This window comes from Zalophus californianus, chromosome 13 (assembly GCF_009762305.2).
Source record: "Zalophus californianus isolate mZalCal1 chromosome 13, mZalCal1.pri.v2, whole genome shotgun sequence".
Lineage (NCBI taxonomy): Eukaryota > Metazoa > Chordata > Mammalia > Carnivora > Otariidae > Zalophus > Zalophus californianus.
Window position 1 is genome coordinate 36275609 of NC_045607.1, and position 555081 is coordinate 36830689.

Here is a 555081-nt window from a genome sequence, read left to right on the forward strand (position 1 = left end):
TCCTTTGCTCATCTGCCCTGACCCCCCACAAGGGTGCATAAGGGCTCAGTGCTGCAGGTTTTTCCAAAGGTGCACAAGCTCGGGTTGTCCCTCATCCTCACCCCCAGCCCAGGCCTATCCCCAAGCCTGTGCCTCCTGGACTCAGCTTGCTGGATCCAGCTCAGATGTCTGGACACAGGATGCCATGAGTCCAGCAGGGGGCAGGATGGGATGGGGAAGGGGCTGATTGGCCAAAGGTGTGATCAGGAGGGAACAAGGCTGGACAAGGCCAGGGAAAGGCTGTGAAGAGGGAATCTAGGGGGGTTTATAGAAGAGAAACAGTGTGGTCCCAGATCCTCTGCATCCTCCAAAGCACTGCCACATTCTCAGGAAGGGCTTTGGAGTGAGAACCTCCCTGTGTGTGAGATCCTCAGCAGTTCTGCAGGACTACAGCAGGAAGGGAGCTCGGTCTACCCTGAAAGCCTCCAAACTGATAGGGAAATGAGCTCCACCAAATCAAAGCCCCCTTTCGGGGAGCCCAGACCTGCTGGGAACCCCAGGATGATGAAGAGCAGAGGCTCCACACTAGGATCCCCCAGTATGATGGGGAGGATGGAGCTCTACTTTGGGAGATCCTCTGGGTTCAACTGGGCACAAAAGAGCTCTGACAACACGTGGATAAGCCTGTGGACATAGCAGCCAAGAGAAGAGCAAGGGCAAATCAGGGTAGATGATCAGGAGGACATGCATTTTGAGTGCAGCACTGCCAAAGTGTGTGTGGGATGCATGAAGGGGGAGCACAGGCAGGACGAAGGGACAGGTCTAAGTAGTGATCCAGTGACACCTCCAGGCTCTACGTCCATGTTCTGGACCTCAGTTTCCCATCCCCTGTCCCTCTGGAAACCACCCCATCAGGGATGCAATCTGCTTCACTGAACCCATCTGTCTGACACTTGTTCACATCTTCCTCTTTTGTAACTAGAAGTCACAGGGCAAAGCATTAAGCTGTGCAGTCACAGAAGGAACACAGAGCCTAAGAGCGTGAAGGGACAGAGGGGACAGTGTCAAGAGAAGCTTTGAGTTGGTGGATGAAGGAGGAGACGGGTGGGAGCAGAGGTGCTCAGGGCAATGGCAGAGGCCATCACCTATGCAGACCTGCGGTTCGTGAAGGCTCCCCTGAAGAAGAGCATCTCCAGCCGGTTAGGACAGGGTAAGGGTGAAAGAGGCATCTCTTTGATTTTGCATCCCCAAGCTCCCTCATGACCCCACCCCCACCTCCACCTTTTCTCTCCTCTCCAGACCCAGAGACTGATGAGGATGAGGAACTCACCTACGAGAATGTACAAGTGCCCTCAGTCTCAGGTGGGCCCTTGAGCTCGGCTTCTTCTGGAGTAGGGGACAAAGCAGGTACGGAGAGTCCAGAGGATGTATGTTTGACAGGGTGGGGTGTGTGGGGGGTGTGTGGTGTGTGTGTGTGTCTTGAGCTGGGACTCCACGGTATTCTTGAGCGGGTGGGGGCGGCGGGGGAGACATAATATCCCTGGGAAAGGAGGAGCGTGCTTAGGAAAGAGAAGAATGAGCCCTGGATAAATGGGAACCAAGGAAGAATAAAGCTCCCCGGGGCAAGGTGGAGGTCCAGTGGGGAGAAAAGGGCTCCTAGGAGAGATCGGGGCAGCCCCTGTGGGGAGATGAATTCGAATGGGAAATAGGGAGTCACGGGACAGAGAAAAGAGGGTAGGGGAGAGGGATGAGAGCACTTCTCGGGAGAAGGTTTGGGGCAGGCAGATGGGGGGTGCTGAGTAAAACCTAAGGGGAGACCCAGGAGGGAGAGGAAGGGGTCCCGGGGGAGAGGATGTAGTAAGACCCAGGAGAGACACAAGAGTCCTGGGGGAGATGCGGGACTCCGGAGAGTGCTAAGGGTGTCCCAGAGCATCTCAGGATGTCGCAGAAGGCTTCTCGGGCCAGACTGGAGAGGGAGAGGGGGAGGAGGAGGGGGAGAGGGTAGAAAGAAGGGGAATTTCCCGGGGCTTCCATTCTTCAAACTGGACTCGCTGCGGGTCCTCAGGGCTCCAGTCGGAGCGGCCAACTGCGTCCTGGAGCTCCGTGACGTCACCAGCTGCCGGGAGGCTCCTCGCGGGTGAGTACCCAGCCCTCCCCGCCTGCGCGCGCCCTCCGCGGCCCCGCCGGCGCTCTGGCACGCGGGGCGGGGCGGGGCCTCGGGCGGGGCGGCCTTTCCCACTTCGCCGACCCCGCTACGCCCCGCGGGGTTGTCACCAAGTACGGTGCTGGCGCGGTCCCAGCGGGGCTGATGCTGGGCCCGGCGATGTGCGGGCCCGGGACCTAGAGTGAGCCCGGGGAGCAGCCTTCCGGACTGCCTCTTTGACCCCTATACCCATATGTATCATTCCCACAGGTTGACCCAGATCTTCCCTCCACCCCCTTTACAGTGGTCCCCATTCACATACCCCTGTCCTCTGTCTCCGTCTGAGATTTAGTTCCCATCCTACCAGATAGCGCCCCTCAATCCTTACCAGTAACGATCCCAGCCCTTATTCTGGAACATCTTCCTTCCGCTGCCTGCGGAAATTCACTACCCCACAAAACCCACCATGCCGGCACCACATCCTCTGAGGGTGCTCTTTCCCATGAATATCCCCCACCCCCACCCAGCCCCTCAGTCTCTAAACTTTCCTGGGGCTCTCTGCCCTTCATCCCACTGTCTCCCGAAGGTCGCGCAGCCTGTACGCAGTACCTCCTTCTTGGCCTGCTCCTCACCTGCCTGCTGTTAGGGGTGGCCGCCATCTGCCTGGGAGTGCGCTGTGAGTATGGATGTCCCCCATTTCCCACTTGCCCCAAGCAATTTTCTCCCCTACTCTCTCCCCAACAGCTGCCCTTCCTCCAGGCAGGGCCCAGAGTCACTACCACCATATCCTTAGCTTTTCATCTAGTTTCTAGCCAGGTCTGTTTTAGAGTGTGGTGTCTTCCTAAATTGTCCTTACCTAATCCAGTACCTCCTTAAGCTTGAGGTAGTCAGATATTATATTTCAGCCTGTTTTGCAAAAATTTGCAAGAAGCAGAAAAAGGACTGACGCTGAAGTCTCAGGGCACCAGGGCATGGCTCAAGATGTCCTCCAAATCTCTCATTTTGGCCGAACAGATCTGCAGGTGTCTCAGCAGCTCCAGCAGACGAACAGTGTTCTGGAAACCACTAACAGCAGCCTGAGACAGCAGCTCCACCTAAAGATAACCCAGCTGGGGAAGAAGGAAGAGGATCTGCAGGGGTCCAGGAGGGAACTAGCCCAGAGTCAGGAAGCACTACAGGAGGAACAGAAGGTTTGCCAGGCTACCCAAGAGCAGTTACAGGCCTGCTGGTCTGAGAAGGAGAAGACAGAGGAGGCCTTGCAAAGTAAGGAGGTGCAGAGGATGACCTTGGAGCAGAGGCTGAGCAGCATGCAGGCCACATTGAAGCCCTTATTCACATGCCCCTTAGCAGGTATCCGCTCTGGGAGAGGAGAGATGGGAGGGTCTGCTGTGAGGGATGGATTGAAGTGAGGAGACACTCGTGGCAGGGGTCTATCTGTCAGGGGGTCATTGAGTTGTTGAGAAAAGGGATAGCAAGTGAGAGTGGTGGCCAATAGAGAGGAGGATCAAGCTGCTTTCTGGATTTAGGGCGACTCACAGAACTCTCAGGCAGATCCTGTAGGAGGAAGGAGGTTGGCTGCTGGAAATGCAGATCACACTGTCCAAAGCACCAAACTCAGGTGCCCTTGATAGCAGTGTCAAAGATCTGGGAACCCCCTGAGTTGGGATGTGGAATTGGTTGCACATTTTTCTAAAGAGAGGGTCTATAGCTTTAATTATTTCTCACTACATCTGAGATTCCCCAAGGGTTAAGAATTACTGATTGATGAGGTGCGGTGTGGCGGTGGGGCAAGGTAGCTGAAGCTCTCTGGTGTGGGTGGCGCTCACAATGAGGTGGGTAGGGGTGAGGAGCTGGGGTGGAGAGTTCATCTATTTTGAAGGCAGGAGCCCAGGCAGTATGTGGGGATGAGGGAGGGGGCCACAGAAAAGGGGAGAGGCTGTGCAAGAAGCAGGCTGAGGTTCGAGGCAGGGAGCCAGGCCCAAGGCAACTGGAATGTTCATGCACTGGTTACCTATGGTCCAGGTTTGGCTCTGTCTAGCTCAAGGGGCATCGGGAGATTCCCCCAAGGCTTAAGAGGGCGAACTGATGTGCAGACACCCCCAGCCCTCGTGTCTTTAGCCTTCTCATTCCCTGTGACCCTCAGTCCCCGCCACCCCCAGGCCATTCCCTCAGCTGCACCCCAGACCTCAGCTCTTCTGCTGGAAGGCTGGTTTCAGACGTCCACTCTGACTACAGCTGCCTGCTCCAGGCTTTCCCCACACTTCTTCTTCAACCTCATTGATGACTCCAACCCGCTGTCTCCCGTTTCCTCCCTTTGCCTCGGCTGTCACTTCTCTGTCTGCCCATCTTGGCTTCTGGGGCCCATCACTTTAGCCACTGGCTCCTTTGTTCTGTTGTCCTTCTGGTGCACCAGAGTGGCAATATCTCAACTCTGGATGAACTCCCCCCTTGCTCCTGCCGCACCCAGGTGTGCTGTATTGTGCTATCATTCTGCTTGGTGCCACCAAAACTCTAGTCTCAACCTCAGCCCGTTCCTCAGGCCGCCTGGCAGCTGTGCAGTGGTCGGCTTGCTCTCCGCTTGAGCTCCTTATCCTACCACCTCTCTCACTTTTAGCAGGTGCCCTACTCCGTCAGAAGAATTCCCTCCATTTTCCACCACTGAGTCCGTTCACATTTCTGCCCACCCCCATCTTTTGCAAGGATCACTGCAACGGCTTGCTGCATCATTTCTCCTAAACATCCTCTCCCCCTCCCCCCATCCACTTGTCACGTGGCAGCCAGGGTAATCCTTTAAAAACAAAAATCTGATCATGTCATTCCAGTTAATTAATTACATCAAAAGTTATGGCATACATACTATATGTCCAAACATTGTGCCCAAGCACTTGGGATATAGCCAGTGAACAAAACTTCTCTATGTAAAACCCTACATTGACTTACTTTTCCTTGTAATATGAAAATAAAAAAAATCCTTAGCCTGGTTTCCAAGGTCCCTGCCTACCTTTCAGCATGCCACTTACCCTCTCACCCTCTTCCATCTCGCCGCACCGACTTCGTATTCTTTTTAGTTGCCATAGGACAGAAACTCAAGAAGGTAGCTGGGTGAGGGCAAGAGACAATGTAGACAGAAGAGAGGGAGCTGGGGAAGGAAGGAAGGAAGGATCTTTGAGTGCCGCAGGTAGGACTCCTGGAACAGAGCAATGAGAGAGGGGGGTTGCGATCAGGAGCACAAATTGGGGTATGGGTTGTGAAAGAAAGAGGGATGTTTCTTGCTTAGAGATAGTCAGGAACAGAGGAACAGAGCAGCGGCAGGTTTTGGGGTGGAAGGGAAGGAAACGGAGAGAGTTCGTATCAAGAGTCTGACAATTTCAGCAGAACAGCAACCAAGGTTATTACTTGTAGAGGTGTGGAGAGAGGGAAGGAGGTGGCTAGCAGCTTGGAGGGTGTGAGCAAGTTTTGAATACGCAGCAAGGAATGCTTTAGGGAGCGATTGAGATGATTAAGAGGCCTATTGAACACTTATGGGGGGCCCAGGTGAGGTCAGCCAAAGTGTGGGGGGGAGACTGCAATCATTCAGAAATTGGGAATAGTATCACCACCCTATTAAAATAAACCTCCTAGACTGTTAAGGAGTGAGGTTGTGAATATTAAAGACTTTTACTAAATATGAATAGGAATGGCATTCCCAGGGGATGCCAAAGACAGATGGCAAAGATGAAGGGCTAGATGTCAGTGAAGGTGCTGGGACTAGACCAAGGTGGGCACTGTTAGCAACCAGACTGAGGAACTGTCACTTTCATCCTAAATGAGGAGATCTCCCTCCTGGGTCTGGGCTGTGCTGTCACATTCTTTCTGGTTTATAGATACCTGCTGTCCCGTGGGATGGACACTGAACGAGAGGAGCTGCTTTTACATCTCATATACGGAGAGAAGTTGGCAGGAGAGCCAAGACCACTGTAAATCTCTGTCCTCTGACCTGGCCGCATTCAGTGATGGTTATTCTTTTTCAGTAAGCATACCTTGTTCACAGACTGTAGCGGGTACTCTTAGGTAAAGGGATAGATGTCACCGAGTCAGAAACAGCAGTGCACACAGGGCATGCGTTCCTTTGCCATGCAGCTTCTCAGCGCAGTGCTCCAGGCGGCCCCTACCAACTGGCCGGAGTTGGCACGAGAGTCGAAGCTCATGAACCATCTTTACTTGAAATTGTTTCTCATCTCAGCTTTCTGGTCCCCTTTCCAGGGCTGCTTAACAGCTTCTTTGACTCTCTTGGCCTCTCAGGCAGAGAGGTCCCATATCTGGTGGGCTGGATTGCTGGGACTGGCTCATTATGACCAGAGCCACCCATGGAATGACTCCCCTTCAAAGGCTGGCAGAAATTCTTACCCAGCTGGGAGGTGAACTGAAGGGCGAGCCTGCACCTACAAGGTGGCGCTCGAAGGCCGCAGGGACAGGTCACCGATGAGCTGATGTCTTGCGCCAGACAGTCCTCTTGTCAAAGCTCAGAGACCTCCCTATTGTGCTCATCTTCTTCCATCGGCCCACGTCCCCTCCTCCCTACACTGGCCCCCCCTGCACCGGAATATTTCTCATCATTCTCCACATACCTCTTGTCTCTCTGAATCTCCCCTCAGCTTAGAAACCTCAACAGTGCAAGGAAGATGTTGACACAAATTAGTCCGCCTGGTTCATTTTGGACTGTTCACAACTCTAGGAGGTTGCCGCAGGCTGACGGTAAACAGGCCTTTTGGTAAGTCTGTTGGGACTTCTGGACATATTCAACTCCATAATTCCTTCATAAAGACATAGTGATGAGATTCCCCTCCTACTCCCAAAGTTTTGGGAGGTCCTGCTCTCAAAACTCACAAGTCAATATTGTAATTGCCTACTTGTCCATTCCCTTTACTTAAAACTCTTTAGGACAGTCTTCTTTTCTGGCCCCTTCCCAGTACCTGGCAGTCCCAGGCCCTTTTTTTTTTTTTTAAGTTACTAAGTTGGGACCTATCTCGTCTTTCTCTCAGAGGGAGAAGCTGAGGCTTTAGCTAGGACTTCACAGCTCACGAACCCTGGCATTCTAACTTCCCATCTCTTGACAAGGCTACCCAAACTGAGGTAGCACTTCCTCAGTCAGGGACTCTTGGGGCACTAGAGTTGCCTCAGGGAGATGAGGGAGCAGTGGGATAACTCTGAAGGTCAACTCCAGGGACCCTGAAACAGGGGAGTCATCTCCTATGTTCCCTATGGAGTTTCCATCTTTAATACCTTGGGTGATTTCCCCCTCCCCTGGTCCTAAAGCCTGAGTTGGAGTAGACATCTGTCCCTGAACCATACCCAAACATGGCCTTAGGCAGGCTGGGCAAGTTAGAACTTCATTGTGTTTAATGCAGGGCAAGGGGAGAGAAGGGAGGGGGGGAGAGGAGGGGCAGGGCTTAACCAAGTTCTACCTCACCAATCTTTAGGTATTATGGTGAAAGCTCAAGATGTTACAACGTACAAAGCAAGTGGCCAAGAATGCAGCTGGAGGACTGTAGTTCTCCTCGTCCCTGCATCTGTGAGATGGCAGCTTTCAAGCATCCAGATAGGGACCACTTTTTGCCCTGAGTTGGGTAAGCATGACAAATCGACTGAGGCATGGGAGTTGGGGAGCAGGGAGGGAGAGGAACTCAAGAGCAAGGGCTCAGAAGCCAGGGGTAAAACTTATTCCTGAGTGACGGTCACCTCTACAGCCTTCAAGGTCTTGGTCTGCTTATGTAACGGGGGTCCGGGGGTTGGGCAGGAAAGGTCTGGACCTGAAGGGAGGCTGGTGATGTGGCTGTCCAGGGAGGTGGGATGAGCTGGATGAATGCTCTTATTAACAGTCAACTGCAGAGCTCACCGGTGCTTTACTCTTATAGGTACTCATGCCAACAAGAGCCTGTACTCCTCACCCCTAACTGCAGTCTGCAGGCCCTAAGATCATCTCCCTCCAGTGCCCTGTCACTCCGCCTGGGCAGTGCCCAGCCAAGGGCTGATCCATGCCCAACACTTCTAGCCAGCCTGCTGCCTGCTTGAAATCCTGCCCCAGAAACTGGACTGTTCCTGGGAAACGGGTGAAGAAGTCGTTAGATTTTGGCCTCCCCAAGAACTTCCTATGGTGGAATTGCAGGGGGGTGGAGGAGGGCGCATGGGCTGAGTGGATAGGGGCAGCCCGGAGCCAGCCAGGCAGTTTTATTGAAATATTTTTAAATAATTGCACGTGTTAGTCTCATGTGTCAGCAATGCTTTGTCTGGTTCAGTGATCGCCCACAGAAGAGCAAACCCAGGGGCTGGATAGGAAATGTTCCGTCCCTTGAATCCATGCTGAGGCTCCCCTACATGGGGAGCAGAGCCGGTCAGCCCATCTGGGGCTGGCACTGTCCAACATGTGTGCTCAGTCCTCACAGGGCTTCCTGAAGGCCAAAGTTAGAGGCCAGAGACCACAGGCCCCACTGCTAAGAGCGCGCCCCGGGCAGCTGCAGGCCGGGTGTGGGAGGCTTGGCGTGGTGCCCTCGGTGGCAGAGGAGACTGCCCGCCTCACAGTTCAGGTTGCGGTAGCGGGCAACAGCTGGTGTGGGGCGGGGGCACATGGACAGGAAGCCAAAGCTGAAAGGGCCAAGACAGCAGCCAGGGCAGGGCAGCCCCTCATCAGACTCCCGGGGAGCTGAAGGGGGCGGTGAGGGTTCTGTCCGCTCCAGGGCTGCTGCCCGGGGCAGGCTATGCTGGGCCCGGTTCCACGGCTCCCCAGCCCAGCCCTGTGGGGAGTTCACCACCACAGCCGGGGGGTTGTTGTTAAGGACAGGTCCTGATCTAGGGGACCAGGGCTGGGAGGCTGAGGAACAAGTGCTGATGAAGTTGTCTGTGGCCACGGCCAGGGGCAGCTGGGGAGCTGGTCCTGGGGGTTCTGGCTCAGGGCTACTGCCCTCACACTCCATTCTTTCTTCAGCCGAGGGACCCACGCAGGGAGGGCCAGGACCTGGCAGTGCTGTCTCCATACGTCGGGGGAGCTCAGGGGATGATGGGAGCGAGCGGCAGCGACGGGCAGGGGTCCCGGGGTGGATCAGGATCTCTGGAGTGGTCACCAAGGGCAGCTGCGTGGAGGGCAGTGGTGATGGTGCAACAAGGGGCAGGGGGCCGACTGGCTTGCTGGGTGTGTCCAACAGCTTGATCTTGCCTCCCCGGAGGTCTTCCCGGAGTGAGAAGGGGTTGACGCGAGTCAGATTGTCCCCCCAGTTGGGGGGTGATTCTGGTGACGGGGGCAGGAAGAGGTCTGACCGGCTTCGGGAAAGCCGGGGGTCTGGCCTAGGAAGTGTGGCAGAGGGAACCCCTCTTGAAACAGACCCTGTAGACAGAGAAGTCTGTGGTTACTGTTCTCAGCATTGATCATGGCTCCTTGAGGCCTCATTATTCACCAGGAGGCTGGTGGGACCGGAGCTTACAAAAAGGAGGCCCATTGGGTACTTTGGACAGGGGGAGATGTGACCTCTAGCCCTCCTTTACCTCTTCTTCCTTCTTCCCCTCCCTTGGCTCTAGAATTTGGAAATATCTTATTTGAGATGTCCTTTCATACCCCCACCCCCCAACTAATAAATACACTTAGTCTTAATCCACTGAGTTCTAAGGAAGAGGCAGAAGGAATTCAGGTGGGTCAAGGTCATGCGCACTTACTCTGACTGTGTGTCAGGGGAGCTCTGGTGAGGGGGGCTGGCTCAGGCAGCTGCTCCAGGATCCATTCCAGGTGCTGGGTGATTTCGGTGAAGGGAGCACGAGTGCTTGGTTCCATCTGATGAGTAGAGACAGGGACAGCTTCACTCAGTGCTCCAAAAGAGGGTCCCTAGGTTTTCCTCCCACCACCTGGAACAGGAAAGCCTTGCCAGCTGATGGATGGGGGTGGTGGGCAGGGAGAGAGAGGCTCTTACACTGCAGCAGTGGATGGCTAGGAGCAGGAAGGGCAGTGGGCAGTCATCCCCTACCAGGGTCCGGAAAGCAGGCACATCCAGGCCAAAGTCCTGCGGGGACAGAGAGGAGGGGCCTTCAGGTCAGCCTTCCTTGGGTTCGCCTTCTGATCCCCAATCAGGACCTCAACCTCCAGGGAACCCTCCTCGGTTATAAGCTGCCCAGTCTGGAGCTCCCCCTTATCAAACCTGGAGACATCATTCACCTCAGTTCGGGGCAGGTAATCTGGGTCCGCAGGTACTCGTGCAATGAGCTCACAGAGGACAATCCCAAAGGCAAAGACGTCGGCCTGAGGGGAGGAGAGAATGTCAGCGGGAGTAACTGACGGTTTTCATGTCAGAATTTTGTCAGAATATGTCAGAATTTGGGGGAAGTCTTGATAGTTTTATGCATTGGAGGGGTGCCTATGAGCGGGCAAGGAGGAATTTGGGGGTCTCCTAAATATTCTGTATGGCTGTTAAAGGACTTGGGATGGGGCCTTCTAAAAGTATCTCAAGGGTCTCTGGAAGGCCTTGGAATCTGAAGGATTGATGTCTTACCTTCTCATCATACAGCTCACCCCGCAACACCTCTGGAGCCATCCAGTATGGGGAACCTACCACAGCCAATGGCTCCTTTCTTGCCCCTTCCCTGCAGGGGTAGGGGCAGAGTGATCAGAGACACCCCACTCAGATAACCCCCCTAAACAAAAGGGGATGAGTTCAGCCCCCTCCCCACTCCAAAGGAGATGTCTCTGGGGGCTTCACTTAGATAGGGACCTTCTAGAAAGTTTGGGGGGGCCGAGGGGCATTCACCTCACCTATACACAGGAATCTTTTCAGCCAGCCCGAAGTCACCCACAACAGCCGTGAAGCCTCGGTCTTCCCGTCGGATCAGACAGTTCTGACATACATATAAGCCATCACCTTCTGTTCTCTGATCTCCCAATATATACCCCAAAGCCCTGTCACTCCACAGTAACCCCAACCCTCTCTGATCTCCCAGTTCTCCAGTGCACCCCAATCTTTCAACATCATCTATCACTCCAAACATAGCGTGGTACTCAGCCCCTCAGAGCTCCCCCTTACCCCAGTCCCCATTCTCCAGGGCCTTGCTACTCCAACATCCTAACAGGTCTACTACCCATATTCTAACATCTATGGGCCGGTTACAATGTAATAGCCTCAAATCCCCTTTCATGCCTCCACCCACCTGGCCAGCCTACCTTGGATGTTAAGTCTCGGTGGAATACACCTTTGGCATGTAGGTACCGCAGGCCGCGGGCAATGTCCAGAGCCAGGTGGAGCCTGACAGGCCAGGATAGGGGTTCTGGGGAGCTGAGCAGCTGTTCCAGGGTCCCCCCATTCATATACTGAGGCATAGGGGGAGAAGGGGAATGAATGTTAAGGTTTCCGCCTGTATTCTAGGTCTCCCACTTATAAGCCAGGGGACACTCAGGAGGAGGGATCACAAAGGTCAGAAGGGTGAGTCTGTGCTCTAGGGTCCCCCACTCATATTCTAGGGCTGTCCTGTCCAAGACATGTGCAACTATTTAAATTATTAAGTTTAAATAAAATTAAACATTTAGTTCCTCAGTCACACTGGTCATATTTCTACTGCTCCCTAGCCACATGTAGCTATAGAAGATTTTCATCACTACAGAAAGTTCTATTGGACAGCATTGTTATAGCGCATATAGAGAATGTGACCAGCTGAGGCATTTTATTTGTGATTAGCCCAAAGGAAGTTCAGGGAAGCCTCTCATGGGAGGAGGTCCTGCTGCCTCTCAGTAGTCCTCTGTAGATGCACTGGGCGCGGACATTCTCTCTCCCCTTGGTGGTGTTGGGGGTCCCCTCCTTCCTGGCCCATCCTCACCTCTGTAAGAGCGTGCAGCTGCCCCTGGTGCACACAGACCCCCATGAACCTGGAAGAGGATGGAGAAGATAGGAGGGTAGGCTGTAAGAGTCCAGGCCCTCTACAGTTTCCACTTTTCCCGCGGGATCTTTCCTCTTCTCCCAGCAAGCTTCTCAGCAAGCGGCTGGGGCCGCTCACCTTAGGATGTTGGGGTGTCGGAGCCGGTTCATCAGCTGCACCTCGCGTAGCGTGTTTCCCCGGTTACTGGGGAGTCTGTTCATTTTCAGCACCATGACTTGCCCTGACTGTCGGTGCCTAACCTGGGGGCGGCATAGGCTGGCGAGTCCAGGGCAGATCCGCCAGGTCGCGCGGGTCGTCCGGGTCTGGGTCCCCTAGTTCCAGCCTCCCGTCTAAGGCTCGGTCCCGCCCCTCTGCTGATCCTTACCTTGTAGACCTCAGAGAAGAAGCCGGCCCCGATCTTCTCGGCGCAGTGGAAATCGTCCACGCGCGCCAGGCTTGACACGGCGCTGCGGAGAGCCCGGTAGGAGGAGGGGCGGCCGCGGCCTCCACCCGTGCCCCCCGGTCCCGGGGGCCCCTCCCCCGGCGCCTCTCCGGGCCCTGGCCCAGGGCCCCGCAGTGGGGGCCGTTCCCCGGCCATGGCCGGGCCCCCAGCCCGGGCCTGCCTCACATGGCAGGGTCCCCGGGGCCCGGGCAGGCCGCGCTTGCCATGGGCGTGCGCCCAGCCCGATCCGGGACGCTGGGGCTCCCGCTCCTGCCCTGGAGAATGGAAGATCCGCGGAAGATCTTGGGCCCGCCCCCGCCGCGCCGGCTTGCAGGGCCCGGGTAGACGCCGCTCCGCTTCGCTCTGCGCAGGGCCTGGGCCTGGGCCTGGGCCGGGCGGTGGCGGTGTCTCTCCTGGGCGCCGCCGGGCAGGCGGGCGGGCGGGTTCCCCGCAGGCGGAGGCGGGCGGGCGGGCGGGCGGCAGCGGCTCCGCTTCGCCGCTGGGGTTCAGGCTCCGCGGCCTGCCGGGGGCGGGGCTGAGCCGGGCCTCCGCTTAACTCCTTCCAGTCCGGCCCACGGGCAGCGGCCACGCCCCCTCAGGTACACAACCCCCAACCGGTGGCCGCGACACCCTAAGCGAGTGGGTCTGGTACGTCGAGGCCGAATTAGTTCTGGCCCGAGCTGAATAACTGAAGGGAATTATGGACTGATTGTGCGTACGCGCAGCTCAAATGTCTTTTAGCTGCCCTGGGAGTCCTTTCCCTCCTCCCACCCTCAGGCCACTGTCTGAGGACAGCCGGGCTCAGGAAGCCTCCGGATTCCTGGGCTCCGTGGGCCAGCAGGGCAGAAGAGTAGACCCTTCAGGTTCAGCCACAATCGGAGGTAGCCCAGCAACCTGCCTACCTTCCCGGCCTCCGCTCTGGCCCAGCCTGCCCATTTCCCAGGTCTCGACCCCTACACCTCTGGATTCCCTGACACTTTCTCCCTTCTCCGGCGGTTGTGGTGCCTCAGGCCTGTATAGTGAGCCGGTGGCCAGTCCGTCCCTGGTGTGGCCTACACCTTCTTACTCCATCCCGCCTCCCTCGAATAAAGTACAAAGAAAGAGAGTATCCGCCCAGTGACCACCCAGCCCGAACCTTCCTCTTACTCTTTCCTCCAAACGGCCCTATCTCTCTGCAGAGAAGCCTCCACCTGTCCGGAAGCCCCTCCTCCTGTGGGATCCCACCCCTTGGCAAAGCCCCGCCCCTCCAGGAGGCCTCCCCTTCGGAGACCCCTCTCTTCCTCAGTGAGATCCCCCCGTTCACAGGGACCGTTCCTCAGTACAATACTGCCTCCGTCAGCGTGTACCAGAACCCCGAGGTGCGACACCCCTCCCACACAATGAGACCCCACCTCTCAGAGTGACTCCACCGGTCATTGTGACCCCTCCTCTCAACGTGACTCCTCCCCTCAGTGTGGCCCAGCCCTTATCAGTGTGACCCCTCTCAGGACGTTCCGCCCTCCACCTCGTAGGAATCCGGTCTGCCCCCTCAGGCTGGAGGAGGAGCTGCAGCTGGCCTCTTTTAAGTCGGCGCGGGGCCCTGACTGCGCACGCACTGTGCACCCGCCGTACCCAACGCTTCCGGTTCTCCGCTGGCTCCTCCCCCCGGCGTCGGCGAAATAGCCAATTATCGCCAGGGATGAGTGACGTCGCTCGATCCGGCGGACGCCTCCGGGGCAAGCGATTGTGGGCGGCACTGAGCAGCTTGCCACCTAGCGGCGGAATGGAGGGCGGCGGGAGTGGAGGCTGCAGGTCTCCGAAGGGAAACGGGCTGCGACGCAGCTTGAGGGAGGAAGGCTGAATTCTTTTCAAAAATTCTCAAGTACTGCATTTCTGTTTTTGTGGTAAGATGGAAAGGAAATTTATACAAGCACAGTCTGCATCCATGTGGGTGCTCGCCTTCTGACAGAGCCCTGGCCCGTGTTTATGAGAGATGGAGCCGAGTTCTGTTTAATTGTCCAAGGCTAATGAATAGAGAAAAAGCAGTCTTAGATTACAAACCGTGCCTTAGAGTGGAGAGAAGGCCAGAGGCTGTGCCCGTGCACCGTACAAGAGAAGGTTTCGCACAGCTCTGGAGAGAGAGTGGGAGAGGTTCACCATCGTCCGAGCCAGTGGAGACGGGCCAGTCTTGAGAACAACATATGCCTGGGCCTTGTTTGGTCTCAGCAAAACAAACTCATTCATGACCTTAATGTTAGCATCCACAACTATTTAATTTGTAAGTTTGATTTCTATAGTTGTATGAGATCTATAAACACTAGGAATTTATGCTTCATTTTGTTAAAATAATATAACAGATAATTCACATATATCTGACCGTTTATCTAAATTTGAGAGTTACTATTGTTGGTGGTAATAATTCCAAGCAGAGGGGCCAGGATCCTGTTTTCGAAAGATCACTGTGGTTGTCCTATGGAGGCAAGGAGACTTGCCAGTGCTTCTGTCAGGAAAGGCGAAGAGACTGAGCTAGGACAGGGATAAGAGGAAGGAGAGGAGGAAACATTCAACTAATACGGGAAAGCTTGCTGATTGATTTAGTATCCAGAGTCAGTCAGTTCAGTGGAAAGAAGGAGCATCAGCCGGGATTTTTTTTTTTTTAAGATCTTAATTATTTAGGGGCGCCTGGGTGGCTCGGTTAAGCGACTGCCTTCGGCTCAGGTCATGATCCTGGAGTCACGGGATCGAGTCCCACATCGGGCTCCCTGCTCAGCAGGGAGTCTGCTTCTCCCTCTGACCCTCTTCCCTCTCGTGCTCTCTATCTCTCATTCTCTCTCTCTCAAATAAATAAAATCTTTAAAAAAAAATAAGATCTTAATTATTTATTTGAGAGAGAGAGAGAGCACAGTTGCGGGCGGGCAGAAGGAGAGGGAGAAGCAGACTCCCGTTGAGTAGGGTGCCTGATGCGGGGGCTTCATCCCAGGACCGTGGAATTATGACCTGAGCGGAGGGGAGGACAGACACTTAAACGACTGAGCCAACCAGGCGCCCCGGGGCCAGATCATTCTTTATTGTGAGGTGGCTGTCTGTGCATTGTAGAATGTTTAGCAGCATCTCTGGATGCCAGTAGCAGCTCCCCTAGTTGTGACATCAAAAATGTCTCTAGACATTGCCAGTTGTCCCCTGGGGGAATGTAGGAATTAGAAAATAATATTCTAGGCTCAGTCCTCGAGGCGTCGGTGCTCCGTGGTGTTGGAATCTTGTTGCTTGTCGGCCTGTGCGCGCGTGCGCGGACATGGCCTCAAACGACTATACCCAACAAGCAACCCAAAGCTATGGGGCCTACCCCACCCAGCCTGGGCAAGGCTATTCCCAGCAGAGCAGTCAGCCCTATGGACAGCAGAGTTACAGTGGTTATGGCCAGTCAGCAGACACTTCAGGCTATGGCCAGAGCAGCTATGGTTCTTCTTACGGACAGACCCAGAACACAGGCTATGGCACTCAGTCAGGTCCCCAGGGATATGGCTCAACCGGTGGCTATGGCAGTAGCCAGAGTTCTCAGTCATCTTATGGGCAACAGTCCTCTTATCCTGGCTATGGCCAGCAGCCAGCTCCTAGCAGCACTTCGGGAAGTTACGGTAGTGGTTCTCAGAGCAGCGGCTACGGGCAGCCCCAGAGTGGGGGCTATGGCCAGCAGTCTACCTATAGTGGACAGCAGCCAGGCTATGGACAGCAGCAAAGCTCCTATAATCCCCCTCAAGGCTATGGACAGCAGAACCAGTACAACAGTAGCAGTGGAGGTAACTATGGCCAAGATCAGTCCTCCATGAGTGGTGGTGGCGGCGGTTATGGCAATCAGGACCAGAGTGGTGGAGGCGGTGGCTACGGGGGAGGCCAGCAGGACCGTGGGGGCCGCGGCCGGGGCGGTGGCAGTGGTTACAACCGCAGCAGCGGTGGCTATGAACCCAGAGGTCGTGGAGGTGGCCGTGGAGGCAGAGGCGGCATGGGCGGAAGTGACCGTGGTGGCTTCAATAAATTTGGTGGCCCTCGGGACCAGGGATCACGTCATGACTCTGAACAGGATAATTCAGACAACAACACCATCTTCGTGCAAGGCTTGGGCGAAAATGTTACAATTGAGTCTGTGGCTGATTACTTCAAGCAGATTGGTATCATTAAGACAAATAAGAAAACAGGACAGCCCATGATTAATCTGTACACAGACAGGGAAACGGGCAAGCTGAAGGGAGAGGCAACAGTGTCGTTTGATGACCCACCTTCTGCTAAAGCAGCTATTGACTGGTTTGATGGTAAAGAATTCTCTGGGAATCCCATCAAGGTCTCATTTGCTACTCGGCGAGCAGACTTCAATCGGGGTGGTGGCAATGGTCGTGGAGGCCGAGGGCGAGGAGGACCCATGGGCCGTGGAGGCCATGGAGGTGGTGGCAGTGGTGGCGGTGGCCGGGGAGGATTCCCTAGCGGAGGAGGTGGTGGTGGCAGCCAGCAGCGAGCTGGTGACTGGAAGTGTCCTAATCCTATATGTGAGAACATGAATTTCTCTTGGAGGAATGAATGCAACCAATGTAAGGCCCCTAAACCAGATGGCCCAGGAGGGGGACCGGGAGGCTCTCATATGGGGGGTAACTATGGAGATGATCGTCGTGGTGGCAGAGGAGGCTATGATCGGGGTGGCTACCGAGGCCGAGGCGGGGACCGTGGGGGCTTCCGAGGGGGCCGGGGTGGTGGGGACAGAGGTGGCTTTGGCCCTGGCAAGATGGACTCCAGGGGTGAGCACAGACAGGATCGCAGGGAGAGGCCGTATTAGCTTGGCTCCTGAGATTCTGCAATAGCTTTTCTTCTTGTACCCAGTGTTACCCTCATTATTTTGTAACCTTTCAACTCCTGATCACCCACGGGTTTTTTGTGTCGGACTATGTAATTGTAACCATACCTCTGGTTCCCATTAAAAACCATCGTTTTAGTTAAAAAAAAAAAAAAGAAAAAAAAGAAAATAATATTCTATTCTTCCTTCCTTCCTCTACAAAGAGAAACTTTTCCATACCTGTTTGTTACCCAGAGATATATTTCATGTAGGAAAGGCAAGAAAAATGCTTGTTTCCCTTTTATTTTCCCAGCTTTTAGTGAGTTAGTTCCCTTGCATCCTTGAAAAATGAGATATTTTTTAATGTCAGGGTTTATTTATTTATTTTTTTTATTTAGAGAAAGCATGTGAGCAGATGGGCAGAGGGAGAGAGAGAGAGAGAGAGAGAGAAACTTAAGCAGGTTCCATGCTCAGTGCGGAGCCTCATGCAAGGCTCAATCTCACAACTCAGATCATGACCTGAGCCGAAATCAAGAGTTGGATGCTTAACTAACTGAGCCACCCAGGTGCCCCGGTTTTGTTTTGTTTTGTTTTGTTTTAATAGTACCATTATGAACTCATAATTTAACACAAGTATGATGTGTCTCAATTGTTGGCTGTTTTTTTTATCATTTTTAAATTGTCCTATTTTGGCCAGTGGGAATGAGTCCTTTTGACACAACCCTTAAGGTTTCTTGCTATTTGATATGGTAAAATGTTCCAGGCTCATTTGTGTACTCCTAGACTAGAGCTGGTATCAGCTATTTTTTCCAGTGAGTCATAGTTCCATTTAGTTAGAAATGGCATTTAGAGACCACAATCTGGCTACTAGGGATATAAGATTATTTGGCCTAGGAAGAGCAGTTTCGTGAATATAGTCGATTATTCTTCTCAAAACAGTCCCCTCTACCATCTCTTTATTAGGAAAAATTTCAAATAGGCAGAAAAGTTGAAGGAATGCACAGTGAATACCTGTGTACCTTCATCTAGGTTCAACAATTGTTAACATTTTGCTGTTTGTTCTCTTTGGGTCTCTCTAATGTGGTATATGATATATGATCTGACAGAATATAATACATTTTTATTGTACCATTTGAAAATAACTTGTAGACATCATGGCACTTCATTAGCATTGTCTCTTAAGGTCATTTTCTGTGTAACCAAAATACCATTATCACATTTTGATTACTTTCTTCATTTAATTTCTTGATTCTCCTCATATTTTATTGGCTCTTTCTTCTAGTGTCTTCTGCTGATCTTCTAGATCTTCCTGATCTCTAAGCAGTGACATACCCAGGGCTCCATCATTGGACCTCTGCTCTTCTTTCTACACACTTATGTGGCATTAACTCCAAGGCTTTAAATACTATTCACATGCTAATAACTCCCATTTTCTCTCCCACTTTTCCTCTGAACTCCTGTATTCAGTTGCTTACTCATCAGCTCCAGTTGGATATCTTTTTTTTTTTTAAGATTTTATTTATTTATTTGAGACACAGAGAGAGAGAGAGAGTGTGTGTGTGTGTGTGTGTGCACAAGCTGGGGGAGGGGCAGAGGGAGAGGGATAAGCCGACTTTCCACTGAGTGGGGAGCCTGACTCGTGGCCCAAACCCCAGACCCTGAGATCATGACTGGAGCCAAAGTCAGATGCTCAACCAACTGAGCCACCCAAGCGCCCCACATCTTTTTTTTGGGGGGTTAAGATTGATTGATTTATTTTAGAAAGTGTTCATGCACTTGTGCTTGGGCGGGGAGGGGCAGAGGGAGAGAATCTCCAGCCACTCCTCGCTGAGCATGGGAACGGGACATGGGACTCAGTCCTATTACCCATGGGATCATGACCTGAGCCGGAACCAAGAGATGGACACTTAACCGACTGAGCCACTCATGTGCCCCTTCCAGTTGGATATCTAATTGGCTTTTCAAAATCACTGGGTACAAAACAGAACTCTTGAATCTTGTACCTCTTTCCCAGCTTTTCTCTAAGGCTTTGCCATCTCAATAAATCTAATCCATCCCAATAAATCTAATCCATTAGGTGCTTCAGGCAAGACAATTCAGAGTTATCCTGGACTTTTCTCTTTTTCTCTACCCCATATTCAGCATATCAACAAATTGTGTCTGCTAAATGTTTGAAATCTATCCATATCTTGATCACTTCTGACATTTCCACTGCCTCTGACCCCATCTAAGCTGCCTCCTTTGTGGTCTCTCTGCTTATGCCTGTCTCCCTATAGCCTCTTCTCTGCCGAGCAGCCGGAATACTCCTGTTTAAAGTATAAGTCGGGGTGCCTGGGGGGCTCAGTCGTTAAGCGTCTGCCTTCGGCTCAGGTCCTGATCTCAGCGTCCTGGGATCGAGTCCCACATCGGGCTCCCTGCTCTGCGGGAAGCCTGCTTCTCCCTCTCCCACTCCCCCTGCTTGTGTTCCTGCTCTTGCTATCGCTTTCTTGCTGTCAAATAAATAAATAAATCTTTAAAAAAAAAATAAAGTGTAAGTCAGTTCATTTTCTCTCTCTGCTCAAAACCTTCTATTATCTCATTCAGAATCTTTTTTTTTAAGATTTTATTTATTTATTTGAGAGAGAGAATGAGAGAGAGAGAGAGAGAGAGCATGAGATGGGGTTGGGTCAGAGGGAGAAGCAGACTCCCTGCTGAGCAGGGAGCCCGATGCGGGACTCGATCCTCGGACTCCAGGATCATGACCTGAGCAGAAGGCAGTTGCCTAACCAACTGAGCCACCCAGGCGCCCCAAAATCAGAATCTTTACTATTGGGACCCTTGGGTGGCTCATTCGGTTAAGCGTCTGCCTTCAGCTCAGGTCATGATCCCAGGGTCCGGGGATCGAGCCCCACATCAGGCTCCTTGCTCAGCGGGGAACCTGTTTCTCCCTCTGCCTGCCACTCCCCCTGTTCACTCTCTCTCTTTCTCCCTCCCTCTCTCTCTCTGACAAATAAATAAATAAATATAAAAAAAAACCCAAAATCTTTACTATAGTTCTATTTTTCTCCTAATATTTATATTCTGTTCTTTTGCTTGAGACCATCAGTATAATGTTGAGTGAAGTAATGGCAGTAGACACTTGTCTCTTGTTCCTGATCTTTAAAAGAATGTTTTTGATTTTTCACTTTTAAATTTCATGTTTACTGTGGATTTTTTTGTAGCTACATATACCAGTTAGCTCTTATCACAAAAGTGGCATGTAGCTAATCACATCAAAACCCAGTGGCATAGGGGCACCTGGGTGGCTCAGTCAGTTAAGCGTCCAAATCTTAATTTCGGCTCAGGTCATGATCTCAGGGTCCTGAGATTGAGCCCCATGATGGGGCTCCCTCTCAGCAGGGAGTCTGCTCGTCTCCCTCTCCCTCTGCTCTTCCCCCTGCTCACACTCTCTCTCTCTCTCAAATAAGTAAATAAATCTTTTTTGAGAGAGAGAGAGTACGTGAGCAGGGGGGAAAGGTAGAGGGAGAGAGAGAGAGAGAGAATCTCAAGCAGGCTCCATGCTCAGTGCAGAGCCCAAAGAGGGGTTCAATCTCAGGACCCTGAGATCATGACCCGAGCCAAAATCAAGAGTTGGACCTCAACCAACTGAGCCACCCAGATGCCCCATTAAATAAATCTTAAAAAAAAAAAAAAACCCAGTGGCATAAAACAACAATTACTAATTCTTCTAAATCCATGGGCTGACTGGGGTCAGCATTCTAAACTAGGATTGGCTAGAGTGTTTTGCTGGGTGCCATCTGTCTCTCTTCCTGGGACCAGCTGGATAGCCTGGGCATGTTCTTCTCGTGGTGATGGGAGGAAGGTAAGAGGACAAGTATGGTTTTGCAACCGCTTTCCTGTCTCTGGGTCATAACATGTCTGGCAACATTCCAGTGGCCAAAGCAAGTCATATGGCCAAGCCCGATGTATACTCTGTCTAGAGTGGGGATGGTAGGAAAGGAGAAAATATTTCTAAACAATGATATAGTATATTAATTAATCTTCTAGAATTAAACTAACTTTGCATTTGTAGTATAAACCTAACCTGATCTTGATGTTTTTTCTTTTTCTTCCCCTCTTCCCCCTCCTCCTTCCTCTCCTCCTCCTTCTACATTATTAGATTTGGGTTGCTTTTTTTGGAATTTTATTTAATTTTTTATCAGTTTTATATTGAAACATAATTGAAATACCATATAATTCACCCATTTAAAGTGTAAAATTCAGTGGTTTTTGTTGTATTCACTGAGTTTGCAACTATCATCGCAATCAATTCTAGAGTATTTTCATCATCCTAAGAAGAAGAATCCTCATGTCCGTTGGCAGTCACTCCCTATATCCCCCTCTGACTCCTTCACCGATAGTCCTAGGCAACCATTAGTTAACTTTTTCATTGTATAGTTTTGCCTCTTCTGGACATTTCATGTATTGAATCGTGCAATATACGGGCTCTTGTATCTTGCTTTCACTCAGCATAGTGTTTTCAAGGTTTATCCATGTGATAGCATGTAACAGTACTTCATTCTTTTTTATTGCTGAATAATATTCCATTGTTTGAATGTACCGTGTTTATCTGTCCATCAGCTGATTGTTGTTTGGGTTTTTTCCACTTTTTGGCTGTTATGAATGATGCTCCTATGAGCATTTATGTACGGGTTTTTGTGTGGACATACGTTTTCATTGCCTCAGGTCCCTTTTGATGTGTTTTGTTCCTCTGTTCTCCCTTTACTACATTTGTTTGGTTTAAACTAATATTTTTTAGCATATAATTCTAGTTTTCCTATTTTTTTTTTAACATTTTAGTTACTTTCTTAGTGGTTGCTCTAGGGATTACAATCTAGTCAGATTGTTGAAAGGCAAACACACAGTTATCTAAACCTTACGTAGTTGATTTGCTTTGGGTAATCCTCTGGAGAACACTTAGATGTTCTGAAGTCCCCAGCATGACATCTAACTGGTAGTGCGGGCTAGTAAAGCAATTCATATTTGAATTTATTTTTCATGTAATAAGCCATTTTACACTACTCTTATTCTCATTGTTTTTCAGTGGCTTCTTTTGTAGCTAAGCAGGTAAAGATTTTCTTCTTTCCCAACATTTATGGTTCTTATTACTTATTTTTGTTTCATATACTGTCTAGACTATCTAGAGTAATGTTGAATAATAAGGGTAATGGTGATCAGTCTTGTCTTGGTTCTGACTTTTATAAGATTGCCTAAAGTGAGGGACTATCAACTCCACACTCTGGCATCCATCTTATGCCCATGGCCAACATAGTTAATCCTTAGTACTTTTTTCTGCTAAGCCATGACCCTTTTTCAGAAACCTCACAGTAACACCCCCTAAATGACTAGTTAATCGGATTTGGTACAGTGAATCAGATCTGCTGGCCCTGGCTATTCTCTTTGAAGTAGTTTGATATTGGCTGTTCATTTCAAATATTCTTTTTCATGTTTCTGTTCCTGGTTTACTAAAAAGCCTTTTAAAAATCACAAATGGATATTTAATTTTCTTTCTTTCTTTCTTTTTTTAAAGATTTTATTTATTTGACAGAGAGAGACACAGCGAGAGAGGGACCACAAGTGGGGGGAGCGGGAGAGGGAGAAGCAGGCTTCCCGCGGAGCAGGGAGCCCGATGCAGGGGGCTCCTGGGATCATGACCTGAGCCGAAGGTAGATGCTTAATGACTGAGCCCTGATATTTAATTTTCTAAAAGATTTCCCCAGGGTCTGTTAGAGTGATGAAATGGCTATTTCCTTTGGTTTATTCATGTTAACTACACTGATGGATTTTCTAGTTCAATCATTGCTGTAGTCCTAGAAACTTACTAATCTTAGTGTATATTATTCCTTTACAATATTGTTGGATTTTGTTTAGTTCATATTATGTGCCAGATAGCTGTGCTGAATGCTAGAGATACACTTGTGAACAAGATAGATAAAGTATCTGCCCGTATTGGGCTCTCAGTTCAAGGGTAATAAAGAGAGAACATTTGCCAGTGCTCCCTTATGCTGAGCCTTTGGCAGAAATCACTCAAGGTACGCTGTCTTGCAGAGCCTTGAGAAGTCCCAGAAACAGGGCCGTGGTCATTTAGTGGTATCTTCCATTGGACTGGAGGAGAGCAGACAAGCATCCTGCTATTTGCTGTCCCTGGTCTGATGTTTTATTTGTAATTTTTCATCTGCATAACTTGTGTGAGGCTGTTAGGTTTTGAATTAAGTTAATACTAATTTGGTGAATTAAGTGTGATGTGGGTCTTTTGGTAGGGGGCATCTTTTTGACCATTTTTCAGGTTCTTCTGTGGCTATTATTTTATTCAGATGTTCTGTATCATTTTGGGTTGATTTTGATTTATATTTTCCTGGACAATATTAATTGCACTGAAACTTTTTGGTTTAGTTACATGGAGTTTCACTTAGTATTCTTTTATAATAAAAAAAAATTCCTGTTTGCCTGTGTTTTTAGCCACTTCCTCATGCCACTCCGGGGGACGGGGGGGTCTTTTTTCTTTTGGCTAGCTGTGCCAGTAGTTTGCTGACTATGTTGTCTTTTTTTTTTTTTAAACAGCTCTTAGAAACATCATTTCTATTGTTTTTCTGGTTTCTGGTTTATTGGTGTCTATTGTTAGCTTCATAAATTTTTCCTCTTTTCCTTAGCTTATGATGTTCCTCTTTTTCTAGCTTCTTGAGTTGACTGCTTATTTATTAGCTAGTTAACTTAGTTGGTTTTAGACTCGTTTACCTGGCTAGGCTGTCTGCAGCCTGTTCTGCTGACATCCTCACAGCCTGCCCTGCAGCGCACAACGTCCTGCCCTCCCTCGGCACAACTGGTTGGTCAGGGCAGCCTACCCATCTGCTGTGAGGCCAGGCTTTAGAGAGACAGAGGTGGTATAGGTATCAGTGTTCATCTATATCTGCTTCTCCTTTCTTCCTGGGCACATGGAATCGTATACTTCCAAGCTGCAGAATGTTAACGATTGCTAAATCTCGGTAAAGGTTATATTTTTATTGTGATTTTTCTGTAGGTTGATTTTTTTTCCAAATTAAAAAGTTAAAAAAATATATATATACCAGGGACCCAATTCCCAAAATAACCTGGATGGGGCTGGACATGAATATTTTTTAAAAAACCACTCTGTGTAATTCTGAAGCACATCCCTGCTTAAGAAATCATTGTTACAGAGATGGTGGGGGAAGAGGAGCTCATTTTGCGATGAGCCACACGCACACTGAAGCTATGAGGGAATAGAAATCCATCTGGGAAACGGAGGGACAGAGAGTTTGCAGATTGAGAGAGAGAATGAGGGGAGGAGAGAGAGAGAGAGAAGTGAGCAGATTCACAGAGAGAAGCACGTGGCCCCAGGGAGAAAAGAGTGAAAAAAAACAGCTTTCACTTTTATCAGCTTTCAAGTTTCTCAATTCCAGGTTCTACGAGGCCAGGCTATATAGTTCGTGCCTTGGGTCCCCATGAAATCGGATTCATCTTTTTTTTTTTTTCTCAGTTTTTTATTGTTATGTTAATCACCATACATTACATCATTAGTTTTTGATGTAGTGTTCCATGATTCATTGTTTGTGCATAACACCCAGTGCTCCATGCAGAACGTGCCCTCTTTAATACCCATCACTAGGCTAACCCATCCCCCCACCCCCCCTCCCCTCTAGAACCCTCAGTTTGTTTTTCAGAGTCCATCGTCTCTCATGGTTCGTCTCCCCCTCCGACTTATTCCCCTTCATTCTTCCCCTCCTATCTTCTTCTTCTTTTTTTTCTTAACATATATTGCATTATTTGTTTCAGAAGTACAGCTCTGTGATTCATCAGTCTTGTACAATTCGCAGCGCTCACCATAGCACATACCCTCCCCAATGTCTATCACCCAGCCACCCCATCCCTCCCACCCCCCACCACTCCAGAAATCGGATTCATCTTTAAGATAATCTCTCCTTCCTCTTACTCTTCACCCTGTTCCTGTACTTGGGCCAGGAAAAGTGGACGGTTGTTTTTTGTCACAAACCCTGCTCCCACTGGAACGCTTGTTGTGATATTATTGACATTTTATTAGGTGCCAGCAACCACTCTGCTTTATATTACCATTTAAGTTTACAGTATTATGCTTACAGTATTACTATTCTCATTTTATAGATGAGGGGACAAGAGATCCAGAGAGGTTTACCAGTTTACCCAAGGTTGTACAGCTAGTGAGAGATCTAGAATTGAGCCTATGTCCTTAGTCATGATGTCAGTATGCACTTGAGGCTAAAAATTGCCTCTGAAGGGGCACCTGGGTGGCTCAGTTGGTTAAGCGTCCGACTCTTGATTTCGGCTCAGGTCATGATCTCAGGGTCTGGGGATCAAGCCCTGCACTGGACTCCTCGCTCAGCAGGGAGTTTGCTTAAGATTCTCTCCCTTTCTCTTCCCCCCTCCCCCCACTTGCTCACTCTCGCTCTCAAATGAATAAATAAATCTTTTTAAAAAATCTGCCTCTGAATTCAGCTTTGATTGAATTCTCATTTGTTATTTGTCTCTGAATGATGGTGTGTAATCATACTTTTTTCTTTGCCCCAATAATTATTTAAGAAGACATTTTTTTAAAGATTTATTTATTTGAGAGAGCGAGAATGAGAGAGAGAGTACATGAGAGGGGGGAGGGTCAGAGGGAGAAGCAGGCTCCTCGCCGAGCAGGGAGCCCGATGCGGGACTCGATCCCGGGACTCCAGGATCATGACATGAGCCGAAGGCAGTCGCTTAACCAACTGAGCCACCCAGGCGCCCCTAAGAAGACATTTTTATGAGCTGGGAGGAGAGGGAGAAGTAGGCTCCCCTCAAGCAGGGAGCCCAATGTGGGGCTTGATCCCAAGATCCTAGGATCATGACCTGAGCTGAAGGCAGATGCTTAACTGAGTGAGCCACCCAGGTGCTCCAAGAAGGCATTTAAAACATGTCTTAGGGGCGCCTGGCTGGCTCAGTTGGTGGAGCATGTGACTCTTGATCTCATGGTGGTGAGTTCAAGCCCCACAGTGGGTGTGGAGCCCACTTAAAATAAATTTTAAAAAATGTCTTAGTGTTTAAACTAATTTTTATTTTTCATTTACAGGTTTATTGTGTTTGTGTGAGAAAATGTGCCTTGATTATTTTGTGCTTATTGGGATTTTTGAGTTTTTTCTTTGTGGCTTATTATAAGGTATTTTTTTGTTTGTTTGTTTTTTAAATGTAGGCTCCATGCCCAGTGTGGAGCCCAGTGTGGGGCTTGAACTCACCACCCGGATAACAAGACCTGAGCTGAAATCAAAAGTCAGATGCTTAACTGACTGAGCCACCCAGGAGCCCCGTAAGGTAATTTGTTTTTGTTTAATCTCCATTGTGGCATTTATTGTGTTTTGACTTTCTCTGTACCTCTGTCTCTTCTTTATAGATGTAAAATCACTGAGGTCAGGAGTTACATCTAATTCATCTATTCATCTCTGTATTGACCAGAAGGTAACTGCCTGGCAGAGATGTTTGATGATAGTTAGTGGACTGAATAAATTAATGTTGGTCCTTGTGGATTTGAAGAATATTGTACATGAAAAAAGGCCAGAAGGAGACGGTGACATTTCCTTTGCTTTGATCCATCCTCTGTGCTCAGAGCAGTGATATCCAGATAGTGGCCTATTTTCAGGAAAACTTATAGTTGAATAAGATTCAATTGGAACTGTATCCTAGGAGGAAAATGCACATTTTAAAGATCATGGAAACTGTATGGAACTTTTACAAATATGGTTGCATTTAGAAATGATTCTGAAAGCATGTCAAAGTTTCTTTTATTTTTATTTTTTGAAAATGTGTGGGTTTTTTTACAGCCCATTAAATATTTGCACTGGTGAATAGATAAGGGAGTTAGAACTGGAAAGGGTCTTTTCTTTTTTTTAAGATTTTATTTTTAAGTAATCTCCACACTTAACATGGGGTTCAAACTCATAACCCTCAGATCAAGAATTGCATGTTCCACCGACTGAGCCAACCAGGTGCCCCAGAACTAGAAAGAATCTTAATAACCATCCAGTGCATCGCTTTCATTTTACAGATGTGGCTCAAAGACTTGAAGTGATTTGCCCAAGCCTGAACTATTAGTCCCATGCTCTAGTCAGGACTAGACTCTATGACCCGTTTTTTTTTTTTCCAATGGCCAACAGACACATGAAAAAGTGCTCAACATCCCTTGGCATCAGGGAAATCCAAATCAAAACCTCAATGAGATACCACCTCACACCAGTCAGAATGGCTAAAGTTAACAAGTCAGGAAACGACAGACGTTGGCAAGGATTCAGAGAAAGGGGAACCCTCCTACGCTGTTGGTAGGAACACAAGCTGGTGTGACCACTCTGGAAAACAGTATGGAGGTTCCTCAAAAAGTTGAAAATAGAGCTACACTATGACCCAGCAATTGTGCTACTAGGTATTTACCCCAAAGATACAAATGTAGGGATTCAAAGGGGCACCTGCACCCCAATGTTTATAGCAGCAATGTCCACTATATGACCTGTTTTTAAAAGTCTCCTGTGTAGCTGATATGAGGAATTCTTTTTTTTTTAAGATTTTATTTATTTATTTGACAGAGAGAGACAGTGAGAGCAGGAACACAAGCAGGGGGAGTGGGAGAGGGAGAAGCAGGCTTCCCACCGAGCAAGGAGCCCGATGTGGGGCTCAATCCCAGGACCCTGGGATCATGACCTGAGCCGAAGGCAGATGCTCAACAACTGAGCCACCCAGGCACCCTGATATGAGGAATTCTTAATCTCAGGAAACAAACTGAGGGCTGCTGGAGTGGTGGGGGGTAGGAGAGATGGGGTGCCTGTGTGATAGACATTGGGAAGGGTATGTGCTGTGGTGAGTGCTGTGAATTGTGTAAGACTTGAATCACAGACCTGTACCTCTGAAACAAATAATATATGTTAAAAAAAAAAAAGATAGCAGGAGGGGAAGAATGAAGGGGGGAAATTGGAGGGGGAGACGAACCATGAGAGACGATGGACTCTGAAAAACAAACTGAGGGTTCTAGAGGGGAGGGGGGTGGGAGGATGGGTTAGCCTGGTGATGGGTATTAAAGACGGCACGCTCTGCATGGAGCACTGGGTGTTATACACAAACAATGAATCATGGAACATTACATCAAAAACCAATGATGTAATGTATGGTGATTAACATAACATAATAAAAATTTAAAAAAAATTCAAAAAAATCAAGGAAATTTTACCAAAGAATATATTTTAGAATTAAAAAATTTAAAAAAAGTTAAAAAATAAAAAAAAAATAAAAGTCTCCTGTGTAGGAACGCCTGGGTGGCTCAGTTGGTTAAGTGTCTGCCTTCAGCTCAGGTCATGATCCCAGGGTCCTGAGATCGAGTACTGCATCGGGCTCCTTGCTTGGCAGAGAGCCTGCTTCTCCCTCTACCTGCTCTGCCTGCCTCTACCCCTGCTTGTGCTCTCCCTCTCTGACAAAAAAATAAATCTTAAAAAAAAAAGTCTTCTGTGTATAGCTAATAAATCATCCTTATTCAGATGCTGGTATTCCTTTTTAATATTTTGACTTCTTGAGTTACTTAAAACGGAAGAGTATATTAAAATCTACCAGTCAATACTACTGTTTCTGGTCATTTCTACTTGGATTCCTCCCATCCCCACCCTACCTCTTGGATGTCAAATGCCCAGATTTGGATTATCATAATCCTTGGTTTACGATATAGTCTCATCATTGGTCCTGTGTTAATTATTAATGTATAATAATAAGCATTTATGAAGTCGCTATCCCAAACAAAACCTGAGACCTTGGCAATCACGTACATCTAACTGTATGGTCTCTCCTCCCAGTTTGTCTCACTCCCTGTGAGGTAAGCATCTGAAACTCAGGCTCATCATTACCTTGCTTCCATTTTGACATAGTTTTATTGCAGCTCTCCTGTGTATTTCTTTTTGCCTATTTCACCCCCCTGCCGGCAGCCACCACTTTGTTCTCTATATTTATGAGTCTGTTTGTTTTTTAATTCGTTTTGTTTTATTTTTTAGATTCTACATATAAGGGAAATTATGTGGCATTTGTCATTCTTGGTCTGACTTACTTTACTTAGCATAATACCTCTAGGTCCATCTAGGTTTTTGTAAATGACAAGATTTCATTCTTCATTTATGGCTGTGTAATATTCCATTGTGTATGTATATATACCACATCTTCTTTATCCATTCATCTATCGATGGACACTTAGGTTGCTTCCATATCTTGACTATTGTAAATAGCTGCAATGAACATAGATAGGGATGCAAATATCTTTTGAATTAATATTTTCATTTTCTTCAGGTAAATACCCAGAAGTGGAATTATTCAATCATTGTATCTATTTATTTTAATTAAAAAAGGTTTTGTGTTGTATGTAATCGTTTGGAGTTTATTCTTTTCACATCTTGTTTCACTTGTGGTGGTGTCTTGATCTGAGGAATTTTTTTCAAGGGCCCCATGATTTTCTTTTTCTTCATCTTCATTGAGGGGATTTATGCTTGCCCAGTATTGTCTTACAATCAAATGACTGATCTGGGATCCATCTGAAACTTTTTTTTGGTAAATATTCTAATTGATTTTTAAAAATTGAGGTATAGTTGACATATAACATTAATTTCAGGTATACAACATAATGATTTGATATTTGTACTTATATGAAATTTTACAGCAATTTCTGGTCAGGATCAAAGGTGGAACTACAGGAAGTTATAGACTGCTGTTTTGGAGACTAACAGGCTGTGTGGAACGGGCAGGGCACTGACGTGGCTTTCTCCTAACTGGACCCTCATTTTGTGAGTAGGTGTAATCCCAGTGAAACCTTCTGTCCACCAGCACTGGCTGTGCAGCTCCCACCAGGAGCAAGCTGGGGCTTGGTTGCCATGATGACCGTCCCCTGGAATCGGGGGCACAGAGGCAGTGAGCAGTCCTTTGGTCCCCTTAGCTAGTTCTTTCACTTCCTTCCCAGGTTAGAACACCTTTCTGATCTTCAGGGACTTAGAAATATTGTTTACACAGATGGAAACAGTAGTAACAGGCTATTCACCAAGAGGAGTGGACTGTTTCTTCACAAACACAAATCTAAGACTCACTGTAACCTCTTTCCTAATTTGTGGTAATTCACACACTGATTCCAACTGCCATGGTTGGTCCTGCAGAATTTGTACGAGCCTCTCCCTTCAAATCTGCACCCCACCTTCACATGCTGACCTTTCAGTTTCTCAGCTTCACCACTTTCACCTGAACCTCCAACCTCTTACTGTCCTCAGCTCTTTTCCTTTCTCCCATTCCCACCAAATTCCAACCAAACACTAGGAATTGCTATTTAGTTAGCACTTAACATCAGCTAGACACTGGGGCCAGTGGCTCTTTATGTATCATCTTGTGCTACTGTTTTGTCCTACTCAATGAAGTAACATTAGTGTCTTCATTTTATGGCTAAGAGAGTGAGGCTCAATGAGATGAATTTGGCCAACGTCCGTATCTCCAGGGAAGCTAGGATTTGAACTAGTTTTTGTTGTTGTTGTTTGTTTTTATTTTTATGTTACGATGCCTTGGGCTCCAAGTAAAAGAAAACTTAAATTGGCTTTAACAATAATGAAATTATTTCATATAAAAAGGTTGGTTAGCTCAGTAGCTCATCAAGGACCCAGGCCTTTCTACTCTCCTATCCATCCTTGCTGTATTCAGGCTCTGTCCCTAAGTTAGCCTAGCTTCCCACAAGGTTTCATGATGCCTACCAGAGTTCTGTCATCACGTCCATAGAACTCCTAAAGGCAGGAAAGGACATCGTTCCTTCTTGTCCATCTCTCTCTCTCTCATTTGTCATGCATTTTTAAAAAAAAGATTTATTTATTTGAGGTGGGTGAGGGGCAGGAGAGGGAGAGAGAATCTTAAGCAGGTTCCACTTCTAGCCAGATGCAGGACTCGATCTCACGACCCTGAGATCATGACCTGAACCGAAATCAAGAGTCAGACGCTTAACCGAGTGAGCCACGCAGGCATCCCTGTCATGCATCTTTTTTCTTTTGTCATGTATCTTTTTATTTTTAATTTTTTAAGATTTTATTTACTTATTTGACAGAGAGAGAGAGAGACAGTGAGAGAGGGGACACAAGCAGGGGGAGTGGGAGAGGGAGAAGCAGGCTCCCCGCAGAGCAGGGAGCCCGATGCGGGGCTCGATCCCAGGACCCTGGGATCATGATCTGAGCCAAAGGCAGACCCTTAACTGACTGAGGCACCCAGGTGCCCCTGTCATGCATCTTTTTAAAGAGCATTTTAAGTTGCTTACTTTTCTTAGGGCCCTCTCTTATCCTGGCCAACTTCCCTTTTCTTGTCCAGAACGCCATAAGCCCGTGCCTCACTAATCACTGACAAGGGGAAATAGGATCACTACGATGGGCTTAGACTAATCAAGACTCATTCCCAGGGCTGGCTCCAAGCTTCCCTGAAGCTCTTGGCTGCTCCACAGAACAAAATTAAGGTTCTGTTAGGAAGAAGGGAGATGGGGGCAGGGGAATGGGTAGTCAGCGTGCAACCAATAGTGTTTGTTACAGAATCCAAAAGTCTAGGTTGTTAACCTTGCCACACTGCTGCTTTTCTGGGTTCTCCCCTCAGTTCCCATCCCCATCTAGCATATTTCCTTAACAGTGAGCCAAGTCTACAACCCCAGCTCTAAATGCCACATACCAAGGCTGTCCTTGGCACAACAGTGAGAAACGTGAAATGTATTCCTTGGGGCCCAGCGCTCCTGTGCAATCCACAAGTTAGGGATGTGTGCTTGGTCAGCCTGGGCATGTCACACTTGGGTGGGGAGAAGAGCAGAGGTTCTGCCTCCTGGAAAGGTGAACTGGCCTGACCCTGACTGACCCAGCCCCAGAGCTGAGTTCCAGTCATGCTGCCCCCCTCTGAGAGCTCTTCTTTCGGGTCCATACTTCTCTGCTCTTAGAATCTGAATTTTTTATTTTTCCCCCTTCCTTACTCCCTCCCTTCCTTCCTCTTTTTTCTTTCTCTCTCTCCTCTTTCTTTTCTTTTTTCTTACTTTATTCCCTTTCTTTCTTTTATAAATAAGCTGTGCAGCCAGTGTGAGGCTTGAACTCACAACCCTTAGATCAAGAGTTGCATGCTCTACCAATTGAGCCAGCCAGGCACCCTATGAATTATTTTCTTAACAAATTCTAATTTGTCCCTAGTCTTAAAACCCAACATTACCATATTTCCTTTCCTTGAACTCCCAGAGTAGAAAAACCCATATCCACTGAATTTACTAACTAGTGACAGGTCTCCTATGTGTGTTAGAAGCTTAGAGAAAATATTAGACAATAGGGAAGAAAATTAAGTTTTAGTAGCTGAGTGCCAGGTGCTGGGGTAAATTCTTTCCCACACTGACTTTATCTTAACAGCACCCTGGTAGGTTAGGTTATTTTAACTTTCACATTTGGGTTTAGGGAATTCACGTTCAGCAGAAGTTAAGTCGCCTGCTCAGACAAGGTTAAGGCCACAAGCTAGTAGGAGCCCATGATAGTGTGACCTCAGGCCCATGATCTTTCCCCTCCACCCCCTTTCTGACTTCATGGTCTTTGCTGGTACAAAACACATTTGTATATATTAATTCGAGCCTCACAACAGTAGCAGGGTGAGTCCTGGTATCTACATTTTGTAAAAGGTTCAGAGATACTAAATGACTTGCCCAAAGTCATATGGAGCTTAGCTTTTGCGACTACAGAATATGCCTAGCAGAGCACAGCATTATTTGTTGAATGATAATCCAGATGATGGTGGATATCCAATAAATAATTCTTGTCAAAGTAAAATGATTGAAAAGAAAATGTCACTGCTTATAGTCTCTAGGTTCCTTTTTCTCCCTGTCACCCCCCCCCCCCCCGGGACCCCTTGGAGACCCTCTCTTCCCAGGCATTCCATCACTTTCAGTCAACACTCACAAAGACTAGCACCCACATGTCTTCAGGCAGGGGGTTTAAGAAGGAAGGGTGGTCCTCTTAAGATAGAGCTGAATGGACCTCACAGTTTTTGTTCTTTCACCTCCCACCTTAGGGCTTCCTTCGCTCCCTGAACGGGAGGAACGGGAGGCCACACTCACACTTTTCCCTACCCCCACGTGGTGGACTGCATTTGTTCTGGAGTAGACCAACCAGTGAGCTCCTGGCCTTGGCCCTGTCAATTACCTCCCTAGTGCCTCCTCCCCTCTCTCCTCCCTTGGCCCCGCCTCCTGCCTCTGGTCCCACCCCACCAACCCTGGACACAGTACACAGCCTAAAGCTTCGGCTCCAAGGGAAACAAAAGGAACTGCCTGGATTCCCATGGCTATGGCCAGCACCTTCATACCAGGGCTGAACCCTCAGAACCCTCATTATATCCCAGGGTAAGACTTCAACCCAGGGCACATCCCTGCTTGCTTCTGGGAATAGGGCTATAAGGACAGGGGAGTTGTGCCACGTAGGACGTAGGGGCCAATAGACAAACTGGTATGGTAGGCCCAAGGCTGAGATATTCATGGTGTTGGATGGAAAAGGAAGAGCAAGCGGATAGTGGTAGCTGGGCCTGCCACGAAGCTTTGTGTTGTCTTCTCCATGGTAACAGGGTAACAGCAGAGGGGAAGGGTTGAAAACCCAGAGAGAACTGAGAAATGCCTGCTCCAAATATATACGCAGCCGAATCCAGAAAAAAAACCAGGGCTTTCAGAGGTCTCTGTTTCTATCTCTGCGGGTGGTGGAGCAGGGGGAGTCTAGAGGTGAGCGGGTGAGTCCTGTGCTTACAGGTACACCGGACACTGCCCACTACTTCGCTTCAGCACGGGTCAGACCTATGGGCAGATGACCGGTCAGCTGCTTCGAGGGTTTCCTGGCCTAGCCTGGCCCCCCACCCATCGCACACTTCTGCCTCCCATCCGGCCTCCAGCATCTCCTGAGGTTCCCAGGGGAAGCCTGCCTGTCAGGCGGGGGCATGAAAGGCTTAGCTCCAGCATGATTCCTGGGTACACAGGTATGTACGGACAGTCTGAACAGGTGTCCCCAACCCAGAACGTGTGCCCCAAACACTAAGTGAAATCTTTCTTGCCCCCTCCCACCCAGGTTTTGTACCCCAGGCACAGTTCATCTTTGCCAAGAACTGCAGCCGGGTCTGGGCTGAGGCTCTGAGTGATTTCACTCAGTGGTCTGAGGGACAAGGGGGTCAACAGCTGCCAAAGGAGGCCAAGGGTAAAAAAGATGTGGAGAAAGACCAAGAGCCAAAGCTGGAGCCAGAGCTGGGGCAAGAGGCAGAACAAGTGAGACCAAGAAGGCTGGAGGGGGTCCGGGGGGGTTGGGAGTTGGGGAGCCTGACCTCTGTGTGGGCGGGCCTAGGCAGGGCGGCCATGAGTAGCATGGCTACGGGGTGCAGGGGATGTGGGCTTGACCGCCAGCTCCACCCCCCAGGGAGCTTCTGTTGGAGCACAGGGGCTGAATTGGATAACCTTACTTTTTCTCTGCCACCTTCTCCTCACAAGGCTTCCCCCTATTCCATGGATGACAGAGATCCTCGCAAGTTCTTCATGCCAGGTGAGAGGAAGTGGCTAATGACCAAAGGCATGGGAAGGCTCCCAGGAGGTCCTGACTCAGTATCCCCCCCCCCCCCCCAGGCTTCACTGGTTACGTGCCCCGTGCCCGCTTCCTCTTTGGCTCCAGCTTTCCTGTGCTCACCAACCGGGCACTGCAGGAATTTGGACAGATGTACTCAGGGAGCAGACCCCAGAAGGATCCCAAACATCTCCCTCCACTTTCTAGGACCTACCCTCAGAACCTGGGCCTATTACCTAATTATGGGGGCTATGTGCCAGGTGAGGATAGCCCCAGAGGGGACTGGAATATTTGTGTGTGTGTGTGGAATGGGTGGAAGTGGTTGGGGGGGGGGTTGGAACTGATATGGGGGGGCCCTTGGATCATATGGTTCGGCTTTCTCACTGGGCAGAAAAGGATATGGAGGTAGCTCACAGTGGGAAGCTGGGACCAGATTTTGGAGGGCTTAGGCACTGGCTGAGAAATAAATGGCTCTTCTTGCCACTGGCTACAAGTGACAGACTCTGTTGTCCATACAGGGTATAAGTTCCAGTTCGGGCACACATATGGGCATCTCACCCATGATGCACTGGGCCTCACCACCCTCCAGAAGCAGCTCCTGGTGTAGGTACCTGGACTTCAAGTTCTCTCTTCTCTGTCTTCCTATCTCAGCCATCCCTTTGGAAGGAAGAGAGGTGGGCCCGAGGGGGGTGGGGGGAGGCACAAAGAGAAATGGTTTGGAGGCCGAGCACCTTTTTTATTAATAGGTGTAATAAATAAATAAATAAATACATAAACAGAAGCCTGGGCTCCTCCTCCCTCTTCTGACCACCAGGCACTGGCCACAGCCTATTTACATTTGGGGGCTTAGGGAGCTGGCCCCAATACTGTCACCTCTCCTCCTCACCACCTGGCCTAGGGAACCCTGCAAATGGGCCTCCATAGGGACGTGCTTATCTGTACCTATGGGAGGGCTGGCCCACGTGGGCCGGGGAAATCCTGGCAGCCCAGTGCTGCATCCCTTCCCTCCTTTCCTGGGTGGAGGTCTGGATGAGGTCACTGGGACAGTTAATGGGAAGTAATTAATACTGAGCACAGGGATGTACAGCCCCCAGCTCTCAGTCTATTCTCTGTGGCCAGGCCAGAGGGCTTGGGAAGGGCTCTCAGGCTCTGAGTCAGGGGTTATGAGGGTCCCTGAGGCCACCAGCATGCACAGGGCCTCAGTTTTGGCTGCTTCCGGGGGTTGGACTTGGAGATGGGGTCAAGGTCACATAGGCCAGAGGCACCAGGCCAGTGTCGGGGCCACGGCTGCAGCGCAACCAGTCTCCTCCAGCTGGCCCCAGCACCCGTAGGATATCTCCCTTGCGGAAGCTCAGCTGTCCGGGGCCTGTGGCCAGATGATGGCACAGTGCCTTCACCTCGCTGGGGAAACAACAAATGGAGGTCAGAGAAACCCCACCCAAAGCCAAACCCAGCCCCCCAGTGCTATCTTCCAGGGCTTACCATGGAGGCTTGGAGGGCAAGACTGGAGAGTGTGGCTCCTGCAGGCTCTCCTTGGGCTCTGGCTCTCGGCGGGCACCCACTGTCTGTGCCACCAGTTGGAACATGGACTTGTCCAGGCTCAGCCAGTCGGACGGTAGCCTAGGGGAGAGCAGCCGGGGCTCCGGCTCTGTCTGTGCTCTGGTTTAGATAGGCTCGCCAAATCCCTCCGTCTACACCATGGGCTGCCTCTCACCTGTTTGTGGGCCGGGTCTCCCGCTGAGCCTTTCGGGAGCCAAAGAGGTGTCCCCACTTGATGCCCCCAGGTGAAGGCTCTGAGGCTCCTTCCTCATTTTCTGCTGGGGGGGCAGTGGACCCCTCCCTCTCCCGGCTGCGCCTCAGCTCGGCCAGTACAGAATCAGGGGGGCTCCCCATCCAGAAGGGCCAGCCCCTGTCCCGGCCAAGGGTCTCCTCAGGGGCAGGACAGGCCTCTGCCCCTTCGACTACTCCCTCTCGGGGGGGTGGTCCCCCGCCTCCTGCCCCTCTCTTCTTCTCACTGCTGCTATTGCTGCCACCACGGGGGAACCTAGAGCCCTCAGCTGAGCCATCGATGTAGACCTGGGAGCTCTGCATGAGCTGGTACCACCAGCCAGCCTGCCCGCCTCGGGCCCACCTGCCACGCCCTGAGCCCCCAGCTGCCTCTGCCACCTCTTCTGTCTCCTCTTCCTCCTCATCTTCTCCACCTTCGGGCGCGCCCACACCCTTCACCCGTTCCCCCTGGACCGCCCTGTCCATGTCTCCAGGCCCTTCCTGGCCCCTGGCCCGGGCCAGCTGCAGCGTCGAGTGGGCAGACAGCAGCAGGTCCTGTGACACCCGCAGCAGCTCCTTGTGCTGCCGCTGCTGCTGCCCACTTTGCAGGAGCCGGTGCTGGAACAGCAAATCGAGGCTGAAGGGCAGCAGGGCCAGGGGCTGCAGCAGCAGCAGCAGCTCCTCAAAGAGGCCGGGGCACACGGTATGCGCTGCACTCAGGAAGCCCCACGGCTGGTAGTGGGTCTGGATGATATCTGGGGGAGCAAGAGAGAGGGCCTGAGCCCCACAGAGAAGCAGAGCCCGGCCTGGGGGTGGGGGGGCCTCCGAGAAGTGGCCCTGGCAGAGCCGCTGCGTACTGCCGCACAGGCAGGGCACTGTGCCCTTGGGTGCATGCCAGTGCCAAAGAGGCCGCCTGACGCTTGTGCAGGTCGTGACCTCCGCAGCCGTAAGTGGCAGCCCCAAGTTCACAGGAGAGCTGTGGGGGTTCCTGGTCACCCTCACTTCCAGATTGCCCGAGTATCCTGCTGGCTCCAAGGCTCTAACACAAGTAGAAGCTGGGGACAGACTGGGCTGGAAGCCCAGGCTCTGAAGACGGAAGCTTGGGCGGTCCCCCTCCCCACCTCTACCATCTGTAAAGAGCCATGCCTCCCTCTTCTGAGCCTCTGAGGTCTGGCCTATATTGAGTTTGCAAGAGAGAGAGTAGCGTTCCGGGCATTACCTTCGTGGTTATAGAGGTGATTAAACCAGAACTCCAGGGACCGGATGCTGTAGGGAAACAGAGAGAGTTGAATCTTGTGTGTAGACAGCCAGATGATAAGGTATAAAGGAGACAGACAGGGGGTCAGACAGAGGCAGAAGTATGGGTGAACATCTCCCTTCTATGGCAGGGATGCTACCTGGTTCGTTTCACGTAAAATAGTTCCGGAGTCAGTGAGGGATGATGGGAGGGGGTTAACATGTGATTCACAAGCCAATGACTTCCCTCTAGAATGGAGTTGGCTTGCCTAGGCCCCCAGAAGTCATGGCAGCTACTGAGTGAACATACAGGGTACACATCCCAAAGGGGATGGCCCGGGCCCATACTTGAGAAAGAAGGATACTATGATGTGGATCTCAAGGGGGGCCTTATGGTCACAGGCAGGATTTGGAAGTAGGGCTGCAATTGAGGGGATCAAGGTGTACAATATCCAGAGAACCAGATTAATTTCCAAATAAGCCAGATTATGGATTTATAAAAGCCAAAGACCATGTTGGTGATCAGTGCCAGAGGGTTGTGGGTGTGGTGGGAAACCAGAGACCTACTGAGAAAGCTGTAACTAGATGGGGAGAAGGTGAGTCTGGGCCCTGGCCACAGAGCCTGCAGACCCCCCTCGGCCTGTCTCAGTCTAGGGAGCCGGTTCCACAGAAGTGGCAGAGCCCGGGGGAGAGGGCTGTGATTTGCCACTCCTGTGGCCCCACACACTCACTTGAGCAGGCCGAGAATGAAGGCGTTGAAACGCATGGTGTGACTGGTGAGCTCCGGGAATTGGCTGACCTTGTTGTAGAGGCCGTGCAGGACCTTGGTGGACGGGCCTGAGAGGAAGCCAGAGTTAGCAGTCACATGCCCAGTCTCCTGAATCCGGATCTCCGCCTGGGGTCCTCATCTTGCTGCCCAGCACTTACCTAGCTGTGTAGAAGCCTCAACCACACTCCACGGCATGTTCTTACGTTGCCCAATGATGACATCTAGCACGAAGGCCTTGAGCCCATCCTCCAGCACAGCCTGGACTGCGGGGCACAAGTACTTCAGAACCAGGTGGCCCACATTGGGGCTCACAGAACTATTCCCGAGCTTTGCCTGTGGATGCAGTAGAGAAGAACAGGGAATCACTGGAAGCCCGACCTTGGTCTTCTCTGACTCTCTTAGGCCTTAGCATGCCTCTCTTGTGATCCCCATCCTCAAGTACCCAGTTCTGGGTTCTAGGTGCAAGAGAGCAGGAGAAGGTGGCAGCATAGAATGGGTGACGGTCAGCAGGGTAGAGTTCAGCTGGCCCCAGTTTTTTGCCTACCTTCACCCCAGGATCCCGGCTTGTGCCAAAATGGGCCACAATGAGGTCCACGGCAGTGTTAACCGCCTTCACCAGCCCTGCAAGTAAGAATTCCATGTGATGGGTTCCTTAGCAAGTCCCTGGGCAACTCAGCTGAGACTGAGCCCTCAGTGGAGAGAGGGAGGGACGTCCACTTTCTCTCTCTCTGTCCCTGCACATGGGTCTCAGTCTTACCGAGGACCAGGCCCTGACCCCTTTCTGTTTTCGCCCAGTTCTCAAGCCCTGTACTGTTGTCACCACCAGTGGACCCATCTCAGCGATTTTACCTTCAAGACCCTCTTACTCCAGTCCTGGATCGAGCTAACGACCCATCTTCTCCGCTCTGAGAAACCAGGCTACTGGCTGCTGGACAAAGTCCAGGGCCACTCACAACAGTGACCGACAAGGGCACCTCTTTGACATGTGCCTTCAGGTGCCCTCTGCTATGCTCTCACGTTGCCAAATCTTTACCTCTCTTCTCAAGCCCTTGGTTCGACCTCACCCAGAGAACAGAGGCCACTGGTCATCAATTCAACTTCCCTGTCTATCCAAAAGACATAACTACATCCTGTCTACCCTCCTTCCCGCCCCCCTCACTCTCTTTCCATCTTGCTCAAGGTTCTTCCCTTTTCCCAGCTTTGAACCCCCCACTCTGCCTCTACAGGGAACTTCAGCTTCATCTTTCTCCCTCTCCACAGCTCCTTCCCTTCAGCCCACAATGATGCTCAACTCTTTCCCCAACATCTCCCTGAAACAGCTTTCTCTTGGTCCAGTGGTCCCTTATTTGCTCAACATCTTAGTAGATGTTACCATCATGCTTACCCAAGCTGTTAGGTCCTGTTGTACTTGGACTCCCCCCATTAGAACACATGGCCATTTATTTATGGCATGGCAGTCTCCCTCACTCTACTTAGCTCCCTGAGGTAAGAGACCGAAGCCTGATTCTCAAGCCTCTGATAAATGACCCTTGTGCATTCAAGCACACTTGTCCTACACGATGCACAGGCTGCTACCTCGTGCCCCAATTCCTGTGCTGATTCCTTCCTAGCACGTGGAGTTCTAGGATAGGGAAACGTTCTGGAGGGCTAGACAGTAGGGCAACAGGCACAATAGGTACCAACAACAGAATTCCTGGCCTGAGCTGGGGGTAACATTCACCTTTTTTCTGAAGCAGGTCAATGGAAATGGCCTCTGAGTTGCCATCTGGGGACAGACAAAACTCAGCTGGAGGCTTCTCAGTCAAGGAAAAGGGGTCTTGGAAGTCAGGGCAGGTCAGTGGTAATGGCTTCACTATTTGACCTGGAAAGAAGAGAAAAATCAATCTCAAGCAACTCTCCTTCCAAGCGCGGCAGTCAGTTCTGTGCCTCATACCCTCTGGGACTCGTTCCCGTGGGACTGCCCCTTCTCCAGCCCTGCCCAGCTGCGGTAGAGCCTGCCCTGGGTCTACTGGGCACCTGGCCCACACACCATTCAGCCGGCAGTTCAGATGGCCAGCAGCACTGAAGGAGCCAGGGAACTCAAAGATGGGGTTCCTTCGGGCCAGCCGAGCTTCCTGTGGCCTTCGGTCTAGGCTCCCTGACAATCCAGGGGGCCCTAGTGGGTTCTTCCTCCTGTATTCCCGCCACTTGAGTGCTTGAGGGGATAGGTGGTTGGCTGAAAGCAGAACAGATGAGCAGAAGAGACGGGCAAGAGTTAGCAGGAGACAGCATTTCACATCCACCCAGTGCGGTCATATAAAATATGAGGGCTGGGAGTGCTTGGGTATTATCCACAGGTGCTGGGGAAGGAGATGTAAACATTTTAACCCCTTACCCCAGGGTGGGGTATAAGAAAGCATCCAAAGGTGGGGGGGGGGGTTCGGGTAGAAATGCTTGCGGTGGAGGATAAAGCTCATACCGTTATTGGGCCTGGAGGCCATGCTGCCCTCACCACCTCCCCGGGCTAGACTTTCTGCTCGACTGAGGCTAGATCTCCAGGAGCCCAGAGGAGGCAAGCTTCCTGTTCCATGGAGACGGTACTCAGCCAAGGTCAGTATCTTCTGATCCTCCTTCTGTGGCTGCTGGAAGGTGGCAGGCCGGGCAACAGGAGGACAGGAGTGGCTCCATGGGGGTGGGCTTTCTGTGGCTGTGGCCTGCTCTGGAGGAGGGGAGCACGAGGTGGAAGCAGAAGAGTCGGTGCTGGGCCCAAAGGGGCCAGCACTGCGGATCGGGGAGTAGCTACCCAGGGGTGACGGCCGTGAGGTTTCTGGCTCAGGCCCAGCTTTCCTGGCCCCTCTGTTGGTGGGTGCCTGTGACTCCCCTGAGGGAGCTAAGGCTGGGACTGGAGCAGTAGGGGCAGCCAGGGGGGCAGGCTGCTGTGCACGGCTGCAGCCAGACAGGCTGTAGAGCTGGGAAAGGCTGTGGAGGGCGCGGGCCTTGGCCAACTGCTTCGGGAAGTGGTGCTGGAACACGAAGGGCTGGATGGGCAGCGTGGTTGGCCTCTGCTCCTTGCTGTAGCGAAGGACTGGTCGGCTCTCCGCACCGCCGCCTGTGGCGACAGTGATGGAGGAGGAATCAGACAGACCCTGGGGCCCCCAGGAGAGGAAGCAAAGAAGCAGCCGGATGATGCTCACTGGGGAGAGGGGAAGAGATGGGCAGGACCTGGCTTGTAGGAACTGAATGGGGTAAGGGCAATCCAAATTCGGGAATATGACAGTGTGCCTCCCATCTTTTGTAAAACTTTTTCTATTGTTTTTATGATGCTGAACTCTCTTGTACTCTTGACTATTCACCCCATCTTCATTTTCTTGACTTCAAGGGTGGGTGTATCTTAAGGCTCCATTCTTAGATCTCCCTTTACACTTTCTTCCCTGCATTGTTCAAGTTCAGGCATTCATACAGATGACTCCCGAACCCACAGTTTTAGCCCCCACCTTCCCCTTAATCCCTGGATCATTCTGCTTTCACTTAAAATTTGCTATTTTGGGACACCTGGGTGGCTCAGTCGTTAGGCGTTTGCCTTCGGCTCAGGTCATGATCCCAGGGTCCTGGGATCGAGCCCTGCATCGGGCTCCCTGCTCAGCGGGAAGCTTGCTTCTCCCTCTCCCGCTCCCCCTGCTTGTGTTCCCTCTCTTGCTGTGTCTCTCTCTGTCAAAGAAATAAATAAAATCTTTAAAAAATTTTTGCTATTTTAAGGGTGTCTGGGTGGCTCAGTCAGTTAAGCATCCGACTCTTGATTTCAGCTCGGGTCACGATCTCAGGCTCTGTGTTGGGCGTGGAGCCTACTTAAGATTCTCTCTCTCCCTCTGGGGTGCCTGGGTGGCTCAGTCGGTTAAGCCTCTGACTCTTGGTTTTGGCACAAATGATCTCATGGGTAGTGAGATCAAGCCCCATGTTGGGCTCTGCACTCAGCAAGGAGTCTGCTGGAGATTCTCTCTCCTTCTCCCTCTGCCCCTCCCCCCACTCGCTCACTCTCTCTAAAATAAATAAAATCTTAAAAAGAAAAAGATTCTCCCTCTCTGTCTGCCCCTCCCCCTAAACATTTGCTTTTTGTTTATTTTATTATTTTTTTAAGATTTTATTTATTTGTTCGGCCCTGAGCCGAAGGCAGACGCTCAACCGACTGAGTCATCCAGGCGCTCCCAAAATTTGCTATTTTAAAGCAATTCATCTATCACCTTTCCCCTGATGACTTCCATTTCTGACGATGGCAGAACCACCATTTCCTTTGTTTCTAAGGCCTAAAGAGTTGGAGTAAAGGTCACAGATATTCAGGGTAAGATGTTATTTACTTCAAGCTTTTGCTCATCATTGCCTGTCTCCACTAAAGCTGACTCATTTCATTCTTAAGCAAATCTAACCATAATATTTCTTCATTTGCAGCAGGAATCAGCCTCCTGTCACCCCTGTCAACCCCATTCCCACTCTTTCACGATCCTTGCATTGGAGCCTCAGGGTCCACATTTGCTCCCTCTACACAGAGTTGTGATCCCCAAGGAGAGGACCATCTCCTGTTCTTTCAGCCAATCTTCAGGTCAGTGTCTCTCAAGACACAGGGCTCAGAACTAACAAAACTCCAGGACACTGCACAGCCAGATTGTCTGTGAGTTGTGCTTCTTAAAAAAACCACTGTGCACACTGTAAACATCTGCATGACACAAGGTGGCGCTAGAAGCTTCTACGAAGCCAGAAACCCTGGGTGTGGCTCACTGAGCACAACTCTGGCTCAACAAATTTTTGAGACAGGAATTAATACCCTTACCTGACAGCTCAGGGTATTGGAAATTTAGAGACATTAAGTCATTTGCCCAAGGTCACACAACTAGGAAGTGGCAGAGCTAGAATTCGGCTAAGCCAGAGTCTGACTTAGGGGCTAATGTTCTCTTTATCACATTGCACTACATAGGAAATGGTATCCCTCATCTTTCCCCATTTATTTACTTCATTGAGTCTTAAGGGGATAGTGATCACAACCCCATCAGGGAGGGGTTTCAGAATCACTCCCAGGGGACATGTTCAAAATATACCCTCCTGTCATCCCCAATCTGTGCTTAGAGAGCAACCTTTGTCATTCTCCCTTGCTTACTATGCTCCAGCCACACTTCCTTCTGTCCTTAAACATGCCAAGTTCATTAACATCTCAGGATCTTTTTTACCTGCTGTTCTGCCTGGAATCAACTCATCATTCAGGCATCAGCTCAAACATCACCTCCTCAGTGGTGACCACCCCAGTCCCTCTGACAAGTCATACTCTGTCTCATCATCCTGTTTTATTTTCTTTTTAGCATTTTATCACTATTAGAAATTATCTTGTTTTTTGTCTATTACTCCTCATAAGGGCTCCAAAAAAGCAGTGTTTTTGAATTGTTCATTGATGTATCCCCAGTGCCTAGAATAGAGCCCAGTATATAGTAGGTACTGAATAAATATTTGTTAAATGAATGAATCCCCACTGTCACCCTTGGCTCAGGCTAGTCTCGCTGCATCCAGATCTTCTTACATAAATCAGATTGCTTCCTAAAATACCAGTTTTATCCCCTGTGACCCTACTGCCCACAGAATAAAGTCTAAGCTTCTCAAATAGGTATCCACACCTGCCACCAATTAGACTGCTCTCCCCTCAAACTCCCACACCTGCCATTCTCATTGACCCCACTCTTTCCATCCCATTCCCATCTTTAAGTACACAGCCTTTCCTGCTAGGAACGCCGCCTGCCTTTCCATTTATTTAAATATAAAATTCCAAGGCTGAACTGACTCTGGCTTTCAGATTAGGCCTTCCCAACCATAGCTTTATTATACCCGCTATATAAAGTATGTTTGAATTAGACTGTTTATTTCTAGTCTTTAAAAAATCCTCCCTAAGTCCCCAGGATAGGGTTTGAGTCAGGTTTGAGGCAGAGGAATGAGATCAGAGAAGAAGGAGGGGCCTGACCTGGGGAGTGGGTCTCAGTTTTGTCCCCAGGGAATACAAAGACTAAGGTTTCTCACTTTTCTATGTGACAGCCCTTGAGAAAATCAGAGACCACATTCACCCAAGTCTGCTGTTCTGTAGGTGACACAGCCCCAGTCCCTCAGTTTCTTCTTAAAATGGAACCCAGAACTTGCAGGTGAGCACTAACTGATTCAGAGGAGTAGAGGACCATCAGCTTCCCCCTTCTGGAGTCTATCAGTGAAGACAGTCATTTTAACTATTTGGAAGCCCTTCCAAACTGCTGACTCATTCTGAGAGTGCGATCAATTAAATACCCCAGATCAACCCAAGTACAGCTTACCTATCAAACTTCACACTGGTCCCTGCTGTTTTGTTTTATTCTTTCCAGATTTGGTAAGATCTTTTTGAACAGTTGACTCTGCTGCTCTCAAAGAGATCTCAGCTTCTTTTGTCATTCATGAATTCATTGAATTGTCATTCATTAATTAAAAAAAAAACGTATAGAATTGGGAGAAGAGCCCTGTGGGAGATCACTGGAGACTTATGGAACAGAATAGCATCTCTATACGGAAAGTCTTATCCAATAAAAAAACACACAACACTTTTAATGCCTCTCCCATCACCGACCAGGATTGTTCTTGCCCTCAGAATGCCAGCCACAGCATCCCCTGTGCCTAGAAATACCCACCAGACAGTGAAGTCTAAGAAGGGAGTGGGTTCCAAAGGACTCTGGCCAATCTCTGCTGTTTCTGACCCTCCTCCTCCCTGGAGACCTCCCCTTTCATCCTCCACCCCAAGGGCAGCTCCTCTGTGTCCTTTTAGGAGTGTGAAGTCTTCTGAAGCTATGATCTTCCCAACAGCAGAGATTACACCATTTATGGTTTTTTAACCCACTTCTTTTGAGAAGCCATTGGACCAACCTGAGCCTACAGCATAGCATATTCCCCTTTATCTCCCTTTCCCCTGCTTTCTCTCTCCTTCCAAACCCTCTGAGATCTGGCTTCCCCCCCCGCCCCCCCCCCACTACTCCCAAATGTTGTTTTCGGGATTCTTCAGCCTTAATGTTAGTGATTTCTCTTCAAAACTTTGTTGAACCTAACTCTTTTTTTGAAACTTTCTCCTCCTGTAGTGCCTGTGCCTTCACTCTCCCCTGGTTTTCCTATTTTCCTAATTCTTCTCAGAACCTTTGAGTGTTGCTCTGCTCACCCTTAAATCATTGCATCCTCAGGGCCCTCTGTCCTTGTTCCCTTTACAACTCCACACACTCTCCCTAGGTGCTCTCATCCACTCAAAGCTTCAACTACCTCTGTTATTCTGATGACTCTGATCTTGGCGGTCTCCTGACCCCCAGGGCATCCTTTCCAATCCACCTTTCCCCCAAACAACCAGTGATCTTTCTAAAATGCAAAAAAAAAACAAACCCATGCCACTAAGCTGTTAAAAAACAAAATGCCACTTCCCTGATTAAAATCCTTCAGTAGTTCCATCCATACCCCACCATGGCTATACCAAATTATTTGCAGTTTCTGGAAAGCATCAAATTATTCTGCACCTTGTTGGTTTTATACAGACTACTGTATGAACCTAGAATGTTCTTCTCACAAGTCTCCACAAAGCCTATTCCTCATCCTCTTTCTAGACTGGTTTTAAATATAAATTCTGTTAGCACTCCTTCTCTGACATTTTAGTCTTTCTAGAGAGCCCTCTCATAGACCAGTACTGGACACCGTCATCTCTGGTTTTTGTTTTTAAGTAGGCTCCAATGCAGGGCTTGAACTCATGATCCTGAGATTGAGACCCGAGCTGAGATCAAGGGTCGGCAGCTTAACCAACTGAGCCACCCAGGCACTCTCCCCCCTCCCCCAACTCTGTTTTTAATTATGTTTCCTTTTCTGTTTTCATCCTTAGTCAGAATTCCTTGAGGCTAGAGACTGTCTCTCACATCTCTCCATCACCAACATTTAACATAGAGCATTTATAAAACAATTATTTAAATGTAATAAAATAAACAGGGAAAGAGCGGGGGCCCAGGAGGCTTAAGTGTCTGCTTTCAGGCTCTTTGAAAAGCCGCAACAATCACTGATCAAAGAATGAACTTCACTGACTCAGTGTGGTTTGCCTAAGGGACATATCCCTTAAGCACTGCAAATTCCTAAATGTCCCAAACTAAACTTGGGCTTTATCCCTTTTCCAGGAAATACACTTTACAGCAGTGTCTGTGGTCCCTATCCACGTACCATCATCTTTCCAGGCAACCAGGCTTATAATCACAATCGTCTGCGTACTTCCTTTCCCAATATATCAGTCTCTGAGTCCTGATAATTTCAGTGTATTTTTTATCTTTCCCATTACAACTGTTGGACATGACCTGGACTGGAAAGATGATGGATCTAGGCTGAGGAACCTTTAGTGGTTATGGACGGGGTGGTTGCCAGGGCCCTATCACTGAGGAGGCCGTGCATATATTCTGGTGTTCTCCAGCCTGTAGGTTCCTTACCGTCAGCTCTAGCTCTTGCATCCTTCTGGGTATGGCTGTTGGCTGGGCTCCCTGGGAGAGCAGGCCCTGGATCCATCAGCTGGGCCAGGGGGCCTTGCCCAGCAGCTCTGAGGCTAGCAGGTGGCATCTCACTGGCCTGGGGGCCCTGACAGACCTGGGTGGACCAGGGCTCTGGGCCAACTAGGCCCATGCCCGGCCCTGAGGGCACGGGCGGCAGGCTATGACTACAGTGAGTACCCTCGCCCAGCGGGCCCGCCCTATCTTGCTGGGCTTCCTGGATGGGTGAGAACTCCTGGGAGGAGTCCCCAACGCTCACTCGAAGCGGCGGGGAGCCAGAGCCTGCAGCTTTCTTCCGGCCCTTGGCGAGCTCAGCAAAGGAGGTGACCCGCCGAGGTGGGGAGCCAGACCCAGCGAGGGCTGCAGGACCCTCACTCAGGCGCACTGGGCAACTCAGCATGCGCTCCAGTGAGCCCAGGCGGACAGGAGGGCTGCGCGCCAGGCTGCGATCACAGCTTCGAGAGCGCTGACGTCCAGTGCTGAGGTTGGGGGGTGAGCTGTTGGTATACACTTGCCCCTCGATCACGGTGGGGCCCACAGGTGCCGCTGCTTCCACCGAGGAACCCACCACTCCTTGTTCCTCTGGCTGGACTTCTGGCCTCTGGAATAGGTAATACTCAGAGGGCTGGCTGGGGCCAGGGTCTGCGCCGGGGCCTGGCGCAGGGCTTATCTTGGTGTGTTCCTCAGAGCAGCTGGTGATGGAAGAGCCAGCTGGGCTTGGGGATGACTGGGAGGACAGGTCACAGGTGACAAGTTTATAGTAATTCTGTGTGGCCACAACAAGACGGGCCTGGCTCTGGAAGCAGGCCGTGAGGTCAGCCACACCTGGGCAGGGCTCACAGTGTGGGCGGTAGGAGTTGCAGTTGGCATCGAGCTCGGGAGATGAGGCATGAGGACAGCCGTAGCTCCCTTCCCTTCCTCCGCTGTCGGGGTGGTGGGACTCACAAGACATCTTGGACTCGGCTGGGGAGGGCTGCAGGTCCAGATAGAAAGCGCCAGGGTCTGAGTGGCTGCAGAAGGAAGAGTTGCTGCACGACTGAGGGGCGGCGTTGAGATTGGCGCGGGAGTTGCCATGCATCTTGTTGTAGAGGGTGCTGAAGGTGACCAGCACGCCCTCCGAGCTGTTGCAGGAGGAGTCACTCGCATAGCCCATGGACTGGTCAGCCGCCTCGGACTGACTGGAGGCGCTACTGCAGCGGCGGTGCTGAGGCCCCGAGCCCGAGCATCCTGGATTCCTCGGGGACTCATCTGAACTGAGCTTCCAGTCCTGATCAAAGGAAAAGCCCGACGTATCGCTGGCTCCACCCCCACTGCCACTCCCACCAGGTCCCCCACACTCGTCCAGCTCCATGGTCTCTGCTTCCAGGTCCGGCCGGCAGCAGTGGCTAGTGCTGCAGTGCTGGGAATCCAAGGTGGCCCTTGGCTCCTGTTCCTGCCCCTCCACTACTCCAGCTCGACTACGTGTTGCCCCCCACGGCCTGCCTGCCCTAGGGCCAGGTGGTGGCAGCTGGAAAGAGGACAGATGGAAGGTGGGCTGACTGGCCCCGTGCAGGTGGAAGGACTGCTGGGTGGCACCATCACCAATGCTGTCATCACAGAGGTCACCAAGTCCTGGCTCAGCCACACCCTCCTGCAGCAGGAAAGGATTGTGTCGTTTAGGGGCCCCAGGGCCTCTTCCATCCCGAACCCTACTCTTCGTGCTGTCTGCAGGCCGTGTGGACCCCCCTGGGGCAGAGTGCAGACTGTTGTACAGCAGCGAGTCAGCTTGTCCTAGGTCTTGATCAGGCTGGGTGATGCCCAGGTCAGGGGGGCAGAAAGGATTGGATCTTGTGCTGCTACTACCTCCACTTGCCCCTGCACAGCACTGCCTGTCTGGGACTTGACAGTGCACCAGGGGGATGTGGTGGACGATGAGGGTCTCTCCAGTCAGCTTTGGGGGACTATCCATTCTGGAAATTTCGAACAAGGGCATCAACAGCACCAGACACTGCCCCCGGAGCCCAGTGGGGCAGAACACATTTCATCAGGAGAGCTTGGCACCTGGAGAGAGAGGGAAAGAAAGGGAACCTAATGTCACCTCCCTGGAAGTCAGGGACATGCCCTTCCCCATAGCATTTTCAGATGGAGAAGAGCCCAAGAGGAGAAACGACTCAGAGGCAGGATGGAGCCTGATCACACAGCCCGACAAGGCCGGGCTTCCCTGCCCTACTTTTTGCACTGCACGGGTCCAGCTCTTGAGTGCCCCCTTCATTGGCCGTGCGTCCACTTGTGACAAAAGGCAAACTCATTTTCATGCCACCTACAAAGGTCTGGGGGATCTCAAGGACAACACTTTCTCCTTTTCCTTCAAGGACAAGTTCTTAGCAGTAAATGATGACTAGTCCCAAGTACAAAAAAAGTATGAATAGTACCTAACTTAGAAAAATCATCTAGGATGACTGAAAGGGTGCTCGGCACTGAGGAGGACAGAGAGATGCCTTAGACCCAGCTACAGCTTGCAAGCTCTCAGATTAGGGGAAAATCATGCAGATGAACTATATCATGTACTCATAGCAATATGCTATTAATTTTGGAAGAAAACTATTTTTAAATTATTCTGTATTGTTTGCCCCCATGTCACCTCATTTTCTCCTCTGAGCCCCAGAATGCTCATCCCTCTCTGCTGGCTATGGGCTAATGATCCTCACTCTCCCTACTACTGTCCTGGAGCTGCTTCTTTTTTTTTTTCTTTTTTCAAGATTTTATTTTTAAGTAATCTCTGCACCCAACATGGGGCTGGAACTCAAAACCCCGAGATCAAGAGTCACATGCTCCACCAACTGAGCCAGCCAGGCGCCCCTGTCCTGGAGCTTCTTGAATACAGAGACCGAGTTGGTCATTAGAGTGACTTGACCACAAGTATGGGTGATGCCAACCTCTACCTTCTCACTGAGGGAGTGGGTGTCTATTTCTATCTCTTGTATCACTCAGGCACACAGAAGTCCTAGCAAACATGATAGGCATAATACATTCTTGTCCAGCTCAGGATACAGATCTTCTGAAGTGCCCAAATTCTGTCCATTTTCAGTTCAGAACTTTCACTATGGGGGTCCCCTAGAAAGTCCTCTCTTCCCAGTTTTTCCTCCAATAGGCTAAGGTAAAGCTCTCTCCTATTTAAGGTCTCCTGGCCCCAAGCACACAGAACCCGTTCTGAGCTTCTCTGGTCTGCTGACTGGACTGCGACAGAACGGCTTCCTCAAATTCTAGTCTCCTGTGCTACCAAATTCAAGTCCTAATAGTCCTTGCTTGCTCAGACTCCTCCTATCTAATTTCTGCTAATTCATTCATTTCTCTTCCTTCCCTTTTTATTCCCGTCATTTTCCTTCCACCCACTGTGAATCTAAATTCTTCAATGCCTAAGTTTTCCGCCATTTAGTTGAATGCTTAATACCACCAATTTTTAAAAATTTAACTCAGATTACAGGATCACAGCTCTTCATGTGGAGTACAGAAAGGACCTAGGCAAGTCACACATGCTCAAGGACATGAACAGGCAATACATAAATGAAAAAATTCAAGTGGCTGATAAATAAGTGTGTGAGGAATTCAGTTTTAAAAATTCTTTTATAAATTAAATTACATCAAAATTAAAAAGCAAGTGTTTATCCTCTCCCTTCCCTTTTCTTTCTGAGAGGAAGACTTCCTTGTTGGACTCCAACCCTTTGGGAATTGACTGGGGATAGATAATGAGTCGATATAGAGAAAGGTAGAAACCAGAGAGGCTAAACCGAGCTGCAAGGTTTGAGTTCTAGAAGAAAACATGGGAATAAACATTTGTTATCTTGGATTGGGTGATGGTTTCTTAGATATGACACCAAAAGCACAAGTGACAAGTGAGAAAATAGAGAAGGTGGACATCATAAAAATTAAAAACCTTCGTGCCTCAAAGGATACCATCAAGAAAAGACAACCCACAAAATGGGAAAAAATATTTGCAAAGAGATTACTGATCAAAATATATGAACTCTTAGAACTTGGGGCACCTGGGTGGCTCGGTTGTTAAGCGGCTGCCTTCGGCTCAGGTCATGATCCCAGGGTCCTGGGATCGAGCCCCACATCGGGCTCCCTGCTCGGAGGGAAGCCTGCTTCTCCCTCTCCCACTCCCCCTGCTTGTGTTCCCTCTCTTGCTGTGTGTCTCTCTCTGTCAAATAAATAAATAAAATCTTAAAAAAAAAAAGAACTCTTAACAACTCAACAATAAAAAGACATATAACTCAATTAAAAACTGGGCAAAGAACTTGAATAGACATTTCTCCAGAGAAAACTTACAAATGGCCAATAAACACATGAAAAGATGCTCAACATCATTAGTCATTATAGAAATGAAAACCACATTGAGATACCACTTCATCCCCACCATGATGCCTAAGATAAAAGACAGACAGTAACAAATGTTGGTGAGGATGTGGAGATATTGGAATTCTCAACCTTGCCGGAGGCATGGTAAAATGGTGGAGCCATTTTGGAAAACCAGTCTGACAGTTCCTTAAAATGTTAAACATACAGTTACCATATCACCCAGCAATTCTACTCCTAGGTATATACCCAAGAGAAATGGAAACACATGTTCACACAAAAGTTTGTATATTAATATTCATAGCAGCATTCAAAGTAGCCAAAAAAAGTTGGAGCAAGCCACTGTCCATTAACAGATGAATGGATAAACATAATGTGATAGATGGGCACCTGGCTAGCTCAGTTGCTAGAGCATGTGATTCTTGATCTCAGGGTCTAAAGTTCAAGCCCCACACTGGGTGCAGAGCTTACTTTATTTTTTAAATTTGGTTTCTCTTTTTTCTTTTCTTTTTTTAAGATTCTATTTTTAAGTAATCTCTTCACCCAAAGTGGGGCTTGAACCAACAACCCTGAGATCCAGAGTTGTGCGCTCCACCAACTAAGCCAGCCAGGTGCGCCAGTGTAGATAGATAGGTGATAGATAGATAAATAGTTAGATAGACAGCTAAAGCTGCAACAAAAAAACTGATGTTAAGAAAATAATTTGATATATACATGCAACAGAATATTATTTAGCAATAAAAGGAATCAAGTAGTGATCCATGCTACAATATGAATCAACCTCAAAAAGGTAAGTGAAAGAAGCCAGTCATAAAAGGCTTCTTTGTATGATGTTGTATGATTCCATTTATATGAAATGTCCAGAATAGGCAAATCCACAGAAACAGAAAATAGATTAGTGGTTGCCAGGGACTGGGGGACTGGGGAATGGGGAGTGACTTCTAATGGGTAATGGAGGTTCTTTCTGGGGTGATGAAAATGTTCTGAAATCAGACAGTGGTGATAATTATGAAAGTCTGAGTAAAACCAAAACTACAGATTTTTGTGGTATGTGAATTATATCTTAACAAAGCTGTTATTTAAAGCCTTTTTTAAAATAGAAAAAAAAGATTAAGATTTATGAGAAGAGGAAAGGAGAGGTGAGGAAGGGAATGGGTATTGAGTGGTGGAGGGGATTGGGCATTTTCAGAGATAAGCTGAGAAGGAAAAAAGAGAGAAAGCTGCCTTAAAGTATGGGATACTGTTGAGAGAAATAAAGAGGATTTTTAGGAAGTTTAGCTATGGAGTACATGAGATAATTTTCCCTTCACTCCGCCCCATCTCTTCTCTTCCTTCACCAAGAAAACTTGGGTTCAAATAAAAATGCCACAAGGGTAACAGAAAGTTGGAAACAACCTCAAATTCCAGTAATAACAATCAATAAAAAAGTACAGAGCAGAGTATCATTAAAATAATGTGTTAATATGATTGCTGACTTGGGAAAATGTTCACAAAATATTAAGTAAAACTGCAGATTACAAACAGCATATAGAGTATGACACCATTTTTGTAAATAAATATATGTCTTTATGTGTCTTAGTCTGTTCAGGTTGCTATGACCAAACATCTCAGACTACGTGTCTTGTAAACAGCAGAAATTTATTTCTCATAGTTCCAGAGGCTGGGAAGTCCAAGATCAAGGTGCCAGAATGGCTGCGTTCTGCCCTCTTCCTTGTTCAGAGCTGGCACCTTCTGGCTGTGTCCTCACATTGTGTAAGGGACAAGGGATCTCTCTGGAGCCTGTTTTGTAAGAGCACTAACGCCATTCATGAGGGCTTTGTCCTCATTAGCTAACCGCCTCCCAAGGCCCTACCTCTTACTACCACTGCTTTTGGGGGTTAGGATTCAACATATGAGTTTTGGGGGACACAAATATTCAGACCATAGCAATATGCATGAAAGAAAATTTGAAGGCATATACAACAAAATATTAATAGTGCTTATCTCTGTTGAGTGATTTTGGATTATTTTTAATTTTACTCTTTCTGTTTCATCTGTATTTTTAAATTTTTACTTAAAATTCAATTCATTAACATATAGTGTATTATTAGTTTCAGAGGTAGAGTTCAGTGATTCATCAGTTGCATATAACACCCAGGGCTCATTACATCACGTGCCCTCCTTAATGCCCATCATCCAACCACCCTATCCCTCTACCCACCTCCCCTCCAGCAACCCTAGTCATCTATATTTTCTAATTTGTATATAATATCTATTATGTACATAATTTAAACAGTTTTGTTTTCTCTCTCTCTCTTTCTTTTAGAGATGGGGGGCAGAGGGACAGGGAAAGAGAGAGAGAGAATCTTAAACAGGTTCCACACCCAGCATGGAGGCTGACACAGGGCTTGATCTCACAACCCTGAGATCATGACCTGAGCTGAAGTCAAGAGTCAGACGCTTAACCGACCAAGACACCCAGGTGCCCCATTTTGTTTTCTTTAAACAACACAGATACTGTGGGTTCAGGGCTTGGAGAGGGCGGCTTCCCCTTACATATAGTACTAGGTTTCCGCAAAGTCCAGGCTATCATCTGAGCCCTGGACTAAAAGGAGCATAGAAAACTGTCTTGTACACATAGCAGTAATTTTAGGAGTACCTATGGGCTACATCCATCACTGGATCTTCTGTGAATACCACCCCCCCCCCTTAAAGCACCATTTTCAAGCAGCATTCACAAATAAAATATACACACATAAGAACTTATGATTCGATCCACAAAACTATTACGGAGTCACACATGCTTTGAAATGGAAAAGCATAATGACACAGAATCTAGAAGGCTGATCCTCTAAATCAGGGATAAAGAATAAATGGATACAGAAGATGATGAAGAAACTTTGGCTGGAGGGTACAGACAGTTATATTATAATGTTGTTTATGTATCTGTCCCTCAGACTAGAGTTCATTCCCTGAGGTCAGAAACTGGGATATAGTCAACTCTGTGTCCCTAGAACCTATATATAGTACTTGGAACATGGTAAGTACCCCGTTATTTGTGGACTTCTACTTTACCCATTTAAAGACTTGACTTGTTTGTCTTTTTATTATTGAGTTGTAGGAGTTTTTAAATTTCCTTTGTCAGACATGTCTTGAGAATATTTTCTTTCAGCCTGTGGCTTGCGCATTTGTTTTCTTAATGGTGCTTTTCAATTAATGGAAGTTTTTAATTATATAAAATCGCATTTATCTGTTTTTTTTTCTTTTATGGTTAAAACTTTGTGTCCTATCTAAAATATCTTTGCTTATCCCAAGATCATAAAGAAAATTTTCCTTTTTTTCCTGAAAGCTGTATAATTTTAGCTTTTACATTTAGGTTGTGTTGAATCCTATTTTAACTGTAAAGCACTATCCCTGGTGGATTCATTTTATATTTTTGTATCTTAGAGAAGGTCTTATTCCTCCCTGATCTCCACACAACCAAGGGAAATGCCCGCCAATAGTTCCTTCACAGACAACTCTAGCTCAGCTAACTAAGGTGAAGTTCTGCAGACATCCTATGAGATTTTGTACTCATGCCTCTGCTCCGCCCCCCGACAAAACTTGCACATTTTTGGGCCCCTGGGTGGCTCAGTTGGTTAAGCGACTGCCTTCGGCTCAGGTCATGATCCTGGAGTCCCGGGATCGAGTCCCGCATCGGGCTCCCTGCTCAGCAGGGAGTCTGCTTCTCCCTCTGACCCTCCCCCCTCTCATGCGCTCTCTGTCTCTCATTCTCTCTCTCAAATAAATAAAATCTTTTTTTTTAAAGATTTTATTTATTTATTTGAGAGAGAGCGAGTGAGAGATAGGGAGCACGAGAGGGAAGAGGGTCAGCGGGAGAAGCAGACTCCCTGCTGAGCAGGGAGCCCGATGCGGCACTCGATCTCGGGACTCCAGGATCATGACCTGAGCCGAAGGCAGTCGCTTAACCAACTGAGCCACCCAGGCGCCCTCAAATAAATAAAATCTTAAAAAAAAAAAAAAAAAAACTTGCACATTTTTTGCAAAGCATTTTTTCTAAATATATGTCATCTCACTGATCCTCACAACAACTCACCAAAGTAGGCAGCGCCACTTTCATTTTAAAAAACAAGGAAATCAACGAGAAAAACAAAAGGACTTGTCCAAGATCACTCAGTGAATAAATGACAGATTAAGACAGGACTCAGGAATCTTAACTTTTGATCAGTTAAGAATGTAATGAGAGTATACTGTACATGTGACTATATTTCAAACACCACAGAGCACATACCTCTTAGACTTCTTTCTTGGGAGTGACTTGTTCTACAATGGTACAAGTTTAATACTGTGGCCCATGAGCTCTAATAAAATAGGAGAGAAAACAATGGGGTCGAAGAGCTCATTCCAGACTCTGGAATGAGTACCCTGATTAAATGGAGAGACATGGGAGATGAAGATGGGGAAGGAATAGAGAATCCAGAATAGGAAGAAAGTGGAAGAAAGCTCTCAGAAGATGGGTCCTCTAGCTATGATTACTAGGTAGATAAGTGGTGGGTTCAGCCAGCATCAAGTTAGGAAGTCTAGCTCTCTAGAACCAGGGTGAGCTTTCCATGAGAGCCCTTTTCCTGGCCCCCATCCGAAATGGGTGTCTCCTGGCCTATCATAACAATACTATTTATTAGTGATCATTCACTGAGCTTTTACATGCCAGGTGATTTACATTTATTATCTCTACTTCCACTATAACTTTTTAAAGATTTATTTATTTATTTTAGAGCGAGAGAGTGGGGGGGGGGCAGAGGGAGAGAGAGAATCTCAAGCAGACTCCCCGCTGAGCATAGAACCCAATGTGGGGCTCAATGACCCTGAAATCACAACCTGAGCAGAAATCAAGAGTCAGATGCTTAGCCAACTGAGCCACCCAGGTACCCCACCACTATAATCTGTAAAAGTAGGCATAATCATTTCCATTTTACACATGAGAAAACAAGCATAGCAAGAGTAAGTAGTTTGCCCACAATTACACAGCTGAGATAGGACACAAACTCAGGTCTGCCCAATTCTGCCCAGTTCTTAATTTTTTCCACTACAACTGCCTCCCAAAGAAAATGAACCGGGCCACACCCTCTTCCTAAAGTCCCGGCATTTACCCTGCTACAGGGCAACTGCTTCCTACCTTTCCTGTATAGGCCCCCACTCTAGCCTTCACTTACATAATTTGTATTTACCCACTTCTCTATTCTCTGAACCTATCGTCCCTTTCATATTACCACCCCAGTAATATGAGTGTTATTAAACACTCTTCAATCCACCTCCTGTCGCAGCTCCGGGCCCTCATCTCCCTGCCCCATTCATAGTCCCCAAGGCCCCTTTCCCTGTTCTGTAGTCCACATTCCTGGATGCTTCCTGGGAACTAACAACCTCCCACAACTTCCCAGTGTATTCCCCAATCACATATTTGCACAATGTGGAACCACTGACTCCTATTAGCATGTTTTTGAATCATCCACCAAGGTGGTCAATGGAAATGGGAATTTAAGGAACTCTATCTGCTCAGCAATAGGGTAACTCTGGGCAGGAAAATGTTCTACACTCCAGAAGAAAGGTTTCCCCTGTTTTCGGTCATCAGCATCTCTCTGCCAGTCATGGAATGCCTTCCCTCTTTTTTTGGCCTTCTGAAGGAGGACTGAGAAGATGGTGGTACTCAGCTGCTAATCTCTAACAACCTGACCTTGACCTGAGGTCCCACGAGGAGCATCAGTAGGACGGATAACCTTTTTCCTGTCTGGAACCTCTCTGGGGCAGGACTGAAGGGAGGAGAGGAAGACGGTGCATTTGGGACCTGCTTATGCTCAGGTCCCTTCCTGTTAGGAATCTAGGTCTGTATCAGGAGACTGATTATAACAAGTCAGGTGCCCTCAGCATTACAATGACCACCTCCCCACACTCCCCCAATAGACTTTGGAGCCTCTTGATCAACATTCTTTCTTATTCCATCCTTACTGAGAGCCTAGTGGCTCCCATGGCACCAGAAGATATGGTATGTGTGTCTATGGGTATGTATGTTTGTGTATGGAGGAAAAAGAATGGGTTGGATGCTTCCCAGCCCCTCCTCTTGAAAGCTGCTTGAATCCCTGCATTTTCTCCATCATAAACTTGTAATAGCTTTAGGAGTGTCTCCTCCCATTAAGCCTTTGTTCCTAGATCTGACCCCCTCCACCCTGGCCCACACTATAGCAGCCTCATTAGAAACGCCCAGAAAGGAAGGAGGGGATCTTCTGCTTCTTGACAAGACAGCATTAGCCCAAGCCTCTGCACCACAGCCCAAATATATGCAAGGACGAGCCTGGCTAATGTTTGCTCTCATGCTTGCACTCTCTCTCTCTTTCGGAAAGACAAAGCCAACCCTCAGAAGCCGGGGCCCAAATGTGCTGCTCGGTTATCCTAGCGGCTCTGCCCTGCCCCTCCCCCAGCTCCGCTGAGCCATACCTCTGTTAGGAGCCTTGAGCTGTACCCGGAGGCTTCTGTTCCTTTTGCACTCCAACCAAGCTCTACCTTGACAGTTCCAGCCGAGGCACTGTTCCACGGGACCACACAGGGGGAACGGAACCGATTTCCTAAGATCTGATTTCTGCTAATACAATGGCATCGTTGCTATTGCAGGGAGGCTGCGCAATCGCAGCGCCCGTATGCTCGCCGCCGCCCGCCGCCGGTGCCGGTGCTGGGGCTGCGGTGACGTTGCTGCTACGGGAAGGGGGAAGGGAGAGGAGCAGGCATGCCCACAGTATAGCCGCTCAGCCTCCCTCCCTGCCAGGCCCTGGGGGCCCCTTAGCCTGGGGAAGGGGGAGGGGAGAGAAAGGAGTCAGTGCTGGAGACTGAGAACTCTCAAGGCGGCGAAGAAAACCGGGGAGAGAGCTGGGCCTAGCTCCTCCCGGGTCCTCAGGAGTCTCAGGGAAAAAGTCTGGGCAGAGGCTGAGAGCTTCCTTCCTTCCCTTTAGGCCCCTCCTTTTAGGTCTTAGCCAGAAACCTCTCCCTCCTCTCTTCAACCCACTCTGAATGACTCCTTGTTTTCCAGCTTTTTCCTTTCACTAAGATTCCAGACTAGCCTCAGGGTGGAGCAGCCAGCCTGGGAGGGGGTTCCTGAAACCTCGAAGGGAGGCTGCAAGGACCAGTCATCATTCTACCAGCAGGCCGAGTCCTTGTGGATCCCAGCGGGACTCAGCACTAGGCTTTGAGGCTGTGCCTCTTCCGAGAAAAGGGAGACTGGGCCTATAGGCAGGCTTCGGTGGTAGTGAGCCTTAGGACCAGGCTGCCTACAGGCCCCTTCCGAATACAGGGTCTGATTCATTCCCTGGATTGCAGGGGGCCTGTTAGTGTGGCCGGAATAGAACCTTCTCCTTTCCCCTACATTAGCTTTTGGACAAGTGCTAAGTGGGGTCCAGCTGGGCCTGTGACGAGGCAGAATCCATTTGGCCAGGCTGAGGGGCCAGGAAGCTCCTTTTCCTAGGGAAAGGGAGCGGTCTCCCCTCAGCCAGAGAAAAATCTCAGTTTTACCCGTAGCCCTGCAGAGTCCTTCACCTCCTCCAAGCTCCCCCTTCCTCAGGCTCTGGGCCAGTTCTGTGGGGATCAGCGAACAGTGGAGAAGCCACAGCCAGAGCCAGCTGGAGAGCCAGCAGCAACACTGTCTGCTTCATGCCACTGCTCCCCGCGGCCGCCCTGGAACGCAGAGACAGTCGCAAGCTGGGCTTGGCCCCCCAAGTACTAGCCCGGTCTAGGTCTCCTCCCAGTGTTGACCAGTATCTGTATTCCACAGCCAAGCCCTTGGATTTCAGGTCCCTAGAAAAAAGGAGGGGTCCACTGGCCAGGACCACAGCAGCCACCACTCAGGATCCAGAAGAGATGTAGTTTCTTTCCCTTATTTCTTCTTCTATTCCCTATAAGACCCATGAGGCCATCGATGATACACTGGGATGTACAGAGCTGCAGAGAGAACAAAAGCGGGTAAAGACCCCAAAACCTACCTCCAGCCTTGATCTGTTTGAGGGTCCATGGCACCTTGAGCATGTAAAGCAGGAAATAGCGAGGAAGAAAAGGAGGGAGTCTGCTTCCTAAAACGGACCGTTAGTGATCCTCACAAGGAGGTTGAAAGCAGCAGACATGGTGTCACTGTACAAGCATACCTCCTTTTATTGAACTTCATTTTACTATGTTTTCGACACTACATTTTTTTTTTAAACAAATTGAAGGTTTGTGGCAACACTGTGCAGAGCAAGTCTCTGAGTGCCATTTTTCAAACAGCATTTACTCATTTTGTGTCTCTGTGTCATATTTTAGTAATTCTCACAATATTTCAAACTTTTTCATTACTATTATATTTGTTATGGTGACTTGTGATCAGTGATCCTTGATGTAACTATTGTTAATTGTTTTGGGGCGCCATGAATCATACCCATATAAGATAGCAAACTTCATAAATGCTGTATGTGTTCTGACTGCTCTACTCACTGGCTGCTCACCTCTCTCCTTCCCTGTGAGCCCCCCTCTTCCTTGAGACACAACAATATTGAAATTAGGCCAATTAATAACCCTAAAATGGCCTCACAGTGTTCAAATGAAAGGAAGAGTTGAACATCTCTCACTTTAAATTAAAAGCTAGAAATGATTAAGCTAGTGAGAAAGGTGTTTTGAAAGCTGAGATAGGCCAAAAGCTAGGCCTCTGTGTCAAATGCTTATCTAAGTTGTAAATGCAAAAGAAAGTTCTGGAAGGAAATTAAAAGTGCTACTCTGCTAAACACATGAATCATAAGAAAGCACAACGGCCTTACTGCTGATATGGATAGTTTCAGTGGTGGAGAGAAGATCAAACCAGCCACAACATTCCCTTAAGCCAAAGCCTCATCCAGAGCAAGGACCTAACTCTCTTCAATTCTACGAGGGCTGAGAGAGGTGAGGAAGCTACAGAAGAAAGTTGGAAGCTAGCAGGGGTTGCTTCATGACGTTTAAGGAACGAAGCCATCTCCATAACATAAAACTGCAAGGTGAAGCAGCAGGTGCTGATGTAGAAGCTGCAGCAAGTTCTCCAGAAGATCCAGCTAAGATCATTCATGAAGGTGGCTCCACTAAACAACGGATTTTCAATGAAGACGAAACAGCCTTCTATTGGAAGAAGATGCCTTCTAGGACCTTCAGAGCTAGAGAGAAGTCAATGCCTGGCTTCAAACTTCAAAGGACAGGTTGACTCTCTTGCTCGGGGCTAATGCAGCTGGTGACTAAGTTGGAAGTGTTCATACACTATTCTGAAAATCCTAGGCCCTTAAGAATTCTGCTAAATCTACTCTGCCTGGGCTCTGTAAATGGAACAAAGCCTGGATGACAGCACATCTGTTTACAACATGGCTTGCTGAACATTTAAGCAATCTTGAGACCTCCTGCTCAGAAAAAAAGATTCCTTTTGAGAAATATTACCGCTCACTGACAAGGCACATGGTCACCCAAGAGCTCTGATGGAGATGTACAATGACATAAATGCTGTTTTCAAGCCTGCTAACAAAACATCCACCCTGCAGCCCATGGATTGAGGAGTCATTTCAATTTTCAAGTCTTATTGTTTAAGAAATACATTTCGTCAGGCTACAGCTGCCACGGATGGTGATTCCTTTGACGGATCTGGGCAAAGTTAATTGAAAATCTTCTGGAAAGGATTCACCATTCCTGATGCCATTAAGAACATTCGTAATTTATGGGAAGAGGTCAAATATCAACATTAACAGGAGATTGGAAGAAGCTGATTCCAACCCTAATGGATGACTTTGAGGGGTTCAAGACTTCAGTGAAGGAATTAAGTGCAGATGTGATGGAAACAGCAAGGGAACTAGAATTAGAAGTGGAGCCTAAAGATGCGTCTGAACTGGATAATCTCTGGATAAAATTTTAATGGATGAGCAAAGAAAGTGGTTTCTTGAGATGGAATCTGCTCCTGGTGAAGATGCCATGGAGACTGCTGAAATGACAACAAAGAATTTAGAAATTACATACACTTAGTTAATAAAGCAGCTGCAAAATTTGAGAGAATTGACTCCAATTTCAAAAGAAGTTCTACTGTGGGTAAAATGCTATCAGACAGCATCAAATGCTACCGAGAAATTGATTGTGAAAGGAAGAGTCAATCGATGCGGTAAATTTCACTGTTGTCTTATTATTTATTTATTTAATTTATTCTTAAAAAGATTTTATTTATTTGAGAGAGAGAGTGAGAAACAGCATGAGAGGGGAGAGGGTCAGAGGGAGAAGCAGGCTCCCCGCTGAGCTGGGAGCCCAAAGTGAGACTCGATCCCAAGACTCCGGGATCACGACCCGAGCCGAAGGCAGTCACCCAACCAACTGAGCCACCCAGGTGCCCCTATTTTTAATTTTTTTTAAAGATTTTATTTATTTGAGAGAAAGCGAGAGCACATGCATGAGTACAAGTGGGGGAGGGGGCAAAGGAACAAGCAGATTTCCTGCCTGCCAACTGGGGAGCCCAATGTGGGGCTCCATCCCAGGACCCTGAGATCACGACCTGAGCTGAAGTCAGATGCTTAACCAACCGAGCCACCCAGATGCCCCTTTTGTTATCTTATTTTAAGAACTTGCCCCAGCCACCCCAACCTTCAGCACCCACCACCCTGATCAGTCAGCAGCCATCACCATCGAGGGCAAGACACTCTACCAGCAAAAAGATTACAACTCATTGAAAGCTCAGATGATGGCTAGCATTTTTAGCAATAAAGTATTTTTTAATTAAGGTATGTACATTTTTTGAAGGTATGTACATTTTTAAAGACATAATGCTATTGCACACTTAACAGACTATAGTATAGTATAAACATAACTTTTATATGTACTGGGAAACAAAAATATTCATTTGACTTGCTTTTTTGCAATATTCATTTTATTGCGGTGATCTGGAACAGAATCTGCAATATCTCTGAGGTGTAGTTGTACTTCCCTACCCCCTAATAGAGACCTCAAAGTAGGTTGGATAAGCAGCTTTAGGTTAGGATAAAGTCATTCTCCATGACCAAATGCTTGGAGTTCTAGCTCCTTACTGTAAGATTTCTAGGCCCAGGGTCTTGTTCCTGAAATTTCTGTGAGGCTAAGCCATGCATCACACTGGAGAGCCACCAGTTAGGAAATGTTTCTAGTTGCCTGTAGAAGGTGGCAGCTTTTAAATTTTTAGTGCTCAGCTTCCTTCACCACATCATCACCTACTTTCTACCCACTACTGCTGAAGATCTTTAGTGCTTTTGATGAAAGGTCAAATTATTTTCTGACTAGCAACAAAATACAAATATTGTCATATTATAAACCTCAACTGGCTCCTAATTAGTATTCTCACCTGCAATTTACCTTCCACTACTGCCAGATTCATCTCCTTAAAGTACCATCTTTCTTCAATATGTCACTTCTCTTGCCCCTTTTAATGGTTTCCCATTACCCAGAGAATCAAATTCAAACTCATTTTGGCTTTCAAGGTCTTCCATCTTGGCTATCTATCTACTCTCTCTCTACACAACCCTCCTTCCCACACCCTATCATGTAGTCCTTCAAACCTGTTTCAAATCTCATTTCCACTCTGCTGCCCTTGTTCATATTCTCCTACCTGTTACACTTGGCTCTACTCAGAATTATCCAAAATCTACAAGGCTCAGATCAACTCCTCCATCAAGTCTTCAATGATCACCCCTGAGCCAGAAAAGATCTCTCTGTCTTCTGAACCTGTGGCTGCAGGTTGTTGGTTTTACAGACAAGAAAAGAATCCCACAAAAACCAGTAGATCGATATGGGATTGCTAATTTCTTACATTGACAAATAGCATCATTAAAAAAAATAATAAAACTTTACATCAACTATAATCATTGCATAAGAGAAAGCATATCATCATTATTTTTCTCATTTCATTGTATACTGATGCAAACTTCATCAAAAAGTAGCATCAATCCATAATTTTGACTAAGTAAATCATTTGCCCTTTGATATGTTTTTTTTTTAAAGATTTTTTATTCATTTGAGACACAGAGATACAGAGAGAGAGAGAGAGCATGAGCAGGGAGAGAGGCAGAGGGAGAAGGAGAAGCAGGCTCCCCGCCGAGCCAGGAGCCCGATGTGGGGCTCGATCCCAGGACCCCGGGATCACGACCTGAGCCGAAGGCAGACGCCCAACCATCTGAGCCACCCAGGTGCCCCTGCCCTTTGATATGTTTAATGTTCTTTTTTCATATCTACCTTAATGTCTCTTTTAACTGCCAAGTCCAAGTTAAATTCGTCTTTGCCCAATACCCAGTGTGTAAGACAGAGTCATTTTTATTTTGTGTTTCCCACAAAACCTAGCACAGTGGTTGGCAGATACAGGGTGGTTAGCCAAAGTCCTGCTGAACAAGAGTAGTATAAAAAGAAATGTGCCTTGAGTGTAAATGAGAGTGAGTGGTAGACAGATCTGACTCAAAAGGCTTAGAAGAGAAGACCCCTGCTGTTCACGTGGTGGGGGGGGAAGGTCTATTGAAAGCTTAAAAAAAAAAAAGGAATAACTTCATAACCTTGAGTTAGGCAATATATTCTTAGGCACAATACCAAAAGTACAAGTGACAAAAGAAAACATAAAGTGGACTTTGTAAGAATTTAAAGCTTTAAAAAAAATATTTTATTTATTTATTTGACAGAGGGAGAGAGACACAAGAGAGGGAACACAAGCAGGGGCAGAGGGAGAGGGAGAAGCAGGCTTCCCGCTGAGCAGGGAGCCTGACATGGGGCTCGATCCCAGGACGCTGGGATCATGACCTGAGCGGAAGGCAGACGCTTAATGACTGAGCCACCCAGGCGTCCCAGAATTTAAAGTCTTGTGCTTCAAAGGACACAATCAAGATAGTGAAAAGACAACCCACAGGATAAGAGAAAATACTTGCAAATCATATTTCTGATAAGGGTTTTCTATCCAGAATATATAAAGAACTCTTACAACTCAATAATAAAAAGACTTATAACTCAATTAAAAAATGGGCAAAGGATTTGAATAGATATTTTTCCAAAGAAGACATACAAATGGTCAATAAACACATTAAAAGAATCCCAACATCATTTGTTACTAGGGAAGTGCAAGCCACAGCTAAAATGAGACACCACTCCACTCTTCTAGAATGGCTAAAACCTAAAAGACAGACAATAACAAGTGTTGACGATGTACAGAAATCAGAACCCTCATACATCACTGAGAGGGTTGTAAAATGGTGTAATCACTTTGGAACAGTCTGGAAGTCCCTTAAAAAGTTAAATATACAGTTACCATATGACCCAGAAATTCTACTCCTAGGTATATACCCAAAAGAAATGAAAACATATGTTCACACAGAAGCTTGTATATGAACGTTCACAGCATTATTCATGACAGCCAAAAGGTGGGAACAACCCAAGTGTCTTTCAATAGATGGATGGATAAATAAAATGTGGTATGTTCATAAAATGGAATATTATTCAACAAAAAAAGGAATGAAGTACTAAAACACATTACAACATAGATGAACCTTGAAAACATGCCAAGTGAAAGAAGCCAAATACAAAAGGTCACATATGGTTTGACTTCATTTATATGAAATGTCCAAAATGTCCAGATTAGGCAAATCTATGGAGACAAAAAGTAGGTTAGTGGTTGCCAGGGACCTGGGAAAGGGGAAAATAGAGAGTGATTGTTAACAGGTATGGGATTTCTTTGTGGGATGATGCAAATGTTCTAAAATTAGATTGTGGTGATGGCTGCTCAACTCTGTGAATATGCTAAAAACAACTAAATTGTATACTTTAACTGATGAAACATGGTACATCCATTCTCTCTCAATAAAACTACTAAAGAGCAGCAGCGGCAGCCCAGTGAAAATTGTTGCTCAGCTCCACAGAGACAGAAGTCTTCGAAGGCTGTGTAACTGGGTGAGGATGGTGGCATTTCAGGTGTGCAGAAAGCAGAGGCATTTCTGGTATCGCTGGCATGTCAACCCAAGGACCTCAGACAATTCCCTCTTTCTTTTCTTTTCTTTTTTTTCCAAACACAAAAGTTCTTAGAAGAATAGACTGTGTTAACTTTACTTTCTCCTTAACCATTTCTTAACCACCAGAAGTCACTTGGACTGTCTGAATTTGTTTAATTTTGAACTTAAATTACTTAAATTCTCTGATATTTAGCCATTTTCTCCTATTGAAACCCTCTTCTCCCTTTGGTTTCTATAACACCAACCTCCCAGTACCTCTTCTTACAACATTGTTTCTTCATTGTTTAATAAAAAACATATCAATAATAATACAGTAATAGTAGGGGACTTTAACACCCCACTCACTGCAATGGACAGATCATCTAAGCAGAAGATCAACAAGGAAACAAGGGCTTTGAATGACACACTAGACCAGATGGACTTCACAGATATATTCAGAGTATTCCATCCTAAAGCAACAGAATACACATTCTTCTCGAGTGCACATGGAACATTCTCCAGAATAGATCACATACTGGGTCACAAATCAGGTCTCAACCGGTACCATAAGACAGATCATTCCCTGCACATTTTCAGACCACAATGCTTTGAAACTGGAACTCAATCAATTCAGAAAGATCTCAAATACATCGAGGTTAAAGAGCATCCTACTAAAGAGCGAATTGGTCAACCAGGTAATTAAAGAAGAATTTTATTTTATTTTAATTTTTTAAAAAGATTTTTAATTTAGTTTTGACAGAGAGAGAGAGTGTACAAGCAGGGGAAGCAGCAGGCAGAGGGAGAGGGAGAAGCAGGCTCCCCACTCAGCAGGGAGCCCAATGTGGGGCTTGATCCGAGGACTCTGGGATCATGACCTGAGCCGAAGGCAGATGCTTAACCATCTGAGCCACCCAGGCGCCCCAAGGAAGAATTTTAAAAATTCATGGAAACAAGTGAAAATGAAAACACAACTGTTCAGGGCGCCTGGGTGGCTCAGTTGGTTAAGCGACTGCCTTCGGCTCAGGTCATGATCCTGGAGTCCTGGGATCGAGTCCCGCATCGGGCTCCCTGCTCAGCAGGGAGTCTGCTTCTCCCTCTGACCCTCTTCCCTCTCGTGCTCTCTCTCTCTCTCATTCTCTCTCTCTCAAATAAATAAATAAAATCTTTAAAAAAAAAAAAAAAGAAAACACAACTGTTCAAAACCTTTGGGATGCAGCAAAGGCAGTCCTAAGAGGGAAGTATACAGCAATACAAGCCTTTCTCAAGAAACAAGAAAGGTCTCAAGTACACAACCTACCCTTACACCTAAAGGAGCCGGAGAAAGAACAGCAAATAAAGCCTAAATCCAGCAGGAGAAAAGAATTAATAAAGATTAGAGCCGAAATCAATGAGCTAGAAACCAAAAGAACAGTAGAACAGATCAACACAACTAGGAGCTGGTTCTTTGAAAGAAGAAATAAGATTGATAAGCCCTTGGCCAGACTTATCAAAAAGAAAAGAAAAAGGACCCAAATAAATAAAATCATGAATGAAAGAGGAGAGATCACAACCAACACTGAAGAAATACAAACAATTATAAGAACATATTACAAGCAACTATATGCCAACAAATTAGGCAATCTGGAAGAAATGGATGCATTCCTAGAGACATATAAACTACCAAAACGGAAACAGGAGGAAGTAGAAAAGCTGAACAGAACCATAACCAGCGAAGAAATTGAATCAGTAATCAAAAATCTCCCAAAAAACAAGAGTCCAGGGCCAGATGGCTTCACAGGGGAATTCTACCAAATATTTGAAGAAGAATTAATACCTATTCTTCTGAAATTGTTCCAGAAAATAGAAATGGAAAGAAAACTTCCAAACTCATTCTATGAGGCCAGCATTATCTTGATCCCCAAACCAGACAAAGACCCCACTAAAAAAGGAGAATTACAGATAAATATTCCTGATAAACACGGATGCAAAAATTCTTACCAAGATACTAGCTAATAGGACCCAACAGTACATTAAAAGGATTATTCACCATGACCAAGCGGGATTTATTCCTGGGCTGCAGGAATGGTTCAACATTTGCAAATCAATCAGTGTGATATACACATTAATAAAAGAAAGGACAAGAACCATATGATCCTCTCAATAGATGAAGAAAAGGCATTTGACAAAATACGTCATCCTTTCTTGATAAAAACTCTCCATTCTGCAGGAATAGAGGGAACATACCTCATTTTCATAAAAGCCATATATGAAAGACCCACACCAAATATCATCCTCAATGGGGAAAAACAGAGCTTTCCCCCCAAGATCAGGAACACGACAGGGATGTCCACTCTCCCCACTGTATTTCAACAAGTACTAGAAATCGTAGCCTCAGCAATCAGACAACCAAAAGAAATAAAAGGCATCCAAATCAGCAAAGAAGAGGTCAAATTTTCACGCTTTGCAGATGACATGATACTCTATGTAGAAAACCCAAAAGACGCCACCAAAAATTTGCTAGAACTGATAACAGGAATTTGGCAAAGTCACAGGATATAAAATCAATGCACAGAAGTCAGTTGCATTTCTATATGCTAACGAGACAGAAGAAAGAGAAATCAAGGAATCGACCCCATTTACAATTGCACCCAAACCATAAGATACCTAGGAATAAACCTAACCAAAGAGGTAAAGGATTTGTATTCTGAAAACTATAGAACACTTAGGAAAGAAATTGAGGAAGACACAAAGAAATGGGAAAACTCATGAATAGGAAGAACAAATATTGTTAAAATGTCTATGCTATCCAAAGCAATCTATACATTTAGTGCAATCCCTATCAAAGTACCATCAGCATTTTTCACAGAGCTGGTACAAACAATCCTAAAATTTATTTGGAACCCGAAAAGACCCCGAATAGCCAAAGGAATGTTGAAAAAAGAAAACCAAAGCTGGAGGCGTCACAATTCCAGAAATCAAGGTCTATTACAAAGCTGTAATTGCCAAGAGAGTATGGTACTGGCACAAAAACAGGCACATAGATCAAAGGAACAGAATAAGGAACCCAGAAATGGACCCTCAACTGTATGGTCAACTAATCTTTGACAAAGCAGGAAAGAATATCCAATGGAAAAAAGTCTCTTCAACAAGTGGTGCTGGGAAAATGGGACAGCCACATGCAGAAGAATGAAACTGGACCATTTCCTTACACCATAAACAAAAACAGACTCAAAATGAATGGAAAGACCTAATTGTGAGACAGGAATCCATCAAAATCTTAGAGGGGAACACAGGCAGCAACCTCTGTGACCTCGACTGCAGCAACTTCTTGCTAGACATGTCTCCAAAGGCAAGGGAAGTAAGGGCAAAAATGAACTACTAGGATTTCATCAAGTTAAGCTTTTGCACAGCAAAGGTTAACAGTCGGCAAAACCAAAAGACAACTGACAGAATAGGAGAAGATACTGGCAAATGACATATGAGATGAAGGGCTAGTATTCAAAATCTATAAAGAACTTATCAAACTCAACACCCAAAGAATAAATAATCCAATCAAGAAATGGGCAGAAGACATGAACAGACATTTTTCCAAAGAAGACATACAAATGGCCAATAGACACACGAAAAAATGCTCAACATCAGTTGGCATCAGGGAAATCCAAATCAAAACCACAATGAGGTATCACCTCACACCAGTCAGAATGGCTAAAATTAACAAGTCAGGAAACGACAGATGTTGGCAAGGATGCAGTGAAAGGGGAACCCTCTTAACACTACTGGTGGGAATGCAAGCTGGTGCAGCCACTCTGGAAAACAGTATGGAGGTTCCTCAAAAAGTTGAAAATAGGGGCGCCTGGGTGGCTCAGTCGTTAAGCGTCTGTCTTCGGCTCAGGTCATGATCCCAGGGTCCTGGGATCGAGCCCCGCATCAGGCTCTCTGCTCGGCAGGAAGCCTGTTTCTCCCTGTCCCACTTCCTCTGCTTGTGTTCCCTCTCTTGCTGTGTCTCTTCTCTGTCAAATAAATAAAATCCTAAAAAAAAAAAAAGTTGAAAATAGAACTACCCTACAACCCAGCAGTTGCACTACTGGGTATTTACCCCAAAGATACAAATGTAGTGATCCAAAGGGGCAACTGCATTCCACTGTTTATAGCAGCAATGGCCACAATAGCCAAAATATGGAAAGAGCCCAGATGTCCATCGACAGATGAATGGATAAAGAAGATGTGGTGTGTATATATATATATATATATACACACACACACAATGGAATACATCTCAGCCATCAAAAAAAAATGAAATCTTGCCATTTGCAACGATCTGGATGGAACTAGAGGGTATTATGCTAAGCGAAATAAGTATATCAGAGAAAGACAATTATCATATGATCTCATTCATATGTGTAATTTAAGAAACAAAACAGAATCATAGGGGAAGAGAGGAAAAAGTAAAACAAGACAAAATCAGAGAGGGAGACAAACCATAAGAGACTCTTAATCATAGGAAACAAACTGAGGGTTACTGGAAGGGAGGGGGTGGGGGGATGGGGTAATTGGGTGATGGACATTAAGGAGGACACATGATGTAATGAACACTGGGGATTATGTAAGACTGATGAATCACTGACTTTTCTACCTCTGAAACCAGTAATACACTATATGTTAATGTTAATTAATTGAATTTAAATTTAAAAAAAGGGGGGGGCCTGGGTGGCTTAGTCGTTAAGCATCTGCCTTCGGCTCAGGTCATGATCCCAGGGTCCTGGGATCAAGCCCCGCATCGGGATCCCTGCTCGGCAGGAAGCCTGCTTCTCCCTCTCCCACTCCCCCTGCTTGTGTTCCCTCTCTCGCTGTGCCTCTCTCTATCAAATAAATAAATAAAATCTTTTTAAAAAATTAATTAAAAAACAATACCTGTCACACATTTAAATGTAGATTTATAGTCAACTATACTCCAATTTTAAGATTTTAAAAATAACAATAAAAAAATGTAGATTTACAGCAAGGCTCAGAGGTGAAGTCTTTCCAACTTGAGAAGTGTTTGGCCCTTCCCATTATGCTAATTTCCAAATCTTACATTCTTCCAAAACTTCCAGAATCAAATCTCTAATAGCCTACTATACACTTCTTACCATTACCCCAAATTCAACATATCTAAAGTCAAACTGATTTTTCTGTTTTAAATCAGCTTTCTTTAGACTATCAGTAACACAAGCTTGAAAATGCCAAGAGTCATCCGGACTTTCTCTTTACGTTCAGACAATCACCAAGTCATGCTGAGTCTTTTTTCCAGTGTTTTAGGCATGAATCTAGTAATTTATTGCACTTTTACTATATTCCAACTAGTATGCTAAGCACTTACATCATCTCATTTAATCTATATAACCACTTTCTAAACTAAGTATTATTATCTCTATTTTATGGATGAGAAATGAGGTTCAGGGATGTTAAATCATCAGTAAATATCTGATCTGAGATGCAGATACAGATCTGTCTGATTCCAAAGTCAGTGTTCTTAACCACTCATTATAAAGTTCCCAACCCTACTCCTATCGTTCTAATTCAGAGCTGCACTAATCTCTCCTCTGAATTATTATATAGTCTTTCTACTAGTTTTATGGCTTTCATTCTGGCTCTTTCCTCCCACCTATCCTATATGATGACACAAGATGAATCTCCTCAAAGCACTGCCTTCAAAGTGTCACCTTATTGGGGCGCCTGGGTGGCTCAGATGGTTAAGCATCTGCCTTTGGCTCAGGTCATGATCCCAGGGTCCTGGGATCGAGCCCCACGTTGGGCTCCTGGCTCAGTGAGAAGCCTGCTTCTCCCTCTGCCTCTCTCACTGCTCGTGCTTTCTCTCTCTCTATCTCTGTGTCTCAAATGAATAAATAAAATCTTTAAAAAAAAATGTCACCTTATTGTTAAAAAGTCTTCAATGGCTCCCTACTGCCTACAGGATAATCCAAATTCCTTGATGTGACATTCAAAGTTCCTTCCTGCTTATCCAACCATGTTCCATCACGTGCCAAATTTATTCAGAATTATGAGTTTTGGCTCACTCCCCTGGGAAGATATCTGGAATGCTCTCTTCCTATTTCCCTTGCTTTTTTTTAAGGACCTAGCTCAAATTCTAACATGTCTGGAAGCTTTTCTTAAACATGGAAATTTTCTTCTGAACTTCTTCAATACCAATTGTCTGCACAACTCATTTGGTACCAAACACTGGCCAGTTTATTTTGTTATTTATCTCTTGATGACAGCACACTTTTGCAGTGTGGGGCTGTGTCTTATATGTTGATAAATAATTGTTAGCACAAAGCCTTGGAACTTAGTAGGGCACCACTGATGTTAATTTGATGAAGCTACTGGATCACCAGCCCAGCAGGCTATCTGGACCCAAGCTCTTTGGGAGCTTAGCCTAGCCTGAGAACAGCACATCTGATGAGGAGGAGGAGAGGAAGGAAGGAAGGAAGATGAAAACCAAAAGGCTGAGCCTTAGTAAAAAAAAAAATCCTCAATGCCAAGATCTTAAACTCTTAACCCCTCATTTCTCTCCATTTTCATACTGAGGATGGAAAGATGACTAAGCAGCTGTGTCTTTAGTCAGCACTTTCCTACCGTTTATTCCCAGGCATGATCCTAGAACATACATTGCAAAGTGACAGCCTGACAGTCACATCTTGTGTGTCAACAGGTTTTATGTGGCTTGCACAGTAAAAATGCCACCATAAACATTTTGGAGATTTTATATATATATATATATATATATATATATATTATATATATATATATAAAATAATCATCTGGATTTCCAGTTTATCTTGCTTGAAGGATCAGAATTGACCATACCAGGCTCTCGTTTCTAGATGGTAACAACTGGCTGGAGTTGAGAAGTGGCTGCCTTCATGAGATAGGCATGTGCCCTGCAGGTTGACACGTTCCCACCACTCCTTATGGTCTTTTGCAGCTTCACTGGTTCACTTTACTCATTCCTATTATTTTCCAGGATCCTATAAAGCATTTGAGTTTTCAACCCTTGCCCAGAATAAGTTATGCTTTTTCTCAGTATCCTCAACCCCCGATTTACCTTACATTTCTACAATGATGTTCACTGCAGTATTACTTGCAACAGCAAGAAATTAAAAATATCCTAAATATCCAATAGATTAGGATATTTATGAGGGCTGGTATAGAAAAAGGTTTAAAAGCTAATAAAAAAAAAGTAGGCTATCAAAATGTACAGACAGACTGCTTCTTCCTGAATATGGTGAACAAGATATTAAGGAAGTCCTTTCTACTGCAAAAAAACTAGATCCTGTAGAACATATATCTTTTAAAGCATCTCAGGGCTCAAGGTAAATAGGATAATCTCCATCCCAAAAAGGGGGAAACATCATGAGCTGTGAAGTAAGCAAGGAGGGCCAGGGTTCCTTGTGGGCCAATTCCCAAAACATTCTAATTGTGGTCAGAATGACAAGGCTTGGATGACTAAAAGGTGGGAGGTTAAACCTGAGATTCCCACGTTAAGCTGACACCCTTGAAGTAAGTTCAAGTGATCCAGGGCTGGTGGTTCCCCCCCAACACTTTTGGGGAGAAGCAGATACAAATTTTCACTGGAGGAAACTACGCCAGCTTAAGTAGATAGGATTCTCAAAATTAAAGAACAAACAAAAAGTAATTTATATCAAAGATCACAAATACAAGTGATGCAAGACACCATGAATGAATAACAGAGAAAACAACAAATAACAGATTTAAACTGCAAGCACTTCAGGTATTAAAAATGTCAGATACAAAATACAAGCTATGTGTGTATGTGTGAAATGTTTTAAATAAAGGATAAAATCTCAAAGATAATCAAATTAGCAAGAGATTATTAGATAGATCTAGGGGTGGTAAAAATAAAATGTAAATGAATATAACCACTGGCTACTAAGCATTCCTATTCCTGGACCAGGCTGTTTTATGGGAGGTCACAAGGTGAAAAAAAGAATGTGAAGGCTAAAGGGAGATACATTATAGCCCCAGTGAGAGATGTGAACAGTGGCCTACTCAAAACAGTGTGTGAAAGTGCTCTATAGACTGTAAGTGTTTTACAGAAATGTAAAGCATTGCTATTGCTCTTTAAAAATGCTAGTATCTGGGGGGCCTGGGTGGCTCAGTTAAGCGTCTGCCTTCGGCTCAGTTCATGATCTCAGGGTCCTGGAATGGAGCCCCATGTCTGGCTCCCTGCTCAGCAAAGAGCCTGCTTCTCCCTGTCACTCCCCCCGCCCCCGGCCCCCTGCCCCTGCTCCTTCTCTCTCTCTCTCAATAAATAAAATCCTAAAAAGAATTTTTTTTAAATGTTAACATCCAGGATGCCTGGGTGGCTCAGTCAGTTGGGCGATTGCCTGCGGCTCAGGTCATCATCCTGGGGTAGAGTCCCGCATCAGGCTCCTTGCTCAGCAGGGAGCCTGCTTCTCCCTCTCCTTCTGCCTGCCGCTCCCCCAGCTTGTGCTTGCTCTCTCTGACAAATAAATAAATAAAATCCTTAAAAAAAAAAATGCTAACATCCATTGATGATTTTTGTCTGAATCAGCTATTATTCTTTCTACATTTATTAGTTAGCATTCTAATACAAGAAAAATTTCTTTTCTTTCCTCCTTCTTTCCTTTTTCCCTTCCTCCCTCCTTTCCTTCAGTATCAGTATGGAATCTTGGGCTTATTTTTTTAATTGAATGGGCCATAACCTATTGCTGATATGGATTTTGATGCTCAGATTGTCTCATATCTGGCATTATTTGGCTTTTTTTCATTGAGAACTTTTTGCTGAGTATAAACTTTTTAAAATTAACTTTTTATTTTGGAATAATTTTCAATTTTAGAAAATTAACTATTTTATTTTTATTTTTTTAAGTAGGCTCCAGGCCTGGCATGGAGCCCAATGCAGGGCTTCAACTCACAACCCTGAGATCAAGACCTGAGCCAAAATCAAGAGTTGTACACTTAACTGACTGAGCCACCCAGGTGCCCCCAAAATTAACTATTTATTTTGAAATAATTTTTTTTAAAGTAAAAAATTTTATTTATTTATTTGACAGAGAGAGACAGAGCGAGAGAGGGGACACAAGCAGGGGGAGTGGGAGAGGGAGAAGCAGGCTCCCTGCCAAGCAGGGAGCCCCATGTGGGGCTCGATCCCAGGACCCCGGGACCACGACCTGAGCCGAAGGCAGACGCTTAACGACTGAGCCACCCAGGCACCCCTAATTTTTGAACTATCAAAGATTGTTCAGGGCGTCTGGGTGGCTCAGTCGGTTAAGCGACCGCCTTCGGCTCAGGTCATGATCCTGGAGTCCCGGGATCGAGTCCCACATCGGGCTTCCTGCTCGGCAGGGAGTCTGCTTCTCCCTCTGACCCTCCTCCCTCTCGTGCTCTCTATCTCTCATTCTCTCTCTCTCAAATAAATAAATAAAATCTTTAAAAAAAAAAAAAGATTGTTCAGAGAGTTCCTGTATGTCCTTCAACCAGTTCCCTGTTACCATTTTACATAATCCGCATATATTAAAACAAAGAAATTAACATTGAACACATTACTATTAACTAAACTTGCAAACTATTTGGATTTTGCCAGTCTTCCCACTAAATGTAGCTTTTCTATTATTTGGTTTTTTAAAAAGACTAAATGTATATATAACTTTCATTAAAACATATGTTAATTAAAAATAAAATAAAGCCAAAAAAGAACAAAAACAAAACAAAACCCAAAAGATATTCAGATGTATACTGGAGGCTGCAGATAAACAGCTTGGATGTTGTTTTAAGTGTACCTCAGTGAAGAAAAAGATCTGCATTTTCCACAGTCAAGACACTGAATAGTTCTGGAAACTATCTAGGCAGGTAATTTTTAGTGAAAGCAAGCAGTATTTAAAAATAGATAAGACTATGTGATCTTAGTATACCTCTGCCCCCAGTCTTTCCCAATAATTACTCTGTCTACCTCAGGACACTCTTCTTTGGAAATCAACAGGAAGTACTTTTGCTTGTGACCTAGTCAGATATTCTCTACACCATCAACAACCCTATGTTAGGTAATACCTTTGTCCATGTTTTCACTGCAAACTGCACGACTGATTCCAGTAGGAAAGGTCAGAAGTGGTCAAGTCATAACAAATCAAATAAACTAATGACATACTATACAGTAGTCCCCCTTTATCTGCAAGGGGATATGTTCTAAGACCCCTAGTGAATGCCTGAAACCACGGATAGCACCGAACCCTATATATACCATGCTTTTTTCCTATCATACATACCTATGGTAGTCTAATTTATAAATTAGGCATAGCAAGAGATTGACAATAACTGATAATAAAATTTTAATAATATACTATAATAAATGTTATATGAATATGGTCTCTCTCGATATGTCTTATTGTACCGCACTTACCCTTCTTGTATTGATGTAAGATGGTAAAATGCCTCTGTGATAAGATGGAATGAGATGAAAGACATAGGCAGTGTGATGGGAGCACTAGGCTTTGATAATTGTCAGGAGGAGAATCATCTGCCTGGAGGAGGATCATCTGTTTCCAGAAGGACCATGGTTGAACGTGCATGGGTTAACTGAAACTGTGGAAAGTAAAACTATGGATGACTACTGTATACTTCTCCCTGATCTAGAAGCATTCTGAGGCCATTAATTAATATCACCTCAGGAGTTAGTCAGTCAAGCAAGCAAGCAATCAAACCACAAGCATCCTTCTGTGTATAAAGCACTGTGCTGGATGTTCACTGGTTAAGAGCCCCACTTGAGGGGCTCATAATTTCGTTAAAATCATTGCCAACATACCTCTGCAGAGGGCTAAGGCAGCAAGAAAGACATTTCAGGATGTCGGACAAGGGTTAGAGCAGTGGTTTCAAGCTTTTTGGCCCTCATACATAAAACAGAGCTACTTTGGTTAAAGCAGGGAGGCCTAAAGCCCTACACACTCCATATCTCTCTCTCCACTGTGGGGGTCCCCAAAGGCCCTTCCAGGACACCATAGGGCTTAGAGGGAGAAATTCTGAAAACCTCTAGGCAAAGGCAAGGGCAAAGGCAAGACTGACCTACCTGCTCTGTTGGGTCTGGAAAATGGAATGTGAAACAAATGATTAACTGATAGAAATCATCTTTTCTTTCTTCATGGCTCCAAATCAAATAGGCCTGGAAAATAATGTGGGGTAGCTGCATTCGTAGCCGACTTACTTCTGAGTACAGAAATGAACTTCTAGGGGCGCCTGGGTGGCTTAGGCGTTAAGCGTTTGCCTTCGGCTCAGGTCATGATCCTGGGGTCCTGGGATCAAGCCCCGCATCCACATTGCGCTCCCTGCTCTGCGGGAAGCCTGCTTCTCCCTCTCCCACTCCCCCTGCTTGTGTTCACTCTCTTGCTGTGTCTCTGTCTGTCAAATAAATAAAATCTTTAATAAAAAAAAAAAGAAATGAACTTCTACATTAATTCAGGAAAATCAGTTTTGTATAACTACCCTCTATGCCTGCCAAGGTTCTATGTTTTTATAGGCCATGAGATTTGATGGAGACTCTGAATCTCCTGCAAGATAAGTACTTCTCTTTGAAATATGTGAGAGATGCTGAAAGAATTCAGAGATTTAAGAATTGGTGGTGGTAGTAATTCCTGTGGGTGCTGCACTGAGTTACAAGGAAAGAATAAACAGGCTGTTGGAGGCCTGAGAGCACCAGGCTATGGCATCGGCAGTCTGATTCCACAAATGAAATAGCCGCCAATGCCCAGAGCTCACCTGTCTTTCCTCCTGGTTACATGTAGCTGCTCCTAGCTGAGGAGGCCACTGTTCTGAACTGGTATTATGTTATTCTGGACTCCAAATGAGGCCAGCCAGCATGCTGGGAGTGTGCTGGAAGAGGCCTGCAGGGTTGTCCCAGACACACCCAGCTGCTTCCTTATCAGGACTCCCTAATATAGAATCCTCTTTCGAAGCACAGGGCTTGTTTTGCTTTCAGCTTCTCAAATTATGTTACAGAAATGTTCAGCTCCAAGTCCACTCCCTAAAGTCGAACACAAACACTATAGAAAAGGCCTGGCTCTGAAGTAGAATGCGCTCTTTCCTAGGACCACCTAGATCTATGGGTAGATCTTCTTTTCCCCAAGTCTATCTCTTCCCTTATGGACTGGCAATATGCAGGCACCTTTAATGTAAAAATCAAAATCACTGGTAGAACATCCAGAATCCAGGGCGTTTGTAGGCCCCAAACCTTTTACCTCTCAGGTTCAGCTGTGTCTGAAGCTCCCAAGGCCCCAGTTCAATGAATGGAGACTGCAGCACTGGAAATTACAGACAGGAAAAGAATAAACTAGAAGCCAGTGACCCTCACTGAGCTGTAAAGGGTTGCTTTCCTTTATTCCATCAAAATCTGGTAATAATAAACCTAGCTTTGTCCCAGGGTCTCTCTTTGCTCAAAAGAGGTTACACCTAGAAAAAAAAATTCTTCTCTTCTACTCATCTAGGCAGCAAGTGTATACATTTCTTCAGTAGGTCAGCTATTTGATTCCTTCCTTAGCTCAACTCATAGCACCTGTTTAGAGGCAGAAGGCTGAATCACATGACCTCTTAAGGTCCCTTCTTTCAGATCTAATTACGAACTAAACCAAATTAAAACTTCAGGCCCAAGGAAAGTTCCTTTACAGGGTGCTAATTAATGTCCTTCTGCTCACTCTCTTGCCTTTCAACACAAATCATAGACACACACACACCTATACCTCCAGGTGCCTGGTTTTTCACTGCTACAGTTAGAAGTCTCTAGAGATTGAGAATTTGCTATAAATCCTATCTATCCCTTTTGAGGAGGTAGGTTAAGGAGAGAGAAGACTATAGAGAATTAGGAAAGATTTAGTTCCTACCTTGACAGACCGAGTTCTTCAACAGAGGGAATGAGAATGAAGATGGAGATTAAGCCTTACAATGCTGGGTGTAGGTGAGCCATAAGCTCATGGTGGAGCAAACCACCAAAACCAGGCACAGCGTGCCAGAGATGGATAGTCAAAGGCCCAGCTCGGGGTGCTCTGCTAGGAGGACAGCTCTCAAGTGTGTATTTGCAGGAGCAAGTTAGCTGGGACAAAAAAGCCCTAATGTGGTCAACCCCTTGTTTTTTCTTTGGCCATTCCTTTTGGCTCCTAGGCTCCAGGAAGCAAGGCCAGAGTGTTCTCTGCTTCCCTTCCCCCAAGGCAGTGGACTGAGGCACGCAGGCTGGTAAGCTGCTGTTCTATCAGTCTTTCAAAAGCTGTAAATAAAAGGCCACAAGTGCACGGTGGACTATGAGAAGAATCTAGATTGAATTCCACAAGCCAGTTGTGGAGACAGGGTGGAGGAGGTAAGAGAAAGAAGAAAAAAAGTCTAGCACCCTTCAAGGAAATACTATAGTCCAAGAACACTGCTCCCTCAGCATGACCGCTAGCAGCCATCAAAGCCTTGCTCCCTTAGAGAACTAGGTTCCAGTCTGGTCTTTTTCTTAGCTGAGGGGTCCTAGTCCCTGAGAATTCTCTGTCAGAGTCAAAGCCTTTTCCCAGAGGTGACTTATCTTCTGAGAGACTTTAGAAAATAGTCTCTGAGTCCAGCTCACCATACTTGGTGAGATCCCTGGCACTGCCTCACTAGCAGGTGGCAGCGAAGACCACTTCTGTGTATCAGATACTATATTTGCTTTAGTTATAAGACTAAAAGGAGAGTAATTGATGTATACTTAGATTTTAAAAGCAGGTGGCTAGGGTCTGGCCTGAGTCCTGAGTATTCAGGAACCTAGGTTCTCTAATGATTCGGAGCATGGATTTTGGTGTTGACAGGTCTGGATTCAAGTGTGACACACTAGTTGCTAGCTATGGACTTTAGGAAGTTACTCAACTTCACCAAACTTCAGCTTCCTCATTTGTAAAACTGTCATGTCTTCCTTCAAAGCCTTGAGGTAGAATTAAATATATTTTTTAAAGATTTTATTTATTTATTTGACACGGAGAGAGCGACAGCAAGATACTGCATGTAAAGTGCCTCACACAAGATAAGCGCTCAGTCACGGTCACTATTATTATTATATTTTTGGCAGATGATCATTGGAATCCTTTCCTCTCTTCTTTCCCAATTTCCCAGAAAACCTAAAGGCTCCAGGTCCAGGGAACTGGTAAGTAAAACCTCTTAAAAAGATCCAAAAGAAATGGAAAGAGTCATGTTTCTTTTTCCCCTCTCCTGTACTAGGACCGAATCAGTCAGCCTGTGCCGATTATACTCTGGACTGGCAGGCTGGCCCTGGGAGCCTGAGACTCTCCTAAACCAACGATACTAATCCATCTCTAGTATTACCTGTTGTGGGGCATGCTCCCAGACTGATGGTGCTTCTCCAGGGGCCCCAGTTCAGATCCCAGTAGATGTAGGAAAGAAACAGGCTGATCCCAAGCTGGCAGGATAGGTCTGTCCAGGCTGTTGTCTGCCCATCACAGCTGCCTGTGAGGCCTATGGGTTAATAATAGCAACTCTGATGCCAATGGATTAAGACAGCACTGTAGGAGGTGTTTATTTTTACACTCTGGCGTCAGTATCAAGTTCTACTGGTTACTGCCCAAATCTAGGACAGCTTCCTGATGTAAGATTGGCCTCAGGCTTCTCTAGGATGCTAAGCTGGATTCTGAGGGAAGTGAGCCTTGTTGAAAACAGTTCAGAATTCAGAGACAGGGAAGGGAAAAGGAAACAAACAGAGCTGTCACATGTCCAGCTGTCTGGTCCTAAATCTCTGGGACCAGGAGGACTTCAATTGAGAACTGTTCTTTATAGCATTCTCCGGAGCCAAGTAGGCCCCATACAAGAGACCTAATACATTGTTTTGGAAGGATGTACACATATACACACGATACAAACTAGCTGCACTGAAACGATCTGAATAAAATCAAGAAAAGACTGGGACTCAACTAACCAGAAGCTCAGCCTTGTCAGTCACAAGTCCCAGATTAGTGCTAACATTATAAGAAAAAGATATCTGAAACAAAGAATGGTTAGGCTGGTCCTTAATTGAGTTGCTTAGAGTTTTTAGCAGGTAGATCAAATCCCTTGAAAATTTATTTGGCCAGAGTTCTTCCTAGATGGCACAACAGGATAGAAACACCAAGAAACCAGCCCTCATCTTTCTGGCCTGGAGCCAGGGCCCAGAACATCTTTCCATCTTTGGCCCTCAAGGCCTACAGATTGGAGTCCCAGGGACCTTGCACTTTGACTACAGTCTCTGGAACTCTGCCTCTCCCACTTGTCTCCCTGAAAGGCAGCTCCTAACACAGATTTCATCTTGCCCTATTAGGCAGACAGGGATGTGAGAAGGTTGACAGCTGGACAGCTGATGTAAATAACCTACTAAGGGGCCATGTGCACAGCAGACTGCTGTGGAATGATAAAAATGTACCACACATCAGGTAGGAATGCTGAAGTGCAAAGAAAGCAGCCAAGCAGCTAAGTGCACAGTAACAGTGACGCCATCATCTTCTTGCCTGTGGCTGACTCATAATCTCATCAGTGACACAACATATCATTATCTTCAGGAGCCAAGGTGCTGGCAAGAAGGTAAGCAAGATGAGTGAGCCACTCATTCAATACATTTTTTTCCTGTCATTCAAGGCTTATCTACCTGGTAATCAGAACAACAATGCAGCCTCAGAAACAACCAGATTTGATCACTAGAGATATGGGGTTTGATGTCAATCCATCTAGAAGCTACCCATGCCTAGGATAGTGGCAGGATGCCCAAGGGACAGGAACACTGCTTTCATTCTTGGCTCTTTCTGACTTGCTGGGTCATCTGGGGGCAGGGCACCTGTCTTCTCAAAGGTAAAGGAGCTAACTGTATCCATCTTCTGGTGTTGTAGCAAGGAAAAATATTCAAAAAATTAAAATAATAAGTGGCAACAAATGTAAATGCTGTAAATTTTTGGACCAAAGTATTTTTTTTTAAGATTTTATTTATTTATTTGACAGAGAGAGAGAGTGAGAGAGCACAAGCAGGGGGAGCAGCAGAGGGAGAGGGAGAAGCAGGCTCCCCGCCGAGCAAGGAGCCTAACGTGGGGTTTGATCCTAGGACCCTGGGATCATGACCTGAGCCGAAGGCAGACACCTAATGGACTGAGCCACCCAGTTGCCCCAAGGACCAAAGTATTTTAGAAATATAATTGTCATTCATGCATATAGGGGAGCCCTGGCCTTTCAGGTTTTCCTTCTTCTAGGTCATGGTGGCCATGTTGGGAAGTGCAGTTCCTTTCCTCAGGCCTTCTGGTTTGGGAAACAGTTGAAATAGGAATCTGCTTACCTAGACATAAGGTATTAATTTCCACTAATGTGTAATAGAGAAAGTAAAAACATGCAAGCAGAAAGAGACACCTCCACTCACCCACTTGCTCCATCTACAAATCTAATTCTCCCCAAGGCCTAAGCCCAGGCCACTGATCTAAGGCTTGTATCCTATTGATATAGCATTTAGCAGCAGGACTTACCAACTGGACTTAGCCTAAAGGCCTGAGAAAGCAACATTAATGAAAGGATGTATTCCACTGCTCAGTTAGAACAATGGCAACACTGTGTTCTACACCCAACACAAGTCTTCACTCTTTCTAGCCCAGCAATCCCTCACTATGGGGTTAGTTTGCCAGGTCTCCAGAGCTCATGGAAAGGAGAAAGAGAAATCTATTCTTCATTGATGCTGACACCTCTTTTTCTGCAAGTGTCTACACTGGGGATTCAAAACAGATGTTCTGATATCCTGCAGCCTCTGGTGAGACCCACCCTCTTTGTAGCAAACTCTATCTGTAAATACGTAAAGGGCCAAATAGGAAATACTTAGGCTTCATGGGCCACGTGTGTGTGTGTGTGTTTTACAACTCTTTAAAAATGTAAAAACCATTTTCAGTTTGTAGGCCATTATAAAATCACCCTGGCGTGGGCCATAATTTGCTGACTCTAGACCTTAAAGGCCCCTCTATTCAAGGTCTGGAACTCAGAATTCTGACTCTGCTGGGCCTGCCTGGAGACCCTCTTTCCTCTTCCTGCGAGGCTGATGCGCATATTTTGGAGGCAACTCCCCTCTAAGGAGCCACTGAGGAATGTGAAGGAAGAATTCTAAGGTTATTTGTATTGGAGCTAACAGACAGGCTAATTCCCCTCATATAAAAAACATCTGTGGAATTTAGCATAGTGCATTATCATTCTGGAGTGCAGACTGAGCCATAAACAGTCTTATCTTTCTATTTCTGCTTAATAATACTATACCATGCCTCTGCAAGGCTTTTTGTTTGTTTGTTTGGGTCCCCGCACCCCCCCCCCCCCCCCCCCCCGCCGGCTCCCAGGTTCCAAACCCACACTTGAATTGGCTCAGGTCCCAAGTCCTTCTCCTCCCCATCTCTTCCACTTCTATATGTGGCATGGTTGTGGATAGCAAGGAAACTATCAACAGTCCGAAAGGTTTGGACATGGTAAATATGGATGAGAGGTGTGGGGTGGGGGGAATGATGAGCTTATTTTGGGCAAAGACTTAGGGCTGACTGTGAATCTAGGCTCTATCACAGTTACAGGTTTTATAAAACTGGATCAAGGGTGCTCGGGTGGCTCAGTCGGTTAAGCATCAGCCTTCAGCTCCAGGTCGAGATCCCAGGGTCCTGGGATCAAGTCCCACATCGGGCTCCCTGCTCAGTGGGGGGCCTGCTTCTCTCTGTGTCTCTCATGAATAAATAAATAAAATCTTAAAAAAAAAGGAAGAAAACTGGATCAAACTGCTATAGAAGCAACCTAAGAACAGTGTGCACTGGGTCAGGAATATTAGAGTTATACCTCCCCACATAACACGGATTAGGAAGAAGTCAATGACTTACAGCTAAAGGCTAACACTTATCTCTAATCTTCACAATGAGCTTGCAAAGTAGCTATGATTTTTTTTTCCTAAAGATTTTATTTACTTATTTGAGAGACAGAGTGAGCAAGAGAGAGCATGAGCAGGGAGGAGAGGGAGAAGCAGCCTCCCTGTTAGCAGCGAGCCTGACATGGGGCTCGATCCCAGGACCCAGAGATCATGACCTGAGCCAAAGGCAGATGCTTAACTGACCGAGCCACCCAAGCACCCCAACAAAGTGGCTATTATTATCCATATTCTGCAGTTGAAGAAACCGAGACTCTTGCAGAGATAACTTTATCCAAGATCACAGAGCTAGAAAGTAGGGGAGTTGGGCTTGGAATTCTTATCAGACTCACTCCAAAGCCCTTGCTTTTTCTATTGTAATACACTACTAATATACTTGGTGGAGAAGAACAATAAGCAAATGTCTTCATTTGGGTCCTGTTTAGATTTTGTTCTAAAGAGCAGCAATCTGCTGGTCTGTTCTTTTCTTTTTCTTAAAATATTTATTTATTTAAGTTATCTTAAAATCTTATACCCAGTGTGGGACTTAAACTTACAACCCTGAGACCAAGAGTCTCATGCTCCTCTGAATAAGGCAGCCAGGGATCCTGGCCGGTTCTTTTCTATAGTATAGTCTTTACTATATGTGGGGCTTAAACTTACAACCCTGAGACCAAGAGTCTCATGCTCCTCCGAATGAGGCAGCCAGGGATCCTGGCCAGTTCTTTTCCTATAGTCTGAATATTAATGAATGACAAGGTGCTTAAAATCACAAGCATGACAATTTTGTGTGATAGTGATTCAGATCCAATCAACAGAGCTATATTCACATTTAAGCTGGGGCCTTATCTGAGCTAACACTTGTTTATTCTTTAACAAGAATAAACAGTATTTTACCGTGTTAATTCTTTGCCTAGTTGCCAAATAAATCTCTTTTCAATAGTGGTATATGTATATCTTTGTGTAATAATCAATGTTACTTTGTAATCAATTTGGCTGAATTGAATTGTACTTCCCACCTTCCTAGGCCCCACATTGTTAATTGCCAATCAAACATCTATTCTCTCTTTCTCTCTCAAATTAACAGAAGCCTGATATTCAGCTGGGTATAATGTTTTCCAACTAAAATTCTACTTCTCTTGGAGGCAGGAGTGACCGTTTGACTAAGTTATGGTACAAGTGTTGTGAGAATTCTGGGTCATCTCTTTCTGATGAACAGGGTGCCTCCTTCTTCCTCCCTTTCTGCATCCTGATGCTAGGTAATGGTTAGAACTACAGCAGCCATCTTGAACCACAAAGATGGCCCAGGTGTATCAGAGCAAAAAACCACAAGGGGCCTGAATCTCTCATTTAGACTATGTAGCTGCCACACGAGCCCAGGACTGTCTACCTCTGCATTTTTGTTGTTGCTGTTGAAAAATAAACTCTGGTATCATTTAAGTCCTTAGGTTTGGGTTTCTGTTGCTCCTGTCTATTTCCACTTTATACATCCTACCACATCCTAATAACCACCAAGTCTTAATTCAATCCACCCAAGACCAAGCCATACCTATCACTTATTTGAACTCCTACATCAACCTCTAACCTGATCTCCCTTTCTAGCACCATCCTTTGAGAAAGAAGACTATATCACCCTTTTGCTTAAAACCCTTCAAAGATTTTCCATAAAATCCAAATTCCGTGCTCTGCCCTTTATAACTTACCTCTCTGGTCTCATCTTTTGCCATTCCTACCCTGCCTTGTAGTAATACCTTCACCTCTTTGCTGATTGGAACATGGCCCCTCCATTTGTCTGGCCAACTCTTAATCACCCTCCAGGTTTTCAGCTGAAATTTCACAAGTTTAACAGCTCTTCCTAGACCACATTACATGCCCTGATTATGTGCTCCTGAAGCACCTTGAACTTTTCTGTACTGTGTTTTATAATTGTTTATTTAGTTTGTAACACTAGACAGGCAAGCTCCATGGGACAGAAACCTTGTCTATCATTATTTATTATTATATCCCCAGACACTAGGACAGAATCTGGCATACATAAATCTTTTTTGAATGAATGAATGAAATTTCAAGAGGGTATCAGAATTTGAAATAAGTATTCTCTTTAGTCTACTTCTAGGAAATAAATTTAAAAGAAATAACATGAGGGGCGCCGGGGTGGCTCAGTCGTTAAGCGTCTGCCTTTGCCTCAGGTCATGGCCCCAAGGTCCTGGGATCGAGCCCACTTCGGGCTCCCTGCTCGGCGGGAAGCCCGCTTCTCCCTCTCCCACTCCCCCTGCTTGTGTTCCCTCTCTCGCTGTGTCTCTCTCTGTCAAATAAATAAATAAAATCTTAAAAAAAAAAAAGAAAAGAACATGAGGGGTATGGGAGGGATGGGGTGGCTGGGTGATGGACATTGGGGAGGTTATGTGCTATGGTGAGCACTGTGAATTGTGTAGGACTGATGAATCACAGACCCGAACCCCCAAAACAAATAATACATTATATGTTTTTTTTTAATTTTTTAAAGATTTTATTTATTTATTCATGAGAGACAGAGAGAGAGAGAGGCAGAGGCAGAGGGAGAAGCAGGTTCCCCGCCGAGCAGGGAGCCCGATGCGGGACTCGATCCCAGGACCCTGGGATCATGACCTGAGCCGAAGGCAGACGCTTAACCGACTGAGCTACCCAGGCATCCCAATACATTATATGTTAATTAAAAAATATAAATAAAAAAATAAAATATGCCCTCACTGGAAAAAAAAGAAATAACATGATAAAAGTACATGAAGATATATACATAAGGATGTTTGATGAAGCACCATTTATAGAAGTGAAAATTTAAAAAAAAATCCTAAATGCTCTTTCATTAGTGTATCGATTAAATTATGAGGTAGCCCATAATGAAACAGTCTACAAAACATTAAAAAAATTTTTTAGAATAGTTGTTGAGATGAAACTATGTGCATAATATAGTTTTTTTTCAGGATTTAAATTTTTTTTAACTTAAATGCAATTTAATTAACATACAGTGTATTATTAGTTTCAGAGGTAGAGTTCAGTGATTCATCAGTCTTACATAATACTCAGTGCTCATTACATCACGTGCCCTCCTTAATGCCCATCACCCAGTTACCTTATCACCCCACCCACTTTTCCTCCTGCAACCCTGTTTGTATCCTATAGTTAAGAGTCTCTTATGGTTTGTCTCCCTCTCTGATTTCGTCTTATTTTATTTTTCCTTCCCTTCCCCTATGTTCCATGATAATAGTTTTTCATTAATTATATCATGATATAGTTTTTTAATAAAGTAATTTATAAGGTACCATTCATGGTGTGATCCCATTTTTATTTTAAAAACCCGTACACACATTTGGTTCTTTATCTGTATTTTGAGTTTTCTAGCAGTAAGTAGGTTGATGATTCTTTTAGGCCAATTAGGATCCTTATGGGCTGGAAGCTCTGGGCCTTCTGGACCATTATCATCATAGGAGACATGAGGGACCACCCATTTACAGCCCAAAAGAGGACAGACACCTCTATCAACAGTGTTTATGAAATGCCTAACACCTATTTCAGGGAAGAAGCAAAAACTGCAGGCATGTTCTAGGGCAAATTATAATTCACTGAGAAAGCTATTCGTTATTTTGAAAGATTTAAGTTATATTCAAAGTTCTAAAATACCTTACATTAGCTTGAGAAAATTATGGAAATAAAAACAACTAATTAAGGTGAGAATATTCTTAAAACTTGTGCCTGCCCCTTTCATGAATAATTTGGTAAAATAACTAGTCACATCTGAAGAGGGGAAGTTTTCTTGTATTTTTCTTTATCTTGAATTACCTAGGACATTGGTTCACAGGTAGACATAAACTTGATGGTTACCTTTATAAGAGTTAAGAACACGGAGTTACATGAAGTACAAAGAACTATAAAGTAAAGAAGTGTATTATAAATAGTATATACATTTCCTCTTTCCTCCTTGGTTGCATGTTAAGGATAGAGACTGTCTTGCTCATCTCAGTAGTCACTTAACCTAGTATAGAGCCTGGCATGTGGCTTAAAATGTTCACTGAATTGAACTGAGGAACTGAATCTTCACCAAACTGGAAAACTTTTTTTTTCTAGAGCAGAATTTGGTTCATTACAGTGGTAGACATATTTACACACTAGTTCTAGTTCTTGTTGGGGTATGGGGTGCTGAGAGGATCAAGAGAGTAGTGGTTGGCTTCTGGAATGTGCAGGGCAAGTATGCCTAGGTATAATTCCTCTCCGGGAGTTCCCCTCACACCCAGCTCTGCACTCCCTCTACTGCTAGTGGGAGCTGAGGCGAGAGAACCAGAACAGAATGTTCCAGCCAGAATGACAGACCACACCCCCTCCTCTTTCTTCATCTCTCCCCACTTAACCTCACCAGTCTTCAACTCTGTTCTATGAGCTGCCTCCAGTGAGGCTGCTGAGCATCTAGGAAAGAATGCAGGATGTGTCTCAGAGTCCAGCACTAGCTGAGGAACAGTTTGTTTTTTCCTAAAAATGGGCAGTCTATAAAGTTATGTAAGACCCAGCTCTCTTTGCTGGGAGCTTTTCCAACTCCAGCTGGAGAGATTCCTCAAGCTATTTAGAGTTTCAGGAAAAGGGTTTGGAATTTCCTGATTGGCCAACCTATACTGGAGACATCTCCGGGCAAAGATGGGGAGGTTCCAGCCAGGAAAGCAGTAACTGAACTCCCACTGCCCCTCAGTTGTGGACCCACTGAGTTCTCCTGGAAACAGCCTGATCCATTTATAGTTAAAATCTCAGAACAAGGACAAGCCCCAGAGCCCAAATAGAATCAAGTCTTTGGGGCTCACTCAAAAGAGGCTGGGTCTGGGAAATCTAATAGCCTGACCTAGAAGCATACCAACAGGGCTTTGCAAGGGCTTCCTTCCCTACTTTCAGCAGATGTATGGAGGAATTTGCTATTGGCTTGAAGAACCTCAGATGCCAAAGTCTTGCACAAGGACTTGGATGAATCAGTTAATAAACATTGACTGAATACCTATGAAGTGCCAGATACTGTATTATGCGAACAGAACAGACCTGGTACCTTCCTTCATGGAGCTTATAGTTCACCTAGGGAGACTAAACAAATAATTGAATAACTATGACCATATAAACTATGAAGTAGGCCTTTGGAATATGCCACATTCAAAGGAAAGATAGCTAATCCATAAAAGCCAGTTCTGTCCAGGGAGGCCAATTAACATATTTGTAAATCAGGGATCAGTTTACATTGAATTGGGAACTGAAATGATCTGTATTTGAACTGGAAATTCTTGTCCTTGGAGGATCACTAGAATCTATCAACCTGCTCCCAGTTGAGCTCTACTTCTATTGACATTCATTTTGCTGGAGTTCGGTGCCCTATTTACTTCACACACTTTTATTTAAGCATAGGAACTCCCTTCAGCTAACAAACTACTGCCCATTACAGTGAAAAAATAGAACCCTGATTTCCAGCTATAGGCCATTCACTTTTATTTCTTTCTGGTCAACAGAGAGAGTTATTAAAAGGCCAGTATGTAATTCTGTTCTTAATTCTATAGCGTGGGGCAAGTTATTTGATCATCCTCAGCCTGAGTTTCTTCACCTGTAAAATGGGGATAATAATACCTCTCTTACAAGGTGGTGGTGGGAGTTAGAAAGAAGATACAGAAAACATCTAGTACAATGACTGGTATTTAGTGAGGGCTTGGTAAATGGCAACTATAATAAATGTTAATCAGGAATCTCTTTTTTTTTTAATAGATTTTATTTATTTATTTATTTGACAGAGAGAGACACAGCAAGAGAGGGAACACAAGCAGGGGGAGTGGGAGAGGGAGAAGCAGGCTTCACACCGAGCAGGGAGCCCAATGTGGGACTTGATCCCAGGACCCTGAGATTGGGACCCGAGCCCAAGGCAGACACCTAACGACTGAGCCAGCCAGGCGCCCCGCTAGTTTCTTGGTTTTAAACATTCACTTTTTACTTCCTCGTATAAAAGATAAAAACTAAGCAATTTCACACCCACCTTCCTCACAATTTCTAGGTAAATTAATATCAAGTGTTTACTGTGACTTGGTAGTATGTGGACCCTCACTATTACCATATAGTTAATAATACTTGCATCTCTTGGTTTAGTTTGCTATACAATTGCCCCTAATTCTTCCCAAATTGTTTTGCAGAACAGTAAAAATCCCTCAATAGAATTTTCCAAATGGTCAAATACAGTTCGTTTGTTTTTTTCCTGGAAGATCCTCTTGGAACTTTCTGTTCTCCTGATGCATTCCGAACGGACTCCTTTCTGCATTTACGACACACTATCATGCTAGGCTTCCCTTTACCATCATCCTAGGAATTTCCTTTGCCTCTCTCTTATGTTAGTTGCCCTCGATTCTAGATCTCTTTTTTCTTTCTTTTGTTTTCTCTCTCATTTTGCTGGAGCATATACTTTAGTAGCGTCCTAAAAAATGATACACAGAAGGAACATTTTTGAAATGAATGTCTGAAAATATATAGTTTAAACTTTCACACACAAAAAAAACCTTTCACAGATGATAATTTGGTTGTGCATAAAATCCTAGGCTAAAAATCAATTCTTCTGGGGCACCTGGATGGCTCGGTCAGTTAAGTGTCTGACTCTTGATCTCAGCTCAGGTCTTGATCTCGGGGTCATGAGTTCAAGCTCCATGTTGGGCTCCACACTGGGCGTGGAGCCTACTTAAAAAAAAAAAAAGAAAGAAAGAAAAGAAATCAATTCTCAGAAATTTGAAAGAATTGCTCCATTGCTTGCTAATTAGATTCCATTATTGTTCTGCCCAATGCCGTTCCGATTCCTGATATTTGTATATAACTTTTTTTTTCTTTTTTAAAGAAGTTTTGGAATTTCTCCATTATCTCCAGTGTTCCAAATTTTGATGATGAGGTACCCTTGGGTATGTTATTTCTATTTATTGTACTGGGCACACAGTGGGCCCTTTTAATTTGGAGACTCAATGTTCTTCAGTTCTGGGAAATGTCTTCCTTCCTTCCTTCCTCCCTCCCTCCCTCCCGCTCTCTCTCCTTCCTTTCTTCCTTCCCTTTCCTCCTTTTCCCCCTAATTTCCTCCCCACTGATGTTGAAGATTTAGAAAGGAGAGGGATTAAATGATAAGCAACATCCTGAGAAGCAGTAGTAGCTCCAGAATTTCTATATAGGTTGAACCTGGGATCAGCAAACAGATCAGAAGGGGTGGGTAGGAGTGGAGTGGCGTTAGGGAATTGTCTTGAAGTTCCATTTATATAGCAATCACATTGTTTTTACTCAGGATACAGATTTATTTGGGGTAGCTTAAAAAGTGTATCATTTAGGTATGATACTCTGTGCTGAATGGACATAAAAAATAATCTCAAAACAGCTTAAACAATAAAGGAAATTTATTAGTCATACCTATCAAGAAGACCAGAGGTAGAGTTATTGTGGGGATAGTTAATTCAGAGCCTCAGCATGTCATTCAGATATTTTATTAGGTGACAGGATGGCTATCACCATCTCAACCATTACATCCAGCTATGTTAACATTCAGAGGCCAGTGGGGAGGAAGGTGGATAAACTCTCCTAAATAAACTCTGTTTGGTTTCAGTGGGAAAACAGCTGTTGGGCAGCTGACCAATTGCAAATATTTCAGGGTACTATAATGGCTGAAAAAATAACATAGGAGGATATGCAATCCAGTGAACCAGGGAGGAATTAGCCTTTGTTGAGAGCTGGGATATTTCCCCATTCCAACTAGTGAAGAGAGGATCACAGTAGACATATTTGCAGATTGGTAGTAGAAAGTGAGAGGGTTCGTGTTCTAAGTCTTCTTCTTTCTTTCTGAAGTGCATGAGTCAAAGTCATCAACAGAGTGCATGGAGGGAAAAAAGGAGGGTCAGGAGCTGCAGAAGGTAGTGAAAGTATAAAATATTCGTTATAAAGACTGGAGGAACAACTTTGTTAGAAAAATAAAGTAAGATTGCTGGCCAACATAATTTTGGTGATGATGAATTTAAGGTGATACTAAATCTGCTGGGCTGTACAGTTTTCTCCAGCACTGGGTAGCTGTTTCATTACAGACAGAGGGAAGGTGAGGGGTTATGTTCTTTCAGGGTTAGGGTTTTACTAGATGAATATATTTTTAAAAGAATGATTATAATATGAATGAAGTTAAAGGGCTACCACTGAGGGTACTTCAACAAGTGAATGGAATACACTAAGCCATAAACCGTAATGCCTCAATAGCAACATGGAAAAATGCTTAGGAAATAATGTTATTTAAAAGAAAGTAGAATACAAAATAATTTTAATGCTATAATTACATTCCTACAAACTTTATATATGCATGTAAACAGAAAGGATAGGCAGATGGGATTACAGGTGATTTATATTTATTTTATTATTATTGTTTTATTTTTAAATTGTTTTTATATATTTATCTTATTTTTATAAATTCCTACTTATGTTTCACCTCATGCCAATTTGATTTATAGATCTTCTTTTTGTAAGGTCTTTATCTAGTCTACCAGTATTAACTGACCATTCTATCTTCTTTAAAACTTGTTTTATAGGGCCTCAGTCATTGGGTGTCTGCCTTCAGCTCAGGTCATGATGCCAGAGTCCTGGGATTGCATCCCCAACGGGGTCCCTGCTCCGCGGGAAGCCTGGTTCTCCCTCTCCCACTACCCGCTTGTGTTCCCTCTCTCTTTGTATCTCTCTGTCAAATAAGTAAATAAAATCTTTAAAAAAAATAAATACAATAAAACTTGTTTTATAGGGCTAAAACCAAACTCATCCCGGAGCCAGGCTAGAATTTCTGTAGATGTTAATAAATTCATGGATCTTTGGTGAAAGCAAAAAATCCTTAGGAATTAGGCTTTAAGTCAGTTCAGTTACCATAATTCATTCATTACACATATATTTATTGAGCTTATACTATGTCAGACATTATGTTAGGCACATGAATATAAAACAGAAATCAGCCTAGGGAACAGGGAAGACCTTTGGCTCAAGCCTGACATTCGGACCTCAACCTTAGCCTTTTATTCTTATATACAAATGAATTTTTATATGTAAATTAGATATGTAAAATAGCTTTACTGACATATAATTAACATACCATAAAACTCACCTTTTAAAAATGTACAATTCACTGGTTTTTAGTGTATTCATAGGGTTGTGCAACCATTACCACAATCTAATTTTGGAATATTTTCATCACCTTTAAAAGAAAGCTTATACCCATTGATCTTACATCCTACAATCTTACTGAACTCATTTATTAGTTATAATAGTTTTTTTGTGGATTCTTTAGGACTTCTATATACAAGATCATGACATTTGCCAACAGGAATAGTTCTACTTTTTCCTTTGTAATCTGGATACCTTTTATTTCTTTTTCTTGACTAATTGCTCTGGCTAAAACTTCCAGTACAATGTTGAAGTGGCAAGAACAGATACCTTCTCCTGTTCCTGATCTCATAAGGAAAGCTTTTAGTTGTCTTTTTCCATTAAGTACAATGTCAGCTGTGGGGTTTTTTGTAGATGTCCTTTATCAGCTTGAGGAAGTTCTTTTCTATTCCTAGTTTGTTGAGTGTTGTTTTTTTTTTAAAGATTTTATTTATTTATTTGAGAGAGAGAGAGTGAGAGAGAGCATGAGAGGGGAGAGGGTCAAAGGGAGAAGCAGACTCCCCACTAAGCGGGGAGCCCAATGTGGGACTCGATCCCGGGACTCCAGGATCATGACCTGAGCTGAAGGCAGTCGCTTAACCAACTGAGCCACCCAGGTGCCCTGTTGAGTCTTTTTATCACGGACTTGTCAAATGGTTTGTCTGCATCTACTGAAATGATCATGTGATTCTTATCCTGCACAGTTTGTTTATGTAAACATTTAAAATATGCCAACATTATTATAATCCTCCTTTGGATTTCAGTCATTATTTTAAAAAAAATTTTAAGTAGGCTCCATGCCCAGTAGGGAGCCCAACATGGGGCTTGAAATCATGACCCTGAGATCAAGATCTGAGCTGAGACCAAGAGTCGGACATTTAATTGAGCCACCCAGGTGCCCCAATCATTTTTAATATATAAAGAACTTCAAAACCTAGGGGTGCCTGGCTGGCTCACTTGGTAGAGCATGCGACTCTTGATCTCAGGGTTGTGGTTTGAGCCCCATGTTGGGTGTATGGACTACTTGAAAAAATTTTAAAAAAAATCAAAAACTGGATGAGAACAGGATGTCTTAAGATTTCTGAGAGATCCTGAATTCATACTTCTTTTTTTATAAAGATTTTATTTATTCATTCATGAGAGACAGAGGGGGAGAGAGAGAGAGAGGAGCAGAGGGAGAAGCAGGCTCCCAAGGAGCAGGGAGCCCAATGCGGGACTCGATCCCAGGACCCTGGGATCATGACCTGAGCCGAAGGCAGACGCTTAACCATCTGAGCCACCCAGGCGCCCTGAGAGATCCTGGATTCAAAGACTATTCCTGCACTCACAAAGTTTACAGTTAGGTGTTAACTGTTATAATGAAGCCCCAGACAAGGCCAATGGAAGCACAGTGGAAATTGTACCTAAGTTTGTAAGGGGTGGTTAGGAAAGGTTTCAGAAAGGATGTCATATGAGTAGATTCTTAAAGGAGGAACAGAAATATTTGTATGGGTTAGGGGAAGGACTTCAGTCCGAACAAATAGAGAGTTCCTCTTATTATTCAGCCCTGAGAAAGAAGGAAATTTTGCCTTTTGTGACAACATGGATGGACCTTGAGGGCACTACGCTTAGTGAAATAAGTCAGACAGAGAAAGACAAATACCATATGATTTCATTTACATGCAAAATCTAAACAAAACAAAAAAAAACAAGCTCTTAGATACAGAGAACAGATTGGTGGTTGTCAGAGGGAGGGTAGGACTGGGGGGTGGGAGAAATGAGTGAATGGAGTCAAAAGGTACAAATTTCCAGTTATAAAAGAAGTAAGTCACGGGGATGTAATGTATAGCATGGCGAGTATAGTTAATACTATATTGCATATTCAAAAGTTGCTAAGACAATAAATCTTTTTTTTTTTTAAAGATTTTATTTATTTATTTGAGAGAGAGAATGAAAGATAGAGAGCACGAGAGGGAAGAGGGTCAGAGGGAGAAGCAGACTCCCTGCTGAGCAGGGAGCCCGATGTGGGACTCGATCCCGGGACTCCAGGATCATGACCTGAGCCGAAGGCAGTCGCTTAACCAACTGAGCCACCCAGGCACCCTAAGACAATAAATCTTAAAAGTTCTCATCACAAGAAAAAAATTTTGTAACTATGTATGGTGATGGTTGTTACCTAGACTTATTGTGGTGGTCATTTGCAATTTATACAAATATTGAATCATTATGTTGTATACCTGAAACTAATATAAATGTTGTATGTCAATTATATCTCAATTAAAAAAATGTGGCTTTCAAGAACTGTTCAGTGGTATACTTCATTTTATACTTGTCTTTATTTTTTAGATTCTCCACAGTGAGCATATTCCCATCTATAATAAGAAAAAAAAATATTTTTCAGAAAATATTTTTAAACAAAAATAGACAGGATTTTGCTTTAAGTTTCAAAGGGAAAATGTCATAGTACCTTTCATCTTTCTCCATAAAAAGACATTTAAGTTTAAATATTTTCTACATTAAAGTGTGGGCAGCTAATAGCATCTCCTTAGAACGATTCTCCACAAACCCTTCATCTTGAATGAGTGAGAGATTTATAATCCTAATCTCTAAAGGAAGAAAATCCAATGTGGAAATGTTATGCCCCAAATAACAGTCTTAGACAGTGGCACTATTTCCTTCAATTCTTGGGTCCTGTATATGGGGCTCTCCCCCTGCACTTCCTATCCTCTAACAAAAGTTTTTACATTGCTCAACTCTGAGAACCACTGATTAAAAGGCTGAGATTAGAGTGTGGATCTAGTAGTAGTTCTACTCAAAGTGTGGTTGATGGACCAGTAGAATCAGCTTCATCTGGGAATTTATTAGAAAGGTAAATACTGGGACACCTGGGTGGCTCAGTCTGCCTTCTCCTTGCTCAGCGGTGAGCCTGCTTCTCCCTTTCCCACTCTCCCTGCTTGTGCTCTCTCTTTCTGACAAATAAATAAATAAAGTCTTAAAAAAAAAAGAGAGAGAAAGAAAGAAAAGAAAGAAAAAAAAAGAAAAGAAAAAAGAAAAAAAAGAAAGAAAGGTAAATACTTGTGCTCCAAGCTAGACATACTGAATCAGAATTTCAGGGGTGATCTAGGAGATTTTTATGCACCCTCAAGTTTGAAAAGCACATATCTAGAAAAAATTGGGCAAAGAGGCTAAGGGTACTCAAAAGGAAGGGGGTGCAGAGCTCCCCAATGTTCAATGTATATTTTTAAAGCATATACATTATTATAAAATAGTCTAAAGACAAAAGTTTTTATATACTATAAACAAGAAAGTATGGCTAGAAAAATTTTTCTTGGCTCTGGGCTAAAAAGGTCAACAAATTAGCAAAGGTTTAGATGAAAGGGTAAAAGGTATCTATAATTCATTCCTAGTTCCATGAAGTTTGTTAAACTAAGGCTATCAGTTTTATTTTTTTTAAGATTTTACTTATTGGGGCGCCTGGGTGGCTCAGTCGTTAAGCGTCTGCCTTCGGCTCAGGTCATGATCCCAGGGTCCTGGGATCGAGCCCCGCATCGGGCTCCCTGCTCTGCAGGAAGCCTGCTTCTCCCTCTCACACTCCCTCTGCTTGTGTTCCCTCTCTCGCTGTGTCTCTCTCTGTCAAATAAATAAATAAAATCTTAAAAAAAAATTTTACTTATTTATTTGCCAGAGAGAGGGAGAGCAAGAGTGAGAGAGAGCACACACAAGCAGGGGGAGCGGCAAGCAGAGGAAAAAGCAGACTCCCTGCTGAGCAAGGAGCCCTATGTGGGACAAGATCCCCCAGAACCGAAGGCAGAACTTAACCGACTGAGCCACCCAGGTGTCCCAAGGCTTTCAGTTTTACACAGGAATTTGGGAATGATAGGTATGCAGAACACATTTTGGTTATGTTTCTTTCAAACCGTGATTGGCTACTGGTGGGTGGTCAATTGAAGATGATGGGATCTCAAATTCAACCATTTATTTGAACCTCTTTCTACTTTGGAATCATGACTCAGCAGGAGAAACATCTTTATCAGTGACTTTCAAACTGCTTTATAGAGCTCCCTCAAGGGACTGTAAGAAAGGGAGATGAAGGGGATGGAGAGGAAAGGAGGGAGAGATGACCAGGTTAGACTCTATTTCCCCAACTCCTTGCCTTCAACCAAAACAGCTCAGATTTTATCTTTCTGTGTCCACTTTCTTGTGCAATATACTTGAACAAAGAACTCCCCTCTAAAAAAGTTTGAGATTCTCTACTACAGATCTTCCCAACACAAAGCCACAGCTGTCTTTTGTTCTCATGAGATCAATGATCCTTGTTAACTATCTATTACTACCACTTGGTTGTTAGAAAGGACTCACAAATGCATAATGAGGCAGGTGGTTCTGCTTCCCGGCCTCCCTTCTCCAAACGCTAGCATTACGGTTGAATAAACTAATGATGTTGTAGATTGCTGTGTTGATGTCAAGCAAAGCACATTACATAAATCAGCCTATAAACTGAAATAAACACTACATTATCTAAGAAGTTAACTATAGCTTTAGGTATAAAGAAAAGATAATAATATTTTTTTATTTATTTTTAAAGCCTTTTATTTATTTATTTGACAGAGAGAGACAGCGAGAGAGGGAACACAAGCAGGGGGAGTGGGAGAGGGAGAAGCAGGCTTCCCGCGGAGCAGGGAGCCCGATGTGGGGCTCGATCCCAGGACCCTGGGATCATGACCTGAGCCCAAGGCAGATGCTTAACAACTGAGTCACCCAGGTGCCCTGAGAATAACATTTTAAAGACGTGGACTAGTTCTTGTACAACCAAGTAAGAGACATGATTCAAAATAGTCACCTTGAATGACTTAATTCATTACAGTAGTGCTCCTATTCAAAATATTTTTAAACTCCTGGGATGCCTGGGTGGCTCAATTGATTAAGCATCCAACCTCTGATCTCAGCTTGGGTCTTGATCTCAGGGTCCTGAGTTCGAGCCCTGAGTTGGGCTCCATGCTGGGTGTGGAGCCTACATCAAAAAAAAAAAAAAAAATTCTAGAACTCCTATAAAAATTTTTAAAAAGTATGTATGTTTAAAAAAAAGTTGGGGGTGCCTGGCTGGCTCAGTTAGTAGAGTGTGTGACTCTTGATCTCAGGGTCTTGAGTTCATGCCCCAAGTTGGGTGTAGAGCCCCCTTAAAATAAAAATTAAAAAAATATATATATATATCAAAATATTTCTAGAACTCCTCTTTTGGAACTGCAAAAACCCACCTAGTCAACTCACAAAATTGTGAAACATAATCAATCATTGTTTTAAGGCACAAAGTTTTGGGGTGATTTGTTATACAGTAATATATAAGCGAGACAGAAAAGTATAAATCATTATGCTTTGGGGAATGTTGAAAGGAAATGATTAGCCTTACAGAAAAACTCTAGCTAGGCAGAACCCTGAGAGAATAGGTTGGTCTGGATAAAAAAAGCTCAGCTGTATCTTTTTTTTTTTTTAAGATTATTTGAGAGAGAGAGCGAGCTCACAAGCAGTGGGGAGAGGCAGAAGCAGGCTTCCCACAGAGCAGGGAGCCTGAAGTGGGGCTGGATCCCAGGACCCCGAGATCATGACCTGAGCCAAAGGCGGACGCTTAACTGACTGAGCCATCCAGGCGTCCCTAAAACTTGGTTGTATCCTTAAATAAATAGAATATAACACTTTAAAAAACAAGGAAATAATATTTTGTAAGAGAACTCCATGATGAATGGGATCAGCAGTAGGTCCCCAACTTTCTCCTCTTGAGTTTTTGCTTTTTTTCCTTAGGGTCACCTGAACCCTATCTATTTTGACTTCAGGAATACTCTGCTTTCCTTTTTTCTTTACCTGAGCATGGATAAAAAATAACTTTCCATTTCTCCCTGAGAACACTAAATATAAGGCTACATTTTCTTTTTAAAAAGAGTTATACAAGAAAAGAAAGTACAAAAGTATAAAAACAGATAAACAAGTTAAATATAGATTTTAGGATACTAAGATAAGCAAGTTAAGTATAGAATTTGGATCCTAAGATAACTAAAGTCTAGTCAGAAGTTCGCTGGCCCTGTTTTTCTCTCTACCCAGTTATCAATCCACTGTCTTTGACTATAGGACCTCACACAAACCAAAAACACAGCAGATATTTCAAAGCTCAACGTCTTACTTCCGGGAGGAGATAAAAGACTATCTTATTAAATCAGGAGTTCTAGAGAACAGAGGATTTCTTCTTGAAGTATCAAAATTAATTTTTTTAGGTATTTTGGGGCACCTGGGTGGCTCAGATGGTTAAGCGTCTGCCTCAGCTCAGGTCATGATCCCAGGGTCCGGGGATCGAGCCCCACATCAGGCTCTGCAGGAAGCCTGCTTCTCCCTCTCCCGCTCCACCTGCTTGTGTTCTCTCTCTGGCTGTCTCTCTCTGTCAAATAAATAAAATCTTTTTTTTTTTTAAGATTTTATTTATTTATTTGAGAGAGAGAGAATGAGAGATAGAGAGCACGAGAGGGAAGAGGGTCAGAGGGAGGAGCAGACTCCCCGCCGAGCAGGGAGCCCGATGTGGGACTCGATCCCGGGACTCCGGGATCATGACCTGAGCCGAAGACAGTAGCTTAACCAACTGAGCCACCCAGGCGCCCCAAATAAATAAAATCTTAAAAAAAAATTTTTTTTTAGGGTGGGCACCTGGCTGGCTCAGTTGGAAGAGCATGCAACTCTTGATCTTGAGGTTGTGAGTTCAAGCCCTGTGTTGGGTATAAAGATTACTTAAAAAACAAAAAAAATTTTTTTGGGTATTTTTGTAAAACTCCTTTAAAAGTGTACTTTTACTGGGGCATCTGGGTGGGTCAGTTGGTTAAGTGCCTGACAATTTGGCTCAGGTCATAATCTCAGGGTCATGGGATGGAGCCCCTTGTCAGGCTCCACGCTCTGCGTAGTCTGCTTCTCCCTCTCCCTGTGCTCCTCCCCCAGGTTGCGTGCTCTCTCTCTCTCAAATAAATAAATAAAATCTAAAAAAAAAAAGAATTACATTTTTACTTATACACTTTGCTTTACATACAGTATATAGGTTATAATTTTTTTCTTTTTATAAAAACTTTCTTAATGATTTACTGTGAACACTAATTAATATACTAGACTAAAATACAGTTTTGTTCTCAGTGTCTATTAAGGACTTGCATACCAAATTATCAAACTTTTTTCTAGTCAATAGGCAAGAAAAAGAAATAGAAGGCATCTGAGTCTCTGTTTGCAGATGACCTGATCTTACAAGTAAAAAACCCTAAAGATTCCCCACAAAACTGTTAGAACTAATAAATTAATCTGGCAGAGTTGCAGGACACAAAATCAACACAAAAATCTGCTGTGTTTCTGTACAGCAGCAAAGAAAAATATGAAAAGGAAATTAAGAAAACAATCCCATTTATAATAACAACAAAAAGAGTAAAATACTTAGGAATAAGCTTAACCAAAGAGTTTTGTAAAAGACTTGGACACTAAAAACTATAAAACATTGCAGAAAGAAATGAAAGAAAACACAAATAAATGGAAAGATATCCTGTGTTCATGGACTGTAAGACTTAATATAGCTAAGATGTCAAAACCTGCAATATGCGACAACATAAATAGACATTATGCTAAGTGAAATAAGCTAAGCATAGAAAGAAAAACATTACCTGATGTCACTTATATGAGGTATCTACAATAGCCAAATTAATGAATTGAAGAGTGAAATGGTGGTTGCCAGGGGCTGGAGGAGAGGGAAATGGGGAGTTGCTGTTCAATGGGCATAAAGTTTCAGTCAAGCAAGATGAATAAGCTCTAGAGATCTGCTATACAACAATGTACCTATAGTCAACAATATATTGTTAAGTGTTCTTTCCACATTAATAAAAAAAAATGTCAATACTACCCAAAGCAATCTGCAGATTCAATGCAATCATTTTCAAAATCCTAACAATGTTTTCACAGAAATAGAAAAATCCATCCTAAAATTCATTTGTACTCTCAAGGGATCCTGAATAGCAAAACAATCTTGAAACAGAAGAATAAAGTTGGAAAGCTCCCATTTCCTAATATCGAAACTTACTACAAAGCTACAGTAATCAAAAGAGTATGGTATTGGCATAAATACAGACATACAGACCAATGGAACAGAATAGAGAGCCCAGAAATAAACTCTGGCATATCTGGTCAAATGATTTTTGACAAGAATGCCAAGACTATTCAATGGGGAAAAGGACAGTCTTTTCAATAAATGGTGTTGGGAAAATTGATATCCACATGCAAAAGAACGAGGTTGGGCCTTTGTCTTATACTGTATACAAAAATTAACTCAAAATGGATCAAAGACTTAACCATAGGCATAAAACTATGAAAAACTTAGAAAAAACATAGGGGGAAAACTTCATGATGCTGAATTTGGCAATGATTTCTTATATATTGCACCAAAACCACAGGCAACAAAAGAAAAAATGGATAAACTGGATTTCACCAAAATTTAAAACTTTGTGCATCAAAGGACAATCAACAGAGTGAAAAGACAACCCACAGAATGGGAGAATATATTTGTATATCATATATCTGATAAGGGACTTCTATCCAGAATATATAAAGAACTCATATAACTCAATAATAAAAAGACATGTAACCCAATTAAAAAATGGGCAAAGATGGGGCACCTGGGTGGCTCAGATGGTTAAGCGTCTGCCTTCAGCTCAGGTCATGATCTCTAGGTCTTGGGATCAAGCCCCATGTCGGGCTCCCAGCTCAGCAGGGAGTCTGCTTCTTCCTCTCCTTCTGCCCCTCCCCCTGCTTGTGCTCTCTCTCTCTCTCTCTGTGTCTCTGTATCTCTCTCAAATGAATAACTAAAATCTTAAAAAAAAATTTTTTTTTTAAGAATCAGTTTAAAAAAAAAGGGGCAAAGGATTTCAACAGATATTTCTCTAAAGAAATAAAAATAGCCAATAAGCCCATGAAAAGATGCTCAGCATCACTAGCCATTAAAGAAATGCAAATCAAAACCAACAATGAGATACTTCACATCCATTCATTTGACTGTTATAAAAACAAAACAAAAACAGAAAATACCAAGTGTTGGCAAAGATGTGGAAGAACTGGAACACTATATTGCTGGTGGGAAGGTAAAATGGTACGGCCTGTGGAAAACAATCGCTGGTTCCTCAAAAAAGTAAACATAAAATTACCATATAATCCAGAAATTCCATTTCTGGGTATATACCCAAAAGAATTACAAGCAGGAACTCAAATAGGTATTTGTACACTCATGTTCATAGCAGAATTATTCACAATAGCCAAAAGGTGGAAGCAACCCTAGTGTCCATTAACAAATGAATGAATAAACAAACAGAATGTGGTATATATATCAATGACCACTATTCAGCCTTAAAAAGGAAGGAAATTCAGATACGAGCTGCAAAATGCATGAACCCTGAGGACATTATGTTAAATGAAATAAACCAGTCACAGACAAATATAATATGATTTAACTTAGTCAAATTCATAGAGTAATCATAGAGTAATCTAGAGTAGTCAAATTCATAGAGAAAGAAAGCAGAATGGTAGTTGCCAGGGGCTCTGGGGAAGAGGGAACAAGAGTTATTGTTTAATGGGTATGTAGTTTCAGTTTGAGAAGGTGAAAAAGTTTTGTAGATGGATGGTGGTGATGGATGGATAACAATGTGAATATACTTAATGCCACTGAATTGTACACTTCAGAATGGTTAAAATTCCTCCAAAGAAAACATCCAGATGGCCAACAGACACACGAAAAGATGCTCAACATCACTCATCATCAGGGAAATGCAAACCAAAACCACAATGAGATATCACCTCACACCTGTCAGAATGGCTAAAATCAAAACACAAGAAACAACCAGTGTTGGTGAGGATGTGAAGAAGAAGGAACCCTCTTGCACTGTTGGTGGGAATGTAAACTGGTGTAGCCACTATGGAAAACAATATGGAGTTTCCTCAAAAAATTAAAAGTAGAACTACCCTATGATCCAGTAATTGTACTACTGGGTATTTACTCCAAAAAATACAAAAACACTAATGTGATGGAATACATGCATTCCTATGTTTACTGCAGGATTATTTACAGTAGCCAAACTATGGAAGCAGCCCAAGTGTCCATCGATAAATGAATGGACAAAGAAGACGTGGTATATATATAATACAGAATATATATATTACAGGATATTATTCAGTCATAAAAAAGGATGAAATCTTGTCATTTGCAACAACATGGATAGAGCTAGAGAGTACAATGCTAAGCAAAATAAGTCAGTCAGAGAAAGGCAAATACCATACGATTTCAATCACATGTGGAAGTTAAGAAAAGAAACAAATGGGGGCACCTGGGTGGCTCAGTCCTTAAGTGTCTGCCTTCGGCTCAGGTCATGATCCCAGGGTCCTGGGATCGAGCCCCACATCGGGCTCCAGCCCCACATCGGGCTCCCTGCTCGGCGGGAAGCCTGCTTCTCCCTCTCCCGCTCCCCCTGCTTGTGTTCCCTCTCTCGCTGTCTCTCTGTCAGATAAATAAATAAAATCTTTAAAAAAAAAAATAAAAGAAAAAAAAGAAAAGAAACAAATGAACAAAGGGAAAAAAGAGAGACAAACCAAGAAACAGACTTTTTTTGGGGGGGAGGAGCAGAGGGAGAGGAAGAGAGAGAATTTTTTTTCTAAAGATTTTATTTATTCATTTGAGAGAGAGATAGAGAGAGAGAGAGCAGGGGGGGAGGCAGAAACAGGCTCCCTGCTGAGCCAGGAGCCTGATTATGGGGCTCAATCCCAGGACCCTGGGATCATGCCCCGAGCCAAAGGCAGACACTTACCCATCTGAGCCACCCAGGTGTCCTAAGAGAGAGAATCTTAAGCAGACTCCATGCCCAGCACGGGGCCTGACATGGGGCTGGATCTCATAACCCTGAGATCATGACCTGAGCCCAAATCATGAGCTGGACGCTTAACTGAGTGAGCGACCCAGGAGCCCCCAGACTCTTAACTATAGAGAACAAATTGATGGTTACCAGAGGGGAGGTGGGTGAGATGATGGGATGGGAATTCAAAAGTATACTTATAATAATGTAAAAAATGATTAAAAAAGAATGGTTAAAATGGTAGATTTTATGTTATATATATGTTACCACAATTAAAAAAAAGTTAATATGGTACAGGAGGTTCTGCTACGAGTTACACTTTTTTTGTTAGAATCTACCCCTGCCCCCCCAATCCCACTCTCATCCCCGCTCTTGGCCATCTCTCTCAGAGCCATATTGATATCTGGCCACTCAAAATAATATGCTCATTTTGCATTTCAGACTCATTTGACAGGTATTATAATATATGCCAATGTCTGAGTGGGTGTTTTCTGGGTAACGCAAACACTGATCAATCAGACTATCTCCACAGAGCTTGCCCTTACTCTAATGTGTCATGAGCCACTCCAGTCAAGTGACTTTTAATAGGGTGCTCAGTCATTGTGTATGAGTAACAGAAGAGAAGGGTGAGTTATGGTCCTAAGTTTGCAGAGAGAAAATTAGAACGCATAAGCCTTCCCACGAACTAGGGTTGCCAGATTTGGCAAACAAAAATACAGGACACCTTGCTGTTTATCTGAAATTCAAATTTAACTTGGCACCTTGTATTTTATCTGGCAACACTCTGAAGTACTGGAAGTTGAAGAGAAAATAAATAAAATAATCCAGAGTGTTCTGGGCTCACTGAGGTCTTACTTGTTAGGGAGTCTAGACCGGGAAAAGTAAAAAAGCTCCTTAATAATTGGTTCCACTTCCCCCACCAAAAAAAAAAAAAAAAAAAAGTATTGGTCTCCACGCAATGCCCATGTGGACTCCATCTCAGGAGCCCCTCCCTGATTTGGGATTCTATGGTCCAAGACCTACTTTATAAAGACAGATCAGAGGGTGGGGAAAAAAGTGAAGAAGGATAAATCAAAGCTAGAAATGGGTGAGAACATACTCAGCTTCCTGTTAGGCAGGCCTGGCCTCAAAAAGGGACTTTCAACACTTAAAAAAATCAGAGGAAATCAGATTTTGACCTGGCTCAAAGTGGAAGAGAAACAAAGGTGGTAAGTATCCTATGGCACTTATAGCAGGAGGGGCACAGGTAACAGAATACAGGGATAGTGGTGGGCTCTCTCTTCCTTCCCCAAAGCCACATCACTGCCTCCTAAAAACTCCAATCATTATTTGTACTTACTAATACTCTGAGCCCCAGTTACAATAATGGCACTACTGGTCAGGCAACTACTTGTCAGCTTATCAACTCCTACAGCTTCCCAACCACTGTTTCATCACTGCAATATCACCTACTTCCCCACAGAACCTGGGGTTCTGAGGTCTCTGAATCCTGTCTCACCTTCAGGAATCTGAGGTCTCTGAACCCTGTCTCACCTTCAGGAATCTGAATCTGTTCAGGTTACCCTCCTAAGAATCAACAAAAACAGGTTTCAGGCTGTTCTTTGAGAATGCCGTCTTTAAAAGGCTCACATTCTCATTTATTACTGACACTGTTCACATAGTGGTAATCCCTGTGTGACTCTGGTCTACTGAGATATAAATGGCCCAATACGGCCTGATCATATCACAGCAATATTTATGAATCTTTGCTATCTATCACACTAGGCCTGCCTGGGATGCCTACCACTCCAGTCTCTGAGGGGTGTGGGTGGGGGTATCCAGGAGCTAAAGGGTAAAATCCATGAGGACTTTGATTCATCAACCTGTCCTGAAACACCAGCTGACTGGCTACACTGAGTCAGCTTTAAAGGCTGTGGCTGACCTCCAGAATTCTTCCCCAGAGGGAGTAGTCTCTAGGGCAAGAGGAGCAGGTCACTTGGGCAAAGCTCTTTCAAGATTATCTGGGCAGCCCCTAAGGCACTTACCAATAAGAATTTCTGCAGCACCCCGCCCTGACTTTTTTTGTAAACAGAACATTAGCGGAAAACAGCTGATACATAGAAGGTCCTACCTGAATGAAATTAGATGCATGAATTGAAAGACTGAATATATTCAGTTTTAGCTCGCCATATGAGCATCACAAGTAACCCCCCAGATACTCTTCCTTTCTTCCCCCCTTCATGTAACTAGAGACAGCTTTCCCACCAAAGCACTGCCTCACACCTTCTACACTGGGCTCATTCACTCATTTATCCACCCATCAAATATTTACTGGGTGCAAACATGTGTCAGGTACTGTGCTCTGGCGCTGGGATACAAATGAATAGTGTATGGTCTTTGCCTCCAGGACAGTCCCCTGTGTCTGCTGGGCCAGCCTGGCAGTCCCAAGCCAGCCCTGGGCACTGGATCACCATGCCCTTCGCAGCAGGTAAAGGTAGCGGCGGGGGACTGGCAAAATGTCAGACAAAACGTTTTCCTAAGGTAACAGTGAGAGAAAGATCCTATCCTGGCTCTGGCAGATACCAACTTGGGAACCAGGGGCCAAAAGGGCGGAGGGCACCGAGGACCTGGTTGGGACTGGCTGTGCGGAGGCCCCCGCCACAGTCCCGGGGCTGGGTGCTCGGCGGCTGCGCTCCCCCAGGGCGGGCACAGGAGATGTGGGTACAACGATGACAGCTGGGCGCGAGTCAGTTGAGGGGTGTCACCAAAAGGACAGTTTGAGGAGACGGTTGCGGTGGATCTGAGGTGACGCCCAAAGGGATGTTTGGTCCTCGGTGCTTGAGGGTTCAGCGGATGGTAGAGCTGAAGGGTCAGGAGGAGGACAAGATGAGGTCGGTCCAGAGGGCGGGAGCGGACGGGGAGGGTGGGGATGAAGGGCCACGGACAGGGCTGAGGGGATGGGCGGGGGCACGGAGGGCCTTCTCCTAAGGGATCATTTGGAACGTGAGAGCAATGGGTCTTCCGGACCCCGCCAACCCCGAAGAGTCGTCCCTACCTCGTTTCTCGCCTCAGTGTGATCCTACGGTGCCAGCGGCGAGGGTGCCGGCGGCGGCGTCTCGCGCCCTCCTGGGGTCGCGTTGCAGCTGGGACAGGTCGGCGCCCCCCTCCCTCTCCGGCCGGTTGGTAATGTCCGGTCCCCCCTGCAGCCGCGGCGCCGATGGTCCAATCTGGGTTGCCCTCTTTGCCGCCCCTCCGGACGGCGCGTTGGTTCGGTCCTCTGGGCCGGCGGTGCTTGCCCAGCTCCCCCGCTTCTCGCTGCGATGGGTGCAGCGAGTCACGCGCAGTGCTTTCCCGCGAGGGGAGCGGCGAAGCTTCGGCCGCGGCCCCGCCTTCTGCGGCCCCTGCCCCGCCCCTTCGCCGTGGTGCGCCGCAAGCGCGGCTCGGGTCCTGGGAGCCTAGGGGACCGTGGGCGCGGGCCTAATGGGTTCGAAGATAGGTGTATTAGCGCACCCACCTTCTCCCAAAGCAGCAGTTCTCAACCCTGATACCCCAGCAGAAACTCTTAGGGAAAACAAACTCAAAATAGAGCAACAAAACCAAGGCTTGACTTAAGCAGAGACGGACTGAATCAGGATCTCTGCGATGGGAGTGCATGAGAGGGAGGAGGGTGAGAAGGAGAAGCAGACTCTCCACTGAGCAGGGAGTCCGATGCGGGACTCGATCCCGGGACCTCCAGGATCATGACCTGAGCCGAAGGCAGTCGCTTAACCAACTGAGCCACCCAGGCGCCCCGGCTTTGATATTTTTAAAAAGTACGCCACGCATACCCAGGGTTAAGAAGCCCTGGTAAAACCTGGAACTGACAAAGATTCTCTCTTTTGACCAAAACTTCAGTCAGGCTCTTCTGGGTTCTCTGCTGGACTTGGCCTGACCTTGAGCTTCCTTGTAGAATCCAGTTTGAGCAAGCAAGAATCCTAAGTCCGTTTAGTGAGAATCCCCCACCGTCGGTATCTGACCACCCTCCATTTCTTACCAGCCTGGCCTGCCTTTAGCAAGAATTCTGCTGAGACCCTCTTCGCAATTGCTATCTGTGGTCTGAATGTTTGTGTCTCTCAGAAATACACACATTGAAATACTCCCAAAGCACTGGGTGGGTGGGGATTTGGAGAAGTGATTGCCTCTTGAGGCTGGAGCCCACATGAATATTGAATTAGTGCTCTTACAGAAGAGAGCTCTCAGAGGTCCCTGTCAAATCCTACACGTTGAGGTTATAAGGGGAAGTCTGCTGCCCAGAAGGGAGCCCTCACCCAACCATGTTGGTGAAGCGGGAGAGCTAAATTCTTATCTCACGGAGTCTGAAGAATGAATCTCGTGGACAACGGAGAGTAAAGCAATAGAAGTTTATTAAGTGAAGATACAGAACACGCTGGCAAGAGGGAGAGGGGTCCTGACAGGGTTGCCAATGAGGGCCTTTAGGGTTGGTCTTTTCTAGAAAGCTAACCAGGGAACTTAAATCCTTTTAACATATCTACTGATATCACCATTGAGCAAGGACTAGTGATAACACTCAATGGCTTACTTCCTTTTTAGGATCTGGTTATTCTTTGTTGGTCACAGGTGATTATCATAAAAAAGACACCCACCCCGCATGCCTAGGGCAGGGTGGTTTGGTCGGGTTTGTTCCCTTAGCTCTGGTTTTCCCACACCTGGACATTTTTGGGATTTCTGTGAGCCTGATCACAGAGCCCGCTACCTATCTCTTCCTACCTAGCCCCGCCTGTCCCTTACTCACTGGCACTCTGATCTTGGATTTCCAGAACTGTGAGAAATAAATTTCTGTTGTTTATGAGCTGGTATTTCATTATGGCTGCCTGTGAAGACTCAAGATTTCAATTTTAAATCCACTGACCCCTACTGTGCTCCTTGGCTATAAATCCCTGATGAGGGAGCAGAAGGCTAGCTGGAGACAAAGCACAAGCTGACACCCTGCAACCTCCCCCCACCACCCCACTCCTGGGTGGGACATGTGTGACATTCTTCCAGGCATCTCCCAACTAAATGTTAATACCTTGCTAGGGGGGAAAATAACCTTAACTTGACAATGGCAAGACCCCTGGTATCTTGTAGCATATGAAAGTTCTTTTGAAATCTCCCTTTTCCTTACTTGCCCCAACTTCTTAGTTTATAATCAGCCACTCCTCAAGACCCCAGGGCAGCAGCTCTTTCTGCCCACGGGTCCTATCTTGTGCTTTAATAAACCACCATTTTGCACCAAAGACATCTCAAGAATTCTTTCTTGTTCGTCCGCTCCGCACCTCACCCCACCAAACCTCACTTATATTCCAAAACCCCATCAATCCCCACTGTCCTTGTTGGTATTTGAGTTGAGCTCAATCTCTCCCCCACTGCAAGACCCCATTGCAATGGGTCCCATACCTATTGTGATGCCCCTTAAGGTCTGTTACCATCTTTAACAAGTGTCATGAAAAATTTTTTCTCTAAGAGAACTCATGCTCTTCTTCTGGTGGCAGGTAGGATGTATGTGGGGCACTGGGAATTCTGCTGTCTCCTTCCACCCAAAGTGGGAGGAGGGCAGGCTGTCATTCAGCAAATAGTCATTAGAAGTTCACTGGTTTCCATGCTCCATGAAAGAGTTAGAGACTGAGACCCTACCACTCACAGAGTTGTTAGGTCAAAGTCAAGGAAGCAGATAAATGTCATACTGTATAATGCATCCTCAGGCTTCACAGAAGTGGTGTGAGCTGAGTTTTGAAGAATGAGTGGGAGATAAAGTGTTTGGGGGAATCAGCACGTGCAAAAGAACAGAGAGGCAAAATAACTAATATGATTGAAGTGTGGGGTACCATGGAGAGAGCACAGCAGAGATGGTCAGGCATGTGATGAAGAGCCTCCTATGATATACTAAAGAGTTGGGGCTCATCTTGTAAGCCGTGGAGAGACACTGAAGGGCTTATGCAGTGGAAGGGCTGACAAATCACATTTGAATTTTAGAAATAAAATTCTGGGGGGTGAAGTGGAGAGGGCTAGGACTACCAGTAGGGAGACTAATGAAAAGCTGTATGCTTGTACAGTTAAGTGGTCCGGGGTAGGGACTTAACGCAAACTAGACCAGTTAGAATCCCTTCCCTAAGAATTTGGAACTGGGGAAGAACTACACCCTTACTCATGGCTGGACTTAAAATGGAAACTTGAGAGCCGTGATCATCTTTTACTTGCCAAATGGCTTAAGTAGCAAAGAAAACCAGTTTGCTGAGAAGGATCAATCTGTTGCAAAGAGAGGAGCCAAGTCTAGACACAAAGAGACTACTCCCCAGGTTCTTGGGTGACCTTCCAGCAGTGGGTTCCTCTTCTGAGGTTTAGCCTGATTCCTGCCTTGGGTTCACATCTTTCTATCCTTTACAGTCTCATTTTTGTCTTTGGCAAGCATAGGTTATTATTTCCTGTTATTTGTGTTAAGGAATAATTTTTAAAAAGGTAAAATCATGAATCTTATACAAACATAAAATAAACACATATTAAAACTCACTAATTAAGTGAGGGAGCCAGTAAGATACTGGTAAGAAACTGGTTCAGATGAGGATTTGACCTTCATAAAATGTATATTTGCTAGCAGACGAAATTAATTTGCATCATCAGGAACAGGAATCATTTGCATTGTCATGGGCAGAAACATTTTGCATTATTACCAGTACTCAAACAGACCTGCACTTTAGAAATCTCACTCTAGGATGGGAAAGAGCCCAGTTAGGAGACTGTGGTAATTATGATGAGCAGTGAGAAGCTCTAAATTAGAGCAGAGACTGAGGGGTTAGAAAAGAGGAGATAGATTTAGGATATAGAATTGATAGGACTTAAAATGGAGGCCCCGCTTCCTGAAACTATGTGAACTTTTAGCTACTGTCCTCATCACTGACTTAGTTTCTCAGAGTTCTAATTTTAATTTCTGGAGAGACAGAAGCTATAGTGAGTTATATATCCACCGTTGGCCAATTGTGTGTAGGGGTAGTAGAGTCAACTGGCACCAAACATGACCACCTAAATTCACCCTTTCGTCAGGAGCTGTGTGGGAAGAGTCAGTAACCTATGAATTTAGTACCTTGATTATCAGAGAAGAAGCCACTGAGTAAATCCATAGGATCATTTGATAAACCAGTGTTTGCATCTTTGGTAGCCAAGCCATGAAGTCCTTTGATTCCACCTTCAAAATATATCCTCTATTCATCCACTTATTTCTCCACTGCTTCTATCTTAGTCCAAGACACCACCATGCCATGCCCAGACAACTCTAATTTCCTCCTAGTCTTCCTGATGTCACTTTTGCACCCCTATTGTCCATAGAGTGGCCTGAGCAATCTTTCAAACTGGCTTTAAAGCCCTCCACTGTTTTCCATCATATCTATCTAAATGCCCTTCTCTTTGCTCACCATATTTTTTCATACACACAAAGCTTGCTCCTATCTTAGGGACTTTTAACTAGCTATTTACTCTGCCTACAAGGCCTTTCCATCAGGTTTTTGCAAGGCGAGATCCTTCTAGTCATTTAGGTCTCATTTCACATGCTACTTTCCTCACAGAAAGGGCTTTTCTGACTACTAACTATAAAGTAGCTCCCCCTTCCTCTTCACAGTCCCTCACTGTTAAAGTATCTTCATGGCACTTATTATCTGTATGATCTTGTTTGTTATTGTCTCTCCTACTAGAATGTAAGATCCATGATAGTAGAAACCTTTTTGATTTTTGGCTTTCACTGTATTTCCACATCTACAACAGTGCCCAGATCATGGTAGATGCTCAATAAGTATTTGTTGGGGCAGCTGGGTGGCTCGGTCGGTTGAGCGTCTGCCTTCAGCTCAGGTCATGATCCTGGAGTGCCGGGATCGAGCCCTGCGTCGGCCTCCCTGCTCGGCGGGGAGCCTGCTTCTCCCTCTCCCACTCCCCCTTCTCCCTCTCCCACTCCCCCTGCTGTGTTCCCTCTCTGTCAAATAAATAAATAAAATCTTTAAAAAAAAATTTGTTGTATGGATGGATGAATGTGATGGAGCGAGAGAGAGAGGGAGAGAGAGAGAGAGAAACTGGAACCTTGAAAGAATGGGATTTGTGGGATAGGGGTGACCATAAAACCGTTTTATTTTGTCTTCCACTCTTTAAATCCACTCCATGGGACTTTATACTTCATGAATTTTCTGGTCATTTTTAGGTAGCAACCAGTACTTACCAATTTGTTTTACTTTAATAATTAAAATGTCCAGATGATGAAATATTTTTTTAAACTTCAAACTTTAAAATTATGGTTTTTCTGATCTCTGAGCTTGGCCCTACTATAGGTGCCCATGTTTAGTGGGAAAAGGGGGTGAGGCTTAGTAGATGTCTATCTTTTCTCCCTTCCCCCACTTGCTAACCTTCTTTCTTTAGAGTCTGAGCAGGGTGGAAGGGGAAGAGATGAGGAAGGTTTTTTCCTTGACTAATACTACCACAGACTAGTTTTAGTGCTTGGCAGGTATCTAAATCTGACTTTCTCAAGGAGCCCTTTTGTAGGTTCTTCAGAGATTCCTTCTCTATTGGTGGAAATATTTCTCCTATGCCTAGTTACTTTTTTTTTTTTTTAAAGATTTTATTTATTTGACAGAGGGAACACAAGCAGAGGGAGAGAGAGGGAGAAGCAGGTTCCTTGCTGAGGAAGGAGCCCGATGTGGGACTTGATCCCAGGACCCTGGGATCATGACCCAGGCCAAAGGCAGCCACTTAACCAACTGAGCCACCCAGGTGTCCCTATGCCTAGTTACTTTAATGTTGGTGAATTCAGCTCTAGTTGGTCACATACAACTCCTTTAGAAATCTCTAAGAATTAGGGGTGCCTGGGTGGCTCAATCGGTTGAGCATCAGAGTCTTGATTTCCTCTCGGGTCATGACCTCAGGATCATGGGATCATTGGGCTCCACGCTCCGGGGGGTTAGTTTGCTTCTCTCCCTCTCCCTCTGCCCATCTCCCTGCTTGCACGAGTCTCTCTCTAAAATAAATACATGAATCTTTAAAAAAAATCTCTAAGAATTAAAAAAACCCAACTTTATTGAAGTATAATTTATATACAATAAAATTCACAGATACTAACTGTATAGTTTGATGAGTTTTGACAAATATATACACCCATGTAAACACTTCCAAAATCAAGGTATAGAAAATTTACCTCATGCCTCTTCACAGGCAGTCAATCCCACCTTCAGGCAACCTTTTATCTAATCAGAAATCTCTAAGCATTTGACAGAAGATCTATTGCTTCCTTCTGCTGTGATCTCCTCAACTTTTCAGATGGTCTCTCTGACAGGATAGAGAAACCCTAACTAGGTGTGTTACACGGTCCATATGTGGTCTATGGGGAGTTCCCATGCATCCCGCTTTGTCCTGAAAAACAATGGGAGTGTAGGCCAATCTCACCACAGCCACCTCTTCTAGTTCTGCCATAAAACGGATAGCTAATTGTTCTCCTGCTTTTTAGATTTTCCAGGTATGAGTTAGGTATGCATTCTCTGTATCCTCCAAACACATTTATCATATCAGTCTCTCCAAATAATTTCCTTAAAACCCTCTCAACTTGAACTGAACAGCAGGTGGGACTCAAAGCCCACTAGCAATTCTCTCCAAAGATCCCTTATCAATGTCTGAATTTCTGGCCCTTTTCTCAAGGTGGGTGAGGTGCTTTAAAGTTGCATACTTGATTTGACACTCCCTTTTTTCAAGTCTTGTGTGGTCATCTCACCCCTCAGTTTGGAATGTGGCTTGTGCTGTCTTGGATCCTCAGCAGAGACAGAGACTTGTATCTCCCAAGATGTACATAAACCACCAGGAGAGGATACTGATTGTTCAGGAGCTTTGGGGGATACTATAGGTCCAAATTATTTTCTTACAAATGCCTTATAAGGGAGACCATGAGTGGCCATGTTTCATAAAAACAGACCTCTAAAGTATAACTGAGCACTAGATACCAAAGGATAAGATTCGTTTTGAAAGGACAGGGGTAAGAGGCAAGTTTAGGACAAATGAAAACTAGTAGATAATATTAATTTACTCATTCACTGAAAAACATTAACAATCTAAGTGCTAGTACTTAATACAATAATGAAACAAAATTCTTGTCCTCAAGGAGATCACCATGGCCTAGTAGAGAAGACAGAGAAGTAAATCACAACGAAAATAGGCATGTGAGTGATAATACATTCAAATCTTGGGAACTGAAAATAAGAGAAACGTACAAGGTGGTCTCATATAAGGAAGGTCTGGTGCAAGGAAGAGGCACCCAACTCAGAATAGGAGGTTGGGTGTCAGTGAAGCCTCCCAGAGGAATTGACCAAAGCTGAGAGTGAAGAGCAGTTAGACATTCACTAGACAAAGGAGGGAAGTTTATTCTAAGAGGACAGAATACAAAGAGCCAAAGCACAGAGGCTTCTGAAGATAATGGAATCTTTGAGGAATTACAAATAGGTTGATATGGCAGAAATGAGAACATATGCATCAGAAAAGTGGTGATAGGGCGCCTGGGTGGCTCAGTTGGTTGGGCGACTGCCTTTGGCTCAGGTCATGATCCAGGAGTCTCTGGATCGAGTCCCGCATCGGGCTCCCTGCTTGGCGGAGAGTCTGCTTCTCCCTCTGACCCTCCCCCCTCTGATGTGCTCTCTCTCTCTCTCATTCTGTCTCAAATAAATAAATAAATAAAAATCTTAAAAAAAAAAAAAAAAAGAAAAGTGGTGATAAAGCTGGAGAGGTAGGTAGCACCCAGGTAGGAAAGCGAGGATGCGTCATTAAAGGATTTTAAGCTGGCAAATGACATGATCTGATTTGTATTTGGAAAGGTCACTCTCTGTGGTATGGATAAAGGATTGGAAAGAAGCAGAGTCAGAGGCAGGGAGACCAAAGAGGAAGATGTTGCCATAATCTAGACAAGAAATGATGAAAGCAGTGGGACTGGGGATGAACAGTAAGGGACAGATTTGAAGACATTTCTAAGATAGCGTATATGTAACTTGGTAAAGAATGGACTGGATAAGAAGAAGGAAAGGGAGGAGTCCAGAAAGACGTCCAGGTTTCTGGTTTGAGCTAGTGGGTGGTGATGCTGTTCAGGAAAGAAGAAAACCAGGCAGAGAAGCAGATATGCTTTCCTGTGTTCATTCATTCAACAGACATTTACTAAAGTCCTATTATATGCTGTGAATAGACAAGTATATCAATGGAATCAAGTATATTTCAATGCCCTGTGATTAAGTGTCACTGAGAGAGTTATGCACTGGGAAGCAAGTAAATAAATAGGACAGGTATATAAATCACACTGAGGAATTAGGGGAAGATCTTGGAAGAGACTGCCTAATCTGATCTTTCAAAAAAAATTGAGGGGAAATTCACATAACATACAATTCACCATTTTAAAGTATACAATTCAGTGGCATTTAGTACATTCATAATGTTTTTCAACCATCACCTCTATCTAGTTCCAACTATTCTGAGTTTTGAAGGGTGCCTAGGAGTTCGCTAGATGAAGAAAGGGGTGAGGGAAAACATTTTAGGATATGAGAATAACATGTTTGATGACATGAAGACCAGAAGTGGTGTGGCTGGAGTGAATACAGATAGGGGAGTAGTGGAAGGCAAGGCTAGAGAGGGTCCAATAATAAAATGTCCAAATTTTAGGTTTATATAGAAGGCATGGGAAGCCACTAAAGAGTGCAAAGCTGGGGTTTGACATGATCAATTTTGCTATTTATAAAGATTACTCTGGAAGTAGTATTGGTGATGCTATAGATAGGGGAAAACGAGGAACGTGAGTTGGGGGAGATTTTATGCAGTAATTCAGATGAGAAATGATCAAAGTCTGAACAAGAGTAGTAATAATGGAGGGAACCAAAAACAAGAAATAATAAAGAGGCAGAGTTTACATTACTTGATGACCTACTAGACATCAGACTAGAGGAAGAGTATAGGATGATTTCCATCACTGCCTTGGGTGACTGGGATGATGGTGACAGCATCCTGGGTGAAGTTTTGGGGGAAAATGATTAATACAGGTTGGTGGATTGAGTGTGAATTTCCTAGGATTCAACTAAATGAAGGATTTCAGAATCAGTTTAATAAATGGATCTGGTTCTAAGAAAGATCTAAGAGAGTTTAGAATCTTCTTTCTGTTGGTGGATGAAGTCACTCAGGAAAAGCATACTAAGATAAGTAGAGAACCTAGTACTAATCTTTGGGAACCAATATTTAAGGTGTGTAAAGGGGATAAAGCTATATGGTTAAAGGATGTGGTCATACGGAGGCCAAGATAGAGTTTAGCAACAAAGGGCAGAAAAGTGCAGTGGAGCTGAAGAAGAAGAGAAAGAGGGTGGGGAAGGCAGTGGGGATCTGTGGGCCAATGATATTGCTTGGACGTTGTTGTCACTGGGATCCAACAGATCATACACATCTCTCCACTCCAAAATAAGCAATTTATTACTCCATATACCTCTCAGAAACAATTTCCCAAGTACAAACAATTTCTTCTCAAAGTAATTTTATGGAATGAAGACAAATGTTCATCAATTGTGGCTTATACCCTCTCAAGAAAAGATTTTTAAACATCCCCAGCAGTCTCCCTCTCCCAGTTCTGAAGCCTGAAAAGGTGTCAGTTCTTGGGTAAAAGGGGTCAACGAGAGGGGAAGAAGGCAAAATCTTGAGCTGTCTTATCAAGGCAGGAACCAGCTCCTCTTTTTTTTTGTTCCAGGAACTCTCCTTCAGCTTTTTATGACCAACTTTTCATAGCTGCCTCCTTCTTTTGAGACATAGGGCCAGCAAAAGACTTACCCTGAAGCCCCCAGATAAACCTGAGAAGGGTGTCTGGATGGGATATGTTTGTGTGGGGCCCTGGCAAGGTTTATGGTTGCTCTGGGTGTGGGAAACAGGGACCAAAGTAAGATTCTTAGGTCATATATTTTTTTTCTCTTTCCCACATTGCCCCTCTTCACTCACCACTTCCATATTTGCTTGTTTGGATTAAAACTTGGAAGGGTTGATGGAAGGGAAGCCTGATGTCACTTTTTCTTGAAATGCTGCAATTCTGACAGATATCTGGAGGCTCTTTCTTTACCTTTCCTTGCCTTCCTGGGCACAACCTTCTAGGAAACGAAGAGGCTGAGTCCCTGGAGTGAGCGCAGAAGGGCAGGTTTCTGTTAGTTTCCCGGGGGCTCTAAATCCATCCTTATTCAGTTGTGTAATAAAGGGAGGAAGAGCAATGACTGATTCCTTTGGGATTTCCCTAAGGGCCTCTACTTTTTAAAAGGAAAGCTGTTTTTCTTGAATACCCTGTCCTTCATTGTTTTGCCTGAAGTGATGAGGGCCCCAAAGCCCTGTTTGTGGGAGAATGCATAGGCAGAACGTCGAGAGCTTGCGTATTTCAGTTTGGTCCGGGTAGGGGGTGGCAGTGGAGGTCTCTTGCAAAGATGAATTCTGTCCATAATCTATAGTCAGAGCATGGAGGACAGGGTTTTTATCCACAGAGGCAAAGGCAAAGAGGGCCATAAATTATATCTGGGTAGATTCCTTGTTGCACTCACCTTGTCCACGTTGACAGGCCAGAATAGTGGCTTGAGAAATTGGTACCCAATCACAGGCAAAATACAGAGGACCACGCTGAGGATAATAATCAGCCACATTTGTGGCAGGTTCAGAGTGTTCCTGGCCACACCTGTAAACAATGAGGTGGGAAAGGGCGGCTGAACCAGAGCCTAGAGGAAGGGGACTGTCATCCAGAACTTAGATACCTCTCCATTCCAAAGAAGGAAATTATTGTTTTGGAGACCATTAAGTTTCCTAATAATATAAATGCAGGGGCACCTGGGTGGCTCAGGTGGTTGACTGTCTGCCTTCGGCTCAGGTCCTGATCCCAGGGTCCTGGGATCGAGCCCCACATTGGGCTCCTGGCTCAGCGGGGAGCCTGCTTCTCCCTCTCCCTCGTCTCGCCCCCTGCTCATGCTCTCTCTCTCTCTGTATCTCTGTGTCTCAAATGAATAAATAAAATCTTAAAAAAAAAATAAGTGCAGAATTACAGTGAGGTCCTTTGTACCACTAAAGTCACGGGGAATTCACATGCCTCTAAAGGCTGGGCTGGGCAGGAGAGTGGGGGTAGGTTATAGGAATCCTGGAACATTGGCCTGGACACAAAAATGGGATACAGGGTTTTGGAGGGGAAAAATGAGTGCCTTGATGAGAGGTGAGAGGCAGCTACACCTATTACCTGTCCTCTCTGTATTTTGTTCCCATCAAAGTAGAATGAAAGGTAGGGAAATTAATACGGGAGACAATAAGGCAGTATGCCACAGTAGAAAGGATACTGGACTGGGAACCAGGAGAGCTAGATTTGAGTAATTTAATTTTTAAAAACCTTCAGTCTCTAAAATGGTGCTAATAATTCTTGCCCTTTCTACCTCATAGGATGCTTGTAAAGATTAAGTTAGATAAGAAATTTGAAAATATCTTAGAAAATCTAATGGGTAAAATATTTCCCTAGCTAGATTTTGAGTCCTTTTAGGGCAGAGACCATGTCTTATTCCTATCTATATTCACAGAGCCTAGTACATAGTAATAACTGCTCAGTGAACATTTATTAAACAAATGTACTTGGTTCACACTTCCCAACCCTATCCCCCACCTCCTTGCCACACACTGGGTGGGCATAGCCTTACCTAGGAATTGGAAGACGTTGGGGAACATTAGGCACAAGCCATCACTGTACAGGAAGATTAAGATGCAAAAGTAGAAACCCAGGCTGCCCCAGGTGAAGATGTGGCTTATCACCGTCCAGTAGGTTGTATCCAGGGCAATCTGAAAAGCACTCTCTTATGTGCAATACTCTACAGCCTGGGACATATCAGCCACCTCCCTTCTCCAGTCCGCAGTGGAGAATGATCCCTTCCTGCTTTCCCTCCCACCTTCTTTCCCTTTCTTCCAGACAGGCTCCCCAACCAATCCTCCCTCACCAACCCCTCCCTCCACTCCCCCAGCCACACCTGCATTGTGACCACGGACAGCAAGGCGGTCTGAACTATCAGGGAGAAGGACTGGTAGTCGGAGATCTCTTTCCCATCACTGCGCACTGAGTTGTGCATGGACCTCATAGGGATAAAGAACAGCACGAAGGAACTATAGATCCCACGCACTAAACACTTCACAAATTCCTTCTTGTTGAAATAGAGGTTGTGCTGGCCTGGATCATACAGCTCTGGGAAGCGAAGACTCCACGTTTCATTCACATCCTGGAAGTACCAGAGGGTAAGGAGGAAGGCTCAGGGTCTCTCCATAGAAGGTCCCATCTCCATCAGAGTAGAAGTTTCCCTCCTCACTTCATCTGCTGACAGGCTGCCTAGGAGCTTCCTCATGGATTACTTGAGAAGTGGAACCAGAGAACAGAGCAGTGACCACAGACCCTTCCTGAAGTCCTATACTCAAGGCAAGGGATCTAGGTAGTGGAAGAAAGCTAGGAGAAGGTCAAGGTGGTGGTAAGGACCTAGAAGCAGATAGGATAGGGGAGATGGGGGGTAATTAGGGTTGGTTGGAGGTAGCTGGAAGGGAGGATGGGAGCTTGGGATGGGGTGCAGTTGGTACATGAGTCCCCAGTTTTAAGTGTTCCTTTAGTTGAATATTTTTTTTGTGTCAAAAGCCAATAAAAGGAGAGGGGAAGCCAATGGGGACCAGCTAGTCACATGGAGGTTTCCATGTTCTGTGATGCTCTTCCCATTCCCATAGCTACCGGTGAACTCAGGTGACAGGATTTCTCTATGTGAATGCCACTGGATCATCTTCATCTCCTAAATCTGAAACTTGGGATAACAAAGCTTGGGGCTTGTTTTTGAGAGGCTGTGGATCCCTAGAATTAGCCAATTGAAGCTTCATAGGACACAATTCATCTCTCTTGTTGCTCTGTGGCTAGCAGCTACCTTGGGGAGAATTTTACTTCCTACCCTGATGGAGACCAGGAACCATGATCCCATGATGTCCTCTTTCAGCTATTTTATTCCTCTTTGGAGGCTTCTTTTCTATTTATTGTGCCCAAGACTAGAGGTTGGGATAGAAGAGGAGGGAGAGGTATGGTACTAGGATCCCCAATGCCCAGGAAATTTCTGACAGGGACAGATGATATCCCATAGGCTGACTCCCTATGACTCAAAATATTATACCCACATTCCCATGCCTTGGCATTCAGGACTCTCAACGAGGCCACCCTGCATTGGCTTATCATCTCTATATGGATCTCTCCTTTCTTGAAGCCCCTTGCTTTACCTAGTCTTTCTCCAATAACTCTTATTTCCTTTCGCTACCTTTCATGCACACTCAATTTACTATAAAGCACAATTTCTATGTTTCTCTCTACAAAAACAAAATTGACACAGGAAAACTTGGATTTCTAAAACTGATGATTATTCTCTGTAAAGGAAAATTCTTTACTTTATCCATGATACCTCTCCAGGTGATGAGCTCCCTTCCTTGTTCTAGACATTATTCCATTTACAGCTGACTTAGTAGAACTCAGCTCTTGTCCTCCCCACTCTTGGGAATACTCCTCAAGGGCCCAGGGGCTTTAGCCCTGACTAAGAGGCTTGCTGCTGGTCTTACCTGATCAAACAGACTCAAGCCCAGGACAGGGAGGGAGGTGTAGACCAGGTTGTAGAAAGTGATAAACCAGGTATCATAAACAGTCTAGGAGAGTACCAAGGAGATTTCTTAGATTCCTCTCTTTTCTAAAGCCCCAGCTCTACCTCCCAGGTTCAATAGAGGTCCTTCTGGCCCCCACCTACCCATCACTACACTAACCTAGGGCAGGATTTGGATTTCAGAAATCTGACAGAGAAGGCTGACCCCCATCTCTATTTGGTCCTACTCTAGTTAGAACCCTGGGTCCCAGGCTGGGGCAAGGCCACATCAAGCTTGTTTGTGACCAACCCTACAAGGTTGATTTGGACCAACCCTACCATGACCTGCACTGCCCATCCTTGCACAGAAAAGATCCAGAGTGCCTGCTAGGGAATGCTAGCTGTACCCCTGCACTCTCAGGCATGTAAGCCTCTGGGTTCTTTTATCTGATTTATGGCATTCAGTAGCTTCTATAACATGGACACTTTCTAACATTGGTAAGTAGAATAGACTCAATGACCCTTTCCTAGCTAGATGCTCCATCCTGGGGTCCAAAGAGGGCTCCTTTACCAGCCACAAGGGGTCAGCAAAACACACACATATGCATACACCTCTCACAAACTAAAATGGCTTTGTTACACACTGTGGGTATACAAGTCTACTACTTTCCGCTGAACAGTCTGTTTCCCCCAGAGCCCAAGGCCACAAAAGTAGTAGGTATTTCCCAACATAATCATTCCTGAGGTGGTCTTTCTTGGGAATCTGAGAACCCTGAAAAACTTCTCATAGGAAAAGGGATTCCTCGTAGAACATCAAAATCCAGGTGCCACTTTTCCCCACTACTGTCGGGGAGATTTCATACTCAAATGTGGAATTAATTCATTAGAGCAACAACAGTGTATGTTTGGGGCAGGGAGAAGGGGTGTCGGGGTGGGGAAGTAGAAGTAAGGGAAGCTGTGTCTGAAGTATGGCTACAGGTGAACACCATAGCTAGCCTGTCTGGCAAGACTCAGAGGCCCCTTGAGGCTTAGCCTGTTCCATAAAAATTGTTTTGGATGCTAAAAATACCTCCCAGATCCAAGCATTTTCCCATATTATTTATGTTTGGAAACTAGGTCTCCATGTCAGGTAAAAGGTGAAATATCTTATGGGAGAGTTTTGGAGGTAGGAGTCAAGTCCAAGTCAGAGCCAAGCCAGAAAAGTTAGGGTTTGGAAATCTAAGGTTAAATGTAAGGTTAGGAGATGGGATCAGCATGGGTGAGGACCTTTATGCTTAACTGACTGAGCAACCCAGGTGCCCCCATGTGAGGAGCTTTATGGATGGATGGCAATATGTCATACATTGGTCTCTAGAAAAGAAAAAGGGTCTGAGATGGCTGAAGTGGGGGTGAGTAAAGAAGACCCAGCTGACCAGAGTGGGGAATACCACCTGATCTCCTACCTGTGCAGAGAACCCACTGAAGAAGGCATACCAGAAGTGCACCAGGGTGAAGGCAAAGTTTTTGTAAAAGAAGTAGCTGAGGAACTTGCAAATGCGATTATAGGACCAGCGGCCATGGACCAAGAGTAGACGCTGAAGATAGTGGAACTGGGAGAAGGCGTAGTCACTGTTGAGCATGGCCTGCATTCCCTCCTGGCCGCTGATGCCAACCCCAATGTGGGCAGCTGCAAAGAAATCCCAGAAGCTTCTCAACCATAGAGCTTGTCTGTTGGGCTCCCAGCCTGGGAAGTGTAAAAGAAAGGCTGAGATCATGTTGTATAAATTATTTTACATTGGAAAACACCACCCAGCTCAAAATGGCACACACTAAGTGGAGCCTTTTCTCTGTAGTGGATTGCCCTTTTCCTTAGTGGATTGTCAGAAAACAGCTCCTTCATCTGCACTTTGTTTTGGATGCTGCCACTCAGGAATGCCTGTCATGGCTAGTACTAGAAAGCTCTCCTGGATGGTCTTTGTACCTACTATAGCCATCTAGGCTCTTTCCTGCTCTCTAGATGCTGAGGTAAAGATTTCTTGTTATCTTTTGAAGCCACTTACATCAATTAAAGATGCAGGATGGATGTCAATCTAAATTAATATTTAATTACCAAAGTTTATCTAAAGAGCTAAAATCCAACTGTTAGGAGGAAATAAGTGATGTACATACTTTGTTAGTGAGAAGCAAGTTCTTCAAGAGGCCTAAAATGACTTTTTCTGGATAAAACAGGGATTATACTTGATGGAAAATAAGACCGAAGTTCTTAAATGTTTTAATTAGTCTGTTGTAGTATAAGGTAAATTCATTGATCTTCTGGTATATACCTATTGCAATGCTTAATGGAATAGTTGAAACCTTTAAGGCCCTAAAAACCAGAGAAGTTCTAGAAAGTGAGGAAAAGAGCAAGAACACTTTCTAGTATTAAAGCCGAGGGTAGAATGTCTGCTAGTGTTTCCTATATTTCATAGAACCACAAGTTGCTTTCCTGGATGGGAAGAGAGGTTGGACTACAGGACCTCTAGATGTTGTCCATATTTCATAGAACCACAAGTTGCTGAAAGCTAACAATACTCAGCTGAAATTAAAACTAGTTTCAGCCATTTGCTTCTGTTGGTCCAAAGCATTAGTAAGTTGGCTATTCTCCTCCAGCCAGGGGAGTCAGGGCAAGTTCTCATGAACACTGCCTCAGGGGAGAAGAGATCCTTACATTGTGCCTCATAGCTAATTCCCTGGTTGAGCAGTCCTGTCTTCTGCCTAACATTGCTCAGGCATACAGCCTTCAAAAAAGGAACAGACTATGACTCTTGCCCAGTGGTTGTTTATGTAGGCTTTGATACCATCTTGGAAAGATGGTATGGTAGTTGCATGGCCTGTTCTGTGAATATATGCATATGTTCTTATTCCTGTAAGAATAAGGCATATTTGTGTCTGTGTGTGTTAAGTGCATGAAGTTGAATATGTGTGTGTGTCTGCATAGGGACTGATGTATACAGGTGTAAATAAGGGGGAATGCAGGTATAGAGGAGCATGAATTAGGTTGTAAGTAGTACATTATATTGTACATTATAAATGTATAATACATATGATATGCAGGAGTGTGAACCAACAACACAGTGCCACCCAGGTTGGTTTTTGCCCATGGAGGAAGGAAAGGGCAAGCCTTTGGTTGGAGGTTACTGTCCCCCAACCCTCACATGCCTTTGATCATGCTGACGTCATTGGCCCCATCCCCGATGGCCAGTGTCACCACCTTCTTGTACCTCTTCACCAGCTCTACCACTTGGGCCTTCTGAAGGGGTGTCATTCGGCAGCAGATTACCCCCTTGCACATGCACGCTGTTCGCAGCAGTTCCAACTCCAGGTTCCCTTCTAGAGCATAGGCCTGCAGTACCAGGACACACCCACATTTCAGGTTGCCCCAAAAGGCTCTCAGGACAGGATCTTCCTAGGCCCTTCCCCATATCCATACTCTCCTGTACTACATAGGTCAGGCAGAGTGGCTCCCAGGTGCTCCACTCCTGAGGGAGGCTAAGTCCCCAAGTCAGTTCTAGGCATCCTCATATCTGATCCAGCCTCCAATGGGAAACTGGTCAGCCTCTCTCACTGGGTCAAATAAGTTAACTGGGCTATAAGGCCAAGTGACTTTTTAGAGGACCTGGTTCTGTTTGCTTTCCCTCTTCCCCTAACTGATAGGCCACATCGTAGTGAAGAATTTGGATAAGGAAGGAACATGCTCTTGGCTTCTCTTTCCTCATTATTCCTGCCTAGAGAAAGGTAGGGAGAAGTGTCTGTCAGGAAAGGGCACCAGAAGAGAGGGGAAAAAGGTGACTCATGAAATAGACAAGGGGTCTTAAAATTTCCCTGAAGCGGGCTGGACCTAGGAAAAAAATTCCTTGGGAGAAAAGAATAGAGTTGTAGCTCTGTGTTGCCCACCAGACTGTAGCCATTGATGATCAAGCCATAGTTGCCATTGGGCACCTCCTCAGGTACTCTGAAGGGCATATGGGGCTTCGTGGTGAGGTAAGTGTTTACTGGGTCTGATTCCAGTAGAGACTCAGGTTTCATCTTGACCCTTGCTGACCTGAAAGCCAAGAGTAGTAGTTAATGTCTGACTGAAAGCCCCAGAACTTAGGAAAGTAAAAGTGTCCCAGAATGAAAGCGGGCAAGGTAGATACAGAGCCTCTACAAAGCCCCAGCCAGGATCTCAAACTCGGCTGCCTCCTGAGAACTGCCATTGTCTCAGGTCCCTGACCGTCCACACACCACACTTCTCCAACTCCTTGAGCCGTAAAGCATCTTCCCAAAATTATCTCAAATATTTTAGGTTTTTTGTTTTCCCCTTCTCCGTTTCTTCTTTGTTCCTTCCAACAGTGTGGGGGTCATACTAAATGAAGAGCTGTGGCAGTTCTCCCATCTGTACCTGAGCTCTTGCCGAACAGTCTCATCATTCTTGCCTTCCACGATGAACATCCCATCCATTTCATCATCAAATATGTTGCAGGCATAGGCAATGTTTACAGCAGTCTCTGCAGGGAAGGGGGAACACTGGCGACATTTTGGCTGGGACAGGGTCTTTACAAAAGTGTATACATACATAGGCACTAATGGTGGGCAGCAGAGCCCATTTGTCCACATTTGCCATGGATGCAGTCAAAGTATGTTTTCCATGAGTCAGTGGAGACCATATTCAAACACACAGGAATGGTCAGCCTAGTACAGACTTGTGAGTTACTTATCAATAACTAGGATCATTCTGGCTTAGTTTTTCTTTTTCTTTCATTTTTTAACAAGGAACACTTCATGAATTTGCCTGTCATCCTTGTGCAGGGGCCATGCTAACCTTCTCTGTATCATTCTAATTTTAGTATATGTGCCACTGAAGCCAGCACCATTCTGCCTTAGCCTTCCAACAGGGCCTTCCCCTATTTCCTACAACAATTCCACTCTGTATCCACTTCTCCAAACAGTCAGGATGTATTTCCCTGTGCCTGCTTTTATGCCAGATTTTATGGGGGACTGGGATATGTTTCGGTTATGGTCTTTTCTTTACATCAAGAACTCTGGAATTTGGACTAAATTCATACTAAGGAAAAAAAATTACAAAAATTAAATCCTGATCCCTCACTGCAAGTGGTATCAAAATTCAGAGGAGAGATTGCATAGAAAGTCATAGAAACTTTCTTGGGAAAAGACTCTGAAGGATGAGTAAGACTCGTTTAGGGGAAGGAAAAAAGATTTCAAATGGGTACACAACCCAAACAGAGACCCTAGAGTAGGAACTGGATTGTTTGGGACACTAAAGATAATGGTCACATCAGGATGCTCTATGTAGGTAGTTACAGATTATCAAGACCTCAGAGAGTGGAGTCTGACTTTACTACATAAAGTTTCTGAAGGTTTCTGAGCAGAGGAATAACATATAAAAGTAATATATTTTAGTAAGATTAAGCTGATGGTTGTAAGTAGGCTACACTGAAATCAATAAGGACAAGAGACAGCAATCAGAAGTTTTTGCACAAGTACAATCAACAGGGGACAAAGGTTGAACTAGGGTGGTGGCGCAGTCAAGGGCATCTTCAGAAGACTTGGTGGGACATGGTGAGATAATGAGTCTTTGGGACAATAGAGAGGGTACAGTCAAAGGTACTTCCAAAGTTTTTAGCTTGTGGGTTCCTGGATGACAGGGGTCATGTCTGATTGAATCATCTCTGTGTCCCCACTGCCTAATACAGAATCCAGCATAAAGTATACTCTTAGAAAACTGTGTACAAGACTAGGAGTGAAGGTGTCCTGTAAGGACGTGACCTGGATTATAAGGTATTTGTTAAATAAATGGCTAAGAAAAAAAGAAGACACAAAATAAAAGAAATGGCTAAGGTGGACAGAAAAGAGGACTGGTCAAGTGAGGAGCTTCCCCTTACCTTGCTTATCTCCAGTTAAGACCCACATCTTAATTTTGGCTTTGTTCAGGGTGGTGATTGTCTCAGGTACACCGTCCTGCAGCTTGTCTTCTATGGCTGTGGCCCCTAACAGCTTTGAACAGAGAGAGCAGTGAGTGAGGAAAAGGCGGAATGTCACAGCATTTAGTGCTACCCAACAACTCAGCGGGCACCTCATCATCCTTTAGCAAGCTGGCTCTGTCCTGACATGAGGATCCAAATGGTATAAAATTCAGCACCCTCTGCCTCTCAACAGATGCAAGTTGTCAACCACATAAATCAAATTTAGACACAGAATGTTAGGGATCAAAGAGGGAAAAGACTTGCCCAAGTCATACATGAAGCCCTGTGCCACTTCTAAACCATCTGTTTCTCAACATACTTTCACTGCTCTTTTGCTTCACAGCACACTTCCTGGCTTTCCAGTGTTGACCATAGGGATGGGCACCAGGACTCAGTCTGAGGAACTGACAGATGGACAAACAATTGGCTGATTTCTGCTAGGCCTCCAGAAGGACAGATTAGAAATACTAACCACAGAACTGATGATGGAAGGAAATGTGTGACCTTTGGAATTTCTGTTTTCCCATTTGGTATCAGCAATTTCTCTTTTAATAGCAGAGCCAGCCTGTATCAGTCTGGTCAAAAACTTTGGGGTCATTCTTAACTTCTCTTTCTCTCATATCCTATAATCTAATATATTAGCAAATTCTGTTGGCTCTACCTTTAAAAAATGTACAGAATTTGATGACTCCTCACCACTTCCACTACTTCTATCTGGTCCAAGCCATCATCATCTCTCACTTGTACTATTACAACTATCTTCTAATTTGTCTCCCTGGGTCTGTCCTTGCTCCCCTCTAGTATAATCTCAACACAGCAGCCAGAGTGACTGTTCTAAAAGCCATCACATCAGGGTGCCTGGGTGGCTCAGTCAGTTGGGTGTCTGACTCTTGATTTTGGCTCAGGTCATGATCTCAGGGTCCTGGGATCAAGCCCCATGTCTGGCTCTGCACTCAGAGCAGAGTCTCCTTGTCCCTCTCCCTCTGCTCCTCCCCCTGCTCACACACTCTCTCTCTCTCAGATAAATAAATAATAAACGAACAAGTAAGTCTTTTTAAAAAAAGCTATCACATCACTTCTTTGGTTGAATTCTTCAATGGCTTTCCATATCTCATTGTAAGTACTTATACTGGCCTATGAGGGCACTCTACTACTTCTCTGTCTCATGTCCTTTTATTCACTCCTCCTCACTTATACTGTATCAGCCACACTAGCTGACTTGCTGTTCAACTAACAAGTTAGGCCTATTCCTGTTTCAGGGCTTCCACTCATGCCATTCTCTCTGTCTGGAAAGCTAATTCCCCAGAGATCTGTTTGGCTTGCCACCTTCTTCAGGTTTCTGCTCAGACTAAGTGAAGACTAAGTACCCTGTATAAAATAGTAACTATACTCTGCCCTCTCCAAAACATTCATGCATATGCTGATAACTCCTTAGCTTTCTCCCTGGGTTTATTTTCTCCCATAGCACTTTCATTATCTAACATACTATATATGTTACTTTTTTGTCTGTTTTGTCTGCTGCTACATGCTCAGGGCTTAAAACATGCCTGGCACCCAGAAGGCACTTAATAAATATGTTGAATGAATGAGTGAATATTTCCATCAATTAGTTCTGGATAATCTAATCTGTGTATTATTAAGATCCTCATTTTTCCCAGATTACTTAGCTTCTGTGAGCAGCTTTGGGATAAAATTTATAACTAGTACATTCCCCCCCCGCCCCATGATTTATGGATTTCAAAGATCCGGGACATCCTGAATCAGCTTGGATTCCAGTATCTTGTATCCGGAGAGCCTGAACCTATTGATTTGCTGGAAGCCACTTTCAGAGACCTTGCTCTGCTCAGTCTGCTGACTGCCACCCCCAATCCTGCCCGCAATCTGTTCCTGGCTTCCTCACACTAACCATCAAGTCTTTTTCGATCTCTTCATAGACATCTGACATTTTATCTTCCCGATTTTCCAAAGACAGGCATGCTTCACTGTGCTTCTTGCTCCAGGCCTGGTAGAATGCATTATCCAATTCTCGGTAGGCCACCATGAGGGTGCGGAGGCCTTCAACAGCAAAATCCTGCAAGACGTGTGTGCACTGAGTAGGCCTGGGCTGGGTGAGGGCTGAGTTTAGGAAAAAGCAGACTGACCCCACCAACCCATTTGCCTGCAAAATAGGATTTAGTGATTAGTACCATGGGGCTAGTACCTAGCTTAACCACAAAACAACCATTGAGCTTTCTCAGCAAAATGTCCTAAAGGTGGCGCCAGCATAGCTGGGGGCAAAGTTTGAAAGTACTTCTGAAATATAGAAAGTTCTAGCTTTTACCTGTAGTTAGATAATTTGTTGTGTGACCCTGGGAAAAATCAAGGCTTCTAGATTTCTTTGTTGTAAAACTGGGATAATAATTCACTGCTTACAGAGAGGATAATGATGTCTGTAATATGAGAATGGAATACTAAAGTAAAAAGGAGTTGTTATAAAACATACTCAAAGGACTTACTATCTTTTACAACCATACATTCATTTTTTAAAAAAAGATTTTATTTATTTATTTGATAGAGAGATAGCAAGAGCAGGAACACAAGCAGGGGGAGCAGGAGAGGGAGAAGCAGGCTCCCCCGCTGAACAGGGAGCCTGACCAGGACCCTAGGATCATGACCAGAGCCGAAGGCAGACACTTAACTGACTGAGCCACCCAGGCGCCCCATATATTCATTTTATTTTCCTCTTTCCCTGCCTTCCTTCAAGCATCCAACAGGCCCCTCAAAAGCACACACACTTGTATATTTGTCTACAGCTGATTGGCTCAGTTGATTAGCCACAGCCAACTGTGTTAATGAGGCACTGTGGAAATGCTCTCTGGATGAGTTAGCATTTTTTGCTCTGTGACCACCAGTATATCCCAACTAACCACAGTTAACTATCTTGTAAAGTATACTCTTGATCATAAGGAGATCTGAGTGAGAGTGTGTGTAGTTTAGGGCAGAACTCATATCCAACTGAAGATGAGTTAGAAGATTTTATGTCCTGAGAATTGCACATGAATAAAAATTCTACATGATCACTGTTATAGTGAGCTTCAAAATAATTCACTTTGGCATTATAAGAGCAAAGAGAAAAAGAATTTTATCATCCTGATATTCTGCTCTTAGTTCCCTGTGAAACTCCTCGGTGTTTGACATTAGTTGTCAGGTGAAATGAACATAAAACAATATATGTACGGAATGCCATCTCTTAAACCTCTGTACTATTAGCAGATGAAGCTATGAAAAGAAGCCTGAGAGAAGATCTCAGAGACTTCTTAGAAGGAAGAGATATGACAGAAACTGATCTTGCATAGGATATTAAACAAGGTTTAACACAGACAGATTCTTAATTCATTCAACAAATAATTTAGCAGTCTGTGGTTGAAGTTATTTCTTACTTACCCCTTACTTGTGTTTTTTTCTTTTCTATGTGGTGAGCAAATCCTGACTGCTGCTTGTTTTTATATGACCTGTTTGCTGATTCCTGTCTTAGAGGGCCTGGAGCTGTGCTTTTGTAAGAGTTTTTGAATCTTGACTCCTGAGTATAAGCCTCACTCTTACAAGTTTATCATCTGTGGTTAATAGATTGTAGTGTAGTCAGGCTTTATTATGGGTGTCTGTTAAGGTGGGTAGCAGGACACAGGTCAAAAGATCTGAAACAATTTTATGACCCCCTTTGGAGCCAGCCTGTGGAAATGCTCTCTGAGAAGATACCCTAATTCATGTGTTCTGGAACGTTAAAAGGTAAGTTTTTCAGGGGTGCCTGGGTGGCTCAGTCGTTAAGGGTCTGTCTTTGGCTCAGGTCATGGTCCCAGGGTCCTGGGATCGAACCCCACTTCAGGCTCCCTGCTAGCGGGAAGCCTGCTTCTCCCTCTCCCACTCCCCCTGCTTGTGTTCCCTCTCTTGCTATGACTCTATATGTCAAATAAATAAATAAAATCTTAAAAAAAAAAGATAAGTTTTTCAGACTAGCCCATAAAAAATACTGTGGCTTCTGGGAAACACTATAGGACATAAGAACACTATAGGACATAAGAACTGTGTGGGATACTTCACGGACTTTTTTTGAAAACCTGAAATATAATGTATAGATCATAAAATTCATACTTTTACAGTATACAAATCAGTGGTTAAAAAAATTATACCCTTAAAGTTGTGCATCCATCACTACTATCTAATTCCAGAACATTTTCATCACTCCCTAAGGAAACCCTGTACCCATTAGCAGTCATTCCCATTCTCTTTTCCCCTAGCCCTTGGCAACCACTAACCTACATGTTTCTACCGATTTGCTTATTCTGGGTATTTCATATAAATGAAATTATACAATATGTAGCCTTTTGTGACTGGCTTCTTTCACTTAATGTAATGTTTTCAAGGCTCATCTGCATGTATCAGTATGTCATTCCTTTTTGGGACTGAATAATATTTGTTGTTTAGATATACCACATTTTACCTATTCATCTATGCCATTCTTGATGGGCATTTGGGTTGTTGCTACTTTTTCACTATTATTGACAATGCTGCTATGAACATTTGTGTACAAGTTTTTGTGAGGATGTATATTTTCATTTCTCTTGGGAATATACCTAGGAGTGGAATTGCTAGGTGATATGATAGCTCTATGCTTAACTTCTTCAGGAACTGCCAGACCGTTTTCTAAAATGACTGCATCAGGGGGTTCCTGGGTGGCTCAATCCCTTAGACTGACTGCATCATTTTACATTTCTATCAGCAATGTATGAAGGTTACAATGGACACAAAGACATATATGTGGATTCATAATCCATGTACAAAGAACCACCCACAGCTTCCCTCCCCTGCAACCTATACACTTACATCTAAATGTTCCATGGTCACATCTCTGAGGGACCTACAGGATGGATGGAGCCGCTGACAGAGGATGGTGTCTGCACCCTTGCAGAATAACATTACTCGATCTTCAGGTGTCCTCACTAAGGATACACAAATTGGGCAGAGTAACCATATAGGCCCATTGTTACAAGAACTTGTCTGGGCCACTGAGGGATGGCATGAGGCTGTTCCCGCGACATTTGTTTCCGATTCTTTTGGGGGCAAAGCACTCATTGAGTGGTCACAGAGGACAAATGATGCAGTTAGTAAAGGCTGGTGGGAGTGGGAAGAGACCTTATGCAACCAGTTCTTCCATGAGTTCAATCTCATCTTGGAAGACTCTGATGCAGAATCATATTAAGCTCCCCAAGTCCAAGTTCCAGACCAAGGCCCATACCTAGTAAGGACCAAGAATGAAGAATGACCTTCTTCCTCTTCAGTCTGAGGCTCAACCTAATTGAGAATAAGAGAGTATGAATTTCCCTTAATTGTCTGCCCCTATCTCTTACTCCAGGTTCAGGCTTTATGGGTTAATTCTCTATTCTTATCTTGGCTTTGGGAGTTCAGACAAGACACTATCCAGGAACACTAAAGAAGTATATGGTAGCAAGCTCCCAAAGAGAAAATATACAGGGTATGTGAGGGAGAAAGTAGGAATGGCTATGTATTGTATTTGAGGTATGATACCTTTGAGAAGGCATGTGAGTGGGAGAACACATTTGTGTGTATATAAAAGAGAAAGTCAATGTGTGAATGTGTATGAAAGACAAATAAGGGGAGAGGACTGACTAAGAGGGGCACCTACCAATAACAGACATTCTCTTGCGTACATTGTTGAAGTCCAAAATAGCCAGCAGTTGGTAGACTTTGGTCTCACCCATTTCAACTACCATGATCGTCTCAGATGTGCGGGAACGGAACACAAAGCCAAAGTTCCTGGCAGCAGTGACAAGGGCACCTTCATCTGGGGACTGAGCCTGGTACATCAGCTTACCTGGCAGGAGAGAGGGGCCCACAGAGATGTGCAGCTGGAGTCAACCCAGCTTATATAAAGATAGACCCCAAGAGGGAACATTTTTCTTCAAACTTCCTCACAAGTTTGGCTCTAAAAAGCTAGGTTGCATACAGGTCAGTTTTTTTTTTTTCCTTTCCAATATTTCCAACTGATTTCACAGACCTGAGTTAGTATTATAGAGGAACATGGTACAGGCAATATACACAAATGAACAAAACATAGTTCACTCTCTGATTTTGGTGGGTAAAGGGTCAGAGGGCTTGTTAAAAATGCAGGTTCCTGGGCCCTACTCAAACTTACTGAATCCAGAATCACAAAATACTGGAGGAGGGCTCAGGAAATTGAATTTTTAACAAATCTCCTGGGTGAGTTTCAAGCAGGTTGTTCTGGGTAAACTGCTCCTATATAAGACCGGCTATACTTTTTTTTTTTTTTTTAAGATTTTATTTATTTATTTGACAGAGACACAGCAAGAGAGGGAACACAGGCAGGCAGAGTGGGAGAGGCTGAAGCAGGCTTCCCGCGGAGCAGGGAGCCCGATGCGGAGCTCGATCCCAGGACCCTGGGATCATGATCTGAGCTGAAGGCAGATGCTTAACGACTGAGCCACCCAGGCGCCCCAAGACTGGCTATACTTTGATGAACACTCATATAAGGTAGGACAATAAGGGTAGGACATATAGAATAGGATAATAGGATTGATGATAATAAGACTGATGATTTAATAAACAATTAAAAATATATATATATATAAGTGAATATTGTCACCTTTGAAACTCTCATCCTGGGAAGCTAAGTGATTCACTCTGTTGAATCAGTCCGTCAATCTTATATTACTCAAGACATTTCTGTAACTCCTCTTGAATTTTTTTTACAGCAGAGTGAAATAAAATTTATTCTTTCCCATTTTGCCATTATAAGGTAATTTTAACTCATAGTTTTCAGTGTCCACTATTGAAAAAATACTTTCCTAGATTGTGAAGAAACACTTCAGAAAGTTAACAACAAAAACCTTTGAGGGGCACCTGGGTGGCTCGGTCCGTTAACCATCTGCCTTTGGCTCAGGTCATAATCTCAGGGTCCTGGGACTGAGCCCCGCGTTGGGCTCCCTGCTCAGTGTGGAGTCTGCTTCTCCCTCTCCCTCTGCCCCCTCCCTGCTTGTGTGCCCACGCTCTGTCTCTCAAATAAATAAAATCTTAAAAAAAGAAAAACCTTGAATTCACTCCTCAGTTGTGACATCTATTATTTTTTTCTCATCACGAACTACTGTATTCTAATAACTGCTTCAAATTATTTTGGTCATAAAGAGAATGGAACAAAAAACTGCACTGATGAATGCAAACACCATAGCACTGAAAAATGCATAACTCCTCCTTTACAATATCACCACAACCTGAGGTATATTTTGGATTATTTCTCTTCAGAAGGTCAATTTGATTTTTAAAAAGAATTATGCATCATCAGAGTCTTACACTTGTTAATAAGGCACATGGGACATATAATTTTAGGTCAGATATAAGATGTATCTTTAGGACAGTAAGACTATTTTCTTGTTTCCTACCTTGTCACTTAAGGCAATAAACAAAGACAATTCCAAATATGCTTCAAATAATAGCAACTTATTAGAATGTCAGCTCTGGAGACACCTGTGGTGGCGTAGGATCTCATGGCACCAGGAGACATGAGATTTGGGTTCTTTTTATTATTTTTATTATTATTATTATTATTATTTTTGTGGTGGGCAGCAAAGTAAAGTTTGGTGAAAGTAATACAAAGCTCCTGAAGAGGGAGGGGACCTGAGATGGGTTCTTATCTCTGCCTTCTTAACTATAAGATTTTAGGCAAGTCATTTAATCTCTTTTAGCTTCAGTTTCCCTTTCTATAAAACTGGAGTCATTTTTCTTGTTCTGCTTACTTAAGAGGGCTGTTGTGAAGATTGTGGGAGATGATATAAATGTAAGCAATTTGGGGCGCCTGGGTGGCTCAGTCAGTTAAGCGGCTGCCTTTGGCTCAGGTTGTGATCTTGGGGTCTTGAGATGGAGCCCCACGTCTGGCTCCCTGCTCAGCGGGGAGTCTGCTTCTCCCTCTCCCTCTGACCCTCCCCTGTCCACATGCTCTCACTCTCTCTCAAATGAATAAATTTTTAAAAATCTTAAAAAAAAAAAGCAAGCAATTTGTAAAACTGTAAAGTGATATACAAATACAAGGTGCTACTAAGGGTAGTAGTATTATATTAAAGTATATATACAAGGTGCTACTAAGGGTAGTAGTATTATATTATATTAAAGTATTTTAATATTTGAAACTCTCATCCTGGGAAGCTAAGTGATTCACTCTGAATTTAATACTACAAATATTTGAAAATAGTAGTAGTATTAAATTAAATTACATTAATTTTAAAGCATATGATTTATTTGGTTGCCTAAACTCTTGTTTGTTACCAAAAAAAAAAAGAAAACCTTCTTAATATTTTTTTAAAGTAGGCTCCATGCCTAGTGTGGAGCCCAATGTGGGGCCTGAACCCATGACCCTGAGATCAATACCAGAGCTGAGACCAAGAATCAGATGCTCAACCGACTGAGCCACCCAAATGGTCCAAAAGCCTTCTTAGTTTTTAATGTCATTTCTCATTCATTGTTTCTAAAAGAGGTTTAAGTAAATTCATGGATGTCATAGTCATATTTGGTTACAAAAGAAACTAGGATATGTGGGGATACCATGAAATTGTGAAGCAACAAGAGGACAACTCAACTCATCCTTCAGGAAGTCTTGTCAGAGATAATGGGGCTGATCTTGGGGACAATTCAGATAGACTCTGCGACCAAACATTGCTGAATCTCAGGATCAGAAGCCCCCTAGATAGCATCAAGTTTGACCCCTTTCCAATGACTGAATCTTCTTTAAGACTAAGAGGTTGTCTTCTACTTGAGTAGCTCCAGTGACTATCCATCACACAGGATACTTGCCTATCCATCCCACTGCTGGACAACGCTCCCTATTAGAAAGCTCTTAGATTAAGCCATTACAAATGATACCAAACCAACCCCATCTGTAGCCATCCTAGATTCTATGACATATTCTCGGTCAATGAGTCCTCGGGCCCCTCCTCACCTTCCACTTTCTCTTCTGACATCACAGTATGACACAATGAGAGTGAAAGGAAAAACAAGTGCACCCAGCGATCTCCCTTTTTCACTGCTTCTACCAAAGTCTTGTCATAAAATGAAAACTTAGGATCAGCCAGTTTGTTGTAGGAGAAGTCGACCTTTTCTGTTTCCTGGAACATATAAGCCAGAACAAACTTCTCAGTGGCAGCCTGACACTTTAAAGAAGGTCTATTTGGGGACAACTTCTGGAATGTGATGAGAACTCTTAAGAGGAGGATGGGAAGAGAAAATCAAGATAAATGGAGGAGACTCTGGCTGGTTTCTAAGGCCTTTGTAGCTCTGGACCATCCATTCACTTGGGCCAGAAAAGATCTATCCCACAGGAGACATGCTGAACACTGTCTGGCAGACCCTTCTTGCCCCCTTTCTTCCCCAGCTACCCTGAATGACCAATGGCCATTTTCAGGCTCTACTCTTCCAAGTCCCAAATCCATGGTAATCAAACCTGAGGATATGAGGGGGTAATTGCTCCATAATAGTAAATGGTGTCTGGAAAAAATTTTGTCTCTGGCTATCCTCTGTCTGATTTGGGGGCTGGGAAGGGAACTGAGCCCTAAGTACAGTGATATCACTGTGTTGGACTACTTCTATTTAACCCCACAGGTGGCTAGAGAGGAAAACTGCAAGATAGAGGCACGGGTGTATAACAAGGAAGCTTCAGTACATACCTGTTGATCACAGACTTAATTTTAAGCCATTTTACTTGACCTGTCAGCATACCTGGTTCCTTCCTGCCTCTACCCTTCATGGACCTAATATTCACTAACATTTTCCTGGCTCCTTTAGATATTGACTCTAATTCTCCATTTCAGCCAGGTTTTTAGTGACCATCTTGGGTAAAGATGACTCAATTTGGCCCTGAGACTCTATTGTCCCCATTCTGGAGTGTCATGTTAATAACAGACTTCTCCAATCCATACCAGAACTCTCAAGGATATTTCTCCAGCTCTTTGTAGTTGTGGTGCTACCTGTGCTGGGTCCTGGTATGTCAAGTATAGATATAACTCTCCTGGTTGGTGCTATGTCCAGAAAAGGTAAGTTTGTAGTGAGTTATATTGGATCTTTTCTTTTTTTTTTTTAAGATTTTATTTATTTACTTGAGAGAGAGAGTGAGAGAGAAAAGGAGCAGGAGGAGAAGGAGAAGCAGACTCCCCGCTGAGTGGAGAGCCCAATGCAGGGCTTGATCCTGGGACTCTGGGATCATGACCTGAGCCAAAGGTAGATGCTTAACTGACTGAGCTACCCAGGTGCCCCTATATTGGCTATTTTCTATATCCTATCTAGAAGGCGTTTTGTCATAGCAGTGAGGAAGTATGGTTAGGTCCAGAACCAGGCCCCAGACCTGGCCAACCACAGACTCATGGGCTCTGGAAAGTTTGTGGGTTCAGTAATTTAAGAGAATTCATTATGTAGCATCTCCTGAGGCTTTTCTAGAACTGGGCTCTTACACTGGCACACTCTTTGAAACTGGAAGCTGGTGAGTGATGAGAGAAAAGTTGGAGAGGTAGGCATGAGGTAGATCCTGTGTTACCATCTTTTTTTTTTTCGAAGATACTTGAAATATGTTTAATAATAAAAGGCCACCAACATTCTCTTTTTATTTTTATTTGCATTTATTCTGCAGAATTTACTCCCAGGCCATAAGTTTTTGTTTCTTTAGTTTCTTCTGGGATATCTTTTTCTTCTGTGCAACCTCCTCTTCTGGTTTAGGAACAATCTGCTCTTTTTCAGTAAGGATCATCTCAATGTGACAGGGAGAGCTCATGTATGGGTTAATCCAACCATGAGCCCTGTACGTTCTACGCCACATCTTGGAGGCTTTGTTCACCTGGATGTGCTCAATGACCAGATAATCAACATCTAAACCCTTAAGTTCAGCATTACTCTCTGCATTTTTAAGCATGTGCAGTAAAAATTCAGCACTCTTCTTGGGCCACTGACCCTGTGTCCAGCCCCACTGTTTGGCCTGGGCACACCGACCAACTCCACCATTGTAGCGATGGAATGGCACACACTGCTTCTGTAAAGTGATGTCTTTCAGATACATGGTGGCTTTTCGGATATGCAAACTCTTGATGGCCTGGGCAGTTTCACATGTGTACTTTTTTTTTTTTAACAACTTCTTATCAATTCCTTTTATAAAATCTTTTATAATTTTCATCTTTACAGTCATCTGCCATCCCTTCATTGTATCAACCCTTATTTTGTACATATATAAGTCTTTCTTCCTTTAAAATTTTAGCAGGCACTTTCTTCTAACAGACCAAAATATGCCCAAAAGCTACTGTGTGGCACTGATCTATGCACTAGCCTGATCATATTTGATCATATTCTGTTTTTTTTTGTTTTTATCTTTTTCTTTTTCCTTTTTTTTTTCTCTCTTCTTTCTTTCCCTTTCTTGTCCCCTGGTTTCAGGTCTTTTCTGATTTGTATAGAGTATATTTGCTGGAGACATTGTTAACCTGTTAGCATTCTGTTCTCTCATTCATCAGTTCTCCTCCGGACAAAATGACAAGACGAAAAAAATCACCTCAGCAAAAAGAACAAAAGGTAGTACCATCTGCCAGGGACCTACTCAATACTGACATTAGTACGATGTCGGACCTAGAGTTCAGAATCATGACTTTAAAGATACTAGCTGGGCTTGAAAAAAGCGTGGAAGTTATTAGAGAAACACTTTCTGGAGAAATAAAAGAACTAAAATCTAACCAAGTCGAAATCAAAAAGGCTATTAATGAGGTGCAATAAAAAATGGGGGCACTAACTGCTAGGATAAATGAGGCAGAAGAAAGAATCAGCGATATAGAAGACCAAATGATGGAAAATAAAGAGGCTGAGAGAAAGAGAGAGAAACAACTACATATCACGAGGGCAGAATTCAAGAGATAAGCGATACGATAAGATGAAACAACATTAGAATAATTGGGATCCCAGTAGAAGAAGAAAGAGAGAGAGGGGCAGAAGGTATATTGGAGCAAATTATAGCAGAGAACTTCAGTAATGTGGGCAAGGAAACAGGTATCAAAATCCAGGAGGCACAGAGAACCCCTCTCAAAATCAATAAAAATAGGTCAACACCCCGACATCTAATAGTAAAACTTATGAGTCTCAGAGACAAAGAGAAAATCCTGAAAGCAGCTCGGGAGAAGAGATATGTAACCTACAATGGTAGAAACATTAGATTGGCAACAGACCTATCCACAGAGACCTGGCAGGCCAGAAAGGACTGGCATGATATCTTCAGAATACTAAACGAGAAAAATATGCAGCCAAGAATACTATATCCAGCTAGGCTATCATTGAAAATAGAAGGAGAGATAAAAAGCTTCCAGGACAAACAAAAACTAAAGGAATTTGCAAACACAAAACCAGCCCTACAAGAAATAGTGAAAGAGGTCCTTCACATGTGTTCTTAATGTGAACACAAAGATCTGAACCTCTTGATTTACATGATTGCGTAGGGTTTTCTGGGTCAAGCTAATAGCGAACCATTTTCAGAGGTCACCTCAGGCCTCTTAGGGGCAGAGAGCCCTGCGTTACCATCTTATATGCAATAGGGAGTCATAGCAATTTTTTTGCTGGAAGTGATGTGTAATTAGATATGTGTCAGAGAAAGTCCTCTGGTAGCAGCAGAATATACTAGAACTAGCAAGATGAGAAGCACAGAGACCTGTTAGGAGGCTATTCAGTAATTCATAAGAGAAATGATGTAGTGACAATAAATATTAAATTAAGGGAATGGTTTGAAAATATAGGGAGCTAGAATTGACACATGATATGAGAGGTGACAGAGGGAAAGAGTTAAGAATAATTTTATATTTCCTAACTGGGGTCCTGGATAGATGGTAAGATCATTCACTGAGATAGGATACCTGTCAGGAGGAAGTTTTTAACCGGCTGAATTGGAGATACTTGAAGGACTTACAGGTAGTAATGAAAGCAGGCATATATAGTTTTGAGTAAGAGATCTGAGCTATTTTCTAATCTCCCCTTCCAGACAAGTAATGTTTGAGAACATTAGACCTGGCTGCATACAGGAGTGAGGCAGGGCAGGCTTGGAGCTGCAGTACAGCATTATCTGAGAGGCAGCATTCATGGAAAATTCTGAAACCAAAAGCCAAACAAGCAGTTAAGTAAGGGTGAAAGGCAAATCCAGGTACTAGACAATAGGATGGAAACTGGGGATTATCAGGTGAGAGGAAGGGGATTCAGAATGGAGGGTAGAGGTGGTAACTGAGGAAACTCCTTGAGATGCTATGACATAGCCATAGATAGTTTTCATAACATATCTTTATTCTTGGCCATGGCTGGGAGGGAACTACAAAGGATTCCTTGGATAGATGGATTTGGAGGTCATCAGTAAGTAGGTGGTAGTTAAAGCTATGTAAATACATGAGATTATTCAGGGAGACTATACAGATGGGGAAGAGGTTCAGTAAGAGAGCCTTGGAGAACATCAGCCCCTATGGCCAAGTTGATGAGAAAAAGCAATTAGACAGAAAGAAAAAACAAGAAGAGAGTTATTTAAAAGAAACCAACAGACAAGAAAACTTTAAGAAAAAGTGGAGTTTATGTGTTAAAATCTGCAGAGAAGTTGGGTAAGGACTTAAGAGCAAGTAGTCATTAGTGACCTTGGCTAGGATAGTTTCAGTGGATATGATAGGACAGAGTCTGATTACAGAGAGTTGATTGAAGAATGAAAGAAAGGTGAGGAGTTAGAGACCTCTGTAATTGCCTGTTTACTTATATGTCTGCCAATTCTTTGAAGGGAGGGACATGTCTCTTTTGTTTTTCTCCAACCTTTAGCATTTACTCAAAATCTGACATATGGTTGATACTCAGTATTTTGGACTGATGGAGACAGATAATGGTTAGAGGGTAATGCAAGAATGGTTCTAAGTGCTTTTAAAAAAAATAAAAATAAAATATAAAAATTTATTATTAGTGGTTACCTCTGGTTAATGGGCTAAGGGTTATTTTACTATTTTATTTATTCTAACTATGTATTTTATTTTATTTTAAATTAATACTCTTTTTTTAGAATAGTGTTAGGTTTACAGAAAAATTGAGCAGAAGTACAGGAAGTCCCCATATACTCTCTCTCTCTCCTTTCTACTCTGGTTTCTTCTATTAACAAACATCTCACATTAGTGTAGTTCATTTGTTATAATCAAGGATCCAATATTGATACATTATTAACTAAATTCTATAGTTTACATTAGAATTCATTCTGCATTGTACGGTTCTATGGGTTTTGAAACATGCATATTGTAATGAATCCACCATGATAGCATCACACAGAATAGTTGCACTGCCCTAAAAATCTCCTGTGCTCCACTCTTCATCTCTCTCTCCACCTCTTCCCAAACCCCTGGCAACCACTGATCTTTTTACTGTCTTTACTGTTTTGTCTTTTCCAGAATGTCATATAGTTGGAATCATACAGTACATGCCTTTTCAGATGGGCTTCTTTCCCTTAGCAATATGTATTTAAAGTTCTTCCCTGGGGCACCTGGGTGGCTCAGTCAGTTAAGCGTCTGCCTTCGGCTCAGGTCATGATCTCAGGGTCCTGGGATCAGCCTTGCATCTGGCTCCTTGCTCAGTGGGGAGTCTGTTTCTCCCTCTCCCTCCACCTGCTTGTGCTCTCTCTCTCGCAAATAAATAAATAAAATATTTTTAAAAAGTTCTTCTTTGTGTGTGTGTGTGTGTGTGTGCAGGTGTGTGTGTGTGTGTGTGGCTTGACAGCTCATTTCTTTTCACTGCTGCATAACATTCCATTGTATGGATGTATTAAGTATTTTTTTAAAGAAAAGAAAAACTTGAGTTGAGGGGAAAGAATCACATAAGATAAGTTTCAGATATTAAGAAAGAGAGAACACAGGATTGACTGAGTTTCCTGAAGTAGGAAGGATATGGGAAAAAAATAATTCTCATATGCTTTGGTGGGATTATAAATTGATACAATCTATCTAGAGAGCAATATGGCAATATTAAATTCATTAAAAATGTGGCTACCCTTTGACCAGCCAATTTCATTTCTAGGACTTTATTCTAAGGAAATAATTATCAGAAGAAGAGACAAAAATGTATGTACCAGGGTGCTTACCACAATGCTATTTAGAATAGCAAAAGAAAATGGAATAAAAATAGGGGATTGGTCAAATAAATTAAGGTATACCAATACAACTGGATATGCCACTCATTCAAAATGATCATGTAGACCTAAATTTACTGACATGGAAAGAAGACAACAATATATGTCAAGTGAATAAAAAGGAAGCTGAAAATAGCATACATGCTATAATACTTCCTCTTTCCTTCCTTTTCTTTCTTTCTTTCTTCCCTTATTTTCTTTCTTTTCCTTCCTCCCTCCCTCCCTTTCATCCATCCATTCGTGTGTCTATCATCAGATCTTGATGTATATGTGTGTGCATATACACACATGAAAAATATCTGAAAGAGTATATCCCTAAATTTTACACTGGTTTTCTACAAGGGATTGAGTGGTTTTAACTTTCTTCTTCATGTATTTCTGTATTGTTTGGATTTTTTTTTATAGTGAGCGTAGATTATTTTTTAAACAGAAAGAAACAAGAAAGGTATTTTCATTTTAAAATACAGATTTTAAAAAAGAATTAACCAACAAATGGGAGTTGAGCTATAAAATATGAATAAAACGTGAGGAATTCATGGGGCGCCTGGGTGGCTTAGTCAGGTAAGCATCTGCCTTCAGCTCAGGTCATGATCCCAGAGTCCTAGGATCGACCCCTGCATCAGGCTCCTTGCTCAGCGGGGAGTCTGCTTTTCCCTCTGTCCCCTGCTTGTGTTCTCGCTCTCTCTGACAAATAAATAAAGTCTTTTTATAAAAAAATAAATAAAACAAAAACCCAAATCCCCTCAAATAAACGTAGGCCATTTATATAATGCTTTCTGGTATTATGGGGCCAATAAAAGCTTTACTATTTCAGGAGCTAAGGGACTCCCAATTTGTGTCAAAGATGCTGCTATGCAGCACAGCCTCAGCTCCCACATGCATTTCACAGGGAGCTGTAGTCACTCACCTCAGAGACTTCTACCCTCTGTCCATTCTTGTCATAGATACCACCTGTTGGTAAGGAAACAGAGCAGAGATTTGGCAAGGGTTTTAAAGAAAGGTTTAAATTTTTTTGTTGTGGTAAAATACATATAACATAAAATGTTAACCATTATTGAGTGTACAATTCAGTGGCATTAATTACATTCCTTTGATGACTTCTCTCAAGACTGCTTATTGGTCTGAAGGGGAACCAGGAGATTAGCAGCTTCAACAACATGCTGGTTTCTCCATTTGATTTAATATGAGAATGAACTGACACTCTCAAGACATCAGGAATTCCTTGAGGACAGAGATTAAGTCTTGTACATCTAGGTATTTCCAATGTCCAACACAATGGATTACCTCTATCAGGTGTTAAATAAATGCTTTTTGGTAAGCAACTAAATGGAGTAGGGGATCTTTGCCTAGTGAACAGAGAAGGCTGGAAAATAAGAGGTAAATGTGAATTTCAGAGGCATATAGATTTAGAGGGAGATTACTCTTGAAAACAATCTGCGAAGTAGAATTTCCCTAGGACTCAGGGAAAGCAGGAAGGCATGCATACCATAGAATATCCCATTAATAGAACACTTATTGAAAATCATGATGTTCTGAGTCAGAGTTCCTGTTTTGTCAGAGAACACATATTTGACCTGGCCAAGCTCCTCATTAAGGGTGGTGGTGCGAGCCTGTGCTGGTGTGTTCTTTGGTGCACAAAACATCTTCCGATCCCAGTTGATATAGTAACTGTTGCCCAATCTTATTATCTCAACACTATGAAGAAAGCAAGAAAAAAAGGGTCCTGAGTCAGAACAGATCAAATACATCATCCTAGTTTCCTTCTTAACAGTCGTGTGACAGGTCAGGGTGAGCACCTGAAAATCAGAATATCTTCCTTGGCAACCTACCATGGATTTTGAAGGACTCTTCCCACCAGCCAACCCTATGTAATTCTGATTTTGACCATTATCATTCAGGGCTTTACCACCCGAGACATACTTGATTAATTTTGCTGAGGCATAACTCCCTTTCATTCTTTCTTCTTCCAAAACATACCCAGGAAAAGTAAAATATTTTGAATTTCTGCAGTAATGCAAGGCCTGACAGCATTAAGAACTAACTAATAAAAGGCTGGCCAGGTTTAATTAGAGGATTACTGTGGCTGTCATGTAAATCCCCAGGTGAGGAAGAGAGAGAAATTTGAAACACTCAGAAGCTTCTTTGTTTCAGAAGAGGGAAGGATCTGTGAAAATCAGAAACAGCTTATACAGAAGCTGACCTTCTGATAAATTTCCTGGCAGCTGTCTGTGGGGTAGCTTCTCCCTCACCCCCACCCCCAATAGTGTCCTCTTCACTTTATCTGAATTTTCCCTATTGCCTTCTGTTACAGGTAAGGTATATTATAGATTCTTTATGGTTAACAAGCATCTTCATTTTAACACGGGAAGATTTTTAAGGGGCCTCCTTCCTATCATCATTCATGCTTAATGGGTGTTAGTTTAGGTTGCTTCTAAGAGACAGTTGCATTGAGCAGCATAGATTTTTTTATTTCAGGTGAGGTTGGAGGGCTCTAGCCCACATTATTGACTACTAGACCTCATGCACTGAATCTTGATCCCTCCGTTCCTTTGCCATACTAACCAACATAGCAATTTCTCTAAACCCAAACATTTAGTCATATTATTTCTATCCTTAGAAAGGTCTTTCCTGCTTTTAGGATAAAATCCAAACTGCTTGGCCTGGCATTTAAGGCTCTCCTGGATCTGATGCTAAATTACCATCCGACACTTTGCCCTAGACCACTCACTGTTCTCTGACCAGATCAAGCTTTTAAAAAAACACCAAACCTGGGGCGCCTGGGTGGCTCAGTTGGTTAAGCGACTGCCTTCGGCTCAGGTCATGATCCTGGAGTCCCGGGATTGAGTCCCGCATCGGGCTCCCTGCTCAGCGAGGAGCCTGCTTCTCCCTCTAACCCTCCCCCATCTAACCCTCCCCCCTCTCATGTACTCTCTCTCTCTCTCTCATTCTCACTCTCTCAAAATAAATAAATAAATCTTAAAAAAAAAATTAAAAACACCAGACCTTCCTACATGCTGAATACATGCTGATCTTCTGTTTGCAATATTGTTTTGCTATTTTGTACTTCGTGAATTTTACTCTTTTCTCAAATACCAGTTTGATTATTACTTTTTCTGTAAATCCCCAAGGCGCTTGGGCTAGAATCAACCCATTCTTTTTCTAGTCTCCCATAGCATTCCCATATATATTCCTATTACATCATTTTCCATATTGTACCATAATTATTTAAGTATCTGTTTCCACGGCTATGTTATGAGCTTATCTAGAGAAACAGCTGTCTTGTTATTCATGTTCCTATTTCTAGCACCTAGTATAGTGCTTGGCACATAGTAGGTGCCCAATAAATATATAATTAATAAAATAATTTAGTCACTTAGGGTGCTTTTCACGTTGGAATCTCCCAGTGCAGGGTTTAGGAAACTTGGGAAGAAGGATGCGAAAATGTGTCTGGGTGTGCATGTGTGAAAGGGAATGATGAAAACAAAAAGGAGAGCAAAGATTTATTTTACCTATTTCAAATTTTTGTCCATGCAAAAGAGGAGGAAACATCCTTTTCTTCGCCAACTTTTAGAAACCAGAACTTAGGTCATAATTATACCTATCTACCATTTGCCACATTGTTTCTATGGGAAAACAAATTGTAAGTTCTGATTAACTGATTTACAAATGAAAGTTTGGAACCTATCTCTTTGATTAACTAGGGGCTGCCTGGCTTGAGCTTCAGGATCACCAAATTTGTATGCATTTTTTCTAATTATTGCATGTGTTTAATATGTTTTATTTCATCATTTACATTAAAAGCCATTTGAGGGTAGGGATGATTTTCTTTTTGTATAACTCACATAGTATCTAGCACAGTATTCTGGATATGGAAAGCACTTACACAATCTCTAGGCATTTTTTTTTTAAACACTTGGACAAGAGGTTTGGCAGTTTCTTATCCTTTTTTTTTTTTAAGATTTATTTATTTATTTGAGAGAGAGAGAGAGCATGCAAGAGCAAGCATAAGTGGGAGGGTCGGAGGGAGAGGGAGAGAGAGAATCCCAAGTGTACTCTGTGCTGAGTGCAGAGCCAGATGCGGGGCTCAGTCTTGGGACCATGAGATCATGACCTGAGCTGAAACCAAGAGTTGGACACTTAACTGACTGCACCACCCAGGCACCCCTATCTCTAGACATTTCTCAGAGTGTTTTGTACACTGGGCACTGTGGGAAGTAAAGAGTTGAAGAGCACACAATCTATGCTTTCTAAACATTCACACTCTATTTGGGGAGTTAAGCAGAAAGTATAAAGTCAGTTCCTCCCCCTATAACACAAAGTAGTCAAAAAAGCCTACCTGACATAAAGGGAAATGGGCACCATAGTGTTGAGAATAATGAAGTAGGACCAGAATATGAGGACAGCAGAGCCAACTGATGAAGACACATATTCTTTCCATGGCAGAAAATCCTGGAAGTAGTAGCCTTTATTGTTCTCCCAAATGCCATGCCCAATTGCTAGGATAAAACACATGCTGCCTAAAAACAGGAAAATCTGAAAATCAAAAAAAGAATTAAATTAACATTTCATCCAAGGCATGTGCTGCTTCAGACCTACCTTTTGGAGACTTACCTTTCAACAAACTTTTCTCTGTTCTTGGAGGTCAGGGGGGCCCCATAGTTCATAGGCTCTAAACAGTACTACACAGACAGAAAAAAAAAAGCCCAGCAGGAGCCATCCTTGGGATTTTGAAGGAAAATAAAAGTAACTAAACTATATTAAATACTAATTATCAGGAACTGTGCCAAGTACTTTACATATGTTATTTAATTTAATATTTATAAAACCTCTCTTTTAGTAATAGATGAGGAAATTGATATTAAGAGTAGAAAAGTATTTTGCCTCAAGTCACTTAGCTACTAACTAGCATGGAGCCCAATGTGGGACTCAATCTCACAACCCTGAGATCATGACCTGAGCCAAAACCAAGAGTTAGCCGCTTAACTGACTGTATCACCCAGTTGCCCCTAAAGATGATACCTTCTTACTCAAGATTATGGTTCTAGATAATCTCAACCTCCCATCAGGTTGAGAGAGAAAAGGGCATAGAAGGACAAGGAAGCAAAAAAGACAAATTTGAGAAATGTTTAGAAAAGAAGTTTGGGAAGAGGAGATAATCTTCCTGAACTCATTTTACAAGGCCAGCATTACCCTGGTAGCAAAGCCAGACGAGGACACTACAAGAAAAGAAAACAGTAAGCCAATATCCTTGATGAATATAGATGCAAAACTTCTCAACAAAATACTAGCAAACCAAATTCAACAACACATGAAAAGGATTATACACTGTGATCAACTGGGTTTTAGATATTAATGAAAGAAAATGGAGACATAAATAAATGGAAAGATATTCTATGTTCATGGGTTGGAGCAGTAAACATTATTAAATGCTTATACTACCCAAAGCTATCTATAGATTCAATGTAATCCCTATCAAGATTACAATGGCATTTTATTTTTTTTGCAGAAATAGAAAGAATAATTCTAAAATTTCTATGGAACCCTGAAAAACCCTGAATAGCCAAAGTAATCTTGAGAAAGAAAACAAAGCTGGATGCATCGTATGTCCTCATTTCAAACTATATTACAAAGCTATACTAATCAAAACAGTATGGGGGCACCTGGGTGACTCAGTTGTTAAGCGGCTGCCTTTGGCTTAGGTCATGATCCCAGCGTCCTGGGACTGAGCCCCACATCGGACTCCTTGCTCAGTGGGGAGCCTGCTTCTCCCCTGACTGCCACTTCCCCTGCTTATGCTTGCTCTCTCCCTCTCTCTCTCTGTGTCAAATAAATAAAATCTTAAAACAAAAAACAACAGTATGATACTGTCATAAACACAGACATATACACCAATGGAACAGAATCAAGAGTCCAGAGATAAACCCATGCACATATGGCCAACTGATACTGGACAAGGGAGGCAAGAATACTCAATGGAGAAAAGACAGACTCTTCAATAAATGGTGCTGGAAAAACTAGGTACTCATATGCAAAAGGATGAAACTGGATCCCTATCTTATACCTCTCACAAAAATTTATTCAAAATGGATTAAAGGCTTAAATGTAAAACCTGAAACCATAAACCTCCTAGGAAAAAAACAGAGAAAAAGCTCTTTGACAACAGTTTGGCAATGATTTTATGGATGTGACAACCAAAAAGCACAAGCAACAAAGCAAAAATAAACAAGTGGGATTACATCAAATTAAAGGCTTCTGCACAACAAAAGAAATAATCAACAAATAAAAAGGCAATCTATGGAGTGAGAGAAGATATTTACAAACCATTTATCTGATAAGAGGTTAATATCTAAAATATATATGGAAGTCATGCAACTCAATAGCAAATAGCAAAAAAGCAAATAATTGGATTAAAAAATGGGCAAAGGACCTAAAGAGATAATAGGCTTCTTTTTTTTAATTAAAAAAATTTTTTTTAAATTTTATTTATCTATGTAAGAGAGAGAGTACACACACACAAGTGGCAGGGGGGTGAGGAGCAGAGGGAGAGGGAGAAGCAGATTTCCCACTGAGCAGAGGGCCTGAAGCAGGGCTCCATCCCAGGACACTGAGATCATGACCTGAACTGAAGGTAGCCACTTAAGTGACTGAGCCATCCAGGCACTCTGATAATAGGTTTCAAATATTTATTTCATATTTAGATTTCAAATGCCCAAAAGGTGCGTGAAAAGATACTCAACATCACTAATTATCAGGGAAATGCAAATCAAAACCACAATGAGATGTCACCTTAGAAAGGCTATAATCGGCACATACACACACGCAGTGCACAGATTTCCAGTATCAACGCATCTTGATAGAAATGAAGGACTCCAAGAGATGAGAGAGTCATGGACAACAGGTCTTTAATAGATTACTGAAATTATAAATTCACATCCACAGTGGTTTCATGTTGACAGATTTCATATTTTGAAAGCTTGAGATATTTTATAATGAAACATGCCATGTGGAAACTTTGAAGCATAGAATTCTGCCAAACACCTGAATAAAGAATTCCTTACCTGGTATGTAAGAGACTTCTCAATACCACCATGACAAACCAGGAGAAGTGGGCCCACCTTAGTCCCTCAGAATTTTCTCAACTTCAGAAATATGCTGAGTGTTTAATCTAGACTTCAAGCTCTGTCACACAGGGACCTGTCACACTATTTGGTTAAGAAGTAAATTATACTGAACGGGGGGGTGGAGCAAGATGGCGGAGGACTAGTAGGAGACCTGGATTTCGTCTGGTCCCAGGAATTCAGCTGGATAGGGATCAAACCATTCTGAACACCTATGAACTCAACAGGAGATTGAAGAAAAGAACAGCAACAACTCTCTGAACAGAAAAGCGACCACTTTCTGGAAGGTAGGACATGCGGTGAAGTGAATCCGAGGCGATATTCGGGAGGATAGACGGCGGGGGAGGGGGCCTCCGTAGGCCGCTTCTGGCAAGTGAGAGCAGCGGAGCACAAAATCGGAACTTTTAGAAGTCGGATCCACTGAGGGATGTCGCTCCAGTGGCTAAGCTGGGGGTGGAACCCTCGCGGGACAGTGTGGTCTCAGGACCCTCGGGGTCACAGAAAGACTGGGGGTGCCTGAGTGTGGCAGAGCTCCCGGGTATCAGAGCGGGGAAGCCGGCCACAGAGATGGAGCCGAGGTGCGGGGTCTCAGCTCGGGGTTGCCATAAACCGTGATCCGCGGCACAGTCGGGCCACTGCTCTTCCAGCAGGGACCCAACAAGCGGCAGATCCGGGGAGACTCCCCTTCCTCCCCCGGGAGGAGCGGCGTGGGAGCACACCGCAGGGATCTGCTGGGTTTGGAGACTCCACACGGAGGCAGGTGCCAGAGATAGAAATGCTCGGTCACAGGCCGGGTGAGCACGGAGTGCGGCTGGAGACCGGGGACACGGGAGTGACTGACTGCTTTTCTCTGGGGGCGCACTGAGAAGTGGGGACCCAAGTTCTCGGCTCCTCTGGGGCAGAGATTGGGAGGTCGCCATTTTCACTCTCGTCCTCCAAAGCCAAACGGAAAGCGTGCAGGGAACAGAAGCTCCAGAGAGCAAACCCGAGCAGATTATTTAGCCCAGACCGGCAAGGGTGGGGCAATTCCGCCTCCAGCAAAGACATCTGGGAACCACCACTACAGGCCGCTCCCCCAGAAGATGAGCAAGAACCGCCAGCCAAGACCAAGCTTACCGATCAAGGAGAATGGCAGAACTCCAGCGCTAGGGGGATACTGCACAAAGAATTCATGGCTTTTTTTTTACCATGATTCTTTAGTCTTTCAAAGTTAATTTTTTTAACTTTTTTTTTTTGAATTTTTCTTTTTCCCTTTTTCAACCAACATCTTATCAATCCCTTTTTTAAAAAAAATTTTTATTTTTCATTTTTAGAGTCATATTCTATCCCTTCATAGTAGTTACCCTTACTTTTGGCATATATATAAGTTGTTCTCTCTTTAAAAATTTTGAGATACCGTTTCTTCTAACAGATCAAAATATACCCTAAATCTCTAGTGTATGGCTTTGTTCTAGTCTCCTGCCTGATCACATTCTCTCCCTTTTCTCTTCTTTTTTTTTTAAATCCTCTTCTTTCTTTTTTCAAACTTCTTATCAATTCCTTTTATAGAATCTTTTATAATTTTCTTCTTTACAGTCATATTCCATCCCTTCATTGTATTAACCCTTATTTTTGTACATATATAAGTTTTTCTTTCTTTAAAATTTTGGGAGGCACTTTCTTCTAACAGACCAAAATATGCCCAAAATCTAGTGTGTGGCACTGATCTATGCACCAGCCTGATCATATTTGATCATATTCTGTTTTTTTTGTTTTGTTCATTTTTATCTTTTTCTTTTCCTATTTTTCTTTTTCTTTTTTCTTTTTTTCCCTTTCTTGTCCCCCGGTTTCAGGTCTTTTCTGATTTGTTTAGAGTATATTTTCTGGGGACGTTGTTACCCTGTTAGCATTTTGTTCTCTCATTCATCAGTTCTCTGGACAAAATGACAAGACAGAAAAAATCACCCCAACAAAAAGAACAAGAGGCAGTACCGACTGCCAGGGACCTACTCAATACGGACATTAGTACGATGTCGGAACTAGAGTTCAGAACGATGATTTTAAAGATACTAGCTGGGCTTGAAAAAAACATGGAAGTTATTAGAGAAACTCTTTCTGGAGAAATAAAAGAACTAAAATCTAACCAAATTGAAATAAAAAAGGCTATTAATGAGATGCAATAAAAAATGGGGGCTCTAACTGTTAGGATAAATGAGGCAGAAGAGAGAATTAGCGATATAGAAGACCAAATGACGGAAAATAAAGAAGCTGAGAAAAAGAGAGATAAACAACTACTGGATCACGAGGGCAGAATTCGAGAGATAAGTGATACCATAAGATGAAACAACATTAGAATAATTGGAATCCCAGAAGAAGAAGAAAGAGAGAGAGGGGCAGAAGGTATATTGGAGCAAATTATAGCAGAGAACTTCCCTAATTTGGGGAAGGAAACAGGCACCAAAATCCAGGAGGCACAGAGAACCCCTCTCAAAATCAATAAAAATAGGTCAACACCCCAACATCTAACAGTAAAACTTATGAGTCTCAGAGACAAAGAGAAAATCCTGAAAGCAGCTCGGGAGAAGAGATATGTAACCTACAATGGTAGAAACATTAGATTGGCAACAGACCTATCCACAGAGACCTGGCAGGCCAGAAAGGACTGGCATGATATCTTCAGAGCACTAAATGAGAAAAATATGCAGCCAAGAATACTATAACCAGCTAGGCTATCATTGAAAATAGAAGGAGAGATAAAAAGCTTCCAGGACAAACAAAAACTAAAGGAATTTGCAAACACGAAACCAGCCCTACAAGAAATATTGAAAGGGGTCCTCTAAGCAAAGAGAAAGCCTAAAAGCAACACAGACCAGAAAGGAACACAGACAATATACAGTAACAGTCACCTTACAGGCAATACAATGGCACTAAATTCATATCTTTCAATAGTTACCCTGGGGCACCTGGGTGGCTCAGTTGGTTAAGCGACTGCCTTCAGCTCAGGTCATGATCCTGGAGTCCCAGGATTGAGTCCTGCATTGGGCTCCCTGCTCAGTGGGGAGTCTGCTTCTCCCTCTGACCCTCCCCCCTCTCATGTGCTCTCTCTCTCTCTCAAATAAATAAATAAAATCTTTAAAAAAATAGTTACCCTGAATGTAAATGGGCTAAATGCCCCAATCAAAAGACACGGGCTATCAGATAGGATAAAAAAACAGACCCCTCGATATGCTGTCTGCAAGAGACTCATTTTAGACCCAAAGACACCCCCAGATTGAAAGTGAAGGGGTGGAAAACCATTTACCATGCTAATGGACACCAAAGGAAAGCTGGGGTGGCAATCCTTATATCAGACAAATTAGAGTTTAAACCAAAGACTGTCATAAGAGATGAGGAAGGACACTATATTGTACTTAAAGGGTCTATCCAACAAGAAGATCTAACAATTGTAAATATCTATGCCCCTAACATGGGAGCAGCCAATTATATAAGGCAATTAATAACAAAAGCAAAGAAACACATCGACAACAATACAATAATAGTGGGGGACTTTAACACCCCCCTCACTGAAATGGACAGATCATCTAAGCAAAAGATCAACAAGGAAATAAAGACTTTAAATGACACACTGGACCAAATGGACTTCACAGACATATTCAGAACATTCCATCCCAAAGCAACAGAATACACATTCTTCTCTAGTGCCCATGGAACATTCTCCAGAATAAATCACATCCTAGGTCACAAATCAGGTCTCAACCAGTACCAAAAGATTGGGATCACTCCCTGCATATTTTCAGACCACAATGCTTTGAAATTAGAACTCAATCACAAGAGGAAATTTGGAAAGAACTCAAACACATGGAGGCTAAAGAGCATTCTACTAAAGAATGAATGGGTCAACCAGGAAATTAAAGAAGAATTAAAAAAAAATTCATGGAAACAAATGAAAATGAAAACACAACCGTTCAAAATCTTTGGGATACATCAAAGGCAGCCCTAAGAGATGGGTCAACCAGGAAATTAAAGAAGAATTAAAAAAATTAATGGAAACAAATGAAAATGAAAACACAACCGTTCAAAATCTTTGGGATACATCAAAGGCAGCCCTAAGAGGAAAGTATATAGCAATAAAGCCTTTCTCAAGAAACAGGAACGGTCTCAAATACACAACCTAACCCTACACCTAAAGGAGCTGGAGAAAGAACAGCAAATAAAGCCTAAACCCAGCAGGAGAAGAGAAATGATAAAGATCAGAGCAGAAATCAATGAAATAGCAACCAAAAGAACAGTAGAACAGATCAACAAAACAAGGAGCTGATTCTTTGAAAGAATGAACAAGATTGATAAACCCCTGGCCAGACTTCCCAAAAAGAAAAGAGAAATGACCCAAATCAACAATCATGAATGAAAGAGGAGAGATCACAACCAACACCAATGAAATACAAACAATTATAAGAACATATTATGAGCAACTGTATGCCAGCAAATTAGATAATCTGGAAGAAATGGAGGCATTCCTAGAGATGTATCAACTACCAAAACTGAACCAGGAAGAAATAGAAAACCTGGACAGGCCTATAACCACTAAGGAAATTGAAGCAGTCATCAAAAATCTCCCAACAAACAAACGCCCAGGGCCAGATGGCTTCCCAGGGTAATTCTACCAAACATTTAAAGAAGAATTAATACCTATTCTTTTGAAACTGTTCCAAAAAATAAAAATGGAAGGAAAACTTCCAAACTTGTTTTATGAGGCCACAATTACCTTGATCCCCAAACCAGACAAAGACCCCATCAAAAAGGAGAATTACAGACTAATATCCTTGATGAACATGGATGCAAAAATTCTCACCAAAATACTAGCCAATAGGATCCAACAGTACATTAAAAGGATTATTCACCACGACCAAGAGGGATTTATCCCTGGGCGGCAAAGTTGGTTCAACAACCGCAAATCAATCAATGTAATACAATACATTAATAAAAGAAAGAACAAGAACCCTATGATCCTCTCAATAGATGCAGAAAAAGCATTTGACAAAGTACAGCATCCTTTCTTGATCAAAACTCTTCAGAGTATAGGCATAGAGGGTACATACATCAATATCATAAAAGCCATCAATGAAAAACCCACAGCGAATATCATTCTCAATGGGGAAACATGAGAGCTTTCCCCCTAAGGTCAGGAACATGGCAGGGATGTCCACTATCACCACTGCTATTCAACATAGTATTAGAAGTCCTAGCCACAGCAATCAGACAACAAAAAGAAATAAAAGGCATCCAAATCGGCAAAGAAGAAGTCAAACTCTCACTGTTTGCAGATGATATGATACTTTATGTTGAAAACCCAAAAGACTCCACCCTAAAACTGCTAGAACTCATACAGGAATTCAGTAAAGTGGCAGGATATAAAATCAATGCACAGAAATCAGTGGCATTCCTATACACCAACAACAAGACAGAAGAGAGAGAAATTAAGGAGTTGATCCCATTTACAATTGCACCCAAAACCATAAGATACCTAGGAATAAATCTAACCAAAGAGGCAAAGAATCTGTACTCAGAAAACTATAAAATACTCATGAAAGAAATTGAGGAAGACACAAAGAAATGGAAAAACATTCCATGCTCATGGATTGGAAGAACAAATATTGTGTAGATGTCAATGCTAACTAGAGCAATCTACACATTCAATGCAATCCCCATCAAAATACCATCCACTTTTTTCAAAGAAATGGAATAAATAATCCTAAAACTTGTAAGGAAGCAGAAGAGACCCCGAATAGCCAGAGGAATGTTGAAAAAGAAAAGCAAAGCCGGCGGCATCACAATTCTGGACTTCAAGCTCTATTACAAAGCTGTCATCATCAAGACAGTATGGTACTGGCACAAAAACAGACACATAGATCAATGGAACAGAATAGAGAGCCCAGAAATGGACCCTCAACTCTATGGTCAACTCATCTTCGACAAAGCAGGAAAGAATTTCCAATGGAAAAAAGACAGTCTCTTCAACAAATGGTGTTGGGAAAATTGGGCAGCTACATGCAGAAGAATGAAACTGGACCACTTCCTTACACCACACACAAAAATAGACTCAAAATGGTTGAAAGACCTAAATGTGAGAAAGGAGTCCATCAATATCCTAAAGGAGAACACAGGCAGCAACCTCTTCGACCTCAGCCGCAGAGACTTCTTCCTAGAAACATTGCCAAAGGCAAGGGAAGCAAGGGCAAAAATGAACTATTGGGACCTCATCAAGATAAAAAGCTTTTGCACAGCAAAAGAAACAGTCAACAAAACCAAAAGACAACCGACAGAATGGGAGAAGATATTTGCAAATGACATATCAGACAAAGGGCTAGCATCCAAAATCTATAAAGAACTTCTTAAACTCAACACCCAAAGAACAAATGATCCAATCAAGAAATGGGCAGAAGACATGAACAGACATTTTTCCAGAGAAGACATCCAAATGGTCAACAGACACATGAAAAAGTGCTCAACATCGCTCGGCATCAGGGAAATCCAAATCAAAACCTCAATGAGATTATCACCTCACACCAGTCAGAATGGCTAAAATTAATAAGTCAGGAAATGACAGATGTTGGCAGGGATGCGGAGAAAGGGGAACCCTCCTACACTGTTGGTGGGAATGCAAGCTGGTGCAGCCACTCTGGAAAACAGTATGGAGGTTCCTCAAACAGTTGAAAATAGAGCTACCATACGATCCAGCAATTGCACTACTGGGTATTTACCCCAAAGATACAAATGTAGGGATCCGAAGGGGTATGTGCACCCCAGTGTTTATAGCAGCAATGTCCACAATAGCCAAACTGTGGAAAGAGCCAAGATGTCCATTGACAGATGAATGGATAAAGAAGATGTGATATATATATATATACACACACACACACACACACACACACACACACATATAATGGAATATTATGCAGCCATCAAAAAGAATGAAATCTTGCCATTTGCAACGACGTGGATGGAACTGGAGGGTATTATGCTGAGCGAAGTAAGTCAATCAGAGAAAGACATGTATCATATGACCTCACTGATATGAGGAATTCTTAATCTCAGGAAACAAACTGTGAGTTGCTGGAGTGGTGGGGAGTGGGAGGGATGGGGTGGCGGGGTGATAGACATTGGGGAGGGTATGTGCTGTGGTGAGTGCTGTGAAGTGTGCAAGACTGTTGAATCACAGATCTGTACCTTTGAAGCAAATAATACATATGTTTAAAAAAAAGAAAAGAAGAAGATAGCAGGAGGGGAAGAATGAAGGGGGGGAAACTGGAGGGGGAGACAAACCATGAAAGACTATGGACTCTGAGAAACAAACTGAGGGTTCTAGAGGGGAGGGTCATGGGAGGATGGGTTAGCCTGGCGATGGGTATTAAAAAGCGCACATTCTGCATGGAGCACTGGGTGTTATATGCAAACAATGAATCATGGAACACTATATCAAAAACTAATGATGTAATGTATGGTGATTAACATAACATAATAAAAAAAGGCTACGATCAAAAAATGTTAGAATGGCTGTAATAAAAAAAAAACGAGATAACAAGTAGTAGGGAAGATGTACACTATTGGTGGGAATGTAAATTGGTATAGCCACTATGAAAACAGTACGGATGCTCCTGAGAAAATTAAAACTAGAACTACCATATGATCTAGTAATTCCACTTCTGAGTATATATCTGAAGGAAAAAAAAATCACTATCTTTTTTTTCTTAAAGAATTTATTTATTTATTTGACAGAGAAAGACACAGCGAGAGAGGGAACACAAGCAGGGGGAGCAGGAGAGGAGAAGCAGGCTTCCCGCGGAGCAGGGAGCCTGATGCGGGGCTTGATCCCAGGACCCTGGGATCATGACCCAAGCAGAAGGCAGACGCTCAATGACTGAGCCACCAGGCACCCCTAAAATCACTATCTTGAGGAGTTATCTGTGCCCCTATGTTCACTGCGCCATTATTTACAAATTCCAAGACATGGAAATCACCTAAGTGTCTACTGACAGATGAATGGATAAAGAAAATGTGATACACACACACAGAGACACACAGACACACACACACACACAGGAATATTAGTCAGCCATTAAAAAAGAAGAAAATTCTGCTATTTGTGACAACATGGATGAACCTTGATGGCATTATGCTAAGTGAAATAAGTCAGAGAAAGACAAACACTCTGATACTCTATATGTGGAATCTAAAACAAAAACAAAACCTCATAAAAACAGACAGCAGATTGGTGGTTGCCAGGGGCCAAGGACAGGTGAAGAGGTGCAGAGGAGTGGGGTGAAGGTGGTCAAACAGTACGAAGTTCCAGTTATAAGATAATTAAGTTCTGGAGACGTAATGAACAGCATGGTGACTATGCCTAACAATCCTGTATTGTATATTTGAAAGTCACTGAGAGAGGAGATCTTAAAAGTTCTTACACCAAACTAACAAAAGAACTGTAACTCTGTGAGGTGATGGATGTGTTAACTATCCTTATTGTGGTAATCATTTCACTATATATTTGATATATACATATATCAAAACACTGCATGGTACACCTTAAATGTATACAATGTTATATGTCAATTGTATCTTAAAGATGAGAAAAATAAAATACCGAAAAATTTTATATGAATGGAATCATATAGTATATGCCCTTTTTTTGATGGGCTTCTTTTGTTCAGCATGATTATTTTGGGAATCATTTATGTTTTTGCATCTACTGATGGTTATTTATTTTTATTGCTGAGTAGTATTTTATTGTATAGATACTGCACAATCTATTTACTAATTTGTTGGACTTTTGAGTTTTTCCAGTTTATGGCTATTGCAAACAGCTGCACCAAACACATATGTACAAGATTTTACATGGATATATGCTTTCATTTCCTTAGTAAATATCTAGAAGTGGAATTGCTGGATCCTACAGTAAATTTATATTTAACTTTTTAGGAAACTGACAAATGCTTTCCAAAGTGGTTGTACAATTTTATGTTCCACTTACATTATATGCCCACATACCGCTGGAGCAGACAGATATGATGTTACTGTTGAATCACGTCTAAGTCTACTCAGTGGTCTTCACACCTGTGCCCTTTGTCACAAAATGTGACTAGCTCAAAGCAACACATCCCCACTGCTAGATGATTGGAGCTCTCATCTTTGAATCACTGATGGGAAAAGTGTGTGTTTGTTTTTGATGGGAAAGTCTTTGAAGACAAGGGTATAAAAGGCAGGAGGAGTAGGTCTAACTGAGACCATTCTCAAAAAATGAGATTTTAGGGGCACCTGGGTGACTCAGTCATTAAGCGTCTGCCTTCGGCTCAGGTCATGATCCCAGGGTCCTGGGATCGAGCCCCACATCGGACTCCCTGCTCAGCGGGAAGCCTGCTTCTCCCTCTCCCACTCCCCCTGCTTGTGTTCCCTCTCTTGCTGTCTCTCTGTCAAATAAACAAATTAAAAAAAAAATGAGAGTTTAGAGAACTTTTTATTACGAAAAATTTCAAACACATATTAAGTTATATAAATAGTATAATGAATCCCTATGTACCCATCACTCAGTTTCAACAACTCTCAATTCATGGCCAGTCTTATTTCATCCAAACCCCCGCTTCCCCCCCCACCTTTTTTTAAGATCCCAGGGTCTTGGTCAATCCCAAGACCCTGGGATCATGACCTGAGCTGAAGGCAGAGGCTTAACGACTGAGCCACCCAGGCGCCCCCCACTTCCCCTTTTAAGCAAATTTCTCACATTAAATAATTTTATCTGGAAACTGTTTAATATTCACCTTTAAAGGCTATTATTTAAACATATAACCATAATACCTTTATCACTTAAAAAATTAAAAATAAATCCTTAGTATCATTCAATATTTGAGATTTGAGTGTTGAGTGAGTAACAGAATGGGGGAGAACAAAACAAAGGAGGATTGAGAAAAAACAGTAAAACCTGCTATTATTTCTAGACAAATGCAGATTCATACTGACTAGTTCAGCTCTTTGTGATGGTCTCTCTGGGGCCATAAAACCCTTTCTTCTCAATCTTATTTCTATTTCTTTATCCTTCTCTTCAATGAGCCATGTGAAAGCAAGACTATCCTCATTATTCAGATCAAACCCCAATGATGAATTCCATTGGTCCTGCCTTCCTTTTTGGATAGTCTATGTGGCCAGCATTAAATTGGGGTCCATATTTTTCTAACTGCCCCTTTTCTAGGCCCTATTTCATCAGCTCCAGTGGGAAAAAATGGGGAAGGTAAATGATTAGAATAAATTTTTATTTATAAACAGAAATGTATTTATAATTTATTTGTGATACATTATTAAAATAAATTATTTATTTCAAAGCTGTGGGAAAATATTACAGACCTTCAACCTGCTCCATCTCTGTTGGTTGGATAACTGATAATTACCCATGATTTCCAGTGATGTGTCCTGCCTCTACTGTTAGACTATGAGTCCCCCAGGACCAGATCTTTCTGCTCAGATTAAGCCACCAGAAAGGAAAATTACCTCTATCAGACCAAATCCCCTAGGGCAGGGCTTCCCCCGCAGTGTGAGGCCTGCAGTGTCAGGACACAGTCTGCTCTTTGCTCATTCCCAGAACTTTTCCTGCCATCCCAAGGCTTTCTAAGCCCTTGCAGATGTTCTATGTCTCTTATCGCGATGGAGTTTATTGGTATGTAGTCTCTAAAGCTTCACCTTGCTTCTTTTCTACAGTAAGAAACAAATAAATTGGTTGTGGCTACAAACTCCCAGGTTGCTTGTTTATTATCAGAGCCAGTCAGACCCAAGAAGAGCAAACAGCCTTCCATTTTGCAAAAAGTGGTACCAATAAATGCTCAAAGAGATACTCAATTTTGTCACTGTTGACAAAACTAACAGAGAACTACTAAGGTCGTCACTGTCACAGGGGAGCTCCCAGGCTTCATAGGCAGCCTGTAAAAAGAAAGTACTCCTTGGTCCTTTGACCTTCACATCTGTGCTTTTTATTGTTCCTTACCACAAAAGTATATCCTGGATTTCTGGCACCACTCAAATTTCAAACACTCTGTTTTTTTGCCCAACAGACACACTCTTACTTAATAGAATAGGGTTCATTGTGAGCTCTGATCACTGGGGAGAGAGAGGGGATCAAACTCCAGCTCAGCTGTGGGCTTGTCAGGAAGCAGCTTTGCTAAACATGCTTCTTATATCTGCCAGATTTTCCCTAAGAAACATTTCCAAAAATGCAGAAAAATGAACTGTTTAAACCAGGTAAGATTTGTGCTGCAGCTTCAAGAAATGAGAGTGCATTACATCTAACTACATTAACAATGTCCTGGCAAAAAATACCATATAAACAAAACTACAGTGCTGATAAGAACCTAGCTAATTCAAGAACATTTCCTCATTTAATAACAATTCAAAAGATATTTCTTGAGCATTATTTTGTGCAAGGCACTTCCAAGAATATAGAGATGAATATGACCTAATTTCTACCTTAGAGGTTCATAATTTGGTAGCTCAGATAGTCATTCTTTTTTCACTAACTCAACAAATAATAGTAAAGTTCTGTTATGTGTCAGGCATAGTTCTAGGGACTGAAGATAAAGTGGTAAAAAAAAAAAAAAAAGACAATGTCCTTAATCTCAAAGAGTTTACACTGCTGTGGAGATAAGAAATAAAATATATATATATAAATAATTTAACTAGTGCTGTGATGAAAATAAAACAGGTTAACAGAATAAAGAAGGTCTTGGTGGGGGTGGCTACTTTAGACAGAAAAGAGGCTGCTTTGAAAAGGCGGCACTGAATGATGAACAAGAAGTAAGCCATGCAAAGCAAGCCATGGGGCAGGCCTTGACAGCAACGGTAAAGATTTTAAGATAGGAACAAGTTTGCTTTTTCACTTGATTTGTAGTTTTCCTGGGTATAGATTTCTAGGTCAAAATAACTTTCACTAAGAACTTTGAAGGGATGACCCTACTAATTTCTAGGACCCAGTTGTGTGGGTAAGAAATCTGGTACCAACCTAATTCTCATTTTTTTCTGTTCATATCTTATTCTTATCCCTGTGAAGATTTTGAGGGACTTCTCTATACCCTTGAAGCTCTAAAATTCATGATGCTTATTGGATGATTTAGATCTGAAACTCATATCTTCTCGATATGAGTTCTAGGAAATATTCTTAGAAGAAGAATATTTCAACTTCTTGAATTCTAGGAAATATTCTTCTATTATTTATTTGACAATGTCGTCCCCTCCATTTTCTCTTCCTGATACTCCTGGTAGATGAATTTGGGGGCTCCTGGTTTGGTTCTCTATTAAAAAGAAGTATTTATCTCATATATTTTGTCTCTTTATCTTTTTATTAGAGCGTTCTTTAACTATTTCAGCCCTTTTATTGGCTTTTTATTTATTTTTTTAAAGAGTTTATTTATTTATTTGACAGAGAGAGAGACAGCAAGAGAGGGAACACATGCAGGGGGAGTGGGAGAGGGAGAAGCAGGCTTCCCGTGGGGCAGGGAGCCCGATGCGGGGCTCGATCCCAGGACCCTGGGACCATGACCTGAGCTGAAGGCAGACGCTTAACAACTGAGCCACCCAGATGCCCCTTTATTGGCTTTTTAAATTTCAGCTATCTTTACTTCCTGAAATTCTTTTCTGTTGCTCTTAGATTGCTTTTTTCTTTTTCCATTTTTAGCAACCCTATTCTTATTTTATTTATGCAATTGTGTCTTCTAAGAATAGTAATAAGAATTTTTGGAAGTTCTTTTCTCTTCCCTGAATTATGTCTTTTCTGGGGTCAGTTATTCTATTTATTCAGCCTCATCCTCCTCTTTTGTGTTCCTGGTTTCCCTCTAGTCCACTTAAAAATATGAGTAAAAGAGTAGTTTAATCATTATAGGTTGGTTTGGTTTCCTTTGGTTAATTTTGTTTCCCCAGTAGGCCACTCTCCTGAATGGGCACATGGAAGCATGCATTCTGTGTGGGTAGGCAGTATGTGTTATTTGACAGATCTCACCTTCAGGTGCACAAGGAGCATGCAAGCACATTGGAGCCCCATAACTAACTAACTAACTAACTAACTAACTAACTAACTAACTAAGTTGTGTTATGTTATTTATTTGAGAGAGAGAGAGTGCCTGTGAATGCTTTGGGGAGTATCAAGGAGAGAGAGAATCCCAAGCAGACTCCCTGCTAAGTGTGGAGCCTGATGTGAGGCTGGAGGAGCCTGATGCAGGGCTTGATCCCAGGACCCATGAGATCATGACCTGAGCCAAAATCACCAGTCCAACACTCAACCAACTGAGCCACCCAGGTGCCCTGCCCCTTAAATTTAAAATAAAATGGGTTTTACACTGAAGTGATGACACCTGCATTAGAAGCCCTAGCCCTCTGAGAAAGGTTGTTAAATTTCTTTAGAAAGCAGTTCTCTTGTTTGAGACTGGAAAGCAAATACATTTGCTATTGTTATATGCATGCTATAGGGCTGGCAGGGGGGTACAGAGGGCCAAAAAATTGTTGCCCATGTTGTTTTATGGGCAGTTTTAAAATTAATTATCCTAATCATTTTCCCACCTACCACTTCTGCTCTCCATACCTGCTGATGCTAGCTTGGAGCTATTACTGAGCTCTACCAAGAAGAATACATTTGCACTGAAGCTTTCACTACTCTGGTTTATCTATCAATATAATCTATCTACTTTCTGCCTTCCAAAAACTCATCAACATCTTGGGTCTGCTGCTGGTTCATCCTCTGTCAGGGCTGTTAGGTATTTATTTCCTGTTTGTACTTTTTTTTTTTTTTTAAGATTTTACTTATTTGACAGAGAGAGAGACACAGCGAGAGAGGGAACACAAGCAGGGGGAGTGGGAGAGGGAGAAGCAGTCTTCCCGCCAAGCAGGGAGCCTGATGCGGGGCTCGATCCCAGGACCCTGGGATCATGACCTGAGCTGAAGGCAGACGCTTAACGACTGAGCCACCTAGGTGTCCCCTGTCTGTACTTCTTTATAGTCATTTCATTAAGCTTCTCAGTGTTCTTCTTAAACTGGTGCCCAAAAGTGAACACAGTACCCCAGATAAGATTTCATACAAAGATTGCATGAATAACCATAGAAATACAGGAATTTATAGCAACTACTCTGCCAGCTTAGCTGCCCCCAGCATTTGCATTGACTCTCTGTTGCCTCTGTTTTGTGAGAACCTGAGCAGAGAACTACATTCTCTCTCTGGAGAACCCCCTGCAGGTACCTCTATGTTCCTGCTGTAATCTGCACTGGAGTTCTCTAGGCCTGCTATTCAGCTATCTTCCTAGGACTTCCTTTCACTTGTCCCCTTGTTTCCTGGCTTCTGTAATCTTTCTTAGTTTACTTTCTTGTTTTGTCTAAGTATACACACTAGGAGCTTCCTAAGAGGGGAGACACGATGAATAAATTTTTTTGAGTCTTTATGCATATGGATATTTCTTTATGCTTGAATTTTATTGATAGTTTCACTGGATTTAGAATTATAGGCTACAAATAATTTTCTCACACACTTTTGAAGGCATTGAGGTTTACCTTCTGCTGTTGCTGTTGAGAAGTCTAATGCTATTCTAATTTTTGATCCTGGTATATGACCTTCTATTCTTCTCTGGAAGCTTGTGGGATTTTCTTTTTAGTTTTTTAATTTCTTCATATGTGGCCAATCTGCCTTTTATTTTTTTTTAATTTTTTATTGTTATTTTAATCACCATACATTACATCATTAGTTTTTGATGTAGTGTTCCATGATTCATTGTTTGTGCATAATACCCAGTGCTCCATGCAGAACGTGCCCTCTTTAATACCCATCACCAGGCTAACCCATCCTCCCACCCCCCTCCCCTCTAGAACCCTCAGTTTGTTTTTCAGAGTCCATCGTCTCTCATGGTTCATCTCCCCCTCCGATTTCTCCCCCTTCATTCTTCCCCTCCTGCTATCTTCTTCTTTTTTTTCTTAACATATATTGCATTATTTGTTTCAGAGGTACAGATCTGTGATTCAACAGTCTTGCACACTTCACAGTGCTCACCATAGCACATACCCTCCCCAATGTCTATCACCCAGCCACCCCACCCCTCCCACCCCCCATTCTGGCAACCCTCAGTTTGTTTCCTGAGATTAAGAGTTCCTCATATCAGTGAGTTCATATGATACATGTCTTTCTCTGATTGACTTATTTTGCTCAGCATAACACCCTCCAGTTCCATCCACATCATTACAAACGGCAAGATCTCATTCCTTTTGATGGCTGCGTAATATTCCATTGTATATATATACCACATCTTCTTTATCCATTCATCTGTCAGTGGACATCTTGGCTCTTTCCACAGTTTGGCTATTGTGGACACTGCTGCTATAAACATCGGGGTGCACGTACCCCTTCGGATCCCTACATTTGTATCTTTGGGGTAAATACCCAGTAGTACAATTGCTAGATTGTATGGTAGCTCTATTTTCAACCTTTTCAGAACCTCCATACTGTTTTCCAGAGTGGTTGCACCAGCTTGCATTCCCACCAACAGTGTAGGAGGGTTCCCCTTTCTCTGCATCCCCACCGACATCTGTCGTTTCCTGACTTGTTAATTTTAACCATTCTGACTGGTGTGAGGTGGTATCTCATTGAGGTTTTGATTTGGATTTCCCTGATGCCGAGTGATGTTGAGGCCAATCTGCCTTTTAAACAGCACTTGTCATGTGTTTTAATTTTGTCCCCCCAGGAGACAGCAAGTATAGCAGAAAGAGCATTGATTCTGAAAAGTTATGCCTAGATGGATAGATGTGATAATTAAATAAAATGATATATGTAAAGCATGTAACACATATTGCTGCCCTGCCCCCTTTATAAACTTGGGGGCTGCACCCAGATCTTATACATCTTTATGATTCTCACAACATCAGGCACATCTGGGCACATAATAGATTCTCAATAAATATGAATTGATGAGTCATTGCCATTATTTTTTGTAGGATTTATTGTTTATTATTTATTTTATATTATCCTACAATTTTTTGTAGGACATTATTATTATAATGTCTTTGCCATTATTTTTTTTGTAGGATTTTACTTACGATATTTATCTTTATTGTGTCTCAATTTGCATGTTTGTCAAATGAGGAAATACTTCATGACTTGTCTATTGTCATGGATGTAGTGAGGCTCCAGTAAGTGAATGATGAATATTCTAAAAAGTTAAAATCACTCTAACAGATGTCAAGTATTGTCACCGACCTTCACTAAGTAGGTGAACTTTCCTGGGCACATGGGAGACATTCTGTTTTGAAAATAAGCCTAGGCAAAACGACATAACTTAGTGCCTAATGATACATGTTCCTAATACTGTATGAGGCATATTTACCTATGTCACCTCCCTGAATTCTCAAATGTGATTTCCTCATGAAGAAACCAGGAAATGTTACTTTGTTTCAGTTGCTGAAAGCTACGCAGACAGTAGTAGAAAGAGTGGATGCCAGCTTCTAGTCTCAAAGCTGAATGAACTTTCCTAATTTTCTAAAACCCCATTTACTAAATCCAGAGGATTTAGGAAAAGAACAGTGATATTTCCAGGGTGCCTGGGTGGCTCAGATGGTTGAGCATCTGCCTTTGGCTCAGGTCATGATCTGCAGGTCCTGGAATCGAGCCCCACTTTGGGCTCCCAGCTCAGCAAGGAGTCTCCTTCTCCCTCTCCCTCTGCCTCTCTCCCTGCTTGTGCTCTCTCTCTCTCAAATGAATAAATAAAATCCTAAAAAAAAGAACAGTGATATTTTCCATAATTAATAAGGGAGATGAGGCAGTTTATAATTCTGATATTAATGAGAGATATACAGAAAGAAAAGGCACTTTTAAATTTTCAGAGTCTAAGCAATAGAGTAAAAATAAAAATGAAAAGTTATTGAATTAAGTATAGGCACCACTGAAATTACTTAGTTATGCAAACAAGTCTATATCTAACAAGAAGAAAATTCTGTATAGGATAGCATGGAAATAAATCTTCAGATTAAACTTCTATTATCAAAGCTATTACTGTCTATTGAGTGCTTTTCAAATTTCATTTCTTAGCAACAGAATCTCTTTTTTCCAACTGAAATCTTACAGAACAGATAAATGTCAAGCTGCTCTTCTTGAAGTAAGAACATCAGAATGACGGGGTCAGAACAAAACTCACTTGATCTTTCCTATTCCCCCTGTGGCAGACCTTAGACTCCTCTAAGGAAACAGTCTGAGTGTAAGTAAGGTGTTCTATTAGTCTAAGTAATGTTTTATTAAAGTGCTCACGATGGCTATGAGGAAATAAAAATGTGTCAGTTTCTAAAGCAGGGTCCTTGATCCATCCCAGTATTACTAATCAGAGCATGAAATCTTAAATTGTGACTGTCCTCTACAACAGAGGTGTAAACTAGAGAGAGACTTCCTTGTCAATTGGCTCTGTTCTTTTCTGCTTCTGGCATTAGTAAATAGCGTACCATGAGTTTTTCAAACAACTAAAATCCAGGTCGGAAATGCCAGCTACAGCCACGGAAGGAAGAAAAGCATGTCTATTTGTAAAGAAGAAAAAAATGTCTTTAACTTACCCAGAGCACAAGGACATTCAAGAGATGGTCCATGTGCGTCCGCTTAAAGGTAGACTTTCCACAGTTCTGCATTAATTTGGTGTCTGGTCCTAAGTGAAACAGGGAGACCAGCTCTTAGAATCATTGAATATACTCAGAGGATTGAAAATGGATTGAAATATACCTTTATGATCACCTAATCAAACCTCTTACCAATGCCAGGGGATAAAGCCCTGGAGAAAGGCTCGTAGTTGGTGCCAATAACTAAAAAAATACACGTTTTATTTCTAAGGATAATCCCAAGTATTTCTGCAAAGTACATTGATGCTGACCTCTCTTTTTGCAGCACCTTAGACAGTCTAACCTTCCACAGATGAGATAAGTCAGAATAGGAGCCACAAACTTTTTTTTTTTTAGTTTTAATTTTAATCCCAGTAAGTTAACAAGCAGTGTTATATTAATTTCAGGTGTACAATATAGTAATTCAACACTAGGAGCCACAAGCTTCTTTCTCATCATCATCATCTGATTTATTTAGCTTAGAAAAGAGATTTTTTGATAAAGAGATCTCCACCTTCTTTTGAGGAAACCCTCTGCCGGGCCAGGTTCTATTCCAAGTTTCTAAGTGGGAAAAGGCAATAGCAGTGATTTCTTCTGAGGTGGAAGCTGGGCTTTTCTGGGGCTGAGAGACCAGAGACCGTATTTCTTCATGACAGGGCAGATGGTAAGTAGAAGTAAAGAGTTTTTAGTGGCCAATAGGACTAGAGTTGGGTATTACTGACCAGAAATATGGTTGTAGAGAAAATGTAAGAGGTTTAGAAGAAAGTGTAAGTAGCAATTTCTCTGGTTTTTACTACCTGATTGTTATTCTTACATGTACTCCAATGAAGGAATTTCCTTAATGTTTACACATGAGGGAGCTGGAACTTCCCTGATAATGTGGGCAGATGCTGAGAATACAGGGCCTAAGCTACACTATTCTTTCCTTCTAAGGCATTTCGTGAAGGGCCTGAAGTCATGAGAAGTTTGTCTCAGAGCCTGGAAGCTACAAGGGACAGAATCTTCAAAGGGTCCTTAGAAAGAATGACTCTACCTCACATTTCAAGAAGGATGTGGAGATCATGGTAGAACCTGGGCATCATGTAGAGGAATAACAACTAAATTCTGCACTGAATACTTCAAGATGCTCTTAAGGGTATCAGTTCTCTTCTGCTCTAGGTTTCCCAAAGCCCCAAAAGACTTTTCACTACCATGTAAACCAAGAGCCAGAGAGCAACCTTAGCTAAATTTGTGCTGGTTGGCAACCTCACTGCCATTGCTTTAGAGAGAAACCCTTTGCTGAAAAGTGAGCTTTTTCTGAAAGGCAATGTGTAGGGGTAGCTGCTGAAGTACACTGAAGAAAATAAGAGTACTTGACATCTTTTGGGTTTGGGATTAGTCAGCCTAGAAGCTGTCACTATAGCTCAAGAGCTGATGAAAAAGTTTCCACCAAGGCCTCCCTGGACTCTTAAGCTTCTCTCTAGGGTTTGGATCTCATTATTTCCCATAGAAGTGAGGCATCTAAGATCCCCATGTCTAGGGTGAATTCTTCAGAAGGGGAGCTCTGAGTTGAATAGTACTCCCCGTGGTAAATCTTCCTCGATGCTTTCTTCAGGTTCCCCAGCCTCTTACTATGGTTGTTGTCATCAATGCCCATTGTCACCAAGGGCAGAGGGTGGCACAGAAGCTTCTTCCATCTTCCCAAACACATCATAACCCCCCAAAAAACCTTCACTAAGCATAAGGGATTATGGTTCTAAATGATGTCTCAAGAGGGGCCGCTGCTAATGATTCATATGTGCCTTTTCCTGTGGCATGAATCTCTCACATTTTATAATCTTCTCCATAGTGAGCACTGTGTGTATTCTCTCCTGGGAGTAATCCACATATATACACTCTCCTTTCAGATGTTCCCCCTCTCACATGTTAATTCCATGTGTACTCTTTCTATACATACACCTTCTCCTGTGTCCAGATATGACTGGAAAGACTCGTAAGTGCCCTGTGGTCTTGGAACACAGACTTCTTGCTCTGGGAAAAATGTCTTTTTTTTTTTCTAAGAAGAAAGGTTTTTCTTAAATCTTCCATCCATCCATCTATCCATCTATCTACTTCCCTTTCTGTCTGTCTCAAAGCCATGGTGTATGTATATCTGGGTCCCATATCTACATCCTGGAAACTGAGTACCCATAAATTGATCATGAATGGAACCTAGCAGACTGGGGGCCTGACTGCGACTCTCAGGAGACATACCGGTATAAATCACCAAGCCATAGCACCAATCTGTATTCCTGATGATGCAGCCTCGGAGTAGCAGCTTGTCATGGTCCAGGATGTAGTTTTTTCCCTTGTAAGTCAGTATTCCTGTGAATTTGTCCAACTTGTTATTGGGAGACTCACACCTCACTTTTCCTGAAGAAAAATGAAGGAGTAAGAGTCCTGGCTCTGTAATCTTAGGCCTTTCCTAACAGGAGGCTTAACAGAAAAGAGGAAAGAACATCCCTCTTTCAAAATACATACACTTCCTTTTCCTATCCTCTCTCAGCTGCTGCCTATTTCTCACCAGCTCCCTTTAAAAAGGCAGACAAAGGTTTCTGAACGTTAAAGAAGAGTAATTCTGTATGTGACATGGGTCATCCAGAGAGATAAAAACCCGCATGATAACTTTTCACCATCAGTACTGCCAGATCATATGAGCTCTGAATCTGAAGAAATTAAAAAACTACTTAACTTAAAGCAAATCTAGTATTTTTTTCAAAATGGAAATAATTTGCTTTTTCCTGATTACTAAAGTAAAATATGTCCTTTGTAAATACATATACAATACTAAGAGGAGAAAGTAAAATTGCCTAGAGGTAAGTGCTATTAATCTTTTGAAGTACATCCTTCCCAGTTTTCTATACATGTACTTATAAACATATATGCTTCCAAAAACAATCTTATGTTATATATGCTATGCACAGTCGACTGTAATAGTTTCCTTCACTTATGAATATGTTGTGAATATTTTTTCCATGTAAATAAATATCAATTTGCGTATTGTTCTTAGTAAGTTATGAAGAATTCACTGTATGGATTTACCATACTTACTTTCTTTAACCAGTCCTCTACTGATAAACATGTTTGTGGGCAAACCTACTTCCTAACTCACCATCAAAGGCAGACAGTAGCCCCAGGTTATCTTCCAAGTCACTGGTAACTGAGATGGCCTGCTTCACTTTCAGGTTGGTTTCACTAAAGCAAAGGGTACAGAGTCACCAGAGCACAGGACACATGCACAACAGCAGCAGAGGTCACGTTTCTCCCACTTCGTCATGGGATTTTAGAATATAGATACTGCCAGTAGAGCTTGGGCTACAGTTTTGAGCTGTAAGAGTCACCTCCGCTGTTCTCTCTCAAGGACAGTATTGAGGTAGATGGCTCCACAAGGAAGCCGAGTGTTAGCCTGCTCACTCTCCTGTCTCCCTGCAACACACCATCTCTACTTTAATCAATCCATGAAATCTTGCTGGTCAGGTGCTCCAGATGAAGCTGAAGAGACATCACAAAACAACCTGAAGGTGGCACTGCTCCCTTCAAGAACAAGGAGCAGGTCTTGGTAAGAATGTTGCACACACTTTCAATTAAATATACTCCTCACTTCGTAAATAGTTATAGGACCCATGAAGGAACCCCAGTTAACCATTTGCTGATACAGGAATGCATAGAGACAGAAAGAAAAATGGAAGCCGCATTTCAAAAAGCTTGTGGGCACCAAGAAGAACAGTTGTAAGAATGTAATCAATAGAAAACCGCAAAGGACAAGCTCTCCGAAGATGGCCTCTATCCTCCTAAGACCTTAGCTTTTGCATGTTAATGAATTTCTACCTTAAATCCTTTGTAGAACATGGTATTTTATCAGTAAATAATTACCTCCATACCCATCCTCCCCACTCCAAACTTCGGAACCCTATTCTGAAATTTTACAGTTCTATTAACCTCTTTCCTATCATTCAGCATTAGTGAATACAACCAGAGTGTCTCCAGTTTAGAGATGGAGAATATGGAGTTTATTTGTCCAGATTCTGCATCCAGTGGATGCTTACTGTTGTTAAGAGCTCAGTCTTAGACTTGAGGTCCCAAGGGCCAGGCCTCCTCTTTTCGCTTACCTGGATATTTCTAGCATCTTTGGCACTTCCATCTGAGAATAATATTCATTCTCTGCATCATGCTCTCCCTCAGTGAGAAATTAAGGTGGCTCAATTGTCTTAAATGACTATCAGGAAGGAAGACTTACCCATCCAGTTCTGCTGTTTCTATATATGTCAGACCGCAGGGCTCACTGCTAGAGAGTAATAGCATATCAGCCTGTGGTCAGAAAAGTCAGAGAAGATAAGGAAAGCAGGAAGGCAGACTTTTAATATTACCGTGTAACAAAAGCAATTACCTCAGGAACAGATGTTCATCCTAAGAATTTTACAGATATTTGGTTTACTCTCTTTGTCTAGGACCCACCGCAGCTACCACACACAGCCCCTCCTGAAACTAGTCATACTTTATCTGTAGCTATGGCGAGAGGCAGACAAAAACAAGCTTCTGCTTAGCACAGGAGCTGTTAATCTCTGGATGCAAAGTGAGGCAGACAGAGGTCACCAAAAGCAGTGGCAGCAGAAGTGCTAAAAGGGTTCCTTTGTACGCGCTCAAGCCAAAAAAGAAAAAGCCGCAGCCCAAAGAGGTACTCACCGTGACAGACTGATTATTTTTTAGTTTTATTATATCTCCCACTTGAATATTCATCCATTTGTCCTCCTTTATCCTGTAAGAAAATGAGCCTTGAATGTGTGCTCTGAGAATTTCCCCACAGTCCTGCTTTGACAATCAAGAAAAGAAATAAAAAGTGAAAGAAAAAAGCTGAGATGAAATCAAGACTTATAGGAGAACCAAACTGTTTTGTGATGCATGCTTGCTATAATCAAGAATGGGGCCCATTTCTCTTGACTTCAGGTTATAAGGGTTTTCTAAACCTCCATAAAGTCATATGTAGTCATACATGTGCATTATTCTTTCACTAAAAGTAATATAGGCATATGGTAAAAAAAATAATCCAAATAATAAAGAAGTATATAAAAGGAAAAATTCTCCTCTCTTCCCAGATTTTAGTTTTGCTTCTCAAGGTAGCAACTGTGAGTAACTTTTTGTATTTCTTTCTAGAAAATATCAATCCAAATAATACAACACATACATTTAAAAGTTACACACTAGATACATAATTTGTTACACTTTGCATTTTTCATGTAATAACATGTCTTGCAGAGCACTTACAGAAGATGTGGCTCATTCTTTTTGATAGATAAAAATGCATTCTATCATACGGCTGTACCAATTTTATTATGTTAAAATTGGATTACTTTTTATTTTTTTTTAAGATTTTATTTATTTATTTGAGAGAGAGAATGAGAGAGAGAGAGAGCATGAGAGGGGAGAGGGTCAAAGGGAGAAGCAGACTCCCTGCTGAGCAGGAAGCCTGACGTGGGACTCGATCCTGGGACTCCAGGATCATGACCTGAGCCGAAGGCAGTCGCTTAACCAACTGAGCCACCCAGGCACCCAAAATTGGATTACTTTTTAAAAAAAAATTCAAGTTAGTTAACATATAGTGTATTATGGGCGCCTGGGTGGCTCAGTTGGTTAAGCGACTGCCTTCGGCTCAGGTCATGATCTTGGAGTCCCAGGATCGAGTCCCGCATCGGGCTCCCTGTTTGGCAGGGAGTCTGCTTCTCCCTTTGACCCTCCCCGCATCTCATGTGCTTTCTCTCTCATTCTCTCTCTCTCTCAAATAAATAAATAAAATCTTTAAAAAAATATAGTGTATTATTAGTTTCAGGGTAGAATTTACTGATTCATCAGTTGCATATAATGCCCAGGGCTCAAGACATCAAGTGCCCTCAAAATTGGATTATTTTTGACCCCTCAAATCCTCACTTCCCACAAAAGGCAGCTGGCAGTAAGAGCAGATTCTACAATACTGGTTCTCTTCCTTTCTCTTTTTTGTATCTTGATTTCCCCAATTCCATACAGGCCATAAATCCTTCCTTTCTGATAAGGGACTAAGAAAGATATACACAGTGCCACGAGCATTTTGGAATTATGAGCTACCTCTTTGCAACAATTCTATTACGCTAAGCACCCAAAGAGCTGGCAAAGGGAAGGCATACCTGGATGCCATTGCTTGTTTCACCTTTGAATGAAGCCTTGTTATCTGTAGGCATGACATACATCATCACTTTGCCAGACACACAAAGGCATGGGTTTTCTCACAATGCCTTTTCTGGGAAGATAGCTTCTTTAAGAAGGGCCAAATTTCTTTTATCCCCCCCAAATTTCTTTTATTCCCCCCAAAATTTCTTTTATATAAATCCACTCTTTCTTTTAGATAATTTTCTTCCAATTCCTGGGTTATATTTCTTTAAATCTTATTACAAATTCAATTTTCTCTGCATGTTATTATTTTTTCCCATTTTTTATTGTTATGTTAATCACCATACATTACATCATTAGTTTCTGATGTAGTGTTCCATGATTCATTGTTTGCGCATAACACCCAGTGCTCCACGCAGAATGTGCCCTCTTTAATATCCATCACCAGGCTAACCCATCCCCCCACCCCCTCCCCTGCATGTTATTTTTTTAAAAGATTATTTATTTATTTTTCAGGGGAGAAGGGCAGAGGGAGAGGGAGAGAGATCTTAAGTACTCTCACAACCCTGAGACCATGACCAGAACCAAAACCAAGAGTTGGAGGCCCAACCAACTTCACCACCCCTCTTTGCATGTTATAATACAAATGTAAGACTTTGTTATAAAACCACTATTTATATATCCTTGTATCTCCTTCCCTTGGTTTCAAGTGTCATTTCAATGCAGATAAAATCCAATACATTTACTAATTTTGTTACTAATTTTCAAATCTGCTTTACAGTACTGAAAGGGAGTAGCTATAAGACTTGGAGAAAAATATCTGAATGTCTGTTTTGCTTTGTTTTGATCCACGTTCACTTTTGCTAGTTCTCTCACATTCTGTCTGCTATGATTTTCACCAGTAAATTTGGCAAGAAGGGCTACACCATTCTGGCTTTTCCTAAAGATTTAAAAGCTTATATTTTATTACATAGGAGCTGTCAAACTACTACCAATTTTTTCCTGGACATTATAACAGTCATGTATCCCAGATTTAGGAGAGGGGAAGTTACTCCCTTCTGACTTAAAATATTCAATCCTGTTATGCCATAAGCACATTTTGAATTTTCAGGCATTGCATTCTAACTTTTGGTTTAGAAAATATGATCCAAGAGCTAGAGAAGGCAGTGCTTTGACTCCAGAGGAGACCATTCACATTATATTCTCTGTTTTATATGAGTGGTACCTCCTGGAGTTCTGTAACATACTGGTACTTTTTCTACTACAAATATTTAGAAATGCTAGATATGTTAGGGCAAACATTCTTTCAAAAGTAAAGACATGCTTACCATAAGTAAGGAGCCAGGAGGAAAAAAAAAAAAAAGGTCTGAAATCCAGAATAGTCAGTATGCTCTAAAGCTGTTCTTGCTCTAAGTGAAGGAAGGAATTGCCAATCTTAATAATTAGTGACTTGAGTTTTAATTTAGCCCACTGAGAGGACATGAAGCCTTAGGATCTTGAGAGGCAATGAGTTGGAACTAAGAACCCCTTATAAAGCCAGGACTCTGAAAGGGCAACACCATTAGGGAAAAGGTGGTCTAAAAAAAATTAACCCAGAGGCATCTGGGTGGCTCAGTGGTTAAGCGTCTGCCTTTGGTTTAGGTCATGATCCCAGGGTCCTGGGATTGAGCCCCATATTGGGCGGGCTCCCTGCTCCGCGGGGAGCCTGCTTCTCCCTCTCCCACTCCCCCTGCTTGTGTTCCCTCTCTCGCTGTGTCTCTGTCAAATAAATAAATAAAATCTAAAAAAAAAAAAAAAAAAATTAACCCACTGGCAAGAAAGTTTGTCTATCTTACTCTGGAGAGTTGGGGGTTAGTAAAGAACTCTCCCTTAAGAATTTATAACCTTGTGAGGTATGGGATTCAAATGTATAACTCCTCAAAATAGGTCTCAGTAGGTGATACCCTTGAGTTACCTGGCAGAAGCAAACACAAACCCCTCAAAAGGGATACAACCTCAATTCAGGGCATTTAGAATTCTCATAAAGAAAATTCCACTAATGATGTGCTGGTAACCAAAATTATTGAGAAATGAAAATGACAGAAATCACAACTTGCAAAACAGGCAAACTTTTTCAATAGTAGCTCTACTCAACACCATGTGTTCTAGAAAAAGAAAGTCACTTTCTGGAATACAGACTATTTCAACAACCAGCTTCACTGAGTGTTAAATTAAACACTGGCTTATAAAGTCTAACCAGGGCCCCATTTTTGACCTCCCACCCTGAAACCACTCTATGACAAATTCTTTTCCAAGCCTTTCAAAACCTAAGTGCTCAAACTACCTGAGGGGTTCATTTGACTAAATCCATTTGGTCAGTAATTCCCTAGCCTTGCAAATTTCTAATACACTGAGTTTTGTCTTTTCTTTTTTTCAATTTTCTTTCTTCCTTTGTTTTAAATTTTCTTTTTAATCACAACTGACTTTTTTTGCTGGTATCTTATGAGAGGCTTCAACAGACCAAAACACTTGAGGAAATAATCCACCACGAGTAAGAATCAGCAGTCAGAATAAATAACAGGATTAGATGCCCAAGAACTTCACATAAAAGAATTATATGATTAAAATTACAGCTCCCGGGGGGTTCTGTAAGGCCACTGTGAACAAAGACTGGACTTCAGTTTTTTTTTTTTTAAGATTTTATTTATTTACCCGACAGAGAGAGAGACAGTGAGAGAGGGAACACAGGCAGTGGGAGTGGGAAAGGGAGAAGCAGGCTTCCTGCTGAGCAGGGAGCCCGATGCGGGGCTCGATCCCAGGACCCTGAGATCATGACCTGAGCCAAAGGCAGTTGCTCAACCAACTGAGCCACCCAGGCGCCCCTGGACTTCAATTTTTAATTCCTTCAGGTTTGTACTTATTAGCAATCATGTTACTGCACACACTGGTCATTTTTCCTGTTTTACAATCTCTATTTGTTGAATTCTTCCCCATCCCTGAAGGCCTAGCACAGACATTCGCTCTTCCAGAAAGTCTTCCTTGATTCCTTTAACCAGCTATGATTCCTCATTTTTATTAATTCCTATAATAATTTTTTGTATCTCCTTTAATAGTCTCCATATTTTATTTTATATATGAGTTACATCTGCCTCCCTATATTCCTGACAAAGGTAAATTGCTCAAATTTTGTACAGCATCATCAAATATAAACACGGAACCATTGACAACACTTTAGACAGCTATGACCAAACACCACAGCAATAGGTCAACACCAATACTTTATTGTATTATTATTATTTTTTAAGACAGTACTTTCTTTAGATTGTTAACGAAAAGATGACCTGATCAAAGTTTATATAGTAGAATGGCCAATAAGCCCTGCCAGAATCCACTGATGTTCTAAAGACACATATCTCCATGCTGACCACTGCGTTAATAATAATCGCTTGTATGTCATAAATTGTTAGTTACCTTAATATATATTATTTCATTTTCATTTTTGCAACATCCTCCAAGGAAGAGAATATTATCTTCCTTTACAGATAATATGAGGCCCAGAGAAGTCTGAGGTCACACAGCAAATTCAGGGTATGCTAGATCTAGAAACAAATTCTTATGTTCAACCTTAGGTTCTTTTCACTGTCCTACTTTTCCAAAGTACCCAACACCATCAAACTTTGCCAAAGACAACCCTCTCCCAGAGTTGGTCCTACCTAAACTGGTTTCCTTATGACTCACCTGCCATTCATCACCACCAGAACATAACGGTTGTTGACTTGATTGTCATTTTGGTGTCTTTTCTAAAATCACACAAGAAAATGTTCAGGAAATAGGCATAGAGCAAATTGTATGTCGAAGGTTAGTATTCTGAAATACTATCCAATGCAGTTCTCCTTATTTATAATTTTCCTTTACCTCCCAAGCCTAACTACCATTAAAACCAGGGTAAGAGGCTGATTGTCTCAGGGAAGCTGGGAAAAGAGGTCAGAAAAAGAACCAAAGGAAAAGAAAGAGACAAAATCTTGGTTTTAAATATCAAAAGCCAAAGCCTGGGGGAATGAAAACAAACAACTTAGTCAAAGCCACAGAGCAGACAATGAAAAATGATGGACAGGACTAGAGTCCCTGTGAACACCTTGGTAGGAGCAGGGAAAGTTAAGAATTCTCAAGCCTATTCCCACCACAGTCAACACACAGAAGCTTCTACAGTGGATGCATTAAGGAAAGACAACAGAGGTCTTCTATTCAAAGACCAAATAGAAGGGGGACAAATACAGGGTATGTCCTGATGCTCACATGAATCTTCTACTTCCAGTTGAGATTTCTCCCTGGGAAAAAGGCAGGACTATGAAGAGGGCCGGGAGAATCTTGAATTTGTCAGCATGCTTCTCCTAAAGAAACTAAGTTCTAACCCAGAAGTAACTGGGTTATCCTGAAGTGGCAAATTTAGCTTTCAGCTCTCATTAAAAAGGTTTGGGATGGTGTGGTGGTAGTTGTGAGATATACTGAGTTTAGTTATAGAGAAATAAAGTCACATTTTTTGCACATCCGAGTTTTGACTAAAATTTCAACCACTACATGGCTAATTATGGATTTAAAAGAGTTGCAGAGTTAAAAAGCTAGAGAAACATCAAGCTCAAAAACTTTGGTCTAAAAATCTATCCTGGCAAAATCAGAAGGACTCTCTTAGGGAAGCTGGAGGCAGGTCAACAGGTCTGACTTCCCAAATCCCACTAGCAGGCTTGGTACTGGGGCCTCATTCTCATGGTTCTATGTCAGGCCTGCTCTAAGGCGCAAAGAGGATGCCAAGCAGCACTCACTGCCAGCCAGTTTCTCCCTCCAAGACCAGGAAAGGAGTTGGCCTCTGTTTATGTCCTAAGGTGTTCTAAACCCAGGGGGTTCCTAGCTGTATATACCTTATAGAAGTGAAAGTTGGAATGGAAAATAGGGAGAGCTAGAGAGGAGAAGGGGAATGTGGAAAGGGGAGGAGAAAACTAAGAACAGGACAAGAGGGAGGAGAGGACAGGGGGAGGAAAGGAACAGGAGTACAACAACAGGAGAAGGGGAATGGAGGAGGAAAGATGAGCACAAACTTGGAGAAAGCCAAGTGAATGAAGAAGTGAGAAAGCCAAGTGAAGGAAGAGGTGGGTTATTAAAAAGGAGCTGGAAGAAAGCCTGGAAGAGGGCTAAATGGTGGCAGTGGAAGACAGAGAAAGGCCTTGCACTGTCTTGAGGCTAAGGGAGTTACATTTTCTTTTGGGATGGATAAGGAAGCAAGGAAAGGAAACATCTCTTTCCATTCAGTGCTTCTTCCTCGCACTAGGTAATTCTGGGAAGTCTTTTCTGCCCCCCAACCAGACTAGGTACTGTGAAGGACTAGGAGCCCAGGAAGCCACTTCACCATGTCATCGATGGCATCCTTCACTGCTGTTATGGACAGCACCACCATCAGGGGTATCACAGTTGTGTACCATGCCAAGGAGGAGATCTGGGGAATCAACTGTGAGAGGGAAAAGGGAGAAACTTGGCTCAGAAAGCTTAAAGGACAATATATTTCCTACCAGCAACCCCCCCCACCTCTTTCACCTCCACAAGGTTCATAATAAATTCAACTATCCTAGTTGCTTTCCACTGTTTTGGAAATATAAGTAATATAAGTAAATATATAATATAGATGTTAATATAAGTAAACATCGCCAAGAAAGGACAAAAGAATAGGAGATGGAAAGTTGCCACCTATCTGTCCCAAACTCCACTACAATAGTCTTGATGGGCTATTTCTCCTCTGATGATGAAGGTTCTGGTGAGAGGTAGGGGGAACTGGGAGATAAGAGTGGACATTGGAAAACCACATCCCCTCCCTTATCCCTCAGCATAAGGGGAAATGAAACAATCCGTCCCTCTCTCCCCAGTTTGGGCTGACCCTGCCCTGCTTCCTTGCCCTGTGCTGGTATTCTTATGTTCTAAACCATTCTCTTTCTCAGAATTCCTGCATGTTAACTTTCTGTCAGGGAGGCTGGGACAATGAATGAGAAATGGAGTTGTAGTTGTGGTTGGGGTGCAGAGTCTGTGACCTCCTGTGGTCAAGCTGAACTGTGGCCATGCAGACATGATGAGGGAGCTCCCCTTCCTTGGGATTCAGTGACCTTGTGTCCTTCCTTTTGCAGAGATTTGTTTCATCCCACCTAATCCTGACGACAGCTACTCTATAGGACTGGCCTGACACTCCAGGCCATCCATTTGCCTGTTACCTAGAGAGACATTTCTCAGTTTAGGGAGGAGAAGGACTGATTACACAATCAGATCACAGAGATATTGATAAAATGCTCTGTGGAAAAGATCTCAAAAGTCAATACCTGTAGGAATAGCAAAATGAGGAAATATGCATTTGCAAGTCGCTGGAATTGTTCAAATAGGTTCAGGGGCAAGAAGTTAAAGACGCTGTATCTTGAGGTCTTGATGGTATTGTTCTGTGAGTAAAAGAAAACAAGCACAATTAGAGGAACTAAAGACCCCACCTCCCAGTCTTAACAAAAAGCACCAAGACCACTCCTCAAAACAGGAAAAAGCCATAGTTCCTCCACCATGGGGTGAGGGGGAGGGAAGGAAGAAGTTTTTGTCTCCCACTTTTCTTGGAGACCTAGAGAATGCAAAGAAGGCAAGGCTGATCAATATGGGACTTTTTTGAGGCATAGAATTCTTTGTTTATTGATGCTATTAATAATAATGTTAATAAAATCAACAATAAAAGCTTACATTTATTGAATATTTACTACATGCAAGGCACTGTTCTAAGCATTTTATATGTAGCAGCTTATTTATTCCTCACAATAACCCTATGAGGAGAGGACGATATGATCACTTTTTGAGGATGAGGAAACTGAGGCACTGAGGTTATTTGCCAAAGACCACAGAGTCAGTTGCAGAGTTGGGGCTGTGCTGTCCCCTGAGTCTCAGTTTCACTTGTGTAGCTATCCAAGTGCCTTCTTTTCATGGAATCAGAGATCCTTCAGAGTCATCTTACCTCTCACCCACTAGTCCTTCTCAGCCCTAAATAGTAGGCAAGTTTGCCATTTGTATTAGCTCTACTCCAGGGCTCTCAAATGAAGTTTTTCTAAGCCTGGCAAATTCAGTTTGGTGTGCCTTTATATACCGCTTTCAATGCTGAAGGATGTCAGATGCCAAAAGCAAATTACTCTTTCAACCTTAGCCCACTGAAGGTTCCTACACTGGTCCCTGTCAGCATTGGGAAGTCACTTGCCTTTTAATTGTCTTGAGAGAATCTAAATAGTTTTGGTTTATATCTGAGCTATGATTTTTCTGAGTGAAAACGGGAACTTGCTAACTCTTCAATCCTGATCTCAAGATGCTGACAGGATCATCTTACTTTCTACCTTGGGGTCTTCAATCATTTGACCTAAGATGTCAGAGCTTGAATATAAGAGCTCAAGAAAAGCAAAAGAATAACAATTTAAACCAAACAATTTCCTCAGGACAGGGCTTCTCCCCTACCTTCTCCATGTAGAAGGCTAAAACAAGAGGAAAAAACCCACATGCAGTCCTGGAGTATAGATATTGCTCAAGTATGAAAAATCTTGCCGGACTCTGCCTTGGGAAAGCATCAGAGACCTTCTCTTGGAAAACCAAAACCATTCAGTCCTAAGGCTATAACTTGCCCAGGAGGGCTAGATAGGCTCTTCAGTCAAGACATGCTTGTCTATTTCCCTAGGGAAGAGAAGCTGGTCATAGAGCTTAGGAGTTTAGAGATCTAAGCTACAACTAAGATTTCCTGGGTGTTTTCTCTATGATTTTCTAGTTAATAACCAATCAAACACTATACATCTCTCAAGGCTTGCTCTGTTTATAGTCCTGTTCTGGGCTATACTAGTAGGCTGAAAAAAATTAAACAAGATCTATCCCAGAGAAGCTCATAGGTCTGTCTTGAAAGAAGTTTTAACTAAATGATCACTATTGGCCCTTCTAACCCTGAGAAAATGTTATTCTAACATAGAAATCGCTGTCTTTGATCATGAGATACTCTGAATTTCTCAGTGTCTAAGTCCAGATAGTTCTGAAACTTGGAACCAAAGACCTTTTCTGATCTTTAGGCTTACTGAAGCAGCAGGCCTTCACTCCTGATTTTCCATTTGATTTTATAACTAATTATCATATTTCAGGTTTCTACCCACTTGGTAGCATTTATTTAGCAAACAAAGACAAAAGCCTTGCTGATTCTATCTCAAGACAGAAATATCAGCACTTCTTTACTAACTTGGCAACCAGAGTGTTCTGTTCTACTCTTAAACATCAAACCAAAAGCAATATCTAAAGAATGTAGAACATCTGGTTAAACTATGAATTTCTTCAGTGTTTAGTTCTTTTTTGGCAGAGGTGATAAAATTTAAGCATGCTAGAGGTGGTGGATTTTGGTTTGGGCTGTTTATTTTTTTAGGTAGTGAAACCTGACTGTCGGCTAAATGAAGGAATAGAGGAGGACAGAAGGCCAAGGCCATAATGGGATTCAGAAGGTAGAGGCTGAGAAGAAGAAAAGGAGTGGGCCTGGAAAAGAGTAGAGAAGAGGAGAAAAATCAGCAGTGGGCCATGGAAATGAGATGGTTGTTAAATACATAAGAAAAGGTATTTATTCAGCATATATTTATCAAATGCAGTTTATGTGCCAAATATTGTGGTATAAACTGTGGATACAGAGATGAAAGAGACTTGTACTCTTTCTTCAAGAGGCAATGGTTTCTTGCAGAAAGAGAGCTAACATTATTCACAGCTATCTCTAACTCCCAAAACCACCAAGTAAGGTGAGTTAGGCCCTTTTCATAGATGAGGAAACTCAAGATCAGAGAGGTTAAAAAACATGCCTAAAGAGGCAAAGTTAGTAAGGAGTAGAGCTGTGCTCAAACTCAGGTCTGTTTGATGTCAAAACCTAGTTTTGTTGCATTATAGTGCCTCTCATATGTGTCTAGAAGATAGAAAGGGGGAAAGAAAATCTGCTTGCATGGCCACACCCTGAACACTGTTACTGTCCAGAACCTCTCTAACTTAGAAATCATAAACTAATGTCCTACAGAGACTACAAATATGTATGGCTATATATGTATTTATATGCCTATAGCTACAGATAGATAGGTACAGCTGCACATACACAAAATAACATGTATAAAAACATTGCTTGTTGGGGCGCCTGGGTGGCTCAGTCATCAAGTGTCTGCCTTCGGCTCTGGTCATGATCCCAGGGTCCTGGGATCGAGCCCCGCATCGGGCTCCCTGCTCAGCAGGGAGCCTGCTTCTCCATCTCCCACTCCCCCTGCTTGTGTTCCCTCTCTCACTGTGTCTCTCTCTGTCAAATAAATAAATAAAATCTTTAAAAAAAAAAAGAAAAGAAAACATCTCCAGGACATATTTTTAAAGTTTAGAACAGTTTAAGAAAGTGGCTTTGCTTTATTTATACAAAGAAGTACTGATGAATATACAAGAAAGTAACAAGAGTAGTTCCCTATAGGGAGCAGAGGTGGGCAAGGATGGGTGCTGGAGTATGAATTTTAAATATATATCTTTTTATGAGTTATTAATAAATAAGTGAAAAATGAAGAATCTAATAGAAAATGGGCAAAGAGGTATTTTCCATAAAAAGAAATACAAAAGGGTAATTAACATGAAAAGATTATTGAACTCACTTGAAATTAAGGAAAGATAGATAACAAAATACCATTTTTCTTTTTTTTTTTTTTAAGATTTTATTTATTTGCGAGAGAGAGAATGAGAGACAGAGAGCATGAGAGGGAGGAGGGTCAGAGGGAGAAGCAGACTCCCCGCTGAGCGGGGAGCCCAATGCGGGACTCGATCCCGGGACTCCAGGATCATGACCTGAGCCGAAGGCAGTCGCTTAACCAACTGAGCCACCCAGGCGCCCAACAAAATACCATTTTTCATTCAAGAGGCTGGCAAAGAGGAAAAAGATTGATAATACCTAGTCTGGCAGCAATATGGAAAAAATAGCAGTCTCTACTGTAGGTAGAAATATAAATGGATATAATCTTTTTAGATGGAAGTCTGGCAATATGCATCACAATTTTTAATGTGTTTTCCCTTTGACCCAACCAATTCACTTCTAGGAAATTCTCATAAGATATATTCACACAAGGGGCGCCTTGGTAGCTCAGTCAGTTAAACATCCGGCTCTTGGTGTCTGCTCAGGTCATGATCTCAGGGTCCTGAGATAGAACCCTGTGTTGGGTTCCCTGCCCAGCAGGGAGTCTGCTTCAACACCCCCCCCCCGCCCCCTCCTCCCATTCTTGCACTCTTTCTCTCTCTCTAAAATAAAAATATCTTTAAAAATGAGATATAGTTACACAAATGTGATAAAATTTATGGTTAATGGTGTTCATTCAGAACCATTTATCATAGCAAAACACTGGAGACTATTTTTTTGGAGGGGACACCTGGATATGAATGGAAGCATTTTATTTTATTTTTTATTAAGGTTTATTTATTTATTTTAGAGAGAGAGTGTGTGTGCGTGTGTGAGCCAGGGGAGGGGCAGAGAGAGAGGGAGAGAGAAAATCTCAAGCAGACTCTGCCCTGATGTGGAAATCAACCTCATGACACCAAGATCATGACCTGAGCCAAAACCAAAAGTCAGACGCTTAACTGACTGAGCCACCCAGGCACCCCTGAATGGACACATTTTAAATGTTCATCAATAGGAGACTAGTACAATAAATTAAGGTATATTGAAAACAGTGGAAAACCGTGCCACTGTTAGAGCTGTACGTATTGTCAGATGTCAAAGTAGAAAAATAATTGCTGGACTATGACTTCATTTGTGCAAGAAAAAGCTACAATATCTCTTTTCCAGAAATTATACATGAAACCCAAAATCTGAGATATATTCTCTCCTGAGCCTAGGTCACTAGAATTAATTTTGGTTTCTGAGCCCTCACTATTCCAGCCCTCATTGTATAGGAGCTTGAAAGAAAGTAGAACCTATGTTGTAGGATCTACATCTACAATGAATTCCTGCCCCACTCACAAAGGGGAATATTAGGGGAGAATAATAGCCTCTTTCCAAAGTAACTAGAGGCCTAATACTCACAGGATACCCAAATGTAGAATTGAGTTCTCTGCTGTTGGCTTGCAGATATCTCACTTGTTCTGAAAAAGAGGAGAGAAATGATGAGAAGGATAACCCTCTACAGATCAGCCTGGGATACTGGCTGCTAGTGAAGACTTCACTAGATCTTCACACTTTCTCACTGAGGAGTATTATATCTACAAATGGGATTTCTGTCTCTATTCAAAGAATCAAGACAATAAAAATGGAAATCCTCAAGTGTTAAAGCTTTCTGGAGGCAACAGGGCAAGAAACTTTTTTTTTTTAAAGATTTTATTTATTTAGTTGACAGAGAGAGACACAGTGAGAGAAGGAACACAAGCAGAGGGAGTGGGAGAGGGAGAAGCAGGCTTCCCGCCGAGCAGGGAGCCCAATGCAGGGCTCGGCAGACGCTTAACGACTGAGCCACCCAGGCGCCCCAGGACAAGAAACTTTTGAGTTTTGTATCATGAATGTCTCTTAGTAATCCTAGATTATGTCTCCACAGACAACAGGATGGCTGTACCAACATTACTGCTAAACACACAACCCCAGCCCTTTCCAATTAGTCAATCCCAGCATCTTATTTTAAGGTATCTGAGGGTCTTGCCAAGGCAGCTTTTCCTAAACTTGCTTAATGAAATTTAAATCAATAAATCATTATTAGGCATCTATTGTACAAAGGCTAGTGTGTTTGATCTTGTGGGGGGATTAAAAAGATGAGTAAGACACAGTCCCTGACTTCAAGGGACCTGCAGTTTAGTAGTAGTGAGCCTGATAACTATAACACATGACAAAACCATCACATCAAAGCACATAGGTGTTACGAACTGTTACAAATAGAGAGCCCATTATTGTGTTATGAAAAATCTTTTTTTGTGTGTATTTGTATTTTTTTATTTTTATTTGTTAAAACATTTTAAAATTTAAATACATTTAACATATAATGTATTATTGGTTTCAGAGTTACAGGCCTATGATTCATCAGTTTTATATAATATCCAGTGCTCATTACATCACATGCACTCCTTAATGCCCATCACCCAGTTACCCCATCCCTCCACCCCACCCTCCCCTCCAGCAACTCTCAGTTTGTTTCCTATGATTGAGAGTCTCTTATGGTTTGTCTCCGTCTCTGGTTTCGTCTTATTTTTTCCTCTCTTCCCCTATGATCCTCTGTTTTGTTTCTTAAATTCCACATAATGACTTATTTCACTTGGCCCAATGCCCTCTAGTTCCATCCCCATCATTGCAAATGGCAAGATTTCATTTTTTTGATGGCTGTGTAATATTCCATTGTATGTATATACCACATCTTCTTTATCTACTCATCTGTCAGTGGACATCTGGGCTCTTTCCATAGTTTGGCTATTGTGGACATTGCTGCTATAAACATTGGGGTGCAGGTGCCCCTTTGGGTCCCGATATTTATATCCTTTGGATAAATACCTAGTAGTGTAATTCCTAGGTCGGAGGTTAGTTTACTTTTAACTTTTTGAGGAACCTCCATACTGTTTTCCAGAGTGGATGCATCAGCTTGCATTCCTACCAACAGTGTGAGAGGGTTCCCCTTTCTCCACATCCTCGCCAATATCCTTTGTTTCCTGAATTATTAATTTTAGTCATTCTGACCAGTGTAAGGTTGTATCTCATCATAGTTTTGATTTGTATTTCCCTGATGCCGACTGATGTTGAGCATTTTTTCATGTTTCTTTTTTTTTTTTAGATTATTTATTTATTTGACAGACAAAGAGACAGCAAGAGAGGGAACACAAGCAGGGGGAGTGGGAGAGGGAGAAGCAGGGAGTGGGAGAGGGAGAAGCAGGGAGCCTGATGCAGGACTAGATCCCAGGACCCCGGGATCATGACCTGAGCCGAAGGCAGATGCTTAATGACTGAGCCACCCAGGTGCCCCATTTTTTTCATGTTTCTATTGTCTTCTTTGGAGAAATGTCTGTTCATGTCTTCTGCCCATTTCTTAACTGGTTTTTTTTTGTTTTTTGGGTGTTGAGTTTGATAAGTTCTTTGTAGATTTGGAAACTAGCCCTTTATCTGACAAGTCATTTGCAAATACCTTCTCCCATCTTACAGGCTGCCTTTTAGTTTTGTTGAATGTGCAAAACTTTTTGCTGTACAAAAAGTTTTTTATCCTGATGAAGTTCCAATAGTTCATTTTTGCCTTTGTCTATCAAGAAGTTGATGTGGCCGAGGTCACAGAAGTTGCTGCCTGTGTTCTCTAACAGGATTTGATGGTTTCCTGTCTCACATTTAGGGCTGATCATCCATTTTGAGTCTGTTTTTGTGTGTGGTGTAAGGAAAAGGTCCAGTTTCATTCTTCTGCATGTGGCTGTCCCATTTTCCCCAACACCATTTGTTGAAGAGACTATCTTTTTTCCATTGGATGTTCTTTACTGCTTTGTCAAAGATTAGTTGACCATAGAATTAAGGGTCCATTTCTGGGTTCTCTATTCTGTTCCATTGATCTATGAGTCTGTTTTTGTGCCAGTACCATACTGTCTTTATGATTACAGCTTTGTAATAGACCTTGATGTCTGGAATTGTGATGTCTCCAGGTTTGGTTTTCCTTTTCAACAATCCTTTGGCTATTCAGGGTCTTTTCTGGTTCCAAACAAATTTTAGGATTGTTTGTTCCAGCTCTGTGAAAAATGCTGATAGTATTTTGACAGGGATTGCCCTGAATGTACAGATTGCTTTGGGTAGCATAGACATTTTCACAATATTTGTTCTTCCTATCCATGAGTTTTTCCATTTCTTTGTGTCTTCCTTAATTTCTTTCTTAAGCCTTCTATAGTTTTCAGAGTACAAATCCTTTACCTCTTTGGTTAGGTTTATTTCTAGGTATCTTATGGTTTTTGGTGCAATTGTAAATGGGGTCGATTCCTTAATTTCTCTTTCTTCTGTCTCATTGTTAGTGTATAGAAATGCAACTGACTTCTGTGCATTGATTTTATATCCTGTGACTTTGCCGAATTCCTGTATCAGTTCTAGCAAATTTTTGGTGGCATCTTTTGGGTTTTCTACATAGAGTATCATGTCATCTGCAAAGCGTGAAAATTTGACCTCTTCTTTGCTGATTTGGATGTCTTTTATTTCTTTTGGTTGTCTGATTGCTGAGGCTACGATTTCCAGTACTTGTTGAAATACAGTGGGGAGAGTGGACATCCCTGTCGTGTTCCTGATCTTGGGGGAAAAGGTCTCAGTTTTCCCCCATTAAGGATGATATTTGGTGTGGGTCTTTCATATATGGCTTTTATGATATTGAAGTATGTTCCCTCTATTTCTGCACAATGGAGAGTTTTTATCAAGAAAGGATGTTGTATTTTGTCAAATGCATTTTCTGCATCTATTGAAAGGATTACATGGCTCTTGTCCTTCCTTTTATTAATGTGGCGTTTCACACTGATTGATTTGCAAATGTTGAACCACCCCTGCAGCCCAGGAATAAATCCTGCTTGGTCATGGTGAATAATCCTTTTAATGTACTGTTGGATCCTATTAGCTAGTATCTTGGTAAGACTTTTTGCATCCATGTTCATCTGTAATTCTCCTTTTTAGTGGGGTCTTTTTCTGGTTTTGGGATCAAGATAATGCTGGCCTCACAGAATGAGTTTGGAAGTTTTCTTTCCATTTCTATTTTCTGGAACAGTTTCAGAAGAATAGGTATTAATTCTTCTTTAAATGTTTGGTAGAATTCCTCTGGGAAGCCCTGGGAATCTGGCTCTGGACTCTTGTTTGTTGAGAGATTTTTGATTACTGATTCAATTTCTTTGCTGGTTATGGGTCTGTTCAGCTTTTTTACTTCCTCCTGTTTCAGTTTTGGTAGTTTATATGTTTTTAGGGATTTATCCATTCTTCCAGATTGGCAGATAGTTGCTCATAATATGTTCTTATAATTGTTTGTATATCTTCAGTGTTGGTTGTAATCTCTCCTCTTTCATTCATGATTTTATTTGGGTCCTTTCTTTGTTCTTTTTGATAAGTCTGACAAGGGGTTTATTAATCTTATTATTTCAAAGAACCAACTCCTAGTTTCATTGATCTGTTCTACTGTTCTTTTTATTTCTGTATCATTGATTTCTGCTCTAATCTTTATAATTTCTCTTCTCCTGCTGGATTTAGGCTTTATTTGCTGTTCTTTCTCCAGCTCCTTTAGGGGTAATTTAGATTGTGTATTTGAGACTTTTCTTGTTTCTTGAGGAAGGCCTGTCTTGCTATATACTTCCCTCTTAGGACTGCCTTTGCTGCATCCCAAAGGTTTTTGTGTTTTTTTTTTTTTTTTTTTTGCATCCCAAAGGTTTTGAACAGTTGTGTTTTCATTTTCATTTGCTTCCATATATTTTTATTTTTTTAATTTTTAAAAAAGATTGTATTTATTTATTTGACACAGAGAGAGAGAACACAAGCAGGGGGAGCAGCAGGCAAGAGATAGGGAGAAGCAGGCTCCCCGCTGAGCAAGGAGTCCAATGCAGAGCTTGATACCAGGACCCTGGGATCATGACCTGAGCCGAAGGCAGCCGCTTAACTGACTGAGCCACCCAGGCACCCCAAGCTTCCATGTATTTTGAAAATTCTTCTTTAATTTCCTAGTTGACCCATTCATTCTTTAGTAGGATTTTCTTTAACCTCCACGTATTTGTAATCCTTCCCAATTTTTTCTTGTGGTTGACTTCAAGTTTTATAGCACTGTGGTATGAAAATATGCATGGTATGATCTCAATCTTTCTGTACAAGTTGAGACCTGATTTGTGACCCAGTATGTGATCTATTCTGGAAAATGTTCCACGTGCATTCAAGAAGAATGTGTATTCTGCTGCTTTAGGATGAAATGCTTTGAATATATCTGTTAAGTCCATCTGGTCCAGTGTGTCATTCAAAGCCCCTGTTTCCCTGTTGATCTTCTGTTTAGATGACCTGTCCATTGCTGTGAGTGGAGTATAAAAGCTCCCTACTATTATTGTATTATTATCAATGAGTTTCTTTAATTTTGTTACGAATTGGTTTATATATTGGGCTGCTCTCAAGTAAGGGGCATCAATATTTACAATTGTTAGAGCTTCTTGTTGGATAGACCCTTTTATTATGATATAGTGTCCTTCTTCATCTCTTATTACAATCTTTGGTTTAAAATCTAGCTTGTCTGATATAAAGATGGGTACTCTAGCTCTCCTTTGATGTTCATTAACATGATAAATGGTTCTCCACACCCTCACTTTCAATCTGGAGGTATCTTTGGGTCTAAAATGAGTCTCTTGTAGGCAGCACATCGATGGGTCTTCTTTTGTTTTTTTTTTTTTTGTTGTTTGTTTTTATCTATTCTTACACCCTACATCTTTTGATTAGAGCATTTAGTCCATTTACATTCAGAGTAATTATTGAAAGATATGAATTTAGTGCCATTATATTCCCTGTAAAGTTGCTGTTCCTGTAGACAGTCTCTGTTCCTTTCTGGTCTTTGTTACTTTTGGGCTCTCTCTCCACTTAAAGGATCCTTTTTTATATATCTTGCAGGGTTGGGTTAGTGTTCACAAATTCCTTTAGTTTTTGTTTGTCCTGGAAACTCTCTCTCTTCTATTCTGAATGACAGCCTTGCTGGATAAAGTATTCTTGGCTGTATATTTTTCCCATTTAGCAATTTGAATATATCATGCCAGTCCTTTCTGGCCTGCCAGGTCTCTGTAAACAGGTCTGCTGCCAGCCTTATGTGTCTACTCTTGTAGGTTAAGGACCTCTTGTCCTGAGCTGCTTTCAGGATTTTCTCTTTAACTTCAAAATTTGCAAGCTTCACTATGTCAAGATGTTAACTTATTTTTGTTGATGTTGCGGTGGGGGGGGGGGGGGCTGGTTCTCTGTGCCTCCTGGACTTGAATGCCTGTTTCCTTCCCAGAATAGGGAAGTTCTCAGCTATAAAATCTTCAAATAAACCTTCTGCACCTTTTTCCTGTTCATCTTCTGGGACTACTATAATATGGATGGATATTATTTTGCTTTATGGAATCACTGAGTTCTCTAAGTCTCCTTTGTGATCTAATAGTTTTCTTTCTTCTTTTCAGCTTCCTTATTTTCTATCATTTTATCTTCTATATCACTGATTTGCTCTTCTGATTCATTCATCTTCACTTTTATGGCCTGCATTTGGGACTGCATCTCAGTAATAGCATTTTTAATTTTACCCTGACAAGATTTTAGTTCTTTTATTTCTACAGTAAGGGATTCTCTAGTGTCTTCTATGCTTTTTTCAAGCCCAGCTAGTATCTTTATAATCATTGTTTTAAATTCCAGTTCAGACATCTTACTTATATCCATATTGATTAAATCCCTGGCAGTGAGTTCTACCTCCTGTTCTTTCTTTTGGGGTGAATTTCTCTGTCTCATAATTCTGTCCAGAAAAGAAGAAGGAGAAAAAACAACAACAGAAAAACAAAACAAAAAACTAGATCCTGGGTGTGTTTTTGTCTGCTTGTTAAAAGGAACTAGATCCCTCCCCCCAACCCCAGGATCTTTGTACTATCAGTTTGCTATCACTCAATAAACCTTGCTTTGCTGCCCACCAAAAGAAAGAAAAGAAAGAAAAGAAAGAAAAGAAAGAAAAGAAAAGAAAAGAAAGAAAGAAAGAAAGAAAGAAAGAAAGAAAGAAAGAAAGAAAGAAAGAAAGAAAGAAAGAATGAATCTAGATCCCAAAATAAGAAAGTAAAAAATAAAAAAAATATAATGTTATATAAAAATAATTTTAAAAGAATTAAAAAATTATTGAATAAATAACAAAATAACCAAAAAAAAAATACTGCAAGACTAAAGAATAAAAATACAAAGAATACCATATACTGTTTTCCCCAAGAGCTGAAGCTTTGCAGCCTTCTGTGATCAGTAAACTTGGTGTGATCCAGTTGTTTGTGCTGGTCTTCTGGCAGAAGAGCCTGTTGCCCTGATTCTCAGGTGGACTTGCCCTATTGAAAATGTACTTCCCTTGCACAGAGGCTTGGCTCAGTGTAAGTGGCTCCAGATTCCACTGTGCAGCACTCTTTTGCTCCCTGCAGGATTTCAGCACTGATGGGCAAGATGAATATGGTGGTGCCCCACTCTCTAGCCCCGAGCTGAAAATTTGCACGCCCCCATTCTTCAGTGAGCCCTCACAGAAAAGCAATCACAATTGTCTCCCTGGTTTCCATCAGAACTCTGTGTTCACCTGACCTGTGACTGACTGTTTTTATCTCAGGCATGCGACTGAATTTCAAAACCCCAAATTTTATGGATTCCTGCAGCGCAGACTGGGGGAGGGAGGAGGGTCTCACCACCTTCTGCCTTTTGCTGGACACCCCCCAGGAAAGTGGTTGCACGACCATGCAGCAGTTCACAGTTTATGGTAACGGAGAACAGAAAGCCAGCACCTAGACTTACTGTTTTCAACCGGCTTCCCCACTCCTACGTCTGGGAATTCTGCCCCACTCAGGCACCCCCCATTCTTCTTCTGACCCTGGGGATCCTGAGACCATGCTGTCACACCTGGGATACTGCCCTGCTTCACCACCTAACACCTTTAAGCCAGGACGTCCCCCACTGTAGCAGATTTCTAAGAGTTCCAATTTTGCACTCCACTGTTTATAATACTTTGCAGTAGCATCCATAAGCAGACTCCCTCCTCCCTGCCATATCCTCAGCTGTATCACGAACCCGATTCAAATCTCTGCACTTCCCACCTTCCAAAAGGTGATTGCTTTTCTACTTATTGATTTGCAGCATTTCTTTTCTCAGATCTCTGATTGATTTCTCAGGTGTTCAGAATGATTTGATAACTATCTAGCTGTTTTCGAGGGATGAGACTTAGGGTCCCCTGCTCCTCGGCTATCTTAACTCCCCCTCTCTACTTTTTTTTTTTTTTTTTAAGAGATGGAGGTGAGGAGAGGATCTTAAGCTGGGTCTACACCTAGCATGGAGCCCGATGCGGGGCTTGATCTCACAACCCATGACCTGAGCTGATATCAAGAGTCAGATGCTTAACCAACTGAGCCACCCAGGTGCCACTAAATCATGTAATTTTTAATACAGGATAGTAAGTCTTCTTTTTAAAAGTCTTCTTGGCTCTTCTTGTTTATTTTCTCTTCTAGATAAACTTCAGAATAATTTTGTCCAGCTTCCAGGGCGCCTGGGTGGCTCAGTTGGTTGGGCGACTGCCTTCGGCTCAGGTCATGATCCTGGAGTCCTGGGATCGAGTCCCACATCGGGCTTCCTGCTCGGCGGGGAGTCTGCTTCTCCCTCTGACCCTCTTCCCTCTCGTGCTTTCTATCTCTCATTCTCTCTCTCTCTCAAATAAATAAATAAAATCTTTAAAAAAAAAAAAAATTTTGTCCAGCTTCCTCAAGATTGAGAGTCAGAGCTACCTCCCATGGGAGAAACAGTCCGGTCTGGGAAACTACATTGCATTTCTCAGGACGATAAGATCATAGACTTTTTTTTAAAGTTTTAATTTTAATTCTAGTTAGTTAATATGCAGTGTTATATTAGTTTCAGGTGTACAATATAGTAATTAAACAATTCCATACATCACCCAATGCTCATCACAACAAGTGCACTCCTTAATCCCCATCACCAATTTTACCCATATCCCTACCCACCTCCCCTCTGGTAACTATCAGTTTGTTCTCTATAGTTAAGAGGCTGTTGCTTGGTTTCTCTCTCTTTTCCCCTTTGCTCATTTGTTTTGTTTCTTAAATTCCACATATGAGTGAAATCACATGGTATTTGTCTATCTTTGATTTATTTTGCCTAGCATCTCTGGCTCCATCCATGTCATTGCAAATGGCAAAGATTACACTGTTGTTGTTTTTTAAAAGATTATTTATTTATTTATTTGACAGAGAGACACAGTGAGAGAGGGAACACAAGCAGGGGCAGAGGGAGAGGGAGAAGCAGGCTTCCCACCGAGCAGGAAGCCTGATGGGGAGCTTGATCCCAGGACCGTGGGATCATGACCTGAGCTGAAGGCGGACACTTAACGACTGAGCCAACCAGGTGCCCTGATTTCATTGTTTTTATGGCTGAATAATATTCCATTGTATATGTATACCGCATCTTCTTTATCTATTCATCAATCTATGGACACTTGGGCTGCTTCCATATCTTGGCTATTGTAAATAATGCTGCTATAAACACAGGGGTGCATGTATCCCTTTGGATTGGTGTTTGGTGTTTCTGTATTCTTTGGGTTAATAGCCAGTACTGCAATGGCTTGATTGTAGGATAGTTCTATTCCCCACCCCACCCCCTTTTTAAAGTAGGTTCCACGTCCAGGGGAGAGCCCAATGCGGGGCTTTAACTCACAACCCAGAGATCAAAACCTGAGCCGAGATCAAGAGCTGGACACTTAACTGACTGAGCCACCTAGATGCCCCAGGGTAGTTCTGTTTTTGACTTTGAGGAATCTCCGTACTCTTTTCTAGAGTGATTGGACCAGTTTGCATTCCTACTAACAGTGCACGAGGATTCCTTTTTTTCCACAACCTCACCAACACCTGTTGTTTAGATCACAGACTTTTAAAAAATAGCTGAGGGGATGATAATACAATGATAAGGCAGGGATTTTATGGTTCTTCACGTAATCTCTGTTCCTCCTCTGGCCATCAGCAAAAATTGCTAAACATCATGAAGTTATAACATGAGTAAATTTCTTTTTTTTTAAAAGATTTTATTTATTTATTTGTCAGAGAGAGAGAAACAGAGAGTAAGCACAAGCAGAGGGAGGGGTAGGGGTAGGGGCAGAGGGGGAAGTAGACTCCCTGCTGAACAGGGAGCCCGATGTGGGACTCAATCCCAGGACCCCGGGATCATGACCTGAGCTGAAGGCAGACACTTAACTGACTGAGCCACCCAGGCATCCCTAACATGAGTAAATTTCTTATAGAAAATACCTAAGGGGCCAAAATCTGCACATTGGGCAGTACAAAAATAGAATTATGAGGAAGTTCAGGGATCTGCACAAATTATAGGAAAGGTGAAACTGGGATGTTTAGTTACTTTCACTCCAGGATTTGAGAGATTATACAGATTAAGTGGGATGGAGTTCACATTTTTGCACTATTAGTCCCCCACTTAGTGATACACTATAGATCACTGTGAGGAAGATAGAGAGTTGTTGGTATATCCCTGGGAAGCCACTCTTTTGTGCATTATTACGATCATGTCTGTATAGTTACTTTGTTAGCAATACATATGAGTCTTCCGTGGGCTAGGTTTATGATCCAGCTATGCACCTTCTAGTGTGTTTACCAAACTAGTGCATTTCTTTCACATTGTTTAATTCTAGTGATTACTAGGATTATGTGAATAAAGATGGGGAAAGTTGAAAAGGAACTGATAGGATCTTTTGTTGTGCCTTGTTTTGACTAGTTAGTGGCTTATTTACAACTTTGTGATACAAGAGCTTCAGCTAACCATTGTAGCTTAGGTTATCCAAAGAAGTGGAACATGTATGGCTCAGATAATTTAGCTGCATCTAGGATTTAGAGCTGCTAGTTGGCCTATGCTATTTGTGCAGGGACTTTTCAGGGGCCCAGATAGCTGCCTGATTATGGAAGAGTATCAGGGCAGTGTTGGTATTTCTACCAGTGTTGAGGTTATTCAATCCCTAAGTAGGCTAATCTACTGTGTTCATACTCAATACGCTTAGGCAATGATAAGTAAAATCAGTCTCTCCCATGCCGTTTGACCCTCTAATCATACCCAACCAACCAGCACAGCCTCTCTATTTATTAAAAAATATTATTTTATAACTCTTCATAAAGTTCTAATATTTTCTTATTGAATCTTACACTGCTTATTAAATTTAATCCTAGATATTACTATTTTTTAATTTACTAAAGGTCTAACAGGTTTTTCCAGCAACTCATCTGGGTGCAGCAGGCTATTCTCTCTAAGCCCACCAGTCCCAAGATATACATGGAGTCCAGGCTCTGTACAACAACTTAATACATACCTCCCTCTTTGAGTTTAAGAGTAAAGTAAAGCAGGTAGATCCCAAAGTTCAGAGCCTGAGCTGGTGGAGACAGACTGAGACTCCAAAGTGGGGGCAGGAGTAACCTTCACCTAGTTCTGGCTCTTTGATATCACATCTTCCATGAAAAAAGAGAAAGGAGAAAAGAAAGTAGGACTTCCAATAGGAAGGGAAGAGGAATTGAGGGCTAGAAAGTCAGATTTCAGAAGATGCCTCTAAAAAAAGAAAAGCAGGAATGATGAGAAAAGTGGTTAAAAAATGTCAGTTGGCACAATCATCTAGGAGAAGAAACTCAAAGTCTGAGAGAGACAGAAGACAAGCCTAAGGAAAGAAAGTCGCCAGTCATGTTTGAGACAATAAAGGCAGGCAGGCAGTTTTCAGACTGGATAATAAAAGATTAATTCAAGATTCACCAAAACGATGACAACAACAACAACAACAAAACCAATTTGCTAGGGCTTGTGACTACTGTTGAGAAAAGACTGGGATGACTGATTGTTTACCCCATTACTTGTTAATTCAAACTTTCTGTTTGGCTGAAACAAGAGTGACAAAATGTGAATTATGGATGAGAGGTTAGAACTATAGAAGACTAGAAATTAGATTAGACAAGGAGAGTCTAGAAGACAGTCTAGTTGAAAAGGTCCTGACTACAGAATTCAAGGACACAAAAACCTAGCTCAGCCTCTGGTGACTGGAAAATGCATCCATCTTTGGTAACTAAGGGTTGAGTCTACAGCCTGTTGAATGAAGGCCTGGTTTCAAAGGGACCTGTCTTGAGATCAGAGCTAGACTGTGGGTGGTAAAATAATTGAACTGAAAGGGCCATTTTGGTGAAGCAAGGCAACGTGGTATTACAAAATGTGCAGTGGACTTAGAGTTTAAAACTATGGTAGCCTCCAACAGTGGTTTATAACATGAGCAACTGAGTCAGGCTGCCAGGGTTCAAATCTCAGTTCTCCACTTACCAGCTATGTATCCTTGAGGGAGTTACTTAACCTCTATGGGACTCATTTCCTTTATCTGTAAAATTGAAATGATAATAATACCTATTCATAAGGTTATTGTGAGGATTAATAAATTAAGGCATACAAAGCATCATTTTAGAACAATTCTTTTTTTTTTAAGATTTTATTTATTTATTTGACACAGAGAGAGAGAGCACACGCAGGGGGAACGGCAGGCAGAGGCAGAGGAAGAAGCAGACTCCCTGCTGAACAGGGAGCCCCATGCTCCCTTTTGAACTTTCAGCTATCTCCTGTGGATGTACAAAGCTAATCTAGTCAGTAGAGAAGGAAGGGTACAAAAGCCACAGTCTAGTGAGGGGAGCTCTACTCAAGCCCTTGGTGGGCTTGAGTAGATTCAATGGTAGTAGAAGGGAAATGTCAAAATAGGAGAAGCCTCTGTCTAACAGTGTTCTTAGTGTCTTGATTCAAATGCCAGGGTGAAAAACTTAGCTCTTATGCAATCTGGATATAATCCAATCTCAGGTTTTAAGGGTTAAAGCTACGGAAGATTGGAGATTAGCCTAGACAAGGAAATGGCAGAAATTAAAAAGGAAAATGAGCTCTGTAAGAGGGAACTAGAGAAAGAGGCACACTGAAAAATAAGTAACCAGGAGGAAGAAGGAGGAAGGGAGAAAAAGGGAAGAAGGCCGTTGGTCAGGTGGCAATTAGGCTTAGGAGGATCTCAGCAAATATCTCCTTGCTCATAGTGGGAACTCAATCACAAATGGAATTTTCCAGCTAAGAAAGAAAAGCAGTGAGATGATTTTAGGAATACAAGTCTCTAGTAGATTCGTCAGACCCTCTCTCCTTACACCACTCCCAACTCAATTAAGCCCACGTGCTAGTGGGAGAAACTCAGCAATGATCCCTTGTTATTATTCTAGATCAACAGACCTAGGTAATTTCACCCAAGTCACCTAATGCCTGTGGCTAAAATTTTCCCATCTCTAAAAAGTGAGGATAGCTGCCAGAGGAAGGATAATTGGCCAATTTCTGTAATTTCTGGTCAGATTAGTTGGCATCAGTTTACTTTAGGAATACTGGAATTTCTTAGGGGCGCCTGGGTGGCTCAGTTGTTAAGCATCTGCCTTCAGCTCAGGTCATGATCCCAGGATCCTGGGATCGAGCCCCGAGTTGGGCTCCCTGCTCCACGGGAAGCCTGCTTCTCCCTCTCCCACTCCCCCCTGCTTGTGTTCCCTCTCTTGCTGTGTCTCCCTCTGTCAAATAAATAAATAAAATCTAAAAAAAAAAAAAAAGGAATACTTGAATTTCTTAGATTCCAAATGATGTCAATTTATTCCTTTGTAGTCAAATAGTATAATCTGAAACATGATAGCTACCAGTAAATTCAGCTAACCATATGACTTCCAGTCTTGGGTACACACAAAAAAATTTCTATTTCCTTTCCCCAGACTACATCTCTAAGATATCAACAAATGATATTTCCATCTAAAGAATGGTAAGTAGAATACCTAAATGACATAGAAGAGAGCCACCATAAGAAAGGGCAGGGCCTGTGGTCCCACAGAATAAACAGTAACTCATTTGTTTCCTCATCACCACTTCATTATGTTTCAGGTTTAGTCTGTCCACTGCTATGTCTCATGGTTTACATTTAGCTCGCTTACCATATTTATTCATAATACCATCTTCTCCCACTAAACAAAGAGCTACTTAAAGGTAGAGACCCTATCTCTCCTTTTTTTCTTTAAATCTCTGTATCCTACTACGTAGTTCAGCATTAGGTCTTGGATTTAATAAAGATTCACGGAATGAACAAGCACACAAGTAAATGTTTAAAAACATGTTTTGTTAAATTGTGGCCAGATTTCTGTTTAAACCCTCCAATGGAGGATAATCACCTCCTTATGGGAGTTTCTACATAATCACAGAACAGCTGGGCTGAAAGAGAAATGTCAGCTAATTCTTTGTTGATCTTTTCTTTTAATCTTTTTTTTTAAAGATTTTATTTATTTATTTGACAGAGAGAGACACAGTAAGAGAGGAAACACAAGCACGGGGAGTGGGAGAGGGAGAAGCAGGTCTCCCACCGAGCAGGGAGCCAGATGTGGGGCTCGATGCGGGGCTCGATCCCAGGACCTTGGGATCATGACCTGACCCAAAGGCAGACGCTTAATGACTGAGCTACCCAGGTGCCCCCTTTCTTTTTTTCTTTTTTTAAAAGATTTTACTTATTTATTTGAGAGAGACAGAGATAGCGAGAGAAAGCATCTTTCTTTTTTTTTTAATATTTTATTTATCTATTTGAGAGAGAGTGACAGAGATAGCGAAAGAAAGCACGAGTGTGGAGGAGAGGGAGAAGAAGGCTCCCCGCTGAGAAGGGAGCCCAACTTGGGGCTTGATCCTAGGACCCTAGGATCATGATCTGAGCCAAAGGTAGATGCTTAACTGACTGAACCACCCAGGTGCCCCTTTTGTTGATCTTTCTATGCCAAGGTCAGCAAACAGGAGGATATTTAGCATGGTTGAAGAGGGTGGGTAGAGTGTAGTGTCAAAAAGAACCTGGAGACTTATTCAACCATAGCAGGAAGCCTGTATTTCCTGAATAAGTCATGGGAATAAAAGGCACAGCGTCAGGAATATAGTCAATAATATTTTAATAGAGATGTACTGATGTATCAGGATAGATGTAAGCTACACTTGTAAACATAGCATAATGAATAAACTTGTCCAATCACTATGTTATACATCTGAAGGTAATGTAATATTATGTGTCAACTATACTCAAATTAAAAAGAAAAAAAGAAAGAAAGTAAAAAAGAAAAAAAAGGGGGTAAAAATGTTGAGGACATGAACGGCAGGGAAAAATAGAGAAGTTTCACACTGGAGGAGGCTAAAGAGATAATAGGAGCACGTGTTACTGAAAGGGATAGCATAGAAAGGAAGAAGAGACATTGGTAGGGAAGTTGGTGAAATTTAAATGGAGGTGACATGGGGGGTACAAGAGTCTATTAATTGAATGACGATTTTGTATTAATGCTGACTTCCTAACTTGGATGGTTATATGGTTAAGTAGCAAAAGGTCCTCGATGTGGAGAAATATACACCCAAGTATTTAGGGGTGAAGAGACATCATGGATGCAACTTGTTCTCAAAAGGCTCAGAAAAGGGGTGCCTGGGTGGCTCAGTCGTTAGGTGTCTGCCTTCAGCTCGGGTCATGGTCCCGGGGTCCTAGGATCGAGTCCCACATCAGGCTCCCTGCTCTGTGGGATGCCTGCTTCTCCCTCTCCCACTCCCCCTGCTTGTGTTCCCTCTCTCACTGTCTCTCTCTGTCAAATAAATAAAATGAAATCTTAAAAAAAAAAAAGGCTCAGAAAATGGGATGCCTGGGTGGCTCAGTCAGTTAAGCATCTGCCTTCAGCTCAGGTCATGATCCCGGGGTCCTGGGATTGAGCCCCGCTTCGGGCTTCCTGCTCAGTGGGGAGTCTGCTTCTCCCTCTCTCTCTACCCCTCCCACCACCCCTCCCGCTCATGCTCTCTCTAATAAATAAAATCTTAAAAAAAAGGCTCAGAAAACAACTAATTATTATATATATAATAAATATGTTATATATAAACATAATATGTATAGTAGGTACACACACATACATAGAGATGAAGCAAATGTGATAAGATATTAGCAATTAGGCATCTGGGTGAGGAGATTATGGATATTTGTGCTGTACTTGTAATTTTTTGAAAGTTTAAAAATAAAATTACATATATTTTCAATTAAAAAAATAAAAGAGTGGCGACTGGGTGGCTCAGTCGTTAAGTGTCTGCCTTTGGCTCAGGTCATGATCTCAGGGTCCTGGGATCGAGCCCCGCATCAGGCTCCCTGCTCCGCGAGAAGCCTGCTTCTCCCTCTCCCACTCCCCCTGCTTGTGTTCCTTCTCTCGCTTTGTTTCTCTCTGTCAAATAAATAAATAAAATCTTAAAAAAAAAAAAAAGACTCAGGGCACCTGGGTGGTTCAGTTGTTAAGCGGCTGCCTTCGGCTCAGGTCATGACCCCAAGGTCCTGGGGTGGAGCCCTGCATCGGGCTCCCTGCTCAGCGGGAAGCCTACTTCTCCCTTTCCCATTTCCCCCTGCTTGTGTTCCCTCTCTTGCTGTGTCTCTCTCTGTCAAATAAAAAAATAAAATCTTCAAAAAAAAATTAAAAAAGGAGAATCTGGAGAGGAAGCTCACTAAAGTCTTGAATGTCATGAAAAGTCCAATTCTTGAGCTACTAGCTCTTCTGTTACCTCTGCCTCTGCCCATCCCCTCCATAACTTCACTAACTTTCCTGTCCAAGCTGAGCAGAAATAAGAGTAGAATTACTCAAAGGACAATCAAAATGGTAATAAAAGAAAATAAAATAGTAACAAAACAAATAGAAAATCAAAATAGTAATAAAAGCAAACAAAACAAAACACCCACCAAATCCTAATTTAGTAATAGGGTGACAGAGAAGATTGGTCAGTTGGCACAGTTCAGGACATGATCAAAACTAAAGGGGGAGCTCCTGGGTGGCTAAGTCAGTTAGGCGTCCGACTCTTGATTTAGGCTCAGGTCATGATCTCAGAGTCATGAGATCAAGCCCCATGCTGGGCTCCGTGCTCAGCAAGGAGTCTGTTTGAAATTCTCTCTCTTCCTCTCCCTTTCCCTTTGCCCCTTCCCCCACTCATGCTCTCTCAATCTCTAAAATAAATAAATCTTTTAAAAAACCAAAAAACAAAACTAAAGGTCCTACCCACTATCCCTGTTGGAGATCTTTGGTTTCTTCCCTCTTCTCTCAAGGGAGAAGCTGACAGGAATATCATTCATATCACTCCACATAGATGGAAGTTGGGAGTGGTGCTTTGCCATTCTGACATCATTTGGAAAGTAGAGCCAATGATTTTTTTTATCAATGTGGTAAAGGTAAAATTAATCATGTTTGATTGAACTGCTAGATATCACTTTCAGGGTTTCTCAGTCATAAAACCTTCCCTGGGATTGGAGATGAGAGGTTGGAAAACTTATAATAAAGGCCATCATTTAGAAACAAAATGCCATTCACACAAAGCTGGATCTAATAGTAAATCCTGGTGATACTAAGAAGCAATTTCACTCTAAGAGATTCAAAACTTAATTCCCTTTGTTTAGGGTTGCCAGATTTAGCAAATAAAAATACAAAGTATGTCCCAAATATTTATGTGGGACATATTTATACTAAAAAATTATTCATTATTGAGATTCAAATTTAATTGGGAATCGTGTATTTTACCTTGCTACCCTGCTCCTGTTACTAAGGTCAGGAAAAATTCCTATAAATTAGTTCAATTGTTGCTTTATATTTTCTAAAGAAACATAATTCTAGAAACTAACTCTAAAAACTGTAGATGTCTTTTTTATCCTAAATAACTTTATTGAGATATACATACCATATAATTCACCTATTTAAAATAAAATGTACAATTCAATGGTTTGTAGTATGTTCACACAGAGTTATGCAATATACATGGTCTATTTTTTGTTTTTAAGTGTGGTATTGTGTAGGATTCTATTACTAAAGCTCTGATTAATTTTCTGCTCTAAATGCCACAATATCTATGCCCCTCCCCCTTCCTATTGTTTTCCTTCTTTTTCTTTTTCTGTCCTTTCCTTTTAGTTTCTCCAACTTCCTTCCCTTTGTGATTACACTTTTTTCTTTAATGATTTTTCAAATAACCCAAAGTAACACATAAATATATTTTAAGTGTAAAAGATCTAAAATCAGAAATATAAAGAAAGAAAGTAAGTTTCCTTTCCCCTCTTTCTCCCTTTCCCAAGGAAAGCACCATTAACAGACTGGTGTATATCCTTTGTGTCCCTTCCTTTTCAGGGCATTTACATATAAATGTATACATATATACTTTCCAGAACAGAGGAAACTCTGTAGGCACTGTGCTAGGCAGACAATTTAGTAGAATCATACAAGATATACCCCAAACAGTAAAGCAACAATTCAATATAGGATATAAGTAAGACTTAAAATTAATTGTACATTCAAGAGAATTGAAATGATATGTTCACACAAAAGCTTATACATGAATGGCTATAGCAGAATTGTTCATAATAGCCCCAAAGTGGAAACAACCCAAATGTCTATCTACTGGTGAATGGATAAATTGTGGTATATACATACATTGGAATGGTATTCAGCCTTACAAAGGAATGGAGTACTGACACATACTATAACATGAACCTTGAAAATATTAAGTGAAAGAAGCCAGTCACAAAAGGCCAGATATTTTATGATTCTATTTATGTCATGTCCAGTATAGGCAAATCAATAGAGATAGAAAGTAAATTAGTGGTTGCTAGAGGCTGGGGAAGGCAGGAATTGGGAGTGACTGCTAATGGGTATGGGGTTCCTTTTTGGAGTGATGAAAATGTTCTAAAATTAAATTATAGTCACAGTGGCACAATTCCATTAATATATTTTAAAAATCACTAAATTGTATGCTTTAAAAGGGTATTTCAATGGCATGTAAGTTATGGTTCAATAAGGCTATTATTTTAAAAAACTCCAGAAGCCAAGCACTGTAAGAATTCAAGATGGAAAGATAATGCAGGGGAGGGGGCAGGGGAGGTTGGTGGCTGGAATTGCCGGAGAAGGTCATGGAGAAAAACTTGCACTAAACCTAAACGATGAATATAGGTTCAATATAAATATAGGAGACGGGTATGTAAGCAGGAAGAAGAACCTGATGAAAAGTTTGGCACTGAGACAGGACAAGTTGTATGATATTACAGAGGTAAGAAGAGTCTGAAGGAGGCAGGAAACAAGACTATAAAGTCAGGGCTTTAATGTTAGGCTGATGACCTTAAAATGATCAGTAGCTGACAAGGAATCCCAGAAAGACTTTCAGCAGGGAAAAACACGATAAAACTGGATTTTCGGAAGATTAATATGATGGATAGAAAGGAGAGGGTAGATAAGCAAGACACTAGAAGCAGTCAATATTCACTCTATGTATTCTGAGTCTTCCAACCAGAATAGGCTGATGGCCTAGAAAAGGGCAGAAGCCAAATTACTGGGTTTGCCACTGTTATTTTGTTGACTCAAGCTAAGACGACAACATCTTGGAAGGACCAGTATTAATTGCTCACTGCTGAAAACAGCACAAGCAATAACTCTACTGTAGTAGGTAGGCCTCGCCTACTTAAAAGGGGTTTAGGCCAGGAAAAGTGGTTTCAATTATTTTTCACTGGTAAAACTTTGGACTTTTGAAATAACCCCCATTTATAAATGTTCAAGTTCTTAGTTATCTTCCTGAACAACAACAACAAAAAAATCAGAGCTCCTATAGATTAAATTTTTTTTACATATTTACCTAGTGCTTACCATATACCACATACTGTCCTAAGTGCTTTACAAATATTTCTTCATTCAGTCCTCACAACATACTTACAAGGTAGCACTATTATTAGCCTGATTTCATAGATGAGAAACTGTAGCATAGAGAAATTAAGAGACTTGCCCAAGATAACATAGTAAGTAGCAGAGCTTGGATTCAAACCTAAACAGTATGGCTCCAGAATCCATGCTCTTAACCACAATGCCTGCATATGATCTTACTTCACAGCACTTATTGTAGATATAATTTGATATTTCTCTGTGCTATTATTTGATGTGTTATTACTTAATTAAAGGTTGTCCTTCACTAAGCTATAATTTCTGTAAGAGCAGGGATTCTGTGTAGTTTTGTCGCCATTGTATTGCCAGCATGTAGCACAGTGGCTGGCATTCATTTGGTGATAATAAATATTTGTTGAGTAAGTAAATCAGTCTTTACTGATGATTGCCACATCGTTCTTTTGCCTTGAATTTAATGTTCCCTAAAGTATTCTCCTCTCCCATATTTTCTGTTCATAAGAAGATGCGGGAGAAATTGGTCAGTTACCTTGTTTTCCCCAGCCTTCTTTCCTTTAGCAGTTCTGAGAGTAGGAAAGGACTCCCTGGTTTTTCCCTCAGTTGGGAGGTTCCTGACTTCCTCTTCCTGGAACTAAAGCCTGTGCCCTTGGGATGGAATTCTTCTTTATGGAACTATGTGCCCTTGAAATGAGTTCCCTACAGGAATCAGACAACTGCACAATGACAGAAAATAAAGGTTTAGTGTGACCTGAAATCAGTGACCTAATTTCATTCTCTGCACCTTCTTCATTCCTCAAAAGGAAGCCTAAATATAGAACTATATTCTGGCTTGCTTTTCAAAATTTTATGTCAGAAAAAAATTTTTTTCATGTCAGGCAGTTCTAAATATAGAACTACATTCTGGCTTCCTTTTTGAAAATTTTATGTCAGAAAAAATTTTTTTCTCATGTCAGGCTTGGGTGTGATTACACCAGCTCCCTTTAGTACTTGGATTCACCACAGGAGAGCATGGAAGTGGTATGGAAATCCTCCCTAATACCATAGCCAGATCTATTTGCTCTGTCCACAAAGAGTCTGCAAAGGATGACCTTATCTGTTTCAGCAACCTCTTTTCACACTGAACACTTCTTTTAGCAGGAGGCCATTGTGAAGGATGGGGAGAGGAAAAGGAACACAGGCTTTTCTGGTGAACTTCCAAATAAAAGTACAAAATAAAATAGAAATAGAAATAAAAGTACAAAAGATAAGAGACTGGAACTACTCACATCAGAATTCTCAGATAACCAAACAGTGGAGTTGTACTTGTAAGGACAAAGTATTTACTTCTGCAAAGTATATTTCCTTTCCTGGTCAGTTGTTTGGTAGATTGGTGGTTTGAGTGATAGACTAGCCAGTCTATTTGTCTGTCCTATGTATATTAGCACGTGTACTCAATGCACACACACTTACTTTTATAGGCAATAATAATGACATACAGATTTAGATATTTACTGAGTTCACCTACCGTCACTTTGTCTGTCCTCACTTTGGCTTTCAATTAGAGACATTGCAGAATAGTACCAACTATAATTCCATGGAATTTCTGTAAAGGAAATAAAAAGATTCAGTATAAGAATTTCTCATGCCAATACCATTTCACTTAAACATGTGCTTAAGAAACATGTGCTTAAGAAACTTGGAACTTGTTCTCTGAAATCCAAAATAATCTACCTCTAAGATACATATGCTAAATTTTAGAACTCATTTCATATGTCCTCATCATAAAGTTATATTTTCAAAGCTTGGCAAACAGATTCCACTTTCTGGTAATCAAGTCTAGGCTGATGACTACACTTTGTTAGAAAAATTATCTGTAACAGATCATTGGAAACAGGCAAAAGAATTATTGGGTGATCTCTTAGTGCAGTTCTGGATTGACATCTTTAATTTTCTATTGATGGGACTCTTCTGTAACTCTGTAGGCAGAGGTTAACTTGTAGATTTTTATCCCACAGAAATAAAAATATCTTATGTTTGGTGAAAAAGATAACTCCAAAGGTTATGACTTGTGCACTTTAGGAATTCAATTAGTTTTATGTATAATTCAGAAATTTTATCTTAACCTTTATTAAATTTCCTATAAATACTTAGCTCCTACATTTTCATTTGAACTGGTCTTAACTTTTTACTGATTACCTCATTAATTAATGAGTTAAATAAAATATTTGATACCTACAAATAAAATATTTGTATTTACATGGGAGTCATGTTTTTTAACTTTTTGAAAATTATACTTTATGAAACCCCATGAGTTTGCTACACAGAAAAACTCTTCTTTCTCTTTATCCTTCACCCAACCCAGAAAAGGCCAATAGAGTATATTTATTTTAAACATTTCTTTCAGGTCTCCCAAGCCACTAAGTGTGGATAAGGCAAGATTAGAAAACTTTATAGGTATTTTCATCTTAATCACCCCAAACAGGATTAGATGGGAAAAAAATTCATATCTTTAGGGAAATGTAAAGTCTAAATAAAAGGATATTTCCAGCCAAGAGATGTTCAGCTATCAGAAAAAAACAACAAAAACAACAACATAAATGAAAACCAAAAAAAAAAAAAACCCAAAAAACAAAAAACCCACAACTAGCTGGAAAATTGTGATTTGGAATAACAATGTATCTTCCAGTTCTGCTGTGAGGCCCAAGTGACCTCATTAAGGATAAAATTCATATTTCAGTAATCTAGGCAGAGTTGCATCAAATAACTCAAATAGGAGCCAGGAAGTTAACAGCAGTTAGATGTAAAACAATAGGAAATGAAACGCTGGGTACTGTGACAAATTGGAGAGTACATGCTTCCTATAAAAGTATCCAAATGAAAAAGAAAGAAAATTAAATAGTGTGCAGGCCAAACAAAATTATTTGTGCTTGTTGGCTACAAGGTTTGTATCCCAACCGAATGTCTGTTTCTTCTGTCAACAGAATCTGTGTTTTCCTAACTAATTTTAGCAGTTCTAATATCACCATTCTCTAGGAACCCAATCCTACTGTAAGTTGCCTACATCTTCACAGTAGGCTTGGGGTTTCTATAGCTGCCAAGAAAGAAGAGCCAAGGATGGGATGTCCTGAAGTTCTGGCTTCTCTCCATCCCCTGCAGGGCCATCAGCAGCTCTGAGAGGGTAGTCTGGCCAAATCCACACAAGCAGTATAGCTAGGAATGTGAAATGGTTATAAGGGACTTAATGGCCAGCCAGGGGCCTGAGTAATGACTGTTTAGCTAGAATCAGGAACTCACCCAATCTGGTGATGTTCTCTGCACACACATCACATTACATAGCAGCCATCTGGAAAGTATATTTAAGCTGTTAAACTCAGAGGAAGAAAAGAAAAAACAAACAAACAAAAACCTCAGAGAAGAAGAGTGTGAGGGAAGGGAGGAAGAAATGAAATGTGGGAGGAAGAAATGGAATGTGGGAGGAAAAAGGGAAGAGAGAGAAAAAAAAGAGAAAAGAAAAAGATTGGGAGCTAGGGAGCTAGGGAACCAGGTTTAATTTCAGTCTGCTACTAATTAATAACAATGTGAGCTGGGGTAAATTATTAACCACTTAGAAACCAGAGAGCAGTACCTCAAATTTTTTCTAAACTGAGATTTTAAAAAAAGAAACAGGAAATAAATTAGGGAGATACAAGATGGAGAAAGACCCACTAAAGAATAAATCTGTCAGAGAGAGAGTGAGGGGTAATTATGTATTACAAACTAAGTACAACATTTGTGTCTATTATGGGACAGAGAAGAAGAGTTATGAGAGGATTAAGTTAAATAAGGTATGAAAATGTCTGCCATAGTGCTTGATTCAGAGTAGACAATAAATGGCAACATTTTTAAAATTTTAATATACATACCCACTAAATTGGTAAAAAAGTTTTAAGTCTAATAATACTGTGCTAGAGAAAAAGTGGAACCAGTGGAACACTTACATACTGTTGATGGTCTTAAAAATTGAACAACCACTTTGGAAAACAATTTGGCTTTATCTTACAGAGTTGTTGGGGCATTTATCCTATAATCCAGTCAGTCCATTTTATGTATACACCCTATGGAGACTCTCATAATATGTCATATACAGGATGTGTATGGTAGCATTCTTCATAACAGCAAAATTGGAAACCAACCAAATAGCTATTAATGGTAAAATAGAGAAGTAACCTTTGGTATGTTCATACAATGGAAAGCTACATAGCACTGAAAATGAATGAACTACAGTTAAGCACATTAACATGATTAAATCTCAGGAATAAAATATTTAGGGGGAAAATTGCAAAAGAATACATATGATGTTCCACTTACATAAAGTTAAAAATCATGCAATTAGGAACACACATTTTCAAGGTAAACCTATAAAGAGAAACGAGAAGATGAAAAGTACAAAATTCAGGATAAAGGTTAGGGAGAGGGTGGGGAGGATGGAAAAGGCATATATACTGAGAGCTTCAAGCTACACTTGTGTTTATGTTATTGTTACTCTTTACAACTTACACATTTGTTATAAACTTTACATCTATTCAACACATAATAAAAGAACTAAAAAATTAAAGTTAAATTAAAAAAAACAAAAGAACTAAAAAATTAAATATACCAATCATATGGAATACCCTTCCTATCTTATTCAGGAGAGTAATTTTTTAATAACCCTTATTGAAAGAATAGGCCAATTTGGGTCACCACATTTAAAAGAAAAACATTTTATTTTGAGATAATTTTAAACTTACAGAAGAGTTGCAAAAATAGTATAGAGAATTTCCATATACCCTTCACACACTGTATTCTTTTTTTTTTTAAAGATTTTATTTATTTATTTGACAGTGAGAGAGACAGCGAGAGAGGGAACACAAGCAGGGGGAGTGGGAGAAGGGAGAGGCAGGCCTCCCACTGAGCAGGGAGCCCAATGTGGGACTCGATCCCAGGACCCTGGGATCATGACCTGAGCTGAAGGCAGATGCTTAACAACTGAGCCACCCAGGTGCCCCCCACACTGTATTCTTATGTTAATATCTTATATACCATAATAGAACAATTATACACTAAGAAATTAACCTTCATATAATAATATAAATCGAGGTACAGAAATTATTTTTTACCAATGCTTTCCACTCATGTCCTTTTTTTTTTTTGGCTCTAGGACCCAATCCAGTATCCTACATTGCATTTAGCTGCATGTCTTCTTCAACTTGTCAATGTTCCCGATTCTTTGTTTTTCATGATCTTGACACTTTTGAAAGGTACTGACCAATTGTTTTGTAGAGTGTGCCTCAACTTGTGTTTGTCTGATGTGCCCTTCTCAGGACATCCTATCAGGGGATACATGCTGTCATGTGTATTCCTGGTGATATGAACCTACATTGCTTGGTTAAGATGGTGTCTGCCAAAATTTTCCACTGTAAACTTACTATTTTTTCCTTTGTAATTACTAAATATTTGGTGGTGGGGGACTCATTACATTTTTAAAAGAAGGTTGTAAAACACTAGAGTCATAAGAAGAGGGATCGAAGAGAAGTCAAGGAATAGCACCAGCTTCTGTGAGACATGGGGCACCTGGGTGGCTCAGTCTGTTAAGGGTCCAGCTCTTGATTTCAGCTCAGGTCATGATCTCAGCATTGTGGGATCAAGTCCCTCTCGGGCTCCGAGCCGAGTGTGGAGACTGCTTAACATTCTCTCTCTCCCTCTCCCTCTGCTCCTCCCCTACCACCACCCTTACATGTGTGCACATGTTCTCTCTCTTTCAAAAAAAAAAAAAAGACATGGTTAAAGGATCTAAAACTCTTTCATTTAGATATAAGAATCAAAGGTAGAAATAACAGGTCCCATCTTCAGCTGATAATCTCTAAACTGCCTTGACCTTGAACTGAATGATGTAACATAAAGACAACCTTACTGAAACTTGGGGTTGGGGGTGGAATATTGATCTTCCAGTTCGCAGTCTTCCAATTGGCAAAATAGTGCAAACCAACTTCGAGTTCCTCCAAGTCTAGCTGTGATTCTATGCTGCCAGCCTCCTGCATTGCCCCCACCCAGTTATTATACACAAAAAACTAGTAAATTTACTAAGTATAAAGGTTTGGAGAAAGTCTTCAAGTTTATATTTAGCTCCATCTGAAAGATACATAAACTACAATAAACACAATGAAGTCTGGCAGTGGCATAGCTGATGACTCTCAGTACTAGAATGTCATAGACTGCATGCATACAAGTCATAATTGGCTCTTAATGAACAAATCTGTCTTTCAGAAAATAGATTTTTCATCAACAAAGGAACAAACTTCTGCATGTCAGAATCTGAGGATAGGATTCTCACACAGAAGCAGATATGCCCATCATCCCCTGACTAAAACTAAAAGCTACATTTCCCCCAGACTGTCATATAAAATCATGAAAGCTTTCAGACCATTCCATTAAGGTTTCCCAGAGTTAGCTATTACATCCAATGCACAAATCCCTAGTTACTCCAGAAATCAGGTTCTCCCATCCCAATTCATATCACATGAATCTCAGCAAAGCTAACAAAAGTTTGTTTTTTTAAAGCAACAGAAGCACATACATAATTAAAAAGCAAGTTTACCCCAAAATGCTCTCAAACACAGTCCCAAACCCACCAGCACTCCACATTCTCCCTTTCTTCTCAGTTACAGTCCCCACTTCACGTCCTTACTTCAATCACAACTACTTTCTGACAGGAAAACACTTTAGGAAAACAAGGATCTTCTTTAAAATTCTGGGAGGGGTGGGAGTATGTTGAAACATCTACTTGTCTATGAGGTCATTTAGATGACAAAACTTCCTTCCATTTTCTACTTCTAACAGCTTCTTGGCTTTTGGGAAATTGCCACATTCCTTTTTTATGGATTTTTTTTTTCTTCTGTTTCCTCTAGATAGGGAAAGTGAAGTGAGTCTCAGTACCTCGATTTTCAAACTGCTTCTTCCAAAGGTGATTCACAGACCTCAAATAACCTTTCAATTAACTTGGATTTGGTTTCAGGAGGTTTAAAACAAAAAAGCTAAAGATTAATATAAACTTCAAATACAAAATGGGTAGAAAGGAACCCACAAAACACTACAGTTTCTTAGCTACTGCTTCTATTTTCAAACTCGGGGTCTTCCTCAGGAGTTAGCTGCTTCATCCAGAAGGCAGGTTTTATAAAGCAGTTGTGTGTTACAAAAACCCCTCTTGTCTGCCTAGAGCTTTAAATTGGGTCTGACCAAAAAATCTTCTAGTATTTGTAATTTTGCAGTCTCACAAAGTAAGCTCCTTATTAAGTAGTAAAATATGTTTTTGGGTAGTTTATTTTCTTTTTCTTTTAGTTTATAAAAGTAAGTCAACGTTTACTTAGTCTTAACTGTCTTGCACATATAAGTAGTTAACAAATGTCTGTTGAATGAAATCTTAGAAAGCAAATGTTACATTTCTTTTTAAACAACTAAAATTTGAGTCAAGGGCCAGAAAGAACACTGACTGATGGGGAGTTTGGAAACCTCTGTTCTATTCTCAGCTGGATTCCTAAATTATTTGTACCTAAAGCAAATGACTTTTACCTTCAGTTTTCTAGCTTTTCTTATCTATAATAATAATCACTTCCCTTTCTCATTGAAAAAAAGAAAAAGTACAGCAGGGGTTTTCAAATGGTGTTATGTAAAGCAGGCAGGTTTCTCAGGGCCTGAAATACAGTTTAGGGTAGAGAGGAGCAAGGAGGAAGTAGAGAGCACTTCCTTTCTCTCAACTTGAATAACTCCACTTTTATCTGGTATTTTCCCATATTTTCAGTTTAAAAAAGTAGTTTCTTCTGCTAAAAAGAAGGTTGGAAAATCATCTGGATGCTTCTGGAATAAGTGTTTGAGTAAGTTAAAATGTACAATTGTAGATGGAACTCAACCTCCAGCTAGGCCAAGCACAGTTCAAGGCCCCTACATAGCCTTTCTTGATGTCCCTAAGCCTGGCATCTATGTGGCTTTGGCACCAATTCCCAACAAAAGCTGGAGCTACTAGGAACCATTTGAAGACATTTCACCTCCTTACCTCAGTCTTTTCTATCCCGTGGCCCCCATATAGTTCATTAAGATACTTGGTCTTTTCTTTCCTTGTTCTCATGATAATTCATTTCCCTCATTTTTCTTCCGCTACCTCTTTGATTGCTTTGCAATGTGATGTAGCAGTTAGGCTGACCTAAATTTAAACGCTGGAGCCAACACTTATTAAAGTGTAACCTTGGGATAATGAGATAATCACTCTGAACTTCAGTCTTTCATCTCTCATATGAAGATAATTGCTTCACCTTGGTTGCAAAGATTATATAAAGTATATCAAGCATTTTCTACAGTGCCTTGCACATGGGCTATTCCCCAAAGCATTGTTCTCCCTGTTGTCTGTGTGTGTTTTCCTTGAATTATGATATCAAATCCTCTCATTGCATCTCTACCCCTGGCTCCTAAAACCATCTTAAACCCCAAATGTTGGACATTTCCTCTTAGCTGCTCACTAGCATCTCAAGATACTCATGTTCCAAAATGATATTTCTTACCTTCTCTGATTTTTAACACATCTGTTTCTCTGTCTTACTATTCTTTTTTTTTAAGATTTTATTTATTTATTTGACAGATAGAGACACAGCGAGAGAGGGAACACAAGCAGGGGGAATGATAGAGGGAGAAGCAGGCTTCCTGCTGAGCAGGGAGCCTGATGTGGGACTCAATCCCAGGACTCTGGGATTAAGACCTGAGCCGAAGGCAGACGCTTAATGACTGAACAACCCAGGCGCCCCTCTGTTTTACTATTCTAACTTGTTCATGAAATCCAAGAATCACCTTCAGTTCCCCCTCTGATTACCTGCCAGGTCCTATATATTCTATCTGAAGATCTCTTGAAGCTATTACTTCCTTTCTAATCCCACTACTATCATCTCAGATTCCTTTTACTTTCCTTCTGGATTCAATATCCTGCTTCTGACTTTTACACACTATCCATTGCTGCCCTAAAGCAGAACACTGATCATGTCTTCTTCCTGACAAGGTCAAAACCCGCAGTGGCTCCCCATGGATTACTGAATGAAGTTCAGATATCAGCCACACATTCAAGATGCTCCCATTTGAGCCCTAACTATTCTTTCACCTTTCTTTTCCATTATTTATCTTTATTCAAACTGGCCTATGTACAATTCCCTAAAAATGGCCCAGACTTTCCTGCATCTATGCCACTACTCACGCTGTCCCAAGGGTAATGCCCTTGCTCTATATCAGTCAAAATCCTTCAAAGGCTATCTTAACAAAGGCAAGCTCAACAATGTCCACAATAGCCAAACTGTGGAAAGAGCCAAGATGTCCATCGACAGATGAATGGATAAAGAAGATGTGGTATATATACACAATGGAATATTATGCAGCCATCAAAAGGAATGAGATCTTGCCATTTGCAACGACGTGGATGGAACTGGAGGGTGTTATGCTTAGTGAAATAAGTCAATCAGAGAAAGACATGTATCATATGACCTCACTGATATGAGGAATTCTTAATCTCAGGAACAAACTGAGTGTTGCTGGAGTGGTGGGGGCAGTGGGAGGGATGGGGTGGCTGGGTGATGGACATTGGGGAAGGTATGTGCTACGGTGAGCACTGTGAATTGTGTAAGACTGTTGAATCACAGATCTGTACTTCTGAAACAAATAACGCAACATATTTTAAGAAAAAAGAAAAAGAAGAAGATAGCAGGAGAGGAAGAATGAAGGGGAGTAAGTCAGAGGGGGAGACGAACCAGGAGAGATGATGGACTCTGAAAAACAAACTGAGGGTTCTAGAGGGGAGGGGCTGGGGGGATGGGTTAGCCTGGTGATGGGTATTGAGGAGGGCACATTCTGCATGGAGCACTGGGTGTTATGAACAAACAATGAATCATGGAACAGTACACCAAAACAAATTATGTAATATATGGTGATTAACATAACAATAAAAATTTAAAAAAAAGGCAAGCTCAAATTCCATGAATCCAATGTAGTTTCTCTCTTTCTCTGATCCAGAAATAATTCCCCCACCTCTCCAAACTGCTATATTACTTCATTGGTATTATTCTCCTAATCAATTGTTCTTCCTTATGTTATAATTATTTTTTGAATTTTATCTCCTCTCTCAGATTGGCTAGTGTGAGCATGTCTAATTAATTTCTGTGTCTTCTAAAGCCCTTGCACAGAGCCTGGCTTCTAAGTAGGGAATTGGATGAACTTGAAAAAAAAAAAGAACGAAGATAAGCAGTAGGTAAAATTATTAAGAATATTAGCCCTTCTGAAAAATACAACTTATAAGATGTCCCTTCATCAAGACAAGTGCTATAAAGAATACAAACACTTTGTCAGGTGATGTCTAAAATCAGCTCTGGGATCTGTACACCTCTTAGTTAAAACCAATCCAAAGACACATTAGCTTAGCTTAATTACCTTAGCTGCCCTACTTTATTAGATACAAATGTGGCAGCCATGAAGTGGGGAGGGTCTGTGACTCACAGAATCCAAAATCATGAGTTGTGAGGAATTTTCTGGGCCCCATATGTCAGTTCTCTGCTAGTGATCTCTCCTTTACTACTCTACTTCACAGCAGAAAGCAAAATATTCCTAATGCTACCAGGTCAACAAGCTGTGGGAGTTTAAGTCACTCCAGTATTAATTAGGCTCCCTGCTATGTCCCCAGGAAATGCTGGCTTTGAGACTAAACTGAGAACATCCCTGGATCACAGTGCCAAATGGAGTTGTCAAGTGGTTTTCTCATATCATAAGGGGTTTTATTGGGTCTAAGGAGAGTCACTGAACGACCAGGGGGAACTAAATTAAACTAAGCTCAAGTAAAAATAATTACTTTCAGAATTGCCCGCCACTCCCACCAGGAATGTCTATGCTGGGAGCCACCCTGGATCTTGGATAACCTCTCAGAGTTACTCTGATCCTGGAAATTACAGAATTTCACAACTAGAAGGGGACTGGGAGATCCTTAATCCATCCTCCCAACCAGAGCAGTCATTCCCTGTGTTTAGCAACCCTGGCTGCCTCACTTAAATACTTCAAGTACAGAAGAAATCACTCTCAAGATGGTCTCTACATTTTCAGACAGCTCTATTTATAAATTCCTTTATTCATTAAATTTCTCCTGAGTCCTATAAGCCCTGGAGGCAAGCAAAAGCCAAAAGAAAAGCCTGCGTAAGTTCCATCCTTATCTCTTCCCAGCTGGTGAGTATTGAGATAAACACCAAGTCCTTGAGTGTGCTACTTAATATAGTACCATCCTCACCTTCCAGCATATGGTAACTGTGGTAACTGCACTGGGTATTCAGGGTTCTGAGGCCTAAAATCTGGCTGATCCACTTACTTACTGAATGAGCTGCAGCCAATAAAAGGAATTATGAGCACTTCACTAGTTTCTCAGCATAGATCTAGGACATCTCAGCTTTGCTGCTTAAATGCACTCCACTCCAAGCTTATCCAACCTCAAACCGTATTAGGCATTTCAATTCTCCAATTTATCTTTCAGAGATTTCCAATATCATTACTGACATTCACTCTACGTATTTTCATTCTAGTCCAACAATTCCAAATCACATGGTAGCCTGGTCAGTTGGGCCCACCCAGATAAATGCCACCTAAAGCAACAGTAACAGTTCTGACAAAAGATTGAGCAGGTGGGCAGCTCCACCTAACAGAGAATCCTGACAATCCCTGAATTTCAATAACTACTGATGGGTCATGCTTAGCGGTCAGTTTTATAGTTGCTCTCAAGAAGCTGTGTTATGTTTGATAGGGAAGCTATAGGACCAAAAAAGGTATATATAGAATTTGGGGACTAGATTTTAAACATACCTACCATGGCCTTGAAAGGCAGTTAACAAGAATCAACATTAATAAATGTTTAACCCATCTACGGAAATATTCCTGAAGTAATCTGCTTAAAAGATGATAGGGGCACCTAGGTGGTTCCAGTTGGTTGGATGTGTGACTCTTGATTTTGGCTCAGGTCATGATGTCAGGGTTGGTTGTGCTCCGCACTGAGTGTAGAGTACTGAGCCTGCTTCGGATTCTCTCTCTCCCTCTTCCTCTGCCCCGCCCCCATAAATAAATAAATAAGCAAGCTGGTAAGATTAAAGTACAGCCTAAATACATTTCAGCATGGAGCTTAGGGTTCTTCTCTAGAAAGGAAGCCATGGAGTTAAAATAGAGCTAATCTAAGAGAAGCTCTACTCTTTAAAACTAACATGTTGGTTACGAGAGAGTGAAGGAATGACAGTTTTTAGAAGAGAAAATACTGAAACATTTATCACTGTTTCAGCCATTGCCTAGGGAAAGTTTTCTCTCATTATAATGCCTATCAGAGTTATTTGGAAAGAAATATCATTGGACATTTATCTAATATCATGATTAAAACAGAAAAGAATATCAGAGTACCATATCTTAATGTAAATACCACATAAAAACATCCCGTTCTCTTTGCTGTGATTCTGGGATCTCTAATTTGCTCTCCTGAGTAGAGCTGGCCATGAGAATATAATGCCCTGGATGTTATTAGATTTTCCATGTTAAACTTCCAACTTAGTTGTCTTGTTGATAAATTTTTCTTGCCAGAAAGAAAGGAGTGAATTGATCTCCTGAGACCGGGTCACTCCTAAGACAAGCTGTACATTGAATTTCTGAATTTGTAAAGCTTGGATTGGTGATGACCACATCAAGATACAGATTTAAGAGGTCCAACCTTAGCAGTCTGTTGTCTCAGTCTTGCTCCCTTGCCTCTTTACCATATTTTGTCAAACTCAATGACTAGAGATTCATGAGATCTAAGATTTCAATCAAACCTGTTTGGACTACTCTGAGTCTTATCTGTATATGAGAAGGTTGGACAAGAAAATTTCCACCGCTCCTCCTTTCCAATCTTAGGACTACTCCATGACTCTAGAAATTATAGAAATAAGATTTTGGTAAGGTGCCCAGTCACAAAATAAATTTACAATGAAATAGCCTTTGTAGATACTTATAATAATCAGAAAAAATAATGGAAAAAGTACCACTTAAATAGCAACAAAATTTAAAATATCTATGAATAAACCTAACAATAAATGTATGGGTCTAGGGGTGCCTGGGTGGCTCAGTCGTTAAGTGTCTGCCTTCGGCTCAGGTCATGATCCCAGGGTCCTGGGTTCGAGCCCCACATCGGGCTCCCTGCTCGGCGGGAAGCCTGCTTCTTCCTCTCCCACTCCCCCTGCTTGTGCTCCCTCTCTCACTGTGTCTCTCTCTGTCAAATAAATAAAATCTTTAAAAAATAAATAACTAAATGTATGGGTCTATATGAAAAGATACAAAATTTTACTGAGGGCCACAGAAGAAGACCTGAATTAATAGAGAAATTGAGTCTCCTGGATAAGGAGACTCAATATTGCAAAAAATACAAATTATCCCCCAGATTAATCTATAAATCTAATGCAATCACAGTCATTATTCAATAATTAAAAATGTATCTGTAAAGAGACCATTCATTCACTACCTCTTCGAAATAGGATTTCCTAGAGGAGGTGGAAATTCATGAGTCCTTTGAATAAAGGGAAACATCTGTATACTTTTTGAGGTCAAAAACCATAACTTACATTGTTTAATACATCATCAAGCCTAGCATATATATGTGGTACTACAGACCTGGCATTCTCAGATTCAGTATTTGTATAAATTTCATGAGCAACCTTGAAAGCTCACAAGACCTTGAAAATCCCCATAGAGTGATTTTATTGAAGCATAACTCTCAATTGGATGCTCTGTGTGGTGTGCAGTACTCATTAATGTAGTGGGTGAACCTAGCCAACTGCTTAGAATTTTCATCTCAAAGATTTTTTTTTTTGTCTATTTGCTATTGTTTATGTAGTAATTTTAAGAGCCAGAGGTTACCTACATTTTCAATTACATTTTACTTAAACTATTTTTATTCAATCATATTGTATTCTACAGGAGGAATTATATATATATATTTTAATAAATGACAAGATTCTGCTAGAATCTTGAAATCTCTCTCTCTTTTTTTTAAAGATTTTATTTATTTATTTGACAGAGAGAGAGAGACGGCGAGAGAGGGAGCACAGGTGGGGGAGTAGGAGAGGGAGAAGCAGGCTTCCCACTGAGCAGGGAGCCCGATGCGGGGGCTTAATCCCAGGACCTTGGGATCATGACCCGAGCTGAAGGCAGACGCTGAGCCACCCAGGTGCCCCATGAGGAATTATATATTAAAATGATATTTCACAAACTTGTGATAACCTGACAATCTCCTTAATGGACACACATGGTAGTTTGTTGGTCATATGGCTCTGAAGAAACAGCAAGAGTGTGACAAGTTCAAAGTGGGGAAAAAAGTAGCTAGGGATAAATGTTCAGATTGGAAGAGATGAAAGGAGACTGCAGAAGCTTGTTGAAGTTTATTTATTTATTTATTTATTTATTTATTTTTAAAGATTTTATTTATTTATTCATGAGAGACAGAGAGAGAGAGGCAGAGGGAGAAGCAGGCTCCCAAGGAGCAGGGAGCCCGATGCGGGACTCGATCCCAGGACCCCGGGATCACGACCCAAGCCAAAGGCTGACGCCCAACCATCTGAGCCACCCAGGCGCCCCTTGTTGAAGTTTAAGTGAAATGAATAAAGTTATAAGAGAGGTTCTTAAATTCATTTAACAGATCAAGTATTATACTAAGAGCTAGGGAATATAGAAAAGATTCAGACAATATCCCTATCGCTGCAATGAAGAAATTCACTGTCCAGTAAGGGAAACATATGAGTAAACAATTGCTCTATAGTGTAGTGGATAGAATGATAGAGGTAAGGACAGGATGTCATGGAAGTGCAAAAGAGGAATATCTAAACCAAATTGTGGGGGTCAGGTAAAGTTTCTTGGAGCAGATCCTGTGCTGAGTCTTAAAGCATTAATATAAGTTAGCTTAATGAATATGGGAGACAGAATTTTCCAGGCAGGGCTGAGGAACAAGATATGAAAGGTAACGGAATGGAGGACATTGCAGAATGCCATTAAATACTTTAAAAGTTAACATAATGAAACATGTTTTAAAGATACATCAGTGTGCAGTGTATTCTGACTGATGGCCAGAAAATGAGTTGAGATGCTATTATTTTAATCCAGAGGAAAAATAATAAGTAGGTGAATTAAGGCAATGGCAATGGGGAGGATGTGAAGGGGTTACGTTTGACAATTATATGAGGTAAAATTCAACAAAGTGGAATTTATCTTGAATTCACTGTTTTAAGCTCAGAAACTTGGTTTTGGCTCTTTACTGAGATAGAACCTACAATTCAAACTAACATTAAAAAGGGGTCAGAGGATGGGCGCCTGGGTGGCTCAGATGGTTAAGCGTCTGCCTTCGGCTCAGGTCATGACCCCAGGGTCCTGGGATCGAGTCCCACATCGGGCTCCCTGCTCCTTGGGAGCCTGCTTCTCTCTCTCTCTCCCTCTGTCTCTCATGAATAAATAAATTAAATATTTAAAAAAAAAAAAGGGGTCAGAGGCTGATGTAAAACCAGAATGGTAAATGATTATTTTCAATGAAATAGATTAACTGTCATAGTGATGATAATATTTGCTTTGGCATGAAGTTCATTTTCTCCTTGTAGAAAGATACACATAAGAAACGAGTCATAATCAGAAAGAAAGTTGCTTGATGAACTTGGAATTTGAGGTAGGGAAATTAAATTGCATGTTTCAAAGGTTTAATAGCATCAGGCCACAGATGAGAGATAGGAATGTTCAAGTTGGTTGGCTACATTCTCTCCCTTGGACAGTTAGGCACAACCTTCTCTCCCTTGGACAGTTAGGCACAACTGAAGTATGCCTCTTGCTGTCCTGTTTCTATGTTGCCACTGCTAACCAATAGTGCTTCAATGAATGTTCTTTAGATAAATATCTTTAGTCAAGTCTTAATTTGTCCGGTTTTCCTTTTTAAGGTGATTTTTGATAACTTTGCTTTGATATATGTTAATGTTACAATTTAATCCTCAGTCATAAGTCTAACTTCCCTTATTTCCAAGTTCTTAGAGATGGTGGTGGAGTAACAACTGACCTCTCAGTCACTATTTACCTCCTACAAACTCCAGGTGAAAGATGAAAGACAATGAGATAGAGAAATGGGTAGGATCCAAACAAAATGTGGTTTACAAAGAGAAGGCTCTTAAAGGTGCCTGGCTGGCTCAATAGATAGAGCATGCAACTCTTGATCTCAGGGTTGTGAGTTAAGCCCCACGTAGGCTGTAGAGATTACTTAAAACAAAACAAAACAAAAACCCAAAACAACAACAACAAATAAAGAAAAGGTTCTTAAGGGCAATTAACCATACCATAGGCTGAATACATAAAATTCATCATTTAATCAAATCCTGACATTTTACCACTAAGCCATCTGAAGAGATTGTCTTTGGTATAGTCATTTAGCCAGAATTCTTGTCAGAATATACTTTATTTATATTAACACATCTATCATTTATTTAATACCCACAATGTCCCAGTCCCAGAAACTATGGGGAAAGTGGAAATTACCAACACACAATCCCTATCCTTTTTTTTTAAATTTTATTTATTTATTTCAGAGAGAGAGAGAATGAGAGATAGAAAGCACGAGAGGGAAGAGGGTCAGAGGGAGAAGCAGACTCCCCGCTGAGCAGGGAGCCGGATGTGGGACTCCATCCCGGGACTCCAGGATCATGACCTGAGCCGAAGGCAGTCGTTCAACCAACTGAGCCACCCAGGCGCCCCACAATCCCTATCCTTAAAGAGCTCACTATTTAGAAGGGAAGACAGACACATAAAAAAGTAATTACACAACAGCGGGATAATAGAAGTAGCTTCAGGTGGAGCACAGAGAAAACAGTAATCACTTCTGTTTGGGGAAAGGCAGGATGGGGGACAGTAAAGTTATGTCACAAAAGACATAATGCCTGTGTGCTGACTCGTTATCACCGAAGTTAAACTTGGCAACTAGCTTATTGGAAAGATCTAACTGAATGGATACCTCCAACATAGCAGGATTTAAAACACGACTTCTAACACTGGTCATAAAACACCTCAAATTGTTCTAGTTCTTTCTAAAATAATGAAGAGATCCTAAAAATTAATTCTATTAAAGTTCACTTTTTAGTTTATTAAAAACAATAGAAACAACAATAGCAGTCATAATAGTCATTTTAAGGAGTTTGATAAGGGGTACTGTAATATCAAAATCATAGTTATAGGATATCACAGCTGCAAAAATGATGGGAATCCCTGACACCTTTTATTTTCTTCATTTTCTAATTTAATCTTTAGTCTAGTAAATGTTCACTTAGTACCTACTATGTGCATTTTGCAATATATATCATGTTGTACATCTTAAACTTACACAATATATGTCAATTATATCCCCTCAAAGCTGGGGACAAAACAAAAACAAAAAACCTTACCATGTACATGTTACAGTGAGATACGAAAATGAAGACTGTGAATAGGGAAAGGAATTAGCTCTAATGGTACAAATAAATATAATGCAAATGGTAATTGCCTTAAGGGAACTTGGAGGAGGGGATAGTAAACAAAGTACCAAAATGGTTTGGAGGGAAGATAGTTATTCTAGTCAGAGAAATCAAGAAAAGTTTAATGGGGAAAATGATATTTGATCTGTGTTTTACAACAGCAGTGAAAGTCTTGGTGAAGAATAGATCCAAATATTTTTTCCCCTGATAATCAAATAACCTTTTTAAACAAAGATAGGTGTGTAAAGGAAAAACTTCAGCTTTCCTTCCTAGGTAGGGAAAACCCAGTCTTCCACGGGAAGGAGGGTGTCCTTACAATAAGCAAGTCTCTGACAACACCAGCTGGGTATCCTATAATTTAACTCAATTCTGACACTATCTACCCAGAGATAGCATCAGATGTCAAGGTAAAAATGTACAGCCTTACGAAAATCCCCCACTCCCCAATTTCAGACATTAATTGTAAGCTCAAGCTATCACCTGTGCTTCTGATCAACCAGCTATAGATCAGAGGTTCCAATGACCCTCTTCTCAGGTTCAATTAATTTTCTAGAGCAGCTCACTCAGGGAGATATTTATCAGTTTATTAAAGGCTATGATAGAGGATACAGATGAACAGCCAGATGAAGAGATACATAGGGCACCCACTGAGAGGGTGTGAGTGCAGGAGCATCCACTGCAGTGGAGTTGGGGTGCAAAACCAACTCCTCACGCGGATGCGTTTGATAGCCTAGAAGCTCTCTGAACCCCGCACGGAATTTTATGGAGGCTTCCTCACATAGGCATGATCAATTATTAATTCCGTTTCCAGCCCCTCTCCACTCTCTGGAGGATGGGGGAGTGGTGTGGAGCTGAAAATTCATGTAGGCCTTACAGAAAAGATGAGACTGAGCAAAAACTTGAAGTGGACAAGGGAGTTAACCAAAGGCTTATCTGGAGGAAGAGTGTTGCAATCAGAAGGAATAATGAGAACAGACTGTTTAAGGAAAAGCAGGAAAGCCAGAGTAGCTGCAGCAGCAAGGTGAGGAGCAGAGTGGTAGGAGAGATCAGGCAAGGCGGGGACAGAATATTCACAATCTAAAAGGCCATTGCGAGGACCTCAACTTTTTTTTTAACTGAAGTATAATTAACATACAGTGTTGTATTAGTTTCAGGTGTACAATATAATGATTCAACAATTCTATACATTACTCAGTGTTCATTACATAAGTGTACTCTTGATCCCCTTGCTCTGTTTCACCCATCACCCCACCGAACTCCCCTCTGGCAGCCACCAGTTTGTTCTCTGTATTTAAGAGTCCTGGGGGTTTTGTTGTTGTTTGGTAAGGACCTTGGCTTTTACTCTGAGTGAAAATGGGAGCCACTGTATATCACTGAGGAACATGCCCTGTTTTGCCATTTATTCAGGCCATCTTTTTGTCCATCAATAGTCTTTTTTTTTTAAGATTTTTATTTATTTATTAGACAGAGGCACAGTGAGAGAGGGAACACAAGCAGGGGGAGTGGGAGAGGGAGAAGCAGGCTTCCCGCAGAGCAGGGAGCCCGATGCGGGGCTCGATCCCAGGATCCTGGGATCATGACCTGAGCCGAAGGCAGACGCTTAACGACTGAGCCACCCAGGCGCCCATGTCCATCAATAGTCTTTTTTTTTTTTAAAGATTTTATTTATTTGAGAGAGAGAATGAAAGAGAGAGAGCACATGAGAGGGGGGAGGGGCAGAGGGAGAACCCGATTCCCTGCTGAGCAGGGAGCCCGATGTGGGACTCGATCCCGGGACTCCAGGATCATGACCTGAGCCGAAGGCAGTTGTTTAACCAACTGAGCCACTCAGGAGCCCCTGTCCATCAATAGTCTTAAAGTTTTCTTCATATAGGTTTTTGTGCATTTCTTTTTATGCTTAGTCTTAGATATTTTAAGGTTTTGTTTCTAATATGAATGGAATCTTCCTTGTATTATATTTTCTAATTGGTAATTGCTATTAAGCAAACTATTGAGGGGTGCCTGGTTGGCTCAGTCAGTTAAGTGTCTTACTCTTGATTTCGGGTCAGGTCATGATCTCAGGGTCATGAGATCCAGTCCTGCACAATCTGAATCTGCACAAAGCAGATTCAGATACTAATAACCACCTAAGCTGGGCATTAATTTGATAACCTCCTCATGAAAATTAAGAGACCTCCAGATATATAATCAATATAAAAATCAATAATTTTTTTAAAGACTTATTTATTCCAGGGAGAGAGAGTCAGTGCAAGCGAGCAGGGGGGAGGGCAGAGGGAGAGAATTTCAAGCAAACTCCCTGCTGAGAGTGGAGCTCGATCCCTCAACCTTGAGACCATGACCTGAGTGGAAACCAAGAGTTAGTCATTCAACTGACTAAGCCACCCAGGCACAGCTCAATAGGTTTTTTTGTTTTATTTATTTTTTTTAAAGAGTTTATTTATTTAGAGAGAGCATGCATATGTATGTGCAATAGTGGGGGGTCGGGGGGAGAGGAGGGAAGGGGTAAGGAAAGAATCTCAAGCAGACTCCTCGAGCTGCTTGAACCCACAACCCTGAGGATCGTGACCTGAGCCAAAACTAAGAGTCTGATGCTCCGCTGACTGAGCCACCCAGGTGCCCCTGCTCTGTTCTCTTAACACCTCCCTCCCCATATACTGGTGCCTTAAAAAGTTCTTTAAGTACTATAGTCTCAGGGTGTCTTTCCAAGTTTTTTGTCCCAAACCTGCTCCATTGCATTCATTAGGATGGCTACTATTAAAATAATAATAAGTATTGTCAAAGATGTGGAGAAATTAGAACTCTTGTGCACTATTGCTGGGAATGTAAAATGGTGTGGCTGTTATGAAAACCAGTATGGTGAATCCTTAAAAAATTAAAAATAGAATTACCATAAAATCTAGCAATTTCGCCTCTAGGGACACACCCAAAAGAACTGAAAGCAGGGACTTGAAGAGGTATTTGTACACTCATGTTCATGGAAGCACTATTCATAATAGTCAAGGAATAGAAGCAACCCAAATGTCCAACAACATATGAATGGACAAAATGTGGTATATATACATACACTGTAATATTCAATCTTAAAAAGGATATTATGACACATGCTACAACATAGATGAACACTGAGAACATTATGTTGAGTGAAATAAGCCAGTCACAGAAAAAACATACTATGAGATTCCACTTACTTGAGGCACCTATAGTAGTCAAATTCATAGAGACAAAAAGAAAAATGGTAATTGCCAAGAACCAGGGGTTGGAGGAATGTGAGTTAATGCTTAACAGGTACAGAGTTTCAGTTAAGTAAGACGAAAAGAGTTCTGAGATGAATGGTGGTAATGGTTGCCCAACAGTGTGAATGGACTTAAATCCACTGAGTTGTACACTTAAAAATGGTTAAGATGGGGGCGCCTGGGTGGTTCAGTCGTTAGGCATCTGCCTTTGGCTCAGGTCATGATCCCAGGGTCCTGGGATTGAGCCCTACCTCGGGCTCCCTGCTCCATGGGAAGCATGATTCTCCCTCTCCCACTCCCCCTGCTTGTGTTCCCTCTTCTCGCTATGTCTCTCTCTGTCAAAAAATAAATTAAAAATCTTAAAAAAATGGTTAAGATGGTAATATTATAGGGGTGCCTGGATGGCTCAGTTGGTTGAGCGTCTGCCTTTGGCTCAGGTCATGACCCTGGACTCTCTGCTCAGTGGAGAGCCTGCTTCTCGCTCTCCCTCTGCCTGCCACTTCCCCTACTTGTACGCTCTCTCTGTCAAATAAATAAAAAATTTTTTAAAGATTTTATTTGTTTATTTGAGAGAGAGTGAGGGAGAGTGCACGAGAGGGGGTAGGGTCAGAGGGAGAAGCAGACTCCCCAGTGAGCAGGGAGTCCAATGCGGGACTCGATCCCGGGACTGTGGGATCATGACCTGAGCCGAAGGCAGTCGCTTAACCGACTGAGCCACCCAGGCGCCCTAAATAAAATCTTTAAAAAAAAAAAAAAAAGGTAATATTATATGTGTTTTACCAATTCAATTTTTTTAAATTAAAAAAAAAATTCAAACCTGTTCCATCAATATTTTTGTGTTTCTTGTTGCCTCTTTTATTCTGTGAGGCCCAGTTTTGTCCTCTACCTAGTGCTTTGAACTCAACCTTCCTCACTGACCTTTGTCTCCAATGTTACCTTTGTCTGGGTCTGGAACTCCTTGAGTCCCTCGACATTCATCTTTGCCTGGATTATGGTTCGTTCCCCTTTTCTTGGAGCTCTTATCAGCCTTTTTTTTTTTTTAAATCCAATCTTGCCCCCCTCCCCCACTTTGGGCCAATCTCACTTCTAAAGAAAGATCTGAGAAATAAAGTACACAATTGTAGAATACAGACTATCTGTACTCCAGGTATATCTACGAACTTAATGCTGTTTAATATAAATTAAGAAATCAAATTTATGCAGAATTGCTTGAATGATATACTGTTTAGCCACTGCCTGGAAAGGGTTTGTTTGCTTGTTTTTGTTTTCTTTTTTTTTTAAGTTTTTTTTTTAGTTATGTCTACACGCAACTCACGACCCCAAGATCAAGAGTCATATGCTCTACTGACTGAGCCAGCCAGGCATCTGCTTTTGTTTTCTAAGCCAAGGCTCAATAGAGGACCTTCAGAAACTTTGTGAACCTCCTGAAATTGTCTGTAAAAACCTGGATGATTTTAAAAGTTCTCAATATGCTCAATTATTCATCACCCCCCGAAAAAAGAGTTAAGAATTTATATATATATACACATATATACATATATTCTAAAACTTGTTATTCCTTTGATTGAAACAGATCATCAAAGCCTTACCTCAACTGAAATGTTCTGCCCCAAGCTCAGAACGGGTTTCACTGAACAATGCTTTGACACTATGTCAACAACCTACATTGAAGGACATTAAAAGGAAACAGTCTCAGCTCTAAAAATCTGTTTAGGGAACTACCATAAAAACAAAGAGAGCAAGACAAAGATGGGCAAAGGATCTGCCTGGATATCTCAAGATCTTAACCAGATAATATGTCTGTAAATGCAGAAATATGCTGATGCTATCATGAGACAAGAAGAGATTATGAACAAGGCCAAGGAGAATGAAATTCCGTATGTAAGAACTGAGTCAAATGTAATGGCAGCACTAAAGATTCTTCCTTCATAAGCACAAGCATAGGATTTGGAGAGCTACCAATGCAGACAATAATGGCAATTTTCAGATAAATGTATATAAGATTTTACATATGCATTGAGTATACCTAAGTTAAAGAAAGGTTCAAACTACAAAAGATGTCATGTGAGATTTTTAACAATTCTCCCTTCCCAATTTCAGGGTAATTCTCTTTTATGTAACTCGCACATTCCTTGATTTAGCTAAAATCTATCCACCCATTCTTCAAAGCTCAGCTTAAAAAAATATATATATATATGTATATATATATTTTTTTAAAAGCTCCACACCCAATGGGGGGCTCGAACTCACAACCCAGTGATTAAGAGTCTCATACTTTACTGACTGACCCGGCTAGGTGTCCCGTCAGCTTTTAAAATTATGACAACAAATGTAGTTCAAATAGAATTGCTTTTGTTTCACTAAACTGAAAACCACCCTCTCTCTTCCTCAAACACACACACTGATAGCTCTTTTACTATTTTTAAAATTTTTCAAAAGCATATCCACAAAGAACAATGACAAAAAGTTTTCCTTTTGTTGGGGGAAACCCTCTCAAATAGTCAACAGTCATTTGGTTGGAATTATGTGGAGACTTTAGTTCCAGACATTGGTGGCAAGTCTAAGCTTTCTCCAAAATAGCCACAACAGAAACTGACTGATATTAATGAGGCAAACTGTGATACTAAGAATGCAAATTGTATGGTCTGGGATTGGAGAAATGAGTTATTAATTTAGATCTCTACAGAGAGGGAAACAAATTCAACAATACCCTTTTGATCGTCTTAAGTTCACATGGAAAAAGGATGTCGAGTGTTCAAATCATGGTTCATCTTACTATAATATCAATAATTACAATTATATCAATGAGCCCAGTGAAAGTTTCTGTTGGACTACTCCTTTTTCCCTTTGAAAGTACATAGATGAGAAACATTCACTCACCTTTACTTTTTGCTAGAGATACTTACACAATGGTTATCACAACAGACCTTTGGCTTTCTGTTTAAACACCTTCAAAAATTAAATCACTTATCTGTCTGCCTCAAGGCTTTAGGTAGAACATTCCTCTCACTGCCCTCTAAAACAACAGTCAGGGGTGCCTGGGTGGCTCAGTCGTTAAACGTCTGCCTTCTGCTCGGGTCATGATCCCAGGGTCCTGGGATCGAGCCCCGCATCGGGGGAGCCTGCTTCTCCCTCTCCTACTCTTCCTGCTTGTGTTCCCTTTCTAGGCTGTCTTTCTCTCTGTGTCAAACAAATAAATAAAATCTTAAAAAATTTTTAATTTAATTTAAAAAAATTTAAAAATTAAAAAAAAACCACTTAAACATTACTCTCTGTGTGAATTAATGTGAACTAGTATCATCAGTGGCTATAGCCAAAGAATTTCTACAATAACCTCAAGTTCAATTTTGTAATTTTTTTTCCTCCCACCTTTGCAGCAAAAATAGTCTCAAAGCCAGATCAGAGGGAAGTCAAGTCTGTGTCCTCCCCTAAGAAGTTTCTTAGAGATCCAAAATTGTAAGAAGCTTCTTGGTGGGCTTAATTCAATCCTTTAATGAGTGCTCTGAGAGCACAGCAACCAATTTCCTGGCTTTGTGGGTAGACAAAAACAAAACTGTGGTCAAATACCATGGAATAGAATTTAAAGTCTTAAATGCCCACATGCTCCTCTTTGGTAGATCTGGCACTGAGCTCAGGAGAAAATCCACTATTCCACTATGTCCCCCCATTTCAGCATCCCTTATTTCTTTAGACCTCTTAGAGCAATCATTCCCAAAAGCATGGTCCATGAACCAATTGTTTCAAAAACATGAAAAGTGTTTGTGGAAAATACAGACAACCTGGCCCCCACTCTGGATGTACTGACTCAGAATCTCTGGGAGGGATGGCAACAAGAAACCCAGGAGGTCTTTTTGCCTATTAAATTTTAGACTATTCATTGCCTTGCAGCAAAAGACCGAACGTAATGCGTAAACAGCAGGAGGTAAATTGAAAGCCAGCCTCCAATAATCAGTCTGACACTGGGTCAGATTGGCGTTAAGAAAAAGGACAGAGATCTTGTGAGAAGGCATAAGGTCCTAACATTGTTTTGGAGCTGGAAGAGATCTTGAAAATGGTCTATCCCAATGTTTTTCTAACAGTGTTCTATGAAGCCTTAGGAGTTCTAAAATGGGATATGAGAAAAAAGGATTGGCAGAGCTTAAAGTCCTAAAAAAATGACTGCAGAAGCTTCACTGGTAACCTGGAATTTTCTGTAAGACTGTATCGGAATAATGGTTTTGCTGATTTAAACAAACAAATAAAACAAACCTTGGCTGCAAAAGAGAAGAAAAAATTCTCGAGGCCTAGCATGCATCAGCATTTTTCAGTACCAGGTGATTTCAATGTATAACCAAGGGTGGGAACCACCATACCAATTTGCTCTGTGCTTCTCATTTGAGATAAAAGAAAATTAAGACCCAAAGAATTTAAAGGGGATCAGGATTAAAACCAGCATCTCAACTTCTAGCCCACTATACTATCTTCTCTTCACAATCCACAATGAACTATTCCTCTAAAAGAGAGAGCATATAAAATCAAGATTATTATGTAACCTCACATTTACAGAGTTCTCTGAACTTTTAAAGAATACTTTATATATATATTCTCTTTTTAGATTCTTATAAAGATACTGAGAAGTAAGCAGGATAAAACTATATCTGTCTCAGAATGAGGAAAACAGAGGTCAATTAAGTTAACTCAAAGTGGCTTAGAAGTAGAGCCAGAATTAAAACTCTTTATCTTCTAACTTCTGGATTAAGGAAATCTAATTTGGCAAGTGTTTGTGTGCCTAGTATGTGTTAGTTAAAACATGGTAAAAGATAAGACATCATCCATGCCTTCAATTAGTGTACAATCTTCTTAGAAAAACAGAAATAACTAAAATACTGTGCTGTCTGGCTTATCCCTTGAACTAGCAGAAGCTGAAAACACTCCCTAATTGGCCTTGATAACAAAGTCCAATTCTCTTCAAATTCAGTCTGTGGCTTCTACTTTTTTTCTGACTACGGCAACTAATGTTAGGGAACTCAAGGGATTTGTACATAGCTATTGCATCTCTAGGCAAGGCCACGTAGCTGAAAAATGTCTTGATGGGGTAGAGAAGAGAGAAGAAGGGTGCAATTCAGTGCGGTTCATTTCATAATCTCTGAAACCAAGGCTATGACTCAGAAGACTGGGAGATTCCAAAACAAAGGGCTGGATGGATAAGACAGAGTATTCGCATAAATAATTGTTTCCTTTTCCATGGCTTAATAACTTGACAGTTTGCAATTTATGTTGAAGATAAGTACTACACACCAAAGAAGAAAATAACATGTAGGGAATAGTATTTGTATCAGTAATTCAGAGTGGTGGAGAAGGTCACAAATAGACAAGAATGTTCAACTTTTTTCATGAGGAACTCATCAGACATTGCAAAATGTTGCCATCCATATCTTACCAAATAAAAGTTAATGAAAGAACCAGGAAACCAGGTTTTATTTATGAACTGAAACAAGTTGGCCAGGAATGGTCTATCACAGTTGTTCTCAAACTTTAACTTGCATCAGAATCTCCTGAAAGGCTGGGTCCCGTGAGTTTCTGATTCAGCAGGTCTGTGGTAGGACCCAACAACTTAACATTTCTTACAAATTCAGGTGATGCTGATGCTGTTGGTTCAGATCCCATACTTGGAGAACTACTGGTTTATCATCATATCATATCATGTACACTAGATACACATAGGCGTGTACACATGCTTGTTGCAAATTATGACAACTTAGTCAATTCTCTATTATTGACTTTGTAAATGATACTCTCCCCACCAACCTAATGGCCAAAAATAAGACTAAATCAGGAAGAAGTTATGGCTAGTCACTTAATTAGACCATCTATTCAAGAGCACAAATGAATGAGTTTATGAAATGAATGTTTGGGTATTTGACAAAGGCAACCTGTGAGGTATATCTAACAACTAGAAAATGACATTGCCCTTTAAAAGCCTTTACTTATCTTGAAGCAGACATGAATTTTATTTCTTGTATTTAAGAGAACACCCTTTGGAACTCTCTATACCTTAAATGTTACAAGGTCCCATCCTCATTCTTTTCTCACTACTCACTTTCCCTGTTTTCTTAACCACTTCCCCCAATCCCCTCACTGGCTTCATTTACTATAAGCATCATTGATTAGTAACTTTGTTCAGGTTAGGAAATTCCTTTGAGAATCTGATTAATGCTCTTTCTTCATAAAAATAAACATACACACTGGGGCACCTGGGTGGCTCAGTCGGTTAAGCATCTGCCTTCGGCTCAGGTCATGATCTGAAGGTCCTGGGACTTGAGTCCTGCTCAGTGGGGAGTCTGCTTCTCCCTCTACCCCCCCAACTTGTGTGCTCTCTCTCAAATAAATAAAATCTTTAAAAAAAATAAACATACACACCTATATACATTTTACATCCAATTCAAGACTGGGATTCTCACTCAGGTCCATAGGCCGCAGGTTAAGAACTCCCTATCTATATGCTAATGATTCAAAAATCTACATCCTTCAGTCCGAATTTTTATTTTGAGCTTCAGTATTACATATCCAAATAGCTACTTAACATCTGTTTTTGGATGTCACACAAATGTCAAAATCTACAGGTACTGAAGAATGACTGCTTAATACGGATGGGGTTTCCTTTTGGGGTGATGAAAAAGGTCTGGAATAAGTATTAGTGACAGTTGTACAACACTGTGAATAGACTTAATGCCACTGAATTGTGATATTTTTATATGGTTAAAGTAGTAAATTTCACATGTGTATTTTACCACAATTAAAAAAAATCTACATTTACAAAACTGAATCTCTATTCCCCATCTCTCACACACCCAAAATCTATGCTTTCTCTTGTATTTCCTGTCTTTGAACATCAGTTACTAGTCTTACCATTCACCTAGTGGCCCAAGCCAGAAACCTAAGAGTTGTCTTTGACAATGCTTTCTTTCACTCTCCCATTTGTAATTAATTATTAAATTCTGTATTTTTCCTCATTAATAAAGAGTTAACTTGGAATAGTCATCTACTTCCTCTATCCCCGAAGCTTCTACCTAAGTTCAGGCCACCATCATTAACCTCAGAGTCTCCAGTTTTGCACCTCCCACCCTCCATAGAATCCTCACAATCACCCTGGGACAAAAGCATTACTATCCCCATTTCACAGGTAAGGAGACTAAGCCTTAAAGTAGATTTTGAATTTATGAACTTAGGTAAAACTTTCTTGGTAAGAGTCCAGGGTGGTGACTTTTCCTTGCCTAGATCCCTTGTATGCTGGTTATTCTGTGTGCTGTGCCTCCTCCCGCTGCCCTATTGTGGGAAGCTGATCTCTATGAACTACATCACCCAAACTACCTTACCCCTAGGCTTCTGTTTGGATTTTGCCAATGGAAAGCACTAGCTGGAGACCTGAGAGCAGGAAGAGAGAGAGAAAGGTTAGAGCATCTATTTCTTTACTTCATTTCTGCTTATAGCAACTGCTTAGCCCTTATGGCCATAGCTCTTGTCAGGCAGTCCTTCTTCCAGATTGTAGCTGTAAGTGGGCTCTGGTAACAACACTCCTTCCTCTTTCCCCTCAGGGCTAGGAGTCCTACTAACTTGCCACTGTTGATGTATTTCAACATTCCTTTCTAATTCCTGTGAATACTGATCATACTTCTGTAAACAACCCTTTGGTTAAACTCTCTTCAGTTAAACCCTTTTGAATGCACCAGCTGTTTTTCTGCAAGGATTCTGATAAACTAGGAAAACAAACAAAAAAACCTGGCATGTTGTTGCAATTCCATTCATTAAATTTCTAATATCTATATCAGACTCTCCTTCCTTCCCTCAGATCCAAAGTTTTCCATCCTTCTGGGACTCCCTGGTCTTCCAAGAAGCCTCTCTAAATTCTGTTACCTACAGAAAAACACTGTTGTTACCACTACTGTGCTGTATCTAGTGTGACATTAGTACTCTATTGTCCTACAGTTCTATGATCGTTCAGTTTCATTAGTCTGATCATCCCTGCAGGACAATAAGCTTTTAGCAGTAGGGAACTTCAGCAATTAGAATCTCTAATGACAAACGTATTTTAGAAGGAGCCTTAGTGGTTACCTTGTCTAACTTCCTTATTTTATAGATGCGGAGGTTTAGTTTTACACAGCTACAGAATAGTGGCAAACCTAAACCCATCATCTAGATTCTTCCTATTGCTTCACCATGCTGTGATACTGCACTGGGTACTTAGTGGGCACTTAATATGCTAATGACTCACTCTTAAATTTATTGTTTTTGTTTTGTTCAATGCTAGGCCTTGTGCCTAGGTAGCTATTTGGCATATAAGATGTGCCCAGCAAAGATTTGCTCATTTTGAACCTGTGATGCAAGACTAATTCCTTAGAAGTTAATCAGAACTCAGAGGATCATTTATAATAACAGTCCTTATAACCTAGAGAAAGTGTATAGTTTTCAAAGTGCTTTCACATTTAAATGAGCCCATTTGCTCCCTCTGAGGTAGACATGGGAGGAATTATTAGTCTATTTTAACAGATGCAGGAAACTGAGCCTCTGAGAAGTTAAAAAGCGAGGTCCCTTTATTAGTACGTAGTAGAGCTGATACCAGTATTCATGTTTTTTCACTTCTACTTCAATACCATTTTCATTATTCCATGTGGCTTTTTCAGCTTTGCTATTCTGCTTCTAGGTATAACAGTTTCATTTAGGGAGTGAGTCTGAATATTCACAATGAATAGGTAGATCATACACTTGTGTTCAAAGAAGTGATTTTGCTCCTTTAAAAATCCACTATTGGGGCATCTGGGTGGTTGGTTAAGCAAAGAATTCTTGGTTTCTGCTCAGACTGATCGCAGGGTCATGAGATTGAGCCCCACGACGGGCTCTGCTCTCAGCGTGGAGTCTGCTTGAGATTCTCTCTCCCTGTGCCCCTCCCGCTGGTGTTCTCTAAGATAAATAAATCTTTTTAAAAAATCCATTATTAAAGGCACTTCTATTCTACTTCTGATTAGATATAGCCTGCAGATTATCACCATTTTTTTAAGATTTTATTTATTTGGGGCACCTGGGGGGCTTAGCTGTTAAGCGTCTGCCTTCAGCTCAGGTCATGATCCCAGGGTCCTGGGATCGAACCCAGCATTCGGCTCCCTGTTCAGTGGGAAGCCTGCTTCTCCCTCTCCCACTCCCCCTGCTTGCATTCCCTCTCTGTCTGTCAAACAAATATTTTTAAAAAAAGGTTTTATTTACTTATTTGATAGAGAGAGAGAGAACGAGAGAGAGGACAGGCAGGGGGAGCAGGAGAGGGAGAAGCAGGCTTCCTGCTGAGCAGGGAGCCCGATGTGGGGCTCGATCCCAGGACCGTGAGATCATTATATAAGCTGAAGGCAGACACTTAACCAACTGAGTCACCCAGGTGCCCCAGATGATCACCATTCTTGATTATTATGAGGCCTGTTATTTTCCTGAGGGAGTAAGGAAGGTTACCATCTGTGTGTTTTGGAACAAGGGAGACAGCACTTTTGAGACATCACTTCCTGTACAGACTAGAGCCAGGCCCTTACAAAACCAGGTCTTCAAAGAGAAACAAGTAACCTCTTGTCCTTGGCCTGACCTCACCAAAGAGGGGCTGGGCAAAACTGGCTTTCTTCAAGATCAAATATACAAGAGCTACCTATAAGTATTTTGATTGAATTCTCTTACCACAAAGACTTTGGTACAGATTTCACCCTGGGTTTTAGCTATTAGGATGATTTCTGATCCTTATCAGAACACTGCAGAAACCAAAACAATCTAAACATATTAGCCATCTCCTTTGGATTTCACTTTCCATTAAAAGCTCAAAGTGTTGGCTCAAAAAATGACCCAAACCAAAGTCCTACATAAGAGGCACAAATTCAAATGCCTACCAGATGCCAGGCAAATAAAGCAAAGCCCACTGTAAATAAACAAGGAGTAATGGAGTCTATAATGAACTATCGTAAATTAACAATTGCTTCTCAGTTCCAACCACCAGCGGCTTTGTGGGAATGTGAGTTAAAAGTTAACAGATCTTCCTTTAAAAAAAAAAAAAAGCTGGAAATCTGCATTTTTTTAAATGTGAAATCTGGTTTTAAATAGCTACTAATTCAAACTCGCAAGTCTGTTGCAAGCCATGGATACCCAGAGTTTGACTTTTCTTTATGGAGGTCTCCTGTGCCATATGAGAGAATGATAGCGGTCAAGTCAAGTGTGGTAGAAGATTTATGCTTTTTCTCGGTGAATCTGGATATTGCTGGAGAAGTGGAAAAACTCCAGAGTCGGGGCGCCTGGGTGGCTCAGTCGTTAAGCGTCTGCCTTCGGCGCAGGTCACGATCCCAGGGTCCTGGGATCAAGCCCCACATCGGGCTCCCCGCTCTGCGGGAAGCCTGCTTCTCCCTCTCCCACTCCCTCTGCTTGTGTTCCCTCGCTCGCTGTGTCTCTCTCTGTCAAAGAGATAAATAAAATCTTAAAAAAAAAAAAAAACTCCAGAGTTAATAGAATGTGCCTTAGCTAGGGGTTTGGGGTTAACTGTTTCATTAGGTAACTGGATAAATGTGTCCCACTTTGGGAAGTATTTAGTTGGGAATAAATATCCCCTTTGCTAGGTATTTGGGCAAATAGATCTTCTCTGGAGTGTCTGGAAAACCCTTATGTATACTTCAAGTATGGGGAGCGGGCAATAACCTCGGGGAGTATTGGGAGAACTGTTTACAAGAAAAGTATGAGGATAGACAGGTATTAGTGGGAAGTACACAGATCTGTACGAATGTCAGGTAGTACGGGGTTAGTCTCTTCAGTGCTGGGAGGGAGAAGGCAATAACCTCTCCTCCGGCGCCACCTTCGGGCGCTTCTTGCTCACCATTGCAGTGTAGCCGTCAACTCCAGCGATCTCCATCTTAACGCTTCCTGCGCAGGCGCCCTAGAGCCCCAGGTTTGGGCCTAGAGCAGAGCCCCGCCTCTGACCACGCCCTTCCCCGCAAGCCCACCTCCAACCACACCCCTCTCCTCGGGAGCCCGCCAACCGCCCCACCCTGCCTTGGTTTCTCGAACGGGTCCTGCAGTTGTTGGCCTGGCTCTTAAGTACCTGAACGCCCTTTGTGCCGGCTGCTGGGGTACACAGGTGAAATACTCAGACCCTGCCTTTGGGTGGATCACAGACTTTTGAGGAAGACAAACAAGTAAATTGTAACTATGTAAAGTGCTGTTGTGAAGGGGTTCAGGGTTGGTTGGGTCCTAAAGGCTGCCACGAAGTACCAGAACCTAGAAGGCCGTGAAAAAGCCTGCAGGCCATTCCAGCAAAAGGGGGAACAGAATGTGCCAAGGCACAGAGGGGTAGGAGTGCACAGTGTGTGTATGGGGTTGTAACTTCAGGGAAGTGCTTTAGAATAGCTACAGGATGGTAGGGGGATGTCTGCACTGTCTTGGAGGGTCTTAGAATTTCAGCCCGAAGGCTATGATAGATAACCACTGAATAGTTTTAACAGGAGAGAGGCTTACCAGAGTATGTGAGGAGGGCAGGGTCAGAACGGAGGCAGGTGATTATCTCAGTAATACAGACAAGAGGAACTAAGAGCCACTATTCCACTTGTACTGGGAACTGAGGTAAGACAATGGATTCAACAAGTAAGTTTAAGGCAGAAATGATAGAGGGCAAATGGCTTGGGGAAGAAGGAGGAAATTTAAAAATGACTGGGGAACTGAATTCTAAGATTTAGCAAGCAAATGGAAATGAACTGGAAAGCTGGAGTTAATCCCCTGTCTTGTGCTCCCACTCAGCTCCCACCCCACAAGGGCTAAGAAACTAGGTAAGCACTTTCTTGTGTCAGCTTCTCTGATTCCCGTTCCAAGAGGCCTCACTTCTACCTTGTTTCTTCCACTATAGGAGGAGACTTTTTACTCCAGCTTTCCTTCCTTGAATTTTCCCAAACGAAAGGCCAGTTTCTACTCCTAGGACTACTTCTCTGTCCTGTACATGACAGCCTCAGCCTCCTACCAATCCCCAGAGGCACACCCTTACTAGCACATGACATCTGGACGTTCTGCAGGAAGCTGATACCTTGGGTCCCATGACTCTGTTAACTGGATTGGTAGTCTCAGGTCAAGGCCAAGATGCTAGCCCATTACCTGCTTTACTGCATGGTGCTTATCCAGAGTTGCTTTAGGTTCCATCACTTGCTGGGGGGATGAGGCAGCAAGTGCCAGGTACAAAATTTACTGTTATACAGGATTATACAGGATAGTCATTTCTACAGCTTTCCACACCTTAAAAGAATTACCAGACCCCAAAGGCTGCTATAATTTATTACATACTAGCCAAAAATGTCCTGTAACAATGGCACGTACAATAATTAACAACAGCAAAGATGCTTAGTTTCTTGTTACATGTAATGGCCAGTACAGCTGTGGATAACACAGAGTCCTCAGGAGGTCCAGGAGGCTGCTACCAAGGATATCCAAGAACCATGTCACATCTCTGATCAAGGGCCTGAGAAGTCCATACGACCTCCTAAAAGTTTGTCTCTGACTTCCCAAGGAATGTTGATGCCTCCTCCATCCAGCCTGTACAGAGGGACCATAGTCCAAGCTCCTTCTGTAGGATTGAATATCTGTGAGGGGAAGAGCAGCTGACCTAGATGAAGGGGAGTGAGGCCAAAGACGAGATTCTTTCCGCAAAGGAGAGGACAACCAGAAGGCAGTAGCCATAGGTGAGGAGGACTCCTTCTAGACTGGTTTCTACAATTTTTGGCTTTGTTCAGAGCCTACCCAAGAAGAAAATACAGCCCTCTCTCCTGGATCCTTCAACTAGCCCTCAGGTGCATACACAAAGGAATAGCCTCTCATGTCCTGAAATATCATTGCTCCCCTTCCTACAGGAATGAGGGAGGGGGACTCCTGGGCAGGTGGCCTCTGGTGCTTGCGTTCCAAAGAATATTCTGCTCAGGGCTCTGAAGTATCATGTGAACCTCATTCTACTCATGACATATAATTTGGGGGAAAAGATTAGCACAGCTCATTTCTAGAAGGTATCTTGTTCAGTCTCAAAGCCTTGTTTTCATGGAGCCACCCAAAACCAGTGGATCCTGCTTAAGGGAGAGTCTAAATTCTATTCTGTATGTTCCTGCCCTGGCCATACTCCAATCCAGACTATAGGGCTCAGCAACACCTGGATGCTCAACTGACTATTTAGCTAACCAGGTACATGCTCCAAGCTCTCTAAACTTGTTCTTCTAATGGTTGATATGCATGGGTCTAGCTGGATAAGGTATGGCATGGAGAGGGGTGGAGAAGGGGTGTGGGGTGAAGGAGTATCTACCAAGAATGAATGATACTCTCATCAGTGTCTGTCCCTCCCTTTATGGAAAACCTCCTTATGCAGTAACCCCCACAGCCCAGTTCCTAGCACCACAGACCTGCTGGTCAGGGAGGGATTCATGACCCTTTCTGTGAAAAGCCATACTCTTACCACCCCCAATTTTTCCTTTAATTTCCTTAAACTGAAGGAGTCAGCCTCTCAACTATGAGGATCCTAAGCTAGCTACATAGTAACTCTCACTGGCCATGACTTGTGGAACTGATGCCATCTGGTTGGCACAGGAACCTAGGTGCTCAGCTTCCCTCTTCTATGGAACGAGACTCCGATTTGAGCTTCACAAACTCTCGAGCCACTTCGTCATTGCTCCTCTGAGATAGAATCCGGAGAATAGTCATGCCTGTCTCATCCATGTGGATCTTCCGGCCCAAGGGGCACCAGCAAGCACAGCTGCCTTTGGCTGCCACATCCCTCAGAGGCATCACAGCCAGCCCCAGAACACGATCCTCACGGGCAAAGCAGTAATCTTTCACACATATTTGCAATTCATAGGCTTCTGGTCCCTCTTCATTTCCCAGGAGGCTGTGAGCACAAGGTGGGTGAAAGGGAGGAGGCCAGAGCTGAAAGAGTCTTCAACTGAATTCACCCCAGCCACCATCCAACCCATCTCTCCCCTCCCAAGTCTTATGCCCCTGCTCACCCCCATCCCAGAGTCCTGCAGGTTCCCTAACCCCATAACTCACAAGTGAAATGTCTCATTGTACTTGGGAGCCCAGTTGTTGCTCTTTGATTTGGTTGTGAACTTCCTCTTCTTGTCACTTTGGTGTGGGCCAATCATGGTCACTTCCACAAAGGGCCGGAACATACCTGCTGTCTGCCACTTGAGGTCATTGGCAGCTACCACTGCCCAAACAAAGGAAGCCTGTGAGGGATTCCACCAAGTGTTCCCAGGTGGCATTCCCCTTGGAGGAGGGCTAAGTCAGAGGACTGAGATAAAGCAGCCCCTGCCTTCAACCGATGAGGCCACTGCATAAGAAAAGGTCTGAGACCTGTAAGTCTGTGCCACTCACCTTTCACTGTGACCTTGTGCTCCCCAGTTCCAGGATGTGTAAACAAGTCCACCTGAATAGAGACTTCTCCCACAGGATCATCCACACCAGACCCTGAAGGACAGATGGTCAGTTGATCCCTCACTGAAAAACTCTTAAGACTTCAGGCCTAATTATCCCAGGTAAAACTGAGGAGTTAGGAGGCCACCACCTTACACCCTAAAGCCTGAAGCAATCACCCAAAGTAGCCATGGAGAAGTAAGCAATGGGAGAAGGGAAAGCAAGGGGATAAAGAATGAAGCTGTGTATTAAAATACATTAGGCTAACAACATCTCAGGTGAAATATTCCAAAAATGCACCAGGAATCTTTCAGGTTCCCTAAACCTCTCTTATCTCCTAGGCTGAAGAATTTTTCACTGAAAGACATTAGAGAGAAGGACAGTACTGCCACCTTGTATCTTTGTCTGGGAATTGTGTCCACCCCATGGTGTCTCAATGGAACAATGTGGGTCCCTTCTAGCCAAAGGTAATACTCTCTACTCTCCCACTTATCCTCAGATTCCAGGAGGCCCCTGGTTGGGAGGCTGCCCTGCTCAGACTTTGTCCTATTCACACCTGGACCCCTCTACAAGCGACTTCCCAGTCCCAATCTCTGGCCAGTTTTTTTGTTTTTTTTTTTAAGATTTTATTTATTTATTTGACAGAGAGAGACACAGCGAGAGAGAGAACACAGGCAGGGGGAGTGGGAGAGGGAGAAGCAGGCCTCCTGTGGAGCAGGGAGCCCAATGCGGGGCTCGATCCCAGGACACTGGGATCACAACCCGAGCTGAAGGCAGACGCCTAACGACTGAGCCACTCAGGCACCCGTCTCTGGCCAGTTTGTAGGCTCCCTTCAGCAGAGGTATCACTATTTTGGGAAAATACCAGTACCCTGCAACCCAGGTAAAACTTTGTCTGCAAGTGGAGGGGTGGGGGAATCCTGAGGATGGAACTACGGCAACCCCATCTCAGACTGTATGAATACATCGCTCATCTCTGAGACTTGGGATAAAGCTTCTAGACTTTGACACATAGCTCCCCTACCGCCAGCCTAAGCAGCTCATTCTAGTTCATAGGGAACAGTGTTAGCTTATGTTAGATTCACATGTGCAAGGTATACAACATACCCTTTTCCGGCCGAATGTCCTCATTAGCCGTAAACCTAATACCTTTCCCATCATGCACTGAGTGAGAACAGGCAAGTCAAGAAGTAGTAGCAGCAGCAGGACAGAGAAAGAAGAATCAGTTAGAGGTCAAGGAGTTAACAGCCATTCGGAGCAACTCTACACATATTTTGATGGAGCACAGAGATGAGGTGAAGAGAGGTCAAAGAGCTGGGGTCAATGCCCCAGTGCTACAAATTAAACTTCATGGGTCAAAGGTCAACCAGATCATGGGGGGAAAAGCAAAAGAACATAGAGAGAAGGTATTTGAGACCATCAGGCCAGGAAAGAGAGCCATTGTAGGCTCTAATTTCCTAGGCCTTAACTGATAAAGCAATGGGTACAAAAGGTACACACACACACACTCGGATCCTCCCTGCAGTATCCACCCTTGCTCTTACCACATATGTACCCATTTCAGCCTTTCCTCATCTTTACTTATAGCCTAAAGCTCAGGATTTCTAAAAAGCCTTTCTGGATTAACTCAGATCCTCCCCTGATGTTACAGGTCTTTCCATGTACAGCTCTGTAAAAGATCTCTCTGTTCCCTTGAGCAAGGTTCATAACTTCTTTGCTCTCTCTTCTTCCCATCCTGGACTTGAAATAAGAACAGATGTGGGAAAAAAAAAAAGAACAGATGTGGAAAATGGAGCAAGTCCCTTGCATCTTTTCACCTTCCATCAACTCTAGTCTATCCCTCTTCCCCTTGAGGTCAGCTCTGTGCTCTGAATCCACAGCTCAGGAAGGCCTAAATCCTCCCACTCCCGCCATCAGATTCATTCCTCCAGGAATCACACCCGCGTTTCCCCGGAAGAAGAAATAACAAATGTGCCTGAAAGTCTTTCCTGGGAGGGCCCTGCTCCAGGGCTAGGGGCAGAATTTCACAGGGCCCCGGGCAGAATTTCAGTCTGAACCATATCTAGATGGATGTGTTTTGTTATAGAGAGGCCTGCCTAAGACAGGAAGGGGTTCTAAGGACTGGAAGTCCCTGGGAGAAAACCAGCTGCCTGGGTCCCTATGCATTAGCATCACCCATGAGGCTGGAACCTCAGATATGCACAGAGCCCCATGATCCATATCCTCTCTTCAATTGCTCCCATAGTTTAACTCTCCTAGTCTTTTTCCTCATCCACACCAATCTGTAGTCTTTTGCCTTTCTCTCCCCGGGACAACTTCCAACAAGATTCCCAAAGCTATCAGTTTTCATCAGTGTCTCACCCATGCATTCTCAAGGCTTCCTGACAGATACTTCCTAACAGACAGGGTACACTCCTTGATAAACATGCACTAGCAGGGCAATATCTGGGAAAAGAATCTCAGGCACATTTCCCAGGTCCCTGTGATTTTCCTGTCTGGTATGGGTATGGTGTGGGGGTGAGCACTGGGGTCCCTCAAGAAATCCTGGGATCTGAATTTGATAGGCTCTCTGAAGAAGTACCTAGATCCTCCTTAAGGGCTGGAAGATATTGACTCCCTAGAGGCAGAAATGTATCAAGGAGTAGAGATAGGGATCCAAAGTTCTTAGGCCTTACCCTGGGCAGTCTGTGAGCGCACAAAGGTTTTGATGAGTGTGTCTGTGGTCTGTGTGTACAGAGACAGGGCATAGCGTAGGGACTGCAGATCTGGGCTCTTCTCCAGGAAGGTTTTCTTCAGCCCATTACCTCCAGCATGAAAGTATTGCTGAAAGACAAAAGAATACCTGCTACAGCCTTCTCCCCTTACAGAGAGGCAGCTTTCTACACTGTCCTCAGAGAAATCACATCTGAGCAGAAGCTCAGTGAAGATGCCAAAAGAAGATGGTGAGGACAATAAGCCATTCAATAAACAAGATAAGGAATACCACATAGAGTCACAATCTCTCAGGTGAAGAGTATTATTTGGGTAGGAGCAGTAAGGGATGACCACATTCCTGGATGCAGGTCTATGAAGTATGGATGTATCCAGAGAAGCAAAGATATGGGAATAGAAGCATTTCAGGCAGAGAGAGTAGCCAGAAGTGCTCTTTTACCCCTCTGAACTCTTAGAGAACATTATACTTATGACAAACCTCTTTCAAGTGCCCTGCATCACGGTTCATGTGTACCTGCCTTATTACAGCCTTACCAAATTATAAGGATCTTAAATCTAGGAACTATATCTGATTCTCTCTGTATCCTTCATAGTGCACAGCGCCATGTGCATATGTTGCCTGGTTGAGTGAAGGAATGGGTAGTAGAAAACCCAAATGAATTTATATATAAGTGGAAGAGGGAAATTTCTGCTAGATCTGGGGTATGAGGATCTGGAAGATTAATTCCCAGTGGAAAATATTCAGGAATGGCAACGAGGAACTAAGTAAACTGAACTGTACTCAAAACCCAGGAATAAGTGCTCTGGGTCTGTGGTAATCTGAGACCATAAAGGAGGTAACTTTTGGTTGCTCCCAAGCAGAAATATGGACATAGCAGAGAAAGAAACAGACATAAAAAAATCACTCCCTTCTGGATATGGGGTGGCAAGAGCCCAGGGGACATCAGTCTGGCAGAGTGGAATGCCAGGGCCATGAGGTAGTGTGACTGAGGTAGGGTAGTAGGACTGTCTGGAGAAAGGGGAGGTCTCCACCTTGATGGTGTCCAGAGCAAGGTCAAGGATGGCACACTGCTTTGGAGTGAGACTCCGAGTTTCCTCTCGTACCATGTGGTCCTGGAAACCCAGAGAAAGCAACAGCATCAGGACAGCTTGGGGCTGTCATGACAGTCTTTCCCCCACCCACCAACTCACACTACATGTTCCCCTCATTCTCTTCCTCTTCTGTCTCCAAAGCTCAAATTTCCTTCCTCCTGGCACCCTGTCACCCCCAGCCTTAGAAGGATCCCATAACTCCACAGTACCTTGAGTTTGGAAATATGGCTCAGCTCCTTGGCAGCAGTGAAGATCAGCTGGGTGCCCTGGGCAGAGAGGGGATCGGTCAAAAGCAGAGGACTCCAAACTCGATCAGGAAGTGTGGGGCAAGACAGGGGAGACAGCCAGAGGAAGTGGAAGGGGAGTGTCCTTACTGTCTGGTCAGTGAGTGGGGGTAGAACAATCATCCTTTCCATTGTGTTCATTACCACTCGCCAGAGCTCCTTCAGTACACGCTTCAGGACTGTCTTCTCACACACAGTGGCAAAGAGTGTGAGGCTGTAGGCCCAAGGAACAGGTAAGACTAGAGTGAGAGTTTGAGAGCCCCCTTCCCTGACAGGTTTCTCCATCTGATTGCCTCTGCTTTGCCTATCCCATAGGACAGTCAAGCGCTGTACTCACTTGCCATCCAGGAAGTCCATGAGAGGCCGGAGCACACTGTCTGCATCCTGTGCCACCGAGGCCCTGGCGTTGGGGGATGCATTCCCTGGGCCCCGCACCTGGCCCAGGATGTCAGCCATTTGTCGAACACACTCATCAATCCGCACCTGAAAACTACACATGTGCCTGCAGTGCAGCCCTCCCCCGCCCAAATAGACACTGTCCTTGGAGCAGCACCAGCTATTCCGTCCCACTCTAGCATACTCCTGGTGCAGCTCCAACAGGGACAGCCAACAGGAGGAGAGGGAAGATCCACACACCTGCAGCTGGATGGAGGGTAGGGGGCACGGGCTTTGCGAATGGCCAGGGGCCACACCTGGCTCTTATGGCTGTGTGTTTGGGGCCACTGACCTGTTTCCAAATACCATGCTGAGCTCATCCAGAACTGTATTCAGTTTCACCTGCAGCTCCTTCAAACTGTCTGCAGCTTCAGGGTCCAACTGTATCCACAGAAAGTGTGCTCAGCTGAGTTGGTTTTTGTACACTTTTCTCCCCTCCTGGGCCCCTAACCCCTCCCTCAGAGGGCCTTTACCCCAATGCCTACTTAAATCCCTCAGCTTAAACCAGCCCAGACCCTAAGCTAAATTGCTGACGTATACCTAGTCAGGAGAGGATAGAGTTCTATGACCAGGGGGCTCAGGAACAAAGGGAAAGTGCAGCAACCCCACACCCTGAGACCTACCTCCTTGCCTCCCATGGCCTCAAACATTTTCTCCAGCTGGACCCTCAGTTGCTGCATGTTGTTCATCAGGATGCAGGGCTTTGGGGACAGATGGAGCGGTTGAGTCTTGACTCCTTTCCACACAGGACCTGTCAGCCTAGGGTACCTCTCTCACACTACTCCAAAAACCACAGGAAATTTACAACACACATGCATCTCTTCTAAGCACTGAGATCTGGAACCAATTTAGACAGTTCTCCTTGAATGAAGACTAGAAACAAATGTTTCTGTTTTTAAGCTGGGTGGTGGGCCTCAGGTGTTCACGGTATTATCCTTTTAACTCTTTGAATGTCTTTTTTTTTTTTATTAAAAAAGAAAGATTAAGTAAAGCTCTAGCTTAGTAGAAAATAAAAGTTCCAAAATGGAGGCTCAGAGGAACTCCTAGTCAAGTTCTTATTATTTTGTGTCATAATCTCAAGAGAAGCCCTCCTGGGAATCAAGTCAGGAGCATCACCCCCACCCTCAGCTCTGAGGATAGCCTCAAAAGCAAGGATTCAAATGTCTTCCACTCTCTTCTCTAGGGTCCCAGGGCCTGACCCTCACCATTTTCTCCTTTGTGCAATAATCTGGGAAGCTCTTTGATAAGATGTTTGCATACTCCATCAGCACCTTCCCGATGGTCTGAAAAAAAAAAGGAAAGGAGAGGCAACCCTTAGCTCTCCCTACAGGGATCTTGCCTGAGGTCATACCTGTCATCCCAGAAAAACAACAGCAGGGAGGTACAGGGGAATCTCACAGTAAGGGACAAAGCTCCCTCTCAACCTCAGAACAACACCAAGATAAACCCAGCAGTCTGCCCCACACACAAGCAAATGAGAATGGGGTGATGCCAGACTTTAGGTCACCACAAAGAGGAACTGAGCTTGGGCCTGTGATGAGGCTGTGAGCATGGTAAAGGCAAATGGAAGGGAGAAGGGAGGGTCATGGTCACCTTAGCAAATCTCCTCATGTAGTGGGCAAGGATGTTGGGGTCTGGGCATTCCAGCTTCCGGATGATCTCAAAGCTCTGGTTGAGCTGTGTGAAGACATCCACCACAGAGCAGGAAAAGAGTGCATGTTCTGATGTCTGCTGGAACTACGGAAGGCCAACAACAGGATCATCTTCAGCCACTACCTTTTCCCAAGTGTGTAGGGTTCAAAAGGGCTCTGCCCAGCAGTTGTGGCTCTCTGGCCCTCAAAAGTCCTCCTTATGAATTCCACAGGGAAGAAACTAAAGCCCTGGAACTTTTGCTGGCAGCTAATTGCTGGGACACCTGGCCTGACCCCTGTGCAGTCCAAGCCTCCAACTTACCCCATCCTTCTTATCTCGTTCCAGGGCCCCACGCAGGAATTCCAGGGACACGTCCTCATTTTCATTCAGCCACTGCAGGACAAACTGCTCAAACCACCTACAGCCAGGCAGGAAAATTGGGGAGCCAGTGGTTGGCATATGCCATGTGCCTAACAGCTCCCCCAGACTAGGGTCTTTGGGAAGATAGGGCACAGTTTGATGCTTTTCTCTTTTTACAAAAGAGCCCAGAACTGGCAGTCTAAAGACTTGCTTGCTAAACTGAACTGAAGACACAGGTCCTGCCCACCCCCTAAGATGGAGGGACCCCCTTCCCTTCCCTGTGTGTGCCCACATGATGACTCACACTGGGTACTCAGGCACCTGTCCCTGGAGGGCAGGCAGATCTCGCACATATTCATTGTGAAGCCACTTCACCTTGAAGTGTAGGTTCATGTAGTCAGCACTCTTACACAGCCGGTCTTTCTCATGCTCTAGTGGTGGGGAAGAAGGCTGAGTCAGGTCCCAACAGTAGAGGCCATGGTTTCTGAGCTTTCCCAAAGCAGCAGATCTGGTCAGGCAGCTCTATCAGATGTCTAGAACAAGGGTGACTCCCAACCACTTCCTCACAACCATCTCCCCCTACCAGTACTCTGCTCTCCAAGAGCCTGGCCCAAATCTTCTTTTAGAGACTAAGCCAAACTCTCAGATAGGGTCAATAGTCTTCTTGCTCTATCTTCTGGAAGTGTCAACTGAGCTACTGGCCGCTAGTGAAAAAGAGGAGAAAGGGATGTGGGTGCTAATGTTGATTAGTGGGGAGACTGCCCAGGACTAGAAAGGGATGGTGGTTTCCCAGAACTTCTCTAATCCTAGTAGCTGGGCCATTCCATCAGATAGGCTTAAATGCAGTGATGAGCAGCTATACACGGCATGAATGAGTCAATGAAAACTACACAGAGATAGGGAAAACCAAAGTGAGCCCAAGCTGATAGAAAGTGCAGTTAAGCAGCCAGAGTGTAACAACATCTTGAGGTAAACTGAAGTGCCCCAGAACACAGTAGAGACACAGAAAATGAACTCTCCAAGAAGTATGCAAACATGAATAGTCAGTTTGGAAACCATGGAAACACAGCCAGATGAAGGGGCTATCATGCTGTAAAAACTGGGATGCTTATTATGGACTTTTAAGGTCATCTAGCTGGATCTCCAGAGCCTCCTGGAGAATCCAGGACAAACATCACCCCTGCCCAGAATGCCTGGAGCAATGGCTACAACCACCATTCATCTACCCCTTTTATAGATAAAGCATTAATTTGAAATAACAAAAGCCAACTGTGTGCTTATATATAACATAATGGAAAAAGCAGGTAAATGGGGAAGAGTACTCAGCGACAGAGAAAGGAAGGTAAGGGTCCTTGTGACCTCTACTGTTTAACTTTGAGTTGCTATGGGTGATGCTCCTCCACATCAAGACAGAAATCCAATCTGCGGCAGTTGGCCCTTGTGAATTAGTAAAACAGACACTTGAGGAGGAAATAGGAGCCTGGGATTCAACCTCCAAAAGGCTCTCAGTCCCAGGAAATTTCATCTCCTGGCACAGCAGGCAGCACCACTTCTGGGGACATCAGAGAGACTTCTCAGGGCTTGCCCCTTCTCTTCCACCCCACACTCTGCTATCCTTAAACCAGTCCATGAACCTAGAGACATAAAAAGGTACCATGAGGAGGGCTCTCCTTCCTTCCTATTAACCCACTAGAAGTGGAGACAGTACTGCTCCATCACTCCAAAACTCCCTAACTGCTTTCTTCTAGGGACCTTTAAGTTACTGTATTTATATAATTCTCCCTTTCTCTGTCAATCCATTATCTGTACTCTGATCCCAAACCTCAATTTCTATATTAACTTCTGTGATACAGAAACTAACAGGATGACTGCTGAAACACTGGTCACACTTTATTCTAACAAGTCCCATGGAGTCATGCTCCAGTAAAGTTGCTTGAGGTTTTTGTTGCGGGGTAGAAGTACAGGGATGGTTAATCTCTCGGAAGGGGCAATCAACTCTCTAAATCTTTCCCTGCCCCTGATTTCCACATTCTTCCTTCCATGCATCTTTCATCTTTGAAGAGTTCTTTCAACCTCATGATTTCAATTATCCAGCTTACTGCTATCTCCCCCAAATCTCTCTTTGGTTCTGGTACTGTCTCTAAGACTTTGATGGAACATCTCACTTGGCCAGAGTTTAACTCTAGTCCCCATCTTTCGCCATTTAACATCTCCAGCTGAAGCTGAACTGAGTACACACACTAATCGTAGCCTCTTGCTCAATGCTGAGCATCATCCTCAAGTCTTTCTTCCTCTTTATTCACATCCAGTTAAATCACCAATCCCTATTGATTTCACCTCCAAAATTTCTCTGGAATCTATCCATTTTACACAGTCATCTGCCTAGGTCTTGTTCCCACCACCTTTAACGTGGATTACTGTAATAGTCTCCAACCTGGTCTTCCTTCCTCCAAACCATTTTCCACACCATAGCCACAGTGAGTGGCCTTTCCACATTATACACCTGATCATGTCAATCCCCTGCTTAACATGGGATTGCTGTTCAGTGGCTCCAAACTGCCTTAGGATGGAGTCCAAAAGCTTAAACATGGCTTACCACCTCCTTTATGATCTGGCTGCCCTACTTTTCTATCTTCATCTACTTAATCTCTTCCCCCTACACTCTTCCTATTTATCTCTTCCCCCTACACTCTAACGTGCTAGTCACATTGAACTACTGCTTCCAGTTCCCCAAGCATGACAGCTCTTTCTAGACTCCACATCTCTGAACATACTGTATCCTCTGCCTAACATGTTCTAGGTCTCCTTTTCCCATCACTACTACCTCCCTTCCCCACTGGCTAAGTCCTCCCATCCTTCAGGTTTCAGTTTGTATATCATCTCCTCCAGGAAGTGTTCCCAGGTCCTTTCCTCAGGTCCTCCTAGAAGCCTTCACAGGTGTGGATTACACTCTTCTCCTCTCAGCACCTTATTCCTTTTGTGGCACTTATAACTTTGAACTGGAACTGCCAACTTATATGTCTGTTGTCTAGACTGGTGTGTGAGCTTCTCAAAGGGCTGGGTCTATGCCTCATTCATCTCATTGGGGTTCCAACAATTAGCACAGTGCCTGACATATAGAAAATACTTAAAAAGCACTTAGTGAATGGGCTGAGGATCTACTGCAAAAAGGCATGAAGAAACTTTCTGTTCTATATTTTAATTAGGATAGTGGTTACACATGTATATTTGTCAAAATCATCAAATTATACTCTTAGAGTGTTTTTATTTTATGTATGTAAACTATACCTCAATAAAACTGACTTAAAAAAATTGGGTGAAAGATACCATTTTCACAGTTGGAGTCAACACTATCCTTTTATCATCCACGTCTCCAAACTCCTCCCCTTGTCTTGGCCTCCATATTCTGACAGTCATGAAGTCCTGTTACAACTTCCTTCCAGTGGCTATCAAAAGCCATTCTTCCCTCTCCAATTCTCTGCTCTAACCCCATCCTTTCAGCCCTAAATTACTATAACATCATCTGCAGTCCCTGCTTCTAGTCTCTCCCTGTTCTAGCTGCCCCATTTTCCCCTGATGTGAAATCTTATAAAAATGTTGGGTGATATACTCAACTAATGAATCAATGAACATTATATCAAAAACCAATGATGTACTATACCTTGGCTAATTGAATTTAAATTAAAAAAAAAATGCTACTTTGCAGGGTGCCCCTTGACTCAGCTGGTTAAGTGTCTGACTCTTGGTTTTAGCTCAGGTCATGATCTCAGGGTTGTGAGATCGAGCCCTCATTGGGCTCTGCATTGGGTGTGGAAGCTGCTTAAGATTCTTTTTCTCCCTCTGCCCCTCCTCACCCACTCACAAGCTCTCAAGCTCTCACTCTCATGTGCACTCTCTCTCAAAAAAAAAAAAAAAAAAGCTACTATGCTCACACTGCATCTCTGCTCATGAGCCTATGCGGTTTCTTATTGTCCTTAATAAGATTTATTCAGTGCCGAGTAAATGCCAAGCAGTATGCTAAGTATGTTACACATTACTTTATCAGCTCAATGAAACATGCTATTATCATTCCCATTTTACGGATAAGAAAATACAAGCTCACAAATATTGGTCTGAGAACACACTGCTGATTAGGTGGTGAAAGTGAGATTTGCAACCAGGTCAACATTATTTCTTTCTTTAAAGCAGTTTTCAATCCTTTTGTGTTTGTTGTAAACATTAGCAGAACTCCCCTTTCAAAAGAAATCTCACCTAGAACCCCATATAAGATTGATAAAAGCAGAACTGACTTAACTGGCACCAGATGAAAGGCCTGAAGCCCAGCAACCCTTTCCCCCTACCTGACTATTCCCTTTTCTCTTAGCTCCTAAGATACCGCTGTTTGAAAACCGCTGCCCCACCTCATACTATCCCTTTTGTGAAACTGATTTTTCACAGGTATGTATCTTTTTTCCCCCCGCAAAACCCATCAGAGCTGGGATTCTTCAAGAACTTGGACCATACTCCCCTCATTAGGCTTGCTGAGTGCTACCGGGAGAGGGGACAAGTGACTTCCTCACTGGCCTGCAAGGCTAAGCCCTGGGCTACAGCCCCAAGCTTGACCCAGTGTGGGAAAGAGGCAGCCATCGCTCTGGGGCAGAATTGCAGAATGTGCATGCACAGTCTCTGTCTCAAACTTAATACAGATCTTCAAGGTTTCTTTCAGCCTCAAAACTTACTACTCCTAAACCTCAGAAGTTTAAGTCTGAGGGTTACCCATTTTCCCTGCCACTCCATCAAAATAACAGATCCAGACTCTGATTTGTCCTTGCCCCGGACTGCTCCCTTTCCTTGTAGGTCCACTTGCACAAACTGAGGAGACAAACTAACATATATAAACAACAGGAAAGGCAGCTAAATGAGTGAACACAGAAGGGTACAAATTGGAAAGTTGGATACAGGCAGACAGTGATATCTTTGTGAACCAAAGCAGGAAATGAATAAAAGAATAAGCTGAATGAAAAAGATGAATAGTAATTTGTCCATGACGTTGCTTTATAGGAGAAGGTAGGGAAAAAGTATCTTTCTGGCTCCAGAACAGCTTTTTAGGAAAGCCAGGTCAGGCAGTCTCTAATAAAAGCAAATAATCCTATCTGTGTATTTAAGGTTCTACGATTCTTTAAAACTGTAAAGACAAACTTCACAAGACCATTCATACTCCAGGAAGTGGGCCACTTGAGGATACCCAGCATGGGATGAGTTGATTTTTGGGCTACGGAAAGTCTTAAACAGGCACTTGCTCTAAAGCTGGAAGGGGAAATCCACATCCACACAGCCATTTCCATTATTACTCTGGCTGAACCTATGCCTACCTAAGGACTCCTGACACGTCAGCCTAGAATCCCTCTGGTTTCTCACCATACCATTCACCCAGAACTTATAATTGTCTGGGAAAGGAAAGGGACAGCAAACAAGGTGCTTGGACTAGAGGCCTACAGCCCACTGCCTTGGGCACACCCTTACCCTCCAGAGCATATTTCATGTCTTGGGCAAAGAGCTGCCACATCACTTCCGCGCTGACTTTTCCCACATTCAACTCTTGAGGAAACCTGGATGACGGAAGAAGCCACAGTCAGAGAACAAAGCAAGAGCTTTTTGATTTGACTGATTCCAAAGCTAATGTGCCTAATCTCTTAGAGGTCAGGTAGGAGAGGGGAGAAGCCTAGGAAACAGGACTAGGCTCATTTTGGAGAAAAGGGACCCAGGAGCCAGTGGAAGGACAAGTGGGGGCAGGGGATCCCTTCAGGCAAGGTGGGCCCAGGGAAGAGGATGCCCAGAAGGCAGGGATTTGAGGCCCAGAGGAGAAGGGTTGAGGCTAGAAGGCAGGCCCAGGCTAAAGAAGGTGGACGAAAAAGTGCAAAGAGGTAGGCATCAGAAAGCCCACTTTATTCACAGTGGACAGACACATACACACATGATCTCTGGATCCCCTGGGACTCTTATGGCAGCCATTCCCAGGAGCCTCTCACTCCAGGGAGGCTGGCTCAGTCTAGGTAGGGCCCCCCATTATGTTTCCACACCTGTCTCCAGAAACAGTTACTCAGACAGATACAAGGGACAGAGGGACAGATGGACGTACAGGAAGAAGAGGTGGCACTGCAAACACACAGAGATAGGAAAGAAAGAGGCTGTTAGACAGATGGACAAGCCAACCACCAACCACACAGGGCCAAGTGGGCTGATACGCACTGGTTCAGAATGAGTGTGTAGGAATTCTTATCTTCCTCTATGATTGACACAATGAGTGTGATGAGTTTGGGCCAAAAATCCAGGTTCCGAATGCTGGGTCCTTGTTCCTCTGGAGGTAGTTCCTGTTTCTTGTTCCAGAGGAGACAGTGAGAATCAGAGTAGAATATGGAGAATGTCTCCAATCTCCCTCTTTCTCTTCCCCTCCCCATACCCCTTTAGAATCAGGTACCCTTCTTTTCCTAGAGCCTGTCTTCCACAAGACTGCCCATGTTCTTTCAGAGGGGTGACTGTTGGGAGGTCCTTATACACAAACAGTCCATCCCAGAGAACTTCTCTCCCCAGCTCCAGGGCATAATATAAGTTTGGTCAGTATAGGAGACATAAGGATGCCAGCCCCTCTTCTTCATTCTCTCAGTAGCTATGAGTATAGTGACTCCTCAGCCAAAGTAAGTTGCCCCTCCAGCATTACTAAATAGGTCTAGTTCCATGTGACCCCCAATGGCAGTCTCCTCCAACACCTCCCCTACATCATCACACACATACATATACATCTCAGCTCTGAGAAGCTCCTTCAAGTTCTGCAGGAGCTACTGCACAGACCTAGCACGCAAGTGGGTCCAACCTTCAGTGGGTTAAGGACTTCCCTTAACCTCATGAATGCTATTAGGAGGAAGAACTGTTAATCTAGGAAGCTATCTGCCTAGCTGTATAAGAAAAGGTCTTGATGAGCCAAGAATACTCAATGGGGATAGGATAGTCTCTTCAATAAATGGTGTTGGGATAACTGGATATTCACATGCCAAAGAATGAACCTGGACCCCTATCTTACACTGCTCACAAAAACTAAGTCAAAATGGATTAAGGACTTAAATACAAGATTTGAAAACATAAAACTCCCAGAAGAAAACATAGGAGAAAAAGCTCCTTGACAATGGCCTTGGCAATGATTGGATATGACACCAAAGTACAAACATCAAAAGCAAAAATCAACAAGTGGAACTACATCAAACCAAAAAGTTTCTGTAGAACAAAAGAAACAATCAACAAAATGACAAGGCCACCTACAGAATGGGAGAGAACATCTGCCAACCTTCTATCTGGTAAGGGATTAATATCCAAAATATAAGGAATATAACTCATTAGCAAACAAAAAAATCTGATTAAAAAATAGGTAGAAGACTTGAATAGACCTTTCTCCAAAGAAGACATACAAATGTCCAGCAGCAAGGGGTGCCTGGGTGGCTTAGTCGGTTAAGACTGAGTTTGGCTCAGGTCATGATCTCAGGGTCCTGGGATCAAACCCTGAATCGGGCTCCCTGCTCAGCTCTCTCTCTCTCAAATAAATAAACAAACAACAACAAATGCCCAGCAAGTATACAAAGAAGTATTTAATATCACTAAACATCAGGAAAATGCAAATAAAAACCACAAAGAGATGTCACCTCACACCTGTTAGAATGAGTATTTTCAAAAAACTAAGAGATAACAAATGCTGGCCAGGATATGGAGAAAAAGGAATCCTGGTGCACTGCTGGCAGGAAATGTAAATTGGTAGAGCCACTATGGAAAACAGTATGGAGGTTCCACAAAAAATTAAAAAGAAAACTACCCTATGATCCAGCCTTCCCACTTCTAGGTATATATTCAAAGAAAACGAAGTAACTATCTCAAATATTTAATGGTACCTCTATGTTTATTGTAGTATTACTCATAAAAGCCAACACATGGAAACAACCTAAGTATTTACCAGTGGATGAGAGGATAAAGAAAATGTGGTATATAAATATAACAAATTATTATTCAGCCTTAAAAAAGAAGGAAAGCCTGTCATTTGTGATAACAGGATGGACCTTGAGGGCATTATGCTAAATTAAATAAATCAGACAGAAAGAGATAAATACTGTATGATCTCACGTCTGTGTAAAATCTAAAAACATCAAACTCATAGAAAGAGTGGAATGGTGTTGGGCAGGAGATGAGGGGTAGGGGAAATGGTGAGATGCTGGTCAACAGGTACAAACTTTTAGTTCAGATGAGTAAGTTCTGGGGATCTAAGGTACAGCAAGGTTGGCTATAGCTAACAATACCATACTATATACTGGAAAGATGCTATGAGAGCAGAGCTTTAATGTTCTCACCATAACAACAAAAAATGATAATTACGTGAGGCGCAGGCCTTACTGTGGTAAACATCTCACAATATACACTTGTATCAAATCATCACATTGCACACCTTAAGCATACACAATGTTATACGTCAATTATATTCCAGTAAAGCCAGGGGAAGAAAAAAAGACTTGGTTGGGAAGAGGTAAAGGAATACAATGGTGAATCTCAGGAAAGGAGAAGCAGTTCTACATTCAGACCCTGGACAGGAGAAGGAGGGGGTCACTGCTGGAATGGACATTTATCTCCCACTGGGACAAAAGCAAAGTTGGAACCACCCAGAAGAAGAGGGATAGGACTTTTATGTGCGATGCCATATGTCATCACAGTCTCCACAGTCCTTAATAAGCCTGCATTACAAGGAAGTTACTAGAAACCAGGACAGAACCCACAGAATGTGGATTCTGCCTGCTTAATATCACTTAAATACATCTCTTCCTTTAACTTTTTCTGCCACTACCTTATCCTTATCATTCAAGGGTCTCCTAACTGATCTTTAATCTTCATTCTAATCCTCTTCCACATAGTTGTTAGTGATCTTTCTGCAAGGACTCTCTCATAGCGTGACTCCTCTGCCCTTCAGTGGCCTTCAGTCAAGGCCTTCAATAAGTTTCAACTCCACCGCTTAACACAAAAGGCCTTCATAATATGACCTCTTTTCTCAACCCCACACCTTACCAATTCCCTTTCCTTGCAGCCATCACCGCCCCACAACCACCACTTATTTAGTGCTTATTAGGTGCCAGGCACCCTAAGAACTTTACATGGGTTATCTCATTTAATCCTCCTAACAACTCCATTGGGTAGAAATTACCATCACCTTAATTTGACAGAAGAGGAAGTTCAGTCAAAGGCAGTGAGGTTAAATGACTTGTCCAAGGTCTTATAGCTATAAAGAGTAGAACCAAGATCTGATCCCAGATAGGTGAACTCCAAAGCCTGACATTGTAACTACCCTAATTAAACTGCTTATATTTCGGGGCACCTGGGTGGCTCAGTTGGTTAAGCGTCTGCCTTCGGCTCAGGTCATGATCCCAGGGTCCTGGGATCGAGCCTCGCATAGGGCTCCCTGCTCAGCGAGAAGCCTGCCTCTCCCTCTCCCACTCCCCCTGCTTATGTTCCCTCTCTCACTGTCTCTCTATCAAATAAATAAAATCTTTAAAAAAAATTAAACTGCTTATATTTTTTTCAAATTAACATACTCATTTACAATTCTGTACCTCCAAACATTCTACTACCTCTATATGGTAATCCCTCTCTTCCCCAACCCCTTTCATTAACCAACTCCTGCTTATTCCTCAAAATTCAGGCTGAGCTTTACCTTTTCTGAAAGTTTTCCCTGACACCACTGGTCTGCTTAGATGCCTCTCTTGTAGGTTCCCAGAACACGCTCTATGAACCTTTGGCAACTACAATGAAATTCAGTAATAATAATAATAATAATAATAATAAACCCAATACATTAAAAAAATAAATAAATCTAGTAATTTGTGCCACCTGCCTCCACCAAATGATGAGCTCTCCAAAAACAGAGATGTGTCTTAACTTTACATCCCTACATGTTCAGTTTGTTAAGGGAATAAATGGATAAATGAACCAATTACTGAAAGTGAGTAGAAATAAATAAAAAGACACCAATGGTTTGCCTCAGTGTAAATAATGAATAATGAGAAAATGAGAGTGAAAAAAAGTAAAAAACAGTTGGCAAAATTCAAAGGCTAAATAAAGTACCTGAATGGTTTATAAGCTCTCTTTCAAAGTCCAGGTTCATCTCATGCTAAGGAACAGAGACTAAATATTCAGATATACCCCTTCATAGTTGAAAAATCAAAGCTGAGAACTATGTCTTCTCCAACCAAAGAGAATTCACAGATGGATGACAAAGGACCCCAGAGTGTGGTAAGCTAAACAAACAAAGCTAAACATGAGCTTCAGAACCAATGGGACGTTTTATAAAACTTAAAAGGAGGAAGCCTTAAAGATAGGGCTGGCACAAAAAGAGCATTTGGGAATGGGAGGAGGCAGTGTGAACAAGATTTTAGTCTTAAGTGAGGTACTCCTAGGAAGCATTACAAATTGGATGTATTCACCATAAGCAAATGTCTAAGAGATTTAGGTTGTCCTCCCATCATTTGCTGTCCAAATCCTACTGCCTTTTAAGGTCTATGTCAAATGCCCTTGTTTTAGTAGCTTTTCCCAATATCTGACTTCTTCCTTCTTGGAATCCCTTCAATTTTACTGAGGTTTCAAGGCACTTCTCACAGACTGCTTTGATTAGAGTTATATATATGCTTAGAAACTGCTAACTAATTGAAGGAGCACTATGCTTTCCTCAGACCTGACTCATTCAATACATATTTGTTGGACTAAAGGGAATCTATTCTGCAAATTCATGGTCTGCAAGAATTATTAAGACAGGGGGCGCCTGGGTGGCTCAGTCGTTAAGCGTCTGCCTTCGGCTCAGGTCATGATCCCAGCGTCCTGGGATCGAGACCCACGTCAGGCTCCCTCTCCTTGGGAAGTCTGTTTCTCCTCTCCCACTCCCCCTGCTTGTGTTCCCTCTCTTGTGTCTGTCTCTATCAAATAAATAAATAAAATCTTTTAAAAAAAGAAAAGAATTATTAAGACAGAAACTGTAAACTAGTAACTAGACCCAGAAAGAAGTCCTGGCTTTGAAATTAGAAAATAAAAGATACTATTGAAAGGATCTAGAAAAATATACACAGTCACCAGGTAGTAGGTTAGGATGCCAGCATAAAACAAGTGAAGTAGCTCAGCCTCACAGAAGCGTAAGAGTCAGCCTTGACAGTCAGCTAATGAACAAATCTCAGAAGACCATGCTATGCAGAGAGAAGTGTCAAAGAGAAAAGTTAAATTTCCACAAGCCGGTAGTTCAGAGAGACAACTACGTATCTCAGAGGAAGGCAGCCTGGAACAAATAAGCTTGGGAGAGAAAAGAGATTCTGAGATGGACTGAGAATTCACCTACTCCCCTGCTAAAACTGCCCAAATTTTGGTCACTTAGCACCAAACTAAAATTCACTGTTGCCACTTCTGCTCAACTCAGTTATGTCACATCTCGTCCAATGGTCCCTATCAATCCACAAATGTCTCACATGGTCTAGAAGGTCCTCACTCTACACTTTACTCACCCTCAAGAACATCAAGGACTTTGTCCTAAGCTCCCTTCCACCATAACCACAGTAAAGGAAAACTGAGGATCCAAGGGCCACTGACAGTTGGTCCCACCTGATCCTGAACCTCTTACCAGCTGGTACTGGCGACTGTACAAGTCATGGCAGTTGTTGAAGATATATTCATATGTGGAGTTCAAACAGGCCTTCACACAATCCTTTACCACCTGGCTGGCTCTTGGAGGGCTCTGCAGTTCTTGCACCTGCCAATTAATAAAAGAAATATGGGCCCATGGTCCTGCTCACCTGAGTGATCTCCTCCTAGAATTCCCCTCAACCTATTCCAGATCCCAGCATCTCTCGATGGGTCCCTGCACCCTGCCCTAGGATGAAATTGCTAGGATACCTGATTGGGAGAACTGCCCATCCCATCCCTGCTGATCCACGGTCTTCTCAGATGTAACCCAGGGAACAGGTGTATGGAAATGTGCGCTTAGAGGTGATGAATACTATAGCCTCAGATTGTGCCCAATGATTCTTATTCTCCATGTTCCTGTGGCCAGGTGCCCAGTCCATCACCATCTAGCCCAGTTTATCTCTTACCTTCATTCTGAAGAAAGTAATGCTGGTCAGCAAATCCACTGTTGACTTCAAGTCCTGAAGGCGCTCAGGGCTTCCAGCAGGAAAATTATTCTGTTGCAAATTAAGCAAATTTAAGAAAGGAAAAGAGAAATATGAAAGCCTTCCCTGCCAAAAGCAATGAAATAAAAAGCTTCCTTAACTACTACCCACTGGGATTTTCCCCAGTTGAGCTAAACAAAAAAGCTGTAAAACTAAAGTCTCCCCTCTCTTTTCTATGACAAAGACAGGCTCTTGCCTAAAGCAGGGGTTAATAATCCCCAGCCCAGCAAGCAACATCTCCTACACCAACCCTACTTCCCATGCAATGTGTAAGCATTTGCACAAATGAACACACAGACAGAAACACACACATTTTATACACACATTTTTCTTGGGTGAAGATTCTTATACCTAAACAGTGAGTTCTTCAAAAGTTATAATGTAACTGTATATTCTGGAATATAAATGGAGCCACACTACAGACCAGACTTAGATCAAGGATACATATTTTCTGTGCAAGGGACCTCAACTATTCCACATTCCTTCCAGAGCCAGAAGATGGCAGAGCTCTGAGCAAAACTGCTTTGGAGTGACTTCCTTAGGACCTTCCCACCATGCCTCACTTCATTCCCCTTGGCATGAGTTTTAGGAGGAAGCTGCCAAGGAGAGCTGAAGGGAGATGTTGAGCCACTCTCCATTTTAAGGGTTGCTTTTTTAAACTTTAAAATGGCTAATTACATGCCAAATATAAGATATACTGTCAACTCTCCATTATTCATGCAAATGGAGGGCACTGAAATTGCAGATAATTAAAACTCCACTTCTTTTTGACTTTGAGGTTATTTTTATACTTACTTTTTAATGTGGATATATTGCCTGTTCTGGAAATTCACAACACTTTAAAGCAAGTAACAAAACCATTCTAAGAAGATCTAACTTAGGAAGAATTGGGAAACTGCCCATTTTCCTGTCCTGCCCTGTCCCTGGTACCCCCTTCTCCTAGTATATCTATTTCCTCCCTCCATTCTAGGAATGGACATGACCCTTGCTACAAATCACTTGCCCAAGCCAAGCTACTCTTTCTCTCCCCTTAGCCAGATTCTCATACCTCCCTTGAAAAATAAGAGAACATGAAAAATACAAAAAAGAAATATAAGGGGCATTTCTGGAAGAGATTATCCTCTTCCATAATCTGGAAGAGATTATCGACCCTAATGAGAATGTCATCAGAGGATTTGACAGAGTGACATCAGTATGGTTGGAAAGCCAACTGCCTATAAAAAAACAGCCACACTTGCTATTTACACACTGCATGGTCTTTGGAGTTTGGAGAACCACAGACGTCAGTGGCACTGGCATGTGCGTAGGTGTGATGACAGGGACCAATTTTCCTTGCCTTTAATCTTTATAGCCAAGATTGGACTACAGGCTCTCTAGACAGAGCTTGATATTATCTGTTATTCCATCTCACAGTCATGTCTTCACTCACCCTGTAGGTAGAGAGGTCAATCCTCAGTGAGTTGTGCAGCTGGTCCAGTAGCTTTACAAATCTCTCTTTCTGAGGGTAGGAAACAAATAACAGGGAAGAGAGAAATAATCTGAGCTCCCTAGACTGTAGCAGAAACAGAACCATCTCTGGGTGAGGAGGAGACACTGGTTTAGGGACACATCCTATCTCATCACTGCCCATGAGAACGAACAATGTAACGGAGGACTGGGATAGGTGGCCCCTGTTCCATCTCTTAGTGGCTCTGTCTCAAACTGGGGAATTTTCTTACACTGGCAAGGGGACAGGAAGTTCCCAGGAGAGAAACAGCTCTTTCTATATAAGAGTCAACAGGAGATGACCCATGCATCTCCATCCCTTTGGGACTCTAACTCCTCTTAGTCAAATAAAAGGAAACTCAAAACACATTCTCCAACTTGTTCCTGAGTCTGTGGTCTCCTGACTTACCCTCAAGCAGCTCTTAACAGTTAAATAGCCACAGCATACCAGTAAGGATAAGAGGGAGAAACTGATTCATTTGGAAGGTGATCAAGCAGACCTGAGAGGGTTTCTCTTTCAACCACATTCCATATCATTTTCCTTAGTTTATACTTGTTTAATGTTAAAATAAATAACATACACTATTTATTTGTATTTTATATTATTTTTAATAAATATATAATGTATTATTTGTTTCAGGGGTACAGGTCTGTGATTCATCAGTCTTACAGAACACCCAGTGCTCACCACACTATTTTAATAGTTGATTTTTATAGAAAAGGTATAACTAAATGTGGAATCACATGCCTATAGGCTGTTGGTATAGCACTCTTAGAATTCATACACTGATTGTATGATAGATCATTAGGACTTACATAAATATATATAATGGGATGAGATAATGGAACACATGTTTGAGTGGCTTAATCAATGATGTTAATTAATCTACAGAAAGACTCTACCAAAAAAGGGAAGATGGTTACTTCCAAAAAACAGGGCTCAGAGACCCAGTAGATTTGGGAGTAGTCCCAGTAATGTTATTCCTTAAGAGGTAATCTTTGTGGTTGATCAAAGATATTTCATTCAGTTTACATTGAACTTGTGTCAGGTGACATTCTGAATAAAGATTCAACTTCTCAAGTAACTTAAAACCAGGAAAGGGCACATCCTGGATAGGGTAAACAGTCCAAACACTAGAAAAGGGATAGGCTCAGGAATATACTGGAATCTTCACTCAGACATCAGTTGCATATGAACTTGAGTGGTATGAGTCAGAGAGAAACAAAATAATATTAAGAAAGGTCTACTTGTGGACTTGCAGGACTAAGGAACATGGTGACTCAACCAAGTTCTTGGCCTAGAGAGGTTCTGCCTCAGCCCAGGTGGTACCCCTGAAACCACAGTGATGCTATTCCACTTTCTCTCATGTATCCATGTCTGAGGACAGTCCATTAGTAAGTCTACCTATCCATAATGAAATAAGGAAGAGTCTATTAGCATAGTCTACACACCCATAAAGAAACAAGTTCATCTAAGTGTCAGCTCTCTGAATTTTAGGCATATTAAACAACTCTATAGTGCCTACTGGGAAAAATCAAACTTTATTAACTGATAACAAATGAGTAGGTATGTTTTTACATCACACTCACCCCAAAGTTGGAAGCTGCAAAGCGATCAGATGCAGAGACATTGGTGGAGGCAGTTGTGTGGGCATAGTAGGCATTGATGTTGGCCAGTAAGGTGCTCATCACTGCTGGCACACCAGGACACATGTACTTGGATGACAAACATGCAAAGTGCCTGAAAAATAGCATCCTCAGCCTCAAAGACTCTTCAGGGCCTGCAGCAAAAACTAAGTAATTAAAAGAGCTCATTGGTGTATATGAAGCTTCCCATCACCTTGGCATACAAGGATCTTCACAATTGATTCATTCAAATATACATTCAATGAATGCCTACCATGTGCCAGGCCCTGTTCTAGGTGCTAGAATTCAAAGATGTGATAGGCTGGCAGAGAAAGAAGTGTTAGAAAGTCAATAAGCGAAGACATGCTAGGCAAAACCACTGTAGAAACATACAAGAAGATCACCTCAGTCAGAATGGTTGGGGGCTGAAAGGGATTAGAATAGGATTTCTCAAAGAGAAGATGGCTGAACCAAGTCTTAAAGAATTAGTAGGAATTAATCAAATGGAGAAGTGTGCAGGCAAAGGGAAATTGCATTGCAAAAGACAAACATATTCATGAGAGACTGATTCATTTGAAACCTCAGTTATGGCCACTGTTCAGGTATTTGATAGAGGAATACCAAGAAATGAGAGAAGAGAAGCAAGCACAGAATAGTTAATAGAAGAGTTTATCCTCAATACCATGGCAAATTTTAACATAAAGGCACAGTGTGATCAGATTAGTCTTTCAGAAAGTTCCCTTTGATGATAAATTGGAAAAGAAGGCTTGGAGAGAGATGAGACGAGGACAGAAAGAGCAGTTGAAGAGTTACTGCAATCATTCAGAAAAGAAGCAATGAAGCACTAAATGGAACAGAGAAATGGTTAAGAAGATAGATTCTAGGGGCGCCTGGGTGGCTCAGTCGGTTGGACGTTTGCCTTTGGCTCAAGGCATGATCCCAGGGTCCTGGAATTGAGCCCCACCATCGGGCTCCCTGCTTGGCGAGGAGCCTGCTTCTCCCTCTTCCCCTGCTCGTGCTCTCTCTCTCACTTTCAAATAAATAAATAAGATCTTAAAAAAAAAAAAGAATATAGATTCTAGAGCAAGACTGGTTTTGACTCACAGCTCCACCGCTTACTCAGCGACTTTGGATAAATTACGTAAGCTTCTCTATGCCTGTTTTCTTACCTAAAATGGGAAAGATAATGATACCCCCTCACGGGGTTAATATGAGAATTAAATGAGTTAAAATTCATCAAGTGCTTAGACCAGTGCCTGGGACATAAGGAAATGCACAAGGGAGTTGTTGTTATTATTATCATTATTATTGTGCTATAGTAATAGTGATAGGTTAAAAACATTTTTAGGAGATAGAATCCAGGTTTTACAGTTTGGATGTGGGGATTTAAAGGGGCAGTAGTAATTAAGAAAGAAAAGTTTATGCCGACTCCTAAATTTGTGTGGACACCTGCCTAGAAAATTGTTCCATTTACTAAAATAGGGAATATAGGAAGATATCACATATTTGGTGGAGACGATGTCAATTTGGAATTTAGCATACTAAGGAAGCAGATGACAATGGATCTGAAATTCAGGAAGAGGTGTGATCTGGAAAAAAAAATTGGGAGTCCCTAGCCCAGAAGTAGTGGTTAAGGTCATAGGTTTGAATGAAATCATACAGGGAGAATGAACAGAGTAAGAATGGTAGGGAGGCCATTCTCAAAGCACATTCCTCACCATATTTTTTCTTGCCATCTATAATGAACTTCCTGTAATTCCTTGAATATTCTATGTTCGGCTGCATCTCAACACCCCAGCACATGCCCTACCGGAAATGCTCTTCTACCTTTCCTGTATTTCAAGACTCAGTTCAAGTGTCATCTCTTTAATGGCTTCCCTCACATGCCTCCCCTAAAATTCTGATGCTCTCATAATACCCTGTTATTACTTCTACCATAGCACTGATCATATTATACTGTAATTGTTTACTGGTCTCTCTTTCCTACTAGACTCAGTTCCCCAAGCACAGAGGCCCCATCTTATTCATCTTTGTGTTCTCAGCACCTAGAACAATGTGTGACACATAAAAGGAACTTAATAAAAGTTTTTAGAATAAATGAAGCACATTCAGGGAAAGAGTTACCCTCTGTTTACCTGGGGCTGCTTCCTGAGCACAGCTCTAGTGGCAGTCTCACCAATATACAAACAATACCTCTTCTCATAGTAGGCAAAAATTTCTGGCATAGGAGTCTTGCTCAACTCCAGACACAGCTGCTTTCCCTATAGTTTAGTGAATCTATGAAAGCTTGTCTATCACACACATATACGTAAGCACACATGCGGTATCTCCTCAGGCCTGTGATGTTTGGGCAAGTTTGTCCTGGCATACCCTCTTATGCCCTTTGCCCTTCCTATCTCTGAACCCTGGGGGAGACAAATAAATACCTTCTCCCTGAATTCCTGATAAACATACTCCCTTTATACATATATTTTCTTTGCCTTGGGGCACAGACCCACCTCACCTCAGCTCAGGGAGGAAAGCAACAATTCACTGCATACTACCCCACTAAGGACCTGTTCACTCTCTCCATGTGCCTTCATTAGCCTCCCTACAAGTTAGCAGCCACTTCCCAAAGTCCCAGGGGAGCCTCACGTCATGGCCTGATATATGGACTCGATGCCATAGCGCATGGCAAATTCATCCACAATTTCTTGGGCAGTCTCATCAAAGTACACCTTCCATGCATCATCTCCTCGAGCCTCAGGGATCAGGACTCCTCCGCTACCCTGAATGTCTGTGAGGTAATGGAAAAGGTTCTGCAGGAGACAGAGCAAAGGAAAGAGTTAAATACATATTAAAAACAAAACCAAAAACTGGTGGTAAAGTCCAGGAGAATGTGAATAGGGTGCCAAAGAAATTCTGTCTTTCAAGTCATTGCTAGTTCCTCGTGTGGTCCCAGTAGGCTGCGCTTACATTAGTGAAAGAGAACTAAGGCTGGGATTATTACTTGGGCTCTCTGGGGTAGCACAGTGAATAAAAAACAGGTCCCAGATCTTCAACCATTCAGCAATCCTATTTACTGTCAAGGACCCTTCCCAGCACAGCTTTCTGACACCCCCATCTACCAAGGGCTGGCTCACCTCATGGAGACACGTATACTGCACGTGATATGGTGCTACCTTCTCCTCCCCCTTGATCTCCACACTGATTTGTAGTCGGATAGCCCCTGAGACGGCTGATTTATCTGTCCTCTTCTCTAAGAAGAAAAGAACCAGAGATTGACACCAATGCAACTACAGAGAACACAGACATCCCTCATCCTGGCTTAACCCAAGGAAAAAGAGGCACTGATGTAGGGGTTCACCTAATAGGGTGAACTTACTCCAGCGACCACATCGTCTATACATATCCCAAATATTCCCCATAGAAATTCTCTTATGCCATTAAGAGAATAGGGAGCTAAAACTATTAGAGGTGAGCATGAAAATTAAAGGGCCTTCTGAAATCTGAAGAATGTCCAGCCAGAGTGAGTTCCAGCCACTTCCACACCTCTGTCCCCCATCTCCACACATGATCGGTTCTCTGCAGGTAAGGCACACTCTGTATAGAGGAATGCTTTAGGGACTGAGTGATGGTTTTAGTAGATAAGATTTTCCCCCAGATTTTCCATTCATACTATCACTTCTCAGCAACTTTCTCTGGTCCTGTTTCCTTACCCAAGTTGTACCAGACGTCCATCTCACCACTCAGTGTCCGAACCTCAATAATGGTTTGGCCAAGGAAATCATCAGACTCTCGCTTTAGCCGCTGCTTTACTCTCGACTTGATGTCATCATCCTCATCCCATACACGTACCTTGATGCGGTCAGAAGAGTTGTGGCACTCACTGTGAGAGAAACAGGCAAGCTCTGTTAGGGACCAACAAAGCAACACCCATTCTTAGTACTTCCAATTCCCTCCCAAAGCTCCATCAACTGTACTTGAGGCCCTGCAGAGGAAGAGAAGGAGTCAGGGAACAGTGGTACTAAAGTTCCAAGTGAGACAAACTATCCTAGTCAGCCTGGGTGGCTCTACATACCATTATCGAGTCCTTATTCCCTTGACACAAAGAAGGGTGGGGGTTGGGGGGAAGAGTAATTAGGGACAATTCTGATTTCCTGTGCTGCTAGCTGTATCAACAACACCAAACGGTGGACAAATGCTAAAGACCCCTAGGAAGCAACTGCTAGTTCCCTTCCCAAAGTCAGTAAAGGTGTTAATGTTCATGATATGTCCATCTGGTCATATCTGCTTAGCTTTCCATCCAGCTCCCCCATCTATCTAAGTATGTGCTTGGTGAACTTCATTCTTTAAAACCCAGTTGAATTGTTATTTTTCCCTATGATGTTTGCTTTGGAAAAGGGAGTTTGGCCAGGTACCCCACATGCTCTCCTTCCCTCACAGGTGCTTACGGGATCCTACTGCCTCATACAATGATAGAATTTGCTGCTTTTTTTCTCTGTGTTCTCATAGTATCTTTGCACATCCCATTAAAATACTATAGTATAACTGCTGGTCTACTGAAAAATAGACAAATTGACAAGGAACTTCTTGAAGGCAGATTGTCTTATACATTTTATTTTTTTTAAGATTTTATTTATTAGAGAGACAGAGAGAAAGAAAGAGCAGGAGGAGGGGTAGGGGGAGAGGGAGAAGCAGGTTCTCCACTGAGCAGGGCGCCCAATGGGCGTGCGATCCCGGGATCCTGAAATCACGACCTGAGCTAAAGGCAGACACTTAACCAACTGAGCCACCCAGGTGCGCCATGTCTTGCACATTTTAGATACACAATATCATCTACAGTGTCTTCTACAGAATAGGGGTTTAAGAATGTATTTGCTATTCATGTCTTCTGCCCATTTATTGACTTATTTGTTTTTTGGGTGCTGAGTTTGAGAATTTCTTTATAGATGTTGGATATCAGCCCTCTATCTGTAGTATCATTTGCAAAAATCTTCTCCCATTCTGTGGGTTGCCCCTTTGTTTTGTTGACTGTTTCCTTTGCTGTGCAGAAGTTTTTACCTTGATAAAGTCCCAAAAGTTCAATTTTGCTTTTGTTTCCCTTGCCTTTGGGGACGTGTCTTGAAAGAAGTTGCGTGGCCAATGTCGAAGAGGTTACTGCCTATGTTCTCCTCTAGGATTTTTTTTTTTAAAGATTTTATTTATTTATTTGACAGAGGGAGAGAGAAAGCACAAGTAGGCAGGCAGGCAGGCCGTGGAAGAGGGAGAAGCAGGCTCCCTGCTGAGCACAGAGCCTGATGTGGGGCTCGATCCCAGGACACTGGGATCATGACCCGAGCGGAAGGCAGATATTTAACCGGCTGAGCCACCCAGGCGCCCCTCTCCTCTAGGATTTTGATGGATTCCTGTCTCACACTGAGGTCTTTCATCCACTTTGAGTTTATCTTTGTGTATGGTGTAAGAATGGTTGTCATTCTTCTGTATATAGCTGTCCAATTTTCACAGCACCATTTATTGAAGAGACTGTCTTTTTTCCATTGCGTATTTTTCCTGCTTTGTCAAAGATTACTTGACCATACAGTTGAGGGTCCGTATCTGGGCTCTCTATTCTGTTCCATTGGTCTATGTGTCTGTTTTTGTGCCAGTACCATGCTGTCTTGGTGATCACGGCTTTGTAATATAGCTTAAAATCAGACAACGTGATGCCCCCAGTTTTGTTGTTTTTTCCCCCAACATTTCCTTGGCAATTCGGGGTCTTTTCTGATTCCACACAAATTTTAGGATTGTTTGTTCTAGCACTTTGAAAAATACCATTGGAATTTTGATCGAGATGGCGCTGAAAGTATAGATTGCTCTGGGCAGCACAGACATTTTAACAATGTTTATTTTTCTGATCCATGAGCATGGAATGTTTTTCCATCTTTTTGTGTCTTCTTCAATTTCTTTCATGAGTGTTCTGTAGTACCTAGAGTACAGATCCTCTACCTCTTTGGTTAGGTTTATTCCAAGGTATCTTATGGTTTTTGGTGCTATTGTAAATGGAATCAATTCTCTAATTTCTCTTTCTACAGTTACAAAAAACAAATAATCAAGTCAATAAATGGGTAGAAGACATGAACAGACACTTCTCCAAAGAAGACATACAAATGGCTAACAGACGCATGTAAAAAGTGTTCATCATCATTAGCCATCAGGGAAATTCAAATTAAAACCACACTGAGATACCACCTTACACCAGTTAGATGGCAAAAATTGACAAGGCAAGAAACAACAAATGTTGGAGAGGTTGTGGAGAAAAGAAAACCCCCTTATACTGTTGGTGGGAATGCAAGTTGGTACAGCCACTTTGGAAAACAGTGTGGAGGTTCCTCAAAAAATTAAAAATAGAGCTCCCTATGACCCAGCAATTACACTACTCGGTATTTACTCCACAGACACAGATGTAGTGAAAAGAAGGGCCATATGCACCCCAATGTTCACAGCAGCAATGTCCACAATAGCCAAGCTGTGGAAAGAGCTGAGATGCCCTTCAACAGATGAATGGATAAAGAATATGTGGTTCCTATATACAATGGAATATTACTCAGCCATCAGAAAGGATGAATACCCAACTTTTACATCAACATGGATGGGACTGGAGGAGATGATGCTAAGTGAAATAAGTCAAGCAGAGAAAGTCAATTATCATATGGTTTCACTTATTTGTGGAACATAAGGAATAGCATGGAGGACATTAGGAGAAGGAAGGGAAAAATGAAGGGGGAGAAATTGGAGGGGGAGACGAACCACGAGAGACTATGGACTCCAAGAAACAAACTGAGGGTTTTAGAGAGGAGGGGGGTGGGGGATGGGTTAGCCTGGTGATGGGTATTAAGGAGGGCACATATTGCATGGAGCACTGGGTGTTTTACGCAAACAATGAATCATGGAACACTACATCAAAAACGAATGATGTACTGTACAGTGACTAACATAAGATAAAATAAAATAAAAAAGAATGTATTTGCTAAATGGATAAAAACAGGCAAAACTGACTACAGAGTCAATTCATTTAGAATTAATTTAGAATAAAAAGAATTCAAGCAGGAACCACTCAGATTCTTAAAGAAGTAGGTGCTCCACCCAGTAACTACTGCCTCTGAACTGGAGGCCAACTGTACTCGGCCCCAATCCCTTTCCACATGACTTCTCCAGGGAGCCAAGAGAAGAAAGTCTCTACATAACCAGCTGGCTTAGCTAATTCAGACTCTTAAGTCCTGGTCCTAGGCCTTAGGGGTGTGACAAGGCATCTAGATTCTCCAAACATTATTCCATGTCCTAGATTAGAGCTTGCCACTTTTCAACAACCATCCCTTACTGTCTTATGAAAGTCTGTAAGAAAATGAGACAATAGGAAAGGGAGTAGGAGTAGGAGCTGAGGCAGGAGAAAAAGCAGAGCCTTTTAAGGGAAATGGAAACTTCTCCGGACCCCAGATTTCTATCTTCAAGTCAGAATTACTCAGACATTCCTTCCCAACTCTCCAGAAGAGTCTAATCCTTCCTAGGCAGGATGGCAAGGCTGAGAGGTACACAATAGGGTGGTCAGTCCCTGGTTTTGTCACTGAGCAGTAGGAAAATCTAACACTAGAAAAAGCAGTATGGAGTGCCCAGGAGTCCCTTTAATAGCCCTACTTAAGACAGGGCCTGGGTAAAGTAATCCTGACGTAACAGTCCATAAAAAAAAACCCAGGAAATAAATGGCTGCTGCCCAATTGAAGCCTGTGAGAAATGGGTTTTCTCCAGTGCCACTGCCCCATCCCTCTTAGGGTCCAAGCCAAGAATAATAGGATTTAATGCTGCTTCTAATGTACATACAGTCCCAGGTAAGACAAAGCCTTCTGTGACTTACAAATGGAACTTCTCTTCCCAAACAGGATTCAGGTTCCCAAAAATAGTCTTGGTACGCTTCTTGGTTTTGCCCACTTGCACAGTCACGTAAGGGTCACTGGATCCTGTCTTGTCCTTGGCTTGTAGGCCCTGGGCACACACCACTGCAACCCAATTACAGAGGAGGAGGCTTTAGAGTACATTCCAGAAGTCAGAAGTCCTCCATAGCACCACTCATATGTTCTCCATCTTAGAGCAGTCTCTATCTGCTCCTTGCAAGGGAACACTAATCTCAGTTCTCCACATCTACGCTTAGTCCTGGGCCACCAGTCTTTCTCTCAAAAGCTGGCCCAAGAATCCCACCTGCTCACCAGAGCCCTAACTGACCACTTACCCCTAAAATTGATATATACATGCTTCAGCCACACCCACCAAGCTAGTAAAGCACTAGTTTAACTATTCCCTGATCTCCTACCTATCCTGTTTCCCCCATCCCTACCTCTTGTAATATGAGACGTTAACCAAGTACATAACATCAGATTGTTACCAAATCCTTCATTATCATTCATATCACTTGTAGATGCTGGCCTTGCTCTCCCAATACCTGATGGCACCAGGGTCTAGGAGAGGAGGAAGGCCTTCCCTTCTTCCCTCAATTCTATCTTCTTTCCCTCTAGCCCCCTGTTCCCTCAACTCAGGATGCTTCTTCCCCAGGTTCCTCCCCACAGCCTAGGCATTCCTGTCCTCTCAAACTTTGGCCTACTCACCAGTGATGGTAATTTTGGCCGACCATTTGGAGGTGCCATCCAGTACACTCTGCTTCACTGTTTTCATCTGTTGCACATGGGCAACTTTGCTTACAGTAAAGATATCTCGGATAACCTCAAAGATCTCTGGCTTATTCCGCTCTCGGATCTTCATGCGGTCCTTCATGGCCATGATTATGTTCTGGGTCCGGTCCTCAGCTCCATGTTTAGAACTTTTTTCTGCAGCCCCTGAATAATGACCAGAGACAGAAAGTAAGATAACCAATAGGCCACCCACCAGACCAAGGGTCAGGCTGAGGAATAGGGCCTGGGAGAGGTCACTGAGAAGTAGAAGGAGCTTAACACTGGGATGGCCCTGGGAAAAGTTAATCAATATGGGACCTGCTGAAGTTTAATGCCTGGCTAGTGGAATTTAAGCAGCAAAAACTTGATAATTATTATGGGGGTTTATTATACTATTTCACTTAGATATATATTGAATTTTTCATCAAAAAAAAAAAGAAACAAAAAGTGTAGCTTAGCCTGAAGTTGGCCTTGTCTTTCTTCTATCCCACATGGTTGAGAGGTACCCTTCAAGTTTAAGGCCAAAATACCACCAATGGTAACAAAACAGTTACCAGGGAGGGTGGGTGGGTGCACATGACAACTCCACCAATCTCATCCAACTTCCAAGCCATGATACAGATCCCAGAGTTCATCAGAGCATACACTGGATTCTGCCTCAGGACTCTAATGCCTTTAATCTCAGAAAATAATGTAGTATAGAAAGAAAAGTATGGCCTTTGGTATGAGACAGGGTTGGGTTTAAATCCTCACTCCACCACTCCTAGCTGGGTAAACCAGGTTCTTCTAAGAAATCAGCACTTAACTCTTGGGATTTTAAGAAGCATTATGTTAGCATATATAAAGCATCTGGCCCAGAGCCTGGCACCTAACAGGAACTCAAATAAATGGTCGCTTTTATTGTTACCAGCAACATTATTATCCTGGCAGAGATGGCAAGGGACATCTTTACCGGCTGTGACGCCAGATAGGTCATCTCAGAGGCTAGCAGGTTTCCCCTGCTGTCCTAAGGATTATGGCAGAACAGACTCCTCTGATGTGTTTCACCAAATGGGCTTGTCACAAAGGGGCCCTTCCTTCTTTTACTGACTCTGCAGACTGGCTCTTACCTCTCTCTATTCTCCAAAGGCTTGGGCCTTTTCTACAAAACCTGGAGCAAAAATTAAGGCCAACATCTGCATCCTAACCCTGGAAAGACGGTAAGTGGATCTTCTGTCACAGGAGGCCCATAGTAGGGCAATTCATTCCACCCTGAGCTTCACAGAAGCTTTAGGCAGAAGATACTTTCTGATAAATGAAAAATGACCTGGGTTGCATCCTAGTCTTGCCATTTAGCTAGCATATCCCATGCACTGCTACTTCCTTGGATTAGTACCTCTAGAAGGCCCTTGAGAAAAAGGTAGACACTCTTGCTACAGAGCAGCATTTCAGAAGGTTTCCAGCAAGCTGCCTATACAGTCTGTCTGGCTGCTAGTTCTCAGCAATTAAAGCAAGAGTCTGCTGACACCTGTGCTTCTCACCGCAACCACCCCCCCCCGCCCCCGCCATGATGGGTTTGGGCAAAGTCATCACCAGCATTCATATTCAGTCTTTTCAGAGCCCCATTTCTTCCACTGACTTTGTTCTACCTGTTTCTGCATGTCTGCTGTAGCCATGCCACTGGCACCAATCTAGGGCTCTTCGCAGAAAGACATTTTAAGGGAACAATTCTTTGAAGCCTCTCTCTGGGCCCCATTTGTGTCACATATCTTTCCTTGGGATAATGAAGTGCTTATGAGTCTAAAGGTAACCTTCCTTTCTCCTCCCACAATCCTTGAAACTTTCTTTGCTATGGCTTAGCTCTGAATAACACCTGAAAGACCTGGAGGAGCAAGAAAATACTTTCCCACATCCCTAACCCCTGCTCCTCCTGAGGTCTAGCCACAGTGGTATAAGCCCTGCAGGAGCAGAGCAAGGAGCAAGAATTTGGAGGGCTGCCAACTCCTTTGACAGAAACTTGTTGCTTTTCCTGCTCCTATTTGCCCCACTCCATGATGGCACAACAAATCACGTATTTAGTCAGGGCCTTGGGGGTCTGGCACATTCTCCTCTGGGACCTCTGCCTGATCCATTTGATGGTTCTGTTCCTGGCACTCTGTCTAAAAGCTGCATCTATAATCAAGGAAAAAAATGCCACCTTCCCTGGGTCCTAGGGTCTATACTTTAAGAGGTTCTTCTGTGAAGTGTGGAAACTCACAGAACTCCCTCATTAGTTTTGGTCCCCAATTAAACATATTCTAGTCATTTGGGCAATATGGCCACTGCAGCATGTACACTACTCAAGCAGATTCTGGGATCATCTGAATCCTAGAAGAGATCCAATTCTGCCACAGGGCCACAGAAAGCTCAAAAAATGTTTTCCTAAAGGTGCTTGAGCGAGTGCTGTAAGACCTGTTATTTGGAAAGGCAATGCCCCTTGACTCAAGACCGTACTTTCTCTGAAAAAGAAAGAGCTCAAAGATCAGGTAAACCAGAGGAATGACAGTCTGGCCATCCTAGCTCTTTGTTGCAAGACTATTTTGGAGAGGCCCTGCTGTCCCTGCTCTACACTCCTCACCACAGGGGCACTCACGCTGCAGGCAGTCGGCGTTGAGCAGGTCCTGGCACTTCTCATGGCACTTGACTCCACACTCACTGCAGCGCATGCCCTGCCGGGCAATGCCCCAGAGCAGACCTTCACATTCATAGCAGTAGGTCGGGGTAGTGGCCGTCCAGACCTCAAAGTTGTGAGGTGTGGTGCACGAGATGGGGTAGATTAAGGCCTGCAGGGTTTTCTTATACACATGGGATTTCTGAAAGACACATACCCCATCACCCGCCAACAACTTTAGGTCTCTGCTGAGAGATACCAGAACTGAGATCCTTGCAGGGTAATCAAGACCCTGGTTTCTCCTCTGGCAATAAAGGAGAGACTCTAGCCTGGCCCAGCCCATAGCCAAGACTGGAAGAAAGAAGCCCCCCAATGTCATGTGCTCCTGGTCATCCAAGAGAGATCTTACTTGAATGCTACATCTGAACCTTTTCCCAGCGTTCAAGGTTTCTAAGGAAACAGAGGATACTAGCCCCACCATAAAACCCTGAGTTCATTGGTCACATACTCCAACGTGAGACTTGGTCTTACCTTTGTTCTGGCTCCTTACCTCTTCCAGCGTGGAAAACTCAGACCCAAAGCTTTTTATCTGTTTCATTAATGATGTGTGCCCAACACTCTTGAATTCTCAGTTAGTATGGCTATAAAGATGATAACCAGTTTTTAGGCCAGTGGACTCACAAAAGCCCATGGGTCACTTACCAGCTCTTCATCCTTGAGAGAGGTGCGTGTAGCCATTGCAGAAGAAATCCCTGCCTTCCGGGACTGGACCAATGACTGTGAGAGAAGACCTGCTGTCAGCCTTGGCTACTGCCAAGGGCTGGCAAAGTCCTAGGAAGGGAGTTTCAGTGACCAAAGTGACTTGACTACTTGACTTACTACCTTCTCTCTAATTTACTGTCATTCAAAGGGACTGCCCATGGGTTCTAGGTAATAAGAATGCCAAGTTAAGATCTAAAACACAAGACCCTCGGGACTATTCTAACAATGTTAGAATGGCACTTCTCTTAGGGCACCTATCATCCAAAGAGTTTCTCTTTCCTTCCTTATTGGTAGGTTTCCTACCCCTCGTTTATAGGAAGGCAAAGGAAAATGACAAGTTTAGAATTACAGTAGGAAACAGGTCATTAAGAAACTATGTCAGAGTCATATTTAAGAACCATCACTGAGAATGATGCCATGCTATCCTTTATCCCTGGGTACCAACCCACACCCACATAATCCCAGGTGGTTATAGAGGCCAGCAGCCCAAATGAGCAGGACACTTGGCAAGTGAAAGGGGCAATGTAACCTCAGTCAATCAAGGCAGGGGATTAAATCTGAGAGCTGGGACTGCTCTGCTAGCCAAGCTGTCATGTAAAGGAACCTAATGTATCTGCCACGCCCAGGCTTTAGGGACAACCCCTGGAGAGGCACATGGTTTCCCTAGGGCAATGGACATTGGGTAGACAGGAGGTATACTATCAGCCTAAGCAGGAGAAAGAGTTGGGAGGGGCCCACTTGGTTTGAGATGTGGATTCTTACGGAGGATGGAAAGGGGCTCTGGAGACACTCACCATAGCCTGTGCAGAGGACAGCAGAGAAAGGAACAACATGATGTTAAAGCCACCCCCAAGAGCATGAAAATACTTGCAGAGGCAACTGAAAGGTTCTTCCCTATAGTCTAATCAATGTAGGGAACAACATCCCAACCCCCTCTGCTTCTATTCACTAAAAATTATCTTCAACCCAGCCAGCTGTCCAGGGCCCAGAGCTTCTGCTCTAAGGAAGAGTTAAGCCAGGAAGCGAAATATAGGCAAGGTTAAAAGATGGAGAATGGGAGTAGGAAATGACTAAGACACTGCCATCCAACTAGTTAAGCAAAGAGGAGCTGGTGTGCAAGAGAGAGGGGGTGGATAGATGTGGAGAAAAAGTAGGAAGAGAAAAAAAAGGAGATGGAAGATAATGAGAGAAAGTAATAAAGAGATGACCTCAGAACTTATCCTCATCCAACCAGCTTTATGGTGAGAGGAGATATACATTAGAAAGGAGGAAAGAGAAAGGAGAAATATACAAGCAGTAGGGAAGAAAGGAAGGAAGAAAAAAAAAACAAGAGAAAATGGCAAAGGATAATTCCATTCAGCCAACTAAGGATAGAGAAACTGGTGGGGGGAAAAGAGCAGGGAATGGAGGAGAAATGGGAAAAGGAGTGGACAGAAAAAACAAAATAGATTGAATGGTGGGGGGGGCAGAAAATAGTACTAAGAAAAGGGGTTCAAGTCTTACTGAACTTCTAGCTTTAGAGCTCTAGGACTCTGGGAAAGCCTGGGCCCTACTCCATCCCCATCACCCACTAGGCTATGGAAAATTCCTTGAGTTCATCTTGCCGCAGGAGGCATGACCCAAGTTGGGACCTTCCAGTCATTCTGGAGGTCCTGAGATCAGCTTCAACTCCTAAGCTTGTTTCAATTCAATTCCACAATTTTTTTTTTATCATTACCTCTCAGTGCCAGACACTGAGTTATGTACTAGGGACATAGAAATACTCCAGAAAATCCATCTTAGGAGGAGACTGTCACTTTACCTCCAAGGGGTAGCATCAGTCATGCTCATTATACACTAAACTCAATGATCTAGGTCAGGGCTAGAGGCAGTTTCCATTCCAGATCATCAAAGAAGGTTGTAGAGAGGAACAAGATACCTAGAAGACTACTTTGGAGCCCAGTTTTAAGGGCCCAAGCTATAGTTCCAGGTAGGAGCTTTAGCTAATGAAGAACCTGGGGCTCTAATGAGGGAGTAAGATAGAACAAGTCCAACTAAGGTCTCATCACTAAGTCTCAGTGGAGCTTTAGATGATACATTTTCAGACCAGTATCTGTCACTAAATGGACCACTACCAGTCCTAATAATATGCCAAGGCCCAATGGGAGATACCCCAAGCCTACAGCCTAAGTCTACAAAGAGTCACTCACCAGATCACTGACAAGCGGCAGTGGCTTCTTTCTGCGTAGATCTGGCATGCTGTCAATGCCATAGAGCCCTCCAGCTGGCCTGAGGAGAGAAGAAAATATGTCAGGACCTCCAGTCCTGCCTTGTTACTGGCAGGTTCAGTGTTCTATTTTCCTTGCTCACCCTCTCCCCAGAGGAAGATGAACTGATTTCCACCATATCTCTCTGAGAGGGGTAAGGAAGACACAAAGTGAGAGAAATAAAGCCATGGAATGATGAGCAATGGAATCTGCTCTCAGAGTACCCTTCTGAGTCTCCTTCTATAGTTTTAGCCAAAAATCAAGAGCTCTTTTATCCCATAACAACACTTCAAGGCACCTCTGTTTATTTGAAGGCCTCTGTACTCCATAATGCAAGGACGGAATTGGTAGTTAAGAGGGCCTCTCCCTACACTCAGGCCAGAGACACTGCTCCCCTAAGATAAGTGTTTCCTGTTCTATGCTAGAACAGAGCCCATGGGAATGGCTCTACAGAAGATCTGCTGCCTAAGCAAGACTGCTAATGACATTAGGAGATGACCTTCTCTATCGTGAGTAAAAGAGTCACCAGTTCTGTCCATCCAAGCATCCTGAAGAAAAAGGGTCTCCATGGAAAGAGGAGTCTGCATAACCAAGTGGAGGCAGGAAAGGTGGGATAGAAGATTTCCAAAAGGCCACTTAGAGGGGAAAAAAGACCATTCAGGAAGGAAAAAACAGACGGACTCTGAAAGTCTGGCCGAGCCCTATGGATACATCAACAGGGACCAGGAAAAAAAAATTACAGCTGGAGCAACTGGAGATTTCTAAAATTTTTATATCTTTTATATGCTTATTAATTTTGTTGTTCTTGGCCATTTCTTCCATAACCATATGCAATAACAATAAAGAGAATATCCTAGAACACCATTCTCACAATGAGATAAACTGGATTTTATCCCCAACTCTTCTACTAATTCACTACATGTCTTGTGCCAAAATTACTTCCTCTCTTTGGGTCTTGATGCCAATTCTATAAAGGAATGAACTACAAAATTTCTCTGACCTTTTGGAAGCTGATATTCTGAGCCTCAATAAAAAGAACTCATGTACTTGGCCTTAATGAAAACAAGGAGATGGGAAAGGTGATAAGGTAGTTGCGTGGTACACCACGACTGGTCTAAAAAGAGATGTTGCAGAAGATTAAGTAGGTACTGCCAGTTAGCTATATAGGCAAAAAATGGAGCCACAAACTAGATCAAGGCCAAGAGTTGCAACAGGCAACCTGATATGTTAATTTCTAATAAACTAGCTTCCTAAACACAGGAAATGAACTTTGCTTTCAATAAGACTACCAGACCTAGGGAAGTTCTAAACCTGTACCAGCTTCCAAGGACTAAGCTAAAGGAAAGACAACAGGAAGACATTTAGAAAATCACTGCATGGCCCCACTTAAAAATAGCTTAAAAGGGGCGCCTGGGTGTCTCAGTTGTTAAGTGTCTGCCTTCGGCTCAGGTCATGATCTCAGGGTCCTGGGATCGAGCCCCGCATCGGGCTCCCTGCTTCTCCCTCTCCCGCTCCCACTGCTTGTGTTCCCTCTCTCGCTGTGTCTCTCTGTCGAATAAATAAATAAAATCTTTAAAAAAAAAGCTTAAAAAATTAAATATACAAATAACTTAGCTATGTTCCATTGTCATGTATGTATTTTACAACCATTAGAAGAAAAAAGCTAAAGTCCCAAAGAAGGTCTGTAGAAAAAGCAACTGGTACCACAAGTTTGTGGTTAATTCTAAAAACTATAATATGTACCACTTAAGGATTTTGCAACATAAATGAGCTTCAGACAACAGAAAAAAGGATAGTTCATTCAAATGACCAACTCTTGATTTAAGAAAGACAAATCACAAGGAAAAGGAGCATGTAAACATATAGTAGATAACTTTATGATCTGATCTTATTTCTTCCCTGGTCATGAGGGAGAGGAGGCATCCACGGGGAACGCTCATGTCAAAAGGCCTATATGGGACAAGGAGAGAAAGAAGATCCTGAGAAATAATGGGCAGTTTATGTGCCCCAGGAAGGAGGGGGAGGCACTTAAACTCTTTCCTCTCAAGAACAGTTATAGGCAGCAGTTGAGCAGCTTAAAATGACTCTCTGCTGCAATCACATGGGTCTGAGACTCTCAAACAAGAAAGCACAGACAGAACACACTGAGCTCATAAAGGATGCTACTTATGTCTTGACTAGAGTGGAATGGAATAAGTAAGTGACTCACATCAGCTGAATTCAGGACAGAACCCAGAGAGTAATCTAATCAACTACACTATCAACAATGGAATAAAAAAGAACTGTGTCAAACACAGATATTTTTCTAGTTTCCTCTTTCTTCTACCTAAAGGGTAGATCATTACTAAGATGCAATGAATCAGAAATTCTAGAGGCAAGGATAGGGAAGCCCCAAGTCTCCCTTCCCTGCTCCAGGGGAACCACTCTATAAAGCTCTCTCTTCTGTCTCTGAGGAATCAGTCTGCAGAGTTCTCTCCTCTCCCCAGAGAACCAACCGATCCGTATAGTAGAGCCTCTTCTTTCCCAGGATCCAATTTATGGAGCTTTTTCTACTGCTTCCCAGGGGAAAACCTGGAAGTCGCATGAGAGACTATAAAATCCATGGAAACCTTGTAGGGAATCACTTACCCTTCCGGGAGCCACTGGGGCAAAGAGGGGTGACCATCATCTGGAATCTTTAAAAAAAGATAGAAAAAAAGTTAGATCCTAGAAAAGATGCGAGATAGCCATCTTTCTTTGGTCAGGCAGTGAGTAGTAAAGCAGGAAGCTCAGAAAAGTGTAGGTTACATACAAAATGTGGTGACATGGCCAGACTGATGTCTAAGCCAATGCTCTGATCAGCCAGAGCAACAAGCAGGTTGCTGAAATGAGAACTTCCTTGTCTCCCTTCTCCCTAGTGAATAGGAAGGATATAAAGTCAAGCTCACTGAGATCTCAAAGCTAAGGTTTCACTGGGGAGTGAGAGGTGCCAGAACTTATATCCCCCTCACACAATCCACTGGTATACCTAACAGTAAGCCAAGGCTTACAAAAAAAAAGGGGGGGTCCATTTGGGGCTTCCAGGTCTCTTAAGAAAAAGGACAACTTCATATAGAGTCTTCTAGTTATATTCATAAGTTCCCTTTGCTGTCACAGAGTGGTGACTTGGTCTTTCTGGATTCCCATCTCATCTTGTGATTTGACTTGGCTTAGGTTACTTAAAGTTCTAACTCATAGACACTCTACATTTGATAAGCTCTCTCTATATATAACAAAAGAACCCAGGGTAGATTAGATACTTAAATTATCTTCTGGTGGACTTTATGAGCTCTATAATGAGAAATTAAAAACTGAGGTACCAAATAATTCAAGGAAGAAACAGTTTGAGAACAGTTTTTAAAGGTTTCTCCATAAACAAATGAATGAACAAACAAACGCACAGAAAAAAAATCCTTTAAGCAGTGTACAGAGCAAAGTTCCAAAGCTTCCAGGGCTCTCCAGAGAACCAACGGTGAATGCTGCTGAGGCTCAATAAACCTAGTGCTAGCAGGTCTGGGGCTTCCTGCCCCTTCCTTGTTCCCTTCCACCCCCCAAAACTTTCACGCCTCCTGATACCTGGGCTCCAGCTAATTATCCTGGAACAAACGAACTCTGAAGCAGGGAAGGCAGAAGTAAGGTGTTTAACTTTGTACAGGGGGTGAAGTTTTGGGAGAGCCACAGATGGGAGAAGTTATAGGTAAAATTAGACAAGCCAAAGTAGAAAAGGGAGAGATAGGGAGAGGTAGGGCAGCTATGTATATAGACTGATGTAAAAGTGGATAAGAATTACCCTGGGTCAGCAGTAGGCTCAATATGAACTTTGGACTAAAGACCCTTCTCAGATTGTCTGTGTTCTAAGCAAGCCTATCTGCCTATTGCCTACAGCCCTTCATGAACCCATTTCACCTTATCTGGCTCTTGTCCTGGTTCTGTGGGTGGGATAATACCAGCAAAACGACAGCCAAGCCCAAAAGGAAAGCAGAAGTGGTTGATACACATCTCCTAAGGTTGCTTCTGAGGGGCAGCCCTATCCCTAAATCCCCAAATCCTACCACCCAGAACTTATCTTCCCTTTGAAAATTGTCACTGTACTGAGCAGATTTTTATTTCCTACCTAGAATTAGATGTTTGCCAGAAACCACAGACCTTAAGGAAACAAAGTCACAAAAGGTCTCTGGGAACCAGGGTTCAACAAGCTCAGATCATACACATATAGAGGAGACAAAGGATCTACTAAAGCCTGCAGACAAAGCATAGAGCATGCACACAGAGGTACTGAAGGAGGACTGAGAGTGAGAGGTCTAGATAAAGTACCTACAGCAGGTACATTCATAGACACAACTTATGCCTGAGGGAAACACAAGGTGATCATGGATCCTGCACATAGGGTGACGAAACGTGTGCACACCCATTTGAAGAAGGATTCAGTGTTCACCAGGGCTGGAATCACAGGCAACAGCAAACCCTCACTGTCTTCAAGAACCAGTGCTTACAGGCACAAAGCATTAGTTATACTGTGCATTCACATGGCATGGGGGAACCACATCACAGGTCTACAGAAGCTTGTGCTCACAGAGAGACCAAGAAACCTGCTCAGAAGCACAAAGCACATTCATACTTAGGACCCCAGGCAAGAGGCACAAAATGCCCACAGCAACTCCTGCTCCCAAATACAAAGTATATGCATGCTGGGCTCAGCAAGGGTTTACAGCATATGCCAACCTGCAGTAACAAGCAAAAAATGGACAAACACTGTGCAAAGTAGAAGAGGAGGGCAATCAGTGTTTGGGGTAGCCAAACTGAGTACGAGTATAAGCACACACATGCTACATTGAATGTGCACCATGCTGGCACACACATTTCTCACACTGTGCTCCAGGGATGTCTGCACACAAGAATGGAGCATGCCCACAAATTGCTTTCAGGAAAAACAGAATATCTGCATGAGCCAAAGCTCAGAGGCCAGATCATACACATGTGTGCATGCGCGCACGCATGCACACACATGCACACACACGCACACTGTGCTCAGGAGAGAAGGGTTGAAAATAGACAACAAAAAAGGCCCAAAGGGCCAGAGGCACAACCTGAACAGCTCCTCGCTTTCCTTCTGCAAGGAGAGAAAGAGCAGAAAAAAAGGGCAGAAAGGTTAGTAGATTCAGTCCCATAGCACGGAACCCAAAGAAAATGCCAGCTAAATCTCAAGGAACAAAGAAGAAAGGAAGAGGTCCTCTGAACAGCTGGGCAGTTCACAGAGCCTAGCTTCCAGAATCCTTACCTCCTGTATTGCCTGGCCCCTCCTTTTAGTTTAGACCATTCCTGGTTTGGCTAATCAAACTAAAGGACAAAGTCTACTGGGTGATTTCAGTCACCTTTTTCCAAACTGGCCTGCATGCAGCGTCATGGAAACCAGGGTCACAAGCTTTGTTACCAAGGGCCACTACAACAGGCTATCTGAACTAGCTAAGCACAAAGTGAGTTCCTTCCTCAGAAGCTATGTGCACTTACTCTGGATCTGGGATAAGTCCTCAAACCCCAAAGGCCTGGTAACTGGACCCATTCCATTTTACAATACAGGCTTAGCAATGCATTTGCCCAACAAACCCTGGCCTGTTTTCCCAAAGCCTAAGTTAAGTTAGGACAGGTTAAGGCCTGAAGTTAAGGCTAGGACCAGGATGCTCAAAGGCTATAGTTGGGGGCATCACTTGGCCACTGCCCTAACAGAAGTCACCATGATCTAGATGATAAAACCATGGCAGCAGCCCCAGGCCTGATTATCTATTAAATCGAGAACAATACTCCAAAGGATATGGATGCTTCCAGAAGGACTTTAGCAAGCCACAGTAGAGGAAGATAAAGTCCAGAAATTACTACTTCTCTTATTCATCAGACTACATTGCCTACTAGGACACATATGGAGAGCTCCACAGGTTTCCTTCTCTAAGGCAAGTCCATTCACCTGGGCCGATCATCTCTCCTCCTCTTTCTTTTCCCTCCCTTTTAAAGACCCACTGATATTACATAACAAGTAAAAGGGAGAATCATAGAAACTAATTCATAAGTTTCCAATTTTTCAGTTATTTCTAATGGCCTAATGGGTCACCTGACTTGACAGAAGAGTGAGCTCAGGAATAGGAATCCTCCAAAACAGTGCACCTACAGGAATGTAGATGAAACGCAAAAGACACTTGCTGGAATGGGGCCATATCTCTTCTACATCTACTCCCACCTCCCCTACTGTACTCTGTTCTCTTTGAAAAAGAAAATTAGGCAAGGAACACTTTAACTGACCGGTGATTCAAATTGGAAAGGTTTCTCTCTATCTCCACTATCTTAAAAATACACTATACATCATGTCAAAGTTAATTTGTGTCTTTCTATTCTTCCCAGAGCTCCCCATAATGCCTAAGAATCTGCTGACAAGGCTCTCCATATATATATAATTTTACCCTTGTAGCCTGAGGGCTTAGCACATTTCCTATCATTTGTATATAGTGAAAGGAATCTGAACTTTCAGGACTTAGAAAACAACAGCTTCTAAGAACATGTGTTTTGCCCATGACCAGAGAAAACATAGGTCTCTTAGCCAATAGTCTGTATCATTTTTCAGACTCCAAGGAACTGCTGTACTAGCTCTTTAGTTTGTCCCATCCACTGGACAAACATAACAAAACCTTTTTCTTGCTAAGAGTCAAACTTTTTGTGCTTCCTAACTTCCTAAAATGCCTTAACATTTTTCCACTCAGATTTAGTTTTAAGTGCAGTGTAGCTATAGAACACCCACTCTGCCAAGAAAAAAAAAAATCTCTGACCCCCAAAAATGATTGCACTCTTCCAGAGAATACATTTTATAAGGAAGTGACATACTTCCACATTATTAAAACAATCTTAACTTCATTGTACTTGGGAGTCAAAAGACTTGAGGCACTCAACTTATTTGAGCCTGCATTTCCTTAACTGTAAAAAGCAGATAAGAACACTACCTCCCAGGGTTATAGTGAGGATTCATTTCTTCAACAAGTACTTATTGAGAACCTACTGCACACCAGGCACTGTTTTCAGTGCTGGTGATGAAGCAAAGATAATGAAACAAACTGCCTGATTTTGAGAAGCTTCTATTCTAGAGGAGGAGTTGATGACTAATAATGACAAAGACGATGATAGTAGCTAACACTATGTGAATATATTATCTATCTGACATTTTATTTGAATAAGCTCATTTATTTCTCCCAACAACTCTACTGGGTAAATACTATTATTATCTCCATTTTTTTTGTTGATTAAAGATTATCAGAGAGGTTAAGAAAGTTGCCTGAAGTCACAGCAAGGGGCAAAGCCAAAATTCAAAACAGTAATTTGGTTCCAGGATCTGGAACTATATACACATCATATCACTTCAAAATTCAGGTATGGGGGAGCAGGGAGATAATGCCCCTTGTGGTGATGTTACAGTTACTATTATATTTTTTTTAAAGATTTTATTTATTTGAGAGAGAGGGAGAGCGAACATGAGTGGGAGGAGGGGCAGAGGGAGAGGGAGAAGCAGACTCTCCACTGAGCAGAGAGCCTGACACAGGGCTCAGTCACAGGACCCTGAGATCATGACCTGAGCCAAAGACAGACTCTTAACTGAGCCACCCAGGTACCCCACTATTACAATTTTATAAAAGGTTATCAGGGAGGCCACATCGATAATGTGACATCTAAGCAGAGACCTGAAGGAAATGAGTAAAGAAGTTATTTAGATTCTAGGAAAAAAGTATTCTAGTTGGAATACAGAGAAAGTGCAAAGCCTGAGGTGAGAGCGTAAACGGTGTGGAGGAACACCACCAAGTTTGCACAGAGTACCAGTTCAAATAGGACTCTACAGGCTCTACAGGCTCATAAGCACTTTGACTTTCATTCTGAGATAGAAAATCAACGGAAGCTTTTGAGCAGAGAAAATGATCTGACTCATGTTTTGTAAGCCTTACTCTGACTGCTGTGGGGATAACTGACTGTGGAAGAACAAGGGTAGAAGCAAGAGACGAGTTAGGCTACCAAAATCATCTGGGTAAGAGAAAACGGTGACTTAGACAAGGATGATAATGGTGGAGGTAGAGATACTGATAAGGTTTAGGTTACTTTTTTTTTTTAAGATTTTATTTATTTATTTGACAGAGACAAAGTGAGAGAAGGAACACAAGCAGGGGGAGTGGGAGAGGGAGAGGGAGAAGCAGGCTTCCTGCTGAGCAGGGAGCCCGATGCAGGGCTCGATCCTAGGACCCTGGGATCATGACCTGAGCCGAAGGCAGACGCTTAACGACTGAGCCACCCAGGCGCCCCGGTTTAGGTTACTTTTCAAAAAATATTAAAATTCGGGGAACCTGGGTGGCTCAGTCAGTTAAGCGGCTGCCTTCAGCTTGGGTGATGATCCCAGGGTCCTGAGATCGAGGCCCCCATTGGGCTCCCTCTTCTCCCTCTCCCTCTGCCTGCCGCTCTGCCTGCTTGTGCTCTGTGTCAAATAAATAAATAAAATCTTTAAAAATATATTAAAATTCAATTTAGTTAACATATACTGTATTATTAGTTTCAGGGGTAGAATTTAGTGATTCATCAGTTGCATGTAACACCCAGTGCTCATTACATCAAGTGCCCTCCTTAATGTCCATCACCGTTATCCCATCTCTCCACCCACCATCCCTCCAGCAACTGTTTATAGAGTTAAGAATCTCTTATGGTTTGCCTCCCTGTTTGTCTCTTATTTTATTTTTCCTTCCCTTTCCCTCCCATATGTTCATCTGTTTTGTTTCTTAAATTCCCCACGAGTGAAATCATAATAATTTTGTCTTTCTCTGACTTATTTTGCTTAGCATAATACCCTCTATTTCCATCCCCCTCATTGTAAATGGCAAGATTTCATTCTTTTTGATGGCTGAGTAATATTCAGTATATCAGTGTGTGTGTGTGTGTGTGTATTATCATTTGCTGATGGCCATCTGGGCTCTTTCCATATTTTGGCTATTGTGGACATTACTGCTATAAACTTTGGAGTTTAGGTTACTTTTTAAAGGTAGAGCAAGCAGATTTACTAACTGACTGGATGTGGGCTATGAGAGAAAAGGAAAAGGAAAAGACAAGAAGGACTCTATGGATTTGGGCCTGAGCAGCTGCAAGAATGGAGGTGTCATATACTGGTAAAGAAGACTATAGGAAAGGCAGGTTTAGTAGCGGCTTGGGGAAAAGGACCAGGAGTTTGGTTTCAGATATGTCAAATCTGAGATGCCTATTTACATCCAAATGAGAAAGTTAAGATGCAGAGTCTGGCATTCATGGAAGATGTCTGGGCCAGAGATATAAATGTGGGAATCCTTATGAAACTCATGATATTGAAATAGGTTACTTAGCCTGTGAGTATGAATAAAAAGAAGAAATCAGGATTGAATCCTGGGATGCTACAAGGTTGGGAAGATGAGGAGGGACAAGCGAAGATGGCTAAGAAGGGGACGCCTGGGTGGTCCAGTTGCTTAAGTGTCTGCCTTCGGCTGAGGTCATGATCCCAGGATCCTGGATCGAGTCCCACATCCGGCTCCTTGCTCGAGGGAGCTGCTTCTCCCTCTGCCTGCCGTTCCTCCTGCTTGTGTGCTCTTTCTCTCTCACAAATAAAATCTTAAAAAAAAAAAAAAAAAAAGATGGCTAAGAAGGAATGGTCAATAGTACTGGGGTAGAACCAATACAGAGAGGTGGTCTAGAAGCCAAGTGAAGAAAGTGTTTCAAAAATCAGGAACTGAGGCATAAGGAAAGACTGCAAGAGTCTTTTTCAACAAATGGTGGTGGAATATCCAAATGCATATGAATGAAATCAGAGCCCCATCTCACACCATATAAAAAATTTAACTCAATATGGATCATAGAACTAAAAGAGCTAAAACTAAAAAACATTTAGGAAAAAACAAAGAAGTAAATTTTTGTGACCTTGGGTTCAACAATGCTTTCTTAACTATGAAACCAAAAAACACAATCCACACGAGAAAAATAGATAAATTGAATTTCATCAAAATCTAAAACTTTTGCACTCGATTTCATATCCATTATAATGGCTATTACAAAAAAAGGAGGGGAGAGAGAGAGAGAAGTAACAACTGTTGGCAAGGATGTACAGAAATTAGAACCTTTGTGCACTGTTGGTAGGAATGCAAAATGGTGCAGCCCCTGTAGAAAACAAGATGGCAATTCTACTTCTGGTTATATACCCAAAGGAAATGAAAGCAAGGATTCAGAAGAGATATTTATATACCCACGTTCATATCAGCATTATTCACAATAGCCAAAAGATGGAAGAAACCCAAGTATCCACCTACAAATGAGTGGATAAACAAAATGTGGTATATAGGGGCGGCTGGGTGGCTCGGTCGGTTGAGCGTCTGCCTTCGGCTCAGGTCATGATCCCAGGGTCCTGGAATCGAGCCCCACATCGGGTTCCCTGCTCTGCGGGAGGCCTGCTTCTCCCTTTCCCACTCCCCCTGCTTGTGTTCCTTCTCTCGCTGTGTCTCCCTCTGTCAAATAAATAAATAAAATCTTTTTTTTTTTTAAAGTCGTATATATACATACAATGGAATACCATTCAGCCTTAAAAAGGAAATCCTGACACATGCTACAACATGGATGAACCTTGAGAACATTACAAACATTACGCCAAGTAAAATAGGCCAGTCAAAAAATGACAAATATTGTGTGATTCCACTTATATAAGGTACCTACAGCAGTCAATTGAAAGAGGCAGAAAGTAGAATGTGGTTGCCAGTGGCTGGGGGAGGGGAGAATGGGGAGTTAGTTTAATGGGTAGAGAGTTTCAGTTGTGGAAGACGAAAAAATTCTGGATATTGGATGATGGTGATGGTTGCACAACAATGTGAACAAACTTAAAATGGTTAAAAGGATAAATTTTATATTATGTATATTTTACAACAAAAAAAAATTTTAATAAAACATTTATGCTTAAAAAAAAAACACCATCAAGAAAGTGAAATGACAACACAAAGATTGGGGGGCATTATTTACAAATCAATCAAATATGTGATAAGAGGCACATGTCCATAATATATAAAGAACTCTTACAACTCAACAAAAAGACAATTCAACATGAATAGACATTTCTCCAAAGAAAATATAAAAAAGGCCAAAACGCACATGAAAAGATGCTTAACATCATTAGCCACTAGGGAAAGGCAAATCAAACCATAATAAGATAGCACTCACACCCACTGGGATGGGTATAATAAAAAACACAGACATTAATTTAGTGTTAGCAAGAATGTGGAGAAATTAGAACTTTCATGCCTTGCTGGTTGGAATGTTAAGATGGTGCAATCACATTGGGAAACAGTATGGCAATTCTTCAAAAATGTTAAACTTAGAGTTACCATATGACCCAGCAATTCCACTTCTAATATATACCCAAGAGAACTGTAAACATATGTCTGGACAAAAACTTGTACACAAATTTCATAGCAACATTACTCGTAATAGCCAAAATGTAGTAAACAACAAACCAAATGCCCAGCAAATACTGAACAGATAAACAAAATATGGTATATCCATATCCCACCACAAAAAGAAATGAAGTATTGATACATGTTACAACATGGTTGAATCTTAAAAACATGCTAAGTGGAAGAAGCCAGTCACAAAAGACCACATATTATATGAATCCACTTATATCAATGTCCAGAACAGGCAAATCCACAGAAACAGCAAGTAGATTAGTGGCTGCTAGAGGCTGGAAGCAAAGATTGGAGAGTGACCACTAATAGGTAAGGGGTTTCTTTTTGGGGTGATAGAAATGTTCTGTAGTTGATGGTTGCATAATTCCATGAAACTACTAAAAAACACTCAATTGTACACTTTTTAAGGGATTTTAAAGGTGAACTTTGTGGTATATAAATTATGACTCAATAAAGCTGTTATAATAAAAAGGACATAATCAATTATGTCAAGTTGCTGACTGACTAAGAGGAGGACTAAAAATGGAACAGAAGTTTGACAATATGGTGGTCATCTGATGGCCTTGACAAAAGCTATTTTGGTAGAGTGGTAGAAATAAAAGAATTGAATTTTTATATAATGCATGTAACAGTACTTAAAACAGTGCTATGTACACCCCAAAAGAGAAGAAAAAGGATGAAAAATAAGAAAAATTAATGGTAAGCTACTAGTAAGCTTAGTCCCTAAGGCCCCAAGCAGAGCAATGCAGAAAGCGGATTTCTTAAATGTTTCATTGTGGTAGTAGCCACTGTTACTAATACCGAATCAGTTTATCAGCTTGGGGTGCTGCTGTCGTGGGTGAAAGGCAATCCCTATGTGCTTACCTTGCTCTGTTCTTCCTACCCTATAGAATGCTGCTGGAGTCAGGCCTCGACCCAGCACTCCTCCACCGCTCCCTCTGCAGCGCACAGACCAGACTTGATCTTGACTAGGACCCAGAACTTTGGCTTGCTTTCTTATTGGTGCTTCAGAAAACCTTTGTCTCATTATCACTGCTGCTGCCACCACCTGCTTACCACAGGTACCGCAAGTTCCTGCATTGCCCACCAGGCTATCAGCTCAGAAGGGGAATTTTGCAAGCTGAAGAGCCAGCCCAAGTGTGCTGGGTACTCATCCTAACATCAACTGCCACCAAGGCTTAAGGAGTTAGTAGGGAAGTGCTGCAGATATTTGTTGTTTCCATTGTTGTTGTAATGTAATAATTTCTAAATGCCCAGGGAGAAGGAAAAAGGGCTGTAAAGTTAAGAGGAGAAAGAAATCTCTTACAGCTGAGGAATTATAGAAAGTGTCCTGGAAGAGGTCATGTTTTGGCTGTATATTGAAGAACTGAGTAAATTCTGCTAGGCTGATTTGATGAACACAGCACCTTAGGCTAAAAGAAAGCATGTATATGCGCTGAGAACAGACAGTACAAGGCGAATTTGTGACAGCAAAGTTTCCTTTTGGGTGGAGCATAGTGGGACAACTGGAGATAAGCCTGCAAATGTAAACTCGAGACCAACTGTAGCAATCCTGAATGTCAAGTGAAGGAATTTAGACTTTTCTCATAAGCTATAAAGAGTAGCTCTAGGGATATTTGAAAGGAACATATATGATTTTTTTTAAGATTTTATTTATTTGAGAGAGAGAGACTGAGAGAGAGAGAGCACATGAGAGGGGGGAGGGTCAGAGGGAGAAGCAGACTCCCTGCTGAGCAGGGAGACAGATGCAGGACTCCATCCTCAGACTCCAGGATCATGACCTGAGCCGAAGGCAGTCGCTTAACCAACTGAGCCACCCAGGCGCCCACATGATATGATTTTAGTTTTGTATTTTTTAAACCTAATTTTATAACTTGGTATTATATTTATTATTCAAATTCTAGAAAGTATAAAAAGGGTTTACAGTGAAAAAAATTACTTTTCATCTCCTTAGTTTTTCACCCAATACCTTTCCCCATGGGCAATCAGGTATCAAGCAGTCTCTTATGTATCTTTGTTAGATATTCTATACAAACAGACACAGACACTATGGGTTTGTGTATTCCTTCCCTCTCTTTTTTATACAAATGTAGACATCTTATACATACTGTTCTACACCTTGCTTTTTCATATGGCAATATACCTTGGATATCTCTCCATTTTAGTAAAGAGCTACCTCATTCTTTTTATAGCTATATAATACTGTATAACACTGTTAGGATCTGCCAGTAGGTTATTTAACCAGTCCTTTTTTTTTTTTTTTAAGATTTATTTATTTGAGAGAGAGTGTGTGTGTGCGTCCGCACCTGGGTGGGGGAAAGGACAGAGGGAGAGAATCTTCAAGCAGACTCCCCCGAGGGCAAAGTCAGAGACACAGGGCTCCATCCCACGACCGATGAGATCATGACCTGAGCCAAAGCGAAGAGTGAAGCTCAATCAACTGAGCCACTCAGGCGCCCCTAACCAGTCTTTAACATTTAGGTTGTTTTCACTCTTTGCTACTAAAAACAATGCTTCAAAAATAGAACATATGTGAAAATGTTTCTTTCCACATGTGAAAATAAACCTGCAGGATGTATTCCTGGAAGTGATTTTAGGGTTCAAAGGTATACAGAATTCTGATACATTTTGCCAGTTGTCTTCCTTAGAGGTTATACCAATTTACACTCCCATCCCACGAGCAATGCAGGAGTGTCTGTTCCCTCACACCTCTGTCAACACAATATGTTTCATAATTTTAATTCTCTCTTAGAAACGTTAATCAGGTTATATGCATAGGAGGACAACCCCATTTACATTTAAAACTGGATGAATACAGCATATGCTCTTTGGATAAATTTAATTTTGATTGGGAGAAGTAATTTTAAAACTACATATCTCCACGCTGCCTAGAAAAAAAGTACTCTCATTTCTTGAGTCAAAACCATTCCATTCTCCAGTTTAGGTGAGGAGTCTTTAGCCAGACATGGAAGAAAAGGAATATGACCTGTGAAAGGCAGTCGGGTTCTTGGGTAGAGCAAGCACTGGACAGCTTCAAGTTGAAAATAAGGTTCTGTGTTAAGTCCAGTACTGGGAAGAAGAAAGGTAAGGATAAGGGAAATTCCCACAGTGGCCCATCAGCTGCTGGGGAAATGGCAATCTTATCTCAGCATGAAACCCATGAAGAATAATTTTAAAATGCAATGTTTGCATCAGCCCCTCCAGTGCCTGTGAGCAATATGCCCATTCCTGCCTCCTACACCACACCTACTTTACAGTGGCATATCCTAAAAGTCCTGCAGCTGTAAACTACTTCTACTCACATGTTCCTCCCTCTTTGGAAAGGTAGTTTTTTGTTTTTTGTTTTTTTTTAAGATTTTATTTATTTAACAGAGAGAGACACAGCAAGAGAGGGAACACAAGCAGGGGGAGTGGGAGAGGGAGAAGCAGGCTTCCCGCCGAGCAGGGAGCCTGATGCGGGGCTTGATCCCAGGACCCCAGGATCATGACCTGAGCCGAAGGCAGACGCTTAACAACTGAGCCACCCAGGTGCCCCGGAAAGGTAGTTTCTAAAGCCGCCCTCAACCCCCCAATAGACTGGAAGCTTCCTAGAGGCAGAACTCCTTTCCTGTTGCTTTAGAACCCTCTTGCACTCCAGTTCCCACAGGATTAGCTTAAAATTTGTATTCAAGTAATTTAGACTGATTTCAGCTGGGGACCTCCCCCATCACCTTGTGAAACTCACCACCAAGCTGGGTCTCACGCTAGCCTGATGGAGGCCATACCCAACGAGCTGTGACCCCATTAAATATAGATTTAGAATACCTGAGTGTATGTCTTCTACCGAGACATGGTTTGCCTTCTGTACTAGCTCATGCAAAAGTTTTTTCTGCCTCAGTCTTTTCTCTCTCAGAACATTTTTAAAATTGTTGATGCACTTGTTGAGGTAGATGGTCTCTGCACACACTTGCTCTAGGCTTAGTTTGCCCTGCTTGGGAGATTCGGGCCTGGAACGTGTTTCACCTCCCAGACACGGAGCCAGAATAAAACCTGGCAATGAATATGCAATAGGCGAAGAGTTAGAAGCAAGAGAGAAGTTGCTGGGATCCTGAAAGGTTTGGTCTCTCTGTGTAGAGATGCCCACTCCACCAGAGACCACACTGAGCAAGCTCTCACTCTCCTGACTCCCAGGGCTCTCCACAGAGAAATCTTGGGCACCCTCTGAACTCACTGTCCCAAGAAGTCTATCACTGTTCTCTGACTGAGAACCGCTCTCATTGCTTTCCAGGTCCTCAGGACTGATGGACCCACTATTCTCCAGCTTCTGAAACACGCCCTGCAGAGCTGAACGAAAGTGGTGAATTGCTCGGCCCAGTCTGCTTTTGTAAAACTTAATTTCTATATCTGCATCCTCCTGCAAGCCAACCAGACCACAAGATGACTTTTCAAAGACATCTTTAAGGACCCGAGAAGCATGTTCCTCCTCTTCATTCAAGTCAATATGAACCATGTCACTGAAGGTCTCAGGCCCTACGATAATTTCTTCCATCATGTGGTCATGGCTCAGAGTTGCAAACCTTTTGGACTTGTCTGTCAAAAGGTCCTCTAGCTGCTTTGAGCTCAGAATATCAAGCCCAGCTTCACAGGCCAGGAGGCTGTCCTCTGTCTTCAGTAACCCAGACAGTGACAGGCAGCTGCCCACCTCGCTTTTATTGCTGAAGTTGTTTGCTCTTTTTGTTTCAAATCCTTGGCTGGACTGCTTGAAAACCTGGGATTTCCCAGAGCCCTCCTCTTCTGGAATTAACACTGGGGAATGTTCCTCAAATTGATGGAAGGTGGACAGAGAAGCTTCTCTCCCTGTCAGCTCACCACAACTGCCACTGATAACTTGGGAGGCTCCTGATGTTCCTTTTACTTCATCTCCTGGCTTAGATACATCACTTGGCTTTGTGAAATTATTCTTGGGTGGAAAGCAAAGGCCTTGCTGCTCAGGAGTTTGAGGTTCTCTGTGTTGATTCTGAGCCCTCATTTGACATGCTGCTGGGTCCCCTGTTTCCATCTGAAAAAGTGGTTCATGCTGGTTTAAAGAATTTGCATTATGATCCTGAAGTTGCAAAAACGACAGAGACTCCTTCTGGGGATTCTTATAGCACTGTGGCCAGCTTGGTTCTTCTTTGGTGGCAATCCGGACCCCTACACTCTGCAAAAGGATGGATTTCTGCAAGATGAAGTCTCTGTGCTCTAGATGGGCAAGTTTCACAACAGTAGGCCTGGGGGCTGGCGCTTTGCCTGCCCTGTAAGCCTCTTTGATGTACCTGTTGCACTGCATGCCATTAACACAGAGGTGCATGGCCAGGAAGCTGTGTACCAGCTCCATGGTATTTTCCCCATCTTGCTCAGGAAGTCCATACAGATACAGAATGGCGTCCTCACCAGGGCTGTCCACATGGGGTTCCTGGGCCACTTCCCCCACACATACCTTGGCCAGTGAGCTGCTGCCCACCTGCAAGCCTTCTATTCCACTCAGAACTGAGTCTACACAGCTAGACACTTCATCCACCGAACCCCGGACTTGGCTCAAGTGCTGCTGCAGCTCAGCAATTTCAGTTTGGAGACGGCTGATGCCTTGTAGCTCTCTGATTATATAGTCTACTACATCCCCCAAAGGCTCTCGCTGTTCACAGCTGCAGCCTTGGTGAAAGCCTCTGGACAAAAGGGACTTGGCTTGATTCCTTTCTGAGGGCTCTTGACAGCTTGTGCTAATGCTGACAGAGGAGAGGTCCTGAGAGCCAGATCCCAAAACACAGAGAGTAGAGCCCAGAGGAAACTGGCTGCCGGCCTGCTGCTCAAAGCTGCAATGCTGGGCCAGGCCCCCATCTCTATCTCCACCGATGGCTGAGGCTGTTGACCCACAGTGAGGGAGCAGGGAGCTATCCTCTGGTAAGGATTCAATAGGGCCTGAGGACTTGCTCTTGATGCCACACACAGTCTCTGACTTAGCCTTATCTGGGGAAAGCCTGGAGGAGGGTCCCAAGGTGACCATGATTTCTTCCTCTGACTCTTGCAACAATCGTTTCATTTTCTACCTCAGAGTCTGAGGTATTTTCTTGCTTCTTCCTCTTATTTCTGGTCAGGGTGCTTAACAGAGATTGTCTTAGAAGACAATATACTGCCCTGCTCTTTTCAGTCTTTTTCTAGCAATTATGGCTTGGGTGATGCCTTGGGATTAGCCCACAGTACTGCCTGGAATGATCCCATGTGTAGTCTCCAAACCTGGTACATGCCCCTGGATCCTGGCTTGACTCTTATCCTGCAGCTAGTGAAAAAGGGAAATAGTGCACTCAGGTCAGAAAGCAGCAGGATAGTTTTAAATCCGAATCAAACTGTCAAGCAGGAATAATAATGTTACCTTCTAAGACTGCAGAAGTCAACCCTGACCTGTCTCCCACTGCTGGCCTTCAAAGCTGTAGGCAGTCACTTCTCTTTCCTTGGCTTCCCACCAGAGTATTGATGTATCAAGTCCTTGTGTTCTGGGCAAGTACCCAAAGGCATCAAGATTAAGACAAACTCCTGGGAAGTAGGTGGGTAAGGTCAATGAGTGACTGAACCTTTACAAAATTCAACACTAGGGTCTGATTCAGAAATGAACAAATAGATGCCTAACTATCAAAGCTCAAATTACATACACAGTGAAAGACAGCAACAAGGCATGGAATGTTTGTTTTCCCAGTCAGATGTTCTGCTGAAAACTCAGCAACTCCAAGATTGGTTCCTGCCTATGCTTATAGTGACAGCAACCCTTCACTTGGAGAAAAGACCATGGCAACTATTTAAAACTTGGAGGAAAAAAAAATGTTTTCTAAATGTTTTCTAAAAATTCTAGAATAAGGTGGCATGGCATAAGCAAAAATCACTGTCCAGATTCAGGTGCATTAAGCACGTTTGGATCTAGTGGGGCATGTGGCCAAAGACACACATATGGTGGGCTCACAGCTGGGGATGAAAGAAGCTCAGGAACAACCTGGAGTCCTGAACTCCACTTAATAGTCCCCAAGCGCTTGGTGCAGCCTAATCAACACACAGTTTTGGCTTTCCTCCTCCACAGTACATCTGGTCTAATACCTCCCTTCTGAGCACCAGGGTAAGTGATTTTTCAGCACTCCTGGAGTAACAGAGAATTGCTCTAGCCTTCCGACTGGCTTGGAGAGAACAATGCATGGGACAGGTGGGGAACTGGTTATATCACAGAGGGCTCCAGGGTACTTTGCTATTCTCCAAAAAGGTGAAGCTACCCTGCCACCAGTCTTGTCCCTATACCCTAAACTACCAGCGACTACTACAGAGGTAAAGATGACTATTACCTTATAAGGGGTGGGTATCCATTCCCTTTTTACTGGGAACACACAGAGTGTAGGGAAGGAGCAGAGTAGAAAGTACAAAGGGAAAAGCTAAGAGCCCAGGAATGGCTGGGACTGCTAATACTTTCTGGCTTTGCTGGGTTACCCTGGGAGGGGTAAAATTGGTTGGTGGGAGACATGCAATCCTTCATGTTCTTCAATCAGAGATGATTTCCCCATTTTCTAGATTTGATCTAGATTTCTAAATCTTCTAAACTCCTGCCTCCTTTTCTTTTCTTAGTAACTCAAGTTAACCCTAAAAGGGGAAAACAGCCTATGAAGAGCATAGGCTGACAGCTCCCACAGCAATTCATTTTCAGGAAGGGCTACCATCTATAGTTTATGGGCTTAAAAATTAAAAGCACTCTGCTTTCCCTGACTAGAAAGAATCAGAAGCATGAGTCAGAAGACTTTGGATAAAGATTAAGCTGACCCCTTTTACTGGAAACAACAAGGCCAAGAACCAAGAGACTAGAAACCAAGAAACAAGATTAATTCCCATTTGTCTTCCCTCCTTCTCTGTAGTTCATCTAAAAACTCTACTTCATTTAAGAACTCCTCACCTAAAAATGCTGTCCATTCTGTGAGGCACTGCCAAGGTCCAATTATTGCTTTTTAAGCATTGTTGCTTTACTCCTATGTCTCAAGGGGCCAGGATCAGCCCTACCCCTAACTGGCCAACTCAGTATAATCTGTGTCAGAGAGGGAGAGAGAGAGAGAAGACATACTCTATGTGCACAACCAGAACTGCTGGGTCTTGGGCTAGTGCCTAGCTGCCTAGACAACAAAGCCCCCAATTTTAGGACTGACTGGTCAAATTATTCCTTCTCTCCTTCCACAAGTGCACCTGTACTTCCAAAGCCACCCCTCTTTTCTCCCCCCACCCACCCCTGTCCCTGCCCCAACTGTGCAAGGTCTAGGTTCACCTGATTTGGTCTTGGCACCTGGTATTAGGTTTGAACAAGGTCCCTGGTCTGGGTAATCAGCCTTTCAAGTTTGTCTCAAAGAGAAAGACTGCTTACTAAACCAAGATGGAAGGTCTGCATATGACCACATGAAGCCATGAGCAAGTGCTACTAGACTAAGAATCAAAAGACTTAAGTTCGTGTTTTGCTTCATCAGTGACCTTGGATTAAACACTTCTCTGTTCCTTAGTTTCCTCATCTATAAAGTGGGAAAGATAGTCACAGGAATGTTGCCAAGCATGCAACCACCTATAAAAGGGTATGATTTGAGTAAACCATGACTTCTATCCAACCTCAAAACCCCTCTTTCCCGGTCTCTTTTAACGGTCCACAGCACTGCCTGGAACCAGACCACTGGAGCGTGTCATTCTTTGTTAATCCTGTTTTCTTCTATAAGTTTCTTCTTAAGATTAAAAAAAGAGAAGAGCAAAACATTCAGTTCCCAACATTTTATTCAGGTGACAAAAGGCTTGCCATGCTCCTTCAGGCAGTCTGAAAGCATGAGGAAGGGGCAAACAGCTATAGGAAGCAAACTTTTCCTTTCTAATGCTGGTGGAGGCCCAGACCACCCCCACTTTGGTCCAGAGAAGGCAGCTTTTCAGGTGGAAAAATGAAGCTGATTCAGTGCAGGCCAGGTTAACTTCAGGCCTATCTCTGCTTTTCAGATCAATACTCAAGATAGGCTTCGCTTAACTTCCTGGACAGTCTTGCCAAGTGTCTCCTCTGAGAGAACAGTGCCTTCAACACTGGCTGGCCAGCCATACACGGGGCAAATGGCATCGCTACTGTGTTCAGAGTCCTTTCCTCCTGAAGGACTGAAGGCAAAGCTGCCTGGTTTCCTATGTTACTAACAAACAGGAAATTTCCAACTAGAGCTGCCATAGCAACTTCTCCCGGCCTCAAAGAAAGAGCTTGCTTCCATATCAAACAAACAAACAAACTTCCCACAAAACACTACCTCAAAAACTAATGATGTGCTGTATGGTGACTAACATAATAAAATAAGATTTAAAACAAAAAAAAATTCTTATGAGTTAGTAACCACAGCCCCTAGATGAACTTAAGAATCACCTCTTGGGGATATGGGTTCCCTAAGGTATTCTTAACCTGTTCAGGGCTCCCTTTCAGCAGTACCAAGGAATATAACCAACCATAAAACAAATACATATGCACCCAGAATCAGATACTCATGACAAAGACTCTCTCTTTTGACCGAACTTGAGTCTGGTTGCTCTAAGCCCTCTTTCTGACTAGGCCCCTGACCCTGAGCTCTGTTTAGTCCACCTTTACCAAGAATCCTGCTGGGTCAGTTTATGAAAACTCTTCACATTTGATATCTGACCAAATTCCTTATCCACCACCTTGGCCTACCTCCAGCAAAACTCATGTCAAGTCAGTTTAGCCAGACTTCACCCTACCCTTGATGTTTCCTCTTAGTAATTTTCCATCCACTGACCCTCAACCTGCTCCTTGGCTATAAATTCTCACTTTTCCTTATATTCAGAGTTGGGCTCAGTCTCTCTCCCCATTACAATACCCCAAAGTAATAATCACCTTGAATAAAGTCTGCCTTACTGTCTTTAACAAATGTCACAGTATTTTTTTCCTTAAGCACTCATCATAATATTTTTTCCTCACTACTTCAGGATTCTCATGAGTAGACCTGAAGAAGGCATGTGAGCAGGAATCTAGCTGGCCCCTGAATACTAGGGGCCAACATAACAATACCCAACTAGGGGCCAACATAACAATACCCAACAAAATCCCCCACATTCTCTACCTCCTTACTCTGCTATAGTTTCTTCAGAGAACTTATTACCACTTGCCTGATAGATAATAAACAAGCAAACAAATATATGCTCTAGCTCTCTAACCACCTCCCTATTCTGGAATGTAAGCAGGGATTTAGTTTTGTTCATGACTATATCCCCCACACCTAGAACAGTGCCTGGTACATATGGTGCTCAAACAAACAAATAAAATCTTGCCATTGAATAAAAGGAATCAGAACACCAAATCAGGAAAGTTTAGAGTTAAAGGAGTCTTTTATAGAATACTAGACCTGGAATCTCATACTACATCGTGATCTAGCTTATGGAGGAGTTTTATTTAGGTATCACAGTGTTTTTCTAAATTTTAAATGTGTAAGTCCTTATAGGCAGGGCAGCTACTCTAGATTCTCAGAAGTCCTATTATCCAAGTTTAAACCCTTGACCTAAAAATGACACCCTTGTTGTTGTTAATCTGTTTTACCTTGGCAGACCCCTAAATGGGAGGTTCTTGCTTGAGGACCCACAGTGGATATGAATTCATGACACTGGAAGCTGTGCTTTGTTTAATTCCCAATGCCTATCATAGGGCACTACTATGCCAAACATATGACCTGGCACACAGTGAGAACTCAATGCCATGGAAAGAATAAATGAGTGATGGCAGAACTGCATTAGACTCCAAGTCTCCGGGGCGCCTGGGTGGCTCAGTTGTTAAGCGTCTGCCTTCAGCTCAGGTCATGATCCCAGGGTCCTGGGATCGAGGCCCACATGGGGCTCCCTGCTTGGCGGGAAGCCTGCTTCTCCCTCTCCCACTCCCCCTGCTTGTGTTCCCTCTCTCGCTGTGTCTGTCAAATAAATAAATAAAATCTTAAAAAAAAAAAAAAAAAGAATCCAAGTCTCCTAATTTCTAATTCACTTTTGTTTCCATAACAATATGCGCCTTCAAGTTCTAGGTTTACTTCTAGATTGATGGCTTACAACCCCTTTTTATTGTAAAAACTAAGTTGGAAACTTCTCCCCAAACACATTTAAATTTTCCTGGGGACTCACACAGGACAAATAAAGAAGACAGTGGCAGCGGCTGTGTCATGGTTCCTGTCATCCCCAGAGCTGCTATCATGGGGCTTCCATTTGCCCTTCCAGCTGGAATAGCTACCCCAATCCTTGTGCTGGATGACAGGTCTAGAGCAGCACTGTCCATTAGAAACATAATGTGAGCCACATATATAATTTAAATATTTCTAGTAGCCACATAAAAAGGAAAAAAAAGGAAAATTTATTTTAATATATTTTATATAATTCATTATCCAAAATATCATTTCAACATGCAATCAATATAAAAATTATTCATCATGTATTTGCATTCTTTTTTCATACTGAATCCTTGAATTCTGGTATATATCTTACATTTGCAGCAAATCTCAATTGAGACTAGCCTGCCTGCCAAGTAGTCAAGTACCACACATGGCCAGTGGCTACCATATTGGACACACAGGTCTAGAAGGCTGAGACAGGAGACACTCTAGAGAGCCTTCAAAACCTGGCACAAATGCTCATTGCAGGCTGCCATCTTAGGGGAAGCAGAATGCTCTGTTCTTTTACTCGTTTTTCACCTGCTCACTTTGATCCTAGCTGGAGGTAGCATATTTCCATTGTGACAGGTTCAATCCTCAAGGTTACAAAGAACAAAGTATTAAGGCCCCAAACTAGAGAGGATGAGACCTTTTCTCTCTCTCAATCTAACCCTTTCTAAATACTCTGTAGCAATAGGTAGCTTCTTTCCAATATTCTGGGCAAAACTACAGGTTAAACCTAATTTCTTCAACAGAAGCTACCCCTTTGCAGAGAAGACTTAAAGACCTCTCAGACAAGAGCACAATCTTAATGCAGCTGAGTCAAAGACTATCCTACACAACTCACACTAGAGGGACATGTAACAATAGTAAAATTATATTTGTTTAGAATTTTACAGTTTACATGACTCCTATTTTATCATGACATATTTTATCATCATAACCCTATGAGGCAGGAAGGAAGATTATTCTTATTTCATAAATGAGAAAAATAAGCTCAGAGAGGTTAAATGACTTGACCAAGGTCACTGAGTAGAACTAGGATTTAAAAGGGGGTCTTCGATCTATAAAGTTAGTGTTTTTATCATACATGCATGGTGCAAATGGACAGATTATTATGCATATGTATATACACTCAAGACTGAGAAAACTCAAGATGACTTTTCTGTCTATATGGCATATACCCACACGAGAGGGAAGAATCAATACATCAGACAGAAGGACTGTACACACACACACTCACACACTAGAAAATAGAAGGGTTTGTTAATATACACAGGCATATATCAGAAGAGGAAAGTTACCTGAGTATATTCACACATGCATGAGATAAAGAGATTATATCTATAGATGTACGCACATGGAGGGAGGTATGGCTTGTGTATATTCATGTAAAATGAATGAATGAGTTGAATGAGTTTCTATTATGTACGTACACACAGGAAAGGAATGATCAGCTTATAAACATATGGACATATCAAGAGGGAGAAACAGATTATTTGTATATAAGTATGCACACATTCAGAGGGGTGGCTAAGTTATTTATATACATACAGGAGAGTACCAAGGAAGAACCGATGGTCAGATTATCAGCATATAAACACATGCATGTGAAGATTCTACCCTCAGTGCTGAGTATACTATTTTTCACTCATTCTAATGACCCCCACCAGCAAACTGTCTCAAGCAGTTATGTAATCAATGTAGCTACTCTGAATTCCACCCACAAATGCTTTGCTTTTGTCCCTGCTTGTCATTCAGAGTCAGTCATACACTCGATACCACTTACCTTGCTGCTGCAACCAAAATAAGAGTTAAGGAAATGAAAAGAAAAAAAAACATTAAAACCTCAAATTCTTTAGAAAATTAAAACCATTAGAATGCAAGTGCTGTCTTTAAGAGGAAATCCATTCAGGAGCACTCCCTGGTTTGACAGAGAAGCCACAGGATGAACTTTCTAAGCCACACAGCATGGCTGCTTGCCCAACGGACAGAGCCAAGGAGCTATTATTCTCAGTTGCACCAGCTGGCTGGCTCCACGGTGCAAAGTTGATGATATGAACAATACCCAGCAGAGAAATCCCCTCAGTGAAAGGCTGGGCAGGAGTCTCGCTGGCTACAAACCTAGGAATCCAATCTGGTCCACACCTCTGCTGAGGGGGACTCTGATGACCGGCCTGCTGAAGGCAATAGCAGCCAAACTTCAACTGGATGTGGAATTCTAACCCAACTGATTCCAGGCTTTAAGACTGAGACAGAAAGCAGGGCAGCTACTGCTCCTGCTGCTGCTCCTCCTCCTCTCCAGCTGCTTCCTGCCTGCAACCTCCCATAGGGCAGCAGCCCTCCTCACACGTTCCTGGCGCACACACCCCCTTTCCCAGAACACTCACGCACACACAAACCTCGCCAGCAAGCTCACTCACACACCCTTGGTGAGTGTCTCTCCCTCTCGCTAAATATAGATCTTACTCTCTCCCTTCCCCCATTTCTTCCTCTCATTCTTCTCCCCTCTCCTTTTTTCTCCCCTGCCTATCTACCTCTCTCATGTCTGGGCTATAGGACATAAAGGGACGTAAGACCAAAGACCTATACTTTGAGGAGCTCCCAGTCTCAGAGAGAAGACAGAACACAGAAAGAAATTGCCAGAGCACAATACAAAAGGGAGTCTTGCCTTCTACTGAAACAAAATAGGTTTTTTTTTTTAGTTGGTTGTTTTGGGGTGGTGTTTTTTTTTTTTTTTTTTTTTTTGCTATATATAATCTGTTTTCTGCATTTGGCAAAGCTGGAAAACAGGTGAAGTACCCAAGTTCAGTTAACACCAAATAGCATTATGCTCTCAGAGTAGATACCTAGTCCAGTTCTTCCTGAATAGCCACAGCAAAAGAACCAACTGGAAAACAAGAACTCCCTTAGGCTATGCCAAGGCTATGATTAGGGAGAAGTAGGGGAAGCTGGGTGGGCTGAGGTAGACCCTCTACTGCAGAAGCTTGGACCACAGATTGTTTTGGGATCCAGAATTAGGAACTAAATAGACTAAAGTGAAATCACATTGACCAAGAGCCTGGTGATGGGTATTAAGGAGGGCACGTATTGCATGGAGCACTAGGTGTTATCCACAAACAATGAATCATGGAACACTACATCAAAAACTAATGATGTACTATACGGTGACTAACATAACATAATAAAAAAAATTATAAAGAAAAAAAGATGCAAGGCCCTCGTTTCATGATCCCAAATTTTGCAGTCCCTCTTTGCCAATGGCAGCCCCATCTCCATGGAGTGTTACTAGTCAGGTGGCTCTCACATGGTCCTAATTCCTAATAACTCAACAATTCTACTTAGGACTCATCAGAAAATTGAATGTCCTTATCTTCAAAGAGCACTCAAGTTGTGCATTGCAACATAATGCCAAACATAAGCCAGGAACCCTTGAAGCCATGGAGCATAAAATGCCAAATACATCAAATATACAATACCCCTTTCCACTCTGCACCCACAGGACAGGAAAAACACTGTTTGAGTCCAAAGAACATCAGAATTCTTCTCAGTATAGGGCTCCAATTAACCAGTAACAATCCAGTGAAGCCATTGCGATTCTACCTCCTCTGAGCCTGATTAAATGTGAGAAGGCCCTTCTCACATTTAGACCAAAGGAAGGTGGCCAAGTTTCGTTCACCCAGCATGTCCAAGCCAGGCTTTCAAACCTTGCTACTTCTGCTGCCCTGCAACATTCTTCATGACAATCTACAATAAAACATGGCCTTGTTAGCCAGGAATCAGGAAGTCAGTCTATGGGGGCCACCCTAGAAACTATCACTGCGGAAAAGGCAGCCCTATATGGTACATAAAATAAGCTTTTAAATGAAGAATGATTTCCTTGTCTTATCCAAGATCCTGAGGAGAAAGTGTTGATTCCAGAGCCAACATTTGCCTCCCTACTGCCTTTTTCTCCAATAACATTGCTTCCCCCTCAACCCAGGAAGAAAATTTAGATTCCAAGAGACGTTAAACAACCCATTTCTTAACCATCCACCTCATTATGCAGCCAACACTAACAGCAGAGCAAATACCTCCTAACCCAGTCGGGAGCTGGCTGGATGACAGAAGAGATAAGGACTGACAGAGCAACTATAACCACATCTAAATACAGAAAAAAATCACTTGAAAAGTGTCAAACTTCAGTGGAAGTCACAGCCAATTTACTAAGGAGCTTCCCATATTTCAGCCAGAAGAAAGAGGTAAAGGGTTTAAAACAAGAAATACAGGGAAGACTGATTAAATCAGAATTCCCTCCCACTCATAAAGAACCCAGAGAAGTGGCTGTCATTATCAGGTTTGGGTCTGGGCTTCCTATTCTGAGAAGCTCAAACTCTCAAGAGTAGGAATGATCTTCAGAGCTAGGACACTGACTAAAAAACCTACTTCTTCCTGCCTCATCCACCAGTGGCTCCAGGCCCTGGCTGAGGCTTTAGATGTTATGCCTGAGGTTAATGTGACCCTGTCTTATCCGTTTGCCTACTCAAACACATTCAGTCCATCTTCTAATCAACTTGGGTTTTCCAGAAAAATAAAGGCTCAGACAGGAGAAGACACGTTTACAACGTGAGGCACAACAAATCTGCGATCTCTAGTTATAGTCTTCAAAATTCACAAGAGTTCATATAGCCCTGACCAGAAATTACCTTTGTATCTTTACACCTTCCCATGTTTCAGCAAAAGCACAGAGAATAAGTGGGAAAGTGATAAATAGCTGTCAGTACAAGCTCTGGTAAAAAAAAAAAAATAATTAATTAATTAAAATTAAAATTAAAAAAGCAGGCTCCTTCTACCATTCAACAGGGCCCATGGACTGCCAGACACAATATGACCAAAGGACAGTTAAACCTCTTCTGTGGACTAGCCTTTTGGGATAGACACATAATTTCTGTTTCCTGAGCCATATGAGTAACAATGCAGCCTCCTTGTCGAGTGCATTCGGCTCTTGGGAATCCTGGGCAGGCTAAAAGGATGGTTGATGCTTTTTAGAGGTAGGAAATAGCACAAGCACCCACCTCAGTTGGGAAGCTTCCTCAAAGCAGGGCTTTTCAAGAGCTAGCTGGGCAGAACTAGAAAAACAAATTGGGTTAAGAAGGAAAAGGCATTTATCCAGAAGCTGTGAAATGCTCTGAACAGACATTCTCAAGGTCTGGTTCCCAATTTAAATCTTTGCAGGGATCTTCGCCTAGAGATAGATGAGTCAAGATGGAAATTCAACATGAGACACTGACACTCACGCAGAGTTGTGGGAAGGTTCAGAGCTGCAGGAGCTCTAAAGGGGAACTGAATGGGTGGGTTAGTCAGAAGACCACCTGGCACATAAAATTCATCCTCGGTTAAAGTATCTGAGTGGACTTACAGGGACACTGACGGAGAGGCTCCCACCAACCACAATTCTCCCCTTTTATACAAACCATCTAAGTCTCCCTCAGGCCAGATAGGACTGGTCCAAAAGCAAAGAATGGGCCTGCTCCAAACCTGGCCTGCCTTTTCAGGTGTCATTGCCAGAAAATGGTGGGGTCAGGACCAGCAGGTACCTACCTCATCTCCCAACGTTGACAATCACATACAAGGACGTAAAAGATAGGTGGAGCCAAAGTCTGACTTACATCAGAATAAGTCTGTGACTCTTTTTCTTCCCTACCACTAAGTAAAGCCAGAAGCAACATGAGAGGCTGACACGGGTCACACAAGTAGGATCTGTTTCATGAGGAATATAGTTTGTTCTGGTGGCTGAGAAAATTCTTTTTTCCCCCTAGAATTATGCCCTCCATAAACTACTCAGAAACTGCATGCAGCAGAGAATGATGGCAATGGGAGGTGATTCTCCTTCTTCCCTCAGCAACATGCCACTCTAGGGAAGTGATGAGCCTGGCAGAAATGTGCTGAATTTACTGATATACTGAGACATAGCTGCCACACAGACTAAATCAGTCCTGACAAGCTGCAAGGCAGGCCTAAGGAGTCACAAACTGCTGACAAATTTCAGTCCTACAATCAGGTCAAGCACCATCCCTGATTAGCAAAAACTTAAAGAGGGATAAACTCTTCAGGACTACCAGGCTAAACAGTTAGGTTTTTAGCCTGTACCTCCAAAGGCTGTGGCCCCATTTCCATTCCAGGACCAAATCATTAAAAACTCATAAAGTAGTCTACGTGTCTACTGCTCTCTCACATAAACCTGCTCAAAAGTCACAGCTCCCAGATTTAGAACTAAGGCTGGTCCTGAACTAGTGTCTACTTATATATGTCCCAGTCCAATCCACAAAGTACACTGGCCCTGCCTCAATCTCTATACCCCACAGAAGACAAGGGGCCATATCAGAGGGTTCTCTAATAGGAATCTAAAATTTGAAATTTCATGGGGAAATGAACCCTTTGTACCAGAGGGTGACTATATTCTAACTGGCTTAATATTGACCAAGTATCTCCTTCAGTTCTTTGTGCTTGTTCTGATATATACCTTAGGGTAAACCCAAATCTGGAGAATTCTCTTGGTATAGGACCCTGCTTCCGTAAGTTTTTCAAAATATGTTTTTAGCTAGCACATGAATCCCAAGTGTCTTGGGAATCAATGAAGGGACCTCAAAGAAGAGGGGTTTTCCTGTAGGATTCTCCATATATTCAAAAATATCTGGTATGAAGCACTGAATTATGAAAAGGTAGCTAACGTTCAAAGGGGAAGAGAAGACTTGGAACAAAACTCTTAATGATCTTTGACAAGTAACAGGGAAGCATGGTAGGGAGAAAGGGAAGTACTCAACTAGGTGAGTCCAGAGAGACAGCCGGACTTAACCTGCAAAGAAAGGAATACCAAGGGAAAGCTTGTTGGTGGCGGTGCCATGAGAGTCCTACACTACCAGCTCACCCATAACCAAGCACACAGGGAGATGACCTCTGCTCAGACACAAGACCTTTCAAGCCTCTATATTCTAATTCTCCATCCAGTGACAGAATCCCCTGCAAAACCCTTTGTCTGCCTATCACGTCACCAAGTCCAACCTATTGTACTTTCCTATCTATAAAATCTGTCCCCTTCTCTACAACCCTTAATCTGGGTTTCATTATTTCTCACTTGAGTTACAGCAAAATATTCATCCTCCCTAGTATACCCTCCTGCAACACTACCTCCCTACTCCCAATCCATTTTTGACAGTTTGTTAGAGGAATACCTACCTTTTATAGCCCTTAGAAGGAATTAACACCTTGATCTCGGACTTCTAGCATCTAGAATTATAAGACAATATACTTCTGCTGCTTAAGCCACCCAGTCTGTGGTACTTTGTTATGGCAGCCCCAGCAAACGAACACAGTATATCTGAGAATTACTAATACATTTCTACCAAAAATTTTTTTAAATAAGTAATAAATGAATACTTATTAAGTACTTAGGTGTTGTACCAGGCATGATGAAAAGATATGATCCTTGCCGTTAAGCAGGTCATAACCTAATGGTAAATGTTATGGCATGGGCATTATTATATCTATACTATATATTTCAAGGGAGAGGAGTATTTGATTTTGTGACTGGTAGTGCCATTTACTGCAAGGACATACAGGAGATGAGGTAGAGGAGAAAGAAAAGACAATGAGTACAATTTGAACATACTGCATGTGGTGCCTGTGAAAATTCTGGAAACAAGATCCATTGGCAGTTGGATATATGAGTATGGAACTCATGAAAGAAGACTGAGGTAGAGATAGCAATTTAGGATTCATCTATTTATGGGTAAAGCCATGGGTGAGATTATCTAGGGTACAGAGAAAGAGGTGGAAAACAGAGCCCTAGGAATCACCAAGTTTTAAGGGGCAAGCAGATAAGGAAAGATGCTGTATAGGAAACAAAGATGGAGCTGTCAGATATAAGAAAAGCACTTGAAGGGAAAGACATCACAAAAGCGAAGAAGGAAGAGTGTTTTAGGGAGAAACCAATCAACAGTTTTTATTTCACCTGTCACAAGAAATGCTCCAGGATGCTCCAAGGGCACCGAGAATGCCCTCCCTAACTTGTCATCATTGTCTATTTATGTTTGAATGTCCTCGGGTATGGACCAAATAAACACATTTCCCTAGTATGCTTGAAGATGACAACCAGCAAAGGGAAGCAGAAGCCTAAGGAATAAGGGAAAATTATTTTTTACTATTTACCTCTTCCCTTTCGCTTCAAGAAGTCTTATTTTATACACCATGACTGTACTTCAGAATGTGCCTGTTTTGGAATGGTGGTAAATCTCACTGCATTGTTTACAGAAAGAATGTTACTTATAAGGAGCCATGGATCTCCTTATAACATATGTTTATAAACACAGAAAGCAAGTTACCCCTTCATTTCCATCTTTCTAAGCTCACATTACTTTATTTCTTGGGCATTTCCTGATACTTAATGATACTTAATAATAATTCCTGACTTAGTACCCTCTGGGAATTTCTCTGACTTTTTTAAGATTTTGTTTATTTATTTGAGAGAGGGAGCGAGCAAGAGAGCATGAATGAGGGCAGAAGGAGAGGGAGAAAAAGACTCCCAGCTGGGCAGGGAGCTCGACTTGGGGCTTGATTCCAGGATCCCAAAGGCAGACACTTAACTAGCTACCCAGGTGCCCCTCCTCTGACTTTTCTGACCACGCTAACTCAAAGGGTTTGCTCCCTCGATTTTCTATTACAAGTATAAATCATTTCTTTTGCAACCAATTACATATATTGCCTTGTAATATCATCTCATAGTTTTAAGCAAAACTTTACTGTCTTTTAAGTATCAGAGCTATACTAGGAACTATAATCGGTTCCTGGCCTCAAGTGCAATCTAGCAAAGGAGTTACAACACATATATGGATATGGAAAATGCAAGTAGAAAGCAGAAGTAACAAGAAAATAAGTGGCCAGGAATAGGATCTCTAAATCTTTGAACTCTGTTTTCTACCAATGTGTACTAGGCCCCCAAGGCATATTAAGCAGAGAAAATACTAGAGGTGAATATCCACTCTTAATTCCTACGACCTCAGACTCAGACTCCCACATACCTCCTACCTTGATAAGCCAGGCTGAGCTATAAAGACGTCTTTAAAGACCAATTCAAAATACAGGTCGCGCAGTTTGCAACTTGACCCCTTGGCTCCTGGGTCACATCCTTGACTAGACATCTGAATTTCACCCAGTGCAAGAGGAGAATATACATATAATATCAAAGGCCCAAAGCAGTTTTCTCAACCTGCTTTTTCATGCCCCTAGTTTATTCCAACTGGTAGAGCTCCTGCCTCCAGCATCACAGCTCAATTAAAGCACCTATTCTTTGGGCCTGGAGTGAGAGGGCAGCCTTCAGCAACTCTTTAAAGATCAGAGTGAGTGACTAATATTTAAGAGACACAGCTCCCATCCCCTGCAGAGGTAATCACTATTCTACAATCTGACACCACAGATTACTCTGACCTGTTTCTGAACTTAATAATAAAAGGAATCATACAGTATGTATTAAAAAATACATAATCTTGGGGTAAAATGCTCACATATTTCCAGGATAATATGATAAACACCAAAATTGACTGTATATTAAATACTACAGAAAAATAGAAAAATTAGTATCTAACTACCTGGGGACTTTGAGGAAGGCTTCAAAGGACGTGATATCTAATTTGAGCTCTGAGCTTAAGTGGTAGCCATGACTAGTGCTCTGTTTCAGGAAGACAATGCTGGCAGTGTTATATACAATGTAGTCCAAGACAAATAAATAAAAGCAAGGAAACCTTTGAAAGGTTAACACTATAGACTAAGCAGTAGAGAGGACCTGAACACAAAAGGGAACAGAGAAGAGACTTATAAAAGAAATCATGGAGAGAAAAAGAGCAAGGTCTGGCAAATGATCCAATGTGGGAGGCAAGAGAGAAGGAAGAATGACACCATGATTTTGAGTGGGTGACTAGCAGAATGATGGTGATTTCAATACAGAGAACAAAGAATAGAAGAGGCCCGGGAGGGAAGTTTTAAACATTGGGAAATTGTGGTGAAAATAAATAGTAAATAACTAGACATGAACGGTAGAACCTAAGGGAAAAAGGAGGGTTAGAAGTATAGATTTGGGAATTATTTGCTTAGAAAGGCTAGCTGGAAGTCAATTGAATGCCTAGCACAAAAGCCAGGATCAAGCACAATAGTAGCCATATAGTAGTTGCTCAGTTGAGGACTCTGGATTAGAGGCTAAGTAGAGACAGATTCGAGATGGAAAGAAAAAAAAGAAAAAAAGCCCAAGGGGGAAAATATAGAAAGAGATGGGCAGGGGCGCCTGGGTGGCTCAGTCGTTAAGCGTCTGCCTTCGGCTCAGGTCATGATCCCGGGGTCCTGGGATCGAGCCCCACATCGGGCTCCCTGCTCCGCGGGAAGCCTGCTTCTCCCTCTCCCACTCCCCTGCTTGTGTTCCCTCTCTCGCTGTGTCTCTGTCTGTCAAATAAATAAATAAATAATCTTAAAAAAAAAAAAAAGAGAGAGAGAGAGACGGGCAGGGAAGGAGATAGGCCAGGTAAAAAAGGAAGGAAGAGAATGGGAAAATCTAGAAAAATGGAAGTCACAAAACTAGGAAGTTACATATAGTGAGTTTCAAAACACACACTGGAATGCTGCAGAGAAAAATGACAATAAAGATCTGAGGAAAGTATCTGGGGAAAAATGAAAATATTTAACTTAATTATTTCTATCTCCCCTCTGACCTATAAACTCCTAAATGATAAGAAAATGTCTTAAAACAGCCCCAACACACCCAGTGGTACCCACTTATTGGTTGGCTTGATTTAAAATGGAATAATTTTATCAGTTGTTTCCTTTTGCATAACTTGAGCAACACGATTTTCTCTCACAGAGGAAGAGTTCCTTCCCAGCCAATATCATCAAATGTTCCCATTGGTTAGATGATCAAACAAGCATCACAAGTCAGAGAAAGTAACAGAAAGCAAGAAGAGCTGTTTTGTTATCTGGAAACAAGTAATTTTTAATTTTATACATAGGTCGATCAGACTAGTTACATAAGAGTTTACTAAGTACCCCTCTTTACTCTTTACCTCTTTACTGATACTATGCCCAGAAAATACTATCAGCTGGAGCTAAGCCTGCTACCAGTATCTGATACCCTCCTCTGACTCTAGGCAAGTCAATGGTATCCCTCAGAGTTGTTTTGATATGCACCTCAGAAACCAGAGCCAAACTCTACCCCTTCAAAAAAGCTGCCCCAAATCTCAGGCACAGATGTGACATCTTACAATTCACAAGGTTCAGTCACAGCCTTGAACCCGATTTAAGATTTATAGAAGACTAACCACTGATAAACATTCGGATCCAGGCCATAAACACGTCCAGAACACTTCAGGGGGAAAAAAAAAACCCTGAGAAATGTTAAGCATTTTTCCTGACAAGCGCACAAAAGCAGCTCTTGGAAAATGTTCCCACCAGTGCCCTTGGCACTGGTCCACCTCCCCTAGACTCCTCAGGGTAAGGCATTCCACTCACTTCTTCCTCCCTGGCCGCAGAGAAGCACCAGTATACTAGACAGATAGCCTCCTCTGAGTGACCCTTATAGTTATCCCAGGAACCCCATGCTACCAAGGAGTCTAGATCCCTATAAAAACCAGAAATCCTATGGCACTGGCTCCTTGCTGCTTTAGCCATTAGAAGCAGTTTCACTGTGTTCCCACTTGGTAGCAAAGGCTCCAGCTGTGGGCAGCAACAACTCTGGCAGGTCACTTAGTCCTAGGCTAGGAAGGTATGTGTGAGCCCTGAAAACCAACAATGCTCATAATAGGAGGCCTGTTGGTAACTCTCAAGCAATTATTTCTAGAGCTTTACACTTAAAAAATGCATTTTTCAGGGCACCTGGGTGGCTCAGTCGTTAAGCGCCTGCCTTTGGCTCAGTTCATGATCCCAGAGTGCTGGGATCGAGCCCCACATCGGGCTCCCTGCTCAGCGGGGAGTCTGCTTCTCCCTCTCCCACTCCCCCTGCTTGTGTTCCCTTTCTTGCTGTGTCCCTGTCAAATAAATACATAAAATCTTTTAAAAAAATGCATTTTTCTATGATCTCACCAGAACTCTGTAAGAGAGGACAGTTATCCTTAATTTTACAGTTGAGGAGACTGAGAAATAGAAAATAGTGATTTGTTCAAGTTCTCTCAGATTTTAAGATTTTAAGATTGAGCTACTGCAAGGACCCAATTGTATTTCCAGTTTAGCCCCACATTTTAGTAATAAGAGGGATAATAGTAAACAGATACAAAAAACATTGTATATCGTGAATGGGGTCTCCATATACCAGCCTGGCGACCACATTTCCCACCAACTAGACCTCAGGAAACAGAGACTCACAGATGACAGACACAGAAGCTTCTTGTATCATCTTCTTTCCCCTTCTACCTTTAAGGTGTATTAGTTTGCTAGGGCTGCCATAATACTACAGACTGGGTGGTTTAAGCAACAGAAATTTATTTCCTTACAATACTGCAGGCTAGAAGTCCCAAGATCTAGGTGTCAGCAAGGTTGGTTTCTTCTGCAGCCTCTCTCCTTCGCCTCAGATGGCCATCTGCTGTCTTCACAGCCTCTTCCATCTGTGTCCTAATCTCTTTTTATAAGAACACCATTCAGACCGGACATGAGACCATCCATATGACCTCAATTTACCACAATTACCTCTTTAAAGGCCCTGTGTCCAAATACAATCACATTCTGAGATACTGGATACTAAGATTTCAACATATGGGGGGTGCACAATTCAGCCCATAACAGTAAGAAAAGGTGAAATCAGGGTTTTGGGGGTATGATGAATTTAAAAAGCAGTAGAAAAAAGGAAGCAATCCAGATTCAGAAGCCAGGTACCCTGGTTGGTGTTTTCCTTTCCTTTGTAGGGAGACTTTGGAATGGAATAGAAGAAACATACTGGCTGGTTGCTTTAGAGAAAAAGAACTAGGCCAGTCTCAGCTTCCTTCTCTGTTCTGGTCTGCTTCCTAACAGAACACAGGCAGGAGAACCATGTGTGTCCTTTCTGGGTACTAGTGCTCTGTTCAGTGAAGATGGGGGTGGGAAAGGTAGAGGGCCTGTGTTCATGTGTAAAAGAATAAATTTTAATTTTTTTAAAGATTTTATTTATTTATTTGAGACAGAGAGAGAGAGCGCACAGAGGGACAGTGAGAGGGAGAAGCAGACTCCCCACTGAGCAGGGAGCCTGATGCAGGGCTCGATCCCAAGACCCTGAGATCACGACCTAAGTTGAAGGCAGACACAACCGGCTGAGCCACCAAGGCACCCCTAAATTTTAATTTCTTAAGGATACTACTATTATCACCCACTCAGCTTCATCTTTGGAACTTCATTCTACCTAAGATTTTAGTTTTTACCAATGCACATGAATTCCAAGGACTGAGTGAGATTTGTGTATTAGAGGAACAGAAAAGGAAGGAGAGACATAGGCTGTAGGGAAAACTGGCAGCTCAAGAGCATGCTTTTGTTACTGACCAACTGGGCAAGCTACTTCAAAACCCTGTAAAAAACAGCTTATTATTTCAGAGGCACACGTGATGTTGCCAATTTCTCCACAGACAGGCAAGACAAAGAGGAGAAAGAAAGGTTGCAGGTTAGGGAACAATTAAGGCAGAATGTGGCAAATCCAAGAAAGGTCCAAAGAAGTTTAAAAGGAACAGGGCTGAGAGATAATATTTGCAAATCATATATTTGATAAGGGACTTCAATCCAGAATATATTAAGAAATCTTACAACTCAACAATAAAAAGACAGGGTGCCTGGGTGGCTCAGTCGGTTAAACGTCTGCCTTCAGCTCAGGTCATGATCTCAGGTCCTGGGATCCTGTGTTGGGCTCCTTGCTCCGTGGGAAGCCTGCTTCTCCCTCTGCCTGCCACTCCCCCCTACTTGTGCTCTCTCTTTCTCTCTCTGAAAAATAAAATCTTTAAAAAAAAATAGTAATATCCAATAAGTATGGTTATGATGATAATGATGGTGGCAGCAGTTGAAATCAAAAGGAAAACTGTGATATCGATAATAAAGTTTTCATTGAATGAGGAGTTATGGAACAGTTGGGACCTAACTGCAACAAGGAAGGTGAGTATGAGAATAGGTTATGTAAATATTAGTAATGGCCTGGGACTGGCAGAGAGAGACTGAGAAAACTAAACCTCATTCTTGGCCCAGTAATGGGGCATAAAAAAGGCATTACCCCCCGCCCCCTTTAGAAAGGGCTTTAGTGGGCACCTGGCTGGCTCAGTCAGTAAAGCATGCAACTCTTGATCTCAGGGACATGAGTTCAAGCCCCACGTTGAGGGTACAGTTTACTTTTAAAAAAAGGGCCTTAGCAAACAACCAGGTTTTAGTCAGTAAAGAATGTAATTGATTCTGGTCTCAGATGTCAGTAAGAACTCCAGTTTGCAAAGGGCAGAAGGGGCCTGTTATAGCAACAGCTAGAGAGCCCTCATCTAAGAGAGCTTTCTCTAGTTTGTGAAGCAGTAGTAGGGCCTAGTCTTGGGTAGGGATTACCACGAAGTTTGAAGACAGATGCTAAAAGTTGTGGTTGAGCGAGGTCTTCAATTATTCAGGCTTACTACGGGATTTGCATTTCAACAGTGTAAGTAGTAGCACAAGATTAGAAACAATTTAAAAATCCATCAAGAGAGGACAGAGTATGTAAATTATAATACATCCACCAAGGGAAATATTACGTAGCTATTAAGAGAATGCAGCTCTATTTGGATTAATAAGGAAAAATCTCCAAGATATGACATTAAATTTTAAAAAGTGAAGGACAATGTTTGTAATATACACACGCATGCATGTGCACACACATGCTTGTAAATGCACAGATCATCTGTGGACTGATTCACAAAACACAGGTAACAAAGAGATAGGGGAGACAGGGACTAGAAGCCTGGAAGTTTGAAGTAGGAGGGAAATAATGCATTATACATGTATAAGTTTATGTTTTGTGTAATTTTCTATTTTTACACTTACTACTTATTCAAAACATTCTTTAGTTTTTTAATTGTTAGAGTGGCGATGGTTAGGAAGAGGGCTGACAGATTGTGAGAAAAAGAAGGGATAACTGGTGGCCTCAGTGAGGGCAAAGAGTTGAGGGAGTAAAAGTTAAAGACAGGCAGCCGTGATCAGAGCAAAATCCTGGAGTTTAAAATTACAGAAAGAATGCTTTCCTGGTGCAACTAAGTCTAAGAGATGGGGGTCCTCAAAGGTGCTCCACTTGAGCATCATTTTTCCCCAAGGGGAATACCTTTTTCAGTACTTCAATAATAGCATGAGAAAAGAACAGAACAGAACTTTGTGAGAGTCAATTCATTCCGTCCTAATGATCTTCCCTGAGAAAATGCTGATCCATCTCTCACGCTGACCAGCTGCAACCTTAGATCTCATGGGATTGCTCCAGTTAAACACAGGCCTTCTAATCTATTTGCTCAATTCCATCTCTGCTTACTAAATAAGTCTCTCCTTCAGCTTTCTTTAGCAACCCAAGAGCTTCTGTCAAGGCTTCCTCACGGCCTACCTCCATGTCTTCTCCTTCACTGTCCCTTCCACCTGGAACACCCACCCACCTGCTGCCACCGCAGTCTCCGTTTCTAGAGCTAAAAGTCTCACCTCCTCCCCCAGATTTTTCTGCAGCTAAGCCAAATAAGGTACAGAATCATATCCATTCCACCCACACTACTAACATTACTGCAATGTCATCAAATACTTATTAAGTACATATGGCCAGGTACTCACCCAGCCCAGATACAGAGATGACCTGTATGATCTCTCCCCTCAAGCTGCTTATAGGAATGGCATAAGGGTAGCTAGGTTCCTATGGTAGTTCCTCAAAGTCTATGCAATGCAGTTATCAGCTGAAGAAGTATGAATGTCGCATAAATTTATGGGAAATATTCAAATCACAATCAAAGAAATGCAAATTAAAACAAGGAGATACCATGCTTCTGCCAAGTTGGCAAACATTTTCTAAAAGGATAATACTCAGTGTTGGTGTGGCACATTCAAATACTGAAAGTACAAATTGGAAAAACCTTTCTGAAAACACATGCAGAAGTTTATCAGAAGCCTTTAAAAGGTATATATTCTTTAACTCAGTAATTTATTTGAATCTACTTTGAGAAAGCTAAGTTAAAGACATAATCAAAATAAAAAACAGATTCATGCACAGTGATGCTCATCATAGCATTATTTATAAAGAAATATCAACATAATGTAATATTATTAATCTAATAATCATGAAATCATGTTTTCAAAAAATACTTAATAACCCAGAATAAAGCTCACAAAAATAATCTAAGTGAGAAAAATGTTAAATGCACACATAGTATGGTCTAAATTCATTAACTTTACATTTAATGTATATAAAAATTATGTAAGAAAACATAGCTAATGCCAATAGCTAATATTTTATAGTTACTAGGCCCTGGAAAAAATTAAAAATAGAATTAACTAAGAGATAAAGAGGCACATGGAGACTTCTATGAAAATGCTGACAGACTTTTTTGGCTAGGTAAGCATCCATAAAAGGTTGGCTAAACACTCTGCTAGGTTCTGTACCGGGCTTTAGAACACCAGCAATAAAAAGCATAGCCTCAGCATTCAAGGATCTTACAAGTACACAGGAAAGTTAGATCAAACAGTAAACAAGTAACTCCATTACAACATAGTAAATGCCAATCTAGAAAAAGTATGCACAGAGTCTGGAAACTTAACCCCCAAAACTGACACTTGACTACATTTTAAATGTGAATAAAAATTTAGCTAAGTGGAGAAAGAGAAAGAGTATTCCATGTATGGCAAACAGCAAGTACAAAGTCTCTGAGATTTTGAAAAACACATAGTCCTGTATGTTGGAAGTGTTGACCAAATAGAGTAGCACAAAGAGCTAAGACCAGAAAGGCATATAAGGTCTGTATCAGTGCTTTTCCAATTCTTTTTGTAGAGGATGTGTTTTTTTTATTCCAACATGTCATGGACTGATATTTTTTGTCTAAACTCTGTTCAATGAGACAAGGATATTATCGTGCACATGGTATTACAGCAATCCAAATTGCCTCTAAACGCTCACTTATTTCAATTTCAGTACTTATTTCATCAAAGAGTAGAAACAAACACTTCCTGGGCTGGGCTGGGCTGGTCCATGGACCACACAGGGAGTCACACTGAGCTAGATAGATTATGAAGGTTTTATTTTATCATGAAGGCAATGTGGATTCACTGAAGTATATTTTTTTCTGATTTCCTCTTTTTTAAATCATAGTTTTACTAATTTACAATCCCCCCAAAAAAGGTACTATTATTCTCCCCATCTTGTGGGTTAGGAAAATATGGCTCATTAAGGTTAGAAAAACTTTCTCACAATGATACACTGAGAAAAAAATATGGCAACTAATATCACAGGCAAGGATTAGTTTCCCTAAAACAATAAAAGCTCCTGGGAATAAAAAGTTCAATAGAAAAAAATGGGCAAGGAATATGAATAGACTGTTCACAAAACAGTAAATACTAACAGCCTTTACTTGTATGAAAACATGCCTAACTGTACTAAGATACACAAACTTAAATTCTACTGAGAAAACATTGCCTAGCAGACTAGCAAAAATCCAAAAATTTGAACAAATCATTCTATTGGTGGATTTGGAAAGAGAAAAAAAAGCACCCTTACAACATTACTAGTAGGAGTATAAATTGGTACAGTATCTGTGCAAGGCAGATACCCTTTGGGGTAGTCATCAAAGCTGCTAGAAATATCCTCTTTCTCTTTCAAAGTATACTATACTCTTCATTGAAAGTTAAATATGGTTGTATGATTTGCTTCAGCCAAGGAAATATGAGGAGAAGTGATATATCATATCTTCTGGGTGGAAGTTTTAAGAACCAGAGTGCAATTTGCTATGTTCTCTTTCATGTATCTTTTCTTTCCCTCTATCACTCATACTGACAATGTCTTCGATGCAGGCTGTTCCACCAGTCTGGACTGCAGAGAGAAGACAACTTAAAGCAGAAGTCCTGGACATGCAGGATGACAAGCAGCATGAGCAAAATAAACCTTTACTGTTTTAAGCTACTGACAAATGGAGGGCAATGTGGCAATTTTTATCAAATTTATAAATACATATCCCCTCAAATATACTTGCAAAATGACGTATGTAAAAGGTGCTCATTTACAACATGGTTTGTAATGACTGGAAACAACCAAATGAACCAAATTAACATCAACAGAATACTAAATACTTGCAGGACCTTCATACAGCAAAATATCTGTAGCTATTGAGAAAAAATAATCTTAGAGCTAATATGGATCTCCAAATGAAAAAATAAGATGTTCTCAGTATGTGTACCAATTTTGTTAAAAAAAAAAAAGTGAGGGGGTTACAATATATATTCATATTTTCTTGCACTTGCACAAAGCAACTCTAGAGCAATAAGAAACTAACAATTATTACATTGGACAGAGCATTAAAGGGTGACTAGGTGGAACTTCCAATTACTCAGGAAAAAAAATTTGGGGTGCTGTACTTAACTTCCTAATGTCACAACCTCAATAAGTCAAGCAAATCTCATGTTAAGTATAGTGTACTTCTACCTCTATCTGACACCCTTCATTAAACTCTGGCTTATCTTTATCCTCTTGGCCACATCTAATCAGCTTCTAGTTACGTTACCTGTGTTAAGAATATATTTACTATTATTCTCTTATTCAATTCAGTAGCAATGGTTCTTGGTTACTCTTTTTTTTTTTTTTTTTTTTATTTGAGAGAGAATGAGAGATAGAGAGCACGAGAGGGAAGAGGGTCAGAGGGAGAAGCAGACACCCCGCCGAGCAGGGAGCCCGATGCGGGACTCGATCCCGGGACTCCAGGATCACGACCCGAGCCGAAGGCAGTCGCCCAACCAACTGAGCCACCCAGGTGCCCGGTTCTTGGTTACTCTTAAATAAACCATGCTTTTCCCTAAATGATTCCAAGCTTAGGCAACTGTTTTTAGCTATTCTTTTTGAGAGACTCCAAATTGCCTCTTAAAAAGAAAAAAAAATCATAACAAACTGTGTCTGCTCCAATATATTCTTGTTTTTCCTCATTCAGAACTTTTATGTGAATGTTATTTGTTTTACTTTCCTTTATAATAAGAATTATGAGACCCTTACTTATGGAAAATTAGAAATAAAAAGTTAGTATTATAACACTGACTCCATAAATGTTCACTTTAAATGTTTATCTCATGTCAATCTAGATCAACAGACTCCAAATCTAAAACCTACATACATGTATAACTGTATTAATACATTCATTACATTATAAAAATGTAAAAAGCATAAAAGAAACAATTTAAGATTAATGATAAAAAATATTTTTTGCTGTCACTAAAAGTACTAGCAGTAATAACATTTTTAGTGAAAGCAATGTGATGCAATATGCCTCATTATTTTTTAAATCTTGGTTTAACATTTTGTTAGAATTATTTGAAGGACTGGTTCCACTTTCAATTACTTCAATACTTGGTTTTCAAAGCTGTCAAAAAGATACAGATACATCAGTCAAATGAAAGATGTGCAATTGGTTCCTACATAGCAATTATTCAAAGATTTTGTTGAAATTTGGCTAATTAAGTTCTCATTTTTCTCTGATATCTTCCCAAATATTTTTAACAAATAAGTTCAAACCTCACTGAAAATTTTCATTAGAAATATTTTTAAATATGTTAAGAGTTTCTTTCTTTTTTTTAAAGATTTTATTTATTTGACAGAGAGACAGCAAGAGCAGGAACACAAGCAATGGGAGTGGGAGAGGGAGAAGCAGGCTTCCCGCTGAGCAGGGAGCCTGATGCAGGGCTTGATCCCAGGACCCAGATCTCATGACCTGAGCCGAAGGCAGATGCTTAAAGACTGAGACACCCAGGGGCTCCATAAATATGTTAATAGTTTCTTTCCAAGATTTTAGAACATGCAGTTATGGGTTTTTATAGGTAACAGTCATTGTTTCTGATAAAAAAAAAAAACACACACACACAAAAGAAAGCATTTTCAAACATCTGTATTCAAAGCAGCTACCTTTTCAATCATTATTAAAACGTTATCTTCTCTCTGAAGGGTCAAATTAGCAGTGCTTGTAAGAAGCTAGAACAGGGCGCCTGGGTGGCTCAGTTGTTAAACATCTGCCTTCGGCTCAGGTCACGATCCCGAGGGTCCTGGGATCGAGCTGTGCATCGGGCTCCCTGCTCCTCGGGAAGCCTGCTTCTCCCTCTCCCACTCCCCCTGCTTGTGTTCCCTCTCTCGTGCTGTCTCTCTCTGTCAAATAAATAAATAAAATCTTAAAAAAAAAAGAAGCTAGAACAATATGAGCAACAAAATAAATGATAATGATTACAACTGTAAAATGCAATACATTATATAATAAATTAGGTATCCACAAGTCCATAGTGATATAAATAAATTGATGGGAGAAAAGGGAAATCTCTTCCTTATAGGAGAATGCCAACTAATGAATGTAGAAAGTTACCATTTGGCAGCCACCGCTAGTGATGGTAGATTCAGACAGAAGTCATCAATGGATGCTTAGCTCATAGGTAGAGATGCAATGAGGAATAAGATATTGGCATAGTCTCAGTACACAAAACACGTACCAGTTACATCAATTACAAAAGGAAAAAAAAGTGACTTGACAGGTTGGAAACCTGAGCAATAAAAACTTAAATAGGTGATTGAGATTAATATTAAGAAGGGTGGCACATGTTGACACATGTACTTTCTGATACAATTCAGTAAAAAGAGCCCAGCATCATTTTTATGTAATTCTTGCCAAGAAAGCATGGCCTGAGTCTGAACATGAGGAAACATTGGATGGACCCCAAATGAAGAACATGCTACAAAATAAAAGACCTGTACCATCTGTCCAAGATAAAACTGAAGAACTGTTCCTGATTAAAGAAGACTAAAGAGATACGACCACTAAATGCGACATGTCAGCCTGGATTGTATCCTGGACCAGGAAAGAAAAGAGACATTGTTGGGACAGCTGGCAAAATTTGTATGGTGTTTTGACAATGGTGTTGCCATTGTTGATTTCCCGGTGGATAGTTACATTGTAGTTATATAGGAGAGTAGCCTTGGTTTTTTGGGAAATACAAATAGGACTATTTAAGAGTAACACATCATCTCTTCAACTTTTTCTCAAATGGCTCAGAGAAAGATTAATCATAATAGATGGAGGGTGATGAAGCAACTGTGGTAATGTCAACAATCGGGGCATCTTGGCAAGAAAGATTTAAGAGTTCTTTATACTGCTATTTTGGCAACTTTTCCCTAAGTCTGAAAGTATTTCAAAATAAATTATTTTTCAAGTGTGTTTACACATGTGAGCAGGCTTGCATTTTTAATATCTGCCAGGTATTATACTACTGACAGCCCCTTGTCATCATTTAAAAACATCCTCCATCACAAAGGCCCTCTGTAATAGGCCAGCCCAGTGGCCTTGAACTGGGTAGCCAAGGGAGACCACTGACTCTAAGAGGCCTTGTAATGGTTCCCTGTCCTAAGCTCAAAATAAAATGGCCTCAAAGTGACAATGGTACTGAAAATAGCATATAACTTAACCTTCAGGCTCTCAACCCACTAGGTCTATTTGATTTCCATTAATCAGCATAGAAGGAAGCCAACAACCACCTCCCATCCCTTAAGGCTCTAACTTACTTGTCATGCATTCCCAGAAGCACACTATAAGAAGATGACTAATCACTGACTGCTTCTTCAGCACCATATGTCTCCAAATTTCAAAGGAAAAATTGTCCCAACTAGTACTAGAAAAACAGATTTCCTACCTCCTGCAGCCGGAGTCGGACCTTGGTAACTGCTCGGATCCAGTGTGCTCTGGCTTGGGTAAATGGCGAAGAAGCATTTTCCTCAGGAAAACTTGTAACAAAGAAAAGAATATTTCTTTAAAAATAGCCCAGGTCATGGTCCCGGGGTCCTGGGATTGAGCCCCACGTCCACCTCCCTGTTCGGCAAGCAGCCTGCTTCTCCCTCTCCCACTCCCCCTGCTTGTGTTCCCCCTCTCGCTGTGTCTCTGTCAAATAAATAAATAAAATCTTTAAAAAAAAAAAAAAAAAAGCCCAGGCCATAGGGTGACTGCTCAAGGTAAAACTGCCAAATATCTTAAGTAAAATGATCTGTATTCATGCCTGGACTTGTTTCATGAGTCAGGCCACTAAACAGCATAGTCCTAAATAGCCAATGTGGGAAAAAAATGCTCTCTAAAATGACAGCTCCTTTTACCTTTTTATCCATTCCCGCTCTTCTTTCCCCATTTTTCACTCACCCAATGAGCCAGCTCACTGGGACAGTCAGGTTTCAGGATTCTAGTAAAAGCAGTGGCAAGGCCCTGAGTCAATGTTAGCACAAAAACTATGCAGACATGTGGACTAATCCTTGCGCCTTACCTCTCAAGACCACCAGTCTCCCTTGGGTGTTCTACATGTCATCCATCCTTAGGGCAGAATTTTGTTCCTGCAAACCCTTCCCGCTCCACTAAGAATTTTGGAAGGCTTACCAATTCCTAGACTACAACAAAAATGCTAAGGAAAAAAGCCCAGCCCTTTTCCTACCACGGTCTTGTTCCTTGAGCTGCCTTAGGGACACCCTCAATGAAACAACAATAAATATAACAAAGTAGTTTTGGGACAGAAACACTTTGCTGTATTAGAACAAATCATCCTCTAGAATCTTAACTGTGGAATAGTGGTCAATTCTTGGTGACAATGCTTCTCCTCTCTCCCACCGAGGTCTAGTGCCAAGGCAGCAAACAAGCATCCACCATCTAGATATCTAAAATATAGGTCAAGCTCTGACGCCATCCAACTGGATCAACTGTTTTAAAATATTGTGGGCACTGCTGACCAAGGTAGAACTGGACTTCGCTTGCACAGCTAGGATCTGAAAGGACACAGCCAGTAGAGAAGGACAAATACCCGTGCTGGGCACTTCTGCTGCTCTACCAAGAACTCTACCCAGACAATAGCATCTGCCAAATCTAAGGTCTACAAAGAGCCATTTTTCACTGGGTCATCAACCACACCTCTTGGATGTCTTGTCTATTAGATGAACCACCACCGATGACTAAAGACCAGGAAAACATAAGGAGAAAAGAAAATAAGTTTATATCTTCAGTGATGGAGTAGATACACCAACAATTCTTCAACCTTCTACCACTTACAACTCTACTCACTGCTCTGACCTTTTGGTGGAGGCTTTATTTTTAGACCTTGAAATTTGAGAATCCAAGCCACACCTAGCCCTTATCACTCTACCCCAGTGGTTTTCAACTGGGGGCAGTTTTGCCCTCCATGGGAAATCTGACAACATCTGGAGACATTTTTGGTTGTCACAACTGATGGTTGCTACAACCATGTAGTACAGAGTCCAGGGATGCCACCATACATTCCACAATGCCCACAATAGCTCCTCATAACAAAGAATTATCTGGTCCCAGATGTCAATAGTGCCAAGACTGAAAAATTGCACTCTGCCCCAACCTATCAGCAAATCTACTGACCAATTCAGCTCAGTAACAATAACACTCAAACACTGTACTAAGCTTCATTATAAGACTGTTAAAAAGACAAGTTTAAAATTTTTCTTCTTATGGGTACCAATTAATTCCAGACACACTACTAGACTCTGGGGAAGCAGAAGGGTGAGGTGAGTTTGATCTGGCTTTTAGACCAATTCTTTCTTCACTCTGTCCTGGTTTTCTCCACCAGGAAAAAACAAAACAAAACAATGCTCACATAAGAATTTTAAACATTAGGGGCGCCTTGGTGGCTCAGTTGGTTAAGCGACTGCCTTCAGATCAGGTCATGATCCTGGAGTCCTGGGATCGAGTCCCACATCGGGCTACCGGCTCAGCGGGGAGCCTGCTTCTCCCTCTGACCCTCTCCCCTTCATGCTGTTTCTTTCTCGCTCACTCTCTAATAAATAAATAAAAATAAAATTTTTAAAAAATTTTTTTAAACATTAATAGGCTGGGAAGCCTATTTCATCCAAAGCAGCTCCTTTTAATGAAGTAAGTTGTAAGGCTTAGATCAGTTCCAGACTCAGAGGCTACCAAAAATAGGTCAATTAGTAGGCCAATAACTACAGATTCAAGGCGGCCTGGTACACTGTAGCTAACTACAAAGAACCCAAGTGTTCTTCAGAGATCCTCAAAATATTTAGGGAATTATACCAAAAATCAAAGGAAGCAGTGCAGAGCTAAACCTCAGTATCCTGGATCACTACCATACCCACCTGTAGGGAAACAAATGAAAAGCACTTACACCCAGAAATACCAGAGGCAGGTACTGAGGAAACCACGTGAACTCCTCAAGGCAGCCATCACCTACCTCTCCTGGGGGCCTAGGATGTGGTCTTTGTGTAGCACCAGATCTGGGGGAGGAAGGATTGTGGCATCTTCTTTCCTCTCCTTGGGTTCACAGGCTCTCCCCTTCTCTTCTTCATCTGTCACCTCCAAGGCTTTCTCTTGTTCTCCAAAACCCACTTGGCCGTCTCTAGAGAAGCCGTCAGAGCTGTGGCACGAATGAATGGAGTCCCTCTCCCGACGGTCATCATCTTGTTCGTGACACTGGTCTAGCTCACTCAACTGAGAGCTTCCTTGACTCACATTACAGGAGGAGCCATACCTACTACTGCTGGTGGGGCTGTGAGAATGAGAGGAAGACAGATGATTACGTACATGCAAACTAGGGACCAGGACAAAAGTAATGGATAAATCCAGAAAGAATGATTCTTTCAGTAGCAAGAATCACAAATAGGAGGTTCCTGGGAAGACAGGACCAAACTTCACAATCTAGAAGAACTAACTGCTAGTCAGCAGAAGCACAAAGGAAAAACAATACAACATGCTGGATTCTCTAATAGCACTTAACCTCAACCTGTGAAAGACTTTGAAGCATACTCATCTGAAAGTGATTTTTGTAAGCAGGGGCTTAACTTTAATTATTAAGAATTATTAAATATAAAAGTAGCCTCTTGTTTACACCTAATATCTTTACCCAGACTTCTAAAGAAACTTGTCCAGTGGCTGTGATTAAAGTTTTCTAATTTCCATAAAGTAAAATGGATGAACTCTACTCCCTTTTTTTATTATTTACTAAACTGATGCCCCTTTTCTTCCTCTATAATTATAAATGTGAATGTCTGTTCCTTAGGATGAGCAAAGGAGATTGGTAATGTTCCTTCAGTTATCTCGCAGCTATCTACATAATGAGATAATGGAAACCATTAGGAGATGAAATCTATTACCAAAAAAATTCCTCTGGGGAATGGTCTCATCAACATGAATGTTACAACGATATCCCTGGCAGCACAGGGAATGTCCCAAAGATAAACTTGCCCACCTGTAACTGAGTTGCTCTCAGGACATGGCTCGTTTGGGATAAAGTGGACAAAATCCAACTCCTGGATCTGGGTCAGGACCATACTAATGCATTTCTATACTTGAAGAGAGGCCAGCCCAACCCTTTCTCAATCACCTGAATTCCCATACCCAGAAAGGAAATTTGTTCCCCTGCTACGAAAGACAGCACCTATAGCAGAGAAAGTGGCAGTGAATCATGATTAGAAAGAAGAGCAGTATCCACAAGTTACTCCCTTGAGCCATATACTGAATTTAAGGCTGTCAGTACTACTCAAGACAGAGGTTCTAGATGATGGTCTGTAAGATCTATCCTAGCTCATATGGATAGTTCTATCCCAAGTCAGGGGCCCCCCTTTTACTTCCGGTATTCTGCTAGAAAGCCTCCATGCAAAAGGACAAAGATCCCTGCCACAGAGTCAAGCCTTTAACTAAAGGGTTTATGTTCACCCTTGACTAAACGAAGATACATCATTATTGTTTCCCAGGGATATTTTCTCTATGGTTCCTCCCAATTACCTGGTATCTTCAGGCTAATTTCTGATCCTTTGTCCCATGGCAGCAGGACAGGTACCAGGTCACTGTTATGAACAGTTCCTAACACATGTGTATACACACATATAAACACACACGATCTCTAAAACCAGTTACTTTGGACAGGTTTGGGCAAGAGGTCCTGGCAGCATTCTTAAGCTGTACTGTTTATGGTGCTTCTTCTTAGGGGAAATAACAGGATCTTTTCCACATGGACACAGCACAATGCTCCAGAATAAAGAACTACAGCAAATGATAGCCTTAAGCTCCTGTGACACTTTACTCATTTACCAGACACCAGTCTTAAGGGTGTGAGAAGGCAAAGACTGAAAGAAGCTATGCAAATCCATGTGGAATAGGATATAGAATATAAATTATCCCAACCTTTGCATCTTGCATTTTACTTAATAACCTCATTGCCACTGGAGAAAGCATCTTAGAAGACTTGGAAAGGCAAAGCACAGTATATCTCTCCCAGCTAGTATAGCTATAAGTGCTGAAGGCCCAAGGAAGCATCCTAGCCTATCATTAATATATGCCACACTACTACTTGCTGCCTCTTCCTGCCCTCCATTCTCCATTCCACTTTACATAAGGCAGAGCAAACCAGAGTGAGTAAATCCCAGGGCCCAGCCTTTCCTTTAGCAGTGAATTCCTTCTCCCAATAAATGAATTACATTTGGCACTAGAGAGACAGGAGAGGATGAAAAGACCCACACATTATTTCTTGTTACTTAACCTCTAGTTAACATGAAGCTCAGATGCTAAGAAAGACATAGGAAAAATAAAAAGCAGGCTACCATTAAACTACCACTAAGTCACTGCATCATAAATGGTCAATTTCTTAAAATCATTTATGATGCTTAGGTTGAGAACAGGCCTTTTGTTGATCTTTGGTTCCTTGATGCCATGGAGAGTAACTGGCTGCTGTACATTTGAAAGAGAGTCAGTACTAGCAGGCATCACCTCCTCCTTTTGAGTTTCTGGCTGGTGAAGTAGCTCAGTCACAGTGCAGTGTTCTTCCTTATGACTCCCTGAAGGATAGGTGGAGCTAGAAAGGTTGTCTTTGGAACCCCAGTGTTCTCCTGATGCTGAGACTTCCTGCTGGTTTTCCATTTCTCCAGGCCCTGAAAGCTCATGAGCACATATACTTGGCCTGGTCTCCTGCTGCTCAGAGGTGCCAGAGGGTTGAGTAGCTGGCTCAGCATTAGCCTCAGACATTTGAGAAGACTCTAAAGCTTTGTCAGCCTCCCTAGCGTTAAGGTCCTGATCACTGCTGATAACCAAAGTTGGAGAAGAGGATTCTGCAGGCGTTTGTTCAGGGCCCCCTTTGTTCTCTTTTGGCCATGTGAATGAAAGATCCAGCTTCCTTCCAAACCTTAGTTTTAGATCATTTGCCATTATATTCCCTTTCCCCTCATTACGTCCCTCAAATAGAGTCGACAACTTTTTAAAACTGGCCATTAAACCAGGCTCTGCTGCTCTATCGCCAAAGGAAGGAGATGGGGAAAAGAAAGAGCTCAGTGGTTTCCCACAGTCAGTGGCAGAGGATGGGAAATGGAATTTTGGCCAATTGGTCATATTTGGGATGTCAAAATGAGGTCTTGGCTGCTCTGTTTCCTGGGGGACTGCAGGTAGATCTTTCTGGGTATCAAGTATCCCATAACTTTCTTTGGCACAAAGCTCAGGTTCCTCTAGCACAGGGTGGGAAAGGTATCCTTGGGGTTCTGGTGTGGCACTCTGGCCAACACTTGTCTCACTGAACAGTGCAGTACCGGTTTCCAGCGAACTGGCTGCCTGTAGTTCCAAGAAGTCTTGGTTTGTGGAGGCAGACTGCATAGCTGGTTTTGCCTTAAGAGGAATAGGTGGTGGAACCGGAGGAGGAAGCTCTTTGGCAATACAGGTAGGATCTGAATCCAAATGTGATGGCAATGGAATATGCTCTGCTTCCAATGATGCCTCTGTGTCTGTGCCCTGCAACAACCCCATTTCTCCTTCATCACTCAGAGACAATACTCCTTGCCCAGCATCGTCCCCTGAAACAGAAGGTGCAGCCCCAATCGTTTCAGAATCTTGGGGTTCTAGAATATTGTCAGGAATATTATTGTTTTCCATTTCAGTTGTTAGTTTAGTATCATCTGTCAGGGTCTCTGAGTCTGACTTTGCACTAACTACAGTCATTGTACAGTCACTGAGAGTAGATTCTGAATTGAGTGCTGAAGAGGAAGCTTCTCTCCACAAATTTTCTGGAGGTACTGATCCTACAGTATCTCTGCAACTACCATTTTGAGGCCATGCAGTAGGTAGGATAGGTGATTCTTGTTTGTATGTGTCTGGTTTGGGACTTTTAAAAATTCCAAATAACTCACCTTTGAGGGACTGAGATGATGTACCAGAAGAAAGAGAGAAAAAGGAGTTTTTCTTTGGTGGTTTAGGAGGGGAGAAAAGTCCAGAGAAAGTTTTGGGAGGTTCAATTAAGCACCCAGAGAAAGATTTCACTTTTGTCACAAACCCTGAAAGCACCTCCACTGAGGAGCCCAACATTGATTTGTCTTCCTCTTTATCTGCCTCTCTGCTCTGGAGGTGCCTTCTACACCCTGGCTCCATAGAGGGAGAGGTTGGCTCCAGGATCTGTGTTAAGACCTCATCAGGGGCCTTTTCCAATGGCAAGTTTAAGAGGTCACTAGTAAATCTTTCATTTTGGTGGTGGTTAGCACAAGTGTCTGAATTGTTGAGCTTTTCAGTCAAATGGTTATCATGTGGAAAAGACTTGGCCAATGAGCCACTAGGGAAGGCTTCCTGTATGAAAGGTTCTTCTTCACAAGGAGCTACCCCAAGGGTCTCTGGACTGAGCTGTGTTTCAGTCTGGGCCTGAAATTCTGGTGAATGAGGAAAAATGTCATTCTGCAACTGATTTATCTGGAAATCTGCTAAAGATGTCCCTAGTCTGTAACTAGAATCTAGTTTTCCCTGATAGTCCTGCTCTACATTGAGCTCATCTGTAAGGGAAGTAACCCCGATGGTGTTGCTAATGCAAACACAAGGAGCCATTTGCTGTTCATGAACCACCTCCTGGGCTATGCTATCTCTATTGCCACTGGAACCTTCACTAGTTCTTGTGCCACCCATGTCTACAAAAACACTTGGCTTCTTCCAGGGCTGGGAAGTCACTGGAGCAACAGTTGAAAGGCTGTGTTTTTCCCCAGGAGTCTGCTGCTTTCCATCCGAAAATGATAGGTTGAAGAAACTAAAAGAGCTATTACGAGAGGCATCCTTCTTGCTGCTTGAGTTAGTAGTGGAAAAAAAGGAAGGAAGTGTAAACAGCCCTTCTGCTTGAGATTTGGTTCTCGGTAGAGGAGCAGAGGCTCTGTTCCCAGATTTTTCAGATCCAGTCAGGAAAGAAAATACACTCTTTCTGGTGGGCAACTCTGGTTGAGAGGGAGAGGTTGTGGGAGTTGAATAACTCCAGTGTTGGTCAGAAAAATGATCTTGTTCCTTTGAATTTCTTGGGCTGAGACTATCAAAAGATAATTTATTATTTCTTGAAACTTCTGTCACTGTAGACACACCACTAGTTTTTATTGAAGAATCTCTGGAAGACTCTTCAAGACAATCTGCTGAGAAAGACTGACTTGGTGATTGCTGGGTTAGGTAGTCTCTGGAAGGTAACCCTTCCTCAGTCAAATTATTACTCTGTATATCCCTAGTCAATGGTTCTTTTAGCCCACTGTCATCAATAGTAATCTGCTTGTTCAGACTCCTACCTCGAACCTTCCTTTTAGAGGCAACTGGTGTAGCAGAAAAGTTCCCAACATCCTGGATAATTAGCTGTGCAGGATTAGGATTTGATTTGACTTCAGCCTGATTAACCAATGAAGAAACAGACATATTTTCAGTTGTCTGTGTAGAAGATGGATTGGTTTTAAATAAATCCCCAAGGGTACCAAAAAAATTCGAAACACCAGGAGATTCATTCTTTTGCTGAGAAGGTATCTTTCTATTTTTATCACTATTCTTTTCTAAATTTGGTGGTCCTTCTTTATTCACCTGCGTTTTAAAGAGGTTCAAAAATCCAGATGCCTGTTTTCCATTTGATACTGTACTTACTAAAGAGTCTTCTCCCCGACCAAAGAGTTTCAATGCACTTTTAAATAATGTTCTCTCAGACTCTTTGGAAAACTGGTCCTGAGGAATCTCACGGTTCTTAGGTTCATCCCTACTAAACTGTGATGTAAGAGGAACTGAAATAGAGTCAACTGTAATTATTTCATTATCTTCTACATCTGATTTAGCCTGAGGAGTTGTCTGGCTTACCTGGATAACAGATTTTAACGAACTTTGTTTTTTCACATGAAAACTTTTATTTAAAGGGAATTCTTGCTTCATACTTTTAATAAATTCTGGTCGCTGCACATTGGATACTATTTGTCCTTCTAAATCCTTCTTGAGAAGACTTTCTTCTTTACCTTGGGAGTTACTCTCTAATTGTTTATTTAAGATTAATGACTGAAGACCATTATTTGTGAGCTCTGCCAAGTCTGACTGCTGATCCATTTTCTTCATGACCAAAGACTCTAAGGATTCATTCTCATCAAAATACAAAGTATTTCCAACTAAAGCAGAAAACAATGAAGTCACTTTGTTCATTGATGACATTTCTCCTGTTTGCTGTGGACTGTTAGTCATATTTTCAGGATGAACCAAAGAGGTAGCTTCTTCAGAAGACCGAACCCAATGTAAATGAGAAGGGTAAACTGATGAATCCTTTGCTGGAGACTGGTTCTTATCTCCTTCTATAAAATGACTTTTATTTAAGTCATGATTTCCAATAGTTTGGGGCTGATTTCTGAGATCCAATATATATTCAAAGTCTTCAGAACCACACACCCTTTCTTCAAAAGATCCAAAATTTCCTTTAAATTTCTGAAGATTATAGCCTGAAAAATCTAATGGTTGATCCTTTTGGCCACAACTTGACTCTTCAAATACTTGTGAAAAGGTTCCTAAATTTAGATACACTGGTCCCTCACTTCTTGGCAAAACTACAGATAAATCAAGAGGGTCATCAATTGGTTCCTCTTCAACACACCAGAATAATTCATCTTCCTTAAAACTATAGGCAGAAATTATGCTGTCATCCAACATAATACTTGATAGATCATTTGTCTGTAAACCACAATTCAAATACTCTTGATAAGAATAATCAGGTACAAATAAATATGCATACTGCCCAGTAGAATCAGTGAGGAGATAATACATATACTGACCATCATGGAACATATAATATCCATAATCTCCATCTTCTGATGGCCACCACATTCCACTTGCAAGACATGACAACCATTCTTGGTATTCATAACCAACACTTGAAAAAACAAAGTTTTCATCCATTCTTAATAATTCTTGATCAACTATGGAACATGTAGTCTTCTCATAACCTGAAGAACAACTTAAGTCAATGGGTAATTCTTCTAGTGAAGTCTTAGTCTCATTAATTGGAAAATAAGAATTTCCATATAATGAGTGAGCTGCCCACATATCACTTAATAAGTTATCTTCATTAAATGCTAACTGCTCCAATGATTCATATGGTAAGTCACGCCAAATGACACTGTTTGGATTTGTTCTCCACTCCAAGACATTTGCATTTTGATCCTTTTGGCAAAAATTCATTGCTGAATTTTCTGAGTCAGGCCACAAGAAAACATCACCTGATGGGAATGTATTTTGATTTAACATATAATAAACTGGCTGAAGTTTTCTGGAATTTTTGGAGAAATCTTTTATATCAGAGTCCCATTCATAACAGAAAGTATTATTCATCTCTTCAAAAGCCTGACAGTGGTCTGATATATTACGAATGTTAGTATTTAATACAGATGGATTTAACTTGTTTGAGTTTTTATGTATTTTCGCCTTAAGAACACGGTGTGGTGTCAGCCTCTCAGCCAAAGATTCCTCTAAGAGGCCCCGCTGAGTGCCTGGAGCACAGTGAAATACCCTGTTCTCAGAAGAAGGGCAATTGTTTTCCTTTTGCTGTTTTTTCCATGTGGGAGGGCAATGATGACTATCAACCCAAGCATCAGATAATGGTATATTTTCTTTAGGTAAAGATACAAAGCTTTTTATAAAGCCAGATGGTTCTTCTTTTTCAACACGGTTCTTCTGGTTTTCAGAAGTCACACATGAAGTAACAGGGATCTCATCCAAGGATAAACGTTTATTTCCATTCAAACTTTTTATGTTGCCTAAAGACATGGACCTTGCTTCATCTGGTTTACGAACAGTCACACTGTTATTGGATATCAGGTTAAATATTCCAGAGAGTAAGCCTGGGGTATTATTCTTATGATGAGAATCATCACTCTTCAAATTTAATTCTTGTTGACTAGACAAATTTTCAAGAGAAGAAAACCTGTTAAACAGACCAGAAAGGAGGCTTCCTTCGGTTCTTTTCTTGGAAGCTTTATCTACAAGTCTATCTTCATTAATTTCATTAACCAAGGTAGATTCTGAAATGGTAGTAGATGCTAATGAACAGTCTGATACTGTTAAAGATGTCATTTGTGTAAGAGTCTTACTTTCTTCTGAAGAATCTGAAGGAATATATTCTTTGGACATAATTTCAAGGATGGCTGAGGTATCTCTGTGACAGTTATCTACTGCTGTGTGGTCACTTGAATTTAATTTCTCTATGTTCCCAAATTCCCCAAGATCATTACTAATAATTGGAACTGAATTAGACTTTATTTTATTAAGTGTGTCATCTTCACGACAATTTATTTGGTCATTTTTATTAAATGTTTCTGTATCATCAAATTTCCCTAAATTATTATGAATATTTGGAACTGAACTAGATTTTATTAAACTAAGTTTGGCATTTTCATGGCAGTTTCTTTGGATCTCTTCATCAATGGTTACTGCTGAATCAGGAAAATTCTGGTCAGTGACAGTGTTACGGCTGTCAGTGAAAGGAAATTTAAACAAAGGAAAAATGCTTCCTTTCTCTCTTAAATCCTGCTGCTTTTCAGAATGACTAAGAACTCTGAAAAGTGGAATATGTAATTTTCCACTAAAGGAAAAGGAATGTCCATCTTTCTTAGGGTCCCTCTCCCATCCATCCTCTTCCAACTGGTGAATTTTCATAGATTCTGACAAAGTTTCCTTTGAACAGGTCTCAGGTGAATTGAGCAAAAACTGGCTAAATGATTTTCTGAGTGGCTCAAGAAAATCATCATCATTAGTAACTTTGTCCCCCTCTAATGGCTTTGAAGAAGACTCTTTATTTGCAGTTCTACTTCCAGTTATACAAGGTTGTCCTTGAGTGTCTTTAGCACATATTTTTGATTGATCTGGTAATAGAGACAGATCTATACAGGGTTTTATTTCCAAGAGACTCTCAATATCATCATTTTTATTTGCAGAACCACCTAAGTTTGAAGGTTCATTGGCCGCTTGGGAAGACAACAACAAATCCTCACTTGTGGGCATTTGCGTTGAGCTTGTAGTTTCTCCATCATTCCTATCTAGAGTGATAATACTACTATTATTGCCAAGAGTGTCTTCCCTTTGATTTGACTCTGATCCACACTCAAAAAAGTTTTCCTTTCTTGTTGGCATGTTCTGGTCATCATCTTTTTTGGTTTCATCCTTTTCCGAAAAGATCTTTAATGGATTTAGCATGTTAAAAACAGACTTTATAACTGAACCCTGACTCCGTGGAGTGGAATCCCTTCCAACAGTCTCTGTTACATCCTGAAAGCTTAAATTTCCAGTTTTACGACCTGTGTGCTCATTTTCAGAGGTTTTGTCATTTCTGCCAAAACCCTTATTATCAACTGCTTGAGAGGATAATGGAAATTGCATGGAAAGACCCTTCCCCAATACTGACTTGGCTCTGGGTTTAGATCCTGAATTAACTGTGTCTATTTGATTAAGAGTTTCTGTTTTCTCTGGAACTACAGAAACCAGCTTTTCCACAGAGGTTGTTAGATGCTTTGTGCTCGAACCTACTTTTTCTGTGAGTGAACTGAACAAAAAACCAACAGCACATTTCACTCCATTCATTTCAGGGAAAGAGATGGCCTTGTCCTTGTCATTCTTGACAATGTTTGAAGGTGGTATTTGATCCCCAGGCATTTTCTGTTCCGCATTATCAACAGTACTGTTGTGTTTAAGTGATTTTTTAGTTTTTGAAAGGGAACCAAATCTATTAATCTCTTCTTCCTTCTCTGCTAAATATTCTGACACTGTTTCTACCAAACACTGAAGCTCATCCATTGTATCAACATAGTCCTTCTTGGGTTCCTCAAGAGAGGAAGGGGTCACCTCTTCCATGGGGCACCCAGACAGATCTCCAGGTGTTTTTGCATCACAATTCACCTTTGGTAATGAGAATACTGGACATGTTACATGATATTCTTCAGGTAAGCCTCCAATATGATGGATATTGGATGGAGGACTTGTTGGTGACAGTAAACCTTCCTCTATATCAGTAAGAGGAGAACTCAGAAGTTCATCAGAAGTACTGCTAGTAGAATCTTCAAGAACATCTAATGGAGTGAAATTAGTGACATGCTGGTTTAAGCCAGATGACTTTTCACAGTTCTTAAAACAACCAGAAAGATCAAAATCATGATTTTGCGACTTAGTGGTCCACGTACCACTCTTAACCACAAAACCATTTTTGTAAGGGCGCAAAATTGGATAATTTTGTTTCTTCTTTTCAATGTGGCAAATGTTACAATTTTCAGTGTAAGGATATGTACTTTCCAAGTCAGTCTTAGTTCCTGATCTGTCACCATACTGTCTTGTTTCACTGTCTCCAAAATGATGGTATAACAGCTTGTTTTTCCTTCTATCTATTGTATCATATTTCTGAGGATATCTGGAGAACACAGATGTTTCAAACTTATGGTCAAAATTAAAAGCAGCAGAATATTCAGTTTCTTGACCCTGAGATGGTATCTTTTTCCAATTCTTGTACTTCAGTTGTTCTTGTTGGTTATCATATTTATCAGTTTTTGAAAGAGCTCTAATTTCTTTTACTTCTGCTTCCTTTATGTTACTGCTTTCTAGAAACTCTTGTGTTATTTTCCCCTCTCTCTCCTCATATATACTTTCTTGCTCTTCATAGTCAACATCAGAGAAAGCTGAAATAATCCTAATTTTGTCATTTTTGGCCTGCAAACCTTGTCTGATGTAAAGGAATAAAATCAGAGGAATAGTAAGGCAAAGAAAAGAGAAGAAACAGGGAAAAGGAAGAAACAAATTATAAAATTTAGTGCATGTTCAATGAGAAAACTAAAATAAAATTGTCAATATGATAAAAACCATTCAGACTGAAAAAATATGATAAAGAAATCTCTGTTCTTAAATCAATATTAAAGCAATTTAATCAAAGAGTTTTTCCACATCAGAAAAAGAACAGCTATAGTAATAATCATAGCTACTTGCTACCATGAGCTTTTTAGGATCCTTTTATTTTTCAAGAAAGATAGAAACAAGCAAAATGAACACGTTTCCTCAATATTTAGAATGTATTTGCAATGCCAAGGTTTAGAACTGTTAAGTATTCGACATATCAAGGGATTTCAAGAAACCCAAATTTGTTGATTAATTTAGGTCTGAGAAGTCAAGCTGTTAACTTGCTCAAAGTTATTATTTGAGGCAGTATAGCCAAAAGTATGGTCAAACATACTTCATTTGAAGAAAAAAGAAAAAATAGGGGTACCTGGGTGGCTTAGTTGGTTAAGTATCGACTCTTAATTTTGGCTCAGGTCGTGATCTCAGAGTGGTGAGATCGAGCCCCAAGTCGGGCTCTGTGCTCAGCACGGAGTCTGCTTAAGATTCTCTCCCTCTCTCTGCTCCTCCCCCTGCTCCCACTCCCATGAGCACACTCATGCCCTCTAATAAATAAATCTTTAAAAAAGAAAAAAATACATACATAATAAAAATAATCTTTGACTGTCAGAAGTCAAACCTTGTTATAGCCTGATGGAACAATTATTTAAAGCATTATAATTTGTGAAATCTAAAAGCTATATATGCAATGAGGATCACAGTGAAATGAGTATCTTTCCCTATACTGATTTTTTTTAAGATTTTATTTATTTATTTGACAGAGAGAGACACAGCGAGAGAGGGAACAAAAACAGAGGGAGTGGGAGAGGGAGAAGCAAGCTTCCCGCGGAGCAGGGAGCCCGATGTGGGGCTCGATCCCAGGACCTGGGATCAGGACCTGAGCCGAAGGCAAACGCTTAATGACTGAGTCACCCAGGCACCCCTTCCTATACTGATTTTAACACTAGAATCTACATTCCAACTTAAGTCAATGAATACATAAGATACCTGACCTTTCTTTCAGTTAAATTAGAAACTGCCTGCTTCCTGTGTACTCATGTAGGGGTACAGAGAGGACCTGCAGACTAGGAGCTTATCATCTCAGTATGTTCCTGTGTAGATTTAACTTCCAGTTGCATTTATTTAGGAAACAGAAGCAAGATCACAGTGGTCATTTAGTCACTAAAAATCTTCAAGAGAGATTTGAAGAGATATTAATAATAAACTTCAAGAGATATTCTTTTGACCCCTCTCAACACTAGACACACTTTAGCAACAAACCTTAAATTATGTATTTTTACATAATTTATGTAAGTTTCCAGTTATTCTGGATTCATCAGGCAAAAGCCCATTTGGTTGAGCGAAGAAATCCAATCCACTTTTTTTACATGCAGTTTCATTATTGTCCAGTATCCTCAAAAACTCAAACTAACTCCAGCCTAGAAGTCTTTATACTTCAACTTAAATGAACAGAGAGCCATTGCTGTAGTGAATGAAGCTATTTATATTTACACTTCTAATTTACCGGCAGATACTAAGAACATGTTTGTTCCCTTAGGATTTTAAATGTTCTCCCTAAAAAACTGTGTAACCTCAAGACTTAGACCATCTCCAAGAACTTGATATCTACAGTAAGACAGAAGTTTAAAATTCAGTACTACCGATAAAATGTCTTCAAAACTTTCTGAAGGATAAATCATTTCAAAATTTAAGTTAAAAATGTTTATGATAAAAGGTTACTTAAAAATCATGTAATTTTTGGGGTGCCTGCGTGGGTCTTTAGGTTAAGCATCTGCCTTCGGCTCAGGTAAAGATCCGATGATCTTGGGATCGAGCCCCGCTTCAGGCTCCTTGCTGAGTGGGGAGTCTGCTTCTCCCTCCCCATCTGCCCCTCCCCACCTCGTGCTCTCTCTTGCTCACATGCTTTCAAATAAATAAATAAATAATTGTAATTCTCTTCTCTGCTGGAGATGAAAAAAATATTCACTCTTTAACCTCATTTCATATACTGATACAGTAAAATTAAGAAATCTTTAGCAAAAAATTATTATAAAGTGTATCACTAATGTTCCTCTAAGTATTATTATAGCAGTAGCCCAGGAAATAACTAAAATAATAATAGGGTAATAACTGGGTAAAAAGCAGTGTTCTAGAAGAGTATGTAGTCATTTAGGTTGATATGCTACTATTACTGTTAGCGTACACATCTAATGCTTACAAATACAGAGGGAAAAGAGGGCCAAAAGTATTGAGTTTTTTGCTATTTTTTTTTCCTTAAAGTAGGACAATATAAACAACTAAAATCAAATAATTAAAAAATAAAATTTTCATCTAATAAACCAGCAAGGAGTAGAGACCAACTACAGTAGGATTCCTGGCATATTTCTTTTTTAGAATCAGATTATAAACCGTAAAAATTCTATGTGATAGTTGATATATAAAAAAATTCATTGAAAATATTTCCAGAGATGATAGTAAACTGAGATAGGATGTTGTCTAGCAGACAGGCAACCAAATGAGGATCAGGATAAATACTCACCAGTTTGGTAAAATGAGCAAAAAGAAATGATATGTTATTATGGTATGGTGAATTTTAGCAATCAAAAGTATGAGCTAAACTGGAATGGTTTTTGTTTTGTTTTTAAAGATTTTATTTATTTGAGACAGAGAGAATGAGAGACAGAGAGAGCACAAGAGGGGGGAGGGTCAGAGGGAGAAGCAGACTCCCTGCTGAGCAGGGAGCCCGATGCGGGACTCGATCCTGGGACTCCAGGATCATGATCTGAGCTGAAGGCAGCTGCTTAACCAACTGAGCCACCCAGGCGGAATGGTTTTTAAAACATTAACTTCCAACCAATAATTGATTCAAACAAGGACCATCAATGGATGCTAAAATCAATGGGTAAAATGTTGGGGAAACAGAATAATGACACAATCTAAGAGAGAATGAAATAAAAAGTGAATGTGCCAGACTGTTAACACAATTGATGAATCTAGGCAACATGAATATGGGTGTTAATGTAACATTTTTCCAAATTTTGTTTGAATTACTTTTTAAAATGGGGGAAAAAGGGGGCGCATATATGTATATATTTGTTTTTATACTCATAAATTATATGATAGTAGTCTATGGAAGGGCACATAAGAAACAAACAAGGGTGGTGTGAGAACTAAGAGATAGGAAGGGGACAGAGGAGAGGAGGACAGGTGTGGGTGGGAGATTCTTCACTGTATGCTGTATTGTACCTTAACATTTTTTAACCATGTCAATGTTTTATATATTTAAAATTTTTCTAAAGTTCCAGCATAAGTACTGAATCTGCTATGAAGAGATCATCTGAAGTTCCCAGAAATATTTAGGTAGGAAGGATTATCCAAACATTTAACATCTGTGATTTTCTTTTTTTAATCGTGGTGAAGAGTATATCAGAATCACTGGGCTGGGCAGAGGCATGAGCTGTTCTTTTTTCAGTCATCCACCCCAAGATAGCCTGCTCTCACCAGTTGAGAATCACTGATCATAAAGAGAAATATTAATGACAGAAATGTCTAAATGTGAATGTACAGAAGAGAAAAAAGACTGAGAATCTATACAAAATGGCTATATTTTGGTCTATCATACTGTTATACTTCCACTACCACCTCAGGTTAAAACAACCAAATACTGTCAGTTGCATCTTGGAAACTACATACCAGGAAGAGAAAGTGCTTGGTTTCCAAAACCCACCTGAGAGCCCGCCGCTCTGGATAATCAAGATCGTAACTTTGCATAGAGTCGTTGCAGGAATCCCGGGAACTGCCCTGAAGTAGCAGCTGCTGTGGCAATCCCACTGGCACGGCGAACTGGTGCACAGAAGCATTGGGCTGAGAAGTCGTATGGTAAGGAGGTGGGATGCTGTTGCTGGTCTCACTGCGATAGTCACTATCTCGGTCATCAACGGCACTATCAGGATCTTCAAAAGCTGTGGAATAAACACAGTCAATCAAAGCATCTCAGCTTTATTTAGTTTTTAGAATTTTTTTCTGCTTCTAACTTAGGTAACCACAAGCCTAAACCTTGAGAACAAGAGCAAGCTGAGCTGCATGTGAGCCAAGTGACCTCAAACCCATGTGCAAAACTGTTTCAGTTAATACTCCTAAGTTTCTTTCATTAGTGTTGATTCTTAGAGGAGTTCCAAACTGTATTTTCCCAATGCAGAATTCTCTGGAATTGATTCTCCACCTATCACGACTCTAGTGAAAATCTGTTTTTAAACGTCATAGATTCTATTCCTCTATTGTTATCAAAATGGGTAGAAGAGAAATTTTCATTTAGAGTTGGCTTGCTGTTGTTAGACTTTAAAAATACATGGCTGAACCCAATAAGCAGGTCCAACATCAGAAGGTGGTCAAATAATCAGGAGGCGCAAAGCCAAGGCTCTGAAGAACCAAAAGTTCTAGATACAACTAAGAACAGTAGCAGTCTTTTTTTTTTTTTTAAGTATTATGCCAAATTTTATTTGTTTTTTGTTTTTTGTTTTTAAGTAAGCTGTATACCCATTGTGGGGCTGGAACTCATGACCCCAAGATCAAGAGTCACATGCTCCACTGACTGAGCCAGCCAGGCCCCCGAGAACAGTAGCAATCCTACTGTCTTGCTGCAGCAACAGGTTTTTCTAACAATTCCTATCAAGTACCTCTACCCTGGGGCTCAGAATTTCCATCCAAAGTCTGGGCTGAAGGGGAAGAGGAAAACATAAGCACTACCAATGGGATCTTGCTGACAATGCAGCCAAGTTTATCTAACAACAGTGACTATAATACCATAGAATTATTTCTGCTTTTCAGGCCAGCACCTGACTGGCTAGTTTTATTCTTGATGTTAACTAAAATGACCACAGTTACAAATCCTGCTCCAAACAAAATTAAAAATATTTAACACTGTACTTGGAAAGGGAGCTCAACCTAATAGTGCTTTGTGGTTTGTTTTATAGAGAAGCCATTTCTGACACCAACCCCGTATGTGTATAATTAACAAGGTCCCAGATGTCCTGTCTTGCCAATTTCCTATTTGGCTCAGTGAGGAAAAGGAACATTCATTATCCCAAAATGGAGATACTTTTAGCAGATGATGAACTCCTTATATTAGTAATTTTTAAAAAAATCTTGGTAGTTATGTAGGCAGTGAGAACCTTCTGAAGACCATAAGATTAGGCTTTCACAATCACTCAAGCAGGAGTTAAGAACCTGCATCCATTCAGTAGAAATGGAAAAGAACTGATGAACTGGAAAAAGAAAAACCCAAACAAATGATAAAACGTGGGGACAAATGGAAGGTAAAAGGGAAATGACACCTTGGCTTGTACATCAAACTACCTAGTAGATAATAATTCCACTAAAAGAGACAAGGGGCACAAACATGTGGGTTTTACAAGCAACGAAGAATATTTGAACACCAGATTCCAGACAACACTGTGGGTATAGCTAGGAGTATGGGTAGAAGATCTCATGAGCTTTTCCCTTTTGAGTTTAAGTGTGAACATAAGACAAGGACAGTGATCAGAACCTCAGGAGAAAAAAATCAGTATGAGAAAGAGGCTAGGGGTGCCTGGGTGGCTCAGTCGGTTAAGAGTCTGCCTTGGGCTCATGATCCCAAATAAACCCCCTCGCATTGGGCTCCCTGCTCAGCAGGGAGTCTGCTTCTTCCTTTGTCCCTCCCCACTGCTCATGCTCTCTCTCTCTGAAATAAATAAAATCTTAAAAAAATATATATATTAAGAGTATTAAAAGGAAGGAAGGAAGGAATAGGCTAACCTTCAAGTGGCCTGGAAGGGTACTTAGTCAAACAATAGGGGATGCAAAGAATTCTGCTCACAAAGAATTCTGATCACATATTAGGAAAAAAAAAAAAAGACTTCAGAGGCACTGGTTTCAGATCTTGATGCATTTGTTGTTCTCAACACTAGAAAGAAAGGATCAAGGGACAAAAACCAGTGTGAAGAAGTCAGATGGATTTTTCATGCATACAGATGAGAGGGCAGAGGCAACAAAGGAGACAAAGCCAAAAGTCTACTTAAACTCCAGCAGAAGTATCAACACATACCCCAGAGAGCCAAAAAGGGAACAGCAATAGACAATCCCACTGATTATGGGGCCAGGAGAGAGTAGCTCAGCCAGAGTTAGGAGCCCACGATCCAGAGCCAGAAACTATGTCGGACAGACCCTTAGTTTTTCACTGCATCTGACCTATTACTCCTAAATAACGCTCTGATTTTTTATTTTGCTAGGCTAAGAGGAAGAATACTCCAAAACTTTCCTAAAAGCTGACAACGTTTCTATACTAAAGAAATAAAGGGCAAATATTAAGAAACAGAGTTTTTATGGAAAGAGGAGGCTAGGAGTAGAATATGAAAAGTAGGAGGGGATAGGAAAAAAGAAATACAAAGAAGTGAGGTGAGACAAAGAAGAGAAACAGAAAAAAGGTAGATGAGGGCAAAGACCAGATTTTCTCCCCCGATACTATCCCTGATCTCCCTAAAAAGAAAACTTCCTGGCACCACCAAGGCTGATTAGAAACTAACAAGGGAAATTAAGAAAAAGGCTTGAACAAAAGAACTGTGCTTTCAGTGTGGCAGTGACAATCCCTTACTGGCTCTACTCTACTTCACAACACGACTGCAGCTAAAACAGGAAACTCCTCGCTTCACTGAGAAAAAAAACCTGAGTGCAGGTTTGGGTTACTCAGCCTAAGGAGGACTTGTGAGCTAGGCTGAGGGCAAAAATTGAAAAGCCCTTGGAAAACTGAAAGGCTGGGAAAATTAACTCATTCAAGTATTTACTAAGTGCCTTTAAGTACAAGCCTAAACAACACAGAAGATTCAGAGTATACAATCAGTCTAATAGAGAGAAAATACAGACACAAATACAAGAAAGTAACTATCATGAGAACAGTACAAATCAAATGCTGTATGAGTTGAAGGTAAGGTCACTTCCTGTTAGGGTGAGCAGAGAAACCTTTATGGAGGAGACAACTTTGAAAGACTGGTAGGTTTTCAACAGGTGAAGTTTGGAGGGGAAATACCTTCTAGAATCTGGATAAAAACAATGGCATGAGTAAAAGCCCAACAGTGAAAAGGCTATATGTATTTTTGAAAAACACTTTGTAGCTCATTTGGTAGGTGCATAAAAGGACATGGAAGGGAATGATAGAAAATAAACCCGGGGTGAGTAATCTAATCCGGGGCAAAAATGGGCCCCAGGGCGCCTGGGTGGCTCAGTTGGTTAAGCGACTGTCTTCGGCTCAGATCACGATCCTGGGGTCCCACAATCGAGTCCCACATTGGGCTTCCTGCTCAGCAGGGAGTCTGCTTCTCCCTCTGACCCTCTTCCCTCTCATGCTTTCTATCTCTCATTCTCTCTCTCAAATAAATAAATAAATAAATAAATAAATAAATAAATAAATAAATAAATAAGGGCCCCAGGTACAGAGAAGGCGCTCAAACAATACTGAATGAAATACTGAACAATGAAGCTTTCTGGTATGTGGTAGTCCTGGATTGAATCCTTGTCTTTAAATCTAGAATACAGGTAGAACTTTATCACCCTGAGAAAAAAGGAAAGAGAATTCAAACCATTTTTTTCATGGCTTACTTTTTTCTTGGAAAAACCTTAAGTTATCTCAACTCTCTTAGGCTGCCTTTGAGCAGTTTCCTAGTGGAAACACTAAGGATTCAAATCACAGAAAGTACATATTCATAAGAAATTCCAGTGACAGAACAAAATTTGGCCCCTCTTAGCACCTGCTGGATACCTAAGCACTAGGACTCAAACAATCCCCGTGTAAGATGGGTAACAGAGCCAGTAACATCAGCCTAAGGCTGTGTATCTCGCTGGAAAGGACTGCCCACTCTCAAAGCTCTAGAATGCAGATGGCCTCCAGCCTACCTGGCCTGCTTCAAGGAAAGTAAAACCATGTCCTCAGTGCCTTGTTTACATAAATAAACTTCCAGAAGGAACCTTCTTCTAGTCACTGTACTCCTTAGCCAAGACACCAAGGGAGAGGGTTTCCTACACTAGGTGCTGATGATATTACCTATCTCTGGGAAGGAAAAATCTAGAGATACTGCCAAGATTATAACTGGGACTTTGGTTTGAAATCTCTCTCTCTCTCTCTCTCTCTCTCTCTCTCTCACACACACACACACACACACACACACACACACACACACACACACAGTCTTCAAAAAAAAAATCCATGAAAGGATATAACATTCCACTGCAAGTAATGGTCTTTGAGATTTAAGTAGGGGAGGAGAAGGGAGTGGAATTATATACACTTGTACACATGAATATCTAGCTTCATAGTTCAGACAGAGTGTGTTAAAGGGTAAAATCAAAAGAATTATAAGGAATTCAATTTCTTACGTACTCTGCTGTTCTCCCCAGCCCAAATAGGTCCAGTGACCTAAGAAAACCGCAAATGGTAGCAAAAAAGAAGAATGACACAGACAATTTTAGGAATAATTCAAAGATCGTTTCCCCATCCCACCAATGATTACAAACCTTACCTTGCTTGAACCTGCCCTTACTTGTATTCCATTAATTTTACATAACATGTAGAGAGCCTTCTGCTTCTATCAAGCATGAGACAAATCTACAAAATACCCTTGCTTTAATTCACCATATAGAGAATAACAAAAAACTACTTCTACACTCTTTTTTAAAAAGTTTTATTTACTTAAGTAATCTCTACACCAAATGTGGGCCCCAAACTCATGACCCTGAGATCAAGAGTCAGACACTCCCCTGACTGAGCCAGCCAGGTGCCCCTGCTTTTATACTTTTAAAACTCCTTCTGGCCTAGGTCTCAGAACATCATCATCTAGGGGCCAATATACCCTTCCTCATTCAAAATGACAAAAATTCGACCTGTCTCTAAGAAATCCTTCCTGTCTGTTTGTTCTCCAAACCTGAGCCTATCAGACCTGATGCAGTGGAAAAGAGAGTGATTCCGTTGTCTGGGAGCGATGATGTCTAATTTTGATGCTCCCTACTGAAAATTAAAAGGCCAAAGAATGGCATTAATATGTAATCTTCCTGCAGAGAAAGGGGAACCCTCCTACACTGCTGGTGGGAATGCAAGCTGGAGCAGCCACTCTGGAAAACAATATGGGGGTTCCTCAAAAAGTTGAAAATAGAGCTACCCTACGACCCAGGAATTGCGCTACTGGGTATTTACCCCAAAGATACAAATGTAGTGATCCGAAGGGGCACGAGCACCCCAATGTTTATAGCAGCAATGTCCACAATAGCCAAAGTATGGAAAGAGCCTAGATGTGCATCAACAGATGGATGGATAAAGAAGATGTGGTGTATATATATACAACGGAATATTATGCAGCCATCAAAAAATGAAATCTTGCCATTTGCAATGACGTGGATGGAACTAGAAGGTATTTTGATAAGCAAAATAAGTCAACCAGAGAAAGACAAATATCATATGATCTTACTGATATGTGGAATTTGAGAAACAAGGCAGATGATCATAGGGGAAGGGAGGGAAAAATAAGAAAAAACCACAGAGGGAGACAAACCATAAGAGACTCTTAATCTCAGGAAACAAACTGAGGGTTGCTGGAGTGGAAGGGGGTAGGAAGGATGGGGTGGCTGAGCATAAATGGACACTGGGGAGGGTATATGCTCTGGTGAGTGCTATAAATTGTGTAAGACTGATGAATCACAGACCTGCACCCCTGAAACAAATAATACATTATATGTTCATTTAAAAAAATTAAATAAAAAATCTAATCTTCTAATGTAATAAAACACTATAGCCTTCTGCTCAGAATTTTTTCAACTGCCTACAAAATTTAATAAAATCCATTAAAATACAGAAGTTTTGAATGATGAGAGAAAACTGAACATTTTCTACTCATTTTTCAAAATAAAATATTCAATGTTAATTACATTTAAATCCTATTCCATATCCAAAACTGAATTTGAGGCAACTAATGTCACACACACACACACACACACACACACACACACACGCAATCACTAAAAATAGGTCTTTATCTCAAGAAACAAGGAGTAATTTAGCTTCATAATTAAGAATGTGAGTACCCAAGCCAAAACTAAGTTCTTCTAGCTTTGCCACTACTAGCTATATGGTCTTAAAAAAGTTATTTTAGATATTTCTTCAACATTAATATAAGAATATTATGAGTCTCACTGGTTACTGAAGGACTGTAAGAGAAAATGCATGTAAAGTACCTAGTACAGGCCTCTGGAACAGGGCAAGCAAGTGGCATTTCTTGTTGTTTCGTCATGTTGCCAAGTTTTTGCTTGCCCTTATAGGTTCCTAATAAATAGGTAGCAGGAAGACCCATACACTGATAGCCCTAGTATCTGTTGAGGGATTGTCTATGTTTGGGTTAGAAAGTCCTCAGTGTTCTAAGGGTGCAGTTCCCTTGAAAATTTGCAGTTAAGATTCAAAATTCTGGAAGCACTGAATGATGCCAACAGAAGCTCATTTCATTACCTGAGCTAACTCCCAATCCTGGAGATATGGGACTACTAACCAGTCACACTCTGTTTAATGTAACTATACACTAAGAATCAGTTTTCTTCCTATATTTATCTTCTTCCTATAACTCCATCTCTTCTCTTCATCCCTCAGGAAGGATATGTTGGCTTACTATGCCATTTTTTAAAATTTTAATAATTTACCTAACTTTCTAACCATAGGGAGAGAAGGAGTTTAAAAGAAAATTCTCCCAGGCTACACCATAGTTGCCATAACAACTGTGAGAGGGTAATTACCTTGCTTCTTAAAAAAAGAAAAAAAAAAAAAAGAAAAATAACCACATAGAACTTCAGAACAACCTTCAGCCTATCAACCCAGATCGCTCCAAGCAAGTAACAATGCTGTTTCTCACTAAAACTCTGGACCCAAAGAAGCCTCTCATTGCAGGACGATGCCTCATCCTTGAATGCACTGCAACACTGCAGAGCAGTTTCTTATACATAGTCGGTGCTCAATAAATATCTATCATATGATTAAATCAAATTAATGATTTGATGCCATCTACTAGGTCCAACCCTAAGCCATGAAAATAACAGTTATGTTCTCTAACCAATCAGTTCCCTATTGTCACTTCAATGTGGTACCATTATAAAAGAAACCACACCAGTTTAATTAAGCAAGTTTCCTTCCCCACTCCAAAAACACACTAAAACATCTCACTAGCCAGTAGGACAATTACTGAGGATAGTTAGGTTTTGCTAGGCATAAGTACCAATTAAGGGGTTGAGGGATGTTCCAGGAAATGTAAATTATACACACAAAAGCACATTCACTGAACTTGAAAATAGTTCTAGCATATCTGTATAGGACACTTCAGGGTTATGAAAGAAACTAATCAAAGGAGGTGCCAAGCAATGTTTAGAAATTTAGTAATGTTAGGAATTTGGAATTTTCTGGAGGTTAATGCAGAACCATCACAGCTTTTTCTTTTTTAATTCCAGTATAGTTAACACAGTGTTATATTGGTTTCCGGTGTAGAATATAGTGATTCAACAATACTATACATTAGTCCGTGCTCATCATAGTAAGTATACTTTTTTTTTTAAGATTTTATTTATTTATTTAACAGAGAGAAAGAGAGATCACAAGTAGGCAGGCAGGCAGGCAGAGGGAGAGGGAGAAGCAGGCTCCCTGCTGAGCAGGGAGCCCGATGTGGGACTCGATCCCAGGACCTCGGGATCATGACCTGAGCTCACGGCAGTCACTTAACCAACTGAACCACCCAGACACCCCACGGTAAATGTACTCTTAATCCCCTTCACCTATTTCACCCATCCCCCCACCCACCTCCCCTCTGGTAACCATCTGTTTGTTCTCTATAGTTAAGAGTCTATTTTTTAGGGACGCGTGGGTGGCTAGTTGGTTAAGCGTCTGCCTTCGGCTCAGGTCATGATCCCGGGGTCCTGGGATCGAGTCCCGCATTGGGCTCCTTGCTCAGCAAGGAGCCTTGCTTCTCCCTCTGCCTGCCACTCCCGCTGCTTGTGCTTTCTCTCTAATAAATAAATAAAATCTTAAAAAAAAAAAAAAAGTGTTCTTAGGAGCGCCTGGATGGCTCAGTCAATTAAGCATCTGCCTTTGGCTCAGGTCATGGTTCCCGGGTCCTGGGATCAAGCCCCACATCGGGCTCTCTGCTCGGCGGGAAGCCTGCTTCTCCCCCTGCTTGTGTTCCCTCTCTCGCTGTGTCTCTGTCAAATAAATAAATAAAATCTTAAAAATAAATAAATGAATAAGAGTCTGCCTTCAGCTCAGGTCATGATCCCAGGATCCTGGGATCGAGCCCTGCATCGGGCTCCCTCCTCAGCAGGGAGTCTGCTTCTCCCTCTGCCCCTCTCCCCCACTTGTGCTCTCTCGCTCGCTCTCAAATCAAAATTTTTTAAAGTTTGTTTTTTAGTTTATCTGTTTATTTTTACATCGTTCGCTTGTTTTGTTTCTTAAATTCCACATATGAGTAAAATCATACGGTATTAAGCATGGAAGAGAAGAATCAGATTTGTCATTTTAGAAAGAGAATGGTGGTACAGTGTGGCCAAAAGTTTGTAGGGTAGACGGACTGGAGACTGGTGTCAGGGAGGCCAAGGAAGCTACCGCACTCACCTAACGATGACCTAAACTAGGAAAGTGCCAGAGGGAGTGGAGAGATACATTCGTGAGATAAAATTAGTAGGGTTTAATAAGTAATTAAATGCGAGAGGTGAAGAGGATAAAGCCTAAATAATATTGCCTAGGTTTTTAGCTTGAGCTACTGGATGGATATGACATCATTCATTAAGAAGAGAAATACGAGAGGGGCAGATGGAAGGCAATGATGAATTCAGTGTTAGATTACTGGCTTTGAGGTATCTACGAGGTATTTCAAATGAAAATGTCTGAGAAGACAGCTGTATATATGGTTGTGGAGCTGGGGAAAGATAAGTAGAGTTGTAAGTTTTCAGAATACAAGCTGCCATGAAGATAGAGATTTTTCTGCTTTGTTCCTTACTGTAACCTTAGTGCTTAAACAGTGCTTGGCACAAAATAGCAACTCAACAAATATTTGTAAATTAATGGATAAAAATTACAACGTAAGTAAGAAAAAACAATGAGGCAGGGGTGCCTGGGTGGCTCAGTCGGTTAAGCGGCCAACTCTTGATTTCAGCTCAGGTCATGTTCTCAGGGTTCTGAGATCGAGCCCTGCATCAAGCCTCTACCCTCAGTAGGGAGTCGGCTTGGGATTCTCTCTCTCTCCTTCTACCTCTGCCCCTCTGTCCCCCACTCTCTCTCTCTCCTTTTTACAAGAATGCAAAGTGATAGGCCACTTTGGAAAATAAACTGGTTATTTCTTACTAAGTTATATATAAAACCATAAAACCCAGCAATCCCTCATATGTATTTACCCAAGAAAAACAAAAACATGTTCACATTAAAATCCTATACGTGAATGTTCACAGTTGCTTAATTCATATTCACTAATAACTGTAAACATAAATGCCCATCTGCTGAATAAACAAACCATGGTATATCCGTATAGTAGAGTGCTATTCAGGAATAAAAAGGAATGAACTGACACACACAGATGAATCTCAAATGCAATATGATTAGCGAAACAAGCCAGACTCAAAAAGCTACATACAATACAATTCCACTTATATGACTTTCTGGAAAAGGTAATAACAGGGGCAGAAAACAATTTAGGATTTTCATGGGCCAGGAGTGGGAGAGGTTGACTACAAAGGGGTCTAGAAAACTTTTAGGGTTGATGGAACTGCTCTTTATCTTAACTATGGCTGTGGTTACAAAACTATGTTTGTCAAAACTCATAGTACTATACACTAAAAGGGAGAATTTTACTGTATGTAAGTTATACCTTAATAAATCTGACTTAAAAAAAAAGGAAGAGTCCATGAAGGAGGTTGTGAAGAAACCAAAGAGGAGAAAACCATGGTGGTGTGGTCTCTGAATCAGAAAAAAAAACCAAGGTTTCAAGGAAGCAGTGGTTAACAAGTGTTAAGTGCTATAGGGAAGTCACACAAAATAAAACAAAAAGGCCTACTGGATTTAGAAATAAAAAGGTTACTAAAAACTTCAACAGAAATTTTAATGAATGAAAGCTGGAGTATAGACTGTTAAGAAAATGGAAGCACATACAATGGAATAAGGAGATATCAAGAGATTCCACAGTTCATACAGTAAAACACTGAATGTGAGCAAGGAGGTAGACACTGCTTATCACAGATGCCAAAAAGAAGCAAGCAAGGAACAGACAATGGCCAAATGTGTTACAGAAAAAACTGAGTACACTAAGAGCCTCTAACAGAACCAGCAACATTCTCAAATTGGGCATTCACACATATCAAATGTGTGTCAAACTGACAATTATAATGAGCGTGCTAATGTTTCCCACCTCTCCAGAGCCTCAAACCTCTTCAGTTCATACTTAACAAGTGAATAACCAATTACCCTGTAGCTCAGTGGCACCTGATGCTAAGAGTCAGGCAGTCTAGAAAAACTACAGCCTCCACTGGCGATGACATTGTATTTACAATGTTAATGAGTTCCGTGCAGATTAGCTTTACTAAGTGTACCTTAAGCCCAAAACTACTGAACTCCCAACACTTCAAAACCAGAAACCACAAGACCATTCCAAAATTCCTCTCTACTTTATCTCCCATGTCCAATCTGTCAACAAGCTTAATAGTTAATTCCACTCAAGTCACCCTCCTACTGACCCTTCCTCCTAGGTTTCATAGTTCTTATCAAGGAACTCATTACCTCCTGCCTGAATTACTACAGATTTTGGCTGAATTTATGACCTTCTAATCCCTGTCTCCTTGTCCCATTCAATCTACTCAGCAGATGGCAACTAATTTTCCTAAATCCAGCTTCTAATCACATCATTGCCCTTTTAATAATTTATAACCTTCTCACTATGTATAGAAGAGTATATTTATCTTTCTGGCTTTCAAGTCCTCTATAATCTGATACCAAATAAATATCAAATCACACTGTAAACCACTCACCCAAAACAAAGTCGTTATTGGCAAACAGATATTCTCACAGTTCCTGTGCTTGCCACACTTGGGAGATCGAGGGATGAACCTGATTTCCCCTATTTGTCCCTCAACTTCTGAAGCTGGAATGTCCTTCATTTCCACTGCTTGTTGGTGTAATGGAAATGTTTTTGAGCTTTAGAACCAGATAAACCTAGGTTCAAAGCCATCACTTAGTAACTGTGTGACCTTAGGCAGGTTAACTTCTCTGCCCTTGCATTTGTCATCTATAATAAATGAAGAGTAGGGGTGCGCAGGTGGCTCGGTCGTTGGGCATCTGCCTTCGGCTCAGGTCCTGATCCCAGGGTCCTGGGGTCGAGCCCCACATCGGGCTCCCTGCTCCACAGGAGGCCTGCTTCTCCCTCTCCCACTCTCCCGCTTGTGTTCCCTCTCTAGCTGTGTCTCTCTCTGTCAAATAAATAAATAAAATCTTAAAAAAAAAAATGAAGAGTAATACCACTTACCTCTCAAATTTGCACAAATATTGAAAATCATGTACGTACCACTTAACTCCATGTGCTAGACAAATGATAATTACTCAGTAAATGTTACCTATTCTCCCTTATTTGATTGGTACCCATTCTTAAGTTCCTTTTAAACATTTTTCCTTAAACAATGTTCAATGACTCTAGTACAACGTCTCTTATCAAAACAAAAACCATCTGCCCATTTCTCAAAAAGTTAAACACACATCTACCCATATGATCCAGGCCATTGCACTTCCAGGTATTTAACGAAGAGAAATGAAAACATATAATCATGCCAATGTTCATATTATTCATAATAACTAGAAACAACCCAAGTGCCTATCAACAGGTGAGTTGATAAGCAAAATGGGTTATGTCCATAATAGATTACTCAGTAATAAAAAGAAATGATTTACTGATAAACTCAACAAAATGGATGATTTTCAAAATCCTTTAAGGAAGCTAGATACAAAAGAGTATATAGTATATGGTGCCATTTATATAAAACTGTAGGAAAACAAATTTAATCCACAGTGACAGAAAACTTATCAGTGGTTGTCTCAAGCCAGGAGTGGGAAGAAGAATGAACTACAAAGGGCATAAGAAAACATTTAGAGGTAAAAGAAATGTTCTGCATCATGATGGTGGTAGTAGTTTGACTGGTATATACATCTATCAAAACTAACCAAACTGGACATTCAAATGGGTGGTTTTTTGGGGGTATGTATGTATGTGTGTATATATATATGTATCTATCTATCTATATATACATACATATGTCAGTAAAGTTGATTTTTTTAAAAGCTTTTATTTATTTGAAAATGAGAATGAGATAGAGCATGAGAGGGGGGAGGGTCAGAGGGAGAAGTAGACTCCCTGCTGAGCAGGAAGCCCGATGTGGGACTCGATCCCGGGACTCCAGGATCATGACCTGAGCCGAAGGCAGTTGCTTAAACAACTGAGCCACCCAGGTGCCCAATAAAGTTGATTTTTAAATTGTTTTAAGATTTTATTTATTTGAGAGACAGTGAATGAGAGAGAGAGTGCATGCATGAGTAGGGGGAGGGGCAGAGAGAGAGGGAGAAGCAGACTCCCTGCGACGTGGGGACTCTGCTGAGCGGGGGGCCTGATGTGGGCTCAATCCTGGGACTCCCGGATCAAAACCTGAGTTGAAGGCAGATGCTTAACCAACTCAGCCACCCAGGCACCCCTCAATAAAGTTGATTTAAAACAAAAACAAAAAACCTTCTTTAAAATAAAAATCAGAAGTTAAAAAAAATTAAAATTAAAAAAATAAGAATTTTTTTAAAAACCTGCTTTAGAACTTATCTTATTGCTTGCCTTTGTCCAATCCATCCATCCCTAGTCTAGGTTGTAAGTTCCTTGGTGTAAGATTAAAGTTTTATAGTCCCTTTATATTCCTCTTAATGGTTGGCACAGAAATTCTATACTGAAGGAGATAACAACTGAATAAAAGCAGGTTCCTCTTGGGCACCTGGGTGGCTCAGTCAGTTAAGTGTCTACCCTCGGCTCAGGTCATGATCCGGGAGTCCCAGGATTGAGCCCACATCAAGGCTCCCCGCTCAGCAGAGTCGGCTTCTCCCTCTGACCCTCCAAAGACTCGTGTGTGTGCATGAGTGCTCGAACTCTTTCTTTCTCTCCTTCAAATAAATAAATAAAATCTTTACCAAAAAAAAAAAAAAAGCAGGTTCCTCTTAACCAAAGCAGGGTCTTTAAATTTTAATAAATATTATTTGACAGTATGCTTGGCTGGCTCAGTCTGTGGAGCATGTGACTCTTGATCTTGGGGTTGTAAGTTCAAGCCCCACCTTGAAAGTAAAATCTTTAAAACAAAACAAAACAAAACGGGGTGCCTGGGTCGCTCAGTCAGTTGAGTGTTCGACTCTTGATTTTGGCCCAGGTCATGGATCTCAGGATCCATGCTGGGTAGGGAGCCTGCTTGGGATTCTCCCTCCCTCTCCCTCTGCTCCTCCCCATGCACATACTCTCTCTCTAAAAAAATAAATAAAAATAAAAATAAAAACAACACTTTCTTTAAAAAAATTGAGACTCGTGTTATAAAATGCAGATATCTAGACCTTACTCCCAGAGATTCTAATTCAAAACCCCTGAAATGGCTTAAGAATCTGTACTTATTGTTGGAATCTGCCTTTTCAGTAAGAAGCTGGGGACTCCCATGCCAATGATTTTAAATTACAATTTGAAAAATACAGCTGTAGAATTTCCTATATGAAAAAAGCCAGTCTCTCAGTCAAAAGCATAGTGCTCCTACACTGATGGAATAAGAGGCAGCCAGATGCACTATCCTGTTAAGCTCAAAGACCAGTTCAATGTGAACATACAGGAAAGTGAAAAAATTCTAGCAGGTCCAGGACCCAAATAAAAATGAATCCTCTTTCATAGAAGGCAAAACTTCTTCACTTATCCCTGTTGACTAGACTACAGCAACATACTTACAGGCTTCTTCACTTGATCTTAGCCAAAAGGCCGAGAAGCAATGCTACTCACAGGCTTCTTATTCTACCTATTTCATTTTGTATCTAGTGGAATTTAAGAAATCAGAAATAGTCACATTAAAAAATAAGGTCTATAATTATCAAACAAAACACCCCCAGGCAACTGTTACATCACCAATTAATAGTCCAGTGTTGGTCAATTTTTCCAAGACAATGAAATGACAGGATTTTTGACTTCAAGTGAGCAGCCATCTGTCTAGACAATGACAGGACTCAGCTATCAATTACTAAACTGTAGTAATTACCAGGTAGCTCACAAAGGACAATAAAGTCAACCATTAGAAATTATTCCCTTCTTGCTTTCAAGACAGATTAGATAAGTACCACAGATCTTTTCTTTCCATTGAAAATAGTTTTTAAAAAATCTATTAAGAAAAGTACTTCAAACCTAAGGGAAAAAAAACAACTATTGACCAAACTTCTTTGTGAACATATGTATTAAAATACAAGCAAATTTAACCTAACATTATAGTAAAAGAATAATTTACCATAATCAAATAGGGTATATTACAGGAAAACAAAGATGATTAATAGAAACTGATTAATGAATTCATCACATTAATAAGTCAAAGGAAAATACCAACAACTGGGTAGGTACTACTGAGCAATTTTGAAATGTTCAACATCCACTCCTTATTTTTAATATAGAGGTTCTACTGAAGTATAAGATGCAGAGAAGTACACAAATCATGAGTGTATTATTTTTTTTTTGAGATTTTATTTATTTATTTGACAGAAAGAGAGAGCGAGAGAGGGAACCCAAGCAGGGGGAGTGGGAGAGGGAGAAGCAGGCTTCCCGCCGAGCAGGGCGCCCGATGTGAGGCTCAATTCCAGGACCCTGGGACCATGATCCAAGCCAAAGGCAGACACTAAACAACTGAGGCACCCAGGCGCCCCATAAGTGTATTATTCAATGAATACTGTAAACACACTCATGTAACCAGCACACAGATGAAGAAACAGACCAATATCCAGCAGACCTCTTCCTACCCCTTTTCAGTCATTCAACTAGACTTTTTTTTTTTTTCCAAAGTAGATTCCACACCCAGCATGGAGCCCAATGCAGGGCTTGAACTCACAACCACGAGATCAAGACCTGAGCTGAGATCAAGAGTTGGATGCTTAACCTACTAAGCCACCCAGGAGCCCCTCAACTAGTTTTTGAACCGGCTATTTCCTCTGTGCATCACACTTTCCCCAGAGAGTCACATCACTAATTCCCCCACCTCCAAGTTCTACTCAAAAGTCATCTCCTCACTGTGGCTTAAATACTATCTTATTTAGAATTACAACCCAATTTCAACTCTAGCATTCTCAAATGCCTTTCACCATCTACTCTTTTATTGGTTCACTCTCTAAAATTCCTATAGAATTTCCTTATTCATTATATTTACTGTTTCCTCCCACCCAGGATCTTCGTTGTGTTTTGCTTCTGAATATATCCCAAGCACCTAGAACAGAACCAAAAATGTATCAAAAAATGTAAGGCGCTTGGCTGGCTCAGTCAGAAGAGCACCCAAATCTTGATCTTGGGGTCATGAATTTGAGCCCCACAGTGGGTGTAGAGATTACTAAAAATAAATAAACTTTTAAAAAAATGTTTGTAGAAGGAAAGGATCAAGAGACATGGGGGAAAGGGGGAGAGGGCGAAAGGGGCAGTGTGGCTGGATGTGAGAAAATGAATATCAGCAGTACAAATATAGATACAATCTTTCTGGAGTATAATTTGACAATATCTAAAAAAACTTAAGGGCACCTGGATGGCTCGGTCGTTAAGCATCTGCCTTCGGCTCAGGTCATGATCGCAGGGTCCTGGGATCCAGCCCCGCATCGGGCTCCCTGCTCAGGGGGAAGCCTGCTTCTCCCTTTCCCACTCCCTCCACTTGTGTTCCCTCTCTCACTGTCTCTCTCTCTCAAATAAAAATTTAAAAATCTTAAAATAAATAATAAAATTTAAAAAACCTAAAATGTGTAATCCTTAACTCAGTAATTCCACTTAATAGAAACGCACTAATTCAACTAATATTATTGAGCAAAGGTACTAGGAATACACAAATAAGGATTTTCCTTACTCATGAAATTTATGGCCTAGAGAAGAAAAATATTAATCAAATAATCAAACATATTAAGTACTATGAAGAAAAGGTACATAAAAATACATAGAAGAATATATAATAGGGAAGGGGAGATTCATTTGCACTTTTACAAAAAACCTATTTGTACAAAGTTGCTAACTACAGCATTGTTTTAGTAGCAAAAATTTGGGAAAAATCCAAATATCTACCAATAGGGAAGGAGTTTTAAATTATACATTTCAAACGGGATATATCAAATTTGAATTTCATTAATCTTCTGGTGCAACTACCAATTCACAAAAAAAATATAAAGGACAGAAAAGTAAAATATGCAATGGGAATATATAGAGCAAAATTCACAATATAGGAAACTGTGAGTCAAACAAAGACATGTAGTTAAATGGCTTCACTGCCTCAATAAAAAACTACAAGGAAAAAATTAAGAGATGGAGGAGGAACCGACAGATTAAAAAAGAATTATAAACTATATCAAAAAGATAAAACAGGCAAAAATAAATTCTAATGTTTAGTGATGCACACTTGAGTGATAAAACACAAAGCAAGGAAGTCATTGTCATAAAGGTTGGTAGTTACTTTTAGGGAGAAGGAGATTGGGATTGGGAAGGGGCATGTGGAGAGCTTTCTAGGGTGTCTGACAAATGTTATTTTTTTCCTATCTTATATGAATTCATTAAACGTTTGTTTTATGAAGTTGTGTATCTGCGTTACATTCTACAACAGATTTTTTTAATGCATCAAACAAACTGGGTATATCATTACAATTACCACCATCTGATTATTTCATTCCCCTGAAGTCTTCAAAAGCTCCTCACTGTCTTCAAGATAAAATATAAATAGTTCGCTATGGCTTTCAAACCCAGCATGATATGAAGACTCTATGCCTCATCTCTGACCCTGCCCCACACTTATCCCCTGCCCTCAAGTCATCCAGAATTTTCAACATGCTTAGTGTCCTGGTACCATAAACTCTTTTCTCCTTTATTTGAATGACTTCTACTCATCTTTCAAAACTCAATTTATGTCAGAGGTTTTGGAGGAAAGAAGGATGAACAGGTAAGGCCAGGCAGGGCACAGGGAAATTTTAGGGAACAGAAACTATTCCGTATATTACTAGAATGAATAGATTTGAAGAAAGAAAAGAAAAGAAAGGTTACATTATAGTCACTCTTTGCATTGTATGTTCTCTGGGTTTTTTCAGAAAGGGCTCCCAAAGGAGTCAATCTGCCAAATTGGGCCAGCCCTGTGTATCTTCACTCTTTGAAGAAAATGATGCACAAAAGAGGGACTCATTTCCTTCTGCAGAGTAGCAAGTACAACTTTGGTATCGCTCTATTCTCTCCAAGCCAATATGGTCGGCATAAAATTTGGCATCTTTTTAATCCTGTCCCCATACTTTCCATGTATCCTACTATGAATAATCTTTCCTTTCAATCAACACATTTCAATTAGCTCCTTAAATATCATCTCTAAACTCACCTCTTGAACAAACTTATGCTATTCTTAACTATTTGCTTATTCCTCTGCCACCTGAGCACTTCCCTATTTCCAGAGTACTGCTTTGCACCTGAGGATCATCACATAAATAACATACTCAAGTTGCTGCATTTGTGTATTTGTCCTCTTCTGACCTATAAATAGGTTATGAGCTAAATCTTCGGATTATTTTTCCATCCTCCCACCCTTCTTCCTTGAACTCCACAAATACATTCTCTTGTCTATGTATCAACTCATTAAAAACAAGAATACTCCATGAAAATATAGAAGCTTTTGGAGAGGAGGAAACAAAAACATGTAATGGATAAACTTGTACCCAGAAGCTTTGAGTTTCTTCTCTGTAATGCTTGTCTGGAGTTTCCAAGTTCCATAACAGAAGTTAAAAGTATGACAATCCTCTTTCTGTCTGGGATCTGCTAAAAAGTCTTTATTTCTACCAAGAATAAACATGAACACTTTAATACTTATAAATTACCTTACAATACAGTTGACAAAGCTTTAGTTACTGCCAATATCACCAATCAGTTACCTGATTATGAGTCTTAGGAAATCTATACGTTCTGAAGAAACTAAATTTTCAACCCAAAGGAAAAGAATCCTCCCATCCAACAGATACGGCAAATTACACTTTTTCAATAATAATCTTTTTTCTTTTTTCTCCAGAAAAGCTTTTCTCCAAAATCCACATGGGCTGACGTCTCTCAGAGGCCAACAACCAAGCTTCACTCCCTAGTACCTAACATATCACAGAGTGAGACACAGCTGTGCAAATTCCAAAAGAAACAGAAGACTAAGTTCTTGCTCCTGCAACTCACCAGTCTAGTGGAGAAAAAAAATCCTACCAACCAGGAAAGAAAAGAAAGTCTAAGAAAACATGTAGAGTACATCACACTAAACTCTACTAGAAGATAATGATGGGTGGTGGGCTATTATTTCCATTATTCCTCTCCAAAACTTAAATGCTACAAGTATTCTCTCACATATTCAGATACTGCATAATTAAAATTTTAACTTTTTTTTTTTTTAAGATTTTACTTATTTATTTGAGAGAGAGACAGTGAGCAAGAGGGAGAGAGCACAAGCAGGGGGGAAAAGCAGAGGGAGAGGGAAAAGCAGACTCCCCACTGCAGGGGCCTGACGCGGGGCTCCATCCTGCGACTCCGGAATCATGACCTGAGCTGAAGGCAGACGCTTAACTGACTGAGCCACCCAGGTGTCCCATGCATAATTAAAATTTAACTTATTTTTTTTAAAGAAAAATTAAGTATACTCCAAACTATGAAAAGTAGTTATCTTGGAGTGGACTGGAGAGGGAGTATTACAGAGAACTGTAACTTTTTATATTACACATTTCTCAATCACTTAAAAAGTTTTACAGTGAAGATGTTACATATTTTGGGTTTTTAAGTTTAGACTAAAAAGGGGACTTAGTATGTTGGGGTGAGGGGTGACAATTCTTTGCAACACCCTGCAAAGTAACCACAAAATTTCCTCACAAATTTTGAATTCTAACACATTATCTGGACATGATATGCCAGAATTTCTTAACCCAGCAACAAATGTGTGAAACTCATTCTAGCAGGGTGAATGAGGACAGAGGAAACATTCCTATTGTATTCAAGGCCAGGATTTCAGGGAAACAGATCTTTGCCATGGGAAGCAACCCAAAAAATAAACAATTTATTCCCTACGGCTTCAAGAAATTTTTAAAACATAGTAAGAACCCAAAAGAACCCAAATGATGAAGGGTGTTCAACTCAGTTAGCTGTGAATGTTTTATTTTAACACATGGTACTCTAAGACCAAGTCAAAGGATGGAAAAAATAATCAAAAAGTATCTCTCATGTATGCAAACATACATTTGGAAATGTGTAAAATCTCTCAAACGATTCAAAAGAAACTGCTAATGATGACTACTTCTGGGAGAAGACCCAAGTAGCTGGGTATAGGAATGGAAGGGAGACCTTTTTAACTGTACTCTCTTTAATATTTTAAAGTTTGTGTGCCATATGTATATTTCCTATTTAATAAATGAAGTAATTTTAAAATAACACAAAAGGGGCGCCTGGGTGGCTCAGTTGGTTAAGCGACTGCCTTCGGCTCAGGTCATAATCCTGGAGTCCTGGGATCGAGTCCCACATCAGGCTCCTTGCTGAGCAGGAAGCCTGCTTCTCCCTCCCTCCCCACTCTCATGTACTCTCTCTCTCTCATTCTCGCTCTCTCAAATAAATAAATAAATCTTAAAAAAAAAGATTAAAATAACACAAAAGGCAGAAGGCATAAGAAAAGCATATTTTTCTGAACAAATTATATCCCATGAGATTTTTGTCATCATGGGATGGTAGGGAAAAGAACATGGACCTTAAGAGTCAAATAGACCAAGGTTTTAACCCCAGTTCACCCACTTCCTAGAAACAAGTGGCACAAAAGAAGATAACTGGTGGAAAGACCTGATAAAAAGACTCTGGGCTGCTTTCTTCATGATACCATGCAAAGTGGCCCCCAAGATTCATAACAAGGAAAACAATATATTGCCCAACTTTTTATTACAAGTGACTTGAAATGAGACCAAATTTTACCACTGAGGACATTGAACAGAACCCTTAAAATTCATATGTACTGAAAGCCACACTATGAAAAAAAATGGGAATGTTATGGAGCTATAACTTCTGAGGTAGCACCACAATGGATGGAGCTAAAAGCCAGCTGTCATAAGGACTAAATAGCCCACTTATCAGGCTTTGAATTTAAATGAATAGCATAAGTATTATGGCTTGGGGGAGTGGATATATTTGTAATTAAATGCAAAGTGACAGTGTCCCAGAGAAACCTGGGACAAAGGAATTCAATAATTTCCCAGTTCTCCCAGGACTATCTTGAACACCTATCACCCAATTTCAGTGCAGGGCATTAAGAAAGCTATCAGAAGTCTTAGTATACCATGCTAATGTATTGAAGGAGTTTGCCATGCAACAGCAACATAGCATTGCAAAAACATATAGAGGGCAGTCTGAGTTCTGTCCATTCAAAAATTATGGTGAGGGATTCTTAATCATAAAACATGCATTCACCCAGTATATGCTCCTAAAAGGACACTATCCTAGTTGAGACTGTGAGGCCACAAAGTTCTCTAAGAGTTAGATCTCCTGATAGGTAGGGGCTATCAGTATGGTGGCTACTGTCATCTCAAAATAGTAATACAGAAAAGAAAATTACTGGAGAACAGGCCACAGGATCTGATGCCAGCCAAGCTTCCTTTTTATGTGGAGCTGTGCAAGGTGGTTAGGTCTGACAGTCATGAAGTGCAAGGTCCTCTCAAGTTGGTGTCCTCTGGTATAAAGTGCTGGGGTGACAGTCTCATGGTCTACTCCATATGATCATACCCTGATGCAGTAAGTACTTGCTAACTGGGTCTACTCCTTCTGGCATGGGGTGGGTCCAGAATGGAAGAAAGAAATTCTGAATCAGAAACAGTAAAATTTCCTGCCTACTAGAATCCACCATCACCTGACCGGGAAAACAAGTCCTCGCCCCATTGGGTGGCAACCAGAATACCCCATAAGCTTAAAGTTAGTCTTGTTTATGGTAGGGGGAGAAATGGGATTAAGAGCAGCATTGGCAGTATCAGCCCAGAATTTTGTGTTTAGTTGATTCTGGTCAAGGAATTATACCATCATCTGTATAGTACACTGGAATCTAATCTTCCAGATGGGGAATAACTGGTTATATATAGAATGGTCCATTTCTCTGCCTCCCCAAAAAGGTGTATTAGAAATAATATTAGAAGTAAGTCATAGCGGGTGCCTGGGTGGCTCAGTCGTTGGGCGTCTGCCTTTGGCTCAGGTCAGGATCCCAGGGTCCTGGGATTGAACCCCACATCGGGCTCCTTGCTCAGCGGGAAGCCTGCTTCTCCCTCTCCCACTCCCCCTGCTTGTGTTCCCTCTCTTGCTGTCTCTCTCTGTCAAAATAAATAAAATCTTAAAAAAAAGTAAGTCATAGCATGGCAGTGGACAATTTTAGATGGAAACCAAGAATAATAGGAGAATTATTTGAATAATAGAATTATTTGAATAATAGGAGAATTATTTGAATAATAGGAGGACTATCTGAATGTAATACAGACTAGGGATACTGCACGTCAGGCCTGATGGCTTAACAGTAGCTGGAAGCATTGAACACCTCCAGCTTCCTGTCAAAGATTCAACAATATCAGCATTATGGATCACTGGGAAATATAACAAAAAGAGTTGGAAAGGTAGGGTAAGTCATTTTACACAAACAGTTCTCTTTTTGGTATGTTGGCAAAAAAGATCCTTTTGAAGTTAGTGGTGCTCAAATAAGATGTCACAACTTGGTAGCCAACCTCTTGGTAATACTTCTCAACGTTTGGTCACTATTATTCATGGATGTGACTCACATCCAACTCTTCTGAACTTGTTCATACTTTAAGAAAAATGTTAAACAATAAGTTGAGTTATGCCCCATTTTACTAATTTAAAAGACTGATTCATACTCAGGAAATTTTGGTTTATGATCTGGTCTGTCACCATTTATAAGCAATATTTTAACAAAACCAGTGAAACACACCCTTCACAGTCAGAGAAATCTCTGACACACCAATGGTGGCCTGTATCTCAAAAGTTCAAGCTATCTTCAAGGTCATATTACAAATAAAAATAACAAATGCCAAAATCTTTTTATTTCAGACATAGTAACTGATTAGGAGAGACCCTAGGGATATCACTAATAAAAGTAACACAGAAACTTTAAGAACTACTTAGAACTCTATCAAGGAATCACTAGTATTATTTTTTTTAAAGATTTTATTTATTTATTTGACAAAGAGAGAGATAGCGAGAGAGGGAACATAAGCAGGGGAGAATGGGAGAGGGAAAAACAGGCCTCCCACCAAGCAGGGAGCCCAATGCGGGGCTTGATCCCAGGACCCTGAGATCATGAGGTGAGCCGAAGGCAGTCGCTTAACCGACTGAGCCACCCAGGTGCCTGAAGGAATCACTAGTATTATTAAACTACACTGTGTCAGCCTCAACAACCAACTGCTGTTTTTTTGTTTGTTTGTTTTTTAAGATTTTATTTATTTGACAGAGAGAGACACAGCGAGAGAGGGAACACACGCAGGGGGAGTGGGAGAGGGAGAAGCAGGCTCCCCGCTGAGCCAGGAGCCCGACACGGGGCCCGATCCCAGATCATGACCCGAGCCAAAGGCAGACACCTAACGACAGAGCCCCCCAGGAGCCCCCCAACTATTGTTCAATTAAGTCTCAAATCCAAACTGAAAAAGTAAATCTACATGACTTGCCTCTACACTGTCAGGCCTGGGACCATTTTCTAATATTTACTGCTTTTTTAAAATTATCATATACAAAATGCATTTAGAGAAAAACTGCAAAGTACAAAAGAATATAAAGAAAAAAATAAAACTTTCCTACAATCCTATCCCTGAGAGCCACTATTAAAACTGTAGTCTGAGGGGGGGGGGGGGAAGATGGCGGAGGAGTAGGGGACCCCATTTCAACTGGTCCCTGGAATTCAGCTGGATATCTACCAGACCACTCTGAGCACCCACGAAACCAGCCTGAGATGTAAGAAGATCTGGATCTCTACAAACAGAATATCGCAGGCAGTTGGTTTCAAGGTACAAGTGGGGCGCCGTGATTCCGTGGGCAGATATCGGAGGATAAATGGCAGCGGGAGGTAGGCTGGCCGTGGGGATCCTACATCGCCGGTGATCGACAGCCTCGCGCGCTGGGGACTGGGCATAGACTCGCAGACCGGTAGCAGAGGGAAATGGACTTTAGGGCAGCCCCTGGAGCGGAAACCCGGAGCGGCAGGGTCCCGCCTGCGAACTGGGGGCGGCTGGCAGTGTTAGAAGCACAAAGGGCAGAGACTTGCTCCGACCTGGAAGCAGGACTGGGGGTGCTGGGAAGGGGCGCACAACCCAGGACGCTGCAGTTTATAGCAGCACGGACAGAAACGGAGACAGTGTGGCCTGGAGAGCTCACTGAAGAACAAACTGCGGTCTCTCTGCTCTGAGGCAGAGGGGTGGAAACAGGCTCTTCTGCTCTGACTCGCGGGAGAGATGCGGAAAGCCGCCAGGGAAAGCCGCCAGAGAACAAAAGCCCCCAAAACTGATTCCCGCTGAGCCCATCCCCTGCCACAGGGGGGCAGGGCAACTCCCGCCAAACGGGGTTGCCTGAGTAACAGCGCGGCAGACCCCTCCCGCAGAAGACAGGCTGGGAAAACAAGAGGCCAGTAACCCTCAGGTCCCAAGAAAACAGGTGCATCTTGCTTGGGTTCTGGTCAATAATTTGTGGACTCTATACATTCCCTCAAACACCCATCAAGAGAATGACTAGGAGGAGGAGCCCCCAAAATAGAAAAGACTCAGAGATTATGACTTATGCTGCAGATTTACAAATGGATGCAGATATAACCAAGATGTCGGAGATGGAATTCAGGCTAGCAATTGTGAAGACAATGGCTAGAATGGAGAAATCAATTAATGGTAACATAGAGTCTCTAAGGGCAGAAATGAAAGCTGAATAGGCAGAACTTAAAAATGATATCAGTGAGATCCAATCCAATCTAGATAATCTAACAGCTAGGGTAACGGAGACAGAAGAACGAATAAGTGACCTGGAAGACAATATAATAGATAAAAAGTAAAAAGAGGCGGCCAGGGAAAAACAACTCAGAATCCATGAAAAGAGAATCAGAGAAATAAGTGACACCATGAAGCGTTCCAATGTCAGAATAATTGGAATCCCGGAGGGAGTGGAGAGAGAGAGAGAGAGAGAGGACTGGAGGATGTATTTGAGCAAATCGTAGCTGAGAACTTCCCTAATCTGGGGAATGAAACAAACATTTGCATCCTAGAGGCAGAGAGGACCCCTCCCAAGATCAGGGAAAACAGGCTAACACCCCCGGCATGTAATAGTAAAACTTGCAAATCTTAGAACCAAGGAAACCATCTTAAGGGCAGTTAGGGGGAAGAGATTCCTTATGTACAGAGGGAGGAACATCAGAATAACGTCAGACCTATCCACAGAGACCTGGCAAGCCAGAAAGGCCTGGCAAAACATATTCAGGGTACTAAATGAGAAGAACATGCAGCCAAGAATACTTTATCCGGCAAGGCTTTCATTTAGAATGGATGGAGCGATGCAGAGCTTCCACGACCGGCAGAAACTGAAAGAATATGTGACCACTAAGCCGGCCCTGCAAGAAATATTAAGGGGGGCTCTATAAAAGGAGAAAGACCCCAAGAGTGATATACAACAGAAATTTACAGGGACAATCTATAAAAACAACGTCTTCACAGGCAACATGATGACAATTAATTCATATCTTTCAATAATCACTCTCAACGTGAATGGCCTAAACGCTCCCATAAAACGGCACAGGGTTGCAGATTGGATAAAAAGACAGGACCCATCCATATGCTGCCTACAAGAGACTCATTTTGAACTGAAAGATATATCCAGACTGAAAGTGAAGGGATGGAGATCCATCTTCCATGCCAGTGGACCTCAAAAGAAAGCTGGGATAGCAATTCTTATATCAGACAAATTAGATCTTAAACTAAAGTCTGTAATTAGAGACATAGAAGGACACTATATCATTCTTAAAGGGTCTATCCAACAAGAAGATCTAACAATTGTAAATATCTATGCCCCCAACATAGGAGCAACCATCTACATAAGCCAGCTGTTAACCAAAATAAAGAGTCATATTGATAACAATACGTTTATTTTAGGAGACCTCAATACTCCACTCTCAGCAATGGACAGATCATCTAAGCAGAAAATCAACAAGGAAACAAGAGCTTTGAATGATACCTTGGACCAGATGGACCTCATAGATATTTAAAGAACATTCCACCCTAAAACAACAGAATACTCATTCTTCTCAAGCGCACATGGAACTTTCTCCAGGATAGACCACATACTGGGTCACAAATCAGGTGTCAACCGATACCAAAAGACTGAGATTATTCCCCGCATATTCTCAGACCACAATGCTTTAAAACTGGAACTCAATCACAAGAAAAAATTTGGCAGAAATTCAAACACTTGGAAGCTAAAGACCACTCTGCTCAAGAATGTTTGGGTCAACCAGGAAATCAAAGAAGAACTTAAACAATTCATAGAAATCAATGAGAACGAAAACACATCGGTTCAAAACCTATGGGATACTGCAAAGGCGGTCCTAAGGGGGAAATACATAGCCATCCAAGCCTCACTCAAAAAAATAGAAAAATCCCGAATTCACCAACTAACTCTACACCTTAAAGAACTAGAGAAAAAGCAACAAACAATGCCTAAGCCACGCATTAGAAGAGAAATAATTAAAATTAAAGCAAAGATCAATGAATTAGAAACCAGAAACACAGTAGATCAGATCAACGAAACTAAAAGTTGGTTCTTTGAAAGAATTAACAAGATCAATAAACCACTGGCCAGACTTATCCAAAAGAAAAGAGAAAGGACCCAAATTAATAAAGTTATGAATGAAAGGGGAGAGATCACGACCAACACCAAGGAAATAGAAACAATTATTAGAAATTATCAACAACTATATGCCAATAAACTGAGCAATCTAGATGAAATGGAGGCCTTCCTGGAAACCTATAAGCTGCCAAGACTGAAAGAGGAAGAAATTAACAACCTGAATAGGCCAATAACCAGTAATGAGATTGAAGCAGTGATCAAAAACCTTCCAAAAAACAAGAGTCCAGGGCCTGATGTATTCCCTGGGGAATTCTACCAAACATTCAAAGAAGAAATAATATCTATTCTACTGAAGCTATCTCAAAAAATAGAAACAGAGGGCGCCTGGGTGGCTCAGTTGGTTAAGCGACTGTCTTCGGCTCAGGTCATGATCCTGGAGTCCCGGGATCGAGTCCCATATTGGGCTTCCTGCTCGGCAGGGAGTCTGCTTCTCCCTCTGACCCTCTTCCCTCTCGTGCTTTCTATCTCTCATTCTCTCTCTCTCTCAAATAAATAAAATCTTTAAAAACAAATAGAAACAGAAGAAAAACTTCCAAACTCATTCTATGAGACCAGCATTACCTTAATCCCCAAACCAGGCAAAGACCCCATCAAAAAGGAGAATTTTATAAGTCAATCAGAGAAAGACATGTATCATATGACCTCACTAATATGAGGAATTCTTAATCTTAGGAAACAAACTGAGGGTTGCTGGAGTGGTGGGGGTGGGAGGGATGGGGTGGCTGGTAATAGACATTGGGGAGGATATGTGCTATGGTGAGCACTGTGAACTGTGCAAGACTGTTGAATCACAGATCTGTACCTCTGAAACAAATAATGCAATATATGTTAAGGAAAAAAAAAAGAAGATAGCAGGAGGGGAAGAATGAAGGGGGGTAAATCGGAGGGGGAGATGAACCATTAGAGACGACGGACTCTGAAAAACAAACTGAGGGTTCTAGAGGGGAGGGGGGTGGGGGGATGGGTTAGCCTGGTGATGGGTATTAAAGAGGGCATGTTTTGCATGGAGCACTGGGTGTTATGCACAAACAATGAATCATGGAACACTAAATCAAAACCTAATGATGTAAGGTATGGTGATTAACACAACAATAAAAAATTTAAAGAAAAAAAACTCCTTTTTTTTTTCAGACCGATATCCCTGATGAAGATGGATTCCAAAATCCTCAACAAAATCCTAGCTAATAGGATCCAACAATACATTGAAAGGATCATCCACCACGACCAAGTGGGATTTATCCCCAGGATGCAAGGGTGGTTCAACATTCGCAAATCAATCAATGTGATAGAACACATTAATAAGAGGAGGGAGAAGAACCATATGGTCCTCTCAATTGATGCAGAAAAAGCATTTGACAAAATACAACATCGTTTCCTGATTAAAACTCTTCAGAGTATAGGGATAGAGGGAACATTCCTCAAGTTCATAAAATCCATCTATGAAAAACCCACAGCGACTATCATCCTCAATGGGGAAAAGCTGAGAGACTTTCCCTTAAGATCAGGAACACGTCAAGGATGCCCACTCTCGCCACTACTGTTCAACATAGTACTAGAAGTCCTAGCAACTACAATCAGACAACAAAAAGAAATAAAAGGTATTCAAATTGGAAAAGAAGTCAAACTCTCTTTTCGCAGATGACATGATACTTTATGTGGAAAACCCAAAAGACTCCACCCCCAAATTACTAGAACTCATACAGCAATTCAGTAATGTGACAGGATACAAAATCAATGCACAGAAATCAGTTGCTTTCTTATACACTAACAACGCAACTGTAGAAAGCGAAATTAGAGAAACGATGCCATTTACAATAGCACCAAATAAATCTCGGAATAAATCTAACTAAAGGGGTAAAGGATCTATACTCTAGAACTACAAAATACTCATGAAAGAAATTGAAGAAGACACAAAGAGATGGAAAAATATTCCACGCTCATGGATCGAAAGAATAAATACTGTTAAAATGTCTATGCTACCCAGAGCAATCTATATCTTCAATGCCATCCCGATCAAAATTCCAATGACATTTTTCAAAGTGCTAGAACAAACAATCCTAAAATTTGTATGGAATCAGAAAAGACCCCAAATCGCTAAGGAAATGTTGAAAAAGAAAAACAAAGCTGGGGGCATCACACTGCCCAATTTCAAGCTATATTACAAAGCTATGATCACCAAGACAGCATGGTACTGGCACAAAAACAGACATATAGACCAATGGAACTGAATAGAGAACCCAGATATGGACCCTCAACCCTATGGTCAAATAATCTTTGACAAAGCAGGAAAAAACATGCAATGGAAAAAAGACAGTCTCTTCAATAAATGGTGCTGGGAAAATTGGACAGCCACATGCAGAAGAATGAAACTCGACCATTCTCTAACACCATTCACAAAGATAAACTCAAAGTGGATGAAAGATCTCAATGTGAGACAGGAATCCATCAAAATCCTGGAGGAGAATATAGGCAGTAACCTCTTTGACATCGCCCACAGCAACTTCTTTCAAGATACATCTCCAAAGGCTAGTGAAACAAAAGCAAAAATGAACTTTTGGGACTTCCTCAAGATAAAAAGCTTCTGCACAGCAAAGGCAACAGTCAACAAAACAAAGAGGCAACCCACAGAATGGGAGAAGATATTTGCAAATGACACTACAGATAAAGGGCTGGTATCCAAGATTTATAAAGAACTTCTCAAACTCAACACCCAAAAAACAAATAATCAAATCAAAAAGTGGGCAGAAGATATGAAAGACACTTCCCTGAAAAAGACATACAAATGGCTAGCAGACACATGAAAAAATGTTCATCATCATTAGCCATCATCAGGGAAATTCAAATCAAAACCACATTGAGATACCACCTTACACCAGTTAGAATGGCAAAAATGGACAGGGAAAGAAACAACAAATGTTGGAGAGGTTGTGGAGAAAGGAGAACCCTCTTACACTGTTGGTGAGAATGCAAGTTGGTACAGCCACTTTGGAAAACTGTGGAGGTTCCTCAAAAATTTAAAAATAGAGCTCCCTATGACCCAGCAATTGCACTACTGGGTATTTACCCCAAAGACACAGATGTAGTGAAAAGAAGGGCCATATGCACCCCAATGTTCATAGCAGCAATGTCCGCAATAGCCAAACTGTGGAAAAAGCCGAGATGCCCTTCAACAGATGAATGGATAAAGAAGATGTGGTCCATATATACAATGGAATATTACTCAGCCATCAGAAAGGATGACTACCCAACTTCTACATCATCATGGATGGGACGGGAGGAGATGATGCTAAGTGAAATAAGTCAAGCAGAGAAAGTCAATTATCATATGGTTTCACTTATTTGTGGAACATAAGGAATAGCATGGAGGACATTAGGAGAAGGAAGGGAAAAATGGAGGGGAAATCAGAGGGAGAGATGAACCATGAAAGACTATGGACTCTGAGAAACAAACAGGGTTTTAGAGGGGAGGGGGGAGGGGGTATTGGTTAGCCTGGTGATGGGTATTAAGGAGGTCACGTACTGCATGGAGCACTGGGTGTTATACGAAAACAATGGATCATGGATCACCACATCAAAAACTAATGATGTATTGTATGGTGACTAACATAATAAAATTTAAAAACAAAAAAACTGTATTCCCAGGGCATCTGGGTGGCTCAGTTGGTTAAGCGTCTGCCTTTGGCTCAGGTCATGATCCCAAGGTCCTGGGAGCATACGGCTCCCTGTTCAGCAAGGAGCCTGCTTCTCCCTCCCTCTCTGCCTGCTGCTCGCCCTGCTTGTTCTGTCAAATAAATAAATAAAATCTTTAAAAAAACAAATCTGTATTTCCTTGGAGTTTTTTTTCCCTATGCTTAGGTGAATATAATTTATTTTTTAGATAATTGAGATCATACTATTTAATCACCTTAGGATCCTTTTTAAAACTTATTCACATAAATATCTCCTGTACCTTAAACTATTTAAAAGCATAGTACTCCATCACATGGAAATGCCACAATTACCCATTTTTCAATATTTTTGCAATTTATCTCCACTATAATTAAAGTCTATATATAAATGTTCCCTTGCATCTCAACTTATTTTCCTTGAATATCTCCTAGAAGTGAAATTATTGACTTAGAAACGTTGTGCTAATTTTGACACCCTGGCAGAATATGTGAGCAGTCATCCCATCAAATCCTTCCCAGATACTAGATTACTTTTGATTCACTTCTCAGTTGCAACCAGTGATACACCATCATTGATGATACAGCAGGGCGGCTATAATAACCAGACATGTATAAAAATTGAAAATAGCACGGGGTGCCTGGGTGGCTCAGTTGGTTGGGCATCCAACTCTTGATCTCAGCTCAGGTCTTAATCTCAGGGTCATGGGTTCAGGCCCTGTGTTGGGCTCCATGCTGGGTGTGGAGTCTTTTTAAAAAAAATTGAAAATAGCAGAAAGTTGTAGAAATTAGTAGTCCTAAGATTGCTTGGTGTGACAACATGGTGTGCTGTTTCATTCTTTGATAAGACATAGGTAGAAATATCCTTACTGAAGAATGAAGTTTGAATACCTTAGAAAATTTAAATACCTTCGGAAAAGGAATAAACCAGTTTCTCTCTCTACACCAACTTCCTGTATGTTTAACCCTGCGACTAAGGTAAATATTCACGTTATACCATTTGCTGCAAGTGAGATGTGTATCTAATATGCAGACCAAATTGCACAGCCTCAGAATATCTCAATAAATTGAGCAAATATTAAAGAAATATGAAAAAGCTGGCATGCAGATAAGACCTGCAAAAGTAAATATGAGGTTCAAACATGCAAGAAACATGGATCTGTTGGTATCTGCCACCAATCCTCAGTTGAGGACACAGCTGAAGAACACATCTTAAAAATGAGTGTATTTGGGCACCTGGGTGGCTCAGTCCGTTAAGCATCTGCCTTCCACTCAAGTCAAAATCCCAGGGTCATGGGATCAAGCCCCACCACGCATCAGGCTCCCTGCTCAGTGGGGAGCCTGCTTCTCCCTCTCCCTCTGCCAGTCCCCCTGTTTGTGCATGCTCACTGGTTCTGTCAAATAAATAAATAAATAATCTTAAAAAAAAAAAGTACATTCACTCTCTTTTATGTGACTCTATAAAATCAAATCTGCTAAAAAGTCCTGGAACAAAAGTAATGGGCTGTTGTGCTGGTAATCAGAATGATTTCAAAGATATAAAGGCAATCAATGGGGGAAAAAAATAACAGCCTTCTTAACAAATGATGCTAGTACAACTGGATATCCACATGCAAAAAGATGATCTTAGACCCTTAACTCGCACCACATACAAATGCAATGAATGAAACTTAGATCCTAAATTAGGACACAAAGGGCAAATACGTTTCTGGGAAAATTAGAGAATTTTGTATACAGAGTAGATATCAGAAACCACTACGAAATTTTGTTAAAATTTTTAGGTGTGATAGTTTTGTAATCCTATGTGAGTTACATTCAAAGGTAAAAAAAACAACTTTCAAGAACCTTGAACTTTAATTAGTAGGCTTGTTATTAGTAATAGCATTGGTACATTAATCCTTAAATTTGCTTATGCACATTACAGGATAGAGCAAATGAATACATATTTTGGTATTCTTAGGAACAAGTGTTCTCATTGAGAGAAAAAGGAACATATAAATATGGTGATGGAAGGTGAGGAAAAACCCTGTGGTGAGTGTTAATTGGTAATAACAATATGAACATAGAGTTAGGTATGTATGTTTGTTTTCCTAGCTCTGTCCATTCAAAGAGCCAAAAAGCAATAGTACTCCAGTAGCAATAAGCATGACCAGTTCCAAGATCTTGATTTCTAAATACCATTCCCCATTAAAATGAACCAGGGCTCACTGGAGAAGTGACTTATTCTAAGACTGAGGCAGTAAAAGGACAAGATGAGCCTGGAACATTCAGCACCAGGAATGGAAGGAAGTATTAAAGAATGATGGGGCCATGTCAAAAGGACACAGGATCTGGTTTAAAGGGATTCCCATAGGCCAAATTTGGGACAATTTGAGCAAAGACAGTCACAGAACTATATTATAAAATACTGAGTTAAAAAAATAATTCATGAGGGGCGCCTGGGTGGCTCAGTCAGTTAAGCAACAGACTCTTGATTTCAGCTCAGGTCATCACCTCAGGGTTGTGAGATCAAGCCCCACATCAGGCTCTGTGCTAGGTGTGGAGCCTGCTTAAGATTCTTGCTCTTCCTCTCCCTCTGCCCCTCCCCACGCCCATGCACTCTCCCTCTTGCTCCCTCTCTCACAAAAACAAAAACAAAAGAGTATATCCAAATAATTGGGGTCAGAGACAGCTTCAAATCAAAGCTAGAAGTAAGGGCTTCTTTAGAGGAGTAGTCATTTGTGAAAACATTTTGAAGGCATCTCACAAGTAACTGCAGATGACTGACCCTAAAAGAAAAGGTAGTGGAGGGAACACACCTGTGAAGGTAACTCAGGACTAGGAAGTTGTAGGGTCATGTGATATGACAGCTAAAAGAAACCTAGAGAACGAAATCTGCAAGGGCGGGCAGCCTGTGGGGAACATGGCGGCAGCAGACCTCGCCCAGATTGCTGATGTGGATGTTGATTCCAAAGGCATCTTCAACTGACATCTATGACAAAGTATCAAGCAAGATGCAGAAGCAGGGCTATAGTTGTGAGTGCCTGGGAAGCAGGCCCATCTCCCATCACAACCAGGACAAGAAGATCCACGTATATGGCTATTCCATTGGTTATGGTTGTCCCAACACTCCATCTCCACCAAGATCAAAGCCATGTACCCTGACTATGAGGTCACCTGGGCCGATGACGGCTACAGAGGCCTGCCCAAGGAGCCAGCTGTATCCCGTGGCCAGGCGTTGGAGATCAACACCAGCCTGGCCCAAGTGCCCCCGGTTTACCTCACCCACAAGAATTAAAAATGTTATCACCCCTGCTGTTCGCCCCCACCCTGGCCAAAAAAATTTTTAAAAAAGAAAAGAAACCTAAAGGCCATTTAGACCAACTCTCCCCTTTTATACATCAAGACACTGAAGAAGAGGGGCGCCTGGGTGGCTCAGTCATTAAGCGTCTGCCTTTGGCTCAGGTCATGATCCCAGGGTCCTGGGATCGAGCCCCACGTCGGGCTCCCTTCTCGGCGGGAAGCCTGCTTCTCCCTCTCCCACTCCCTCTGCTTGTGTTCCCTCTCTCGCTGTGTCTCTGTCAAATAAATAAATAAAATCTTTAAAAAATAAAAAAGAAACGGAAGAAGACTTCCAAAGTCACTCGAAGATATAGCAGCAAACTCAGATCTAGAACAAGGATTCAATTATTCCATTACTCTTTTTAAGAAGTTTTAGCTATTAAAAGTAGTACATTGTTTGGAGTGCCTGGCTGTCTCAATCAGCAGAGCATGTGACCTCTGATCTCACGATCATGAGCTGGAGTCTTACACTGGGTGTAGAGACCACTTAAAAAAAAAAAATAGTAGTACATCATTAAGTATTAGGAAATGTAAGATGCAAAACGGGATTAAAAAGTCATAATGCAAGGCGCCTGGGTGGCTCAGTTGTTAAGGGTCTGCCTTTGGCTCAGGTCATGATCTCAGGGTCCTGGGATCGAGCCCCGCATTGGGCTCCCTGCTCAGCGGGAAGCCTGCTTCTCCCTCTCCCACTCCCCCTGCTTGTGTTCCTGCTCTTGCTATCTCTCTCTGTGAAATAAATAAATAAAATCTAAAAAAAAAAGTACACTTATGATAAGCAATGAGTAATGTATAGAACTGTTGAATCACTATACTTTATACCTGAAACTAATATAACACTCTATGTTAATTATATTGAACTTAAAACAAGAAGAAAAAAGAGGTAGTACCATATAAATGTTATAAGTTTTTGAGTCCTTCAAAATAACCTGCTGGAATTTCATTTGGAACTACTTACTGATTTCTTTTAGATTAAAATTGGAAGAACAAAAAAAAAAAGTCAGTCCCACATACCAGAGACAAATTTGATTAAAATTTTGGTATGTCTATTTCCAGATATTTCCCCTAATTATATAAATACATTTATATACATGTATTAATCTGCTTAGGCTGCCACAATAAAATGCCATAGACTGGGTGCTTAAGCAGCAGAAATCTATTTTCTCACAGTTTCTGGAGGCTGAGAAGTCAAAGATCAAGGTTCTGGCAAGGTTCAATTTCTAGTGACAGCTCTCCTACCTTGCAAGTGGCAACCTTCCTGCTGTGTCCTCACGTGGTAGAGAGCGCTCTGGTGTCTCTTCCTCTTTTTAAAAGGGCACCAGTCCTAGTAGATTAGGGCCCCCCCATGACCTCATTTAACTTTTAATACCTCCTCACAGGTTCTCTCTCCAAATACAATCACATTAGGGGTTAGGGCTTCAACATGAATTTTAGGGGAACACAATTCAGCCCACAGCATTCCACCTTTGGCCCCCTAAAAATTCATGTCTTTATCACATGCAAAATACATTTTTTCCATCCCATCAGCTCCACAAGTCTTAAATCTAGATCAACCATAAAGTCTAAAGTCTCACTTAAATAGCAACTAATTAGGTATGAGTGAGACTCCAGGTGTGATTCATCCTGAGGCAAAATTCCTCTCCAGCTGTGAACCTGTGAAACCAAACAAGTTACAGGCTCCCAAACTACAGTGGTGGGAGGGACAGGCATAAAAGAGAGATTCCCGGGGCGCCTGGGTGGCTCAGTTGGTTAGGCGACTGCTTTCGGCTCAGGTCATGATCCTGGAGTCCCGGAATCGAGTCCCGCATCGGGCTTCCTGCTCAGCGGGGAGTCTGCTTCTCCCTCTGACCCTCTTCCCTCTAGTGCTTTCTATCTCTCATTCTCTCTCTCTCAAATAAATAAATAAAACCTTAAAAAAAAAAAAAAAAGAGAGAGATTCCCATTCTACAAGAAAGAAAAAGAAAAGAAGGAAGGGCTGACAGGTCCCAAGCAAGTCCAAACCTAGCAAGGCAAGTTACATGAGATCTTAAGGCTGTAGAATAATTCTCTTTGGTTGATGTCCCAACTTCCAGACCCACTGGGGTAAGCACCATCACCCCCACAGCTCTCCAGTATAGCTCTACCCCCATGGCTCTTTTCAGTGGCCTCCCTCTGAAACAGAAGGAAACAGCATCCCACTGGGCCTGTGCTGGGAGTGGCAGCCCTGATATTCTCTGAATCACCTTCCAGGTCATTCCTCCCTTTCTTCAAGAAAAGCACATGTTCACAGCCAAATAATGCTATGGTCTGATCCTGCAGAATCCAAGTCCAAGAGCCTTCATTCCTTTCTTCTTTGTCCCTGTTAGTTGAAACTGGCATATATACACACATATACAGAAAGTTTTATATACTTTTTAAAAGATTTTATTTTTAAATAATCTCTACACCAAATATGGGGCTCGAATTTACAACCCCAAGATCAACAGTCCTCTGACATTCCTCTAAGCCAGCCAGCTGCCCCAGTTTTATATACTTTTTTTTTAAAGATTTTATTTATTTGAGAGAGAGAGAGAGAGAGAGAGAGAGAGAGAGAGAGAGAGAGAGAGAAACAGCATGAGAAGGGAGAAGGTCAGAGGGAGAAGCAGGCTCCCCGCTGAGCCGGGAGCCCGATGTGGGACTCGATCCCGGGACTCCGGGATCATGACCTGAGCCGAAGGCAGTCGCTTAACCAACTGAGCCACCCAGGCGCCCTATATACTTTTTAATGTAAAGTTTCTTTTTTTTTTCTAAGATTTTATTTTGAGAGAGAGAGAGAGTGTGTAAGTGGGGAGGGGTTGAGGGAGAGGGAAAGAATCCCAAGCAGGCTCGATCTCACTACCCTGAGCTGAAATCAAGAGTGGGTTGCTTAACCAACTGACCCACCCAGGGGCCCCTTTAAAATTTCATAAACAGTCCCTTTTATTATTCAGAGCATAATTTTATTTATTTTTTAAAAAATATTTTATTTATTTATTTGAGAGAGAATGAGAGAGAGCACGAGAGGGAAGAGGGTCAGAGGGAGAAGCAGACTCCCTGCTGAGCAGGGAGCCCGATGTGGGACTCGATCCCAGGACTCCAGGATCATGACCTGAGCCGAAGGCAGTCGCTTAACCAACTGAGCCACCCAGGTGCCCCTCAGAGCATAATTTTAAATTAATGCATAATACTCAGTCTTGTGATTATCATTTACTATTAACTATATCATTTTTAAACTTTGTTATTTAATTATTCTGTAATCAACATCTTTATAAACAAATGTTTATCTGCTTTTTGATTAAAGTCCCAAAAATTGAACTGTTAAATGATTTTTTTTTCTTTTTAAAGATTTTTTATTTATTTGACAAAGAGAAACACAGCGAGAGGGAACACAAGCAGGCGGAGTGGGAGAGGGAGAAGCAGGCTTCCTGCCAAGCAGGGAGCCTGATGCAGGGCTCGATCCCAGGACCCTGGGATCATGACCTGAGCCGAAAGCAGACGCTTAATGACTGAGCCACCCAGGCACCCGTCGAATGATTTTCTAATTGGAAAAAAAATATACCACTGTCATAAATGACCAAAAAGGCAAGGATTTTTTTTATAAGTATTAAAGTATATTAAAAAGTCAGGACAACCAAATAAAATGTGTGATTCCTGACTGGATCACATAGTGGAGGAAAAAAGAGCTATAAAAATATTTGGGGGACAACTGGGGAATTCTTAATATGCACTTTTTATTAGATAATATTACTGTGTCAGTGTTAAACTTCTCAATTCTGATCATGGTAGTTTGGTTATGTAGACTGTCCTAGCTGTAAGGAGATACATGCTGATGTGTCATTAAGTCTGAAGATTATATCAAAATGATTCAGAAAATTTGTGTATGTATATACAGAGAAAGAGATAAAGACATGAGAGAGAGGTGGGGACAAGTGAGAGCAAATGTGGCAAAATGTTTCCCACTGAATCTAGTAAAGGGTAAATAGGTGCTTATTATACTGTGCTTTCAACTTTCGTTTTAAATTTTTCAAAATAACATATGAGGGAAGAATCAAAAGATAGGAACAGACTATTCACAGAAAAATATATTAGCCAATAAACATTTGAAAATTATTAAACTTGATTTTTTTTAAAAGATTTCATTTATTTTTTGTCAGAGAGACAGAGCAAGCACAAGCAGGGGGAGTGGCAGGCAGAAGGAGAAGCAGGCAGACGGAAAAGCGGGCAGAGGGAGAAGCGGGCTTGAGCCCGCTGAGCAAGGAGTCCGATACAGGACTTGCTCCCAGGATCCGGGGATCAGGACCTGAGCTGAAGGCAGACGCTTAACTGACTAAGCCACCCAGGCGCCCCAAACCTGTTGATTATTTATGGCCTTTTATTTCCACCAGCTCTCTTGGCATTTGATCTCTAATCACTTCAACTGCACTTCATCAAATGGGTGCAGGAAGGAATGGGAAGTGAAACTTCAATCACTCCATTTCACATCGCATTAGCAGTCCTGGAGAAAGGTTTAAAAGATTAAAAAGGTCAGGGGTGCCTGGGTGGCTCAATCATTGGGCATCTGCCTTCGGCTCAGGTCATGATCCCGGGGTCCTGGGATCAAGCCCCACGTCGGGCTCCCTGTTCAGTGGGGAGCCTGCTTCTCCCTCTCCCCCTGCTTGTGCTCCCAATCTCTGTCAAAAAAAAAAAAAAGATTAAAAAGATCAGGGGTGCCTGGGTGGCTCAGTCGGTTAAGCAACTGACTTGATTTCAGCTCAGGTCATGATCACAGGGTTATGAGATCAAGCCCCACATGGAGCTCTGTCCTGGTCATGGAGCCTGCTTAAGAATCTCTCTCGAGGCGCCTGAGTGGCTCAGTCATTAAGCGTCTGCCTTCGGCTCAGATCATGATCCCAGGGTCCTGGGATCAAGCCCCGCATCGGGCTGCCTGTCAGCGGGAAGCCTGCTTCTCCCTCTCGCACTCCCGCTGCTTGTGTTCCTGCTCTTGCTATCTCTGTCTCTGTCAAATAAATAAATAAAATCTTTAAAAAAAAAAAATCTCTTTCTCTCCCCCTTGGCCCCTCCCCCTTCCCGTCAAACACACACACTCTCTCAAAAAAAATTTTTTTAAAGATTTAAAAGGTCAAAATTAGCTCATTACTATGAGTTCTGGAAAGGACCTATAGACTTTAATTCACAACCTGGTTTTCAATTCAGATTCTTCTGGTCTCCTATGACTCTAAATGTTTGATAAATTCAAAGTCCTATATGGGAAAAAAGTTAGCAATAAGTCATATGAAAAATAGCAAACTTTCTTTAAAGAAAGAAAAAATGTTGAGGTCTGCCATTGGTCTTACCTTTTATCAGGAAAGCAGCCTATAATATGGAAGACAACCAATGGATTTACAAACCTTGAATGGAAGTTTTCCTTATCAGAAACTATGAAGGTTATAATGGTTCCAAGCACAGGCTATGGAATCAGGTTGTCTGTGTTAGATTATTTACTTCACCACCTACTACCTGTGTGATTTGTGGCAAATTACTCAATCTCTTTATGCCTCAGTTTCCTCATCTGAAAAATGGGACAACAGTAAAAACTATGTCTTAGGGTTATTGTGAAGAATAAATTAGTACATTTTAGTTCTGATAGCAGCATCTGGCATACTGTAAGACCTCAAAATATGTTAGTTACTATGGTTGTTATTATTACCACTATAGGTTTGGCATTTGGTTCAGAAAAACTACAGTAACACAAAAGAAGCACAAAACACACACACACACATACACACACACACACACACACACACACACACACACACAGAAAAACTACAGTAACACAAAAGAAGCACAAAACACACACACACACACACACACACACACACACACACACACACCCCATTGAAAAAGTGAAAGCAATAGACTCCCAGTCAGTCCTTTAGTGTCTCCTCAGGCTATTTTGATAGAAACTGAGAAGGTAGAACTATACCAACAATACACGGCTCATTTCAAGAATGAATCTTTGTCGTCTGGATAAATTAATCTCAAGAGAAATGACAAATTCACTCAATCATTTATCAAACTTCTTGAGGCTTACTATACTATGTATCAGGTATTGAGAGTCTAGAAATATAAAATAGGAGAATGTTTATGCCTATAAAAACTGTGTTCTTGTCAAAGAAATATTAATAGATTATAATATATAACGAGTTATATGATGAACGTATGCATAGGGTACTATGGAAGCAGAGGAGACACCTAAGCTAGACATGGGGGAAGGAGGAAACAGCAAGATTTCCCATGGGTGATGACATTTAAACTGAGCTTTAAAGAACAGTAACAGGTAAACAGGATAAAATGGGAAAAATCACTACTCCATGGTAAAAGCTAGCAAATGGAGATAAAAGATGAGCACCACTGCCCAGCCTACAGCCACACAAAACCAAAAGGACTCTTCATAAAGCTAATGATTAGATAGCCACTGGAGATATGGGCCTGAATAGGTGTCTTCCAGAATATCTTTTGTTTACATCTCCCCCCTCCCCAACTCAAAAAAAGCCATATTTAGAGAACTAACAGAAAGCTGTGATTAATGACATTCAGAGACAAGTTTCTCACTTACAACACTGGGCGGCAGCAGTGGGCAATGGCTTCCTCTGGCTTTCTTCTTGAATCGAATACTAGAAACAGAAAGGAGAAAGAGAAAAAAACAAACAAAAAAAAAAAACAACACAGATAAGAGGCCCAAATACAAGGGGGAAAAAAACAATCACAGCTACTTGTAAAAAGGTTTAGCGTTTGACTAGAGTTAAATTTTTATTGAACAGAAACAAGTCATCCTGCTGATTTCCCTGTATGATCCTGACATATAGGCCAGACTATGAAATATGGCCCTTGCCCAATATAACAGGCTAAAGCAGGACAGCAGAGAGACTGTTTTGACCAAGGGAACCTGGATATGTACCAGCTCTGCCAGGCAGCTGTAGAAAGTTTAGAGGAGCCTTAGAGTGCTTAGGAAACTCATTCTTCTGAGTTTTCTCATGGATAACGTAAAGATTTTCCCCATTTGGGTGATGGAACTGAAAACCTCTCTGAAATGGAGTTTTCTCATCTTTAAAAACGTAACAGTGCTTCTTCCCTCACAAGGTCATGTGGGAAGTGAAATTACTTATTTAAGCATGTAATACGACATCTAATAACCTACTAGAGTCCCCTTCCCACTTATATTCTAGCCTCCCCAACCCAACACCACCATCACAACCAAAAAAACAAATACGTATTACTGAAGCCATTTAAAAAAAAAAAGACGAGGAAGTTCTATAAAAGGGAGCAGAACTAAATGAAAGTCTTGAAGATGGGCAAGATCTGCAAAGGCAAAACAAGAAGAGAAAGGCATAAACAAGTTAACATAGGTACAAGTTCAAAAAACAGAATAGTTTAATCAGAGCCTATTAGAGGATTCAGAAGACATAATTTGGTCCAGCAATTGGCAAATATGAGTTCTGGAGTTCTCATCCTGACTCTGCCACTTATTATTATGCTCTGCTGTACTGGGCAAGACAAAGCTCTCTAACACTGAGAATGAATGAGTCACTCATTCAGGAGATAGTTCTTTTTTTCTTTTTTCCTCTATTTATTTTTTTTTTTAAAGATTTTATTTATTTATTTGAGAGAGAGAGAGAGAATGAGAGATAGAAAGCACGAGAGGGAAGAGGGTCAGAGGGAGAAGCAGACTCCCTGCTGAGCAGGGAGCCCGATGTGGGACTCGATCCCGGGACTGCAGGATCATGACCTGAGCCGAAGGCAGTCGCTTAACCAACTGAGCCACCCAGGCGCCCCCCTCTATTTATTTTTTTGATGTAGTGTTCCATGATTCATTGTTTATGTATAACACCCAGTGCTCCATTCAAAACATGCCCTCTTTAATACCCATCACCAGGCTAACCCATCCCCCCACCCCCCTCCCCTCCAGAACCCTCAGTTTGTTTCTCAGAGTCCATAGTCTCTCATGGTTGTCTCTCCCTCCAATTTCCCCCCCTTCATTTTTCCCTTCCTACTTTTTTTTAACATGTAATGTATTATTTGTTTCAGAGGTACAGGTCTGTGATTCATCAGTCTTACACAATTCACAGCACTCACCACAGCACATACCCTTCCCAATGCCTATCACCCAGCCACCCCATCCCTCCCACCCCCCACCACTCCAGCAACCCTCAGTTTGTTTCCTGAGATTAAGAATTCCTCATATCAGTGAGATCATATGATACATGTCTTTCTCTGATTGACTTATTTCGCTTAGCGTAATACCCTCTAGTTCCATCCATGTCGTTGCAAATGGCAAGATTTCGTGGGGGTTTTTTGATGGCTGCATAATATTCCATTATATATATATATGCACACATCTTTTTAATTTTATTGTTATGTTAATCACCATATATTACATCATTTGTTTTGGTGTAGTGTTCCATGATTCATTGTTTGTTCATAACACCCAGTGCTTCATGCAGAATGTGCCCTCTTTAATACCCACCACCAGGCTAACCCATCCCCCTACCCTCCTCCCCTCTAGAACTCTCAGTTTGTTTTTCAGAGTCCATCATCTCTCCTGGTTCGTCTCCCCCTCTGACTTATTCCCCTTCATTCTTCCTCTCCTGCTATCTTCTTTTTCTTTTTTCTTAAAATATGTTGCGTTATTTGTTTCAGAAGTACAGATCTGTGATTCAACAGTCTTGCACAATTCACAGCGCTCACCGTAGCACATACCCTCCCCAATGTCTATCACGCAGCCACCCCATCCCTCCCACCCCCAACCACTCCAGTAACTCAGTTTGTTCCTGAGATTAAGAATTCCTCATATCAATGAGGTCATATGATACATGTCTTTCTCTGATTGACTTATTTCACTCAGCATAACACCCTCCAGTTCCATCCACGTCGTTGCAAATGGCAAGATCTCATTCCTTTTGATGGCTGCATAATATTCCATTGTATATACACCACATCTTTATCCATTCATCTGTTGATGGACATCTTGGCTCTTCCCATAGTTTGGCTATTGTGGACATTGCTGCTATAAACACTGGGGTGCACATACCCCTTTGGATCACTACATTTGTATCTTTGGGGTAAATACCCAGTAGTGCAATTTCAGCAGATAGTTCTTGAGTACCCATTATGTACAAAAAGGCCTTGACAGAGTTTGTATATCATGGTAAAGAGCTTGGATTTTATTCTAGTGTATTGGGAAGCCATTTATAATTTTAAACACAAAAGGGTTATGACTTGAATAACTTCTTTTTTTTTTTTGACGAGAGAGAGAGAGAGAGAGCTAGAGAGGGAACACAAGCAGGGGAAGTGGGAGAGGGAGAAGCAGGCTCCCCGCCAAGCAGGGAGCCTGATGCAGAGCTTGATCCCAGGACCCTGGGATCATGACCTGAACCGAAGGCAGATGCCCAATGACTGAGCCACCCAGGTGCCCCCTTATTACACTTTAAAAGTCTTTCTGGCTGCTGTGTGAGATTAACTATAGGGAACAAGAAGGAAAGACTAATTACTGCAATAATCCAGACAAAGGTTTATGGTGGCTTACATAGGAGTATTAATGGTAAAGGGCATTTCAAGTAGTTGAATACAAAATACAAAACACTTTTGTACCTAAATATACTTTTACATGTGAAGTACTTTACCGGCAATAAACTATGATGCAAATATCAGAGGTAGATACTGCTATTACTAACTCCAATAGGGAATAATGTGAAGTCAAGCACAACTTAAACAATAGTAATAGTAAATCTGCCAATCATAAAAATGCTCAAAAAGTTCTTGAAGGTTAAGCAACCTTCCACTCCAAAGTAAAAACCAGACTTAGTTATAAATAGTAACCATTAGAAATGATGATGACCTTTGTAGGCAGTACACAGATCCAACAGTGAGAAAATTCTGAAACTTAATTTTTAATTTTTTTTAAGTAGGCTCCACACCCAACATGCGGCTTGAACTCACAACCCTGAGATTAAGAGTCACACACTCTACTGACTGAGCCAGCCAGGAACCCGCAAAATTCTATAACTTTAAATATTAAACTAGAAGAATTCAAATTTAAAAGAGAGAGTAGAGGGTGGCTCAGTTGGTTAATCATCTGCCTTCGGCTTGGGTCATGATCCTGGAATCCTGGGATCAGGTCCACACTGGGTTCCTTGCTCAGTGGGGAGCCTGCTTCTCCCTCTACTTGCCTCTCCCCCTGCTTGTGCTCTCCCTCTGTGACAAAAAATAAATACATTCTTTAAAAAAAAAAAGAGAGAGAGAGAGACAAGAGTAGATATTTTCAGAAGACATATTTCATGAATATCCTACAGGCTCAAAGCAGAAAGACAAAGACCAACTAAAGCCTAATTAAAAATATTAAGAGAGCGAAGGAAAAATCTATTATACATATGTACCAAAAAAAAAAACAAAAACAGAGGGGCACCTAGCTGGCTCAGGCAGTAGAACATACTCTTGATCTCAGGGTCGTGAGTTTGAGCCCCACATTGGGGGTAGAGTTTATTAAAAAAAAAAAAAAAAAACCATACACACACACCTCTAGGAAAACAAAAAGTCCTAGATAATTATATGCAATCTCATCATGAATATAAATGGAAAAATCCTAAAGAGATTACTAAACTAAATCCATCACATATTATTTATCCATAATATATGTCTTATAATGTTACTATGTAAATAGATATGTATGTGTGTGCATATGCATGTATACTGGTATATAAATGGCCATATATCATAACCAGTTGTACTTTAAATGCAAGGATAGTTTAATATCAGAAAATCTATTAATGTAATTCAACACAATACACAGATTAAAGAAAAAATTTTGTGGCCTAATGGATGCAGAAAGCCTTGATAAAATCCCTTACTTTTTCGGGTGCCTGGGTGGCTCAGATGGTTAAGTGTCTGCCTTCGGCTCAGGTCATGATCCCAGGGTCCTGGGATCAAGTCCCGCATCGGGCTCCCTGCTCCTTGGGTGCCTGCTTCTCCCTCTGCTTCTTTCTCTCTCTCTCTCTCTCTCTCTCCCCCCCTCCTTCCCTCTGTCTCTCATGAATAAAAAAAAAAAAAATCCCCTTACTTTTTCATGACAAAAATTCTTAGACAAGAAAATAGAATTTCCTTAATCTGATAAAGTACCTATCAAAATCTATAGCAAACATCATACTTTAGGATTTAGGAAGTATTCCCCTTATGGTCAGGATAAAAAAAAAAAGGTTCCCACTTTCACTCCAAGTATTAAAAATTACATTGGATGTTTTATGCAATTAACTTTTTTAAAATAAAGGAGCAGCAAAAACAAGCAAGGAAGGTCTGAGAAAATGACCGGCCAAGAAATGACAACTAAATGTAACACAATGTCCTGGATGAGATCATGAGACACAAAAAAGGCATGAAGTAAACACTAAGGAAACTTGAAAAAAACATGACTTTTTCATTTTATTTGTAGTTAATAAAATATAATAAAACATTAACTTTTAAGTTCATAATAACGTATATTTCTTCATTAATTATAACAAATGTACTATACTAATGTATGATGTTAATAAGAGGGACAACCATAGGGAGGGGGGTGAAAAAGAGGTAATAAGGAAACCCTGTAGCATCTGTTCAGTATTTTTCTGTTTTTGTTTTTTTTTTTTTAAGATTTTATTTACTTTTTTGACAGAGAGAGAGAGAGAGCATAAGCAGGGGGAATGGGAGAGGAAGAAGCAGGCTCCCTGCTGAGCAGAGAGCCTGATGGGCACTTGATCCCAGCACCCTGAGATCACGACCTGAGCCGAAGGCAGATGCTTAACCAACTGAGCCACACAGGCACCCTGTTCAGCATTTCTATAAATCTACAACAGCTGTAAAAAATAAAGTGTTAATAAAAATATATGTATAAAACTTCAAATGCTAAAAAATATAAAGCATAAAGATTGGAAAGAGATTAAAAACTATTATTATTTTCAAAGATGTGAAAACTAGTTACATAAAAAAAATCTAAGAGAATCTCTAAACTAGTAAAACTATTAAGAATTGCAGAAAAAATAAACTATTGGGACTACATCAAAATAAAAAGCTTCTAGGGCACCTGGCTGGCTCAGTTGATAGAGCATGGGACTCTTTACCTCAGGGTCATGAGTTCAAAGAACTTACCTTAAAAAATTAAATATTTTTTTTAAAAATAAAAAGTTTTGGGACGCCTGGGTGGCTCAGTTGGTTAAGCGTCTGCCTTCAGCTCAGATCATGATCCCAGGATCCTGGGATTGAGTCCCGCATCAGCCTCCTTGCAACAGCAGGGAGCCTGCTTCCCCCTCTGCCTGCCACTCTCCCCACTTGTGCTGGCACACATGCGCATGCTCTGACAAATAAAAAAATAAAATCTTCTAAAAATTTAAAAATAAATAAAAAGCTTCTGCAGAGCAAAGGAAAAAAAATCAACAAAAAGACAACCTACTGAATAGAAGATATTTGCAAATGACATATCCAATAAGGGGTTAGTATGCAAAATATATAAAGAACCTGTACAACTCAACACCAAAAAAATAACCCAATTAAAAAACAGGAAGAAGACATGAACAGACATTTCTTCAAAGAAGATATCCAGATGACCAACAGACACATGAAAAGATGCTCAACATCACTTATCATCAGGGAAATGCAAATCAAAACAATGAGATGTCATCTCACACCTATCAGAATGGCTAAAATCAAAAACACAAGATACAAGTGTTGGCAAGCATGTGGAGAAAAAGAAACCCTCGGGCACTGCTGGTGGGAATGCAAACTGGTATAGCCACTGTGGAAAACAGTATAGAGGTTCCCCAAAAAGTTAAAAATAGAAATACCATATGATCCAGTAATTCCACCATTGAGTATTTACCCAAAGAGTGTGAAAACACTAATTCAAAAGGATATATGTTACTCCTATGTTTATAGCAGCATTATTTACAATAGCCAAATTATGGAAGTAACCCGTGTCCGTGGACAGATGAATGGATAAGGAAGATGTAGTATATATACACAATGGAGTATTAGCCACAAAAAAGAATGAAATCTTGCCATTTGCAACAACATGGATGGATCTAGAGAGTATAATGCTAAATGAAATAAGTCAAAGAAAAATACCATATGACTTCACTCAAATGTGGAATTTAAGAAACAAATGAACAACAACAAAAAAAGAGACAAAAAAACAGACTTTTTTTAAAAAAATATTTTATTTATATATTTGACAGAGAGGGAGACAGCGAGAGCAGGAACACAAGCAGGGGGAGTGGGAGAGGGAGAAGCAGGCTTCCCACTGAACAGGGAGCCCGATGTGGGCCTCGATCCCAGAACCCCAGGATCATGACCTGAGCCAAAGGCAGACACTCAATGAATGAGCCACCCAGGCACCCCAAACAGACTCTTAAATACAGAGAACAAATTACTGGTTATCAGAGGAGAGTTGGCAGGGTGGGGAATAAACTAGGTGAAGGGGATTAAGGGTACACTTATCGTGATGAGAACAGAGTAATACCTAGAATTGTTCAAGCACTATACTGTATACCTGAAACTAATATAAGGTTGTGTATTAATAATACTGGAATTAAAATAAAATTTAAAAAGTTGCTGAATAAGGTCAATACTAAAAACGGGCACCAAAGCATTGCCTTATAACAGCAATGAACTATTAGAAAATGTCATTTTTGTTTGTTTTGTTTTGTTTTTAAAGATTTATTTGACAGACAGGGTAATGAGAGCAGGAACACAAGCAACAGGAGTGGGAGAGGGAGAAGCAGGCTTCCCCGAGGAGGGAGCCCGATGTGGGACTCAATCCCAGGACCCTGGGATCATGACCTGAGCGGAAGGCAGACGCTTAACAACTGAGCCACCCAGGCGTCCTTTGTTTTGTTTTTATTAACACATAATGTATTATTTGTTTCAGGGGTACAAGTCTGTGACTCATCAGTCTTACACAATACACAGCGCTCACCACAACAGTAATGAACTATTAGAAAACGTAATTTAAAAAAAAACATGATTAGGAATAAATATCTAACAAAAGAAATGCAAAACCTACACAGAGAAAACAGGTTTCCCAGGGTGCCTGGGTGGCTCAGTCGTTAAGTGTCTGCCTTCGGCTCAGGTCATGATCCCAGGGTCCTGGGCTAGAGCCCCGCATCTGGGCTCCCTGCTCGGCGGGAAGCCTGCTTCTCCCTCTCCCTCTCCCCCTACTTGTGTTCCCTCTCTTGCTGTCTCTCTGTCAGATAAATAAAATCTTAAAACAAAACAAAACAAAACAAAACAAACAGGTTTCCCTTTACAGCACTTCTCATACTTTAACACTTACCATGTTTAATTCATTTCCTGCTTATTGTGTTTCCTCCTATTTGATCTATGAGAACAGGGATCTTTGTCTAACCTCTGATGTTTATCAAGCATCTAAAACAACACCTGGTATTTAGCCTTTGGTTACGTTACTTGTTGAGTAAATGAATGAATGGATGTCACCAATAAACAGAGAAATACAAATTAAAACAATAATGGCCTAAACCCATTAATTAGCAAAAATTTTGGTAATCTGGTAATATCTGGTAATATCAAGTATCAGTAAGTATACAGAGAAGCAGGAAAATGGAATATAAATTGGTACAATTATTTTGGTGAACAATCTACCAATATCTAGTAAGACTGAACAGCATATCCAACAACAAACAATTCTACTTTTCTGGGTATATATTCAGAGAATCCCTCATACATAAACACAGAGAAATAGACTCAAAGATGTTCACTGTAGCATACATTTGTAATAGTGGAAACCTAATTGACCATGAGTAGGAAAAGTAATAAATGGTAGTACAATCCAACTCTGTCAAATGGCTTAGATCCCTAAGCCAAACCTGACTCAGTGCGTCTGACCCAAGGGGTTCCTATGTATGAAAACTGTTACATATACATCAGAGAATAAACAGATAAGACCCTATACTGTGTTTTTTTAAATGATTTTGTGGCCAAATATGACAAGATCTTGAAATTACTGAATCATTTGGGAATAAGTATACAGATTTCATTTTATTATTCCATTTTTATGTCTCCTTAAAATTTTTACATGATAAAAACAAGAAAAAAGAAATCCAACTTGAAGAAGATCCCACTAACCAAGATGAGATGATTTTAGTATCAAAAAGAATAATGACTGCAATGGATTGAAACAAATCACTATCAAAATCCATAAATTCATAGTGATACACCACTAAAAAAAAAACACATTTGTTGCCTTCAGAAGTTGCCCCCATTACTTTGAAAATGGACAAAGAGAATGTTTTTCTTTTTTTTTTTAAAGATTTTACTTATTTATTTTTGAGAGAGAGAGAATGAGAACAAGTGGCAGAGGAGAGGGAGAAGCAGGGTCCTTGCTGAGCAGGGAGCCCAATGCGGACTCGATCCCCAGACCCTGAGATCATGACCTGAGCCAAAGGCAGGCACTTAACCAACTGAGCCACCAGGCGCCCAGGAGAATGCTTTTCTTGAACAGACTTTATTACAAGTGAACCAAATAGCTTGTAAGAAGAAGTTCTTTTATAATTAGAAAATCAACATTTTGCAAGCCCTACTAAAATAACAATTATTCCTGTTAAAACCAGGTGGGAAAAGTCTGGTGGTAAGGTTTTATTGTGGATAAAACTGGCTGACACCAGTTTAATCCACTGATCCACTGTTGAATTTTTTTTTTCCGCATGGATGATGTTTATTGTGAAAGTAAATGCAAGTAATACATGCATCTCCACTGTTGAATTTTAACATCACTAAAGTGAGATAAGACAACATCTCCCTACCAAAAAAAAAAAAGACTTCAATCTAAGTCTCAATCTAATCCTCAAACTATCAGATACAATTTTCAGTTTAAAGGAAGAATCAGAGATAGAAGAAAATGGTAAATGAAACCTTGGGGATATAATCAGCCAAATCCAGAATATGTAGCATTGTATAAAACAAATGGGGGAAGGGGAACCAGTTATAGAGTAAAAATGATTTAAGAGACATAATGTGAACAACTTGTTTGGATCCTGAATTGACCAAATCAACTGTAAAAATACATCTTTGAGACAATAAAGGAAATCTGAAGTCAGTAAGTATTAAATGACATTAGGAAATTATTGTTGGGGTCTGTGGGTGGCTCAGTCGGTTAAGCATCTGACTCTTGATTTTGGCTCAGGTCATGATCTCAGGGTCCTGAGATGGAGCCCCACATCGAGCTCTGAACTGGGCATGGATTCAGCTTGAGATTCTCTCTCTCCCTCTGCCCTTCCCCCTCCCAACCTCATGCTCTCTCTCAAAAAAAAAAAAAAAAAAAGGAAGGAAAGAAAATGAGAAATTATTAAATGTGATGTGTTAAAGGCACGTGGGATTTTTTTAAGGCATTATCTAATAAAGATGTATACTAATATATTTATGGATGAGACATGATGATGTCTGGGATTGGTCTTAAAATATTCCAGCAAAAAAGAAGGAAGAATAACAGAGTAAGTCTATATATTTTTCATGGTAGAAAATCTCAGTAATAAAATTTTTAAATAAAGTGGTAATCACAATGAGATACCACTTCACACTCAATAGGACAGCTATATTCAACAAGAGTTAGCAAGGATATGGAGAAAATAGAACCCTGTACATTGTTGGTGGGAATGTAAAATGGTACAACCACTTTGGAAAAAAAGTCTAGCATTTTTAAAACAGTTAAACACAGTTACCATCTGATCCAGCCATTTCATTCCTGGGTGTATACCCAAGAGGAAACTAATGTCCAAACAAAAAATTTGTACATCAATGTTAATAGCAGCATTATCCGTAACAGCCAAAAAGTGGAAACAACCCAATTGTCCACCAACTGATAAATGGATGAAATGCAGGGTAACCATAAATGGGATACTATTTGGCAATGAAACAGAATGAAGTAGTGATGCATGCCACAACATGGAAGAAACTTTGAAAATATTATGCTAAGGGAAAGAAGACAATCATAAGAACCACATACTGTATAATTCCATTATATGAAATGTCCAGAATAAGCCAATGTATAGAAAGTATATCAGTGTTTGCCTAGGACTCAGAAAATGAGGGAATTGGAATATGATGGCTAAGGGCACAGGATTTCTTTATGGGGTAATGAAAATATTCTAAGGATGTACAACTCTGAATATACTAAATTGTATACTTTAAATGTGTGAACTGTATGGTATGTGAATTCTATTTCAAAAACTATTCAATAAACAAGAGGATGGGGCACCTGGGTGGCTCAGTCAGTTAAGCGGCTGACTCTTGATTTCGGCTCAGGTCATGATCTCACGGTCTTGGGATCAAGCCCCGCATCCAGCTCCATGCTCAGCAGGAAGTCTGCTAGAGGATTCTCTCTCCCTCTGCCTCTGCCCCTACACCCACATGCGCTTTCTCCCTTTCTTTCTCCCTCCCTTAAATAAACAAATCTTTAAAACAACAAGAGGGTTATAAAGGAAGGAATAGAAGAGATAAACTTAGTAAACTCTAAATCCTAGAATAGAAACAAAAAGCAAAAATTTTAGAGGGAGTTGAGAACCACAGACCAAGAACCACCATTTTTATTTTTTTTAAAGATTTTATTTATTTATTTGACACACAGAGAGAGATAGCGAGAGAGAGAGAGAGGGAGAGAGCACAAGCAGGGGGAGCAGCAGGCAGAGGGAGAAGCAGGCTTCCTGCATGAGCAGGGAGCCCGATGTGGGGCTCGATCCCAGGACCCTGGGATCATGACCTGAGCTGAAGGCAGCAGTCTAACCAACTGAGCCACCCAGGCGCCCCAAGAACCCTAATTTTTAGAACTTGTAAAATTCTGCAATATTTGTATAAGTTACATTCAGTTTTTTATTGTTTTAACTTCTTCATCTGATTCTACATAGTGACACATGGTAAGCCTATAAAATCAAAAGTACAATGTGGGTTTTTTTTTTTTAGATTTTATTTTTAAGTAATTTCTACACCCAATGTGGGGCTCAAACTTAACCCCAAGATCAAGAGTTGCATGTTCTATCATCTGAGCCAGGCAGGCATTCAGCAATGTGTTTCTTTACTGGGAAAAAAAAGAAGATGGGAGTTTGGAAAACTGTATACCAGCTATGGGAAAACAAAAAGCACAAAGGGTAAAATGGATACAAAGATAGCGTTGATCTGGCATTTATCAAGGGAAAAAGGAAGATTGGATCAAGGGAAAAAGAAAGATTGAAGATTACAACAAACAAGAAAAGTTGAGATGTTGGCTTGGGCATAGAAGAGTTATGTAGTTTAATAATAGGAAGCCTACAGAGGATTCAGTTAAATTAAGAGAAAACCCTGACAAGAGAAGTTTGCACTTGTCACAAATTCCATTTCTTCATCTTTGATTTAACTCATTGTGGGTTGAACTGTGTACCTCAAAAAAAATATGATGAAGTATTAATCCTCAGGACCTATGAATGTGACCTTATTTGTAAATGGGGTTCTATAGATGTAATCCAATTAATCCAAGGACTGTTGCCCTTACAACATAAATGTAAATTTGGACAAAGACACACCAAGAGAACACACTGTGAGGACAGACTGAGAGACAGAGAGGCATGTGATAACAGAGACAGAGATTGGAACAATGTGTCTTCAAGCCAAGGAAGAGCAAGGACTACTGAAAACCACCAAAAGGCAGAAGAGAGGCATAGGACAATTCCTTAGAACATCCAGAAGGAACTGACCCTGCTAATAGCTTAATTTCGGAATTCTAGCCTCCGGAATTGTGAAAAGATAAATTTCTGTTTTTGTAAGCCACCTAGCTAGTGGTACTTTGTTATGGCAGCCCTAGGAAACCCATATACTCATCAAAACACTTCATTTTGGCTTCCTACACTAATCCATAGATACTGGTCATTAACTGCCAAATGTAACAGCTCCATTTCATTACCCATCATCTTTGTTCTTTTCTTTTTTTTTTTTTTAAGATTTTATTTATTTTTATTTGAGAGAGAGAGCACATGAGAAGGGGAAGGGTCAGAGGGAGAAGCAGACTCCCTGCCGAGCGAGGAGCCTGATGCGGGACTCAATCCAGGGACTCCAGGATCATAACCTGAGCCAAAGGCAGTCGCTTAACCAACTGAGCCACCCAGGCGCCCCTCATCATCTTTGTTCTTAATAACATTGGACAGTATCAAGAATTTCTGCCTTAAAACCCTTTTTTCCTTTATTCCATGAACCTTTTTCTCCTACTTGCTCTCTTCAGGCAACTCTTTTTCTACATCTCTTTGGTTTTTTTCCATATTCTATCTTTGATGTTCCCCCAAGGTTTTGTCCTCATTCCTCTTCAATACTTTCTATATATTCTACCTGAGTGAGTTCTTCTATTCCTGGGACTCCAAATGCTACCATTATGAATCAATGCTACCATTCATGAATCCAAATTCTATGCCTATAGCTCCTCACCCTATCTAACCCTGAGTTTCATATTCTTTCCTAAAGTTCCTTATCAGACATTTCCATTGAAATATCCGCTAGCACTCCAAATTCTACCTTATAATCACACCAATTTTCTAACAGCCCAACATGCCCAAAAATGAAAATCTTATCTTTTCCCTTCACCACCAGTAACAAAAACATCCCCCATTCCTAATGGCTCAGACTAAGTTGACTGTGTTCCCTTCTGTGCACCAGACTTCTCTCTGGCGATAAGACAGGACCAAGCAATGTAATACCCTAAGCAACCCTAAAAATAACATACAAATAACAATATACAGTTGACTCGAACAATGGGGGGTTACAGGCATTGACCTTCCACACAGGCAAAAGTTCACATACAACTTTTGATCCCCCAAAAACTTAACTACTAATAGCCTACTTTTGACTGGAAGCCTTAGCAATAAACAGTCAAAGCATATTTTGCATCTTATATGTGTTATATTCTGTATTCTTACAAGCTAGAGGAAAGATGTTAATAAAATCATAACAGTAAATACATTTATAGCACTGTGTTTATCCAAAAAATAAATAAATAAATCTATGTACAGGACGCCTGGGTGGCTCAGTCAGTTAAGTGTCTGCCTTGGGCTCAGGTCATGATCCCACCATCCTGGGATAGTGTCCCGTTATCAGGCTCCTTGCTCAGCAGGGAGTGTACTTCTCCCTCTGCCTGCTGTTTCCCCTGCTTGTACTCTCTCTCTCCACCCCCCTCCTGACAAATAAATAAAAATCTTTTTTTTTTAAAGATTTTATTTATTTATTTGATAGAGAACGAGAGAGCACAAGCAGGGGGAGCAATAGAGGGAGAGGGAGAAGCAGGCTCGATGCGGGGCTCGATCCCAGGACCCTGGGATCATGACCTGAGCCGAAGGCAGACGCCCAACCATCTGAGCCACCCAGGAACCCCGATAAATAAAAATCTTAAAAAAAAAAAATCTGTGTACAAGTGGACCCACGCAGTTCAAATTCCTATTGTTCAAGGGTCAACTGTTTATCTAAAAATCTGGGGATTAGCAGATGAAATGCCTTCTGCTCATCTGTGTAACAAGAGGACAGTTTCCCTAGTATAAGCTCTCACTCAGAGTCTAGAGTCAGACTAAATGCCAACTCTGCCATTTACGGGGGACAATGAGAAAAATAGAAAAAGTGGGAGACAAATCCTTCTAATGAATGTCCAGTGATCTTCCAGTTGCCTTCTTTCCTTACTGCAGCTTAAATTCTTTCATTTTTTAACATGCTCCTGGGTCCCTCCCTTGGCAAGTTATAGTCTCCTAGAAAGAAATTTTCCCCATCTCTCTATATTGCAAATAAGGCAATTCCTACCTCACTGTCAGCTCCCAAGACATTGATTTGTTCCAATTTGTAGGTCCAATATCTGGCTTCCTCCTCTGGGATATCTACCATGAAAAAAGAAGAAACTACATTACTAGGTTATTAATTTAATCATGGGTCAATAATCCTTTATTCCATCAAATAATCGAAGTTAGAAAGTGATGGACTAATTTTACTGGTGGGCTTGGTTCTTGCCATGAACTTGATCTTGAATCTTCACACAAAAAACAAAATAATGTACTATTATTCCCATTGGATCAGAAGACTTAATATTGTTAAAATGCCAACACTACCCAGTGTGATCTACATATTGAATGCAATTACTATCAAAATCTCAATAATGTTTCTTTGCAGAAACAGGAAACTCCATTCTATGGATAAAGAAGATCTAGTACACACACACAGGAATATTACTCAGCCATCAAAGGAATGAAATCTTGGGGCACCTGGGTAGCTCAATCAGTTAAGCATCCAAATCTTGGTTTCGGCTCAGGTCATGATCTCAGGGTCAAGAGATCGAGTCCCTTGTTGTGCTCCACACTAGGCGCTTGAGATTCTCTCTCCCTCTGCTCCTCCGCCCACACTCTTTCTCAAATAAGTATTTTTTAAAATATTTTTGAAAATAAAAGATACATGTCAACATGTAAAAAAAATCTCTAGTTGATAAGAAATTTTAATGTTCTTTTTGCATACCTGTATTTTCTGAACTTTTAAAATAAAAAAATTCATGTAACTATTTTTAAAAAATGGTATATAACTGAATAGAGTATTTCACAGGTTTTTGAATTATCCAAAAGAAAATTCCATTGCCAAAATATGGCACGCTGTAAGCTAAAATTCTTCCCATAGAAAGACCCTTTACTAAGCCTTTTATTTTCAGTTTTTTTAAAGATTTATTTATTTATTTGAGAGAGAGAGCGCACATGCACGCATGCGACCAGGAGGAGGGGCAGAGGGACAGAAAGAGAAACAGACTCTGCACTGAGCAGGGAGCCCCACTTGGGACTAGATCTCATGACCCTGAGATCATGACCTGAGCCGAAATCAAGAGTCGGAGGCTTAACAGACTGAGCCACCCAGGCGCCTCCCTTTATTAAGCCTTTGAAGACTGTATGCCAAATGTGGTTATCACAGAGGCCCAAGCTTAGCACAGTCACGTTAACACACATCAAAGATAGACCTCACTTATCTGAGTTTTTACCTTAACATTTATTCAAAAAACCATTTATCAGACACCTATTATGTGCCAAGCAAACTCTAAAGATACCAAAATAAAATACACAAGAGCCTTCATGAAACTCAAAATCTAGATAGAAATGTACACTGCCACCAATGACAGGATATAAATGATGCAGTGTTGAAAGAGGAATATCTTTTTAAAATGCCTTGGGGGGTGCTGGCTGGCTCAGTCCATGGAGCATGCGACTCTTGATCTCAGGGTCCTGAATTCAAGCCCACATTGGGCATGAAGCCTACTTAAAATAAAAATAAGTAAAATAAAATGCAATGAGGGATGGACCGACAGTTTTAAGGAGCTCCACAGATCCACTCTCTAGCAAAACTGTATATATACAAAAAACCTATTTTTGCCATGAACATGTATTTTTTCTGTTTTTAAAAATTATTTTTTTTAGTTTTTTATTTAAATTCAACTTAGTTAACATGTAGTGTATTATTAGTTTCAAGGGGAGAATTTAGTGATTCATCAGTTGCATATAACACCCAGTGTTCATTACATCAAGTGCCCTCCTTAATGCCTATAACCCAATTACCCCAACTCCCCACCCACCATCCCTCCAGCAACCCTCAGTTTGTTTCCTAGAGTTAAGAGTCTCTTAAGGTTTGCTTCCCTCTCTGTTTTTATCTTATTTTTCCTTCCCTTCCCCTATGTTCATCTATTTTGTTTCTTAAATTCCACATGAGTGAAATCATATGGTATTTGTCTTTCTCTGACTTACTCTTTAAACACTTTTCTATTTATTAATGCTACTTCAATGTTTAAATTGACAAATCACAAGGTATACATTCACTTCAAGACAATTAATGTTAAATTAGCAAAAGAATAAATCAGTGTTCTCTAACAAGCAAGTATTTCCTAAGTCATTAAAATAATCAGAGAAACCTATTAACTTGAAGAGAATACGCTTAGCGTGGATTCTTTAATGAGTATCATTCTACAGCCTGTACCATTCCTGGGCTAGGTGTTATAGGGACTAGGGTAGAAGAAGACAGAATGCCCTCAAAGGAGATAGCTGACAAGACAAAAAATACAGTAATGAGACTAGCAAACAATTGTTAACAATATGGTAAAAAGTGTTAAATGGTTTTTTTTTTGTGTGTGTGTGTGTTAAATGGTTTTTAAAGTCTAATTCAATAGACTCACCAAAAGGCAACTCAAATCTTGTATCAAGCAAAATCTTATGAGGAGTTGGGTTTTTAGTTCCACAGATCTCATCATCTTTCATCAATGTCTCTGCCTCCAACGTGGACCACTCCCCAGGCCCTTCCTAGAAAACAGAGGTCTAAGATTAAACTTTATTTCTTCATGGCTCCACTCCTGTTTTAAGAGCTGGTGTTTTTTTCTGAATGTCATTGTTGGAGAGCTCCTGGGGACCACTCACATCCTGATGAGGCAAACACACCACTGTCACCACCTGCCTCTGCTGCTATGTGGTTTCTGTTCTCCCTCTTTGGTGGAAGAGCAGCTTCCACCATGCTCAGCTCTCTACAAGTCCACTGAACATAGAATTCTGGAGTACCCAAACTCAAAAACCAAATATCTTTATAGATCAATATTTAATCTGTACAATTTTTAATGACTGTGTCACTTAATATGTGTTACTACTTCTAATTAGTAAAGAGCTACTAACATTGCTACTTAAAATAGATCTGAACTGGAGCCACAGTAAAAATGAACTGCCCATCTGCCTGGGGAAGTAGAGACAGCCAGAACTAAAAGACTTTAGGAAAGAGAGGCACACCTGCACTATCCCAACTCCCAGAGAAAACACATAGTCAATGCTAAAGCCAAACAGGAATATAGTACATTTTTTCCAGGTTCAAAGTGAGTGTCTATGGGGAAATGATGCTGAGTTATGTTTCAATCTGGGAAAATGGAGTAGAAAACCACTCTTGGAAATAATGTATAGAGACAGAGTGTATAACAACTGCCACCCATGGTAATTCCTTAAACTCTATTAGGGTTATATGTGGAAGATGGAAGACTGAAACCAGTTCCCTGGGAATTGGTGACTCAAAGAAATAAAGCATAGAACAGGATCCAGGCTGAGGAAGTTTAATGGGACTTCTCCTAGGATAGCTTCTTAGAGGAGAATGCAGAAACCACAGGTATCCTAGATCACATACACACACCTACTCCCCTTCTTCTCTCCTTCTCCCTCACACACAGTACTCAGAAGGGGCTATCAACCTGATATGGCTAAAGAGAAGTTCTGGCACCTCTGAGTTCAGTCATAAGGTACAGAGAAGACAAGACTTAAATAACATCCATTGAACCTCTGTGTGAGGTTAAGAATAGGCTGGTTGCATGCTCACTAATTAGAAAGGGGGACAGAGCAATCTGAGATACATGGTGAATATTAGCTGAATGGAGCTAGGATGGGGACAAGCATGGGCTAGAACTGTACCTCCAAATGGGCAATGCATTGACTAACCTCATCCGACTGACGAACAGTCTTCAGTGCAATCCACACGGTCCCCACCATGGTGTCCCAGATCAGTCCTTTGTTCCATACCTCCACACTTAGACCCAGGTCCAGGCGATTAATCTCACTGAAGGAAAGAAGAAAGCCCTTTAAAGAAAGCCAGATAGGGGTGCCAGGCGGGGTCAGGAGGAAAAGCATGTGACTCTTGATATCAGGGTTGTGAGTTTGAGCACCATGCTGGGTGTAGAGATTACTAAAAAAAATAAATTTGAAAAAAAAAGAAAGCCAAATAATATGAAATATACATCTCCTACATCCACATCTCCTGTTTTGCTAAACCTTGAATACTTTCTCACCAGGATCCTATTGTCAGGGAAAATCAAAATGTCCCAGAATACAACAACCATTCTTTAGGTTCCTAGAAAAGTATGTAAGAATCCATACAAAAATGCCTTTGTCCATCCGTCCCCTTGCCTCTGGAACTACAAACATGATTAGATTAATGCGTTTCACAAAAAAATGGGGGTAAGGACGGCATTACTGCCAGACCTGCAAGTCTATAATCTCTACCCTTACCAAGCAGTTTTATATGTTTTATTATCAATACTAACAGTGCCCTCAACTTACACTTACAAACTATATATAGGAAATTTAGGAAAAGGTAAGGCTTCTTTACAAGATTTATGAAAGGGAGTCCAAGCAGAAGTAAAATGGCCCATAAGAAGATCTAAATCTGATGGGAAATTGTGGTCAGAGGCAGGTAAGGGATACTGGAGTATACCAGTTCACTCCACTCAGCCCCTGGAGAACCCAGTTAAAATAGACACTGTCATTTATAAACAAAATGTTTGTCAGAAAATAATGATAAACACAATGATTATCCTGTAATAACAAATAGGAAAAAATTTTTTGAAAAGAAATCATTCCAGAAAGAGCCACATAACCACTAAGCAAAAACAACATCATACATGGTAGAATATCAGCTTGGAAGGGCCAACTCAAACGTAATTATAGTCTTAAAGTGGAACAAGCAAATACCTATATTATGCCAAAAACATCCTCCAGAAAGCTCTTATTGAAATACGGGGTTATTTGAAAGGAAATGCAAGAAAAATGAAAAAAGGCCCATTCTAGCAAAAAAGCAGAAAGGTATTCTCAGGGAGACAACAGCTATTCATCACATGAAGTTTCAAGTTCACACTTTAGAGAAAGCTTGGTTTCCCTGTTCTATTAAGATACATGTTCTCAGGCACCTGGGTGGCTCAGTCAATTAAGCGTCTGCCTTCGGCGCAGGTCATGATCCCAGGTCCTGGGATCAAGCCCTGCATCAGGCTCCCTCCTCAACAGTGAGTCTGTTTCTCCCTCTCTCTCTGCCCCTCCGCCTGCTTGTGCTCTCTTTCTCTCTCAAATAAATAAATAATCTTAAAAAAAATACATGTTCTCAGAATCACACATTTAGGATGTGGTAATACAGCCATAGACTTCTCATCAAATGTGCTGAAAACAAGTGAAGCAAAGAAAATTCACCCCTTTTACTAACTAAATACACTATAACAGAGAATGTACTGAGTTCATTTGTTCATTTAATTAACGTTTCCTCAGCACATATAATACATATGGTTTGGTACTTTGAGCAAGACACACAATATAGGACCTAATTCCTATCTCTAAAACCTTCTAAACTATCTCGAGAGCTGTTCAAAGCCACAAAGTAGGTGACTAAACCCAGCCAGTAAGTTAAGGTGTTCACAGCGTGGGGAAATTAAGCTTTTGTCACACAGTTTCATTCAGCCTAATTAATCAATTTGCCTTGGAAAAGACGTCTGACAACCCTAAATCTTTTGAATCTGGAAAAGAAAAATTGCATGGGGATACATACATAATGTTCCTAAAGCAACTCCTAAGCAACATCTCAAGCCAATAGACGAAAGAAATAGCCAGAGGCCTTTACAGCTTGACTTGGATAGAAAAAAGTTCTTTAGGGAACTCTGGGGAATAAAACTCCAAGAGGCTATCTCCTATAAGAAGCTTCTCATCTCATCTATGTGTGTCCAGCAGGCCCAACTTAAAAGAAGTCTGAGAGCTTTGTTTATGCCTCATCCCCAGAGCTCTGGGGAAACTTCTCTATTAATTAATCAATAGTATATGTGCGTATACATATACAAGATCTGGAGCTAGGCAAATTCACAGTAACTAAAGATGCCCTGTTTACCCTTAAATGAATAATCTAGTCCTGGAAGTAAGATACAGAAATATTAAAGATAAACAACGAAAAATACAAAAGTGAGTATTAGATACTGCCATATAATACGTTAGGAAGAAGGAAAAAGGAGAAAGGGACACAAGAGACCAGCAATGGAGCTGTCAGTAACAAAAGAGCAGGGTAGGAGGAATAAGGAAGAGGAGCACAAAAGAGGAAAATGTAGCTAATAAAATCCATGTGTAACAGAGGAGAAAGCAAAATTCACACAGCATCTCAAGGTGGGAGACGAAAAAAATTCACACGTATCACAGAAGGGTTTAAAGAGGAAGTGTTACAGGAAATTGGAAAATAAACACATAAGAATAAAGCTAGTTATGCTGATGAGAGGCTACAGAAGATCGCTAGGTTTCACACAATGGGAACAGTTTTAACAGTTAGTGATTATTACTGCCAACTGGAAGTCAGAGGAAGGTAGGATTTCTGGATTTTATATGCCAAACAGCCATGGGAAGAGACTTCAATAAACCACTCATAGCTGACTATGCACACTACAGGTACAGAGAAACACACAGTCTCACTCTCACGGCACCGTGACTGAGAAAGGTAATGAACGAGGTTTGTAATTTTGAGTGAGACAACCAGTGAGAAATGTGACAAAACTGGCTCTCTTTCTTCTTGAAGCCCCAGTTCTCTCTCAGCTTCCTGTTTCTCCTATCTCTCTTTTCATTCCTTTTTAGTCCCCTCTGTCCCACTTTAAATGCTGCTGCCCTTCCAGGCTTTACCTCAGGCCCTGTTCTCAATTTACTCACCATCTCCCTAAGCTTCCTCATCTACGCCTACAGCTCCAACTGACTAAAATATTTCTCCAACCCCTACTTCTTTCCTGAGTGCCAGGTTCAAGTTCCTATCTTCTGAACCTCTCTTCCTACTAGTCCTATAAGAACCTCAAATATAGGGAGACGCCGCAGACCCAGGACCCGGAGCAGCTCGGAGGCGGTGAATAATGGCTCTTCAAGTCTGTAATAAAAAATGGCCTCCAATAAAACTACATTGCAAAAAATGGGAAAGAAACAAAATGGAAAGAGTAAAAAAGTAGAAGAGGCAGAGTCTGAAGAATTTGTGGTGGAAAAAGTACTGGACCGACGTGTAGTGAATGGGAAGGTGGAGTATTTCCTGAAGTGGAAGGGATTTACAGATGCTGACAATACTTGGGAACCTGAAGAAAATTTAGATTGTCCAGAGTTAATTGAAGCATTTCTTGATTCTCAAAAAGCTGGTAAAGAAAAAGATGGTACAAAAAGAAAATCTTTATCTGACAGTGAATCTGATGATAGCAAATCAAAGAAGAAAAGAGATGCTGCTGATAAACCAAGAGGCTTTGCCAGAGGTCTTGATCCTGAACGAATAATTGGTGCCACGGACAGCAGTGGAGAATTAATGTTTCTCATGAAGTGGAAAGATTCAGATGAGGCAGACTTGGTGCTGGCAAAAGAGGCAAATATGAAGTGTCCTCAGATTGTAATTGCTATTTATGAAGAGAGACTAACTTGGCATTCTTGTCCAGAAGATGAAGCTCAATAATTGTTTGCATTGTTTTTTATATATATATATATATAAAATCCGGGTCTTTGTTTTTTGATTTATTAGTGTGAAGAAATAACATTCTAATGAAAATCAAGTTCGATATGTTTGTTTTGAAGTAGTATTGGGGGAGTTGTTGGGGTTTCTTTTGCATCTATAGCACTGGTTACTTTGAACAAATAAAAGCTTTCTGTAGTTGCTTCCTATATCAGAAAAAAAATATTTGAGACCATGATATATTATCCCCCTGCATTAGAGAACACCTTTTCTAAATGTTGGGGGAAATCTTCACAGTCGTTACTCAGTCAGAATTTGTGTTTAACTCCTATATGCCTAAGGACCATTCTGGATTTTTTGTTTATTTAGGGGGGTTTTGTGTGTATACTTAAAATACATACATAAATGGTTTTTGTTTTTTAACATTCACCAAAACAAAAACAGCATTTATAACCATGGATAAGCCTGTGTTTCCGGGATGCTATCATTTTCAGCAACTTAAGAAATAAATCACTTAAAGTTAAACTGAAGTTTTTCCTGAAGCCTTAACCTTTCAGATTTTTAAATTGGACAATTTAAAAGCAGCCATATCAGAATCCGTATTCATATCTACAGTCATAAATGCAAGTTCATTTGCAAGATCCCTGAAAGGAAAATTTTATCACCACCAACAACCTCCCCACCCAAATGACAAAACTAGACAAGTCCTGGTGTGTTTTAATTAGGTAAGCAAAACTTAGTTAAATGGACATTTAAAGGTTCTTTCTAGTGAACCATTCCTTTTCAAGAAGTTTAAATCTCTGTGCTGTATTGACTAAAAGGTCATGATTCATGGAATGTCTAAGACTTTGTTCATGGAAACCTAATCATAATCAGATGGTTAGAGATGTTGGCAATTTAGCACCTGTTGGAATAAATGGGTGAACAGACTTTTATAATCCAAATTCTTAACCTGCATTTATTTTCTTTACCCCAACTCGTTCCTGACATGTAGGCTCAGTCTTCTCAGTATTTGAGTTACTGGTTCAGCAGAAACCAGGAAAAACAGTAACTTTGTAGTCAGAATGTCATCCAACTGTATATTGTTTACTTTATTGTAAATACTGGTAAACAGTGGTCAATAGTTTTATATTCCTTTAAAAAAAAAAAAAGAACCTCAAATATAAGTTTGTCCATAAGTGAATTTATATTGTCCCCTATCCTAATGAGTAACACCATACCTACCCAATCATGCAAGACAAATCTATCTCCTTAACACCTTCTTTCCATCCTTTTCTATCCCTTCTGCTACTATCTTATTAGCCCAGCCACTCATAATCTTACCCTTAAAGTATTTATAATCTAGTTTCCTCAATGGTACTATAAGAAGCAATACATCAAAAGCCCGAAGGATTGGAATGTATCTACATGAAAATCATCATCCCTATGTGCTTGAGATGCACTACAAAACTTGTAAAGTCAATTTCACTTCCATTTCAAAACTCACAGCAATTTTAATACATTCTCTTGTTTGACACCATATGCCTAACTTCCCAGAAAACAAGTATAACCTTGTAAGAAAGACAGACCTTTACAGGTAAAGTAATTGGCACTCAGAGAAGCTCAATGATTTGTGTAGTCCTTCAAAATGATATTCTACATTTTTCTCCCCTTTTCTAGAGCAGAAAAAAAATGCCTCAAATTTCAGAGGAAAAAAAGGAAGTGTCAAGTTTTTAAAGCCAGAGCTTACAATAATATGCTACATTTTGTGTCATATGTAAGAAATCCTAATGGTTACTCATTTTTATTAACTAGAGGAAGGTAGAACATTTCACTCCATAAAGCAAAAGGATTTTAAGCAAAGAAATCCTCATCTTCAATAGCAGGTAACCTGGGTATACACACACACAGACATTCTCTTTCTCTTTCTCACACACACACACACACACGCACGCACGCACGTGCACACAACAATTTCCTTCAAGGAGCCTTCTGAGAATCGAAGCAAGATTTAAATTATGTTTACTATCATGCTAATTATATTGTACTATATCCTAATTCTGACCATGGGAAAATCTGACTAGACAGTATATTTACCCACATAAATGAATTGGGAGTTTATTTGCATTCATAATTCACATAATGTAGAATCAATTACAAATGCAGGAGAGAACAAAACTGCAGATGTACTTCACCCCACAATACCCCTCACTTGTTCCTGTAACTGTAGTTTTCATAAATATTGTAGGCGGCTGCTGCTGCAAAATACTTACAACATAAAATCTTGTTCCCAAGAAGGCTGATCACCACGAACTGCTACAGTTGTGCTCTTCACATTCTGCACTTTCAAGGTCACATATGTATTAAATTTATCTTTAAAAAAAAGCAAAAAAAAAATGCACAATGAAGATGTAATACTTAGTGCTCAGATTGTTACTCAATCTCACAAAGTCTTTGGAACTGAGTAACCCAAATTAAAGTATTTTATGTTGAAGAAAAAATAAAATTATATATTGTACTATATGGCATCATTCTAAGCATACAGAGCTGTAAAAAACTATAAAATACATTCTATTCTCAAAAGTATAAGCTATAATAGTTTTTCAAATTTTAGAAATACATATTTGACCCTGTAGACATACATACACACAAATGAAAACAAAAGCTTCATGAAATACAAGATGTGATACTTGTATTGATATTTCCTGTTACACTATTAAAACATTAATCATAACCAACTGAATTGATTTTATAACCCATCTTCAGTTTGAAAAAACCAAATCTAATTGATCTAATAGAAAAGATAATATACATAACTTAACAAAAAAAGGAATAAGTACCATAAGAGAAAGAGAAAAAATGGTAAAGGATTGAAGGAGAGGAAAGGGTTACCTCTAGCTGTTGACAGGGACAAGAATTGAGAAAAAATCCTCATAAAGGAAAGGGATTCCATGCTTGATCTATTCAGGCTGGCCTAAACCACAACCTACATAAATAGCCACCTGGGTGGCTCAGTCCGTTGAGCACCTGACTCTTGATTTCAGCAGGTCAAATCAAGCCCCCCACCCCTCCAGCCAGACTCCCCACTCAGCAGGAGTCCGTTTGGGATTCTCTCTCCCTTCTCTCTGTCCTTCCCCCACTGTGCGCTCATGCTCTCTCTCTCTCTCTCAATTTTTTTTAAGATTTTTTATTAGGGCGCCTGGGTGGCTCAGATGGTTAAGCGTCTGCCTTCGGCTCAGGTCACGATCCCAAAGTCCTGGGATCGAGTCCCACATCGGGCTCCCTGCTCCTTGGGAGCCTGCTTCTCCCTCTGCCTCTCTGTCTCTCATGAATAAATAAATAAAATCTTTAAAAAAAAAAAAAAAGATTTTTTATTTATTTATTTGAAAGAGAGCACAAGCAGGAGGGGCAGAGGGAGAGACAGAATCTCAAGCACACTCCATGCTGAGCACAGAGCCCGATATGGGGCTGTATCCCAGGCTCCGAGATCATGACCCCAGCCGAAACCAAGACTTGGTGGCTTAACTGACTGAGCCACCCAGGCACCCCTCAAATAAATAAATACTTTTTTAAAAATTTTATTTATTTATTTGACAGAGAGAGACACAGAGAGAGAGGGAACACAAGCAGAGGGAGCGGGAGAGGGAGAAGCAGGCTTCCCACTGAGCAGGGAGTCTGATGTGGGCCTCAATTCCAGGACCCTGGGATCATGACCTGAGCCGAAGGCAGACGCCTAACAACTGAGCCACCCAGGTGCCCCAACAATAAATAAATCTTAAAAAAAAAAAAAAAGGCAACATTATCACAGAGTTGGGAAAAGGAGATTCTTTAACCTGATACTATAAATTGAGTACTATTGCTTAAACACAGCACCTTTTGCATTCCCCCTACTACATTTACATGAACCGTGATTAGAGGCACTGAACTAAGAGTTCATTTTTCTGTGTAAGAAATTAATCTTCACATTATAAAATGAAAAAAAAGACTATCATTTTTGACTCATCAAATAGGCAAAGATTACTTAAAATGATTACCTAATGTTAGGAGTGTGAGAAAATAGGCCCTGCCATGCACTTATAGCAGAAGGTAAATCTTCTCTTGAGCATCATTAAAATTATGCAGTTTTACAAAAAGCAGAATCATGGGGCACCTGGATAGCTCAGTCGGTAAAGCATCTGCCTTTGGCTCAGGTCATGAGCTCAGGCTCCTGGGATCAAGTCCTGTGTCGGGGGGGGGGGGGGGGGGGGGGGGGTCCCTGCTCAGCAGGGAGTCTGCTTCTTCCTCTGCCCCTCCTCTCACTTGCTCTCTCCCTCCCTCTCCCTCTCAAATAAATAAAATCTTAAAAAAAAAAAAAAAAAGACAGAATCAGACCTATAAATAGAACAAACTGATGGTTGCCAGAGTGGGGAAGGGTAAAATGGGGAGTGGGAGATAAAGGCTTTCAGTTATGGAATGAATAAGTGGAACAAAAGGCACAACAAAAGGAATATAGTCAATGGTATTGTGATACTACTGTATGGTGACAGATGGTAGCTACTCTTGTGGTGAACACAGCATAATGTATAAACTTGTAGAATCATTATGTTGCACACCTAAAACTGTAACATTGTATGTCAACTATACTCATTTAAAAAAAAATTTTAGGGGTATCTGGTGGCTCAGTTGGTTAAGTTTCCGACTCCAATTTTGGCTCAGGTCATGATCTCAGAGTTGTGATACTGAGCCCCACGTTGGGCTCTGCACTGGTCATACTGCTTAAGATTCTCTCTCTCCCTCTCCCTCTGTCCCTCCCCCACCCAAAAAAATTTAAATAAAAGTGAGAATACAATGTTCTACGTTTGTTGTGATAATTAAATAAGACATTTGCAAAAGTATTTAGGCAATGCCCTGATACAGCAAGGGCTCAATAAATCATAGCTATTTTAACTATTAGGACTATTATTAAATCCTTATGAAATCATTAAAAAATTATATAGTTTTATACTTTTATGTGGGAAGTTTACCAGAATTATAACTAAGATATATGAAAATACAAGCCTACCCACATGAGAGAATCCCCAACCATCTACAGTAAGAGTGAAATAGACCACTGAGCTATGTTTCCTATCATGATTTTGTACTCCACCCCCACATCCAACCGCAGCTGACCAGACCAGGTTTAGATGCCACCCAAGAGCAGCCAATCCATGAACTGGCAAAAAAAAAAAAAAAAAAAAAGAGACCAATCCAATTCCCTCTCAAAAGATCTTAAATAAGGAAAACAAAGAAATATTAAGGAGGGCACGTATTGCATGGAGCACTGGGTGTTATACACAAACAATGAATCATGGAACACTACATCAAGAACTAATGATGTAATATATGGTGATTAACATAACAATAAAAAATTTTTAAAAATCAAAAAAAAAACACTAATGATGTACTGTGTGGTGAATAATATAATAAAAAAAAGAAAAAGAAACAGTGACACAATTGGTAGTTGGTGCTGGAGCTCAGAGAAGTATATATACTCCACCGGAGCAGCCATCATGGGCTGTGTGCAAAAAAGTTAAGCATAGAAAGCCAGCTAGAAGAGAAAGGAAAACAAAACAGATTCTAAGAAAGAAGAGAGACCTAGTTAGTGGAGAGAACAATAGGCTCAGTAACTGCTTTAGTTCCTATTGTACCCAAGGTTTGGTTTTTTCAGCATTCCATGGGTTCCCAATCATGTTCACTTTTTCCCAGTAATCCCCAGTACCTTCCCTTTTCCCCAGCAGTAACCAGAACAAGTCTCTGTAACTTGACATTCACAATTAAGAAAATGTGTATTGAAACAAGTAAATACTATTTTCACCTTCTGATGGGCAAAGATTAAAAAGTCTCATACTACCTAATATTGATAGGAATTTGGATAAACACTCAATTTTTTTTTATTATGTTCAGTTAGCCAGAATACATTAGTTTTTGATGTAGTATTCAACAATTCATTAGCTGCATATAACACCCAGTGCTCATCAACACTCATATACTTTTAGTTTAAGTATAATCTCCCCCAAAACTTTTCAGAAGTGCAATGTGGCAGCAGCTACCAAATTTTTTAAAAATGCATACCATTGTCCCAGCAAGTCTCTATTTCTGGACTCTAGTGTATAGATACATTTGCAAAGCAGACCATGATAAGTGCACAAAAACATGTATTTGCTTAAAATAGTAAAAAATGGAAACAACCTAAATATTCATCAATCAGGAACCTAGGGTACAAACTTGTAACAAAATTCTGGGCACATACTGGGCACAAAGTTAACTTTTTTTTTTTTTAAGATTTATTTATTTAGAGAGAGAGAGAGAAAGCATGCACGCACACACAAGCACAGTGGGGAAGAGCAGAGGAGAGTGGGAGAGAAACCCAAGCAGACTGCACTGAGCATGGAGCCTAATGTGGGGTTCAATCCCAAGACCCTAAGATCACAACCTGAGCCCAAACCAAGAATTGGACGGTTAACCCACTGTGCCACCCAGGCACCCCCAAAGTTCACTTTAAATAAATAAAAAGAAAAAGAACAACAAGATATATGTATATACACACTCAAAGTAATGTGTTGTTGGAATAAAAGCAGGTTGAACAAGGTTAATCTATTCGTTTATACATGCATATACACAGAAGAAATCTGAGAAGGTATATACAAACCTCTAAATAGTTACTGGGGAGAAGTAGAATTGAGGTGGCCAAGAGGTAAGGGGACTTTAAGTTTTCACTAGATAGATTTCTTTAATGTTTTACAACAGCATTGATTTTTTCCAGCTTTACTGAGGTTTGACAATTTAAAATTGTAGGTATTTAAGGTGTACAACTTGATTTGATACCTACTGTGAAATAACCACCATAATCAAGCTAATTAATATATTCATCACAACTCACATAATTACCATTTTCAAGTGTGTGTATGTGCACACTGACAGCTCGAGATCCACCCTCTTAGCAAATTCCAAGTATACAGTACTCATTAATTATAAACATGTTATATGTTAATTCTCCAGAAATTATTCATCTTGCATTACTGAAACTTTGTACCCCTTGACCAACATCTCCCCATACTGATTTTTAATAATTTAATAAATTTTGTGAATTTATTTAATCAATGAATTAAATGAAATTAATGACTGTTTAAAAGATTGATTTTTTTAAAGGCTGATTTTATTTTATTTTTTTAAGATTTTATTTATTTATTTGACAGAGAGAGACACAGTGAGAGAGGGAACACAAGCAGGGGGAGTGGGAGAGGGAGAAGCAGGCTGAGCAGGGAGCCCGATGCAGGGCTTGATCCCAGGACCCTGGGATCATGACCTGAGCCGAAGGCAGACACTTAACGACTGAGCCACCCAGGCACCCCTAAAGGCTGATTTTAAAATCACATCAAGTATGAAGGGAAAAGACGTAATTAAAGGCCGGCCTTACCTGGTGAGCCCTGGAATTTGGCTCTTTTAACTGCAAGAGAAAAAAAGAGGACACCATGAAGAATTTTTGCAAATTCATTAACTAAACCATCTTGAGCATCTACCATATGCCAAGGTTAGAGTTAGAACTAGATTTGTAAGTCTAAGTCTAAAAGAAAAGATGCTGGGACTTCTGAGCAAAGGTTGAAGGCAGAGAGTTAGAAGGGCCCTTATAAATCATCCAGTCTAATCTCATCCTTAACGCAGAAATCTCTTACAGCCTCTTAACAACGATAGAGGAAACTCAATTACTCCTTTGGCAGGCAACGTGTTTCATTTCACGTATCTAAGGTTTAAGTTATATATGTTTCCCATTTAAAGCCCATCATAGAAATTCCCCCCATTTCAATCATGCCAAAAGAGTTCAACAGGCCAAATTTAGACAGATTTTAAACAAGGGGGAGAAGTAATTTCTTGCTGGGAATAAACAAGGTAACAAGAAAAGCTCCTATCCAAATGACCACAAAGAGCTATTTACAAAACATCAGTGCAGAACTGCAAAAGAAAGAATCCCACATTAGGACTGCAGCATGCCAGCTTCTAAGAAAGGTCAGACAACAAAGATGCAGGAGAACTGCCAAATTCCAGTAAACACCAAATATTTTCCCATCAATGAAGATTAAGACTAAGTGTGCAGGGGTAGGGAGAGAATAAAAGGAAATCCCAAAACAATGCCTGAAAAGGATACTTGAGGGTACAGATCTGCCATTCTCCTTGTCCTAAATTACAACTAAAAGCTTCACCTTAGCTGACATCCAAGCTCTGCCTAACACATCCAAGAGAATGGGTAATTCGGTACGTTTTTACAAGACCTTCTCCATTTTCAAGCAACATTTAATGCTAAAATCTATTTTACTGAATCAAAGTATGTCTCCCACTGGACTGTCCCTTGTAGTCTCACGTCAATCCCTCTTCCCAATTATTCTTTAATAGTTTCATTTAATCTAAGACTTACTATAAAGCTACAGTAATCAAGATAGTGTAGCACTGGCATAAAATTAGACATAGACCAATGAAATAAAATTGAAATATATATATGGAATATATAAATACACATTATCTTTACTTCATACCACACGCAAAACTTAAAATGAATCATGAATATTACTAAATATGAGCCCAAACTATAAAATATCTAGGAGAAAACAGAAAATCTTAGTGATCTTGGGCTAGGCAAAGATTTCTTAAATTGAATACAAAATCATGAACGTTAAAAGAAAAAAATGGATAGACTAGACTGAGAATTTAAAACATGCATTCCTCAAGACACTGTTAAAAAGGCAAGTTTGGGGCACCCAGGTAGCTCAATCAGTTAAGCTTCTGACTCTTAATTTCAGCTCAGGTCGTGATCTCAGGGTCACGGGATCAAGCCCTGAGTCCAGCTCCACACTCAGCATGGAGTCTGCTTGGGAGTCTGCTTGGGATTCTCTCTCTCCCTCTTCCCCTCCCCTGGCTCGCATACATGCTAAGTAAATGAATAAAACCTTAAAAAAAAAAAAAAGGCAAGTTTAAGAGGAAATATTTCAAAACATGTATAATAAGACTGATAAAGGACTATAAGAAATCTCAAAAGTCAATATTAAGAAATCAAGAATCCACATTTAAAACTGGAAAAAGGGGGTTACCTGGCTGGCTTAGTTGGTAGAGCATGTGACTGTTGATCTAGGGGTCATGAGTTCCACCCCCACATTGGTGTAGAGCTTACTTAAAAAAAATTTTTTTAAAAAAACACACTTAGCATTTACATTAGCACAAAAAATTAAATACTTAAGTATAAATCTAAAAAAAATAAGTACAAGATCTAGATGATGAAAACTCATGAAAGATATGAAAGAAGTAATTAGAGAAATAATTCATGCTCATGGATAGGAATACTCAATATTGTCAAGATGTCAGTTCTTTCCAACTTGACCTAGAGATTCAATACAATCCTAATCAAAATCCCAGCAAGTTAATATTAAAATTTCCTCCACCACTTAAAAAAAGCAGTTCAAAAATACTACTCTACACCACAACCCTGCATGACTGAGATTTTGAACACCTAAATTGATGATTTTTACCCAGGAGTTATTTAATATTGTTAGCACTATAATGTGATTCACTTATATTTGTATCATCATGTGATAAACTGTAACTATGTAATTAAACAGAATTCTGACATAGTCTGCCAACCTTTAAAATGTCATTCCTTCATTCATTGGCTTGCTACTTTCAAAATAAAGTAAAAGAAGAGCCTTTATTTAAAAAAAAAAATCCCAGCAGGCTATCTTGTGGATATGGACAAACTGACTAAAGTTTATACGGAAAAGCAAAAGACCCACAATAGCCAACTCTATGCTGAAGTTCAAGACCAATACTACCCAACTTTGGAGACTTACTATAAAGCTAATAGTGATCAAGACAATATGGTTTTAGTGAAAGAACAAATAGATCAAATGGAACAGAACAGAGGGCCAGAAATAGACCCACATAACTATAGTCAACTAATTTTTTTTAAGATTTTATTTTTAAGCAACCTCTACAACCAATGTGGATCTCAAACTTATAACCCCGAGAGACACATGCTCCATCCACCATCTGAGCCAACCAGGTGCCCCAGTCAACTGATCTTCAACAACGGAGCAAAGTCAATACAATGGAGTAACAACAGCCTTTTCAACAAATGGTGCTATAACTAATGGACATGTACATGGTGGGGAAAAAAAAAATTCTTAGAGACAGACCTTCACAAAAATTAACTCAAAATGGATCACAGACCTAAATGTAAAATGCAAAATTATGAAATTCCTAGAAGACAACATAAGAAAAAACTCAGATGACCTTGGATATGATTAGGACTTTTTAGACACAACACAAAGGCACAATTCACAAAAGAAGTAACTGATAAGCTGGACTTCAGTAAATTAAAAACTGCTCTGTGTAAGGCCATGTCAAAAGAATGAGAAGATAAGCCACAGACTGGGAAAAAGTATTTGCAAAAGACACATCTCATATAGGACTGTTATCCAAAATACCCAAAGAACTGCTAGAACTCAACAGTTATGAAAACACACTACCTGACTTTAAAATGAGCAAAAGACATTAATAGACACTTCACCCCAAGAAGATATATAGATAGCAAGTAACTCCATGAAAAGATGTTCAACATCATATGTCATTAGGGAATTACAAATTAAAACAATGGTGTTAAGCAAGAAAAAAAAACTGCCTAAAAACTGAATTAAATGGATGAGGTAGCTATTTGGCTACCTCATTATGGGCTATTATGGACTCCTTAGTATCAAAACACTCTTCTTCTGAAGGAATCCTGAGAGAGATGGGAGGCAGAACCTAAAACACACTACAGAAGCCAAAGGCAGCCGACCTAGATGCAGTAATCACATGCTCCCAACTTCAATTTTGAGGGAGTGAAACAAAGATGCAAGGTTGTTTAGAGAAAGCTGTAGAGAAGTTGGTATTCCAGCAGAAGGTCATGAATGTCTAACAGTAGAGTTCTAAAGGACAATAGTAAATTTCCAGGGTGTTAGAGCACCACAATGGACCATTCTTGTTAACAGATGTTGGGAGCTTATGCTAATTTTCCTTTTTATCTCCATTTCACAGATTAGCAAAAGTCAAGCTCAGAGAGTTTCTGTGGCTGGGTCAGATTAAGAATCTGTTGGCAACATCATATGGATAATAAGTAATGGAGCTTGATAAAGGATTTATGTCTTTTGATTATAAATTTAGTTCTTTCCATTTCACCAAAATGCCACAGCAACAGAAGGAAGAGAAAGAATGAAAAACCACTGTCTCTACCCTAAGGAAGTTGGAAAAAAAAAAAAATGCAAGCACACAGAGGAAAGATCCAATCATATAATTCACTGTCAGTCTAGAAACCAAAATGCAGTGTTCAGATGAAATGGGCCACAAAGAAAGGACCGATGAGGAGGGTGGGATAATAATCAAAGACTTCATCAAATAGAAGTAGGACTAAGGAAATGGGTAAAATATAGATAAGAAAAGAGACATAAGAAACAGCATTAAAAAGGTATGAAAAAATCAAAGTCAGAGGAGCGTGTTTTTCTACATGTTAGTCATGAAGATAAAAGCACCTAAAATCTGAGTGTTTCCCAACATTCCAAAGACAGGCAAAGTCCACTAGCCCCACAAAATCTCCAAGAGTTTGGGTACAGGTATTTGGGGCTAGTTAGACACGGGGCTAAAATAAAGGAATTACAGTATCTTAAATCCAGAGCTTTTCCTATTTAAGAATAAATTTAAAAAAAAAAAAAAAAAAGGAAATCTTTCTAAATCTCCTTTGGAAAGACAGCACAAGGATACCAAAAGTCCAGAAACGAAGTATATACATTTTGTTTGCTTTTCAGTTTTTCCTAGGTACAGTCCCTCTCTTTTTTACCATCACTTGCTCCTCCTTGAAACTGTGCCAACATGCCTTCCCTCCCGTTGTGTATTACTGTAAATTCTTAACCTTTAAATTTACATTCCTTTGATAATTTAACAAAAGCTGCAGATCTGCTCTCCAGAAAAAATGCACATCTATCCACAAAACAGTGCATATCAAGGGGAAATTCATGCATTAGCATCTGCTAATAAAATTGCTTTTTGCAATGTTGTCATTCTCATTAGATTTTCCTATTTTATGTTTGCAAAAGTCTACTTTTATTGATTAGTCTTATGTTTATTTGCTCTATTAAAATGGGCTAATTACATGGTGTTTTCTCCATGGTGTTTGCAAGTATCTCTTTGGAATTGGATGGAATCATTGCTAATTCAAGGTCTACTCTAGCCCTAGGTATAATAAACATAGGCCCTTGAGAAAATCATTATCATAGGAGCATGTTTTTCTAAGTATTTGTCATGAAGATACAGCATCTAAAATCTGAGTGTTTCCCAACATTTCAATGACAACTCCGGAAATATTATAATAATCCTACAGAAGTGGAACAAAAATAGCAGCTGCTAATGCTAGAAAATCATTGCAGTTATTTGGGAAAAGTACAGGACAAGAAATCAGACTGACTCTAGACTTGCCTCTGACACTGCTCATCCGTGGGCCCTTAGACAAAAAAAAAAAAAAAAAAGGAGTATCGTAGCCCTCAGGGTTTTCAGAAAGAAGGTGAATATTATGTCTGTTGTGGAAAATGAAGGTTTTTATATACTGAGTTTCTGTGTAAATGGGGGAAGAGGGAGACAAAAGAACTGATGTGAAAGGACACTGAAATGTAAAAAAGCATTTATTTCAGTTCCCATTTTTAAATTAACTCCTGATTTTGTAAATTAAAATGTTTTCATGACATGCATCATATTTTAGTAAAAGCAACAGCAAAGAAATTCACTTGAAAAGTCAAACTGCACTGGTAGTACTTGAAAAATAAAATCCTCAGAAGTCTTGGTGACCTCGTTTTACCGATTAATTCTGGAATTTGGATACTTACACCTAGAAAGTAACAAAGATTGGTTCAGCTATCATTATTTTAAATCTTAGAATTCTGTATCAAATTTGACCTACGTCCTACTTCTTTGTCATAATATATGTATATTTAAGTATCATATACTTCTATGTTATTTTTTTTTAATTTTTTATTGTTATGTTAATCACCATATACTACATCATTAGTTTTTGGTGCAGTGTTCCATGATTCATTGTTTGTTCATAACACCCAGTGCTCCATGCAGAACGTGCCCTCCTCAATACCCATCACCAGGCTAGCCCATCCCCCTACCCTCCTCCCCTCTAGAACCCTCAGTTTGTTTTTCAGAGTCCATCATCTCTCATGGTTCGTCTCTCTATATGTTATTTTTAAAATCTTGATACCAGCTAAGGCAAGAGATTCCTACCTAGTTCTACACTGTTATGCTTACTCTTTTTTTTACATCTCTTCACATAAGGTTTTTCCCCATTAATTTCTTAATGTCACTATTACATAAACAGGTTTTCAAATGATAACCAAACATTTGTAAATTTTAGAATCAAATGGCAAGTTCCCAAAATCAGTGTTAAGATTGATCAGAACTACAGTTAACATCTATAAATCAAATGAGGAAACTTTACATTTTTAAAATATTTATGTTGGGGCACCTGGGTGGCTCAGTCATTAAGCATCTGCCTTTGGCTCAGGTCATGATCCCAGGGTCCTGGGATTGAGCCCCACATCGGGCTCTCTGCTCAGCAGGAAGCCTGCTTCTCCCTCTCCCACTCCCCCTGCTTATGTTCGCTCTCTCGCTGTGTCTCTCTCTGTCAAATAAATAAAATCTTTAAAAAAAAATAAAATAGGGCGCCTGGGTGGCTCAGTTGGTTAAGCGACTGCCTTCAGCTCAGGTCATGATCCTGGAGTCCCGGGATCGAGTCCCACATCGGGCTCCCTGCTCAGCAGGGAGTCTGCTTCTCCCTCTGACCCTCTTCCCGCTCATGCTCTCTCTCATTCTCTCTCTCAAATAAATAAATAAAATCTTTAAAATAAATAAAATAAATAAAATAAAATAATAAAATATTTGTTTCCACTGGAGGGTGGCACAAAAATTTTTAGGTTTCTTATACTTGAAAACAGCATGTCTACCTCTTTAACAGTCTTGGTTATAATTTCCTATGAAATTAATTTAATCTTGTCCCATACATCTTTTGCTAGATTTCACTACAGCACCCTTTTGTTTTTGCTATTGCCAATGATATATGTACTACATAGAAATGCAGCTAACTTCTGTAAACTATCTTAAATGCAATAACTGTTACATTCTTCTTTTAGACCTAGATTCTCTAGTTTTCTTAATAGAAAATCACATCATCATTTTTTTCTTTCTTTCCAAACCTAAAATCTTTTCATTCTTTTTCTGGTCTTATGGCACAGGTTAGGACTTCTAATACACTACTGAATGTAAATAATAAAAATTGGCATCCTTGAATTGTTTGATTTTAAGCGGGAATTTTGTTTAAGATTTGTCAGAGAGAGCGAGAGCGCACACGCGCGCATAAGCAGGGGGAGCAGCAGGCAGAGGGAGAAACAGGTTCCCCACCAAGTAAGAAGCCTGATGTGTGGCTCAATCCCAGGACGCTGGGATCATGACCTGAGCAGAAGGCAGACGCCCAACTGACTGAGCCACCCAGGCGTCCCAAGTGGAAATTTTTTAAATATTAACTCCTTGAACTTAAATTTTTTATTGACGTATAATTCACATATAGTTTCAGGTGTACAACAGTGATTCAACAAGTCCATATGTTCACAAGTGTAGCTACCATCTGTCATCATACAATGCTATGACAATACCATTGACTATATTCCCTATGCTTTAATCTTTCACCCCTATAATTTATTCACTCTATAACTGGAAGCCTCTATCTGCTACCCACTCCTCTTCACCCATTTTGCCCATCTCCCCTCCCATCCTACCACACCCCACCCCCACAATTGCACCCATCAGTTTATTCTCTGTATTTATGAGTCTATTTCTGCATTTTGTTTATTTATTTTTTAGATTCCACTTACAAGTAAAATCATATGGTATTTGTCTTTCTCTTATTTTGTTTAGCATAATACCCTTTAGGTCTACCCATGTTGTTGCAAATGGCAAGATCTCATCCTTTTTATCGCTAAGTGATACTCCTGTGTGTGTGTGTGTGTGTGTGTGTGTGTGTACACAAATTTTTTAATGTTTCAATACTGAGTATAATGTTTACTATAGGATTAACTTTTATTTTGAAATAATTATAGATTTACAGAAAATTGCAACAATAATAGGAGTCCAATGTACCCTTCACCCAGTTTCCCACAATAGTTAAATCTTACAGAAATCTTACATAATCTTACATGATACTACAATATCAAAACCGGGAAATTAACATAATATATATATGTTTTTCTACAGTATTTATCAAATATGTAGACCCACACAGCTACCACTGCAATCAAGATATAGAAATATTCCATCACCAAAAAAAAAAAAATTCCATCATCACAAGCTCTCCCTCATAATACTACTTTATAGTCATGCTTATCCCCTCCTTCATCATCTCTAACCCCTGGCAACCACTTATCTGTTCCCCATCTGCATAATTTTGTCATTTCAAGAATACTATATAGATTCATATACAAAGTAGTCTTTCAAAATTGCCTTTTTCCACTCAGCATAACAACCCTGAGGTCCATCCAAGTTGTTCTATGTATCAATATATAGTCATGTTTTTATATCCACTCTGCCAAACTCTTATGTACTTGGATCATTTCCATTTAATGTAATTCTTAAACTGTTATGGCTTAAATCTATCATTTTTTGTTTTCTAGAGTTCTCAAGCTTTTTCTCTATTTTCTTTTTCTTGCCTTCCTGTGGGTTAAACATTTTTTTGGAACTCTGTTTTTATTTGTAATATATTTTAATGTATCACATTGTACATTAGTGGTCTCTCTTAGTAATACATTTTACATATATAACATCACAGTCTAAGCTTGTCAACATTTTACCAGTTCAAGTGAAGTACAGAAGTTGTTATATTGCCTTTAAGCCACCTTACCATTCCTCCACTTGTAATATAATCATCTTAAAATATTTCTACTACAAAGATGAGAACCACATAGGACAATATTTCTATTACTGAACATAATTTAGAAACTAAAGCCTGTTTTATTTACCCATATTTTTCTTTCCATTGTTTTTTTTTTAAGATTTTATTTATTTATTTGAGAGAGAGAGCACATGGGGGGGGAGGGTCAGAGGGAGAAGCAGACTCCCTGCTGAGCAGGGAGCCCAATGCAGGACTCAATCCCAGGACTCCTGGATCATGACCTGAGCAGAAGGCAGCTGCTTAACCAACTGAGCCACCCAGGTGCCCTTTTGTTCTTTCTTCCTGATATGCCAAGATTTCTTTTATCATTTCCTTACTGTTTGAAGAAATTTCTTCATCTAAGAACATCTTCATTCTTCAAAGATATTTTCACCAGATATGGAATTTTGAGTTGACTTTTTCTTTCTGCTTTTGAAAAGTGTTGCACCACTTCCTTCTGGTCTCCGTGGTTTCTGATGAGAAATCCAGCCATTTAAATTGTTTTTACTCTCTATATATATTTCTCTTCTGCTGCTTTCAATGTTTTTCTTTGTCTTTAATTTACCAAAGTTTAATTATGATGTGTCTTGGTGTGGATTTCTTTTATCATGTTTAAAGTTTACTCAGCTTCTTAAATCTGTAGATCTATGCTTTTTGACAAATTGGAAAAGCTTTCAGCCATTATTTTTATTTTATTTTTTATAATTTTTTAATTTTATTTATTTGAGAGAGAGAGAGAGAGTGAGCATGAGAAGGGGGAGGGTCAAAGGGAGAAGCAGGCTCCCTGCCAAGCAGGGAGTCTGATGCGGGACTCGATCCAGGATCATGACCTGAGCCGAAGGCAGTCGCTTAACCAACTGAGCCACCCAGGCACCCATTATTTCTTTTTTTTTTTTTTTAAGATTTTATTTATTTGACAGAGAGAGACACAGCAAGAGGGAACACAGGCAGGGGGAGTGGGAGAGGGAGAAGCAGGCTTCCCGCGGAGCAGGGAGCCCGATGCGGGGCTCGATCTCAGGACCCTGGGATCATGACCTGAGCCGAAGGCAGATGCTTAATGACTGAGCCACCCAGGCACCCCTCAGCCATTATTTCTTTGAATACTTTTTCATCCCCATCCTCTTTTTCCTCTCCTGAAATTCTGATGACATATCAGATCTTTTCCAGTAATTCCACAGGTCTCAGAGGTTCTCTTTATTTTCTTTTTCAATCTATTTTCTCTCTCTTATTCAAACAGCACAATTTCTATTATCCTATCTTCAAGTTCACTGAATCTTTGCTCTCTTCATTCTGCCATTGGGCTCATCCATTGAGTTTTTTGGTTATTGTATTTTTTAGTTCTAAAATTTCTACTTGGTTCTTCTTTAGATCTTCTATTTCTTTCCTGAGATTTTCTAGCTATTCATTTATTTCAAGTGCATTTGTAATTGCTGACTGAAGCATTTTTATGATGGCAGTTTTAAAATCCTTGTCAGATGATTCTAATACCTGTATCATCTCAGTATTGGCACTTGATTAACAAAAAGCAACAAAAATATTCCCTTGAAATAACCAAAGTGATAGTCTAACAAGTATGAATGGTTTATATGAAAGGGCAAATATGTCTTAGGTTGTGTCTCCCCAGTAGCATTTAACTGTATAAATACCAATGTTTTAGTTGATCTCAAAATGGATGGATACATTAAAATGGAAATGAAAGTACAGCCTGAAAGCAAGTGGTCTAAAGTTTGGTTTTGAATCGAGTCTGGATCAATACTCAGCAGGTAAAAGGTGACTGCAGGTAGACTCATAGGTATCAATGCTCCAGAATGAGAAGTTTACAAATTAGAAAAGTAACACCTTCTTTTATTCATAGACTTTTAAAAATACATAAACATATAAATGACCGGAAAAGATATCCAGGATGGATTACCAACTAAAAATATATAATACACTTCATGTAATTCTGTTGTGTAAAAGCAAACCGAAAACCTCACATCATCTATAAAAATTAATTCAAAATAGATCAAAGACCTAACTGTAAGAGCTCAAACTATGAAAACTCTTAGAAAACATAGATGTAAATCTTTGTGACTTTAAATTAGGTGATGGTTCTTTACATAAAACACCTAAAACACAAGCAACAAAAGAAAAATAAATTGAACTTCACACTTAACTTTTCGTGTCAAAGGACACAATTAAGATTAAATATATATGAAAATATAACCAGAAAACAGAAAATATTTGCAAAGCATAAAGAAGGGTTTTGTATCTACAATATATACAGAAGTCCTACAGTTAATAAAAATAATCTGATTAAAAAATGTGCAAAGAATTTGAATACTTTTCCAAAGAAGATATACAAATGACCACTAAACATATGAAAGATGTTCAACATCATTAGTTATTAGGAAATGTATATGAAAACAAAAATGTAAATCAAAATTAGTATTCACAAATGAGGTACCATTTCACACCCAATGGGATGGGTAAAATAAAAAAATATCCTAATAACTGTTGGCTTGGATGTGGAGAAATTGGGATCCACATTCATCGCTGGTTGGAAATGCACAATGGTACAGACACTTTAAAAAACAGTTCACAGTTCCTCAAAACGTTACACACAAAGCTACCATTTGGCTCTTAGGAATATATCTATATTATATATATATAATATATATACCACTCTCAGGTATATATCCAGGAAAAATGAAAACATATGCCCACACCGAAACATGTATACAAATGTTTAAAGCAATATTATTCATAATATCAAGCAATATTCATAGTATCCAACCCAAATGTCGATGAATAAATAAATAAAATGTGATATATCGATACAGAATATTTTCAGCCATAAAAAAGATGAAATACTGAGGGGCACCTGGTTGGCTCAGTTGGCTGGGCATCGAGCCCCACACTGGGCTCCCTGCTCAGCAGAGGGTACTGGGATCGAGCCCCACATTGGGCTCCCTGCTCAGCAGAGAGCCTGCTTCTCCTGCTCCCTCTGCCCCTCCCCCCACGCATGCTTTCTCTCAAATAAAATCTTAAAAAAAAAACAAAGAAATACTGATAAATGCTACAACATACATAAAGCCTGAAAATATTATGCTAAATTAAAGAAGCCAGTCACAAAGGACTACATAGGGTATGATTCCTTTTACAAGATACAATAGATCCAAAATTGGAAAAGCCAGAAAGCAGATTAGTGGTCACCAGGAAATGGAGGAAAATGGAATGATTACTTAATTATGGGGTGTTTTTCTAGGATGATGAAAATACTTGAAATCTTGAAAGAGGTGGTGATTGTACAACGTTTTAAATATACTAAATGCCACTGAACTATAATTTAAAATGGTTAATTGTATGTTTTGCATTTTGCCTCAATTTAAAAAGAAATATACCTGGGGCGCCTGGGTGGCTCAGTTGGTTAAGCGGCTGCCTTCGGCTCAGGTCATAATCCCAGGGTCCTGGGATCGAGCCCCGCATCGGACTCCCTGCTCCGCGGGGAGCCTGCTTCTCCCTCTCCCTCTGCCTGCCTCTCTGCCTACTTGTTCTCTGTATCTCTCTGCCAAATAAATAAATAAAATCTTAAAAAAAAAGAAATATACCTACACAAAAATTGTACATGAACGTTCTTAGCATTATTCATAATAACTCAAAAGCAGAAACAACCCAAACATCTATTAACAGATGAATGGATAACAAAATGTGGTATATCCAAACAATGGAATCTTAGTCATAAAAGAGATAAAAGTACTGATGAAAGCTAAAACTTGAATAAACTTCAAAAACATGCTAAGTGAAAGAAACCAGCATAAAAGACAATTATATTTTATAATTCCATTTATATAAAATGTCCAGAAAAGTAATTGTATGAAGAGAAAAAGTAGATTAGCAGTTGCCTACGGCTTGAGAGCTTGCAGGGGAAAAAAGTAGAGTAACTGCAAATGGGTAAGGTGTTTCTTTTGGGGTGATAATGTTCTAGAACTGATTGCACTGATGGCTGCACAACTCTGAATATACAAAAACCAGTGCATTGTAAACTAAGTGGATGAATTGTAGGGTATGTGAATTATCTAAAAAAAAGCGTTATTTAAAAAAGGAAACAAAAAAACTAATATAGATGTATATATGCTTATATATTTGTTATAAATAGGAAGAAAGGCATAGAAAGATACACACCATGTGGGCTGTTAGTTACCTCAGGAAATGAGATAGGGATAGATGTGAGGTTATCAAGTTTTTAAAAGTTTTTAAATCCTTACATATCTTCATATTGTTCACTTATTAAAACAAACCGGTATTAATTTGGAAGTCTGAAAGGTTTAAAGTTTGAAAAACATTAAATATGTATTTAAAATAAAACATTTGGGGCGCCTGGGTGGCTCAGTCGGTTGAGCGTCTACCTTCGGCTCGGGTCGTGATCCCAGAGCCCTGGGTTCTAGCCCTGCGTTGGATTTCCTGCTCAGTGGGAAGTCTGCTTCTCCCTCTCCCTCCGTCGCTCCCCCTGCTTGTGCTCTCTCTCAGATAAATAAAATCTTTAAAACAAATAAATAAAATAAGGGGCGCCTGGGTGGCTCAGTCATTAAGCATCTGCCTTTGGCTCAGGTCATGATCCCGGGGTCCTGGGATCAAGCCCTGCATCAGACTCCCTGCTCAGCAAGGAGCCTGCTTCCCCCCTCCCTCTGCTGCTCTCCCTGCTTGTGTTCTCTCTCTCGCTGTCAAATAAATAAATAAAATCTTTTAAAAAATAAAATAAATTATACGGCTCTACACTATCAACTATTTCCTCAAATTGTTAAAAAAAATAGATTGATAAACAAACCTGATATCTAATTATGAACTAATTTATTTTTTTTTTTTTTAAAGATTTTATTTATTTATTTGAGAGAGACTGAGAGATAGAGAGCACGAGAGGGAAGAGGGTCAGAGGAGAAGCAGACTCCCTGCTGAGCAGGGAGCCCGATGTGGGACTCGATCCCGGGACTCCAGGATCATGACCTGAGCCGAAGGCAGTCGCCCAACCAACTGAGCCACCCAGGCACCCTAATTATGAACTAATTTAAAAGTAGTATTCTCACAGACAAAACTGGGAAGGGCTCCAATCCCCTTTTATCATCTAATTCCACATTACTATTACGTATTAAAAAAAAAGTCATAACTGAACACTTAGGCTCTTTAATACTCCAGCAAACATGGAAACCCCAGAAGTCAGGACTAAAGAGAGGATCCACTGGAAGAGCATTTGGCCCGAGGCTCCTTACTAATAAAAAGCAGAAATAAGAGAAGATACACAGTGCCTAACCCTCAAACTGTTAACTTCAGCTCTTGAGTTTCTCTGACCTTGGGGAAAAATCAAATCTACAACTGGCACCCTTGAGATTACAGGAAATAATCCTATTCAAACTGACTCTGCATCCAGTGACCTGGTTCCTCAGACATAGGGAATGGCTAACCTGCCTTGTTCAAGCCTGTCCTGCAAGAAACACTTCCTAAAGTGCTGCAGCACTACAGTCCCTATCTGCAACCTTCCTACTTTAGAATCTAGCATTAAAGGAGTGTGTCAACTCTCAAATAACCACCATTTCCTTTTTATTAGAAGTTAACATTTCATTTTTTTTTTAAAGATTTTATTTATTTATTTGAGAGAGAGAATGAGATAGAGCATGAGAGGGGAGAGGGTCAGAGGGAGAAGCAGACTCCCCGCTGAGCGGGGAGCCCGATGCGGGACTCGATCCCGGGACTCCAGGATCATGACCTGAGCCGAAGGCAGTCGCTCAACCAACTGAGCCACCCAAGCGCCCAACATTTCATTTTTTTTAAACATTTTTTTTTTAAAGATTTTACTTATTTATTTGACAGAGAGAGAAAGACAGAGAGAGCAGGAACACAAGCAGGGGGAGTGGGAGGGGGAGAAGCAGGCTTCCTGCCAAGCAGGGAGCCGGATGCGGGACTCGATCCCAGGACCCTGGGATCATGACCTGAGCCGAAGGCAGACACTTAACGACTGAGCCACCCAGGCGCCCCATATTTTTAGTCTTTTATCAATATACATTATTTTAATTTTACTTAGCTAGTTTGGAACTTACTGTACCTAGCTGGTTTTACAATGTTTTTCCCAATTAAAAATGTTTTATGAAGCATTTTCCATGTTATTAGATATTCATTTATAACACGATTTTTATTAGCTGTTATGGACTGAATGTGTCCCCTCAAAATTCATATGCTGGAACATTAACCCTCAATGTTATCATATTTGGAGGCGGGGCTTTTTAGGGTAATTAGGTTTAGATGAGGTCATGAGGGTAGGTTCCTCATACTAGGATTAGTATCCTTACAAGAAGAGGCCAAAAAGCTAGCTCTCTCCGGCTCTACCATATGAGGTCACAGTATGAAAGCAACCACCTGCAAGGCAAGATGATGGCTTTCACCAAGAACTCAACCATGCTAGAAACTTGATCTTGGACTTCCCAGCCTCCAGAATTGAGAAAACTAAATGTCTGTTGTTTAAACCACCCAGTTTATCAGATATTATTGTTATGGGATGAACTGTGTTCCTCTAAAACTAAAATATTGAAGTCCTCACCCCAAGGAATTCAGAATGTGACCTTATTTGGAAATAGGATCACTGCAGATATAGCTAGTTAAGATTAAGTCCTCAGGGTAGATCCTAATCCATGATGACTGATATCCTTATAAAAAGGGGAAATTTGGACACAGAGACATACATACAAGGAGAATACCATGTGAAGATAAGGCAGAGATGCTTCTACAAGGCAAGAACCACCGACAATTGCCAGAAAGCCAGCAGAAGCTAGGGGAAAGGCATGAAATAGATTCCCTCACAACCCTCAGAAGTACCCTGCAGACACCCTGATCTTGGACTTCAAGCCTCCAGAACTCTGAGACAAATTTCTGTTGTTTAAGCCACCCACCGCTTGCGGTACTTTGTCAGTGGCCCTAGAAAATTAATACAATTATAAATAACCTTGGATGACATATAATCAGGGATATACAAAAATTTTACTCTCTTAGAATAAAGTCTTAGAAGTAAAACTGCAGTCAAATAAAAAGTACAGTTTAATGGCCCTAATATGTAATATCCCATAAGACTGGTCTTTTCTCAAGAGGCTCTCCTTTAACTTTTCTCTAGAATCCCCAGAGGTGGTTAGGGCAAGAATTATTAGTCCCCTTTTACACACAGGAAAACAGGTTCAGGAAATTCACTAATGTGCTAGTAATCAAACCTAGCACTTTTTTTTTTTTAAGATTTTATTTTTAAAGTAATCTCAACACCCAATATGGGGCTTGAATTTACAACCCCAATTGCATGCTCTACCGACTAAACCAGCCAGGCACCCCAAACCTAGCATTCAACAGACTAGAGCTGCACTGTCCAGTATGGTAGCCAGCAACCCCAAATGGATATTTAAGTTAACCACAATTAAAGATTCTGTCCCTAGGTCATAGTAGCCACATTGGAAGAGCCAGATAGCTTCATGTGACTAGCGGCCGCCAGACTGAAAGAGCACCAACGTGGAACATTTTCATCATTGCAGAAAGTTCTAACCAACAGCACTTGACTACAACATACTGAGAATCTATAATGCAGCCTTACAATGCCTGGTACAACAGATCTTTGAGTAAGTACTACAACTAGTTAACCAGGATCGTCAAGAAATTGTTTATGATAATGCAGCAAAGGACATATGTAACATAGTAAGGGCAGGAGCCAAGCTAAGACATACTAAAGCATAACTATAACAAAAGTCTATCTGAAAAACTACAGGGGCCTCTTAAGGGTAATCACAAATCCGTGACTCATGCTTGTAGAGCAATGGGCAAATAACATGCATAGGAAGGAGATAGATTCATACAAAGAAAAATGTCTAGGTTGAAGCTTTGGTTCCTTATCATGGAAATACATCCAATAATTCTACTTGAATGTATTTTTACCTATGTCTACATTGAACTGAAATCTTACTGGAGAGGTGCCTGGGTGGCTCAGTCAGTTAAGCATTTGCCCTTGGCTCAGGTCATGATCCCAGGGTCCTGGGATCAAGCTCCGTGTCCATATCATACTCCCTGCTCAGTGGGGAGTTTGCTTCTCCCTCTGCTTTCCCCCCCCCACTCTGGTAGTCTCACTCTCTCTCTCTCCCTCCGTCCCTAAAATAAAACGAAAGCAAGCAAGCAAGCTTACTGGACAGGCTGGAAGATCACCTAAGTAGGTTACGACCTCGTTCATAGAAAATACATTATTCTCTAGATCATAAAACAATGCGCTATTTTTAATAGCTACCACTGAGTGTTTTATCAGTGTCATGAATTGAGCACTAAACTTAAGGAAATATATGTTTTATTTCAATATTTAAAACACACAGTGAAAAAAAAAAGATTATGACCACCCATGTACCTAACAGCCAGACTGGCCAGACCATTATTTTGCCATTATATGATTGATTTTTTTTCTCTCCAAAATTTATTACAGATACAACTAAAATCCCTACTTAATCCCATTCCTTCCTTCCCTTTAAGTGTCCGTTATCCTACACTAATATGTATCATTCCAGTCCAAATTTTTATTTTTTTATTTGTATCCATAAACAATATACGGTACTGTTTTTGAATGATTTTAAGTGTTAAATATATGGTGTTGGGGCACGTGGATGGCGCAATCGGTTGGATATCCAACTCTTGGTTTCGGCTCTGGTCGTGGTCTCAGGGTTATGAGATCAAGCACCTCGTGGGGCTCCATGCTCAGTGTGAAGTTGGCTTCAGATTCTCTCTCCCTCTCTCTCCCTCTGCCTCTCCCACTCATGCACGCTCTCATGCACGCTCTCTCTCACTCTCTCTGATAGATGAATCTTTAAAAAAAAATACGGTGTCATACTGTATCTGTCTGCAACTCGCTTTTCTACCCATTTTGATTTGAGATTGATCATTATTGATAAATACAGGTTAGTGTATTCATTTAACTTAGTTAAGTTTAGCATTTCATTTTATTAACAAATCACATTTATCCAAACTTCTGAGATGGGACTTTTAAGTTGTTTAAGTTCTTGCCATTACAAACAATGCAGCAATCAACATCCTCCTGCATGTCTCCCTTAACACAAACACAAAAACTGAAATCACTAGGCTGTAGCGTACACTATCAACTTTACTAGGCATTGCCAAATTGCACTCCAAGTGGTCATATAAACTTACACTCCCACCTACCATGTATGAGTTCCCAAAACCATACCTTCCCAAAACATTTCTGTGTCAAGTAATTTTCTAAATTTGAAGTGACAATCCAATTTTTTATTTTATAGCTCCTGGAACAAAAACCAAATCTGTATAAACACAACAAAATACAAGAAAGCCAAAATATTCAATACGATTTCTCCATCTTTCTTTCAGTGCCTATCTATGTTAAGCACTTAATCCTAATAACTTTATAGGAAAATATTTTTAAACTTTTTTTAACCCTGCCTATGGTAAGAAATATATCTTAAAATGCAACAAAGTTCCCACCTGCTTACCCACATATGTATTATATATGTATGCATATTATGAAACAAGTCTCACAAAACAGTATTTTCCCTTATTAAATGCAACTCTTGTTTTTCTGTATCTTTTTCTTTCATCAGCTAAACTGATTTCAGAACTAATGAATCAAGCCTACAGTTTGAAAAAAATACTGCTATAGAGTGCACAATTTCCACTTTAGAGATTAGCTAAAACAGAGATGTTAAGTAACTTGTCCAAGGTCTCAGACTTAAAACAGTGATACCTGAAACTCAAACCCAGATTCAAAAGCCTATATACGTCTTGTAGTCACAGCTTTCTCCCTGCAGTATTAATGCGAAAGTCACACCAAACTGACAGCTAAAGCTTCAATTTATGCCCACATAAACCAAGGCAAAGAAAAATAAACAAATTGTATAAAAATATGGTGGTATAGAGTAATAAAAAAATCAAAGTTGCAAACAAGTAAATACCTACGATTTCATTCATACACGTTTCTGGAAAAGTCTTTAAAAATATCACTACTAAGACTTTACTTTACTTCATAGCTATTTATCATAACTTAAACAGAATACTAATGAAGAATACATAAATATGCTACCCAGCCCTTGAAAAAAATTTCTGCAAGAATCAAGATTTACTACCTATAAGTGTCTTCTCAAACCAAAAGACAAACAAGTACTTACGTCAAACTTCAACTAACAAAGCCAATGACTAATTCTAAAGTAAACACAGTCCAGGTTATAACTGAGCACATACAAGTGCTCACATATACCTTTTTAAATGTTTTCTAAATAAACCTTAGATGGAATAGAGTTTACATTAATATACAATCAGATTTCTATGGTTACTATTTATCAGAAATAATGCAAGCTTAGTTATACATGGACTGCACAAGGTCAGTCTAGCCATTTATCCACTTAACTCCTTCATTAAGCTACTGTCTTACAGGCTATAATGGAATATAAAGAACAATCAGGACATTATTTAGTTCACTCAGCCTAATGTTTTAATCTTAATAACTAAAACCATCATAGTAATATACCTTATCTTGCTCATAACTCCTAACTATTTCTTGGTCTTTATTAAAATCCAGTAATTATCCTACAGAGAAGCCCACAGGATAAATGTTGATACATACATATATTAAATCACATGTTTATTGAACATCACTTATCCTATAAAAGGTTCCCTGGTCCTGTTTAAGATACTCAAACTAGCTACAAGCTAGAACTCAAGTCATCAAAATGTGTGTGTGTGTGTGTGTGTGTGTGTGTGTTATATTTAAGTTGGGTTAATACCTTGAAATGTTGATGCTGTATAAACATTATAAATAAAATTCAAAGCCAAACTACAAAATGGAAATGTTATTTGCAAGTACTATATACAAATATATCATTAACATGCTAATTAATCATTAACATATCAAAATATCAATAATTAATGATAATATATAAAGAGCTTTTACAAATCAATATAAAACACTAATATAAAAAAATAGGCAAAGGCACCAATAGGTGATTCACCAAAAACATAAATGAATTTCTACTCTAACATGAAAATTTTTTTTTTTTTTTTTTTATTTGACAGAGAGAGAGACATAGCGAGAGAGGGAACACAAGCAGGGGGAGTGGGAGAGGGAGAAGCAGGCTTCCCACCGAGCAGGGAGCCCGATGCAGGGCTCGATCCCAGGACCCTGAGATCATGACCTGAGCCGAAGGCAGACGCTTAACGACTGAGCCACCCAGGCGCCCCTAACATGAAAATTTATTTAACTTCATACATGTACAAAGTACACTTAGAAAAATTCCTGAAGGGGCGCCTGGGTGGCTCAGATGGCTAAGCGTCTGCCTTCAGCTCAGGTCATGATCCCAGGGTCCTGGGATCAAGTCCTGCATCGGGCTCCCTGCTCCTTGGGAGCCTGCTTCTCCCTCTGCCTCTCTCTCTCTCTCTCTCTCTCTGTGTCTCTCATGAATAAATGAATATAAATCTTAAAAAAAAAAATTCATGAAATTTACAGCAAAAGAAAAATGAAGTAACAATAGAGACAGAAAACTGGATGCTGGTGAGGGTTTGGTGAGATGAGCACTCTTACACACAACTCATGAAAATATAAATTGAGGGCGCCTGTGTGGCTCAGTTGGTTGAGCGACTGCCTTCGGCTCGGTCGGGTCATGATCCTAGAGTCCCAGGATCGAGTCCCACATCAGGCTCCCTGCTCAGCAGGGGGTCTGCTTCTCCCTCTGACCCTCTTCCCTCTCGTGCTCTCTCTCTCTCTCAAATAAATAAATAAAATCTTAAAAAAAAAAGAAAATATAAATTGATATGAGGTAGTAAATAAAACAAACTCCTTTTCTTTCTACAGAGTAATTTGACAAATTGTAAAAAGAACCTTAAAAAATACTCATTCATTGAGGTCTAATAATCCCAACTTCTGGGACTTTGTCCTTTAGATATAATTAGAAATACAACCAGAAATTTATTGACAAGGATTTTTTTTTAAGTTTTTATTTTTAAGTAATCTCTATACCCAATGTGGGGCCTGAATCCATAACCCCGAGATCAAGAGTTGCATGCTCCACCAGCTGGGAGCCAGCCAGTTACCAATCCTTACCAGGATATATATGTATGTATGTATGTATGTATGTATGTATGTGTGTGATTTTTTAATAGCTTACCTCCCTTCTCTAGTTGCAGCAAAGCATGCATACACCTAGATCTCAAGAAATATAGAAAGCAAGTTTTCTGAACATTATAAAACAGCATTCACAGATCATAGCAAGAAACACCTGTTATTGCCCTGAAAGCCTAGAAGTTGTAAGTGACTCTCAACTGCAGTACTGCTAGAAATGGCTGGATCATTTCAACCAAAGCAACAGGTACTGACACCACAAAAACTTGTTTGGCACCATCCTCAAATATCAAATATTGGTGCCTTATTTCATTTCAGTAATTTATTGTGGTTTATTTCATTACATTGATCTCTTAATAGTGAGCAAATTAGATTTATTGATATAGCAATTAATATATGCCCGAGGCTACTTTATTTTTCATATACTTTCTCAAATAGCTTATAAAATATCATAACTTCAATAAATCATCACACTAGTACACTTTAGCTTACTAGAGTTTTAGCTTACTAGATTCTAAAAATCCTTTCCAATTTCCAAAAAGTAAAGATATAACCTAGAGAAGCCTTATCAAATTCTAATATATATGATAATATTCCACCAGGAAAAAGAAATCAGGATGAGTTGTACATAAAGTAGGATACAATTTTATGTAAAAGAAAAAAGTTTAGGGATGCCTGGGTGGCTCACTCACTTAAGCGTCTGCCTTCAGCTCAGGTCATGACATCCAAGGTCCTGAGATTGAGTCCCGCATTGGGCTCCCTGCTGAGCGGAAAGCCTGCTTCTCCCTCGGCCTGCTGCTCCCCCTGCTTGTGCACTTTCAATCTCTCTCTCTCTCTCTCTGACAAATAAATAAAATCTTTAAGAAAAAAGAAAAAAAGTTTATACACACACACACCCTACACAGACCAGTGGAATTAATGATTTTTATTTTTCTCTTGATGATGTATTTCCCAAAATTTCTGAAGTGCACATATATTGCCCATATGAGAAAAAATAACTATTACCAAAGAGCATTCCCTTATCACTCCCCAGATGAAATCTGTTCTCTTTCAGTCGTTCCTCTATAATGTCACTTACATTCTGTTCTGTGTCAGGCATATTCTCTCATATTTGTCTTCCCTGTTAGAGTGCAAAGTAGTTGGAGGATGAACCAGATGTGTTTATCTTTGTAAGCAACACAATATGGGGTACACAATAAGGTCTTAATATGCATTCTCAAAGGCAGCTTTATGCTTCAGCTGAAAACAGGCGTATGAAGTTACCTTCACAGAGAGCACTTAGACTCTTGAATAAACTATTGCATTGGCAGCAACAAAAACTTTCATAGATAGATAGATAACAATGCATCTACCAACATGACAGTTCTCTTAACTAGGTATATTCAAGACCAGTATCATTTGCCTCAGGCCAGCAAACCAGCAGCTTGCCAGACCTAATCAAGTAGTAAAGTCTACAATTTTATCTCTAATGTCCCACTATAATGATTACCTTTCTCATTTTACATGAAAGGTGGCTATGTTTCAGTGGAAGCCCAGTTAATTCCCAAGTATTTCTTATATCTTAAGTCAGCTTTAATTTTTTTTTTTAAGATTTTATTATTTTAGAGAGAAAGAAAGAGTGTGCGCATGGGGGGAGCAGCAGAGGGGGAGGGAGAAAGAACCTCAAGCAGACTCCACGCTGAGCATGGAGCCTCATGGGGGCTAGATCCCACAACCCTGAGATCATGACCTGAGCCAAAACCAAGAGTCAGTGGCTTAAATGACTGAGCCACCCATGTGCCCCTTAGGTCAGGTTTTATGAATAGTTTCCAGCTCCTAAACTTTTCAAAATAATTATACCTACCACTCTGCAATGAGTTTTTTAAAACTACATAGTACTTTTTTATGTCAATTTGACCCTCACTCCAATCCAGTAAGACCGATACAAGTATCACATTTCCCATTTCAGATGATTCTGAATGAAGTTAAAAGACTAATAGATAAAATTTTAGTCACTACCTAGTGAGACTCAAAACAGTGTTCTCTTAAATCCAAAATCCTGGATTTTCCATTATACCACATGTCATCCCAAGAATAAAAGGAATTTAAGTTGCAAACAATATTACAGTAGAGCCATAATGAACTCTGCAATATATAAAACACCTGTTGTTATACTGCCCCTGAATACCTCCTAAGCAAACAGAAACCACAGCTATAGTGACACTCTGATTCATAGCCAACAGTGCACCAAGTTATCTTCCTCTAAACATTTATAAAGATTTTTTTCAAGTTCCAAAGCATTATCCTGTATTATTAATTTTTAGCTTATACTGTGGCTAAAAAATCTAAATTCAGCTTTACAGTATGTTAAAGTTGTAACTTCTGTGAGCCCAGTGCCCTCATCTGTAAAATGAAAATAAACAAGATTATCAGAATTAAATTTTCTTAAGTTTTTTTTTATTTATTTGACAGAGAGAGAGAGCAAGAGAGGGAATACAAGCAGAGGGGAGTGGGAGAGGGAGAAGCAGGCCTCCCACTGTGCAGGAGCCAGACGCGGGGCTCTGTCCCAGGACCCTGGGATCACAGCCCGAGCAGAAGGCAGATGTTTAATGAACAAGCCACATAGGTGCCCCTAGAATTAAATTACTAATGCTTACCTGCTTATTGGCAGACAGTGTGGCAAAGAGAAAAAGGCTCATTAAATGTTAGCTTCAGTATTTCATTGATTCTAAGATGGTGGTACATTTTTTCATTTAACAACTGAAATCAAAATGTGTCTTAAAATCAATTATGTAGTTGTTTTTTCTCCCCCAAAGATGACACACAGATGACCGATAAACACATGAAAAGATGCTCAACTAATCATCAGGGAAATGCAAGTCAAAAACAATGCAATATCACCTCAAACCAGTCAGAATGGCTACTATGAAGAAGACAAGAAATAACAAGTGTTAGAGAGGATGTGAAGAAGGAACCCTCCTGCACTGCTGATGGAAATGTAAACTGGTACAATCACTGCGGAGAACAATATGGAGGTTCCACAAAAAATTAAAAATAGAAATACCATATGACCCAGTAATTCCACTACTGGGTATTTACACAAAGAAAACAAAAACGCTAATTCAAAAAGATATATGCATCCCTATGTTTACTGCAGCATTATTTACAATAGCCAAGAAATGGAAGCAACCCAAGTGTCCACAAATAGATGAATGGATAAAGATGTGGTGTATATATACTCAATGGAGTATTACTCAGCCGTAAAAAAAAGAATGAGACTTCGTTATCTGTGACAAGATGTATGAACCTGAGGGTATTATGCTAAGTGAAATAAGTCAGAGAAAGATAAAAACCATATGATTTCATGTATGTGTGTTATCTTTAAAAAAAATTACAAACAACAACAACAAAAAACAGAAACAGACCCTTATGTACAGAGAACAAACGGGTGGGAGGGAAGGAGGTAGGATGGGCAAAAGGGGTGAAGGAGATGAAGGAGAGGAGGTATAGGCTTTCAGTTATAGAATGAGTAAGTCACAAGGATGAAAGGCACAATACAGGGAATATAGTCAATGGTACTGTAATAGCATGTATGGTGACAGACAGTAGCTACACCTGGGATAAACACAGCATAATGTATACAGTTGTTGAATCAGTATGTTGTACACCTGAAACTAATGTATCATTGTGTCAACTACACTTCAACTTAAAAAAAATTTAAAGCAAAAAAAGGTCAAAGGTGTGTTGTAGTACAATCAATAGTATTTTTTTCTTTTTTTTTAAAGATTTTATTTATTTATTTGAGAGAGAATGAGAGAGAGCACGAGAGGGAAGAGGGTCAGAGAGAGAAGCAGACTCCCCGCTGAGCAGGGAGTCCGATGCAGGACTCGATCCCGGGACTCCAGGATCATAACCTGAGCCAAAGGCAGTCGCTTAACCAACTGAGCCACCCAGGCGCCCGATAGTATTTTCTTAGTGGTGTGTCTTACAATCCCTGGCTTCTTACAGTCAAAGAAATATGGTATAAGTAAATGTTTACCCTGCCACCATTCCTCCACCCAACAGATCCACAAAGAATAGAACAAATCTATACACCTCCAACCATGATCTCCCTAGTCATATTTCCCACTGTAATACATGGACTGCAAGACCCTCAAATTTAACTTGTCCAAAACCAAAATCATCTCCCCAGCTGTTATTGTTTCATATTCCAATTAATGACACCACAATGAAAAACCTGACTCCACTTTTACCTCCTTCCTCCTCTTCCTCCCCCAGCTGAGGCCTTTCCTGTCTCTCAGATGGAATCAATCACTCCATTTCTACACCCCATTTTATTTTGTACCTCTGTTTTAGAAATTACCAAATTGTATCTTGCAATACATTTAGTTGTATAAATGGCTATCTCCCCATCTTGGCTGTTTCTTCAGGCCCATTTCTTACTTCTACATACCCAAGGTGACCAATAGTTAAGTGTTCAATAAATGTTTATGGAACTGATCACATCCTCTTTGTTTTTAAATTTCAGAATACTTAAGCCTCTTTGGAGAAAAATAGACTATCCAAAAGTAAAAGTTATTATAACTTACAAGGGACTTTCCCACATATGATCTCATTTAGAGTTTAATTCTCAACTCAATGAGATACACTGAACAGAGAGTAACACTTCATTTTAAATTGTAACTTAATAGGGGCACCTGGGTGGCTCAGTTGGTTAAACCTTGGGCTGGGTCATGATCCTGGGGTCCTGGGACTGGACCCACCCACCCCGCATAGGGCTCCCTACTCAGCAGGGAGTCTGCTTCTCCCTCTTCCTCCGCCCCTCCCCCACGCTCGTGTGCTCTCTTGCTCTCACAAATAAACAAACTCTTTAAAAATAAAATAAATTGGGGCACCTGGGTGGGCTCAGTCAGTTGCCTTTGGCTCAGGTTATGATCCCAGGGTGCTGGGATCAAGCCCCACATCGGGCTCCTTGCTCAGCAGGGAGTCTGCCTCTCCCTCTCCAACTGTCTCCAACTCCAGCTTATCCTCTCTCCCGCTCTAATAAGTAAATAAAATCTTAAAAAAAATAAAATAAATTGTAACTTAATAGTCAAGAGGCTTACCGAGAAAGTTTTCAGTGATAGAAAAAAGAATTCGGGTGTCTGGGTGGCTCAGTCAGTTAAGCGTCTGCCTTTGGGTCAGGTCATGATGATCGAGTCCCACACGGGGAGTGGGACTGCTCAGCAGGGAGTCTGCTTATCCCTCTGCCTGCCACTCTGCCTATTTGTGAGCTCACTTGCACTCTGTCAAATAAATAAATAAATAAAATAAAATAAAATCTTTGGGGGGGGAAGAATTCAAACTCAAATCTAATTATAAAGCCCATGCTTTCAGTTTATAAGCTTCTGCCCCTCCCTCAGTCTCATTCCCACTCAATTTCTAATGTGGCCTACAAGGGCCCCACAGTTGGGGCCTCGGTGTTTTGTTTTGTTTTTAAGTAGGGTCCATGCCTAACATGGCACTTGAACTGATGTCCCTAAGACCAAGAGTCCCATGCTCTACTGACTGAATCAACCAGGCACCCCTCTCTAGCTCCATTTTGACCCATGTTTTTTCTTCCTCTGTGCACAACAGCAATACTTGCCTTCTTTCAGCTCCTCATCCTCACAAGGCCTTTGTACATCCTATTTCTTCTGCCTAGAATATTCTTTTCCTTCCCTTGCCAGGGTAAGCCTTCCTCTTCCTCCAGATCTGAATTCAATCTTCATTAGGTAAGGCTTCTCTGAACTAAGTAGGTAACTTTCCCTATCACATGTTCTCATAACATTACGTACTCACATTCTCAAATTTGTAGTACAAATAATGGTTGTATTTTTCTCTAGTTATAATTTTTAATTGGTATGATTCTTCTTGCTTAATGTCTAGGTCCCTCACTAATTTGTATAATTCCCCAGAAGGAAGGGTTTTGTTTTAAATTTTTTTTTTAAGATTTTATTGATTTATTTCACAGAGAGCGAGCATGAGCACAAGCAGGTGGAGCGGGAGCAGGCAGAGGGAGAGGGAGAAACAGGCTCTCCTCGGAGAAGGGAGCCCAATGGCAGGGCTCAATCCCAGGACCCTGGGATCATGACCTGAGCCAAAGGCAGACGCTTAACTGACTGAGCCACCCAGGCGCCCCTGTTTTGTTTTTTAATCACAATTCTGCCCCAACCTGGCACAATAGCTGCTGAAAGAATGAGTGAATGAAACCTTTAGCACTCTACTCAAACTTGCTAAATCATCCCCACCACCTCATTTTCAGCTAATAATCTTGCACCCTACTTTATAGGGAAATCATTCATCATCTCTCCTTTAGCCTTCTCATCTTAACTTTCCCTTTCAGGCTCCAAACATCCAAATATCCTCTCTCTTAAGACACACTCAGCCCTTCTCTTTATTGTAATTCTTCTAAATGAGTAGCCTACACTTGCTAATTCCACTTCACTTCCCAAATACTCCTGGAACCATGTAATATGATGCCTACTCTCCCACTATTCTAATGAAACTGCTCTAGTTTTCAAACCCAGTGACCTTGGTCTGTTTACCCTCAACCAGTATCATTCATCTCTATCATCCAATCATTCCTTCTTGAAATTCCCTCTACTCCAGGCTTCAGGCACTGACAAAGCATTCTCCATTTTCCTGCAGTTCTGACCACCTATCAACTCTTCTTTTGCCCATTCCTTTAGCTACAGCATTAGTTCATTTTTCTCCTCTTTTATCCTCTATACAGATAGGAAATTTTATTCAAGCTAATAGCTTTATACTACCAAACACCTACAACTCCCAAATATTTAACAAGTCTCTAACAAGTCTCTAACAAGACTTCTAAAGCTATAGATCTACATTTTCAGGTACTATTTTCAAGGGTCATCTTGCAAGATTATTGTTACTTTCATCTCAACATATCTTATAGGTAACTTACTCTACAGACACCATAAACTCAACTGAACCTAACAACTTTTTCTCCTCTCTGTATTTTCTTCCTTGAGAAATCTAGAATGACTTCCAGCTTCCTGGCTTAGATGAATAGATGGCATAAAGCTGAATGAGAACCATTAATACTATTTTTATAGTAAAATAAGTACTCATTCTAGGCCTGGGATAGTGCTAATCATTGTCACAACAATTATCTCAGCAACACTTTGCTATAGATATTTTCACCATCTCTAGTACTACCACCCTAATCTAAGTCACTATCCATCTCTTACCTGGATGCTCCAAGTAGGCCCCTGCTTCCAGTGTTGCTAGCCATGGCTTCCCACCCCAGTTTATTCACCACAAACTTGCTATTTGTAAAACAAATCAAAGCATTAATCTTGCTTAAAGCCATTCAGTTAGGCCCAATGCTGTTTAGAATAACATCAAACTCAGGGCGCCTGGGTGGCTCAGTCGTTAAGCATCTGCCTTTGGCTCAGGTCATGATCCCAGGATCCTGGGATCAAGCCCCGAATTGGGCTCCCTGCTCGGCGGGAAGCCTGCTTCTCCCTCTCCCACTCCCCCTGCTTGTGTTCCCTCTCTTGCTGTCTCTCTGTCAAATAAATAAAAATCTTAAAAAAAAAAATAGAATAACATCAAATTCTTGGGGCACCAGGGTGGTTCAGACGGTTAAGTGTCTGCCTTTGGCTCAGGTCATGATCCCAGGGTCCAGGGATCTAGCCCTCCGCATCTGGCTCCTCACTCAGTGGGGAGCCTGCTTTCCCCCCTCACTCGTGCTCTCTCAAATAAATAAAATCTTAAAAAAAAAAAAAAAAGTCAAACTCTTTGATACAAACTACAGGACTCTCTATGATTTAGTCTCTGCCTACCTGTCACCCTAACTTCCAATAATTCCTTTTTTCCTTCCCCTCAAAATATTTGCTTTCAATTCTCTCTGCTTAAAAAACTTAGATATCGGGGTGCCTGTGTGGCTCAGTCGTTAAGCGTCTGCCTTCGGCTCAGGTCATGATTGGGATCGAGCCCCACATCGGGCTCCCTGCTCCGTAGGAAGCCTGCTTCTCCCTCTCCCACTCCCCCTGCTCGTGTTCCTGCTCTTGCTGTCTCTCTGTCAAATAAATAAATAAAATCTTTAAAAAAAAAAAAAAAGCAACTTAGATCTCTGATGATTCCTTCTCATCATTCTGGTCTCAGCTCAAATGCCACCACCCTAGTGACGCCTTCCTGGACAATCCTACTTCAAATAATTCTTCCACTCAAATCACTCTCAGTCCCTTACCTTACTTTCTTCACTGTACTTATCATTATCTGAGGCTTAATTATTCATTTATTTTATTTCTTTATCTTCCCTTAATATAATGAAACTCCATTAAAACAGGGACTTAAGGAGCACCTGGGTGTTTCAGTCAGCAGAGCATGCAACTCTTGATCTGAGGATCATGAGTTCGAGCCCCATGTCAGGCCTAGAGCTTGGTGAAAAAACAAGCAAAGAAAAAAGAATAGGAACTTAATACTTTTGGAATGGATATATGAATATTAAAGATGTGGAAATTAAGATTCAATGAGATTAAGAGCAGATTCAATTATATAAGGGCACACAACTCATAACCGGTAGAGATGTACAATTCACCAACTCAAGTCTGTCTAAAACCAAAGCTTTTTAGGGCCCCTGGGTGGCTCAGTTGGTTAAGCAACTGCCTTCGGCTCAGGTCATGATCCTGGAGTCCCGGGATCAAGTCCCACATCAGGCTCCCTGCTCAGCAGGCGGTCTGCTTCTCCCTCTGACCCTCTTCCCTCTCATGCTGTCTCTCATTCTCTCTCTCAAATAAATAAATAAAATCTTTAAAAAAATAATAAAAAAATAAAACCAAAGCTTTTTAACATCTACCCTATATTATAGTAAAAACACAGTGAGACTAAAAGCTGGAAAGACAGACTACAGAATACAATCAGATAGGTGATGAAATTTAAGACTCCAAAAGCAGAGCACCATTCCAAGGAGTGACATGCTTTATAATGTGATCATGGGTGAAATGAGGTGGACATAGATGTCTATAGATGTCTATATCCGTATCATTTACCCCCCTTCTCCTTAGCAAGCAGATTTCCTTTATCCTTTTGTACATGAAAGTCCTACAAATCCGAATCATAATAGAAATCATGCAAGTGACTAGCCCTTTGATTAAATCATTTTTATCCCCCCTTAATCACATATAAGAGCAATTATCTTCCCATGTCCAACTACTAGTCCCTCCTTAGCTTCTAGGTAGATCTTCCTCACTCACTGTCCTCTAGCCTCTTTCTTCTCAACACCACTCACAATAAAACACTATAAAAATTAATAAAGCCAGGATACCAGGGTGGCTCAGTCAATTGGGCATTTGGCTTAGGTTGTGATCTCAGGATGGTGAAACTAAGCCCCGCCCAGGGGCGGGGATGGACCCACCCCAGCTGGGGCCTGGTCCCTGCCCCGCCCCACCCCACCCCACCTAGGGTCCCGCCCCAACCCCACCCCACGTGGGGCAGGATAGAATCGCTTGAGGTTCTCTCTCTCTGCCCCTCCATTCAATCTCTTTCACTCTCTCTAAAATCTTTTTTAAAAAACTAAAAAAGCAAACAATTCCAAGAGAAAATTAACAGCCCAACACAATTCGATGGCCTATCTGTTCTCCAGTCCCAAATAAGTACTTACTGCACAGAAATAGAAGCCACAAAAGCAGTAATAGAAAACAAAACAGGCTTTTCTTGGAAATCTGTATTTCCTAATGACTGAGAACTGCTTTTCCCTATTTATAATATTCTTTAGGAGAAAAGAGTTTGTATACATACACACTAAGACAAACTGTTCCTGTCATATTTTGACCACATTTTTTTATCACTGTGGGGTTCATGAACACAAAAAAAGAAGCCCTCATGACTTTTCCTTTGATGCCACCAGCCTCTCTCACATGTTCAGTGGATAATTGCTTTTGGAAACAACATGAGAATGAACATTCTATTTTTACTGAAATAGAAAAATGAAATAGTTTCCTTGCTAAACTGAACACAAAATTCTACCACATGCCAACATTTTTGTTCCATTTCTCAGTAATCACAAAGAATCTTAACAAAGCAGGAAATGCAAAGCTGTTTATCGAACTTTCCTCATCCAGAGCAGCTATACCTAAGTATTCCACACAGAAGGAAATAGGACTTATTTTTAAGAGACCTAAAAAATGAATTTCACTGCTTTTCTGTAACAGTTCAAATCTCAAGAAATTTTAATTTACGTTCAATCTAAATTACTCCTATGATTTAAGTTCCTTTAATTACTCCCCCATTTAATCCAGTTTACACAGTCACCAGATTAATAAATACACTAAAGCAGTACTTTCATTTCACCAAAGAGAGACATGATGTGTGTTTTCTGATGTTGATGCCCTGAGCAGGACACAACGTCAACTACATACTACTCCAATTCAGGCTGCTTAACATCAGACAAACCAAAAAATGATCAACAGTCTACTAAAAAAGGAGAGGGGATTGTATCCTTTAAAAAAAAAAAATGCCACTGTTACCAAAAATGGCTATGGAAATGTTCTGCGTTGAAGGAGGCTAAAGAGACATGACCACTAAATGGAAAGCCAACTCTTAGACTGGAGCCTATAAAAATGTTATAATGGACGTTTGACAACTGGAACTGACAAAAATGAATATAACTGGCAGATTAAATAAAATTATTTTATCATTGCTAAATTTACTGAAAGATTACTGTGGTTATGTCAGAGACCATCTTCATTCTTAGGAAATACACAATGAAGTATTTAGGGGATAGAGAGCAATGTTGTCTGAAACTTACCACCAAGTGACTGTTCTTTATTTTTACTTCTGCAACTTTTCTAGCAGTCTGACATTATTTCTAGATAAAAAGTTTTTTAGGGGTGCCTGGGTGGCTCAGTCGTTAAGGGTCTGCCTTTGGCTCAAGTCATGATCCTGGGGTCCTGGGATCGAGCCCCGCATTGGGCTCCCTGCTCCACGGGAGGCCTGCTTCTCCCCCTCCCACTCCCCGTGCTTCTGTTCCCTCTCTCGCTGTGTCTCTCTCTGTCAAATGAATAAATAAAATCTTTAAAAAAAAAGTTTTTTAAAAAATTACTGACATGTGAAAATTGAGCTCAAGAAAAAAGGGGTAGGGAGAGTGGCCAAACAGTATGGGGAGGGGTGCCTAAAAGGATACATCAAAATATGAACAGTAAGTAGCTCCCAGTGGCAAAGATGAACAATTTGTATATCAATAACAATCACACAGACTGAAATATGCTTAAATTATGACTTCATAATAGTACTGCAGACAACAGCAACTAATTTAGTCACTATTAAAGAATGCTAAGAAACCAAATCACTATTTTGAGAATTCATAATGAAAAGAAAGAACCAAGCATTTATTCTGACTTTCCTGTAAGAACCCACTGAGTAGCTAAATAGTAAACATGAGGAAGTCTCTCAGGGCATCTGGGTGGCTCAGCCAGTTGAGTGAATGAACTCTTGATTCAGGCTCAAGTCATGATCTCACAGTTGTGGGATCCAGCCCCAAGTCGGGCTCCATGCTCAGTGGGGAGTCTGCTTCTCTTTTTTTCTCCCCCTCTTCCTCTAACCCTCCCTCTGCTCACGCACTCTAAAATAAATAAATCTTTAAAAATATGGGGAAGTTTTTCTTTATTGAAATATTCCAGCTAACAAATGAATTACTAAATTAGATTATCACCATTTTGCAGCCCCTAATGAATTTACTAGACATTAAGCATCAACAGGGACCAATATCACCAAAAAAAGAGAGAGAGAGAAACAGACATTCTAAGCCTTCTGATGAAGAACCAAACATTACTCATGAAGTAGTCTTAACAAAAAAAAAAGAAAGAAAGCAGTAGGATCAAGTCTCTAACATCAACATTGTAGGAAATATATATAGTTGGGTTTTTTTTTTTAGATTTATTTATTTGATTGGGGAGGGAGGGAGCAAGCACAAGCAGGAGGAGTTGCAGAAGGAGGGAGAAGTAGGCTCCCCGCTGAGCAGAGAGCCCAACACAGGGCTTGATTCCAGGACCCTGGGATCATGACCAGAGCCCAAGACAAACACTTAACAACTAAGCCACCCAGGAGCCTGGAAATATATATACCTTAAGACTCAAGAACATGTTAAACTATGCCACAGGAATACAATCAGCAAAATCCAGACTGAGAGACAAGACAAATGATCCAGTTTCTTCAACAAAGAAGTTGCAAAGAACAAAAAAGAGAATAGGAGAGATGGAGATGAAACCTAAAGATTAAGAGGCACAAAACTATCAATTAAAAGCAATGTGTAGACCTTACTGTGGTCCCGATTCAAACACTCAAACTGTAAAAAAGAAAAAAAAATTGTAGTATTTATGAACAAACTGTAAATTCAAACACTGGATATTTGGTGGAATTAAGGAATTTTCTAAAATGTGATATTGGTTTTGTGGAGGTTTTTTAATCCTTATCTTTTGGAGATACATATTGAAATACTTACAGATGAAGTGATGGTGTATGGATTTGCTTCAAATAGAGAAAAGAGGGAGACTGGACAGAGTTATTAAAGAAATAAGAGCTGAGGGGCGCCTGGGTGGCTCAGTCGTTGAGCGTCTGCCTTCGGCTCAGGTCATGATCCCAGGGTCCTGGGATCGAGCCCCACATCGGGATCCCCGCTCTGCGGGAAGCCTGCTTCTCCCTCTCCCACTCCCCCTGCTTGTGTTCCCCCTCTCGCTGTGTCTCTGTCAAATAAATGAATAAAATCTTAAAAAAAAAAAAAAAGAAAGAAAGAAAGAAGAGCTGATAAATGTTGAAGCTGGGTGACAGGAACCTGTAGATTCATTATACTGTTCTCCCTACTTTTACATATTTTAAACTCTCCACAGTAAGTTTAAAAAGCAAACAAAATATTAACAGTAATACTGAGGGATGAGATTTTAAGTGATTTTGGGGTTTTGTTCTTTGTGTTGTTTTACTTTAGTACTTTCCCATATTTTCAAGTGGTCTTCATTGGGCCTGTAATAATGTCTGTAAGCTCTGTGATGGCACAGAACACATTTACCTTGTTCACCTACCTCTATATTCCCAGTGTGCCCAATGGTGCCTGACATATGCAAAGCTGGTAAATACTTGAAAGAATAACTTCTCTGTTTAGAAAAATGGTATTCCTTTTTAAAAATATGTAAATGCCAGTAAGTTCAGGGACTAGGCTATTATCTTTACTCAACATTATAAACATCTCAGTATTTCTTTCAATAAAATATTGGCCACAAATTTTAGTCTTAAATGTGAGAAATTATCTCAAGCATAATAGATCTCTTCAGGTCATTTAAAAAAAAAGATATTATCAAGCTTGGAAGATTAACATGTAAAAATTATGTATTAAACCCCTGAAACAAGTAATACATTATATGTTAATAAAAAAATTATGTATTGATGCCTGTGAAATGGTTTGATAAACTGGCCAAATGCTGAGAATTAAGGGCCATTCAATTCTTTTTTTTTTTTAAGATTTTTTTTGAGAAAGAGAGAGAGCAAGCTTGCTCTCGCACAAGCAGGGGGAGGGGCAGAGGGAGAGGGAAAGAATCTTAAGCAGACTCCCCGCTGAGCAGGGCCTGCTGTGGGGCTTGATCTCACCACCCTGAGATCATGATATGAGCCAAAACTCAAGAGTTGGCCGCTCCACCCACTGAACCATCCAAGCGCCCCTCAATTCTTTTTTTTAAAAAATGAATATTAGAGGGGCACTTGGGTGGCTCAGTTGGTTAATCGTCTGGCTCAGTCATGAACTCAGGGTCCTGGGATCAAGCCCCGCTTGGGGCTCCCTGCTCAGCAGAGAGTCTACTTGTCCCTCTCCCTCTGCCCCTCCCTGCCTTGTGCTCTCTCTCAAATAAATAAAATCTTTTTAAAAAATGAATATTAGAAAAAGTTACTAGGAGAGTAAATTGATAGATTTCGGAAAACTGTTTTATGTATCAACTACAATTGAACATAACCATAAGTTATGACCCAGAAATTTTAATCCCGGATATATATACACTATATATATACACCCAACAGAAATACACGCAAGGTAGGACCAAAAAATATAAATGGTAAGATGGGGAAAAAATATCCAAAGATAAACTGTGGTATATTCATATAATGAGATACTACATAGCAACTAAAAATCAATGAACTATGGCTATGCATTAAGTGGAAACTTCTGACAAGTATGTTAGGCAAAAGAAGCCAGTCCAAAAGAAATACTATATAATTCCATTTATTAAAAGTTCATTTGTCATTTATATCTTAATTTTTTTAAGGATTTTATTTTTAAGTAATCTCCACACCCAACGTGGGGCTTGAACTAACAACCCCGAGAGCAAGAGGTAGCATGTTCTACCAACTGAGCCAGTGAGCCAGGTGCCCCTGTGTCTTGGTTTTTTAAAAAGTTCAAAAACAAGCAAAACATTACGCTCAATTTTGCTATGAACCTAAAACTGCTCTTAAAAAATGAAGTTTAGGGCACCTGGGTGGCTCAGTTGGTTAAGCGACTGCCTTCGGCTCAGGTCATGATCCTGGAGTCCCGGGATCGAGTCCCATATCGGGCTCCCTGCTCAGCAGGGAGTCTGCTTCTCCCTCTGGCCCTCCCCCCTCTCATGTGCTCTCTCTCTCTCTCATTCTCTCTCTCTCAAATAAATAAATAAAATCTTTAAAAAAAAAAAATGAAGTTTAGGGACAGGGGAACCCTCCTACACTGTTGGTGGGAATGCAAGCTCGTGCAACCACTCTGGAAAACAGTATGGAGGTTCCTCAAACAGTTGAAAATAGAGCTACCATACAATCCAGCAATTGCACTACTGGGTATTTACCCCAAAGATACAAATGTAGGGATCTGAAGGGGTACGTGCACCCCGATGTTTATAGCAGCAACGTCCACAATAGCCAAACTGTGGAAAGAGCCAAGATGTCCATTGACAGATGAATGGATAAAGAAGATGTGGTATATATACACAATGGAATATTATGCAGCCATCAAAAGGAATGAGAGCTTACCATTTGCAACGACGTGGTTGGAACTGGAGGGTGTTATGCTGAGTGAAATAAGTCAATCAGAGAAAGACATGTATCATATGACCTCACTGATATGAGGAATTCTTAATCTCAGGAAACAAACAGGGTTTCTGGAGTGGTGGGGGGTGGGAGGGATTGGGTGGCTGGGTGATAGACATTGGGGAGGGTATGTGCTATGGTGAGCACTGTGAACTGTACAAGACTGATGAATCACGGATCTGTACTTCTGAAACAAATAATGCAATATATGTTAAGAAAAAAAAAAGAAGAAAATAGCAGGAGGGGAAGAATGAAGGGGAGTAAGTCGGAGGGGGAGACGAACCATTAAAGACGATGGACTCTGAAAAACAAACTGAGGGTTCTAGAGGGGAGGGGGGTAGGGGGATGGGTTAGCCTGGTGATAGGTATTAAAGAGGGCACATTCTGCGTGGAGCACTGGGTGTTATGCACAAACAATGAATCATGGAACACTACATCAAAAACTAATGATGTAATGTATGGTGATTAACATAACAATAAAAAATTATTTAAAAAAATGAAGTTTAGGGGCGCCTGGGTGGCTCAGCCGTTAAGCGTCTGCCTTCAGCTCAGGTCATGATCCCAGGGTCCTGGGATCGAGCCCCGCATCAGCCTCCCTGCTCAGTGGGAAGCCTGCTTCTCCCTCTGACCCTCTCCCCCTGCTTGTGTTCCCTCTCTTACTGTGTCTCCCTCTGTCAAATAAATAAAATCTTTAAAAAACAAAAAAACAAAAAAATGTTTATTGGGGCACCTGGCCGGCTTTGTCCGGAAAGAATGCAACTTTTGATCCCAGGGTTGTGAGTTTGAGCCCCACACTGAGTGCAGAGATTACTTTAAAAAAATCTTTTTTAAAAAATTAAGTTTAGGGGAGTGGGGGGATGGGTTAGCCCGGTGATGGGTATTAATGAGAGCACATATTGCACAGAGCACATATTGCATGGAGCACTGGGTGTTATACACAAACAATGAATCATAGAACACTATATCAAAAACTAATGATGTACTGTATGGTGACTAATATAACATAATTAAAAAAAATTCAGTTTATTTAAAAAAAAATACCAAGTTAAACTACTCTGGTGTTAGACAATGTTAGCTTTGGGAAAGTGGGAGGAAATAATGATTGACAGGATTGCTAAGACAGTCTTCTGAGGTGTTAGCAGTGTTCTACTTCTTGAACAAAGTAATGGTGATGTGAGTATGTTCACTTTGTGATGATTCAGTGAGCCATACACTTAAGATCTGTGTACTTCTCTGTACATATACTATAAATCAATAAAAATAATTTGATACACAAATAGCAAATCTTCCCTGACTTTTAATAAAAACAGTCCACTAGACCGTCTAAAACATTCCCCAACTTAAAGAATCTCGCTTTGAACGTTAGAAAAATAGTGCAGGGCGCCTGGGTGGCTCAGTTCTTTAAGCGACTGCCTTCGGCTCAAGTCATGATACTGGAGTCCCAGGATCGAGTCCCACATCGGGTTCCCTGCTCAGCAGGGAGTCTGCTTCTGCCTCTGACCCTCCCCCCTCCCGTGTTCTCCCTCTCATTCTCTCTCAGATAAATAAAATCTTAAAAAAAAAAAAATAGTGCAGTATCTCTCCACTCCAGTAAGAACTTAACTTACTCTGCTTATCTAGGTCAGACTTAATAGTCCTAATTTTGGGTTTATCTAAGAAAGGCGATTTTTGCTTTGTTTTGTTGTTTAACTTTTATTTGCATTTATTTTATGCTGATTTACTCCTGGACCATAAATTCTTGTTTCTTCAGGGGTATCTTTTTCTTCTGTGCAACCTCTTCTGCTTTAGGAACAACCTGCTCTTTTCAGTAAGAATCACCTCAATGTGGCAGGGAGAGTTCATGTACAGGTTAACCCAACCATGAGCTCTGTAAGTTCAGTATCTCATCTTGAGGGCTTTGTTCACCCGGATGTGCTCAATGCCCAGAGAATCTACATCTAAACCCTTAAGTTCAACATTACTCTCCACATTTTTTTTAAGATTTTATTTATTCAACAGAGAGCAAGAGAGAGATAGTGAGAGAGTACAAGCAGGGGCAACAGCAGGCAGAGGGAAAGGGAGAAGGCTCCCCGCGGAGCAGGGAGCCCGATGTGGGGCTGGATCGCAGGACCCTGGGATCATGACCTGAGTCGAAGGCAGACACTTAACCAACTGAGCCATCCAGGCACCCCTACTCTGCATTTTTAAGCATGTGCAGTTAAAATTCAGCAATTTTCTTGGGCCACCAACCCTGTGTCCAACCCTACTGTTTGGCCTGGGCATACCTACCAACTCCATTCTAGCAACAGAAATGCACACAACACTTCAGTAAAGTGATCCTTCAGGTACTTGGTGGCTTTTCAGATATGCATATCCTTGATGGCCTGGGCAGTTTCATGTGTGTACTTTAAGTGAACACGAAGATTTGAACCTCCTGATTTGCATGATTTTGTAGGGTTTTCTGGGTCAAGGGAATAGCAAATCATTTTCAGAGATCATCTCAGGCTGCTTACAGGAAGAGAGAAGAGATGTTTTAAAGCCCATCTAGATTTCTTGGGCTCTTATCTACTATATAGATATGTATCATAAACAGGCAGAGAGAAGGTACTCAACAAATATTTACTAATGATACACAGCCCAAATTTTAAACAGATTCACATAGCAAAGTCTGAAATATATAGCACAGGCAAAACAGGGTAAAAACTCAGCTCACTGGCCTAAAAAGTACAACTTCCAGAAACCCCACGTTTAGAAACTAGGAATTACAGAATGTACTGCTTTTTAGGAAGAGAACAATTCATGACAACAGCTATCCAAGGCAGAGGAAATTGGTCCTTTCCCCTTTCACTGCTGCCTCCTCACTCAGACAAGGCACAATCAACTTCCTGGTGCCACAGCTAAGTGAAAAGAACCCAGCAGCAACTCTGCATTTAAGGGCAGGAACTAACTACTCAAACCACGATCTGATAGAGAAACCAGCAGCAAGGAGTTAGCAGAGGCAGATGACAATGTTAGGGAAAAAATAAGGTGTGAAGAAAATACCTGACTAAACTGTTTTTTTGCCTGAAAATTCTAAAATCGTTACTATTCTGGGGCACCTGGCTGGCTCAATTGGTAGAGTGCAACTCTTTTTTTTTTTTGAAGAGTTTATTTATTTATTTGACAGAGAGAGACAGCGAGAAAGGGAGCACAAGCAGGGGGAGTGGGAGAGGGAGAAGCAGGCTTCCTGCAGAGGCCCCTCTAGAGTGCAACTCTCGATCTCAGGGTTTTGAGTTTGAACCCCAAGTTGGATATAGAGATGACTTAAAAAATAGATAAAATCTGGAGTGCCTGAGTGGCTCAGTCGTTAAGCGTCTGCCTTCGGCTCAGGTCACGATCCCGGGGTCCTGGGATCAAGCCCTGCGTCGGGCTCCCTGCTCCGTGGGAAGCCTGCTTCTCCCTCTCCCACTCCCCCTGCTTGTGTTCCTTCTCTCACTGTGTCTCTCTCTGTCAAATAAATAAATAAAATCCTTAAAAAAAAATAATAAATAAATAATAAATAGATAAAATCTGGGACGCCTGGGTGGCTCAAACGGTTCAGTGTCTGCCTTCAGCTCAGGTCATGATCCCAGGGTCCTCGGTCGAGTCCCGCATCAGGCTCCTTGCTAGGCAGGGAGCCTGCTTCTCCCTCTGCCTGCTCTGCCTGCCACTCCCCCTGCTGTGTTCTCTCTGACAAATAAGTAAAATCTTAAAAAAAAAAAAAAAAAGATAAAATCTTAAAAAAAAAAAAAAGGAAAGGAAGAAAATCATTACTATTCCTGCTTTCCATAGTGGCAGTAAGCCAAAATATATTTGAGGTCCTCTCAGCCTAAAACTGACCTATAATCAATATGTGTCCTGAATGTCCATCAGAATTCACTTTTTAAGATTTTTTTTTAAAGATTTTATTTATTTATTTGAGAGAGAGAGAATGAGAGATAGCACGAGAGGGAAGAGGGTCAGAGGGAGAAGCAGACTCCCCGCTGAGCAGGGAGCCCGATGCGGGACTCGATCCCAGGACTCCAGGATCATGACCTGACCTTAACCAACTGAGCCACCCAGGCGCCCTAAGATTTTTTTTTTTTTTAATTTGAGAAAGAGTACATGCAAGTGAGCACCAGCAAGGGGGAAAGGGAGAAGCAGACTCCCCACTGAGCAGGGAGCCCAACCCAGGGCTTGATCCCAGGACCCTGAGATCATGACCTGAGCCAAAGGGAGATGCTTAACCAACTGAGCCACCAAGGCACGCCCAGAATTCACTTTCTAGGAGTTTCCCAGTAGTATTCTTTCAGTTAATTAACTAATAAATGATGATAAATATAAGCTTTTCTAAGGGCAAGTAAACATAAATGACCTGGTATAGTTCTCACCACTAGTGACACTGGTTCAAAACACAATTAATGTTCAGTGTGGAAAATAATTTGCAAAGAAATTTCTGGAAATGTATTTTTTTAAGTTATTTAAATTCTAGTTACAGTGTAATATTAGTTTCAGGGGTACAAAATAGTGATTCAGCATTTCCATATATCACCCAGTGCTCATCACAGTAAATGCAACTCCTTAATCCCATCACCTATATTACCCATCCCCCCCCCACCCACCTCCATTCTGGTAATCATTTGTTCTCTATAGTCGAGAGTCTATTTCTTGGTTTGCCTCTTTTTATCCCCCTTTGCTCATTTGTTTCTTAAATTCCACATTTGAGTGAAATCATATGGTATTTGTCTTTCTCTGACTTATTTTGCTTAGCATAATACTCTCTAGCTCCAGCCACGTTGTTGCAAATGCCAAGATTTCACTTCTTTTTTTTTTTTAAGATTTTATTTATTTCTGGGCACCTCGGTGGCTCAGTTGGTTAAGCGACTGCCTTTGGCTCAGGTCACGATCCTGGAGTCCCAAGAACGAGTCCCACATCGGGCTCCCTGCTCAGCAGGGAGTCTGCTTCTCCCTCTAATCCTCCCCCCTCTCATGTGCTCTCTCTCTCTCAAATAAATAAAATCTTTAAAGATTTTATTTATTTGAGAGAGAGAGAGACACAGGGAGAGAGGGAACACAAGCAGGGGGACTGGGAGTGGGAGAGGAAGAAGCAGTCTTCCCGCTAAGCAGAGAGATGTGGGACTCAATCCCAGGACCCTGGGATCATGACCTAAGCTGAAGGCAGACGTTTAACGATTGAGCCACCCAGGCACCCCGATTTCACTTTTTTTATGGCTGAGTAATATTCTACTGTGTGTGTGTACACACACATCTTTATCCACTCATCAATGGACACTTGGGCTGTTTCCATAATTTGGCTATTGTAGATAATGCTGCTATGAACGCTGGGTGTATGTATCAATATGGAAAATAATTTTTAAATATCACAAAGAAGATTTTTAAAAAAGAAGAGTACATGGAAATCATAGGTCAAACTTACAAAAGCTGAGGTCTCTGGTCTTCTTGATAGGCATAAAATAGTTCCTACTGGTAAGGACCTGCCTCTATGGAAGATGCTGACCTGAGAGTTGCTGAGGCATTTGATTTGCTAATGGGTCCAGCTGAGTGTAATTATGCCAAGAAAACAGCAATGAGCAAAAGACACACAAAGTCCAGGTAGAAAGCTGATTGGAGATCTTCAAACATAACAAAACTATCCACAAGGATTTCCATGGTAGCATTGTTATAAGAGCAAAATGAAAAAAATTATGACTGTCCATCAATATAAAACTGGTTAAATTATGTATGCTTATAAATGTGTATGGAATTATACATGGAATTATCTGCAGCTATTAAAAAGAATGATTTAGGGGTGCCTAGCTGCCCTCAGCTCCAGTCATGAAGTTGGGGTCCTGGGATTGAGCCCCATGTGGGGGCTCCTGCTCAGCAGGGAGTCTGCTTCTCCCTCTCCCTCTGCTCCTCCCCCCAAACTTGTGCCCTCTCTCAAATGCATAAAATCTTAAAAATAAAAAAAAGAGGGGGCACCTGGGTGGCTCAGTCGTTAAGCCTCTGCCTTCAGCTCTGGTCATGATCCCAGCTCCTGGGATCAAGCCCCGCATCGGGCTCCCGGCTCCACGGGAAGCCTGATTTTCCCTCTCTCATTCCCCCTGCTTGTGTTCCCTCTCTTGCTGTGTCTGTCAAATTAAAAAAAAAAAAAAAAAACTTTAAAAAATTAAAATTAAAAAAGAGAAATATGGAGGGGCGCCTGGGTGGCTCATTCTTTAAGTCTGCCTTCGGCTTAGGTCATGATCCCAGGGTCCTGGGATCGGGTCCCACATTGGGCTCCTTGCTCATCGGGGAGTCTGCTTCTCCCTCTCCCACTCCCCCTGCTTCTGTTCCCTCTCTCACCATGTCTCTCTCTGTCAAATAAATAAATAAAATCTGAAAAAAAATATGGAAAGACTCAATCTCAAAATGCTTATAATTTGTTTGGAAAAACCAGTGACAAACACCAAGACACCAAAAGTTAAAGAAAATCCTTGATTTAGTTTACGCAAGTTGCTCATGTGGTACTAGACCCTATGGATGTAAAAAGATATCAGTAATATGAGGAAAGTTGTGCCAAATTTTTAAAGACTAAGTGAATTCTATAAAAGGGCAGCTTCTTTAAAATTCATCAAGTCTAGGGGCGCCTGGGTGGCTCAGTCGGTTAAGCGACTGCCTTCGGCTCAGGTCATGATCCTGGAGTCCCGGGATCGAGTCCCACATCGGGCTCCCTGCTCAGCAGGGAGTCTGCTTCTCCCTCTGACCCTCTTCCCTCTCATGCTCTCTGTCTCTCATTCTCTCTCTCTCAAATAAATAAATAAAATCTTTAAAAAAAAAAAAGACACCAAAAGTTAAAGAAAATCCTTGATTTAATTTACGCAAGTTGCTCATGTGGTACTAGACCCTATGGATGTAAAAAGATATCAGTAATATGAGGAAGGTTGTGCCAAACTTTTAAAGACTAAGTGAATTCTATAAAAGGGCAGCTTCTTTAAAATTCATCAAGTCTAGGGGTGCCTGGGTGGCTCAGTTGGTTGGGCGACTGCCTTCGGCTCGGGTCATGATCGCAGGGTCCTGGGATCGAGCCCCGCGTCGGGCTCCCTGCTCGGGGGAGAGCCTGCTTCTCCCTCTGACCCTCCCCCTCCCTCTGGCCCTCCCCCTGCTTGTGTTCCCTCTCCCTCTCTCCCTCTCTCCCTCTCACTGTCTCTCTCTCTCTCTAATAAATAAAATCTTTAAAAAAAAAAAAATTCAGGGGCGCCTGGGTGGCTCAGTCGTTAAGCGTCTGCCTTCGGCTCAGGTCACGATCTCAGGATCCTGGGATCGAGCCCTACATCGGGCTCCCTGCTCAGCGGGGAGCCTGCTTCTCCCTCTCCCACTTCCCCTGCTTGTGTTCCCTCTCTCGCTGTCTCTCTCTCTCTGTCAAATAAATAAATAAATAAATAAAATTCATCAAGTCTAACCTCCCAATCTCTTTTCAAACACCCTTACCACTCATTCAGTTTCGGCTTAAAGTGTCCTTAAAAAAAAAAAAAAAACCCTCCTAAGTAGTCCATTACCTTTGTTAAGAACTCTAACGTTATTCCTTACATTAAACTAAAGTCATTTCTTCTAATTTTTTTGGCCAACATATAAGACATTAGTTTCAGATGTAGAATTTCTTATAATTTTCAATCACTGGTCAATTTGTCCCAGTTCTGCCCTCTGGAATGAAGTTTTGTTTTGTTTTTTAAGTAATCTCTACACCCAACTTGGGGCTCAAACCCAGAGATCAAGAGTCGCAGGCTCCACCGATTGAGCCCGCCAGGCACCCCTGCAATGAAGTTTTTTGGGTTTTTTTTTTTAAGATTTTATTTATTTGACAGAGACACAGTGAGAGAGGTAACACAAGCAGGGGGAGGGGGAGAAGCAGGCTTCCCACTGAGCAGGGAGCTGGATGCGGGGCTTGATCCCAGGACCCTAGGATTATAACCTGAGCCTAAGGGAGATGCTTAACCAACTGAGCACCCAGGTGCCCCTCTTCTAGTGATTTCCAATGACTCTGTGCCTTTGGTAATTTTGTACTTCTCAGGAGAGATGTAGAGTTTCTTATAATTTTCTTTTTTTTTTTTAAAGACGTATTTATTTATTTTGAGAGAGTGAGAATGAGAGAGAGAGAGTACATGAGAGGGGGGAGGGTTAGAGGGAGAAGCAGGCCCCTCGCTGAGCAGGGAGCCCGATGCGGAACTCGATCCCGGGACTCCAGGATCATGACCTGAGCCGAAGGCAGTCGCTTAACCGACTGAGCCACCCAGGCGCCCAGTTTCTTATAATTTTCAATCCCTGGTCAACTTGTCCCAGTTCTGTCCTCTGGAATGAAGTTTTGTTTTTTAAGTAATCTCTACACCCAACAAGGAGTGCCCAAAACTGACTTCTTTAGATCTCTGGGGATAATTAAATACCAGTCTGCTCATTTCTGCATCAGTTTCTACTACTGTTTGAACTTTGACGACAGTGAAGAAGTTTCTAATTCAATTCTACTCCAAGATGAACTGATATTGAGTTATACAATATCATTACACAGGCTTCTTTCATAACATGAACATTCTTAACTGCCAAAGTATAATGCAGGAATATCATTTTAGAAAGATTTTATTTTGATCTATTTCTGTAAGTTTCCCCAGACTGGATACTTTGCCATTTAATATGAATACTTCTGTACGAGGTACCTGCTTATTTCAGTAATTAATAATCTTCAGGATCTCCATTCAAAAGACAATGACCTGCTGGTCTCCAATTCCCCAGGTTCAAAAGAGGAGACATTCAACTAACGTGAAAAGGGAAAGAGGTTAGCTAAATAGAATTTCTAGACAACGAAAGTTGCCCAATATTAGAACAGCAGCAGCTCCTTCTCTGAAGTTATTTAAATGCAATTAAATAGGAATTTCTGGTTTAAGAGTTGCTGCCTAAAGACTCTTTCATAAGAACTAGCACTGTAATACGGTATAGCAGTAGAGATTTAAACTGTCCAACGGACATTGCAAAACCCAAGCTCCCAAATCCTGCTACTCAACAGCAGGGATCTAAAGGAATAAATAGATTCCCAGCTGCTGAGAGAAAATGTCTTACTAAAAGCAAAGCAAAATTCTCATTAATGAAAAAATCAACCATGAAGAAAAAAACTGTCTCGTAATCCCTGGAAATAGTCAAATCCATTTTGGGTTAATGGACATTTAACAAAACAGTGGAAGAGAACGGAGCAAAACAGTTCCCTTTGCCAGCAGCTGGGGGAAACACCCATCAGAGAGATCATAAATAACAATGCTTCTAATCCACAGAGCCAAAAGAAACATGAACTCTATCCAGTGAAGGGTACCAGGAAAAGGCTTTTTTTTTTACTTTTTTTTTTAATTTATTTGACAGAGACACAGCGAAAGAGGGAACACAAGCATGGGGAGTGGGAGAGAGAGAGAAGCAGGCTTCCTGAGGAGCAGGGACCCCGATGCGGGGCTCAATCCCAGGACCCTGGGATCATGACCTGAGCCGAAGGCAGACGCGTAACAACTGAGCCACCCAGGTGCCCCCAGGAAAAGGCTCTTGCAGATAATTTCTCTCTCTCACCATCAAGCCACCTTATCCTACATCTTGTTGAAAACTGATATGATAGGCTGTAACTTAAATTTTCCAAGATCAAATTCAATGACTAATCCAAACCCTGCTTTTTCTAATCAGATAATCTCTAAAATCACAGTACTCGCATGCATTTATTCAAAGCCAGTATTGAGCTTCTGTGTCAGTCACCAAGAATACAAAAACCAGTAAGAAACAGTCTCTACCCTCATAGAGCTTAATCCATGCACCTTCCCTCATCTTAAACCCCAAAGCTCTTGCTTTAAAATATCTTCTTAGATGGGTCAAGTGTCCTCAATGAAAAAGCAATAAAGGCCCTTTAGCCACTGCAGAAGCTAATAAATAAATATACATATAGGTCACACGACTTATGTTTTGCTCCAAAAGGAGAGAAGACAACACACCTTCCCAAGTCGAATATTAGCATAATCTTAGCCTACACTACAAAGAAGCAGGGAACGAGGCAAGCAACAGAAGGTGCAAGCCAAGGAATATAATGGAAGAAGGGACGTGACAGCTGTACCATACTGCGTTCAAACAGCGATAAAAAGAACCTTCTACTAATCCGCCTGCAGTTTCACGGTGCAGGGAAAAGGAAGAAAAAGGGAGACTGTCCACTGTTGACACCAACTATTCGCGGTTTCTTAGCTAGTCCACTCTCACTACAAAAGAGCCCCAGTCACTGTTTAATAGTATCTGGGCCTGCCAGCCAACAGCTCTGTCACATGGCCACCGAAATGGAGAGGTTAACAGTCCCTCACAGGAGAGTGAGGAAAAACAAGAGTAGAAAGAACCTCTTTAAATGTTTATAAATGAGTTAACATAATCGCCCCCCGAGGCACGGACGGGAAGTGAAGTTTGGAAAAGGTGGTAACCGCAAGCCCACTGGAAACATGTGGAGACCCCTCGGCGACCCCCGCCCCCCTTCCCCCCGAGTCCACACACTCACCGCGTACACAGAGCAGCGACATGGCCGAGGCACCGGCGAGCCTCCGCCGTACCCCAGCCGCGCCGCCGCACCCGGCCGCTCCCTCTTTCCTCTCAGCAGGTGCCGCGGCTGCTCCCGCTATCGGCCCCACAGGTCTGACGGCTCCTCATGGTCCCCGTGGCAGGCAGCGTCCCGCCGCTCCCTGGGACCCGCTTCAATTCTCACTGTCTGACTGGGCTCCCAATAGCTGTGAATACGGGCTGGCAGGCAGGAGACTGGGCGCGGCACCTCGGCGCCATCGCTGGGAGGTAGGAGCTACCGGGACCACCCCCCTCCTTTCGCTCCCCGGGAATCCCGGCGAGCGTCTGGAAGGAGCCACCCGTGGCGCTCCGCCTCCCAGCCAATCAACTCACGCCCAGTCCTCCGACCCCGCCTCCCATAAACACGTAAGAGGCGGGGTTTCCTTCTCTTTCCTTACGTGCAAGAATGAAGGCAGCTCCGCCCACTAATAAATCTTGGAACAGAGTGGGAGGGGCTTTCCCTCAAGAGTGTGAGGAGGTAACTGAAACCCTCTGCTCCTCCCACCCAAGAAGATTCTTTTCATTGAAGAATTTCCTTCCGACTTCTTAGTCTATCCATTACGGCTGATGGACCCTCTATCTGGAATAATTTAACAAGATCGTACCACAAGGCAAGCATATTTTAGTTAACAACTACAGCAAAAAAAAGTAAAATAACTGAGTGAGCATACAGTAAAATGTTTGGAGACTTCAGTTCTTATCTAGACATTTTTTTTCTTGCACGCCATTGTATCTCCAATGGCTATAATAGTACCTGGTATAGGGCGCCTGGGTGGTTAAGCAACTGCCTTCGGTTCAGATTATGATCCTGGAGTCCCGGGATCGAGTCCCATCGGGCTCCCTGCTCAGCAGGGAGTCTGCTTCTCCCTCTGACCCTCTTCCCTCTCATGCTCTCTCTCATGCTCTCTCTCTCAAATAAATAAATAAAATCTTAAAAAAAAAATAGTACCTGGTATATAGAAATCAGTCCGTAAATATTTACTGAATGAAGGATAGAGGGAAGATAGGTCTTTTAAGCTAAGACTTATGGTAAAATGACAAATGAACATGTGAGGATATGAAAAAGACCGGAGCAGAATACAGGAAGACACAGAGTATAAAGTACAGGTCCAACAGCCCTTCCACACCACAGTTCTAATTTAATTGGTGGGGGGGTAAAGCTCAGGGATTCTATATTTTAAAAGCTCCCCAGGAGGGGCGCCTGGGTGGCTCAGTCGTTGGGCATCTGCCTTTGGCTTGGGTCATGATCCCAGGGTCCGCTCTGCGGGAGGCCTGCTTCTCCCTCTCCCATCCCCCCCTTCTTGTGTTCCCCCTCTCGCTGTCTCTCTCTGTCAAATAAATAAAATAAAATCTTTAATAAATAAATAAAAATAAAAAATAAAAGTTCCCCAGGTGATTCTAATGTGATGCCAGGGCTGAGCACTATTAGAGGAGATGCTTTCCAAGGCCTCATTAGCCCAACTCAGATTTCAGCATTTGCAAACTCTTAGCCCCATGGCATTCTGCCTGCCAGCCAGAGGGAGGGTCTGTCAATCTAAAAGGGTCTTCGCAGGCGCCTGGGTGGCCCAGATGGTTAAGCGTCTGCCTTTGGCTCAGGTCACGATCCCAGAGTCCTGGGATCGAGTCCCACATCAGGCTCCCTGCTAATACCCTGAGGAAGATTTTGACCAAGTCAACTGAGCCAGCCTAGTCAACAGAGATGCTGACCCTAAAAATAATGGGCATTCTCCGGACTGCTGGAGGTTGGGCTACCTAGCTATTTAGCCCAGCTGTCCTTTATGAAATTGAGGCGAGCATGAACTTTGAAGCCAATCAGATCCACCTGGTGTATTATCTATTGTGTAATAAATTACTCCAAAACTCAGTGGCTTAAAACAACATTTATTATCTCACAGTTTCTGTGGGTCAGGAATCTGAGTATAGCTTGATTGGATCCTCTGGCTCAGGGTTTTTTACAGACTGCTATCAAAGGGCCAGCTTGACTGCAAAAGCATCCACTTCCAAGCTCACATACGTAATTGTGGGCAGGGCTCAATTCCTCCTAGACTGTTGGACTGAAAGCCCCGGTTCCTTATTGGCTATTGGCTGGTCTCAGTTCCTTATCATTGGGCCTTTCCAACATGGCTGCTTGCTTCATCAAAGCCTGCAAGCTGAGAAGGCAATAAAGTCTGTTAGCAAAATGGGAGTCACAATCTTTTTTAACCTAATCGTGGAAGTGACATCCCTCATTTTTGCTGTATTCTATGCTTCAGAAGCAAGTCACATTCAAGGGAAGAGGATTACACAAGGACATGAATACCACCAGACAACCATCATTGGGAAACCATCCTAGAAATCTGCCTGCCACCTGGATTTGAGTTCTAATTCTGATACTTTGACCTTGGGCAAGCTACATGGCCTCAACTTCCCAAAGAATAATAATAGTAACTACTTCATAAGATGATTTTGAAGTTTAAATGAGGAACTGCGTCTAAATTACCTAGTACGGGGCGCCTGGGTGGCTCAGTCGTTAAGCGTCTGCCTTCGGCTCAGGTCATGATCCCAGGGTTCTGGGATGGAGCCCCGCGCCGGACTCCCCGCTCAGCGGGAAGCCTGCTTCTCCCTCTCCCACCCCCCCTGCTTGTGTTCCCTTTCTCACTGTCTCTCTCTCTGTCAAATAAAAATCTTTAAAATAAAAAAAAAATAATAAATTACCTAGTACATACAAAAATGCCCAATACATGTTTGTTGTTACTTAGATTGTGGACATGAAGGGAGGAATGTGACTGGGAAGTAAAGGGAAGGTAAGCAGAGCAAGAGTCTAAAGGTTGTGATGTAAACTCGGAAGCATCCCAGTTTCCCAGTTAAAAGTTCAGAGGAAGGACGCCTGGTTGGCTCAGTCAGTTAAGCATCTGCCTTTGTCTCAGGTCATGATCCCGGGGTCCTGGGATGGAGCCCCACATCGGGCTCCCGACTCAGTGAAGAGCCTGCTTCTCCCTTTCCCTCTGCCTCTCCCCCTGCTCCTGCTTTCTCTCTCAAATAAATAAAATCTTAAAAAAAAAGTTCAGAGGAAAAACGCAATGATGTCTTTCTTCTGCCCTCTAGGCCCTTAACCGGCACCAGTTATACTCATTAGCAAGATAAATGTATCTTCAGAAGCAACTCAAACCGGGACAGGAAACCAATCCTCCATGCCCCACAGTCTTCTTTAGTTTTTCCAGTACAGTACTTGAAAGTTCTTCAGCATTTGAATGGAATTCATACTTAAGATTTACCTGGCAGGTAGCTGAGAGCTAGGACTCTGAAATCCAGGAAATGAGAAGGAAGGTGGGAGGGATCAAGGAAAGTAGGTAGTGAAGAGAACCCAAGAATCTCAAGAGGTTAAGACCAAAATATCTAGGTTTAGCTCTGTTGCTGCCTTTTTTGGGAGCCCTCAGGTAAGAAAGAAGGGGTCCAGGTTAGAACCCTGATGCAGGGGAACCCCCTACCAACTTTATGACTATCTGTAAGCCATGCTCCAGGGCCATTAAAAGTTTACTCTTCCGGCAAGTTCCCTGTCTCTTGGGAAATATCTCCCAATGCCTAAAGAGAAATTTAGTATAAATAACTAATTAACAAATATTTATTAGGTATCCTTTATGTCAGTCTTAATGAGAGGATGCAAAAACAAACAAAGCAGTTAATATCCGTAAAAAGTATACAAGTTGATAGGAAAAATCTGTGAAAGAACGAGGAACTAAACTAGGACAGTGAAATATGGAACTGAGGGGGAAGAAAAAGGACAATCCCTTTAACACTTCTCAGTGTTAAGGAACTAATGTGATAGAACTTGGCACACAGTAACTATGAGTATAGTAGAGAATAAGAACATCCTCTCTTTATAGCAAACCACTGGAGGGAGAGAGAGTTTTAAAGTCAGGTTGACTGAAAGGATGATGCTACAGCCTACTGATAGATAGGAAACCAAGGATGCATAGGTTTGGGGAGAAAGATGTTTCCTTTTGGACATATACATTAAATTTGAGATTGTCAGGTATATTCTTGCATATGTACCCAATAGACAGATGATGTGGACTTGAACCCTAAGAAAGCAGTCCAAGCTAGAGCTAGAGCTTCTGATCGATAAAGATATAACTATTTTATTTTATTTTATTTTTTTAAAGATTTTATTTATTTGAGAGAGAGAGAATAAGAGATAGCACGAGAGGGAAGAGGGTCAGAGGGAGAAGCAGACTCCCTGCTCAGCAGGGAGCCCGGGGACTCCAGGATCATGACTTGAGCCAAAGGCCGTCACTTAACCAACTGAGCCACCCAGGCACCTAAGATATAACTATTTTAATCCCCATTTTTTGATAAGAAAATTAAGCAAAACTAGAATGCAAACCCAACTGTATCTTTCACCAGAGCTCAGTTAGCCACAGTGCTATATTGCCTCTTAAGTACCGGAGGAATTCAGCAGAAACTAGGGGAGGAATCAAGATAGGCTTCACGAGAGAAAAGTAACGTGTGGAGGAGATGGATCTCAAAGTATGGATAGCACTGAACATGCAAATATGGGAGAAAGGGTATTTCATATACAGAGAATAAGTTGAATGAACAAATCAAGAAATGGAAACATTGAACCTGTACAGGTATTTAAGAGTAAGCTGAAAAGAGTTTAAGAGTTGGAGTCCTACGGTTGCCAGGAGACTACATAGAATCAGAAAGGAACAAAGGTCATTTATAGAGAACACATACTTTTTTTTTTTTACTGAATACACAACCTTTTATTTTTCTTCAAATTTGGAGTTTTTTAATTATACAAAGATGAGAAGTCAAGTTTTGTAACCTAAAAATATTTACTTATTAAAACTATATTAATACTTTCATAAACTATACAAAATGATGTGGGGAAAAGAGCCCGAAAAGAAATGGTCAGAGAGGGAAAGTAAGAAAATAAGCAAACCACCCGATTATTGTTCCATTATAGATCTTATCTTATTGAAAAGTAATTGCATATCTATCCTTTCTTTAGACTCAGAGCTCCTCAACAACAAAGGACCTGTTTTCTATATCGTTATCCCTAACACATAACACAACATCTGGTAATAGTGCCCAGAAAAGATTTGTTGACTAATTGAATACATGAATGAATTAATGAATGAGAATGTTTTAAGGCTTGGTTATTGTCAAAGATAAACAAAACTGGATATTAGTCAAAGTGATTAGGACAGATTTTAATCAGCAATATACTATTGCAATAGGGAAAATAGTCTAGCACAAACTGAACTCATCTTCAATTTGTTTTTGTTTTTTTTAAAGACTTTATTTATTTGGCAAAGAGAGAGCAGGAGAGCACAAGCAGTGGGAGCGGCAGAGGGAGAGGGCAAGCAGGCCCCTTGTCAAGCAGGGAGCCTGATGCAGTGCTCAATCCCAGGACGGTGGATCATGACCTGAGCCGAAGGCAGTTGCTTAACCAACTGAACCACCCAGGGGCCCCTCATCTTCAATTTGTACAGTGGTGACTGGATGTTTCTAAGGGAGAATTAAGGAATAGGGTGGAGATTCATGAGAAGGAGCTCAGAAGAGTCAGAGAAGTTACAAATTCCAAAGCAGCAAACCTAGAGTAGAAAGTTACTCCCCGTGCTTAAAATCCATGGCTTAGCCTGGCATACTTGGGGTTGGTTTTTTTTGTTTTGTTTTTTGTTTTGTCTTGTTTTTTGCTTTTTTAAAGATTTTATTTTTAAGTAATCTCTACACCCAACATGGGGCTCAAACTCATGACCCCAAGATCAAGAGTCATATGCTCCACTGACTGAGCCAGCCAGGTGTCCCTAGCCTGGTATATTTGGAACTCAGTAAATACTGCCAAATGAATAAAATTCCACTGTGGAGATATATTCCATGAAAATAATTCAAATAAATGGGGGAAAACCTGTGCCAAAAGATATTTGTACAGGATTATCTAAGTAGTAAAAACTGAAAATCAGAATGCCAAACAATTCAATGAATTCCAATAAATCAATTTATTCATTCCTATCAAGTATTTACTTAATATCTACTTATGATTAACACTGTAATCTTATACAAATGGATAAATATCAGAGAAGGAGGCCATACAAGAGATATAGGTGTTAATGCATACAAGAAAAATTTACTGAGGGGCGCCTGGGTGGCTCAGTTGGTTAAGCGACTGCCTTTGGCTCAGGTCATGATCCTGGAGTCCCAGAATCGAGTCCCGCATCAGGCTCACTGCTCAGCAGGGAGTCTGCTTCTCCCTCTGACCCTCCCCCCTCTCATGTGCTCTCTCTCTCTCTCATTCTCACTCTCTCAAATAAATAAATAAATAAAATCTTTAAAAAAAAAAAAGAAAGAAAAGAAAAATTTACTGAGGGGCACCTGGGTGGCTCAGTTAGTTAAGCGACTGCCTTCGGCTCAGGTCATGATCCTGGAGTCCCCGGATCAGTGGGCTCCCTGCTCAGTGGGGAGTCTGCTTCTCCCACTTCCCTCCCCCCTCTCATGTGCTCTCTCTCTCTCTTGTTCTTTCCCTCTCTCAAATAAATAAAATCTTAAAAAAAAAAGAAAAATGTATTGAGCATCTACCAAGTACTACACACGATGCTACAGATACAAAGAGAAATAAGACATTCCTCCAAAGAACGCACAGTCTGGGGATAAACAGACTGTGAAAAGTGCTATGATCATGGTGAGGAGGAAGAAGTGGGTTGTTTGCATATATACCTGGAGGTTTCAGAATTATTTAAATACTTAATAAGTGGGGGGGAGGCATGGTTAACTTAGCAAATATATAAACAAATATATAAACTTCATGAGGGAAGGGACATGTGTTTCTCACTATTGGAAAAAATTATCCAACACTTGAAAATAAGCAAAAGAAATTACTGGGTGTTATTGCAGTTTTAGTACCAGGCACTGTCTAGAGCAGAGACCAGCAAACTTCTTCTGTAAAGGACCATTCAATAAATACTTAGGTTTTAGGCCAAAAAAAGCAAAATTGAGGTTGTTGTATAGGTACTGGTATAACAAGAGAGAAAACAAATTTCCACAATTTTTTAATTAGTAACATTCAAAATAAACCAATAGTAATTGAATACAAGTTTTTGGTGCAATAGGTCTACTAACAAGAAGGATGAAATTCTTTGGGGGAATATGCATTTTGCTTAGTTGGGGTTTAATTATTATTATAATCAATTGCAAATGTTCAATTACTAATGTTGATCTATAATGACATTTTATGAATCTCATCTGTCTTTTCTTACAGATAACTACTGTTAAATACTGCTATCAGTCCATGAGCATGTGATTCAATTGAACATATTCATTGCTTGGAAAGCATTTATAGAATTCAATTAGATTCTCCTCTTGATATTTGCTTAATTTTTTAAATGAAATTTTTATTTTTAAAGTAATTGTGGGGAGCCTGGGTCACTCAGTCAGTTAAGCGTCTGCCTTCGGCTCAGGTGATGGACCAGGATCCTGGGACTGAGTCCCTGCTCAGCAGAGAGACTGCTTCTCCCTCTCCCTTTGCCTGCCATTCCCCCTGCTTGTTTGTGTTCTCTCTGTCAACTAAATACATAAAATCTTTTTTTAAATCTCTTACAAATAATAAATAATAAATAATCTCTATGCCCAATGTAGGGCTCAAACTCACAACTCTGAGATCAAGAGACACATGCTACACCAGCCAGGCACCCCTGCCCAATTTTTGCTCAAAAAATCATAATAAAACATTACCAATACTGGGCGCCTGGGTGGCTCAGTTGGTTAAGCGACTGCCTTCGGCTCAGGTCATGATCCTGGAGTCCCTGGATCGAGTCCCACATTGGGCTCCCTGCTCAGCGAGAAGCCTGCTTCTCCCTCTAACCCTCCCCCCTCTCATGTACTCTCTCTCTCTCTCTCATTCTCGCTCTCTCAAATAAATAAATAAATCTTAAAAAAAAAACATTACCAATACTAAGCCATCAAATTGCTGTGTAGTGGGGCAAATCAAGATATTCAGCTTCTATTTCTCACAAAACAAAAACCAAAAAACAAAACAAAAAAGCCATAGAACTGATGATGCTTGTGTTTGAGAGCAAATGAAGTCAACTATTGACACTAGTAGTTTAATAACACATGATAAATTCACATATTTTCTACAAAGTACTTTCTGCAGTGAATAATCACACACTTTTTTAAAAGATTTATTTATTCGAATGTGCACGCGTGCACACACACACCCCCACACAAGCATGGGGGTAGGGGCAGAGGGATAGAGTCTTCAAGTAGACTCCCCACTGAGCATGGAGCCCAATGTGGCTGGATTTCACGACCCACAGATCATGGCCTGAGCCGAAACCAAGAGTTCAATGCTCAACCGAGCCACCCAGGCACCCCATGAATAACTGTACACTTTAAATACATTCATTTTCACAAGGCTTATAAATTTGTTGAAATAAACCTTTTTTCTGCTCCACATATATTTTTGCCACCACCAGTTGTGACACAGTTTAGCACATTCCACTTCAGTTTGTGCTGAATTAGTGTTTTCTCAACTTCCTTGAAAACATTTTTACCTGTAATTGTTTCATGCAGACTATTCATCGAGGCTAATTCTTTAGTGACTTCAAATTCAGCATTGACTTCTCAAAAAAACAACAACTAAACAGTATTGTCAACTGTGGACTCACCAGGAGCTAAGGAAAACTACTTAAAATAATTTGCTTTGGTTTTTTTGTTTTGTTAATCTCTACGCCCAATGTGGGGCTTGAACTCACAACTCTGAGATCAAGAGTCATGTGCTGGGGCGCCTGGGTGGCTCAGTCAGTTAAGCGTCTGCCTTCAGCTCAGGTCATGATCCCAGGGTCCTGGGATCAAACCCCGTACCCCAGCTCCTTGCTCAGCAGGGAGTCTGCTTGTCGCTCTCCCCCTGCCATTCCCCCCTGCTTGTGCTCACACTCTCTCTCTCAAATAAATAAATAAATAAATAAATAAATAAATAAAATCTTAAAAAAAAAAAAAGAGTCATGTGCTCTTCCAACTGAGCCAGGCAGGTGCCCCTAAAAATAAAATCTTTTTTTTTTTTTTTAAATAAAATCTTTATGGAAAAAAAGACATTCTTAAATTTTAAATTCTTAAATCTACCAAAAGTAGACTACAATGCATGATCACATAAAATGAATTTCGCTTCTAAACATCACAAACAATAGAATACAGAAAGTCCAAAGATGGATATTATAGGAAGTGTACAAAAGATATTTGCTTAAAAAAAAACAAAAAAAGTTTTTAAATTGATTTCTCCCCTAAAGTCCAAATAATTGTGGTCTAGGTAACCATCAGAGTAAAGGCTTTATATGCTCCTTCTTTGGTAATAATAAGTTTATGCAGGGGTGGTTCAGTCGGTTAAGCATCTGACTCTTGATTTTGGCTCAGGTCATGATCTCAGGGTCCTGAGATGGAGCCCTGTGTCAGGCTCTGTGCTGGGTGTGGAGCCTGCTGAAGATTCTCCCTCTCCTGCTGCCCCTTTATTCCCACCCCCCATCCCCGCACTCTCTCTCTTTCAAAAAAAAAAAAATTCATGCAGAACTGTATATCCAAGTGTGTGTGCAAGACACACTCATATGCATCACAAATACAAGCACATATACCCACAGGGACAGACACACAGCTGAGTTTTTATTGTTCTAGGCACTTCATATTTACCTTAAGTCTGCCATCTTCCCATTACATTTAATGAATTTCTTCTTTGGAGGCAAGACATTTTCTTCAAAGTAGCCTAGTTGACAACATTATCTGCTGGGAAGTATTGGGCCACCATGAAGGAAGACCCCTCACTCGCAGGTGCCTGCCCCCTTCCCATCTTCTTTTTTTTTTTTTTTAAAGATTTTATTTATTTATTTGAGAGAGAATGAGAGATAGAGAGCACAAGAGGGAAGAGGGTCAGAGGGAGAAGCAGACTCCCCGCTGAGCAGGGAGACCAATGTGGGACTCGATTCCGGGACTCCAGGATCATGACCTGAGCCGAAGGCAGTCGCTTAACCAACTGAGCCACCCAGGCGCCCCCCCTTCCCATCTTCTTTGTATTCTTCCACACCATGGCTGTGAAGTGTCCTGGAGGTGAAATCAGGCTGCTGGAAGTCGTAGTTCTTGATTTCACTGTACCATCTATCAGCCATCTCCTTTCCTGTCTGATCACAGGAGGCCCATGCCAGGTTCTCTCCAAACTGGCCATGACTGGACTCTGGGCTGGGTTTAAGCATCCTTGGGCTGGCTAGGACTTCTGAATAATGCTGAGCCTCCTGGTTGGTTTTCTTGCAGAGCTTCAGTGCAGGGGGATGCCATACTGGTACTGGCACTTGTTGTGGGTCTTCAGGACCCCATTATTAAACTGTTTGGAAGCTGACTTGCCCATGGCCCACTGAGTGCTCTCCCCAGCTCCCACTACTGCTGTGCTGTGCTCTCTTGCCTGGTCCTAGGTTGCTGGAGATCAATTCCTATCTTTATGAACCTGGACAGATGGGCAAATCCAGGTAACTAGAGGAAGTCAACCCTACTGGCAAAAAGAGAACAGTTAGTATTTCCAAGAGCCAAAATACACACAGGGCCAGGAAAATGAGTAGAGGTTTGGGAGTTGGGGGGTTAGTTAGGGATGTGGTAGAGAAAAGTAACTCAGAAATAACAAAAAGCCCTGCCCAGTGGACAAGACACCATGAAAAGCTCTATGGCATAGACCAAGGCCTGCCCACATCCCCAACACATATACACACAAGATCTAGGGCCCCCTTGCTCCTTAATCTACTGTTACTGAGGCTCATTTTCCTCCTCAAATTAGTTAATATAGACATAAAGTAGAGCCCCAAGTCTCTGTGTACAGCCCATTTTTTCCTTCACAAACCCTAACCTTGCTCACAGATATTTGCTATATATATATATATATATATATATATATATATATATATATATGTCAATAGATTCCAAATCTGTATCTTTAGTTCAGACTGTTCTCATCACCTTCAGACCCATATGTCCAATAACCTGCTACATTTCTCTACCTGAAGACTATTCTGGTACCTCAAACTCAACATGTAAAAAGTTAAAACCATTGAAATATGTCAAAATATATATTCAACTTGTTGACCCACAAATTCCTCTTGGCAAAATAAAATCTCCCTCAATGTTTTGTTTTAAAAGATCAGTTTGGGGTACCTGGGTGGCTCAGTTGGTTAAGCGACTGCCTTCAGCTCGGGTCATGATCCTGGAGTCCCGGGATCGAGTCCCACATCGGGCTCCCTGCTCAGCAGGGAGTCTGCTTCTCCCTCTGACCCTCTTCCCTCTCATGCTCTCTATCTCTCGTTCTCTCTCTCTCAAATAAATAAATAAAATCTTAAAAAAAAAAAAAAGATCAGTTTGCTGGGGCGCCTGGGTGGCTCAGTTGTTAAGCATCTGCCTTTGGCTCAGGTTGTGATTCCAGGGTCCTGGGATTGAGCCCCGCATCTGGCTCCCTGCTCCGCGGGAAGCCATTTCTCTCTCTCAGTCCCCCTGCCTGTGTTCCCTCTCTCACTGTGTCTTTGTCAAATAAATAAATAAATAAAACCTTTAAAAATTTAAAAAAATAAATAAAATAAAAATAAAAGATCAGTGTGCTTAAAATCACCAAATTATAATTTTTCCTTTGGGCCTAAAGTGAAAAGATTCCCATGAAGTCCTACAACCTCTCTATTAAATAAAGGAAAGTTAACATTTATAACAGCAAAAAAATAGAAACAATCTAAATGTCTTCTCTGTAGATTTAACACAATGCTAATGAAAATCCTAGTAGGTAGGTTTGTATGTGTGTGTGAGTGTATGAAAAGTGATAAGCTGATCTTAAAATTTATATAGAGGGGCGCCAGGGGCTCAGTCTGTAAAGCATATAGCTCTTGATCTCAGGCTCATGACTTTGGCCCTACACTGGGTATAGAGTTTCCTGAAAAAATTTTTTGTATGGAAATGAAACGGCCAAGAATAATATAATCTTACAATCTTAAAGTTCAAGGACATGGACTACCAGATATCAACATTTATTACAAAATTATAGCAATGAAGAACACTTGTGATGAGCACTTGCTTTATGAAAAAGACACTGTAGAGCAGTGGGGGTAAAGATTGTTTTGTTGACAAAAATCATCCACAACTTGGAAATGCTGCAAAGAAAAGGCAATAGGGCTAGCCAAAGATGAATTATCAAGGCAATATACTTATAGTTAATTCATTCTTTATTTATTATTGATTAAAGGCTAAAACTCTGTGAAGTCATGTGTTAACTTACAGATTTTTGTCTGGTAATGATGTAAAGGATTTCTGATTAGTAGAAAAGGCTATAGGGGCACCTGGCTGGCTCAGTCAGAAGAGCATGCAACTCTTGATCTTGGGGTCCATCGTGAGTTTGAGCCCTATGCTGGGTGTAGAGAGTACTGAAATAAATAAAGAAACTTAAAAAAAAAAAAGAAGGGGCGCCTGGGTGGCTCAGTCAGTTAAGCATCCAAGTTTTGATTTTGGCTCAGGTCATGATCTCAGGGTCATAAAATTGAGCCCCACATCAGGCTCCATGCTCACTAGGGAGTCTGCTTCTTTCCCTCTCTCTCCCGCTCCCTCTGCCCCTCCCCCCAATCGTGCTTGCATGCTGTGTGTGTGTAAAATAAATAAATAAATCTTTTAAAAAAAAAAGAAAAGAAAAAGTTATGGTGTTATTATCCTGTAGACATTAACCAGTTTTAACCAACTTTTATCTAACATTTTTTCAAATGCCTATAAATACCTGTGATGGTTAATTTTATGTGTCTGCTTGACAAGGTGCCCAAATATTTGGTCAAACATTATTCTGAGGGGATGTTTCTGGATGAGATTAGCATTTGAATAGACCGAGTAAAGCAGATTGCTCTTCCTAATGTGGGTGGGCCTTGTCCAGTCAGCTGAAGCCCTCACTAAAACAAAAAGGCTGAGTAGGAGAAAATTTCTCCGGGTGCCTGGCTGGCTTAGTCTATAGAGCATGTGACTTTTGATCTCAGGGTTGTGATTTTGAGCTCCATGTTGGGTGTAGAGATTGCTTAAAAATAAAATCTTTTAAAAAGAGAGAGACAATTTCTCTCTGACTGGCCAGTTCTTTGAACTGGAACATTGGTCCTTTATCCTGCCTTTAGACTCAAACTGAAACATCAGCTCTTCCTGGGTCTTGAGACTGCTGGCTTTCAGACTGGAGCCACGTTGTCAGCTTTTTCTCAGGCCTTTGGACTGGCACTGGAACTATACCATCACCTCTTCTGGGTCTCCAGTTTGCCAACTAAAGATCTTGGGACTTGTTAGCCTCCATAATCCTGTGAGCCAATTCCCACTTAATAAAATTTCTCTATCTCTATCCCTATCTATGTGTGTGTGTATGCATATATATGCACATATATAAACACATGTATATATACATACACATATATTTGCACATATATGCATATATATATATAAACATATCACCCCCCACCACAACTCCAATACAATACCTAACTTCCTTGAATGCCCATTGAACATGCTTTACCATCCTCCTTATTCCCTCAATAATGAGTTAAATGAATCTGTCATATTTTCTTTCTGTATTCTTATAAGAATCTTGCTTTTAACTTTTTAGAAATTGTACTTTGACAATGTTTTCAACATAAAGTGCTGGATCAATTCCATAACCATATGGGAAAAAAAATGAATCTTGACTCCTACCTCACACCATATACAAAATCTATTGCAGATGACTTATAAAAGGTAAAATAATAAAGCTTCTAGACAATGACATAAGAGAATATATTCATTACCTTGAGATAGGCAAAGACTTCTTTTTTTTTTTTTAAGGTGGTTTTATTAAAGCACAGGTACAGGATCCGTGGGCTGGAAGCACTGCTAGGCAAAAACTTCTTAAACAGGCATAAAATGCATTATCCACAAACAATGAAATAAATTGGATTATATTAAAGTTAAGAACTTCTGTTCAGGGGCGCCTGGGTGGCTCAGTCGTTGGGCGTCTGCCTTCGGCTCAGGTCATGATCCCAGGGTCCTGGGATTGAGCCCTGCATCAGGCTCCCTGCTCAGCGGGAAGCTTCTCCCTGCTTCTCCCTCTCCCACTCTCCCTGCATGTGTTCTCTCTCTTGCTGTGTCTCTCTCTGTCAAATAAATAAATAAAATCTTTTAAAATATTTAAAAAAAAGAACTGTCCATTGAAAAACACCACTTAGAAAATAAAAAAAGCAAGCTACAGAGTGGGAAAAGGTAATTGTAATAGATTTCTCTAACAAAAGAATCATATCCAGAATATACAAAGAGCTCCTACAAATAGAAAAAAGACAACCAAATAGAAAAATAGGCCAAGGACTTGACCAGCCAAATCACAAAAGATAACCAATAGACATATAAAGAGTTGTCCAAATTTACTAGATATCAGGGAAATGCAAACTAAGGCCACAGTGAGATACCACTGCATATATACTAGAATAGCTGAAATTAAAAAGACTAGAACATCAAGAGTTGGCAAGAAAGTGGAGAAACTAGACTTCTTATGTATTGTGGGAATGTGAACTGTTACAATCTCTTTGGAAAAAAATATTGGCAATATCTACTGAAGCTGAACATATACATGCCCTATTACTCAGCAGTTCTACTTCTAAGTATATATCCAATAGAAATACATGTACATCAGTCAAATTTATTTTTAAAAATGTAGAGGAAAAATAAATACCTGTTTGGAATAGTGGTTACTTCTGGGGAGAGAAAATGAGGAGCAAGCCAGAGAATGGAATGAGATCAAGAAGGAGTATATAAAAGCTCAACTTATCTGAAATATTAATTTCTTTAAGAGAGAATTTGAAGCAAATGTAAAATATTAAGATTTGATAAAGCTGTGTGAGAAAGAGACGCCTGGGTGGCTCAGTTGGTTGGGCGACTGCCTTCAGCTCAGGCCATGATCCTGGAGTCCCGGGATCGAGTCCCACATTGGGCTCCCTGTTTGGCGGAGAGTCTGCTTCTTCCTCTGACCCTCTTCCCTCTCGTGCTCTCTATCTTTCATTCTCTTTCTCTCGAATAAATAAATAAAATCTTAAAAAAAAAAAGCTGTGTGAGAAGAATGTGGATGTTTGTCATAGTATTCTTTATAACTTTCTCTGTGCTTAAAGTATTTCATAAAGAAATCTTCTTTATTGGGCACCTGGGTGGCTCAGTTGGTTAAGCGACTGCCTTCGGCTCAGGTCATGATCCTGGAGTCCCGAGATCGAGTCCCACATAGGGCTCCCTGCTCAGCGGGGAGTCTGCTTCTCCCTCTGACCCTCTTCCCTCTCGTGCTCTCTATCTCTCATTCTCTCTCTCTCAAATAAATAAATAAAATCTTTAAAAAAAAAGAAATCTTCTTTATTTATTTTCTTTAATTTTATTATTATTATTATTTTTAAAGATTTATTTATTTATTTGAGAGAGAGAATGAGATAGAGAGAGAGAGAGCATGAGGGGGGGAGGGTCAGAGGGAGAAGCAGACTCCCTGCTGAGCAGGAAGCCTGATGCGGGACTCGATCCAGGGACTCCAGGATCATGACCTGAGCCGAAGGCAGTCACTTAACCAACTGAGCCACCCAGGCACCCAATTTTATTATTTTTTTAATGTAAGCTCTACACCCAGTGTTGGGCTCCAATTCCCAACCCTGAGATCAAGAGTCACATGCTCTACCAACTGAACCATCCAGGGGTCCGGCATAAAGAAATTTTTTTAAATCTTGTAGAATACTCAGAGAATGTTTAAGAACCATTGATTTAAAATAAAAACCTGTAATATGAATAAACAGTATAATGCCAATATTGTGTATATAAACATACTACATACACACATAGATTGATATGATGTGATAAAACTGGCACTTTTTTTTTAACTTTTTTATGTTAGTCACCATACATCACTAGTTTTTGATGTGGTGATCCATGATTCTTTGTTTTTGGCCCCCCCCTTTTTTTTTTGGTGGGCAGCAAAGCAAGATTTATTGAGTGATAGCCAGGTTATAGTACAAAGCTCCTGAGGAGGGAAGGGACCCCAGGGGTTTGCCACTGGAGTTTCTAAATCTAGGGGTTCTTACGGGCTGTTTTAATCTGATTAACCCTCCTTGCACCTGTCATCCAATCAGGTTTTTGTCACCTACCTATCACATGGGAAAGGGTGGAGGGCTCCTTCCAGGATTGTGTAAAATCCTTTTAAGGACAGTTTCCTCTTAGGGTGGGGGGCAGGGTGGCCTTGTTTCTGCTTGCCTGCCTTCCAACTATCCTTCATCATTCCCTCCTCTGAAGAGGTAACCCTACCTGCTGTTAGGGAAAAAGGGTGAAGAGCAATGGTAGCTACTTCCTACTGGTCAGGGGCTTTGGATGGGGCAGCAGTCAGGTGAAACTGGCACTTTAACTCAGGAGTCTTCCTTCCTGGAACCCATAACCTCAGGCTAATCATGAGAAACACATCAGACAAATCCCACTGAAAGACATTCTATAAAATATCTGATAATAAAACCATCAAGGTCATCAAAAACAAGGGGGTCTGAGAAAATGTCACAGCCAAGTGAAGTTTAAGGAGACATGACAACTAAATGTAATTTGCTATCCTGGATGGGATCCTGGAACAGAAAAAGAGCATAAGGAAAAACTAAGGAAATTTGAATAATGTATGGACTTTAATTAATGATAATGTATCAATATTAGTTAATTAATTATAACAGATGAACCATGCTAATTTAAATGTTAATAAGAGGGCGCCTGGGTGGCTCAGTCGGTTAAGCGACTGCCTTCAGCTCAGGTCATGATCCTGGAATCCCGGAATCGAGTCCCACATCAGGCTCCCTGCTCGGCAGGGAGTCTGCTTCTCCCTCTGACCCTCTTCCCTCTTGTGCTCTCTATCTCTCATTCTCTCTCTCTCAAATAAATAAATAAAATCGTTAAAAAAAATAAATGTTAATAAGAAGGGAAATTGGGTGGGGTATATGGGAACTCTGAATTGCCTTCATTAATTTTCTATAAATCTAAAATTGTTCTAAAATCAATTAACTTTATTTTTTTTTAAGTCAAGTAATTTAGCCAAATTCATACAGGTAGTAAATACCTAATACCCAAAGTTCAGAGGCCAACACAAATGACTACAAACCCTATGCTTTTTCGACTACCCAAAACCCTTCCAACTTTACTGTCTGTAGAATTATCTAGGTATTTGTATGACGACCTAAACAAGTTCCTTGAGGATAAAGAAAAAAACTTTTTTTCTTTGCATACAATTGGTATTCAGTAAACCAGCTTAAATTAACTACTCAGAGAGAAGTCCCAGAAACCTAAAGAATCTGCGACTTTCAGAGAACTTTTCAGGTTTGACCCGCTATCTATACGGCCAGCTCTATAGAGAGGCCCGATAGGCCCTGGGCTCAGGGCCCTTCAGTTCTGCAAGGGTCCTGTGCTGCCATCTACAGGTAGCTGGTAAGCGTGGACTCCCCCCCCCCGCCCCCGCCCCGGGCCCCGCTATATCTCGGGAACTAGTAGGGCAAGTGTAAATTGGAGAGAAGACTCAAGCTCTAATTAAATTACAGAACATATGTAACTGTCACATAGTTCACTTGACACTTGTACAAAGCAAAGGCCCTACTTCTCTCTTCTAACTTCGTATTAACACTTAGGCTCCTAAAATTCACAGAATTCCTTGCTGACCCACCTTCCACCGGTACAGATCTGGCTGTTACTGCCCATCTCCCAGAACTCAGATTCTCCCGCACAGCGTAGCCTGCAGACATTTGCTCAACCTCACAGACTTGAAACCCCACCAACCAGATTCTCCCCATCTTCACAGACCCCCGAGACTCCTTGCACTACCTTGCAAAACTCACAGACTTCCCCCATTAAGGCAAATGCGCGCGCTAACCCAGACGTCCCCAGAAAAAGGCCCAAGCTCCGCAGACAGCTCACACTAAGGCGAAAACCCGGGAGAGCCCCAGTCAGGCTCGGTGCCCTCAGGCTAGCGCTTTGAATCCAGCTCCGGCTCCCCCACCCCCAGCCGGATGGGGTCAGCCTAGGCCCGCACCCTGCGGGCCAAGGCCCCGCCCTCTAGACCTGTCATCACAGAAGCCGCACGTGGCCGGGGTGGGACCTCAGGCGACCTGCAGCCAGCACTTTGTCTCCTCCGCCATCCATTGGGGCCACCGCCGCCAATCAGAGCCAGCGGATCCGGGCTGGAGCGCTAGCGCCCGGGTGAGGCGAGCGGAGAAGGGGCGGGGGTTAGGAGAGTCTCTGAGACCTACCGGGGCTCGCGGTGCAAGAGGGCCTGGCCTGGGTTCTGCCAGGCTGGAATCCGAGGGGCGGGTCCCAGCGAAAGGCGGAGAGACCAGTAGAGGGCGGGGATCGGGGAAGGGTCTAGGGACAAGCGGATGTTCCTGGGGAGACGCAAAGAAGACGAGAAGGGGCGGAGCCATATGGGGCGGGGCCTGTGTTACAGGGGAGGAGCCAAAGGAATTAAAGAAACTAGGAAAGGGGACGAGCCCCAAGAAGGTGGGAGGTGGGACAAGGGAGGGGGTGGGCCTGGGCGTTGCGGGGGCGGGGCTCGGACAGAAGGGGTGAGGTTTGCAGGCCGAGGCTGCTGCTAGGGCTTCTCTGTAACTGCCCCAACCCACTACCTCCTCAGGTGCAACGGGACTCACGGAACTACAGGTGTGGGGTGGGGTGCGCGTGGAAGAGGGGACAAGGATGGGGATGCGCTTGGGCAAACAGGAGGTGGGGGGCACGTTAGAGAAGGAGAGAACCTGAGGACTGCTGTGGGGGGGAGGAAGACAGAGTTGGGGGAGGACTTGGGGGCTCAGTGTGCGGGTAAGCAGGTGCATTTTTCAGGGGCCCTTGTGGGGGAGAGACAGGAGTGCTTTGCGGAGGTTAAAGGTACAGTGTGAGGGGGCTAGGTCGCTGTCTGATGTGGAGGGTTGGAGGCTGGCTGTACTTGAGGGGGAGGGGATCTAAAGTTGCTCAGGGGGAAGCAGGTGCTGTATGATGGAGAGCTGGTGGTCCAGAGTGTGGGAGAGACGGAAGGACAGAGGGACTGTGTACAAAAAGAAGGGAGGGGGTTATGGGCACTGTTTGAGGGGAAGGGGTTGTAGGCCCCAATTGAGGGGGGAAGAACCCCTAGTCCTTTGAGAAAGTCTTGGGGCTTTGTAGAGACTCAGGAAAAGGCTTGTGTACTGTGTTCTAGGAATGGCATGATGAAATTGGTGGGGTAAAGAAGCCAGTCTGTAGTGCTTCTGGCTCCTTGGCTCTTAATAGCACCTTCAGGCCTGATCACTCTTAGGGTGGATCAGGCCCCACTTGCTACTAGGTCTTCTGTGACTGACTCCTCAGTCAGCTTTGGATCTGTCTGGCTGAGACTGGAGTTTGTCCCCCCAGCTGGTGTTCCTGTTAACCCTCATTCTAGTTCCTGTTCCTCCCAGAAGCCTGCCTTGGTCCCTGTCTTCCCCCTCCCCCACTTTGCCCTGCCCTATGCTCTGGGTGTGCTCATTTCCCACTTCCTTCCTCGCCCTGGGGCCTGGCCTGGGACTTGCCCGTTTAGGAGCTGTGCCCTGCCCGGAACTTTGTGCTCAATGGCCACAGACCCTAGTTACCAGCAGCAAGGCCCAGACCTCACCCCACTCCTACCAAGATCTCTCCCAATAGCCCCCACAAGTGACTGGCCACTACTTTTTTACCACTTGCTACAAACTTATTTTCCCCACCCTTTTCCTTCTTTGGGGTGGGGAATCCTAGGACCCTAAAAAATGGGCTTCTGTGGGAAGGGTGAAAATTACTGAGTCTTTGATGTATGTTTTGAAAGATGGGCTACTATGGCAGGCTGAACTCCAGAAAGGTTATGAGGCTCCAGCCTCAGCTGGAAGAGGAAGAGAATGGCTCCCACTCTCCTGGCTTGGAAGCTGATGGTCAGAACGGAGACTAGGGCCTGGTCCTCCAGAGAGCTCCTTAGGTTCCCTGAGGGGACTTGATGTAGTGCCAAAGTTCTATTTGCCCCTGGGCTAGTTGGGAGGGTGAAAAAGTCCTGCCTTCCACACAGTGGCTGGATGAGTGTGACAATGTTACTGAAAGGGGCCCCTAGCCAACCTTCTTCTAGCTGTGACTGGCTGGGGAGGGAGGGGGTGCTGGGGCCAGACAAAGCGGTGGGGTAGGGTGGGGTAAGGGAGGGCTGGCTGAAGCCTTTTGAGGAGGAGCTGATTGCTATGGCAACACAGCTTCCCAGACTGTCTCTCACAGAGGCGGGCCTAGGGCAAACACTCCAGCTTCCTCAGGACTGAGGCATTTGTGTGAGCGGGTGGGGCGTGAAGAGAAAGGGCATCAATTTGCTGAGCTGAGTCTGGAATATATAGCCTCTCTGCTTCAATACAAGTGGGAGGGCATTCAGACATTTGGGTCCATCCTCTGAAAATGGATTTGAGCGAACAATAGCTATTAGAATCATAGCAATATAAGGCCAGAGTTGCAGAGGCCCTCAGTGGCCATCATCTATGCGCTTGGGCAAACAGGAGGTGGGGGGCACGTTACAGAGTTGAAAATTTACAGCCAAACCCCTCATCTTATAGAGTTGAAAATTTACAGCCAAAGAGATTTTGACTTTCTCTAGGTCTCACTCACAGTGAAATAGCAGGAATTAGGACCCAGGTCTTCAGATTGCTGTTCACTCAGCCCAGGGCTCATCATTTCTTTCAGCCAATGTTTATTGAGTGCATATTATGTGCCAGGCACTGATGTTGATTCTGGGAATACTAGCGTGAACAAAACAATATTGCTGCACTCAAAGAGCTTCCATTCTAATAGGGGGAGAAAGAAATGTGTGTGTGTGTGTGTGTGTGTGTGTGTGTGTGTGTGTGTGTTTGTGTGTGTGTGGCAGAGAGAGGCCAGGTGGTGATAACTGCTATGAAAAAAATAAAGCAGGGTAAGAGTTTGGGGCAGCTAGGTAAGGCCTCCTGATTGTACCATGCTGCTTTTCTAGGGCACACGGAGGCCTAGAACATCTTTGATCCTTCCTACTGAACTATTGCCCGCCTGACCTTTGCAAGTAACTAAGACCTGGGCCTATGCTAATGGCAGTAAAACAGAACTTAATGCCTGTTCTGTGGTGTCACCAAGGGACTATTAATTTCCTATAGTGTTCTGTGTCTTTTTGTCTTCCCAACAAGCTTTCACTAAGGCAAGTAGGTTCTTACTTTGGTACTTTGCCATTTTGTTCAGGATTTTGAAAATTTCCTGAATCCTGTTCCTTACCATTAGGGAACCAATGAAGAAGTCAGTCCATGGCAACTGGGTTCTTTTTCAGGGTTTTTTCTCCTGGTCTGAGGTGAGGAGAAGGGAGCCTAGGGGAAGGGTTACTTAGGTTTTCTTCCTAAGTCTAGGGCACAAGGAGGAAGTAGGGGGAGGGGAGCCTTTTTTTTTTTTTTTACTGTCCACTGACAATCTCAGGGCCCTTGGGGCCTACAGCACAGGCAAGGTAGGAACAAGGACCTTGGGCCTTCTGTGGGCTCTGAACTATGAAAGAATGGACTCCCCCTCTTCTGGAGACACAACCAGGGAGCCTACCCTGGCTGATGCCAGTTCTCCAGGCATCAGTTTGAGTCTTCCCTCTTTGTTTTTTGTTGTTGTTGTTGTTTTAAGATTTTATTTTTAAGTAATCCCTACACTCAACATGGGGTTTGAACGCACAACCCCAAGATCAAGAGTCGTGCACTCCGCTGACTGAGCCAGGCTGGTGCCCTGAGTCTTCCCTCTTTTGACTCCGGTGTTTGCTTGCTTCTGTGGAAGACTGACAGAAAAAGCTTCTTAAGTTTGGAAACTGACTTGTCAACAAGTGCAGAGGGAAAGTTAGTCAGGGCTACGTATTTTCTTAGCTTGCCCCTAAAGTAGCCCCTCTAAAAAGTATCTTTTAATGCCCCATCCTTGCAGGGGTTTACATCCTGGCCATTTAAAGAATAAGAGGACAAGATTTAAGAATGACGATTCTGCTGCCACTTAATTTGGCTGATTCTGGCCTGAGCCTGGAATCGAGTGACTCAGGGAGAGGGTGGGGAGTTTCGAGAGAGATGTGAGTCATGGGAGTGAGCTCCATCGCAAGAGTTGGGCACATCTCCCCACTAATGGCAGAAGCCTTCCTATCCCACTTCCCCTGGGTGGTCTGTCTCCTATGAAGAGAGAGCACTGGTAGAAGGGATGAAGCAGCCTAATCTCAGAATGGTATTTCAGAGACACAAAAAAGGGTGTGTAGGTCCCTGAATTAAAATGTATCCCCATCTCAGGAGTCCTTGGGGCCGCTCTAATAAAGGCAAAAGAATATCAATATAGAGTAAGAAAAGGAAGAATACCATTTCTCAATGGAAGGAGATAAGGTCCCACTGCTGGACTATTTCATCTGCTCTGGCATGAAGGAAGCTTTCTAGACTTCAACAGTTCTCTGGTCTCTGAAGCTCTCTTGCAAGGAAGGGAGAGATGGGAGTGGGGTTTATTTGGGGTTTGGTGTGGGAAGAGCAGCCTGACTTTGGAGATTGTCGAACTGTGCCTATGAAAGCCCTAGGGCGTCCTATTAAACACCCTCGGAAGAGGAAGGGTGGAGGTGAGAAGTGGGAGGCCTAAGCCTTTGAAAGGGTTAAATGGCAGGGCAGGGAGCTCCTTTGGATTCCGGCAGATGAGGGGTTAAGAAGATGGGCGGGGTGGTCCCAGGTAGGCCTGCCCCCTTGTGGACCAATGGGCGTGCGTCTCCTGGAGGGGGCGTGGCTCACACTTGAGGTCGTGGAGAGGCTGGACTCCTATGGGCCAATCAGCATGATCGCTGCCCATGGAGGGCGTGGTCTCAGGGGGGCGTGGCGGCCGCGTTCGCTGCGGCGGGGGTGTTGGGGCATTGGGCGGGGCGGGCGGCCCCATCAGCTGGTAGGAAATGGCCTGTGAGTCAGAGGGGCAGCGGAGTCGGCAGCGCGGAGCCGGGGCGGCCACGGGGAGGGACAGTCGCGGGGAGGGGTGCGGCAGTGGCTGGGGGGCTGCGGGCTCCAGAGCCCGCTAGTGTTGCACACGAAGCTGAACAGAGAACAGCCTAGCAAAGCAGGGCTCTGCCTGAGCCACCCTTTGTCTGGGTTGGGGGCCCGTGGCGGGGAGGACCCGGGATTCGAGGGGAGGGACCGGGACGGGACGGAAGGGCCCGGAGCAGCGGCCGCCGCGGCGGAGCCAGTTTAAGAGCGGGGTGAGTGTGTGCTAGGGGGAAAGAACAAATTTCCGAAGCTCCAGTAGGGAATGGGGCCTGTCCCAGGCTCTGGGGAGGAGAGGGGTAAGAATGGACCTGGGAGACCAAGCAGGGGGTGGGGGAATCGTCCAGAACAAGGAGTCTAGGAGAAGGGGTGAGTCTGCCAGGCTCCGTTTGGAGGAGGTCCTGACATCTGCTCCCTCTCCACTGAAGGTAGAGGGTTTTAGGCCAGCGGTCAAGGGGTTGGTGAGAGAGCAGAGGGTTGACCTTCGTACTCACAGTGGTGGTCTATGGGAATAGCCCCCCTAGCTTGTGTGGACATGTATAGGGACAAAATGCAGAGCAGCTGGCAGTTCTCTCTGAACAGGATGAGGGTAGAAAGCACATGGAGAGGAATTTTCCTTCCTGTCACCCTCCTTCATCAGTGTAGAAATGGATATCTTTAATACTGAAGGGAAGGGAAGAGTGAGCCTGGGAGCTTGTACCTATACCAACACCCACCTACCCCACCTCCCAGGCCTAGCAGGTGTCTGAGGTACAGAACCCATGGTATTCTGGGACTTGTTGTTTTTGCTGGCCTTGCTCCCTGGGCATGTTGGGAACTGTAGTCCTTGCCAGCCACAGCCTGGCACAGCTGTTTAACGCCAGCTGCTGCCCACCCCCTGCACAGAGTGAGTTTGGCCTACCCTGCCCCCCTCTTCCACAGTCCTGCCCCATGAGTCAGCTTGAAGCCATGGTCTAGAGCCCGACAGGCTGGGTAGCAGGGAAGTGAGTCTTAGAGCTTCTCATTGACAAAGCAGGAACTGAGAGGGCTTGGGATAATGAGCAGATGCCAGGCATGCTGGGGTCAGGTAGGGCATCATGTCATCACCTGGCTTCCCCAGGGCAAGGATTCAAGAGGCCATCTTGGGTGACCAGGGGCTGGAGTGCTAAGCAAAAGGCCCTTTCTGAACCTGTATGGCTTGGGTAGAGGAAAGGAGAGGTACAGATGAATACATGTTGTACCTCTGACAATGCTATCATTGGAGTTCTGCCCTTTCCAGATACCCCACCCACCACAGGGAACCAGAATTTTCTTAGGAGTCTCACTTCCAATGAGAATGTGGTGAAATAGGGTAGTTTTGGGTACATTGATGGGAATTTGGTGTAGGAAAGCTTTTCAGTCTCTGGGTACAACTCTCTCCCTTTCTCCCTGCCTCCCACTTCACCTCTGTTGTTGCTGACTCTCTCTATACAAGTAATCTCTCTGTTTCTCTCATTCTGGGAATTTTTCTCTGCAGTGCCAGGACTGATGCTGAGATCTCTAGGGCTTCCATTCTTTTTTTGAGCCCCACTATGTGCTTAATCCCTATACTTGGAGTTTGGTGGAGGAGCAGAGCACAGACCTATCCTCAAGAACCCCGTGATGTGTCTAAGAGATTTTTTTTTTAACATTTATTTATTTATTTTAGAGATCAAGAGAGCCCAAGTGGGAGGGGTAGAGGGAGAGGGAGAGAGAATCTCAAGCAGACTCCACACAGCACGGGGCTCCATCTCATGACACTGAGATCACGACCTGAGCCGAAACCAAGAGTAAGACGCTTAACTGACTGGGCCACCCAGGCACTCCTGTCTAGGAGATTTCTTACCTACAAGAGCAAGCAAAACTGTCACTGGGTTACAGTAGATAGTGACATTGCCTTAGGTGGAGTCTCAGAGGAGAGAGAGAGATTTATGGTTTAGGGTGGCCAGAGTAGGCTTTCTGGAGGGAATGGCATTTGGGCTAGGCAAGGAGTAAGGACAGGGCTTAGGTAGGCATACAGGGGACATTCTTTGAAGGGGAAAAGACATTGTGGATGGCAGGCAGCACAGGACAAGCTTGATCCCGAAGGCAGTATTTCCTTTCATAAAGGAAGATGACCTTTAATTTGGACATTCCCCTCACCCAGTATGGGTTCCTGGGGGTAAATTAGTCAGTAAAGACCATCTTGTCCCCTGGCAGAAAAACAGTGGTTTGGGTTTTTGAGTGTTAAATGTGTTGTGACGAAGAGGAGAGGTAGTCCTAGTTGCTTCCAGCTGCCTGACTGCCCCTGCCTTATCTCTAGTTTGCAGGGCCTAGGGGGAGGGTAGGTCCTGGAAAGTGCCTTCTGGCAGTGCCTCCTCCACTCCCCCTCCACTTGTTTTTGATTAGATTTGTTGCCTCCTGTTTTTGTTTTTTTTTTAAAGATTTTATTTATTTATTTGACAGAGGGAGACACAGCAAAAGAGGGAACACAAGCAGGGGGAGTAGGAGAGGGAGAAGCAGGCTTCCTGCTGAGCAGGGAGCCCGATGCGGGGCTCGATCCCAGGACCCAGGGATCATGACCTGAGCCGAAGGCAGACGCTCAACGACTGAGCCACCCAGGTGCCCCCCCGCCTTTTTTAAGATTTTATTTATTTATTTGACCGAGAGAGACACAGCAAGAGAGGGAACACAAGCAGGGGGAGTGGGAGAGGTAGAATGTTGCCTCCTGTTAAAGGGATAGACTGCTGGGGGCAATTGGGAGTTTAAGTCCAAAGGGCCACCTTTGAGCTGACCTGAGGTTTGTACCTCTGAGGAGTGCTCATGGGGTGTGAGTTTCTGCAAGACCTCTGCCCTTAGGGCTTTGGGGTAGCACTATCCCTTTGGAGATAGACTTATGGGAAGGAGTTATACAACTCGGTGGCCCTGACTAGGAGGGCTGAATTCTTTCCCTGACCAACTCTTAGGTGGCATGATCTCTTAGAACCTGGGGTATTGCATCCCCTCTCATGTTCAGGGCAGAAGCCTCTTTGCTGGTGGCCCTGATAAATGGTCATCCTGCCACAACTTACTTCTGACATCCTTATTCCATTGAACCGAGACCTGCCTCTCTCTGACTCTTAGGTAGCCCTGCTCTGCCCGCTGGGCTCTGGATCCCAAGACTGCACCTTCTGTTTCTGAAGAGCTTTTCATATGGGAGAAGGATATCCTGGAGGGTACTCTGGTAGCCCACATTTGGAGAGGAGCGTTACCACTGGCTCCAGGGATCCTGGCTTATCTCTGTTCTTCTTTCCTCAGGGTCCGGCTGAGCCCAGGAGCTGCACGGAATGGTGGCAGTCACCTTGCCAGTGCAGCGGGAATGGACCAGACTGCAAGCTAGGAGAGTAAGGCATCAGTCAGGAAGAGGGAACACACAGCTAGGCTTAAGGCCTCTTCATCGGGGTGAGTGCTAGGGAAAGGGAGGGGAAGCAGGTCCAGTAAGAAACCTGAGCTAAACGTGTTACCCACTTAGAAGTTCTCGGACTGGTCTATATTATTAATGGGATTAATACTCCATTAATCTTTTTGGGGATTTGGACACCTTTACCCCCACGAACCCTACAAGGTCACCTCTTCAGGCTGGGGGAGGATCTGAAACTCAGGTGGAAGGGAGAAGTCTCATTGATACCTCTGACCACCTTTTCTTCTCTTCTCTTGCACAGATGTCCCCAGACCCCCCAGCCCAGGCCCAGCATAAAGGCTGTGGGGGGGGGCCCCCCTGACCCAAGGCGGGGCTTCATGCGCCACGTGCAGGCGGAGCCGTCTCCATCCTCAGAACCAGAGGCTGGCCCTTCGCAGCCTGCAGTCAGGCAGGGGGCCCTCCAGGGTGGCCTGCTCATGGGCTACAGCCCAGCAGGGGGGGCAACATCCCCCAGGGTCTACCAGGTATCCATCTTTTCCCCTCCAGCTGGTGCCTCTGAGCCTCATAGGGCCCTGAAACGGCCGGCCCCACCCACTGAAGTTCCCAGGGAGGTGAAGAGAGGCCCTGGGCTGGGGGCCAGAGAGGGACTACCCCCTGAAGAACCATCTACTGTGAGGCTACTAGGCCCAGAGGGACTGGGGCTGGGACTGGGTGTGACCAGCCAGCATTTCTGCCATCATGGCCTCTGTGTTGTGGAACAGGGAGGTAGCTCCACCTCACCTTGGACTTCAGGGGCCCAGAGTACCCCCTACCCCCCATCAAATGCTTCCTGCAATAGTTTGCACACCAGAGACTGGGCTTCCCCAGATCCAAGGGGACAGGGGTCCCTGGGGGAGTCCCCAGGGCCAGCCCCTCTGGGCCAGCTGCACACATTTGACACTGATTTGCACAGTCTTGCACAAATAGGGGCTAAGAGCCCAGTGGCTGGGGTGGGCAACGGGGGCAGCCCTTGGCCTAGGGAGTCCCCTGGCACTGCCAATGGGCATAGTCCCGAGCACACACCCCCTGGCCCTGGACCTCCAGGCCCCTGCCCCACCAAGCGAAGGCTGCTTCCTGCTGGAGAAGCCCTGGATGTCAGCTCTGAGGATGAGGGGCCAGCCCCTCGGAGGCGCCGGGGAACCCTGGGCCACACTCCTGCTGCCAACAGTTCTGATGCCAAAGCCACACCCTTCTGGAGCCATCTGCTGCCTGGGCCCAAGGAGCCTGTGCTGGTAAGCCAGGAAAGGAGATGGTCTATTCTTAAGTAGATATGTGTGTGGAAAAAGGTGAAGGCCTGGGGGGGATGTTTCTATGAGAGCTGGTAATGAGCTCCTGCTCGCAAACATACTTGGCCTCCACCCAATATCTTTTTGTAATCTTTCCTCTCCATAGGACCCAACAGACTGCAGTCCCATGGGGCGGAGGCTGAAAGGTGCCCGTCGCCTGAAGCTGTGAGTGATCAGCTTCTCCCTCTGCTCTGTCCCTGCAAATGGGGCAAAAGTCTGTAATCCTTTTTCCAGCCCCAGAGTAGGGGACCCCAGGGCAGGAGTCCTAGATAGTGGCAAAGGGTGAGCCCAAGGACGTGAGTACGCATACCAGAATGCTTTAAGCCAACACACTGTGTGTCCCCTCCCTACCAGGAGCTCCCTTCGAAGCCTCCGGAAGGGGCCAGGCCTGCTGAGCCCCCCCAGTGCCTCCCCTGTTCCTACCCCTGCCGTCAGCCGTACCCTGCTGGGCAACTTTGAGGTAGTTCCCCTTGGATTCTGTGATTGGGGGCTTTGGGGGAAGTGAGGTGGTGGAATGTGGCTTGGATGGGTAAGGAAAACAGCTGGCGTCTGTCTCATAACATGCTTTCCCTATCTCCACCCCAGGAATCATTGCTGCGAGGACGCTTTGCACCATCTGGCCACATTGAGGGCTTCACGGCAGAGATTGGAGCTAGTGGATCCTACTGCCCCCAGCATGTCACGCTGCCTGTCACTGTCACCTTCTTTGATGTTTCTGAGCAAAATGCCCCGGCCCCCTTCCTGGTATGACCTGACCTCAACTCTAAGTTAGCTTGTGAGGAGGGTGAGGGGTTGGTGGCAGGAGGGGTTCTTTAGGTGTTCTCACCTAAGGAGAGGGTTCAGGGCCAGGTGGATGAACTCTTTTGTGGGGCAAGGGCCAGGCCCAGAGTGAAAGATTATGGAGATGGTTGAGTATTCAAAGACCCTACCTTAGCTGATGGCTCCATGGCCTTCCTAGGGTGTCGTGGACCTGAACCCCCTGGGGAGGAAGGGTTACAGTGTGCCCAAGGTGGGCACCATCCAAGTGGTAAGTTTTCCCTGAGGGGGAGTGGGAGTAGGAGAGGAAGACAGCCCGTAGACCCTACCAACTTTGTTCTGTCCTGCCCCCAGACCTTATTTAACCCCAACCAGACTGTGGTGAAGATGTTTCTCGTGACTTTTGACTTCTCGGACATGCCTGCTGCCCATATGACCTTCCTGCGCCATCGCCTCTTTTTGGTGCCTGTGGGTGAGGAGGGAAATGCGAGCCCCGCCTGCCGCCTCCTCTGCTACTTGCTGCACCTCAGGTAAGGACAGGGCCTAGGGGCGGTTGGGAAGATCCAGGGAAAGGATTTTCCCCACCCCAGGTTATCTCTTCCCTGAATTGGATCTCTCCTGGCTTCTCTACTATCTGGATTCTTTCTTTGATCACCTTGTCCTCCCCCAGGTTCCGGAGCTCCCGCTCAGGCCGCTTAAGCCTGCATGGAGACATCCGCCTGCTTTTTTCCCGCCGGAGCCTGGAACTGGACACAGGGCTCCCCTACGAACTTCAGGCAGTGACTGAGTCCCCTCACAATCCACGTTATTCACCTTTGCCCTGATTGTCAGTGCCCTGAACCCATGTGGGCCAGGGCCAAGTACCAGCCCATCCTGCTCCATCCTGGACAGAGCAAATACGTGGAAAGGTGGCAAAAGACCCTTCAGGCTTGAATTAAAGCCCTCACCATGCTCATGCCCAAATTGATTATTTGGGTGTTTAAAGCTTCTGATCCTTACCACACTCTGCTCTACTCTGGGTACTCCACGTGCCTCCCCACCCCCTTGGATTTCCCAGGCCAGCTTAGGTAGTAGGGAGACACCGGAGCTACCCTGAGGTTGTCCCAAGTTCCCAGGCAAGTTATGCCAGCGTTGCCTCCCTGTCCTGGGCAGGGGCCACTTATTATTTTATTTATTTTTAATTTATAATTTATTCAAATTGGATTGCCTTGGTAACCTCCCAAACCTGATAATTGGCATTGCCCCTCCTCCATTCCCACTCTCAGATACTGCTCCAAGCTCAGGAGTTGAAGAAGCTGATGTGGGGGTTGGGGAAGAACTGTTTTTCCTCAGCTGAGGGCAGAAAGGTTATCCCAGAAGGACTGAGTCAACTAGCCAAAGACTCAGCTTCCCCTGTCCTTCCCTATACCTTTCACTTCCCCTACCCTCTGACCCTTCTCTGAAAGCCAACTTTGTGTGTGTGTGTTTGTGTGTGTGTGTGTGTATGTGCACACACGTGCACACATACAAGGTTGTATTTGTGTGATGTGTGTGAGAGAGAGCTTGAATGCATGCGCACACACACAGCTTAATCACCCTTCATCTAAGTCTCCAGATTCCAGTTGTCCTCCTGCCTGTGTCTCCTTGCTTTGGGGTCCTGACTGAGGAAGGTGTTCAGGGACAGAGTCAGGGCCAAGGACTGGGGTGCCTCCTCTCACCTGGCCAGACTCTGACCCACCTACCTCAGCTGGGGTGAGGGGCACCCCTCACACTCAGTCATGTGATTCCCAACTACCCCACTCCCCACACCAGACTCTGACCCAGCCTTAGCGCTAACTCCTGGGGCTGGGCTGAGGGGAACAAGCAATTGCTTGAAACTTGAACAAAAAGAAAAAAAGAAAAAATTGTACCTGGTACTTTTTTTCAAGAAAAAAAAAAAAAAAACAGAAGAAAGAATAAATTCTTGTTTGGAAACTTGAGCTAAACCCTACTTTTTCTGTTGGGGAGTGTATGGGAATGGGGTTGGAGGGCCTAACTGGAGCTCAGACTCTGCCCATTCTCCCAAAGAGGAGGCCTGAGGCCTAAGGCCATGAAGTCTTAGGCAAGGCCCTAATGAGTCTTAGGAGCTGGTCTTGGTCTTTTCAGATAAATGGGGTGGGGTGGTGGGGAAGTTTCAGCCACAAAAGCTGAGCTCTCTGAATGTAGACCTGAATTCCTTTTTTTTTTTAATTTTTTTTTTTTTAAGGATTCTATTTATTCATTTGACAGAGAAAGACACAGCGAGAGAGGGAACACAAGCAGGGGGAGTGGGAGAGGGAGAAGCAGGCTTCCCGCGGAGCAGGGATCCCAATGTGGGGCTCGATCCCAGGATCCTGGGATCATGACCTGAGCCGAAGGCAGATGCCCAACCGACTGAGCCACCCAGGCACTCCTGTAGACCTGAATTCCTATACTAGTTTTTATTGTTATTGATTTTAGCCCCTCTTGAACTTAAGTGCCCTGAAATGTAAAAAGAGTGATTATGCAGTCCTCAAAAGATGTGCCAGAGCATTAGGGATGTGTGCAGAATGACATGATCCAGAGAAGCCTGAACGTATGGGCTGTGTGCTAGACTCTACGCAAGGGGACTAGGCCTCATAGACTGGGAGGAGGTCAAAAGAGGTAGAAAAAGCTATGGTGCTTTGGGAAAAGAGGAGAAGGGGAAATCTCAGTCCAATCACTAGGCATTGTTAGGCGCAGTCACCATGGCAACAGGAATGGGGTCAGTCCCTAGTGGGAGGGCTGGGTAGAACACAGCAGGACTACCTGACAATATCACTATGGCAACCGTGGCAAAGAGCTCCAATCCCCTGGTCGCTATGGTGACAGGGGCGTTTATATGCTCAGAAGGGTAAACTGAGTCTCGGGTGGAGATAAAGAACTCGGTGGGAGGTGTTTCTGGGCCAGCTGCACGTGGAAAGTAGGCTCTATGGTCACCATGTCCGGGATCTTGGGCTTGGTCAACGAGAACGAGTTCCAGCTTCGGGCCTTCTCTAGCCAGTCTACATATCCAAGGAAACAATTTGATAAACGCTTCAGACAGGTAACGCTGATTGGCTGAGGTTGGAGGCGGGGGATAGACGACCGGAAGTACGTCTGGGGGAGTGGAAATGCAGGAGGAAAGGCTCGGGTCCCGGCTTCTAGAGCGACTTCTCTGCTCCCCGTCTCGTTGGTTCCGGAGGTCCTTCCGCCGTGGGAAATGCTGGCGCGCGCGGCTCGGGGGACTGGGGCCCTTTTGCTGAGGGTGAGTGCGGGGGCTCCTTCTCCAAGGGTCAGGCCAGAGATCACCTGGGTCCTTACCTGGGAAGAAGCGGAATTCCAAGTTTGGTGAGGGAACTGGGGTCAGAGGTCATGGTACTCACGTGAGTTCCGTCTCCGAAGACCCTTCAGGGTCGCGGTTTAGGGAGATGCCCCCTGGACAGGCGCCGAGAGGGGTGGGGTGCCCCGCCGGCTGGGGTCTCAGCTAATCCTTGTCTTCTCTTTAGGGCTCCGTACAGGCTTCTGGCCGTGCTCCGCGTCGCGACTCCTCTGGATTGCCCCGAAACACCGTGGTACTGTTTGTGCCGCAGCAGGAGGCCTGGGTGGTGGAGCGAATGGGCCGATTCCATCGGATCCTGGAGCCTGTGAGAACCTCTTCTGCCCACTCAAGGCCAGCCTGATGCCGAATTCCCTTATGACATGGGCGAATGGGGTGGGATCTCCTTCAAGCCTGCCCCCACCTTTGGCTTCTAACTCCCCTAGCCAGACCTAGCAGGCCCCAGGCTGCTGAACTTCATACCCACGTTACCATCTTTTTCTGTTCACTCTGGCATCCCACAGGCTCCGTTCTTGGGTATCTCCCCTATCCACTCTCAGCTTCGCCTGTCTGCTACTCTGCTGGCTCCCATTCCCTTGACTCTCCCGCCATTCAGATGTGCAGCCTTGTATTCCTATCCTCTCGGGCTTCCCTACCATTGACACCCCCAGTTTTCTACCTTACTTGGAATGTTCCATATGTTGATTCCATACCCACTCCAGGCCTAGCTTGGATCCCAACCCTACAACCCTCATTCTTCTGAGGACCCATGACTCCTCTTCCCAGGGCTTGAACATCCTCATCCCAGTGTTAGACCGGATCCGATATGTGCAGAGTCTCAAGGAAATTGTCATCAACGTGCCTGAGCAGTCGGCTGTGACTCTTGGTGAGGGGTGCAGGGTGACACGGGTGCCCTGAGACCATTAGGATGTGGTTGCAGGAGATCCAGAGCTCAGGAGAAAGAGTTGATTGGAAATTGGAGGCCTGATTTTCCTCCTTTGCTCTCCCATTCCTGTACCTGTAGACAATGTAACTCTGCAAATTGATGGAGTCCTTTATCTACGAATCATGGACCCTTACAAGGTATCTGCTACCTGCTTTATTCAGCTTCTGAGTTGCTTTTCTCACTAAAATCCTGCACTCAAGCTTCTTAACACTATCCATGCCCTTTTCAGGCAAGCTACGGTGTGGAGGACCCTGAGTATGCTGTCACACAGCTGGCTCAGACGACCATGAGATCAGAGCTTGGCAAACTCTCTCTGGACAAAGTCTTCCGGGTAAGGGGATCTGAGCCAGAGTTAGTATTGGAAGACACATATCTTGCCCTCAGTCCTTTCTGGGGGTCAAGATCAGTCAGAGGCACTTCTCAGCTTAGACCCTTGATAAGTGGATTGAAGCCATGGAATTTATACCTCTTTTTTTCCAGGAGCGGGAGTCCCTGAATGCTAGCATTGTGGATGCCATCAATCAGGCTGCTGATTGCTGGGGCATTCGCTGCCTCCGTTATGAGATCAAGGATATCCATGTGCCACCCCGGGTGAAAGAGTCCATGCAGATGCAGGTGGGGGCCAGGGAGGGATGGGGAAGAGAACTTCAGGATGCTCCAGTCTCATGGGGACCTGGACTCCCTTCCCTATCATGATGGGTACAATTGCAGGTCTGTGTAAGAGTTTACTCTGGCTTCTTGTTGATGGGGCTTGTTGGGGGCTTTTCTAGGTGGAGGCAGAGAGGCGGAAACGGGCCACAGTTTTAGAGTCTGAGGGGACCCGAGAGTCAGCCATCAACGTGGCAGAGGGGAAGAAGCAGGCACAGATCCTGGCCTCCGAGGCGGAAAAGGCTGAACAAATAAATCAAGCTGCAGGTCCGCAGAGGGTGGAGGCTGAGGGAGGAGCAGGGCATGGACCTGTGAGGGTTAGTGCTGTGACAGGAGCTTTGAGGTACCCTGACCTCATGAGTAAAGCTTTGTCTCTTTTCTTCCAGGAGAGGCCAGTGCAGTTCTGGCCAAGGCCAAGGCTAAGGCAGAAGCTATTCGGATCCTGGCTGCAGCTCTGACACAACATGTAAGAGGCCTCTGGGTGGGAGTCAGGAACAGGAATTGACAGTGGAAGAGGTTTTCTCATCTACCCTTGGGAGAAGTTCCTGCTTTTGTGGGTTCCATTGAGCCAGATTACACGATCTCTTGTATTGTGATCTGCATTGTGATCTGATCCTCTTTCCAGGAATCTGACTTCTTTTTATTCCCCTCCCCTCCACCTACCCTCTGCCCCCACCTCCTTCTCCAAATCTATGATATGTGTTTTTATCCCTTCTGTGGCCACAGAATGGAGATGCAGCAGCTTCACTGACAGTGGCCGAGCAGTATGTCAGTGCGTTCTCCAAACTGGCCAAGGACTCCAACACTATCCTGCTGCCCTCCAACCCCGGCGATGTCAGTAGTATGGTGGCTCAGGTTAGAGTGCCCTGAGGACCCAGCACAGAACATCAATGCTAGAAACTGACCCCCCCCATCACCACCATCACAACTTACACACCATAGAGGCCTTCCAAGTACCCTGAGACCTAGACCTCCTGTTAGTCTCTGTAGAGAATAAATCTCTAAGAATGAGACACTCCCCCACCTTACCCCAGGAGATAGGGGAGCTCTTGAGATGTCTCTTTTTTTGGCAGATATCTATACCGGTATTCTGAGGGTGACCCTGTTCTGATAGTTTATAAGATTCCTAGAATCAACTCTAAAGTTTGAGTCTTGAGAGAGAAAGAGAGAAAGGAAAACAACCTTATTGGATCCAGCCCCACTTTCTTTTTAGTCATTGGTGGGTTGGGCTGTGCCTTCTGCCATGTGTCCTCATGGCTCACTCTCTGTCCCTTTTCTTAGGCCATGGGTGTGTATGGGGCCCTCACCAAAGCCCCAGTGCCAGGGGCCCAGGACTCAGTTTCCAGTGGGAGCAGCAGAGATGTCCAGGGCACAGATGCAAGTCTTGATGAGGAATTTGATCGCGTCAAACTGAGTTAATGGAGCGGGGCTTGGCCAGGGAGGCTGGGGACAGGGAAACAGTACTCCCAGACTCTGGCTCTAGCTTCCTTGCCAAGATTTTGTTATTATTTTTTTATTTGAACTTTAATCGTGTAATAAACTTGCCAGTGGCAAACCAGAAACTGTCCTCTTTGATTGGGGAATGAAGTTAGGAAAGTCACCAGTGTTTTCCTTGGATATCCACTTCCATCCTCCAGTCCTCTCAGGTCTGGGAAGCTGATTCCTCCACCAGTAAGAATGAATGAACCTCGTGTAAATAAAATCCTTTTTGTCTTCAGGAGAAGCTTTGGGATAGGGTGGAAGGATTAAGCCACAGGTCTACTGACCTGCCAGCTGGGGAGTGTAGTTCTCCCTCCTGCTAACTATGGGGATGTGAATTTGAGCAGGTGCTTGAGGGGATTGGTTTTATTTTAAGTAAGCTTCATGCCCAATGTGGGACTTGAGCTCACAACCCCAAGATAAAAAGTCAACTGCTTGGGGCACCTGGGTGGCTCAGTCTTTTAAGCATCTGCCTTCGGTTCAGTTCATGATCCTGGGGTCCTGGGATTGAGTACTGCATTGGGCTCCGAGCTCAGCGGGGAGCCTGCTTCTCCCTCTCCCTCTGCTGCTCTCTCTGCTCGTGCTCTCTCTCAAATAAATAAAATCTTCAAAAAAAAAGTCGCCTGAGCCATCCAGCAGACACCCCTGGGGGGATTTTTTGTGGGAAATAGTACTACCCTGGCAGGGTAAGTACTGCTGAATGCTTAAAGGGTTTTCAGGGACTGAAGACACTTATTCCTTCAAAAATGTCATGCTGTCTACCATGTGCCGAGCTCAGTGCTAGATGTAGGTTACAAAAGCAGTTTAGACCCAGTGGTGGTTCCTGCTTTCACAGACTCAGGTTGGGCAGGGAAGTCAGACAAGGAAACAGATACAAAGTGCTAAGTGCTAGGATAGAAGAAAGTTCTGATTGAGGGATCCTGGAGGGAAGTACATGTCAGCTTGTGGGCAACAAGGCCATTGAGCTCAGGCTGGAAAAATTAATGTCTTCACCAGGATAGGGTTTGGGACTAGAATATGCAAAGGCCCACAGTTCCAGAGAAGTTGGAACATTCAGTTTGCTAAGGCTGAAGGGTGGGCTATCTGGGATATATTTAGGGTGTGTAAGAGGTCCACCGCACAGGGAGAGAGAGTACTGAAGAATGTGGACTCTAGCCTTAGGGTAAGGAGGGATCCATGAAGGGTTTGTTGTTTTTTCTTCCCCTTCCCAGGAATGCTTTTAGGAAGATTAAGGTAGTCACTTTAGTGTTTTAGATACATCTGTTCTGTTGCAATGGGGACAGGGTATTTGAAGGAGAGATGGGAAACTGAAGGATAGTAAGAAGGCGGCCTCAACAGTCCTGGAGGGGGTGATGAGGACTGAACTTCATGAAGTAAGGAGCCATCAGGATGGAGGTGGAGGGATGACATTTTTCAACATATGTCTGAATTAGAATGTATTCATGTATTCATTTGATAACTATTGAACCCCAAATACATGCCAGGCACTAAGGATATAATAATGAAGAACTAAATTCCCTGCTCAATGAGTTTAAGTTTTTTTCCTTTTAAGGTTTTATTTTTCTTCTTTTTTTTAAGATTTTATTTTTAAGTACTGTCTACACCTAACTTGGGGCTCAAACTTAAAACTGCAAGAGCAAGTCATACATGCTACCCACTGAGCCAGTCAGGTACCCCTCAATGAGTTTTAAGTTCTATTTGGAAGGGACAAATGATTAATAAGATGTTTAGTATTTCTCATGCTGGTGAGCTGTGCTATAGAAGAAATCAAAGAAAGGAGGGAGGTGGGGAATTGGGGAGGAGGCTGTAATCTGTAACATTAAGTAGAGCATTCCAGGAAGCCTCTGGATGTTACATTTGATCTTAGATATGGAGATGAGGGGAAGACCCATTTGGGCACCTGGGAGTAAAGCTGACTGGAGATTCTAAATGCGATGGCCTTTGAGGCCATTATAACTGGAAGAGCGAAAGAGCCACAGTAGATGGAACAGAGTTAAGGAAGCAAAGAAGTGGCAGCTAGATAAATCAGAGAGGGAAGCCAGAGCTGGTGTATAGACTTGTAGGGCCATGTAGGCCTACTATAAGAACTTGGGCTTTACTGTGAAATGAAACCAGCGGAGAGGATTTTTGTTTCTAACAGTAACTTTACTGAGGGGCACCTGGGTGGCTCAGTTGGTTAAGCGTCTGCCTTTGGCTCAGGTCATGATCCTGGGGTCGCATTGAGCCCCGCAGGGAGCCTGCTTCTCCCTCTCCTCACCACTCATGCTCTATCTCTGTCTCTCTCAAATAAATAAATAAATAAATAAAATTTTTTTAATAGTAGCTTTCCTTAAGATGTAATTCACATACAATTCACCCATTTAAAGTGTAAACTCAGTAATTTGTAGTATATTCAGAGTTGTGCAACCATCACAATTTTAGAACATTTTCATTATCTCTTCTTCATCCCTACCCCACCACTAAAACCCTGTATCCATTAGCAGTCACTCCTTTCTTCCCCCAGTCCTAGGAAACCACTAACTTACTGTCTCTGTAGCTTTATGTATTTATGTAAATGGAATAATATAAAATGCTATTTTGTGATTGGCTTCTTTCACTCAATATTTTTAAGTTTCATCCATGTAATAGCACGTAGCAGTACTTCATTCCTTTTTGTGGCCGAACAATATTCTATTGTATGATATACCATATTTTGTTTATCTATCTATCTATCTATCATCAGTGAAGGTCATTTGGGTTGTTTTGCTGCTATGAACTGTTATGTGCAAGTTTTTGTGTGGATATAAGCTTTTCATTTCTCTTGGATTTATATTTAGGAGTGAAATTGCTGGGGCATATGGTAACTGTATACTTAACCTTTTGAAGAGCTGCCACACTGTTTTCCAAAGCACCATTTTATAATCCCAAAAGCAGTGTATGAGGGTTCAAATTTCTCCACATCCATGCCAATATTTGTTATTTGTCTTTTCTATTTTAGCCATCTTAGTGAGTATGAAGTGGTATTTCTAGTATTCCCCTGATGGTTAATGATGTTGAGCATCTTTTCCTGTTAATTGGTCATGTGTATATTTTCTTTGGAGAAAGGTCTATTCAGATCCTTTGCCCATTTTTATTTTATTTATTTTTTAAAAACATGTTTTTGTTTTAAGGTTTTATTTATTTAAGTACTCTCTACGCCCAACGTGGCTCAAACTCACAACCCTGAGATCAAAAGTCGCATGTTCTTCTCACTGAGCGAGCCAGGCACCCCTCCTTTGCCCATTTAAAAATTTTATTTTATCTTATTTTTTTAAAAGTAGGCTCCATGCCCGATGTGGGGCTTGAACTCATGACCTCAAGATCAAGAGTTGCATGCTGTACCAACTGGGCCAGCCCGTTGCCCCACCTTTGCCCATTTTTAAATTAGATTATTTTTTCAATTACTGAGTTGGAAGATACAGTGAAAGATGTGAAGAGGAGAAATAATAAAATCTATCAGTTGGTGTCAGCTAAGCAAAAAGGAGAAAATGAATATTACTTATCCCTACTTTACAGATGAGGTAATGCCCAATAATGCTAGTGAGTGGCAGAGCTAGGATTCAAGCTAAGTTTGATTCCAAAAGGCCGCTCTTAGTCTTAACCAAGAATGACCAGTGCTTCCCTGACCTCTTTTAGCTTAGTTCCTTGCCCCTAATTCTCCTAAGTTTCTATGATCTCTCATCAAACTCTCCGTCTGTGGCCCGCCCAGGGCTTCCTGCCGAACTTCTTCGGAGGCGCCGGCAGATGGCGCTGAGGCCCCCACAGGCCGCTCTGTCCGGCGTGCGCTTGTCTATGGTGCCCGTGTGCTGGCGTTCCCGCTGCGCTTCCGGGCGTCGTTCAAGGTGAGCCGGGGTCTCCGAAAATCTGCTCGCACTCCGTACTCTTCACTCCCCTTTCCCGAAGGGAACCATCCCCGGCAGCTCGCAGCCTGGCGTGCCAAGTACCGAAGCCAGGGTACCCAAGAGAAGGCCGGGTATCCACCAGAGGAAGCAGAGCCGTCCGGACGTGTAGGTCCCCGCGAGGCCCCACCGGCTCTAGACCCTGCGACTCTGCTGCGCGGGGTAGGTCGCGACTCCGGTCTCCTGGCGATCCTGGCCATCTGGAAGCGGAGCGTGACTCCTCCCCTTGGTCCTCTTGGTCCCCACCAGGCGGCGTCGTCAGTCCGGCCCGGGTTCCCCTGCGGCTGCGAGTCCTGGCCACCCCAGGGTGTTGAGATTGGCAAGGAGAGAGGTGGAAAAATGAGCTGTCAGAGAGCATTCTACCACTAGGAATAAGTTTCCCTCGTGGACTGTGCTTTTCATCATTAGAATCTCCGGGAGTACAAGTGCAAATCCCTATGCTCCACCCCCAAAGATCCTGATTAAGTAGATCTGGGGTGGGGCCTTGGAAATAAGCATTTTAGACAGCTGCTCCAGGTTGATGCCCATAGTCTGCGGACCTCACTTTCAGAAACACTGGTATAACTGGTGGAGAGGAACATTGTATTGGGTTGGCTATGGGGCTGTTTATCTTCCGGAAGGCTTCCAAGAGGAAGTGATTCTAGCTGGGCTTTGAATCGAGGGACCAGAATATCCATTGGTTCTTAACCCCACAGTGATGAATTCCCTCCCTGCTACCAGCAGGATGCAGAAGATCTCGGTGCTGCTCTTCCTGGCCTGGGTCTGCTTCCTCTTCTACGCTGGCATTGCTCTCTTCACCAGTGGCTTCCTGCTCACCCGTTTGGAACTCACCAATCATAGCAGCTGCCAAGAGCCCCCAGGCCCTGGGTCCCTGCCATGGGGGAGCCAAGGGAAGCCTGGGGCCTGCTGGATGGCTTCTCGATTCTCTCGGCTTGTGCTGGTACTGATAGATGCTCTGCGATTTGACTTTGCTCAGCCCCAGCCCTCACACAGTCCTGGAGAGCCGCCTGTCTCTCTGCCCTTCCTGGGCAAACTGAACTGCTTGCAAAGGATCCTGGAGATTCAGCCCCACCATGCCCGGCTCTACCAGTCTAAGGCTGATCCCCCCACCACCACCATGCAGCGCCTCAAGGCCCTCACCACAGGCTCACTGCCTACCTTCATCGATGCCGGCAGTAACTTTGCTAGCCATGCCATAGTGGAAGACAACCTCATTAAGCAACTCGCCAGTGCAGGTTAGTTTGGGCCCCTTTGGAGGCCAGGAATACCATAGCATATTTTCTCTGTAGAAGTCAGAGAGCCAGAACTTTGGGTGCTCAACTGCATGCTATACTATGCTGTGGGAGGACGGGGGAAGAGAAAGAGACCAGGGCCCTGCGTGCAGCAAGTGCAGGTGTGGGCTTTGTCCTTCTGGAATTTTTAATTTGCATGGAGTGTTGGTTTTACTTTTGGGGAGCTCTCAGGGGCAGTAGAGCAATGAAGAGGAGAAGGTGTGAGTCTGGTATTCTCACAAGTTTGGAGGAGAGTGCACAGGGTCCATGCCCTGTCCACACCCTGACTTGAAAAAAACAGCATATACTCAGGAAAAACAGTGTAGCAAAGATAGCCAGGGACTGAGAACTAGCAGAGCCTTTTGTAGAAACAAGAAGTGAGAAGTCTGGTTATTGGGGAAAGTATGATTATCAGGGAAAGCTTCCTGGCAGAAAATTTTAGGCCTTGAAGGATAAAGAGTTGCTGGATGGAATTGCTGTGCCTTTGAGTGCATGGTTGAGATTTCTGATAAGTCTTTAAAGGGCCTCCTCTTTTTCCCTCTGCCTTGACTCTTGCTCAGGCTGTGACCTACTCTCATGTCCCTGCAGGAAGGCGTGTGGTCTTCATGGGAGATGATACCTGGAAAGATCTTTTTCCTGGAGCTTTCTCCCAAGCTTTCTTCTTCCCATCCTTCAATGTCAGAGACCTGCACACAGTGGACAATGGCATCCTGGAACACCTCTATCCAACCAGTGAGCATGGGGCCAGATGCAGGCCTAAGACTGGGAGCTGGGGAGGGCTGCTTCGGGTCACAAATTCTAAGCCTCCCATGGGTGCAGTGGCCTGGGATTGTGTCCCTTCGCATAGTGTCAGAGTCTGGCTGGGGATGAGGAGTGGGCCTTAGTCCCCTGTGCTGTGTTCTTCCTTTCACAGTGGACAGTGGTGAATGGGATATGCTGATTGCTCACTTCTTGGGCGTGGATCACTGTGGCCACAAGTATGGCCCTCATCACCCTGAAATGGCCAAGAAACTTAGCCAAATGGACCAGGTGATCCAGTGAGTGTGGGATATTGGCTGGGGGAGGGGGTTTGTGTCTGAGAATCTTAGGATATATTGACCCAAGAGAAAAAGTCTTTATCTTGGAGCCTCTTTTTTCCTGAATTCTGTCTTTACTAGGCATTTTTCTGAAGCTAGGGGCCTCATCCATCTTGAGTAACTCAGCATGTGGCTTTGGGCAGTAGGGTCATGATTGAAGAGGTATCTCTTTGCCACATGTCTAGGCCCTCCTAATGGAAGTTATGGCTGGGGGTGAATGGGTCTCCCAGGAAAATCTTTATCCATTCCTACCTCCTGACATATTTCCTGGCCCTCAGGGGACTTGTGGAGCGTCTGGAAAATGACACACTGCTGGTCGTGATTGGGGACCATGGGATGACCATGACTGGGGACCATGGAGGAGACAGTGAGCTGGAGATCTCGGCTGCACTTTTTCTCTACAGTCCCAAAGCCCTCTTTCCTGGTGCCCCACCAGAGGTGAGGCCTGGGGTGTGCTTTGTCTGGTCTCTTGGTATTCAACTGAGTCATGATCATAGCATTTTTGTGGCTCCCTCCATTTTAGGCCCCCAAATTCATGACTCTGGGCATCCCCCACTCATTTCCTACCTAGGTCCCTATGTCTTCCCTCCCAAGTCCTGACCTCAGCTCTAGTGAACCCATTGGCCCCTCTGCTTTTCCTCTAGGAGCCAGAGATAGTTCCTCAAATCAGCCTTGTGCCTACGCTGGCCCTGCTGCTGGGCCTGCCCATTCCATTTGGGAACATCGGGGAGGTAATGGCTGAGCTGTTCTCAGAGGTTGAAGACTCCCAGTCTCACTCCTCTGCTCTGGCCCAAGCCTCGGCTCTCCATCTCAATGCCCAGCAGGTAGGTGGTGGGCTGGGCTTACAGGTGACAGAGCTAGGGTGGGCATAGGAGAAGCATAATGATCACTCCGTTGTCGTTTGTTCAGTGTTAATCCCACCTTCCATAGCCATGTCCTCCTTCCATTATCCCTCCCTTCCTCCCTGTCCTGGACAGAGTTCAGGTCCCTGATTTCTAGATACACCTATCCTTGCCTCTGTCCTGGTTTATATCTCTGATGTCTTCGCTTGGTCTCTGACCATTTTTGCCAGGTATCCCGATTTCTTCACACCTACTCAGCTGCTGCTCAGGACCTTCAAGTTAAGGAGCTTCATCGGCTGCAGACCCTTTTCAACAAGGCCTCTGCTGACTACCAGCGGCTCCTGCAGAGGCCCCAGGGGCCTGAGGCAGCACTGCAGACTGTGATTACTGAGCTGCAGCAGTTCCTGCGGGGAGTTCGGGCCATGTGCATTCAGTCTTGGGCTCGTTTCTCTCTGGGTCGCATGGCAGGGGGTGCTGCTCTCATGGCTGCTGCCTGCTTTCTTTGCCTGCTGGTATCCCAGTGGGCAACATCCCCAGGCTTCTGCTTCCGCCCCCTCCTAACACTCATGGCCTGTGGTCTGGCTGGTACCATAGTGTGTGCTGGACTCTTGACAACTACTGGGCTGAAGCTGGATCCAGTGGTTCTAGGGGCCATGGCTGCAGCGGGCTCACTCCTGCCTTTTCTGTGGAAAGCCTGGGCGGGCTGGGGGTCCAGGAGGCCCCTGGTAGCCCTGCTTCCCATCCCTGGGCCTGTCCTGTTATTTCTGCTCATTCGCTTTGCTGCTTTCTTCTCTGATAGCTTTGTTGTAGCTGAGGCCAGGGCCACCCCCTTCCTTTTGGGCTCACTCATCCTGCTCCTGATTGCCCAGCTTCACTGGGAGGGCAAGCTGCTGCCACCTAAGCTGCTCACAATACCCCGCCTTTGCTTTTCGGCCTCGACAGGCCCACCGCGGCACAATGGCACACATGCTTTGGGACTTGGAGTCGGGTTGCTTTTATGTATAAGGCTAGCTGGGCTTTTTCATCGCTGCCCTGAAGAGACACCTGCTTGCCATTCCTCTCCCTGGCTGAGTCCCTTGGCATCCATGGTGGGTGGTCGAGCCAAGAATCTGTGGTATGGCGCTTGTGTGGGGGCTTTGGTAGCCCTATTAGCTGCCGTGCGCCTGTGGCTTCGCCGCTATAGTAATCTCAAGAGCCCTGAGCCCTCTGTGCTCTTTGTGCGCTGGGGGCTGCCCTTAATGGCACTGGGCACTGCTGCCTACTGGGCACTGGCATCGGGGGCAGATGAAGCACCCCCACGTCTCAGGGCCTTGGTTGCTGGGGCATCTGTTGTGCTGCCTAGGGCTGTGGCAGGCTTGGCTGCTTCAGGGCTCATGCTGCTGCTCTGGAGGCCCGTGACTGTGCTGGTGAAGGCTACGACAGGTGCCCCAAGGACCAGGACTGTCCTCACTCCCTTCTCAGGGCCCCCCACTTCTCGGGCTGACCTGGATTATGTGGTACCTCAAATCTACCGACACATGCAGGAAGAGTTCCGGGGCCGTCTAGAGAGGACCAAATCCCAAGGCCCCCTGACTGTGGCGGCCTGTCACCTGGGGAGTGTCTACTCAGCTGCTATGGTCACGGCTCTCACTCTCTTGGCCTTCCCACTTCTGCTATTGCACGCAGAGCGCATTAGCCTTGTGTTCCTGCTTCTGTTTCTGCAGAGCTTCCTTCTCCTGCATCTGCTTGCTGCTGGGATACCCATCACTACCCCTGGTAAATACATTTCTCAGCCCTGATTCATCCAAGGATGGTAGTGATGTGACTTCGGCCCCTCTTGTTTTCAGGGAGGTGTTGCTCCTCTGATTCTTCACACAGTTGGGAGGGTCTTCCTGATGTAGCCAAGCTAATTGATCCCTGCCACTGGCTGTCAGGGCCAGCAAAGTTCATGAAGGAGGGAGACAGGAGTACTCCAAGACTCATTTCTTTTTTAATTTATTTTTTTCCCCCAAGACTCATTTCTTAATGGGATTGCTGCATCTTCATGGAGTGCATTTCCTGATGTGGTAGTGAGCTGTGTGTATATGAGAGAAAGAGATGGACCACAGTTCAGATTAGAGAAATGGAGGCTTAGTGCCAAAGAGGGAATTAGAATAGCAGAGTGTTGAATGTAAGGAGGCTGGGGTAAGGGGCATGTGTGTGCGTATAGCACTGAAGTAGTAGGAGTATATGACCATGAGGCTGTAGGCTATGGCTTAGGGAATGGGATGTGACTGTGAAGAGGTATCTGTCTTCCCCTAGGTCCTTTTACTGTGCCATGGCAGGCAGTCTCTGCTTGGGCCCTCATGGCCACGCAGACCTTCTACTCCATGGGCCACCAGCCTGTCTTTCCAGCCATTCATTGGCACGCAGCCTTCGTGGGATTCCCAGAGGGTCATGGCTCCTCCACCTGGCTGCCTGCTCTGCTGGTGGGAGCCAACACCTTTGCCTCCCATCTCCTCTTTGCAGGTACTTCATTCCTCTCTTGCTTCCGTTGTTACTCTGACTTTCTGGAAGGAAAGGAAACTCCTGGATTTGAGTGGGGAGATGTGATTTTGTTGGATCTTTGGCACCCCTTGGCCAATGCTAATTGGAGCCTCAGTCAACTAGGGTGGTTGGCGGCCAGGGTGGCCTGGTCCCTAGGTCCTCCACTGATTCTAGCCCTGCCTTCCTCTGAGGCAGTAGGTTGCCCATTGCTTCTGCTCTGGCCCTTCCTCTGTGAGAATCAAGGGCCCCGGAAGAGGTGGCAGCCCCTAGGGAGGAATGAAGCTGAAGCCAGAGTCAGGCCTGAGGAGGAGGAGGAGCCACTGATGGAGATGCGGCTCCGGGATGCACCTCATCACTTCAATGCAGCGCTGCTGCAGCTGAGCCTCAAGTACCTCTTTGTCCTTGGTATTCAGGTGGGTGCAGGGAGAGATCCCGGAGTTAGTGCCCTTTCCTCATCTGTGTACGTCACATTCTTTCTTTCATACTTTGCCAATACCCTGGGAGAGAGCCTTGACTGAAGTACAGGTAAGCAAAATGGTTGCCTAAGCCCGTGGCCTCAAGGGGCTATATTGAGACTTGAACCTGGGTCTCCTTAATCCTAGTCTTGGATTGTTTCCTCCCTATAAGATAGATCTGGACCCTGCTGGTTGCATATGGGGATTCCTCCATTAGTGGACAGACTGGAAAAACTGAGGTGATGGCCAGGATTCTTTCCCAGGCTGTGGTCACAGATCCTCCTTCCATTCAGAGGCAGAAGGTGTGACTGACATCTTCCTCCCAACCTGGGAGGCAGAGCCTGAGTGTAATCAGCACAGATGGATAGTGCTTGCCCAAGGTCATGGTGGGGCCAGGAAAAGAATTAAGTCTCCTAACTCCTCACCCAGCTTTTTTTCCACTGACATGCACTACTTCCTACTCCTCCCATTCTTCACAGGGGCCTATGGCAACTCTCCCTTTGACCTGTTTTCTCCTTCCCAAGTAACTTGACCTTTCCTGTCCTCCCTAGATTCTGGCCTGTGCCTTGGCAGCCTCCATCCTCCGCAGGCATCTCATGGTCTGGAAGGTGTTTGCCCCCAAGTGAGTGGATTTGCTTGAGAAGTATTGGTGTTGGGGAGGGTGAAGCTTGGAGGAAAGAATGAACATCAGGGTGGGCAGGTTTGTCTCAGGGAAAAGGCTTAGACCTACTCTCAGTGTCCCCTGAGAATTCTCCCTTTCTTTACAGGTTCATTTTTGAAGCCATGGGCTTTATTGTGAGCAGCGTGGGACTTTTCCTGGGCATAGCTTTGGTGATGCGAGTGGATGGTGCTGTGAGCTCCTGGTTCAGGCAGCTAGTTCTGGCCCAGCAGAGGTAGCCTAGGCTGCTAATGCTGGCTTCTGGCCACAAGGAGAGCTGGAGAACAATCTAGTCTGGCCTATATAAGTGCTGGATCATCTGCAAGAGAGGCTTAGCTATATACTTCTTACCACCATGCAGCCAGGAGCTACTGACATTTGGGACTTTATTATTTTATAATTCAAAATCATAGTGGGGCCTGCTCCCTAACTCCTGATTTGGAGGGTGGCCTCCAAAGGAGAATAAAATAATAATGTAAATATGTGTGTCTGAGAGGAGGACTACCCTATAGGTAGTCCTATAGGGACTAGGGGGAGGGTCACTCTCCCCTCCCATGAGGCACAGATAACATCAGCCATCTTAGGCAGACCTGGGTACACCTGAAAACCTTTGGGAAGTGGTTGAAGTTGTCTGAATTCACTTCCTCTCCTTCTTCCCAAATCACTCCTGTTTTCCCACCTGCCATTTTTCTTTGCCATGTAACATATTTTATTAAAATCTTATGCTTTGGCTGATAGCAGAGATGGCTGGAAAGACAAGCCCAGGCATCATGGAGTACCCAGACTCACTGTCTAAAACCCCAAGCAGTGCTGTATTCCCTCCTCTGTTGGGTTCTTTCACTACTGAACACCCTCTGCTCTTTACTTCTGTAGAGGCCACCCTGGTGTTCTCTCATTTATCAGACCTAATGGCCCATCTGACATAGCATTGCATCTTGTCCCATTGATTATTCTCGACTTGAAGCCAAAACTATACATTTAATGCTTGTCTTGTGCTCTCCATCCACCTCACTACTGTGTCACATTGAAGTACTGGCATGAAATTCTCATGGAAATGTCCATCAAAGGAGGGTGCGGGGAGACTCTGAGGAGAAGGGTCAGGCCTGGGATTTGATGTTTGAGAATGTCCAGGACAGGAGGAGATGAAACAGCTGAAAGAGAGAGGAACAGATGTAAAATTGTGGAATAGCATTTTTACTTGGCAGAAAGACACACTGCATAGCAGTGATTGTGAAGGAAAGGCGTTCACTGCTGTGGGGGCTAAAGGAAAAGTTGTAATTATTTATTGGCTAATAGTCTCTAGTGCCACATGGGTCAAACAGAAAGATGATGAAAAGTGTTGACTGTTTCAGTCAGTTAGAGGATAGGACATTGGTAACCCTGGCAGGAATAGGCTAATAATGAGAGAAGTTAGGCCCCAGCTAAGGAATTAGAAAAAAGTCCCTTTGCCTCTCTCAATCTGGTGGACACCATTCCGAAGCATCAAACACACAGTGCCTCTGTGAGAAGAAAAGACCCTATTTCATCCCTAGCACCCATGGGAAGGATTTCAAGACTCCAGTCCCTCACCCTGTCCTAGGGTGTCAGGTTCCACCCTCTCTCTCTCTTTTTTTTTTTTTTTGCAGGGAGGCTCCTTTCCTGAAGCCTAAGGGAAATATGCTGATCTGCCAACCGTTGGCTATTTCCTTTTCTCCTGATCAAACTACAAAATCCTTTTGGAGAAAGATATATTATTAAAAATTCTTATCCCTGCCTCTTAATTGACATCAAAGCACCCGTTCCACACTAACTCATTATTTTTTTAAAGAGCTTTACTGAGGTATAATTCACATAAAATTTGGCCATTTAAAGTACACCATTCAATAATTTTTGGTATATTCACAGAGTTGTACAACTGTCAACACAGTCAATTTCAGAACATTTTCATCACACCCAAAAGAAACTCAGTACATTTTCCTATCACCCTCTCACCCTCCCCACCTCCATTCCTAAGCTTAGGCAACCCCTAATCTGCTTTCTGACTGTATTTTCTATTCTGGACATTTTATATAAATGGAATCCTACAGTATGTATCCTTTTCGGTCTGGCTTCTTTCACTCAGCCTAATGTTTTCAAGGTTCATCCATGTTGCCTCACGTATCAGTATTTCATTTCTTTTTTATGGCCAAATAATGTTCCATTGCATGGATATATCACATTTTGTTTATCCATTCATCCACTGATGGCCATTTGGGTTTTTACACCTTTTGGTTTACGCAAACAATACTGTTATACACAATATGTATATATATATATATACATATATATACATATTGTACATATGTAATATAATACACAAATAATGCTGCTATGAGCATCCATGTACAAGTTTTGTTTGGACATATGTTTTCATTTCTTTTTGGTTTATACCTAGTGGTATACTGTGGAATTGCTAGGTCATAGGGTACATCTATGTTCAACTTTTTGAGGAACTGCCAATTTGTTTTCCAAGGCTGCTGCACCACTTAATATTCTCATTAGTGTACAAGGGTACCAATTTCTGCACATCTATGCCTTTATGTACAATTATTTATTTTTTCTAGCCATCCTAGTGGGTGTTGGAAGTGGTATCTCATGGTTTTGGTTTGCATGTTCTTGATGACTAAAGGTAATGAGCATTTTTCTTGTGCTTATTGGAGAACTGTCCATTCAGAGCCTTTCTCCATTTATTAATTGGGTTTTCTTCTAGTTTTTGATTTACAACATTGTTTATATATTCTAGATATAAGTACCTTGTCAGATATATGATTTGCAAATATTCATTCTGTGCGTTGTGTTTTCATTTTTTTTTTAAGATTTATTTATTTGGGAGAGTGTGTGTGTGAGTGGGGGGAATGGCAGAGGGAGAGAGAGAATCTCCATCAGACACACTGAACATGGAGCCCAAGGCAGGGCTCAATCCCAGGACCCTGAGATCATGACCTGAGCTGAAACCAAGAGGCGGACGCTTAACTGACTGAGCCACCCAGGCGCCCCTCTTTTTTTTTTAAAGTAGGCTCCACATGCAAGGTAGGGCTTGAACTCTTGACTCTGAGATTTAAGAGACACATGCTCTACGGACTGAGTCAGCTACCCTAGTCTTTTCATTTTCTTTTTTTTTTTTTTAAGATTTATTTATTTGAGAGAGTGAGAATGAGAGAGAGAGTACATGAGAGGGGGGAGGGTAAGAGGGAGAAGCAGGCTCCTCGCTGAGCAGGGAGCCTGATGCGGGACTCGATCCCAGGACTCCAGGATCATGACCTGAGCCGAAGGCAGTCGCTTAACCGACTGAGCCACCCAGGTGCCCCTTTTCATTTTCTTGGTAGTGTTCTTTGTAGTACAAAATTTTAAAATTTTGATGGAAGTCCAGTTGATCCTATATTTCTTTTGTTGCTTGTGCTTTTGGTGTTAATATGTAAGAAACCCTGTCTAATGCCACAATTTAGTTTTAGAAAATTTTCATCACTCCCACAAAGTTCCTATACTTTGTTTACCATTGAGCCCCAATTTCACCGTAGGCCACTGATCTCTTTTCTGTTTTTCTAAATTTGTCTTTCCTGGACATTTCATACAAATGGGATCATCAAATATGTGGTCTTTTGGTCTGGCTACTTTGACTTAGAATTTTTTGAGGTTCATTCATGTTGAAGCATGTATCAGTTTTTGCCTCTTTATTGCTGAGTCATAGTCTGTTGTATGGCTATGGTCATACAGCTAATGGACGTTTGGATTGTTTCTAGTTTTTTTTTTTTTTTTTTAGCTATTATGAATATTTTTGGAGCTGCTATGAGCATTTGCATACCAATCTTGGTGTAGACATATGTTTTTGTTTTTCTTGAGAGGATTCCCTAGAGTGGAATTGCTGGGTCATATGGTAAGCTTATCATTTACTTTTTAAGAAATTGCCAAACTATTTTCCAAGGTAACTATAATGTTTTATATTCCCACTGTGTATGAGAGTTCTAGTTTTTCCACATCCTCACCAACATTTGGTATCATCCGTGTTTTTGTTTATTTTTTTTAAGTAGGCTCCACACCCAGTGTGGAGCTAGAACTCACAACTCTGAGATGAGTTGACTGAGCCAGCCAGGTGCCCCTGGCATTATCTGCATTTTTTAAATTGTAACCATTCTGTGTGCATACATGTGTAATGGTATCTGGTGGTTTTGTTATTTTTTTAGATATTTTTAAAAGATTTTATTTTTTTAGGTAATCTCTACACCCAACATCGGGCTTGAACTTACAACCCCAAGATCAAGAGTCGCACGCTACCAACTGAGCTAGCCAGGTTATTTCGTGTTTTTTTTTTTTTTTTTTTAAGATTTTATTTATCTGACAGAGAGACACAGCGTGGGAGGGAACACAAGGGGGAGTGGGAGAGGGAGAAACAGACTTCCCGCAGAGCAGGGAGCCAATGCGGGGCTCGATCCCAGGACGCTGGGATCATGACCTGAGCCAAAGGCAGACGCTTGACAACTGAGCCACTCAGGCGCCCTGATTGTTTTTGCTTGTTTGTTTGTTTTTTAAAGATTTTATTTATTATTTAATTGACAGAGAGAGAGAGAGAGAGAGAGGGAACACAAGCGGGGGGAGTGGGAGAGGGAGAAGCAGGCTTCCTGCCGAGCAGGGAGCCCGATGCGGGGCTCGATCCCAGGACCCTGGGATCATGACCTGAGCCGAAGGCAGTCGCTTAACCAACTGAGCCACCCAGGCGCCCCTGTTTTTGTTTTTTTTTTTAAGATTATTTATTTATTTGACAGAGCGAGAGAGGGAACACAAGCAGGGGGAGTGGGAGAGGGAGAAGCAGGCTTCCGTCAGAGCAGGGAACCTGATGTGGGCTTGATCCCAGGACCCTGGGATCATGACCTGAGGCGAAGGCAGACGCTTAACGACTGAGCCACCCAGGTGCCCCTATCTCATGGTTTTAATTTGCATTTCCCTGATGGCTAATGATAATTTTTTTATGTGTTGCTTTTTTGTGTTTCATGTATCTTTTTTCTGTAACATGCCTATTCATATTTTTCTGTTCGTCTTAAAATGGTTTAAATTTTTTTCATTATTGAGCTTTGAGAGTTACATATTGTGGATACTGGTCTGTTAGGAGGTATATAATAATCTGAAAATTCTACATTTTTGACTTTAATTTTCTTGATCTTGCCTTTGTAGCAAAAGAGTTTTTAATGTTAATGAAGTTCAACTTACCCATATTGAGTTGATTTTATCTGTGGTTAAGGGTCACAGTTTTGTTTTGTTTTTGCATACGGATATCCAATTCTCCTGCGTCCGTTTGTTGAAAGGGGCAGGTACCTTTGAGCAGTGAAGCCTGCACGAGCCCCGGGCGATCCCGCCAGCGGTCAGACTGCATGGGGTTGAGCAAATGTGGTAGCGTGTTGGTGCACCGTGGTGAGCAAAGAAAGGATGGGCGGATTACCAAGGGCCTTGGTCTGGTCTCAGTTCCTTTTGGACGTAATTTGTGCCAGGGCTGGTTTTTTTGTGGTGACTCTGGGCCGTACTACGATTCCCAGCATGCACTGCGCTGGCCTGCCCCCTGCGGAGGGGCAAAGCTAGACAGACCTGGAAGTGCGGCTGCGAGGGAAAGGCTGGGACACGGTTTCTGGTACGGAGATCGATTTCTCAAGGTTTTGGCCTGCACGAGGGACTAGCGAGCCGAACCGTGAGACGTACTACCTCCCCACTCAGACACACCCCCGTCCTCTGACCCGCCGTAGCCTCCCTCTCCGATCGAGACCGGACTCGTTTCTTCCTCCGGTTTCCCGCGGGGACTAACCCTTGAAGACGACCAACCGCAGCCGAGAGTTTTGCCGGCCGGGCCAACCAGAGGCGAGATGGAAGAGGCGGGGGTGGGAGCCGCCAAATTGTCTAGGAGAGAGTCCATTTCTCCTGTAAAGGGCGAGTCGCCTCTCCTGGGACCCCGAGGAGAGCAAAGGAGCTGCGGGGGGGTGCGGAGGCGCAGGGACCCCTCCCCGCTCGGGTGGGGACCGCGGCGGGGCCGGGCTTACCCTTCAGGAACCCCCTCCAGGTGTCCGGGCCCAGCCTCGGCCACCATGTCGCACCAGACCCCTCTGGGCTCCTCAGTGCCACACCCCAGCTGCCTAGACCTGTGGAGGGAAAAGAATGACCAGCTAGTTCGACAGGCCAAGGTAACACGGTTTCTGGGACCCTCGCTTTGCAGGCCCAAAATACCAGAAAGAGGGTTTCCGGTGGATTTACCGCAGCTGATGGGGAGGGATTGAGTTTGACTTCCCCCATCAGGAGCCAGAAATGACTGGAGAATGACATCCCTTGCCACTGTTGCAAGGGGAGAAATAAGGACTGATCTTCAGTGATACCTCATCCCACATTTGTTAGGTGGCTCAGGACTCGCGTCTATCTCTGAGGCGACAGCAGTTGGCTCAAGATGCACTGGAAGGGTTCAGGGGACTCCTCCATAGTCTGCGGGGTAAGCAGGATCCTCCTCAGGATGCTCAGTTACCTTCCTCCACAGCCAGAGACCAGGTCCTCTTCTGCATTTCTGGGACTGAGAAAATTACTAGGGGCAGGGGATCCTATTTAAGTCACAGACAGGACTGGAGTGGAATTCCCTTTGGTGCAGGTGAATCTCTACGCCCCGCCCTCTCCCTGCCACGCCCCCCCCCATATTTGAAGAAGTAGTTTCAGAGATGAGCCAATCTGGAGAACTTTCTGCCCTTTCCATACTGTGTGCAAATGGCCGTTTTGGTTGGGGTGAGGTGATCTTTGGGTTTGGATCTTATTTGGGGAATCTTTCTGGGGGAAGTGGTCTGTGAGATCAGCTTGTGTTGCTCCAGGGCTCCCTGCGGCTGTTCCTGTTCTCCCCTTGGAATTGACTATTACCTGCAATTTCATTACCCTGAGGGCAAGCCTGGCCCAGGGTTTCACTGAGGACCAGGCACAGGATATTCAACAGGGCTTGGAGAGAGGTGAGGGCCAGCGATTGCTTTCCATTTCCTTGCCAGACTGTCTGGGTTTAAGCCCTTGCAAAGGGGACAAGAGGAGCAATAAAATTTGTCACCTCCATGGACAGAGTTGCCATTCTCTTATCCTCCAGGTGCTCCTTAGACCAGGAGTACTTTTGTGACCTTTGGGTTCCTGCAGAAAAAGAAAACCCAGAGTGAGGTCCCAACCTTAGCTGTATGTGTGTTCTCTACAGTGCTGGAGACCCAGGAACAGCTGGGGCCCAGACTGGAATGTGGGCTCAGGGGGCTGTGGGACTCTGTTCTCCATTATTCCTCCCTTCTGCTGGAGCTGCTGCCTGCCCTTCACCACCTGGCTGGCCTGCAGGCTGCCCTCTGGCTAAGCACTGACTGCCTTGGGGACTTGACCTTCCTGCTGCAGACCTTGAATGGCAACCAGGTAATTTGGGAAGTAAACTGGACCTAAGGGTCTCTTCCTATCTCTCACCTGTCTCAGCTGCAGTAGCATCATTTTGTGCTGGAAAGGCTGCTGGGTTGGTGGTCAGAAGATGTGGGTTCTCTCTGGGACTCTTGGTGACCTTGCTCTGATTGGTCCCTCACTGGGGGGAATTCTCTTGAGTGGTTGTTTTTGTTTTTGTTTTTTTAAGATTGATTTATTTGAGAGAGGGAGTGCATGCATGGGTGGGGGGGGCATAGGGAGAGGGAGAGAATCTCAAGCAGACTCAAGCACAGAGCCGGATGTGGGGCTCGACCTCATGACCCTGAGATCATAATCTGAGCCAAAATCAAGAATCTGACACTTAACCAACCCAGTCACCCAGGCGCCCCTTGAGTGTTTTTTAAAATAGCTTAATGGGGGTGCCTGGGTGGCTCAGTTGTTAAGCGTCTGCCTCAGGCTTGGGTCATGATCCCAGGGTCCTGGGATCGAGTCCCACATCGGGCTCCCTGCTCCGCGGGAGGCCTGCTTCTCCCTCTCCCACTCCCCCTGCTTGTGTTTCCTCTCTCACTGTGTCTCTCTCTGTCAAATAAATAAAATCTTAAAAAAATAAAATAAAATAGCTTAATGATCTTGGATAGGGTTAGGGCTTTTATTGACCTTGCTGAAGTCATCTCCAAGCCTCACTCTTCTCATCAGTAACCCACACATGGTCCTTGCCCTGTGTGTTCTGGGCTTATACTGAATGAGAAGGTGCACTAGAATAGATCATCAGTGCCCCCAAGTTTTTCTTCCTCCCTTTATTCTCGCCCCATAGCTATCTATACCTTAGAATTGAGGGAACAGGAATCAGGAGGACCCTTGATTTCAAGGTCCAGCCAGTATAGACTGAGATAGAAGAAGTAGTTCTAGGCTTAGAGCGTCTGATCACCCTTCTTTCCTCAGAATGAGGCCTCTCGGAATCTGCTGCGGCTTCTGAAAACTTGGAGCCCCCCAGCTGAGGAGACAAATGCTCCATTGACCCTGCAGGATGCCCGGGGCTTAAGGAATGTCCTTCTTACTGCTTCTGCCTTTCGCCAAGGTCAGCTAGCAATCTTACTCATCCCTTCCTCACCACTCCCTGTCTTAAGGGGTCCTTTGGCTCGTACCTTCCCTGTCATGTCCCATTCAGCTCAGTGGCGCTTCTCGGTACTCTTGTTCCCTGTCATCCCTTTGCCCTATGGGCTTCTTTAAGTTTAAACCCTGATTGATCTCAGGCCTCCAGGAGCTGATCACAGGAAGTCTGCCCAGGGCACTGAGCAGCCTGCGAGAAGCAGCCTCAGGTCTGTGCCCACGGCCTGTGTTGGTCCAGGTGTACACGGCTCTGGGGACCTGTCTCCGTAAAATGGTAAAGACAGTCCTAGGGTGGGTTGGGGAAACCATGGGTGTTATAGACAGCTTTCTGCTTTGGGAGGGCAGCTGAGGCTTGTGTCCTCTTAATCCTCTAGGGCAATCCACAAAGAGCTCTGCTGTACTTGGTTGCAGCCCTGAAAGGGGGATCAACCTGGGGTCCCCCACTTCTGGAGGCCTCCAGGCTGTATCAGCAACTGGGGAACACGGCAGCAGAGCTGGAGAGTCTGGAGCTGTTGGTTGAGGTAAGGAACTGAAGATACAGTGATTGCTGAAGTGCTTGTGTTAGGGAGACTAATCAAATTGTAAATAGAAGGAACTAAGGCTCCCAAAGATTATGGACATACTTTTTTCTTTTTGTCCCTTTTAGGCCTTGAATGTCACTCACAGTTCTGAAGCCCCCCAGCTTCTCATTGAAGTAGAGTTATTACTCCCCAGACTTCACCCAGCCTCACCCCTTCATTGTGGCACACAGAGCCAGGCCAAGTACTTGCTAGCAAGCCGATGCTTACAGGTGGGAAGGTGAGGTTCCACTGCCTTGCTCATCTGAGCTCCTCTTCCCATTTCTGATGCCTTCCCTGGGGTATGACTGCTTCTGTTCTTGCAAGTCAGCTGTATGGACGAGTCAGTGGTAGGACATAGGTTTCCACTCCTCGACCTCCTGCCTTGTCACTGGACCTGAACTTAAGACTCTACCCAGACACTAAGCTCTTAGATCTTTAAAACTCTGAAATCTCCTCCCAGATCCATTCTGTAAGGAGGGTAGATCCATACTGAGCTAGGATTGGAGCCCCAAGACCCCACTCTCCCCACTCCCCAGGGCCCTTGAGCATCCCTTTGTTAGCTAAGAGCCCTTGGAGGACCCTGCCAAAGGCCTAAGGTGAAGCTCGTGGGCTATGATTTCTCAGGGCAGAGGACGCTGCAGAGCATTATTTGGACCTGCTGGCTCTGGTGCTGGATGGCTTGGAGTCAAAGGTGGGTATGTCTTCAAGATTCTCTGTAATAGGGTGGGAGGGTTGGAGTCTCCTCTGGAGTAGAGCAGGACTGCTGTTTTCTCTTTCTTCGGCTATTCTGTCTGTCCAGGCTGGAAGGCCAGACCAGGAAGGTTCCCAGAGCCAAGGGTCCAGGGTAGCAAGCAATGGGTGGTCTCTATGTGGTACCAGAGCCTGGTGAAGAGGTTGGGGATGGTGGCTAATGTCTCTTTAAGACACTGCATCCTCCTCCCACCCCAGTTCTTCCCGCCCCCTTCCCCCGCAGGGCCTTGTATACCTGAGGTCTTCTTAGAGGCAGCAGCAGCACTGATCCAGGCAGGCCGAGCCCAGGATGCCTTGACTGTATGTGAGGAGCTGCTCAGCCGCACGTCATCTTTGCTTCCCAAGATGCCCCAGCTGTGGGAAGATGCCAGAAAAGGAACCAAGGAGTCACCACACTGCCCATCCTGGGTCTCTGCCACCTACCTGCTTCAGGGTCAAGCCTGGGTGCAGCTGGGGGCCCAAAAAGAGGCAATTAGTGAATTTAGCCGGTGAGCCCAGGAAGCCAACCAGGATCCTAGGGGAAGTATGGAGGGATAATTTGTTGATTGGGACCTGAATTGGTAAACTCCATTCTTACCAACTCACCCCAGAGTTTCTGAGTTTGACTTCTCACCCATATTCTGTGTCCCATTTCAGGTGCCTTGAGCTGCTCTTCCGGGCCACTTCTAAGGACAAAGAACGAGGTGATCTAGACTCTCAATTTTCCTCTTCCCTTTTGGAATGGGGGTGGTGACTGTGTTGCCTTTCCATGCGTCCTAGCCCACCAGGAGACTTAAAAAAAAAAGGGGGGGGGACTCCAGACATAAGAAGAGAAAGAGGAGTACTTGGGGTTCTGTCATACTAGGTGCCTGTGTAGCAGGGACACACTTTTTGACTTTGGGGTGGTCCCCAGGGCCTGCTTCCAATGGTGAGAAGGGTTGTGTATCAGATATGACACTACAACAGCTTCGGGCAGCTGCCCTGATTAGTCGTGGACTGCAGTGGGTGGCCAGTGGCCAAGATACCAAAGCCCTACAGGACTTCCTCCTCAGTGTGCAAATGTGCCCAGGTATGTATATTTGCATGACATCAGCTATGCTCAGATGCACAAGGACAGAGAGGCTCATAGGGGGGCCCTTGGGGATCAGAGGAAGAGTGATGTTCCCAGATGAATGGGGTTGTACTTATATACCTAGGGATATACCCAGGTTTGAAGACATTTGCAAGTATGTGTGAAGGCTCTCCGGAGTTCCTCAGTCTTCCCAATGTCCTCAGAGACAAAGGCTGTAACTGTGCTGGGAGTATGTTGGGGAGAAGCAGAGTCAGCTGAGCCCTTTGTCTTGGGCAGGCAGTACCCAGGGATAGGAATGGTTGGGAATGGAACCTCCTGGTTCCATGTGTGATTGTAGAAAAGATACTTTCCTGCTCTAGGCCTCAGTTTCTCCTTTTATAAAATGCTTAAGGCTGTGTCAAGTTCTAAGCCTTTCTACTCTGGGGTGGGGCTACAGGTAATCAAGATGCTTCCTTTCACCTGCTTCAGACTCTGAGGAGGATGGATCGGAGGGATGAGGCCACTGCTCTCTGGTGGAGGCTAGAGGCCCAAACTAAGTTGCCACAGGAGAATGCTGCATGGTGAGGCTGAGGCCTGCGGGCTTGGGGCTGAGGGCATCCTGGAGTCCTGGAGTCTGTTGGGGGTGGTGATGAATGAAAGGGGGGAATGGCTGCCCAACCTTCCACCTATCCTTCACCCTTAGACATCACTCTTTTTGCTCTCCAGGTCTCTTCCCCTGTACCTAGAAACCTATTTGGGCTGGATTCGTTTCCCTGACCGTGAAACTCTTCTTGAGGAGTTTCAGACATCTCTGCCGGAGCCTTGTGATCTGTAGCTGCCACAGTTTAAAGAGCCTGAGCTGGGGCTCCAGTCGCCCATTTCTCTGGGGGAGGGGTTTTCTGCTTTACCATTCTTGGGGGATGTGGGTGAAACTAATCATTCCTATATAAGTCTGGCATTGGAGAAGTTGGTAGTAGTCCTGCAAAATTTGGCCTAGTTACTGCCATTCTGGTTCCAGAGGAAGCCCGCTTGCCACCATAAAGGCATTAACTTTGCTTATGACACCTTTTTCCCTGTTCTCCTTTTAATTGTGTTGAGTAAAATTTCATATTTATCTCTTGTTTGCCTACTACATATACTTGAGTGGGAAGGCTCACAGCTATCTGATTCAGTTGAGTGATTATCTAAGATGCCCTCTCCCAACATCATCTACCTTATGAGATTTGAGTTCTGGGTAGAAGAAAGGGCCACAGGAATCCTTGCAGTGGCTTTGGTTCTTTCTGTTGCCTAAAAGCCAGAGTCTCAAAGCCCAGGATCCTGTGCAAGGTCACAGAATGAGTGGAGCTGGGTCTGGAAGGTGGTCTGGGCAGGCCTCTCAGGACAAGGGCAGGTTTTTGATTCTTAGAAGGGAGGGACAAGCAGACCTCTGAGTCTCTGAGTGACTCCCTACCCCAATCCAAATTCTAGAAATTTGGGATTTGACTGTCTCAGTCAGTCATGTCTGTGTGGATAGGGGGTAAAGGGTAAATTAATTTAATCAGCATGATGCCAAATTTGTTTATTGAATTTAGTCAGGGCTAGCTGGCATTTGGGGCCCAAGGACTTCAAGTCTCAGCATGCAATTTTCTTGCTGACTTGGGTTCTGTTGAATCTACTGTGTTCTGTAGTTGCCTTTTGACCCGTTTTTGGAGTTGAGTGTCCTCCCTCCTCTAACCACTAATATAAATACCCAGGGGCAAAAGGAAGCATGGACCTCCAAGCCCTGAGGAAAATGTAAAGCCTATGGGATTAGGGTTACCAGAGGGTGCCACAACAATAGGGTGGAATGGATTAAGAGCTGGGGTGCTAGTCAAAGGGTTCAGAGTAGGGATGGCTGAAGCCAGCGTTTTGAAGGAGCCAGGAGAGGGGTTAGGGTGGAGCCTTAGGTTTGGGAAGGAAATGGGTTATGTAGGTTATCACTGCAGCAGGACTAGACTAATACATGGGTTCAATCCATTGTGCCAGGTTCTTCAGCAGGGTAAAATCAGGAGCCAATGAACTGGAGCCAAGTGGGAGAGTCCGCCTCCAAGGGATTAAAGGCTCTTTCGCCAGTCGATCTGGCGTCATCCTTTTTGTTGATTGGTCGCGAATCCCAATCCGTCGAGGAAGCGTAGCGCTGCGACCAATTGACGTGGCGTTACTAGGCGTGTTGCATCCTTGAGGCGGGAGCCAGGCCGCAAGCGAATTTCCTGATTGGCTCTGGTCCGCGGGTTGCTGGGGAGAGGCGCGGAGAGGCGGGCGGGAGTCCCCAAGGCAGGCGCTGATTGGCTGAGGTGAGAGCACCTCTCCTTCCGATGATTCGGCTCTTCTCGGTTCAGTCTCAGCGCAGCGTCTGCAGCCGTCGTTTGAGTCGTCGCTGCCGCTGCCCCCTCCCGGATCAGGAGCCAGTGTATACCGCCCGCCCACCGCCTCGGTTCCGCTAGGAGGAAGCGAGAAGGAGGCCGTCTGCGGGTTTGTCGCCGCTGCTCGCCCCCTGCCCGGGAGAGCCGAGCCCCGGCCCAGTCAGTCGCTTGCCACCCCTCGTAGCCGTTACCCTCGGGCCGCCACAGCCGCCGGCCGGGAGAGGCGCGCGCCATGGCCTCTGGAGCTGAGTGAGTGTGTGCGCGCGCCCGCCCGCCCGCTGCGGGTGCGCGCACCTGGGGACTCGCTGCGCAGGGTAGGCCCGGTCGGGCCTGGCCGTGGGCGCGTGTAAGAGGTGGAGACAGGAAAGGAGGGAGAGAAGGAAGGGAGAAGAAGGGGGACGATGAGGGGCCGCGGTCCGGTCTGGGCCTGGCTGCGCAGCCGCGCGCCCCCTAGGCCGGGCTTGCGTTGGGCCTGGGTCGGGGCCTGGGCCAGATCGTGCTGTGTCATGCAGGCCCGGCCGGCCTGATTGGCTCCCTGGGAACCGCTGTCCTGTTCTTGTGAGGTGTGCGGGTCCACATTGCCGGCGCGGAGCCCCAGAGCCTTAGGACGCCCACCTGCGATCAGGTTTACTATCCGCCGAAGGCCTTTGGTCCCCGGAGGGAGCAGGCCCAGCGGGCCCGACACCCAAACTGGGCCCGGTGGGCGTGGACTTTGGGCCACGTGAAGGCCTTGGGAGCCGGGAGACCGGCGGAGGCCGGAGCGGGGAAGACTCCGCGAGCTCAGGGAAGCTCACCACGGCTTTTTTGGAGCTGGGTTGGCCTGGCCCTTGGTTGACATCCTCACGACCTGAGTAGTGAGGAGCTTTTAGGGAGAGAGCGGGCCCTGCGTTTGGTTTTTGGCCTTCTTCGTACTTTAGGTTGGTATGAGAAAGCTTTAGTCAGTTTTTCTTAATGTCATGAAATGGGGGCGGGAGGTAGGAACTTTTCTCTACTGTTCTGGGCTTTTGCTAAAGTTCGAATCTCAGTTGGTAATTTGCGGGCCTTCCTCGATTTGAGCCTTTGTGGTGAGAAGGTTAGAGTTGCCCTAACTCTTTGAACACACAGGCTCCTTTCCCCAAATTGCTGTGTTGAGAAATCTTGGGCCCTCCATCCCTCAGGAAAGCATCAGATAAAAGCTGACCACCTCTGCCCATCTGCCCATTATATTTAGAATCAAGAGCTTTAGGTACTGGGGTGGGGGGAAGCCATCCTGTGGAAACTCTTCTATGCAAATCACTTTCCTGACTTGAAGAGAATTTAGTGTTTTGAGGTGTGTTCCCCCCCTTTTTTTTTAAGTCTCTAAACCGAGATGAAGTATTAGTTGGATGTCTATTTAAAAGGACCATTGCTTATTAATACTTATTCTCTTAGGTTATTCAGTCAGTCATTTATTTTCAAGACTGAAAATAAGAATTCAAAATTCTTGGAACCTGGCATCATAGATGGTTTCTAACCCCTAGGTCATCTTGATAACTCTTACCTGAACTCCCTCCAAGTCCCCTGTGGCCCATTGGAGTTCTGGAAAGGGCCTGACTCATGCAGAAGACAATGGGGGATGTCCCCAAAGAGCCTCCAGGACTGCTGTTGGCCCACGATCAGGCTGAAGCTCTCTTTTAGAGGTTACTTCCTTTGATCTTAGTAGATAGATATGGAAGTAAAGGTCTTTACCTTAAGGGAAGGGCATACTGCTCATCTCCATTGCCAGGGTCAGGAATGGTAGGCGGATAAGAAGTTTTCCTAGAATGCAGCTTTGGGGTTAAAATACAAATACAAACTATGATGACTAGAGGCATCTGGCATTTTATTTTTCTCTAGCTCCAGTCCCATAGATTAAACAGGAAGGTGGGCAGTCCTTGGAGGGTATTTTGATGTGTGAGAGAGAGGGGAGAATTGATGGGTTTAAATTGCCTTCAGCTGCCGTATTGACCATGCTTGTTCTCCAGGGTGTTGATAAGCACTGGAAGAGTCTGCCTGCTATGCATCATTGTGCCTAGAGTGCTACACTTTTAGGTTGAGGAGGCAGGTTTAAGTTGAGGAAACTCCACTCTTGGAAATGAGTTTTAAGGTGATGATTAAATATGCAGCCTATGTGAGAGGATCAGCAGAAAGCTTACAACTTTGTTAGATGAATGGGATTTGTATTTCTGTTGGGTATATCAGAACCAAAAGATGGAGAAACCCCACAACTCCCTAGCTGGTATTCTGGAGTACAGACATCTTTTTTTCTTGTAAGTTGTGAAGATATATCCAACAGGAATACTGTTTTGTTTTGTTGACTGAGGTATTTCCAGATCATAGGATGGTGCCTGGCCTGTAATGTATACATGCTAATTTGTTAAGTGAAGGAATAATTAATGGAAAAGATTCCTTTTTATTTCTTCATTTTCTCCATTGTCTGGTCTCCCTGTTTTGGTTAATGTTCAGGTTTTCCTGGGCCTTAGTAAGAGAAGGTAGCTTTTCACAGGGAGAGCCCACTGAGTCTAGTTACTGAAGGTTGAAGATGAGCTAAGTAAGAAGTTGGTGTAAGGTGAATGATCTAGGAAATGATTGAAACTACTTAGAGGGTTTAAACTGAGCTTGGACTCAGGCAGCCTTGGTTTGGGTGAGGGATTTGGATTTGTTCCACATCTCATCATTTCTTGGTTTTGACTTTTTGAACCAACATTGTGGAATTACATGTCTGCAGAGATTTGTAAAGCTGTTTTTGAGCTTGAACGTCTTTTTGAAGGTTTCAGGTCTGTTAGTTTAGTTGTTTTGTTTTCCCCAGATATTATGCTTGGCATTTCTGTGGTATATAGAATGCTCTGGCATTCAGCTGGTCTAGCCAGTAAGGATGGTAGTGCTAATGATTTTGCTTCATTGTCCCCAGGCTTGCTTGGTGGGACTTTGGGCCTCGCTGAGCCCTACAGGAAGTTGTCTTGCTCACTTCATTCTCCAAGGTTAGCAAAGAAATAGCTTATGCTTTGTTCTGCAGTGCTAATCATTGTGACCATTAATACCATGTGCCAGGCATTGTGTTGAACATTTTGCATTCATTATCTCACTTAAGACAATAATCCTAAGACAGGTACTACTGTATTCGCCTCTTTACAGATGAGGACATCAACATCCAGAGAGGTTAAGTAACTTGCCCGAGATCACAATTAAGCAGTGGCAGGGTTGGGATTCAGATCCAGCAGGTCTAACTGCAGAGCCCCTTCTAATCGCTATCTCATACTAAGACTATTGTCATTTCTCTAATTGTTACTCAGCCTTTACTTCTATTTAGTCTTCTCAGGCCATAGTTTCGTGACTCTGGGGCGGGGCAAGATCACTTGGGGCCTTTATAGCTAGGATACCAGTGCTCAGAATACCAAGAGCTGCTGGAATGGGAACTGTATGTGCTAAATGTTACTCTATATGACCTTGGCTGAATATCCTTTATCTCACCTCTCTGGTGTAGGGACAGCTTCATTTATCCACTATTTCTTTCCTAAGTGTGAGTTTTAAAGTTTGGTGGGGCCCCTGGGACTGGAGTATGTATTGGGACTAACTTCATTTTCTCTTTCTAGTTCAAAAGGTGATGACTTATCAACAGCCATTCTTAAACAGAAGAACCGTCCCAATCGATTAATTGTCGATGAAGCCATCAATGAGGACAACAGTGTGGTGTCTTTGTCCCAGGTAAGTTGGGTCCAAGGTCCAATCTTTCCTCGTTGCACTTAACCTGAGGGCTTTTCCCAGGTTTCTTTCCTCATTTTTTTTTGGCAGTGACCACAGATAGAGTGGGGTTTACTGGGTATTCTAGCCTCCAGGGCTGCTGCTTACCCCCTGGCCCAGTGACCCAAAGGCCTTAACCTTCTTTTCTCAGCCCAAGATGGATGAGCTGCAGTTGTTCCGAGGTGACACAGTGTTGCTGAAAGGAAAGAAGAGGCGGGAAGCTGTGTGCATTGTGCTTTCTGATGACACATGTTCTGATGAGAAGATTCGAATGAATAGAGTTGTTCGGAACAACCTGCGCGTACACCTAGGGGATGTCATCAGGTGTGTGTGGGGTTCTTGGCCCCTCAGGGATGGGAGGCCAGAGACAGCCTGAATTATAGACAGGACCCCAGTGACGTCCTTGGCAGCTACAAATAGCAGAAGCCTCCTAGCCATGGAAAGACTTAATATAGCAGGGCTGTCTTTAGGTTTTGATTCTGCCTCCCTGGGACTTCAGAATTTACTTCTGCATGACCCTTGGGACAAGTTGGATTTCTGTGACTTTCATGACTCGTTTATTTATTTATTTATTTTTGCCAGAGGTATAATTTATCACACGCTAGACACTGGTTTAGGATGCCACTTGAGGGTGTTTGTCTACGAAATGATCTCACTGTTACGTTGAAATAATGGCTTGTGTCAGGGCCAGAATGAGGTGGAAGTGTGGGCACAGAAGGTGGACTCCAAGTAGGTTTTTTTTTTTAAGGATCCAAGTTAACGTAGGAGAGAGGCATAGTTTGAATCAGATCCCTGAATAGCTTCAGTCTGAGTGATTTTGGACATAACTTAAGGCGAGAGGCTTCCCTGTCTTGGAGTCATCATTAGCCACTGCTATTCAACCACCTGTCACCTGGCCAGGAACATCTCAGACTTCTGATTATTTTTCATGGATTCTCGGTTTCATGTAGCCTTCCTGGAGGTGCTAAGTCACTTTGTCAAGGTCCTCTGATCACCTGGCTGAGATGATTTTTTTCAGTTCTATTTCTTTGATCCTGTCATTTGTCTGACTAAGGCCTCCCTTTGTAATACTGGATTACTGATACGGAATGGGTCATCTTTGGATATCTCTCACTGAAGACCCTTTCTCCTGTTTCTTTATTGTGGGGGCTTTACATGTGTGGGTCTTCCTTTTGGCTCACTGATGAGGAGTGAGCAGCCCCAGTAGCTTCTTCTAATGGCTCCTGCTACTACCCCACTTGAGTATGACTTGTCTTAGTTCTGCTTGGCTGCTCCTTTGTCCTCACTCCCACACTACCCTCCTGCCTCTCTTCACCTAAAGCCATCCCTGCCTTTTCTCTTTCACTCGCCATCAGCTCTCTGTGCCAGGCCCTTTCGGACGCCCAGTGCTTGGGGCTGCAGTGTGGTTGGTAATGTGGAGTCTGCTTGTCATCCTCAGCATCCAGCCGTGCCCTGATGTGAAGTACGGCAAACGTATCCATGTGCTACCCATCGATGACACGGTGGAAGGCATCACTGGCAATCTCTTCGAGGTATACCTTAAGCCATACTTCCTGGAAGCTTATCGACCCATCCGGAAAGGTGAGATAATTTTAGGGACTGAGCTTAAGGATGATTGTTTGTAGGGCTACCTGGGAGTAAGCCTTGGAATGTCTTTATCTCATTCTTATATATGTGTGCTTACACATACATTCTGTACACATGCTCATGTGTACTCTCCTTTCCTCTTTCTCCCTCCCACTGCCTCCCCCCCCCTTTCCCTACTCCCATCCCCTGCTTCAGTAGAGTAAGCTTTCTTCTCTTTTGTCCCAGAAGGAGGACTTGGGCACTTGACTGTGTCACAGTCCAAAGTGTATTTAATACTTAGCACAGCCTGATCATTGGTGATGGTTGTGAAAGCTTGGTTACCTATAGCCCAGAAGTCAAAAACCTTACGGGCTTCAGGCCAGAGGCCAAAACCTGATGTGCTAGAAGCTCATAGGTTTTGTTCAGTGTCCTCTTGAGTGGCAGAGGAACTCTTCACAGTTTAGCTTTCTCTCCTCTTGCCTGATGCTTAATAAAGTGGAGGTGGGAAGGGAAAAAGAGCAATATCTAGTGAATTTGGCATTTTAGACTCCCAAGTACTGATGAGGAATTTTCACTTGCTCTGGAATTTGACCTCTCTGACGGCACTTGTGCTAATTGCTCTCACAGGAGATATTTTCCTTGTCCGGGGTGGAATGCGTGCTGTAGAGTTCAAAGTAGTGGAGACAGATCCCAGCCCTTACTGCATTGTTGCTCCAGACACAGTGATCCACTGTGAAGGGGAGCCTATCAAACGAGAGGTGAGTTCTCTGCTTCATTCCAGTACCCAATTTCATGATTACAAAGTGGGACAGTTACGTGATAACTACTAAAATTGGGTGGGTGCTCTTTGGGATACCTGGGTGGCTTAGTTGGTTAAGCGTCTGATCCTTGATTTCAACTCAGGTTATGATCATGCTAGGCGTGGAGCCTGCTTGAGATTTTCTCTCTCCTTCTGCCCTTCCTCCCTCCCCCTCCCTCCCTTTCCTCTCTAGAAAATAAAAATAAGATAAAACTGGGTGCTCTTTGGAACTAAGCTCCTTTCCAGAGGTGGGAAAATCAACTATTCATTTTCAGTCCTATGTGATACCAGTGATTTTTAAAATCTAGATTGTTGGGATGCTTCGGTGGCTCAGTCAGTTAAGCTTTTGCTTTCAGCTTAGGTCATGATCTCAGGGTTCTGGGAACGAGTCCCATATTGGGCTCCTTGCTCAGCAGGGAGCCTGCTTCTCCCTCTGCCTGCCGCTCCCCCTGCTTGTGCTCTTTCTCTCTCTGATTAAAATCTTTTAAAAAAAAAAATCTAGATTGAACCATAATTTTTGTAGAAGTGACATTGATGAACGCATCCAGACTTCTGCCTATTTCCGGAGTTTCCAGCTTTAGGTCTTAGGGGAGCCCTTCCCAGTAATAATACTAAGGACAGTGTGAAAGGGAAAGGCTATGCTAGAAGTCTTTGCTTTGGGATTTTTAGAGTTCTTTGAGTCAGGTTCCCCTTAGAGGAAATCATAGAACAGATTTCTCTACATCAGATTGTAGAAGGGTTTGGAGAAACTTAACTTTTGCTGATGTTAATATTCCCCCCTCCTTTTTTTTTTTTGGTCTCCTCTGTATTCAGGATGAGGAAGAATCCTTGAATGAAGTAGGCTATGATGACATTGGTGGCTGCAGGAAACAGCTGGCTCAAATAAAGGAGATGGTAGAGCTACCCCTCAGACATCCTGCCCTCTTTAAGGCAATTGGTGTTAAGGTGAGCCTTCTGGGTCCTGTGGGACATAACCTCGGCTGGTGATTAACGAAGACTCAGTCCATTTTTTGTTGCATAACTTTTTTTTTTTTTTAATTACAGTCTTTTAAAAATGTAAAAAAACATTCTTATCTCATGGACCCTATAAAAACAAATCTCATCGTAGTTTGCCAACTTGTCTGTAATAGTACCACCTAATAAAAATAGAAGTTTCAGGAAATTTGCGATGTGAAGGGTCCTGAATCCAAAACATTTGAGAATTGCAGATTTGCGATGTAACTTCCTAACCGTTTGCATCTCATGGGTCACAGTAAAGATGAAATTAGGCCTTTCTCTAGTATGTACCATACAAATAATTTTATCTTCCATTTGGGCATTTCCCATGTGCAGCCTATGGATGAGGCCACAGAAAAGACAGCTCCAAAGAGGAAAAGTTGTGGTTGGTGGTAGGAAAAGCATTCCACTATCATGGTAAATCCTAGAGGGGTGTGATTACAGGAATGAGTGAGCCTCTGGCAATACTCTTTCTTAGATGGCTAAGCTAGTCCTGGCCCTTGTCTATCCAAAGTCAAGCCCTTGGCCTAGTGGCCTCTTGCTTTTTTGTGGTCCCAGGATCTTCAGACTTAGCCACATTAGAGTTTCTTAGGGTGGTTTCTGTGCTCTTAGTCTTCTATGCAGTGTATAATCATAAATGTCAGCTTTCTGACCATATTTTCTCTAATAAGAGGAGTGAGTATGGTCTGAGGTAAACTGTTTTCCTGGCAGTTAATGCTAAGAGCTTATTCTTATTGATATCAGGGTCGAGCTCTGATTTTCACTCTCTCTAGATAGAGCCACAGTCAAACCATTTTAGAGTGGATGGGGTTGGGGGAAGGTAGGACTCTGAACCTAATCATATCTTCTGTACTGGTCCTCAGCCTCCTCGGGGAATCCTGCTCTATGGACCTCCTGGGACTGGGAAGACCCTAATTGCCCGAGCTGTGGCAAATGAGACTGGAGCCTTCTTCTTCTTGATCAATGGTAGGAGACTTGGTTCACCTTGTGTTTGGCTGGACCTTACTCTGAGCTGAGCACGATCCAGTCTCATGAACTAGGGAACTCATGGACATGTTTATTTGCACACATGCCCTCATGTATATTTCATCTTTCTTCTGCTGGGGTACATTATGGACAGATAAGCAACAAGGGGAAGGTATTGTACTCTGGTGCCCCGTGATCTATCCCCCCTTGAGAAAGATTGTGGAAAGGCTGAAGACATTTAGGGGGAGCAAGTTAGAATGAGAACTCAAATTTTGTCTGCTAATTTATTTGAGAGGGTTTGGCGGGGAGACCGGCTGAGATCAGCTGGCTCCTGGGGAATGATAGAGGTCCATCTGGTGTGCTGCTTCTGCTGTGGCCAGAGGTCCCAGAGCATGTGCTGTCATCTTGACATTTAGAGCTTGACTGTGAAATAGGTGTTGTGAGTTCCTTGGCTTCTCTCGAGCCTAGTTTGGTGGCTATCCTGGGATAGAGTCTGGTAGAGTCTGTGAGAAAGTAGGCAGAGGTTACCACATTTTCACACAGCACCTGTCTCTGGGCTAGCCAGATAAGAGAACTGATTTCTTTTGGGATTGAGGAAGGATATCGTTCATATCATCAACAGTCATCATTGTTCTGTTCTGTATCCTTTCAGGTCCTGAGATCATGAGCAAGTTGGCTGGTGAGTCTGAGAGCAACCTTCGTAAAGCCTTTGAGGAGGCTGAGAAGAATGCTCCTGCTATCATCTTCATTGATGAGCTAGATGCCATCGCTCCCAAAAGAGAGAAAGTAGGAACTAACCCGAGGGGATAGTGGGGGTTGAAAGGTCCTCACTTCACTTCTGACCAGACATCCTGTCCTGACAGACCCACGGGGAGGTGGAACGGCGTATTGTATCACAGTTGTTGACTCTCATGGATGGCCTAAAGCAGAGAGCACATGTGATTGTCATGGCAGCAACAAACAGACCCAATAGCATTGACCCAGCCCTTCGGCGATTTGGTAAGGACCCCAGATTTCTTTCAAACTTATTCTTGCTCGTAGGGAAGACTGTAGCTTTACTGAGCTTAATCTCTTTGATCCCATGCCTGTCCTTCATTTAAGTCACCTAATCTGAGGATTTTTTGAAGCTCCTTGCAGTGATAGGGCCCAGGGGTCTGTTCCCTTATTCCATGTCCTCTGTAGGGTAACCACCCGTCCTGGTTTGCCTGAGCCTGAGGGGTTTCCCAGGACATGGAACTTCCAGTGCTAACACTGGGACAGTCCTGGGACAGTCCTGGACAGACAGGAATGGTTGGTCACCTGAGACCTGTCCTTTCTTCCCTCTGGACCAGAAATGAGCCCTGTTTGTGTTCACACACTGTCTGCAGGTCGCTTTGACAGGGAGGTAGATATTGGAATCCCTGATGCTACAGGACGCTTGGAAATTCTTCAGATCCATACCAAGAACATGAAGCTGGCAGATGATGTGGACCTGGAACAGGTGGAGTGATGATGAGGGCTGGCCCTGAGTTAGGATATCTTTTTCTAGGCAGTTAAAGTGAATTGGCTAGGGATACAAGTTTAAGATATAAAGAGACTGATTTTGGTTCTTGGGCAGGGAAAAAGAAGTGATCTGAGATTGAATCCAGGAAACTGGAGTTGGCATGTTTCTCTTTTGATACCACATTAGAGTAAACCAGAACTTTGGGGTCAGCTTTATTTCCAGGCTCCAAGTCTAGGCTTGACTACTTAAAACCCAGCCATTGAAAGAACTGCTAGTATCTGTTCAGGAAAATGGGAGGACCCAGAGATAGGAGTCACGGGAAGGGGCCAGGATTTTGTAGTCTCTGAGCCTCTTAAGGCAGTTAGGTCTTGGAGACAGAGTAGTAAGTAGATCTTTCCTCTGCAGGTCGCCAATGAGACTCATGGGCATGTGGGCGCTGACTTAGCAGCCCTGTGCTCAGAGGCCGCTCTTCAAGCTATCCGCAAGAAGATGGACCTCATTGACTTAGAGGATGAGACTATTGATGCTGAAGTCATGAACTCTCTGGCAGTTACTATGGATGACTTCCGGGTAAGGACTGCACCCCCATCTCAGGTACACACACACATGCATTTTGACCTTTCCCTTGGCAAATGTCATCCCCATTTTTTCTTTTTAGTGGGCCCTGAGCCAGAGCAATCCATCAGCACTGCGGGAAACTGTGGTGGAGGTACCACAGGTGACCTGGGAAGACATCGGGGGCTTGGAAGATGTCAAACGTGAGCTTCAGGAGCTGGTCCAGGTAGGGTAACTTGGTCCAGAGTGAGTCACAGCTTCAATACATTGTACGTGGCTTGGGGTGTTGGCAGTTGAGTGCAAGAATTATGAGAGCATAATTCATGAACCTGCTATTCTCAATTCGGAGGCACTTAGGACCCTGCCCCTAGAGAAACTGATTTTACACCATGGCGTGGTTGGGAGAGATGCTGCTGTTTGGTTAGGTTTGTTTGGGGGGTATGCCAAACCCTCTTTCCTTTTCTTTCCAGTATCCTGTGGAGCACCCAGACAAATTCCTGAAATTTGGCATGACACCCTCCAAGGGAGTACTCTTCTATGGGCCTCCTGGCTGTGGGAAAACCTTGCTGGCCAAAGCCATTGCTAATGAGTGCCAGGCCAACTTCATCTCCATCAAGGGTCCTGAGCTGCTCACCATGTGGTTTGGAGAGTCTGAAGCCAATGTCAGGGAAATCTTTGACAAGGTGAGCTACAAGCAGCTGAGCTATCTGTTCACTTGTTTGGCAGCAAGGTAGCTGTTTCTTGGGAGAATTGAAACCATCTTGTTCTGGCAGCTCAGCTGGAGCAGTGAAGGTCACTTTAATTTCCTTTCCTTCTCAGGTCTGAGAGACCCAGTTGTGTTAATGCTTGAGTCCATGTGTCCCTCCCATAGGCCCGCCAAGCTGCCCCCTGTGTACTGTTCTTTGATGAGCTGGATTCAATTGCCAAGGCCCGTGGTGGTAACATTGGAGATGGTGGTGGGGCTGCAGACCGAGTCATCAACCAGATCCTGACAGAAATGGATGGCATGTCTACAAAAAAGAATGTGTTTATTATCGGCGCTACCAATCGGCCTGACATCATTGACCCTGCTATCCTGCGACCTGGCCGCCTCGATCAGCTCATCTATATTCCACTTCCTGATGAGAAGTCCCGTGTTGCCATCCTCAAGGCCAACCTGCGCAAGTCCCCAGTTGCCAAGGCAGGTGCAAGGGCGTTGGTGATACGGACTTCTATGAGTGCCCAGCCTAGTGTGGTGTTTGGTTCTTAGATTCGATTGGGGATTTCCGGGGATAGGGTTGTAAAGGGAAGACGGAAGACTTGAAGGTATTAATACAATCCGGAATCAGGAGTAAAGCAGTGGTGAAAAATGGCACAAACTGGAACTAGGAGTTCTTGGGTGGCTCAGAGATCAGTGTATTAATAGGGGAGGGGAGGCTAAATGCTAAGGTAGCTCTATTGCTTCTTTTAGGATGTGGATTTGGAGTTTCTGGCTAAGATGACTAATGGCTTCTCTGGAGCTGACCTCACAGAGATTTGCCAACGTGCTTGCAAGCTGGCCATCCGTGAATCCATCGAGAGTGAAATTAGGCGAGAACGGGAGAGGCAGACCAACCCATCTGCCATGGTGAGTCTGCATCTTTTCCCCATATATGCCAGTTGTGGGGAGCCACATGCTCTAGAGGTAAGCTCTATCATGCTGAGTTAAGAGTATAAGGTTTTGGAAGGCTATCTGATAGATGCCCTTTTAGGTGGGCATCAAAGAGAAAGAATACTGAGTATTAATCTCTTCAGTCTGGAATTGTAAAGGCTGAGAAGAGATGGGTAGTCTATATGCTCAGCCTGAAGTAGGCTCTGTGAGGGAAATCAAAATATGATTGTGCACATAAACAACTAGAGCTGGGTTTAGAACCTAGGATCCATGTGCCTGTCTTTCCTTGGTGGTCCATGGACCTACTAAAATGCAGAATTTGGGGTGTGTATGTAAGCTTCCTAAAGACAAGGAATCTATATTATCTTGCATATTAGTGTATCTTGGCACCATGTTCGAGATTTCATGAATGAGTAAATAAATGAATGAAAGGCTTTCTTTATCTTTTGTAGGAGTTCTGAGACATCCCTTTTCCCTCCCTTAAAAGCTTAGAAACTATTGGGGCGCCTGGGTGGCTCAGTCGTTAGGTGTCTGCCTTCGGCTCGGGTCGCGATCCCGGGGTCCTGGGATCGAGCCCCGCATCGGGCTCCCTGCTCGGTGGGAAGCCTGCTTCTCCCTCTCCCACTCCCCATGCTTGTGTTCCTGTTCTCGCTATCTTTCTCTCTGTGTCAGATAAATAAATAAATAAATAAAATCTTAAAAAAAAAAAAAAGGCTTAGAAACTGTTGATATACTTAATCCTATGGAGTAATCTCTTAAGTCACAGCAATCGGAGTGGCTTATTAGTGGAAGAGATAGAGTTTGACCTGGGTTATGAAGGGACACTATAAAGGCTAAGGAAATAAGCAGCCTAAATAACTGGCTTAAGAAATAGGATTGCAGGAATTGGGGAAAACCTGGGTAGATTTAAGAGGGCATATGTTATTGGAAGTGAGGCCACCAGGTAAGGTGTAATCCAGATGTGGTAAGCGCTGAAAGTCATGTACCTTATCTTTAAAATTTAGGTGGTTTCGTTTTTATTTTTTTTTAAAGAAACTATTTTTAAAATTTAGCTTTATTGAGATAAAATTCACATATAGTTATTCACCCTTTTAATATATACTGTCTCCATGCATCTTGACAAATGTACTTAAGTTCTATAACTATTATCACAGTTTAGATAAATTGCTGTCGTCCCAGAAAGTTCCCTCATGCCACTTTAGTCAGCTGCTTCTTTCCACCCTAAGCCCTTGGCAACCACTAATGTGATTTTGTCCGTACTGTTTGGCTTTTTCCAGAATGCATTAACAGTTTTTAAATAGGGCACTGACTCAGTTTTAGGAAGATTGGCCTTGCAACTATTCAGGTTGGATTAGAGAGACAGGAGACAGTAATGGAGGGGGGTGACCAGGAAGGCAAGGGAAAGAAGTCAGGCTGAACTTTAGCACTGGTGGTCTGTGTTTACCAACCCTATAGGAGGTAGAAGAAGATGATCCAGTGCCTGAGATCCGCCGAGATCACTTTGAGGAAGCCATGCGCTTTGCCCGCCGTTCTGTCAGTGACAATGACATCCGGAAGTATGAGATGTTTGCTCAGACCCTTCAGCAGAGTCGGGGCTTTGGCAGCTTCAGGTAATTGCGTTACAGTGGGCAGTACTTAAGTGGTTTTGGGTAACTGTACAACCAAGATTGTGGGAGTCCTAAGGAGGCTGGTGGGTTAGTTGTGAAAATCCTACACAGGCCCTGTCCTAACTCCCTTTTTTGGCTCTTTTTGTGCATACAGATTCCCTTCAGGAAACCAAGGTGGAGCTGGCCCCAGTCAGGGCAGTGGAGGCGGCACAGGTGGCAGTGTGTATACGGAAGACAATGATGATGACCTGTATGGCTAAGTGATGGTGGCCAGCATGCAGCGAGCTGGCCTGGCTGGACCTTGTTCCCTGAGGGTGGGGGCGCTCGCCCAGGAGGGACCAGGGGTGTGCCCATGGCCTGCTCCATTCCTCAGTCTGAACAGTTCAGCTACAGTCAGACTCTGGACAGGGGGTTTCTGTTGCAAAAAAATACAAAACAAAAGAGATAAAATAAAAGCGATTTTCATTTGGGAGGCGGAGAGTGAATTACCAACAGGGAATTGGGCCTTGGGCCTACGCCATTTCTGTTGTAGTCTGGGGCAGTGCAGGAGACCTGTGTGGGTGTGAACCAAGGCACCACCGCCACTCCCACAGTAAAGCATCTGCACTTCACTCAGTGCTACCCAAGCCTTCCTTTCTTCCCTCTACCCAACCTGGGCAGGAGGATGAAGGGCCACAGTTGCTGGGTGTTTATATAGAGAGTAGGTTGATTTTATTTTACATGCTTTTGAGTTAATGTTGGAAAACTAATCACAAGCAGTTTCTAAACCAAAAATGACATGTTGTAAAAGGACAATAAACGTTGGGTCAAAATGGAGCCTGAGTCCTGGCCCCTTTGCCTGCTTCTTTTCCTGGGAAGGGCCTTGGGCTACCCCTTACTGTCAAGGCACTCTTCAAATGTGAAAAATTAAAATAAGATTGCACCCTCTTCCCCTTCTGATTAACAGCGGTATGAACTGCCACCTTGCCCCATGTCTGTATTATCACTGAATAGGACTGTAGGGGAGGGGGTACAGCCTGCCTGATGGAACTCTAGTTGTGTTTGATGTGGTTGGTAAGGTTAGGCTGCAGAGCTCTCTTTTCCTGACCAAGGACTGAATTGGGGTGCCTTCCAAAAATCTTAAAGGTTGCAGAAAGAGAATCTCTGTCTGAGGTGGATGTTTTTTGTAGGCATCTAAAAAGCCCTGAACATTCATGCTGTGGTTGAGGATCATTTACAGTTATGTCCACCTTTATGTAATTTGTATTATAAAAAAATAGTTTTTTTCTAATATAAAATTCTAGTATTGGATGTTTTTTTCTAAACATCCTCCCCTGCTCGATTGCTTGCATAGTTTTGTCCATGTCCAGGTATAGAATATCCTTTTTGTTCATCAGGTACCAACATAATCACTTAGTGCTTTTTGGGATCAGTACTGTGATGCCTTACCCAGAGAGGAATATGGTTCAGAGAAAATAATCCCCAAATTTTTATTGGTCTTCTAGTACTAACACCAGTCGCTGGTACGGATTACAAAGATAGATAATCTACAAGGACACAAGATAATTATACTGGCTGATGAAACTGGGGCATTTTAAATTCATGTGCTGTGAAATAGAGATTTTTGCACGTTGGAGATTTGAGTTGATTCCCTCATTTTCCATGATACTTTCTCTACCACATTCTATCTTTCATCATCTTCTGATTTTCCCACCATTTAGGTGTCCTGATGGCTAGCCTTCAGTCTTGTTTCCACTTTGAACATTGTCATTCTGTCATCCATGTGGCTCATCCCTGTGGGTTGGCAGCCTAACTTCACTGTGGGCCAAAGACAAGATCTTTTGGGGGAAAGACATTTGGTTGGTGCCTCTGCATCAAGCTATAGGAACAGATTAGAAGACAAATGATATTGGTATTTTCCTACAAAATATGTAGAGATGCTGGTTGATAACGTGAGAAATTTGTGTTGGAATGATTGTTTCGCTTTTACGTGTCACACCAAGTGTGTGACAGTTGGAGCTCTGTAGATCCTTTGGAAAAACCAAGGAACAGTTTGGAGCTCTGTAGATCCTTTAGGAAAAACCAAGGAACAGACTTATAAGTGAGAGGCGTGGTTCTAGTTCTGACACTTGAGCTTATAGCAGTGTAGCTTTAACAAGGCACTTAGTTCTTTGGGGCCTCTGATAGATGAAGTGGTTGACAGTGTTTTGTAAACTGCAGAAGGGAGTGTGAGGAACTGTCAACACTTGCAGACACCTGCATACCTAAACCAAGAGGCGAGTCATAAAGGCAGTCCCATTTTTTCCCTTACAGTGTTCCCAGAGATTGGATTTTATTTTTATTTATTTATTTTTTAAGATTTTATTTACTTGACACATAGCGAGAGAGAGAGAGGGAGAGGGACAGAGCACAAGCAGGGCGAGCTGCAGGCAGAGGGAGAAGCAGACTTCCTGCATGAGCAGGGAGCCCGATGTGGGGCTCGATCCCAGGACCCTGGGATCATGACCTGAGCTGAAGGCAGTGGTTTAACCAATTGAGCCACCCAGGCGCCCCAAGATTGGATTTTACAATTTTACTGTAGCTAATCACTTCTTCCATAGGATGGGTGCTACAATTTGGAGATGAATTTCTAACCAAGAATATGGCATGAAACAGGTTATAGGGGATCAACAATATACTGCAGATGCAAAAGCAAAGATAGAACTATAAACCTAACATCTTAAGATATATTTGGGTTTTGTTTTTGTTTTTAAGTAGGCTCCACACCCAGCATGGAGCCTAACCTAGGGCTTGAACTCATGACCCTGAGATAAGAGACACTTAACTGACTGAACTACCTGGCACCCCAAGATATATTTGGATCCAAGATACTGATCCTACGAGTTGCCCTGAGAGTCTAGTCACAATGCCCGTGAGAACACAGGTCTGCCAATCATTAATTCAACTGAACTGAGGCAAATGTTAAATGGTTTGTTATTCTTTTCCACTGAGGCCTTAAAAAGATACGCATAGACTCATGAAATGTCCTCGTGTCAAGTAGAAATTTAGAATTGAATTGTGTTTGGGGCGCCTGACTGGCTCAGTTGGTGGAGCATGCAACTCTTGGTCTTAGGATTGTGAGTTCAAGTCCCACCGTGAGCATGGAACCTACCTAAAATTAACCAAAAAAATGAAAAGAATTGCACTGAGATTATTTGGGGGTAGGGTAGGTAGGAAGAGGGAAAATAACTTCAGTTCCACTCCTGGCCAGCAGGTGGTGAGTTTTGGAGTAAGACCCTCTAGACAGGTTTGGGCTAATAAATAAAGCTTTGGAACAGATGAGTGACAGAGGAGGTAGAGGGACAGCATATATCTTCGGTTTTTCTCAACTAATATATATGGAGTAGAGGGAATATTGTAGAATGAAAAGAGCACTGGATTGGGAATGTGGATTTGACCTCATAGAACCTCAACTTCTTTTTTAGGGACTTGATAGCCATACTATCAGGAAACTGGTGCTGTCAACAAGGTACAAATTAGGGGCTGCAAGGAAGGGGAAACCATACCAAGACAGGAGAATCAGAAGGCTCCGGAGATCGTCTGGGCTGGGCATTAAAGGAAGGTGGGAGACTTGACATGGAGAAGTAGGGGAGAGCAGTTTGTGCAAAAGGCACAGCAGTCAGAAAATACAGAGCATGCTTAAGAAGCATCAGGTTGAGGGCGACTGGGTGGCTCAGTTATTAAGCATCTGCTTTCGGCTTGGGTCATGACCCCAGAGTCCTGGGATCGAGTCCCGCGTTGGGCTCCCTGCTCAGCGGGAAGCCTGCTTCTCCCTCTCCCACTCCCCCTGCTTGTGTTCCTGCCCTCGCTGTCTCTCTCTCTCTCTCTGTCAAATAATAAAATCTTTAAAAAATAAATTCTAGGAGTGAAGTTTATTTTTTTAAAGATTTTAAGTACTCTCTATACCCAACATGGGGCTTGAACTTATAACCCCGAGGCAATAGTCGCATGCTCTACTGACTGAGCCAGCCAGGTGCCCCAAGTGAAATTTATTTTTTATTTTTCCTGCTACATTTTTTTTAAGATTTATTTATTTGTTTTAAAGTATGTGTGCGTGTGTGCAGGTGCAATGGGGGAGGGGCAGAGAGAGAGAGGGAGAGTAACTCAAGCAGACTCCATGCTGATTGCAGAGCCTGACATGGGGCTTGATCCCATGACCTCAAGATCATGACCTGAGCCAAAATTAAGAGTCAGATGCTTCATCGACTGAGCCACCCAGGTGCCTCCCCAAGTGAAGTTCATTTTATTTTATTTTAAAGATTTTATTTATTTATTTGAGAGACAGCATGAGAGGGAGGAGGGTCAGAGGGAGAAGCAGACTCCCCGCTGAGCAGGGAGCCCAATGCGGGACTCGATCCTGGAACTCCAGGATCATGACCTGAGCCGAAGGCAGTCGCTTAACCAACTGAGCCACCCAGGCGCCCCTGAAGTTCATTTTAAAGTTGTGGGTTTTCTGGACAAATTCCAGGACTAGACAATTTACTACCCCCCCCTCCTTTTTAACTGTGGCAAAAAAAAAATTTCAACAATTTCCAAGTGTACATAATATTGTCAGCCATATGTGCATTGTGCATACACAATTCACTTTTTATTTTTTTAAAGTAATCATGCCCAATGTGGGCCTCGAAGTCACCACCCAGAGATCAAGAGTTGCACCCTCTACCAACTGAGCCAGCCAGGTGTGACAATTCATGTTTTAAAAACCCTTCATTTTTATAGAAGCAGTAATGTATATTGTAAAATTTTAGAAAAATACAAGCAAATTTTATGGGGCACAGGGGTGGTGTAGTCTGTTGAGCTTCTGACTCGGGTTTCAGCTCAGGTTGTGATCTCAGGGTCATAAGATGGTCTACCGTCAGTGCAGGGTCTGCTTAAGACTCTCCCTTTCCCTCTCCCCCTCCCCCTCCCTGTGTTTTCTCTCTCTCTCTAAAATCTTTAAAAATATGTAAGCACATTTTTAAAATTAATATTCCCAGAGATCATCATCTTAATAACTTTAGTTCGTATCTTTCTGTGCATGTATGTACATGTGTGTCTATTTATGTGGTATTTTTTTGTATGAGAATGATTAAGATGGAGTCTTAATACTTTCTTTAAAATGTTCGTGGAATCCCATGCTTACATGTGATGGAATCATTGATTCATATTTCAAGAAAGGGTTTGGTAATTCTACTTTGACAGAACAAATTTATGTAACAAATAGAATCTCAGATACTATATTCTAAAACAAATACATTTGTTATAATACTTAGTTTTCACTGTTAACAGTCTCTATTGTTAATTAAAGCAATCCCTCTAACAAAAAATTTTGAAGTTAGGGATGACATAGGAGATTCATGACCATCCTTGGCATATATTTAATCAGAAACGTGTTTACATTTATAACAGATGGGGCATGCATACTATTCTGCTACAGGAAGAAGTTGGTCCCACTTGGCTGAGTGGCCTTTGTCCATTATACCCTTATGGTCTACATGCAGTATTTTTAAATCGAAATGAGATCTACTGCTTTATTTCTTTTTTAAGTCCATCTCTACCTTTTCCTTTCAGTAAATTTCCATTTAATCTAATACTCATAACACATTCAGCTTCCCAAGTGATCGGAATATGTCATTCACAATTTTTTATTTTTTGTGTGTGTATGCAAAAGGAATTTAATCTCTCTTTTAAGCACCTGTTTATCAGTGGGTTTTGTTACTCACAGTTCTTGATCAAACCAATATCCGGTCTAGGACCACTGGTTGCATCTGTTAAGTTCGTTTATGCAAACTTTTATGACCTTTGTTGAAGAGATTGGGTCAGTTGACCTCCAGAGAATTGTAGCCATGTGGGGGATTAGAAAGAATAGGGCAACCAGTCTGGTGAGAAATGACTGAACTAAGACAGTGATGGTGGAGATGGAGAGGTGAATATGGATTTGCAATACACTTCATAAGTGTAACTGACAGGATTATAATTGACAACTAGATTAGGAAGTGAGGGGAACAGAGGAGTCAGAGATGACAGGCTCTGACTTCAGTATTGGGGTGGATGTGATACCCTTCAATAGGAATGGGCACAGTGGAGGAGAAGGTTAAAGGGAAAATGAGTTTTGGACAAGTTGAATGTGAGATGCCCAGTAGGCTATTGGATACGTGGATCTGAAGCCTAGATAGAGATGCTTTTAAAGTGACCCATATTTTGAAATATGGCACTTAATGGGATGAGTTCAAGACTTTTTTTTTTTTTTTAATGGTATTGGTAAAGGTGGACCTATATTTTGGGGTGGGGGTCTAGTTAGGTTCTCACATCATAACCCTACTCAGAATGTAACAGTCTAAACAAATATATGAAACTTACTGTAAAAGTGCCAGAAATAAGTATTTTTGAAGCCATAAGGAAAATGTTGGTCGATTAATTACATAAAAATTTTCAAGTTTGGTACAGTAAAAGTCACCTTAAACAAAATGCTACAGCTTGGGAGGAAATATTTGCAGCCGACATAATAGGATTATATCTCTGGTAGGTAGGCCCTTCCAAGAGGTCTGCATCCTGATTACTGGAACCTGTGAATATATTATTTTACATGGCAAAGGAATTAAACATTGCAGTTGGAGTTAAGGTTGCTAACCTTAAGGTAGTTAGACTTTAAGAGAGGAAGAGTATCTCAGATTAGCCAGATGGACCCGAAGTAATGACAGGTGTCCTTAAAAGTTGAGGGAGGGGCGCCTGGGTTGGCTCAGTTGGTTAAGCGACAGCCTTCGGCTCAGGTCATGATCCTGGAGTCCCGGGATCGAGTCCCGCATCGGGCTCCCTGCTTAGCGGGGAGTCTGCTTCTCCCTCTGACCCTCCCCCCGTCATGCTCTGTCTCTCATTCTCTCTCTCTCAAATAAATAAATAAAATCTTTAAAAAAAAAAAAAAGTTGAAGAGGGAGGCAGAAGAGAGCAGAGTGATGTGATTAAGAACTTGCCTTGCCTTTGCTAGCTTTGAAGGTGGAGGAAGACAGTCAGTAGCCAAGGAATGTGGGCAGCTTTTACAAGCTGGGAAAGACAAGGAATGAATTCTCATTGCCTACAATGAGATGCAGCCCTGCCAACCTTGATTTCAGCTCCATGGGACATGTCAGACTTCTGACAAATTTGTTTTGTGGTAAATTTGTTAGGGCAGCAGTAGAAAAATGGGTAAAGGATATGAACAGGCAATTACAGAAGAAACCCACACGGCCACTGAACACAGGAAAAGGCACTTGTTTCTGTGGTCTTGGGGATGGATGAACTGACTCAGGGAGAGAAAGAGCACAGAGCTGAGAAGAAATGTCAAAAGCGTAAAGAACTTGTGGATCAAGTGGGTGAAGAAGGGGACTATACCAAGGGCCGAGAACAGCTGCCTAGACTCAGACCAATTGTGTTCATGTGAATGGATGTATTTTTCTCCTTTTAACTTGCTGTGAAGTTTTTCTCAAGGGTAGCATTGGACTCTGTTCTGGCCTTATAGCCTCCCGTTGTAGAGTCGGGATGTGTGGACTCTAGGCTGATGATCTGTGAAGGGCTTGAAAAGCTAAGCCTGCAAAATCCTGAGCTCTGTAGTTCTCTGATTCTGAGGGAATACAGCGATAGCAGAAGTTAATAGGGAACTGACATTCCCAGTACCCCAGACTCCAAATACAACATGAGAGGGATTTGTCTAGTTCACCTAGTTTATTAGGATTTCTCTCCCCACCCCACAGCTGGTTTGGCTTCAAGTCTTGGGGTATTGGGTGCCAGTACTACCAGCCTTTCCTCTTCTTACTGGTTTTGGTTGGCAGGGGCCATGTTTACCCAGAAACTTGGCTAACATTCTTTGGAGACCCCTGGTAAGGGGAACCTGAGGCGTGGGGGAGGAGAAACGCTTTTCCATGTGGGCCCAAGGGCAGTGCTTAGAATGTTGAGGGATCAGGATGTTGCCAGCTCCCAACCCTGCTCCTTGCTGAATTTGGGGACCTGCAGCCTTAGAGTGAAGCTGCTGAGGGAGAGCAATGTGTCGAGAGCTCTGGTCTTTGTGCTGAGGTCTTTGGGGAAGTCTGCTTAAAGGGGCTTCCACTAGTGTTCTGGCCTGGGCTGGGTGGCTCTTCCCTGTAACTATGGATGACTCCAATCTTGCATCCCGTCTTCTGTGGTCTCCTGCTTTGGGTTTCCTGGGGCTCTCTCTCTTTTTGGCTGAAGGTAGGGCTGAAGCCTTGTTCTGTCTCTTGCCTGAGGCCGGAACCTCAGGGTTTGAGGATTTACTCAGGTCTGAGCAGTTCTCACCAGTCTCCATGCGTACACATGGCCCCTGGGAGGGGACCTGGGCTACCATCTTCATCTTCATTCTTTCCTCTCTCTCAGACCCTTGTTCGGCCCTGCCAGACCCTCGTAGCTGAGGCTGGGAAGAAGAGTGGGAGTGATAACAGTGGGAGATCTGGACAGGCTGAGCTACTGTGCTGTGAACTTTCGGGGGATGACAGCTTGAAGAGTGGGAGCACACATTAGAGGGATGACTCTGCTGTGGAGGGCAGGAAGAGAGTCTCCAGGAGCCTGGAGTTGTGGAGCTCAGGGCAAGGGAGCTGCCAAACGATTGACTTGGGTTAGGGGATCTGGAAGCAGGGCTCTGCTGTAGTTTTTTCAGCCTGAGTTCCAACTGTCTACTCCAGTGCCAGGCCTGGATCCCAGAGTTGGGGGGCACCTCTGGGACAGCCTCTCCCTGGGAGGATGGAGTCTCTGCCCTAGTCCCTGGGGACAGATCTCTCTTGGGTAAGTCAGGCTGGTTGGGCTCAGTCTTCAGAGCTTTAGCTAAGGTGGCAGGCCAGGGTACTGGCTGCACAGGATCCACTGCTGGAGGGCTGGAGCCCTGGGGGATCCCTCTTGGTTGCACATTCCTCCACACAAACTCAAGGTCAATATGTGGATCTGGTAGAGGAGCAGAGAGAGAGCTGGGGGTTGGGGATGGGAGCTCAGTGGCCCTGCAGTTGTCTTTCTGCTCCACTGCTTCCCCCTTAGGCTTACAGGTACTTTGGTCTCCAGGAGTCTCACTTATGTGAGACTTTGACTTAGAGTTTGGAGGTGGGCTGGGGCCCCACAGTGGGGAGCCAGGAATACAACAGGTTTCTTTCTGCTGCTTGTTCCCCCCAGTAGGCTCAGAGTTAGACAGGGCTCCCAAGGATCTGGCTCCATGTAGGTTTTGGGGTAAGCTGCCAGCTGGGAGCTCAGAGGCCCAGGAGTTCTTTCTCCTTTTTATGTCCCCACATCTAGCCTCAGAATCAAACAGGACCCCCATGGGGCTAGCTCTGAGGGGCTCCAATATAAGAGCTGGGGGTGGGCTGAGGGCCAGCGATGGGGGCTCAGGAGCCCAGGAATTCCTAGAATGCTCAGTGTCCCTCCATGCAGCTTCTGATCTAGTGAGGCCTCCCATAGGATTGATTCTGTGGAGTTCTAGAATGGAAGCTAGAGATAGGCTGTGGGCAGGGGCTGGGGACTCAGAGGTCCAGAGGTTCTCTCTCTGCCCCCCCAAAGCTTTGGACTCAGACAAGTTTCCCTGGGAATTCATTCCTAGGGACACCAGCAGAGAAGATGAGGGTAGCCTAGGAGAAGAAACTGGGTCTGCAGAGACCCAAAGATTTTCTCTACTCTGCCTGCCCTTGCATGGAGTCTCAGATCTTGGTGGGACACATTTAGGGCTGGTTCCATAGAGCCCTGGGTTGAGGTCCAGGGCTGGGGGCTTAATGGCCCACGGGTTTCCTGAATTTTCTCTGTGTCCCCACTGGGGCTTATATCTAGATGTATCTCCCAGAGAACTTCCTCCCTGGGGTTCTTGCAGGGGACCTAGGGGAGGGCAAGGGCATGGCATTGGAGACCTAGAGGTCTGAGGGCTTTCTCTGTGACTCATGGTTCCCCAGAAGTTCTTAGGTGCAGAAAGTCCTCCTTCAGGGATGACTTTCTGGAGTTCTGACAGAGCATCTGAGGGTTGGCAGGGAGCTGGCATTGGAGGCTCAAAGGCTTGAGAACTCTCTTTATGTCCTGTGGTTCTCCACTGAGTTTTGTATCCAAGTGGAACTCCCAGGGGGCTAGTTCCTTGTGTCTCTGTCATGGGGTCTACAGATTGGCAAGGGACCAGGATTGAGGCCTCAGAGATTTGAGGATACTCTGTTTGCCTTGTGGTTTTCCAGAGGGCCTTAGATCTAGGCAGGCCTTCTATAGCGCTGACTTTCTGGAGTTCTGAAAGGGAGGCCAGGTTTGGGCTGAGAGTTGGCACTGCAGGCTCAGAGGCCTTGGGGTCCTCATTTTGCCCCATAGTCCTCCATGGGGCCTCAAACCTTGTCAGGACTCCCAGAAGGCTAGAAGGATACAGCAGAGAGGCAGAGAGTGAATCTAGAATGTGTTGTTGGAAGCTGGGATCCTGTGGCACATCCCACCAGACCTCAGATAAGGAGGAGAGCTTGGAGGGTCTGGTTCTTTGGAGTTCAGGCTGTAGGTGCAGGGCTTGATCCTCAGAGACCCAAGGGACCTCTTTCTGCTGCATAAGCCACTCTGTCTGTGCCTTAGCATCAGATAGGACTCCCATGTGGTCCATGGGAAAGGACTTAAGATGGAAGGGTAGTGATGGGACAGAAGGGGAAGATGGAGGAGGAGGTTGCTGAGGATCAAGGGCCATCCGTTCCAGGTCTTCTGTATTATGAATTTCATGGGTAGGAGGCTGAGTTGGGGAGCAATACTGGGGAAGCAGCAGATTGGACCTAGGCAGGAAGACAAGCTTGTTGAAGAAGACAGAAGGACCAACAGACAACTTCAGGGGAGAGGGGCTACCTGAGCTCAGGAAGATGGCCTCCAAGGACTCACTGTGCAAAGAGGGGAGACCCCAGAAGAGCTGGCTTTTTCTCTGATGTAGATAGCTTCCTGATTCTGTTTTGTGTCTCACAGGCAGGTTGGTCAGGATCTGAAAGGTGGGGAAGGATCTGGAAGGGTTTGGGGTCTGTGTATGTACTTGCTTTGGTGTCCCTTTGGCTTTGTGGAGGTCCTCAGAACCACAGGATGGTTGAGATGGGGCTGTGGTGGCTTGCTCTCCAATAGGAGCTTCTTTGGGAAGAGAACATGGCTTCACTGGATCCAGAGATGTTTCCTCTTCTTCCTCCTCTTCTTCTTCTTCCTCCTCTGACTTCTTCCACAGGTGATCAAGGAAAGCCACACGGTACAGAAGTGGTAGGCCCTGTGGAGTGGAGAAAGCTACATCAGGCATGAAACCTTTCAGAGACACAAGGTGTGTCATGAAGCCCTCAGTCTCTGTTCCACATCCAGAGGGAAGTTATGTGGCCCCACATCTGTGGTCAGTAGTCACTTACCCATCTGGGCCATTACCCAGCCCATATTTGGAGATCAGCATTCCCTACCATAACAACATCTAGGGTCAGTAATCACCCACCTGTCTTCAAATCTGGTATCCATGGTCACTCATCCAGCCTCAGATTTAAGATTTATAGTCATTCCATGTCAATGATATTTTATCTGAACTCACATGTGGTATCAAGAGTCATTCACCCAGCTGCACATCCATGTCACCCACCTTGCCTTGCATCATGTCCCCAGAGTACCAGGGTTGAAGCTGTCGCCACCTCCCAAGCTGCCACCACCTCCGGATCTGCCAAACCATGAACAAGAATAGTGTCACCAGATTCCCTGGACTCTGGAGGCAGCTGCTGCCACAGTGTCTGCAGGCCAGGGCATGGGTCAACTGGCCCCAGAGAAACTCCATGTCCCCTTCAGCCCCAAGTAGGCCTTGTATCAGCCATTCCATTTTCCTCAGCCAGTGGCAGTTTACCCCGAGGTCATCACTGCATCACGGAACAAAGAACTCCCATCCCCCACATGCCTAACAGCCTTTTACCTGAATTTGGAGCCAAAACATTGCCTCTACCAGGCAACTAATACTTCGTAACAGTGAAACCTTAGTGATCCCTTTTGTCTTGATTGCCAAAACCAGAATTATGCTTCAGGCATTGTCATTAAGGACATGGATTCTACATCAAACCGCTTTATTCAAATCCTAGTTCTGCCACTTCCTATCTGTGAAATCTCAAACTACTTAATCTTCGACTGCCTCAGTTTTCTCACCTGTGAAATGGGGATGATATTACCCAGAGAGTTGGGGTTTTTATAAAGATCTTATTTATTTATTTATTTGACAGAGCAAGAGCAGGAACACAAGCAGTGGGGGGAGTGGGAGAGGGAGAAGCAGGCTTCCCGCCGAGCAGGGAGCCCGATGCGGGGCTCGATCCCAGGACCCTCGGACCATGACCTGAGCTGAAGGCAGACGCTTAACGATAGCCACACAGGCGCCCCGAGTTGTTTTGAGGATTAAATGAACAAATTCATATGATTAAGATAGTACATAGTATATGCTGTATTAAAAAATTATTTCTTCTGGGGCACCTGAGTGGCTCAGTTGATTGAGTGTCTGACTCTTGGTTTCAGCTGAGGTCATGATATTGTGGCCCTGGAATCAAGCCCTGCATCAAGTTCTGCACTCATCTGAGAGTCTGCTTGTCTCCCTCTCCTTCTGCCCCTCCCCCTGTTTCATGCTCTCTTTCTCTCTCACTCTCGCTCTTGCTCTCTCTCTTTCTAAAATAAATCTTGGGACACCTGGGTGGCTCATTCGTTAGGCGTTTGCCTTCAGTTCAGGTCATGATCCCAGGGTCCTGGGATCAAGCCCCGCATCGGGCTCCCTGCTCCGCGGGAAGCCTGCTTCTCCCTCTCCCACTCCCCCTGCTTGTGTTCCCTCTCTCACTGTGTCTCTGTCAAATAAATAAATAAAATCTTTTTAAAAAATTAAATCTTAAAAAAATTATTTCTTTTAAGGTTCCTGATTATAAGCCTTATTCCATCTTTAATATATGGAGTCTGTTCCCACCGTCCCCCCTTTTAAAATCTCATGTCAGCTATGAACTGTCTTATTTGACGTTAGGTTGCTTAAGATCATTTTGGCAAGCATTTATGTTAAGGATGACAAATCAAATGTGCTTGACCATTTTTCTTCACTGGCCTTCTTTATCCTAAAACCACCACTCTGTTCCACATCGACTTTTTCAGGGCCAAACTTTAATCTCTACCTTCCCAGTACAATTTAGTGCCTCTCTTCTCACCCCACCCCCATCAAAGGCCAGCTTAGTCTGATAGAAAGAGCACTGAGCTGAAATTAAGACTTGGGTTCTCTAACTCTGTCACTGATAATATCAGTTATGTGATTTCAGGCAAGAAAAGTTTCTCCCCTAGGTATCATGAGTTGGACTAGATTTATTTATTCATTCACTCATTCAACATATATTTACTGAGTGCCTACTATGGATCAGGTATTGTGCTCAGTCTTGAGGAGATAGAAATAAGAGTCTCTGCACTAAAGTAGGTCCCATTTCAGTGGGGCGGGGGGACAGTTAAGTAATAGACAATTAAAATGGAAATATGCACAGGGTACTATGGGGTCAGAGGAGGATATCTAACTAGACTGGGGAAGGGGGTTGCTTGCCAGGGGCTGCTTCCCAGATGAGATGATTAATGCTTGGTTTGAGGAGCCAAGAAAATGAAAGTATAGGCAGCAAGGGAAGGACAATTCAAGCAGGAGGAACAGCCTGTGTAAAGGTGCTAGGGCAGAGAAAGCATGTACCATTAGGGAAATTGAAGGTATTTCAATGTATGGGGGTTAGGGAAGCAGTAAAAGATGGACCTGGTAAGAGGATCAGCAAGGCCCCTCAATATCAGTCTGAGAAACTGAAATTTATCCTGAAAATGATGGGAAATCAGTGAAAAGTTTTGAGCAGGAAAGTGACAAGATCAAGTTTTATGTCTTGGAAAGAACACTGGCTCTAGTGAGGGGTGAGATTGAGGTGAGAGATTAGTTAGGGAACTCTTGTTTAGTTTAGTTTGGATGAGGCCTAAACCAAGGCAGTGATGGTAAGAATGGAGAATAATGAATTCAAGTAGAATTCCAAAGATATAATTGATTAGACTTCATTACCAATGGCACGGGGTGGATGAAAGTGGGAGTTGAGAATGACTCTAGGGTTCCTAACTCAGGAAACTGGGTGTGTATTAGTGCCATTTTTTTTTTAAAAGATTTTATTTATTTGTCAGAGAACACAAGCAGGGGGAGCAGCAGAGAGAGAGAGGGAGAAGCAGGCTCCCCGATGAGCAGGGAGCCTGATGCGGGGCTCGATTCCCCAGGACCCCGGGATCAAGACCTGAGCTGAAGGCAGACACTTAACCGACTGAGCCACCAAGGTGCCCCTATTAGTGCCATTTTACTGAGATAGAGAACACAGACTTGGGAACCAATTTAGGGTTGGGGGGAGGGTAGTGGGTTCCATTTAGACATTTGAATGTGAGGTTGCTGTGACAAGGAAAAACTGGGCAGGAGGCAATTAGATGGATCTAAAGCTTGGAAGAGCAGTCTATGGTGAAGATGTAAAATTTGACAGCTAGCAGCATATATGTAGCAGCTGAAACCATAAAAGGGCTTAAAAATGATGTACCGATATGTAACATTTGGCTCAGTGTGGCATTAAAATTGGAGTAGCCAACACTGTAAAACTAGTAGATTGTACAAAATAATCAGTATTTCAAGTTTAAAGTCTGGCAGCACTAGACTCTCATTTCCACAAAGTAAAAGACCATTTAGAGCTATGTAGCAGTGGCTCCCCTTGTAGTGTACATGTGCTCTTCAATTCACTGTGGTTCTCCCCATGTTCTCATCGTTAATGCCAAGGGTAAGGCTAGTTGCAGTTTATCACTGTGCCTCTGATTTTGTTTTCTTATATGTGTCCATTTCTACTCATTTGTATTACCTGCCTGGTATTTGAGTTTGCTACCTCTGGATGACGAAGGTAAGTTGAGTCCTAATGGGAAACAGAGAAAGCAATGTTGAATACTTACATAGTTACATTTATGGCAGGATAGTTTACCAAGCTATTAATTGTTGTCTCCTACTTCTTGCCAAAGGAAACATCCAGTAGGATAAAAAGGTAACTTTGCTCTCCTCTCTTCCAGGAATTCTAGGTTTCTTGTCTCATGGAATTGGTAGTTTTATATTTTCTAGTCCCAAACCAAAGTTTCAAGACACCCGGTCTACAACCTTATCCAGGCTCTTGTGTGGGAGGGGAATTTAATTTAGCTACGTGTTCTTGAGAAGGAGAAGATGGAAGATGATTGAAAGAATTGCCCAAGGATAGAAGTGTGTTCAGGAATTTGAGAAAAGAGATACAGTAATGGGTTCCCTGAGTGACAGGGTCTGTACAGAAAGAAGTCCACTGGGAGGCAGCAGGCCTTTTTTTTTTTTGGCAACAGGACTTCTAATGGGGAGAGCCGATTTAATGGTTAGGGCACTAAACATCCAGCACATAGTCTTGGGAACTGCAGCAAAAATGCGGTGTGCGTACCTGGCAGAGATGCTGTGGAGCCACCTGCCTTTGAATGGACCATGTGCGTTTACACAATGCACATCCCGGTGGCAACCAAGATAGACTCAAGACCAGAGGTTATTTTCTGAGTGGTTTTTTTTTAGGAGGGGAGGGTTGTTTTGTTGGTCAATGTATATCATGCTAAAGAGGAAAAAAGCCCCCCCATATAATGGTTTAGTATTGGATGTCTTCCAACACTAATAAATGAGATTTTTTTAACCAGATTTAATTTAACTTAGAAAAATTAAGTAATGTGATGTTTCTTGTTTCTCAGTGTTGTGGAACAAATTTATACTCTAACATTTATTACTCTTTAATAACACTGTATTAGTCTCTACAACTCTTTTTTTTTTTTAAGATTTTATTTATTCATTTGAGACAGAGAGAGTACAAGCAGGGGGAGAGGCAGAGGGAGGGGCGAAGCAGGCTCCCTGCTCAGCGGGCTGCTCCAGGATCTGGAAATCATGACCTGAGCTGAAGGCAGACGCTTAACCATCTGAGCCACCCAGGCGCCCCTACAACTCTTTTTTTAATCTTTACAACTTTTTGAAGTAGGTATTGTTATCTTTTTTTTTGTATAAATGGAAACTGAGGCACAGAGAAGTTAATATATATTAATATATGTTAACTATATATTACTATATAATATTATGTTACTATACATTACTATATATATATATTTCTGGCCATCCCAGAAAGCAGAGCCAGAGTTTGAGAACCCCCTTGCATTGTGAGGAATCATTTAGATATAAGTGACAAGAAATAAAATCCAACAGGTGTAAGCAAAATGGGAATATATTGACTCTAACTGAAGAGTACAGGATTAGGGCTGCCTGGTTTCAGGTAGTAGGGTTGATTCAGGAACTCATTTCAGTGTCATCAGGATTCAGTTTCTATTTTTTTTTAAGATTTTATTTATTTATTTGAGAGAGAGAGAGAGCATGAGCAGGGGGAGGGGCAGAGGGAGAAGCAGACTCCCCGCTGAGCAGGGAACCCGAGGCGGGGCTTGATCCCAGAACCCTGGGATCACGACCTGAGCCAAAGGCAGATGCTTAATGACTGAGCCACCCAGGCACCCTCATTTTCTATTTCTTGGCTCTCTTCTGTGCTAACTATATTCTCAGGTTTTGTGTCATAGCAGGTTCAAGTGAAGCTGAAAATGTGGTGTTGTTCTGACAGCATTGTGCCTGTGGGTTCCAGTTGGTCATATATCTATCCCTGAACTACTCACTGAACTGCTCACAGGGAAACAGAATGCTGCTTCTAACAGGTCAGAGTCACACTCTACCTGCACATGGACAGAAGCAGGGATGTGTGGTAGTCCCTCCAAAGGAAACATACTGTTTTCAGAAAAGTGTATGCATGTTGGTATCAAAACAAAATAAAACAGATGTCCACTACAGCCCTCTCTAACATCTCCATCTGGCTCAGCCATGCCATTACCCTTTTAGGATCTAAGGCTTAAGTTGAAGTGTGAATGCAGATCCTCTGAAGATTGGGGAAGGGACTGGATGGAGCCCAGGGCAGCATCTTAAAGAAGGGGGAATCTATGAGAGACCCAAACATCTGTATGGATACCCCATTTAATGACTCTCAATTCCTAGACTTTTTCATCTTAGAGTCCTTTACCTTGGCTTCAGTCCAGCTTTGTCCATATCTGAAGCCTCATCATTAGGGACTGTTTGGCCCTCTGAAATAGTTTGGCATCCCACCTTCTGACTTCAACCTCTAGATGATTTCTAAAGATGCCAATTCTTCATCCTTGTCAGAACATCCATTCCACTTTCTCCTTGTCCATCAACAATCTTCCTTCCTTCCTTGCTATGTGAAAGGTGTCCCTCTGGGAGGCCTTCCTTCACCTTCCCAGGCTAGTATGGGTGCACTTATCCTCCCGCCACTCCGTCACCGCCATTTTCCAGGCCAGATTGTAACTGGTGCCACGCTTGGTAACTTGCCTTCATTTCCTCCCTCTCTATGATAGACTTCAATGTCCATCACTTAATCACATCCCAAACACTTCTCAATTCTTCCTTTCATCACTTTTGCCTGGCAAAATCCCAGTTCTGCCTCTACCAAGACCTGCTCTTTAGGAAGTGGCTCAGCCCTATTGGATAAAATCATGTGTTGGTGTCACTGTAGACCATGGTCTACAACTAATGGTCAGCCCCACTATCACTTGAAAAGCATTTATTCATGCATTCCATTAAGTGCCTACTATGTACTAGGCACTAAGTACTTGGGATACATCAGCATTCAAAACAGGCAAAACTCCCTGCTCATGGAGCTTACTTCATTTATTCCTTAAAAACTTTCCCATCCTAGGGATGCCCGCGTGACTCAGTTGGTTAAGCATCTGCCTTCGCTCAGGTCATGATCTCCAGGTCCTGGGATCCAAATCCCGCATTGGGCTCCTTGCTCAGCGGGGAGTCTGTTTCTCCCTCTCCCTCTGTCTCTCCCCCTGCTTGTGCTCTCTCTGTCTCTCTCAAATGAATAAATAAAATCTTTTTTAAAAATCTTTAAAAAAACACAAAACTTTCCCATCCTACTTAAAATCAATTCAAACCTTCTTCACTTTCTTCAGCTTCTCTTGCCCCTGCTCCTAGCAGATGAGCCAGATCTCCACTTTTCAAAGGAACCAGAAGCCATCATATGGAAACTTTTCATCATTAAATACTCTTGAGTTCAGTCTCCTTCCTTCCTTCCTTGCTATGTGAAAGGTGTCCCTCTGGAAGGCCTTCCTTCACCTTCCCAGGCTAGTATGGGTGCACTTATCCTCCCGCCACTCTGTCACCGCCATTTTCCACGCCAGATTGTAACTTGTGCCTTAATTATCTGAGGGTAGAGACCTTTTTTACCCAGCCAACTGCTTTAACCCCCGCATCTGCCTAGTAGTATTTGGTTAGAATTCAGTGTCTAGAATGAGCGATGGGCGGGATTTCTTGGAGAGACCCCGCCTACGGCCTGCTCCCGGGCTTCAGAACTCTTTCCTCAGGCTTCTTAGTGGCCACCTCTTGAGGCCTCCAGTCTGGTCAGCATACTTCGCTTCCGTGAGACGTGAGCTGGGCAGTTAAGCTCACAGCCGAGATTCAGGCGGGACTTTTCCGACGCCCCAGGGCCCTCCCCGCCGCAGGACTACCCCACCTCCAGCGGTGAGGCTCCTGGGTAGGGCGGCTGCGCCCAGGACCCGCCGCGGGTCTGAGCGTCGACGCGTCACCGCGGCATTGGCTTCTCCTTCGCTGTCCAACTCGCCAGTCGTTCTTTTTCTTTTCCCTCCGCCTCCCTCTCCCTTCCCCTTTCCTTCTTCCCTTTCTCCTCCCGTCCCTGTCCTTTCTCTTTCCTCGCCTTCTCCGCGCCTCCTCCATAAGGATGTCGAGGTAAGGGCCCCGTCAGCAGCCCAGCCCCACTAGCCTGGCCGCATGCACACGGTCTTGTCCAGTGTCCCGGATAGGCCCGGTGTCCTGAACATGTCTGGGCTGATCAGAGGACAGTGAGACCTCACGGAGCCGCTCCTCCAGGAGGGGTCAGTTTCTCAAACTCCTTCCTTCACACTCACTCATCCACAGGAGGGAGGATGCCCGGCCAGGTCCCGGGGAAATTGTTTCAGAGGAGATGAAGGGAGCTGTGAGGCCGCGGGGGGCGCCAGTGGGAATGGTGGGAGGGAGCCCCGCACAGGCCCCTAAGGTCAGAGCGTCAAGGGGCTGAGGTGAGGCGGACTCCTGAGGAGCAGAGGCAGACCCGGCATCGTATCTGTGGAGGCCCACCCTGGAGAGGCCTCCAACAACCGACACGCCAAGCTAAGTCTTTTAGAACATAGCAAGATCTGGGGCGCCTGGCTGGCTCCTCGTTAGAGCATGCGACTCTTGATCTTGGGGTTGGGAGTTGGAGCCCCACGTGGGTACAGAGGTTACTTAAATCAATAAAATTAAGAAGAAGGAGGAGGAGGAGAAGAAGAAGAAGATAGGAAAATCTGAGGCATCTGTATTTATTGAGGGGCTACTATGTGTCAGGTCTTGAGTTTGATAGGAACTTTAGCTATGTTCCACTAGAGGTAGGAAGAAATATTGTAGTTTTTTTTTTAAACAGTTTTTCCTTGTTATGATAGTATTGTATACTGAATTTAGAAGATTTGAAAAACTAGGAGAATCCCATAAACTTCCAATCTCAAAATAATTTCCATAGCATTTTGACACATTTCTTTTCAGACTTCGCTATTCATATTTTTATATAGATTAAATAAATGTAGGTTTTTATAAGGTAGGAAAGCATTAATATTTTAGTGTAAACCCTTTCTACACACTGTAAACTCTTCCTAACCATCATTTTTAATGACTATGTTATTCTCTAAAGTAGGTTCTCTTAGGTAATCAGTAACCACTCATGTGGTTAGTTATTTCAGCACTGACTTCTATGGGCTTCAGTCTAATAAATTCCAGTTGCTTGCTAAACATCCCCAAGCTCAGTTTCCCACAGGTACCCCAGGTCTATCATCTTCATAACTTAAACCATTTTCTCCTTCTGTCCCAATCTGTTCTTCCAGTTGTGTTCCCCAAAGCAATTAGTATCACCTAATCACCCAGGCAAGAAACAGGAGCCATTCTACACTGCTGCCCCTTTATTTTTTCCAACTTTTGCTAATTTTATCTGCTGTTTCTTAAATCTGTCTCTCTTCCCTATTGTCACAGTCATCCTGTTAGTTCAGGCTGTCATCATTTCTCCCACAGACTGTGCAGTTGCCTCCTAGCTGATCTCCATTCCTCCAGCTTTGTCCATCTTAAGTCCTCTCCCCTCACTACTCAATCTACCTAAAACAATCAATCTCCCTAAAACAAAAATGACCATGACTTTCTTTAAAATCCTTCAGAGAGGCCATATTTCCTACACGGTACACAGAATCCTCCACTTGGAGAGCTCTCTGTACCTCTTTAGCATATCTTGCCATTACCTGCTTGGATTTGTTGTTCGAATAATAGAGGGATGTTTGTAGTTTCCCCTGAGCCCCCTGTGCTCTTCATTGCTTTCATATCTTTGCTCATCACGATTCTGATTTCTCTGTCTAGAATGCCCTCACGACTTTTTTCTACCTGGCTAATTCTTAAATGTCCTTCTGTCCTAATTCAGGCATTATCTCCTTAGGTAACCTACCTGGAAGGTCCAGGTTGGGCTAAATGTCCCTTCTTTGTGCTCTAAGTGATCTAGAGATTATCTCTGTCCTTTCAGTTAAAACATCCTTAAAACCCTTTAAATCTATTTACTATGTGTACTTTTTCTTATAATTTCAATATCTGCAGTCTGAACATGTCTTATTTTTCTGTTGTACTTTATCTGGACTTTGGCTTATGGAGGTCTGATTCCTTGTATGTTTGATATGCATATTATTAGGAGCTCATATTTGGTTAAATTTTAGCTTTGTGAATCTTGAAGAGCGTGTGTTGGGATAATTTGTTTTGGTTTCTCCTGAGTGTTAGGGGATATTACCAACCTGGAACAATTTCTGTTTCTTGTATTGGGATTTCTCAGTCTGTGAGTATGGTATAAATTCAAATCCCAGGATTGCATGAGACTAGGACTATGATTATAAATTATTAGGGAAAATTATTAACATTAATGTTGTTAGTCTTTCCACTCAGTTTTGCTAATTTTGTCTATTTCTCAAATTAGTCTCTCCTCCCCATTCTTAGTGTCACCAGAGACAGATTGATTTTCTTATTGGTTGTTGTTGCATGTAGATTTTTCTGTTTACATCTTCAAGATATAGTCCTTTTGGGTGCTTGGCTTTATGTGCTGTTCTTAGATTCAGCTCTTGCTTTGTTAAATCTAAACACTATTCCTCAGAGGGGCTGATAACCAGCAAAGCTTTAGGTTTCTGGTTTGAGCATATATATATATATATGTATATATATGTATATATATACATATATATATTTTAAAGATTTATTTATTTGACAGAGAGAGACACAGCGAAAGAGGGAACACAAGCAGGGGGAGCAGGAGAGGGAGAAGCAGGCTTCACGCTGAGCAGGGAGCCCAATGTGGGGCTCGATGCGGGGCTCGATGCGGGGCTCAATGCGGGGCTCGATGCGGGGCTCGATCCCAGGACCCTGGGATCATGACCTGAGCTGAAGGCAGACGCTTAACGACTGAGCCACCCAGGTGCCCCTGTTAGAGCATATTTTTAAGGCAGCCCTGGTGTCAGTGTTGGCTTTCCATCTAATTTTGGCTCTAGAATTTTTTCTTCCTCCCTTCTTTCTTTCCCTCCCTTCCTCCCTTCCTTCTTCCTTTCCTTCTTCTCTCTCTCTTGTTTTTTTTAAGATTTCATTTTTAAGTAATCTCTATACCCAACACGGGGCTCGAATTTACAACCCTGAGATTAAGAGTCACATGCTCCATGTCTGAGCCAACCAGATGCCCCCTCCTCTCTCTCTTATTTGTCTTTTTCTTTTTCTCTCTTTTTCTTCTTTTTCTGTTTATTGAAAGCTTCCCTTACCTTCTTATGAGCTCAGCAATGCATTTAAAACTGTATTTGCTCTAATTTATCCAGCATTTGGGTGTTTTGCAGTGGGAGGACATTTCATAATTTCTAGCCTAGCTAAATGTCAGAAATGGAAATCTTATAGACTTCATTTTTTTTTTTTAGATTTTATTTATTTATTTGACAGACACAGCAAGAGAGGGAACACAAGCAGGGAGAGTGGGAGAGGGAGAAGTAGGCTTCCTGCTGAGCAGGGAGCCCGATGGGCTTGATCCCAGGACCCTGGGATCATGACCTGAGCAGACGCTTAATGAGTGAGCCACCCAGGTGCCCCTAGACTTCATTTTTTTAATTGGATTATTTCAGGCTTACTTGGAGGTTTTTTAAAATTTAAATTCAATTATCCAACATAGAGTACATCATTAGTTTTATTTTTTCTATTTTTATTTTTTAAAGATTTTATTTATTTATTTGACAGAGAGAGACACAGCGAGAGAGGAAACACAAGTAGGGGGAGTGGGAGAGGGAGAAGCAGGCTTCCCGCTGAGCAGGGAGCCCGATGCGGGGCTCGATCCCAGGACCCTGGGATCACGACCCGAGCCGAAGGCAGACACTTAACGACTGAGCCACCCAGGTGCCCCACATCATTAGTTTTAGATGTAGAGTTCAGTAATTCATCAATCGCATATAATATTGGGTGCTCATAACACTGGGTGCTCATCACATCACGTGCCATCCTTAATGTCCATCACCCAATTACCCCATCCCCCGCACCCACCTCCCTTTCAGCAACCCTCAGTTTGTTTCCTGTAAAGAGTTTCTCATGGTTTGTCTACCTTTCTGATGACTTCGGTTTTCCCTCCCTTCCCCTGTGATCCTCTGCACTGTTTCTTATATTCCACATATGAGTGAAACCATATGATAATTGTCTTTCTCTGATTGACTTATTTCACTCAGCATAATACCCTCCAGTTCCATCCACATGGATGTAAATGGTATTACTTGGAGATTTTTACAGTGAAATCTGTCAAACACTTGTTTGCTTTTTTCTTGGTTCTTTTTCTTAAAAGATTTTATTTATTTTGAGAGAGAGAGAATGAGAGAAAGAGAGCACGAGAGGGAAGAGGGTCAGAGGGAGAAGCAGACTCCCTGCCAAGCAGGGAGCCTGATGTGGGACTCAATCCCGGGACTCCAGGATCATGACCTGAGCCGAAGGCAGTTGCTCAACCAACTGAGCCACCCAGGCGCCCCTTCTTGGTTCTTTTTAAAATTAGTTTTTTTGTTTGTTTGTTTTGTTTTTTATCACCCAGAGTAATATATGCCCATTATTTTAAAAGTCAGTGGTTTAGGGGCATCTGGGTGGCTCAGTCGTTAAGCGTCTGCCTTCAGCTCAGGTCATGATCCCAGGGTCCTGGGATCGAGCCCCGCATCGGGCTCCCTGCTCGGCGGGAAGTCTGCTTCTCCTTCTCCCACTCCCCCTGCTTGTGTTCCCTCTCTCGCTGTCTCTCTCTGTCAAATAAATACATAAAATCTTAAAATAAGTCAGTAGTTTAAATTTTTTCTTTTTTGTTTGTTTTGAGAGAGAGTGAGTGGTGGGCAGAGGGAGAGGGTAATGGGTAGCGGGTAGAGGCAGAGGGAGAGGGAGAGGGAGAGATTCTTCTTAAGCTGGCTGCAAGCCTAGTGCAGAGCCTGACACAGGGCTGTCTTATGACTCTGAGATCATGACCTGAGCCAAAATCAAGAGTTGGACACTTACCTGACTGAGACACCCAGGCATCCCAGTAGTTTGTCTTTTAACAGAAAGCAGGCTCTTTTCTCCCACTTTCTTCTACCCCAAGTCTTACCTACCAGAGGCAACCATTTTGAGTTCTTTTGGCTATTTTTTGTATTGTTAACCTCCGTATTTTTAAATAATATACTTTTACCACTGTTTCTTGATTTATTAATTTTAGACATCATATTGATTTCTAACTATGGAAGATGAAGATTAGGCTTTCACAACCATCCCCATTTTTCTTCCTCCATATTCTTACATTATAATTTTTTGGTTAAATTGATGTTCATATTTATATTAAATAGACTATATAAATATTGCTTACTGTTGTGTCATACATTATACTCTAATTATTTTCCTGTTTTCTACAATTTTTTTCTTTTTCCAGTACTCAGTTTTCTCATTATCTGTTTTTATCTATACCCATAGTCTGTCAAGTCTGCTTACCACATGGTCAAAAATCATCAAATAATCATTTGCAATTCCTTGCCCCATGCCCCACCCTCACTTACTGGGTCTTTTGAAGTTGGTGGGGTGAATTGGCTCACTTTCCCTGTCCTCTTCTGTAAGTGCTTAAGTTGGTAAGTACTTCTCCTCTGCTAAGTCAGCTACCAGTCCTCCATTTGATTTCTGTCTGCTGGAAGCTTGTTGATACCTCATATATATCCCCCCTCATTTGTGTCATCTTCGATAGTTTATTTTCTTTTTCCTTTGCTTTTAGTGGAATTTTGGGTGAGAGAGAAGATAAACAAGTATGTTTGGTCCACCATGTTTAACTGGAAACCCAAAAACTTAAATCACATTGTGGTTTTGATTTGCATTTGTTATTTCCCTCATGACAAATGAAGTTGAATATCTTTTCATGTGCTTATTGACTATTTGTATATCATCTTTGAAGAAATGTCTATTCAAGTCCTTTTCTCATTTTTTAAAATTTGGGTTGTTTTTTTGTTGTTGTTACTGAGTTGCTTCTATGTTCTGGATATTAATCTCTTTTCAGCTACATAGTTTGCAAATATTTTCTCCCATTTTATAGATCATCTTTTCATTTTTTTTAAAGATTTTATTTATTTATTTATCTGACAGAGAGAGAGAGAGAGAGAGAGAGAGAGAGAGAGATAGCATGCACAAGCAGGCAGAGCAGCAGGCAGAGGGAGAGGGAGAAGCAGGCTCCCACCTGAGCAGAGAGCCTGACATGGGGCTCAATCCCAGGACCCTGGGATCATGACCTGAGCCAAAGGCAGAGGCTTAACTAACTGAGCCACCCAGGTGCCCCCTCTTTTCACTTTTCTTGATAGTACCTTTTTTTTTTATTAAAGATTTTATTTGTTTATTTGACAGAGAGAGACACAGCAAGAGAGGGAACATAAGCAGGGGGAGTGGGAGAGGGAGAAGCAGGCTTCCCGCGGAGCAGGGAGCCTGATATGGGCTCGATCCCACGACCCTGGGACCAGGACCTGAGCCAAAGGCAGACGGCTAATGACTGAGCCACCCAGGTGCCCCTTGATAGTACCTTTTTTTTTTTAAAGATTTTACTTATTTATTTGACAGAGAGAGACACTGCGAGAGAGGGAACACAAGCAGGGGGAGTGGGAGAGGGAGAAGCAGGCTTCCCGCTGAGCAGGGAGCCTGATGTGGGGCTTGATCCCAGGATCCTGGGATCATGAACTGAGCCGAAGGCAGACGCTTAACAACTGAGCCACCCAGGCACCCTTGATAGTACCTTTTGTTAGTGCATGGAAGTTCTTAATCTTTATGAAGTCCAATTTATCTATTTTTTTTCTTTTGTTGCCTATGAGTCATCCAACTTTATTCTTCTTTTACAAGATTGTTTTGGCTATTCAGGGTTCCTTGCAATTCCATATTATTTTGAGGATGGCTTTTACATTTCTGCAAAAAGTACTGTTGGACTTTTGATAGGGATTGTGTTGAATATGTAGATCACTTTGGGTAATGTTGACATCTTAACAATGTTAAGTCTTCCTGTCCATGAATATGGGATGTCTTTCCATTTATTTAGCTCTTTAATTTCTTTCAGCAATGTCTTCAGCTCCTTGGTTAGATATATTCCTAAGTATTTGGTACTTTTATATACTATTATAAATGGAAGTGCTTTCTTAATTTCCTTTCTGGATTGTTCATTTGTGGTACAGAGAGAAACAACTGATTTTTGTGTGTTGATCTTGTACTCTGCAACTTTGTTGAATTCACTTATTAGCTCTACTAGTTGTCTTGTGGTTTCTTTGGGATTTTCTATATATAGGATCATGTGATCTGTGAATAGAGATAGTTTCACTTTTTTCTTTCCAATTTGGATGCTTCTATTTCTTTTTCTTATCTAATAACTCTGGGTGGAATTTCCAGTATAATGTTGAATAGCAGTGGTTAAAGTGGGCATCCTTGTCTTGTTCCCTATCTTAGGGGGAATACTTTCACTCTTTCACTGTGGAGTATGATACTAGCTGTAGGTTTTTCATAAATACCCACTATTATGTTGAGGAATTTTCCCTCTATTCCTTGTTTTCTGAGTTTTTCTCATGAAAAGGTTGGATTTTATCAAATGCTTTTTCTGTATCAAGATGATCATGTGTTTCCCCCATTTATTCTACTAGTATCATGTGTTACATTGGTTGTTTCTCTTAGGTTGAACTACCCTTACATTCCAGGAACAAATCCCACTTAGTTTTGAGGAATAATTTAATGTGCTGTTGAGTTCAATTTGCTAATATTTTGTTGAGGATTTTTGCATCTATATTCATAAGGGATGTTGAGCTTTAATTTTCTTTTCTTAATCTAATTTTATTATTATTTTTTAAAGATTTTATTTATTTATTCATGAGAGACAGAGGGAGAGAGAGAGGGAGAGAGAGAGAGAGAGAAGCGGAGGGAGAAGCAGGCTCCCAAGGAGCAGGGAGCCCGATGGGGGACTTGATCCCAGGACCCTGGGATCATGACCTGAGCCGAAGGCAGACGCTTAACCATCTGAGCCACCCAGGCACCCTAATTTTATTATTTAAACTTATTAGAATAAACTTATATTTAGAATTTCTAATTTTATTATTTATTTTTTCTTTTTTTTTAATATTTTATTTATTTGCTAGAGAGAGAGAGACAGCAAGAGAGGGAACACAAGCAGGGGGAGTGGGAGAGGGAGAAGCAGGCTCTCCGCTGAACAGAGAGCCTGACATGGGGCTTGATCCCAGGATCCTGGGATCATGAACTGAGCCAAAGACAGATGCTTAATGACTGAGCCACCCAGGTGCCCCTAATTTTATTATTTCTAATCTAACTTTTCTTTATCTGACTTTAGTAACAGGGTAATTCTGACTTCATAAAATGATTTGGAAAGTATTCCCTTTTTAGTTTTTGTGAAGAGTTTAAGAAGGATTGATATTGGTATTAATTCTTCTTTAAATATTTGATAGAATTCACTGGTGAAACCTTCAGGTCCAGGACTTTTCTTTGTTGGAAGGTTTTTGTTTGTTTGTTAATGTTATTTGTTTATTATTTATTTATGAAGTATAATTAACATACAGTGTTATATTAGTTTCAGGTATACAATATAATGATCCAACAATTCTGTACATTTCTCAGTGTTCATTAAGATAAGTGTATCCTTAATCCGCATCACCTATTTCACCCATCCTCCCCACCCACCTCCCCTCTGGCAACCACCAGTTCATTTTCTATATTTGAGTCTGTTTTTTTATCTCCTTTTTTCATTGTTTGTTCATTTGTTTTGTTTCTTAAATTCCACATATAAGGGGTGCTTGGGTGGCACAGTCGGTTAATTTTCCAACTCTTGGTTTAAGCTCAGGTCATGATCTTGGGGTTGTGGGATTGAGCCCCACATCAGGCTCTGCGCTCAGTGCAGAGTCTACTTGAGTTTCTCTCTCCCTCTCCCTCTGCCCCTCACCCCCAGCGTTTGCTCTCTCTCTCTCAAATAATAAATTAATTAATTTTAAAAATTCCACATATAAATCAAGTCATATGGTATCTGTCTTTCTCTGATTGACTTATTTCACTTAGCATTATATCCTCTAGGTCCATCCATGTAGTTGCAAATGTTATTTGGCTGAGTAATTTTCTATTATATATATACATACCACATCTTCTTTATCCATTCATCTATGGATGGACACTTGGGTCACTTCCATATCTTGGCTATTGTAAATAATGCTTCAGTAAACATAGGGGTACGTATATCTTTTTGAATTAGTGTTTTCATTTTCTTTGGGTAAGTACCAGTAGTGGAATTATTGGATCATATGGTATTTCTAGTTTTAATTTTTTGAGGAACCTCCATATTGTTTTCCACAGTGGCTGCACAAGGGTTTCTTTTTCTGCACATCCTTGCCAACAATTGTTTTTTCTTGTGTTTTTGATTTTCAGCCATTCTGACAGTTGTAAAGTGATATTTCATTGTGGTTTTAATTTGCATTTCCCTGATGATTAGTGATGTTGAGCATCTTTTCATGTGTCTGTTGGCCATCTCTATGTCTTCTTTGTTGGAAGGTTTTTGATTACTGATTCAATCTCTTGTTATAGGTCTGTTGAGATTTCTGTGGTTTTGTTTGTTTTGTTTTGTTTTCTGAGACAGTTTAGGTAATGTGTGTGTATTAGTCAGGGTTCACCAGAAAAACAGAACCAGTAGGATACATATTCATAAACATATATCCATACATATATGTATATATAGCATACACACACACACACACACACATTATTTATTATAAGGAATTGGCTCACACAATTATAGAGGCTGGCAAATCCCAAGATCTGCAGAGTGAGTTGGCAAGCTAGAGACCCAGGAGAGCTGATTTTTTAGTTCCAATTTAAGTCCAAAGACCCGAGAACCAGGAATGTCAATGATGTAGTTTCAGTCCCAAGGCTGGCAGATTTGAGATCCAGGAGTAGCTGATGTTTCACTTCAAGTCTGAAGGCAGAAGAAAAGCTGGTGTTCCAGCTCAAGGGTTTTTAGGCAAGAAGACCTCTCTCACTTGGGGCAGGGTCAGCCTTTTCATTCTATTCAGACCTTCAACTGATTGGATGAGGCCCACCCACCTACATTAGGTGAGGAAATCTACTCAGTCTACTGATTAAATATTAATCTCATCCAAAAAAACATACTCATTGGGGTGCCTGGATGGTTCAGTTGGTTGAGCATCTGACTCTTAATTTCAGCTCAGGTCATGATCTCATGTCGTGGAATTGAGCCCTGTGTGGGGCTCTGCACTCAGTGTGGAGTCTACTTCAGATTCTTTCTCCCTCCCCCTCTGCCCCTCCCCACTCATGCTCTCTCCCTAAAATAGATAAATAAAATATTTTAAGAAAATCCTCAAAAGACTCCCAGAATAAAAAAAATTTTTTAATTTAAAAAATAATAAAAAACCCAAACTCCCAGAATAATATTTGATCAAATATCTGGGCATCCCATGGCTTAGTCATGCTGATATGTGAAATTTTTTTTTTAAAGATTTTATTTATTTATTTGAGAGAGAGAGAGAATGAGAGATAGAAAGCATGAGAGGGAAGAGGGTCAGAGGGAGAAGCAGACTCCCTGCTGAGCAGGAAGCCCGATGCGGGACTCGATCCCGGGACTCCAGGATCATGACCTGAGCCGAAGGCAGTTGCTTAACCAACTGAGCCACCCAGGCACCCTGATATGTGAAATTAACTATCACATGTTAACGTGTTTCAAGAAATTTGTCCCTTCTAGTTTATCTGATTTGTTCATGTACAGTTGTTCATAGTATTCTAATACTTTTTATTGCCATAAGATTGGTACTACTATCCCCACTTTCACTTTTGATTTTAGTAATTTGAGTCTTCTTTTTTCTTACTCAATCTTACTAAAGATTCATATTTTTTCATCTTTTCAAACAACCAATTTTTAGTTTTATTATTTTCATATTGTTTTCTAAACTCTGTTTCATTTATTTCTGATTTATTCTTTATTATTTTCTTCCTTCTGCTTGCTTTGGGTTTACTTTCCTCTTCTTTATCTAGCTTCTTAGATATAAAGTCAGGTTGTTGATTTGAGATTTTTTTTTTTTTAGTGTGGGTATTTACAGCCATAAATTTCCCTCTGAACACTGCTTTCATTGCATCCCATAAGTTTTCGTATCTTTTTTCATTAGCCTCTAAGTATTTTCTAATTTCCCTCGTGATTTTTTTCTTCAATACATTGGTTATTTAGGTGTGTGTTGTTTAATTTTTACATATTTATAATTTTCCCAAATTTCCTTCTCATATTGATTTATTTCATTCTGTTGTGATCAAAGAACATACGTGGTATGATTTCATCTATCTTAAGCTTATTGATACTTGTTTTAAGGCTTAACCTATGGTCTAACTTGGAGAATGTTTCATGTGTGCTTGAAAAGAATGTGTATCTTGCTATTATTTTTTTTAAAGATTTTATTTGTTTATTTGAGAGAGAGAGAATGAGAGAGAGAGAGCACGAGAGGGAAGAGGGTCAGAGGGAGAAGCAGACTCCCCGCTGAGCAGGGAGCCCGATGTGGGACTCGATCCCAGGACTCCAGGATCATGACCTGAGCCGAAGGCAGTTGCTTAACCAACTGAGCCACCCAGGCGCCCTATCTTGCTATTATTAGATTAAATGCTCTATAGATGTCTGTTAGTTCTAGTTGACTTATACTGTTTTTCAAGTCTTCTATTTTTCTTGTTAATCTTTGACATAGTTGTTTTTATATATTATTGAAAGTGGAGTATTGAAATTTCCAATTATTTTTTATGAATTGTCTATTTCTCCCTTCAGTTATGTCATTTTTTGCTTTATGTATTTGAGGCTCTTTGTTAGATGCATATATGTTTATAATTGTTATATCTTCTCAATGGATTGATTTTTTGTCATTATGAAATGCACCTTTTTGTTTCTTGTAACAGTTTTTCTTTTTTTTAAAGATTTTATTTATCTATTTGACAGAAAGAGAGACAGCAAGAGAGGGAACACAAGCAGGGGGAGTGGGAGAGGGAGAAGCAGGCTCACCGCTGAGCAGGGAGCCTGATGCAGGGCTCAATCCCAGGACCCTGGGATCATGACCTAAGCCGAAGGCAGACGCTTAATGACTGAGCCACCTAGGCACCCCAACAATTTTTCTTTTATTTATTTATTATTTTTTTAAAGATTTATTTATTTGAGAGTGCACACATACATGGAGGGGGGCAGAGGTAGAGGGAGAGATAGAGGGAGAGAAGCAGACTCCTCACTGAGCACAGAGTCTGACCTGGGGCTCAATATCATGACCCTGAGATCATGACCTGAGCCGAAATCAGGAGTCCGACAGTCAGCTGACTGAGCCGTCTAGGCATCCCAACAGTTTTTCCTTTAAAGTCTATTTTGTCTGATATTAGTATAGCTGTTTTGTAGCTTTCTTTTAGCTTGTGTCTTTAAGTGCAAAAGTGTGTCTCTTGTAGACAGCATATAGTTGGGTCTTTTTTTTTTTTAAGATTTTATTTATTTATTTCACAGAGAGAGAGACAGTGTGAGAGGGAACACAAGCAAGGGAAGTGGGAGAGGGAGAAGCAGTCTTCCTGTGGAGCAGGGAGCCCAATCAGGGCTCGATCCCAGGACCCTGGGATCATGACCTGAGCTGAAGGCAGATGCTTAACAACTGAGCCACCCAGGCACCCCAGGTCATGTATTTTTAAATCTATTTTTCCAGTGTTTGCCTTTTAATTGGAGAGTTTAATTCACTCATATTTAATGTAATTACTGATACTAGGTTTTATGTCTACAATTTTGCTGTCAGTATTTTATATCTCTTATGTCTTTTTTTGTTACTCAGTTGCTCCATTATTGCCTCCTTTTTTGTTAAATTGATATTTTCTGGTACGCCATTTTAATGACCTTGTTTCTTGTACTATATTTTTGAATTGCTTTCTTTTTTAAGAAATTTTTTAAAGATTTTCCTTATTTATTTGACAGAGAGCACAAGCAGGGGGAGGGGCAGACTCCCTGCTGAGCAGGGAGCCTAATTTTGGACTCAGTCCTAGGACCCTGGGATCATGACCTGAGCTGAAGGCAGACACTTAACCGACTGAG

The 555081-nt window shown here is 42.6% G+C and overlaps 14 protein-coding genes, 1 non-coding gene and 3 pseudogenes across 68 annotated transcripts; 10 read left to right on the forward strand and 8 right to left on the reverse strand.

Annotated features, from left to right (window-relative positions):
- Window positions 1-971: 971 nt before the first annotated feature.
- On the forward strand, window positions 972-8158 carry CD72 (CD72 molecule). Its single transcript, XM_027614359.2, has 9 exons — window positions 972-1189; window positions 1279-1386; window positions 2045-2116; window positions 2709-2798; window positions 3137-3472; window positions 5986-6131; window positions 6757-6872; window positions 7582-7728; window positions 8017-8158. The coding sequence occupies exons 1-8, from the start codon at window positions 1108-1110 to the stop codon at window positions 7721-7723; spliced, it is 1092 nt and encodes a 363-aa protein (XP_027470160.1). The 5' UTR covers window positions 972-1107; the 3' UTR covers window positions 7724-7728; window positions 8017-8158.
- Window positions 7735-13718, reverse strand: TESK1 (testis associated actin remodelling kinase 1). Its single transcript, XM_027614358.2, has 10 exons — window positions 12372-13718; window positions 12125-12246; window positions 11948-11996; window positions 11298-11444; window positions 10893-10975; window positions 10633-10723; window positions 10299-10382; window positions 10057-10146; window positions 9806-9920; window positions 7735-9479 (listed from the first exon to the last, which is right to left on the reverse strand). The coding sequence occupies exons 1-10, from the start codon at window positions 12582-12584 to the stop codon at window positions 8593-8595; spliced, it is 1881 nt and encodes a 626-aa protein (XP_027470159.1). The 5' UTR covers window positions 12585-13718; the 3' UTR covers window positions 7735-8592.
- A 1926-nt stretch (window positions 13719-15644) lies between these two features.
- On the forward strand, window positions 15645-17229 carry LOC113934143 (RNA-binding protein FUS-like). The gene has a single exon (XM_035723820.1). The coding sequence runs from the start codon at window positions 15700-15702 to the stop codon at window positions 17227-17229; it is 1530 nt and encodes a 509-aa protein (XP_035579713.1). The 5' UTR covers window positions 15645-15699.
- A 9287-nt stretch (window positions 17230-26516) lies between these two features.
- Window positions 26517-35613, forward strand: FAM166B (family with sequence similarity 166 member B). 4 transcript variants are annotated; one of them, XM_027614357.2, is made up of 7 exons: window positions 26517-26571; window positions 29936-30059; window positions 34043-34266; window positions 34356-34549; window positions 34769-34820; window positions 34901-35098; window positions 35357-35608. In XM_027614357.2, exons 3-7 carry the CDS (start codon window positions 34098-34100, stop codon window positions 35443-35445), a joined length of 702 nt encoding a protein of 233 aa, XP_027470158.2. In that variant the 5' UTR covers window positions 26517-26571; window positions 29936-30059; window positions 34043-34097; the 3' UTR covers window positions 35446-35608. The 4 variants fall into 4 exon arrangements, with proteins under 4 accessions (XP_027470158.2, XP_027470157.2, XP_027470154.2 ...); XM_027614356.2 differs by lacking the exon at window positions 26517-26571 and adding an exon at window positions 29710-29826; XM_027614353.2 differs by lacking the exons at window positions 26517-26571; window positions 29936-30059 and adding an exon at window positions 33396-33646 and having other exon boundaries at window positions 35046-35098; window positions 35357-35613.
- RUSC2 (RUN and SH3 domain containing 2) lies at window positions 35593-106682 on the reverse strand. Of its 5 annotated transcripts, none has more exons than XM_027614348.2 (12): window positions 106419-106682; window positions 47082-49178; window positions 41069-41698; window positions 40640-40825; window positions 40331-40471; window positions 39155-39231; window positions 38769-38943; window positions 38573-38678; window positions 37825-37871; window positions 36553-37360; window positions 36321-36458; window positions 35593-36239 (listed from the first exon to the last, which is right to left on the reverse strand). In XM_027614348.2, exons 2-12 carry the CDS (start codon window positions 49108-49110, stop codon window positions 36038-36040), a joined length of 4539 nt encoding a protein of 1512 aa, XP_027470149.1. In that variant the 5' UTR covers window positions 49111-49178; window positions 106419-106682; the 3' UTR covers window positions 35593-36037. The 5 variants fall into 5 exon arrangements, with proteins under 5 accessions (XP_027470149.1, XP_027470150.1, XP_027470148.1 ...); XM_027614349.2 differs by lacking the exon at window positions 106419-106682 and adding an exon at window positions 79763-79880; XM_027614347.2 differs by lacking the exon at window positions 106419-106682 and adding an exon at window positions 57942-58437.
- A 9160-nt stretch (window positions 106683-115842) lies between these two features.
- Window positions 115843-234270, reverse strand: LOC113933991 (phospholipid-transporting ATPase FetA-like). Of its 3 annotated transcripts, XM_027614403.2 has the most exons (29): window positions 206913-206943; window positions 205860-205908; window positions 204091-204168; window positions 183199-183257; window positions 178448-178561; window positions 177493-177591; window positions 175830-175891; window positions 170658-170730; window positions 170212-170282; window positions 169087-169169; window positions 168189-168347; window positions 165918-166006; window positions 145556-145752; window positions 142706-142914; window positions 142127-142170; window positions 135010-135175; window positions 131689-131877; window positions 130869-130984; window positions 127915-128079; window positions 125928-126039; window positions 124427-124532; window positions 123940-124087; window positions 123205-123388; window positions 121470-121750; window positions 120011-120094; window positions 118408-118653; window positions 118084-118222; window positions 116956-117086; window positions 115843-116859 (listed from the first exon to the last, which is right to left on the reverse strand). In XM_027614403.2, exons 3-29 carry the CDS (start codon window positions 204131-204133, stop codon window positions 116668-116670), a joined length of 3561 nt encoding a protein of 1186 aa, XP_027470204.2. In that variant the 5' UTR covers window positions 204134-204168; window positions 205860-205908; window positions 206913-206943; the 3' UTR covers window positions 115843-116667. The 3 variants fall into 3 exon arrangements, with proteins under 3 accessions (XP_027470204.2, XP_027470203.2, XP_027470205.2); XM_027614402.2 differs by lacking the exons at window positions 205860-205908; window positions 206913-206943 and adding an exon at window positions 234230-234270; XM_027614404.2 differs by lacking the exons at window positions 205860-205908; window positions 206913-206943 and adding an exon at window positions 209216-209277 and having other exon boundaries at window positions 121470-121693.
- On the reverse strand, window positions 124789-124895 carry LOC113935247. The gene has a single exon (XR_003523986.1). It is a non-coding gene; the product is annotated as a U6 spliceosomal RNA (small nuclear RNA).
- On the reverse strand, window positions 136663-138557 carry LOC118356169 (annotated as a pseudogene). Its single transcript, XR_004819497.1, has 2 exons — window positions 138472-138557; window positions 136663-137161 (listed from the first exon to the last, which is right to left on the reverse strand). The product of XR_004819497.1 is annotated as a 60S ribosomal protein L17-like (transcript).
- A 1388-nt stretch (window positions 234271-235658) lies between the features above and the next one.
- On the reverse strand, window positions 235659-451431 carry UNC13B (unc-13 homolog B). Of its 19 annotated transcripts, XM_027614558.2 has the most exons (42): window positions 451106-451431; window positions 404835-404864; window positions 399673-399772; window positions 393649-393766; window positions 392358-392481; window positions 389966-390039; window positions 375747-375804; window positions 340364-340399; window positions 335684-335918; window positions 321050-321364; window positions 318491-318581; window positions 276568-276614; window positions 273883-273961; window positions 272488-272493; window positions 271634-271708; window positions 270914-271133; window positions 268240-268467; window positions 267495-267636; window positions 263323-263492; window positions 262747-262862; window positions 262259-262422; window positions 259589-259739; window positions 257943-258011; window positions 256436-256525; window positions 255967-256095; window positions 250533-250660; window positions 249807-249892; window positions 244609-244735; window positions 244266-244362; window positions 243906-244049; window positions 243518-243595; window positions 242936-243013; window positions 242605-242693; window positions 242215-242367; window positions 241968-242091; window positions 241803-241859; window positions 241534-241614; window positions 240465-240612; window positions 238897-238953; window positions 237751-237843; window positions 237424-237583; window positions 236977-237262 (listed from the first exon to the last, which is right to left on the reverse strand). In XM_027614558.2, exons 1-42 carry the CDS (start codon window positions 451125-451127, stop codon window positions 236977-236979), a joined length of 4875 nt encoding a protein of 1624 aa, XP_027470359.2. In that variant the 5' UTR covers window positions 451128-451431. The 19 variants fall into 19 exon arrangements, 18 of the variants coding, with proteins under 18 accessions (XP_027470353.2, XP_027470356.2, XP_027470357.2 ...); XM_027614552.2 differs by lacking the exon at window positions 238897-238953 and having other exon boundaries at window positions 235659-237262; window positions 241803-242091; XM_027614559.2 differs by lacking the exons at window positions 272488-272493; window positions 340364-340399.
- On the forward strand, window positions 368739-369113 carry LOC113934796 (annotated as a pseudogene).
- LOC113934054 (chromobox protein homolog 3-like) lies at window positions 396872-397646 on the forward strand. The gene has a single exon (XM_035723465.1). The coding sequence runs from the start codon at window positions 396872-396874 to the stop codon at window positions 397421-397423; it is 552 nt and encodes a 183-aa protein (XP_035579358.1). The 3' UTR covers window positions 397424-397646.
- A 9389-nt stretch (window positions 451432-460820) lies between the features above and the next one.
- On the reverse strand, window positions 460821-461533 carry LOC113934142 (annotated as a pseudogene).
- A 7752-nt stretch (window positions 461534-469285) lies between these two features.
- FAM214B (family with sequence similarity 214 member B) lies at window positions 469286-481585 on the forward strand. 8 transcript variants are annotated; one of them, XM_027614572.2, is made up of 9 exons: window positions 469286-469386; window positions 477444-477587; window positions 477848-478817; window positions 478978-479036; window positions 479226-479331; window positions 479457-479615; window positions 479830-479898; window positions 479982-480157; window positions 480298-481585. In XM_027614572.2, exons 3-9 carry the CDS (start codon window positions 477924-477926, stop codon window positions 480449-480451), a joined length of 1617 nt encoding a protein of 538 aa, XP_027470373.1. In that variant the 5' UTR covers window positions 469286-469386; window positions 477444-477587; window positions 477848-477923; the 3' UTR covers window positions 480452-481585. The 8 variants fall into 8 exon arrangements, with proteins under 8 accessions (XP_027470373.1, XP_027470372.1, XP_027470378.1 ...); XM_027614571.2 differs by lacking the exon at window positions 469286-469386 and adding an exon at window positions 469705-469842; XM_027614577.2 differs by lacking the exon at window positions 469286-469386 and adding an exon at window positions 469754-469816.
- Window positions 481586-482745: 1160 nt separating this feature from the next.
- On the forward strand, window positions 482746-486096 carry STOML2 (stomatin like 2). Of its 3 annotated transcripts, none has more exons than XM_027615559.1 (10): window positions 482746-482889; window positions 483131-483268; window positions 483727-483826; window positions 483965-484023; window positions 484116-484217; window positions 484367-484501; window positions 484657-484801; window positions 484921-485000; window positions 485261-485389; window positions 485816-486096. In XM_027615559.1, the coding sequence occupies exons 1-10, from the start codon at window positions 482845-482847 to the stop codon at window positions 485951-485953; spliced, it is 1071 nt and encodes a 356-aa protein (XP_027471360.1). In that variant the 5' UTR covers window positions 482746-482844; the 3' UTR covers window positions 485954-486096. The 3 variants fall into 3 exon arrangements, with proteins under 3 accessions (XP_027471360.1, XP_027471359.1, XP_027471361.1); XM_027615558.1 differs by having other exon boundaries at window positions 482749-482889; window positions 483131-483294; window positions 483663-483826; XM_027615560.1 differs by lacking the exon at window positions 485261-485389 and having other exon boundaries at window positions 482749-482889; window positions 483131-483294; window positions 483663-483826.
- Window positions 486097-489777: 3681 nt separating this feature from the next.
- On the forward strand, window positions 489778-499536 carry PIGO (phosphatidylinositol glycan anchor biosynthesis class O). Of its 8 annotated transcripts, none has more exons than XM_027615756.2 (11): window positions 489778-490092; window positions 490651-491165; window positions 491790-491933; window positions 492115-492238; window positions 492556-492715; window positions 492922-493101; window positions 493350-494874; window positions 495400-495606; window positions 495820-496037; window positions 496631-496701; window positions 496847-496976. In XM_027615756.2, exons 2-11 carry the CDS (start codon window positions 490655-490657, stop codon window positions 496974-496976), a joined length of 3270 nt encoding a protein of 1089 aa, XP_027471557.1. In that variant the 5' UTR covers window positions 489778-490092; window positions 490651-490654. The 8 variants fall into 8 exon arrangements, with proteins under 8 accessions (XP_027471557.1, XP_027471556.1, XP_027471558.1 ...); XM_027615755.2 differs by having other exon boundaries at window positions 490654-491165; XM_027615757.2 differs by having other exon boundaries at window positions 489778-490038; window positions 490654-491165.
- A 2169-nt stretch (window positions 499537-501705) lies between these two features.
- FANCG (FA complementation group G) lies at window positions 501706-508718 on the forward strand. 7 transcript variants are annotated; one of them, XM_027614859.2, is made up of 15 exons: window positions 501706-502596; window positions 502796-502916; window positions 503125-503215; window positions 503583-503714; window positions 503945-504147; window positions 505090-505225; window positions 505401-505531; window positions 505632-505778; window positions 505904-506055; window positions 506442-506508; window positions 506766-507055; window positions 507204-507250; window positions 507460-507615; window positions 508055-508178; window positions 508324-508718. In XM_027614859.2, exons 2-15 carry the CDS (start codon window positions 502821-502823, stop codon window positions 508430-508432), a joined length of 1881 nt encoding a protein of 626 aa, XP_027470660.1. In that variant the 5' UTR covers window positions 501706-502596; window positions 502796-502820; the 3' UTR covers window positions 508433-508718. The 7 variants fall into 7 exon arrangements, 6 of the variants coding, with proteins under 6 accessions (XP_027470660.1, XP_027470656.1, XP_027470657.1 ...); XM_027614855.2 differs by having other exon boundaries at window positions 501706-502372; window positions 502456-502916; XM_027614856.2 differs by having other exon boundaries at window positions 501706-502372; window positions 502485-502916.
- Window positions 508719-509195: 477 nt separating this feature from the next.
- Window positions 509196-524140, forward strand: LOC113934257 (valosin containing protein). Of its 3 annotated transcripts, none has more exons than XM_027614852.2 (18): window positions 509937-510227; window positions 512887-512956; window positions 513569-513680; window positions 513868-514040; window positions 515155-515297; window positions 515910-516040; window positions 516895-517026; window positions 517941-518043; window positions 518696-518829; window positions 518907-519042; window positions 519411-519523; window positions 519932-520096; window positions 520185-520307; window positions 520552-520764; window positions 520953-521261; window positions 521532-521687; window positions 523167-523321; window positions 523473-524140. In XM_027614852.2, the coding sequence occupies exons 4-18, from the start codon at window positions 513874-513876 to the stop codon at window positions 523576-523578; spliced, it is 2286 nt and encodes a 761-aa protein (XP_027470653.1). In that variant the 5' UTR covers window positions 509937-510227; window positions 512887-512956; window positions 513569-513680; window positions 513868-513873; the 3' UTR covers window positions 523579-524140. The 3 variants fall into 3 exon arrangements, with proteins under 3 accessions (XP_027470652.1, XP_027470653.1, XP_027470654.1); XM_027614853.1 differs by lacking the exon at window positions 512887-512956 and adding an exon at window positions 511478-511636 and having other exon boundaries at window positions 510204-510227; XM_027614851.2 differs by lacking the exon at window positions 512887-512956 and having other exon boundaries at window positions 509196-510227.
- A 6107-nt stretch (window positions 524141-530247) lies between these two features.
- On the reverse strand, window positions 530248-535466 carry C13H9orf131 (chromosome 13 C9orf131 homolog). Of its 2 annotated transcripts, XM_027614334.1 has the most exons (3): window positions 534888-535466; window positions 534312-534533; window positions 530248-531716 (listed from the first exon to the last, which is right to left on the reverse strand). In XM_027614334.1, exons 1-3 carry the CDS (start codon window positions 535116-535118, stop codon window positions 531054-531056), a joined length of 1116 nt encoding a protein of 371 aa, XP_027470135.1. In that variant the 5' UTR covers window positions 535119-535466; the 3' UTR covers window positions 530248-531053. The 2 variants fall into 2 exon arrangements, with proteins under 2 accessions (XP_027470135.1, XP_027470134.1); XM_027614333.1 differs by having other exon boundaries at window positions 530248-534533.
- Window positions 535467-555081: the final 19615 nt, after the last annotated feature.

Bases quoted from the DNA above. Each gene is read 5' to 3' on its own strand.
- LOC113933991 (XM_027614402.2), bottom strand. From the start codon at position 204,133: ATGTCTCTAATTGAAAGCCAAAGTGAGGACAGACAAAGTGACG. The intron at 135,176-142,126 runs GTGAGTGACTAC...TATATGTTCCAG, and splicing joins AGAGGGTAGAAGTCTCTGAG to GAAACAGAAAAGGTCGACTT. The intron at 126,040-127,914 runs GTTAGTGTGAGG...CTCTGTTCAAAG, and splicing joins AGATCGAAAAAGACTTGATG to CTGTTAGGGGCCACAGCCAT.
- RUSC2 (XM_027614348.2), bottom strand. From the start codon at position 49,110: ATGCCCTTGTTCGAAATTTCCAGAATGGATAGTCCCCCAAAGCTGACT. The intron at 40,472-40,639 runs GTGTGTGGGCCA...TCTTCTTTCCAG, and splicing joins TCTGAACTGCCGGCTGAATG to GTCAAATAGTGAAGCCATTA. The intron at 38,679-38,768 runs GTAAGTGCTGGG...GCTTCCTCTCAG, and splicing joins TGAGGCTTCTACACAGCTAG to GCCCGTCCACCAAGGTCCTG.
- UNC13B (XM_027614547.2), bottom strand. From the start codon at position 291,498: ATGAAACGATTGTTGCAAGAGTCAGAGGAAGAAATCATGGTCACCTTG. The intron at 262,863-263,322 runs GTAAGGAAACAG...TTTTCTTCTTAG, and splicing joins GGACGTCTGGTACAACTTGG to AGAAGAGGACAGATAAATCA. The intron at 256,526-257,942 runs GTGAGTGAAGAC...AATTTGCAACAG, and splicing joins TTGACCTCTCTACCTACAGG to AATAATTTTCCTGCTGGAAG.
- STOML2 (XM_027615558.1), top strand. From the start codon at position 482,845: ATGCTGGCGCGCGCGGCTCGGGGGACTGGGGCCCTTTTGCTGAGG. The intron at 482,890-483,130 runs GTGAGTGCGGGG...TCTTCTCTTTAG, and splicing joins CTGGGGCCCTTTTGCTGAGG to GGCTCCGTACAGGCTTCTGG. The intron at 485,001-485,260 runs GTAAGAGGCCTC...CTGTGGCCACAG, and splicing joins CTGCAGCTCTGACACAACAT to AATGGAGATGCAGCAGCTTC.
- LOC113934257 (XM_027614851.2), top strand. The intron at 516,041-516,894 runs GTGAGTTCTCTG...CTCTGTATTCAG, and splicing joins GGGAGCCTATCAAACGAGAG to GATGAGGAAGAATCCTTGAA. The intron at 518,044-518,695 runs GTAGGAGACTTG...GTATCCTTTCAG, and splicing joins CTTCTTCTTCTTGATCAATG to GTCCTGAGATCATGAGCAAG.
- FAM166B (XM_027614352.2), top strand. From the start codon at position 33,585: ATGGCTATGGCCAGCACCTTCATACCAGGGCTGAACCCTCAGAACCCT. The intron at 34,267-34,355 runs GTATGTACGGAC...CCTCCCACCCAG, and splicing joins CATGATTCCTGGGTACACAG to GTTTTGTACCCCAGGCACAG. The intron at 34,821-34,900 runs GTGAGAGGAAGT...CCCCCCCCCCAG, and splicing joins TCGCAAGTTCTTCATGCCAG to GCTTCACTGGTTACGTGCCC.
- PIGO (XM_027615754.2), top strand. From the start codon at position 489,824: ATGGTGCCCGTGTGCTGGCGTTCCCGCTGCGCTTCCGGGCGTCGTTCA. The intron at 489,874-490,653 runs GTGAGCCGGGGT...TGCTACCAGCAG, and splicing joins GCTTCCGGGCGTCGTTCAAG to GATGCAGAAGATCTCGGTGC. The intron at 491,934-492,114 runs GTGAGCATGGGG...TTCCTTTCACAG, and splicing joins GGAACACCTCTATCCAACCA to TGGACAGTGGTGAATGGGAT.
- TESK1 (XM_027614358.2), bottom strand. From the start codon at position 12,584: ATGGCCGGGGAACGGCCCCCACTGCGGGGCCCTGGGCCAGGGCCCGGA. The intron at 11,997-12,124 runs GTGAGCGGCCCC...ATCCTCTTCCAG, and splicing joins CGACACCCCAACATCCTAAG to GTTCATGGGGGTCTGTGTGC. The intron at 9,921-10,056 runs GTAAGAGCCTCT...TCTACTCATCAG, and splicing joins TAGCCATCCACTGCTGCAGT to ATGGAACCAAGCACTCGTGC.
- CD72 (XM_027614359.2), top strand. From the start codon at position 1,108: ATGGCAGAGGCCATCACCTATGCAGACCTGCGGTTCGTGAAGGCTCCC. The intron at 2,117-2,708 runs GTGAGTACCCAG...TGTCTCCCGAAG, and splicing joins TGCCGGGAGGCTCCTCGCGG to GTCGCGCAGCCTGTACGCAG. The intron at 3,473-5,985 runs GTATCCGCTCTG...TCTGGTTTATAG, and splicing joins ATTCACATGCCCCTTAGCAG to ATACCTGCTGTCCCGTGGGA.
- LOC113934143 (XM_035723820.1), top strand. From the start codon at position 15,700: ATGGCCTCAAACGACTATACCCAACAAGCAACCCAAAGCTATGGGGCC.
- LOC113934054 (XM_035723465.1), top strand. From the start codon at position 396,872: ATGGCCTCCAATAAAACTACATTGCAAAAAATGGGAAAGAAACAAAAT.
- FAM214B (XM_027614572.2), top strand. From the start codon at position 477,924: ATGCGCCACGTGCAGGCGGAGCCGTCTCCATCCTCAGAACCAGAGGCT. The intron at 478,818-478,977 runs GTAAGCCAGGAA...TCCTCTCCATAG, and splicing joins GGCCCAAGGAGCCTGTGCTG to GACCCAACAGACTGCAGTCC. The intron at 479,899-479,981 runs GTAAGTTTTCCC...TCCTGCCCCCAG, and splicing joins AGGTGGGCACCATCCAAGTG to ACCTTATTTAACCCCAACCA.
- FANCG (XM_027614854.2), top strand. From the start codon at position 502,602: ATGGAAGAGGCGGGGGTGGGAGCCGCCAAATTGTCTAGGAGAGAGTCC. The intron at 503,216-503,582 runs GTAAGCAGGATC...GTGTTGCTCCAG, and splicing joins ACTCCTCCATAGTCTGCGGG to GGCTCCCTGCGGCTGTTCCT. The intron at 505,532-505,631 runs GTAAAGACAGTC...TTAATCCTCTAG, and splicing joins GGACCTGTCTCCGTAAAATG to GGCAATCCACAAAGAGCTCT.
- C13H9orf131 (XM_027614333.1), bottom strand. From the start codon at position 535,118: ATGGAATGGCTGATACAAGGCCTACTTGGGGCTGAAGGGGACATGGAG. The intron at 534,534-534,887 runs GTGGGTGACATG...TCCACTCCACAG, and splicing joins GGGACATGATGCAAGGCAAG to GGCCTACCACTTCTGTACCG.